Genomic DNA, 510,928 nt, shown 5'->3' with positions numbered 1-510,928 from the left:
ATTTTAGAAAAAGTTTGAAATAAATAAATAAATATCAAAATGCCTTTACAATGCAAAATATCCAAAAATCCCCCATATTTATCTAAAATTATTTTAACCCCCTATAGTGAGTGAGAAGAGTTATATAAATGAGGGGAAGGGTAATTTTGGTATTCTAAAAAAAGTCATGGGCATTTTTGCTTAGGAATAGTGAATTTGGGCATTTTGGCTTGAAAATAATGATTTTGGGCATTTTTGCTTAATGGGAGGGTATTTTGGCCATTTTTTAAAATTTCCCTTTTAGCTGGAACCGTTAACAGAGTAGAGTTCAAGTCAATTATAAGAGGACAACATTTTGGGGAACGAAAAGATAAAAATTTTTTTACTAATTGTTATTATGACAAAAGTAATGTTATGTGAACATGTTTTTGACATATAATTTAGATATATAAATAATATGTTATTATATGTTTGATGTGTCATAATGCATAGTTTTATTGCATGGGACAGAGAGGTCTTCAAACATGTTTTCTCAGAGTTTTTAGAATCAATAAAACTTTGATATACAATTTGGTTATACAGATATATTATTATATGATTGAATGATTTTAAATTAAATACAAAGTAATTTCAACTTTATGGGGCTTAAAAAAATGGCATCTACAAAGCAATTATGGTTTTACTTGTGAGAAAGAATTGATTCAATATGATAAGGCTTTTGTTGTTGCACATAGAAACACTTTTGTGAAAGTGATATTACTTTCTGTCCATGTGAGCTTATTGTGCCTTAGTGTCATTGTTATTGTTTTAAAATTTAGATCGGACTGAGTGGTTGAACCAGTTTCACTATGACCTAATATTTAGTCCCATCCAAGTTAAGGGTAAAATACATTTTACTCATTGAATCGAATTGACTCATAATTGAACCAATCAAATTATATCTGATGAAAGTATCCTTTTTGCATGTGATTGGTCACAAATACCATTGAACTTGGTAAATTTATGTTGTTCAATAAGTATACTTAACATATAATTATAAATGATTTTATTTATGTCATTTATTTCATGGTCATATCACCAGTCCAATCAACCAATCAAGACCTGGAGCTATATTTTTCATTCAAAACCTAAATTTACAAGAATTTCTAAATTTACAAGATTTTTCCAATACTTGTAAATTTAGTAGGTCCCCTGAACAGAGTGGACTTCAAGTCAACTAGAAGAGGACAAACATAGAAAGGGTTTGATTTTTCTAACTTCTGCCTTTTCAAGATTCCATAGATAATTCTAGGGATTTATGGGTTATAACATTAGAGCTGAAAAAGTAAGGATTCGAACTCCCAAGTTGAATAAAAAAGGATCCATATAAACAAATTAACCATGGGTTTATATTTTAATATTTATTAGTTAAACTCCAGGAAAGAACAAGAATTAGGTCATATTAAAAGGAGAAGCAGCAAAAGTCCTTCAAGCATGAAAATCTTCATCATATATTTCTCTTGTCTAACTATATTCTCAAGGTTATCTTTATAGTTTAAGATACGTGATGATTCATGGAGAAAGAATCTATCTTTGAAGAATTCATGATTTTACCTGTGAATCTGTGACTTTTACGCTTAGGTACTCTTCAACAAGTCATGACAATGAAATATGGGGAGATATGATATTAATATTATTATATCAACCCAAACTATAGCTTGTTTGATTTTATCTAAGAAGTTTCCTAGCATGTGGACTGACTTGAATAATCAAAGTATATTGCTGTACGTTAACTATGACTATATAGTACTCCGTTTCAAACGTTCCCATGCAAATCCTTGGTTTATGTCATTGCAATCCTGTCAACTTTGAGTATGGTAGAACCACCAGTGTTGATTGGGGCCATTTAGATACAGGTCGGTAGACCAGCGCAAAAGGATATACCACTGGCTCGGTTGTTTCAGAATTTCATTTGTTGGCATATTTTCTTTGTTGGGGCATTATTCATTCAATTTATATGAGCCTCTTTGATTAATCAAAAGTACTTCCTCTCTTCAGTGGACCTTAGGATTCCCTTGTGTTGCTTCAGTCAACAGATTTTACAGAATAATATTTTTAATATTATTCCATCATTTTATTTCATAAATTGCAACTTTGCATGCCAAACTCAAATGGAAATTAATACAAATATGATTTATTGATCTCAAATAACATAACCACTAATAACATCCTTATGTAGAAAATACAAAATACATAAGCTCCAAACATTCAGATCAAAAGAGAAACACAAAAAGCCAAATTACATTTTCTTACAACACTGCCCACTTTGTCTTGGAGGCAACTCAGAAATTGGAAATACATGCACCTCCATCTCCTGCTGAAGAATAGAGGTCCTATAAAACTCCAGAATCCCACCACAAATCCAAGAGCCATACTAACATGATTTATTGATCTCAAAATATCATAACCACTAATAAAATCTTTCTGTAGAAAATACAAAATACATAAGCTCCAAACAATGAAACATCAAAAGAGAAACACAGAAGTCTAATAACATTTTCTTACAACACTGCCCAGCTTGTCCTGGAGGCGATTAAGATGCCTCCAGACCAGCCAATGCAACCACCATTCCAGAGAATTAAAGAAAGGTTAAAGTCAGCTACACAACCGACATAAACTAGTACAAATATATGTAAGTGCTTGCCATGATCATGTGCAGAAAAAAGTGAGTAAGCAAAAGAAAAATTGAAAGCTGCAAGTGGCAAGTGTTGGGCTGGTAGTGAGTGAAGTGAGAGCTGTGAGTAATTAAGTGAGTGAGTAATTTTGTAAGTCTGTGGGTGTAGTCTTGTTTTGTACAAATTTGTAGTAATTAATTAAATTACTGTTACCACTTTTGCTCAACTCAGAACGCTATCAATGGTTTGATATTTATACAGCTTTTTGCTAGCTTAACATGGGAACCATTCAAATCCATACAATCAGGAGGAAAGCTCCCTGAAGTTTCTAGCTCTTTATTAGTGTAACAAGATTTCAATGATATTTAATCCCGTGCTCTCGTTGTCAATTAATTACAAGGAAGAATAAGTGAAGGTTTTGAATTCCAAGTTAATATGCATTGCTATCAGTTACTAACACAATTACACAATTTGGAAAAAAATGCAAATACTTCTAGTATCAGTAGACCCCATTAACAGAGTAGACTGCAAGTCAATTAAAAGAGGACCACAAAATTGAACTTTGATTTTTCTTTCTTTCAAGATTTTATAAATTAATTTCTCTGTTTGAAAAATTGCAAATAATTTCCAGGAATCTTCAAGTTCTTGAAATTATAGCAGGACCCATTAACAGAGTAGACTCCAAGTCAATTAAAAGAGGACCACAAAATTTACAAGAAATTTCAAATACTTGTAAATTTCTAACTTCTATAAAGGGTTTGATTTTTCTAACTTCTGCCTTTTCAAGATTCCATAAATAATTTCAGTTTATTCCAATTATCTATTTCATTCTCTCTCATCATGGCACGGATGTTACTGATACACCTTGGTATGTTTCCAGATAAATTGTTATCAGCCAAATCTAAGATATGTAGTGAATTGAGATGGCAAAGTTCCCTCAGTAAAAGGCCATGAAACTTATTTGATCGAAAGCTGAGAATCATTACCCTTGAGCTATGTAGCATGAAAACAGAAATGCGAAAACGTAGAAAGGCAAAAATGGAAACATGGAAACGCATTTTTTTAAAAATATAAGAAACAAAAACATTGAGAAACTTATAAATATGAAAAATATAAAGTTTTTTTTTTTTTTATAAATACTAAATTTTTATAACAAAAATACATAAACTTGTATAATATAAAAATAAATAATAAAAAAAATGAAGAGAAAGAATACCATAAAATATAATTATAAAACCTATTATAAATTGTTCTTAAGTACATGTAGATATTTAAAAAAAAAAAAAATACATACTAATTTATATAACATGCTGGGGAGAAGATGATTAACACATTGAAGAGCGGAGAGGAGGTGAATTCAGTATAAAATTTAAAAATATTTCAAGTTTGAAAATACAAAAGATATATATTTAATCAATTTCATAATTTTTCTTTTAAGAAACATGTTTCAAAATTTTTCAAAAATTTCAAAATAACTTGAAATGTTTTGTACAAGTTTTAGGAAGTTTTGGAAATGGAAACATTTCCGAAACATGGAAACACATCCCATTATGAGTTTCCATGCTACTTTGTCTTTCAGAATCTTTCTCCTATCCATGCAGGGACATTTCTAACAAACTCATTTTCACTGAGATCAAGTTAACTAATCTGTACAGTTCTAAAGTGATAAAGGTTTTTTCCCAAAAATGTTGTTTTTTCAAAGGTTTAATGACTAAACAGAAATTAAAGTGGGAAGAGTTCCACTAAATCTGTTGTTATCTAAATTTAAGACTTCTAATTGTTATCAATTCATCCAACAATCAAGTAATTCCCCTGACAAAAAGTTATAACTATGGGTGATTATTTGCATCAAAGTTTTGGACTTAATCATCTCATTACACAGAACATGAAAAATTGATCCTGACAGAGCATTTGGGAAGATCAAGTACATACGTTTTTGAGGGTATGAGAGGTAAAGGACCTGTTAGATTATTTGCATTCAAGTCAAGTAAATCAAGATGAGTTAATTGGATTAAATTCGGAATCTTTCCATAGAGTTTGTTGTGCGAGAGATTTAAAAATGTTGTTGGAAATTTAAACAAATATTGTGGAGTAGTGTCAAAAATGTTCGAGTTGAATATATCAAGGTAAATCAAACTCCTTTTTGAACTATTCCAAGATGGAAAATGAGGCCCTAAATGACAAGAACCTAATCCAAAATACAGAAGTTTAAACAGAGGTCTCCATTGAGGACCAGCTTTTAATATTAGTGAATTTCTAGATGCTTCAAACCCTATTAGTCTTGTGAGATTCTTAAAATGGATTTCAAAAAGGGTTCCGTTAAATTGTTTATACAGCTTTTTGATATTTATGCAGTTTTTTGCTAGCTTAACATGGGAACCATTCAAATCCAAACAATTAGTAGGAAAGCTCCATGAAGTTTCTTGCTCTTTATTAGTGTAGCAAGATTTCAGTGATATTTAATCCTGTGCTCTCTTTGTCAATTAATTACAAGGAAAAATAAGTGAAGGTTTTGACTTCCAAGTCAATTGACATTGCTATCAGTACCTAACACATGATCAATAAAATCTAATTACACAATTCGGAAAAGATGCAAATACTTCTAGTTTTAGTAAGCCCCATTATTAGAGTGTACTCCAAGTCATTTAAAAGAGGACAATGAAATCAAATTTTGAATTTTCTAACTTTCTTTCAAGATTTCATAGAATATTTTCTCAGTTTGAAAAATTGCAAATTATTTTTGTAAAATGTGGCTTAAATGTGTCAAAGGGTAATTTAGTCTTTTTATTGGGTGTTTAACCTAAGTGTATAATGTGTCTTATTAGGGGTTAGCGCAAGTGTGTGTATTTTGGCCTACTTCCTTATTCTTCCTCTGTTCTCTGAAATTAGGATTGTGTTCTTCTGATTTAGTTGAACTAGAGAGAAATCCTTTAGTTTTCTTCGGTTGAGTAAGTGTCTTGAGTCTTGATGAAGGCTTGGTTCGGTATTTCGTTTCACAGTGTACAGTAGTCGTGTGTGGTGTCAATCGAAGGGTTGTGTAAGTTGTATTTGCTTATGTTTAATAGTGGATTCGATTAGAGCCTTGTCTCTGCCTTGGATGTAGGGTTTCAAATCGAAACCTGAACCAAATATTTCTTGTGTTATCTTGTTGATTTCTGATGCTGATTTTATTCTTCGTTTCTTGCTAATCGGATTTACTAATATTGTAATTCTTGAATAAAACATTCTTAATAAAACCTAATCTGAAACTAACAATTTTCTAGGAATCTTCAAGTACCTGTAATTTTAGTAGGAACCCTTAATAGAGTAGACTCCAAGTCAATTAAAAAAGACGAACATTTTGGAGAACGAAAAGATATTAAATATTTCATTGGATGTTGTAAATCAATTTACTGCAAAGGAGGGGTCTTCAAACATGAAATGTGTAGATAATTTTATTGTTTTCTTGCTTCTTAAAAAAACAACACAATATATATTTAATATATAACTATATATAATTTTATTTATGTCATTGATTTCATGGTGATATCACCAATCTGATTGACTGATTCGACCCATCAAAACCTGGACCTAAATTTACAAGAATTTTTCAATACTTTTTAATTGAGTAGGTCCCTTGAACAGAGTGGACTTCAAGACAACTAAAAGAAGACATACATAGAAAGGGTTTGATTTTTGGAATATTGAAATTTTTGCCAAAAAAATCAACCTTATATACAAAATTACCACACATATAGACATATAAAAATTTTTACCACAAATTGAGAAGAATTTCAAAAACACCCCTTATTTGACCAGTTATTGTTGGTGGTTCTTGTTCACGTGTGAACGTCAATCTCTCTATTATTTAATCACACAAAAACTCTTGCATTTCTGTCATATATCCTGTGAGCATATTTCTTTTGTCCATGCAAAGATATGAATAATGAACTCAAATTCTGGATGGTTGATTGTTGATAGTTGGATTTTTTTAGTTAGATTTATGATTTGGTGGGTGATAATAAAAGGTTTTTAGTCGAAAAAAATCAAGAATGAACTCAAATTTTAAATTGTGTCTATGGGATAATAGGTTGGCGAGATAGCCAAGGGTTGGCGAGTTGGCAATCTCGCCAGCTCTACTTTTACTTAAGGTTAAAGATAAAAGTAATTTATGCATTATGCTATCTTTGTAGTATAAATGTTTAATTTTTTAAAGGTGTGATAAATTTGTATATACTTATAATGGTAAAAATTTCAATTTCCCTTTATTTTTCTAACTTCTGCCTTGGCAAGATTCCATTAATAGTTCCCTGTCAGGATTATTCAAACTTCCGAATTGAATAAACAAGGATCTATTGACAAATGAACCATGGGTTTATATTCTAATATTTATTAATTAAGCTCATATTAAAGGGAAAGAACTAGAATCAGGTCATATTAAAGGGAGAAGCAGCATAAGTCCTTGAAGCATGAAAATATTCATCATATATTGAAGATTATCTTTATAGTTTCAGCATATTGCAGGCTTAACTTACAAAGGATAAGCTTTATAGATAAAATGAATTTAAAATAAAGAAGGCTAGAATGAAATTTATAGATAACATGAATTTATTAATTTCAATTGTTCTGTGAGTGAGTGGTGTGAGTTTGTACAACTTTGTAATTTTTCCACATTAATAAAATTATTATTTTGTAAGCATCACTCTTGTTCAACATATACAACTTCAAATTTTGAGCTGCTTGCCTGGAGTTGATTGGTTCTATGTGAGCATGGCACCTGGATTTGTGGTTGGCTTTTGGAGTTTCATTGGTCCTCTTCTCGTTAAAAAAAGATGGAGATATATGTTTTCTCGTTTTCTCAATTGCCTTGGGGAAAAAAATTGTAGTATTTTTAAAAAGTTTTTCTATATTTTTTTGTTTTTGTTTTTGTTTGAGGATATGCTGTTGTGCATGACCAAGTAAAGTATTACAATGAATGAATGAATGGACTTTGCTTTCATTGCTCCTCTTCCTTCTCTAAATCACGTAAATATTCCTGTTACAAAGTCTCAAACTTAGCTCAACTTAAAAATGTATTTTTAGCAGTCAAATGAAGTAAATTATTTGAAAATTTTCCAGTCGATCAATTGTCTCAAGACGTGACATCTTTCATCAGCCTCTAAGCGGTCTTGAACTTTTCGCCACTGGCTGCTTGCCTGGAAAGATAAATCATTTTGTTAAGGGTTCAAAAGTAGATGATAAGCTAAAGCTATAAAGACAAAATGCAACCTTAATGAAGTCACGTGATTCCAAAAATTTCCTATGCTCCATTACATTTCGCTTGCGCTCCTCCTGTGCCTTTACTCGTTTCTAACCAAAATGCAAAAAATACATATGCTCCAAATCTTTGCCACAGTATCTGCATAACACTTAGGAGACTATCGCTAAGAAGAAAAAGTGTATTGTCTGATGAAGCAATTTCAAATTCCTACAGATGAGGGGAGAAGAAACACACATGTTCACAATATACAATTACCATAAACAAATGAGATCAAGGGAAGAGAACCTTCTGTTTGAGCTCCTCCAAATGATTATCAAACAGGTCCTTGCGAACTCTTTCTTGTTCAAGAGCTTTGAAAAGCTCATCATTTTCAAACATAGTCACTGCTTTGCTGAAAGGTCGTTCATATAATTTAACATGAGATTGGCCATAGTATATGCAAGCAATAGCAAAAAAATTGACATTATCAGTCAAAAATAAACCTCCCTCTTGTGGATGATCTTATAGCTCTAGAGACTCCTGCAAGCACATCCAAAATGAATGTGACTGTGGGAGGGATTCTATTTATTGTTACTGTTGGAAAAGATCTATGCATGAAGCAAAAAAAACTTACTTCTAACTTCTTTTTATAATCGTCCTGTTCTATTTTCAGTTTACTTCGTCTTTCCTCAGCTTCCTGTTTTTTTCCTCAGCTTCGTGTTCTTAGTGCAGCATATCTTCTGTCATTAATTATTACTCTCATTGCCTGTTTCATTTGGCATCAACTCAGAAACATAGATTTAAAAATATAAAAAATGATTTCAGCAATCTGAAAACTACCTGATCCCAAGTCCAGTCAGACCCAACATTTGCAGGCACCAAAAGTGCTTTAAATGCATTCTTAGCCTCCTTACATATTGAAAGGCAGAAAGCATCAATAATGTTAACACCCAGGAAAGCAAAAAAAATAGACTGGAAAATATAAAGTGCCACAACATACCAGTTTATTGGCATAAGTTAAGTGCTCCTGCTCAATTGTCTTCTCTTCCGATGAATCATGAACTTTTTTAACTGCCACCACATCTTTCCTGGTTTCCTGGAGACGAAATCATCAACTTCATGATTCGGCATATCAAGTAGTAATAACTTGTAGGTAGGCATATTAACAAGCATTTAATATTTTTGTTAAAAAAGCATATACTTCTTTATCTTGTGCAAGGCCTTCGTCTGCAGACGTAACAACATCCTGAGCTGACAAGTTGCTGGAATTATTCCTACAACATTTGACAGTAAGATAGCATTCAACATGCCAATTGCAGAACTATAACCACAGCAAAGAAAACCAGTCAAATGTGAGTACATCGTTTCCACAATTGCATTGACAGGTACAGAAACTCCCTCACTCCCAGAAACAGTTGTTGCTGGTGCAATAGAATCTATAGTTGTCCGAACTCCATCTGCATTGGCTGAGACAGGAGAAGCTACAATGGGTAATTCTGATGATCCAGAAGCTGCTGCAGGTTGTATGTCGTCAACAGCAACAACTGGTGCAACAGCCATTGGGCTGAATTCTACCTCTTGAATAGAGCAAGAAGAGTTATCAACACTAGATGGTGCTTGAACCACAGAGGAAGGAATAGAAGCTAGTACTGGAGAATTAGCAGATGCTTCTGGCATTGTTCCTTTCATGGGAAGCTTTTCTGCTTGTTCACAGGCCAACTAAAAAGACATTTTAAAAATGATCAAGAGAATGAAAGATTTCAACAAAATATTCAAAGGAATGATAAGCATTTTAAAAATACTCAAGAAAATGAAAGATTCGACAAACATTAGAAGGAATGATAAGTTCATAAGTCAGCATAGGGAACACACCTTTAACTCATCTGGTATTGACAATTTTGATTGCTTGGTAATTTTGTCGTAGCAATACCTGCAGAACAGTAAAAAAATAAGATCAAACCAAAATGAATAACTATTTGACTTGCAAAGCTTATGAATGAATCGTTCAAAGGAAATTATATAGGATTGCTTACTTTCTCTTATCAGGACCAGTAAATTCCTTCCAGCCAGTTGATGCACCAGCCCTCTGCCACAGTTAATACATAAAAATAAGTGATAATTCCATCTGATCAGAAAGAACATCCTAAAATAAGACTTCAGAAAGCGGGCTTGAAGGTCTTCATTGCAAATGGCCATGATTAGTTGGAAAGCCTAAACTAGAAATGTCAGTACCCCTGAGCAGTGTATCATACACAAAAGAAGCTTTAAAAATACTTCACACACAGTTAATAACCACATGATGAACGAGCAATAATTTCTGAAATTTTATGCACAAGTCAATCAACAGTATATGACATCGAGAATCAAAAGGTATAAAATCAACAAAATGCCTATTCTCATATCCCACGAAGCTCCGATGGCATGAGAAAGTCAAACAGATTATCATAACAATCAAACAAATAGTACAAAATGGCAGAATTTACTAACATTCATGCTATAAGTAGGTAGAGCAAGCAGCAAAGAACCACAGCAAATCCTACCTCTCAATAGAGTAGCAGAGCATGTACCTGTAAGCACCTTTATGCAATGGAAGTCCCACAAGTATATATGGAAATAACAAGAATGTAAACATCAAAGCAAATTAATAATTTACTCTTTTTATAGAAATCAATAATTAATCCACAGAATAAAACTTGATGCAAATATATACTAATAGAAGACAAATTTCACAATACCTTGGAAAATAAGTACCCATAAGCCATAGCTAGAAGGTGCATAATGGTAAATGAATCCAAATCAAAGGAGGAAAACAATTGTGGCACTAAACATGATAATAAATTACATACAAGTAAAAAATGATCTGATTTGTTGGATTAGATTGGATTAAGTCATTTTAACAATTGGAACCCAAAATAAGTTAAAGCTCATCATTAATAAAGATGTTATTGTTGTGATACTGAACCAAAAGACACAATTAGATGCTGAACCAAGAAGAAGAAAAAACTGGAAGCAGATTTTTCCAGAAGAACACAGAGCACAGAGCACAGAGCATGGAAGAAAAAACTAGTAATTTTCGTATCTCATTGATATAGGATTTTTATACATATATATTTGATAAGATACAAGCTTTTACACCATACTTTAATAAATGTTAGCCATACTTGATACAGTAAAAAGCTTCCAAAAACCTTAAAAGCAGGATCATCACACATTTTAAACTACCACTGTTGACTTGGATTATTTAACAAAAAAATATAAACAAGCTCAACTTGCTAACACTCCTCCTTTGAGCTGTTTGGAACAAGTCCAAGTCTCATCCTAAGTAACTCAAATTGAGCTTTAGGAAGTGCTTTAGTCATGATATCAGCTAATTGTTCTTTAGAGCTGCAATGCATCAAAGTTATTTCTCCAAGTCTTACAGCCTCTCGGATTGCATGATATTTGACATTGATGTGCTTTGTTCTTCCATGAAGAACTGGATTTTTTGTGATAGCAAGGGCTGCCTTGCTGTCTACATATATGGTGACACATTCTTGCTGATCTTGATTTAAATCAGTAAGTAATTTCATCAACCATTTGGCTTGGTTTGTTGCACTGCAGGTGCTACATATTTTGCCTCAGCAGAAGATTGAGCAATAACATCTTGTTTCTTTGAATTCCAGCAAAACACAGCACTTCCAAAAGAGAAACAATAGCCTGAAGTACTCTTAAAGTCTTCCAAGCTTCCAGCCCAGTCACTGTCTGAGTATCCCAACAAATTTCTGCTTTCATGTGTTGAATACCAGAGGCCAAAATTTTCAGTTCCCTTTATGTATCTGAGAACTCTTTTAGCAGCACACATATGATTCTTTCCAGGTGATTGCATGAACCTTGACAGAAAAGATGTGGGAAACATGATATCTGACCTGGTAGAGCATAGGTACAATAAGGAACCAATTAGGCTTCTATATACAGCAGCTTCAGTTTTCACATCTGAGTCAGCTTCTCTGAATTTTTCATTCACCACCAGAGGAGTAGAGACAAGTTTACAATGCTTCATGTGAAACCTTTTAAGAAGATCATGCACATATTTTCTTTGTGAAATGAAAATACCATTTATTTTCTGATCCACCTCCATACCTAAAAAATATTTCATTTTACCCAGCTCAGTCATGTCAAACTCTGTTTTCATGCATTCAGTAAATTTGGCTACTGAACTTGAGTCTCCTCCTGTCACTAAGATGTCATCAACATACAATGAAACAACTAACTCCAAGTGATTCCTTTTCTTCATCACATATAGGGTGGATTCATTCAAGCTACACTCAAATCCTTGATCCAGCAAATAATAATGAATTTTGCAATACCAAGCCTTGGGGGCTTGCTTGAGACCATAAAGGGGCCTTATGCAATTTGTATACTTTTTCTTCCTGACCTGATATTTTAAAGCCATCAAGTTGTTCAACAAAGATGTCTTCATTTAGAACCCCATTTAGGAATGCTGATTTAATGTCCAGGTGATAGATTTTCCATTCCATTTTTGCAGCCAAAGCAATTAGCATTCTGATTGTATCATACCTGGCCACAGGTGCAAATGTATCAAAGTAATCTATTCCAGGTTGTTGAAGATATCCTTTTAGAACTAATCTAGCTTTGAGTTTGTTTATGGAACCATTTGGATTGTACTTGGTTCTATAAATCCATTTTACTCCTATGACTTTGTGATCTTCAGGTCTATCAACCAAGCTCCAAGTTGCATTCTTGTTAATCATTTCCAATTCTGATTCCATGGCTGTTTTCCACCCTTTTTGATTTATAGCATCATCAAAACAGGTAGGTTCAGCAACTGCCACATTGCACCTGTTGTAAACTTCATTTAAAGATCTCCATCTAGCTGTTGGAATTTCTTCTTCATCACTTGAGCAGAATTCATCTCTTGTTTTCAAAGGTTCAAGTTCTGACTTAGCTGAATTTTCTTTCTCACTCTTCCAGTTCCAAGTAGCCTCCTCCTCAAATTTAACATTCTTGTTGATTATCATCTTTTCAGTCAAAGGATTATATATTCTGTACCCTTTACATAGGTTGCTATAGCAAACAAAAATTCCAGATTCAGATTTGGCATCCAACTTAGTTCTTTTTTCCTTGGGTATGTGTACATAGCAAACACACCCAAAGACTTTTAAATGTTCAACTGATGGCTTGAAACCATGCCATGCTTCAAAGGCTGTTTTATAATCCAAAGCTTTTGTAGGCAGCATGTTTAACAAATAAACTGAAGTATTTGCAGCTTCAGCCCAGAACATTTGAGGAAGTTTCTTTTCAATCATTAAGCATCGAGTCATCTCCATAATTGTCCTGTTTTTCCTCTCACTTACTCCATTTTGCTGTGGAGTATAAGGAGTTGTCAATTGGTGCAAAATTCCCTCATCCTTGCAGAAGGAATTAAATTCATTGGAAGTGTACTCTGATCCATTGTTAGACCTAAGTACCTTCAACATACAATCTGATTGCTTTTCAGCCTCTGCCTTGAACACTTTGAACTTACTTAAAACTTCAGATTTTTGCTTCAGAAAGTAAATCCAGGTGAGCCTTGAATAGTCATCTATGAAAATCAGAAAATACTTGCTTCCATTCAAAGAAGGAGTGCTCATAGGGCCACATAAGTCTGAGTGAACTAGCTGAAGTTTTCCAGAAGCTTTAGAGGTGCTGCTTGAGAAAGGAAGTTTGGTTTGTTTTCCTAGTTGACAAACTTCACAAACTTTGTCACATTCACTCATAGCAGGTAAATTTTGAACTATATGCTGAGAATGCATCTTACTCAATGTAGTGTAATTAAAATGGCCAAGTCTTTTGTGCCAAAGAGTGGAATTCACTTCATTGAGTTGATAAGCATTATAGCTAGTATGTCTCCAATTAATGCTGAAATTTTTATCATGCATTTTTACAGTCATTAATCTATTTCCTTCAGGATCAGCTATAACACATGTTTTATTTTCAAAATGCAATGCATAACCTTTCTCTAACATTTGAGCAACACTTAATAAGTTATGATTGATTTGAGGAACATAAAGAACATCATTAATCACCTTAATGCCTGTTGGAGACTCAATGAGGACTGCACTTTTTCCTTTTACATCTAGCAGCTCACCATTTCTGATCTTCACTTTGGAGGTGTAAGTGCAGTCAAGCTTCACCAATAAATCGCTATCATATGTCATATGGTTTGAACATCCACTATCTATTAGCCAAGTGGAATGTTCTTCTGCCATGTCACAATTGGACACCATAAACAACTGCTCACTTGTTTCATTTTGCTTCTCCACTTCCTGGACTTGCTGACTTTGCTGAAATGGGCTGCTTTCTTTACTTTTGCAGACTTTATCAACATGTCCAAATTGGTTACAGATCCTACATTTAGCATTAGGTCTGTACCAACAAAAATTTGGAGAGTGGCCTCTTTTTTTGCAATGAGGACATGGTTGATACCTTCCTTTCTTATCTCCAAATTTCTGGCTCTCACTTCCAGCTTGTTTCCATTTTTCCTTTTTTTCACCAAAGAATTTTTTGTGAGGACTGTTGTTAAACTTCTTCTCATTTGTTTTAGCACTGAAAGCTCCTTCTATGGTTTCTTCTTGCCTTCTTAAAGCTCTTCTTTGGTCTTGAGCTTTCAAGGCATTAACCACTTCAGCTAAAGTTAACTCTGAAAAATTTTTGGAGTCTTCAAGAGAAGATATCTTGGCCTCATACCTTTCCGGAATGCTCACCAAGATTTTTTCAACAATCCTTTCATCAGATAACTTTTCTCCCATCAATCTAATCTGATTAACAATCTTCATGGTTCTGTCAACATATTCTTGTATGGATTCGGTCTCCTTCATCTTAAGTACTTCAAACTCTCTTCTAAGATTCAAGGCCATCATCTGCCTTGACCTTTCATTGCCCTGGGAGTCCTCTTGGAGCTTGTCCCAGGCCTCTTTGGCAGTTTCACAAGCAACAATCTTTGTGAATACTGCATCTGTTACACCTTGATGAAGAATGGACAGTGCTCTAGGAGCTTTAGTTACCTCCTCTTCATGCAGTCTGATTTGATTTAGAGTAGGATTCGGCCCCAAAGGAGGAGGCTGCTTTTCCTCCTCGACATACTGCCACAATCCAACTCCTCTAAGGAAGGCTTTCATCTTTACTGCCCAAATATGATAGTTTTCTCCATTGTATACAGGTGGAGACAAGGAAGAAGAGGATGAAGCCATCAAGCAAATCAATTCTGAAAAAACTTATCAAGAAATTTAATTTCAGCCAACACAGCCCTTTAAGATCTAATTATGCTCTGATACCATGTTGTGATGCTGAACCAAAAGACAGAATTAGATGCTAAACCAAGAAGAAGAAAAAACTGGAAGCAGATTTTTCCAGAAGAACACAAAGCACAGAGCATGGAAGAAAAAACTAGTAATTTTCGTATCTCATTGATATAGGATTTTTATACATATATATTTGATAAGATACAAGCTTTTACACCATACTTTAATAAATGTTAGCCATACTTGATACAGTAAAAAACTTCCAAAAACCTTAAAAGCAGGATCATCACACATTTTAAACTACCACTGCTGACTTGGATTATTTAACAAAAAAATATAAACAAGCTCAACTTGCTAACAGTTATCCACACTCCAAGTCTAAAAGATCCCAAATTTCTAATATGGTATCAGAGTCTCTTGATTCAAGACTTGTCTGAGCATGATGGGTTGAGCTAAAAGAAGTTAGAACCTTGAGTTAAAACCTAGGTGAACCAATGGGCTAGCCAAAAAGTGCTAGATCTTGTTTTGGGTGAGCCATCCAGATCCAAGTTTAGATGGATGTCTGTTCCTATAATGGGAAAATCTTTATCATATATTTCTTCTTGTCTAACCATATATTCAAGGATATCTTTACAGTTTCAAATATGAGGAAAGAATCTTATGTTAGAAGAATTTGTGATCCTACTGGTGACATCCACATGATTCAATGATTAAGCTTTTGGCATTGCCCAGAAACAGCCAGTGTCCTGAAAAGGGTACAAGCATCCCAGTAACAGAGTATTCTTTCTCTATAATGAATTAAAACGAAAGTAAATGAATTCAGGGTAGAACAGATCCTGAAAAATATGATTTTTGATTGATGGATATATCAACATCATCTATTGCTGAATATCACATATTGAAAAATACGATTTGAGCTAATAGTTGAAATGGGTTGATGCAGAATGATCTACGCAAGAACCACACAGTCAGGTCGCAGTTTCATGAGATGTGTGCAAAAGTTGGAGTGGATCCCTTGGCGTGAAATAAGAGTTTCTGGGCAGAGCTTTTAGGGATTGGTGGTTTCTATTATGAACTTGATTAGTGTCATATTTAATATCGGTCCATATCTCATGAGTCATGACAATAGTTTTTTAAGGTGTGATGTTATGTAAATGTTGAAAAAATTCTGGATGCATGTAAATGCCTAAGATTCCTTTTATAACCTCTCTAAGACTCCTTTTAGTAAATTGGCTATTACTTGATCTTATTATTAGTTTATTTTTGAAGGAACGACTGAAATTTGCAATCTGTAAATTGATGATTTTGTTCCTCTTCTTACCAACAGGAAACTGCAATTTCATGTTCGAGTGAGTGTAGGATGTTCCTGCCTAATGTGCTCATAATTTAATGGAAATTTCTGCCGAGGAAAAGGTTGTTATGCTGCGTGAATTGGGGAGAACATCCCTGAATAGATTGTGTTCTCTGTGATATAATAATAGGAAGCCTGATTTGGTTCTTCATATCCTAAAATTAGAACCAGGTCTCCATGTTTCCTCTTATCTGTTTAATTCAATCATAAGAATCATGTTTTTTGTGGTAGCTGGCTTCTTACCTTTTAAATTAAATCAGCTGAACTTTTTGGCATTGCAGCTACAAGTTTCTGCACGTAGCTGTATATCTTTGTCTGTGACTTCTAAATAACTCCACCTATAGGTTTTATCAATGATGTGCTCGTTATACCTACTTGTACAAAGTTACATTCACGATTTCATAGAATGTTTATACTGAAATATAGCGGCTTGGCTAGACGGGGGTACAAATTGTTGAGATTTGCTTGGCAACAAGACCACACAATGGAGGTCTAATCAACATGCAGGAACTCTGCAATCTCCTCCGGCTGAGGCGAAAAAGTGATCGTGAAGCTGCATCTGAGGATGACTGCGTGCGTGCCATAAGTAAGCTGAAGGTAATGAAATTAAGCCTATTTTGGGTACATTTCATGTTGATGAAATTATGGTGATCGATAAATAAACACCCAATGCTTAAATTTATCCAGGTAATGGGTAGTGGTTTTGAGGTGATTTCCGCTGGAAAGAAAAAGCTTGTCCGCTCTGTTCCTACTGAGTTGAACAAAGACCATAATCAAAATTTGAAGTTGGCCCAGGTTATAACCATTTTCTTTATACGATTCCATATTCAAAATTCTTTTTGGAATGTCGGCAAAAACATGAAAAATTTGTCTTTCTTTACTCTTCTGAGTGGAATAATGGTTTACCAGTTGAAAAATATCCAAGTTCATTACCCTTTTGGCTCTTTTAGGCTCAAGGTTTTGTAACCGTTGATGAGGTAGAGAGACTGCTTTCGTGGACAATTGGTTGTGCCATTGATGCACTTGGTGGTTGTTAGACGTAAGTTCTTGCTATCATTGGCCTTCATATTTTGTACTACTAAATATATATATATTGTTTTGCTTATGTTGGTCACTTGTATGGTTGGATGCATTGGACTCATAAATCCTTACTGTTTGATATACAGGAAGGTTTTGCTATGATTGGCCACAGAGATGGCAGACGATGGTATTGGTTCCCCTGTGTGTCTTCAATCACCTCATCAGTTGGATGTTTCCTCTTTCAATAAAATTCTATTGAATCAAAATGTCATTCGTGGATACCCAAAAGATAAAGTGCAAAAAGGTATCATATATCTCCTTTTCCACTTTTGCCATCCTACACAGTTATGATGTTCATGGATATATGTTAAGCTTTTAAGCCATTTTTCCCATGAGAATATTATGTGCCATCTTTCAAGGTAAATGAAAATAACGACAGTTGATGTGGGCAAAAAAATGTGTTTATACATGTTTATCCACAGTTGAGATGCAAATCCTCGGTTTATACCATTAAAGTCCTGTCAACTTTGAGTATGTGTTGACTGAGGCCATTTAGATACAGGTCGGTAGAGCAGGGTATAAGGATATGGCACTGGTTCGGTTGTTTCAGAATTCCATTTGTTGGCAAATTTTCTTTGTTGGGGCACTATTCATTCAATGTATATGAGCCTCTTTGATTTATCGAAAGTACTTCCTATCTTCAGTTGACCTTTGGATTCCCTTGTGTTGCTGTAGTCAACAGATTTTACAGATTACACATTCTGTGTTTTCCTGGCAAGGTGTAAAAGAGGGAAACCTGAAATGATTCGCAATAATAAGTAAATTTCCAAAACTCTCATAAAAAGAAGTCTTGATCTTCTATTATAGGGCTTTTGATTAAAGCTATATTATGAACAAATGTTGAAGGCTTGACTTACTAAAGATAAGCTTTATAGATGAGATGAATTTACAATAAAGAAGGCTCCAATGAAATTTATAGATAAAACGAGTTTATTAATTTCAGTTGTTCTTTATAACTTGAAATTTTGAGCTTGCAAGAAAGAGTGGTTATAACTTGCATCAAAATATTATTCCATCATTTTATTTCATAAATTGCAACTTTACATCTTTCTGTAGAAAATACAAATATCATCATTTGAGTGCTAAACTCAAATGGAAATTAGTACAAATATCATAACCACTAATAACATCTTTCTGTAGAAAATACAAAATACATTAGCTCCAAACATTCAAAGATCAAAATAGAAACACAAAAAGTCTAATAACATTTTCTTACAACACTGCCCAGTTTGTCCTGGAGGCGATTCAGGAATTGGAAATACATGCACCTCCATCTCCTGTTGAAGAATAGAGGTCCTATAAAACTCCAGAATCCCACCACAAATCCAAGAGCCATACTTACATAAAACCAGTCTACTCCATCTTCATTACGTTCTTTTTCTCCTCTGTTTGGAACGCTCACTGTGCAATTATTAGAAAGAGGGGGACCACAAAGTTCATTGCCAGTAAAAGAAGATGCACTAAAGGTTCGTAGTTGAGTGCTTGAAGGAATTCTTCCAGAAAGTTTGTTGTTGGATAAGTTCAGGACACTTAAAAATGTTAGATTTGAAATGCTTTGTGGGATTTCACCAGAAAGTTGATTTCCAGAAAAATCAATGGACTCTAGAGAACTCATAGCACCAATGTTCTCCAGAATTTTGCCGGTCAAAGAATTGTGAGACAAATTCAGTGATTGCAACGTTGAAAGATCCGTCACTCCCATAGGGATGCCTCCAGAGAAGTTATTTTTTGAAAGATCTATCTTCCTTACAAATTTCAAAATTGTACTATATTTAGCCATTTCACCTTTATTCACAAGTAATGCATCCTCTATAAAACTTAAATTAAAATAATCATTAGACAGGTACTCTATATCATCATCCATTTCACTCTTTCTCATCATGGTGCTGAAGTTACTGATACACCTTGGTATGTTTCCAAATAAATTGTTATAAGCCAAATCTAAGATTTGTAGAGAAGTGAGATGGCAAAGTTCCCTTGGTAAAAGACCTTGAAACTTATTTGATCGAAGGATGAGAATCTTTATTCTTGAAAATCTTTCTCCTATCCATGCAGAGACACTTCCAACAAACTCATTTTCACCAAGATCAAGTTTAACTAACTTTGTACAGTTCTGAAGTGACAAAGGTACCTCCCCAACAAAGTTGTTTTTGCGAAGGTTTAATGACTGAAGAGAAGTTAAAGACCCAATAGAAGGAGAAAGGGTTCCAGTGAATCTATTGTTATCTAAATTTAGAACTTTTAAGTGTTTCCAATTCATCCAACAATCAGGTAATTCCCCTGATAAGAAGTTTTTATTGAGGATGAGTATTTCCATCGAACTTTTTGACTCATTCATCTCATTACACAGCTAAGCGTATATGGATCCTAAAAAAGCATTATTGGAAAGATCGAGTATATACATATTTATGGGTGTCTGAGGTAAAGGGCCTGATAGATTATTTGAATTCAAGTCAAGAACATCAAGTTGATTTGACTCGATTAAATTTGGAATCTCCCCACAGAATTTGTTGTGTGAGAGATTTAAAAATGTTAATGGAAATTTAAACAAATATTGTGGAATAGTGTCAAAAATGCTTGAGTTGGATATATCAAGGTAAAACAAACTCCTTTGTGAATGAAGCCAAGATGGAAAATTGGGGCCTAAATGACAAGAACCTAATCCTAAGTACAGAAGTTTAAATGGAGGAACCCACTGAGGAGGGAATTTAAACGTTAATGAATTTCCAGATGCTCCTAATCCGATCAGTCTTGTGAGATTGTTAAAGTGGATTTCAGAAAGAGTTCCGTTGAATTGGTTATACGAAAGATATAGAATTTCTAAGGATGAAAGTTCTCCTAATGACCTTGGAATAGGACCTGAAATTGAGTTGTTAACTAAAGAAAGAGATTTTAAATTTTTAAACCGTCCAAGTTGATAGGTCAATGGACCAAAAAGATGAGCATCGGTGAAGTCCAAGGACTCTACGACTTTTGCAACACATTTAGAGAAAATATTCAAGGCTTGAGATATTTCCTCATTCAATCTATCTCCTACGAGAAATATTGATCTCAAGTTGCAAAGTCTTCCAAATGATACTGGCATTCCTCCTTCAAAATTATTTTGTGAGAGATCAAGTGCTTTGATAGATGACAGGTTTCCTAGGCCATCCATTGAGCCTTGCAAGAAATTGCCCCAAAGGAAAAGTTCCTCAAGATTTCTAAGTCTGTACAACCAACTAGGCATTGAGGAATTGAAAAGATTATAAGATAAATCAAGATGTCTACAGGAAGTCAAGTTTTGAAGTCCATCAGGGATTGGACCTTCAAAATGATTTCCACTTAGATCAAGGGAGGCAAGAGATGAAAAATTTGCTATAGGTTTGGGAGGAAAGTGATGAAGTTTACAGTATGATAATTTTATCACCACTAAGGAAGGGAGAGTGTGTATCACTTGCAACCAATCAGAGGAATTGCTAAGATCCACACCATCCAAATCAAGGTGTTTCAAAAAAGAAAGACGAGATAACCACCAAAAATTTTCAACAGGTAACATGCTTCGCCAGTAATCACCCATGCAAAGAACCTGTAAATTAGAGAGATTTCCAAGTTGGGGAGGAATCACACCCTGGAACGAATTCAGAGATAGATTGAGGTACCTTAAATTCTGCATAGATCCAAGAAATCTGGGAATCCTTCAAAATTGTTGTCGCTCAAGTCCAAGGAACGCAAATGCTTCAAATCAAGCAAAGAGGGATTTATTTTACCGTACAACTTTGACCTCTCGTAAGCTTCATCTTCAGCTGGAGTTGCATACTCATTCAGTGGGGCAGTCCTAAGGTTGAGCTCAAGCACATGGCCCGTCAAATTGTCACAGACAATACCTGACCATATACAGCAATCTTCAACACCAGAAGTCCAAGAGACAAGCCGATTAGCAGGATCAATGAGATCTTGCTTGAACCTTAGAAGTGCTAGTCTCTCGCTTTGGAGGCAACCAACAGAAGAGCTTCGTCTACAGAAGCTAATGTTGATGGTCGCTATAGTGATGAAAACAAAGGCAACAACTATTCTCATGGTTTGCTTCATTTGTTTTAAGGAAATGTGCATACCAGAACACCACCAATGGTTTGCTATTTATACAGTTTTTTGCTAACTTGACATGGGAACCATTCAAATCCAAACAATTACTGGGAAAGCTCCATGAATTTTCTTGCTCTTTATTAGTGTAACAAGATTTTAATGATATTTAATCCCGTGCTCTCGTTGTCAATTAATTACAAGGAAGAATAAGTGAAGGTTTTGACTTCCGAGTTAATATGCATTGCTATCAGTTACAAACACAATCACACAATTTGGAAAAAAATGCAAATACTTCTAGTATCAGTGGACCCCATTAACAGAGTAGACTCCAAGTCAATTAAAAGAGGACCACAAAATTGAACTTTGATTTTTCTAACTTTCTTTCAAGATTTTATAAAATGTTTTCTCTGTTTGAAAAATGGCAAATAATTTCCGGGAATCTTCAAGTTCTTGTAATTACAGCAGGACCCATTAACAGAGTTGAGAAAATATTTCAAAGAGAATACAATGTTTTTGGAAGAGAAAGTCTTGTGTTTATTCACCAAGAAATCACACGTATGTATAGGAGGGCTAGATTCGAAGCGAGCTTGTTCAGGCTCGAAATGAGCTTTGCTCGAACTAGCCTAAGCCTGAGCCTGAATTTTAAGCAAACAACGAATACGAACCCAAATCCTAACACCGGTTAAGCGAGCCGAGCTCGGCTCATGAGCCGCTCACTCAAATAAAAAAACATAATTTTAAGTAAAAAACGACACCGTTTGTTCCTTCAAATTATGAGCTCAAAGCGAACCTGAGCTCGAACACACGAACCAGAACTACGAGCGAGCTAAGCCCAAACACTAAAATTATGAAACGAGCCGAACATGAACATGTGTTTAGCGAGCTTGGCGAGCCCGAGCTTGTGCTCACTGAAAATGAGCTGAGCCCTGTTCGGGCTCGGCTCAGCTCGTATCAAGCCCTAATGTATAGTATTACAGTCCTGGAAATTAAGAACTAATTTAGCTAGTAGAAAATACTTATATGGGAAAGAAAATCTCTACCACCTAAATAAGCATGTAATTAGGAGCTAATATTTTTCTTGCTATACAAGACTATACAACTAATATACAGAGAATATTTCTCATATTTTCTATTACCCCCCCTCAAGTTGGAGCATGCAGATTATGAGTGCCCAACTTGCGAAGAAGATGCTCAAATTGGCAACCACCCAATGCTTTAGTAAAAATGTCAGCCGGCTGAGAACTAGTGGGAACATATGTTCGTCGAATCACACCACTGTGAATCACAGCATGAACAAAATGACAATCGATCTCAATATGTTTGATGTGCTCATGAAACACGGGGTTGGTGGCAATATGCAAAGTCGCCTGAATGTCACAGTATAGTCGTACAGGAGCCGAATGATCTACACCAAGACACAATAATAGTCTTTGCAACCATTTTAATTTACAAGTAGTCATAGCCAAAAAAAGATATTCTGCTTCAATCGATGATCGAGAAACAGTTTGTTACTTCTTGGTCTTCCAAGATATTGGAGAACTACCTAGTTGAATATACCAATCAGTCAAAGAGTGACGGGTCAGAGGACAACTCACCCAATCGGAGTCACACCAAGCAGAAAGATGCAAATTACTCTATGATTTGAGTAAAATTCCTTGGCCAGGATTTCCTTTCAAGTAACGAACCACCCTTAAGGCAGCCTCTCAATGTTCTTTTCAAGGTTGTTGCATAAACTGAGCCAATGCATGTACACAATATGATAATTCAAGTCGAGTGACCGAAAGATAAATAAGTCGACCAACCAAATATCTGTAGCTCTCTGGATCACGTAGAAAAGCACCTGTGGCCAATGCCAAATTATGATTCTGTTCGATTGGGAAAAAGACTGGTCTAGCTCCAAGCAAACCAACTTTTAAAACAATATCCAATGCATATTTTTGTTGACACAAATAAATTCCATCAGAACTGTGTGCAACTTCAATAGCCAAAAAATACTTCATATGAAAGCAATTACTCGAATACTGCTTAAATATTTGTATAGTCATATGATTATTACTTGACACAATAATGTCATCAACATAGACAAGGACATTGATTTGAACCTTGCCTTGTCGCAAAGTGAAAAGGGAATAATCGGAATAAGATTACCTAAAACCATAATCCTTTAAAGTAGAAGCCAATTTTGCAAACCAACATCTAGGAGCCTGTCGTAGCCTATACAAAGACTTCTTCAAATGGCATAGCATTCCTAGTTTATGAGCGTAAAAGCCAGGGGGTATGCACATGTACACCTTTTTTTGTAGATCTCCATGCAAAAATGCATTATGCACATCTATCTGATGAAGTTCCCAATTTTTAGCTATAGCTACTGTAAGCAAAGTACGAACTGTAACCATTTTTGCCACAAGTGCAAATGTCTCATTATAGTAGATTCCTTCAACTTGCCTATTTCCAAGAATAACCAATTAGGCTTTGTAATGTCCAATTGTTCCATCTACATTATACTTGGTCTGAAACACCCATTTACATCCTATTACTTGCTTACCGAGTGGTAATGGCTTTACAATCCACGTTTCATTATCTTCCAAAACTTGTATTTCCTTCTTCATAGCACCTCTCCATCGTTCATCTTTTACAGCTTCAACAAAGGAATTAGGTTAAACACTAGGCACAGTAATGCATAGAGAATTTATCACAGTTTACATATTGTGTAATAGGATAAGGACTACCTGAGGAACGTCGATGATCAAGTGAGTTTACAGAAAGACTCATTACTTTCACAGTGTTTAGGACAAAGTCTCATAACAAAATAAATCCACATTTCTCCTTGTGACCATGACCAAGTAATACTTCAGATTGTTGATCTTGTTTAGTTTCGACGATACCACCCCTCATGTTACAACCATATCTTGATTTCGGGTATTGTTGTTGGGCTCAATCACGTCTTGATACTGTTCATCACTCTTATCACTTTTCTCTTATTCAGGCATCCTATAGTGTTCCAACTCTTTTTCACCTAAACAATCTTTAACAATGTTTTTACCAGTCTTCTCTTGTTCATCATTGGTTTTATGTATATAAGGGAACTGATTTTCCACAAAGACTACATCTCTTGAAACAAACAATTCACCTATTTCTATATCACATATGCTCCATCCTTTCTTTCCAAAAGGGTATCCAACAAACACACATTTATGGCTTCGACTAGCAAATTTATCTCCTTTCTGTCGTTAGTTAAAAGCATAAGCCAAACATCCAAACACTTGAACATTTTCATATGAAGGAGCTTGACCATACAAAAATTCACAAGGCATTTTGCCTTTCAACAACATAGATAGAGTTCTATTAATTAAATATGCAATTGTTAACACATATTCTCCCCAAAATTCAATGGGCAAGTTTGCCTGAAAACAAAGTGCACGTGCCACATTAAGTATGTGTTGGTGTTTCCATTCCACTATTCCATTTTGTTGAGGGGTCCCAACACAGGAAGTTTAATGTATTATCCTATTCTTCACAAAGTAATCATTCAAACAACTAAACTCAGTCCTATTGTCACTCCGCACTATTTTTACATTACCTTGAAATTGTCTTTGTATTAATGCAAAGAAATTTGTCCTACTTCAGATTTATTTTACAACAAATAAACCTACACACTTCTTGAATAATCATCAACTATTGTTAAAAAATAATATGCACCACAAAAGGTTTGAGTTTCTTAAGGACCTCACAAATCACAATGAATCATTTCAAAAACGCTAGACGCTTTGTTATTACTGGACATGAACTCTTCTCTATTCTGTTTTGCTCAAAAACAAACTTCACAACTAGCGTATTTATCATTACTATGGTCAACAAACGACAATAAACTAATAATCTTATTAGAAGGATGTCCTAACCTTTGATGCCAAATTTCAAAGATATCTTTCTGCACCGTCTTCAAAGCCTTAGTACATTTCACACCTTCAATTCCCTAAAAGTAATAGAGCCTCTTGCGCTGCTTACCCATACCAATCAACACCTTGAATTGTGGTCCTGTATTACCCAAAATTTGTTAGTGAATAGAACTGTGCAATTTGTCTCTTCAATAAGTTGTGACATAGAAATCAAGTTACACTTCAAATTAAGAACATATAAAACATCGTTCAATTTTAGATATTTATTTAACATCACAATTCCTTCCTTTTCTACCATGGTTTCTTTCCCATCTGGCAATCTAATCAGGACAGGATGAACATTTTTTACATTGCTTATTAATTCAAGTCTTCCTGCCATATGATGAGAAGCTTCGGTGTCAATTATCCATTTTGTACCATTCAATCTTCCTTGATTTCCTTCCTTCTGAGCATTTAAAAGATTAAGCAGCATGTTCCATTGCTTGCTACTTAGTTCGCTCAAACTTCCTCTATCTGCCTTAACTGTCTTGCTTTCCTATGATGTCATAATTGTTGCATTGGCTCTAATTGGTCCACCATGTCCTTTACCACCTGAGTCAGTAGATTGTTTCGATCCTCTTTGTTCACATCCTAATCCACATTCATTGCCTTTTGGCCTATCACCCCACCAATTTGGATAACCAATCAGCTAAAAACATGACTCAGCGTTATGCCCCAGCTTGTCACAGTTTGTACATGCCATGGACTTATCTTTATTTCCAATTCGTCCCTTTGAAGTCAATCCTATTTGAATAGCAAAAGCTATGTGCTCACTCCGTTATTCCTTTCCACAAGTTATATTACAAACCCATTCTTCCTAAATCATTATAGCGTATGCTTGATTCAAAATATTGGAACGTACAGTTCCATAAACCGAATCGTCTAATCCTATTAAGAATTGATGCAACCTTTCTTCTTCACATTTCTTATCGAATTCTACACCAATATTACATTTGCAGTCTCCACATCTGTACACCGGGTTCTGCTTATAGTTCCCCAATTCTTCCCAGATCATCTTCAATTTTCCATAATAATTCACCATGGTCATCCCTTGTTGTTTGCACTCCACCAATTTTGTTTTGAGCTGATAAATGTGTGGTCCATTCCCTACAGAAAATCTCTTATTAATATCATCCTAAAGATCCTTTGCGATTTCCATGTATGTGATGGTTGATCGGAATGTCAGTTCTATTGTGTTCAATATCCACGATACCAGCATGAAGTTAACAGTCCACCAATCTTCTTGCTCCAAAGAATCTTCTAAAGGCTACTTTACTGAACCATCAATGAACCCATACTTTTTCTTGGCTCGAAGCGTTGTCCTTATTGCTCTTGCCTATTCGTCATAATTTTCTCCGTTTAATTGAACCTACGTAATAATATTTCTTGGATTATCATTTGTCGAAAGAAAGTATGGTGACATCATCAATATAGTTGAGGCGTCACTGCCCTCCTTTTTTTCACTACTTATATTCCCACTCATGGTTGTCTCAAAGTCAATTATAAGAGGACAACATTTTGGAGAATGAAAAGATACAAAATATTTCATTGAATGTTGTTAAATCAATTAATTGCATAAGAAAGGTCTTCAAAATTATCTTCTCAAGGTTTTCTGTATAATTTCAAATATATGGTGCTTAAAAAAAAGGGCATCAATGAAGCAATTATGGTTTTACTTGTGAGAAGAATTGATTCAATATGATAGGCTTTAGTAATTGCACATCAAAACACTTTTCTAAAAGTTATACTACTTTCCTTTCATGTGAGCTTAATGTTCTTCAACATCATTGTTGTTGTTCTAAAACATAGATCAAATTGGTCGGTTGAACCAGTTTGACTGGAACCTGATGTTTAATCCCATCTAGGCTAAGGTAAACACATGTTTTTCATTAGATCAGATTGACTCAAGGTTGAACCGGTTGAATGTATCTACTCAATTTGGTTAGATCGTTAAGGATGAAAGTACTCTTCTTGCATATGATTAGTCATAAATACCACTGGATTGGATAAATTTATGTTTAATGTTGTTCAATATGTTAACCATTGACATCCTTCTAGAAGCTCAAGTATTATTTTATTTTATTTTCAATGTGTTTGTTGACTTTCAAAATAAGATATGTGAATCCTTGCTATACTTAGTCAAGCATTATTTTATGTTCATTTCATGTTTTGAGTGATTTGTCATGGAGAAATTATAGGGAATCAATTTATGGTTCATAATTAGGAGCTTGTCATGAAGCAGAAGTAGGGAAACAATTTGTGGCTCATAATAAGGAGCTTGCCATAGAGAAAATGTAGAGAAGCAATTTGTGGCTTATAATTAGGAGCTTGTCATAAAGAGATTGCAGAGAAACTCTCATTCGTATTTCCTATATATAAATATGCTTAATAAAAATAAAATATAGCTTTCCCAAAAATTTGTCAACTTATCGACTACTTTTTCTTGCGAGTAATGTTATGTGCACAAACAACGTATACAACTTTATACACAACCAATGACATATCATTATTTGATTAGATAGTTTAAAATTAAAGATAAAATAATACTCAATCACATAATAATATATCATTGATTGTACACAAAACTATACACATGAGTTGTGTAGATAGTTTTATTTTTTTCTTGCTCCTTGAAAAAACAACACAATAAATATTTAATATATAACTATATATAATTTTATTTATGTCACTGATTTGATTGACTAATTAGACCCGTAAGACTTGGACCTAAATGTAGAAGAATTTTCTAGTACTTGTTAATTGAGTAGGTCCCCTGAACAGAGTGCACTCCAAGGCAACTAAAAGAAGACATACATAGAAAGGGATTGATTTTGGGAATACCGAAATTTTGGCCAAAAAAATCAACCTCATATACAAAATTACCACACATATAAACGTCCAAACATTTTTACCATAAATTGAGAAGAATTCTGAAAGCACCCCTTATTTGACTCGTTATTGTTCAATCACACAAAGACTCCTACATTTCTATCATATACAGTGAACATCTTTCTTTTGTCTACGCAAAAATATCAATAATAAACTCAAATTTTGGATAGTTGATTGTTGATAGTTAGATCTTTTAATTAGATTTATGGTTTGGTGAGTGATAATAAAAGATTTTTAATTGAAAAAAATCAAGAATGAACTCAAATTCTTAATTGTGTATCTATGGGAGAACAGGTCGGGGAGATCACCAAGGGTTGGTGAGTTGGCAAAAATTTCAATTTCCCTTGATTTTTCTAACTTCTGCCTTGGCAAGTTTCCATAAATAATTCCCTGTCAGGATTCTTAACTTCCAAGTTGAATAAAAAAAGGATCCATTGACAAATGAACCACGGGTTTATATTCTAATATTCATTAATTAAGCTCCAGGAAAGAACTAGAATCAGGTCATATTGAAGGGAGAAGCAGCATAAGTCTTTGAAGCATGAAAATATTCATCATATATTGAAGGTTATCTTTATAGTTTCAGATATAGGATGCTCCATGAAGAAAGAATCTTATCTTTTAAGAATTCATGATCCTACTTGTGAATCAATCTGTGATATCCAAACGATTCAATGATCAGATCATATTATGAACAAGTGTTGCAGGCTTGACTTACTAAGGATAAGCTTTATAGATGAAATGAATTTAAAGTAAAGAAGGCTAAAATGAAATTTATGGATAACATAAAATGAATTTAAAATTATTATACTGTTAAAAGGAGGCTTGACTTGCTAAGGATATAAGCTTTATAGATGAAATGAATTTAAAATTATTATTTTGTGTGTGAGTGGTGTGAGTTTTTATGTAAGTGTGAGTATTAATAAAATTTAAAATAATAATTTTTCAGTATTAATAAAATTATTATTTTGTAAGCATCATTCTTGTTCAACATATACAACTTCAAATTTTGAGCTGCATGAAAGAGTGGTTATAACTTAAAAAAATTTCTATGCTTTGTTAGGTCATATATTCAAACTAAATAATTGTAGAAGACTCCTACTCTCCGGTACTCTTCAAAAAGTCATGACAATGAAATATGAGGAGTTATGACAATGAAAGGAATGATAAGCATTTTAAAAATATTCAAGAAAATGAAAGATTCTACAAATATTAGAAGGAATGATAAGTTCACAAGTCAGCATAGGGAAAACACCTTCAACTCATCTGGTATTGACCATTTTGATTGCTTGGTAACTTTGTTGTAGTAATGCCTGCAGAACAGTAAAAAATAAGATCGAATCAAAATGAATAACTATTTGACTTGCAAAGCTTATGAATGAATAGTTCAAAGGAAATTATATAGGATTGCTTACTTTCTTTTTATCAGGACTAGTAAATTCCTTCCAACCAGTTGATGCATCAGCCCTCTAACACAGTTAATACATGAAAATAAAATTCCATCTGATCAGAAAGAACATCCAAAAATAAGACTTCAGAAAGTGGGCTTCAAGGTCTTTATTGCAAATGGCCATGTTTAGTTGGAAAGCCTAAACTAGAAATGTCAGTACTGCTGACCAGTATATCATACACAAAAGAAGCTATAAAAATACTTCACACACAGTTAATAACCACATGATGAACGAGCAATAAGCTCTGAAATTTTATGCACAAGTCAATCAACAGTATATGACGGTAAGAATCAACGGGTATAAAATCAACAAAATGCCTATTCTCATATCCCACAAAGCTCCGATAGCATGAGAAATTCAAACAGATTAATCAAACAAATAGTACAAAATAGCAGAATTTACTAACATTCATGCTATAAAGTAGGCAGAACAAGCAGCAAAGACGGATTTATCTCTACTCCTTCAAAATTGTTGTCGCTTAAGTCCAATGAACGCAAATGCTTCAAATCAACCAAGGACGGATTTATCTTACCGGACAATTTTGACCGATCACGAGCTTCAACTTCAGCTGGAGTGGAATACTCTTTCTCTAGGGGAGTTCTAAGGTTGAGCTTAAGCACATGGCCCGTCAAGTTGTCACAGACAACACCAGACCATGTACAACAATCTTCATGATCAGAAGTCCAAGAGACAAGCCGATTCACAGGATCAGTGAGATCTTGCTTGAACCTTAAAAGTGCTAGTCTCTAGCTTTGAAGGCAACCAACAGAAGAGCTTCCTTTGCAGAAGCTAATGTTGATGGTCGCTACAGCAATGAAAACAAAGGCAACAACTATTCTCATGGTTTGCTTCATTTGTTTTAAGGAAATGTGCATACCCGAACAGTACCAATGGTTTGATATTTATACAGCTTTTTGGTAAGTGATTTGGGAACCATTCAAATCCAAACAATTACTAGAAAAGCCCCATGAAGTTTCTTGCTCTTTGCTAATACAGCAAGATTTTCAAAGATATTGAATAAACGAATTAAAAGAGGACAACAAAATCGAACTTGTCAAAATTGTTGGGTTTTTTTAATGATTGCAAAACCTAATCTTGACTATTTGCCGAACAAATTCCAAGAAGCTGAGCAGTTGATTTGGCAGCCATTGCACGGGGGTTATTGATGGAAGAAAACAGAAGGAATATTTAATTTTAAGTATTTTGATATTATATTATTACGTGATTAATTATTATTTTATTAAAATATTCAAATTTTTGTTATTATTTTTAATTGTTTATATAAATTTATCACATTTTTTTACACTAAATATTTATACCATAAAATCTAAACATTTTTTAAAATACCCTTGTATTTGATTAAAGTGTGAAATTCGTACAAAGTTACTATTTAATCACACAAAAACTGATACATTTTTGTTATATCGAGAATGAACTCAAATTCTAGATTATTAATTGTTGATGGTTGAATTTTTTAGTTAAATCTAGAATTTATTGAGTAATAATAAAAAATTTTAATCAACAAATATCAAGAATGAATTCAAATTCTGTGTTTTTAAAAAATTGAGTAAATACAAAGGTTTTGACTTCCAAGTCAATTGACATCGCTATCGATTACACATGATCAAAAATTTTTAATTGCTCAACTTGGAAAAAGATGCAGATACTTCTAATTTTAGTTGGCCCCATTAAATATTATGTTAGTTATATGTGAATTTGACTTTAATATTTATTTTTACTTATAAAAAATTAATAGTATTTTATTAAAATATTTAACATGCAGTTTCTTGCTCTTCACTAATGCAGCAAGATTTTCAAAGATACTGAATAAGTTTATTAAAAGAGGACAACAAAATCGAACTTTGAATTTTCTAATTTTCTTTCAAGATTTTATGGCACACTTTCTCAGTTTGAAAAATTGCAAATAATTTCCGGGAATCTTCAAATACTTGTAATTTCAACAGGAACCATGAACAGAGCAGACTCCAAGTAAATAATAAGAGAACAACATTATGGAGAACGAAAAGATATAAAATATTTCATTGATTGTTGCAATTAAAACAATTTATTGCATGGGGGAGGTCTTCAAACTTATTTTCTCAAGGTTTTCTGTATAATTTCAAATATACGGTACTACAAAAAAATAGGGACATCTATGAAACAGTTATGGCTTCACTTGTGAGAAACAATTGATTCAATATGATAGGGCTTTTGTCATTGCACATAGAAACACTTTTCTGCATATAACAAATAAAACAAAACAAATAAAGTCAAATAATGATACCAGATGATGATCCTCCAATCGTTTCCTCTGTCATAAATTGTCAAAACTAAGGGTATTCAAAGCCAGTTAGTCATAAATTATCATATTTTATTTTTCTAATTTTTTCAAAAATATGTTTGATATTTTATTAATTTTTTTTAAAACTAATCTAACTCAATTAATCAGTTTTAACAATTAAACAAACCAGCCGATAACCAAATTAAAAATCAATTATTCTATATTTTTTAACCAATATCCCAATCAATTTTTTAAATATATATTTTTTTTTTCTATTTAATTTTTGCTTCGATTCGATTATCAAATGATTTTGAAAAAACCTCTAATCAAAACTCATAAGACCTATTTCTTTTTTCACCATATTCCATCCTAACCATAAACTCCACCAAAATTATATTAAAATCCTTTAAGCAATTATGCCTTGAACGTAGGGTTTCAAATCAAAACCTAAACCAAGTATTTCTTGTGTTTTTTCTTTCATTAATCTGTTGCTGATTTTGTTTTTCGTTTCTTACTAATCCAGTTTACTAATTTTGCAATTCTTGATTAAAGCACTCTTAATAAAACCTAATCTGAAACTAACAACAGGGCTTTTGTCATTACACATAGAAACACTTTTCTGAAAGTAATACTACTATCCTTACTATCCTTCCATGAAAGCTTATTGTGCTTCAACATCATTGTTATTGTTTTAAAATTCAGATCGGACTAGTTGGTTGAACCAGTTTCTTTAGGACCCGATGTTTAGTTCTATCTACGTTAAAAGGAAATCATACTTTAATCATTGGATCAAATTGACTCATGATTGAATCACTTAAATTGTATATTATGAAAATACCCTTCTTGCATGTGATTGATCACAAATACTACTGAACTGGATAAATTTATGTTTAATGTGGTTCAATAAATGTGTTTGATATATGATGACATATGATTTTATTTATGCCATTGATTTCATTAAAACAAACTACAGCATTGTTTGATTTTATCTAAGAAGTCTCCTAGTGTGTGCACTGAGTTGAAAAATCAAAGTAATTCTTTGACTCATGATTCAATGTAATGATGAAAAGGAATTTCCTGCTATAGTATTAGAACCTGGGTCTAAATTGGTAGGTTTGAAATGTCATTTTCTTCAATTGAAGGGTAAAAGAGTATTTTTCTCTGTTTTGATACTATAAAAAATTTATGAACTGATTGAATATTAATGATGAAAGTTTGTATGATATATAATACTGTAATACAATCTGAAATGAAATCATAATTCTATAAAAATGAAAATAGCGTAAATGGATTATAATTGATATACTAAGTATAAAGAAAGAACAATGTCATATACACATACTTTTGGGTATATAAAAGATATATTATTATATAACTGAATATTATTTTATATTTAATTCGGACTCATCTAATTATTCATAAGGTTATTGGCTATATAGCTTGCAAGTTAAACTAATTAAGCTGACACAAGACACATGTACTTGCACTGATCAGGGTGGCAGTGGTGGCATCCATGGCGGTGGTGGTTGCCGTGGTGGTATTGGTGATGGAGGAGGGCTCTTGAATTGAGTTGGAGTACTGAGCTTAGGGGGCGGTGGTGGCGAAAGCGCTTTGTGTCTCTTGGAAACAAACTTCAATTGATGAGGAAAATCAGCGGTGACCGTGTAAGTAGTATGTGAAAGTAGTAGGCCATTGATGAAGACGAAAGCAAGCAAGTGATTAGCATTCATTTGGTTGTTGCTACATCAGTGTATTTGGCCATGAAGGTCTTGCCTGCTATTTATAGAACCAGGAAGTGGCTGTGCATTACAGTTGTGCCCACAATTTTCCCAAGACTTTTCAACGAAAATTTGTCAAAATTGTTGGGTTTCTTTATTGATTGCAAAACCTAATCTTGACTATTTGCCAAGCAAATTCCAAGAAGCTGACCAGTTGATTTGGCAGCCATTGCACCGGGGTTATTGTTGGAAGATTAACAATACAAATATTTAATTTTCAGTATTTTGATAATATATTATTACCCGATTAATTATTATGTTATTAAAATATTTAAATTTTTGTCTTTTTTTTTTGTTGTTGTTTATACAAATTATCGCATTTTTATACACTAAATATTTATTCTATAAAATCTGAACACTCTTTTAAATACCCTTGTATTTGACTAGAGCGTGAAATCTGCAAGTTTACTATTCAATCACACAAAAACTCATACATTTTTGTCATATCAAGAATAAACTTAAATTCTAGATCGTTAATTGTTGATGATTGAATTTTTTAGCTAGATCTAGAGTTTGGTAAGTGATGATAAAAGTTTTTTAATTGAAAAATATTAAGAGTGAACTCAAATTCTGAATTGCATATCTGTGAAAGAACAGGTTGACTTGACGAGATCACAAGTGGTAATCTAGCCACTTGTGAAAGAACATGATGTTTAGTCCCATTAAAACAAACTGTATATGACAAAAGTACCCTTCTTACAAGTGATTGGCGTTAAGTATTACTGGATTGGATAAATTTATGCTTAATGTAGTTCAGTAAATGTATTTAATATATAACTATGTATGATTTTACTTATGACATTGATATCATGATGATATCACCATTAAAACAAACTGTAGCATTGTTTGATTTTATCTAAGAAATTTCCTAGATTGTGCACTGACTGGAAAATCAAAGTAATTCTTTGACTCTTGATTCAATGTAATGATGAAAAGGAAATTTCCTGCTGTTTGACTAGAAATGTCTAAATTGGTAGGTTGAAATGTTATTTTCTAAAATGGAGGGGTAGACAAGTATTTTTACAGTTTTGATACCACCAAGAATTTATGAATTAAATGAATATTATTGAATAAATCAAAATCATATATTTCATTTAACACATGATCAATAATATCTCTAATTTCACAATATGGAGAAATGCAAATACTTGCAGTTTTAGTAGGCCACATTAACAGAGTAGATCCAAGTCATTAACAGTCTTGACCAATTCAACCGGTTCAAGTAGCTGATCGAATTGGTGATGTCAATATAATATCAGCAATACACATTGCAAATAATAAAAAGAAATGGTTAAAATTCGTAAAACAGAAATATTTAGAACAGAGCTTATAGCAGATACAAGAGTATCCACATGGAATCAATTATAAGAAAAATTGAATGATAATTATTAACAATGACCTTACTCTGTTAGTGAAACCTGAAGACAACTCAAACCATCAACAAAACAAAAAAAACTTCTATTCTTAATGTCGTGCAGGTTCTGTTCTCCATAAACTTCTCCGTTTAAGATGTTATGCAGGTTTTTCCAAGGACCCATCTGAAACTTGGCACATGATTTTATTCTGATTACTTGAGTTTAAAAAACTTGCACGTCTCAACTTTCTTTCTCAAAGTCTTTTGGTGGGTCAGAATCCCGCCTTAGGAGATCTAATTCCACTGACATCCTATCATCTCACTGTATTTAACCTGTTACAAACTGCATAAACACCAAGCAAGACGATATTTATGGCCCTGATTTTCTAACTTCGTCCTTCCTTTTAAATTTAGCAAATATCATTTAACTTATATTATTAAATGGATAATGTGACACTCCGAGCAAATCTTAAATCAACAAATTATGGGAAAGATATTAGGTTTTTGTGTACATCTCACATCGCTTTGCTCATGGGATGTTAAAATTAAATTGGTTATGTGAACTCCTCAAACGGTTAGAATACGTTTTGACTTACAAAATTAAAAAATAAAACTATGATAAACTATATGTCCATTCACCGAGGATGATGGAAAAAAATTAAAGAACAAACTAGTTTTAAGTAATGAATCTGATTATTGGGTTCAAAAGACAATTCTTAATCTATCCTTAAGTTCAGTCCCTTGTATTGGTTTTCGTTTTGAAAATATGCTACTGTCAAGTAATACTTATCTCAACTATGGAATTGCGTGAAAAACTGGTAACAACATCTCAAGTCACAACTTGAAAGGGCTCCACTTATGGCTTGAGTCAACTAATTAAAGTCCATATTAGCAGACCCTTCACGTTGCCTGTTGAGTGTTTTTATTTGTCTTTGTTTTAGTTTTGTCAACATAATCAAAATCCAAACTCATCGGCCCCTTCACGTTGCCTTTTGAGTGTTTTTATTTGTCTTTGTTTTACTTTTGTCAACATAATTAAAATCCAAACTCATCGGCCCCTTCACGTTGCCTTTTGAGTGTTTCTCTTTGTCTTTGTTTTACTTTTGTCAACATAATCAAAATCCAAACTCATCTCAATCTTCATATAATGGCTGGATTCAAGTTGAGTCTAACCCTAGCATGGGTTAGTTCGAGCTCAATTTGAATTCATAATGACCACTTCGAGTTTGTTGTAAATCTCTACGGTTGTCAATAAGATAAGTAGTATCACTAACATGACTTATAGTATTGTCAAAAGGGGATTAAAGCCAAACTGCCGAACTGATGCCATAGCTTGAAAATAGTAGAACATCGAGCTGATCCAAACTAGCTCAGTTCAGATCCAACCCTAATATTCATCAAATGAATAGTAAGTACTGCATATTGATAGGTTATACTTGTCGCCAAGGGTGTTCAAAATTTTTTGAAAACCAAACCAAACTGATATTCAAACCATAAATCGAATCGAAAAATAGGATAACCGTAGAACTAGTTCGGTTACTGGGTTAAAATATTGTGAAAACATGAATTTCGGTTCGGTTTTCAGTTAATTGAAATCTGAAAACTGGTTATCAGAATTTGAACCAGATTGTTAATATAATAAAAAATTATTTTAAATTAAGTATTTATTAAATCATATAAAAGTCAAAATAAAGCTGAAATTGCAATAAATAATGTCAAATTTTCACTCCAAAAATATTAAATGAAACTTTGAAAACTTTGAAAAGACTGCTGCTATTGTGTGCTAGTATTAAAGATTTCATATTCTCGAGATGGCTTTCTTTATTCCAAGACGGCAAAGGGGAGAGGTCAATGAGTATTCGTTGCATGCTTTCACTTTTCGATGGAGCATTGTCCTTCACTCTATTCTTTATTTTCTCTTGCTAGTTGCTTTTATTCATTTTCATTGTCTCATGGATGGTTTCAATTCAACTTGCGTCTGTCACTCTTCCAAGAGCATTTTCTTGCTTGAATCTGTTACTTCTTGCATTTTATTCTTGCCTCTTCTCATGACGCCAACGATAATTTTAGAATTTTGATTATTATCTTTCTTTTGCTGCATCAGGTTTAATTCTTTCAAATCATTCTTTTCTTTTCAACTCTTCTTCAATTGACGTTCGACAACATTCGACGATCTCCTTCAGTCATAATATTTGTTGATGCCATAATTTCTAATTCCAATTTAGAAATCGGATAACCGAAATCAGCTTAGTTTCGTTTTGGAATTTTCTTCGAACCAAATATTCGGTTTAGTTTACAGATCCTTCGAACCAGTTCAGTTATCCAATTTTGAACCACCCTACTTATCCATGCACATTTTTTTTTTTTTCCCTTTTAACGACATATCCTACCAAATCCCATTTAGATTTGGAAGTGGTTATTTATAGTAAGTTATCTGCTGCACCAGTTTATGCAAATTTTTCCAGATGAAGATATGGATTTGTTGGGAAAACAATTAACACTGCCAATGTCCTAGCAGCAATATTATTCTTACAAAAATATTGTTATGGCCTACGCATTTTTTTTTTTTTCAGTTTTTGTATGTATCTTTTCAATCAATGATATTACCATAGTTCCCTCTAAAAATTCGGTTATATTGTTACAAATTCTCCCATTAAAGCATACGTGACACATGCATCAATGAAAAGATTCCAAGATTCAATGGATATTTAGGCATGGTTTGGAAATTAACCAGTTTTGAATCAAACCGAAAATAACAGTTAATTTAAGTATTTTCTATTTACCAGTTTTGAACCAAAATATCGTAGGTGACCTCACTTTATTATTTTTCCTTTCTGTTTAATTTTTTCAAAACTGGTTTGATACTGAATTTTTTTGTTCATTTTTTATAAATCGGTTTGATCCAATTAACCTGAACAAAACATCTGAAAGGAGTTTGATTCCTTCTATGCAAAAGCCCACCAAAAACATTACTCCAAGCAACAAAAGCAAGGTCCATTCATTCATTATAATACTTCACTCGGTCATACATATTTCCAAGCATAACAAAATTCTAGAAAAGTTTTCTAATAACAATACAAATTTCTTCCCTAAGGAATTCCGGAAAACGACAATATGTGTATCTCCATTTTTATTTCAGATTCAGGTTTTGGAAAAATCATAGTACAATTTTGAAGCGGAGGTCCACAAAGTTCGTTGCCAGTAAAAGAAGAGGCCTCAAAGCTTTGTAGTTGAGTGCTTGAAGGAATTTTCCCAATTGAGTTGTTGTTGGATAAGTTTAAGTGGCTCAAAGCCGTCAAATTTGAAATACTCTCCGGGATTTCACCAAAAAGATGGTTTGCAAATAAATCGAGTGTTTCTATTGATCTCATATGACCACTGATAGTGTTCTGGTATGCACATTTCTAGCTTTAACACAAGTTTTTCCTTTCGGAGAACAAAAATGAAGCAAACCATGAGAATAGTTGTTGCCTTTGTTTTTATCGCTTTTGCAACCATCAACATTACCTTCTGCAAAGGAAGCTCATCTGTTGGTTGTCTCCAAAGTGAGAAACTAGCACTTTTAAGGTTCAAGCAAGATCTCATTGATCCTGCCAATCGGCTTGTCTCTTGGACTTCTGGTCATGAAGATTGTTGTACATGGTCTGGTATTGTCTGTGACAATTTGACGGGTCACGTGCTTGAGCTCAACCTTAGGACTCCCCCAGAGAAAGAGGATTCATCTCCAGCTGAAGATGAAGCTTATGAAAGATCAAAGTTGTACACTTAGATAAATCCCTCTTTGCTTGATTTGAAGCATTTGCGTTCATTGGACTTGAGCGATAATAATTTTGGAGGAGGAGAGATTCCTAGATTTCTTAGATCTCCGGAGAATTTAAGATGCCTCATTTTATCTTTAAATTCATTCCAGGGTATGATTCTTCCTCCCCAACTTGGAAATCTCTCTAATTTACAGTATCTTGGCCTCAGTGGCCTATTAGTAGATGTGAAGAGTTTGTCATGGTTATCTCGTCTTTCTTTGTTGAAACACCTTGACTTGAATGGTGTGGATCTAAGCAATTCCTATGATTGGTTGCAAGTGATACACTGTCTACCTTCCTTAATAATGATAAGATTATCATATTGTAAACTTCATCACTTCCCCCCACCCCCACCCCCACCCCCAACCTACTGCAAATTTTTCATCTCTTGCCTCCCTTGATTTAAGTCAAAATCTTTTTGAAGGGCCGATCCCTGAAGGACTTCAAAACTTGACTTCCATTAGACATCTTGATTTATCTGACAATCTTTCCAAATCTTCAATGCCCAGTTGGTTGTACAAACTTGGAAATCCTGGGGGAATTTTCCTTTCGGACAATGGCTTGCAAGGCTCGACAGATGGATTTGGAAACATGTCTTTTATCAAAGTACTTGATCTCTCACTAAAAAATTTTGAAGGAGGAATGCCAGTATCATTTGGAAGACTTTGCAACTTAAGATCAATATCTCTCAAACTCGTCATGTTGAATCAGGATATAATCTCAAGTCCTGAATATTTTCTCTAAACGTGCTGTAGAAGTTTTATAGTCTTTGAACTTGCGTACACTCAACTTTTTGATCTATTGACAAACCAACTTGGACAACTTAAAAATATAAAATTTATTTTTCGATTTTACAATTCAATTTCAGGTCCTATTCCTAGGTCTTCAAAACTTTCATCCTTACAATATCTTCAACTTTCTTATAATCAATTCAACGGAACTCTTTCTAAAATCTACTTTAACAATCTCACAAGACTTACAGGATTTGATGCATATGGAAATTCACTAATGTTAAAATTCCTTCCTTGGTGAGTTCCTCCATTTAAACAATGATTTTTAGCATTACCCTCTTGTCATTTAAGGCATCATTTTCCATCTTGGCTTCACTCACAAGGAAGTATGTTTTACCTTGATATATCCAACTCAGGCATTTTTGACACTATTCCATAGAATTTTTTCAAAGTTCCATTAACTTTTTTAAATCTCTCACACAACAAATTCTTCAGTGAGATTCCAAATTTAATTCAATCAACTCAACTTGTTTACTTGACCAAAATTCAAATAATTTATCGGGCCCTTTACCTCACATACCCATACATATTTATGCATTTGATATTTCCTACAATGCTTTTTCAGGATCAATTTTCTGAATGAGTCAAAAAGTTTGATGGAAATACTCATCCTCAGTGACAATTTCTCATCGGGGGAATCACCTGATTGTTGGATGAATTGGCAATGCTAGAAAGTTCTAAATTTAGATAACAATAAATTTATTGGAATCCTTACACCTTCTATTGGGACTTTAACTTCTCTTTAATCATTAAATATTTGCAAAAACAACTTTTTTGGGAGAATACCTTTATCACTACAAAATTGTAAACAGATAGTTAAACTTGATCTAGGTGAAAATGAGTTTGTTGGAAATGTCCCTGCATGGATGGGAGAAAGATTTTCAAGAATATTGGTTCTCATCCTTCAATCAAATAAGTTCCACGATCTTCTACCAAGGGAACTTTGCCATCTCATTTCTCTACAAATTTTAGATTTGGCTAATGACAATTTACTTGGAAATATACCAAGGTGTATCAATAACTTCAGTGCCATGACAAGAGAGCGTGAAACAGAACAGGATATAGATTATTGGTCTGATGCAGAATTTTATTCAGCTTATATAGAGGATGCAGTACTTGTGATAAAGGCGAAACTGCTGAATATAATACCATTCTAAATTTTGTAAGAATTATAGATCTTTCAATAAATAACTTCTCCAGAGACATTCATATGGAAGTAACGGATCTTTTAGCATTGCAATCATTGAATGTATCTCACAAGCTTTTCACTAGAAGAATTCCAAAGAACATTAGTGCTATGACCTTTTAGAGTCCATTGATTTTTCTGGAAATCAACTTTCTGGTGAAATCCCACGAAGTCTTTCAAATCTGACCTTTTTTAGTGTCTTGGACTTATCCAACAACAGACTTTCTGGAAAGATTCCTTTAAGCACTCAACTACAAGGCTTTAATGCATCTTGTTTTACAGGCAATGAACTTTGTGGTCCTCCCCTTCCTAATAATTGTACCGTGAGTATTCCATCATCCAGCAATCAGCACAAAGGAGAAAAAAATGGCAATGAAGGTGAAGTTGACTGGTTTTATGTAAGTATGGCTCTTGGATTTGTGGTGAGATTCTGGAGTTTTATAGGACCTCTGTTCTTCAACAGGAGATGGAGGTGCATGTATTTCCAATTCCTGAATTGCCTCCCATGTTCACTTTGTCTAATTTACAGACAAAAAGGCGTGATGCATTTATTTTCATCCCAGTTGGGCTTGCGAATCTTGAATTTGCATTGACCTGATTAAAGCCTGGTCTTGGTCTTGACCAATCCAGCTGGTTCGATCAGATGATCGAATTGGTGATGACAACATGATATCAGCAATACACCTTGTAAACAATAAAAAGAAAAGGTCAATATTGGTAAAACAAAAATATATAGAACAGAGGTTATAGCACATATAAGGGTAACCTCATGGAATCAATTATCAAAAAACTTGAATGATAATTATTAACGAATGATCTTACTCTGTTAGTGAAACCTGAAGACAAGTCAAACCCAAAGCAAAGTAAAAAAATCTTCGTTCTTAATGTTATCCGGGTTCTGTTCCCCATAAACTTCTTCATCTAAGATGTTATGCAGATTTTTCCAAGGACCCATGTGAAACTTGGCACATGGTTATATTCTGATTATTTGAGTTGAAATGTTGGAATATATTCTAACATATATACTCTAAATATATGGTAACCTATGATATAATATATTATAAATCAATAAAATTATATTAACACACTTTTTAACATACAATTGGATACACAGAAGTTATGTCATCATGTGATCAATCATGTATTAAAAAACTTTTCTACTCAAGTACACAGAAAACATGTTAATAAACTTTGCTTATTACAATACTTCATCTTGTTTATGAAATGACATAAAATACCAGAACTTCAAAAATTAAAAATCTAGTAACATCTTCTTACAACACTAACAAACTTATCCCCAAAACAATCCAAGAAATTACAATACATATACCTCCATCTTCTGTTCACAAGAAGAGGTCCTATTACACACCAGAAACCCACAACAAATCCAAGTGGCAAGCTTACATAGAACCATTGAACTTCATGCTTGTTAAGATCTTCTCCTTCTGCATTCTTAGAATCTGCGGGTATTGGGCCAGTTGCAGTGCACCTTTGAGGAAGTGGAGATCCGCAAAGTTCATTACCAGTGAAACAGGATGCGTCGAATCCCTGTAACTGAGTGCTCAAAGGAATACTTCCATGTAAGTTGTTGTTGGATAAGTTCAAGTGATTCAAATACGTCAACCTTGATATGCTTTGTGGGATTTCACCAGAAAGTTGATTTAGGGAGAAATCAATGCACTCCAATGAACTCATTGCTCCAATATTCTCAGGAATTCTTCCACTAATGCGATTGTATGACAGATTCAGTGATTGTAGTGCAGCAAGATTGGTTACTTCCATTGGAATCTCTCCTGACAAATTGTTATGGGAAAGATCTATGATTCTCACCAGGTTAAGAATGATGTCATATTGAACTGCTTTTCCTTTCATCACAAGCAATTCATCTTCAAGATAATTTATTACAAAACCACGAAAGGATACTGGATAAGGAAGCAAATCACGGTCAATATAATTTGGTGCAAAACCACGAAAGGACACTGGATAAGGAATGCCCGATAAGTATTGAATGCGGTTGCCTCCACAATAGTCCACTGTGACCATGGCTGTGAAGTTATTGATACATCTTGGTACATTTCCGATGAAATTGTTATCAGCAAGATCTAAGATCTGTAAAGAAATCAGATGGCAAAGTTCTGCCGGTAAGAACCCATCAAAATTATTCGAACGGAGGTTGAGAATCATCAGTTTTGAAAATCTTTCTCCAATCCACCTTGGTACATGTCCAGAAAACTTATTTTCACCAATATCAAGGGAAATTAACCCTCTGCAATTTTTCAGTGATGCAGGAATTTCCCCAGAGAGACCATTTCTGCGAAGATGCAACGACTGAAGGTAACTTAACATTCCCACTGAGTTTGGAAAGTTGCCATGAAAACTATTGCTACCTAAATTCAAGGCCAACAGATTTTTCCAATTCATCCAACAATCAGGTAATTCTCCAAATAACAGATTGTTCCTGAGGTTAAGGATCTCCATTCCCTTTGTCTCATTCATCCTGAAGCACACAAAATGGAAAATGGATCCTGAAAAAGCATTGTCAGAAAGGTCAAGTGCATTCATAGTGGTGGAAATAAGAGGCAACGACCCTGTTAAGTTATTTGAGCTCAAATCAAATAACTCAAGTTGAATCGCTTCCGTTAAATTTGGCACCTCTCCATAGATTTGGTTGTGAGAAAGATTAAAATAAGTAAGTCTGGGAAATGATTTCCAGAACCCACTGGGAATTGTAGATATAATTCCAGAATTGGAGATATCCAGATAGATCAAACTCTTCTGGGAAAAAACCCACAATGGAATCTGAGAACCCAAGTGACAAGATCCCAATGCCAACGCTTCAAGTTGAAAAGGAGGAACCCAGTTGGGACTAACATTCAACACCAGAGAGTTTCCACATACAAAAAAGAGAGAAAGCTCTGTGAGGTTTGCAAAGTTAATTTCAGAATGAGATCCATTCAATTTGTTGAAAGAAAGATCTAAAGACCTCAACGCTGAGAGTCCCCCTAAAGACACTGGAATAGGACCTGAAATCTTGTTGTCTCTTAGATGTAGATTGACTAAGTTTTTAAATTGCCCAAGTTGATCAGACAAAAGACCAGAAAGTTGACTACTAATTATATAAACATCTTCTAGTCTATCTGCAACACATCCTGAGAAAATATCTAAAACTTCTGATACATCTTGATTTAATTCAATGTATGATAGAAGAACAGACCTCAGGCTGCATAGTCTTCCCATTGATCTGGGAATTTTCCCTTTAAGTCCATTGAGTGAGAGGTCAAGCCATTTGACGGAAGTCATGTTTCCTATATCTGCAGGTATCACACCTACCAAACTATTATTGTGAAGAGAAAGGTAGTCAAGATGAATGAATTTGTACAGCCAGTTGGGTATTGAAGAATTCAAACGATTGTAAGACAAATCAAGATATCTAAGAGAAGTCAGGTTTTGAAATCCTTCAGGAATGGGACCTTGAATATTGTTGTAATATAGATCCAGATACATTAAATGACTAAGACCAAAAACCCAACTAGGAATCAAAGAATTATCAAATAGGTTGCAGCAAAGATCAAGGCTGGTGAGGGAGGAAAAATTTACGGTAGGTAGTGCAGGAAAATGATGAAGTCGACAACATACCAATTGTAAAACTTCTAAAAATGGAAGTGTGTTTATCACAGGCAGCAAGTCAGAGGCTTTGCTGAGGTCCACCCAACTCAAGTCAAGGTGCTTCAGCAAAGAAAGACTGGATAGCCACAAAGAATTTTCAACATATAAGTTGCTGGGATTGTAAGGACGAAGATTAAGATATTGCAATTGAGAGAGATTTCCAAGTTGGTGAGGAATCATTCCTACAAATCCGCAGAAACTAAGGTCAAGGTATTTCAATTTCCTCATAGAACCAAGAAATCCTGGAATCTGAACTGCTTCAAAATAGTTACCACTCAAGTCCAAGTAGTTCAAATGCTTCAAATCAAGCAAAGAAGGGTTCAACTTACCAACCAACATAGACCACATAAAAGCGTATGATACATAGTCATCGTAAGGATTTCGAAGGTCGAGTTTATGAACATGGCCTGTCAAGTTGTCACAGGAAACGCCAGCCCATGTGCAGCAATCTCCATCAGCATTCCAAGAAGCTAGTCGCAGGCTATTGCTACTATTGAGGTCTTGCTTGAACCTTAAGAGTGCTTGTTTCTCGCTTTCGATGCAGCAAACAGTAGAGCTTCCTCTGCAAAAGCTAATACTGATGGTTGATATGGCAAACAACTGCAGGAAAAGAACACCAGCAATATTAGTCATGGTTGGTTTCATTAATGACATGTAGTTTTAGATTGAAATTATAAGAAGGAAATGTGCATGAGAGTCTTATCAGTGGCATGGTATTTATAGGATTCCTTTCCTGACCAAAAAAATACGGTGAATGTGAATGAATACTTGCGCGTGTCTCAACTTTCTTTCTCAAAGTCTTTTGGTGGGTCAGAACCCAGCTTGAAAAAGTTCTATTTTCAGAGACTTTTTATACGTTTCATTGTATATAACCTGTAACATACACCATAAGCACCAAGTAAGACAATATTTATAGCCCTGATTTTCTGACTTCATCCTTCCTTCTCAACTTCAGTTTCACATATATCGTTTAATTCATTATTGAAGGGTTATATCCTATATAAAGGAAACAAATGGGCAAAATGGTTTTGAATTATGAATCCGATAGTTGGGTTCATAAGGTGCTTCTTAATCTATGTAAGTTCAGTCCCTCATATTGCTATTTCATTTTGAAAATATGCCCCTCTTAAGAAGATTAGTGTTATTTGCACAAACAATGGCTTATCATGAGTTGATTGGATAGTTTAAAATTAGACATAAAACAACATTTAATCGCATGATCGTTGTTTATGCAAATAGTCTTTCTGCTGCCAAGAAATAATGTATCTCAACTGTGGAATTGCGTAAAAGATTGGTAACAACATCACAACTCACAACCTGAAAGAGAACCACTAATAGCTTGAGTCAATTAACATCTATATTAGCGGCCCCTTCACTTTGCCTTTTGAGTGTCTTTCCTTGTCTTTGCTTTACTTTTGTTAACATGAGTAAATCCAAACTCATCTCAGTCATCATCAACAAAATAGACAGTTAATTTTGGATTCACGCCAAGTCTACTCTAAACAGGGGTTGGTTCGAACTCAACTTGAGTCCATAATAACTAATTCAAACTAGTTGGGGATTTCAATGGTTGTAATTAAGTTAAATAGTGTTATTGATAGGATAAATAATATCATCAAAAAAGGATTCATATTAGAAATTTATTGATCTAGGCTAACATTAATTATAATTTTGGTTTAATAAAACATGTGATTGAATAGTCTAATGACAGTTTATAATTAAGTTTGAATGATCAATAAGAATAATTATAATACACTTAAAAGGTTATAATCTTGATGGACCTTTGACATTAAGGTTTATTGAACCTTTGATAGGAGAGTCAATTTGTATACTATATATTGGCTAAGTCCTACTTCGAAACTATCCCATTAAAAGCTATCAATCACATAGTGACATATCGTTATTTGTGTATATAGTTTTATTTCTATCAAAAAACACTGTATCTCAACTCTAGAATTGCATAAAAAATTGGTAACAACATCACAGCTCTCAACTTGAAAAGGCACCACTAATTACTTTAGTCAATTAACGTCTATACTAGCAGCCCCTTCACGTTGCCTTTTGAGTCTCTTTCCTTTTCTTTGTTTTACTTTTGTCATCCTCATCAAAATCCAAACTCATCTCAATCATCATCAACAATATAGACAATTATTGTTGGATTCAAGCCAAGTGTAGTCTAAACATGGGTTGGTTTAAACTCAGTTTGAATCCGTAATGACCAATTTAAACTAGTTGGAGATTTTGATGGCTGTCCTCAAGATAAATTGTGTCACCCACAAGATGAATAGTATTATCAAAGAGGGATTCATGTTAGAAATTTACTGATATAAGCTAACATTAATTATGATTTTGGTTTTAATAAAACTAGATAATTGAATAATCTAATAACAATTTATAAATGGGTTTGAATGATCAATAAATATAAACTTAATACACTTAAAGGTTATACTATAGGAGGATAATATTAATATGGGCTTTAAAATTTATTAAACCTTTGATGGGAGTGTCAATTTTTATACTATTTATTGGCTAGGTCTCACTCTAAAACCATCCCATTGAAAGTTCTTATTCAAGGAAATTTCTAGCACAGACTCAATCACGTCGAGAGTTAATATTAACAGTTTTATAGATTTAAATTGCATGGCATTCTAGGTTCTAAAATATTTAATTTTGTATTTTATACTCTATGTATAAATCTTGCAAATTTATAATTGATTTATTTATTCTGTTTATACAAAATAAACCTTCCAATTCAAGTCAGTCTATCGAATTGAAGCTACAGCTTGAATTTAGCAGAACATCAAACCAATCCAAGCTAGCTCAACCCTAATATTCATCAAATGAATAGTGTTGCATATATTGTTTGGTTATACTTATCCATGCCCTTTTATTTATCCCCCTTAAAACAACAAATCCTACCAAATCCCATTTAGACTTGGAAAATCCAGAATACCAATATTAGTTTTCCAGGATTTTTTTGCTATGAAAATGGTTTATCTTCTATAGATAATCCAGTTGGTTTGATTAATTTAGCGGTTCCCATATGTTTGCTTTTCCAATAAAGATGAGGATAGTAAGTAGTTATTTATGCTAAGTTATCTGCTGTACCAGTTAATGCAAAGACAGACATATTTATAGCCCTGATTTTCTAACTTCATCCTTCCTTCTCAATTTCGATTTCACATATATCATTTAACTCATATTATTAAATGGTTAAATCCTATACAAAGGAAACAAATGGGCAAAATGGTTTTCAATTATGAATCCGATAATTGGGTTTATAAGGTACTTATCATCAGTCTATATTTCGTTTTGAAAATATGCAACTGCCAAGACATAGTGTATCTCTTCTCAACTATAGAATACCGTGAAAAATTGGTAACAACATGAAGTCACAAATTGAAAGAGCACCACTTATGACTTGAGTCATTTAGCGGCCCTTTCACGTTGCCTTTTGAGTCTCTTTCTTTGTATTTGTTTTACTTTTGTCAACATAAGTAAATTCAAACTCATCTCAGTCATCACCAACAAAATAGACAATTAACATTGGATTCACATCGGGTCTAGTCTAAACATGAGTTGGTTCAAACTCAATTTAAGTCTATAATATCCAATTCAAACTAGTTACAAATTTCAATAGATGTCATTAAGATAAATAGTATCACGTATGGAATAAATAGTACTATCAAAAAGAGATTTATGTTAGAAATTTATTAACGTGGGCTAACATTAATTATAATTTGAAAATTTTCCAGGAAAATTATTTAGGCCCACTCAAAAAAAAAAAAAGATAAGTTACATAGGCCCACCCTTGATCATAAATATGTTTGAACAAAAAATTTCAAAGGTATGTTAGGTCTGAAATTAGAATTAAATGATATATTTGTATTGATAAAAATAATACTCTAAACCCATGAGATCAATGGCATAAATAAAATTATGTACAGTTAAATATTAAATACATTTATTGAAAAACATTAAACATAAATTTATCCACTCCATGGTATCTCTGACCAATCACTTACAATAAGAGCATTTTCATCCTTAATGATCTAAACATCGAGTCCTAGTCAAACTAGTTCGACCGACTAGTTCGATCTGACCAATTACATGCAAATACTTTCTTGCCCTCTTTTAATTAACTTGGAGTTTACTCTGTTAATGGGGCCTGCTAAAACTAAAAGTATTTGCATCTTTTCAAAATTGTGTAATTAGATACTATTGATCATGTGTTAGGTACTGATAGCAATGTCAATCGACTTGGAAGTCAAAACCTTCACTTATTTTTCCTTGCAATTAACTGATAATTAGAGCACAAAATTAAATATCTTTGAAAATCTTGCTGCATTGAAACTTCATGCAGCTTTCCTAGTATTTGTTCGAATTCGAATGGTTCCCATAACTTTTTCCCTTTTCCTATTACTGTAGATCTTAACTCCTTGCTGTTTCTCTTCTTCTGCCGTGTATCTCAATTTTATTCATTCAAATCTTTCAAGGTTTTTATAATATTTACAGCAGTCCTCTTATAATTGACTTGGAGTCCACTCTGTTAATGTTTCCTGCTAAATTACAAGTACTTGAAGATTCCCGGAAATTATTTGCAATTTTTCAAACCAAGAAAATATTCTATGAAATCTTAAAAGAAAGTGAGGAAATTCAAAGTAAGATTTTATTGTCCTCTTCTAATTGACTTGGAGTCTGCTCTGATAATGGGGCCTACTAAGACTATAAGATAAGTATTTGCATCTTTTCCAAGTTGTTACGTACTGATAGCAATGTCAATTAGCTTGGAAGTCAAAACCTTCACTTATTTTTTCTTGTAATTGTTTGACAATGTTATGATTTTGGCCCAAGAAAATTACCCATTTTACAAACAACAGTAAGATATAGAATAAATGGAGCAAAATACATGAGTTTTACTTGGTTCGAATTTCGTAAATGAAATCCTACATCCAAGGTAGAGATATTTCTCTAATCAATCTATTATATCAAAGTCCAAGTACAATCAGAGTACAACAGATCATCCAAAATTACAAAATTAATGTAATATTAACATAACCCGAAAATACACTTAACAAAAGTAATTAGAATATTCTCACCGAATGACCAAACTTGACTGACTGAACTTCACCGATGACAACCCAAGCACCACCGTGAGAGAGAGAACTCCACTGGACTCAAGGAAAAACAAGAGAGAGAATTTTTCACCCTTCGGTTTTCATTGACACTTTTTCAAAAAGGAGAATATGAAGGCTCTATGGCTAGGTTAAAGAACTCCAGCAATGACCATACTGTCCCTGTTTAATTCACAAAACTTCTAGCTAATCACAGAAGCTAAAAAGACCTTTCTACCCCTTTGACTGTTCGAGACACATTCAACAGACAACGAGAGCGCGGGATTAAATTTCATTGAAATATTACTACGCTAATAAACTTCATGGAGTTTTCCTACTAGTTGTGGTTCATACGTTAAGTTACCAAAAACCTGTATAAATATCAAACCATATTGATAGTGTTTTGGTATGCACATTTCCTTAAAACAAATTAAGCAAACGATGAGAATAGTCGTTGCCTTTGTTTTCATTACCATAGCCACCATTGGTATTAGCTTCTGCGAAGGAAGCTCTTCTGTTGGTTGTCTCCAAAGCGAAAGACTAGCACTTTTAAGGTTCAAGCAAGATCTGGTTGATCCTGCAAATCGGCTTGTCTCTTGGAATTCTGGTCAAGAAGATTGTTGTACATGGTCTGGTATTGTCTGTGACAACTTGACGGGCCATGTGCTTGAGCTCAACCTTAGAACTCTTCCAGAGAAAGAATTTGTATCTCCAGTTGAAGAGGAAGCTCGTGAGAGGTCAAAGTTTTACGGTAAGATAAATCTCTCTTTGCTTGATTTGAAGTTTTTGCGTTCCTTGGACTTGAGCAATAACAATTTTGAAGAATTTGAGATTCCTGGATTTCTTGGATCTATGCAGAATTTAAGATACCTCAATCTCTCTGTAAATTCATTCCAGGGTATGATTCCTCCCCAACTTGGGAATCTCTCTAATTTACAGTATCTTGGCCTCGGTGGCTTATTAGAAGTGAAGAGTTTGTGGTGGTTATCTCGTCTTTCTTTGTTGAAACACCTTGACTTGGATGGTGTGGATCTTAGCAATTCCTCTGAATCGCTGCAAGTGATACACACTCTCCCTTCTTTGGTCAAGCTAAAGTTGTCATCCTGTAAACTTCACCACATTCCTCCCCAACCTATTGCAAACTTTTCATCTCTTGCCTCCCTTGATCTAAGCCAAAATCACTTTGAAGGTCAAATCCCTGATGAACTTCAAAACTTGACTTCCATTAGATATCTTGATTTATCTGAAAATTATTTCAATTCTTCGATGCCCAGTTGGTTGTACAGACTCAGAAATCTTGAGGAACTTTTCCTTTCAAACAATAGCTTGCAAGGCTTGATGGATGGACTTGGAAATCTGTCTTCGATCAAAGTACTTGATCTCTCGCTAAACAATTTTGAAGGAGGAATGCCAGTATCATTTGGAAGACTTTGCAACTTGAGATCACTCTCTCTCGAACGCATCATATTGAATCAAGAAATATCTCAAGTCTTGAATATTTTCTCTAAATGTGTTGCAGAAGTTTTGGAGTCTTTGAACTTGGGGCACACTCAACTTTTTGGTCCATTGACCAAGCAACTTGGAAGGTTTAAAAATTTAAAATTTCTTTATCTATATGAAAACTCAATTTCAGGTCCTGTTCCAAGGTCTTTAGGAGAACTTTCTTCCTTAGAAGTTCTATATCTTTCGTATAACCAATTCAATGAAACTCTTTCTGAAATCCACTTCAACAACCTCACAAGACTGATAGGAATAGAAGCAACTGGAAGTTCACTAATGTTAACATTCCTTCCTCATTGGGTTCCTCCATTTAAACTTCTATTTTTAGGATTAGCTTCTTGTCATTTAGGGCCTCATTTTCCATCTTGGCTTCGTTCACAAAAGAGTTTGTTTTACCTTGATATTTCTAACTCAAGTATTTTTGACACTATTCCACAATATTTGTTTAAATTTCCATTAACATTTTTAAATCTCTCACACAACAAATTCTATGGGGAGATTCCAAATTTAATCCAGTCAACTCAACTTGATTTAATTGACTTGAATTCAAATAATTTGTCAGGTCTTTTACCTCACATACCCATAAATATTTATGTCCTCGATCTTTCCAACAATGCCTTTTCAGGGTCAATTTTCCATCAACTGTGTAATGAGATGAATGAATCAAAAAGTTTGATGCAAGTACTCATCCTCAGTAAAAACTATTTTTCTGGGGAATTATCTGATTGTTGGATGAATTGGCAACAGTTAAAGGTATTAAATTTAGAGAACAATAGATTTACTGGAAACCTTCCACCTTCTATAAAGACTTTAACTTCTCTTTAGTCATTAAACCTTCGCAAAAATAACCTTTTTAGGGAAATACCTTTCTCACTTCAGAATTGTACAGAGATAGTTAAAGTTGATCTTGGTGAAAATGAGTTTTTTGGAAATGTCCCTATATGGATGGGAGAAAGATTTTCAAGAATAAAGATTCTCATTCTTCGATCAAATAAGTTTCAGGGCCTTTTACCAAGGGAACTTTGCCATCTCACTTCTATACGAATCTTAGATTTGGCTGACAATAATTTATATGGAAACATACCAAGGTGTATAGGGAACTTCAATGTCATGATGAGAGAAAGTGGAATGGATGCTGATATAGTGTACACGTCTGATGCAGATTTTTATTCACCTTATGTGGAGAACGCATTACTTGTGAATAAAGGTGAAATGGCTGAATATAATACAATTTTGAAGTTCGTAAGAAGTATAGATCTTTCAAAAAATGGCTTCTCTGGAGAGATTCCTATGGAAGTGACAAATCTTTTAACATTGCAGTCATTGAATCTGTCACACAATTCTTTTACCGGCAGAATTCCAGAGAACATTGGTGCTATGAGTTTTTTAGAATCCATTGATTTTTCTGGAAATCAACTTTCTGGTGAAATCCCACAAAGCATTTCAAAGCTGACATTTTTGAGTGTCTTAAACTTATCCAACAACAAACTTTCTGGAAAGATTCCTTTAAGCACTCAACTACAAGGCTTTAATGCATCTTGTTTTACTGGCAATGAACTTTGTGGTCCTCCCCTTCCTAATGATTGTACCACAAGTGTTCCAACTTCCAGCAATCAAAACAGAGAAAAAGATGGTAATGAAGATGAAGTAGACTGGTTTTATGTTAGTATGGCTCTTGGAGTTGTTGTGGGATTCTGGAGTTTTCTAGGACCTCTTTTCTTCAACAGGAGATGGAGGTGCACGTATTTCCAATTCCTGAATCACCTCCACGACAAACTGGGTAGTGTTGTAAGGAAATGTTACTAGATCCTTACCTTTTTTTCTCCAAATCTTTGAATAATGTTTGGAGCTTGTATCTTAATTAGAGCAGTATTGTGAACATTTGAGATCATGCAATCATGTTTACTTGTCTAATTTAAATTTTAAAAGGTGTGAAGCTTTTTTTTGGGTCTGAGTTGGGCATGCAAACCTTAAATTTGTATTGACTTGATTAAAGAGCTAGTCTGGGTCTCGACCAATCCAACCAGTTTGATCAGCTGATCTAATTGGTGATGTCAATATGATATCAGCAATACACATTGTAAATAATAAAAAGAAATGGTTAAAATTTGTAAAACAGAAATATTTAGAACAGAGGTTATAGCAGATATATGAGTAACCTCATGGAATTAATAATAAGAAAAACTGAATGATTATTGTTAACAAATGATCTTACTCTGCTAGTGAAAGCTGAAGACAGGCCAAACCAACAACAAATTAAAACAATCTTCCTTTCTTAGTGCCGTGTCGGATCATTCTCCATAAACTTCTTTATCTAAGATGTTATGCAGGTTTTTCCAAGAACCCATCTGAAACTTGGCACAAGTTTTATTATGATTATCTGAGTTTAAATGGATGTTAGAATATATTCTAACATATACACTTTAAATATATGGTAACCTACATTAGAATATATTCTAATCAAACTATGTTAATGCACTTTTAAGTATATAATTGGATGCACAAATGATGTCTCATTATGTGATCAATCATACATTAATAAACTTGGTGGGTACCCATCTTTTTGGTCCGATAACTAACAAACTTGGACGGTTCAAAAATTTAAAATTTCTTCTTCTTGCTTACAACTCAATTTCAGGTCCTATTACAAGGTCTTTAGGAGAACTTTCATCCTTAGAAACTCTATATCTTTCTTATAACCAATTCAACGGAACTCTTTCTGAAATTTACTAACAATTTCACAGGACTTATAAGATTTGATGCATTTGGAAATTCACTAAATTTAAAATTCCCTCCTCAGTGGGTTCCTCCATCTAAATTTTGACTTTGCATTACCCTCTTGTCATTTAGGGCCTCATTTTCCATCTTGGTTTTGTTCGCAAGGGACTTTGTTTTACCTTGATCTATTCAACTCAAGCATTGTTGACACTATTCCACAGTATTTGTTCAAATTTCCATTACCATTTTCAAATCTCTCACACAACGAATTCTATGGCAAGATTCCAAATTTAATCAAGTCAACTCAACTTAGTTTACTCAACCTGAATTCAAAAAATTTATCAGGTCCTCTACCTCACAGACCCGTAAATATGTATGTACTTGATGTTTCCTGCAATGCCTTTTTAGGATCAAATTTTGCTCATTTGTTTAATGACATGAATGGGAAAGTTTGATGGAAATACTGATCCTCAGAAACAACTTCATATCAGGGAAATTGCTTGATTGTTGGATGAACTGGCAACTCTTAAAAGTCCTAAATTCAGGGGAACAATAGATTAAGCCTTCACAAAAACAACTTTTTAAGGGAAATGCCTTTGTCACTTCAGAATTGTACAGAGATAGTTAAACTTGATCTCAGTGAAAAAGAGTTTACTGGAAATAGCCCTGTGTGGATAGGAGAAAGATTTTCAAGAATAATGATCCTCATCCTTCAATCAAATAAGTTTCACAGTCTTTTACTAAAGGAACTTTGTCATCTCATTTCTCTACAAATTTTAGATTTGACTGATAACAATTTATTTGGAAACATTCCAAGGTGTATCAATAACTTCAATGTAATGATGAGAGTGAGTGAAATGGAACAGGATATAGATAATTGGTCTGGTGCAGATTTTTATTCAGCAAATCTAGAGGATGCAGTACTTGTGAATAAAGGTGCAATGGCTGAATATAATACAATTCTAAATTTTGGAAGAATTATAGATCTTTCAAAAAATAACTTCTTTGGAGAGATTCATATGGAAGTGGTGGATTTTTTAGCATTGCAATCATTGATTCTGTCTCACAATTCTTTTACTAGCAGAATTCCAAAGAACATTGGTGCTATGATATTTTTAGAGTCCATTGATTTTTCTGGAAATCAACTTTTTGATGAAATCCCACAAAGCATTTCAAATCTGACGTTTCTGAGTGTCTTTAACTTATCCAACAACAGAATTTCTGGAAAGATTCCTTTAAGCACTCAACTACAAGGTTTTAATGCATCTTGTTTTACTGGTGTTAATTTGAATTAGGTTTATTAAGAATGTTTATACAAGATTAGTGAGATTAGCGAACAGTCAAATAAGATAAAACAACACAAGAAATCAACAAAGAAGAAACACAAGAAATACTTGGTTCAAGTTTCGATTTGAAACCCTACATCCAAGGCAGAGACAAGTCTTTTAATCGAATCCACTATGGAACATAAGCGATTACAATTTACACAATACCCTCTGATCTACACCTCACACGACTATAACACACCGTGAAACAATGCCTTCTACCAAGCCTTCATCAGGACTCAAGACACTTATACAACCGGAGAAAACCAGAAGATTTCTCCTTGGTTCAACTAAAATCACAAGAACAATAACAGAACCCTAATCGCAAAGAGCAGAGCAGAGCAAAGGGAGCCGACTGAATCTGTTCAAGTCAAGCACTCAACCTTAATATACGCCCTTTAGCTTCAAATTACATTACAGACCATAACAAACTCCATAATGACTAAATTCTCCTTAACACCTTTAAGCCACATTCCTCAACTGGCAATGAACTTTGTGGTCCTCCCCTTCTAATAATTGTACCGTGAGTAATCCAACATCCAGCAATCACCAGAGAGGAGAAAAAGATGGTAATGAAGGTGAAGTTAACTGGTTTTATTGAAGGATGGCTCTTGGATTTGTGGTGGGATTCTGGAGTTTTATAGGACCTCTATTCTTCAACAGGAGATGGAGGTGCATGTATTTCCAATTCCTGAATTGCCTCCAGGACAAACTGGGCAGTGTTGTAAGAAAATGTTACTAGACTTTTTTCTTTCTTTTTTTTTTTTTTTTTGTCTTTGACTGTTGGGAGCTTGTTTCTGAATGATAACTGTAGTGTGAACATTTGAGATTGTACACTCTTTTTTACTTTGTCTAATTTACATACAAAGGGTGTAATGCATTTATTTCCATCTGAGTTGGGCATGTAAAACTTAAATTAGCGTTGACCCAATTAAAAGGCTGGTCTAGGTCTTCACCAATCCAACCAGTTTGATCAACTGATTGAATTGGTGATGTCTACATGATATCAGCTATACATATTGCAAATAATAAAAAGAAAAGGTTAAAATTTGTAAAACAGAAAATTTTATAACAGAGCTTATTTGGGGTGTGTATGATCCAATTTGGTGCGGTTTGAAAGGTTTTTCAAACGAAATTGAGAAAAAAATGCGTGATTTGGAAAATTTCCAAACCAAAACAAAGTAAAAAAACATAGTTTAGATTATCGTTTGAAGCAATTAAAATCATTTAATTCTAAATATATATTATTTAATAAAAGTAATTGAATTATCTTTTTCTTGAACATAATATAAATATGTAAAATGAATATGAAATATTTGTACAATATGCATAAAAAAAAATAATATAAATATATAAAAAAAGTTGTATACCTAATTGCTTATGGAAAAATTCTTTTAAATAGTGTTTTATATATATATATATATATTAAATACGGTATATATATATATATTTTTTTTTTTTAAATACGGTTTACGGTTTAATTCGATTTGAAAATGGCCCAAATTGCAACCCAAAATTAAAAACTATTTTTCAAAAATTTATCAACAATCAAACCAAAATATTTTATAAACTAAATTATAATTTTTAAATATTTTAGTCTGATTTTACTATTTAAACCGAATATTGCACAACCCTAAAGCTTATAGCAAATATAAGAGTAACCTCATCGAATTAATAATAAGAAAAATTGTATGATAATTGTTAACAAATGATCTTACTCTGCTAGTGAAACCTGAAGTCAAGTCAAACCCACAGCAAAGTTAAAAAAATCTTCTATCTTAATGTTGTTCCGGTTCCGTTCCCCTTAAACTTCTTCATGTAAGAACCGGTTCTAGTTCCGGTTCCATTTTTTCAAGGACCCATATGAAACATGGCACATGATTTTATTCTGATTATTTGAGCTTAAGGAAATGTTAGAATATACTCTAACATATATACTCTAAATATATGGTAACCTATGTTAGAATATGTTCTAATCAATAAAACTATGTCATCATGTAATCAATCATGCATTAACAAACTTTGCTGCTTAAGTAATCTGCTCAGGTACACAGAAAACATGTTAATAAACTTTGCTTATTACAATACTTCATCTTGTTTATGAAATGACATAAAATACCAGAACTTCAAAATTAAAAAGCTAGTGACATTTTCTTACAACACATAAAAACTTATCCCCAAGACAATCCAAGAAATTACAATACATGTACCTCCATCTTTTGTTTATAAGAAGAGGTCCTATTACACTCCAGAAACCCACAACGAATCCGAGCGGCATGCTTACATAGAACCACTGAACTTCATACTTGTTAACATCTTCTCCTCCTGCATTCTTAGAATCTGTAGGTATTGGACCAGTTGCAGTGCAGCTCTTCCAAAGTGGAGGTCCGCAAAGTTTGTTTCCAGTGAAACAGGATGCATCGAATCCTTGTAACTGAGTGCCCAAAGGAATGCTCCCGACTAAGTTGTTATCGGAAAAGTTCAGGTGATTTAAGTATGTCAACCTTGAAATGCTTTGTTGGATTTCACCAAACAGTTGATTTAACGAGAAATCAATGCACTCCAATGAACTCATTGCTCCGATATTCTCAGGAATTTTTCCACTAAGATGATTGTGTGACAGATTCAGTGATTGCAGCGCAGTAAGATTGGTCACTTCCATTAGAATCTCTCCCGATAATTTGTTATGGGAAAGATCTATGATTCTTACCAGGTTAAGAATTGAGTCATATTGAAATGCTTTCCCTTTCATCACAAGCAATGCATCTTCACGATAATTTATTGTAAAACCACGATAGGATCCTGGATAAGGAGAGCTCGATAAGTATTGAATGCAGTTGTCTCCAGAATAGTCCACTGTGACCATGGCTGTGAAGTTATTGATACATCTTGGTACATTCCCGAAGAAATTGTTATCAGCAAGATCTCAGATCTGTAAAGACATCAAATGGCAAAGTTCTGCTGGTAAGAACCCATCAAAATTATTCGGAGGTTGAGAATCATCAATTTTGTAAACGTTTCTCCAATCCACATTGGAACATTTCCGGAAAACTTATTTTCACCAATATCAAGGGAATTCAAGTCTCTAGAATTCTTCAGGGATGCAGGAATTCCTCCAGAGAGACTATTTCTGCGAAGATGCAATGACTGAAGGGAACTTAACATTCCCAACGAGTTTGGAAAGTTACCATGAAAACTATTGCTACCTAAATTCAAGACCAACAGATTTTTCCAATTCATCCAACAATCAGGTAATTCTCCGAATAACTGATTGTTCTTGAGGTTAAGAATCTTCATTCCCTTTGTCTCATTCATCCTGTAGCATACAAAATGAAAAATGGATCCTGAAAAAGCATTGTCAGAAAGATCAAGTGCATTCATATGGGGGAAAATAAGAGGCAATGGCCCCAACAAGTTATTCGAGCTCAAATCGAATAACTCAAGTTCAAAAGCTTCTGTTAAATTCGGCATCGCTCCATAGATTTGGTTGTGAGAGAGATTAAAATAAACAAGCGTGGGAAATGATTCCCAAAACCTACTGGGAATTGTGGATGAAATTCCAGAATTGGAAATATCCAGATAGATCAAACTCTTCTGGGAAAAAACCCACAAAGGAATCTGAGAACCCACATGACAAGATCTTAGTCCTAACTCTTGAAGTTGAAAAGGAGGAACCCAGCTAGGACTTACATTCAACATCAGAGAGTTTCCACATACATAAAAAAGATAAAGTCCTGTGAGGTTTGCAAAGTGAATTTCAGAAAGAGATCCATTCAGTTTGTTGAATGAAAGATCTAAAGACCTCAAGGCTGAGAGTTCCCCTAAAGACGCTGGAATAGGACCCGAAATCAGGTTCACACTTAATTGTAGATTGACTAAGCTTTTAAACTGCCCAAGTTGATTAGACAAAAGACCAGACAGTTGACTACTTAATAAATAAACATTCTCTAGTCTATCTGCAACACATCCTGAGAAAATATCTAAAACTTCTGATACATCTTGATTTAATTCAATACATGATAGAAAAACAGACCTCAGGTTGCATAGTCTTCCCATTGATTTGGGAATTTTCCCTTTAAGTCCATTGAGTGAGAGATCAAGCCAATTGATGGAAGTCATGTTCCCTATATCTTCAGATATCACACCTACCAAACTATTGTTGTAAAGACAAAGGTACTCAAGATGAATGAATTTGTACAGCCAGTTGGGTATTGATGAATTCAAATGATTGTGAGACAAAGCAAGATATCTAAGAGAAGTGAGGTTTTGAAGTCCATCAGGAATTGGACCTTGAATATTGCTGTAATATAGATCCAGGTACATTAAATGACTAAGACGAAAAACCCAACTAGGAATCAAGGAATTATCAAATAGGTTGTAGGAAAGATCAAGCTTGGTGAGGGAAGAAAAATTTACAGTAGGTAGTGGAGGAAAATGATGAAGTTGACAATATGACAATTGTAAAACTTCTAAAAATGGAAGTGTGTTTATCACGGGCAGCAAGTCAGAGGCTTTGCTGAGGTCCACCCCACTCATGTCAAGGTGCTTCAGCAAAGAAAGACTGGATAACCACAAAGAATTTTCAACATATAAGTTGCTGGGATAGTAAGGACGAAGGTCGAGATATTGCAAATGAGAGAGATTTCCAAGTTGATGAGGAATCATTCCCACGAATCCACAGAGACTGAGGTTAAGGTATTTCAATTTCCTCATTGAACCCAGAAATGCTGGAAACTGAACTGCTTCAAAATAGTTACCACTCAAGTCCAAGTAGCTCAAATGCTTCAAATCAAGCAAAGTGTTGAACTTACCAACCAACATCGACCACATAAAAGCATACGATAGAGAGTCATCGTAAGGATTTCGAAGGTTGAGTTTATGGACATGGCCTGTAAAGTTGTCACAGGCAACGCCAGCCCATGTACAGCAATCTCCATCACCATTCCAAGAAGCTATCCGCAGGCTATTGCCAATATTGAGGTCTTGCTTGAACCTTAAGAGTGCTTGTTTCTCACGTTGGGTGCAGCGGACATTAGAGCTTCCACTGCAAAAGCTAATACTGATGGTTGATATGGCAAATAACTGCAGGAAAAGAACAGCAACAATATTAGTCTTGGTTGGTTTCATTAATGACATGCAGTTTCAGAGTGAAATTAGAAGAAGGAAATGGGCATGAGAGTCTTATCGGCAGCATGGTATTTATAGGATTCTTCTCCTGACCAAAAAAATACGCTCAATGTGAATGAATACTTGCACGTCTCAACTTTCTTTGTCAAAGTCTTTTGGTGGGTCAGAACCCAGCTTCAAAAAGTTCTCTTTTCAGAGACTTTCTGTACGTTTCATTGTATATAACCTGTTACATACACCATTAACACCAAGTAAGACAATATTTATAGCCCTGATTTTCTAACTTCATCCTTCCCTTTCAACTTCAATTTCGCACATATCATTTAACTCATATTATTGAAGCGTTAAATCCCATACAAAGGAAACAAACGGGCAAAATGGTTTTGAATCATGAATCCGATAATTGGGTTCATAAGGTACTTCTTAATCTATGTAAGTTCAGTCCCTCATATTGCTATTTCGTTTGAGAATATGCCACAAACAAGAATATTAGTGCTATTTGTATAATAGACTTATCACTATATAATTAAATAGTTTAAAATTAGACATAAAACAATATCTAATCACATGATAACACATCATTATTTGTGTATAAAATTATACACATAGTTTTATTACAATCAAGAAATAATGTATCTTAACTATGGAATTACGTAAAAGATTGGTAACAACATCACAACTCACAACTTGAAAGAGCACCACTTATGACTTGAGTCAATTACGTCTATATTAGCGGCCCCTTTACGTTGCCTTTTGAGTGTCTTTCTTTGTTATTGTTTTACTTTTGTCAACATCACTAAATCCAAACTCATCTAAGTCATCATCAACAAAATGGATACTTAACGTTGGATTCACGCTGAGTTTAGCTTGAACATGGGTTGGTTCGAACTCAACTTGAGTTCATAATAACCAATTCAAACTAGTTAGAAACTTTGATGGTTGTCATTAAGATAAATAGTATCATCAATAAAATGAATAGTGTTATAAAAAAGGAATTCATGTTAGAAATTTACTGATGTGAGTTAACATTAATTATGATTTTGGTTTAATTAAATTAAATGTTTGAATAGTCCAATGACAGTTTATAAATGAGTTTAAATAATCAATAAATATAAGTCTAATACACATAAAAAGTTATAATCTGGGTAAACAAGATTAGCGTAGGCTTAAGGTTTATTGAACCTTTTATGGGAGGGTCAACTTTTATACTATATATTGGTTAGGTCCCACTCCAAAAACATCCCATTGAAAGTTGTCAATCACATGGTAACACATTATTGTTTGTGCTCATAGTTTTATTGTTGTCAAGAAATAGTGTATCTCATCTATGAAATTGCGTAAAAAATTGGTAATAACATCACAACTCACAACTTGAAAGAGCACCACTTATGACTTTACTCAATTAACATATTGGCGGCCCCTTCACGTTGCCTTTTGAATCTCTTTCTTTGTTTTTGTTTTACTTTTGTCAGCGTAATCAAAATTCAAACTCATTTCAGTCATCATCAACAAAATAGACACTTAACCTTTAATTCAAGATAAGCCTAGTCTAAACATGGTTTAGTTCGAACTCAACTTAAATCCATAATGACCAATTCAAACTAGTTGGAGATTTCGATGGTTGTCATCAAAATAAATTGCGTCACCCACAAAATGAATAGTATTATCAAAAAGGGATTCATTTTAGAAATTTACTGACATAGGTTAACATTAATTATGATTTTGGTTTTAATAAAATTATGTAATTGAATAATCCAATAACAATTTATAGATGAGATTAAGTGATCAATAAATATAAATTCAATACACTTAAAAGTTATGATATGAAAGGACAACATTAATGTAGGTTTTAAAGTTTATTAGACCTTTAATGGAAATTTAAATTTTTATACTATATGTTGGCTAGGTCCTACTCCGAATCCATGCCATTGAAAGTTCTCATTTAAGAAAGTTTCTAGCACAGAAGAGTAGTCATGTCAAGAGCTAATATCGAAAGTTTTACAGATTTAAATTGTATAGCATTTTAGGTACTAAAATATTTAATTTTGTATTTTGATACTCTACGTGTAAATCCTACAAATTTATGATTGATTTATTTATTCCATCTATACAAAATAAATCTTACAATTCAACTGAAGCTACAGCTTGAATTTAACATAACATCAAACCAATCCAAGCTAGCTCAATTCGTATCCAACTCTAATATTTATCAAATGAATAGTGTTGCATATATTGATTGATTATGCTTGTGCATGCCCTTTTATTTATCCCCCCTTAAAACAACATATCCTGGCAAATCCCATTTAGACTTGGAAAATCCAGAATACCAATATTAGTTTTCCAAGATTTGTTTGCTATGAAATTGGTTTATCTTATAGATAATCCAGTTAGTTTGATTAATTTAGCGGTTCCCATGTGTTCGCTATTCCAATAAAGATAAGGACAGTAAGTGGCTATTTATGCTAAGTTATCTGCTGTACCAGTTTATGTAAAGTTTTCCAGATGAAGATAGTGGTTTCTTCTAAAAATTTTGTTATAATTGTTACAAATTCTCCCATTAAAGCATGCGTAACAAACCAATGAATAAATTCCAGGATTCAATGGATATTCTGGCATGGTTGACCTGGCAAGATTAAGAGACAATAAGAGAAGATATATAGGCATATATAGAAACAAAGGCAAACACCTGTCAGCTTCTAAATTTAGCAGAAGTTGACGGAGTCCCTTTTTTCAATTTTGTAGAGAGATTGAAGAATAGATTCATTAGAGGAATAAGTTCTCCGTTTTTTCCTGAGCAAGCAAAAGAGAAAAAAAAGTTTGTTCTTCTGGGGAAAGCTACCAATGCTGCGGTTTACGAACAAATTGAATTAATTTGACGAGAATTGATGAAACTTGCAGTACTTTTTGCATGGTTCTAGGCCTGTATATTCAAGATTCATTTTGATGTTTCTTGAATCCTGGGGTGGTGGTGGGATTGAAGAAAGTGGATGAAGGATTATGATGTCCTGCTTTTCATGTTGCATGCCAGATACAAGAGAAGCCAACTTATCACTAAAAAGGAGCAGCAAGGACCCCAAAAATTTTCCAGGCTCATTTGCTAACATCTCCTTTAAAACTGGTAAATCTTCTACGGAAAATTTGATGAAGAAATGTTCTTGTTCACTGTTTATTTGTTATTTAGTTCTATGTCTTCCACTATTGGTGTTATAATTTAATTTCATAGTCACATATGAAACCTAATATAATGGAAGGCATTTTGTCTTGAGCAAGGTTATGTATCTAGTGTTGAGTATTTAATTGGATATTATATTATCTAATAAAGTAATATCTAATCACATAATGATATATAATCCCGTTACTCAGTTAACTATTCAAAACTGGGTACACATAGTTTTATTGTTTTATTTTCTTGGACAACAAATGGTTTACATTTTCTAAAATCTTAACTGTGTTTAGGTGAATTGCTGGAAATTTGTAATTCCTATCACCTTTCTTGTTTAAGCTTGAAATTGAGGTTCAAGGTTCTATATGCATGACTGTTCTGGATGGTTTTTCAAAGCTTAGAATAGTTGTTCTTTGAAAAAAGAAAAAAAAGTGTTGATGTCATTGTGACATCATTCTTATGTCAAAACAATCGGCTTGTTTTCATATTAGAATTGTTAGGAAACTCAAAAAAGACAATCAACAAAAACGTACAAATACTCAACATAGGAACACAAGTCTTTACATAAAAAATTACAAAACGAAGAGATTATTTCTACTCCCTCTACCTGAACTCTTAATCTTAACTCTCTTTATTATGTGCACTCACTCTCTCGTGTACATAAACTTTTATATACAAACCCTAACTAACAATGTATACTGATTGGTCGCATCTCCACAAGCCATACACACACTATAGTAGGTTGCTCCGGTCGACAGATCATACCTGTTATATTCAAATGGACTAATAAGCAAACTAAGTTCTAACTGCTGCATTTATTTGAGTGTATCAACCTAATCCATCCACTACTACTGATTTCCTTGAAAATTCACTTGTCGAAATCCTTGCTTCTTGAATTAGGGCTACTATTATACAACAAAACATTAACTCAAAAAATTAAAAACTACTAAATAAATTTGGAACAAGTATTGCTTGAATTAGATTATTACTACATTGCCAATTTAGAGGCCCCGAATGACTGAATTTTGTTGGGCAGTACATACTTTGCAGCCTAGCAGCATATTTGGTCATTAAAGTGTTTCTTTAATTTCAGACTAGAGTCATTTCTTGTCTTTCTGAAGAAGTCTCAAGTTTTCATAATGATTTACTGGGTCTACTGGAGCTTCAACCATTTATTTCTCTTTCAAAAACCCCATAAATCCATAAAAATCACTATCCTCATCATATATCAATTTAGTCCTTTTGTCATCTTCAGGATTCATGAATGCATATTTAGTTTGTTTGAATTTCTTCTGTCATTTTATAGAGGATATATGAGCACAGATTGGTCTATATGTGCAGTATTGTTGAGGCCACTTATTGTCCAATAAATTTGAACTTGTTTGCTATGCAGAAAGCAGCAGGCACAGATACATCAATGAAGAATTAAACAAATTAGGTAAAGGGAACATTTCTGTGAATATCCTTTCCTATCGAGAGCTATGTGAAGCGACTAACAACTTCAACCCCGACAATCTGCTGGGAGAAGGAGGCTTTGGGAGGGTATACAGAGGGAATCTTGAAGATCAAGTAATATTGCAATCCATCTCTTAGTCTGCTTTGATTAATCTTTTCTTGCCTGGTAATTCTATGTGTTGTGCTGTTCATGGCTCTCAGGAAATTGCTGTTAAGCAACTTGACAGGAATGGATTTCAGGGAAACAGAGAATTTCTAGTAGAAGTTTTGATGTTAAGCCTACTTAGCCATCAAAACCTTGTCAGTCTGGTTGGCTACTGTGCTGATGGTGATCAGAGAATTCTAGTTTATGAGTACATGGCTGGTGGCTCCCTGGAGGACCACCTTCTTGGTATATCCGAAAATTCACTTCATATTGGCTTGTTTATAAATATACTGCATTGAGCTCAATTTCTGATTGGTGAACATTGTTTAACAGACTTACAGCCAGGCAGAAAACCTTTAGATTGGGCAACCAGGATGAAAATTGCTGAAGGTGCAGCAAGAGGGCTTGAATATTTGCACGAAACAGCCAATCCCCCGGTAATATACCGCGATTTTAAAGCATCAAATGTTCTGCTGGATATGGACTTCAATCCAAAACTCTCAGATTTTGGCCTTGCAAAGCTCGGTCCAACTGGGGATAAAACTCATGTCTCCACTAGAGTAATGGGCACCTATGGATATTGTGCACCTGAGTATGCCTCAACAGGACAACTGACAACCAAATCCGATGTTTACAGCTTCGGAGTCGTATTTTTAGAGATAATCACAGGAAGGAGAGTCATTGACAATTCAAGACCAACAGAAGAACAGAATTTAGTCACTTGGGTATGTTCAAAAACCTCCGTTGTTCCAAATAAAATGCATAACATCCTTGGTCAAACTAACTCACCGTCAAAATATTATCCACTTTGGATACATAATGCAACCCAAAACACAGATTAATAATTTTAGAAATTCACAAACTATTTAACCAATCTTACCTTAGCATCCCTAAGCGATATGGGATACATATATAAACTCAACATCTCTCTTCAAATGATGTGACACCGTTAGACAAAACACGAGAGAGATGTTGTGTTTATATGTGCATCTCATATCGCTTGAAGACACTAAAGTAAGTCTATTTAAATAGTTTGTGAGTTCCTTAAACTGTCAAGAGGCATTTTGGTTTGCAAAGTTCAAAAGAAAAACTGTGATGAACTATGAGTCCAAAATAAACAATATTTTAACAGTGGATAGGCTATTGGACCAGATGTTAGAAAATTCTTGCTAGCCTAGCCTTAATAGTAAGTTAAAGTTATAATAATCATCTTTAATTTTGCAGGCAGCACCATTGTTAAAAGACAGAAAGAAGTTTTCAATTATAGCAGATCCATTGCTAGAAGAAAAGTACCCTCAAAAGGGTCTAGCCCAAGCGCTTGCAGTGGCAGCCATGTGTCTCCAGGAAGAAGCAGATATGCGACCATTGATGGGTGATGTGGTAATTGCTCTAGAGTTTTTAGCAAACAAAAATGAGGGGGACGGGAGTACGTAAGAAAGCGGTAGGCCTGATAATAATGGTATGGAGGGGTAGCCATTGAAGGAAAAAAAAAAAAAGAAATTGCGTTTTGAGCATGGAACTGAGTACTGTTTCATGGGTTGATTCATGTTTGCGCATGGTATGTTTCTGCAAGACAGCTTATGATTATTGGATTATGATTATGGATATGTGATAATCAATTCTCGCATGTTCCTTACAATTTATGGCTATTAGATTATGAATAATCAGAATCCAATTGTAACTATTTGACATAGAATCTAAAAAACTTATTGTCTGTGTTAAAATGTCTAATATGTCTAATGTTTAGTGTTTGGACTAGACAAGTAAAAAATTTATTAAATCATATAATTCAATAATTCAAACGACAAAAAAAAAAAACTAATCATATTAGTTTTAAGCTAAGAAATTTGGGTCGAGTGATTGTTAACGCAGCTTATTCAAACTCAAAATGAACAGTCCAAGGCTATGTTTCAAATCAAGTCATAAATATGCAATGCTATTGAGCTTGGGCTTAAGTCATGGGAGTGATTGACTTAATAGGCTCACAAGAAGAGCACAAATGTAAATAAATCCATTTTGTTTGGATTAATTCAAGACGATGTCATTTTGCTCTTGGTTTATCAATCTCGAGCTTGTGTCTACAACACTAAACCCATACAAGCTGAGCTAAAGCATCATCTACTTGAACTCGGTCCAGCTCAAAGCACCCTTAGTTGTCAATGGGAATTTCCCCCATCCACAACTCAGCCACAACAAAACATCAGAGGTAGGCAAATACTTTGAGCCTGAGAAAAGTCCCCATTTTTTACTTGGGCTGGTTCAGGCCTGGATGGGTTTAGGGGGAACTGGTGATAAAGACATCACCGCAAAAACAGTGAAGTGTCTTATTCAGCTAAGCTTCCCTCATGTTTCAACTCTTTTTCGTTCACTTGATGATGGCCACACTCTGTTTCGTCCGCTACTCAGCTTCAGGCTCGCAAATTGACGTTGTCACCGCACTCTCTTAAACCCCCACCGTCAGAACCCCTTCTTTTCAACTTTTTTGCCCCCCTTAAAACCTTCAAAACGGCTCATTCAGTTAAAATGCTTAACTATTCCATTGCATATGGAATAACTCCATTGGGCCTTGCGAGGGAATGGAAGGTATGCTTGTCTGTTAAACCCACATCGGTGTCTCTTCCTGATTTGAATTGAATAAGTTGATCCAAGGACATGATGGCGGCCATCTTTTTGCTCAGGCTTCTATTTTGGAAGCACAGGAAACAGTTAATCTCTGGTATAGTGATAAAATAGAAGTGCTCGAATGGCAAAACGTTGCATAAATGAAACCCATATCAATGGATTGCTAGGACGGGCTCGCAAGTTCCCATCATTTTTATCTATTACTCGTCCACAAAGAAATCATATTAAACGGGCTGCTATTAGTACACCAGTGCAGGTTCTGTCTTTCTATCCTCAGCTTAAGTTCCCCTCTCTCTCACACTTTCTCCCTTCTCATATATCTTCATTAATTTCCACAGGGTAGTGCTGCTGATGTTGCCATGTGTGCCTTGTTGGAAATATCAAAGAATGCACAGTTGAAAGAGCTTGGATGGAAGCTTCTTTTAAAGGTTTAGTTAATGGCATTTTAGTTTCTTTCCAATCACTGTGATTGCGACTTGGTGTTTCGCTCTATAAGTGTTATGATTTTGAAATTTCGATGCACCTCCAGACTGAATACTAGTTGATTCTAGTTTTTGCTGAATCAAGTTCATGCCAGAAATTTGTACACTTTTGCATGGAATGCTCTAAACTTTGAATTATGCTGTGAAAACTGATTACTATTGGAAAAAGAGGTTCATGATGAAGTAATCTTAGAAGGTCCAAGTGAGTCAGCCGAAGTCGCCAAGGCCATAGTTGTCCAGTGCATGTCCAAACCCTTCCAATCCAAGGGAAGAATATTCTTAGCGTTGATCTGAACGTCGATGCTAAGTGTACTCAAAGCCGGTACTCTGCCAAATAGATGGTCCTTGTGCAAGAATGGGAATGGTTTTTGGTGGAAAATATAACGATTTTATATGCTGATCCAATCACCGAAACTACCCGGAATTTTGTTGTTTAGGGAATCTGTCTGGCGTATTCGGTTGATTCGGATTTTTCTTCCCTGATGAAGATGTGAAAGTAACAGCATGGCCAAAAGCAGGGATGTGATGAAGTATGCTTTCTTCCTTAGGTGCAAGTTTTGTGAGAATTGTGACCAAGATGATAGCAAGGGAGAGAATTATAACATTGTGTATGGTAGATGCTTAATATCTCCAAGAGTGGCTCCTTGCAAAAATAGGTTCTGTTTTTTGATGTTAAAAATGAAATTGCAACTTGATTCTTTTACTTCATATTCAGTTCTATTTTCAGTTTACCCTGCATTTTGTTCAGCCTGTCTTGGTAGACTTAACTGGCCTCCAATTTTGCAGTCTGCATCACAAATTGGCAATTTCAAACCAAAACAGATATTGCAAAGCAATTCAATAGCATAGATGGCAATTACCCACGTTCAGAAATATCAAAAATTTATAGATAACAGATGGTTTTTTAACGGATGGAATGATTTCAGTTTTTAGCTACATTTTCAAGGAAAGCTTGTTACTTCGTCCTTCTAGTCTGTGTTTTCTTCAAAAATGGCAAGTACATCAAATGAAAAGCATCATCCGCCACAGCATGGTTTAACATTAGAATGCCCAACAAATCATTCCAAATGAATCACTCAACATATTGATGCACAGTGCTAAATTTGCATGTTCCTCTGAAATCTTACACTGTTCAATTACTGTGTAAATGATACACAAAATCCCCCGACCAGTTGCCTTTTTCAGCTAACTACTTCTCAAACTGTTGCGGTTCAATTCCCCAGGCAGAAGCCAACTGCAACAAAAGTTGGTCAGGTGCCACACCTTCCCATTCTTCAGGTGGGTCCATTTCTGAAGAAGCTTCATGTAAATTCAACAACAGCTCCTTCCTCAGTTCCATCGGAATGCCCAAGACATCAGGTCCATTGTCCAGCACTATGTCTACCAACTAAACAACACAGCAAAAGTAATAGAAGGGCAATTAATATAGGATGCCTAGGCAAAAACTTATGAGGAACGTATTATAGATATAGCACGGTATATTGTTTTACAAAGAAAAAATAAACAGCTAGTAGGAAGAAGAGTAAACAAAGATGTAGATATCACCTAATAAGGAAAATAATCTAACAAATCTCAGACCAAGAAAAATTTAATTGTAATTGGTCCTTCATTTTCCTTAACACGAATGTTAATTGTCTAGACAAGATAACATTGCATGTCAGGCACACTAATGGTGATATTGTATATATCACCAATAAGGAAAGTAGTCTATTGCAAATCTTATGTCCTATATTACATGTACATATCCCAGAATAGGTTAATTAATTACAAAAGTTTATTCCTCAAAAGATTCACCAATTTCTCAAGTAGATTCACTAAAACATATACAGAAATGGAATTCACAATTTCATGCTCCAGAAAACTAGTTAGGGGGATTACATTTTGATAAAAAGAAAAATTCGCTAAGCCAATAATTGATCGTAAACCAGTTTTATTGTAAAGTGTGAAATGTCCATTTCATAGATGGTCACCACCCAGTTCCATAAATTAAACTGGGAAGCCATGAAATGCATGTAAGATACAGAGATTGGAAATCTAAGCTGCCTCCATGAAAAATGAATGTTAAGGAAAGGTCATACCTGCTGAATCCAAGACAAACAAATGTCAAACAAGTTCTGCTCTAGTAGAAATTGTCCAATAGCATGAAAGACCTCATTTGCTATCTCGCTTGAGAGTTGATCAATAACAGGTCCCGATCTGTCCATTAGCTTCACAAGCAAGAGATCATCCCCAGTAGATACAACTTCGGCATAAGCTGTATCCATGTCACCTGATTGAAGGGCATCCATTGCATTAGTCCATGAAATCCAGACTGGGTCCCTCTCTTGCCCAACATTAGCATCTCCCAATGCTTCTGTGGTCATTTCAGGAATAGCAACTCTGGCTGACCTAGATGTTCCACTATCCTCCCCGGCCACCCGAATGGCTTCCAAGGTGGCTTCATCTTTTGAAGCTTGCCAAACACTTCTGGCAGAAGGTCCCTCACCTAGCCTAACAGGTCCACACCCTTTATCCCAAGCTCTCCTGCTGCTGGCCTGATCACTCTCGTGTTCCGATTTAGGTGATCTAACATTGTTGGGACCACCACCTGGAGCTCTTCTAGAACCAACCTGTCCATTTCTGGAAGCACCATAAGCCTGAAAATCCCAAGCATCAGACATTTCAGATCTCCAAGAAGTGCCCCTACCCCTGATGGCAGTAGAAAGACCATCTGATTGAGCAAATCTTTCCCCAAATGGACCCCGCCCATTATACTTGGCACCAGAGTACTCAGTGAAGCCATGGTACTTGCCTAAAGGTCTATTAGCAGATCCCTCAAACCCCATTGCAGAATTACTCCCTCTTCGACTAGATGATATTGACAAATCCTGTGCCATGTCTTCAACAATTCTCTCAAGGCCCCTAACCCTGTTTTCCAAAGTTACCATGCTATTATGAGACCCACCCATGAAATCCTGCAATATAAGTTAAGCATCTAATGATTCATACCAATCCTAAAAAACTTTAAAGGAGCCGTTTCCTTGATGTGAAATTCAATAATACCTGTAGCATGCTCATGAGATGGCCTTGTTGTCTCTCCAATTGCATTAACTGCCTCTGGATAGCCAACCAATTCCCTTTGTTGTTAATGAAGGATCCTTCAGATTGGCCATCAGTTTTAGAAAAACCAGCACAATTGCCAGATGACTCCCGTTCAACATCAGATGCCCTCAATTTTGGGTCTTTTTCACTGACAACAGCAGTTCCTCTGTCAATGCTTCGATTTTTACTATTATGCGACCCAGAAAATTCATCTGACATGTTACCTATGCGATTAGATCTTCCCCTCAAATCCAAATCATTTGGTCCTAATTCTTCCACATTGTTTGAGTTTGAAATGTTTTGAAATCTACGAGGAACGACTACTTCAACTGGCAAATCACCTGAACCCCTAGTCTCAAGTTTCTGAAAAAATTCTGGGTTTAGCTCCTTGTCAGTTAAGACAGGCGCTTTCTTCTTTAGAATTACAACCGCTTTGTGTGAAATGCCTCCACCTTTGCCTTTAGAAAGAGAATCTGAAGTAGGGGACAAACCATTAGCTGGACCTTTGGCTGATGGCTCTGATCTTCTGTCACTAGGATTTGAATTTTTTGAGTCCTTGGCCAATGCAGGAGTGTCACCATCTGTAACATTAGTTATAAAGAAGAGGATGAATGAGATAGAGAAAATGAGATTTTGAAGAATCATTTAGGAAGAGAAATATTACTGACATGCTTACCATGACAAGCTTTCTGGTCATCTGACCCCGCATCTCCTTTTCCTGCAATCTTCTTCCATAACTGTAATGCCTCTGTCATACTATCTCTGACAGGTTTTATCTGCAAAGCCAGCAATAATTAATTAATTGAACATAATGGTTATCCCAAAGAAAAATTCCCCCTTAACATAAACCTATTCCCTAAACTCTTTTAAGTAAACTCCCAAGCTCTCAAGCATAACATAATGTTGCCAAACTCTAAATTTTTATAAAAAGCAAATAAAAATCCCGAACAATGATGTCAAATATTACAGTGTTTCCTTTCTAGAAGAAAAAAAAGTCCTGATATATCTTTGTCGCAAGTACAGACTACTAACAAGCACAATGTGTTAATGTCCAATTAAGAATGATGTTCGAATAAGCAACCCCGAAAAGATATTGCATTTACATAGTGTATCCAGACATAAGAGAAAGATCTGAAAAAAGAAAGAATGAAAAAAACTGTAAAAATAAGATAATTGCAAGAAGAGAAGAGTCTCAAGAATCTACCTTGTCAAATCGGTAAGCTTCAAGCACTGCTAGTGTAGAAGAAGCACCATCTGTAACCAAATTGCTTGAATGCATTGCCAAGACACTTAGAGCATCTGCTGCCGCCTTACGTGTAACCCAATCTGTACTCACAAGACACTCATGAATAGTTTGCAGCAATGGCTCCACGCTCTGTTGTCCAATAGCTCCCACCTGCAACGAGCAATATACTTTTACATCCCTCACATTACTCCTCAGGAAAATCTTAAACCATATGAAATTTCACTAGCTAGTTCATACTTCCATTGCGTATAGAATCCACACCGCACTACTATTGAGAAGATGGGTTTCAAATTTAGAGTGATTATAAACTAACACATTATCATCAAATGCAACTGAAAATTGAGTCACAACCCCAAATGCTCCTCTTTTTTTCATCAATCAAAGCAACCTCAAAATGTCAACCATATCATCATATACAACATGTAACCTCACAAAAAATAAATCAAAAACGTAATTGCTAAAACCAGTAACCCCTCAATAAATCGATCAATGAGCAACAAAATCACTCCTCAAGCTGGCCTCAACCATACATACTGTAGTTGACCACACAATGAGGAATATCAATACATATAAAATAACCATTACAAACACAATCCACATTGCCAAGACTAATCAGTCCCAAAATAAACCAATCAACAAAAAACAAAATTACGAACAGACCTGAGACAAACTCCCCACGACAGGCAAAAGAGAAGCCTTGGCTAGGAAATTCTGATTATTCAACAACTTACAAATCCTAGGGCAGAGCTTCTGAAAAGCCGCAACAGGCGGGTCCGAAGCACATTCCACCATCTTAGCCAAACACATAGACGCACCAGATTGCACCCCTTTATTCTGCTCATTCATTGCCTCTAACAAAGGCTTTACAAACAACATGACAACACTCCCACTGTTCTCCTCCGTCCCATTCAAGTACAGCTTAGACAACAACCCAATCGCATCGCGACAAGCGTCCTTGACCCCCGAATCACTGTCTTTCAACCTCTTAACAATGTGAGAAATAATCTTAGTAACATGAGTGGAACTTAAATCAGTATGCAACTGACAAACAAGACCCAGAAGCCTTAACGACTCTTTTTTCACAGCGGGCTTCGGGTCATTGGAAGACTCATAAAGACAATTCAAGAACATGGGAAGGGAATCCTGAGAGAGGGTTTGAACGGTCTTCTCAAGATCTTCAATGGCGATTTGGTAAGTGTCTCGATCGGCCAGTTTTGATAGAGAGGTGAGGATTTTCTGCTTGAGCTCTACCATGGCTAAGTGGGAAGACAAAGAAGAGCATCTGGAAGAGTTTTGCTGCGCTTGGGAAGTGGATTTTGAAGGTTTTCCAGCTGATTTGGTAGATGGTTGAGAACTCATTCTGGTTTTGTTTTGTTACATAAAATTGAAGAAATGGGGTACAATTAAAGAGAAAATGCAGAATGTGAAAGTGAATGTGAAGTCTATAGAGATGAAAATGAACAGACAGAAAGAGAAAGATGAAGAAGATGAAGGTGGGGAACGCGTGGATGAACTAAGATCTGTTACTGTTACTCGTGAAAGTGAGGGAAAACTGAAGCATGAAACGGCGCCCCTTTTATTTGAATGAATACCAGATAGATCAAGTTTCAAGCTTAATAATAAAGTAGAATTTTTTATATATTTAAAACTCTAGATATATATAAAACAAAATATTCCACATCTTGAATTCCCAAACTATAAACCTTCATCAGAAACCATAAAAAAACCTACTTGCCATCACCATATTGCACTTTGATCCGGGGAGAAGAATATTGAAGAATAAGAAAAAACGAAAGATAAAAAATGAAGGAGAAGAAGATAAAGAGAAAGAGACTTGGAGAAGAGCAAGATGAAAAATTAAAAAGTGGAGTCTGGGCCGGATTCTAGTCTAGCAGGTGAGGGCATAGTTATTAATATGATCAATATCATACATACAATATAAAAAAAATAAATTATATCATAAATTATATTAAATTAATATAATAAATATATCATATAATATAATATATATTATTAATACAGATAGATATATTTTTTTAATAAAAATAATTATATAATAGAGATTTATATGAGTAATATTAAATTTTTAAAAATATTTATTATATTTTTCAAAATAATGATGTGTTAATTATAATTTTATTATTTTATTAATATTTTAATTGTTTTTGAAAAGTTATATTATATAATATAATACGATACTCAATATATGATACGATAAATTAAATTTTTAATATACGATACAATACGTAATTCAACTATCATAAACAGGGGCCTCAAATCCATATTTGAACTAAATGAACTATACTATCGAAATATAAATAAATAAATAAAATATATATAATGTTTATAAATTTAATGTGTTTCATTGTGATTTTTTAAATATTTTTAGGTTAGATATTACAGCTAGCTAAATGGTTGATTATTTAGAATTTTATATGAATTAATTATAAATAATGCTTGGACAGGTTTTTGTGATGATATGTATACAAATTGAACACAGATTTCTGGCATGAATTATGTGGAAATATTAAAAGGATTTATAAAATATTATTATAATAATTATTTTAACTGTAAAATGGATATTAACATTTATCAAAGGTTGATATGTAATTATTTAATTAAATATAATTAATTATTTTATTTTTAATTAAAAATAGCTAATCATATAAATTTTATTCAATCTTTTAACATGTCAAATATTCTAAATTATTTTTTCTATTGTTTTAATCATTATAAAACATAATTTTATTAATTTAATATTTTTATATGATAAATCATAGTACCTTTTTCCTTCTAAGTATGGCTAACAAATCATTCAACAATCATATATATTAAATATAAATTTATTTATCTTTCTTCTTGATCTTTGTCATGGATATGGATAGAAAATGAAACTAAATTTATGTAAAGGTACACCTACAAGGGATACATAAATGAGAATATATATATACATACATGCGGTAGGTCTGAATCTCCTTCACTGCACCATAATTGGCCTCTGTTGACTAGTCTGATACTTTGCATATAAAGGCACAAACTGTGTGTAAAAAGTTAGATTTCATTAGAAAGAGATTAGATTTGTTCATGAAATTGACATCATCTCACATGTCTTGTATCAATTTTTAGTATTTTACTTCAAACCTGTCTGAGATCTCACTCACAACAGCACAGTAAAATAAAGACTTTAGGTTGGTTTGGTCTTCTTTTCATTTTCTTTCTTGTCGTTTCAGAATTTTGCTGAGCAGCTCAAGTGCAGTGTGACAGGCCTCAATTGCTTGGTGGGTATGCTTCAAAGTTCATATCTTTGTGATCTGCTGACTTGTTTTTTGGATTGTTTGACTCTTGGCTTGTTTTTGAGGTTTGGGTTTTGAAAGTTGTGAATTTGTGCTGTGTTTTAGAAGCCTTTATTTATTCTGCATTTTGTGACTTTGAGGATTTGATGTCTCTTGTATGAAAATTTTTTTTCTTCAATTTTGAGCTTCTGGTTTGATTTGACTGCTGTTTTTAGATGAAATTTCTTTGAGATCAAGTCGGTTGAAAAAATTTTCCAAGTTGAATTCTGGGTTTATGCAGGGAAACATTTGTTTTAAGTAGCTGTTAAAGAACTTGGTTTTTGTCTCAGCTTTCCTAGTTTGCATTTCTGGAAGTTGGAGTTCTGGTAATGTTGCTTGAAATTAAAAGGGGGCTTGCAGGAATTCATTTAATTGGTGCTACTTGTGGTTGGTTGGTAGCTAGAATTTTCTTGTATGGTTGATTTCTTAAATCAATTTCCATAAAAATTCTTCTTGGTATTTCTTTGTCGCTATCGCTGCCCGATTTCATGCCAGATCCAACCTTGTAATCAAACTTACTTTTTCTGGGTTCGCTTTTCTTTGAATATATTCATTTTTGTTGTGTTTCTATGGGATCTGCGTTTTCCAAATAATCCCAGTATAATTTTCAAGTGAGTATGTGTAAGCACTTAAAGTCCACTGGGAATCAACCTCCTTTTTGTATCTGCCTAGACAAACCCCTGTAATGACAAAGTGCAGGAAGGATGTTGACTATTTATAGAATCCCACATCGTTTGAGAATGATAAAAGAATAATGGTTAAATAGTTTTATGAACTCATAAGCTAAAGATGTGTTTTGATGGACTTTGTGTCCAAATTGGAGAATATTAGGAATGCTACATTTTTTCCCCTTGAATTTTTTAGCTTTCTGATCTAACTCTATGCTGTGCTGCAAAAGTACATTCTTTAATGTGAGAGTATAAGCTATATTTCAGACAGAAAATATGACTTACATTATAGTGCATTGTGTGGTGCTACTGCTTTACAGGCTTTTGAAGTCCTTTTGACTAGGATCTTTCTCCAGCTGACTTTGAGGGATAAGAGCTTCATATAATTGACTACATCATCTCAGATTTTATATTGAGACTAAAGAGAAACATGGATCAGAAACTAGAAGCTTTAAAGGGCGGTGGAGGATCCATCAGGGTTGGCACTACTGGAACAATCAGTGCTCTGATGACTAAGGAACTGGAATCCGTTAAATCTGCCCCACAGACACCAAGATCTCATCCTGTTTCAGTTTCCTGTGGCACTACTTCTATTAAAAGACTACAACCAAGAAAATCATTAGATGGAGCAAGCACAAGTGGTGGCAGCAGTAGCAGCAATAACAATAATCATAAAAGCCATGAAATTCCCCAGAAAACAAAAGGCCATAACAAGGGTACCCATCGAATCCCAATGCTGGCCTCTGATAACATTTCTTTGGACAGAACTCCTATTCTGCTGAAAAATGGCAAGAAAGCATCTAATATTGTGGAAATTGTAGACATAAAATGTGGGCACCAGGAAAGAGCATGGGCTAGCCCTATAACCAATAAACTCAAGAAACTTGGATTCTCAAAACTATCTGAGAGTACCATCTAAGCCTGCAACTTCTTCGTATCAGACTTCAGGCTCCTAAGACTTGAAATCCCGATTGGTCGACTGTTGTCTGAGACTTCCACCATAGAACATACGCGTGGTAACCTGCTAGCTCTCCTCCGTTGCTTCTTTTGTGTTCTCAATGCAGATGCCATAGTTGGTCTAGGATGGGTACTAGAGGAAGCAATGTCTTCTACAACAGACTGAGGCTGCCTTGAGCTATCTTGGCTGCTTATTTCAAGCTGGCTAAAATGCTCAATTTCTCTCATTATGAGGGATCCTACGGTACCTCTGGTACCGATTTCTACATGAGCGTCCATAGCCATTTTCTCTGCAAGCTCTGCAGCAATGTTGCTGGATTTATACATGTTTTGTCTGGTTTAAGTTAGTCAAGAAAAGATAAGAGGATGTAGTTGAAGACTGGATTGTTTTCAGCCTAGTCTTGGTGGGGAAGTTGCCTTGAGTCTGAAGCACTAGTTGATTGGCCTTATACACATGTTTTCACATGACTTCTTTACCTCATGTTCTTTATCCAAAGTAGAGTTGACAGGATTAGGTGACATGTTCATTCTATTTGTTGCAAGAAATATCTCACGTCATGCTGACATGGACTCCTGACAAATCTACTGATGTGTGAAGCTGTTATGTTAGGGTGCAAATGAAGACTGAGTCTGCTGGTTACTTGTGTCTTTATACCTTCAATAAAATTATTTGTACTCACTTTAAGTACACAAATAGATACATATTTTATATGTGTCATCATATGATTAATTAATTTTAAATTAAAGATAAAACAACATTCAATTACGTGAAAATACATATAAGTTTATACACATAATATTGCATTTATACATTATTTAGTTATTCTGTTTAGAATTTTTGTATTTAAAAATAACCTTTCAACCCAAAACACTCGTCCTTCTTAATACAACAACAGTATCTATGTGTCTGCTGCTGCAACAATTAAATTTCTGACAAGAGTTGCGCCCATTCGTAAACATTTGGTGCAGCACATTTAAGGTGCATTATGAACACCGTTTACTCAGAAATTGATTGTCATCTATATGAAATCTGACTTGCTTCCCATATTGCTAACCAAATAGTATGCGATAAAAAGTAAACAAGGGAAGAGTTGAAAATGAAGGATGAGTAAATTCATGGACATTTTCAGTAAAGCTGTTGCTTGCTTTTCATGTCTTGAATGGAAAAGAAAAGAAAGAAGGTGGGTGACGATTGGTGAAGCAACTTGAGTGCTTCTCGGGTATGGCCAGGGCATGGCAGAAATTAATTAAAAATCTTCCCACTAGGGTTTCAAAGATTTTATGTTGAATGTTTATCTATGTTCGCATGAAGTTAATAGCAATTATTTGAACTCTTACTTTTATATTTAAAATTTTACTTTCTTTTATCATTTAAAATATCCTTTGGGGACACACAATCAATGTTTTTCTTTATTATATATGCATTTTATTGATTATATCGGTATTTATTCATTTAAAACTCTGACATTAAGCTTGGATTAAGAAGGGGTAAAAGTATATATACGAAAGAATTTCTTGTTATGTAACATTTGGGGTGTACACAATCCAAGTCAGCTTGCATCATGACTTGGATAGAACAATCCGAGTTCAAGTAAGGATGGTCCTAAGTTGAGCTCCATTCAATCAAATGTGGAAAAGTTAATGATAAATTTTTCTTTTTTAACAACTTTTTTTTTCTTTTTAGACAAATTAGACAACTCTTTTTCTTTTTGGTAAATTCATAGCGAACTCATCACTAATCGAGTAAGTTAAATTCAATTTCAAACTGATTATTTTAAATTCGAACCAAGTTTGTCACATCTAGACACGTCAATTAGGTCGGGTCGAATAGAGATCCGGCCCAAAGCACGAAAAAAAATTCGGGCACGACAAAGCCCGGCCTGATATTATAGCATGTCGGGTCAGGCCTATGGACTTATCGGGCCGGGCCTTGGGCTTTAATATTAAACCCATGGGCTGGCAGAAGCACCTCGCAGAAGCTGCTTCTGCTTAATTTTTTTCTTTGAGGCAGAAGCACCTCGCAGAAGGCAAAAAAGAAGCAGACCAGCATCTGCTTAATTTTTTTAATTTTTTCCCTATAAAAACCTATTAAATTTTTAATTTTTACTTTCAATTACAATTATAAATTTCTCAAACTTTCAATCTCTCAAACTCTCAATCTCTCAATATCTCAAACTCTCAGTCCCAATTATTTTATTATATTTTTAATCTTATTTTATTTTAATTTTATCATTACAAAATATTACAAATAGATTTAATATCAAATAAATTTAATGACGATAGCTGCTTCCCTTCCTGAGAATCCTATTATATATCATAATTTTATTATTTATGATCAAATGGAGGCCCAATTAAGGCCCGGCCCGGCCCAATTAAAGCCCGTTATTATATGGGTCGGGCCTTGGGCCTTCATATTTTAATGGGTCGGCCCGGCACGAAGGCACGTTACTGTTTGGGCCTCGGGTCCGGCCCGGCCCATTAGCCCATTGGGTCGTGCTAGAGCCGGCCCGGCCCGGCACGGCCCATTGACATCTCTAGTCACATCCTATATTTATCAATAAAGGCCAAACGACTATTTCCCACCAAAGGTTTGATGTTTTCTCAAGTTTCTGCCCTTTAACTATGGAAACACCAAACACCCACCCATGGCCGGTTAGATTTAACAAAACCCTAATGGTGGTAAGGGTAAAATCATCATTTTCGTTATAATATTAAAAATAAACTAAAATAGAATATAATTTTGCCCCCCTAAATTTTAAAAACTAAAATTTTCCCCTAGCCTAAGTTTTAAAAAATCGTAGTTTCACCCTAGGGTTTGGTTTTGAAATCTCCGGTGACCTCTCCGGCTCCGTTGCCAACGGCCTCTCCCTCCCGAAGCAACCTCTCCTTCCGGCGATCTCTTTCCTCTCATTTGGAGGTCCGATCGACGTCGGGGTCGCCTTGGGAGACGAAGAACTTCGTCGGGGAAGACGAACTTCGTCTTCCCAGACAAAGACTAAGCCATCTTCTTCGTCTGGGAAGACGAAGAACTTCGTCTTCCCCGACGAAGTTCTTTGTCTCCCAAGGCGACTCCGACGCCGATCGGACCTCCAAATGGGAGGAAAGAGATCGTCGGAAGGAGAGGTTGTTTCGGGAGGGAGAGGTCATCGACAACGGAGCCGGAGAGGTTACCGGAGATTTCAAAACCAAACCCTTGGGTGAAACTGCGATTTTTTAAAACTTAGGTTGAGGGAAAATTTTAGTTTTTAAAGTTTAGGGAGGCAAAAAGAGATAAAATTTTTAGGCGTTAGGGTTCTATTAAATCTAACCGGTCATGGGTGGGTGTTTGGTATTTCCATAGTTAAAAGAGAGACATTTGAGAAAACATCAAACCTTGGGTGGGAAATAGTCGTTTGGCCATCAATAAACTCACAACCCTTGCATAATATCAACCATGAAAATTGAAAATGATATATCAGAATTCAGATATTACTCATATTATCATACAAAGGCTATCGGTCTAACTGAACCTGGGCCTGAAGGCTGAAGTAGAAATTATCACGGTCCAGATCCTTATTCTCAGAAGCGTTTTGAGGTATCATCCACACAGGATTATTTCTTCCTCTTACATTCATCTAAACACACGTGTAGATAGACACTGAAGGTGATAAACCCAGCTTCAGGAGATTTGTAGTTTAACAGATAAAAATCTAGTCTTGAGTTATGGCTTCAATCTCATGCATTGTAACTCACCTACCCTTTACTTCAAAACCTTCAAATCCTCAATCTTCTCTCCCAAAATTCAGCTCCCAGTTTCTGGGTACCAAAAACAATCTCAAATGGCTTCGACCCCCCAAAATGGGAACCTCCAATGGGTCCAAAGCTCAGTGCTGGTTCAAGTTTGGTAAAAATGGTGTTGATTCTGAAGGTGCTGGAATTTATGGAAGCCAGTCCCGTGATGACTTTGATAGAGATGATGTTGAGCAGGTTCATTCTCTTTTATCATAGACCCATCTGCATATCTTTTCTTTTTTTTCCATTTTGCTTGCTTTTAAGTTCACATGTGTATTTTAGATAAGGGTGTGTTGAAATTTAGATTGCAGTTAGTGATAGTTTACTCTGGTTTGAGGAAAATAATGGGGGTTTTAGATTGCTTGTTTGTGTGAATTTGAATGTGTGACACTCTGAGCCTGAACTTGAGTTAGATTTATAGGTTGCTTTAAAGGGTACGCACGGTTCAGTTTGATAAGGTTTAAGACCTTTTTTGGACCAAACTTAAAAAAAGGGTTTGAAATCAAACCATTTTAAATTTTAAATCAAACTGAAAAAATAGGATTTGCTCTGGTTTAGATTATATTTTGAACCTATTGAGAATCATTCACTTTCAAGTATTTCATATTTAATAAATAATAGTTGAGTTATGGTTATCTAGTATACGAAATAAACATCCAAATGAATATAAAATATATATACAAAAACATATAAAAAAATGACAATTGTCAAATATAGTTTTATACATACATAAATATGTACTGTTTTTCTAAAAATTTATCAACCCATATTAACCGTTTTATAAACCAAACCGGTTTGAACCAAATTTCTTTGATTGTTGTTTAATAGAATTTTAGTGTTTGAACTATAGGGTTTATGTTCAAATGCTGATAGAAGTTAGATCTGGTTTAGAATTTAGGGTTTTGTTTGAGAGTAAAGCTAATCCCTATTACTAAATGGAAACATATATGGAATGTGTAGAAGGGAATTCTTTCAACTCATGATCATTTATTTGTTCTGAGGAACATACTTTGGTTAGCAAATCTGATTGTTCAAAGAGACTTTGGTGTGAATATGAATTAGTTTCTTCAGAAGTGATAACAGCAAGAAACAAATTTTGCCCTGCAGTACTTCAACTACATGGGGATGCTTGCAGTTGAGGGTTCATATGATAAGATGGAGGCTCTCTTAAGCCAAAGTATCCACCCGGTTGACATCTTACTGATGCTCGCCGCCTCAGAGGGCGACAAACCAAAAATTGAAGAGCTTATGAGAGCTGGAGCTAATTACACTGTCAAGGACGTGGATGGAAAGACTGCACTTGATAGAGCTGCCAACGACGAAATCAAAGACTTCATCCTTGGTTTTTCAGTTCAGAAGGCATGATCTTATTTGTTCTTGTTACTGTTGTTTCAATTTTGATTTTCAGATATCTTAAGCTTCATATTGTGGTCTGTGAGTTTGACTTTGAAATATTATTGGTAATTCAATTAATCAAGTAAGTTTCTATTTCTTTTTTTTCTTTCACTTGCTTGATTATATTCATGCTAGATTAGACTTTGATCTGCTATAACTAAATTCATGCCAAGAAAAGATATTTCCTTTCATGCCAACAATACCGCAAAATGTGTATTTGTATATATGTAAATAAAGCCGGATTCGTGTCAAGTTGAGCCCAAACAAGGGCTGGTCAAGCTCAACAAAAATCCAAAAAATCTGGCTCGAGCTCAAGCTTACAACGAGTTGTCAAAAAGCCATTAAAGAGGAGAAATAAGAATAGTTGGAGATGAAAAAGAAGAGAAATTGTCAGAAAAAAAAGAAACTGGAGAAGATGAATATGTCACCATTACCAATAAAAAAATGGTTGGAGAAGATAAATAACCGCCAAAGAAGTTGGATTTTTTGGCGGCTTTCCAGTGACTTAACAACATCAAGCTAGCTCAACTCAAAATCCCTAGCTTGAATTCGGGCTTAGTTTGGATCCACCCGTGTCTGAGAATGAATTTGATGTCTTGAATGAGATGAAAATTTCATGGACTAGACTAGTGTTTACATTTTTTGGTAAGACAGACAAATTCTTTTGCAAAAATACAACGCCAAATGGCTTCAGCAGCACCCAAAAAGGCATTATTTTTCCTTGTGTTGACATAAAAGTGTGTATACATACAAATATAGTATTTAGTAGGGTTGAAACTCTATAGGTATTTTTCCAATAATTTTTTTGAAAACCTTCTAAAATATTTCTTATTAATGAATGACCCGAATATAATACGGCAGAGTAATACTTTCTGTATTAACAAAATGAATTACTAATTAAATGATTTTGAATTAAAGATAAAGTAAATAATTAAATCAATCGATCAGTATTTCATAGAAACTTAAAGTCTCTATTCCAAGCTAATTTTATTTCATATATTAGGATATGAAAATGATTATATTTGAATCGAATTGAGCTCAAGTTTAGGTTAGTTCGAATATGGCTCAACTTGAAAAAGTTGAACTTAAGCCTAGATTCAAGTTCAACAAGCTCCCCCCAAGTCAATTCATGTTTGGCTACAATATTGAATTAAGCCAAAAATTAATCAAAATGACATCATCTTGATACGTATAAATTAAAAACGATATCATTTTAATCAATTTAAATCAAAAATTTTCAAGTTCACAAGTGGAATATCTCCCAAGCTCGACGATACAAAATTCTTAGGCACAAACTTAAGCTTGAGCTCCCCTTGGGGCTCATTCAAGCTTTGCTAGAAAATGAGCTCGAACCAGCTAGATATGAGGAAATGTTAAAAGTATTAGTTAAATCAGCAAGTCTGGCATGTGATCACAAAACTAACACTAGAAAAACATGTGTTTAACAGGCTCATATTATCAACTATCAAGGGTGAAACCCAGAATTGTTCTGTAAGGTTTCCAGGTAGATGATTCCAGTGAAAATTTTTGGGTCAGACTACAATTATCTTAATCTGAAAGTGACTAATCTTCATTATTACAAAGAATTTTTCATTAAGTGATCAAGAATTACACAAAGTGCAATGAGATAATTACTTCAGTGACTGCTTAAAATAGAGCTCAACAAGCTTCTTAAAAGTGTCAAATAAACTAGTAAAAGGGTTAAGTTCAATAGGGGCTTTCAGTTCTAGATCAGGAAATTGGTTTGTCAAAGCCTGTTGCATTCCAGACATGGACATCATTGCAGCTAGCTTACTATTAGACATTACTTCACAATCCTGTGGAGTATCCTTGATTTTGCTTGGATCATATCCGTAATTCACCAAGTAAGATTTGTACTTTTCAATGAAAGCAGGTCCAGGGTCCGGAGTTCTTGAGTATATCTGAAATGTCAATGGCAAAGAACAAACTTTAGACTAGAGATCTGAAATGATAATGTTCAAGAACACACATTGTCTTCTTCGCATTGCTGATTACCTGAACAAAGCTTCTGTCTTTTGCTCCGGAAACAAGAGAAAAGTTATCGTAGTCAGTAGCGATCACATCGTAAGGCTCCTTAGGAATAAAAGGCAATGTGGGAAAACGAAGATAACATTTTTGTTTAATCATCTCTAGCTTCTCTAGGTCGGTCTCACTATTCTCCAACTCCTCCTCTGGAAGGCATTGAACCTTCCCCCTTATTCCAGTAATGTATCCATCAGGGCCCCCATGAACACAAAAGGTGTCAACCTGAATAGAGGGTGCCTCCATATCAAATGTGTATACACCCTGCATATTGATAGATGAAGATATATTACAATTCAGATTTTCGAATTTCAAGGGTATAAACTGTATAAGAAATGCCACCATAAGTTTAGTTTTGCAACAGAATCAATCACTTGTTGCAGCAAATCAGACCAGTTAGTATCTACAGAAATTTTCAAATGCTTGCCTAAAAGAGCAGACTCCAGATCCAGAATTGGATTTCAAGCTAACAGAACCATGTCAGATGGACGAGGAAAACATCAGGTTTTCTTTAACTCAACATGGCAATTTCTTTGGCCTAATGTTTACCTGAGTGCAGTGGCAGTCTTCTTGACCTTGCCCAGCAAATCCACGTTTGAGTGAAGCAACTTCAAACCACCTTCCAGAGTATCGGACGGGGTCAAAATCCTTTGCCGTCATACCTCTCATCATCATAAATTTCCCATTCCTTCCATCAGAGGTTTGATCAATTGGAAGTGTCGGCTCTTTATCTGCTGCACTTGCAATTTGGCATATATTGTTTGGATAAGATATAACTGCTGCACCAACCTTTCAAGGAAAATGAGAATAATTCTTAGTAATATCTCTTGCCTATGAATTTGTTGTACAAATCAATTTTCAGTTTATTAGAAAGAAAAGAAATGCATAATACATGAACCAAAAGAATGAAGAACTGAAAAAGCAAACACCTGTTCAACAAACTTCTCAGCTTCAGTGCAAGAATAATCCATTGAAAAAACTAAATTTCTCCAATAGTTCCGGTCTAAGACTAAAGTTCAATGAAATAATCCCCAATAAATAATCAGAAAGACCTCATTGTTCATCTTCTTCACAAAAAGCAACGAAGTTTTATCTCAGTAAAAGGTTGTATTATGAACTGATAAACTCACACTAGAAGCCTACAGCAGTAGAGATAATAAAACCAACAAACCTGATTCGTTTGAGATAGAACAAATATGGAGGCAGCAATTCCAGATAATGCATGCTTTACTTGGCTTGTCAGAATGTGATTGTCAAAGGAGCATTTTACCATCGTTTTTTCAGAAATTCCCCTACGGAAGCAGACCAAAAAAAATAATTAACTCTTGTATGTTGAGACATTCAAAAAAGGCAAACATGAAGCAGTGTTGGCCTCTTCCCTAGAACTAGAATATTATGGAAAAACACAACCCTTGAACAATAAAACTATGTGCACACACTTTTGAATACACAATTAGATACACAAATGATATATTATCATGTGATTTGATGATTTTGAATCAAAGAACATATCATCTATATGCCCAATTATGTACTCAAATGGTTGCAAGTAACATTGCTCATAAACCATAGCCATTCCTGTCAACAACAATTTAAAACCATCTAAGCAAACATGAATTTTGAGATTTAGCCCACATAGCAATTAACCACAACCTTTTCTGTATCAGTGATCAACAACACCCACAAACCCAGAACTGGAAACAAGCAATGGTTACCCAGTTTCACAATATTTTTCCCATTATCAAAACCTCACAGACCAAACAAATACAAGAGAAACAAAGAATATAAACAAGAATTCAATGAAAAAAACCCCAAGTAAATAAGGAGAAGAGAAGTGGGTGGGGTTTTGGTACCTGGAGCTGGGGGTTGGAGGAGAAGAAGAAGCATTGCATCGAACGAGAGTAACAGGAGATAATTGATGTAAAACATTTACCATATTGTGCATAATTTCTGATCTTTGGCTTCAATGTGTTCGTACTTGGAACTCTTTCTCTTTTTATCTTTGAAGCAGGTTCAATCGTTCTTGATTGATGCTTTATCAGTAGTAAGAAAGAGTTCTACAGTTGAGTTCAGTTAATTACCGTTGTGCTCCTTCACAAATATGCCAGAAATATCTTCTTCCACGCTAGTTGATACAATTAATACCAGCTATGGTTGGGATAATCAACATCCTTTTTTATTTTTATATAAATTCAATCCAAATTGAGTTTATTGCCGAATTGGGCTTGATCTTATTTGAATTAGTATATAATATCATTAAAATATTCCCGATAAAATAATTAATTTTATTGAGAGATAAACGTTATCACCTATATTAAAGTTGGATTCTAACCGAGATTATTAACTCAAATTCAAGTTCAAATTTGAGAATTTAATATTGTTGAACTCAAGCTTGAAGGGTGTTTAGTCTGTCAAACTCATAAGTATAAAAAAATTAGATTTAAATCAATTAAAATAATATTGTTTTAATTAATATACATCAAAATGATATCATTTTATTTATTTTCGACTCAATTTGGCTCAATACTGTAGTTAAACTCTTGAATTCAATTCGATTCAAACCCTCCCTTAACTAGCAGAATAACCAATGTAACTAAAATAACAAATAAACCATACTTTAATTAAACTACCAAATTAGAGATTCAACTGAAATTTAACTCATTCAAATCAAACAATAGATATAAGCTGAACTAAATCAAACAATAGATATAAACTGAACTAATGCGGCTCAAATCCACCCTTACATGTAACTGGTTAAAGAAATTCCTGTTACCTTAAACAAAAAATTTACCAATTTCTTTAAATTACATTTTATTTTCTCAAAAACATTCTAAAATAGAGCTTATTTTAGGGTCCCAATTCATGCCATAGATTGAATGAAGAGGAATCTATAAGGCAAAATATTAGCTAAACAAAATTTCTCATTCAACTTGTTTAATCCCATACGTACAGCGTCTATACTTCTAAACTCTGAAAGTGATAATAAAACAAAACTGTAAGAAATGCAGAGAAAATGGGATGAATAAATTCTCTTTAACCTTTTTTCTGCACTTCTATAAACGAAGGGGAAAAAAGGGTAAAAGCTAATGATACAAGACATTCTTTGTGTTGAAAAGAATTGCAGGTTTGCTGTTTGCTCTGGTACATGATCAGAAGAGACTATCTTTGAAGTTTCCACCAGTGAGCAGATTGTAAAATTTATCTTCCGGTTCATCGCTTTTCTTCTCAATTTCCTTTATATTCTGATCCAACGAAGTTGATGTTGATGGTGCAGGTCTTTTGACCGACACAGACACAAACGCCACTTTCTTCGTACCAGACTTGACTGTTGATGGATTTGAGCTCGGAGAAGAGTGTGACACAACAAGCAAACCACCTTCCGAGGTGAGTTCATGGCAAGGGGTTTCAGATGTGCCTGAATTTTCTCCTAATTTCAGAGTACTGTCAACCGGCTTCCCATCGTCACTCAGGCTTGCAAGCAAATTGATTTTATTCTCATCAATATTAGTTGTTGGTTGCTCTGCAGCAGCACGGTTGTTATTCACCTTCTCAGAATCTGGTTCATCATCAACAGTAAACAAAATTGAACCGCACAGGACAAGTCAGCCAAAAGAACACCAAAACTTGGAGATGCATATAAAATGCAAAGAGTTGCCAGTAACACAAATTCTTACCCCCAAGAAAAGCCTCAAGACTTTGGTACGGTACAGCAGAATCTCCGACAGGGATTTTGCTTCCAGAATCCCCTTCTTGACTGTTGACATTGCTCTTATTTGACTTCTCAAGTAATATAAACTTGTCTGTACTCCAGACAGATTCTAGAGTGATATATTCCTGATTTGCTGGATAAAACTCCCTATATACCTGTGACAGTGTTAAGGGAAAAGGAGTAAGGATCTATCTATAAGCAATAGGGATCAGAGAAAAGATTTTCACTAAAATGACTTGCAAATTTGAGAGACACAGTCAGACCTCAATCCCTTCCTGGGCTATTTTCACTGATTGCTTCTTTTGGGATAGCAAAGATACAGCGTTGAATACTGAAACAATATCCAGTAAAATCTGCACAACAAACAACCACAGGATAATTTTGCAAAAGCATAAAATTGTAACCTATACCCAACAGTGAAACCAACAATGTCAAATTCTTTGAGGATGGCCAAAAAACTACCAATGTTTTAGGGAAGAGCAAGATTATACCAAAGTTATCTGAAAAGATGGAAGTTAGTCTAGCATTTTCACCCAAATTGAACCCTAGGCGTATTCATAGTTTTACTTGGTTAAAATCTATAAATGTAGCATCAACATATCTACATCAAATTCCTAATCCATTAATTGTAATGTAAAGTTTTATAGGACAAAAAGAACTTGTACCTAGCTTGACACCGTCTTACAAATTGAAATCTAACCGATATTGGGAAAATGAACTGAAACTTACTTGTTGAACCAAGACACGGAGGCGTGCAAGCAAAGCCAAAATTGTCAGGGAAAATGACATAAAAAATGATCGAGCTAGCAAAGTAGATATCTCTCTGTAGAATAGTCAAGGATGAGAAAAAAAAATGATACAAATTCTTCTATACATACATGACAAGTTAACAAACCACAGGACTAAACAAGCCACACGTATGGGCATAACTTTTCAGCATACCTTCTCTTGAGAAGAAAAGAGTGCACCTAAATTAAAATGACGTTCCAAAAGCAAGTAAAACCAGAGCGGAAACTCATGCTTTTACATCTATCATGATGAAAAAAATATATGGTGCCTTATCAAGATATTACAACGAAAATAACCACCAAATAAGAAGTGGATAGCGAGAAAAAAGTTAAGAGCTACTAATAAATTATGGAAACTAAATCAAGAACAATGAGTAATGCTCATGGACTACACAAATGTAACAGTGCTTCAAATATCACTGATGTAGTCACATGCTAAAAATGTCAAACAAAGGATACGTAGCTGCCTTCAACATTGGCTCTACCATCTGCAACAAAAACAAAGCATAGATGATTACACCATCCAAGCAGTTTCACACTGTATAATTATGGTTCAAGCATATGCACAGATATACACCATCTTTAGATTGAAAGAAAATCAGAACACATAACCTATTTCCAGAAATTATATTTAATTTCCTTATTTTAGTGAATGAGCATAAAGTGGAAAGCCTCTAATAGAAATAGACAGTAATTAGAATTGCAAAATCTGACAAAATCATGTTAGACCATTAACAAAGAGAAATAAAAGATTTTCTTTATATAAAGAAACACATGCCTGAACAATTAAACACACACAATGATTAACTATAATAGTGCTACACAAGAGTAATATGCTTGATGAGAAAGGATCCACACCTGTGACAGTAAACGTGCAGCTCCTAAAAGTCTCTCCATAAAATTATATTTTCCACCATCACATTTTCTTCTCTTCAAACTGAGACATATAAATAAACAAAGTAAACTCCTAAAGATAATATCTATCTGAACAAAATCATTTAAATCTCAAATAAAACAGTGCAGAACAAAATTATAAACAAGGTAGTTTATGTGACAAAACTTTCAGTGAATATCAGTAAGCCAATAAATTATTGCTCAATAGCATTCTTCACCTTATGCAATATTAAAGGATCTTTTAGATACAAGCACTTAGTCCTTACCTTTAACATTCATAAATTGATCTGAATAATCAAAACAACAGTGTACCAACATATCAATTAACATACGTTTCTATTAATGCATGTGGAATGATCGTTAACAGATGAGATTAAGTGCCTATTTCAGAAAACTTATTTCATCAAAAATCAGGGATTCCTCTTCCTAACCTGTCAATAATTTAATCACTATTTACTGCTTCAAATTCAGAATATTCATATACGGTTTGCTTACAGTAAAATTACAGAGAAATATAATACATATATATGTGTGTGTGTGTGTGTGTGTGTGTGTGTGTGTGTGTGTATACATACATATATATATAAGAAAAAAATATACCTTTCTAAAAGATGCACCTTTTGTTTGGGTCTCTTCCCAGTGATAACTTGAAAGCAACAACTTAATAACTCCTCCAACTTAGTTGATTGCAAAAGCCTCAAGTCCCTCCTCACCTAACATCCAATTTTTTTTTATTATTAAATAGAGCTTATTCTCCGTTTGGCGGCTGAGAAAATTGACATTCAATCTTAAACAATTCATTACGAGCCACACATACAAAAAACAACAATCTAATCATAACATATGAATTCTGATAACAGAACCCAGAAAGTTTAGAATAACAACGAAGAAGAAGAAAAAAAAAAAAACTAACCTTCAGAAGATATTGAAAATAAGAGGACCTCCTGTGCTGATTCTTGTTCTTGTAAACAAGCCTTTCAAAAACTCCAAACTCTGCTTGAAGCTGAGCCAAAAGAGTCTTCAGTTTCTCTTCAAGACTTTCAATTTTCGATGAATCCATCATTACACATCAATCAAACTCTCTTTCTCTTCTCTCTCTGCTTCCTGACACTCCACTTGTGCCTGCCGCCGATTCCTTTCTCTGTCTTTAACCCAGAAACTGGCTGGGATTCAGGCCCAAAAGGAAACTCTTTTCTAACATAATGGACCAAGCCTCAGCCCAAAAAGGACAATTGGAGTAATAAGGGCTTCAAAATAAAGAAAAAAATATTAAATTTCTGTATGTAATAAACGGTACCTTTAGACCTAGATCGGGCCTTGCCCCAATTAAAGGGTCAGCCCATAACTCAACTGGTCTGATCGATTTGTTAAATTAGTGATATCAGCATGACATAATTAAAATTATATATATTTATAAACAATATCTAACCATAAATATTTTCAACTCAGTGGTCCTATGTTAAGTCATATGCAAGAAAGACATAGGTTAAAAGATTGATAAAAGTCAAAATAATACATCAAGCATAGTTTATTAGTGGTATTGAGACAACTTCTATTCGTTGCAAGAAGTATTAGATTACTCTAAAAGCAATCTAAAAGTAAATACACATAATTATATTATTAATTTAAGAGTAATATTATGTATATTTATTTTACGTTCACAAATGTATACATATTTATATATCTCATCATATGATTAAATATTATTTTATTTTTAATTCAAAATTATTCAATTATATAATAATACATATAAGTATATATATATTTGTATATCCAAAGTGGGTACATATAATTTTATTATTAATCTAAGAGTAATATTATACGTACCCATTTTAGATATATAAATATATATACATTTATACGGTCATCATATGATTGGGTATTGTTTTATTTTTAATTTAAAATCATATAATCATATGATAATACATATAAATACGTACATATTTATGTATGTAAAGTGAATATACATAGTTTTACGGGTAATCAAATTATGCAATTTAAATAATGGATTAGGTGAGAAGATTTTATGAGATTCCTTGACTTCTTCAAATTTTCATATCTAAATGTAATTAACAGTGTGCTTTCACTAAGCATGATTGGCATTTTATTGACACTAAAATGGATTCCAGCAGTCACTTTCATTACATCTAATGACTATGAATAAACGCTTAATATTTTCTTATGGGCAATTAATTATTATCCTTATCTTATTGAAAATTTAGAATCTAAGAATTGTTTATACACTGTCAATATCTTATCAAATAATGTAATTGATGATTTTCTAAATTACATATACATGTGCAAGTATGCATGTAGGGTTGGACTCGAGCTGAGCCAGCTGGAGTTGGAGCTCGAGCTCGGCTGGGTCGAGTCCGAAACGAGCCGGGCTTAGCCAAGCTCAAGCTATTCGTTAAATTTTTTAATTAAAATTTTTGATACAAAACGACGTCGTTTTGACTAATATATATTAAAAACGATATCGTTTTGATAACGAAAAATGAGTCGAATCGAAACGAGTCGGCCTTAGCCGAGCTCGAACTTGAGCCACCCATATATGAACTCGAGCTCAAGCTCTGCTCAAATCTAACTCTATATACATACGTGTGACATTCTTAAACTAGTTTGTTCTATATGTAGAGAAAATTCAATATCATTTTGTATTACAATGAAGAAGTAAACACATTTTTTTTTTTGTAAATGAATTGCAAGAAAGAGATGCGAGTGAACTTACCAAGACCAATGTTGCAAAGTCGATTTTGAAACCCTAGCTCTTGCGATAGAGAGATGGCAAACGGAAAGGTGAGAGACATTAGAAGGAGAAGTTAGGGTTTGTCAAGGTTTAAATTTTATATATTTGTTGTTTTGTCTAAAAGTAGGGGTAATTTTGTCCGGATGAATAAACAAGTGAGGCTAAAGTAGCCAAACTTGGTAGTTGGGTTTCATGTAATTTTAATAGAATAGAAGGGCATCATTTGAAAATTAAGATTGCCTCATGCCAAACAAACTTGAAAAAAAAAAAGTAATGTATTTAATAAAAAATAAATTTATAAAGTATTATTCTCTCACCTTATACAAATTACATCGATTATAATAAAATTATATATATATAATAATAATATATAATTATATAATTAAATATTATTTTATTTTTAATTTAAAACTATCTAATTATATAATGATATATAATTATTTATTCATAAAATTATATATATTTATGTATATAATACTACTCAATTTTTTGTTTGTACATTATGATATAATACAATAAAAAAAAGGTTAAATAACTATTTCCCACCCAATGTTTCATGAAATAATAAATTTTTATATGGTAAGTTTTAAAAAATTAAATTTCTCGTCTTTAAATTTTAAGAAACAAAATTCGTATCTGTTATCTGAAATTGAATTATGTTTTGTTTTTTTGCCTAAAAATATATATTTTACCCTTTTATTGAAATTATGAAATTATAATTAATACCTAATACAATTATCAAATTATTAATACATCGATATAAAATTTGATCACTTAAAGCCTGTAAAACTATTAAAATTTCAATCAATCTTAAAATAATATGTTTTGTTTAGTTTTTTGAAGATATAATTATCGTTTTTTCAACTACCAAGAAATATATTAAAATTTTAAAATTTCAAAACTTTTTCAAAAAACACCTAAAATTTATTAACACCCATATCTTTTTCAAGAATTATTGTTCACTCCCTAAACCTACATTGTTTTATAAAAGTAAAATATAATAGAAAAATCTATGCAAACTAGTTTTTCTGCTCTTTCACTTAGCAAAATTTACAAATAAAAATGAATGACATATGATAATCTAACTTATTGAAACTTAAAACGGTAGAAATTTGTCGGTTCAACAAACTTTAGGTGGGATATAGTTTTATTGATTTTTTTTCTGGCCATATATATTACATTTAGAGTTTCTTTAGGGATTCAATCAACTCTACATGTAAGAAGAAACTAGTTGGGCACTATAATTAAAGATTGATATATTTGATTGAGATTGATTCTTAGATAAATAGTTAAAGATTGATATATTTGATTGATATTGATTCTTAGATAAATAGTTATGGTGTGATGGTCCTTGTCAAGCTCCAATAACCCACTTGAAGGTCCCCAAGAAAGCTATACAAAAACTTTTCTTTCTTCTTCTTTTCTTTCTTTCTTCCCATGTCACTTTTATTGGCCCCTCTATCTTTGAATGTATGTCTCTAATTATAAAGAAACCATGTTCAATTATCTTTTCAAATTTGGATATTGTGTGTGATAAAAAATCTCACTTAACAAAGTTCGATCACTCATTTAAGATAAAACTCGACTACCAAGCCAATAAACTCTAAAGAGACTAACCGAGTAATTCATTATTAGAGTCTCCCACTTTAATATAAGCATATCCAAAAGTGACAAAGAACCCCGCTCGATGAAGTTTGACCACTGTTTAGAACAAAGTCTAACCACCAAGCTAATAAACTCTGAAAAGACTAGTATAACAATCCACCATCAAAACCTCTCACTTAAATACAAATATATCTAATAGTGCTATTAAACGCATACTTATAAATATGAAAATCTTTCTTCTATGAATGTCATACTTCTTAAAATATAAACCTACTAAATACCATAGATATATAATACTATTATACATAAACAATAATAGATTTAAACTATAGAATAGGACTAAGAATACCCAGAAAATAAAATTGGAGTTCCCACTTGTCCAAAGTTTAGCTAGTTAATTGCCTTCACGGAAAAGCAAAAGCAAGAACAAAACAAAGAGGGACTAATTGTGGAATATAGTAAGCAACCATATATAATTATTTGTTTGAGATATATTTTATAATTTGTAGCTTTCCCAAGGAGGACCCATTATTTGATTTTAATATCTTTTGATGTCTCACCACCTAGTGCACCAACGTTTGGCATGCAATAAAAAGGAAAAGCAAACCTAATCATGCTTAGTTGAGATGTTCAACACATTATGTTAGAATAATATACTTTAATGGGGCATTATTTAGTATTATAAGATTGTGCCTGAAATCAACTAAACATATCCAACCCAACTCACGACTTATCCATAATAACACGCCCAAAAATAAAACATCTAGATGTACTCCTTGAAAAGGATATCTCTCTTACCTAGTTTATATATTCAATAAAATTATGTATATTTAATTTTGAATATTTAATTAATTACCAAAATAATGTATAATCATATGATTAAACGATTTTATATTAAGAATAAAGAAATACATAATCATGAGATGTCAAATTATCTGAATATCCAACTAAATACTCAAAATTGATTATAGATAATATTACTCTTATAAATTAAAAAGATATTTCTCAAACCCAAATGAAAATTAATTACAATAATCATAATAAGTATTTTCCTAATTATAACATTGATATTCATTCTATAGGTGAAATCCCAATTTTCTTTGTGTGTAAAAATCCATAGTTTTGAAACCCAAATCACACTCTACTTGTACCTAAGTCAATGACCATATTGCATTCTTGTTCTTGTTAATTAGTTACATATCAATTAAAGATTAAAAAAAAGAAAACTATATAATAAACAATTATTTGGAGTATAATTGGAGATGGGTTTATTCAAATTAAAGATAAAATCATAGAAGGATGGCCATAAACCCACATAAGAATTTCATCTTGAATGGGATAAACATGGGTGGATCTAATCATAACATCTCTTACTCTAAGTGAAAAGCAAAAAGATTAGAAATAGAATTGTAAGGTTGATTGAAGATGAAGAATGAATTAAACATACCAACAAGTAAAGCAACCAAAAGCTTCTTCTAATGCTAAATTTTTTTATTTGGGTTGGTTACTCTCCTTCTTGTTGAAAAGGATAAAACAAATTAATGGGTCACTGGGGTGTTGTTTGTAGCTTTTTTCTTTAGGCCAAATGACTATTTCCCATACAAGTTAGATGAAATAACATATTCTTATATTTGAAGTTTGAAAAAATAAATTTTCTACCTGTTTATTAATTTTTTAAAAATATTTGTTAATTTTTTTATAAAATTATTGAAAAAATTAAAAATCCCCCAAGTTAAATAATACTTCAACTCTGAAAATTTTATTAAATAATTTTTTGTACTCCTAATATATATATATATATATATATATATATATATATATATATATATATATATATATTAATTTCATTTACAAATAATTAAGAAATTTATAATCTAGTAAACTGTAATTTTTTAAAATGTTTAGAGTGTTAATGAAATTTTATAGATTTCTTGGACATTTCCAAAAAAGGTTTACAAGTTTTTGGGATATTTCAATATGACTCTCAATATTTTCAAAACATAACAATTAAATCCTAAAGAAGTGATTAGAGCATAATTGTAAAGATTATATTATAAACTATTAGGGTCATGATATATTTTTAAAATATATGAGGTTAACATGATAATTTTTTAAGCAAGATAAGAAAAATACACCGATATAATATTGTTTATAGTTCAACCTAACGAAGTTATTATCGTAATATTTTAAACCTTAAAAATAAAATAATATATATACTCTTTAACTATTAAAACTAATACCTAACTTTAACCGATGGATGGAAAAAAGATTTATTCAAATCTAGAGGGTAGGAATCCATCGTTTTGTCAAACCTTGGGTGAGAAATAGTCATTTGACCTTTTCTTTGTTCCAAAAGCCCTAGAATGTATTGATCCAAATCCACCAATAAAATTCCAACAGTTTGTGACTAATTCCACCAACCTCAACCTAATTTGTTTCTTTCTTTGCTCTTTTGCTATAAATTATTAGATGGATTAGATTTTGGTAGTGTTGTCAATGTAGTTATGTCAATTTGTAATCAAAATCTTATGAAATATTGTAGTCAAAGACAGTGAGATTATGAATTTAATAACTTCTGTATTGCTAATAAGTCTTTATAAATAGAATAATATTATACGTATTTATTTTAGGTATATTATTGTATACGTATTTATATATATCATTATACGATTTGATATTATTTTATTTTTAATTTAAAATTATTTAATTATATGATGATATATATAAGTATATACGTATTTATATACTTAAAATGAGTAATCTATGGTTTTACAAACGTGATAAAGCTTTGAAAACCCGAATTTTCTATTTAAAAATTCTAAAACTTCATCAGTTTTGTTAACCTTTATTGTTTTTTTAAATAAAATAACTCTTAAAATAATTAAATAAGTAATACTATATATGTAAATAAATTGTACAAATTTATGATATAACTTGATATGATAACATTTGATTAAATAATTTTAAAATAAAAAAAGTAAATTATTATGTCACTTCATCGCAAACTATCATTTCAGTTTATATAAATAAATTTATACAGTTTCTTTATATATACAATATTATTCGATAAATAAAGGTTTAGAAAATAACTTCAGTAATTTTATGTGTATCTTTTTTAAATATATAAATACGTACACATTTTTATATGTCATCATATAATTTAATATTATTTTATCCTTAATTTAAAATTATATAATTATATCATAACATATATATATATATATTTATTTATTTATATATTTAAAATAGATGTTTATAATTTTATTTAAATAACTTTAACACCCTATAATTTTGGTATACAGTCATTGCATAATGAATCCACCTTTTTATAAAAAATAAAATTCTTTAAATTTTATAATAAAAAAATATTTTAAAAAAATACAAGATGCCTGAGAAAGATTCTTCATTTTTTCATGCAAATGGAATTCCCGAAACTACCCTTGACAGAATGTTAAGAAATAACCCTCAAGAATCCAAAACTAAAACATTTGGACTCCCAAGATTGACCCAAAACTCCATACATCGTAGAGCCCGAGAAGGAAAGAAGCCGGCACTTTGGACCATTTGGCCGCCGTGAAAAACCGGTCAACCGTTACGACTCCGTCGCCTCGCCCTCCAAGCAGCCTTACTTAATTGGCTTCTCTCCTTTCTTATTTGCATTTGTTTTTGCTGGTTAAAGCACCAAACTTTTACTAGCTATGACATCCCCACACCACCACCAACAAAACCAAGCTTTTACCATTCATTTTCATGGCCGAAGTCATTCATGAAGCCGGTGAAAACATGGCTCACCTCTGCAGGAAAGTGGTCCGTGTAGATATTAAGAGGAGTATTCTGGACAGAGTCTCCATTTTCCGGAAGCTCTTTCGGTTCATTTGGGATAGAATTCTTGTTTGTTCGATAGGGTGTAAACCTGACCGTCTGGGTTACCGGAAACTCAGTCTCCGGCCGTCTTCTCCGGCGCCGGAGACCGTCGGAGCCGGGCTGGATGAGCTTTCCAGGACGTGTAGTAGTGGGTATGAAACGGATTCAGATTTGGTTTCCTTGAAGATCAGCTTGTTGGGTGATTGCCAAATTGGAAAAACAAGCTTTGTGGTGAGTATAACTATAATTTACACAGATATGCATATACATATTATCTATATGCTGATTTTTTTGTGTGGTTTGATTTTGTTGAAGATTAAGTATGTGGGAGATGAACAAGAAAAATGTTTACAGATGAAAGGATTGAATCTGATAAACAAAACATTAATGGTTCAAGGAGCAAGAATTGCTTTCAGTATTTGGGATGTAGGAGGTAATTAATTAAAGCTTATAATTACAGCTAAATCTCTTGCTCAAACTTGTTTCTAAGAAATGAATTTACTAACTTTTTTCCTGCAAATATTTCTGGGTTGCAGGTGACAGTAGCTCTCATGACCATGTTCCAATTGCTTGTAAAGATGCAGTAGCAATTTTGTTTATGTTTGATCTCACCAGCCGCTGTACACTTAACAGGTTAATGAATTTCATCACAGTCATAAGCATATTTCTTCTGAAAATGAATTGAAATTAACAGTGATTGCTGGTTATTGATTTGCAGCATTGTTGAATGGTACAATGAAGCCAGAAAGTGGAATCAGGTAATTAATCAGAGCCTTAGTTTCTGCAGTATAGCATAATGAAGCTTTGAGAGGCAATCATGGTGAATAATTGGGTCTTTCTTTATTAATTAGTTATGATTTGGTTGATGTCAAATCCAGTACTTGGTTCATAAAATGAAATTAATGGATTGTCTAGATCACCAGATTTCTTTTAAAGAGTGGAGCCGCAAAATGGATGAACTTTTTTCTTTGTACATACAGGCCTACTTACATGGATTGTTTGTAAAATCTGCAGACAGCTATTCCCATAATTATTGGCACCAAATTTGATGATTTTGTGAGGCTCCCACCAGATTTGCAATGGACTATTGTAACCCAGGTGTGATTCTAAATGCTTAACAATCTGCCATCACAATCATTAGTGTGCATGCCTTGAATGTCAAGGTTTTCGATAATCCGAGTCTTAAACTTATTCTGATGTGAATTTGAAGGATGTTTTGGGGTGACCTGGAGACTCTTATGGTTCTATATTACGAAAGATCGAAAATTTTATGACTTGAGTTTGAGTTGAATTTTGTGATATAAATGCAGGCAAGGGCATATGCAAGGGCAATGAAGGCAACCCTTTTCTTCTCCAGTGCAACACATAACATCAATGTGAACAAGATTTTCAAATTTATAATGGCCAAACTATTTAACCTGCCCTGGACGGTCAAGAGAAACTTGACTGTCGGAGAGCCAATTATCGATTTCTGAATATTTTTTACTTTCTAGCCCTGATATTCCTGTACATATTTATCAAGGAATTTGTAAAAGAATGGGATCAATTTGTAGCCGAATCTTTGTATTTTAAATTCTTTCAAAGGCATAGTTCCAAATTTTTTCCATTTTAAAATATGCCTTCAAATGAATGTCTTTTTCAATCAAACTTTTGACTAAGACTCATTCAATGGAGGTCCCAAAGGGGAAGAAATCTTTAATTATTTATAATTAGACTTTAGTGCAATATTCTCCTTCTAGAATAAGATAAATATTTCTGTGTAAAGCTTAATATAGTTTATAGAAGCAAGTACAAGCTAAAGGAAAGCATTGGCATTTCTCTAGTAAATTGCAATCTGCAAGTACTTCGAGGCTTTTTTGAACTGCTGCACCATCTGAGCTCTCTGCAGATAGAGTTCCTTGTTGCCACCATTTTCGTCAACTTCCTCTGAAAGGTAGAGATTGAGTTGCTGCAAAACGGGTCCGAAGCCCACCAGATATTGCAGAAACTGTAATTCATTCACTGTTCCCTTGAATCCTTTCACCTCAACAACTTTGAGCCTTGCTTTAATGCACCTGTAAAGTATCAAATTCCTGGTCCAGCATTCTTGAGGGTTGAACTCGTAGGGAGGAGTATAATCCTGTAAAAAAAAGCCAAAAAAGAGAATGTCGAATCAAACATTAGTACTTTTACAAATAAGACTACACTACAACTGTAATACAATGCTTACTGGGAAAATTCTGCTGGGGACAATGTTGATTGTAAGAGTCTCTAACCGCCGACAACTCTTAAGCATGAACTTTATTCCGCAGAATTCATTCGAGTGCATGGCAGTGTTCAGAATGAGATGCTCAACATTCAGATGAGATAACAATCCCAGTGGCTCATCCCCATGAGGAACAATCTGACAAATTCAGCACAACACAAGTAAAACTGTTAGAGAAGAGAAAACCCAGAAACATTTTACCATAGTAAATGTACCTGAAGCAAGTAACTGCAAACTGTCAAAACTTTAACAGGGAAAAGTTGTTCCAAGAGTTCATATAGAATTTGACCAATTTCTTCATATTCCATTTCGAGTGAGAAGTCTAGTTCTGCTTCAACCATGGATCTTTGTCTCTCAAAGTGAAAATGACCCAGTGTCCCACTATACTTGAAGATCCTTAAATTTGGTGCCTCAATCAGAAACATAGAGGCCACAAAACTGCACTTATCAAGAACCAATTTTTGAAGCCTTAAATTGGGCACAGTAATTTCAAGATGATCAATATTCCAACATTTCTTCAAGCTCAAACTCTCCAGCAATGGACAATGTTCCAACAGGAAACAGATTGACTCGAAACTCAATTCCATCCAACCCAAAGAAAGTTCCTTCAATGCACTGAAATTATCAAACTGTTCCAACACAAAATTGCAAGAAAACAGCTTCAAAGATTCAAGACCCCTGTGGCTATACACACACATAGGCAAATCAAACACTGCTTCATGATCTTCGAAATCGTCTTCTCTCCACGTGGGGTTGTGAAAATCAAGTTCAAGTTTCTTTACATCTCGAGAAACCGCGAATTTAGTACAGTTTTCAACCTCCACAGCAAAGCTTCCAGGCTTGGAGAACATGAGACTTAACGAATTCACATCAGGGTCTTTGTAGTTTCCAATCCATTGATTCATAAAATCGAGAAACTCCCTTCTCCGAGCCTCCTTGGTCTCTTCAGGATCATCAACTTTCACAAAGAAACTCTCCAAAAACTCAATGTTCTTGACCGAGCGCCATATGTGAAGCCAGCGCTTGGAGAGAATGGAGGTTCTTGCTGCTTCTTTGAAGGGCAAGAGAGAGATGATGTGGGAGATCAAGTTTGTTGGCAACACTGAGATTCTGTCCCTGGGATTCGCCATTGCTGTGATTCTTGGAAGCATTGCGAGAAAACAGTTAAATACTGCCGGAAGCAAAAGTTGCAATGCTTGAAAAACGGTTAGTGACGGTTGGGTTTTTGGCGGGAGTTTTATGCCTATTCGATGGAACTATTAAAGAGACTCTCAATAATTAATTTCTAAGTTAAAAATCCATGCTTAATTAATAATTTCTTCAGTATATAACCCCCTGGATTTTCACGTATGAAAGAACATGTTATAAATTTATAAGCAATGTTTTGAAATTCCAATTGATCCCATTGGTTCAATAAATTCGACTGAAATCTGATAATCAATGAAATTTTGAGATTGTAAACTAAATCGTTGTACCATTCGATCAAACTTATTGAATCGTCTCATTAGGTGGTTCAACTACTAGGTCACACCAAACTAATAAACTTAAGTCAACATAAAACATTGCAATGCATAAGATCATATCTCTATTTGATTGTATAATTTTTCTAATTTTTTTTAGATTTTAATTTCTTATAAAATTTTATAATTGCCGAGACTCAAACTTAACACCTTGCAAATGAAAATAGACATACCACTATGTCAAATTCATTTTTGATTAAATATAATTTAAATTTTATATTTGATTATTAAATAGCCAAAATTATTTTGAACATTATTTTAATGTTCATACAAATAGTTCATAGGTCTAATAAATGATTTGATCAATCAGATTACTAAAAACTTAGACGAACATCTCCACTTGGTCAATAACTTATCCGAGTTTTAAAACATTGATTACGATTTGTTATAGTTAATATTTCATATTAGTTGTTACTAAATTTTCAAGTTTTTTTTATTCCAAGTCTAATTCTATTAATAGACTTGTCAAAAGATTGGATTAGTCTACGTTAAAAAAAAAAAAAGACCATAGTTTGTGTTGGCATGACCCTTAATTTTATGGGTCGTGCAAGGGCGCATGGGCTTTGTGGGCCATGATAAGGGCCTTTTGAAAAGCCCTATAAGTTAGCGTGATACACTACAAAACAATAAAAAATTATATAATACAATGGACCAACCCCATTAAAAACGCTCAGAGGCACAACCTAAGAGGATATGGGTCATGCCTCAAACTTTGTCATTTCAACACATTGAGATGACCTGCAAACCTTACATTTTGGCAAGTTTTAACACGATATAACCTGTTGGCATGACATGCTGCTCTGAACGTGCCCACGAACATATCTTCCTATTAATATCAAGTTAATATAGCTCTATATTATTCTCTAAAATTTAAATTCATTTGATGTCAATTTGTTATAGATTTTCAGTATTCATATTGCATGTGCAATAAAATCAATTACTCTACGATGTAGCATGCTAAACCCTCTGGGTTATCATATGATTGAATTCATCGTCTTCTCTGCTTAGATTTCTGTTGTTAGACAAAATGAGTTTGAAAAAAGATTAATAAAGATTAAGCAACACAAATATTGGAAATTCTGATAGCATTTCGAATGTTTTCAAACCCAGTCCCAATGAAAGGGTTGGCTAAGGGTTTGATCAGTCTGATTGATAATTAGCGTGTAAACCATTTAAATAAATATTAAAATAATATTCAATCAGACAAAATTATAGTCAGATATTTGGTTGAGTCCTAAAAATTATAAAAATTTTCACTCTCTTACATGCCAACTTAAAAACATATTTGATAAAAATTAGACTAATGTATATCCAACCAAAATTATAGTATCAATCTGGTGCTAAATGGCTGTTTAAACAATAACCCGGATAGGGCTGACCACTGGATTCCAACCGAACCAATTCGACCAGATTTTAAAACATTAAGCATTTCTCAGACAAGAAGATACAAAAAATTCTCAAGCTATAAAATAGCTTACTAGCATTCCTATAAATAATATTCCAAAATAGAAGCAATTTCCAGGAAATTTTGTTCACAGAGATGTATGGCTTTGTAGTAAGAAGACAAATATCATTTAACAACACAGTTCCCCTCTATAGGATCAGAGAGACTCTTCACTCCTTGGTGTAACAAATTTGAAGACAAGACCTACCAACTTCTGTCACAAACATGGAGTACTGAGAACGACATCCTTGAATGGTTAAACCTCATTGAGCATTGAAAAAAGGAGGAACATATTGGAGTAGCCATTTCATGAAACCGAGTTCTCATGCAACAGCACATATTCTCGGCTGCAAAATCCCAAATAGTAAACTTTTGATTAGCAGGTAGAGCATAAATTGATATGAGTCACTAGTATGCAGAACATAAATGATACAACACTTGGTACAGATGAAATTGAGAACAGATTAGATTAATGGATTTAGATGCCTTTAAAAACAATTGCCCGGCAAAATTAACTCATCATATTGATCAACTATAATATAACCAATCTAATGATATCTTTCCAAAAATTCATGATAACCTGCAGAGGATGAAATTAATATATCAATCATTATGATACTTGAAAGTGTGTTTTGAATTTCCATAAAACTATATGCATTATGAAATTACGTGATTTTGAAAAATAAAATAAAATAATACTCAATCACATGATGATACACCAGCATTAGTACTCAAATTGGTATACATTATAAGTACAAATAACATTTTTCTTTGAATATTGATCACAGCCCTACCTACTATTACCAAACTTAATAGTGTCTTTTTCAAAAAGTTCATAATAGCGTTGTGGCTCAATTGGATTTTCCTGCAAAGCACAAAAAAATAGAAGATATTTATTTCAAATACTATACAAATGGCATAACAAGTCAAATGAAAAAAATTGAGATGAATTTCTTACATTAAGGTAAGTCTTATTAGTGCTTCCGAGGTCCATTAAGTAAGGCCTTCCATTGTGAAAACATATAGGACAATTAGATAATAAATTTTGAAATAAAAACTCCAACCAACACACACCGGTAATCACAAATGTACTAAGTCATACTTTACTTCCTTTGATGATGTACCATCGGCATTCTCCTTCTCTACTTGCCTGTAAAAACAAAACTAACATGTTATACAAGGGCCCAGAATATCAATAACAAAATAAAACCACAATTTATATATCTACCTGTATTGAATTACAGCATGTTGTTTGCTGCAAGATGGGTGGTCTGTAGGAATGTCTGCTACCCTTCTTTCTCTCCCAAAAAGGTAACAAGTTTGCCGATGTATGTAAAGTGGTTCTGTTGATCAGGCAAACATCTCAGTAACACAAACATAAACCAAGGGTACATATATAAGTATCTCTTCAGCATCAGGAATCATTTTCACAAAGTAAAAATGCAAGAATAAAAGTTCAAGGTACTTCACCAACCACATCATCATATCAGTATGGTTTTGACCAATGCAATCATTTAAAAATCATTGCTTAGTTGCATCCAGACTGAAGTAAAATTCAAGGCCAAGTTGCCCAAACAAGGAGCTCTAGATTCAATTAGCTTGTTTGAACAATGTGAAATTTGACTCTATGATATTATTCCACTATTTTCAATGTTAATATTTCCAAATTCCCTACCCTAGTTTCTATAACCTTAATTAGTAGCTATAGACATTTAAAAAAAAAAAAATGGAAAATATCCAACAATCCAAATCTGAGGTAAACCCCTTGCACCCCAACTATGGCATTGAGTTTCAACTATATGATTCCTGTATTAATATTTTTAAAAAAAAAATCTCCTCATACAGTTTGACCAGATGAACTCACAAGAAACATGCACCTTTCATGGATAAAGCAAGAAAAATACATGGTGAAAGGGAGAAGAAAGGAAAAGAGATCTACATGAACTATACACAGAAGGAAATATCAAATGGGCAAACAAGTAATTAGATGTATAAACTTTACCTTTCAGCACTTCGCCAGCCTTGAAAACATAGAGTCGCCATCTTAACTTAGGTTTTCGAGCATCAGGAGGTTCATTGAAGAGCAGTGTTACACCTGAAAAAAAAAAATACAAGCAGGAGAAAGAAATTAAAACAAAGGAAAGACACTATTATTATTCTAATTTTACTAAAACAAAACCAAAGGCAGCAGTGTAATAAGTAGATGGCCCCACCCTAAAAGAAAACATATCTGCCTAAGTTAGAAAGTCTTGTAGGTTGTGTACAATTCCTCCCTCTTGTAAATCAAGGCAAAGGGAATCTAGAGAAGCTTAATAGGCCAAAAGAAAAGTTAGCATGGCACCTGGTCATTGCTTAACAGCTTTTAAACTATCAAAAAGATGCACATTCATTTTGAGTAAGAGAAATTTTTAAGTAAAGGACAATTGAAAATACTGAATCCCAATTAGATAATTCACCAGTCAGATGTATCTGCTGAAACAGTCAAAAGAAATAAAGATTAAGGCAATAACCTAGCCGCCTTAAAGACCATTGAAGTGTCCAATTAAAGTATCAGTAATAAGTAGGCTGTCTAAATGAGGTAATCTAGATAATGAAGCAAAATCAAGACAGAGATTCTATGTCTAAAATTACAGGGAAAGTGGATGTTACCTCTTAATCTATTTGTTTCGGCAGCAAGCTTTCCAGAGAGCTCAAATGAAGGTTTTTGCTGATGTTACAAAGACAAAAGAGCAACAAGTATTACACACAATACATTACCTCATCAAATAGAAAAGATGTACACCATTATAAACACATAGATGATCAGAGGGGAAAGAGGAGTTGTCATTACATTCCAAGTTGTTCTCAGAATACCAAGACTAATGAGGCTAAAAAAGTAATCAATTAACGGAGCAGAAAAGCTACAACTACCTTGTCTTTGGCGTCCAAGGCTTCCTCAGCAGCCTTCATCTTAGCTATTGAATCATCATCATCATTCCTGATCAAGCAAGCAGGTAATGTCTAATCAGAACAACGTCAATGCTAATTTCTGGAAAACAGTCCTTTTTGTCAATTAAGGCCTATAAGGTTCAAGACATCGGCATCAAGGAGTTTCATTCTTCCAAACAGAAAACACATAAATAGTGACTAAGGAAACCAATTGACCGCATATATACTGTATCACTTTTATCACAGTTCTAATGTTTACTATATTGGTAAGACCATATTTCTTCCAATAAAACACATATTGCTCAAATTACTCTTACTTGAAAAATACTAAATTTTAAAATATTATTTCCATTCTCATTACTGTGCACAAAAAGGCAACAAATACATATTATAACTACAGGCGTCCCCAGCAAGACTCTAGTAAAAGCTTAAAGGAAAGGTTTTAAGCTTAAAAAGCCGCTCACCTGCGTTCATCTCCTCTTGAGTTTGTCTCCTGAAAAAAAAAAAAGACTTCTAGTCAAACAATCTACTTGTTCATGATGCATGAATTTAAAGATGGTTTCATTTAATAAACTTCATTTTGAGCAGTGAACAAACACCAATAATGTTGATAATAACAAGGATAGAAAGGGGTGGATATCACCAGACACCTCATGACGACTTCTAGCACCATCCTCTGATTGAGGTGAGCGAGATCTAAGCCTACTCCTACGGGGTTGATCTAAAGTGGACCGCTCATGTCTTGATCTTGTAGACCTGCTACTTTCATCTCTTCCTGAAGTTCTCTCCATTCTTTCAGTCTCAATATCCCTATCAAAACCACGTTTATCATTTCTCTCACTCACAATTTCCCTATCCAATCCCTTTTCTTGATGTGTGCTCTTATCACTTGTCCTACCATGACTCTTCTCACGCTCTCTCTCTGTCACTTTTGTAGCCTCTTTTTCTGCTTGGGCTCTCCTTAAGCGTTTTGTACGTGGTGAAGGGGACCGAGAAATGGATGAGTGCCTTCCCTTATCATTAGTCTTACCATGATTTCTCTCATGTTCGTTCTCAGTCACTTTATCAGCATCTCTTTCAACTTGGGCTCTCCTTAACCGTTTCATACGAGGGGAAGGTGAGCGTGAAACAGGACTGAGTGACCTGTCCCTGTATGTTCCCTTACCACTTCCCCTACCATGACTTCTCTCATGCTGCCTCCCTGTTTCCGTTTCAGCCTCCCTTTCATCTCTGGCTCTCATCAACCGTTTTGAACATGGTGAAGGCGAGCGAGAAATGGGAGAAAGAGATTTTTCCTTGTGTGCTCCTTTATCACCTCTCCTAACATGATTTCTTTCATGTTCTCTCTCTGTCACTTTCTCGACCTTTCTTTCATCTTGAGCTCTTACTAACCTATGTGGGGAAGCTGACTGAGAAACTGGTGAGTCTGACTGAGCACGTCTTGGAGATTTAGCACGACTAGAATGCTTCTCTTTCTCTTTATCTCTCTCTCTCGCAGGAGAGCTACCCCTATGTGAGCTCTTGTGCCACACAGGTGACTGCTCTCTTCGAGACAGGCTCCTCCTAGCCGGGCTCCTTCTCCCTCGATCTCTAACAGGAGATTCTGAATGGTCGTTTATATTGCGTCCCATCACCACTTTTTAATGCCACTAATCTGAACTCATTTACAATAGTAGCATAAAATGAGAATTCAAAGCACAACCGCAACATGGCTTCATTCATATGAGCAAAGATTACGCTAAAATATAAAATATCAAAACATTAAAACATAAATTTTCAATGAAATCAAGCACAGCCCCCCACAAGCAACCAGCAAATAAAGTAGTTTTCAAACAAAAATATCAATACGGCGAAGTACACATTTCTTGTTGCACTCTGCTGGCTTAAATTCCCACAGCTCCAGAAAATCAAAACACCTTAAAAATCGGCATTTCGTTTAATTATACCCATTACTAACAGCTCATTCTACAAGCAAACCATAGTTAAACCCTAGAACCGAATAAATAACAAAAAAATTAAATTATTTAGGCAACAAAAAACAGAAACGTTCTGCTTACGTGGAATTGTCGAAGTTAATATTTGCAAAAAGAGTGAAGACGAAACACCATTGAAGCTGCTCAGAGAGAATTATAGGGTTTGATTTTGTTAAGGGGAGAATGTTGCTTTCGTCCTTTGAGGTTCGAGGTAGTTCCATTAGATCCTTGACATTTGAGTTATCCCTTTAGTCCAATAGTATAGAAAAGTTACAGTGAAGTCCCTACAAGTTTCAGATGTTAGAAAAATGTCTATGTAGCCCTCAAAAAGTTAGACAATATGTGTGTATGGGTGCTTTGAGGTGTGTAATTAGGGTTGTAATCTAACAAAGTTGTTTGCAAGTTAGTCGTAGAGTGGCTCGTATTGAATTGGATTCACTTCGATTATTATTGAATTGAATTCAAGTTTAAATAGTTCATGTCTTTACTTAAATCGATTTCGAGTAGTTTATTATATGACTCAATAAACTCACACACTTAGACGAGTTATATAATATCAATTAATCTCAAAAATTTTAAATATTATATTTATACTCTTTAAAACTTATATTTATATATTAAACTTTTATATCTGAGTTAAAAAATTTTTCTAACTATAACGATTTTAAAATTTTATATATACAGTTTAATGTCAAATTTTAAATATATATAATTAAGAAATATATAAATTAAGAAATTTTATTACAATTTTTTGAACTAACCTAAGTCCAATAATACTTGATTTAACTCAGTTGTGTCGGTAATACTTCACAAAGATAAAAGGTAAAAAATAATCTTATTCTGTTTGTACTTTTTAAACAGTTGACGAACAAGGATCTTGTTGTTACTTTCTTATTCTTAGTGGACCTAAAAGTTAGTTAGGCTAATACGAAGCCAAACAATAACCCAACACAAAATTCCTATGGATTGAAGTGTTACCTTGTTAACTCCCTATGTAGTCGCATCATACACCATACTATACCTACTCTATAATATAATTTAAATAAAAAATAATATATATTATAAAATATATTAAATTAATATAATATAATAAATATTATATATATATATATATATATATATATATCATATATTACCAATACAGATTTATATATATTTTTAAAAAAAACGATGATATAATAAGGGTGTATATGAAAATTTTTAAAATTTTTATAAAATTTTCTAAAATAATGACATAATAATTATATTTTTTTATTATTTTATTAATATTTTATTATTTCATTTTTTAAAATATGTATGATATAATATGACATGATAATACATAAAATCACATTTTCGATACATGATTTGATTATCATGATTCCCTCATATTATGTATTTGCTCAAGAAGTCTAAAACCTCTAAAAGATAATTTGAATTGTTAAAAAAAAAAAAAAACCCTTTATATAAGAAAATATAAATTTAAGTTTTCTCTAACGATATATTAAAATCAAATATTTAACTTCTCTAATTCAGTGATTGCAAGGTTAGAATTGGATTTGAACAATCCAATTCAAATAAAACTCCTTTTTAGGAGTGGATTTAGGTCGCGCTGAGCACTAACACCCCTTAGCTCAAGTTTAATTCAAATAAAAAATAGTTTGATTCAAGTTAATCGAGTCATAATTAAGTTCAATTCGAGTTTGATTTAGATGAAAAATCACTTAGCTAGGTTTGGTTCGAGTTTATCATGTTTTTGTAACTTGAATCAATAGTTCAAATTAGTAGTTTGGTTTGGTTCGAATGTATGACTCATATTTGTGGCTTAAATTCATTATTCATAAACAAAATGACGTTGTTTTATCCAAATAATATTTAAAATTTTTCATTCAAACCGGACTATGTCACAAATTCAAACTGTCAATTTAAATTATTGAATTTGAGTTGATTCAAATAAAATCAAGTCGCAATTTCAAATTATAGATTTGAGCTCTAAATTCGAGCCAGATTTAAGTTGAATCAAGTTAAATGCATCTCGACTCGAATTAAAAAATGAATCAAAATTTTTAATTTAAATTTAAAATAAATAAATTTGAACTATACTGAATTGATTCGAATCAATTTTCGAAATTAAACCGTTATGAGTCGTACCCAGGCCTACTCCTCCTTACCAAAAACAACAAGAGGATCAAGCCTACATCTTTGTTGGGTAGACATGTTGACAGGCCGGGTCGAAATTTGCACGGCCCATCATTTCATGTGTCATGTTTTGTCAGCCCCACAAGAATCTTAAAGATTTTTCGTGTGTGGGGCTGACCTATTAAAAGTTATTTTTGTATATTTTCAATTTTCTAATTTTGCGACCAACCGACTGCCGCGGCTATCTCTGTGCCACTATTTTTTCAAGGTTTGAATTTTTTTTATTCAATGGCAAATATATTTGAATTATAATAATTAAATCATATATTATATTATATATTAAAAATTTAATTTTCATATTTATATCAAATATCGTATCATATAATATAATATTTAAAAAATAAAGTAATAAAATAACAATAAAATATTTAATTGAGATATTATAATTTTAAAATATATCACAAAAACATTTTAAAATTTAAAACTTTTTATATATACTTGTAATATATAATTTTTTTTAAATTGTATCGATTTATATCAATAATATATATTATATTATATAATATATTTACTGTATCGTATTAATTTGATATATTTTATAATATATTATCTTTTATATGTATCATATCGTATTATATGATATATATATCGTAAAGTATTCATAATTATGATTTGTATATAAGAGTTTACAAACATTACATCTAAGGTGGTTTTGAGTCAAATTAAACCAAAAAAAAACTTAATTTAGACTTAACTTAAATAATTGAAAAAGAAAAAGAATTGTTAAAGAATAAAAATAATTGTCAACAAACTTATTTTTTTGGTATGATAACACCAGTGCGATAAATAAATTCGAATCAAATTGAATACCGTTCCAAGTTTTGAATAGCTCAATCTAACCTATCTCTAATAGAATCATTCCCTTTTTCTTTTTTTATAAAGCAAATATTGAGACTGAAATTCTTAAAAAATAGATCAAAATCCTTAAAATTAGATTTAAAAAAAAAAGTTGAATTTCAACAAATCTGGCTCTTATTTAATAATTATATATGGAAGTCCGAAACAGAACCCTTTAACTTGCAATTCTCTTATAATGGCTGCCGCCGCCTCCTCCTTTACTGCCTCCACCGCAGCCGCCAAAGCTCTTTTTAATTACCTTTTTAATGTACATGGGAAGCTCCTAATAGCCTATTCGAGATCATTCAAATTCAGATAGTTGTTAGGTATGATTTGAATCTTCTTATCTTATTTATATTATCAATCAAAGTATATCTTATTGAAAATTCATCTTTTTCTTCTTCATTGATTATTATAGATTTAACAATAAAATTATGTGTATTTATTTTTGATACATAATTTATATACATAGGTGAGATATTATCATATGATTGAATATTTCTTTATCATATGATAACATATTTTTTAAAATTAACTAATTATATAATGACACATCACTGTATATATGAATTGTGTACTAAAAATAGGTACATATAACATTACTCTATATTTGAACGATAGCTTTTATTTTTTAATAATTTTCTTCTGATAATTTTTTTATATTTAAATGATTATTTTTTAATAATTCTTTTTTTAACCTTTTTTTTTTTTATAAATAATTTGAACAAATCAAACGATTATAAAAATGTGGGGCTATATTTGAATCAGTCCTTGTACAGATTTAGTTCAGCTAAAATCAATCATTACCCATTCACCAAACTTATCTTTATACTTATGCCTACAAAAATATAGGCCCACATTTTTAATATCACCAATATATAATATTATTCGGTCTTCACACTTTTAATAGTTAATAAATTCCAAAAAAATAAAAAAGCCTTTGCAGTTGGCAGCCCAGCCCAGCCCAGCCTCGCCAGCGTTCATCTCCTCTGGAGTTTGTCTCCCGAAAAAAAAAAATTGACTTCTAGTCAAACAATCTATTTGTTCATGATGCATGAATTTAAAGATGGTTTCATTTAATAAACTTCATTTTGAGCAGTGAACAGACACCAATAATGTTGATAATAACAAGGATAGAAAGGGATGGATATCACCAGACACCTCATGAGGACTTCTAGCACCATCCGCTGATTGAGGTGAGCGAGATCTAAGCTTACTCCTACGGGGTTGATCTAAAGTGGGCCGCTCATGTCTTGATCTTGTAGATCTGCTACTTTCATCTCTTCCTGAAGTTCTCTCCATTCTTTCAGTCTCAATATCCCTATCAAAACCACGTTTATCATTTCTCTCTCACTCACAATTTCCCTATCCAATCCCTTTTCTCGATGTGTGCTCTTATCACTTGTCCTACCATGACTCTTCTCACGCTCTCTCTCTGTCACTTTTGTAGCCTCTTTTTCTGCTTGGGCTCTCCTTAAGCGTTTTGTACGTGGTGAAGGAGACCTAGAAATGGATGAGCGCCTTCCCTTATTCATTAGTCTTACCATGATTTCTCTCATGTTCGTTCTCAGTCACTTTATCAGCATCTCTTTCAACTTGGGCTCTCCTTAACCGTTTCGTACGAGGGGAAGGTGAGCGTGAAACAGGACTGAGTGACCTGTCCCCGTATGTTCCCTTATCACTTCCCCTACCATGACTTCTCTCATGCTGCCTCGCTGTTTCCGTTTCAGCCTCCCTTTCATCTCTGGCCCTCATCAATCGTTTTGAACGTGGTGAAGGCGAGCGAGAAATGGGAGAAAGAGACTTTTCCTTGTGTGCTCCTTTATCACCTCTCCTAACATGATTTCTTTCATGTTCTCTCTCTGTCACTTTCTCGACCTTTCTTTCATCTTGAGCTCTTACTAACCTATGTGGGGAAGCTGACTGAGCACGTTTTGGAGATTTAGCACGACTAGAATTGTTTACAAAGTTGTCTACAAGCTAGTCGTAGAGTGGCTCGTATTGAATTAGATTCACCGACTGCCGCGGCTGTCTTTGTGCCACTATTTTTTCAAAGTTTGAATTTTTTTTATTCAATGGCAAATATATTTTTACGTAGGATTGATCTTTTCACACTTACATTAAATACAATAATAAAATATGTTTTCAAATTTCAAAATAATCTCAAAATCATACTAACCATTATTTTGAATTATAAGAATTAAATTATATATTAAAAGTTTATTTTTCTTATTTATATCAAAGATCATATCATATTGTATAATATAATCTTTAAAAAATAAAATAATAAAATAATAATAAAAAATTTAATTGAGATATTATAATTTTAAAATATATCACAAAAGCATTTTAAATTTAAAATTTTTTATATATACTTGTAATATATAATATTTTTTCTTAAATTGTATCGATTTATATTGATAATATATATTGTATTATATGATATGTTCATTGTATCGTATTAATTCGATATACTTTATAATATATTATTTTTTATATGTATCATATCGTATTATGTGATATGTATCATGTATCGTAAAATATTCGTAATTATGATTTGTATATAAGAGTTTACAAGCGTTTCATCTAAGATGGTTTCGAACCAAATTAAACAAAAAAAAAACTCAATTCTAACTGAATTTAAATAATTGGAAAAGAAAAAAAATTGCTTGAGAAAAAAAATAATCGTCAACAAACCTGTTTTTTGATACAATAACTCCAGTGTGATAAATGAATTCGAACTAAACTGAATATTGTTCCAAGTTTGAATAGCTCAGTCTAACCCATCTCTAATAGAATCATTCCCATTCTTTTTTTTTTTTTTTTATAAAGCAAATATTGAGACTGAAATTCTAAAAACATGGATCAAAATCCTTAAAATTAGATAATTAAAAAAAAAAAAAGAAAAAGTTGAATTTCAACAAATCTGGCTCCTATTTAATAATTACATGTGGAAGTCCAAAACAGAACCCTTTAACTTGCAATTCTCTTATGATGGCTGCTGCCGCCGCCTCCTTTACTGTCTCCACCGCAGCCGCCAAGCTGAGCTCAAGCTTCACTGGCGAAGCCACCAAGTGCGCTGCTTTAGCATCCTCTCGGCCTTCGCAATCGCCCTTCTCCAAGAAGTTCACGTTTGCCAGATCCAAATCGACTTCCATTCGTTGTACTATTGCGAAAGAAACGGTCGTTCCAATGGAGACCGCTAAGAAACTTTCTGACCCCGCCACGTGGTTGCGGCCTGATTCCTTTGGACGGTTTGGTAAATTTGGCGGGAAATATGTGCCTGAGACGCTCATGTATGCGCTTAGTGAACTCGAATCCGCCTTTTATAAGCTCGCCACTGATCAGGAATTCCAGGTTTTTGTTGATTTGGTGTTTCAGTGAATTGTGGTTATTAAATTATTTGCTTTTTTTCTTTTTTAAATATGATGCTTTGCATTGCAAGATAATCAATTTCTTTGATTTGAAAATGAGTTCAATCTTTAATGGAGTAAAGATTTTCAGTATATTAAGTTGTTTCTGATTTTCAATTTGATTATTACATTGTCATAATAATGAGTTTAATGTCTAATGAGTGATGACTATTTGTTTTGATTTTCAAGTTGATAATTAGATTATCTTTTGATAAAAGAAGTGTGATTGATGTTTTATGGGTAGTGATTTTCGGTATTTTTCGAATTGATGATTACATTGTCATATGATTGGTATAAAAATGAGTTTAATGTGTAATGGGTTGTAATTTTTGGGGTAAACAGGACGAGCTAGATGGAATTTTGAGGGACTATGTTGGAAGGGAGAGTCCACTTTATTTTGCAGAGAGGTTGACAGAGCATTACAAGCGTCCTAATGGTGAAGGGCCACTCATATACCTAAAGAGGGAAGACTTGAATCATACTGGTGCTCACAAGATTAATAATGCTGTTGCACAAGCTTTGCTTGCGAAACGGTTGGGTAAGAAACGAATTATTGCTGAGACTGGGGCTGGTCAGCATGGAGTTGCCACTGCCACTGTTTGTGCCCGTTTTGGCTTGCAGTGTATTGTATACATGGGTGCCCAGGATATGGAAAGGCAGGCTCTTAACGTTTTCAGAATGCGACTTCTTGGTGCTGAGGTTTGTTATTAGAACATGTTTTGTTGTATGCGTTTTGTAACATTTTCGCTTTGTATGTTTTATTGTGTACTGCCCCTAGTAATTGGGTTTTCATCAGTAATTTTATTATTTGAGTCATCTGGTATTAATTATTATGATTGGGAACAGGTCCGAGCAGTCCATTCTGGGACAGCCACTCTGAAAGATGCTACATCTGAAGCTATAAGGGATTGGGTGACTAATGTTGAGACAACCCATTATATTTTGGGATCTGTTGCCGGTCCACATCCATACCCCATGATGGTTAGAGATTTTCATGCAGTGATTGGTAAAGAAACAAGAAAACAAGCTATGGAGAAATGGGGTGGGAAGCCAGATGTTCTGGTTGCATGTGTTGGAGGAGGTTCAAATGCCATGGGTCTCTTCCATGAATTTATCAATGATCACGATGTTAGGATGATTGGTGTTGAGGCAGCAGGTTCTGGCATAGACACTGGCAAGCATGCTGCTACCTTGACCAAAGGGGAAGTTGGGGTGTTGCATGGAGCTATGAGCTATTTACTACAGGATGATGATGGGCAAATAATTGAGCCTCATTCCATTAGTGCTGGGTAAGACTTTAATTTTTTTTTTTTTACCCCTGCTTTAATCTTGTGTTCTGATAAATTTTTGACATGGCATGCAGCTTGGATTACCCTGGAGTTGGACCTGAGCACAGTTTTCTGAAGGATGAAGGGCGTGCTGAGTACCATTCTGTCACTGATACTGAAGCACTGGAAGGTATGAGATGACATTAGATTTATCTGTTCAAGCTTTTCAGTTCTCCTAGGTGGATAATGGATTTACCACTCATTGTTTCTGATTTGTTATGAAGTTCCTTTTTCCTCTATTGTATTTCAAACTAATGACTGGTCTGCCATTTCTAACAAGATATTATGCATTTATTTACTTGAAGATACGAAGTTTAGTCTTTAGGGCTAAGAAAGTCAATTATCATTAGAATCATCTAATGGTTAACTATTTTACTATCTCTCAGATATTAAGGCATCGTATAAAGGAAGTTGGAATTCATCTCCTTTTTCTTATCTTTTATTGTTTTGTTTTGCATATAGCTTTCAAGAGATTATCACAACTAGAGGGTATAATCCCAGCTCTGGAGACGTCTCATGCACTGGCTTATTTGGAAAAACTGTGCCCAACTCTCCCTAACGGAGCAAGAGTTGTGATTAACTGCAGTGGCAGAGGTGACAAGGATGTTCAAACGGCCATTAAGCATCTAAAAGTTTGACGGCAACGTTAGTGCTCAGCAATTCAATTTATGGACTGCCAATAAGTAAGTGATTTATTCCATCTCAAGGAAAAGCTCTTTTAGTATGCACAAGTATTTTGTATTTCAGTTCTGTATTAGCAATTACTAAATAGTGAAAATTTAGTTCCGAAACATTCTTCTGCTGCTCAGATCTCTGGCTTCCATTTTCCTCTTCTGGGGTTGGGGAGAATAATATGTACTTATTTATGGTAGTTTTCTTGAGCTTTAATGAAGACGCTTTCTGAGTACAAGTGTAAAATCTCTTCTGGACCTTCTAACTTTGATGTGCAATTGTTGATGTTGTCCCTGATGGGAATGTCAATGGAGTGGAAAATGATGAATCTGATAGGGATGGGTTGAATATAGTTTCCATACCTATGCCTATATGCCCAAATGTTGGATAAAATTGTATCAAAATCTGATAATTCTGTTTCATGTTACCAGAAAAAATGAATAAATATTAATAAGAAAAAATAGATATATTTGCATAAGCTTTTTCGATGTTTCGCTTCTACGACACCGTATTTACGAAGAACTGTAAGACCATGTAAATTATATCTAAAGCGTTTCCCTCTGGTAATGGACGCCTAACGTTAGTTTACGTAAAGTATAGATATCAATATCTTATGATATATAATACGTATTATATCATATTATATATGTGAAAAATAATATGTATCATGAAATGTATGATACGAAATGTCTCTTATAATACAATATATGTTATTGATGCAAATTAATATATTTTTTGAAGAAAATAATAATGTAGTAGGGATGTATGAAAAATTAAAAATTTTAAAAGTATTTATGAGATTTTTCAAAATGATAATATGTTAATTATAATTTTTTTATTATTTTATTTTTTAAAAACCATATCATATGATACAGTACTCAATATACAATACAAAAAATTAGGTTTTTGATATATGATATAATATGTGATTCAACTACCATGATAACAAGGCATGAGAGGTGGATTTGAGTTAAACATTAGTTAAGTTATTTCAACCTATACAAATTTAGAATGATTAGCTCGAGATTAAGTTTGTAGCATTGGATTGACAATGTGTTCTCTAAAAAGGAAAAAACAGTTATTAGAGGTAAAAAAGAAAAAAAATTATCAAAGAAAAAAGTTATCAGAAAAAATGATAATTTTTTAAAGACGAAAAATCTGTCGATAAACTTGATTGAATCCAATTGACTCAGTTTGATCTCAATTTAAAGTTACTCCTATTTGAGTTTGACTCATACGAATATATAAATCTAAGTTTAAACAACTTAGATAAATTCCGGCTTTAATAGAAAGTGTAATAAGCAGAAATGTTGACTGGCTTTGTAAATCACTCTTATACATTAGGATTGGATTTAAATCAAGCCAAACTTAAATATACACTAACTTAAATTCAACTCGAATCCTATATAATAAGTTCAAGTTCAAATTTATTCGAATAAAAAATGTCACCAATAGTCGCTAATGAGATGTATGATATCATCGAAGAAATAATGAGTATTATAAATACGATAAATAATATTATTGAAAGACGATTCTCACTAAACCCTACTAAATAACCAAATTGAAACTTCAATCCTGAGTTTTGCCCAACTAGAGCTAATAACTTGAGTCAAGCTAGTTTGGTTCGAATCCAATGCTTCCATGGATAGTTGTTGACCCAAGTAAAAAGCCTGCCCATTCAATGAATGAAGAGGCAATTCCAATTAAAGGAGTTGCATCCAGAGAACCCAAAAAAGAAATCAAATTTTCCACAAAGTTGTTTCGGGTCTCTTCAAACATTCAAGGTTTCAAACATCAAACCATGTTTATTGGGACGTTTCTCCCCTCAACCTAATCAACACATAAAGGGGAAAAAAAAAAAAGCCTCCCTAATTACCCTGTATAAGTCTGATTACATTCATCATTCATTTATTATTATTCTTATATACACCAAGATAGTATGCTGGTGCATCTGGCCAAAATCCGGCAAACATTGATCCCGAAAGACAGCAACCGATCTACACTCCTCTACGCTAAACACCTACTGAACAAACGTAGTATTCTCTCAATCTCATCATCACCGTTCACTTGATGAAATATGAAGTCCGCAACCTCACTTCTCACTGCTTTGCCTGCATTACACCAGCCAGTCATCTTTACAACAGTATTTAACTTGCTTAGCATGCACATGAATATAGAGATCTTGTAAGGAAGAGTCAAAGCATATTCTTAAATTGTTCAACAATTTTACTGGTGGGATTTGATGGAACTTTAGCAAATCTTCAAAGAGGGCAAAGAAAGTGAGAGTCTGTATAAGATGCCTAAGTTAGGTGAGACACAGATCCTGATCACCTAACACCAAACCTAAATGTCAACACCAAAAATGGAACTTTTCTAGCAGCTTAGCTTGCTTCACATTGAACTGTCCAAAGAATTGGTAGATGATTCATCCCTGCTACCAATAAATCAACAAATGGGAAACTTTGATATAACCGACAGTTCAAGAAGACACTACCGCCGAAGTGATAACTCTTTAACAACCTTCCTATATATTTAAGAACAAAGGGCGATTCTCCCATTAGACTGACTTGTATGCCGTAAATTCGAGTCCTTTTTCAGAAATGCTTAACATCTACTTCAAGTCTAAGTCAATAATTTCACCTATCCTTCATCTGATATTCAACTCTTCTGAACGCTACGATGTTTTATCTCAACTAGATAACTGGATCGATAAATTTTTTTTCCAGTTGTTATATTAATTCATCTCAGATTTTAAAGTTCCTTATATGTTATGCTAAGGCAATGACACAAGTTATGCTAACAATAAGGTTATGTGAAAATAAGGCATACAAACAAAATTGTCAGCACTTCAGGTCCAGGTCAGCTATTCGAAACAAAGAACAGTCAGAAGGGCATACTAGTCTTTCTAATTCTGGAGCCATCAGTGAGTTATAAGGAAACATAATCAACGCATAAGGAGCATGACTTATTACCTGGGAGTACAAGAATGTTCCAAGGATTGCAATAGCAGCTCCAAGGGCATTGATTGGCTGGACTGGTGTGTGGAAGATGATAATTGAGGAGACTATGACAGATATACGTTTCATGGTGTTTCCGATGCTAAATGTCAAGGGGGAGATCTCATCCAAAGACATGTAAGACACTTGGTTGTAAAGATGATAGAACACACTTTGAGCCGCCACCCACCTATCATATAAGATAGCAGCCACACAAAAATCTTCTGTTAAAGACAAGACGTGAAAGAAATATGAAAAGAAACAATATCATTATCATTAAATTTAACATCATCTGTGTGCACAAGGTCAACTCAACTGATAATTTAAGGTAAAAGTGAAGGAAAAATAAGGCCTCTGAGATTATAGTAATAATTTTCCAAGCAAGAATGAAAACTAGTTTCAGCAAACATGAAAATAATCAAAACTTGAAGTCATAATTACAGAGTTGATACTAAATTCAAATGTCAGCACAAAAATTTACTATGCCGCATTCATTCAACTGATTTGATGCAATCTGATAAGCAGCAGATGTAAAAAAATTTGTAAATCAATCACTCCATACTCTTAAACTCATCTTAGTACCATACATCCCTGTGCATAAGCAAGAAAAGCATCATGTAACAACCAGTAAATTATCGAGTCTGTCATCTTTAATTCTGTCAAAGTGTCAAAAGAAGCTCTTACCAGGCACTCAATCTAGACAATATAATTATTCAAGTTAAGCAGTTTATCAGATAAGAGATGCTGAGATTGTGTAAAAATTTCCACATCATAAAATGCCATCAAACAAGAAATAAAGTATTAAGTTATTTCATCCTGCTAAAACAAAATTCAGTAGAAACTTAATTTACCTTGTACCTGCTAACAATCTTACAAACACAAATTAATTACATGCAGACAAATTAAGAGCAACAAAAAAATAAGAGGAACAGAGGCAACACCAAATGAATTGTGGTCCAATTTGAGAGACGGCTGTTTGCCAGCCTGCTGCCCACATCTGTGGTCCCTCGACAGCTATTGCGAAGGGTGTGAGAATTAGGAGAGATAACATAGAGAGACAAGCATAGTAGTTCATCCCCCTAACTGACTTTCCCTTCATGCCCTTCTTTGAAAATATGTTCCTAAAGACGAATGCCAAGTTTGATATCATGGCCCCCATAAAACCTGAAATTGACAGCCAGCAACCAAGTTCAGTAATCTGACAACAACCCCTTAAGGCATAACAATCAAAATTACGATTCAAGCCCCATGTGCTTCAACAGACCAAAAATACTTCATCATTGCCTAGAAATGATCATAAGAATAAAAATCTCCCTTCACACAAAAATCTGGATTCATGGTTAATTAAGCAAATTTAATTTGTGATGTGACCATTTCTTACGCTAAGCACTCACTCAATGTATTCATTAAATCAAATGATTGGCAAGTTGACCTCAATTTGAGCATAATTCTTTTCTCAATCCCAAATGACAATACCCAGATCCATTCTTTTCTCAGTTTACACTTTCTTAGTGATAAAAGATATGAACAATCAAATGTGAAGTTGACCAAATAAAACAGACAATAAATCAAATACATGGAGCTATTCCAGTTCTCAGAAACAACGTAGGCTTTTATTACCAGTCATGTTGAAGTTTAGCTCAGTCACGGCAGCAAGAGCACAGCCACCTATGATCGGTAAAAGGGACAAGTACACTGGCACCGGGAAGCTCTCACCCAACAGAAGCCTTGAAACCAAGACACTGAAAGCTGGCTCTCCACTCTTGATGATGTGGGTGAAAGAAACTGCCACCTTAGACATACTCACTGTTGCCGCAACATGCCCAATTGTATGTGCCACAGCAACCTGTTTCGATCAGAATTACATAAAGATCACAGCATCTTCAACCAATTTGCTTGCATATTAAAAACTAGAAAAAAAAAAAAAACCTAGGTAACAAAATTCCCCATCTCTATGTTTGATTTTGAACGGAAATTTTAAACATAGTAAAAACAAGTTAACTAAGCCAAGTTCAAAAATTTTGGATCTTTTATCCCTTAAATCAAGACACAACTTAAGATAATTAAGAAAAGACTCCCAAAATCAAATCTTAATTTTCTTTTCCCTTCACTTCAGAAACCCAGCAGCCAAATAAACAAAGTGAAATTATCTTCAATAAACAATTAAAACACAAACCCATAAGATTTTTCACCCTTTTTCCCTTGGAGCCAGGACAAGACAACATAAAATATTTTTTCAAACCCACTTAAAAATCTATTTTAGCGTTCTTTTTCCTCCACATTCCCAGCACCCAAACAAACTGTAATTATCTTCCACCAGCAAAAATAGCAAACCAATAAAAACCAAAAACGTCACTTTCTCTCATTATTTTTTTTTCCACTTTTCTCGTCAACCAAACAAAGCCCACTTTCACTTACAGGAAGCAAAGTCTTCCAAAACTCTAAATCCGTCTTTGGAGTCTCCGCAATTCTTGTTGCCCACGAAATCAACATCATCAAAGATCCACAAGCCAGAGACAGGGTTGAAGTCAACCACGGATATGGAAACGCATTCAATACCTTCTTGTTATATATATTGAACACCACATTCAAAGCCCACCAGGTCGCAAAATAAATTCCGATTTTGATCTTTCTTGCCGTCTCCGATTTGGCCACTCCTGATCCTTCAATGGGCTGCGATTTGTCCGCTTCAAAAGCCTTGCATGTGACCAACGACTTCCGGGGTTTCTCAAAGCTTGAAACCGATGAAACATGGAGTGGTTTCGTGACAGAAAGTGAAAACTTTGGGATGATTTGTGGTAAAGATGGCGAAAGAGAAGATCGCCTTTGTGTCAGTGAAACAATCCTCTTTTGAGAAACCGAATCAGACCCACTCAACGCTGGAACGGGCACAGAACTTTTGATCGAACAAATCATCTTGAAAATCAAACGTTTATGCCTCAAAATCAACGAAAAAAAAGCACAGAACAGTAACAAAAAAGCGGCTTCAAAATATTTATATGATGTGTAACAGAACAAACACAATGAAACACAAACACGGAGAAAGGGGGTGTACTGTAAAAGACCAAAATGGAAAGACAGACCGACAGAGACTTGTAGTTGTTTAAACCTTTTAATGATTTTCCATTAAAAAAATATAACTTTGATGGGATTGTATTGAAATCTACTGATAAAAGATTAAAAAAAAGTTATTTTCTCTTCAAATCTCAGTCCAAAAAACTGTAAAATTGAAGTTACCATTACCAAACAGACAATCAAACCATGTGAATGCAGTATATCTTTACAAATCCTTCTGTAGTAAAGTGTTTTCCATCAACCTTTCCTCCTTATTATAAAAGGAAGAGGTTGAGTAAGATGGTTTGCTTGGAAAGAGTTGGGTTCTGGTGTGGTGAGGAATTTCGGTTTTAGAGCACACTTTCAACTGCTGCCAACACATGAGAGAGAGGTCAAGAGATCCAAACTTGGGATTTGAGTTGAGTTGAAGCAACAACTACCCACTTGGTCTTTTCAACTACTTGGTTGAGGAGTAACATTGGCAGGCACATGAAGATTAATTTATGCATGTTTTTGACCAACTTAGACTTGTTGGATCCCAACACCACTTTATCAGCCACAAATCACACTTTTCACTTAAAATTTAATTTTTTAAATAGAAAATATCTCATTTTTATTTTTTAAAATTATCTTTTATGTCTTCTAAACTCAAATTTTTGTCATTTCATCCATGAAAAAATTAGAGTAAAGTTAAATTTTTTTATTTTAAGTATTATTCAAATTATGTTTGAATCAATTCTAAAACTAGATCGAATCAACCTAAAAAACTGAATTGAGTTGACACAAACTAATTCGAATATTTCAAAAATATAATTTAAGCTAATTAAAAACTAATTTATTTGTTTTTATATGCTTATAAGTTAGTTGGTGTGAATTATTTTTTTAAATAAAATTTTAAAATAATAATTTTATTATTGGTAATAATTATAAAATTTAATAAATATTTTAATTTTTAAAAATTAAGAAAAAAATAATCTTTAAATAAAAATAAGTCATTCGGCCTGATAAAAAAAGTGAAAATGGATTCTGCCAAGTGCCATCCAATTATGAAACAAAAAAGTCTTAAAGGTGGATTCTCAAAGTCCAGTATTCATAATGGATGTAGAATGAAACTAAAGCATATTCCCTTTTTAATCATTCCCCGATAAAAGAGATGATCCAACAAAGGAAAGTTTTCCCGTTACAAAAAAAAATTAAAAGAAAAGCCCTGTGGATATATTCTTCATACGAGGCATGAACCAATGCAGTTGCATCATGCATAGACAGATGCAAGAGACTTCCAAGAGGGTTTCAGGATTGGAACTATTTTCTTATTGGTGATGATGAAAATGTCAATCCATATGCGGCTGCCGTTGCTGCCTTGTCATATCATTTTCAGGAGTTATTCAACCAACTGATGAACATAGCATTTACTGATATAAGAAAAAGAACCTTTCAGCCCACTCTGCTTCTTGAATTTTCTCTTAAGTAATCATTTTACACAAGAAAAAAAAAAAAATCTCATTGGTTTTAAGACCTAAATGGCTCACATTCAAGCTTTTTCTGTCATCACTCTTCTGATATTCAACCTCATAACAGAAATTAAATGAAAAACTTGAACTGATGTTTTATATATGAGCAAGAACTACAACATACATACAAGTTTCGTATATTGCAGTAGGTAATAACCTTGTGTATTACCCTTCTTTTGCATTCTAGTTTCTATCAGATCACTCATTCCTGGAGACTCCCCTAATCTCTTTTATGATTCCAAAACATATCTTACTAAGAAGAAATGCATAGAATTTTCCGACTATTCAAAGCTAAATTATAATTTAAATCAAAGTAAGATTATGTGTACTAACAATGAACACTAATTTGTATGTTAATGATGACATATCATTAAATATTACTTTATCTTTAATTCGAAATCAACCAATCATATAGTAACACATTATTATTAGTACACATACTTTTATTTTTCGAACAAAGCCCATTTGCATCTTGGTGCATGGATTTGTTGTAGAGGTGCATGGTCACAAGTGAAAGAGTTGTGATGGCATTGGATCCATGGACGTGTCTTTTAGACTTGTTTTAGCGTGTAAACTATGAAGTAGCTTTTTGACACATATTAGTGTGTGAAGGTATTTAAGTGGTGCACACAAGTGCATCAACCTATCTATAGTGGCATATCAATGGATTTTCTAAGATGCCAGAGAATGTGTGAATGGCTTACAATAGCATGTGAAGCACTAAAAGGTTTAAGGATGTGCGTTAGAGCACATGAAAGGCAAGCAACAACCCATGAATGTAACACCGCTTGTACATTTTTTTTTTTTTTGGTGGGTTCCTCTAAAGTATTGCCTCTGGAGGAAAATATTACTACACTTAATTTAAAGAGCATGCATAAACTTAAACTTAAATTCCAATATTATTATAGTGGAGGCTCTGGAGACTAAGGATATTATTATAATTAATATTTTTAGAACTAGATAGGGTATCGATTCAGTGAAAAGGGTAATCTAGTCCAACCGATGGTCGAATCGATTGATCAGTGATTATATCGGTTAATTATTCAAAAATAATATTAAAAAATTATATAATTTATGATTAAATATATATAATTTGACTTATTCAATATTAAAATAAGTTTAGTATGATAATATATATATTCAAATACGATAAAAAAGGTTTTGATTCAAGTTTTTATAATAAATTTTTGAAGAAAAAATAAGTTTTTTATATTCACTGCATCAAACCCAGTTTTATACACAGTCGATCGGTTTGATTAACGGTTGACGGTTCAACTAGTTAGACTAGCCGGTTCAAGCTAATTTTTAAAACTATGATTATAACCCTTATATGAAATTAATATGAAAATAATCTTAGTATCTTAGGGGTATTTGTTGTTATCCAAAACCTCTGAGGGTAATTTCCTGCGCTTACCCCTCAATATAATAAAGATTTCTTTATTTGGTCAATAACTTATTACCATATGACAATTACTGTAACAAATCTTGATAATTTGAGTAAAAATTTAAGAACCAACCAACAAGAAATATATATAAAAACATGTGAACATACCTGCTTTTGAGTCCTGGTAGACTCCTTCCTCACTAAAATGGTCAGAATGGGGACTTTCCTGATGGCCACTTTGTTTCTTAACTTCATTACAACATTATCCCATCTCCATTTCACTGCTTCAAGGCTCACCGGCCTGACTCTTCCAGTCATCCACCGGGACTCTCCAGAGTCTCCGTTATATCCTGGAAACCTCACTCAACTTGAAAGGCTTCTAAGGATGATCAAATACTCCGATGCCAGGGCTGCCTATTTGGAAGCAATTTCAGCTCCAAATGCAACAATTGCCTATGATAAAAAGATTGTTCTTTCGATGCTTCGTGATTCTTTATTTTACATTGTAAAAGTCGGGATCGGAACCCCGCCTGTATTTATGTTTCTGTTGCTGGACACCGGCAGTGGCCTCATATGGTCACAATGTAAGCCCTGCAAGAAATGTTACAAACAGAAAATGCCCATGTATGACTCTCTTGCATCAACCACTTACAGAAAACTTCCCTGCAATCATCCTCTTTGTGCTGGTGATAAAAAAATTTACGAATGTGTCAATCAGCAGTGTGTATATGATGTCAGCTATGGCGCTGGAGATGTTTCCACCAGAGGCGTCTCCTCCCTGGAATCCTTCACAGTCGGGCTTAACGATAAACCATATGTCATTCAAAATCTGGTATTTGGCTGCTCTGACGATACTGAGATACCTGTATTCGAAGAACGGGGTGTGCTTTCAGGAATCATGGGATTCAGCTTATCTCCAGATTCAATAGTTTCACAATTGTCAGATCAAACCGGGAAAAGATTCTCATACTGTTTTCCCCCTTTCACACAGGAAGTGAACTTTCCCAGATTTGTAAAATTCGGAAATGATATTCCTAAGCCTCCAGGAGTTCTCCCGACAACTAAATTTGTAGCACCTCCTCCTGGAATGTTTAACTATTACCTGAAACTGACAGATATAAGCGTTGGCTCTACCCTGTTAGGATTGCAGCCCGGTCTCTTCGACATTCGACAGGATGGCAGTGGAGGGTTTTTCATAGACTCAGGGACAGTGATCTCTCAGATTGATCAAACAACTGTCGGCCGCAATGCTTACAAGGCAGTGATGGAGGCATTTCAGAATCATTATGACTACTTCGGGTATGAGAGGATCAAAGGAGAGGTTGGTGAGGGATTTCAGCTCTGTTACAAGAATCGGCCGGGCATTCTTTTGAAGATGACTTACCATTTTGAAGATTACTTTTACATTGTGGACTCTAAATATGTGCACTTTCATAATGAAGAGCAGGGGTATTTCTGCATTGCATTGAGGCCTGGAAATGGGAGAAGCATTCTGGGAGCATGGTTTCAGCAAAACAAGCGCATCATTTATGATATGAACTTGAATGTCCTTCAATACTATGACGAGCAATGTGCTAATGATGCTCCTCCTCCATAAATTTACATCTTTCTCCTTTCTTGTTTTGTATTCAGAGAGGCAATCAAATTTTTTAATCAACAATAAAAGAAGAGCAATCATATGCGTACTCTCTTTGAGTACATAAATAATGATTTTTTAATCAACTTATATGTGTCATTACATGATTTGATTTATTTTATTTTAATTCAAAATTATCTAATCATATAATGATATATGAAAATATGTATTTATTTGTATATTCTAAATAAATATGTATAATTTTGTTCATAATATAATTAACTTCATAGGTCATGTTAATGACCCAAGTTTCCCCTCTTGAACTTAAGGCACATTACATTAACCATGTGGATGATGTTGGCCAAATACAAGGCCCACCCAAAGTTTGATGAAATCAATTATCACCCCTTAAGTTTTAAAAAATCAAATTATCATCCATTATTCACTTTTGCTAGTGAATCTATTATATTTTTTTGAAAATGATTATTTTATTATTTATTAAAATTACAAAATTGATATTAACAATTAATATAAATATCAAATTATTAATATATTTTTTCAGTATAAAAATTTATCACTTAAAATCCTGAAAAATATCAAAACTCTAATCAAATTTCAAGTGTTTACATTTTATTAGTTCTTTAGAGATGTAACTGTTAATTTTAAAATTATTGAGGGGCATATTGAATATTTTAATACATCAGAAAAACTCCTGAACTTTTTATGAATTTATCAAAAATCTTTGAAATTTTTTTTAATACCTATTTTTAAAAATTATAGTTTTCCTCCTAAATTTTTGAAAAGGGAAAATATAAAAAATAAAAGAGAAAAAAAAAAAGTAAAAAGAATATGAGGAAAAAAAAAAAAGATAATAGGGTTAGTTGATTGGTTTTAAAAATTATCAAAAGGATTTATTTTGGCGTGAGTTGATTTCGATTTCGTGGAGGGAAATGGAAGTTTTTGACCGTTGGGGGAAATGGAAATGCCCTTAGCAAACCTACTCTTCCGTTTTCCTTCTCTGTTCAGTGAAGATATTCAAAAATAAATTCAAACCCCAAGTATACTTTCGTGTTCAATATATTTGGGACAGATCAAATCTTCCGGTATATAAACTTATTTTGATCCATTCCAAAGCCATTCTAAAATTTTCTGAATTTTCCCCATTTTCCAAATTTGCGCATATTTTATTTAATATAATTAAATTTAAAACGTTATTTTCTATATTAAATAGGGGTTAAAGAGATTTTTTGTTTTAGAACCATTCGTATCAGTTGAGTATTTCTCAAGAAGGCAACAGATGCAATAGATTAGAAAAGGAGAAAATTAAAAACAAAATTGGTAAACCTTTTTAAGCCATAGGAAAATAATAGGGCAGAGGTCAATTATTTACACATAGTTACCACAAGTCGCTCTAGTCTTCATCTTCTTGGTAGAATATCTGATAATGCAAAATCATGAAAGGGTGGACCTGACATTAAACAAATTCATAGTTAATTTCAGATCAAAGATTTTAAATTTATACATCAATCTCATCAAACAAAAACAAAATGGTGTCGGTGTCTGTACTTTTGGGGAAAGCAAAACACGATACATGGAATGGAAAGGAAGGATTACAAGCAAAATTCAGAATTTCTTTGAACGGATATTGTTGCTAACCTTCTTGTTCACCAAGAATATAAAAGGGTATATGTCCAACCATCTTTTTTCCGCCTTCACTCCAATTGACAGTGCCCGGGTGTTGCATGCCACGTGAGGGTTGTGAAGGCCCCAAAATAGACAAACAAATTGCAGGATCGCTCATTAAACCTAAATAGTCACAAGCACGCTTCCAGACCCTTGCATCTGAGATTCGAGATCGCGCTACCTGCCAATATATACACAATTTAAAGCTAGTCAACAATGGAATAATAGACACAGACACATCACACAATTATGCAATCCCTATTCTCTTTCTCTCTCGTGTTCACCCCTGCATGCACAGACATGGTTTTCTGGCTAAACCTTCAGAAATTACAGTCAAAACTGATACAGACCTTGCCCAAGGATACACGTGCCCTTGGTAATAATTCACGGTGATATGTCGCTAGCTTTGCAATAGCTGTAACAACAAAACAGAGAAGCCTGGATTGTGACGACTTTCTGTACTTTTCACTCTCAGCTGTAAGGGCTTCCTGCCTTAGGCCAAGACGGCTGTACCAAGTAAGCATAAAAGATAGTCAGCAAAAAAGTAACAATGATAACAAAGAATAACTCCAAAAGCCCAGAGATCAAACACAACAAGAAATGATACCTTGATGAAAGGTTCTCATAAAGAAGTAGTTCTAAGTTCTCAAAAAGCTCGCGAGCTGCATCTTTGTGAGATGCACCACCTCCACCATGCTCCCCAATGGCCCAACATAATTGTAATGCCAACTCCATCTATATAGGGAATATATATGAAATTGTTCAACCTCGAATTATGTAATAGTAACAAGGATATAACCAACTGACCTTTGCAGGGCTATCATATGCTTCTCCAAGCTTGTCCGCTATAGGCTTCTGCAAAGAAGTTAACCCGGATTGTAACCAAAAATAAGAGCAATTCTCTCAGAATAAAATCAAGTATAATGACACTCAGAAAATTGCACAAGTAAACAAAAATGAAAATTTTAAGTCATAACTTGACAAACAACACTAAAGAATACAGACACACACTTAGTATGAACCAAAAGGATCAACAGATACCTATGTTGTATGTGGTATCACCAAATAAAAAGAATTTCCAATAGGCAACGTAGGCATGTCAAATTACCACGACAAGGCTAGCAGTTTAAGGACTTTGTCCATGGCATATTAATAGATCATGACCAAGTATTAAAATCTTAAAATCTAAAAACATTCTACACTTTGGTTTTTTCATGTTTAACTCCTCATGGTCCTTTGGAATGCATTGAATAGAAGCTGATAAGTCAAATCAAACAGTTGTATAACTGATCACATTAAACATATGGAAAGCTGATACCTTCAGAAGTGCAATAAAATCTGGAGACCGCTGAAATGCAGCAAGCATAAATTCTAAAAGCCGCCTACGAACCTACAGGCATATATGATTCAGAATTATGCCAACAGAAAAGAAACAATAAACAAAACGACATTACTTTCATTATGCTAAAGGCTAGCTTTCCGCAGATCATTATATTCCAAACTTCTTAATCTTATGAGTCCCAAGATATCATCAAATCTATAGTTTCATATCTTATTGTTGCTTTAGCAGTCAAAATAAATTCAAAAACATGAATTACTACAGAAGAAAATGTTCAATTATACTAAAAGAGGTTGGCACCTCATACGAAAAGTTCTTGTCCAAGAAAAGAGTAGCATTTCTCGTCATAAGCTGGGGAATTAGTGCACAAATTAAAGCTGGCAAAGAGAGTGGAGAAATCTCAGAATAGTCATCAAGTTCACAAATTAATAATGGCAAGCTATCATAAAAAAAAGTATGTTCTGCACAAGATGAAGTTCACATAATGGATTGACATCAACATCAAATAAAGATTAAAAATAGTGTAGACATACAATCATTGACATCACGTAATGCTATGGAAAAATACATATCCAAAAACCGAGGTGTCATTTTCAGTATCTGCTTCAACCTCTCAGATTGAGGGATATTTATTGCAGCTTGCAGTGTTGCAGCCATTGTAGGATTAGTCCAGTGTCTTTCCTGAAACACGCAAAAAGTACATTGTTTACCTATTTACAATCATTACAACCATAAAATTCATCTAAAGTCAAATAAGGAAACTAAACTTAAACCTCATGATTCTGAAGTTGTAGAACATGTAAATGAAGACAAAATATCCATGGCAGTCTCAATTTTCTTTTCTTTTTTCTTTTTTCTTTTGTCAAAAAATATTTTTAAGTGTAAATCCAGAAAGACTGAGTTATTTGCAATTAAGACAACCTGATTTAGTTGTAATTTTCCCAGAAACAAAAAAAAATAAAAACACCCTTAAAAGTGAGATGACCGAAGAACACACTAAAGAATTTCAACAAAGAAAGATGAATGAAAAAAACATCTAAAAGCACTGTTGTAACTGAACGGCAACAATATTCCTCCACACACAAAAAAGTCAACTACACTTTATGGATACTTAATTCTATGCTTTGTTAAGTTCCAGAACAGAGATCAAGATATGGGGAGGACATACAGCAAGCCCATCATTTTCATCCTTCAGAAGTTCAAGAAACAGAGGATCAGCTACATCGATTGCACTGCTATCCTCAGATTCAGAGTCTCCCCCTCCATCTGCTATGGTTGAACCAGTATAAGCTTCATCCATAAGTGCAAGTAGCATCTGCATCTATGAACATTTAATATTGTTAATTGCATCACACACAAAGTTTTGATTAGGCACATGAAATGTTTAAGGTAAAAAAAATGACCTCAGGAGCTGAGCTCTTCTGAATTGTAGCTATATTGCTTCCAATGAGTGGTCCTGAATTCTTTTCAACCTTTTCCAATGCCACAACCAAAACTGGTACAAATATACAAAAGAAAGTGTTTAGAATGAAATAACTAGTTTTAGAGGAAGCCATGCAAAAAAATTAATTCATAATGAAGCATACCCAGCCACATTAAAGCAAAAAAAAAAAAAAAAAAAAAGGAAATATATTAGAGCTAAATACCAAGAATTTAAAAAAGTATTACATGGAAAAGCTTTAATTAAAAGCGAGTGACAGGAAAAACTAATCAGTGAAACCTACATCAATGATACAATCGGGTAAAAATCATGCTTTACAAGACAAATAAGCCAATTGATTATGTTACTACAACTCTACAAAAACATAATAGATGATTGGAAGCCAAATATAAAAACTCACTTGGTAAATCCACTAAAGATGAAAGTAACAGAAGAAATGATGCAGGTGACATCAATGCAGGAAAAACCTTCAGGAAAGCTTTCTCTAATCTGCAAGGCAAGATAAATAGAACAAAGTTAGTAGAGTCAGTACGATAGTTCATCAAAGCAAAACCATCCCAACAGCTGAGAAAACTTTTGGGCATATTATACATAATTCAAGTGAATTACAAAGTCCTAAGGCCATAATGTCTGAAAGAACTATGTATTATATGTATTGAACGTATCTTACATATAATACAAAATTCTTTCCATTAATCTCATTCAATACAAATTTGATACAGTGTTTGCCTCTATGTAGCTTACAAAGGTAAGCAACAAACAAAAGGAAACATCAACAAGATCTCCATGTCTTAGAAATTACACAACAAGAATAATCTCTAACATTTTTACTAATCTGGAGGCAAAAAAAATTTGTAGTTTACTGGAGGTATCAGAAAGGAAAGCCTTTTGTTTTAGTATAGCATCACTATGCCTTTGATATCATCTAATCACAAAACACACTACATATGTACACATGTAGAGAAAAAGAGGGAGAGAATATTTAACTATATACTTACTTTTCTCCATTCCATGCTATTAGCTTTAACAACAGTGGAAAAAACTGCAAAAATAATATCAACATTATACAGAGATGCATGACTTCAACCGTGCTTGTTGCACCACAAAACATGCAAAGATAGTTTTTTAAGAGCTTCAAAATCACTTCAAATATTTCAATCACTTAAAATTTTTCATTTTTCCATTATGTTAACATGTTTCAGGCAGACATTAAAAACTAGAAGTACAGAAATGGTGATGAGTGCATGCTTGCAATTTGCACATTTATCTGGCCTAGCCTACGAATGATTGTTAGCTCAGAATCGCACAACTTAGATGGACATACTACAATTACATAATACCAACAATATGAATTAATTCAATCAATTACTGTAAAACACGATATCTAACAGGTGACTCACAATCGTTGCAAGAACTTAAAGATTCTGACAAATTTCCTACATTACTATAGCAAACCTTTCATATTTATCTTGTATTGCATTTTACTTTATCGTACTCGGAAAAAGTTGAAGCTAAATCACACCTGAGGCAGCAGTGTAGGGAATGAGGTCAGAAGTTTTCTCTTGTTTACATTCAGAAAATCAAGGGTTGCCTCTGCAACAGTAGGATCTGCAAATTCACTGCAATAAACATCAGAATGAGATTGTGGTGTCCACACCATCAGATTTACCAATTAGATACTGTTTAAGAAATCAACATTGCACAGAAGCCATTACTTTATATACAACTAATACTTAAATATTTTACTGATACAGTAAAATTATTCCTAGTATTCCAGCTGGAACTGCTATCTCTGTATTCTAGTTTCCATTCACTCACATTCTTGTATTGTCAACCAATCAAGCAATCCCACTCATAACCTGACCAATTCCATAAACAAAGCTGGGTTCAGTATTCTTCCCAGCAAAACTTCCAAAAGAATTAACCATCTGTTCAAAGTCTTATTTCTGAAGCACTTTGAAGATACATGTCACTAGTAAAAACATTATTTGCTGCTATGAGCCACTTTTGGACTCCATATAAAATGAAACGTCAATTGCTATAGTCTCCATAAGGCGTTTCAGCTGATTGACTAAAACAAGATCCAGTCTCCTTTTGCAAATGGTATTAAAATTTTGGATGTTATTATTTGAATGGAAAATGGTGCACAGACAAGGACAAAATCAAAGTATATTGGAAGATTGGTAGGCAGCTTTTAGAATGGCAGTAGCCTCTTTGGCATATGGTTTTTTGGTTAGTCATATGAAGGAAGCCCAAAAAATCATAAATGAAGTTCAAGAAGCAATTTAAAACATACATGTCCCAACATTAAATATGTTCACAGTATCTGTATATGACAGCAATCACAAAAATCATTTAATTCCATCAAAACATATCCATTACCGGCTCAAACAGGAACGAAAAAATGTCCTAAGGCTGGGATCAGCATCATGCAAAACCATCTCACTGAAGTCAAGAAAAAATTGAATAATAGCCTGTTGAATACGTAAACAACAAAAATAAGCAATAAAATTAAATTACATCAATTTGAATAATCAGACGAAGTTAACCAGTGAAAAAAGGAAAAGAAACAAACAAATGGAAGAAGATTTGGTAAAAATAAAGTTATCAAATGTATAAAAATAAAAAGTTAAAACAATGAAATAGTCCCCACTAATACTATCTTTAATTTTAATGAACTGAAGAAATGAAATACCACGTTGAAGAACTTATGCCAAAAGCGCTTTTAAGCAGAAATATATCCTACAAAAGCTCTTAGAAGTACGAAAGCATCTGCCGAATGCTTATTTCATTTTATAAAAGCATTTTTTTCCAAACACAGCAGTTATGACTGAATAAAAACAATTTCAAGCACTTCGATACACACTAATCATACACAAACTACATCAAATATAAGCAAATTAAAACTAAATACAAGACAAAAAGATTTAAATTATGAACTAAATTGAAGAAATGAAACATCACCAGTAAGAGAATGCTATTGGAGGTTCGAGATTGAGAAAGCGAGGCAACAGATCGTTGGAAGAGCTTGTTGAAGTGAGGATAAACCCTAGCCACGAGATCCTCGTTCTTCTCTTCTTTACACAACTCGTACAGTTTCTTAACCTAATCAAAGAAACACATAAAACGAGCCAATTAGAAAATGAACTCATCCAATGCTGCCGTCTGGTGAACTAAGTGTAAATGCAGGTATACGTATAAGAATAATGTACAGCGTTGACAAGTGACGGATCGGCGGCAGGATCAGTGGCGAGATTGGAGTCTCGAGCGCTGTTCGATAAGGTTCGCAGATAGAAATCCCAGTTTCTGTCAGGATCCGACATCGTTTTTCAAATTTGGGAAGTGTTTTTCACTTTTGTTATATATACATATTTCTGATTCGTGAAATTGAGGAATGATTTGTGAAGTTTCCGGCGCCAATCCAACCCAATCCAAGCTCCGGCTAAAGCATTTGCGTAAGCAAGGTTTCTTCCTTTGTTTTTTTAAATTTTTGTCTTAAACGCTGCGTTTTACAGTTTTTCCTGCGATGAGCCTGCCAAGAATCTTGGCCCGAAAGCCCGTTCCGGGAACATGATTTTTCAATGGCCCGATAGGCCGCCAACATTGCAACAATATTTTCATAACCGGACTAGGTGTCGATCTGGTGGAAGGAGTTGGTTCACTCTTGTTTAATTGTTGGTTGTATTAGTTAATTATTTAAAAATAATATTTAAAATAATTTTGTATAATTTAATTTAATAGATTATCTCAATTATTATAATATAAAAATAAATTTAGTTTGATGGTATAAACAATTGTGATTGGTAAATAAACTCTTGGGTTTAAGTCTCAAAAATCAATTTCAAAAAAATAAAGTTTCTATGTTGATTAGGTCAAACTTAGTTTATTTGTTCGATCTAATCATTTGAACCATCCAATTCAATCTCACTCAAAGTAATTTATTTTGTTCTAACTTCAAAAACGATTTTTAAACAAACCATAATTGATAAATGATTGTCTAACCAACCACATCATCCAATTTCACATCATCGATGGAGAATCATCTAGGAAATATATCCCTCCGAACTCAGTTGATGCAATTTACAAAATCATTGATCGCTAAGACTAGGATTGGATACGAGTTAAGTCAAGCCTCAACAGGGCCCAACTCATTTTGGCTCATTTTTGGTAAGCCAAGCCTCAAGCTTGCAGAGCTCATTGAACATGTGTTTGTGTTCGGCTCGCTTCATAATTTTATTGTTCGTGTTCGGCTTGCACTTAGCTTAAGTTCCTGTGTTCTGGCTCGAACTCGTTCTGATCAGCTTTAGACCCTCATTTCAGGCTTGTATCAAATTCTGAATTATTCATATGTACACTATACGACGTCGTTTTATAGTTCATTTATTAACCAAACCAAGTTGTGTTTAGCTAACGAGCCAAGCAAGACACTTATTTGAGGTTGGGTTTAGGCTTGTTTTTGTTTGTACTCCCTAACTCGTATTATGGTTCGGGCTCATTATCTCATATTTGTGTTTGGGCTTGTTCAAGCAAAACTTTTTTTAACCTGAATAAACTTACTTCAAATCCATCCCTAGCTGAGACTCTGTATTAGATTAAGACTGTTTTGGTATCCAATAATTTAAAAGAAACTTCATCTGGTGAATAATAACAATTGGAAAGCAGGCCATAATGTTGAGTCAAAGCCCTTATTAATCTAACCCCTTGTACTGAGTATCCTAATTGATTTCATAGACTTATCGGAACATTGTATTTCTGGTGTGTTGCAGTAAATTAAGACGAAAATTGAGCAACACAAGACAAGACGGAAAAAGTACACACAGTAGTTAGAAATTTCACTATAACTAGAGAAGATTATAAAGGAAAGACTATTTGTTCCATCTTTAAGCTCCATTTTCTTATACTTCACATTCGACGCATCCTTTTTCATTCACTTTAATATTATTTTTATATGCAAACCCTAGTTGGAGATAGTTGACACATGTCTTATTCTTTTTCTCGACTAGCTTTCCATGGTCGCATTTATTCATTGGTCTACCCACATTGTGTTTTTACCACAGGTCGCTCCTATTCTGTCTAAATAAACACGCCAATAAGATTCTAACCATTGAAAACACTTAATGCAAGGAGAAGTCTAACCACTTATTCAATTGTCTAGAAGGGTGTGTGTGTGTGTGTGTATATATATATATATATATATATATATATATTTATATACTCCTCTAGGCTACCAGTATTATTGTCTATTGAATTGTTCTAAAAGAAGACGAAACACTGAATAAAGTATGAACCAAAAAGCTAGACCACAACGATGAAAATTCATGTGCTTTCTTAAACTGAAAAGAACACAAAATTCAATTATAAATTGAAGTAGCAGCAGGGATGGCAATTTGAGTTGCATATAGAGGACCACTGGGCTAGGGTTTTAATTTTTTTCCCAGCCAGAAATGGAACAAAGATCACATGCATGTATTCTGTACACGTACTTTTGCATTTGTTTTTCAGGGAAAAAAAAAAAAAATACTTGAAACTCAAATGGTTGTATTCTGAGCAATTGGGGACCAAAATTGAAGAAGATCATTCGTTACAATAGAATGGTAACCTTCTGCACCCTCTCTCAAACCAAAGCGATGGATTCATCTTCTTGTGTAAAGAAATCACTTCTTGTTGTAGATCTTTGGGGCCATTTTATTTATTACCGTCCCCGTTAAGTCTTTTTCAATGTTTCCAGTATACCAGTGATAATACTACATGTATAAGCATTCTCTTATTAATATGTAAAATCAAATTACCCTGTTATTTATCAAATGATAAAGTGGTCTAATTATCATAAAAAATTTTAACGTTGGTCAATGTTAATTATATATCTAGTTGAAGAAAACTGAATTATTAAATAGTTACAATTTATCGATGAGTTTAAATGATTAATAAAGATAAACCTAATATATTTAAATATTATAATTTGAGTAGATAACATTAATGTAAGCTTTAAGGTTTATTATACCTTTGATTAAGAGGTTCAATATAACTTACAATATATTGATTAGGTCTTCTCTCCGAAACTTATACAATTCAGTTTCACCTATACTATCATTCATGTAGGTTTTAAAAGTGGAAGACCAGTCATAATTTTAGGAGTTTTATGGTAAGCTTATATTGCATGACGTTGTAGGTACATTTATAACTCTAACAAATTTTAATTTAGTTTTTTATAATATACATGTAGATCCTAAAATTAGGATTAAATAATTAAAATTTAGCCATTCAAATATATTAATTCTTACACAAATTATTTATTTTCATATCTAATTCAAAATCATATAATTAATATTTTTTTTTTATTCACGAATCTTTACTTAAGTTGAACAGTCTATTTATAACCGAACCAACCAACCCATATTTCCAGACTTGGAAATGAGAACAGCGTAGACAAATGAAACAACTTGGATTGTATGGTGCAAGAGTTATGATGCGATGGGGACATTTAATTGTTCAATAAAACTATATACACAATTTTTATACATAATTTTCTACACAAACAATGATTTGTCATTATATGATTGAATATTATTTTATTTTTAATTTTTAACTATTCAATCACATGATGACATTTCATTATTTATACACAAAAATTGTATATATATAACACTTCTCTTAATTGTTTCTATTCAAAAGAATCAAAACATATCATAATAATGGGCACTTGAATGGGAAACTTTAACTGAATTTGTTCTGGCACCAGAAAACAATGCAAATTTCATTATTTCTTATTTTGTTTCCAAGATAAGACACAAGATATATAAGGAATGTAATGACATGACCCATAACTCAGCAGCTTTATTAATCTAGATTTAGCAGCTTTGCCCTTAATATTAGTTTGGCAAAGGAATTGATTAGGGCTTCTTGTTTTACTCTTTCGACAAAAGTGCAACATGTAGGAGGTATGGATGACAAAGACGAAGGGAATGTACAATTCGATTGGTGTTGATTCAAACAATCAAAAAAGAGAATTAGTATTATATGTGTTTTGCTAATTATAATCTTTTAATAAAACTATGTATATACATTTTTGGATATACTAATAGATATATAAATGATGTGTCATCATATGATTCAGTGATTTTGAATTAAAACTGAAATAACATGTAATCATTTAATGACACATCATCTATATACCTAATTGTTTTCTAAAAAATGTATATATATAATATTGCTTATATACACACACAAGTGTGTGTGTGTGTGAGAGAGAGAGAGAGAGAGAGAATGGTGAAATTTTTCAAATTTGTTCTTGTGTGAGAAACTTCACACATGGGTGGACATGTAAACAAATAACCCTAAATACCCATTTGGGGGTTAGCAGTCCGCAAGAGAAGGAAGGAATGAATAATGGAGGATTGAAAGAGCCATTGCTCTAACTCAAAGACCTTTTTGGTGATTAGATTACATCTTTGAAAATGAAAATACAAAGTATTTGACCTAAATTTCCAACATTGTTTTGAGGAATCATGTTATATTGGACCCCATGAACTATTGTTCACTTCTCCATGTCTCCTTTCAATATCAAACCCTAATTAATTAATTACTTAACATTCTAATTCTTATTATAATAACATTAGTGGTTGAGATTAACAATTTGATAAGTAGAAAGTGATATGTGAAGAAGTTGAACAAGAGATGGATAATTAAATTGGGTGATAAGAATTAAATATATAAGTAAGAAGATTAGCATATAAAAAATAAAAGAAAATCTAAGTGGGTGTCACAAATATTATGATCCAAGTTTAGATATAGTTTGATTAAGGTGTAATTAATAAAAGAGGAGTAGGTTTAAAGGTTTAATTATTCTAAAAATAAGAAATTTGGCAATTTATACGAGATCTTCACAAAATCTTTTTGCTTCTAAAAATGTTGAGGAATTGCAATAGATCGAAAGTCAATATACTCAATGATTTTAAATAAAAAATAAAATAATATTAAATTATACAATAAAATATAATTTATATATTTAATTATGTAATAATATATATATATATATAAAACATTGATCAATAGTAAAATATAAAATGGCTAAGGAAGTATCAGGGGTGCATGTATCAAGAGGCATAATAAAAATAGCTAAAAGACATGGAAGGCCATTTTAGAAGATTACAAATTTGACACTTACGATGTTTCTATGCAAGAAGCCAAGAAGATAAGGTAAAATGACAATTAATTAACATGACCTCTCACTCAAATTTTCCTAGGAAAAATCTCTGATAATCAAGACAATAATTCATTCTTGGCTCTTATAAAAGTAATTTGTATATTTTTATGCAAAATTTTGAGGCCATATTTACTTTAGTTCATTGTTTGATTAATCTTTCACTAATCATTATAGATAAAAATTTAATTTGTAAAATTGAGTCTTTGGCCTGTCTCTCTTAGAATAGGAAGTGGACTGTTTAATGAAAACGAAGAAGAAGATGAGGATGACTAAAGTTTTAATGGTTAGAGACGGAGATATATATATTTTCGACTCGTCCCTTTCTTTACCTATTCTTTAAATTCCTACATATTGAGTTATTCTAAAAAAATTTTAATTAATGCAAATTTATACTAAAGCCTGATAAAATTTCTATAATTTTTCTAATGGCGATGAGAAAGGGAAAATATGAAAAATTTACCCACAAAGATGAGAAGGGAATGGAAGAGAAATTTTCCTCATGAGAAGAGAATAAAAATTTTCTATCATTCTCATATTGGGGACAAAACAAAGAGGAGGAAAAGTTTCTTTTGAGGGACCGAGAGGACCGAAAGAACAATTAAGGTATTTGATTCCTATTCGGCACATACATGAACTATTTTCGAAGTTAAATCCAATTTTCTCTTACCATATAGTTTAAAAATCTATGTAAGTCTCTTTATGTTCCTCATACAAACAACTTCTGAAGCAAATTTCTCACACGATTGCTTGTTATTACAAAATTAAAATCAACATCATCGCCCAAAAAAAAAAATAATAATAATAATATAACAAAAGTCAAGTGCTCTTCAAGACTTTTAGAAACAAATGCATGTGCTGACATTAGGGAAAGCCGTCATAACCCATGAGTTGTATTTTAATTAATGAATTTCTAATTTATATTTTAAGTTTTATTTTCATTCAAGTCAAAGTCTTAATCATCATTATTCCATCCGAATCACGGAGGTCAGGCCTCCATTATTCAACAAAGTCTCTCTTAATTTCTTTCTCTCTCGTGATTAAACTTAATTTAATTGTAATTAAAATCATTCATTTTCACCCAAAAGCTGAATTGGGTTGTTGTAAATGTTATCAAGAAGTAATGTTATGCATGAATATACAAGAAATAAAAAAGAGAAAAACAAAAGAAAGGCAAAGAAATAGTCCATGCAAAATTATAATAACGATAAAATTATATGTGTTTAATTTTAAATATTAAATTAGGTATCTTGATAGTGTTTCATTAAACAATTTAAGAATTTAAATTAAAGATAAAATGATATTTAATTACATAATAACATATGATTTGAGTATCTTTCAAAACTGATATACATAACATTACTCTAATAATAAATATATATTTTAACAGAATTATGTGTACTCAATTTTGTTTATTCAATTAAGTATTTAGATAATATATCATTATATGATTGAATAATTTTTATTTAAAGATAAAATAAAACTCAGTCACATGATGACATATTATCTGAGTACCCAATTGGATACTCAAAACTGGATATATATATATAATATTGCTCTTATAATATATATATATTGTAATAACACTATGTGTATGCAATTTTGTGTATCCGATTGAATATTTAGATGATATGTTATCATACGATTACATGATTTTGAATTAAATATAAAGTAATATTTAATCACATAATGATATATTATTTAAATATTCAATTAAATATTCACGAATGATTGCACACAACATTATTGTATGTATTTATATGGTTTCATCACTTGAATTGAAACTAATAACTTGTTCAACTCAGTCATCATCAAATAGAGAGAAAATAAGTCCACTCTCTAGAATTTGGCTCTGTTGGTTTATCTAATCTAAATCTAATCTTATTTATTCTCTACAAACCAGAAAGGTCAGTTCCCTGTTAAGTATTTATGCCCTAATTCAACTTCCCCAGACTCCTTCACTTTGGCCCACTACTTCCCTATTTACTCAAACTCTTATCTCTTCCTTATAAACACACACACACACACACACACACACACACATATATATATATATTTGTTGCTTTTATTCAGTCTTGTTCTATCTATATAGTTGTTTATTTCTCTCTTCAGGAGGGCTTGCTTCTGCTCTACCTTCTTAACCTTCTCCTCTCCAGCATTGAGTTAAAGTATTTTAGGTTTTGCAGATGGATAATAACTCTGAGAGGAATTCTCAGAGCAGGGTTATGAGTTATGACGAGGAGGAAAGTGGATGGACTGCGTATTTTGATGAGTTTTTTGATGATCATCAATACAGTGAAGAGATTAACAGCTGCTTTTCTGCAAGTGTTGAAAGCTCTTTGATATCAGATGCTGCTTCTTCTTCAGCACTTGTGAAAAAAGCTTCTGCTTTTCATCATCATCATCATCATCATCATGATCGAAATAATAAAAGATCCACCACGAGCTCCAAGAGAAGAAAAACTGAAGTTGCCGATAATGGTTTGGAAGACACCGCCAGCTCTTCAGTTAACAGCCCCAAGGTCAGAAAAATAAATAATATTTCCCTTTAATTAATCTTTTTTATTATATAATTCTTTCTTTTCTTTTTTATTTTTTCATGTTTGAACAGATTTACCATCTGATTAACCAGCTGGGAAGAAAGCCTGCAGAAGCAAAAGATCATGCCATTGACATTTCTAAGGTAATTTTAAACTAAAATAAAATCTGACGAAAGAAAAATAATGAATATATAAATATCTAATTATTATAAATATTATTAAAAGTATATTTCCCGTTCTAAAACTTTTCAACAACGGAAAAATCTTATCGTTACTTGTAGTTATAATTTTTCCTGTCAAAAGTATTAACAAGGGGGAATAAATTTCCCCTTTCATTTTTTTTTTAAGTGAAATTTATTTTCATGGTTTTGGCCCTGTGTGATATTGCCATGGAGATTGCTTTTGGTGATTTTTATTAATGAAAAAGTGATTTTGGATACAGGAGAAAGCTGGAAGCATTTCTGCTCAGGGAGATGGGCGAGCAGACAGCAATATAAATGAAGAAGAAGAAGAAGAATCAGAGCTGAAGAAAAGGGGTCTTTGCTTGGTTCCTTTATCAATGTTAGTGAAATATATATAGTTTTTACTGTATGATTTTATAATTAATTATTAGTTGTAACTCTTCTACATGAACTAAAGAATATGATCTTGTATATCTTTTAGGTGATCTATTTCGGTCATTTTTCTTTCTTCTCCATGCAAACAATGTTACTTACCTCATTAGTAGGCATGAAGATATGAAAAATCTCATTTAGTACAAGAACAAAATCAATTCCAACATGGATAAATCATAAATGTTCTATTATTTATCAATAATATTTCGTGCACATAGGGATGAATACTAATCAAGTTGAAATAAACACCCTTTAGTTTGATTTTGATTTGAACAAAAAATAGTTTTGTTTGAGTTTGTTTAGTCAAAATTAAGGGTGCTTCGAATTTGATTTGAATGAAAATGATTTAACTCAAGTTTGGTTCAATTTCGGGATTCAAATCTATGATTCAAATTTATGGTTTGGATTCACAGTTCAATTTTATGACTTATTCACAGAATAATGTTGTTTTATCTAATAATAAGCAAAACTAATAATTATTCAACATAATTCAAATCAAGTCACGAGTTAAGTTCAAACTAAATCAAGTTATCCACCTAACTCACAAGTCAAACCTTCTAATTTGAGCTTGACTTGAATTTGAGCTAAATGAATTCAAGCTGTAATGAGTAGGGTTAGCTTGATTTGGTGCCAACCCTACATATTCTAACGCATAGCGAGTATTGATGGACTAACATGTGTAATTGGGTTATTTTAAATTTGAGATAAATTAAATAAATAGATCACTCAATTACATAATAATATATCAACCTTTAGTACCCATCTATTAGTATATATAGTATTTCTCATTAATTATCGCATGAGGATAAACAATTATTAGTAAATTTATATTCTAAATGTTAAATATTCCGATATGACATTATACTATAGAAAAAATAGAGTAATACTATGTAAATTCATAACGAATATCAATTTAACTATTACGGGTGTTAAAAATGATATGTTCCTATATGATTGAGTGATTTTGAATCAAAAATAAAGTAACATACAATTACAATATGACATATAATCATTGGTACACAAAGTTCATTGATATATTTTTATTATGGTATGAAAAAATTTCATTCAATTTCAACCCCAAACAAATCCATTGTTAGGCAAAAAGATTTATAATTAATTACTATAGCAAGTGGCAACATGTTGCTTATGTCATTGAGAGCCTTAATATTCTTCTAGTAACTAGCACTTTATAGGAAAAGACTAATTGTATGCTTGACAGTCTTGATGAAATATGAAAGGAATCAAAAGATTAGTCAAAATGTGAGAGATTCAACGTTTAGGAAGGAAATTACATGACTAATGTGCTAATTAATTTCAACTCTCTTATCTTTAAAACTTGTATGGTCAAGCAAATTTTATTAAAGTTGTCTCCTAGTTCCTTTTAGTCTTACAGCAATTGAGCTGTTTGCCATGTGACATTTTTACTGATATAAACCTCCCAACCATCCCCTAACAACCCCCACTTGGTGAACCAAATCTCTCTTTTACCGTCACCATATCTATTATTTTCACATCCATAAAATTATATGCATACAAAGTATAACAATTGAATACATAAATGATATATCATCATATGATTGAGAGTTTTTAAATTAAGTATAAACTAACCCTTAATTACATAATAATACATCATCTGGGTAACTGATTGTATACTCAAAACTGTATGTGTATAGCATTGCTCTAGAGATAAGCCAATATAACATATGGTGAGCAAATAGTAATTTACAATCGAGTAATATTACACATATAAATAAATTATATAAATACATCTGTATCAATTAACGTAGTTGTATATGAATAAGTGATTTTGAAATGAGACAAAAAGTAAATAATTATATGACCTAATTATAAGTTATCATCTCAGTTTGTATATATAAGTTTGTGTAATTTATTTTTACGCGATCTCCGATAGAGAAGTGAATTGGCTAGAGACCATTTTCTTAGTTGCAAACAGCAAATAAACCACCACCCTACATTAGCACAAGACAAGCTACTTTGTTAAAAGATGACTTCAAGTATGCACGTCTATTTCTTTTCAGGGATCTTCTTCAGCAATTCTGGTTTCAACAGCAGCACGGGTAGCTCCAACTACACAAAGAAGTCAGGAGAATAAAAAGAAAGGAATCTTGACAGCTATGGCATTCCTTCTGTTCATGAAGGAAGATATGAAAAGGCAGCCACTGTCAAAACTGTTTTATTTTCGAACAGTAGAAACACCAATAATATTTCATAACTTCTGTGGAAGTCAATACAACTTCAGTGCTGTAGAGAAGATATCTGCTGCAGCAAGCTTCTCAATCTTCTTGAAGTTCTCTGCACTTTTCAGCCCTTGACCCCCAGCGACTACAATATGTGCAATTCCAGGGCCTGGGTGTTCTGCTTCCTGAGATTTATGCTTTACATATCTGGATTTACCAGTAGAATCTGAAATAAAAAATTACAAAGTTATGTTAACACTTGAGGCATTTAAAGTAACCCATTTCAATGGATTTATAATCAAACAAAGTATTCAATTAAAACTATACTAAAAAACAAAAGAAAACATCTTCCATTAGTACTCTTACAAGAACAACATTCCTCATGGAATTCTTTTCTTAGCAGCTATAAAAAAGCTGCGAGTAACCACAAGATATCAATGTAATATCTAAGGTTGAAAGATCAGCCTGGGTATTAAGAGCCTCATTAGATTTTAAAGCAGCTATGCTAGGGGGCACCTGAAAAGATGTGGGTCCAGATGTTGACATACAAGTGTTGGCTCCTGTATATCAAACCGTGCAAAGTTCATTCCCAGCATAAATTGGCCTGCAACAGCTTCTTTCAAATCAGACAACTGTTTAGCTGAAAAATATGGCTCCTATAATAGCATGTTGAAAGAAACAAAACGAAGGATCTATGATAACCAGCAAAATCTAATGATTCACAGATATACCAAGCACTCCATTCTATTGTAAAAGACTTTAACTTGAAAATTAGAAAAACCAAAGCAAGGGACCATAAACAGACCTAACGAATTGACTAGAACCAGAAACTTCAATAACATCAGTAATCAGAGAAATAGCCAAAAGAGTAGCCAAACGAGGAAGTATGCTTTTCCCAAATGAACCCGAAGCAGAAGTTTTGTGAGAGCACCCATGTCTTTGCTGAACCATTTGGACTAGTTTAGCCCAAGGTTCAGCAATGGGGTACGAAAATTTACCCGAATCAGCCACAAGTCTCTACACATCAAACACAAACCAACTGAAGCTTCCACAACTTTAAATCCCAGGACTACCATTTCAATGCTTTTATCTTTGAATATTATCTACAAGAAATTCAACAACAAAATACAGCTAAACCCACTCTATACCATTTTCATAACTGACATTATAAGTTCTAGGCAACATGAAACTCGGTACTCTATCCAGCATTTAGCATCACCATAACTTCAAAAACCCAACAAAAGAAATAATAACAATAATTAGAAATAAAGGACGCCTGAGAAATGGAAGGCTGAGAAGAAACAGCATATTGAGCGGCTTTTTCAAGAGAAGGACCCGACCCGGCTGATAACATTGAAACTGGGTTGTCTTCACTCAAACACTTACTAGCGGCGTTAACTAGGACAGATTCTAGCTAAACTGAATTTGAATATTCTTTTTGGTTTAGTTTGAATTCAATTTAGATTTTTCAATAAAAAATTAAAGATGGTTTCAATTTGATTTAAATAAAAATAATTCAATTTAAATTTTATCCAAATTTATAATTTAAATCCATCTCTTAGATTTATTATGATTTGAATTTAGTACTTAATATATGAGTTAATTGAATCCAAACAATTCTCGTCGACGACAAACAACAAAACGACGTCGGAAAAGGAGATGATGAAGTAGATTTTATTATCATAAAGAAGACAAAAACGACGTCGGACAAGTGGTATCGGGTTGGCAGTTGAGTTCAGGAGCGGAATTCTAAAGATTAATCAACGGTGCCGTTTGCAGCATTCAGTTCTATTTAAAAAACAAAGTTAATGAAGAGCACGTGCGGACGTACGGTGCCACTCTCATACTTGCCGGTACGGTTACTGGTTATCGGCAACACAAAATAGTTGGGAGAAAAAGTTTTAAGATAACATACGTATATCACAAAAAATCTGTACAACTATATCATTGTCAGAAAATTTATCAGTGTTAAATACTCAGATTGGTTGTCACATCAGAAACACCGGTCAAAGATCTTCAAATCCAACGGTCGATAATAAGTTACAACACATGGAAAAACAAAACACAAAAAAAACCGCACAAGATAAAGAGCAATGTCATTGTCTATACAGAGATTGAATTAGCGAGACAGTGGATTCGGTTTGTCTAAATCACCAGATCTTTTATGCTTTCAAATTTCATTTCTGTGCGAAAATCTGATTACGCAAACTAAATATCAATCATGATTTCGACCGCGAAGCTAAAATCCGTCGATTTTTACAGGTTAGATCTGCATTTCATGTTCAATACGTGCTTCCGTTTCTAGTCATTTCGTTATGTTTATATGAATTGTTTGTATAATTTTTTATGTTGAATTTGGTTATGCTGTTTTTGTTTTTGTTGTTTCGGAGTGCGTGTAATTTGGCGCGAAAATTTTGCTGGATGTCTTGGTGAGGAGCCGTATGAAACGGCTTGTTTTGGTTCCCGGAGAAGTTGTAATGCTGTGCTGATTGGATTTTTGTGTGAATGAATTTTATGTCAGTGGTTTGTTAGTGATGAGAAATGAATAAAGTTACGAGAAGTATTTGAATTCTGGGCTCGTGAGACTTGACAGGACCTTTGAATGGAATGGACGTGGAAAGGGAATTTTAGTAGTTTGGTTCCAATTTAGTTTATTGATGCTCTTTTTAATTTTTTTTTTTTTTTTTTTTGTGGCTAAAAGTAGAAATTTTGATATGGAAAGCCTGAAGGACCTTATCGTGGGTCTTTTTAAATTTTCCTTTTTATTATATTTGATAAGCTGAGGGCAAATAGAATTATAGTGATTTGTGTTATACTATTTTTAAGTTTATAAGATAACTTACTTCTTTTCTGTTTACAGGAAAATTCCAACAGATCTGACGGAGGCATCATTGTCTGGTGCAGGATTATCCATCATTGCAGCCCTAGCTATGGTGTTTTTATTTGGAATTGTAAGCAGTTTGTGTAGCTGTCTGAAGTTGTTTAGTTTATACTGTCCTGATTGGTTTTCTGTTGAAATTGATTTTAGTCTTATTAATGGGCTCATTTTTCAGGAACTGAATAATTATTTTAACAGTCACCACATCTACCGCTGTTATTGTTGACAGGAGTACTGATGGGGACTTCTTACATATTGATTTTAATATGAGGTAGAGCTCTTATGTTGCTATCCATTATTGATGTTGTAACTTCATACAAAGTGGATCTGGAATTGTCTCTTAGGTAGTGCATTCTGTGTCTTGTTTGAACTTTTTTAATTTGCTGGCAAAGCTCCTTTGCCAAGGTTTCTATTGATGTTAATAAGTTTTCAGTGAATTACTTTGTCTCAATCTGGAATGTTCATGAGTATACTGTCTCCCTGACAATATTGTTTTCTTTGCCCGTGAATTTGGTTGGTTGATGATCTTCAACTTGTCATGTAGTTTTCCTTCACTCTCATGTGAATTCGCATCAGTTGATGTGGGTGACGTGTTGGGAACTGTAAGTTTTCATGTTCTGACATGCTCAGTCTTTCATTTATATATAGCTAGCGAAAGGAATTGTGCTTCTTTTTACAAATCCAACTTTCCAGTAAGTAGCAGTGATTGAAAATAAAATATATCTTTAATAAAATTAGCAGGTGCATAGTACTTTAGTTTTCAGTGACTGTTTGCATTGGGTGATAACTTGAAGATTCATAGAGTACAGACTTTATTTATTTATTTTCTGGTAAGAAACAAGAAAAGTATGTCATTATGTAAAGCATGATTTACAGAGGAGAGAAATTAGAGTAGGCCAGAAGTCCACCTAAAACCCCAGAAAGCAATTAAAGACTTTTTCCAACAACAACAAAACCTCTTCACAAGCCTTCCCAAAATCATAGAAATTCATTTTCTTCTTTCATTCAGATCACCCAGAAGATGGCCATCACTACACAGCCACAAAGCATGTGAAGCTTCTCTGTAGACCTGAAACTAGAGCGACTGAAACATCTTAAGCAAACTGGCAAGTTCCTTTGTTATTATGATCTTGAGAACAAATTCATGAATGAGGTCTCTAAAATCTTTGAAGTGTGGACCTTAAGAGAAATAATAAAAAAAATGAATTAACTGATTTGTTGATTTCATGGAATTCGGTCATAAACTTCCAAGTTCCAATTCTTTTCCAAGGAGAGTCATTTATTTTTCTTGTCAATGGAAATCTCCTTTCATATATTAGATTTACTTATAATTGTCATTACAGGTGGGAAGAATGGAAATGTGGTTTGCATATCATAGTTGTAATAATATATTTTTTTTCTCCCGTTTTCCTGTCTTTCTTTAGGAACTTAGCAGCATGTTATGTATTTGTTCTACCTTATTGTTTTGATCCTTTACTAGTCTTTAATGTTTGATGTATGACCTGGCTGTTTTTGTGCCAATCTGTTTTCAGAACAGGTTGAACATAACAAAACAATCCACAAGTTTTCAATAGATCCGATTTAAAATCCACTGGTTCTGAATTTCACTCTGTACCAGTATCACATTTCATTAAGCATGGAGAGGAAGGTGATGAAGAATCTGCTGAAGGTTCTGTGACGCTAACTGCTAGCAATTTTGATAGTTTGTCACATCTGCAAGTGAGCCAATTTTGAACCTTAAATTCTAATTTTCCTTTTTTTCTTATCAGAAGATTTTTATTGTGGCATTTGATTTTAATTTGTCTTTTAAATTTCTTTTTTCTAGGTATCCTATTTTAGTTGTCAGTTTTTTTGCTCCTTGGTGCTATTGGAGCAAACGCCTGGTATTTCTATAATTACTTCTCTATCAAATATATCTTCAAGCCTTTAATTTTTTCCCTCTTCTTGAGGTAGTTGTTGCCTACTTTACAGAAGTTGGATCAGTTCCTTTGTTATGGTTAGTTTACTGTAGTTGCCGGAATCTGATATTTTAAATTGATTCACACGGGCCTTTTATATGTATTTGTGCTCATTTGCGTATTTATAAGAATTCATCGTTTGATCTAACTATGGGTATGTGAATAAAACCCTCTATGTTTGTTGAAAAAACGTCCATGGATGCTTTTTGTTCTATGCATGCATGGTTAGACTTGCAATCTTATGTAGTATCTTCTACTTTCCGTATATTTTTTTGCCTCACCACTTACTTTTTTTATTTCAGAAACCATCATGGGAGAAAGCAGCCCAAATAATAAGAGACAGGTTTTAAACTCTGTAGATGCTTTTTTATCTTAAATGAGATTTGAAAATAGTATAGTCCTCATTTCAGTGGGCCTTAGAAATATCAGCTCTGTTTTGATGGCATGCTATCCAGTTTGTCTTATATCTTTTTGCTTTATATAGATATGATCCTGAGATAGATGGGTGTATTATTTTGGGAAAGGTTGATCGCATGGAAGAGACTGATTTGTGTAGGAGGTATTTCCTTTATCAATGCTTGTAACTTCTCAGCTGATATTCTTTTGATATGGAAGATTATGTTTTCTAAACCATAAATTCATCATCAGTCCATGTTATAGCTTCTGCATAGGTGAGATCTATTTACTTTTTTTATTTTTCAAATTCATTTCCTGAAATGTTACATTTGAATTATTCTCATGATTGCTATGTTGACATATTTTCCATTATTTATGTTCAGGCATCACATACAAGGTTTTCCATCCATTCGCATATTCCGTAAAGGAAGTGATGTGAGGTAAACAACAAATATTCATGTTTGCTATTATTTTTGGCCAATGTATGCCTCTTTCCACTTGTTTTGTTCTGTTTTCTTCAAATAAATTTCATACAGTAGCTTTTCAGTGTTTACATTGAAGATAGTATCTTTCAAATGCTAGATTTCTCACTTGAAAATATATTTTGACTGAATCATCTCATATGGTATTAAAAGTTATAACACTAATTTGTTAAACTTGTCTCTTCATTCTACATTCATATATGGATCTGTTCTAAGGTTGTTGTTATTTTGTAACATTATATGACAACTAGCTGTAACTTTCAACTATTACAGGGAGGACCATGGACACCATGATCATGACTCCTATTATGGAGATAGAGACACAGATAGCCTGGTCAAGGTGAAGCATGCCTAAATTGGAAATTGTTACACTCACACAAACTTACACATATCTAAACTTCTGTTTGGCTATATTTTGATTTGTCCCTTCCAGATGACGGAACAGTTGCGCCTCTACCAAGGGAGGGGTTTCAGAAGCATGCTTTAGATGATAAACACAAAAATACTGCAGAGAATGCTAAAAGACCTGCACCAAGGGCAGGAGGATGCAGAATTGAAGGATATGTGCGAGTAAAGAAGGTAGACGTCTATACAAAAGTGTTTTGGTACAACCATAGGATAGTTGAGGAAAACTGAAACGAAAGAGATGTCAAATTCTTATCTGCAATGTTTATTATTTTTTGACCTATTTTGACTTGGAAGGAAATAGTTTGTGCGGCTATATTTAATTGAAATCTTTTAATTGTCTAACTTAAGCTATCTTATACTATGCAGGTTCCTGGTAACCTAATCATCTCAGCTCACTCAGGAGCCTATTCCTTTGATCCTTCTCAGATGAACATGCCACATGTCTTAACCCATCTTTCATTTGGCCAGAGACTTTCCCCTAAGGTGATGAGTGATGTTCAGCGTTTGATACCTTATCTTGGTAACAGCCACAACAGGCTGAGTGGTCGTTCATTCATAAATACTCATGATTTTGGTGCAAATGTTACTGTAAGTCCATGACTTCTTATGCTTATTTTACCGAATGTTACAACAACACTGCAACCTATTTATATGTTAATGTATTAAATAAATAGCAATCTGATGCAACACTGCACAAGGCAATAGACTTCTAGAATATGCATAGCTAGAGTAGGATGTAATTTTTATCTGCCTACTATTTTATCTAAACCTGTATGATTATTTGGGCATAGAGATGGAGTCGATCCACAATATAGGGTATCGAGGTCTCACCATTGAAGTTGATGTGCGCTTTACCCTTTTTTCCATCTTATAAAATATTTTCCCACTTAATTTTCTGAAATGGTAAAGTAGAAAATATAGGGAAGTAAGAGGCCTTGTGATGCCCAAAACATGCTACCTTTTATTTGGTCATTTCTTACAGTTAATTTCTGAGACTTCGTAGCACTAAATTGAACCCATTTTTTAACTGTTGCACTTGCAGATAGAGCATTATCTTCAAGTAGTTAAAACTGAGTTGATAACCAAAAGATTTTCCAGTGAACATAAATTAGTTGGGGAGTATGAGTACACAGCCCACAGCAGCTTGACCCAGACAGTACATATACCAGTCGTGAAGTTCCATTTTGAGCTCTCTCCCATGCAGGTAAGGTAACAGATTATTGGATAATATTATTTGTGCATTACTTAGTTCAAAGGTAAAATGCTTTCGAACGTATACTTTCCTAATCTTTATCTTCCTTTTCTAAACAGGTTTTAATAACAGAAAACAAAAAGTCCTTTTCACAATTCATCACCAATGTGTGTGCTATAATCGGAGGCATATTCACGGTTGGTATTTTTATTTTCATTTTTTTTCTAGTTCATCAAAAAAATTCATAGAATCATATTATTAATTATATAATCCTTGCCTGTGGGTTTCAGGTTGCTGGAATTTTGGATTCAATTTTGCATAATACAATGAGAATGATGAAAAAGGTTGAACTAGGCAAGAACAACCGATAAAAAGGTGAAATATTTTTACTTTGTAAAGAACTCTAGTTTTTCTGTAATTAAATACTAATGAAGATTATCTTGTTAAAACATTTAAAATGTACCCATATTTAGATTAGAAAACGAAGCACGAGAAGATTTTACTTATTTCATTTTACTTTTTCTGTGGTTGAGAGTATTCAAACTTTCCGTTTATTTGGAAAAGTTGTGAAGAAATCAAGAGGCTGAAAAAGTCGAAAAGATGTAATAAGAAATTCCAAACAAACGATCCATGGATGCATTTATTGAGAGATTCCAAACGTACCATCCATGGATGCAATCTTAGAATGCCAGAAGAAGAGAAGCAGCAGCAGCAGCAAATACTCCGAAAGAGTTTATAAGACCGATGAAGGTCGAAGCAGCAGCGCCTGGTGTAGGTGCAGGAGCTGGAGTTTGGTAGATTACCGGAGGCTCTGCCCCTGGAGAAGGCGGGACTGGAGCCAGGTGCTTGCTTCTATCAGCCAAGACCACCACAATGAGTTTCTCAAACTTGAGACAATTGTCTTTGTTGCCGCTGATGAAGAAGAAAGGCCCAGAGCGATTGAAAGTGAAGACAGTGAGGCCATCTGTGAATTTTCCTAAAGGAGACTCTGTTCTGCAGTTTTCATAGGCATCCTTTGTCACTTCCAGCACTGAATCTTGCCCAGATGAATAATTGAACACTGCATAAAAACCATTGCATTTTTATTACAGAAAGGCACAAATGTTTGCACCAGAGAATTCCCATAGAGCATGGTCATTAGTATTCTACGAAACACAATACAATATAAGTAAAAAATAATATATATCCAATAATGTATCTAATTAATACAATACGATACATATTATCAATACGAATAATATACTTTTTTACAGGAAATAATAATATAGTAAGAGTATAAATAAGAAATTTTAAATTTTTATAGGTGTTTATGATTTTTTTAAATAATAATATGTTAATTATAATTTTTTATTATTTTGTTTTTTAAAAGAATATCATACGATACGATATATAATATATAATATAAAAAATTAAGTTTTAATATATGATACAATACGTAATTCAATTACTATGCCAAGGAGTAGAACTTACCGAGAGAGTCCCCGATCTGAAATCGGTTATTTCCGGCCCATTGATTATAGAAGGAAGCAGAATTATTAGAGGGAACATTCCAGTGAATAAGAAAATCTCTTGCAGCAGAAGAGTTTTGCATCAAAAGCATGAGGCAGAGGAGTCCCAATGCATGATGAGCTTTGCTTCCCTTATCAGAGAATCTCAAAATGGAGTTGGCCATTGCTTGCTGAAAGCCTGAAACCTGCAAAGTCAAGTAGATTTGGTGAATGCAAAGAAGAGGTGACAAGTCTAGCTTGTTCTTGCAGATCTTTGATTCTCTTTCATTTTTTTTCAGGTGTGGATTTATTGTTTATACTGTAAAATAGTTATTTTATTTCCTTTTTTTCTTGCATATATTTTCAATTAGCCTTAATTATTTTTCTTTGTACTTTTTTTTAACGTGTAAAGTAGTAATTTTATTTCCTTGAATATATTTCCAAATTAGTCACAATTATGTTAGATTATCCTCGAAATTTGGGATTTCTTGCCTTGTGTAAGGATTGAGTAAAATACATTTTCTTGCCCAATGTTTTGCCAAGAAAACATTTTTCTCTCCTCAGATGGCATAAATAATATTTTATTATCAAATATTAATTATTATTTATAAAAAAATTTTAAAATAGTGTTAGAAAGTAAAATTATTATTTTATTTTTAAAAATTACAATATAATCTCGTATTAATAAAATTTTAAAAAAAACTTTGCATGAGAACCTTTAATTTTTCTTTCTTTTCACTTGCACCGCATCTTCTTTTGAGCCAACAAACTCTAGCCACAATTCTTACTTTTGACAACCATCTCCGGTGATGATTCAACTTCAAATGCACTCCGGGTGCCAATATTTTTATTTTTAATTCATTCCCTCAACGATTTCCTTATAACCAAATGTAAAGGAATACACATTGTTAATGATCATCATGACGAAATGCTTAATCTAAGAAAAAGGACAACCATTCCATATTTGTAAAATAGATTTCGATGAAATGCTCATTCCTAAGAAAAGAATGGTAATCTATAGAAAATTACATTAGATAGATCCTTAAAAAAGGAATGATATTTCCAAAACAAGAATACACATTTTATTCAGTCGTTTTATAAGAAATTCCTATATTTCAATTAAGCATATGAGAATGGTTGTTTTAAAGTGTAAAAAGATTGTGTGTCGATTTAAAGAAATTGCTCAAGTTCTATGTGATATAATGACATGAGAAATGATCATATAAGTCATAAGAAAGTCAAAAACAATGGTTTGAGCATAATAATGATATAGAAGTGAAGTACAAGTCATGAGATTGATTAATACTGTCTTGAGTGTAGCCATAATTTACATGAAAGCATACCCAAAGTCTTAACCTAAGACGAACTATTTGTGTACGTATGCATGCTTCCTAAGAAAGTATATGTGCATCGAATTATTATCAGGAAGTAGGTCTCCAAATTGTGCGCATCTGGGGCATGCTCCCATGAGCTATACATGTATTATGATGCTTCATGAAAGCATGGTTTTGTTGTAAGCTTTTTTTAATCTTTTCATAAAGGTTATTGCGAAGAGACACCGATGAGTTCTTTCGTGCGCACACTCATAGTAGAGTGAAATCTTATAGTTGTGTGCGAACTAGACGTGTGTTTTGTGTGTATGAGAAGAGAGATTGTATAGTTACATTACTCAAACAGTCACATATAAGGGCATGAGTCAGAATGACAGCTTACTGGAACTTCCAATATAAAGGAAATAAGATGAATTGTAAGAGGGGTCAGAAAAGGTAAAAAAAATTATTTTAAGTGTTGAACAATCAATCCGTTAGCAAGAGAGTGTAGAGCAGCCTGAGTCATGAGAAAATAACCAATCAGACTAATAATCAGTTGGAGACTGAATGGTAGAAGAGATGGTGACTTTGACAAAAGGAGCAAATTGGACCAACTCTTCTTGGTCTCCATGGTTCATGTAGTCAAAGTCAACATACCCAGATAGTCAAAGTCTTCATTTGGAGTTTTTCACACCTTGTTATGCCATCTAATGGATGATGAAGAACGACACTGTATTATCCGTATAACCTAACAAAAAAGGGTGAAATATCATCTTTCGTCATCAAGTCATCCAGACTCTCATGTCAATGGTAGTTATCCTTTTTAGTGGTTAAATAATTGTCTTTTATCATCAGATCTAAAAAATTAGTAAAAAGTGTCAATTAATACCCCGAATAATAATGACCATAAAAGCTAAATAAATCTTAAAAGTGAAATCTAAATTTTTCAAATTTTGAAAATGAATTGAAATATTAATTTTTACAATCTAAATAGAAAATATATTAACTTTCTAAAATTTAAGATTTAATAGTAAAATAATAATTTTATTATTATTTTTAACTAAAATTTTTTAATGATGATTAATTTATATAAAAATGTTTAATTTTTTATCTAATTTTGAAATTACGGATTGAAAAATAGTCCTTTGGCCTAATAATCAATTAGAAACTGAAAAGTAGAAGAGACGGTGACTAGACAAAAGGAGCAAATCAGACCGATTCCTCTTGGCCTCTATGGATGGTTCATGTAGTCAAAGTCAACAAACCAAGACAGTAACCTTTTTCACATATAGGTTGTGTCATAATAAAGAGAAATTGGTGGTGGCTCGCAGTGTCCATAAAATGCGTCGTGTCAAGATCCGAAAGGACAAACATTACAGAAGTGTCAACTTCCTAGAATGATAAAGCTTTCTTTGTTATTTTTTTTTAGGCAAGTTAGAACGACAAAGCCTTTTAATTTAAGGTGTACCTCCTAGAGTTTTTCACAGGTCAATTTACATGTTTTACAAATTTATTAATCATTTTATATAAATTTTTATTCTTTTATTTTTCACATACGGGTAGGGGTGAATTCAGATCGATTCAAACTTAGATATCTCTTAGTTTGAGTTTAGTTCAAATAAAAAATAATCTAATTCAAGTTTATTGAGTTAAAATTAAGTTTGATTCAAATGATAAATAATTCAACTTATTTTGGTTCAAATTTAGCTCGATTTTATAGCTCGAATCAATGGTTCGAAGTTATACTTTAGTTCGATTCAGATTTATGACTCAAATTTATGATTTATTAACAAAATGATATTATTTTATCTAAATAATACTCAAAATTTTTTATTCAAACTATGAATTTAAATTGTTAATTTAAATTATTGAATTCGAACTATAAATTTGAACCGAATCAAGTTATAAATTTAAACTACAGATTTGAGTCTTAAATTTAAGTTGGATTTAAGTCAAACCAAATTAAATACCTTTTAACTTAAATATAACTCAAATTAAAAAATAAATTAAATTTTTTGATTTAAATTTAAATTAAATAAATTTGATTCAAATTAAATTAAATTAATTTAATTTTTAACATCGGCCAGTGTTGACATGTAGTATAACTCAGAGACCATGCCAAGGCAAGTCATGTTTTTCACGTGGGACAACCTTTGACATATCTACTTTTCAATATACAAAAAAGTAGACCACCTACAGCTGACGCCAGCCAGCAGTCTCCAAATTATTTCCACGCGCCACCAAAGGCGGGTGGGACAAGTACCCTTTCTTGACCCCCATTTGGACAAATCCCAAGTGTCTATCTCCCGAAAAAATGGCAGCATATAAACCAAGTCCCACGATCACGCGCTCTTCTACCACTCCGTTCCCTCTCCCTAAAAGTCCAACGGATATTTCAATAAAACCTCATAATTATCCACTAATTATAGAAATTACATCAAAAAATTAAGAAAAATGACAATATTAATTTATAATTTACAAATGTTAAAAGGAAAAATAAAATAAAAAGCAGGAAAGAATAGAATTAGAAACAGAGGAGGACAAGTAACGCATTGACCGGCATCTGAGAGGCTTCTGTCGTGAGATGGCTCTCATCTCACGACTCTGACATTTAGGCACAGCCTCTCTTCTTCGTCTTCTTCTTCTTCTTCATCCATCACGTCAGAAGAAGATTTTTTTTTTTCTTATTGTTTTTAGCTTTGAACGGTTCTGGTTCTGACTTTTATTAAGCCAGCACCTCATCTGGGCCCCCCAGTTTTTACCCACTTTGATTTTTTCCATCAAAAGGGTATCCAAGGTCATCATTTAATTGATCTTTTGCTGGGGTGTCTGGTTCAGAGGTGCTGGTTTTCAGTTCTGAAATTTTTTTTTTTTTACTTTTAATTTGTGAATATGTGGGGGGCGGCTCCAGAGCCTGCTGATTCTTACTACAAGGTTCGACCTGAGTGCACTGACCTGCCCAAAACCAGATTCAAAATCAAGGTTTGTGCTTTTCTGATGGTGGTTGTTTTTGCTTTGTAAATACATGAATTTTTTGTAAGGTGTTTGATTCGTGTCTTTTAGGTTGATTTATTCATTTTTTAGATGTAATGTGTTGTTGGGATGATTGTATTTTAATCGAGAATGTCTGTTAATGTTTGTTTGGATTGATTTATTACGAATATGAGCTTTGGAAGATGAGCAACTTCGGCTGAATTGGGTTGAATTTGGTTGTAAATTTGTGACTTTGATGATGTTGATGTATTGTGAATGAAAACAAAGATTTTCAATGCATGTATATGTAAACAACTAACAAAATGCTGTAAGATTGTGAGACAATAAACCTAGCCCAATCACGGTGAATGTCTGAAAAGCTTAAATCTTGTGCAATTCTGATTCTGGCCACAATTATTAAGTTTGAAAGTCAGAACATCAGTTTGGATTAAAATTCATAACCCTTAAATATGTCCTTTTCCATTGCAATTACTGAAGCTTTTTGTTTTTATCTGCTAATACAGCCTGGTAAAACTCTAAGTGCAAGGAAATGGCATGCTGCATTTACTTCAGAAGGGTACTTAGATATAGGGAAGACTCTAAGTCGAATTCAACGAGGGGTAAGTGCACCTTCATGTTTAAGAGCTACAGCAAATTTTGTTTATACATGTTCTTTATTTGTTTTTATTAAAGTTAGTGTAATTGCGTACTATTAGACCTGCTGGAAATAATTCTGTGTGTGACACCTGGATCATGTGTCTGCTATCCTTTATGTAATTTGAAAGTTGAGTGAAGAATTGTAATCCCTTTTTCTTCTGCCCCCCTCTAAAGCAAATTATGAATTCTCAGTTACCTTCTGCTTTATTCTTTCTTGATTCTATATATATCATACGATTGCTGCCTCTATTCCCAAATAGGAAGTTATATATTATATTACATATAGTATCGATATGACTTTCTTACTTGTTTGATATATACAGCTCCGTGCCAAGCTGATTTAGTTGTTTTGTGATAGTATTAATTGAATAAAGTGGTTATCATTTCACTTTCTAATCAATGATCAAATTTATGTTCTGAATACTACCCATAGTCTACATATATCATAGTGTTTATGCACACTTACAATTTCTGATGGAAGTCAAATTATCACCAAGCTTGTTATTTTTTCTTTCTTTATGCAACAACTTTAACTTCTTATAAGAGAAGCTATTTCATGTACTTTCTGGGACAGGCCTTAGCATTGTCAATGCAATCAATTATATGGTTTCTTAGGCCACAATATTATCTTCTCTCTATTATCAGGATTATGTACATGTGCAAAAGGACAGCAGCATTTACCTTGTTCTTCCTTCATTATACTTGCTTTCATACACTACTTGCTCTTTTTAGAAGGAGAAAGATCAATTTGTGAGTATTGATAAGTGTTGCTACACATTCTTGTCTCTTTAGGGGATCCATCCATCAATAAGAGGGGAAGTTTGGGAATTTCTTCTTGGTTGTTATGATCCTAAAAGTACATTTGATGAACGAGAGCAGCTACAACTACATCGGAGGTAGTCCTTTTTTTGTTGCTTTACTTGAGTGAGAATAATATAAAAAGTTAGTACATTAAGTGTTACAGTGAGATTGTTTGCAACTGACAAGATAGTTATTTTCTTGTCATACATTGACAGTTTGACTCATTTGAAATCTTGTTTGTATGTCCTCTTCTTCAGAAAGAAATATTATCAGTGGAAAAATGAGTGTCACGGACTGTTTCCAATTGTTGGAAGTGGCAAATTAATCACTGCTCCTGTAATTACTGAAGATGGTCAGCCCATTCAAGACCCTTTAGTGCTTCAAGAAACAAATTCAGGCAAGTAATTGACCATATATTTTAAAGATAGTGGCTATACTGAAATTGGTGATATGCTTTATGATGATAGTGTAGATTCTTCAGGTTTGAGCGCTTCCAGTAGTTTAAAAATTGTAAAGGAGGTTGCTAGCCGTGGTCCTTTGGACAAGAAAGTTATCCAGTGGTTGCTAACACTACATCAAATAGGTTGGTGGTGCATAATTTTTTAGCAAATTTTCTTTCTTTCATCTATGCTTTGTTTCCACTTTTGCAGATTTGATTAAAAAGCTTTTAAAGGATGAGAAATGTCTTATTGTACCCTCCAGCTATTTACATTGACTATCATTTTGGTCTTAATGGCTTTGCCTTGTTTAAATATTTTCCCCATAAAATTTTTCCAGCTTAATTTTTGGTGGCCTGTAGAGATCTTTGTCTTTTATATGAGTTTATACACAAAATGGATAAAGATGTAAAATTTGCTTTTCTAAAATGCAATGGCTTATATTCATTTCTATGTAAGGAGATTAAGTTCTTAATGTCAATCTTCAAAAGTAACCACTGAAACTGCCAACTGTTTTTTGATATTTTTAATTTTTTAAGTAGTTTGATTTTTAACCCATTCAATTTGGATACTTTTATGCTAGGCCTTGATGTGGTTCGCACTGACAGGACATTGGTGTTTTACGAGACGCAAGAGAACTTGTCAAAACTTTGGGATATTCTGTCTGTTTATGCTTGGATAGACGCAGATGTTGGTTATTGTCAAGGTGGATAACTAAATGAACTTTCTATTTTTTATGCCTCACTAAATGAGAATTATAAAAATCTTCAACGATGTGTAAACATCCTACTTAAAAATTTTGAACTAAGTAGGACTTAACTAGCAATATGGGAGACAAGATAGATGCTGAGAGAACCCATTCTAATAATCTTGTTCTAGCTTCTTCTTTTTTTAACCGGGGAACCCTGCCCTTTTTGGTCGGATGGGTAAACCCTAGAGTATAATGACCAGATTCATAACCACTGTATTAGGTAAATTAGGATTTCACAAGTTATGACAAAGGTTCGAACTCAGATATTCTCTCTAAAAGTGTTAGTGTTCCACCAGTTTTGCTAACTCCTAGGGTCTATTCTAGTATTTGTCGAGTATAATGGAAAGTTAACACCATGATATTTCTAGGATTGGATTCGAACCGAGCCAGCTCGAGTTAGGCTCGGACGAGCCCGAAACGAGCTGGCCCTAGCCAAGCTCGAGCTCGAGCTGCTCGCTAGATTTTTTAATTAAATATTTTGATGCAAAACGACGTCATTTTAATAACGAAAAATGAGTCAAGCCGAATTCGAGCAGAATTCGAGTTTGGCTTTCACAAGCTCGAGCTCGAGCTCAACTATATGTGAACCGAGCCGAGCTTGAGCTCGGCTCGGCTCGAATCCAGCCCTAGATATTTCTTATAGCATTTTACAAATACCAAATTCAGTTGATGTGTTGCCGAGTAGCAAAATATAACAATAATCTTCTCTCTAGAATTTGCAATAAAGTGCCAACTCTCTGTTGAATTTTGTGACAATAATATGCAGGAATGAGTGATATTTGTTCCCCCATGATAATTCTTCTTGATGATGAAGCTGATGCATTTTGGTGCTTTGAACGTTTGATGCGCAGGTTGGTAAGTATCGTCTCTGTTAACAATTAATATGAATACCCTTTTTTGAAAATATTATCCAACTCTACGTCTTATTTGAAACTTTGAAGCGAGGAAATTTCAGATGTACTGAGAGCTCAGTTGGGGTGGAGACACAGCTTAGTAGTTTGGCATCTATTACTCAAGTTATTGATCCAAAACTTCACCGGCACCTAGGTACCATCTAAATATATGTGTTTGCATGTAAATTTAGGTAATAATCTAGCTTAAACAACGGTCTGATGCAACCTACATGTCTTTCTGTGTAAGCCATTGTACACTTGGTAGTTTTTAGTTCACAAACCTCTGCTTTTTATGACATGACATGCTGATATTGATTTGGTTGAACAGAAAAGAAAGCGAATTCATTTCCCATGACGAAAATGAGTTAAACTTATTTTCTGCATATATTTCTACACATATGAACTGGAAACAAGATTGATAGGAATACAGTCAAATACTGAGTATCTTTTATAACAAACCAACCCTTGTTTTTATATTTTTGTTGAACTGGTTTAGATGCAGTTTTCACTTATTGGGAACACTGAATGTTCTGAATTCTGTTGTGCATAAATGATCAATTTATGGAATTATATAACTGTTAAAGTTATTATTGATTTTTGACTTAGCACTTGCTTTCTGCATTTCTAAAATTAATGATTCAGAAAAATATTAACAGGAAACTATGTTTTGTGATTCTGGAACACAGAGACCCTTGGCGGAGGTGACTATCTATTTGCTGTCAGAATGTTTATGGTCTTGTTCCGTCGAGAATTCTCCTTTTGTGATTCACTATATCTCTGGGAGGTATGATCAAACTTGTCTGATATTATATTTTATTCTTTCATTTGGAGATTGGAAGAATTATTTTCAGGTTCTCTCTGGATTTCCTTTGTGTTTATATAATTCTTAAATTCTGTGAAACTTTAAGCTAATTGGCGATATTTTGAAATATTGAATCTGGAATCTGATTGTCACAAGAAGTTTTCAAATGAGTTGTTTTACCAGACTCTGCAGGCATATTCTAGCAGAGATTATTCATTTATGCTATTTAGTCCATATAGCACTTGTTTACCATTTCCCTGACCGAAGCGTCGGATCTTGAGATCAGAGTATTTTGCGCCATTTGATGGTTATTTAAGAGCATCAAACTGCTCATGTGACAGTATATGACCACTCTGGTTCTCATGCCCAACTAATTAGTTTAAATAGGCAATTTCAGAAGGAAGAATGCCACCTTATCCAGAAAAAGATACTGAGTCTTATTTGCTGAGATTTTATTCCATGTCCTAGATAAGTATGCGCATATGGATAGTTTTTATGTCCTTATTTTCCCATTCTTTTTTCCTTTTTGAATTTTTCTCCATCTTATGCATGCTTTTTTGCACTGTAATGTCAAATAAAAACTCTTTCCATGCATTCTGGAGATAAAATTTGTATATCATTATTGTGTTTTTGTGGCTGTCTTAACTTCTTTTACAGATGATGTGGGCCCTGGAATACGATCCCGACCTGTTTTCCTTATATGAAAAAGCTGAATCAGTTGGAGATAAAGCTAATGGCTTTAAAGCAAAAGCAAGATCGGCTCGTCACTATGGGAAATTTGAGAGAGAAAATTTGAAAAATAGAGGAAAGAATTCAGAGGCTCCGCTCCCCATATCTGTTTTCCTTGTTGCCAGTGTCTTGAAAGATAAGAGCTCAAAGCTACTGCAAGAAGCTCGTGGCCTGGACGATGTTGTTCAGGTCAGCTTGATGAGTTAGATCTCTATTTAGTGTCATTTCATTTTTTTAATTTTATGTCTTTACCTTTTTAGATATTGAATGGCATTACTGGAAATATAGATGCCAAAAAAGCTTGCAGTGAAGCTATGAAACTTCACAAGAAATATTTAAAAAAGGTATGTTCTTTACTGTAAATCTTGATGTTGCATTCAAAATCTTAACCTAAAAACGAAAGAGCACGATCAAGTTTATGCGCAAAAGCATTTGTAGGATTATTATCTCTGCGAATTCTCTTCACACCTCAATTATAAAAAGATCTTACAGTTGACCCATATGCATACTATTTATAACATTTATGCAGGCCAAGCAGACATAACATTTGTTGAGTGCAAATGTTCTGACCCAATGAAGAAATAATGGGAAATTTCATTATGTTGTGACTTGATTCAACACGGATTGCAGATTCGAACGACTTTCCCAGTAAAGTGAGTTTCAAACAAATAATAGAGTTGTATCTGTAACACTAACTGTATATGTTTTTCAAAGCCTCAATACGAATTCATATTGTGTACCATTTGTTGTGGTTTGTAATGATATCTTCAAACCCAGAAATCATTTTATTGAGTTGAATTACATTGTATCACTTGCTCATGAACTATTCCTGCTTCTCAAATGAGAAAAAAACTGATGTGGGTTAATACCTAAGCATATGAAAGCATTAACCATGAAAATTTTATTTTATAAATGAGAAGAGAGACCTGCAAGTATGCTTTCATGTTCTTAAATGTTCAACAAGCTCAAACATGATTAATACATAGCAAAATTGCTTTAGAACAGTGCAAAATTTATGACCAAGGTGATCTATGAAACTGCAGTACATGTACCTGCATCTTCTATTTAGAAGTAAAGAACCAATGAAGCTCCAAAAGCCCACAAAAAATCCAGCAGCAATGCCCACTTCATCTTCATTGCCATTTTTTTTTATGTTCCACCTGCATAATCTGGTGTTGGAACCCTCTAAGTACAACTTTTGGGAAGCAGAGATCCACAAAGCTCGTTAACAAAGAACAAAGAAACATCAGAACTTTGTATTTGAGTGCCTGAAGGATTTTCGGCTTGTCAATTTCATTGAAAGCTCAATATAATGTACTGAGTGTAAACTCAACTCATTATATGATTGGATGTTATTATATCTTTAATTTAAAATTATCAATCGTATGATGATACACATCAAATGTTTATATATTTATATACATAAAGTTGATACATATAATTTTATTATTTTATATATATGTTAAATTTATTTATAATAGGTAAACCGAGTTGTTAAACTGTCGTTGTACCTTTGCCAACGAGGTATTTTTGCAAACTTATTTGCAGAAAAAAAAAATCAACTTATTTACCATGGCTGGGGTAAGTCGTTAATTTTTAGAGTAAAAATCTTAAGGGAGACTGAAACTAAAGTGTTGGTTTTTTTTCATTTTCTCCATTAAACTGAGATGTCTAGGTTCTAAATTAACTCAAATTATATTCATTAGTTTCTGTAAATGGTTCACTTATATTTTAAATAGTGTTGTAATATTTGGAACCTTGAACATGAAAGTTTATACTGTGGGGAATGAAAGTATTTTAAAGGCCAAAAGACTTATTCCCACCCAAGGTTTGTTGAATTCCAAAATTGGCATCCGCTAAATATTGAAAACTCCCAAACTCCTACTTATAAACGATTAAAATTGACATAATCAATTAGTTTAAAAGAAATACTTGTTATTTAATATTCAATATTAAAAAAATAATATTTTATCCTTTGTTTTCTCCCTAAACTTTAAAAACTAATAATTTTCTCCCTTAATTCTAAAAAGAAAAAAAGAAGTTTTTAAAACTTAGGGTTAGAAAAAATTTGTTAATTTTTAAAGTTTAGAAGAAAAAAAAAAGATGAAATTTTATTATTTTAATATTAAATGTTAAATGATAATTATATCCTTCAACTTAATTGATTCTATCAATTTTAATGATCGGTAAATAAAAGTTTAGGGTTATAATATTTAACAAATATTAGTTTGGAGATTCAATAAATTTTGGATGAGAACAGGGTTTTTGGTTTATTTTAAACTGTGGTACTGACGATGAAGATGGAGATGGAGATGGAGATGGAGATGGGACGAATGAACAAAACATCACTAACTATTTATAATAACTACTAAGTATTAAAGGCAATATCCAAATCAACTTTTACAATCCTGGCGCCACCTTTGAAATTCATCTTTGCTACAAGAACAGACTCCAAAGGAAGACAAGAAAACGCCAAATGGAAGCCAGTTTTAATGGAATCTATCCTGCATCAACACGAAACTCAGGACCCCCATCAACACAACAAGCCCGAAGTTCACAGGAGGTCTAAGCCCAGCTGCATCTCTCACAGGAAACTCAGTTGGAAGAGCACATTCTTCGCCATTGAAGAACACCTTAGTGGGAAACCCATCACCCCTCTGAATATTTAGATGTGGGGTTCGTTTTTTCCTGAATGAAATCACAGATTGCTGTTTTCCAGGCACCCTTGGCTCACCTGGCTTAGACCCATTTGTCTCAGCCACCAAGTAATTCAGCCCTGGTAAACCCTGGAAGAATAGGGTTTTGTTTACTTGTGGCAATTTTGTGCCATTGAAGGAATACACATTTTCATAGCCTTCATAAGCCTTGTCCATTGTCACTGCTGTGAACCAGTCTGCAAATGGGGTTTCACCCCAGTTGAAGAGTGTGATTCTAGCTGACCATCCGTCTCTATAATCAGAATTGATGTGCCAATTTACACTCACTCCACAATTATCGGGACATGGCAATTGCTTAGGAATAGGCTTGTGATTGAGACTAGCCCAAGCAAGAGCTTTGTCAGTTCTATTGTCAAATGGCACAAGCTGAGACTCAGAAGGAAGCAGCATAGCTTTAGCCTTGGGGTTGCATTTATCAGGATTTGGGCACCCACAAGCACAAGTCGGGCAAGGGATGATAGATTCATTGTAATAGGCCGAAAAGGAAACACAGCACCGGGTTTTTTGTTTCTCAGGCTTTGTGATGTTGCAAACAACTTGAAAACTTGCAATCGCAGTGGTGACAGATGGAAGGCCACTGGGGTCTGGAAATTCAGTTGGGTCAACTCTGATTGGAGGGCCACATTTGTAATGCGGATTTATAACGCCATTGATAGCCCATTTCAATGGTGGGAAAAGGGCAGTTCTGTTGTTATAAGGGGGCAGCTTAAAAACCTGCAACTGGAAAGTCGATTTTGACTGGCTTTCGTTCATCAATCTTGGCAAAAGACTACCATTTCTGCAACAATTTGGTAACTTGCCAATTTTCTCATCGTCTTTTCTATCAGCAGGCAGGTCAAAAATGACGGGCTTCTTCTCACAACTCATGACAGTTGAGAAATCAAAATCTTGGTAAATTTTCCCAGCAGGGCCATAAATGCAATCTCTAGCGCCCTTTCTTCGAGTGTAAGCTCCCCTCATGGCTGAAATGAACTCACCATTTTGCCATTCCCAGGTCAAGTTCCAATGATCAAGACGGCCTAAAGGATTGACGTTGTCAATGGTGACTTCAGCAAGATAATTGTTCGCATAGGCCTGAATTACATCATATATTATGGAGAGATCTCCCTTCCGACGTGGGGCAAATTTGGTGGATTTGACCGGCGGTGCCTTGATTTTGGGATTCCTTCTGCAGCATACATGCATATAGGTTCCTGTAAAATCAAAGCTCTTAATAATATGCTTTCAAAATTAGATTACTAATAGTGTTACCTAGGTGTGTTTATGCGTTTTTGAAACATTTTCCTTTCTAAAAAGTTTCAAAATTGGTTCAGAATGTTTCAGGGGTATTTTGGAGAAATAAAAAAATTTGAAACACTTTCATTTTTTTAATTTTTTAATCGATTAAAAATTGATTTCATGTTTATTCTCTATCAAATTTTTTAACCCTAACTTTAATTTTGTCCCTCTCTCATTTTCTTTTCTAGTTTCTTCGATCATCAAGGGATGTTAGAAAAATCGATTTCGTCAAAATTGATATACACTCTTTATTTGATTGTTAATTGTTAAATGAAATCAGTTAAATTCATATCTTATTATAGTTGTTGTATTTTACTAATTTAAAAAATATATATATAAATTGTTATATTTTTTTAATAAAATTTGGCATTTTTTTGAAAAAAAATAAACCCTTTCATTTTTATATCTATACATTTTCCCATGTTTTCATTTTTTATATTTTTAAGAAAATATGTTTAGTATTTCTATTTTCATTTCTGTTTCTACATTTTATTTTCATATTTTCTCATTTTTACGTTTTAGTATTTTATTATATAGATAATTAAGATTTACCTTTTCTAGTCGGGCCAGGACAAACATATCCATCATTCATGAGCTTGAGGGACTTCGGCATGGGGACACCCGGTGGCTTAACTCCGAACTCCGTACCTTTGATATCAATCTTAGCTGAAATCTGACTGTAATCACCAGCGGTATCGATGGAGGTCTTCAAATCCGCCATTGGGTTTCCCATAAAGGTGGTTCCATTCCCAACCGTTGTAGGAAAATCTGTTCCGTCGACAATGGTGGCGCCAGAAACCGACACCAAAATCTCCTGATTATGAAACCCCACATGCATTTTCCACGCCTTTAGCTCCTCCGTTCCAGCGTTCACAATCGTCGCCATCGCCTTAAACGCCCAAGCCTGTGCGGTGGCGTTTTTAACGTAGGGCAATTCCTTTTCTCGTCCATTAAGATTGTAAGTCAAAAAAATCCCATTACACTCGTCTAAACCTGGAGGAGGAGGAGGAGCCGCTGCGGCCTCTGTATCACCATAATCACCCGTGCCGGCATCTTGGCCGCTGTTTACATGGAACAACAAGGCAATACAGAAAAGAAAAACAACACAACGAGACGACGGTGATCGTCTCATTGTGTTAAAGAAGTAAGGTTTCACAGAAAGAGATGATGGTGGGGATTGTAAACAGAGTAGAGATTGAAAAGGGGAATCTGAGGGAACCCGATGGAAGATTGAGAGATGAAAGTTATAAAAGGGAAGACATAGTAAGAGACTGAGTCAACTTCATTTCTCTTCCTCTAGTTTTTGCTGCTTCTTCGGAGGAGAGACAAAAACATCTTGCATGCGAGTTGCAGGCTAATTTTGGGTTTTGCTTCTTATTTCCAGCTTAAAACTGCTCTTTTCATACGACAATTTCTACCTCTAGGCATTAACTGAGTAACTGATTAAGATGGCATGAACTGGCCTCAATTGTACACAAATCTACTCTGAAACAATACAACTACTTGTGATTTTGTTACCGTTTTGATGGAAAAATGTGAATTTTTAAAAATAAAATGTTTTAGAAAGTTATAAAATTATTAGTTTTTAAAATTTGTAAAGATTTTTTAATTTTATTATTAAAATGATATTTTAATTTTATATATAACTAAAAATTTTAATAAAATTTGATTTATTGGTGAGATTTTAGGTTTTTAAAAATTGATAGATGGAGATTAGAATTATATCAAACTTTGGGTGGGAATTTGAGATTTCATATATAAAAGAGTATAGGTTCAAGTGTTTTTCAATTCTATATTAAAATCAAACAAAAAAAAATAGATTTTATATATAAAAGAATATATATTTAAATTTCTTCTGACAATATATAAAAATTAAATTATTATCATAAAAATCAGTTACTGAATTTGAGATTTATTCCAATGTGATGGACCGAGGGGAAGAGCTGAGTACTTGGGTAATGATTAGCATTAATCAACATCTAAAATTACCAATAAAACGGCGTCGTAGTTGCATCAAAAATCCCTCGGTTTGTGTTTCCCTCTTTTAGTTGTATTAAAATTGCCAATAAAACGGCGTCGCAGTTGTATTAAAAATCCCTCTAAAAGAGGGAAATGGCGTCGTAGTCAGTTTCCCTCTTTTAGCTGTTTGCTTTCTATTTGTGTTTTCATTTTACAAAATTTTCACAATAAAGGTAGGGTAGAGAACATGGAAAACAAATCATTTGTATTTATTTAATTTTTTTTTTTGAATAAAGCAAAAAAAATTATTAGATTAAGAAAAAATGAATATAAATATAAATGAGGTGTTTATCTAAAAAACTAAAATATTTATTTACTTAATATTTAATTAGTAAAAAGATTTTATTTTATTTTTGGTAATTTTAAGTAGAGATACAATTAGAACTAAGAAAAGGGTTAGGCCTCTTAAGTTAAAACAAATATTAATTTAATTTAATTTAAGTTAATTTGGATAAATCATTTTCCGTTGATATTATCCCATGAATGAATAATTTTAAATTAACGATATAATAACTCTCCATCGTGTAATAACATATCATCTATACATGATTAGGATTGACATCTTCAATCCAAAACTTACCCCAATATTTTAACTTAGCCAAGAAAATGGCAAAGATAACAAAGTCTTAACCTCCATAAATCCAACAGTCTTACACAGGAAAACAAAGGGATAAACAGACACCCCCATTTCAACAAAAACTACTGAATTATTTGATTACATTCTTGTAAAAACTAAGCTCTTTACTACCAATTAAGTATCCACAATCTCAGCAGAATCGGCTGCTGCTAGGATCATTTCCGGCTGAAGGCTTCCCACATATGTTCCATCCAATGCATTGGGCTGTCCCAATGCCTTCAATGCCAAGTGAGCCGCCTTCTGCCCTGATATCATCATTGCCCCAAATGTCGGTCCCTGCATCATAAAAATGTCCGTAAAATTAAATGCCTTCGAGCACTAGGGCATAATATAATACAAAGAGCAATAAGTGACAAGTTGAGTATACCATTCTGGGGGCTCCATCAATCTCTGCGACCTCCATGCCAGTGACAATCATCCCAGGGACAATTTCCCTGGTCAATCTCACAATAGCATCCTCAGCTGTATTCATGTCAAGGGCCTTCATGCCGGGGACATTGTCAATCATTCCAATGCTCTTCAGCCTCTTCACACCTGTAGCACCAAAGGGTCCATCATGCCCACATGAGCTCACCACAACCTTGGCCTCCATCACATTGGGGTCCATGCAAGATTGTGTGTCATGGTTCATTGACACTAGAGCCCAGTTGGTCACCACACCACCGACTCTGTTTTCCTTAACTATCAAGTCCTCAGCCGCCACTGCATTAAAGAGCTTCACATTGGGGCGAGCCAAGAGCTTGCTCATGATGGTGGAGGTGAAAAGAGCAGCATGTTTGATCACAACATAGTTGTCTTGTTCATCATAATCAATCCCCAGCTCATTAAGGAAAAGGTGAGCTGGTTTGCGCACCACCTGTTAGAAATACAAGCAATAATTCAAAGTGATTTCACTATTTGATCTCACATTTTATAATGTATTTTGAAAAACATTTCATAAAAGTTCAAAATTTTCTTCTCATTCATTTTTAGACGGAAATGAATTTTTTTATTTTTGTAATGAGTAACCTCATCTGCATCGGGCTGCCCCTTTGAGGGAGCAGTTTAAACCAAGATCCAATGACCAGACCATAACCTCTAGGCTGGATAAATCAATAGTTCAATCAGAAGGATCACCGGTCCCATAGCCACTATACTATACTAGATAAATGATCTTGACAGGTAATCAGAAGAAACTCAAATCCATAATCTCTTATGTATAAAATATCCTCTTTTACAGCTAAAGGTCAAATGAATTATTATGCCCTCTAAGAACGGGAACAAATAGTATTTACCATAGCAGAGAAGAGCTGCCCACCGAGCCACGCGCCACCACCAGGGCTGACAGATTGCTCAATAATGGCAACCCGAATGGTAGGGTTTTTGCTGAGCTCATAGGCACAAGATAGCCCGGCAGAGCCAGCACCGACGACCACCACATCGGTGTCAGCATATGTGATCATGTCCATCATATACCTGCAAACATAACAAAAATAACTGAGATCTACAGACCGCATCTAAAGTTTCAATTTTTATCAATGATGGATAAGAAAAGCTGAAATTTTGCAGTAAAAGATGGGTACCTGCGTGTCATTTCACGAGAAACAACGGACTCCTTGATGGGGTCAAACTTGAAAGCGTTCAAATCATAGGGAGGGTTAGAGGAAGCAGAAACCGATAAGCTTCTGTTGGAGGATTTGGCGGATTGAAGATGGAGAGAGGGTGGCGGTGAGACGGCAGTGCCATGGAAGGAGGAATCAAAGAGCTTTGTTGATGCAAGAGATGAAGTGAAGGCTGTAGAGGCCATGGCTGCCATGATCTTACTTACTGCTCAGAAATGAAACGAAACAACAAGTCGGCTTTGAGAACAGAGTTCAGTGTGCGCTGTGGATGAGGGGAAGGTGGTGACGGTTTATAGGGGAGAAGAAGGTGGCGAAGAAAATATCTGAAGACACGTGGCAATGAGATAGAAAATGAATGGCTTAGATTAAATGAAAAGTGTCTAAATGAACAAAAAAATCTTTTTAACAAAACTATCTGTATACGCACAATTTTAAATATATAAATAAAATAATATATTAAAATTATATATAATATCATTTTGGCCAAACGAATATATCCTACCCAAAGTATCCTCCTTTTTTGTTTCCACCCCTTAATTTTGAAAACCTATTTATCCACTTATGAGTCGTTAAAATTAATGGAACCTTAACCGCTTAAAATTTATTTCTTTTTTCTCCTCTAAACCCTAAAAACTAATATTTTTTCTCATAAACTAAATTTTAAAAAATGATATTTCTGCCCTAAGGTTTAGTTTTCAAATATCAATATCATCTTCTATGCTTCTCTAGTGGCGTCTCATTTCTCTTTCTTCAGTAGTCGCTTCCTCGCCATCTTTTCCTCTGGTTGATTGTCCTAATCCTAGCAAGAGACTCCTCGATGAAGACAAGATTTTTCATCTTCGTCTTCCTGACAAAGTTGAGGTTTAGTTTTGATGTCAATTGACACCATACAAGCTTTCAAACGACAGAAGCTTGGTTGCCAAAGGGAGACGAGGTATCGGGAGATATTCATTGCCAACAATAGCATCAGATTTGATGTTAGAGATTTAGAAACTAAACCCTAAGAGGAAAGCGTCATTTTTTTTAAAACTTGGGTTAGGAGAAACTTTTAGTTTTTAAGGTTTAGAGGAGGAAAAAGAGATTAAAATTAAGTTTATTTTTAATATTACATACAAAATGATGATTTTACTTTTAAAATTGTTAATTTTAATCACTTATAGGTAGGTGTTTAGGATTTTCAAAAAGATAAGAGATAAAAATTTAAAATTAGAGGATATTTTGAGTGGAAAATAGTCTTTTCTAATATTTATAAAAAAAAATTAATTAGAATAATTTTTTAAGCAGCTGTACAGAAAAAATTCAATTTTAGGGTTATATTTTTGTAACAAATAATATTATTTGGCCAAAGAAGATTATTTTACATCCAAGATTTATTAAAATGATTATTCTCATCCATTAAATTTAAAAAAATTAAATACTATCCCATGAAATGTTTTTATTAATGAAATTTATTAGAAATGGGAAAATAATAATAATTGAATTTAGTATTCAAAAGTCCAATTTTAAAATTATTTATAATTAAATATTATTTTATAAATCATGTAGGTCAAAGTAAATATTTTATGATAAATCGGGGGAGTAATAAAATAAAATTTTAATATTAATTAATTGTATTTAGACTCGTAGTTAAATTGATTAATTTTATGTAATTTAAAATGAAAATGTCAATTAATTTATAATTTTGGTTAGCAAAATTTATTTGTGCATTGACATATGACAAGTAAGAACACAGAAGATGAAAAATTAACGTGTTATTCCAAAATGTAAAAATTAAATATATTTAATACAACATATTATTTAATATTAGATCAATGGTCATAAATTGAAGGTGTAGATTTGTTTAAACAGTAGGCCAAATAACTATTTTCCACCTAAAGTTTTATGCAAACCTAATTTTTCATTTGTAAACTACCAAAAATCTAAACTCCTATACCATAAACTGTTAAAATTAATATAAATAGTTAACTTTAATGATATAATCGTTATTTAATTAATAATATATTGAAAATAATAAAATATTATCTGTTTTCTTCATATGTTTAAAAATTTAATAATTTTCTCTTAAATTAAACTTTTTGAAAAGTTATTTTTCCTCCCTAAAGTTTCATTTTCACCAAAACTTCTTTAGCTTCTGAATTCAGCAACCATCTCTCCTCTGTCGTCAATGGTTAACCTTCCAACAAAATCTCTCTCTCTAGTGATTGGACGACAAAGATAGTGTGTTTATTTATGACGAAGATGATCATTTTTGTTATAAAATAATACATAATCACATAATAACATATCATTATTTGTATATAAAATTATGCATATTATTTGTGAACATGATTTCATTCATTATAAAAAGATAAATTAGTGGTTTGGTTTGAAAACTAATAGAAATAATTAATTGGTGGGTATTTCAATTTTTCAAACTTAGTATGTAGAAAATTGTGATTTTAGTAAACCTTGGGTGTGAAAAAGTGTTGACCTTATTATTTGTATATAACCTCTTATAAAATAACTATTTAAATTAATTATCTGTAATTTATAATAAACATGGTAATTACAAGCCGGAGTTGCGATATTTAAACTGTCAAATTTATTGTAATAAAATTTCTAAATTTATTAAGGAAGGATCTAGGCCGTTTAATTTCATTCTGACACATGTCGTGATAGTGAAGGTGCAAGTGGCGAGAGTAGAGAGGTGAGTTGTGGTCAGTCACGCGGAGCGCGTTGTGACTCGTGAATTGTGGGCTTGTTTGTCGTGTTGTGGCTGCGGATCGGCTTTTGTCATGGAGGGGCTAAAGTGCTTCCTTTGTTGCGTCTACTCAATGACATGGAGTCATAATATCTTTATGCAAATCACATGTCACTTCCTATAGTTTTTTTTTTGTTTATTTATAGACAGATGTTTTAAAAACTAGTAAAAAAAACCACAAAATCTAGTTAAGGTTGTCAATTGAGTCTATTGAATTGGATTTGACTTATTCAAGTATGGGCCTATAAAATTTTCAAGTCTGGGCTTTTAGCCTGCCTATTTAAGCCTCAAATTTTTTGTTCAGACTTGATTCATTAAATTTTTTACGTTTCAAACTTTTTTTGAAACTGTTATATAACTTAAAAAATTTGCAAAACATCTCTACAATCTCATACAAATTTGAAAACCTAACAAATACACCATTGTCCACAATTAAATTTCAAACCCCGTTGGGTCACAGGCTTAAACAAAGGTTGTTCAAGCTTGTCCATGTTTGTCTAAGGCTTAAATTGTATTAGACCCAAAACTGAATTTTTTGGGTTAAAAAATAAAACATCGAGTTTATCCAACCCAATTGACAAACCTGAATCTAGTTACCATGGAATTGAGTATAAATATATCTACACTCTAGAAATGACAATGTTGGACTCATCAATAAGTGGAATATTTGCAATTAGTCTCACAATTGAGGTGCCAAGCCCATACAATAAAACTAGAGTTGTGACAATCATTATTAAGATTGAAATTAAGCCGAGTCAAGTCTAGCTCGAATTGGTAATGAGTTCACTAAAAAAACCATCATAAAACGTTGAAGATGAATAAAAAAATAATCATTAAAAATACACTGAAGAAGAGAAAAAAAAGTTTAAAAACATGAATTTAAACCATTACATATTGTTTCTGAAAATGTGTTTGGGTATGTTTGATTTTTGTTTACGCACTTACCAATTTTGTTCAATTTGATCTATTCTCTAGGCAAGAATTGTCATTATAATTGCTGTTTATGTGTTAATAATATTTTGTTATCATTATCTCTAATAATGATAATGATAGTAACTAATTGAAATTCTTGACAAGTGACAATAGTAAAGTATTAGGATGTAATTGTTAGTTATTAAAAGTACTATACTTCATGGTAATGGACTAAATATGAAGAACATTTTCCGCCTGATATCTTTCACGAGAAAGATACTTTCACGAGCAAAAAGATTTATAAAAAAAAAAACAAGTAGATATCATAAACACAAACACGCGCAGCACCGATAAAAGAATATTATGTACGAGGAATAATAATATATTGATATATAATTAAATATTATTTTATTTTTAAATTAAAATTATTGAATTATCTAAAAATATATTATTTAAATATTTAATTATGATTTAATTATGTGTTTACAGTTTTTAATTAAAAAGTATACCAATTAATTACTTGGCTATATATATATTTTATTGAATTTTTAAAAACAATTTAATTACTTACTTGAGTTGGACCAATTAAATTAATTAAATTAAGAATTTAATATTAAAATATTGTAGGAGGAGATTTAAATATTAACCTTTTTATACTTGAAATCCACTTTATTATTATTCGAGCTGGCCCTTAGGTAGGGCTGGATTCGAGCTCGAGCTCGTAAAAGTCAAGTTCGAATTCGGTTTGAATTCAATTCGACTCGTTATTTGTTATTAAAATGACGTCATTTAATACATATTAGTCAAAACGACATTGTTTTGTATTAAAATTTTTAATTAGAAATTTTAACGAATAGCTCGAGCTCGAGCTCGGCTAGGGTTGACTTGTTCAAACAGAGCTCGAGCTCGAACGGACTCGGTTCGAGTCCAACCCTACCCTTACGGGCAAGTTTAGAATATAACATAATATTATAATAAAATAATAAAATGTGTACATAGTTTTAAATACTTAATTAGACACTTAAATAATGTGTTATCATGTAATTGAGTGATTCTGAAATAAATATAAAGTAATATATAATTATATAATGATACATTATCTAAATACTCAAAACTGGACACATATAATATTACTCTATGATAAAATAAACAAATTTTAGGATATATTAATTGAAAACTCTTGGATAAATCGCAGTTTTCTTAACTTTGAGGGGTTACTTGAAAGCGAAGACTAGAGCTCTTTCCTGAAGCCACTTTAGCATTCTGAGATTAATAATTTAAATTAAAGATAAATATAAAAATACAAATCCATGATTATATTTTATTAAGAGCAATACTATGTGTACCCATTTTGGGTACACAAATATATACACAATCATATATGTCATCATATGATTGGTTATTGTTTTAATGTTAATTCAAAATCATCCAATCACATGATGACACATATGATTGTGTATACATTTGTGTACCCAAAGTGGGTACACATAGTTTTATTGTTTTATTAAATAATGTTATGTTTATATATATTTTTATATATAATTTTTATATATAGATAATATATTATTATATAATTTAATATTTAATATTTTTAATTTAAAATTATTTAATTAATAATAATTTATTATTTATAAGAAAAAGGATGGTGAGCCAATGTTTTAGAATTTGTATGGCCTTAAGAAAATATTATTAAATATTAAGGGACGAATTGTTTTGACTTTGACTTTATTATTAGTTTATTCTCTCATGATTAATGCTGCCTTAAATCGAGTGGCGTGGGAACACAATTAAAGCGAAATTATAATAAATAATACAAAGGGAGAATTATTAATTTTATCTTTTTTTTAATTTAATGATTTTTATACATCAATTTTAAAAAATAATATTTTTCTATTATAAATAAAGTTTTATTAAAAAGTTTTGTTGACTTTCAAAGAAAATAGTGGTAACCTTTTACGAAATTATTTAGATATTTTTTTATTGGATCATTCCATCACTCTCTTTAATCGAATTTGAAACAATTGTTGCTTGTCATTGACGACCAAAAACTTTGTTCCTTACCACACCATCCTCACCTGCAACATTGGAGTAACCGTACTTTGGTTGGATCTCATTTGGTGTTACCCTTCGAGAAGATTTAATCTTATTATTGTGTGAGATCGAGAGAAAAAGAATGTCATCGGTATTGCCTGCTAGTGCACTGCATTACCATATGCACAAGCACTCAAGCATAAGTAGTTGATGTTACTTATGCCGGGCATATCCTGCTTAGTCATTTATCCAATGATATTAAGTTATTTATTTGTTACTTCTATCAAGTCTGACATTATTTTTATCGAATTTACTCTTGTCATAAACCTCAATTTTAAAAAATAAAACAGAAAAATTAGATAATAAAAATACAATAAAAATAAGGTTATTAAAAAAGAAAAATTATATAATTATAATTAAGATTTAAAATTATATAAGTAAAATTAATTATATATCTTTTTAATGTTGATTAAGTTTTAGAAATGAGAATAAATGCAAAAGACTTATTACCACCCAAGGTACAGTGAAATCTCAAAATTTCATCCTTCAACTTTTAAAAACTTAAATACCTACTAATGAGTCAATTTCTATAAAAAATTTTAATTAGAGTTAAATGTAAAATTGTCATTTTAATAATAATATTAAAAATATATATAATTCATTATATTTTTCCTCTTATGTTTTAAAAACTAACAACTTTATCCCTCCCCCCCCCCCCCCAAAACCTAAGATTTTCATCTTTTTTCCATTTTAGCCCCCTCAGAATTTTTAAAAACTTTAGTTTCATCCCCTCTTGAACTTTAGTTTTTGGCTTCTTTTTTTGGCGTTCTCTCTGTCGGTCTTTAAGCTCCTCCTTTGCCTGAGTCGAGCTAAACTGAGCCGACATCAACCTTGCCTTACCTTAGCTATCCTTCAGTGATTGACCCCACCCAATATACGTTTTAGGTGGCATTTGTTAGAGGTTCATAAATATTATACTGGTAATCTATATTTTATTATTTATATTACTTTGTTTGATTTATAAGTAATAAAATATTCCAGTAATTTTATACTACCAATTGTGATGTGATAGGTAATATAAAAGATAATCTGCTGTCACATCCATTTTAAGTATTAAAAAATTATTATAACTATATATTTATTTATTAAGTCTTTTAGGAGAAAAATAATCTCATTTTCAATTAAAAGAATAAATAACATAAAAAATATTTTAGAATAATTATATCAAAATTATAATAATATTATTTTATTATCTTTAGCTAAATATAATAATTATTTAAAATAACTCATTTTTACCAAATTTTATCAAATATAGTAATAATTTAAACCGAATAATCCTCAAGATAATCTATCTTTAAAATAATATTCTAATTTTAATAATAAAATATTATCCAAATCAAATATCCCTTTAAAACTATTTAAAGATTTTACATTTACCCATTCAAATTACCCTTTAGAATTGGTCATACTATTAATTAACTTTTAAATATTAGAATCTAAATAAGGTATGAAATTATAATTGCAAGAGCCCAATACTCTAAATGGGCCAAGTATATAATAAGCCCATATAGGGCCCGGTGCTGACTACAAATATAAATGTGGTACCGATAATTCTAAGTACATAATGTTTCATATTATAAGGATTAAATACTTAATATGTTGACGAGGGATATCAGATTTAACTTTAGTCAAATGTATGAGCCACCTCAAATGCGGTAAACTCCTTTTATTGAGAAATAATGGAAAACATAACTCTTAACAGTTTCGTACATTCTCACATTCTTCTCTATATATTATTCTAATCTTCAGTTTTTACAAATTATGGGATTATTTTTTATCTCTGTTACCTATCATCACATCATTATAATAGAATTAGATTCAAATCAAATCGAGACCAAACAAGGTAAAGTTTATTTTGGGGGACTTAGTTCGAGCTTATTTAGCTTGGAAATAACTCGTTCATGTTTGACTTGTTTCATAGATTGAGAGTTCATGTTTGGCTTGCATAAGACTCAGGTTCGTGTAGATAAGTTGAACTTGGCTCAAGTTTGCCTAACTCATTTGCTCGAATTTGGTTCTCCTATAGCTTATGTGGCATTGTTTAAAAAATTATTATAATATATTTTAGCTCAAGTTCACGCTCGTGATCGATTTTTAAATATATTTTAGTTTGAATTCATATATGTTAAACTCGAATTTGGATTCATTTAAATAAAGTTTATATCAAACTCGTTTCAAATTTAACCTATATTGCACCATTATTTGCACTTCAATGAGAAAATGTAATCAACTACTACCATTTAGATGTCTAGATTCATTAGATTCATTATACGGGGATTAAAATATATTTAATCATATAATTACATATTTAACGCTATTCTCTTATACTATAATTTCAAAATCACACTAATAAAAAGTACACCGAATTACAAAGTTTTATTAATACAAGAAATAGTAACAAATAATATCGTTTTTTAAGTGGGTTGATTTGTTACTCAATGTCTACATCCATTTTTATGTTATTGAGTTTCTCTCGTATAATTTTGGTTGAATCATGGTTTGTTATTATGAATTGTTCGATCTTTCACCCGACACATCCATAAATGTTTGGTTTATTTACAACTATGTAAATATAGATTTGCTAAGAACCCAACAAATTGGCACTTTGTTACCAATTTTATTCAATAAAATTATGCTTATTCATTTAAGGTATACAAATATGTACATACTTATATATGTCATCACATGATTGGATAATTTTAAATTAAAGATAAAATAACACCAAATTATATAACAACACATATAAATGTATATGTATTTATGTATCTAAAGTAGATACACGTAATATTACTCTATTTTATTTCAGTAGAAGATTCCCAGATCGACTTCTTTACATTACCATAAGTAACAATAAACATATAGTGGGTAATTTCTGTGTAGCCTGAGTAAGAAGTTCCACCATTTATCCATATTGTTATAGCCTATGCTTCATTTCATTCGATCATTGGCTTGTAGAGTATCTTGTGTTCCAATACTTCTCAATCTCCTCAGCTGTTCTTCCAGGGATTCTTCCAGCAATCAGAGACCATCTGCCAAGAACATATTGAATGCAATATGGATCTTACTAGCTCATAAAACAAATGAATAATAAAGCATATATACCTTTCTCCTACTAAATTGAACATCCTTATAATCAGTGTTTCTTCATCATATGAGAACTGAAGCTCAGATTCTTGACTGCTGTTGTCTTCTGCTGCAACAAATACTAGAACCCAGAAACTTTCAGCAAATAAATGAGGTAAAATAAACTTTGATGGGCATAAATTCAAATGGGGTAGGCTTGACCATAAGTTTTCTGCTATATTAGACAATGAAAAGCTGAGATTTGCAACTTTCTGCTGACCATGTTAAAGACCAAAAATGGAAACAGTAATGATATGATGAAAAACATGACAAAGAAGAGAAGCATACTGCTAGAGTCCACAGAAGCATCATCAGAGGAAGACATTTCCAAGTCACTCATTTTTCTGAACAAAGGAAGAGTGGAGACTTAAAACACCTTCACCTGGTAAAGTCAGAAGAAACCATGAGGAAATTGCGGGGGGACTGTTGCTATTTATATACAATTTTATGCATCATGTGAAAGAGAAGACCGGGACACCTATAAGTAAATCCCACCCCTGACAAATCACAGGACACCTATAAATATACTGTAAGTTTATTAAACTGTTAAAAAATGTTTTAGATTGTAAAATTTAAAATAAAAACTACAGTAAAATATCTGTCCAAATTGAATAATATTTTAACAAAAGATCGTATGTCTAAATTAGACAATATTTTAATATGACAGCATGCCAAACTATTGGATCAGGAAGGCGCAAAGTCCTGAGAAAGTGACTCCACTTATAGGAAGAATGGAAGGTGGGAAAGAGAAGAATGTTGGTAGAATGGTAGTTGGGAAGGGGAAATTAATAATGAATTGGTCACTTTGTTAGGTGATTAATAATAAAATTGAACAGCCCACCATAAAAGCTGAAATCTTTTTCATTTTGTCCAAAAGGGTTCAAGCAAATTCAAAGATCATACACCATTATGAAAGCGTGGAGAAGTTTAAATATGATCGTGCTTATATAGATGTTTTTTTATGCAATATTCTTACTGGAAAAGCCCAGAGAATCAGTCCAACTAAGTGATTGGCTCGATAGACGAGTTTTTGATGAAGTTATGTAGGAGAAGTTGCCTCTCTTTTTATCTTTTATTATATTGACTTTGTGTATTATTTTGAATTATAATTATCAATATTTTATAATATACAATACGTATTTTATAATATGATATAATAAAGTGTAAAACGATACGTATCATGGATATATTAAATTAATACGATATAATATATATTACTGATACAAATCAATATACTTTTTAAAGAAAATGATGATGTAGTAGAAGTGTATATAAAAGTTTTTAAATTTTTAAAGGTGTTTGTGATATTTTTCAAAATAACGACATGTCAATTATATATTTTTTAATTATTTTATTTTTTAAAAACCTTCTCATACAATATAATATAATACTAAATATACAATACAAAAAATTAAGTTTTTCATATAGATAAAAGACTTAGAATTAGGTATTTTTATTATATTTTTGTTTAAAGTGAAAATGAAATTTATGTTTTGTTTTGTTTTGCCCTTTCATTCAATTAGATCTAGGTGGCTATACGCTAAACATAAATCAAGGTAGCCTTAGTTTGAGTAGAGTCGAGTCAACTTCACTTATTGAGTTAGGCCAAAAATTCGTAGATGGATTTATTTTTTCAGGCTAATTTTCATCTTTCTCAACAATTCTTTTTTTTTTTTTTAATATCTTCTTTAATAATTTTTCTTGTTTTTTAATGATTTTTTTGATGAATTTATAGTCAATTCGAATAAATCGAGTTTGAGTTAATCATTTTAAATATAACCATTCGAACCTTTGTTTAGATTCTTATATCCATTGTTACTTAGATTTTTTATTTTTGTATCGATTTTTGTTTTTTATTGAGAAAGAAAAAAAAGAGAATTTCTTCCATGGATACCTTTTGTTCTGGTTCCCAAAGGATTACATTATCTTTCATTTAAGTTTGGGTTCTAGTTTCTCTTAATGGTACCTTGATCTTCATCTACCATTATTGTCTCCACAACTTGCAACTAAAACACTGCTTAAACCACTGAAAAGCAATCTCAACTAACAAGCTAAAGAGTCAAAAACAAGGAGTTAAAGTAAACGAGCTGGGGCCTCAATGGATGGCATGTAGTGAAAGGGTCAAGATTCTTGTAGCTAGATTGTGGAAACAAAATATCCCCCAAATTGTGCGGTCCTCTTCTGTTTGTCAAATTTGAAGCCCCACATGTAGATCATGCGCACAGAGTTTTTCAGTGAAACAACAGACAAATTATAAAACTACAGGCACATCAAGACGTTGCATAAAGGCCTCCCATGGGGTAGCTGGTGAAGTTGTGGAATCTCCAAAGAGTCTTTAAGAGAGTTTGGGTTCGAAATCCATTGGTGTTATACCAAAATAAGACGGCTCGATTTGTTGATCTCCCCCTCGAAAATCCCACAAAAAAAAAAATATTATATATGCATAAAGGGCACATATTTTGCTCATTTTTAAATAACCCCTTGTCAACCAGCAATCAACAGAACCGACAAAAGTTGGGCAACTATGGCTGGTAGTAATTGTAGCGTGCGATGTCGGCAAGTATTATTCGCCTGGAGTTAAAAGCATGCGACAAAATGGCAATTAAAAATAGAAGGTCAAAGTTAGCCATCTCCTTTTAACTTTACCTATCAAGGCTTTCGGCAGAGTCACTCTAGCCATGTATTTCTGGATTTTATGTTCGTTTCTCAGACACACAATTGATTGGATTGAAGAAGGATTAACATCTTTTTTCTTGCAAATGAACGGACACTACACCACAGAAACCAAAATATCGGCTGCCCCTTATTCTTGAACTTCGATATTTATGAAGGATCAATCAATTCCAACTCATTGATCCTTTTGAGATAAATGTTCTAAGAAAAATAGAGCTAAATCAACTTAATCTTAAAAATTAGTTCAATTCAATATGAATTCATTTAATTTAAATTCAATCCGAGTTTAATTCAAAAGAGTCCACTTATTTTTTAAACTAAAACAAACTCAAACAAAAAAAATGTTTAAATTCAAGTTTAACTCAAATTTATAATTTAAATTCATAAATCAACTTCAGATCAAATTCATAATTCAAATCCGCAGATTCAATTCATGACTTGAAAACTTATTTACAAAGAAAATCATTTCATTCATTATTAAACAAAACGACATCATTTTTTCAATGAACCAAAAACTAGAACCACAAATCCAAACTACAAATTCAAACCACATGTTTAAATCATAAATTCAAACCAAATCATAATTTCTTCTATTTGAACTCCAATCATTTTTAATTTTGACTCAACAAACTGAGATGAAATTCAAACCAAACTATTTTTTATTTAAATTTAACTTGCATTAGATAGTGTTTGAACTCAATCCGATTTGTATCGACCCTTTAAAAAAGAGTTCAGCAAAGCTCAAGGAATAAAATAATTTTACTTCTCAAGCAATGGGTGGAGAGCGACTTGACCAAGGCCATCTTCTTAACAACAAAGAGATTGATTTCACACAATAAAAAATTTGTATCTAGATGCAATTACACATCACCAGAATGCCTTTTTGTCAATCTGCAATTATAAAGTTCCTACAGAAACAGCTGCAAAAACAAGTAAAATATTTGGGCCTGCTTTTATTGGCAAGCACCTCTCCGTAAAGCACAAATAGCGTTTAAGGAATGTAGAGTCTTAAATTTCGATAACAAGTTGAAGGGGAAAAGCAGACTGCATAGCATTCCATTATCATTCTACAATACATAATCCAGAGAACTAGGAAACACAAGTAAGACGAAATGCCTACATCATATCAAACTAAGGAAATAACCACGATATAATTGCACCAACATATAAGTAGTTTTATGATAGCATATTCTGCACTGACATTAGGAGCATACAGTGTGCAGTCGGTTGAGATGCAGCAGCTTAAAAACCATGCATTTTGATGTGCTCTTTCTTCACAATGCCAGCCTGCAACTCAGAATGACTTAGTAAAAATAGGATCAAGATACAATTAATGCAACAGGAAAATCGAAAGATGGAGAAATAAAATGTACCTGGACAAGGAAGGTGGACACGTTCTTACGCTGGTCACCTTGAAGCTGAATAACCTATATATGCCCAGAAATTTAATAAGTCGGTGATGATAAGAATGGAAATAGACAGTTGATTAAGCTAGGTGGATTATAGCAATGTACCTGTCCTAATTCAGGGTCCTGGACAACTGTACCATTGCAGCAGAACTCCTTCTTGAGGTCCTTGAGGATCTTGTTGTAGCTGAATTCTTTCTTCAACCCCTGGACAGTTGTCAGGCTTTTCCTACCATTCCTTTGCTGGATACGAATATGCACATACTCCTTTGTCCCAGCACCTGAGTCCTCAGCATTTGCATCAGCAAACGGATCTATCACCCCAAGAAAACAGAGCAGTTAGGCTTTCCATTAGAGCTCACAATCTCAGTTGGTGTATAATAATTGGAAAAGACAGCAACCGAAAAAGAAGAACAATATAACGGGAATAGAACAAATAGTATTGTAACTAGATAGATCAAGAATCTAAAGTAATAAAAAAAAGGTGGTGGTTTCACATCAGAAAATTATCATCTATATATTACAAGTAAAATGCCAGCTTGCAATTACATTTTCACACCTAAACTAGGTTTCTATAACAGACAAACTCTAAATTAGATTCTAGAGGTGCTCTTTGGAATTGAATTTTAAAAAAACTACAAATTTGCAGGTCAGCAGATATTGTATAATACTATAAGAGATGGATGAAAATCAGTACAGAACAAGCTCACAATCCAATAATAAACAATAACAAGATCGATATTCACTAACAGTCATTTTTGCACATAATCTTCCCCAAATAAACTTAGATTTGGTACAGGGTAAAATTGTAACATCTCAGAGTTTCAAATTATGCCGGTACATAGGCAAGCATACAGAACTCTATGGTACTAACTCTGCTATCACTATCCTAATTTAAGATAACACTATAATTTAAAACCTAAAATGCAATCCTCTCCTATAATCCTATGCCAATCCTACACGAGGGTAGTTCATAAAACCCACCTTGATCGAGACTCAACCATACACAAGCGTGCTTCTCATGCAAGAAATCAATAATCGCAAAGTACAAAATATAGAGAGATTCAAACAATTTGCAACAAGAAACATAGTTGTGACATAATCCATAAAGAAGCTTACCAAAGGTAGTTGGAATCTGGGTATCGAGATCAGACATGAACCTTGGCTGATGACTTCACAACCAGAACTCAGACCTACATAGCAAAGTCAACATATCAGAAACAAACTCAATTACACACAGAATTAAAGCCTCAATTACCCTCCAACACAAAAAATAATGCCAAGAACAACACATCACAAAGATCGATTTTACCGCTAACATGTTCAAAACAATTATTTTCACTTCATGTCAAACATTTTACAAAAAAGACACTTTTTTAAGAATTAAATTAATCCGAACCAAAGTCTCCAGTAATTAAAACTATAAAGATAGTTAATTTTCAGCATAATAAAAAAGAAACAAATCATTCAATATTAAAACCCCAAATTTTCACACCAAAAGTAAAATTAAAGAAAGAAAAAGAAATCTTTGCAGCAGAAACTATTAGGCTCGTGGATTACCTGATCCGTATATTAGGGTTAGAGGTTGGGGAAAGCCTGATCGATGAGATCAAAAGAAACCCTAATCCGGATAAGTCGAAGGCTGGCGTCTGGTGACTGAAATGTTACGAAAGGGATCTAGAATGGGAATTATGAAAAAACAAAATTCTTAAGGTTAGGTGAGTAAGATTTATGGCATACTCGCGCGAGTATAATTTTTAATTTTCTACGGGTCATTAACTAACATGTGGAATAAAGACAGCTGGCGACATAAAAGGGCGAGCGTGCCTTTTACCGAGAGGGGAAAGCGTGAATTTGGGTAATTTATAGAAGGCTAGAATTGTCATTTCAGTTTTATTGATGAATATCCCGGAGAAAACGTTGTACATTTCGTCATAGTGGCATTGCCACGTAATATAGGGAGAATCAGGCTTCAGTACAACGACGCCGTATCGAATAGTTGAAAAAGTATTGGACTATAGTGGCACCGGCCCAAATTGTGGCCCATACAGCTCAGTCTAAACTTCAACACTGCCAAAATTATAAATGTTTACTCATAAGAATTGGATCTTGACAATGGAGAAAGATTTCAAATAGGAGAGTAAGAATTTATACCTTTTACAATAATATTTTAATATTAAAATTTTAATTTATTTAATGTAACGGTGTTGGGCTTGATCCATTGGACTAGGGTTTTACATGGTGTGATCAATTTCACCCTGAAAAAGTGGTCTAAAGATAGATCATTCCAAGTTAATTTAGTTTGAATCTACGATTAGAATCAAATAAATCAATCTTTAATCAGAGCTTCAGCTCAATAACTTGAAGAGAAATTGACTCGTTTGTTCATTCAATAATACTATTTACCTCTCCAACTTTGCCCATTGATAACCTTTCGAATCTAAACTCAAGCAAACTAAGGCTCAGTTTGGACAAAATGCTACTCCTCTATATTTATGACTTGTTCAGATGAATCATTGATCGATCTCCTTAATGACAAGAAGTAGGCTTTTTGAAATGGGTTTGAAAGTGTTCTGGTTTGCTGCATTTATGCTATCAGGAAATATATATATGAAGGCCGACAGATTAATTCCCACACAAGATTTGCTAAAATGACAATGTTTCACCTGTTAAATTTCGTAATCCTAAATATTCATTCTTATGTTAAAATTTATCGTTAGAGTTGAGGGTATTTACATAAAAATATTTTTAAAAAACTCAAATTTATCATATTTCTCCTCATTTAATTTAAAAATTTAACAATTTTGTCACTCGTTTGAAAAGTAACTATTTCATCTTTAAGATTTTTTCTTCTCCTCTTCAGTGATTACTTTCCTTCTGGTCGTTGACGTTTTCTCTCGCTCTTGGTCTCTCTCATTGCCCTCCCCTGTCGTTTTCATTAGAGATGAAAATGACGAATCGTCTTCATCTCTGACAAAGACGACCAAGGAGAGAGAGAGCGAGAAGAAGAGAGAAGCAAGGAGGGGGAGAGAATGCTATTGGAAATGGCAAAGTTTGCTTGAAAATGAACCCCAAGGGGGAAAATGATTACTTTGCAAACTTTAGGTTGGAGAAATTGTTAGATTTTTAATCTAAGTAGGGAAATATGATTTTTTTTGTTTTTTAAATATTTTTAGTTAAATAACAATTTTATCCTTAACATAAACGGTGAATTTTAACGAAAAGGTGGGCTCACCATCACCCCAAACCTCACCAACAAATATGTGTATATATTTATGTATCTATAATAAGTACACATAGTTTCATTGATATATATATACACACATTTCATGCCTCCTTTGAATTCAGAGGGGAAACACAATTATAATTAGAAATCTTATGGTATGATTAAAAACGAAAAAAAGAAAACGCAGTTCATATGTATATTAAGGTGCAAGACCTTATATATAAGTAAAATAGATGGAAACCTCCTATTAATTGTAGATATGTTTTATCCGTTAAAAAAATTTATAATTTGTACGCACATTAATTATAAGTTTAGTTTAATAAATCAGATTTAATAATCTAATAATAATTTATAAATTAATTTAATGATGAATAAAAATAAATTTAATATGCTTAAAAGTGATTATTTAAGTAGACAATATTAGAATAAACTTCAAAGTTTATTAGATCTTTGACAGGCCTGATAACCTATTATATATATGTTAGGTCTCTTTTCCGAAATTTATATAATATATCTTTATGACTTTATATATGAAAATATGTAATTTAAAAGAGATTTTAGGAATGGAAAACCGATTACTTCGGTGTAGGTAATCCTAATAGCCTTTTGAATTCAGAATTTATGGTGTTGCAAATATTCTTATAACCGTAAGATTTTCAATTCAGTAATCTATACTTTATACGTAAATCCTATGGAATTAGGTCAATGTTTTCATTCCGTTCATGTATATTAAATTTATGGTTATTCAGTTCTAGTTATCTCAGGATTCTATTGAGGCATCAGCCGCATCAAAAAATTACAAAACTTTTCATGCCAGCAATTGCATGAAAAATCTACGTGTGACGTTCAGTCACAACCACCAAATCCTCACCCTGAACGCCCAATCTAACACGCTATCACCATGCAAACCCCTAACTCTCCTATAAATTCCCCTTCACCACCACTCCAAATCCCAGCAACAACCCACAAAAGCATCATCATCGAACACATGCAGCAAGAAATGGCAAAGCTCTCTCTCCTTCTAGCTTCCTTCGCCCTCTTCCTCCTCGTGGCCAATGCCTCTATCTACCGCGCCACAATCGAGATCGATGAAGAAAACTCCAGCCGCCACCACCACCACCAAAGCTGCCAAGAACAAATCCAAAGGCAGCAGCAGCTCAGGCAGTGCCAACAGCACTTGAGGCAGGAGGTCCAAGGCCAACAATCCTGGGACCTCCGTGGCATAATCAACCCACAACAACAACAACACCACCTTCGCCAATGCTGCCAGCAGTTGCAGGAGTTGGACAACCGATGCCGATGCCAGGGATTGGAGCAGGTCGTGAGGCAGCAGCTGCAGCAGGGACAACTGAGAGGTGAGGAGATTAGAGAGGCCATGGAAATCGCCAGTGAGATTCCTCGCAGGTGCAACATTCAACCCAGGCAAGGGTGCGACCTCAATTCACCCTACCAATTATCTTCTTAGAGGAGAAGCTTGAAACAAAAGAATACCAAAGTTCACTTAGTGCTTCGGCATTTTGGATGCAGAGGAGGGTGACTAATTTCTAGTAGAAAAATAAAGCACATTGTCGTGTGTGTTTGTGTGAGCGTCTTTGTTGTTTAGAGGCTATGGAAATCGAAGTTTCTTAATCTATAAGGGTTTCTAGTTATGGTCTTTATATATTTCCCCCTCATGCATCGTTTAAAGTATTACATAATTTTCTTGATCATACTTACTAATCAGCCATCCAATATATATATATATATATTATGCCCATGGATCTTTTCCGGAAGTACCCTTAAAAGAAGACCCTTCAGTCATATCGGATTAAGAAGATGGGAAAGCATTTTTCTCTCTATAAGAACAACCATTTTGGATTTTGATGATGTGAAAGCATTGCCTCCAAAGAGTTGCATGCGTGGTAATGAAGGGGTTTAATGCATGAGAGAATGTAAGTTTAAATTCTCTTTGATGACATTTTACTGTACCCGTTCAATCTCAGAAGCCAGTTTGATTAGGATGAAATTCTCTCATATAAAAAAAGAGTCAACTTGGGTGGAATTTCTCATTTCCAAAAAAAATAAATGTGAAAAAAAAAAGTTTATTTATAAATTAATCAATTTCTAAGAAAAAAAACTAATTTATTAATTAATAATATAAAATTTAAAGGTTTGTTTTATATGACTCAAAGGTAGTCGATCAGTTGAGAAATTGCAGGAGATCTCATCAGAGAAAACAAAAGTAGTTATGGCAACATGCGTGTCACCAGCCTGCGGCTGCCCTGTACTTCTAGGTATTTGGTATATGCAGCGATTACACGACGCAACCCACCTAATATTGCATTTTGAAGATGGAAGATGGACAGAAGAAAGGAAGTAATTTTGAGTTTGTATGGTAGCTGGCAGCCATTGCGTGACAGTGATCCACCTGCAGAATAAATTCTATCACTAAAACTTGCAGGGCCACCCCATGGAAACCTCCCCCATCTCTTCTTCCATGTAGCGACCTTACATGCAAAACTCATAATCTCACCTGAAGAAGTAGTTTAAATGATAAAAGATAATATTTCATATATAAGAAAGTATAGGTTCAAGTATCCTCTGATAATATATCATGATCAAATTCTTGACTTATCTTATTTAATAGTTATGCGATCAGTTATTAGACCTAAAATTTATCTTATTAGGTGTGGTTAGTTCAACTCTGAAAGAATGATCTCATTCAGATGAGGTTTCTCATTAAAAAAAAAAAAAAGTAGAATCTTATATTTAATTTACTTCTTTTTTGTTGTTTACTTTCACTAAACAACAACTAGGGTCAAATTCAAACCAAGTTTGTTTGAATTCTAGTTAGAGTTCGATTAGAACAAGTTCAATTTAGGTGAGTTTAAACTTAAAATTGAGTTTGAAAATTAAATATTTTCAAGTTTTAGAAGTATTTGACTTGTCAAAGTTTGCGAGCTTAAAAAATTTTGATATGAATTGACTAAAACGATATTATTTTAATCAATAAATAATTGAAATGGCATCGTTTCAATTATTTTTGCTTAATTACATTATTAAACTAAACTCAAAGCTTAATTTAAACTAAAACTTAAATCAAACTTAAGTTGTACTCCTCGTAAATAAGTTAAACTTAAACACTTTTAAAGTGAGTTCGAGTTTAAGTGCATTCAAGTCGAGCAGGGCTTGGCTTAACCCGAATTCCAACCTTGACAACAACAGCTGATGTCACGCGAACAATATTTCTCATGTTTATGATCAATGTTTAGCAGACTGCATTAAAGATATCTCTTAAATCCAATTTGAAAGGCATTATGACTGATGTGATTAATGATATTCTGTTGTATGTGGATTCTGTATTCATATTAATATGTTGTCGGTATCTACATTGTGGTTTCAAATTCCATATGCGGTGATAGCATAAATATGCATGCAGCCATCAGACAGCCGCACAAGGCCATGTGATTTGCCCCCACAAGCAAACGAAAGTGTTAAAACCTTCAAAACCTTACGAGAGCAGAGTGTTATACAACTGGCAGCATCTGAATGAAATTTCAACGTGTAAGCATCCACACTCCACCGTCAGTTGATCCACAACCAGATCATAGATGAACGAAAACCACATTACTTGGCTTCAAATAAGCTTGCCTACCTCTTACCACGTCACTGCCACATGTTGTTGCTTCATCAAAAATAACATCTCTACTTACCACCAATCTTCTTGTTTGAGGATTATACAACTTTTAGGCTTTGGATTTCTCACTATATCTCATGAACACATTTTTTTTTCAATGCTCATCAAGCTTCCTTTGTCTTCTGGTAGAGAACTCCCCACTAGGTAAGCCAATTTTCCATGCTCATCAAGCTTCATTTGTCTTCCGGTAGAGAACTCCTCACTTGGTAAGTCAGAGTTTCATAAGCAAGATAGATATTTAAACCAAAACTTTTTCTTGAAAGTTTTAGTGTTCCATCAATTTTGCTAAGTCCCATAGCTATTTTACTAGTTGGGTTTTTTACTAATTTTTAGGATTAGTTTGTTTCATTTTGTCCAATAAAGTGCATCTAACTCTCTTATAAAAGGGTGATGTAGTTAAGTGAAATGAATATAAGAGATAACAGTGTTCTTTCTCTGTATGGTCATATCTGATTTAGTGTATTCTAGCATGTTTCAGACTTAAATTTTTTGTCAACACCAAAGGAACCAGAGGCGGCATCAGAGCTTCAAGCTTCCTTTGTCTTCTGGTAGAGAACTCTGCACTAGGGAAGTCAATTTTCCATGCTCAGCTTCATTTGTCTTCTGGTAGAGAACTTCACACTGGGTAAGTCAGAGTTCTATAAGCAAGATAGATATTTGAATCAAAACCTCCTCTTTGAAAGTTTTAGTACTTTATCAATTTTACTAACTCCTATGATCATTTGTTTTTTGTTAATTTTTAGGATTAGTTCCAGTATGTTTCAAACTTAAATTTTTTGTGAACACCAAAGGAACCGAGGGCGGTATCAGAGCTTCACTATGATCTAAAAAATCATGGCTTCTAACCTAGTGCAACTCCATGTACTTATGCTAACTAAAGACAACTATAGAAAATGGTGCATTCAATTCAAGGCATTATTCGGCTTACAGGACCTATGGGATATTGTTGACATTTGTTATATGGATCCTACTCCAGAAGAAGAAGAGGCTTATATTCCAGAACAGAAGAATACTTTCAAGGACGAACATTGTTGAAGAATTCAACAATATCGAACACGAACCAACACTTTTGTTCGTTCATAATGCATCAAAGTTGACAGTTGTTGGAAGAAAGGAAGTCTTCGTTTGGGAGATGACAGTTTCTAGAACACATAATGCATCTATGTGTGGTACCTAGACACAGATGCAAGTAACCACATGTGTACCAGAAGAAAGGAAGTCTTCGTTGTCTTTAGTACATACTGATTTCTTTATGGTTAAAAAAAATTATGTTTGAAACAAAACAGGATACTCTTGGAAAAGAATTGTATGTGTATTCATAATTATCAATATCTTGTAATACAACATGATATGATACAAAAAGAAAACGATACGTATCATGAGATAGATCAAATTAATATGAAACAGTAGACATATTGTATAATACAATATATTTTATTAACACGAATCGATATATTTAAAAATAAAAGATAATGTAATATGTATGTATATGAGAAATTTTAAAATTTTGAAAGTATTTATAATATTTTTTTTAAAATAACGATATATCAGTTATAATTTTTTATTATTTTAAAATTGTATCATATGATATGATACTATACAAAAAATTAGAATTTTGATATATAATTTAACTATTATGAGCATATTATTAGGATAAAATGAAACAAATTAATCCTCAAAACTAGCTAATATAAAACATATTAGAGTTGGTCAAGCCTACAACTACTCTTCAATTGTCACATATACTTGTTGAGGAGTAGGTTACAAAGTTATTTCTAACGCACGCTGAAAAATTTTTTACAGCATAATTAATCAAAATAATCATTTTTCATGGAGTCTATACAAAAAAAAACTTTAACTCAACAGCTCTATCTTTATGGTCAATAGATTAGGGTTAACCGAAATTATCTTTTATATAAAATTTGTCTTTGTGTAAGTTTGAACCCTTTATACACACCGCATCTTTGCCTAAGTTTAACCCATTATACACAGATAAAGGGGAATGTTTGTGAATTTTTCATCTTCATTTTGCATTGAATATTAAGATGTCATAGATATACGATTGATTGAAGTTAATCGATTCTCTAAGTCGTTTATAAAACAGAGTGAATTGACTGTGTTACTGTTAAGTTGGTTGATGCTATTCAAAAGAGTAAAGGTGAAATTGGGGCTGAAGTCAGGGATTTTTTATTTATTTTAATGAAATTTCCACCATTCTTGTTTCAGATCCAGTACTCCGAATTTACCACATAAATATTTCCGGTTTTTATAATGAAATGAGCCTGCACGTAATCACTCAGTGAAAGCAAACAAATACATATGGCACTCAAGTCAGATTAAACCCCCCAAGGATATATAATAAACGACACTATAGGTATTTATTTAAGATGGTTGTGTTCTTAGAACTGATTACATGATCTAAACAAGACCAATATAACAGTATCTAAGAAACACTGTGCGACAATTATAGAACTTAAAAAACTTCAAAAAGAGTTTTGACAACTTATTTAAGACATAAACCATTGGCCTGCAGCCAGACCATGCCACAAACATAACCACGGATTCAAAATGACAAAGGCAGAACAAACAGATTCACATAAGCAAGCACATGACCAAACTCAGAAACCCCCCCTGAGACGGAGCACAAGATGCAGGGTGGACTCCTTCTGAATGTTGTAATCAGCAAGGGTCCTTCCATCCTCCAGCTGCTTTCCAGCAAAAATCAACCTCTGCTGGTCGGGTGGGATCCCCTCCTTATCCTGGATCTTAGCCTTGACATTGTCAATGGTATCTGAACTCTCAACCTCCAAAGTTATAGTCTTTCCAGTGAGGGTCTTAACAAATATCTGCATTCCACCACGGAGTCGAAGGACCAAGTGAAGTGTGGATTCCTTCTGGATATTGTAGTCTGCAAGTGTCCTCCCATCTTCAAGCTGCTTACCAGCGAAAATAAGCCTCTGCTGATCTGGTGGGATGCCCTCTTTATCCTGGATTTTCGCTTTCACATTGTCAATGGTGTCAGAACTCTCAACCTCCAGAGTAATGGTTTTCCCAGTAAGTGTCTTCACGAAGATCTGCATACCACCTCGGAGCCGAAGAACCAAGTGGAGGGTTGACTCCTTTTGGATGTTGTAGTCAGCAAGTGTACGACCATCCTCAAGTTGTTTACCGGCAAAGATCAGCCTCTGCTGGTCTGGTGGGATGCCCTCCTTGTCCTGTATCTTGGCCTTAACATTGTCGATGGTGTCAGAGCTCTCAACCTCCAAGGTAATGGTCTTTCCAGTAAGTGTTTTCACAAAGATCTGCATACCACCCCTGAGACGAAGGACCAAGTGAAGGGTGGACTCCTTTTGAATGTTATAGTCAGCAAGTGTGCGTCCATCCTCAAGCTGTTTGCCAGCAAAGATAAGCCTTTGCTGGTCTGGTGGGATTCCTTCCTTGTCCTGAATTTTGGCTTTCACATTGTCAATGGTGTCAGAGCTTTCCACCTCCAGGGTGATTGTCTTTCCAGTTAGGGTTTTCACGAAGATCTGCATACCACCCCTGAGACGAAGGACCAGGTGAAGGGTGGATTCCTTCTGAATGTTATAGTCAGCAAGAGTGCGTCCGTCCTCAAGTTGCTTGCCGGCAAAGATGAGCCTTTGCTGGTCTGGGGGGATCCCTTCCTTGTCCTGAATTTTGGCTTTGACATTGTCGATGGTATCAGAGCTTTCCACCTCAAGCGTGATTGTCTTTCCAGTAAGGGTTTTTACAAAGATCTGCATTCCACCCCTGAGACGAAGGACCAAGTGAAGGGTCGACTCTTTCTGGATGTTATAATCGGCAAGGGTACGCCCATCCTCAAGTTGTTTTCCAGCAAAGATAAGCCTTTGCTGGTCTGGGGGAATCCCTTCCTTGTCCTGAATCTTGGCCTTGACATTGTCAATAGTGTCAGAGCTTTCAACCTCTAGGGTGATTGTCTTTCCAGTGAGAGTTTTGACAAAGATTTGCATCTACGGATAAAACAAACACTAAATAAGAATACAATAACACAGAAAAAGAGAAGCAACAACGTAAATCACCTTATGTATTCTTCATAAAACAATTAGGTAATCATAAGCATGTATACAATCTCAAAGAATATATTAGCCATACAGAGGAAAGCTTTAGATCTAGAATTGATTATACTTGACAAACAATTAACAAAGGAAATAATCTCTAAGGAAGCATAAAAAGTAATTGAGATTTTCGGTAATAACAGACTCAATCATACAAATTCAGAGTTAACAAACAGAAACCCATTAAACATCAACAAGATTGATCCTTTTCCCAAAATAGACATTAAGACACCAACAAGCAAACCCTAAAACGTAATATAAAAGATCTAAACAACAGATCACCAGTAACAATCACAGATCAACAATTTAAAAAAAAAAAAGGATCAGCAAGAACAAAACCAGAACCCTAATTCACGAAATTAAAAGATATCTATGCCTATTTACAATTAACAAGCCTATTATCTCTAATATTATTATTAAAAATAAGAAAGAAAATACAGGAAATTACCTTGACAGAAATTTAACGAAGGCTTCTATGTAGCTATAGGAGATGATTTTCCAAGAATTGGCGAAGAAGAAAGGCTCGGGGTAGCCCGATTTATAGCGATACTTGATGATCGAAATGACAAAACTACCCAAATATCCCTCCAACCAATGGTGGCCACGTGTTTCAATTCGCTGATGCCTTTGTTGGCCCATACGCCAAGTATAGCCGCTTTTGATGAAAACGTCAGGCGGATATTTTGGCAGCTCTTAAAAGCGATATATAGTCACGCTCGTTTAGCACGAGTGTAACCACGCGACACATAAAAGGTATAAAAATATAATTTTTTTAAATCATATGTTGACCAAAATGACAAAACTGCCCAGTTTTGCGGTAGCTTCTCCCCAGTTTTTGAGGTGCCGTATTATCCCCTTTAAGCTTTTATCGTTGTATGAACTTTAATAAGCCTTGAAGAGTACACTCTTTTTTGTGGTTGTTGTTGTGTGAACAGAAGTTTTTAGTTTGCTGCACTTGTCCATTGGAAAATGTGAGCTTAAGTTGTTTTTGGACTCTTCTTCTAAACGCTTGTTCTATGGTAAATATATTTTTTTACTTAAAACAAAATTACATTAATAATTTTCATGTTTTATAAATTTAGAATATTTATTTTAAAATATTTTTAAAACCTCAAATAAGTTATGTGTCAAAACTCCTTTTTGGTAAAATTTACGAATTCGATATCTATAAAATGATTATCTGTCATAATACAAAAATTCATACGATTAGTGATTAGATATATCATCTATATGCTAGTTGACTCAAGATATGGATACAAAATTTCACATTTATAAAACAACTGAAAAGGTATCAATTAATAGTGTTTCCTTAATCTACTTAATATATAGTAGCGATTTCTTATTATCATAAAACAATTTCTAATTAGGGCACAATTATTCTTCTATCCTCTTGGGAAAACATAATCTAAGATTTATGATATTATGGGTTTTGTATTCAGTTACACATGTAACCTTAACTTATTCTTTTGTAAATTAAAGATTGTAACAAGGTTTAAAGGCATCTATAATATTTTTTATGATAACCATGTTAGAATTTATTTTGATAAGCGAGGATGACAATTCAACCCTCTAAACTAAGTTCCTGCCCCATCCATCCCTAAATGAAAAGAGATTCTTTAATAAAAACGATGATAAGAATAGCTAAAATCCTAGTAATTGAGGATGAAAATATATATATTCTCATATTATCTCTTCTTGACTCATTATTTTCTGGATTTATCACTTTTCTTATGTATTTTAACACTTAAAAACTAAATTACCCTTAAAAAAATTTAAATTATTATAAACATGTTCTGTTATTTAATACATATTTCATTGTTTTTCTTAGGGGGAATAGGGAGAGGAATCTTCCCCTAACGGGTGAGGAAGCAAAAGGGAGGAAAAAATTTCCAAGAGGTAAGGGATGTGAAATCTCCATTATCTCTATATCAGGATTTGAACAAATCTCGCCTATAGGAATTATGATGGGAATTAAGGTGTTAAATCCTACCCTGCTACGTTGTCATCCATATTAATGAATCAATAATATAATTGTGAATATAGAGTAAGTTATAGTTGAATCTTGTAAAAATCTTTCAACTATTAATAATTTTGATGGAGATTTTTCACCTACGATATAAAATTTTAATTATTTTACAATAAAATATAATTTTATACTACCTTTAGTGCATACCTTAAGGATGCAAATAACTAAATATATTAACAAAACATTCCATGAAGATTTTATGCGTAACTGTATTTGTAGTATCTCAACCTTCAAGGGTGTGTTGGGAATTTCAACTGAGATAACCAGGGAATATGAAGCCACGCCCTCACGCAAAGGAAAAGCGAATGGGTTTGTTTTTCTTGTGATTAGAGAATGGAGTGGATGGGTTGGTGGCCGTTACTTCTGCCGTTGGAATTTCTCTGACGGAGTTAGCTACACGTCACCATCACTTTTATGATAAAGTAAACAAAAAAGAAATCATATTAAAATCCGCAAGATTTTTGCCTTTTTGTTTTCAAATGAAAATTCAATTTTATAAATCTAGGCAACATTATTGGTTGCTTTCAGCCTTTATTTGGAATCCAAGGACTGGCCTTAAAAAAAAAAAAGAATTGCCCAAAAAGTAAGAAATTCTTCCTCGATTTTATCTTGAAAAATTATTACCCTTTTATAAAATTAGTTAATTGAATTAATAATTAATTTATAAAATTATAATTATAATACTAATATATGAAGACAATCAAATTTTACATTGAATTATAAAATTACATAATTTTTATATTTTAAAAATTATAATTTATTTTTAAATATACGAAGATATATTATTAACGTCCCTATTTATAAGTAGTAAGAAAAAATGGGTAAAGATGAAAGCGAAGCAAAAGAAATGGGCTCTTAATAACTTGATTATTCAAATGATTTAATTTTAACTTTTATTAATATATTATAATTTTAAAAAATAAAATAGTAATTTTATTCTATAATACTGTTTTAATTTGATTTTAGATGATTAAGTATTATTGGCCAAAGAACTATTTTACACTCAAGTTTTAACATAAAGATAAATATACACCTATATTAGATTAAAAGCCCAAACATTTACTCATGATCCTTCACGTTCATGACAGCTTTGTTGTTGCATCGTTGTTTGGGATGCTAGAGGATGCACCAGTAAATGAGAGGTTGGTCGGAAAATGATCATTCGGGAATGGAGGAGAATAAATGAAACTCTATGGGTGATATGTTAACTTTTTAAACTTTGAAAATAGAGATGAAGTGTTAATTTTTAAAACCTGAGGATGAATGATGTTAACTTAAAAAATTTTAGGGTTCAGTGGTAACAATTATACTTTTACTTGAAAATTTTAACAAAAGTTAGTCTGTAAATAAGTATTTAAATTTTTTATCTAATACAAATGCGTATTTGTCTTTATATTAAAACTTCGGTAAGAAACAGTTTTTGGTCTAATATTATTTATACGAACTAAAGGTAGAAAAGTGTCTTAACATCAAATCTTAAGTGGGAAAATGTTATTCACTCTTACTGAATTCATGTGTGCAATATGGAAAATTTCTATTTAAGATCAAATTGGTAAATAAATAAGGATAATTGATATCATAGTTGAAGTTCTTTGTTTCTCATTTCTATTAAATTTATGTGTGATTATTTAACCTATATTTTATGAAAAAAAAAAAAATTGATCTATTGACAATAAATTTTATATATTTGTTAACAATTTTCATTAAATAAGAAATATATATTAATGGGGTTATAGGCTAGCTTGAGTGGGAAAGAGAAAGAACCTTTTGTGAAAGATTGGAATAACTTGTTACTCGTATTGAGAAATCTTAGATTTATTAATTTGGGTTTGAATAGTGAAAGCATATAAAGCGAAATCTAACGGACCTGATACAATGAATATAGGTTAAATCATCATGTCTCAAGGTTTGCTTGTCCAACGAAGTTGGATAAGGTTTCCCAATTATTAAAAAAAAAAACTAATAAAGTATTAGAATTTCTAAAAAGAAAGTATAGGTTCAACTCTCTATTATACTTGTGAAACTTTGACTTACTTGGTGTATAGAGTTCTCCAATTATAAAATAAAAAACTAATGAAATATTAGAATTTCTAGAGAAAAAGTTTGGATTCAAGCCTTTACTACGCTTGTGAAACTTTAACTTATTTAATGTAGTGATTATAGGTTTAATCACTATATTACGAGTTTATCTGTCCAATCAATATGGTCCATGGTTATAATCTCTCTCTCTCTCTCTCTCTCTCTCTATATATATATATATATATTTATTTATTTATTTATTTATTTAAAACATTTTATTTAGAGTTTATCTATTAATTACCAATTAAATTATCACCAAATATTTTAATTTTTACTTATGGATGACAACTGGGAGAGATAAGGAGGGGATCTCAATCCTTGTCCTCGTTTCCATATGGGATATCAATCCCTGTCGTCGGCCAATCCTCGTTACGAGGATGAAAATTATTCTTCATCCTCTTTCTACAAAGAAAAATCTTCTCCTCGTACCCGCAAAAAAAAAAACTTTTTTATATTTTATAAACACAATATAAATATATTAAATAACAAAATTAAATAAAATTAAAATTAATTCACTATTTCAAATATCACAAGTATAATATATTAACTACTTTAATATATACAACAAAAATTTAAATAAATTTGAAAAACATAAATAATTTAAACTATAAAAATATATTAATATTTTAAATAAATATATTAATACAAAGAAACGAGAATGGGGTTAGGGAGGGAAAGGGACAGGGTTGGGAGGAGACACATGTATCCCCATTCTCGGCTCTTCTCTGATTGCGAGAATTTTTTTATCTCTATCTCCGTTCTCGTCTCATTTCTCGTTTCTATCAAAAAATTTTCTTCTTGCTAAAGTTGGGGAGGGTCAGGACCCTAAAATGGGTTCAAATTGTCATCCCTATTTTTGCTCACCATCTCTTTCGTTTATTGAATTCAATTCGGAGTAGCTCTTGGAAGGAGAAGAAAGCAAGGAACGACAAGTCGTTTAAGCTCCACTATCTCATTTGTACGCTGTTTCACTTCACTTGATTTTGTTCCTTTAATGTCATTTTACTTTAATTTAAAGCATAAAATGAGAAGGAAATCTCAGTTTTCACTTTAGATCCACCATGGCGCCTGTCGGTCCAAGATCCGGTGATGCAATCTTCGCCAACATGGAACGCGTGGTAACCGTTTGATTTAATTACTCTATAGTCTCTATAATTTGATTTGTGATATTGCATTTGTTGAATGATTTGTTCCTATTCGGAATTCCTTTTCTGTAGAATGCTGAGCTTTTTACGCTAACTTATGGCGCGACTGTGCGTCAGTTACTCACGGATCTGGAAGAGGTTGAAGAAGTTAACAAACAGCTTGATCAAATGTAGGATTTTCGATTTACCTTTATATTTACCTCGTTTTTCGCAGTTTACTGTAAAAGCCGAAATGCTAAACCCTAAACTGTAGATCAAAACTTGGTAAATGTTTTAATTGATGTGTCTTACTAGGTGGAGATCTCAATATAGTTTTATCTGAAATTCAATTTAGAATTAAGCTAAACCGTCTTATATCACTGACGGGCCTAAGTGCTTATGTTGTAGTGTCTGATGGAACTGCTAGGGTTAGATGATTGTACATGTGATGTTTGGTCCATGTTCATTTGAACTTGATTGCTTTGCAGGGGCTACAATATTGGAATTCGATTAATTGACGAGTTTCTTGCAAAATCTAATATCTCTAGATGCGTTGATTTTAAGGAGACTGCTGAAGTGATTGCAAAGGTATATATAATAACTAGGTTGGATATAACATCTACATTAGTTTTGTATCTTCCAGAATTTGTCAATGTCCTTACTACTTACCAATATTGCTCATATATGGCAGTGTTTTAATATAATTTTTCTTTCCATTTCATACTAATTTATTATTACTGCTAACATTCTGTGTCGTCTCAAGACTAATGAAAGGTGGATACACAAAGTCTGTTTGTGGAGAGTGAATTATGTGTACTGATCTGTGTCTGTCTTGATGCATGCATTATTATGCTTCATCGATTCACAGTGGCCTGACATAAACATCTCTTATGAGCTTCACTTTAACTTGGTTAAATATGAACCCTGTAATTACAAGTGAGGTTTATTCTTTTAAAATCTACGGTAGCTTCAATTTTTTTGTGCTCTGCTTGATGCTGGGTAGTTGCTGATTTACGTTTCAGGTCAACTTGTTTATTCTGCACTCTTCTTGTAAGCACAAAGCAATTGTAACCACAATTAGATCCCGGAACGTTGGACTGTTGTAGCTAAAATTATTACTGCTAGTGAGTATGCCTTAAGATAAAGGATGCATCTCCATACGATATATTAAATAGTTACACAACCTGTAAATATTGTTGAAACTTATTTGACTGGGTCCACTTTATTAAATTAAATGAGTCATGTTTGCATGGTTGCTGTTGATGTACTTTCTCAATTTCCTCTCCTAAGCATAAACTAGGCTCTTTTTATGGCCTGATAATACTTCTGTACAGGTGGGTTTCAAAATGTTCTTAGGGGTTACTGCATCAGTGACCAACTGGGATGCTGATGGGACATGTTGCAGTATAATTTTGGAAGATAATCCCCTGGTGGATTTTGTTGAGCTTCCTGATACCTTTCAAGGTCTTTACTATTGCAATATATTGAGTGGAGTCATTAGAGGAGCACTGGAGATGGTGAGTGCCACTTCTTCTTTGCACAAACTTTGATGCCCTTCCTTTTTATGGGATTTCTTTGATCGCAATATTTTCTATTGCTGCACTATAATATATAGTCTTTCAGTCTCTTATATGCCACCTACACTTAATATTTGTTGCTGTGAAGAGTTAAGACTTCACTGATCTCTGAAAGAGCTAGTTCAATGGTGGAGGTTATCATATAAAGTTAATTGCACTGCTAGGCACTTGCAATTGTGTATATTTTTTGTTATATGCTAAGCAAGATGTTGCTAGTGGGTGAATCCAACATGTCTGGGTATGACTTATTAGGAAATGCAAGGTCATCTGTTTTCAAAAGATCTTGTTTTAAACTTATCTATCATGAATTCATGATAGTGAATGTTAGCGACTTCTTAATCTGTTATATTACTTTCTTTTCTATGCCAGTGGCATTTCTTTCCTATGATCTTGCCCCTGTATGTTAAAATTGAGATGAAGAAACTGGATATATGTGTTTCGCGGTAAACTTTACCCTGCCTAGCTGCCATATGGCAAGTATTTGGTGAGCATGCAGTATCCTAGCAACTTGGCACACCACGGTGAGCTAGTAGACAATTCACATCAATGATGTGTAGATAACTTATGTCACCTAAATTTAAATAGCCGCACAAAGTGAATACTTGGGTTCCTACCTTTGTGTGATGGGAAGGATGTATCTCTTTCGGAAAGAGGAAATTTAAGTTATTAGATCATGGTCATGCATCCCCCGTCAGGTAAAGCATTCAAATTGTTGGAGTAGGCAACTAAATATAATCATCACTTTGTTGACCAAGTGGATAGTGTCACATTTAATTCAAGATGATTTTGACGCTTTGGTGGCATATTAGATGCAAAGTGATTAAGCCAACTAGACAAGGTGCATTGCATTACATTTAAAGCAATGGTGCTATAGCCAACCATCTCTAACGTGTGTTGATTTTGACAATATACGTATCTCCTTAATCAAATGGACATGTAGACTAAAGAAAATCTTCAAGCACCACGTGCACCCGGATGACAGCAATGACTTCTCTACTTGAGCATAAAAAGCAAGAGAGGGGCTAGGCAAGGGTATCCTTTTGAATTTTCTGTCTTTTCTCTTTTGGTACAAAACTAATATTCTCTAAATTCTCTCCAAAATTCCTCTAAAATTCTCTGAGAAACACTCTTTATAATTGTTCCTAGTATATATATTATAAAAATGGGTAATAACATTACTATGAATGCTGGAAAAACTTCTCTTTATATTGTTGTTTGATTGTTTTGTGTTTCTTACATACATATATACACTCTCTTTTGCTATCTCATCACATTCACATGTAACGTCATTGGATAGTTTTGTTATTGTGTTGGTACAAATTCACTCATCAACAATGTGTTTGTTACTGTAATGACCTTTTGCTTTAAAATTACCTTTATTTTTCTACCTCTATTTTTGTGTCTCAATATCTTTCTTTAATAAAATATAGATCCTATGAAATAATCAATCTTTTTGATAAAAGAACGAGGCTTATTCGCATAGAATTGACTAGTGGAATGGTCCATATATGTTCAACTTATTGTGGTCTGAATTTTTACCTCACCAGGTGTCAATGAAGACTGAAGTCACTTGGATCCGCGATGTGCTTCGAGGGGACGATGCATTTGAGCTGCAGGTTAAACTCGTGAAGCAAGTTCCCGAGGAGTACCCTTACAAGGATGATGAGTAACCTACTTCCTTTGCACATGATTTCTAGACTGAATTTATTCATGTACTTCCACTTGAAGATAGCAATTTAGAAGCTTGTCTTCTTACAAACACTGTTATCTGAAACTCCGAATAGATTTTCTTTGCCCTAGATGTTTCTTTACAATCGTTTCATAGGAATCATGCTAAGCCAGCAAAGTACTAGACGTACTTGTTTTTTAAACTGACCGCACACACCCCACCACACACAGTGCAAATTGAACAAATGTTTTCTGTTTCAAAATTCGAGGGTACTTGGCCTTTTAAAAGAGACTTCTAAACAAAAATGGATTCTCTATAAAATTAGTGTGTAGAAATTATTATAATATTTGAAAATTTATTTAGAGAATTTATCTTATATTTTTAATAATATTTTATTTGATTAAATAAATAATAAAAAAATTTAATAATATTTTATTATCAATAATGATACTATAAATAATATATGAGATAATTAAATTGTTATTTTTATATTAAAATATTATTGAGATAATTTTGATTTTATTATCTTTATTAATATTTTTTATAACAAATAATACAATAAATATTTTAAAATTATTATATATAATAATATTTATACGATTAAGTAAAATAATATTTTAATTTTTAATATTTAATTAAATATAATAATTATATATATATCTTTTTATCATATATAATAATAATAATAATAATAATAATAATTTAAATTTTATAATTTTTTGAATTAATATTTTTTTGATAATATTTTATTTAAAATAAAATTATTTAAATCAAACTCTTAAATATTTATAGATAAAATTAATATAAAATGTTTGTTATTTTATTCATTTTATTAAAAATACACATATTTTTAATTTAAAAAAAATATAATTATAATAAAATTAATATTATTTTAATAATATTTTAATACGTACTATGTCTATGGAATTAAAATAATCTTTAAATAATTTTTAACCACATATTTTCGAGAAAAATGAGGAGATGGTAACAAAATTTTACAGAAACCCAGGTGCGTTCAGATTCAATGTATACAACCCAAATCAATCAAAGTGAGGTGGGAAAAGTGCAGCATAGCCTCTGAGTGGGGTTTTTGACAAATGACAGTGGAGCTATAGTCAAGGCCGGTGGCCAATGGAAGGTTACGAAAAAGTCAACAAAAGTGGCTTGGAGACCACAACAAAACTCAGAAGTCAGCTTCAATTCATTGGAAGACGAAGAACTTTGATAACAGCGCCCACAAATGATATGAACTTTCAAATCTAGTTAAAGTTTTCTGTTTTCCTCGATGACGTGTCGGCTATTGGTGTTTTGCCGGATGATGCGGCCTAGTAGTTGTATTACGCAAGTCAAAAGAGGTCAGATGAGTCCGTGACACAACCCAAGCACAGCAACGATGGGACATGACTTGCAAAGCCCTGTGGGCTGTGAGGTCCATGTAGAGGGCTTTAAGGTCTAGCTCATGGCCAGTTCTAGATATGTTAATTGGGCAGGTCAAACAGAGGTTCAGTTTGAAGCCCAAAATTCAGGTTTGGTTTGAAAGGGTCTACCATGATATTATAGTGTGCTGAGTCTTAGGGACCTTTTGAATTGGATTGTGAGCTTTAATATTAGGTTCATAAGCTGATCACTTTGGTCTGACCTGATCTGATATTGTTTAAAAAAATAAAAAAATTGAAAGAAGCAATACTTCTATGCAAAAGCCTTTCCCAGACTGGTTTTTTCTTTTAATTTTTAATTTTTAATTTTTCGATATAAATCAATTCAAATTTTTTTATTTTCAATGTTATTTATATATTCGTCGATCTCAATTCTTTTATTATATTCTTAAACTCATTTTCTCTCATTAACTCTATTTCAAAAATTGTCTTAATTTATAAATAATAATTTTTTGTGTTTATAATTTTATTTTCATTTCAATTTTATCATTATAAAATATTAAAAATGAATTCAGTGTTAAATTAATTCAGAAATTTAGATGTTGACGACAAGTAGATAAATTGTATGGTATATATGTTTTGTTTATATTTGTAATTATACAGTATGTAAATTAATTTGTTTATACTATGTTATAAACCTATAATATTTTTGTTCATGTAACTACAGTATTCCTTCGTCATAAGTGAGAGATTATAAATCAAATATTCGGGGTATTGTCTTCGGTTTTAATAATTGGAAATAATTAATATTTAAAAATTTTAATTGAAATTTTAAAAAAATTGTTTAAATAGGTCAATCTAATTAAGTCGGCCCTTGCTCAACCCTATATATAGGCCTTTAAAAATCCATGGGTCAATCCGATCTAAAGGCCCATTACTGTGTGGACCTAGGGCTCGGTTCGACCCATTAACATGTCTAGCCAATCTATTACAACTCATTAAAAAAATAAAAATAATTAACAAATAAAACATATAAATTTTTAATACGTAAAACCAACTTGTTAAAGCACATAGACCGATCTATTAAAAATCTATAGAGGTACAACCTAGAGGCCTATGAGCCAAGCTCTAAATCTTATCATATCGTAAGTTGGCATCATCGACAAAGACTCATTCTTTAGTGAGCCTTGGCACGACATGTCCCATGAACATGATACACAACACCAAATTCAGTTTGATACGGTCCATTGTCGTGTCCACTTATGAAGCAAATCAATTCAAAATTTCGAATGATACTCACAAGTTTTGTACATGAGTAATACTACATATACAAACAAATTATATAAATTTATTTGTATTAACTAAGACAGTAACATTTAATTAGGTGATTTGAAATATGAGAAAAAATAAACAGTTATATCATTTAATCATAAATTGTTAACTTAGTTTGTAAAAATAAATTTATACATTTTATTTATACACATAAATTTATGTATTGTACATTAATTGATGTGATATAATATCAATCATAAAGAATGAATTATATAAGTATTGTTTTAATCAATCTTCAAGGTCTAATTGGCCAAGACTTACCCACTTCATTATAGTTAGGTCAAAAGACTTATTCTCATGCAACGTTTAATTTATTGTCAAACTCCCGCTTATTCACTTTTGAAAATCTAAATATCCACCTATTAACTATTAACGTTAATAAAATTTATTAGTTTTAAGAATATAATTATCATTTAACTTGTAATATTAAAACAAAAAATTATCTTTTTTTCCCACTTAAATTTAAAAATTAGCAATTTTTCTTCCAACCTAAGTTTTGAAAAACTTAACTTTTCCCTAAAGATTTTTTTTTCCTTTCCTTATCTGACGAACATCTTTGTCTTCGACTGACCTCATTTTCCCACCCATCTTCTTCGTTGACTGTCTTTGTCGATGAACTCTTATCAAAGATGAATTGTCTCTCTCTTCATCGATTGTCTTCATTAACAAATAGACGAAGACAAGTGAATTACCCGAATTGTCTTTGTCTTTTATCAACGAAGATGAATCGATGAAGAGAGATACAATTCATGTTCATCATCATCCTGGGTTTTTCATCGGCTTATTTCCTTAGTTTTATGTTGGCTCAGTCCTAGGTTTTTTGTTGGTTATATTAGTTGATAAGATTGAACTGTTGTTTCTTGAATTTCTTCATCGATTAGAGATGAAAGGAGAATTCGTTGATATTCATTGTAAAAATGGTGGAAGACTGAGGTACAAGTATAATATTTATAAACTTTTGGGGGTGTTGTAAGATGAAAATTTTGAATAATATGAAACCCTAAGATAAGGGGAAAAAGTCATTTTTTGAATAATGCACTTCTTCATCAAAATTTGCTTTTCCATGTGTATATACATAAATGCTAAAAAAGTAAATTAATAATTTACAATTAAATTAACAAATTTTACTAATAAAAATTAAATGATAGGTGAATATTTAGATTTTAAAAAACTAACATGTAAGAGTTTAACAATAAACTATACCGTGGGTGGGAATATGTCTTTTGGCCTTATATCTACGCATATTTAATATTTTTAACTTGATTTACAGATGAGAGATGAAGGTGGAGCAATTTTATGGATTCAAACAGAGAGCACTAGATTGGTCAAATGTCCACGGGGCAGCTTTCTTTTGGTTGCCGACATTGCCAATGATTACCAATGATTCACTAAAGTGAGGAGGTCGTCGGCAGCAAGAATTGTCGATATCTTCTGTTCGGTTTGCCTTGGTTATTAGGGTTTTGTGGGGCATTATACAAACATTCCATTAACTTCCTTCTTTACACTGCTTCACACATTTCTAAAGAAAAAAACTACTAGCAGCAGTCCAAGCAATTCAAACTTTTAATTATCATCTGGTGGGCTCTGAAATGCTGGCTATATTTTAGGCAAAAAGTTTTATATAATAAGAATGTGTTTAATTCGGATAATCTTTTATTACAAAAAATGAAAGATTAACATATAAATAGAGTACTTATAAGATTAGATATAATAATTATTATGTTTGGTTAGAACTAATGAAAGAATACTAAAATATTATTTTACTTAAATGTCTTTGAATATAATTATTCTAAAATATTTTCGTGTAACTTGTTATATTAATTGAAAATGAATATATTTATGTCCTAAAAAATTAATAAGGTTAGTAACAAAATCAAAATTATACTAAGATAAATGTGATAATCATATTACTCTTATATGTTTTTCATATTGCTATTAATAATAGAAAATTATTAAAATATTTTATTATCTGATAAATCAAATTAGATAATATAAATAATAAATGATAAATTATCAAAGTAATATTTAATAATTCTTAACCAAACACCGTAATAGGCAAGCTAGCTGCAGTACAAATAAATTTATATACATTCACAGTTTCTAATTTTTCTAAAGGCAATGGACTATTTTCCATCCAAATTTTAATACAAAAACAAATATACATTTATGTTGTTTTAAAAACCCAAATACCTACTCATAACTAAATTTCTATTAAAAATCTCAGTTAGGGTTAAAGATAAACTGTTATTTACTAAAAAAATTTAAAAATTTATTATTTTTCCTTCCCAAGTTTAAAAATATCACAAATTCCTCCCACCCAAAGGCTCTAAGTTTTGAAAAGTAACCATGTCACCCCCCGAATCCTTAGGTTTTCTTTCTCCCCTCTTTAGCAACAATGACATTTGAAAATGAAACAGAGAGCCGACATCATCTTCGACAGACAAATCTTCGTCTCCATCAACAAAGAGACGAAGATGTGTCGACGGAGATGGAGAGATGACCCCTCTTTGTCTGTCGGAGATGGCACTGGCTTTCTGTCTCGTTTTCAGAGGTCGTTGTTGCCAAAGAGGAGAGAAAAAAATCTAGGAATTTTGCGGGTAAAATTGTCACTTTTTAAAACTTGAAAACCTTAGGTGGGAAAAATTTGTTAGATTTTTAAATCAGAGAGAAAAATGTGATAAAACTTTAATTTTTTAGTAAATAATAGTTTTACCTCAAACCCTAATTGAGTTTTTTAACAGAAATTTGGTTATAAGTGAATATTTGAGTTTTTGAAACCTTACAAATGTGTATTTGTCTTTGTATTAAAACTTAGGTGGGAAATAGTCCCTTGGCCTTTTTCTAAATGTTTGTGCTTCTTTTTTATTTAAAAGCAATGCAAATAATACATGTTTGTTTTCAGTAAAAAGAAACAATAAAACTATATATATTTACTTTGAATACACAAATAGATACACACTTCTATATATCATTATATAATCAATAATTTTAAATTAATAATAAAGTAACATTCAATTATGTTATGATATACATAAGAGTATACTCATTTGTATATTCAAAATATATACATAATAATACTCTAAAAGAAATATTAAAAATTATATGTTAGGGATACAAAATATTCTACACTTTACATATGTTAAAAAACAAATATGGTTGTGAAAAAGAAAGTAGTTTTATATTTGCTTAATCAACAAAACCATATGTGCATATTTTTTATGTATAATTTGAGTATATAAATAATGTGACATCATATAATTATATAATCACATATTATTTATCTATCTAAATTATATATAAAAAAAATATAAACCATAATATTGCTATAGAACCTGGTGAGAATATCCATTTATACAAGTGACTTATCATTTGCAATGATTAATCATTCAATTCAACTGGGTTCTGTAGAGAAGGAAAAGATGTATGTACGGTGACAAATTGTACAACACAAGAATTAGTGGCCAATGTCAATTAAAAGTAGAGATTAATCATGCATTCGGCAAATTGTAGTCTTTTCTCTAATCCAATCGGCCTCACTTTCCCCCGTGCCCCCCCTCTTTACCGTCCCCACGACGTCTACTCTCTCCATCTGTTGCTAGCTCAATCACTTCGATTAAAACGAAAACCAAACCAGTTGAAAGAATTAGACACAACAGAGGAGAGAAAAGATGATGAGGCTTATGACATTTCTTGATTTCTGTTTTCTAAGGATTGTTTTTTTTCCTCGAAAGATTGAATATGAAAGCAAAAAATTTATTATAACATTTTTTGTCTAATAGTCAAACTCACTATAAAAATATTGTTTATTTTGGATATATAATTCATAATTTTGCTTTTTGATTTTACAATTCAAAACGTGTCTTTAAGTTTTGCAATTTCATCTGAAAACGTGTTTTTGGGTTTGCAATTCCATCATGATTTTGCTTTTGGGTTTTATAACTCAAAATGTCTATTAAGAGTTTAAAGAGTTCACAGATTATTTATGCCTCCAATGTGAGATTTGTCTGCAATTCCATCCCAAAATGTGTATTTGAGTTTTGCAATTTCGTCATGGTTTTGCTTATAAGTTTTACAACTCAAAACATATTGTTTAAGAGTATCATATTCATCCCCCTTATAGGAGATAAGGTCCTAACTAAGATGTGTCTCACCATTGCCTAATAAGACACTTGAAGTAATTTTGATACCATTTGTAACAACTTTAATCTTATAGCCTAATTCATTATCAATATATTGTTTACTTTGGACATACAATCTATTTTAGTTTTGTTTATAAGTTTTATAACCCAAAATACGTCTTGACAACTGAAGGAACTTATAAGTTATTTAACTAATCTTATTTTAGCATCTCCAAATGATGTGAGATGCATATATAAACTCATAATCTCTTGTATTTTGTCGATATAAAATTTGTCTAAGGGTGTCATAATTATAATGAATTAGTGTTTGTAAATTTGAAGGAGAGTTTTTCATGCTTTTGGATAGAAATAGAGAAGCTAGTAGATCAAACATGGTGACAAGAAACATAAATGAAGTTATATGCTACAATAAGGTTAAAAGATTCTGCTAATAACAACGACTGAGATAAAGATAGAGATAAAAATAAAGATAAAAATAAAGATATTGATATTAATATTGATATTTTCTGATTATAAGAGACGGTGAAAAGAACATGATAAGGATGTGAAAGTGTGTGGGCCCATATATAAGGATTTCTTATCATCCTTATAACGAGGATAGATAAGAACTGGAAAGCCTCTATACGAAGGAATCATGAACGAGGAATGAGAAATTCAGCTCCATCCAACCGTCCACCATCTTGAATGTGTAAAAAGGATGATTAATTATTCATGGGGGGGAGACGCATGTGTAATAGTGGTAATGCTAGATTTTTTGTTAGGCATCGGTGCATATTATTTTTGTCCACTATTTATTGTCAACTCACAATTCATTATTATTAGACTTTTAGATATAAAGCGAGGATTAACTAAGATTTAATTGGTTGAATGGGATTCAAATAAAATTGCAGATGAAAAAGACCTTTCTCAAGTTTTTTCAAATGAACAAACATCATTGGCCTTGTCAAACATCTTTCAACTCTCTCAATCTCTCTCTTTCCCTCTCAGCCTCCTCTTCAATTCTTCCTTTAGACGCGTGTTCTGTGTTTCAGCCATAAGTTCTTAACTAATCTGCAGGCCCTAGCTTTCACAATTCTATAAATTCCCATGAACTCCCCGAACCCTACCTGTATAGAGTGCGCAAGCGCAAACCTCTCATGTAACGATATGTAAGTCATATAGCTTCTTGCTTAGCAAAAAAAAAAAAAAAGTCATATAGCTTCTTCTTCTTAATCTTAATGCTATTTTGGGTGTCTCAATAAGCATGATTTGCTCAGCGTAATTCTTTTTTTTTTCTCTTTGATGTACAGTGAAGTTTATGGTTTATGTGTCTCTGTGTGTGTGTGTGTGTATATATATATATATCTATACATAAACATATATTCTCTAACATTTTATTTAAGATATACTTTTTCTGTATATATAGCAACCTAATTAGGAGCTTCTGCAAAAGGGTTTGCTGTGCTTCTGCTGGTTCAGTGATTGTTTATGCGAAACTGTGCCATCGAATCACACAGCTGAAACCGTCATTTTACAAAGAACATTTGCAGGATCATCTTAGCCAGTGTGATAGTTCTCGCTCTCTCTCTCTCTCTCTCTCTATATATATATATATATATATATGTGTGTGTTTATACTTTGTGCGTAGCAAAATCTCCGAATTGTGTTACCTACGTACATGTGAATCTTCAAAAAGATATACCTATAGACAGCTAAAATCACTAATAGCTTTCAGGGAAATGATTTTGCAAGAGAATTTGACCACTTTTTTCCTATCTTTTCTAATGTATATTATCAATGTCAACCAAAAATAGTCTAGAGGGTGATTTCTAAACGCACCACCCTTAATTGCCATCAAGAAATTGCATGCAGTTTCATCCATATTTCTGAATCTAGTGTGTGCTTTTTCTTCACACGATATGCCATAATCTTAACTTAATACTTTAGTTGCAAATGATAGAATTAATTAACTTGTTGATTTGGACATTAATTGCAGATACTGAATATGCACGTCTGTTGAAACAACTTGAAATTGCTCACCCAGGTGCAGTAATTCGAAACTTTTGCTTAGAATTATTCAAATAAAACTGCAATTTTGGTTGGCATGGGACAATATTTCAAAAACTAACTCTTGAGAATGAAAGGTTTTTTCAATTCTTGGGTAAACTTCAATTAAAGGTAATCAATCCCGTAATTAAGGTAATCAAGCCAATCAAATCAAGTCAACTTGTTAGACACATAGTCAAAGAATGATTGTAAAGCTAGCACTACCACCAAAAGGATTCCATTTTAGTTAAGTCTTTTACTTTCTAGTAATATCAGCACTTGATTATAGCTATTTTCCCTTTCCTTGAAACAGTATATTTAGCCTTGAAGTATAGTTTAAATAACAATGAAAAGAATTCAAACATAAAAGAGTAAAAGTTTAAATTTTCTCCTAATGCAGTAGTTGGGTCGGTTTTAGAGTTTTACTTATTTTGTGTTGCTTAACAAAAAATTAAAATAATGTGGGGGTATACATATGACATGTCATTATATGATTGAGTATTAATTTATTCTTATTTCTAAATCATTCAATTATATAGTGACATATCAGTATGTATTAAAAGTGTATACACATAGTCTTCTTGTCATTTATGATTTTAATTCATATCATTAGGTGTTGCATCAAATTATTTTCCAATTGCAGCAATATATTGGTCCTGATTACATTCAAAACCAGCTGCATGTAAATATCTGCACTCGTACGAGTAGGAGCAGCTGTGTGCACTGAGATCTGAGAAGATGGCAAACAAAAGAATCAGTTAAATGGAATTTCATTTTGCCTAGGTGAAAATATGATAGCTCTTGTTGAACATTTCACTTACGTCATTTCAGGTCCAATCATAAGTCTCAGGTTTGATAAGACAGTGGAGCCATCTCCCTTCCTCTTTCTCCCTTTGACACCATGGATGATATCATTGAACCTCGATTTCAAGAGACCTACCCGACCCTCTTCGAGAAATCTTCGAAAAAAGTGAAGGATGAGAGCTGGCTTGCAACAGATGATGTGGAATATTGTGAACTGCCACTGATTGATCTTTCTTGTTTGAATTTCTGGAGCTTGGGAAAGTTCGAGGAAGATAGTTTTACTTCTGAGGATTTTGCCCAGTGCATAAAGGAGATGGCTGAAGCTGCCAGTGACTGGGGATTCTTTCAAGTTGTGAATCATGGGATTCCTCAAAAAGATCTAAAGAACATGCTGTATGAGCAAAAGAAGCTGTTCCATCAGCCCTTCAGCAAGAAGGCTGAAAAAAGCTTCATGAATTTTTCAGCTAATAGCTACCGCTGGGGGAGCCCTACTGCTACTTGTTTGAGGCAATTTTCTTGGTCAGAAGCCTTCCACATACCTCTTCCAGATCTTTTAAGGTTGGATGAATGCAACAAAACCAGGTATTTACGATTAATTTCATCTAAATTTCTTGATTTTGTGGTTATATCTGCTTAGGGTTTAGGTTAATTATCGCTTTTGGTTCTTTAGCTTATGATTGGCTTTGATATAATCTCTATTTTGAACAAGATGGTATTATTTAAGGCAAATTCTAGGGAAACTAATTAGGTTTTATGTTATCTTCAAACTTAAAAAACCCTTTAAAAATTTAAGTACTATATTATTAAAAGAAAATAATATAATAATAAAAGTATGATTAGTTGTCCATGGGAGTGTCTCACTCAAAAATATTCATTTATTTTTTAAAGTATTAATTAGATTGTATATACAAATAGTGGGTATTAATGGGTGCGCAAAAATTGATTCAGGAAATATAATTGTTTACTATATTTTTAATTCGAAAAAACCCAGTAACTTAATAACACATTCATTTATTTATGCTATTACTATTCTTTGCACACCTGGATGATCCTCCTAAAAGAAAATTGATGGATGACCTTGGACCAAGAAGAAATTATGGATTTCTTTACCTTGAGATTCTAATTGAGACCTCTTGGATCACAAAAAGTGCAATGTTAAATGTACTTAGTTTTGAATTTTCAATTAAATATTAAAATGATGACATATCATATGATTATATATTACTTTATTTTTAATTTAAAATCATCTAATTATATGAAAACACATAATCCAGATATTCAATTGGATTCCCAGAACTGGATGCACATAGTTTTATGGATGCAAAAAACCATACTTCTGTATTCAATTTGCTTTCTGCAATCAATGGATTCAATTTTGTTTGTTTTTATTATTGAAGACCACGAATTCATCATTTCATCCCAACATAAAATCACCCACCAAAAGCATATTCTATCATAATCACTTGTACGCTAAGTCATTTCTATTTCCTTTTTCTTTTTTGTAGTCTAGTATACACACTGATTGCTCCATTATTGAACCAAAACCTAAGAAAAATTTTCCATTACAAACTTTCTTTTTCTTTTTGATTATTGCCTTATCACCAGACAGTTTGCAGGCATTTGGCTTAAATATTGTCAAGTGAAGAGATGCCACTAGTCTAGTTTCCAATTGGCCAAGACCAAAAGATTCTTCACAAAAGCCAAATAATATGTCGAGATTCAAAATAGAACATCAAACTTGATAATGTAGAGAGGGACACTTGTGCAAATTGTAAGCATTAATTTGTCGTTCAAAGCTTTAAAACTCACCTTTACTTATATTTTTCAAGCCTTATCCTTAGTCATATCATGTAGGAGAGATGGCCATGCACAATTGGTGTTATGCCGCCACCTAATCTCCAAACAATTGGAGTCCCTTGAATGAGGGATTCTTCTTATCTTATCTTCTAAAAAAAAATAGTTTACAATGTGAGATTTCATTCACACATAAACATAAAATCATTTAATCTAGGATCTACATAAAGGTTATAAAATATTAAATTGAAAACTTTTGGGTTATAGAAATACTTGGAATGTCATACATTATGAGTTTGCAACATTGCCAAAATTGTCTGCATTTAATTAACTAGTCTTTGGCTTCTGAAACCTTCCTTGAATGATAGTTTTCAATGGGTAAAGTTTATTGTATGAGTTTTAGAATAAGACTCTAATCAATATATAATAAGTTATTAGATTTCATCAAAGGTTTAATAAACTTTAAACACACTAATGTTGTTTATTCAAATCATAACATTTTAAGTAAATTAAACTTATCTTTATTGATCACTTAAATCTATTTATAAATTATTATAGGACTATTTAATCACTAGGTTATATTTAAATCAAAATCATAATTAATATTAACTCATATTAAGAAATTTTTTGACATATAATATCCAAATACATTCATTTCATTGATCAAGTTTGATAAGATGCAATATTCATATTCTTATTCAGATTATATATCAATTGATTAGTTGGAATGTTTTCTGCTTATTTCGTATTTTTCTACACTAATTCAGATCAAGTATTGGACTGTTTGCAACGAAAGCTGCTAGTTTGGCTCAAAGGCTGGCGGAGTATTTAGCCAATAATTTGGGGGCCAAATCGTCTTATTTTCGAGACAATTGCCTGCCCAGTTCCAGTTATGTTCGCATGAACAGATACCCTCCATGCCCTTTATCTTTTGAGGTTTATGGCCTCATGCCCCACACAGACAGTGATTTTCTCACCATATTATATCAAGACCAGGTTGGAGGGTTGCAGCTGAGGAAAGATGGAAGATGGCTCGGAATTAAACCTAATCCTGAAGTTCTAATCATCAACATTGGTGACTTATTTCAGGTAATTCACAATTTAAAATGAAAAAAATCTCAGAGATATAAACTAGGAAGCACCGAAACACACCCCATGGTGCATTTATGTGTTTTCAAAACGTTTCCATTTCCAAAATGGCTTGAAACTAGTATGAAAAGTTTTAGGGGCATTTCAAAAATATAAAAAAATTCGAAATACATTTCAAGAAACGAGTTTCTTTTCCTTATTTTTAATCAATTAACAATTGATTTCATGTTTGACTCTCTTTCATAATTTCAAACTCTAATTATGACTTCAATAAATGTTAATTTGATATATATTGTTTATTTGGTTGCTAGTTGATAGACCAAACTAATTGAGTGCATGCTTTATTGTTACTAAAAGGTTGTTATACTTTATTAAAAAAATACGGGTTATTGTATTTTTATATAAAATTTGGTATTTTTGAGAAAATAGGTTTTAGCGTTTCCGTTTCCCTTTTTGTGTTACATATGATATAATTAAATAGTAAATTCTTTTTCTTGCACAATTAAGTTGGGTATTCTATTTGCCATATGTGGGCAGGCATTCAGCAATGGAGTGTACAAGAGCATTGAACACCGAGTAGTTGCTCGTTCAGAAGTTGAAAGATTCTCTGTGGCATATTTCTATTGCCCATCTCATGAAGCAGTGATTGAGAACTTCAGCAGCAAGCCAGCAGTGTATAGAAAGTTTAGTTTCAAAGAGTATACACAACAAGTCCAAAAGGATGTTCGAGCTACCGGTGACAAAGTAGGGCTCTCAAGGTTTCTCATACTATAAGAAAGAATTAAGTCTTCAGCTCATTTATCAGAATTAATATTTCCAAATTAGGCAAAGTGTAGTATATATGTGTATATATACTTTCATATAGTCCATCAATATATACAGATTTTAAGATTTGCTTAAAAAGTATGCAATTCCATAATCCCTTTAGGTCTAACCATTTTCTTCCTTTGCTTAAATATAGATTCATACTTCAAACCCTAAGTGCTCCATACAATACTTCTATCTTCCACCTCTCAACAGCCCTTTAAACTCTACAGACAACTTCACTCTTTACTTTCGGTTAAAGCTTCAAAACCCTCAAAGGTATTCACTATGATCATGTCAAGGTCATGCATTGGAAATGCCAAGACTCAAACTAAACCGACGGAACTTTTCAAACTAAGGAGAATTTGTTAGGAAGTAGCCCTAGATCTACAGAAGAAGAAGTGAAGAAGGGGAAAGAAGAGATTTCAAAGGAAATTATACAAATGCAAGATATTTCGGGCCCTTATATATGCTACAGGGCTGACGGAAATCGTTGAACTTAAAAGTTTAGACTACAAGATTTAATGAATAGTAAGATAACCCTTACAAACAAAACCCTATAACATTACAGTAAAGGATTGTACTTTTGTTTTCTGTTGAATTCTCCCACATACTCTAATAGGAATTAGGACACTATGTCGTTCCCAATTTTTATCAAGGGTTCAACAAGACAACTGAGAAAGATGGCAGCATTAACATTGATAAGGGAGGGCGGTGCGGAAGACTAAGAGACACCGGATCAGGGAGGTTTGATGTGGAGGTCAACAATCAAGTTACGAAAACATCTTAGGTTAATAAAACTAGTGAAACATTAATATTTAGGAAAAAAATTTAGATTTGAATTTTTATCACACTTGTGAAATCTTGATTTAAATTACTTTAAAAAAAAAATTCAAGCTAGAAGGTCAACCAGAAGAATGTTAAACTTTATTAAGCACCATTAGGGTTTGAGGTTTTGTAGTGAGGTGGGAGTTTTCCCAATTTTTTTGGCTTTTATTTTGTTTTATTTATAGTGAATTTTGATATTTTCGTGGTGGCTTTGGATCTTTGAAATTGTTGCTATAATTTTTCTTATAATATTTTCTCTAGTATTTCCTTTGACCCAGTTTATCCTAGGCACTAAAAAGAGATCTTAATTTTGAAAGGTATTATGGAAAATTTTTGCTACAAAAAAAAAAAGTTTTAATAAAAGAAAATTTCTTTTATTGTAGTCGTTAATACTTTTAACGATGAAAACTATAACGATAATTAATAACGAGATTTTTTTATTATTAAAACTTTTTAACGATAGAAAATAAACTTTTAATGATCAATTTTTTATTGTTAAAGTTACAAATATTTTTAATTTTAATGAGAATATAAATAATTTATCATTAAAATCATAAAAAAGTATTTATAACAACGGAACATTATCTCCTTATTATTGCCTCTCTCGATAATGTTAGTATTTTTTTTTTTTAAATGTTTATTTTACCAACCAACATAGAGTCCTCAAAATCATTATAATGCCGATTCTGTGAACGCATTTCTTGGGCTCCTCTATGTTGTGCGCTAATGCAATAATAAAGCTCTACTTGATGGGTTCCCACCCATCAAGTCTACAATGAAACAGTTAAATTTGGCATGATAGTTTTTGTCTTAGCTATGGAGAAATTTTCTTTGCCACACTTAATCTGCCAAAAGACTATTTCCCACCCAAAGTTTGTTGAAATAATCAATTCACATCCTTTAAATAAGTTTCAAAAAACTAGATTCTGACCCATCATTCACTTCCGTTAGTGAATTATATTAAATAAAAAAGCAAAAATTTTCCACTATTTTTTTTAATAGAAATGACAAATGTTTGAGGGTAAATTAATAAGAATATATTAATAATTTAATATTTATATTAAATATTAATGATAATTTCATTAAAAAAGAATAATTTTTGTTGATTAAACTAACAAGATGACATCGTTCTGATTAAAAAACCTTAAAAAAAATAATTTACGGTTTTGTCTGATTTCATACTTACTAAAACGAAACTTTAAACTAGTTTCACTAAATTTTTCAAACTGAATTCAAATTTTTCTTTGATCCAAATCAAATTAATCTCAATTTTTGAACAACTCAGTTCATTTTTCCAATTTCGATCCATTTGTGCACCGCTCTACCTTCTTCTTTGCGCCACTTGAAATTGCTGCAAATAGGCTCAAACAAGCCCACTCGAGGTTTCTCACTCAAGCCTATTTTGTCTGCCTAATTGGCTGGTTCATACCATTCTAGGCCCAAAAAGTGGCTCTTTGCCATTTCCTTTTGCTTTTGCTTTTGCTTTCGATTTAATTTCATGATAGGACGAATGTTATATATGGCCAAAACATTTTTTTCCCCCCAACTTTTGTTGTATCTTCACATTGGTATAAGGTCAATATTAAAAATTTAAACTCTTATTCATAAATTGTTAAAACTAATTAAATCAATTAATTTTTAAAAAATATTATTTAATTATTAATATATTAAATAATAATATATGAATAATTAAATAATAATTTTACTTTTAAAATTAATTAATTTTAATATATATAAATGAAAGTTTAAATTTTTAATATTTAACTGTATAAGTTTCGGGGTAGGCCAATACTTGTGTAGGAATTAAGTCTTTTGGCCATTATATATATGTGCATGTTTAAAGGCAAAGTTTAGATGTTGGTTTAAGTTTGTGACTTGGGGTTTATTAAAAGGCGGCACACAGTGGCGGGTCCTAACCTGCGCAGCATGGCGAAGCCAGCGATCGGGTGCGAGCCGCTGGTGGGTTCACTAGTTCCCTCCAAGAAACGCGACTACAAAGTGACCAACAAGCTTCAAGAAGGCAAGCGGCCCTTATACGCCGTCGCTTTCAATTTCATTGACTCTCGCTACTTCAACGTCTTCGCCACCGTTGGCGGCAACCGCGTAACTTTCTTTCTTTAATTTTATTGTTCTAACAAGGCTTTGTGTTTTTCAAGTGGGTTTTGTGAAAGTTTCAGTTTTTGTTAAGAAATTTTTTGTTTTTGTTTTTTTTGCTTAATTAACGGTTTCAGGCTGTTTCATATAAGTATCAATGTTTTTGAACTCGTGAATGGTTTTTTTTACTAGCTCTTAAAAAGAAAGACTAAAAAATTTTTTCGGAAGCAGCAATTTTTTTAGCTTTGAAAACCCAAAATAGTGTCTTGATTATGTAATACTGAAAATTGATACCCTTCTAGCTAGTTTTAGGTGTTTAGTTATATTAGTAAAAACGTTCTCTTGTTTTCTCATTACTTGTGTGTTGGTGACCTCCACCTCTTTTGTTAATATTGCTTGATGACTTTTCAGGCTACTGTATATCAATGTCTTGAGGGTGGTGTTATAGCAGCATTACAGTCTTATGTTGACGAAGATGTAAGAAAATAGCATATTCATGGTTGATTTTATTTAATTTATTGCTATTTGTATGATTGATTGGTGCATCCAATATGTTGATATTTGAACCTAAGAATATTTGGGAATTCCATGTGCTATGTAGATCAGAAGGATGAGTCATTTTACACTGTAAGCTGGGCTTGCAATGCAGGTGGAATTCCATTCTTGGTGGCTGGAGGTATCAATGGCATAATCCGTGTCATTGATGTCAGCAATGAGAAGCTTCATAAGGTAGGGCTTTTGTTCTACGTCCGTAGCTATAAGTAATTGTTGGCAGCTGATTCTAGTTCACTAAAACTGACAGCCTATTGGCATTTGAGGAATTGAACAATAATGATTAACTGATGGTAGACAGATATGGATAAGTTGTTGCTCTTGGGGGGCAAGTTGTTCATGTAGTTATGTTGATCTATAAGTAGGATAAAAAATCATTTTTCGCTACTGAATGTAAGTGTTAAGGGTACCTTTATTGGTAAAACTCCTCTTGTGTGAGTCACCTTTGTTTCGCTTGAAAAAAGATGTGCTAGTTTTTCATTAATGTAATTTTAGTTCTGTTTCTTATTAATAAAAGAAAAAAAAAATGAAAACAGAATACTAATAAGTTTATTTGTTTTTATCTTGTTCTCGTGACATGATCTTGTGCATGCAGAGTTTTGTTGGCCATGGAGATTCAATCAATGAAATCAGGACCCAGCCATTAAAGCCATCACTTGTGGTGTCTGCTAGCAAAGTAATTATCATAAATGCTTGTTCTTGCAACAATTATGTTTTTTCAAGTAGAACTTATTGTTTGAGATTGAATCAGGATGAATCTGTACGTCTTTGGAATGTGGATACTGGAATATGCATTTTGATATTTGCTGGAGCTGGTGGTCATCGTAATGAAGTTTTGAGTGTGGTAAAAATGATGTTTTGTAAGTTTTGGCTTCTTTTGTTGTTCAAATACAATAAAGATTTAGAGCTTATTTTGTGGTGGCTGTTGCAGGACTTTCATCCTTCAGACATATATCGCATTGCAAGTTGTGGCATGGACAACACTGTTAAGATTTGGTCAATGAAAGGTAGGATTCTGGCACATTCAATGTGATTATTTTTCACTGTGATATTGTTAGGAGGGAAAGCTTACAGCATATAATTAGCCACTTTGGACTTCCAAAATATCTATTATTATTCTGAAGACTTGAAAATTATGCATCTACATACACATGAAAATTGTCCCCCGATATAAACTGTACTACCATGTTTGTTGAGTAGTGCAGCTGGCTGGACATATTTCTGATTTGTAGTTAGGCAGACGCTAACTGTGGATTTTTTATCTTTTTATCTTTTTTTTTTTTTGCAGAATTTTGGACATATGTGGAGAAGTCATTCACATGGACAGATCTTCCTTCAAAATTTCCCACAAAATATGTGCAGTTCCCTGTAGGTTTCATAGTTTCACTTTCAGTTGTGGATGAATTGGACATGATTATCCATAGTTTTAAGACTATTTTTCTCATTTTCAGGTCTTCATTGCTTCTGTTCATTCAAATTATGTTGACTGTAATCGGTGGCTTGGCGATTTTGTTTTGTCAAAGGTCAATCATTTGTTATTCCCATACAATGTTTTTGTTAACATCACATTTCAAGCTTGGGGGCAGTACTTGTTTATTGTGTATAGCATTCTCTTAGAATGCCGAAACTCCTATTAATGTTACATTTAGTAGTTGTCTGTGTTGCATGATTGCAGAGTGTTGACAATGAAATTGTGTTGTGGGAGCCAAAAATGAAGGAACAGTCTCCTGGAGAGGTTATTATTTTCTTGATGCTTGTTTACTTTTGATTTATCTATTTCCTTTAATTTCTCTATATCAGTACATTAGTGTGTGAAAAGCTGAGTTTGTTTGGGCATTATAATACTTGTCGCTGATCATTATGTCACTTTATTGTATTGTTTTTGCTGTTTAGGGTACGGCTGACATCCTCCAAAAATACCCTGTTCCTGAGTGCGATATCTGGTTTATCAAGTTCTCCTGTGACTTCCATTACAATGCAGCTGCTATTGGTATTGCAACAATTGATTGTTTTTGTACTCTTTTACATGTGTTCTTGCAGACACGTATAACTTCATATTGAATTGCACAAATGCTCATTGCATAGATGGTTATTACTTAAATAATTCCTTATAATATCGAAACATTTTGGTCTCCAACCACCAGGTAATAGGGAAGGGAAGATTTATGTTTGGGAGCTGCAAAGTAGCCCCCCTGTTCTCATCGCAAGGTTAGTACCGAGCTGCCTCAATTGTCCATTTTGAAATTCCCCACAATTCTTTATTTGATGGATATACACCTTATTATCACTCTCAGGCTCTCTCACGCGCAGTCAAAATCTCCGATCAGACAGACTGCCATGTCCTTCGATGGAAGGTAATTTCTGGATAGAAATCTAGCAGTTTCTTCCCAATACGAAATTATCTTGTAGTATGCTGAAACTAGTCGTAGTGTTTAAACGATCTTTCTCTTGTTGCAGTACAATCCTCAGCTGTTGCGAGGATGGAGCTATATGGCGATGGGATGCTGTACCAACTTCCTGAGTTATCTAAGTGGGTTAACTTGATGACCTTTGTTAAAGCTCTTTTGTTGTATTGTGAAATTATAAAGGACATGAACATAAAGTTGACTGCATGACTCTTTAAGTAAACCTGTTGCATTTTATTGACAAATTTGACTGCCATGACAAAATTTGGGGTGCTCACAAGTTGCTAAAAATGGTTACTTCTTACCTAATTTGACGGGAATCTTCTTTGAACTTAATTCAGAGCCCATAGCGGCAGGAACCCAGCTTCAAGAACTTGGAAAACTTCCAGCATTTTGTTGCCCTATAACAAGATGAAAGTTTTTCTTTTGGGGTATATATTTCGGTATATAATTAACTATATAAATAATGTGACATTATGTGGTTGTTTCTTCAAGTTTCTTGCCGATTACAAGCTCAATACTGTCATTTTCACCGTACACAAATTGAATTATAGACAGTGATTAATTTCTGAAGAGCGTCCCAAAAAATAAGTCAGAAAACAAAAATATGGTTCAAAGCAAAGCTTTTCACGGAGTTTGAGGATTGGGCTCGCAGGAGCAGATGGCATGCTCTTTGGAGATTCAATGTCTTGACCCGGTAAAAAATAAATAATTGTTCATAATTTTAGATAATTTGCAGTACATTTTTTCATGCCGGTAATCTCGTTATGAAGCTGGTGACCCAGCCAGCTTCTTGTTCTTGAGACAGCCGCATCAAAAATTTCAAAAAATTAAAATGAAACATATAAATCATCCTCTGAAATTTTTCGCTGTTCTGATGATTTTGGCCCACGAAAGGGTGTTCATGAAAAAAGGATTTTCTCCTATCCTAGTTAATTAAAATTTATCTGGGTTAGGGGTGAGCACGTTATTAGTTTGATACCTCTACTCAGGAAATTTATTTCTTAGGAAAAACTCAATTATTAAATTTATTGCTGATCCGATTTTTCGTTAACAATTATGTACATAATTTTGGCCAAAAGATTTATTTCCATCGAGGTATAGTGAAACCTCAAATTTCTATTTTTTAACTTTCAAAAATTTAAATATCTATTTATAAGTAAATTTTTGTTAAAAATTTCAGTTAGAATTAGGGATAAAACTGTTATTTGATAAAAAATTTAAGTTTTATTATATTTTTCTTTATAAGTTTAAAAATTTCATAATTTCTCTCAACTCAGAGTTTAAAAAGTAACAAATATTCTCCAAAGATTTGTTTCTCTCCTCTTTGACACTGATTGTCAATTTTTGGTTATCAATTGTCCTCCCTCGTGTCTTATCCCTCCTTTCAGTCTTTCTCCCTTGTCTCTTTGATCGTATTTAATGAAAACGAAAACAAAATCATCTTTGTCTTAGATGAAGATGATTTGATCTTCATCTCAACCAAAGATGATCGAAGAGATAAGGGAGAGAGATCGGAAAGAGAGATAAATTTAAATATATTAAAGAGAAAAAATGACGTCAAATATTTTATATAGTTTAACTCGATACAATATTAAAAAGATAACTTATAATATCTCTAGTATTTTATCGATCTCTCGTCTCCTCTTTTTCTTCTCTTTTATGATCGATAATGATAATGATGTAATACACTTGGTGTTGATAATAAACATAAGATGATATTAAATTGAGAATAATAAAATTATATTTATTCACTTTGAATACATAAATAGGTATATATCAAGTAAGTTAAGGTTTTATAAGTATAAGAGAGACTTAAGCTTAAATTTTTATCGTAAAAGTTTTAATATTTTACTACGTTTGGGTCGATTTTTTTTATTTTCACACCCAACTTTCAAACCATCCAAAACAAGAATCTGATATAGCAATTTACTGATCTCACATTATCAGTTTGCTATGGTATTTAAGATTTGACCTGCAACGGAAGCTCAAATGCTTTTAACATGTTTTATCCACGTGCTTTTCACGGAAGCGTCGGTCTTCCCTTTAGTGCTTTAATTCTGAATCAGATGGATGCGAGGGTGGTCCAAATAAAAGGGTATGAGTTCGAAATCTATTATAACTTATTAAAATCAAAATTTTAATATATTTAATATAATAATATTATTAGATCCATAGGGTTTCATCTCTTTAATATATTCGATTCAACCCGAATCTGTACCTGTTTGTGGCCTCTGCTCTGGAACATCTCTGCGTAAAAATGTTGGCTAGAGGACTGAAAGGATCTCCATATGCTGTCCTTTGAAAAGTTAACTTTTTGGCAATTTTGGTACTTTTAAAGTGAATTGTGCTTTGGATCATATCTGCGTGAAAATGTTGGGTAGAGGACGAAACGAAAGGACCAGTGACCACAAATACCATTTTCGAAAAGTTAGCGAAAGGTTGTTCCTTCCGATTTCAGCATATATTCTAAGCTTTGAATCAGAATAATAATTTAATATGAACATACATGGAGTATTGAATATTAAATTTTTATGTTGAATTAAACATAGAATTAATAATTAGAGATATAAAAAAATTTGTTTGAGTCATATCTCTGAAACCAAAGATTTTCAGAATTTCACCTGAAATTTGAAGATCTGTTATGACAAGTCTTTCGCTACAAAAACTTGTTATGACGGCTTTGAATGGATAAACTTATCAAAAATTAGGTTTTAAAATGGGGACCTAACGTATTTATAAGAAATTATCTAGACTTTTCAATTAAGGATCCAATAACTGAAGACCCACATTAAACCGTCTATCCGAACCAATAACTTTTAAGTATATTAGACATATCTTTATTGATCACTCAAATTCATTTATAAACTGGCATTGGACTATCCAATTATCCAATTTTATAAAACCAAAATTATAATTAATGTTAGTCCACATCAGTCAAGAAAATCTGTACCACAGGAGAAAAAAAATGAAGTTTTTTTTTTATGTACTTTTGGCAATGTTCGTATGTTTAAAATTGAGAAAAAGATGTATATCATAAGGATCTGATGCCCGTTTCTAGACTTAACTCGATACGCTTCTTTTCCATCATCTTTAACTTCGGCCTTTTTTTTTTTTCCTTTCAGTTCAACGACGACAAACTCAATAAATTGCGGCCACCAAGCCTTGTTCTTACTTGAACAATCGTGGATCACTGGCGTCACCATTTTTCTTTTCTTTTCTTTTCTTGCTGAGAGAAAAAGAGTCTTAATTTGAAAGGCTATGGATCGTTCTCTGGACATGGCAGCAAGAGAAGGAAACCTGGATTTGCGGAAACGGTTCAACCAGGGCAAAAATCACAGCAATCTCCAGGATTTGCATACAATTCAGGGGAACAACATAATTCATATAGCTGCAAAATTGGGCAAAGAATTGTTCATTCATGAGGCTCTTCAAGCATGGCCCCGTCTTGCAAGCCAAGAGAACTCAAAGGGTGACACTCCATTACATGTTGCAGCAAGAGCTGGGCAAGTTGCTGTGGTGAAGCGTCTCATTGGTGACAGCACAAGTAGAAGTATGTTTCAAGTTGATTCGATTGAAACTTCATGTTTGAGAGAAATGGAAGAAGGGGCGAGCGGCGTTTCGGGGCTGTGGGGGATGAGGAATAAGGCTCAGAGCTTGGCTTTGCATGAGGCTTTGAGGAATGGACATGAGAAAGCTGCACTGTGCCTGTGGGAACTGGACAATGAAATGGCTGGAGTTGTAACTAGCGCAGGTTGTTAAATGAAATACATTTTGATCTGATTCTGATTTGATCTGATATATTATATAACATTTCTTCAATAACAATTCGTTTAATCAACAATTCTTCGCAGGTGAGAGCCCTTTATATTTAGCTGCTGAATCGAGGTGCGAGTTGATGCTGCTGAGGATTTTAACGTTCCTGAAGCAGAATTCAGAGAGAGTTGAGCTATTGCGGAATGCTGTCCAAGGCCCGGATGGGCAGAATCCCCTGCATGCCGCTGTCCTTGCAGGAAGCACTGGTATCATCTTTTTTGCTTTAAAACATCCATATAATTTGGTATCATGCAAGCGATTTTTTAAAAGATGACAACAGCTTGGATGGAGCCAAATACCTTAATTTCTATCCCTGCTAGAAATATCTCCCGTCTTTGATACGAGGGTGACAAGAAATTCTTATTTCCTCTTGTGAGAAAATTTCTCTCTTCTTCTTCTTCTTCCCATTCATAACTACAGGAATTTTAGTCATACCAATCTCCGTTCCTGTCTTCATCAAGTTCAAAAGAGGATGACCCAATTGCCATCTCCACTCTTTTTTATTTTTTTGTCTTTTTCCAGAAAATGGGCATCTGACTTGTATCTTATTTCTTTATTCTCGTGTCATAGATTGCATTGGCTATCTGCTAGAAGAAGAAGACGTTTTGAAACTCATTAACCAACCCGACACTAATGGAAAGACTGCCCTTCACTTTGCAACAGCTGTCAGGGAGAAAAAAATTATGCATGAGTTGCTTACCAAGAGTACCTCATCTGCATATCAGCGAGACAGCAATGGCCGGACGCCATTACTGGAAGCTGCCTGCTCAGGAAACTTTGATGTCTTTCAAGAGATCCTCCTTTATTGCCCAGACACCATCGAACTGGCTGACCCGACCGGTAAAAACGCCCTTCATCTTGCTGTATTAAATAACACTACGCGCAATGTCAGGGAATTCTTGCGGCTGCCGGAGATGAAGGAGCTTGTGAATGAACCAGACGTGGAGGGAGACACGCCGCTGCATTTAGCCATCAAGCATGAGAACTACAAGATGGTGAAACAGTTGATTGCAACTGGATGTGTGGACTTAAGAACCAAGAACAATAACGGCCTCACAGCTCTAGACATCTGCGAGTCCGACTGGAATTTTTCTTACAGACAGGTAATTTTTTTCATTCAATCATCCCAATGTTGATAGAATTCCAATTTTCCATTTCACTGGAGCTGATAGTTTGAGTCATAAACTTGTTTTTATATCGTATCAGTTCGAGTTTTTAGGTTAAAAATTTTCAATTCTAACATTATTTAAATTAAAATTATATTAAAAATTTTCAACTATAATATAATCCAAATTGATCGAAAATTGTAAATTGTTTCCACCCCCCTAATTGTTTTCAATATTTTAATTTTTTCACCAAATTATTCTAACATACAATTAACGAAACATATAACATAATATCTTGTCTAGTTTACCAAACTCTCTAAAAGTTATATATCACAACATTTAAAATACGTAAATAATATTAGAAACCAAATCGCATTTGTACTATTGAAAAATAAAAAAAAATATATAAATAAAACTAAAATACTTACAGTATTTACAATTAAATAAATATACAACTATATTTAATATATAAGGATTTTAATTTCTATTGGTACTTAGCGTTCAACATTTTTTTAGTCTGTCTCTAACAAAGTTTATTACAATAATATTTATGTAAACATTCGAATTAATTCAGGTTATTTTTATGTTAACATAACCTAATTTAATTTCGAATCGTGTCAAATTAACTTAAATTAAATTTCGTGTAAAAAAAAAAACTTAACTCTACCCTGAGTTTTTTCATATCGTATTAAAAATTGCTAACTTTACAATTGACCTTTATAAATGGCTTAATTTTTCTCCTTGAATGGTTGATGTCGTTGCAGAATTCTCTCCATACATACCTGAAAGGGCAAAATGCGCCGCGAGGAAGACAGCCATATAACTATTGGAAGCGAGATCAAAAATCAAAGACTGCATTGAACCACCCGAACGCAGACTTGAAAAATTTAGCCAACATAATGTCAGTGGTTGCTGCACTTCTGGTTACTGTAACTTTCGCTGCAGCTTTCACATTACCAGGAGGCTACCATGGCGATGATGATGACAGACCTCCTGAAATAAACCACTCAAGCAAAAAAGATAAAATCCCTTCAGGTACCTCAATCCTCATCACAAACCCGTCACTGAAGGTCTTTGTGTTTGCAGATTCGCTTGCAATGTGCAGCTCCATGACAGTGGTGTTTCTGCTGATCCTGGCAATGGCTGGTGACCCTGCCTTTCTGCGGTCAGCGATCATTTACAGCAAGAAATTGCTGTATATCGCCCTTTACGGAGCGTTGGTAGCCTTTGTAACTGGATTGTATGCTGTTATATCACCAGAGAGTGCATGGCTAGCCATCAGTATCATCATCATGGGCTCCAGTGTTCCCTTTCTCATCAAATTACTGCGGCGGAAGTCTTCCACTTCAACCCCTCTTGTGATATAACATTCCAGGGAAACAATGAAGAAACCAATTTTCTCATACAGAACTGGAAAAAGGCGTCCAAATCTTAGTACCGGCAACAATCAAGCCAGATCGCCCCACTGGTATTAATTAATCTATTTCCATTCTTTACAAGCCACTGACGGATACCTGGGTGGACTGCTGACAACAGAACCTTCACCGGGCTACTTCATCTGCTCTTACTAAGATCCCCTGCAAACCAACCTCAGCAGCAACACACATGCAATGGAATAGGAAAAGTAATACAACCATAGAGGATAGAGGATAATGAAAATATGTATTGTATTGAATATTTTCCAATGAAGTTTACAAATCAATTCTTCAATACAATGACTATTTCCATTTACTACTGCTAATCAATTACAATTCTAGCAACAGATTAATCACAAAAAGATAACACAAAAACTCAGTTGAGTCCCTACAGTGCATGCTCAGCTTCCAAGAGAACCATTCTCTCCCCACTTTTCCTTAGTTGTCTCACCTACCTCTTTTTCCAGCACCTGCTCTCCTTTTTTAACTCTTTTCACAGCTACTTCTTTCTCTTTTTCCCCTGTTTTGCCACTTTTCATATTTTTTGTGGCTGGTTTTGCATTAGAACAACAGCCTTCTGATTTTGTGTTAGAGCAATAGCCTTCTGATCCCTTTTTCCAACTGTTAAAATTCCTCCCTTTTATACTCTCTCTTTTCTTGCAGGAAATGTATATATGAGTCCTAACAGCCACGAACCTTCTTAGTTCTGGCTATGGCTGGTGACCCTGCCTTCTTGTGCTCAGCTATAATATACAGCAAGAATTTGCTGTATATAGTACGTGGAGGAACATTGGTTGCTTTCAGACTTGGATTGTTCTTGGTTATAGATCCAGAGAGCCAATGGACGGCCACTGTTGTGATCATCATGTGCTCCAGTGTCCCATTTCTCATCAAATATTTGGGCCGAAAGTCTACCATTTCGACCCCTCTTGTTGTACGAATGATAACAGGATTAATTAAACAGTCTTTCTCTCGTAGCACCCTGCGAGAGAGAATATCAGAAAGATTAGCTAGTCATAGAAAAGTGAGCTACCAAAGCATGTCACAAAAAATTGATTGATTACAGTACTGTTGTTTAACCTCTCTTAATTTCACTCCAACAATTGATTTCACTTATCTAATTCCCTTACAATGCTAACAAGGAATCCATCCTTTGATTCTTCAGCAAGTTCAACCACAAAAATATATAACCATATAACATAGAAGCAAAAAAAAAGTCATATTCAGGATACAAAGTTTTGGGTCCTATAAGCAGATTTCAGGGGCTTTTACCTGTATACCATATACATAAAAGAATTGGTAAACTATGTGATTGAATCTTTTTTATCCCAAAATTGTACATCAAGGAATGGCAGGAAACGCTTCTTTTCTTTAGCTGGAGAAGACCAACTGGATCTGAGTCCGCCATTGTGTCAAAATATTCCTCATACTCGAATGAATGAATGACAGAACAAGGCTTTTCTTTTGGAGAAGGATAATCACTTCTGAGTCCACAATCGTGCCAACAAACTCTGCATGCTTTCAAGTTTCTCACTGAGTTGCTTAATATTGCTAAGATGGTCAATGGAAGATTCTGAACTATCTACGTTGGTAATGAGTGCTGCACACTTGGCCTGGGAATCCAAAACTGCCTTCTCAAGTGAAGCCAATGTTGATTCCAGCGTTGCAATAGGGCTTTCATTAGTAAAAAATGCTGGGGTACTACGACCAGTATTACCCCTGCTGTGCTTCGGGGAGAAAATTTGTTCCAATCCCTCACTCCCTGCAAATCATGGAACTATAAATTCCTAATCTCAGCAAGCAAAAAGCTAGGGTAGAGTAAAATCCGAGCAGTGCGAAAACAGACAAACAAAATGATTCTGAAGTATAATCTGAATTCTTATGTGTCTAGTAGCAGCATTGTTTTCAAGTCAGTAAGAAAACATGCTAATTCTAGTTTAATTCTAGACAATCCAGATTGACCAGAATTAAATTATTTATTTCAGCTACTACTTTGATTCTTGTTGATTCTCTGTTGTCTTATACTTGCTACCAACATTTATATGCTCCAATTTATTCAAATAAAATCCTAAATGGCCCAAAACAAATTAAGATCCAAAACCCCAATCCTAATAACCTCAATTTCAATGAAATTGCACTCTGCTTTTAACAAAACATTTTGAGTGCTTCCAAATTTTGAAGAACAAATACTTTCATCTACAAGCAAGAAGGTAGACAACTTGTTCCTGAACAGAATTGATAAAAAAATCTCGGGCATTTAAACATACCAAGATTGCTGAGTTGATTTATGGCAGCCTGGCCAATTGACTTTTCCAGCTTGAGTAGCCGCAGGACTCCAGCAGTGATCCGACCCATTGAATCAACTTCAGACTTGCACAGCAAAGCAAGGTGTTGAAGCTCATCCTTTGTTACAACGGCTTCAATCTACAGGATAAACACACCATCATTCAGAATATTCCAACTAAGATAGTTGCCATTATCAAATACCTGAAAAAAATATCACAGTACCGGTTCCTTAACAGAAAATTTCAAGTTCTCCACCATCCAGCTGACCATTTCATTCTCAGCACTGTCCTCCAATATAATCAAACGAGCTTCAACATTTATACCTCCACATGTCTTGGCACTTTCTTTGATCCCATTTGCAGGTAAGACATGTTCAGGTAAACCCTTTTGGACCTGAGGCTTCAGAGTCTGCAAGCCTTCTACACTAACCTACATGAATTATCATGTAAAATAATCCATTAGAAACAACAAAGTAAAATATCAAGGAATATATCAAGTTAAAATAAAATAACAGGAGTAGGAAAATGGAAGCTGCTAAAAACACTTGACCACATCAAGTCTATCAAGTATCACAAAACAAGAAAGATTGCCAAGCCCAGAGTCCAACCAAATCTGACAAAAATTTCTGATTCCATATGCATGACAGTTAATCATGTTCTCATGCTTCATATCCAAAAAATGAGATTCAGCAAGCCATCCGAAATTTAACCAGTTTATTCCTTTTAATTCAGCCCCCAGGCGCCACAGTGAAAAAGAAAGAGAGAGAGGGAGAAAAGTTTGAACCAAATTCAGTGCACCTCAAGTTCAAAAATTAAGTTGCATCTCAACAATTAAATTTATTTAATGGATTAGTCAACAAGATTACCCACAATAACTGTTGGAATATATATGTCCCACGGTAGGAAGAAAAATAAAAAATGAAATATATATAAACTAATAGATAGCCAAGTTAGATTAATTTAAGTCTTTAACAGTTAAAGCACGGAACATATTAAAGTTCATAATTAATAACGATGTTGATCCACACTCCAAATTTAAATGGCCCAAGATTTCTAACATGGTATCAAAGTCTATTGATTGAAGACTTGTTTGAGTACGGTGGGCTAAGTTAAAAGAAGTCAAAATCTTTGACCTAAACCCAAGTGAACCCATAAGCTACCTGAGAAGAGCTAGGCCTTATTTCAGGCTGAACCAAGAAGAATCAAACGTAAGTTTAATTGGGTCACCTCATGTATGGCAAGTGTGAACTGAGACTAATTACACTTGAGGGGAGTACTGGAATATGTAAGTCCCACATTGGGAAGAAAAATGAAAGGAGATAAAATGTAATACATACCCAAATTAGACTGCTTTAATTCATTTTAACCATTGGAACCCAAAACATGTAAAAGCCCATTAACAAAGATACCGATCCAGACTCCAAGTTTAATCAGCCCAAGATTTCTAACAATAAGCTCACTACTTCAAACAGGCTATCAATCTAGTATCATACCAAATACTGTAATATCAAATAGGTTCTAAGATGGCAAACAAAAGTGTATACATAATGACTACCTGAAATAAAATCAACATTTTTGCATACATATTTATTAATTATGCTTTTACCACCTGAAATTAAAATGTAATTGAAGCCTACAAGACAAAAGAGAAGACAAGAAAGTGGAAGAACTTACTATAACCAATTCCACAGGATACTTATGGGTACTCAGTGAATCTTCTTTGCCATTCAGAATTTCCTTTGGGCTACTTCTTGCTTTTACACTCAAACTCCGGAAAGTTGTGTGCCAACACCTCTCTTCTCTGCTCATAACTTCATGGCTGTAAAAGCACCACCTTTCTGCCATCTCCTGTGCACCTTCGAGAGCAAATAACCAGTCTCTAAATTCCACAGACACATCAACATCATCTGGCAATCCCAATTGCATAAGACCATCTCTCCCATCTCCTGAACTTTCACCTGGAAAAAAGAAATAAATTAAGACTGCAGTTGAAAGAGGAGGTGAAATATGCATAGATTGGTACTGCAGCATTTGCATAAGCATCAACCAAATAAAATTTAACAAAGTATTTGATTCCTTACCTTCTTTCAGATTTTCAACAGTAAGAGCTGATGCTTTGAAAAGTTTTGACAATGGCCCTGCTGATAAATGCTTTAATCCTTTAGACAGACCCTCTCCCGGACCACCATCAGGGCCAAGTATTCCGAATCGATGGAGCAGGGCTTCAGCATAGTTCATACCTCCGCCAAGGCGAACACACGAAATACAAGCTGATACGTTTAAACTATGACATTCTCTATCCCTTTCACTGAGAGGAATGACGTGTACCATACTCAAATCCAGAAAAGGAACCACAAATGCATTGCCATTCAATTGATACTTTCTTTTGTTATCTACCCAGAATACAGCTCTTAGCTGTGGGTTTCCAGTTCCATTGACCAGAGGACTGCCATCAACAGAAGGTAGCATTGTACCATTTCCATGTGCCAAGTTTCCCTCAGTGTCTACACAATCCACCTCAACGGTCTCCCAACGTAAAGTGGATGAAACAGCAATTGCACCACCAAGAGTTCTATGAGTAATTTTGTTAAACATATCTTTCACAATAAACTGAACCAAAGGCATTCCCTGTATATTCATGAAAGAAGACTCTAGAAATCTGTACGTCTTTGGAATGTGGATACTGGAATATGCATTTTGATATTTGCAGGAGCTGGTGGTCATCGTAACGAAGTTTTGAGTGTGGTAAAAATGATGTTTTGTAAGTTTTGGCTTCTTTTGTGGTTCAAATACAATAAAGATTTAGAGCTTATTTTGTGGTGGCTGTTGCAGGACTTTCATCCTTCAGACATATATCGCATTGCAAGTTGTGGCATGGACAACACTGTTAAGATTTGGTCAATGAAAGGTAGGATTCTGGCACATTAAATGTGATTATTTTTCACTGCGATATTGATAGGAAGGAAAGCTTACAGCATATAATTAGCCACTTTAGACTTCCAAAATATCTGTTATTATTCTGAAGACTTGAAAATTATGCATCTACCTACACATGAAAATTGTCCCCCGATATAAACTATACTACAATGTTTGTTGAGTAGTGCAGCTGGCTGGATATATTTCTGATTTGTAGTTAGGCAGACACTAAGTGTGGATTTTTTTTTCTTTTTATCTTTTTTTTTTGCAGAATTTTGGACATATGTGGAGAAGTCATTCACATGGACAGATCTTCCTTCAAAATTTCCCACAAAATATGTGCAGTTCCCTGTAGGTTTCATAGTTTCATTTTCAGTTGTGGATGAATTGGACTTGATTATCCATAGTTTTAGGACTACTTTTCTCATTTTTCAGGTCTTCATTGCTTCTGTTCATTCGAGTTATGTTGACTGTAATAGGTGGCTTGGTGATTTTGTTTTGTCAAAGGTCAATCATTTGTTATTCCCATACAATGTCTTTGTTAACATCACATTTCAAGCTTGGGGGCAGTACTTGTTTATTGTGTATAGCGTTCTCTTAGAATGCCGAAACTCCTATTAATGTTACATTTAGTGGTTGTCTGTGTTGCATGATTGCAGAGTGTTGACAATGAAATTGTGTTGTGGGAGCCAAAAATGAAGGAACAGTCTCCTGGAGAGGTTATTATTTTCTTGATGCTTGTTTACTTTTGATTTATCTATTTCCTTAATTTTCTCTATATCAGTACATTAGCCTGTGAAAAGCTGATTTTGTTTGGGCGTTATAATACTTGTCGCTGATCATTTTGCCATTTTATTGTATTGTTTTTGCTGTTTAGGGTACGGCTGATATCCTCCAAAAATACCCTGTTCCTGAGTGTGATATCTGGTTTATCAAGTTCTCCTGTGACTTCCATTACAATGCAGCTGCTATTGGTAATGCAACAATTAATTGTTTTTGTACTCTTTTACATGTGTTCTTGCAGACACATATAACTTCATATTGAATTGCACAAATGCTCATTGCATAGATGGTTATTACTGAAATAATTCCTTCTAATATTGAAAAATTTTGGTATCCAACCACCAGGTAATAGGGAAGGGAAGATTTATGTTTGGGAGCTGCAAAGTAGCCCCCCTGTTCTCATCGCAAGGTTGGTACCTAGCTGCCTTAATTGTCCACTGTGAAATTCCCCACAATTCTTCATTTGACGGATATACACCTTATTATCACTCTCAGGCTCTCTCACGCGCAGTCAAAATCTCCGATCAGACAGACTGCCATGTCCTTCGATGGAAGGTAATTAGTGGATAGAAATCTAGCAGTTTCTTCCCAATACGAAATTATCTTGTAGTATGCTGAAACTAGTCGTATTGTTTAAACGATCTTTCTCTTGTTGCAGTACAATCCTCAGCTGTTGCGAGGATGGAGCTATATGGAGATGGGATGCTGTACCAACTTCCTGAGTTATCTAAGTGGGTTAACTTGAAGACCTTTGTTAAAGCTCTTTTGTTGTATTGTTAAATTATAGAGGACATGAACATAAAGTTGACTGCATGACTCCTTTAAGTAAACCTGTTGCATTTTATTGACAAATTTGACTGCCATGACAAAATTTGGGGTGCTCACAGGTTGCTAAAAATGGTTACTTTTTACTCAATTTGACGGGAATCTTCTTTGAACTTAATTCAGAGCCTATAGGGCCAGCAACCCAGCTTCAAGAACTCGGAAACTTCCAACATTTTGTTGCCTTATAACAAGATGAAGTTTTTCCTTTTGGGTTAATTTGCGGCAGGTGATAATATGTATATATAGTTTTGATTTTATAATTAGGTATATAAATAATGTGATACCATGTGATTGTTTCTTTGGAGTTCTTACCAATTACAAGCTCGGTGACAGTAATTAATTTCTGAAGAGCGTCCCAGAAAATAAGTCAGAAAAGAAAAATATGGTTCAAAGCAAAGCTTTTCATGGAGTTTGAGTATTGGGCTCGCAGGAGCTGGTGACACGCTTTTTGAAGATTCAACGTGTTGGCCCAACAAAAAATAAATAATTGATCATAATTTTAGATAAGTTGCAGTACATTTTTGGGAAATTTTAAAAAATAGCCAAAATGCCCTCCCATTAAGCCAAAATGCCCAAAATCACTATTTCCAAGCCAAAATGCCCAAAATCACTGTTTCAAAAAAAAAAATGCCTATGACTTTTTTTAAATACCGAAATTACCCTTTCCCTCATATTTATATAACTCTTCCACTCACTATAGGGTTTTAATGGAATTTTAGATAAATATTGAGGGTTTTTAGATATTTTACACTATAAAAGATTTTGATATTTATTTATTTATTTAAAACTTTTTCTAAAATGACAAAATTACCCCTCCCTTCATTTATATAACTCTTCTCACTCATTATAAGGTTACATGTAATTTAGAATAAATATGGGGGGTTTTTGGATATTTTACATTGTAAAGGCATTTTCATATTTATTAATATATTATATTACTTTTTCTAAAATGTCAAAAATACCCTTCCCCTCATCTATATAAACTCTTCTCACTCATTTTATTTCCACACACTTCTCATATCACTCAAACACTTACTCTCACTTTCATTTTTTTTGTTAACATCAATTAGTAGGGATTCGTTCGGACGAAGGAAGTTCGTATTTCTGAATTCGACTCGAAAAAATACTATTCATCAAAAAAAGGTATTTATGTCAATCTTATCCTAAAACTTCATTTTATTTGTTAAGTATAGTTTTTATGTCGTAATATGGGGGTTAAATGCAATATTTGACAAGTATTGGGGGTTAAATGTAATTTAGGATAAATATGAGGGGTTTTTGGATATTTTACATTGTAAAGGCATTTTCATATTTATTTATATATTTCATTACTTTTTCTAAAATGTCAAAAATACCCTTCCCCTCATCTATATAAACCCTCCTCACTCATTTTATTTCCACACTCTTCTCATATCACTCAAACACTTACTCTCACTTTCATTTTTTTTGTTAACATCAATTAGTAGGGATTCGTTCGGACGAAGGAAGTTCGTATTTCTGAATTCGACTCAAAAAAATACTATTCATCAAAAAAAGGTATTTATGTCAATCTTATCCTAAAACTTCATTTTATTTGTTAAGTATAGTTTTTATGTCGTAATATAAGGGTTAAATGCAATATTTGACAAGTATTGGGGGTTAAATGTAATTTAGGATAAATATGAGGGGTTTTTGGATATTTTACATTGTAAAGGCATTTTCATATTTATTTATATATTTCATTACTTTTTCTAAAATGTCAAAAATACCCTTCCCCTCATCTATATAAACCCTCCTCACTCATTTTATTTCCACACTCTTCTCATATCACTCAAACACTTACTCTCACTTTCATTTTTTTTGTTAACATCAATTAGTAGGGATTCGTTCGGACGAAGGAAGTTCGTATTTCTAAATTCGACTCGAAAAAATACTATTCATCAAGAAAAGATATTTATGTCAATCTTATCCTAAAACTTCATTTTATTTGTTAAGTATAGTTTTTATGTCGTAATATAAGGGTTAAATGCAATATTTGACAAGTATTGGGGGTTAAATGTAATTTAGGATAAATATGAGGGGTTTTTGGATATTTTACATTGTAAAGGCATTTTCATATTTATTTATATATTTCATTACTTTTTCTAAAATGTCAAAAATACCCTTCCCCTCATCTATATAAACCCTCCTCACTCATTTTATTTCCACACTCTTCTCATATCACTCAAACACTTACTCTCACTTTCATTTTTTTTGTTAACATCAATTAGTAGGGATTCGTTCGGACGAAGGAAGTTCGTATTTCTAAATTCGACTCGAAAAAATACTATTCATCAAGAAAAGGTATTTATGTCAATCTTATCCTAAAACTTCATTTTATTTGTTAAGTATAGTTTTTATGTCGTAATATGGGGGTTAAATGCAATATTTGACAAGTATTGGGGGTTAAATGTAATTTAGGATAAATATGAGGGGTTTTTGGATATTTTACATTGTAAAGGCATTTTCATATTTATTTATATATTTCATTACTTTTTCTAAAATGTCAAAAATACCCTTCCCTCATCTATATAAACCCTCCTCACTCATTTTATTTCCACACTCTTCTCATATCACTCAAACACTTACTCTCACTTTCATTTTTTTTGTTAACATCAATTAGTAGGGATTCGTTCGGACGAAGGAAGTTCGTATTTCTGAATTCGACTCGAAAAAATACTATTCATCAAGAAAAGATATTTATGTCAATCTTATCCTAAAACTTCATTTTATTTGTTAAGTATAGTTTTTATGTCGTAATATAAGGGTTAAATGCAATATTTGACAAGTATTGGGGGTTAAATGTAATTTAGGATAAATATGAGGGGTTTTTGGATATTTTACATTGTAAAGGCATTTTCATATTTATTTATATATTTCATTACTTTTTCTAAAATGTCAAAAATACCCTTCCCCTCATCTATATAAACCCTCCTCACTCATTTTATTTCCACACTCTTCTCATATCACTCAAACACTTACTCTCACTTTCATTTTTTTTGTTAACATCAATTAGTAGGGATTCGTTCGGACGAAGGAAGTTCGTATTTCTAAATTCGACTCGAAAAAATACTATTTATCAAGAAAAGGTATTTATGTCAATCTTATCCTAAAACTTCATTTTATTTGTTAAGTATAGTTTTTATGTCGTAATATGGGGGTTAAATGCAATATTTGACAAGTATTGGGGGTTAAATGTAATTTAGGATAAATATGAGGGGTTTTTGGATATTTTACATTGTTATGGGGTTTTAGATATTTTACAATATATACAGGATTTATATAACATGTTAAAAATATATAAGGATTGCTTTGATACAAGACGACATACAAGGGTGTCAAATGAAATGTTATTAAAATTAGGGCGTATTTTCATGTTAAACATTGCAGGCGCATTATAATTAAAATTATAGGTTTTTTCGAGTTTCACCGCTTTAGGATATATCAATGCACATTTTTCTTATTTCTGAAGAATTTTTCGATTATTGTCATTCTATGGTATTTCAACTTTTAGGATTCAAATTTCAGTTTTGTTTTTTTGAATTTCACCGTTTTAGCATATATCAAATCGTATTTTTCAGTTTTTTTTAGAATTGTTCAATTATTACCATTCTAGGGTATTTCAATTTTTAGAATTCGAATTTAAGCTCAGTTTTTTTTTTAATTTATCGTTTTAGGATATATCCACTAGTATTTTTCAGATTTCTGCAGAAATTATTTATTATTGACATTTTAAAGTAATTCAAAATATAAAATTTGAATATCTATTTCAAAGTATAGATATTATAAAAACGTTTTAAATAGAACGTTACAAACAGATAGATGCATTTTGATATAAGATAACATACGAAAGTGTTATATAAATTGTTAAATAATTATAGGGGGGTAAATAACATATTAAAAAAATATGAAGAGTTTTTTTTAATTATTAATAATTGTACGGCTGATTTACATAGTTATTATTGATTTTTTTTTTATACCTGAATAATTATCTTCAAAAACTTGTCATTGCAGGATTGATATTTAAAATGGAGGGTTATGCATCAGTTCGTTACCAGGGAGAATGGATTCAAGGTCGCAACAACACAATGAAATATGTTGGAGGAGCCAAACAATTGATTAAAATCCCTTATGGAACAACATTCGAGGGATTTATTGAGCTTTTGACGGAGTATTGCAGTATTGATCCAATGAAAAACTACATTCAAGTATCAATGAAGCCAAGAAAAATTGAGCTCAACTGTCCCATCCAGATCCAAAATGATGAAGATGTGCAAGGTCTTCTTGAGATGTCCCAGTACTTTCAGGAATGTATTCCTGTTTTTGTTATATGTACCCCAATTGAAGTGCAGAAGGAAGAAGATGAAGATGAAGATAAGGATGAAGATGAAAAAGAAAGCAGTTGGGTCAAAAAAGAATACGATTTGGAAAAGTTGATTGATTTCAGTAATGACCCATTATATATTGCAAACTCATGGGCTCATGGAGAAAAAGATATAGTTCCCTATTGGGGTGACTTCGATGGAAATGATATGCCCGACATTCCTTCAGACGATGTAGAGCCTGAGTATATGGCATCAGTAACCGAGGGTATAGATAGTTTACGGCTTGAAGATCCTACTTCAGGTGGTGGAAATTATTCTGGGCCGTTTTTTGACAATGTCCCCACTGATCCATTTAGGTGGCTTCCTGATTTTCCTCCACAACCATCAGCATCATCAAGTGGTTCCAGATCAATCCGAGAGGAGAATGGGGTCAAGATTGGTGATATTTTTCACAGTAAAGTCCAATTGATTGACGCCATGACACAATTCGCCTAACTCAAAGGATTTCAATTTGGTGTCAAAAAGTCTGACAAGAAAAGGTGGGAAATTAAATGCAAGGCTGAAAATTGTAAGTGGTATATACATGCAACCAAGTCCACTGTCGGTGATGTGTGGGGGATCAACTCTATGAATCCTACCCACACATGTTTAGTTGATCAAATCATGCCACATCACAGACAAGCTGGGGCCCGAGCTTTAGGTCAATTAATGAGATCAAAGTTTGTGATGATTGATCGAATTTATCGACCTAAAGAAATAATTGTAGATATCGCCGACCGATATAAAATTGATATTTCCTACTCACAGGCTTGGCGGGCAAGAAATTGGGCTATCAATTCATTGAGGGGTTCACCGGAGGAATCTTTTATGCTGTTACCAGATTATTGCTACAATTTACAACGTACTAATCCGGGCACCATTACTGCTATTGAAACAGACGATGAACATCGATTTACAAATTTTTTCATGGCGTTAGGATGTTCCGTTCGTGCGTTCAGTCAATATCTTCGCCCCGTTATTTGCATTGACGCTGCTTTCCTTAAAGGTCGATATCTGGGGCATTTATTTATTGCGGTGGCTCTTGATGGTAATAATCAAATATACCCTATTGGTTTCGGTGTCGGCAAAAAAGAAGATCACGACACGTGGTGTTGGTTTCTTATGAGAATTAAAGAATGCATCCCTGACTTCTCTGTTCTTATTTCTCTGAGCTTGCAAATAAATTTGTAAACAAATGTATTAGTGAAAAAAACATATAAAGATGAGAAATATCAAATAATTAAAAAGGAAACGACAAAACTTAACAAATAAGAACAGAAATTCGAGTTCTATACGTTCAACTTCTGTGGAATGTTAACAATCGAAAAAGTTATCCTTAAATGACGGAAAATAGAAAAAACGAAACTGAAATTCATACTTTATAGGTTGAAATACCTTGAAGTGACGATAATCAGAAAATTGTTTGAAAGTTTTGAAAATACGAATCGATATATCCTAAAATGGTCAAATTTGAAAAACGGATGTGAAATTCAAATTCTATACGTTGAAGTACCTTAAAGTGACGATAATAAAAAATTCGTTCAGAGATCGTGAAAATACGAATCGATATAACCTAAAATGGTGAAATCTGAAAAAACGGAACTTAAATTCGAATTCTATACGTTGAAATACTTTAAAGTGACGATACTCAAAAAATCATTCGAAAATCGTGAAAATAAGAATCGATATATCCTAAAATGGTGAATATCGAAAAAACGGAACTGAAATTCGAATTCTAAACGTTGAAATTCCTTAAAGTGACGATAAGTGAAAAATCGTTCGGAGATCATGAAAATACGACTCGATATATTTCGAATTGGTGAAATTCGAAAAAACGGAGTTGCAATTCGAATTCCATACGTTAAAATACCTTAAAGTGACGATACTCAGAAAATCATTCGGAAATCGTGAAAATACGAATCGATATATCCTAAAATGGTGAATTTCGAAAAAACGAAACTGAAATTCGAATTCTAAACGTTAAAATACCTTAAAGTGACGATAATTGAAAAATCGTTCGGAGATCATGAAAAGACGATTCGATATATCCTGAAATTGTGAAATTCGAAAAAATGGAATTGCAATTCGAATTCGATACGTTGAAATACCTTAAAGTGACGATACTCAGAAAATTATTCAGAAATCGTGAAAATACGAATCGATATAACCTAAAATGGTGAAATCTGAAAAAACGGAACTGAAATTCGAATTCTATACGTTGAAATACTTTAAAGTGGCGATACTCAAAAAATCATTCGAAAATCGTGAAAATAAGAATCGATATATCCTAAAATGGTGAATATCGAAAAAACGGAACTGAAATTCGAATTCTAAACGTTGAAATTCCTTAAAGTGACGATAAGTGAAAAATCGTTTGGAGATCATGAAAATACGACTCGATATATTTCGAATTGGTGAAATTCAAAAAAACGGAGTTGCAATTCGAATTCCATACGTTAAAATACCTTAAAGTGACAATACTCAGAAATTCATTCGGAAATCGTGAAAATACGAATCGATATATCCTAAAATGGTGAATTTCGAAAAAACGAAACTGAAATTCGAATTCTAAACGTTAAAATACCTTAAAGTGACGATAATTGAAAAATCGTTCGGAGATCATGAAAAGACGATTCGATATATCCTGAAATTGTGAAATTCGAAAAAATGGAATTGCAATTCGAATTCGATACGTTGAAATACCTTAAAGTGACGATACTCAGAAAATTATTCAGAAATCGTGAAAATACGAATCGATATAACCTAAAATGGTGAAATCTGAAAAAACGGAACTGAAATTCGAATTCTATACGTTGAAATACTTTAAAGTGACGATACTCGAAAAATCATTCGAAAATCGTGAAAATACGAATCGATATATCATAAAATGGTGAATATCGAAAAAACGGAACTGAAATTCGAATTCTAAACGTTGAAATTCCTTAAAGTGACGATAAGTGAAAAATCGTTCGGAGCTCATGAAAATACGACTCGATATATTTCGAATTGGTGAAATTCGAAAAAACGGAGTTGCAATTCGAATTCCATACGTTAAAATACCTTAAAGTGACAATACTCAGAAATTCATTCGGAAATCGTGAAAATACGAATCGATATAACCTAAAATGGTGAAATCCAAAAAAACGGAACTGAAATTCGAATTCAGAAAAACGAAACTGAAATGACGTCGTTACATCATAAGTTGTGTCAAAAAACAGCAAAATTTGAAAACTCGAATTTGAAATTTGAAAAATACATATAGAAAAACCTAAAACAGAAAAAACGGATATAAAATTCGAAAACTACCCGATCAGAAACCGTGGATGAGAAAAATCTCAATTTAACCCCAAATGAAAATTCTTTAATTAAAAGGTCCAATGTTACATCCAAAATTTCCATAAAACCCCATTTCTTGTAATGAATCTCATCCAGCTCTCCAAGATTTTAAAAAACCCAATTTACCCCCCAACTAATAGGAAACAGGCGCTGCCGTGGGAAATCACGTTCTGCCGTGGGAAATTCCGTTCCCACGGCAGACTGCCGATCAACATTTCAGCCAATTTCGGCCAATTTTTGGTCGTTTTGACCTCCGATTTTTGCATAAATCAAATCCACACATTCTATAACATAAAACCCCTCAATCAATTCAACAAAAACAACCAAAAATCCAAACATTTCAAGCAATATTCAAAGCGTAAACCCTAGAATTTCAAACCCAAAATTCTCAATCAAATCTCAATTATATCAGCAATAAATTGATCCAAACAAGATTACGGGAGATATACTAACCTTCTTTGCCATTTTCGGTTGCCGGGAAGCTCCAAAATCGACGAAAATGACGTTGCCGTGGGATTGACGTGGGAGGAGGAAAATTTTTGCGATTTTTCGTGGAATGCACAGTAAAATCAGAGCTGCCGTGGGAAATTTTGCTTTGTATATAAAGGGGGGCAGGTTCGTAATTTTGCTTTTCCCACGACAACCTGCGAAATTACAAAAAAACCCGACGTGGGATAATGATTTCCCCGACACCCCAATGTTTTAAAAAAGCCAGTTTACACCCCCACAACCCATTGTTCATTCAACTGCCGTGGGAGAATTCGTCCTGCCGTGGGAAATTCCGTTCCCACGGCAGCTGCCGTTCCATTCGGCAGCCAATTTCGGCCAATTTTTGGTCGTTTCGACCTCCGATTTTCACATAAATCAAATCTACATATTGTATAATATAAAAACCCTCAATCAATTCAACAAAAACAACCAAAAATTGAAACATTTTAAGCATTATTCAAACCGTAAACCCTAAAATTTCAAACCCAAAATTCTCAATCAAATCGCAATAATATGAGTTATAACTTGATCCAAACAAGATTACGGGAGATGTGATAACATTAATTTCCATTTTCGGTTACCGGAAAGCAAGAAAATTGGCGGAAATGACGTTCGCCGTGGGATGGCCGTGGGATGTGGAAAAAATTCGAATTTTCTTTGAATTGCACAGTGAAAATTTGCTGTGTTTATATATGGGGGCAGTTTCGTCATTTCACAAAACATGGGCATTTTTGCTTAAACCTGAATTTTTTGGGCAATTTCGCTTAGACCCCTTTAATTTTGCCTAGTTTTTAAAATTTCCCTACATTTTTTCATGCCAGTAATCTCATTATGAAGCTGGTAACCTAGCCAGCATCTTGTTATTGAGACACCTGCATCAAAAATTTCAAAAAATTAAAATGAAACATGTAAATCATCCTCTGAAATTTTTCGCTGTACCGATGACAAAAGGATTTGACTGCAATGGAAGGATAAATGGTTTTACAATATTAATTTGCCCCTCATTCTTCGACGATAGAGACGGTCTCCCAGTCCATAGATAGAGTAAGTAGAGATGGCAATGAGTAATTGGGCTAGATGCGTTAATTTCTGTCCTTACAAAAACTTTTTCCCATCTTGGCCCCATTTTTTATCTGGGTATGACTGGAAATTCTCATTCCCTCTGTATGGGAAAATTTCTCACTCCTTCCTCCTACATCCCAACGAGAATTTTTCGCTTCTTATAGAATATTTATTGAATATTAAATGCATATTTATATCCATTTAAAATTTTTAAAGGGTATTCTATATGTAAAGATATAAAGAGAACATAAAGAAAATGGCAAAGTGAGGTGGGGAAGGGGTACTTCAGATGTAAAGATATCCAGAATATAAAGAAGATGGCAAAGTGAAGTGGGGAAAGGTTATTTTAGATGTATAGATAAAGAGGATATAAAGAAAAGATATAAACTTAATATAAAGATTTTACTCATCTTTACCTTCATATTTATTGGAGAATTCGTATTCATTCAAAAAAACGTAAATTGAATCCCTGATTTTGAGGGCTTAATTGTCGTCTTTAACAGTGAGGAGCATGTGAATATATGTTATAGAATGCTTAGTTGAATAATATTATATATTATAATAAAATTATGTATATTTATCTTAAATATATAAATAAATATATATTTATATATATTATTATATGATTAATTAATTTTAAATTAAAAATAAAATAATATTTAATTATATTATGATATTTATAAATATATATTTATACATATTTTAAAATAAATACGGATAATATTAGTTTAAGTACAATGATTTGATTAGTATTTGATAACGTTTCAGCACGACGAAGTAATACCGTCGCCAATGCTGACAAGCATCAGAAGGCGTTAAAATGGGAAAATGATGTCATTGGTATCAAACGAATTTCCCCACCAAACCAGGCTGTTACAATAGGACAAAACGATGTTCGAATGGCAATGTTTGTAAAGTTCAGAACATGATGCAGTGGGCATCAGGAGACTTTGATTTCAACCAACATTATTAGATAGAGAAAATAATCTCTACTGAATTGAAATTCATGGGGGAATTCCTAAATTGGCAACCGAGATTTGGGACAACCAGTGGAATTATTATTATCCGTATAATTTGCATGTATAAATAATAATATATAATTATATAATTATATATTATTTTATATTTAATTTTTAATTATTTAATTATATAATAAGATATTATAATTTATATATAATATTATTCTTTTTAAAACTATAAATATTCATCCAAAATCTAAGTTCTACAACAAATTAAATATAGGAGGGAAAAAATATGGATCATTTTCCTTCCCAACACTTTGAAAAAATATATAAAAAAAATTGTCGACGTAAATCTCTATATTTATAGATATCATAATATAATTAAAGAATTTTAAATTAAAAATTGATTAATATTTATTTATATATTTAAAATAAATATACATAAAATTGCTCTTTCCCAACATCGTTCTCTTTCTCAACCTTTTTGTTTTTTTCCTTTCAGTTGGACGACAACAAACTCAATAAATTGCCACCAAGCCTCGTTCTTACTTGAACTTTGTTCTCTTTTCTTGCTGAGAGAGAAAGAGTCTTAATTTGAAAGGCTATGGGTCCTTCTCTGTACATGGCAGCAAGAGAAGGAAACCTGGATTTGCCGAGAAGGTTCATCCAGGGCGAAAATCACAGCAATCTCCAGGATTTGCATACAAATCAGGGGAGATACATAATTCATATAGCTGCAAAATTGGGCAAAGAATTGTTCATTCATGAGGCTCTTCAAGCATGGCCCCGTCTTGCAAGCCAAGAGAACTCAAAGGGTGACACTCCATTACATGTTGCAGCAAGAGCTGGGCAAGTTGCTGTGGTGAAGCGTCTCATTGGTGACAGCACAAGTAGAAGTTTGTTTCAAGTTGATTCGATTGAAACTTCATGTTTGAGAGAAATGGAAGAAGGGGCGAGCGGCGTTTCGGTGCTGTGGGGGATGAGGAATAAGGCTCAGAGCTTGGCTTTGCATGAGGCTTTGAGGAATCGACATGAGGAAGCTGCACTGTGCCTGTGGGAACTGGACAATGAAATGGCTGGAGTTGTAACTAGCGCAGGTTGTTAAATGAAATATATTTTGATCTGATAGATCATATAACATTTCTTCAATAACAATTCGTTTAATCAGCAATTCTTCGCAGGTGAGAGCCCTTTATATTTAGCTGCTGAATCGAGGTGCGAGGTGATGCTGCGGAGGATTTTAACGTTCCTGAAGCTGAATTCAGAGAGAGTTGAGCTATTGCGGGATGCTGTCCAAGGCCCGGATGGGCAGAATCCCTTGCATGCCGCTGTGCTTGCAGGAAGCACTGGTATCATCTTTTTTGCTTTAAAACATCCATATATGCAAGCGATTTTCTCAAAGATGACAACAGCTTGGATGGAGCCAAATACCTTAATTTCTATCCCTGCTAGAAATATTTCCCGTCTTTAATACGAGGGTGACAAGAAATTCTTATTTCCTTTTGTGAGAAAATTTCTCTCTTCTTCTTCTTCCCATTCTATGTGGGAAATTTCTCCCCCACTTTTCCCTCTTAAATCTCCTTAGAAAATAATATAATAATTATTAAATATAAAAATATATTCATAATAATTTAAAATTTTTAAAAGTGATTCAATAAAATCATATGTATATATTTTTAAGTACATAAATATACATATATGATATATCATTATGTAATTAAATAATTTTAAATTAAAAATAAAATAATATTTAATCACATAATGATATATATTATATATATATTTATATATTTAAAAATATATATATATATATATAATATTCCTTTTAGAAAGTACATGAAAAGAAAATGAATAAAAAAAAACCAATCCATCCATAACTTTAAAAAATGTATATATAATATTCCTTTTAGAAAGTGCATAGAAAAGAAAACGAATAAAAAAAAGACTAATCCATTCATAACTACAGGAATTTTAGTCATACCAATCTCAGTTCCCGTCTTCAAGTTCAGAAGGGGATGACCCAATTGCCATCTCCACTCTTTTTTAATTTTTTGTCTTTTTCCAGAAAATGGGCATCTGACTTGTATCTTATTTCTTTATTCTCGTGTCATAGATTGCATTGGCTCTCTGCTGGAAGAAGAAGACATTTTGAAACTCATTAACCAACCCGACATTAATGGAAAGACTGCCCTTCACTTTGCAACAGCAGCCAGAGAGAAAAACATTATGCGTGAATTGCTTACCAAGAGTACCTCATCTGCATATCTGCAAGACAGCAATGGCCGGACGCCATTACTGGAAGCTGCCTGCTCGGGAAACTTTGATGTCCTTCAAGAGATCCTCCTTTATTGCCCAGACACAATCGAACTGGCTGACCCGACCGGCAAAAACGCCCTTCATCTTGCTGTATTAAACAACACTACGAACAATGTCAGGGAATTCTTGCGGCTGCCGGAGATGAAGGAGCTTGTGAATGAACCAGACGAGGAGGGAGACACGCCGCTGCATTTAGCCATCAAGCATGAGAACTACAAGATGGTGAAACAATTGATTGCAACTGGATTTGTGGACTTAAGAACCAAGAACAATAAAGGCCTCACAGCTCTAGACATCTGCGAGTCCGACTGGAATTTTTCTTACAGACAGGTAATTTTTTTCATTCAATCATACCAATGTTGATAGAATTCCAATTTTCCATTTCACTGGAGATGATAGTTTGAGCTATAAGCTTGTTTTTATATCATATCAGTTCGAGTTTTGGGTTAGAATTTCAATTCTAACATTGTCTAAATTAAAATTATATTAAAAATTTTCAACTTTAATCTAATCTAAACTTGAATTGACTTAATATAATCCGAACTAACCGAAAATTGTAAATTGTTTCCACCCTCCTAATTGTTTTCAACGTTTTAATTGTTTCACCAAATTGTTCTATCCTATAATTAACTAAACATATAACATAATATTTTAGCTAGTTTACCAAATCCTCTAAAAGTTATATACCAAAACTTTTAAAGTATATCAATAATATTAAAAACCAAATCTCATTTACACTATAGAAAAATAAAAAATATATATAAATAAAACAAAAATACTTATAGTAATTACAATTAAATAAATATACAACTGTATCTAATATGTAAGGATTTTAATTTCTATTGATACTTAGCCTTCAACATTTCTTTAGTCTATCTCTAACAAAGTCTATTACAATTATATTTCTATAAACATTCGAATTAATTCATGTTAATTTCATGTTAACATATCCTAACTTAATTTCGAATCGTGTCAGGTTAACTTAAATTAAATTTCATATAAAAAAAATCTCAACTCTAGGGTTTTTTGTGTCGTACTAAGTTGATAGGCCATATTGAAAATTGCTAACGTTACAATTCACCGACATAAATGGCTTAATTTTTTTCCTTGAATGGTTGATGTCGTTGCAGAATTCTCTCCATACATACCTGAAAGGGCTAAATGCGCCGCGGGGAAGACAACCATATAACTATTGGAAGCAAGATCAAAAATCAAAGACAGCATTGAACCACCCGAACGCAGACTTGAAAAATTTAGCCAAGATAATGTCAGTGGTTGCTGCACTTCTGGTTACTGTAACTTTCGCTGCAGCTTTCACATTACCAGGAGGCTACCATGGCGATGATGATGACAGACCTCCTGAAATAAACCACTCAAGCAAAAAAGATAAAATCCCTTCAGGTACCTCAATCCTCATCAAGAACCCGTCACTGAAGGTGTTTGTGTTTGCAGATTCGCTTGCAATGTGCAGCTCCATGACAGTGCTGTTTCTGCTAATCCAGGCAATGGCTGGTGACCCTGCCTTTCTGCGGTCAGCGATTATTTACAGCGAGAAATTGCTGAATATCGCCCTTCACGGAGCGTTGGTAGCCTTTGTAACTGGATTGTATGCTGTTATATCACCAGAGAGTACATGGCTAGCCATCAGTATCATCATCATGGGCTCCAGTGTTCCATTTCTCATCAAATTACTGCAGCGGAAGTCTTCCACTTCAACCCCCCCTTGTGATAAATCATTCCAGGGAAACAATAACCAACTTTCTCATACAGAACTGGCAAAAGGCGTCCAAATCTTAGTACCGGCAACAATCAAGCCAGATCGCCCCACTGGTAGTAGTTAATCTATTTCCATTCTTTGCAAGCCACTGATGGATACCTGGGTGGACTGCTGACAACAGAACCTTCACTGGGCTACTTCATCTGCTCTTACTAAGATCCCCTGCAAACCAACCTCAGCAGCAACACAACATGCAATGGAATAGGAAAAGTAATACAATCATAGAGGGTAGAGGATAATGAAAATATGTATTGTATTGAATATTTTCCAATGAAGTTTACAAATCATTTCTTCAATACAATGAATATTTCCATTTATTACTGCTAATCAATTACAATTCCAGCAACAGATTAATCACAAAAAGATAACACAAAAACTCAGTTGAGTCCCTACAGTGTATGCTCAGCTTCCGAGAGAACCACTCTCTCCCCACTTTTCCTTAGTTGTCTCACCTACCTCTTTTTCCAGCACCTGCTCTCCTTTTTTAACTCTTTCCACAGCTACTTCTCTCTCTTTTTCCCCTGTTTTGCCACTTTTCATATTTTTTGTGGCTGGTTTTGCATTACAACAACAGCCTTCTGATTTTGCATTAGAGCAATAGCCTTCTGATCCCTTTTTCCAACTGTTAAAATTCCTCCCTTTTATACTCTCTCTTTTCCTGCAGGAAATGTATATATGAGTCCTAACAGCCACGAACCTTCTTAGTTCTGGCTATGGCTGGTGACCCTGCCTTCTTGTGCTCAGCTATAATGTAAAGCAAGAATTTGCTGTATATCGTACGCGGAAGAACATTGGTTGCTTTCAGACTTGGATTGTTCTTGGTTATAGATCCAGAGAGCCAATGGACGGCCACTGCTGTGATCATCATGTGCTCCAGTGTCCCATTTCTCATCAAATATTTGGGCCGAAAGTCTTCCATTTCGACCCCTCTTGTTGTACGAATGATAACAGGATCAATTAAACAGTCTTTCTCTCGCAGCACCCTGCGAGAGAGAATATCAGAAAGATTAGCTAGTCATAGAAAAGTGAGCTACCAAAGCATGTCACAAAAGATTGATTGATTACAGTACTGTTGTTTAACCTCTCTTAATTTCACTCCAACAATTGATTTCACTTATCTAATTCCCTTACAATGCTAACAAGGAATCCATCCTTTGATTCTTCAGCAAGTTCAACGACAAAAATATATAACCATATAACATAGAAGCCAAAAAAAAATGTCATATTCAGGATACAAAGTTTTGGGTCCTATAAGCAGATTTCAGGAGCTTTTACCTGTATACCATATACAGAAAAGAATTGGTAAACTATGTGATCAAATCCTTTTTATCCCAAAATTGTACATCAAGGAATGGCAGGAAACGCTTCTTTTCTTTGGCTGGAGAAGACCAATTGGATCTGAGTCCACCATTGTATCAATATATTCCTCATACTTGAATGAATGAATGACAGAACAAGGCTTTTCTTTTGGAGAAGGATAATCACATCTGAGTCCGCAATCGTGCCAACAAACTCTGCATGCTTTCAAGTTTCTCACTGAGTTGCTTAATATTGCTAAGATGGTCAATGGAAGATTCTGAACTATCTACGTCGGTAATGAGTGCTGCACACTTGGCCTGAGAATCCAAAACTGCCTTCTCAAGTGAAGCCAATGTTGATTCCAGCGTTGCAATAGGGCTTTCATTAGTAAAAAACGCTGGAGTACTACGACCAGTATTACCCCTGCTGCGCTTCGGGGAGAAAATTTGTTCCAATCCCTCACTCCCTGCAAATCATGGAACTATAAATTCCTATTCTCAGCAAGTAAAAAGCTAGGGTAGAGTAAAATCTGAGCAGTGCGAAAACAGACAAACAAAATGATTCTGAAGTATAATCTGAATTCTTATGTGTCTAGTAGCAGCATTGTTTTCCAGTCAGTAAGAAAACATGCTAATTCTAGTTTAATTCTAGACAACCCAGATCGACCAGAATTAAATTATTTATTTCAGCTACTACTTTGATTCTTGTTGATTCTCCGTTGTCTTATACTTGCTACCAACATTTATATGCTCCAATTTATTCAAATGAAATCCTAAATGGCCCAAAACAAATTAAGATCCAAAACCCAAATCATAATAACCTCAATTTCAATGAAATTGCACTCTGCTTTTAACAAAACATTTTGAGTGCTTCCAAATTTTGAAGAACAAATACTTTCATCTACAAGCAAGAAGGTAGACAACTTGTTCCTGAACAGAATTGATAAAAAAATCTTGGGCATTTAAACATACCAAGATTGCTGAGTTGATTTATGGCAGCCTGGCCAATTGACTTTTCCAGCTTGAGTAGCCGCAGGACTCCAGCAGTGATCCGACCCATTGAATCAACTTCAGACTTGCACAGCAAAGCAAGGTGTTGAAGCTCATCCTTTGTTACAACGGCTTCAATCTACAGGATAAACACACCATCATTCAGAATATTCCAACTAAGATAGTTGCCATTATCAAATACCTGAAAAAAATATTACAGTACCGGTTCCTTAACAGAAAATTTCAGGTTCTCCACCATCCAGCTGACCATTTCATTCTCAGCACTGTCCTCCAATATAATCAAACGAGCTTCAACATTTATACCTCCACATGTCTTGGCACTTTCTTTGATCCCATTTGCAGGTAAGACATGTTCAGGTAAACCCTTTTGGACCTGAGGCTTCAGAGTCTGCAAGCCTTCTACACTAACCTACATGAATTATCATGTAAAATAATCCATTAGAAACAACAAAGTAAAATATCAAGGAATATATCAAGTTAAAATAAAATAACCTGAGTAGGAAAATGGAAGCTGCTAAAAACACTAGACCACATCAAGTCTATCAAGTATCACAAAACAAGAAAGATTGCCAAGCCCAGAGTCCAACCAAATCTGACAAAAATTTCTGATTCCATATGCATGACAGTTAATCATGTTCTCATACTTCATATCCAAAAAATGAGATTCAGCAAGCCATCCGAAATTTAACCAGTTTATTCCTTTTAATTCAGCCCCCAGGCACCACAGCGAAAAAGAAAGAGAGAGAGGGAGAAAAGTTTGAACCAAATTCAGTGTACCTCAAGTTCAAAAATTAACATGCATCTCAACTATTAAATTCATTTAATGGATTAGTCAACAAGATTACCCACAATAACTGTTGGAATATATATGTCCCACGGTAGGAAGAAAAATAAAAAATGAAATATATATAAACTAATAGCTAGCCAAGTTAGATTAATTTAAGTCTTTAACAATTAAAGCACGGAACATGTTAAAGTTCATAATTAATAAAGATGTTGATCCACACTCCAAATTTAAATGGCCCAAGATTTCTAACATGGTATCAAAGTCTATTGATTGAAGACTTGTTTGAGTATGGTGGGCTGAGCTAAAAGAAGTCAAACCCTTTGACCTAAACCCAAGTGAACCCATAGGCTACCTAAGAAGAGCTAGGCCTTATTTCAGGCTGAACCAAGAAGAGTCAAACCTAAGTTTAATTGGGTCACCTCATGTACGGCAAGTGTCAACTGAGACTAATTACACTTGAGGGGAGTATTGGAATATGTAAGTCCCACATTGGGAAGAAAAATAAAAATGAAAGGATATAAAATGTAATAAATATTCAAATTAGATTGGCTTAAGTCATTTTAACCATTGGAACCCAAAACATGTAAAAGCCCATTAATAAAGATATTGATCCAGACTCCAAGTTTAATCGGCCCAAGATTTCTAACAATAAGCTCACTACTTCAAAACAGGTTATCAATCTAGTGTCATACCAAATACTGTAATATCAAATAGGTTCTAAGATAGCAAACAAAAGTGTATACATAATGACTACCTCAAATAAAATCAACATTTTTGCATACATATTTATTAATTATGCTTTTACCACCTGAAATTAAAATGTAATTGAAGCCTACAAGACAAAAGAGAAGACAAGAAAGTGGAAGAACTTACTATAACCAATTCCACAGGATGTTTATGGGTACTCTGTGAATCTCCTTTGCCATTCAGAATTTCCTTTGGGCTACTTCTCGCTTTTACACTCAAACTCCGGAAAGTTGTGTGCCAACACCTCTCTTCTCTGCTCATACCTTCATGACTGTAAAAGCACCACCTTTCTGCCATCTCCTGCGCACCTTCAAGAGCAAATAACCAGTCTCTAAATTCCACAGACACATCAACATCATCTGGCAATCCCAATTGCATAAGACCATCTCTCCCATCTCCTGAACTTTCACCTGGAAAAAAGAAATAAATTAAGACTGCAGTTGAAAGAGGAGGTGAAATATGCATAGATTGGTACTGCAGCATTTACATAAGCATCAACCAAATAAAATTTAACAAAGTATTTGATTCCTTACCTTCTTTCAGATTTTCAACAGTAAGAGCTGATGCTTTGAAAAGTTTTGACAATGGCCCTGCTGATAAATGCTTTAATCCTTTAGACAGACCCTCTCCTGGACCACCATCAGGGCCAAGTATTCCGAATCGATGGAGCAGGGCTTCAGCATAGTTCATACCTCCGCCAAGGCGAACACCCGAAATACAAGCTGATACGTTTAAACTATGACATTCTCTATCCCTTTCACTGAGAGGAATAACATGTACCATACTCAAATCCAGAAAAGGAACCACAAATGCATTGCCATTCAATTGATACTTTCTTTTGTTATCTACCCACAATACAGCTCTTAGCTGTGGGTTTCCAGTTCCATTGACCAGAGGACTGCCATCAACAGAAGGTAGCATTGTACCATTTCCATGTGCCAAGTTTCCCTCAGTGTCTACACAATCCACCTCAACGGTCTCCCAGCGTAAAGTGGATGAAACAGCAATTGCACCACCAAGAGTTCTATGAGTAACTTTGTTAAACATATCTTTCACAATAAACTGAACCAAAGGCATTCCCTGTATATTCATGAAAGAAGACTCTAGAAATCTTAGTTGAAGGTCCTTCACTGCTAAACTTACAGCAGTATCACTGGGAGCATTCTCCATCAACTTTACCCCCAAAGATTCATGTGCATTGCTCTTTGACCTTTTACTTTTTCCAACTTGGGCAATTTTTTCACTCACTCTACCAAAATAAGCATAGAGATCCAAGACGAAAAACAACTGCTCTACTGATGTGTTTGATATATATTGCTGACAAGCAACACCTATTCTGACAATACCACCTGGAGGAGGAATTATAGTTAATGGCTGACCATCAGCAGATGCCATAGCTACTTCAATGGAAGCATTTTGCAGCTCAACACATTTCCACAGCCCTGAATCCTCACCGGAAGAATTAGATCCAGTTATGTTATTACATGTTTCCAGAGACAAACTAAGATGTGATGCTCCAACAGTTGATTTCTTCTGGCTTGCATCAATTGGCTGACCCTCCCAAAGACAGAAACAAGCAGGATCCTTCCCCAGATTCAGTAGCTTGAGTTTTAATTTAGGTGACTCTGAAAAGAACAACTTTTCAATGTGAAGTCTAGCTCCAGAAAAGGAGCTTTTTGCAGTAAATTTTACTTCACTAGCAGGATTTTCCAATTTATTCATGTCCAAAGGAACAGTAACATCTAATTCCTTAACAAGGAACACAAGAGAATTAACAGAAGTATCCAGTAAAACAGCACCAGTGTTGACAACAATTCCATCAGCTAAAAAGGAAGATATCCTCAAACAGGATTCTTCCCGAAGATGAATCTAGGCATATAATAGAAGATATCAGTCAGAAATGACATCGTTGATACAAACAAATGGAAAGCAGTCAATCCTTTGAATGAATTTATTCTAGCATACCATAAGTGGCTGACAGCAGATGACTGTCTGAGAAGCAAAAGAAGGTGGGATTGGGGAGGGTTTGACCTGAAGAGAATAAAGGCATATCAGAGGAATACCATTACTTAACTGCCACTCCTTATCGCCCAGAGGATATATTCCAGAGGAAAATTTCTTAGCTGTTTCAAACAATCAAATGAGAAAGAATCAACTCTAGAATACAAATATTGAAAGCATAATCCATAACTTTTCTCCATCATATACAAGATGTTAATTATTACCAAAGTCAGGAATGTCCAGAAAATCATCAGCGACAGCCTCCATAGATGGTTGGACCAGAGTGCATAGAGGATGTGAAAAAGTATCCCTGAATCACAGCCGTTTCTATGATAATTAAACTTCAACACATTTTTGCTACAAATATAAATATATGGCAGGCCCACCAGTCCCTGCATATTTCACATAATTTGAGCAAAATGTTTGAGCCCATGGATTTGAAATTAGATCTATCTTGTTTCATTTCCAAGATTAATGAAAGTTATGTTGAATCTCAACAATTCAAAGCATGTAGCCATATGGAAAAATGCTAAAACTTTAAAACAACAAAATATTATGAAATGAAAAGCAGAATGCAGCAGAACATACTCAGAATGAGAACAAACTACAAGATACCACATCTATATGGGTATTCATCATCCCCAAATCTACTGACAAGTAAGACACAATAAGTTTACCTTAAAAAAAATCCACCAATTGAAACATTAGTCAAGTTACTGGCAGTTTCTCCATTAGAAACACTTGCCTGAAAGGAAAATATATCCAAGCATAAGAGTTTGGATAACTTAGAAAAAACATGGCCCTGCACCAATAATGCTGTCATTCCAAGTAGAGAGCATAATATGCTTAAGATTTTCAAGAGAATCTGAGAGCTAAAAGACGAATAAATGCAGACTCAGGGACAGATTACCTTCATTTCTCAAACTATGCTTCACAATGCTAGAGTTTGGTACGTGTAACAAAACTTTGTTTATTTAGAATCAAACTAACCAAAGAGAATTAAGGCATCCAAAAAAGAGATTTTCATACAATTTGTCAATCAAGTGACATGGCACCCAGTCGTTTACTCTTTTAAGCACTTTATGTCATTCTCTCCTTGAAAAACACATAGTAAGTTTACGTTTACCATTTTGTGAAATTAAATCCGGGAAAAGAGAAATAAATAGAGAGCTAGAGAGGATATAAGGCCCCAACTTGAATAAAAATTTTAATTCTTTTATTTCTCTTTTCTTTTTTTCCCTCTTTTGTAAAATAAATTTGTTTGTTTCAAATCAAGATTGTTAATACAAAATTACAAATGGAAACTAATAATTGGCATATTTAAAACAAGCTCTTCAATATGAACAAAATAAGTGGTAATTTGGATGGACTTTATGGATTGCAGAAGTGATAAATTTCTTATTTTTCATTTTTTCTTTTTGCGTTTACAAGCAAACATGCTAGACACATTTTCTTTTCTCTCTTTTTTTTTTTTTTTTTGCATTTTTCAATATTTTCAATATTCTAAAAATTTCAAAAAATACAAGACATAAAATTCATAAAAGAACACACACAAATCTATATGATTTGAAATGCAAATCCTAATGGTTAAAAAATTATTCATGCTAATGTTTAATAATATTATTATATATATTTTCCTCAATTTCTCTACTCCAGATTAGTTAAATTCAGAATGCTAATCAAAGAAACCACATGAAGAATTAGAAGATAGACTCAATGTCAATCACCATTGATCAAACCCATATTCATTGAAATGTGATATGTTCTTAGCGAAAATTTTTGAATCAGGAATTTAACACGCTGTAAATAATATTGACCAGTTGTGTCATGGAATAATACCCGAGAAAAGAGGAGTGACTGCATTAAAAGTTCAAGTTGGAATTCTGCAGGTAAATCAGAATCATTATTTAGTATTTCAATCTCAAGCAGGTGGTGTAGGGAAAAAAGAACTACATACCACTATTGACAGATATAGAATATAGCTTTAACAGTTAAACTATTAGTTCAATCATCAATGCTAATAACAAGTAATGGATTAAATAATTGACCGACAAAATGTGCAAATAAGGGGAAAGGAAAACAAACAAACCAGCATCTTTAATGCAGAGAAATATGTGGTCTACCACAACTGAGACTAGTGAGCGTCCAGCTGCTTCAGTAGACCGCTGTCAGAAGTCAATATAAGATATAGAAAAAAGTTAGAAAGAGATAAATTAGATTTTCCATAACATGTTTGTTCTGGTTTATCTAAAGAGTGATAATGAATGCAACTTGCCACCTGCTGGCCCTTTAGATCCACGTCTTCTCTATTTAGACATACATAACAGCCCGTCAAGAAACGGAGAAGAGCACGTAATCCTGCCCAATCAATAAGCATGCTATGTTTAACACACACAATTCCAATTGTGAAAATTATAGAAAGGTGGAAACAAGCCACTCCATTACCTGGTTCACTTAATGCAGGACAAACAGCTTCCGTTACATGTAATTGAACCTCAAGCCCAAGTGGGCTATTCAATTCTGTCCTCTGCACTGTAATCTGATCAAATTTACACAGCAGAACCACATAGCATTTAACACACCAGACTGCTCTCTAAATACCAGTCAGATTGGAATATAACAAAGTTCATTACAAAATAACATGAAATGTATATTTCATTACATAAGCCTCGCCAGAAATTCCTTCAAGGAAGCGCTCCCCACCAAAGAAAGCTCGCTTAGCACCATGATCATCTCTCTGATTTGCTCCATCTTGAAAGCCAGCTATGTTAGCATCAGCAAACATATCAGGATGAGGCAAGAGATCGACAGACAAAGATTCCCATTCGAGTTTCTAGCACACAAAACCACCAGGATAAAAAAATATCCAGCATCATCAGTCACTGATGTGAAACATGTTCAACATGGTATACTTGATAGAGGAATAATGGGAAAACACATATGTACATGTAGGAGCAGCAACTACAGAGAAGCATGGATAAGCAGATAATTATAAAAACAACAATTACCAAAAAGATACAGCAGGTTAGACCAAACCAAGAGATCAGAAAATCCTCTCCTCCTCTCAGCACCCACCGCCATCCACCAAATTAAAAATAAAAAGAAAAACAATGGAAAAGACATGTACGCTCATAATCTCTTTCTCTGTATTTTTGTATTACCTTGAACACATATATGAACTTATTAGAGGAGAAATCCCGAGCCTCCTTAAGATTTACAACCTGTGACAAAATGTCGTTCAAATTAGCAGTTTTATCTAAGAAAGCAATCAAGTTTGTCCATTATAATCACATCCACTAAATTACCTGCCAGTTCTCATTTGTTGTATACAACACAAGATTGCGCATAGTGATAGATGCCATTGGAGATGCCCTTACAAAAGACAAAAACAATAGCATCAGCCTATCATATTTAATGTCCACATCCTTAATCAATAATCATTTTATATTTTATGTTATGATCATGTTATAAGCTCGTATAAACATTTGTTCAACTTCTATTTTAATTTTTTAAAAAGATAATAGACACAAGAAAAAAGCCAGTTCATTTATTTTCTCAAGAGCATCTATATATAGTGGCAACGGTAACCAACAGTGAAGTATATCTGCAGAAATGGGTTATTTCTATCAGTAATGCCTAACTTAGTTTCAATTTTAATGTACAACTTATTAAAACTATCAAGCAAAACACAGTCCAAAAGACCTTACCAAGCTGCCCCTCCATCACGTCCAGCACCACCCCGAGTTTCAAGGAGAAGATTGAGAATACCAACCTGTAAAGTCATTCCATCTGCAATCTGATATGTTTAACAAGTCAGTATGTTAACATATTCATTGCACTCAACCATGAGGATGTGATTAAACAAACTCCATGAGAAGAGTCATCTAGATCAGCAGTCCATGCAGCTTGCATAATATCTTCAAAAATCCTTATGAACATGGATGATCATCTCATGTTTCAGAGGAAATTTGATCAAGTACTGCTAGAAAGTTTCAATTAAACTATAAGATGCAGGTCCACAAAGGCAATAAAAGGAGAGATCTAGAAGCATTCAACACAACTCAGTTATGTGTTTCATTCTTTTTTTGTAATAGAGACTCAATGACAGCTTTAAAGAAGGCACTACGAATAAACAAAAAATGGCATCTAACCTTATCAGCAAATCCATAACCATTACCCTTGCTAGTGGTAGTTGACGGCTGGGTACTGCAAATGTCACAAACAGAAAAAGCAAGTTAAGTGACAATATAAGAACCAATCTAATCTATTCACAAAATTAATACATATATAAAAGATAACCTCGAGCAATATAAAGTTATATTACCTGCCAGCACTCTTACCTGCACCCGCGTCTGGGTTCTCCTCCATAACCAAATCGAGTTTATCAATTTGCACAATAATTGGCTCTATTTGGACAGTACTTACCGACGGAAGCTACTCAAAAATCAATATATAAACAAATAAGCCAAATTAGATACAAATCGCTAAAAAAAAAAAAAGCAATAAGCTAAGGTAAAACCAGTATCATTGTTGATAAGCAAAATTGTCCAAACAGAGAGAGAGAGAGAGAGAGAGAGAAGAAGAACAACAACAACAACAAGAACAACAATTGAAACTCCTAGTTAACAAAATTCCTTCGAATTTCATTTCTTTAGATTTCTCAGAAATAAATCAAACGCTAATAGTTGTAATTCAACACCGAGAAAGCAAAATTCATCTCAGAAATACTAACAATTATCTCCAATTTTCTGACTTTGGCGACGGCCACATTCAACGCCGGTGGCAATCCCATACTCGCATGCAAGGCGTCTCCATTGATATCTATCCAACCAAATTCAAACATCTGAGCTCCAAAAAACCACAGTCAAAACCATCAATTAACGCCAATCAATCAAAACCATACCTAAATTTGACAACTGCACACTACGGCCCTGCAACTTGAACTGATCTCTGGAGAAAGATTTGAGCCAGTACTTGAGCGTGTATTCCAAGGCGCGTGCCAGTATCGACTCCATTGCAGAATGTGTCTCCTAGAAACCTCTAGAACAAACCTTTCTCTCGTCACCGAATTATGCGAACCACGCTACGATCAAATAAAAGTTCCGCGACCAACTTAAGGTTAAGAAATGTGACGAACGAGATAGTAACTAGTGTTCCAGTGGTAATGGTGGGACTGGCTCGGGAGGTTTTTTGTATTATTTCTTTTTCAGGTGGGAATCTGAGACTGAGCAGCGAAATGAAAAGGGCGGGAAGACACGTGCGAAATTAGCTACGCGATGGAGATGGCGGTGTTAGAGTTGGCGGCACATGCGAGACAGAAGGGTAAACTGGTAAAGTTATTAAAATACATTGGATCTGTCAGAAGACAGGGCTGTATCAGAAGATTATTTGCCGGTGCATTTGTCTCTCTCTTTTTTTTTTTTTTTTTTTAAATAACCGAACACCCTCATTTATTAAATAAATAATTTGAGAATTATATTATATAAATCAAAATTTTATAAATACAAAAAAAAAATATTCGAATGTTAGTTTTTATCTTAAAAATTTTAAAATTTTATTAATTTTATTAACATATTTAATAATCAGTGTAGCCACCAACAATTAAGGCAAAAGACTTAGTTTACTTATTCCCCTCCAAGTCTAATGTAATTTTAAACCCATATTGTCAACTTAAAAAATCGAAAGTCTCACTTATGAGTTAATTTTTATTAAAATTTTCAGTTATAATTAAAAGTAAAATAATCATTCAACAATAATATTTAAAAAATAAAAATTTATATTATTTTTTTCTTAATTTTAAAAATTAATAATTTTCTCTCAAAATTGAGTTTTAAAAAATGATATTTTCTCTCTATTTAGATTCTTAAATTTCTTTGATGAATTTTAGGTGAACGATGGATACTCTCTCTTCCTCCAATGTTTTCTCTTTATCTAAAACTCTCTATCTCTAATAGATGACATCTATATTTATTAAACTCAAACGAAACTCTTTATTTGAACATGTTCTTGATCTTAATTGAAAATTTTATCAAAAAATAATTTATGGATAAGATTTTAAATTTTGAAAGTTGCCTAAGTAAGTTTGAAATTGCATAATACCTTGGGGGGAGAATAAGTCTTTTTGGCCTTTATTTAATTATAATTATTTGCAAATAGAGAAATTTATTTTATTCAGAAAATTAGAATTTTTTTATTTTGTAAGATGGCATGATTATAGAATAAAGTTTGTCAGGAGAATGATCTGGCTCATGATTTTTGTGCATTTCCTGAGGAGTCATGTTTAGCCACTAGGTACTATTTAATATGTGAGATCTGCCTATACGTTTGCTTATTGAATAATCAAGGCCGAAAATAAAACCCTCATTTTTTTAAACCGAAGGCTTAGTTTATTTACACCAGTTAAATTTTAAAAATTTAAGTATTATTAATTATTAAAATTAATAAAATTTATTAATATTAAAAATATAATTATTATTTAATTAATAATATTAAAATAAATAAATTTTTATTTTATTTCTTTATCATAGTTTTGAATACTGACAGTTTTTCCTTATTTTAGTTTTAAAAAATTATATTTTTTCTCTTAAGTTTTTATTTTTTTCCTCCCTTTTTTGATGACCTTTCTCCGACCAACAACCCATCTTGTTTCTCTATCAGTGTTCTCTTTCAATCTTCAAAGATGATGAATTGATGAAAAAGGCTTTCATCCAAAGAATTTTGTTGTGTGGCGTCAATTAGGATTCTCAACAATCGTCTAAAAGCCCTACGACATCAATTTGTTAATTCATGAAGAATAGATGAAAAACAAAAATGAAAACGCCAATTCATGAGGTTCATCGGTCTATGAAAAAAACCCTAGGGCATCGATTCATGATGAATCAACAAAAAACAAAAACGAAATTGTCAAGGCTTTTTTGTCTATCATTGGCCTTCATCGACGATAATAGAGGGAGAATGATGGGATGAAGACAGTTTTGACCAAAGTCTGGTCGCCAAAGAAGGAAGAAATAAATTGAAACCTTAGAAAGAAAAATGTAACTTTTTAAAATTTAGGATGAGAGGATTATAAGTTTTTAAAACAAACGAGAGAAATGAGATAAAATTTTATTTTTTGAATATTTACTAGTGAAATAATAATTATACACTTAAATTTAACAATTTTTTTTAATTTTAACTATTAATTAGTAAATATTTATGTTTTTGAAACTTAACGACTGAGAATATCAAAATACATCACTCATTGGGTGGGAACAGGTCTTTTTGGCCCATAGTTTTGTTGTTTCGTGAAAGTACTTGTTGTAAATGGAGTTAGGCTGAAGAAAGGCATGCGTGCGTGCCTTGGTATTGGTAATTTGAGAAAGAGAAGAGAAGTGAAGCGAAGCCTAAATTGTGGTTAAAGGTATCTAACAAACCCTTGTTACGTTTCTTTTCAAACCACATTTCACTTTCACGCAAGCTGCACGTTCTATTGATCTCTATTAATTTGTTTGGGCCTAAGCCCATACGGCCCAAACCAGAGCCCTCTAGAATTTGATGGTTCTACCAGAGAAGCTTTAAGGGAAGCAAAGATTGTTTTCGATGATATAAAATCTTACCGAAAAGCTATGTGCATTCATTTTTTATATATAATTTATATATATAAATAATATATTATTATATAATTAAATTATTTTAATTAAATATTAAATAATATCGAATCACATAATAATATATTATTTATGTATATGAATTGTGTACCAAAAAAATTGAGAGATTTAGAATATATATTAGTGTAACATAGATAAAACTTACCCCTTCGATAATTGTACTTTGGGCAACACATAGCTTACACGAGGCAAGTATTTGGTGTGCGTTTAGCATCTGCATAACTTGACACATCACCATAAGTATATAGACAATTCACATGAAAAAGGCGAAGATAACTCATATCATCTAAGCATAAGTATGAGTAATAAAAAATAAATCGCGTAAAACTTTTATCTTTAACTATACCCACCCTAAATATATACTTTTATTAACTATAAATTTTATTTTTTTTATTTTTAATGTGTCCCACCCGCCAATTATTTCAATTGACCTACCCAACATGTTACTCTTGTACTTTTTTAAATTTCCAATTACATGTGCATATCTGGTTTCCTCTTAATGATAGCCAGCTAAATTGGTCATAAAATTGTGAAAACTTGACTAGGGCTGGATTCGAGCCGAGCCGAGCTCGGCTCGCAGCCAGCTCGGGCTCGGCTCGGCTTTTTGAGGGCCGGCTCGAGTTCGGCTCGGCTCGAGTTCGGCTCGTTTTCAGTTCGGCTCGGTAACAGCTCGACTCGGCTCGTTTTTTATATCAAAACGACACCGTTTTGTATATATATAAAAATCAAAACGATGTCGTTTTGTATAAAAAAATTTTTAAAAAAATATACCGAGCCAGCTCGGGCTCGGCTCGAGCTCGATCGAGCCGAGCTGAGCCCGGCTCGTTTCGGGCTCGAACCGAGCCGAGCCGAGCTCGAGCCCGAGCTGGCTCGGCTCGAATCCAGCCCTAAACTTGACAGGTGAAAAGAATAGGCCTATTGTACTATGAAGGGTGATCCATTTTCTTTCCAAGGAGTAATGAGAAATCTTTTGCCAATAAAACCGATTATGCATCTGGTTAGTGGGTTGTTTTAAAGATGAAAAAGGTTTGTTCATCATATTTTTCTAAACTTTTGTTGTGAGATTTGTGTCAAAGAAATGACTTGTTATATGATTTGTATACAACTATTAGACACGCCATTTATACATAAATCAAATAAAAAATTTAAGTAAGAGGTTTTATATTCAAAAATAGCTGAAAAAAATAGGTTTTTGTATTTTCAGCTATTTCTATGATCTCTTTAATATGTCATTTTCATCTCCTATTTTTACATAATAGTCTTTTATTTATATTCCACATCTTTATAAGATAACAGTTATCACCTATTTCTTGAAATACGGACATTCTGAATCAAATACTAAGATCATAGGATGTTTTAATTACTTTTTAAAATTGTGAGATCATATCATTTTTTTAGATTAATTATATATTTTTTTGATATATTTAGAGATCAGATGATTACACGTTTGTTGAAGGAAACAAAATAGTCAACACATGCCAAAGAGATATGAGGATTTTGACATATTATATTATGTTGTAATGAAATGCATGTGGAAACAATTTAATGTGTTCTCAAAGTCACACAAGACAAAATGCATTGGATGCACATGTTGCATTGCAAGAAAAGAGAAGAAAGGAAAGAGATTCGATCAATTTATTATGGGACTTAATAATGTTTATGAAGTGGTACGATCAAATTTATTAATGAAAAGAAATTAAACCTTTTAAAGTCAATCTTGTTCATGTGTTATATGTATCAATAGTTAATACATAAATACGTATATATTTATATGAATTATTATATAATTAAATAATTTTAAATTAAATATAAAGTAATATCAAATTATGTGATAATATTATAAGTATATATATAATTATATATCCAAAATAGGTACATAAATTTGTAAAAATACCTTGTTATTTTCTTTCTCAAAATAACAAATTTGTATATAGACGATAATATATCATCATGTAATTGAATATAATTTTATCTTTAATTTAAAACTATCTAATATATAATTATTTATATATAAAGTTATACACATTATTTCTATAAATAACACTAATTTTCTCAAAAATTACGAATCTCCCCTTCTATTTCTTAATATACCCTTCATATAATGTGTTACAGGCTTCGTTCAACACAAATTGATATATTTTACTTCGATAGCTAAAATTAGTTTTAACTTTGATCTAGACTAGATTAACCACTTGTTCACGATGAGGTTTGAGTTTTAAAAATATAGGCCAATTCGAAAGCAACAATTAATTGAAAAAAATCCTAAAATAAGTATGAAAAGGAAAATTCAGTCAACACAATTTATGTTAACAAAATATATATCATGTTGGAGCCTAGCATGAATCACGATATTAAATTCACCCAGACATCTCTAATTATTATTATTATTATTATTTATTAATTTTGTTAATATAATTTAACGTATATTAATTATATATTATTATATGATTAAATAATTTTAAATTAAAAATAAAATAATAATAATTATATATTATTTTATATGTAAAACGTGGATGTTTGTCTTAACCCTTCCATGCTTGACAATCAAGAAAACTTGGCGAACACGCAGTCAAAATTATAGGCTGGCTGCCTTGCCAACAGCTAATCGAGAAATCTTCGCCGCTGGTTTCTTTCTTTACTTCATAAAGGAAATAATAATAATAATAATAATTAAAATATCATATTTTACCATTTATAAAATTACGTATATTTATAATAATAATAATAATAATTAAAATTACATTTTTCACTTTAGGGTTTCTCCCTCTTTTTTTGACATCAGAATCTATTGGGTTTTCCTGTTGTGAATCATCTTTGTTTTTGAAATATTAGTTTTTCAAATTTAAAGAAGAAATGAATAATGTTTTATTATTTTTAATATATTATTAGTTATATGACAATTTTATCTCTAGAGTTAATTATTTATATTAATTTTAATATTATATTATTGAGAATTTGAATTTTTTATAATTAATAGATAAAAAATTAAATTTATATCAAATTTTGGATGAAAAATACTCATTTGATTATATTTATATATATATATATATGATATATAAAAATTATTTTATTTTTTATTTAAAATCATCTAATTATATAATAATATATTATATATATATATATATATATAGAATGAATGTAATTTTATTTTATTTTATTTTTTATTTGATTTAAATTCAACGGATAGAGACGTAGACTGACTCTGAGAAGAGCTCTCGCAAAATTAGAAAAAAAAAATTAAAATAAAAAATAAAAAACAAAACTTTAACCCTTCTTCATTATCCAACCTTTTCCTCTCCCAAGTACATTCTCTCTTTCTTCTCCTTTGATTTCTCCCACAAAATTTATTGTTTCAACGACGCTTAAAATGCAATTCCGTACTGTAAATTTTATTTTTCTTCCACCAAATTAACTTCTCATTTGAAAAAAAAGAAATTCTTTGGTTCTGTATATTTTTTTATTTGTTTGATTTTTGTTGTGAACTACAATTCTGATCAATCTCCAATAATTGTAATTAAATGTTTATATCTTTGATATCGTTTCGGTTTTTTTCTCCGGGGTATTAAAGATAAGAACAAAAAAAAGTTGCGACTTCGAATTGTTTTTGTTTTCTCAAAGCAGTTTTTTTTTTTTTGGTTTCCCCAATACAAAACGACGTGAAGCGGAATTGAACTGGTTTTGTTTCGATTGGAAGTTCGTTTTCATCTGGGTTCTTCTCAAAACCTATCATGAGTTCATTTGAAATCTAAAAATAGCAAATTAGGGCTGTTTCTTTGCACAAGTTAGGGTTCTTTTGCACCTCGAAAAAGTGTTGTTTCCCCGGTAAAAAAAATAGAAACAGCCTGGGGTTATGCTCAAGCGGAAAATCGCTGAGAGAGAATTAACTTTTGCGTTCTGGGTATTTGTTCATTTGATTGTTGGGCTTGTTTTTGGGATGAGGAATAGTGGTAACAGTGATGGGCAAAAGTCACAAAACAGTGTCGTTTCGCGGTCAGCGAAGAGCTCGTTCCGTGCAATCTCTAGTTATTTGAGGATCGTGTCCTCTGGGGCGTCCACGGTGGCGCGGTCGGCAGCGTCAGTGGCGTCGTCCATTGTGGAGAGAGTTGAAAATTCAAGCCTTGATCAGGTACATTAATTTTAACTTGCAAACATTCTACTTCTTTGCAAATATTTATTTATTTTTACGGTTTTAAACTATATAACTGTGTTTTAGCAAGTCCATAAACACAATGATATGTTTTGCGATATTATGTGTTGAAAGTCCTATTTCAGGAGCCCGATACATTTTTAAGCTTAGTGCTTCTTAGAATATGAAATTTAGGCTGAGAGTCAGGGTTCGCTAAATTGGTAAACTATTAGATGTTCGATATAAATGTAGGAATTAAACAGCTCCTGTTAGGTTTGAGATATTATTAAAATTTAAATCTGGAATTTAGCTGATTTGGTGTGTTCCATTAGTTTATAAGGTTTGAAGCAGTGGGATTAATGGATTTTAGGTGAAATTGTGAGGGCTATTAAAAATAGTGATTCATTTTGAAGGTATTATTGAATGTGTAGATTTTGGCTTTGAGAATGAGGTGGGGTCTTACTCTTGGTTTATTAAGTGGGCAGTGCAACTGCTGGTTGGGGTTTGAAGAGTTAGGGAAAGATTTACTTTGTTGAATTTCACGCCATTTAAGTTGAATTCATTGCACCATGATTGAATATTTTAGTTTATCTGTGATATATATTAATTGGCATTTATTATAATGATTTAACATGGATGGTTGGAAATGCGATTGATGCTGGTGATTTTGGTGCAATTTGGCATATGATTGTTTCCTATAACTTGTGTGAGTGTGTAATATAGTATATTCTCTGTACATGTCTATAAAATTGTGGCAATTGGTGTGCATTGATTCAATTCAAGTTGGAGATAAGGGGAGAAACTTTTCTTGTCCCTGTTATAATTTTTCAATATGGCAACAAGGAGTATATGTTGAAACTTATGGTGGATAAGGTGAGAGAACTTGAAAATTCTTTCCATGTCAATATTGTCCTAAATGTGAGTTGAATCTCAGAGGAACTTGTGTAGTTCACTTAATTTGGTTTTTGTTAGGAATCTACATTCCTAAACCAAGCTTCCGATCCTCCCATTACTCTCCTGCACAAAAATGACTCCGGCAACACAGATACTCCCACACACGTCAATCAATATTCTTTTTTTGCTCTAATGAGAATGGAAGAACCCAATTGGAAAGTTTATTTAATTTGGGATCAAACAAACAAATCCAAGTCTAAACAGAAAAACTACTATGGCAACAAGAGGTGCCAGTTCCTCCTTGGCCAAAGCCTCCCTAACATTTCTCTCAATCCTTCCATTCTTCTCCCTTCTCCTTTCACAGTTCTTTCTTGCTTCAGTTTACGTTTTTCTCTCAATTTTCTTTAATCTCCGCTTGTCCGTTTTGCTGTGACCAAAGCTACAGTTAGCTTACTGTCCTCAGGTAATATACATAATTGTCCTCTGACAATCTGCCTGCAACTAAAGCATTCAGCTCTCTGTCTGCTAATAATCTGTTATTGTCTCCCTTTCGTTTCTTTTTGTATATCTACTTGATTGGTGGCCTAACAGTTTTAAACTATGCAATGTGTAAATCTTAAGGGTTGGGAAGAGTTGTAAACACATAAGGAAGGCTGTGTGAATTTTAGGGATTGAAGAAAGACAAGAAGTTGCAAGTTTCATTTGATAAGTATAGGATTAGGGTTTTGCAAATCATAGAGTTTTAATATGAATAACTTGGCCCACATAGACCTTTCATCATTTTGTTATTTTTTTTGTTTTATATCCTGAGCTTTATTAATTCTTTCTTGTTGTGATGCTTTTATCAGACATTTTAGTTTATTTTTCCGGTTGATAGGGAATTTTTGTAGAAAGATTATTGTTATTTTGGAGTTCTTGAAATTAAGATGTGAGATTGGAGAGGGCTCATATCATTTTTTTTTTTAATCATTTAAAGGTGCTTTGGGCTGGGTTTGACAAGTCAGAAGGTGGGGGAGATGTCACACGGCGAGTTCTCCTTCTGGGTTATCGTTCTGGTTTCCAGGTCTGGGATGTTGAAGAAGCAGATAATGTGTGTGACTTAGTTTCCAGATATGATGGTCCTGTTTCATTTATGCAAATGCTCCCAAGGCCAATAATGTCAGAAAGATCAAGAGACAAGTATGCAGAAGTCCGTCCGCTTCTAATAACTTGTTCTGATGTGTCCCTTTCTGGCGGCTCTATCATTCAGGATGGGTTATCAACTAATGGGACAGGCCCAAACTATCATGACTCAGGGAATGACAGTTTTGAGCCTACTGTTGTTCGTTTTTATTCCTTGAAATCCCAATCTTATGTGCATGTGTTAAAGTTCAGATCAGTGATTTATTCTGTAAGGAGCAGCTCTAGAGTTGTTGCTATATGTCAAGCATCCCAGGTATGCTTATATATAGTTATGCTCTGAAGCACTGTTACCTTCTATCTAATTAAATTTCTATAAGTAAATTTGTGTATTGCAGATACACTGCTTTGATGCTGCAACATTAGAGAGAGAATACGCCATTCTGACAAATCCTTTAGGCACTGGATATCCTTCAACTGGAGGTATAGGCATTGGACCACTTGCAGTTGGTCCCAGGTGGCTGGCTTATAGTGGAAGTCCAGTTGTAGTCTCCAATTCTGGGCGTGTCAGTCCACAACAGTTAAGCTCTTCTCTGAGTTTCTCTGGCTTTGCATCAAATGGAAGTCGGGTTGCTCACTATGCAAAGGAATACGCAAGAGTGTCAAGCAAGCAACTTGCTGCAGGGATAGTGACCCTGGGAGATATAGGATATAAGAAGCTGTCAAGATACTACTCTGAGCTTCTACCAGATTCCCAGAATTCTCTACAATCGGCGAGTCCTGGTGGGAAGGGCAATGGAACTGTAAATGGTCTCCGGCCAGATGCAGATAATGTTGGAATGGTACTTGTTACCCTTGTTTTGTTTATCCTCTACTGTGTGCTGTTTCTTTTTTCTATTTTCCTTATATTAGGCTAATGCAAATATCTAGTTAGTTCTCATACTGACTTTTTCTGATTCAATATGGAGAAATTTTTTTACATATTGTGTATAGCTTATTGTAGGAATCATTTACTTTATTCTGATGCACAAATGTGCTATTATCAATACTGCTATCTTAGGGAATAAGATTAGTATTATTTTATATATTATGCTGTTCTACTTTACTCTTTATCTGATTATCTAGGCTTGAATATAGGGATCCTTTATCTCTTTCCTAATTTTTTTTATCCCTGGGTTATTTAGGTCATTGTCAGAGATATTGTCAGTAAAGGTGTTGTTGCCCAGTTTAGGGCTCATGAGAGTCCTATTTCGGCATTATGCTTTGATCCTAGTGGGGTTCTTTTAGTGACTGCTTCAGTTCAGGGTCATAACATAAATGTCTTTAAGATAATGCCTGGAAGCTCCTCTGCATGCAATCCTGATACATCTTATGTACATCTTTACATACTACAACGTGGTATCACAAATGCAGTAAGAGCACATTAAATTTTTTTAATCATTTTCTTTCCATGTAGACAGACACATATGTTAATGTTAGTCATTGCTTATCTGTTTTCTTTTTCCCCTTTTTGTTTGATTTCAGGTTATACAGGACATCAGTTTCAGTAATGACAGCAACTGGATTATGATTAGTTCCTCTAGAGGGACAAGCCATTTGTTTGCTATAAATCCTGCAGGGGGATCTGTCTATTTTCAGTCTGCTGATACTAGTTTTACCACAAAACATAATGGATCTGGTTTCATGACTAAACCTGGTGTTCGTTGGCCGCCTAATATACGTGTACAATTGCCCAATCAACAAAGTCTTTGTGCATCTGGTCCCCCGGTTACACTCTCTGTTGTTAGTAGAATAAGAAATGGAAATAATAGTTGGAGAGGCCATGTAAGTGGTGCTGCAGCAGCTGCAACAGGAAGGATGAATTCCCTTTCTGGGGCCATTGCGTCCGCTTTTCACAACTGCAGAGAAAATGGTGGCTTATATGCTGGTGTGAGCTCTTTGAAAATGAAGTACCATCTATTGGTTTTTTCTCCCACTGGGTGTATGATACAGTATGCATTGCGGACATCAGCTGGTCTACATGTGATGACAGGTGTGTCTGGATTGGACACTGCTTATGATTCCGTTCCAGATGGTGATGATGGATTAGTAGTTGAGGCGATCCAGAAGTGGAATATATGTCAGAAGCAGATTCAAAGAGATCGAGAAGATAATTTAGACATATATGGTGAGAATGGAGCTTCAGACAGCTACAAGATTTACCCTGAAGAAATGAATGGAGGAAATTGTCTTCTTACTGAGGCTAGGGGTTCTGTTGAGAAAATGAAAGTCAGTGTTGAGGATAAACACCACATGTATATTTCTGAAGCTGAACTGCAGATGCATCCACCTTGTATTCCATTGTGGGCAAAACGAGAGGTATTTCCTTTTTTTAGAAGGTTTTGGAAGTATTTATTGATGGAATCAGGCAAACGTTTTGCTTGATGTTTGATGTACCTTTTGTTGTTTCGCCATTGATTATCAGATATACTTTCAGTCTATGACAATGGGGGGCATTAAAGTGGGGGATGAACTGAAAGGGGAAGTTGAAATTGAAAGGATTCCTACTCGTATGATAGAAGCTAGATCAAAACACCCGATCCCAGTTTATGACCATCTTCAGAGTCCCAAACCTCGACAAGCAAGGTGCTTTGGAGTTCTATATATCTGTCTTTACCAGTTGTAGGATGCATGCTCTTATTTGAATTTACATTTTGTCCATTAGGTTTCTACTTTGGTTTTTTGAAATTGAAAGGATTCCTACTCGTATGATTGAAGCTAGGTCAAAACACCTGATCCCGGTTTTTGACTATCTTAATATTAATTTTCTGGTCACAGCTGTGAAAATTACCTACAGGTTCATTGAATATATTAATTAGTCTATTGCTTTCTTTTTTGGCACAACTATGGAAGCTCATGGCGATGTTCGTGAAATATATTCTTTTTCATTTTCTTGCTATGCAGGGTTCCAGGTATAGATAATAATGCCAATGGGAGGCTGCTGCATCAGAAGTCTGGGCTTTCAGAAAACGGCAGGCTTTCATGCAGAAGTAGCTCAGGTTCTCCTGAATTTATAACTGATAGTGGGGCTTCAGAGCCTGGACATAACAGCGACACTGGAGAAAATGGTTGGTACGGTCCTCGGATGCCGGTAGAAACCAAGGGCTATGTAAATAATAGTGACAGCCTTAAAACCAAGAAGCGGCATGACATTGTAAATAATAGTGAGAGGTTAAGATCGGAGGCTCAACTCAAGTTTGTAAATAATAACATTGAAAGCCTGAAAATGGAGAATCATTTTGAAGACGAAGGCGACGAATTCGATTAGAGGTAAATTGTTCTGTAAGTTGACATTGTTCATCGATAAATTATGTGTGCCGAAGCTTGATGTTAAGCTTTCCTGTTATTCAGTTCTGCAGAAAATTGTTTGATTCTCCAGGGGGGCTGATTAACAGGTGATTTGTTAATATTGATATGGGTGGGAAATGTAGACAAATATTGAGGCATAGGGGAGCTTGACTCTGAAGATCTTGAATTGTGGAGTTGGGGTTTGTTTCATCTTCATCTTTCTGTTGACTCTGTAAATAACAGAAGAAACAAATGCATTACCAAATAATCACTGCAATGTGTAAATAACAGCAATACCTTGTATCTCTTGCTCTCCATATAATTATTTGTTACCCTTATTGTGCCAGCTTTGTCGGGTCGGAATCAATCTTATACACGTTTATGTGATTTTGTTGTATTTTATCTTTAATTTAAAATCATTTAATTATATGATAATATAATTTTCGTATATTTAATTATGTATTCGAAAATGTGCATATAATCTTATTGTAATTTTTATATATATATAAAGTTATAAGATTAACTTATTTGTTTTATTTAAATGTAATTTTATGACTTTATATGATTATAATTATTTTTACATAAAATAATTAAAAGAGTGAATAAATTTATTTAAAAAAAAGGCTTAAATCAATTGTAAAAGTAGCAGAAAATTGTAAAAGAAAAAGAAAAAGAAAGTTATATTAGTGAAAAGATTGTATTACAAAACAAGAGAGCTGAAAAAAAAAATGGAGGGGTTCTGAGTGATTTGGTGATGAGTAAGGGAGTATATGGGTAATCTGATTTGTTACAATTTTCTCTTTATAAAATTAAAAACATAGAACATTATGGCAAACAATAATATCAATGCAAACTTTTCGTTTGCCAACACTTCACAAGTTCAGTTCAATAGAAAAATTCTCAGGATACAAAGAATCATAAAAGAAAAACGAAGTTAATGTTTTTTTTTAGGCCAAACGACTATTTCCCACCCAAGGTTTGATGTTTTCTCAAGTTTCCATCCTTTAACTATGGAAACACGAAACACTCACTCATGACCAGTTAGATTTAACAAAACTCTAACGGTGATAAGATTAAAATTGTCATTTTTGTTATAATATTAAAAATAAACTAAAATAGAATCTAATTTTGTCCTCCTAAATTTTAAAAACTAAAATTTTTCCTCAGCCTAAGTTTTAAAAAATGGCAGTTTCACCCTAGGGTTTGGTTTTGAAATCTCCAGCCACCGTTCCGGCTCCATTGCCGACGACCTCTCCCTCCCGAAGCAGCCTCTCCTTCCGGTGAATGTTTTCCTCCCATTTGGAGGCTCGATCGGCTTCATCTTCGCTTTGGGAGACGAAGAACTTCGTCTTCCCCGACAAAGTTTTTCGTCTCCCAAGGCGTCTCTAATGTCAATCGAGCCTCCAAATGGGAGGAAAACATTCGTCGGAAGGAGAGGCTGCTTCAAGAGAGAGAGGTCGTTGGCAATGGAGCAGGAACGGTCGTCGGAGATTTCAAAACCAAACTCTAGGGTGAAACTACCATTTTTTAAAACTTAGATTGAGGAAAAATTTTAGTTTTTAAAGTTTAGGGGGGCAAAAAGAGATAAAATTTTCAAGCGTTAGGGTTTTGTTAAATCTAACTGGTCATGGGTAGATATTTAATGTTTTCATAGTTAAAGAAGGGACATTTGAGAAAACATCAAACCTTGGGTGGGAAATAGTCGTTTAGCCTTTTTTTTATGATAAATAATCTCATTTAAATTAAATTAGATTGTCTTTTTTAAATCGTAATCAATCTCATAATTAATAATTAATCTAACAATCTTTATAATCAATAGTAAACCCTTGCATTCGATTTCTAACCGTTTAACTAATATGTTTTTTTTTTCGAATCTATAATTATTGAATCAAATCAATCTAAATTATAATATTAATAATATGATATCGAAAAACTTGAACTTAAACTCTCGACATGCCCACTTTAGTCACCCAAGGGGCAAACTATTTAAATTGGTGAATAATATGTTCTAATATTGCTAAGTCTGACCCTTGCATTTATGGTGAACAATTCCCATGCCTCTTCATCCAGTCGTTAATAACTTACTGAGAATAGAAAACTCTTATTTTTTTTGTTGTCACAAATTTGTCTGGCTGTCTGACCAGGACAATGACATAACCAGGCTAGCCAACATTCTATTATGGATAATATTATACCAATAAATAATATATAATTTTATATATAAATAATAATATATTATTATATAATTAAAAAATTTAAAATTTAAAATAAACTACTATTTAAATATATAATAATATATTATTATTTATATATAAAATTATATATTATTTAAACATATAATTTTATTGTTTTATTATTATATTTGAATAGACAATGGATATTTGATCTTTGGGCCAAACGTACCGACAAAACTATTGTTTTTGTAAGGAGTTGGAGTTCTTTACATAATCGTGTATATATATATAAAAGCCAAACAAAACAAGAATAAACAACTATATAATGTGAAAAAAAGAAAAAACTATATAATGCTTAAATGTTCAATAAGCTGATGGAAAATTTACCGACGAAGATTAATATTAATTATAATTTTGATTTAATAAGATGAAAAATATGAAAACTCCAATAAAAATAAGTCAAACACAATGAGAAAGTTATTAATTGATGGACAGTATTAACGTGAACTTTAAAGTTTATAAGACTTTGATAGATTTAGTAATGTATTATATATTGGTTAGGTCCCCGTAACTTATATATAATAGTTTTACCTAATGAAAGTTATTATTAACAAATGTTTCATAAGCATGCTAGATCCTAAAATTGTAATTGATTTTATTTAGTTTATACAAAATGAATCTGAGATATGCTAACTTGAGTAACTAGAACAACTAAAACTAAAAGTGCACCTTCAAGTTGGGTCATGCATGACAAGACATTGGTCCCTCGATATTTTATTAAAAATAGTGCAATTCTTGTACTGGAATAAGAATTGGTTTTTCAAGTATTTCTATAACTTAAAAAAATTTCATTTTAGTGTTTTATAACTTATGGTTACACCCTAAAGTTATGATTGATTGATAAATTTTATTTAGTTTATATAAAATGAATCTGAGATATGCTAACCTTAGTAACGACAACAACTAAAACTAAAGGTGCACTTTCAAGTTGGGTCATGCATGACAAGACAACCGATCAATAGAGATAATGAACTTTATCCATTTTTTCATTCTTATTCCAGTACAAGAACTACACTATTTTTGAAAAAAACAAGGAGGGACCAATGCCTTCAATTGTTGAAGCAAAAACAAGATAAGACATGGACAGAAATGAAGTCCAAGAAAGGGTGATAAGGTGAAAAATATTAAAGATATTGAAAATATTAAAAATATAAATTAAAAATAAAAGAGAGAACACATGAATAATATAGTAGTCAAACATGTCTAGTGACATGACCTATTGACAAAACAAGTTAAGATGACATGCTTGTTCGAAGAATTGTGCGAAACAAGGGTTTAATTTACCGTAAGTTTACTAATATTGTTTTTAAAGTTAGTTTATTAGCATGTTAAACATACGACATCTAATTAAAATTTTTAAGAGTTCAATTTTAAATTATTTAATATTTAAAAAATTAAGTTTTAATGAGAGTAATTTTAGAAAAAAATTTATAAAATGTAATAAATAATTTTTAATTTTTTTTTAAAGAAAATTTTAATTTAGTTAAAGTTTATTAAAATTATTTCCTACTATCCTGGTTTCCTGTAAATAAACCTATAAAAAGGTAAGAGTTTTTGTAGTTCACTCATCCATTAATCAAAATATAAAATTCAGCTTAATCTTTTAAGATATTCATTGATATTGACAGTGATCCATCCACACATGGTCCTCGTTAGCCTGTGCTGACGATTTTATGATAATGTAGAATTATCTGTCTGAAAATGTTGCCATTTGTCATATATCATGGGACAGTTTGATTCACAAAACCGAATACTCGACCTGTTCTTTTCATAATAATAGAGAAGAAATTTTCCCATTAGAGAAGACAAGAAATCCTTGTAATCCGAGAGCGGGACAAAAACAGGAAAAGATTTCTTATGTGGAGACAAAAAATGAGATTAAAGTATTTGGCACGTTGTCATCTTTAGTAATTGTTGAGTTAGACGCTGAATTGTGTAAATATTACCCTCACTTTCCTCATCCAATCTTGCCAAATGGAGCTCCTAATCCCCTCCTCAATCCTTCTTACCTTTCTTATCATTATCTTCACGGTGCTGAAGGTAGGGAAAAGATCTAAAACCAACAATGGACCTTTAAATCTTCCTCCAGGGCCACGGAAATTGCCTTTCATTGGAAATCTTCACCAGCTTGCTGCTCTGGGATCTCTTCCTCACCGGGGACTTCGCCAGTTGGCTGAGATTTATGGCCCCTTTATGCATCTTCAGCTCGGAGAAATTTCTACCATTGTTGTTTCTTCGCCGGAGTTCGCTGAGCAAGTGATGAAAACTCACGATGCTGTTTTTGCTTCGAGGCCGTTTAACGAATTAACAAATATTGTGTCCTATGGCTACACTGATATAATCTTTTCTCCATATGGTGAATACTGGAGAAAATTAAGGAAAATCTGTACCATGGAGCTTTTAAGCTTGAAACGAGTCCAGTCTTTACAATCTTTAAGAGAAGAAGAGATGGCTAATCTCATCAATTCTATTGCTGCAAAAGCAGGATCAGTGATGAACTTCACTGAAGCAGTTTTTTCATCAACGTATGGGCTCACAGCGAGGGCAGCTTTTGGTAAGAAGTGCAAAGATCAAGAGAAATTCAAAGCGGTAATCAAGGAGATTTCACAGTTGCTAGCAGGTTTTCGTATTGCGGATCTGTTTCCTTCCATAAAATTTCTCCATTCGATCAGTGGGGTCAAGGCGAAAGTGGAGAAGCTGATGCAAGAATGTGATAGAATACTTGAAAAGATTGTAAATGAACATAAGATGGCTGACAGGAGTGAAGGAGATAACGATCTGGTTGATGTTCTCTTGAAGTTTCAGGAAGATGGTGATCCTCAGTTTTCCTTAACCACCGAGAACATCAAAGCAGTACTTTTTGTAAGTATTTTTAATTTTTAATAAAATTATGTATACCCAATTTGAGTATATAAATAGATACTTATTTAACGTATGTCATCAAGTAATTGAGTAATTCTAAATTAAAGATAAAACAATACCCAATTATATGATGACAAATCATATATGTATTCATTTATATACTCAAAAGTAAGTTCATATAACATTTTGCTTTTAAATTTTATAATTATCTACTAGTGTGTTTCTAAAATGCTTACAATTTTGAAATACCCCAAAACTGGTACGAAACATTTCGGAGGTGTTTTGGAAATATAAAAAACTTCAAAATACATTTGTTTCCCTGTTTTTTTTAATAGATTAAAAATCAATTTCACGTTTCACTCTCTTTCATAATTTTTGATAGAATATATTCTATATATTTGGTTTTTTATATTAGAATATATTTTGAATATATAATTTCTCATTATATGTTATTGTGTATTGATTGTATATTGATTAAAATTGATTTTGTTTTCTTGTGTATGATTTAAAAGATATGTATATATTCATGTTAAGTTCATACATTGAGAAATATACACAAAATTATTTCATTCAATTCTTCACGTGGTATCAGAGTAAATATCCTTTTACACCCCACAAGTTTAAAAACTAGTCATTTCACCTTTGAAATTAGGGTTTATTTTTGAGAACCTTCTTTTCACCCCCAAGGTATTTTATTTCCTTTTTTGACGGCCTTTTTGACAAGCATCGTGGGTTTTCTTCTTGGTTCTCTATTTTCCGATAGATCTCTCACCCATTCTCCTTGTTTTTCTAGCATTATTTGTCTTTTCTGGGTTGTTTGACATAGTTTCGGTTGATTTCTTTGTTTTCGGTAACCAATAGGTGTATTAGTGTGCTCCTTCTCAATTTCCAATAATCTACTATACTCTCTTTCGACAACGAACGATGCCTATCAAGTTCCAATAACTGAGTTTCTTTGTCGCTCATGGATTTCTTCTTCTTGGTTGATCACAGTCTTTTACATCTCTAGAGAAATATGCTACTGATCTTTTATCTCGTGTTAGTCTATGATATAATAAAACTATCTCCACTCCACTTGAAGCTAATGTCAAGTTTTCTCTTATAAAAGGAACAATGTTAAATGATCCCACTTTCTATAGATGATTGGTTGGCAGTCTTATCTGCCTAGCTACCACTTTACCAAACATTGTCTATATCTTTTATATTGTTAGTTAATTCATGTCTACTCCTCGTACTACTCACTTTGTGGCAATACTTTGTATCTTACAATATATCAAAAGTATTTTGTTCTATGGTCTTTATTTTTCTATTCAATCATCGCTTATGTTACGTACATATTTTGATATTGACTGGACTGTTGATCCTACGGATAGATGTTTCACTACTGGTTGTTGTTTCTTTCTAAGTGATTCTCTCATCTCGTGGCACAATAAGAAGCAAACTATTGTTTCTTGTTCAAGTACAGAAGCAGAGTATAAAGCATTTGCATACGCTACTTCTAAATTTCTCTAGTTAAGATGGTTGTTGCAAGATATGAGAGTCTTTTAATCAAATGCTACAAACATTTACTGTGATAATGTAATGTCATTCAAGTTGCTCATAATGATGTTTTTTTATGAGCACACTCAAAGGGACCCTTCATCTTGCTTCTGTCCCTTCTATTAATCAGATAACTAGCATCTTCACTAAAGCCTATCATCTGGGATGCTTCCATGATTTACATCACAAACTCAAGATAGCAAATTTTTTGCCTACTTGAGTTTGAGGGGGATATTGGAATATATTCTATATGTCTACTTTCCTATTTTAAAACATATTCTTAATATTTGATTTCTTATTATATATTATTATTATTGATTATGTATTGATTAAAATTGATTTTGTTTCCTTGCATATTCATGTACAATTCATACATGGAGAAATATACACAAAATTATTTCATTCAATTCTTCACAATTTCGAACAAACTTTGATTTCATCTCTTCTCCTCTTCGACATCTGATACTTCTCTTCTTTCCGGTGTGTTAAAACTCATTTTCTCTCCATTTTCGGCTTCTCCAACTATTGACAAATACTTGAAAAATTGATTTCATTAGACTTGATTTACACTATCTATTTGATTATCAGTGAATAGACCAAAATAGTTGAATGCAAACCTCATTATAGCACATCAAGATTATACCGTCTATGTTTGTACATATTTCAAGATTACTTACATATAAACCTCCACTACAGGACGTTTTCAGTGCTGGCAGTGACACATCTGCGACTCTAATGGAATGGGCAATGTCTGAGCTGATTAAAAACCCCAGAGTGATGAGAAAGGCACAAGCTGAGGTGAGGGAAGTTTTCAACAGAAAAGGGAAAGTAGATGAAACGGGCATCAGCGAAATGAAATACCTGAAGCTAGTAATCAAAGAGGCTCTCAGAATGCACCCAGCTGCTCCTTTATTAGTTCCAAGAGAAAGTAGTGAGCCCTGTGAGATCAATGGCTTAAACGTGCCAGCCAAAACCAAAGTGATGATCAACGCATGGGCGATTGCGAGGGATCCAAAGCATTGGATTGAGCCTGAGAGCTTCAATCCAGAGAGGTTCAGCGATGGCTCTCTTGACTATAGAGGAACCAATTTCGAATACATCCCATTTGGCGCAGGGAGGAGGATGTGCCCTGGAATTACATATGGGCTGGCTAATGTTGACTATCCTCTGGCATCTTTGCTGTACCATTTTGATTGGAAACTTGCAGGTGGAACGAGGGGGGAAGATTTGGAAATGGAAGAGCGGTTTGGTGTGACGGTTAGAAGAAAACATGATTTAAGAGTCATCCCGATTCCTTATCGGCCAGATACTGAATTGAAAGTTGCAGATTAATTTATTTTTAATTTGTTTTTCAAATAAGCCACAAACTGAGCGCTTCGGCGGGTGGCATGACAAGACGCAGTCTGTGGGCTTGGTGCGCTGTCCCGGATTCAATCTGGCACGGCGCACTGCCGTGTATATTTCCACTCTCCCTGGAAGAGCAAATCGATATAGCAAAATCACTGACTGCATCATGCATGTTCATAGTTTTGCTTTTTGTATATAAACCTTCTGCTATCCAGCACTGCACAAGTTCACTTCACTAGAAAATTTCTCGGGATACAAAGACATGAAGAACACAAGTTCTACTGTAGGTACCTTGTAATGAATACAACTCAATTTCAAGGCCTTGAAAATATCCTTTTCCGTGCCTTAATACAAGGAACCCACTCTCGCAACTTGTTCAAGGCAGTGTCCCATTGTTCAACATTCTCTTTTCTCCCTCTTTTTTTTTTTTTTTTTTATGTAAAAAACCAATCGTTTCTTCAAGGTTGAACTTTACCAAATAGATAAAATCTTGGATGATCAATCTCAAAAATACTGTATTAAATAAGTTAAAATTCCAACTTTGAAATATCTTCAAAAAGAATTTGTCTTTTCTATTGTAGCTAGCTAACCCCACAACCACGATAGCGAGTGGCAAACCCTTGCATTCTCTGGCAACTTCTCTCGCCAGTGGATCAATAGGTTCTGAAATAGCCAAGTCCGGCCACTTTCATCCAGACATTAATAACTCATTGGTCTGCCTGATAGTGCAGAGAATTGGAAACTCTTCTTTTTTTATATTATCACAAATTTGTTTGGCTGTGCTGACGAGAACGATGACATTTCCAGGCTAACAAACATTGATCTTTGGGCCATACATACCAACAGAACTATTCTCTTTGTTTTGTGTTACGTATAGAGTATCTTTACTTGATTTTTATTTTTATTTTTTATCCCAGCAAAAGCCAAACACAATATGAACAAACAACTGCATAATGTTAAATTTTCAATACGCTATCTTTACTAACGGGAGCAACTAAGATTAAAGGTGCACCTTTTAAGTAGGGTTAGATTACCGAGCTCGAATACTTTTTTACTCGAGTTCAATCCAAATTAAAAATGATCTAATTTAAGTTTGGTTTAAACCAAAATTCAGAATAATTTGAGTTCGGTTTAAATACAAAATGATTTAGTTCAATTAGGCTTGAGTTAAACTCAAATTCATAACTCAAATCAATAGTTTGAATTTGTGATTTGGTTTGACTTTATTTTATGATTTGAGTTTGTGACTCATATTCATGTCCCGAGTTTGTGGTTTTACCTAAATAATATATAAAATCTTTGATTTAAGTTATGAATTTAAATTAAATCGAACCATGAATTTGAACTACCAATTAAAATAATGAATTCGGATTAATCCAAACCATAAATTCGAATTAAATCGAGTTACAAATTTAAACTACTGATTCAAGCTATAAATTTGAGTTAAACTTTAAATGAATTAAATCAAACACCTTTTAACTTGAGTTCAGTTCGATTTTAAAAGTGAGTTGAATTTTCTCACTTAGATTCGGTTTCAATTGAAATCAAATAAATTTGAATAAAATTAAACCAAGCCAAATTGACTTTCAAGATTGAATTAACTCGTTTCGGATCCAACCGTGCTTTCAAATTAGGTTGCACATGACAAGATAACCTATTTATAAAGAGAATGATTTTACCTATTTTTTCATTCTTGTTGATTTTTAATGAAATAATGAGGGGACCAATGCCTTCAAGTGTAGAGGAAAAACAATGCCAAGACATAGAGGGAAGGGAGGTTAAAAGAAATCTAAGGTAAGAAGGAGAGGATGGGTGGAAAAACCTAAAAGCAGAATAAATAAGTATGACAACAGGGTGATAAGGTGAAATATTTAACGACGTTGAAGATATTGAAAACACGAGCCAAGGGTAAGAGAGACAACAGGTGGATGACATGTTACCCAAGGATGTAGAGTATCATGACCTAGTGACAAGACATGCTAGGATGACCTGCTTACATGGAGAATTATGTGAAGGAAAAGTTTAATTCAATTTAAGTTTACTAATGTTGTTTTTAGGGAAATTAATTAAAATAAACAAAATTTTAAGCATTTATACGTTTTTAGGTCACCTTAGAAAAGTTTTACCAAAATAAGTAAACCGTATTTTTTTTACCCTTTTTACCCTTATGTTGAAAAACCAAGAAAAAATATTTTTTCTGAGAATGTGCGTTGGTTTATAGTGGTTACGATGGTCGCTAGAGATTTTATACTGAAATCTTAAATATGTCGAATTATGTATATGAATATTTTTGAATGTTTCGAACGCTTAAAATGATGTAGTTTCGATGTTAATGGATGTCTGAAAGTGTAGCCGTTGAGAGACAAAAACGCGCAAAAAATAAACAGTGTCACACAAACTGCACAAATTGCGCAAACACTGTTCACACAGTGCAAATACTGTTCATATCACGTAAACACTGTTCACATCGCGCAAAAGTAGATGTCATAGTCTGTGAATAGGATTTTTGTGCGATTTTGCAAGCGGTTTACGTGGTGTGAACAGTGTTTGCGCGATTTGCACGGCACTGTAAATTTGTGCAGTTTGCGTGATACTGTTCACTTTTTGCGCTTTTGTCTCTCAACGGCTACACTTCCAGACACCCATTAACATCAAAACTACATCATTTTAAACGTTCAAAATATTCAAAAACATCCATATATATAATTTAACATATTTAAGGTTTCACTGTAAAATTCCTAACCACCATCGTAACCACCATAAACCGACGCACATTCTCAGAAAAAAATATTTTTAATAGGTTTTTCAACATAAGGGTAAAAATGGTAAAAAAAATACGGTTTGCTTATTTTTATAAAACTTTTATAAGGTGGCCTAAAAACGTATAAACGCTTAAAATTTTACTTATTTTAATTAATTACCCTTGTTTTTACTAGTGAGTTAAGTATTTAATATTTAATTAAAGTTTTATAAGTCTTGTTTTGAGTTTAGGAATATTTAAAAGGTTAAATTTTAATAGAAATAATTTGTATTTAAAAAAAAGTTATAAAATATGATAAAGAATTTTTATGATTTTTTGTCTAAGAAAGCTCAGTCTAGTTAAAATTTATTAAAAATATTTCCTTCGGCATTATGGTTTGAAATTAATTAAAATTTATATTCTAATTAAACTAATTTTTTTATGTGAACTTAATCTTGTTACAAGAAATAAACCTATACAAAAACCTGAGTTCTTGTAGTTCAATCATCCATTGTTCAAAAAGACGAAATTTAGATTATTCTATTAAATTTTGTATGCATATTGACATTGTTGTTTTGTTATCTTGTTATTTTTTTTTTGTTTTGTTGAATGATATCAATATTTTTTATCTCTATGATTGATATCACAATTCTAACTATGTTTATCTTATATTAAATATTCTTGGCCAAAAGACTTATTCCTACTCAAGGTATAGTGAAATTTAAACTTATACTTGTCAACTTTCAAAAACTTAAATACTTTACTTATCACTTAATTTCTATTAAAATTTTTTATTAGGGTTAAGGGTAAAACTATCATTTTTCTAAAAATATTTAAAAAATTATAATTTTATTTATTTTCTCCTAAGTTTTGAAAACTAATAATTTTCCTATAGCTTTAACTTTTTTAGTTTTAAAAAGTGGCTTCCCCTCCCCAAATCTAGTTTTCTTTCTTTTCTCTCTAACGACCATTTAAAGATGAGACAAAAAGATGTCTCTCATCTCTAATAGACGTCTTTGTCAAAGAAAAAACGTTCAAAACTGAAAAAATCAAGTCTGTCATAAAATTATTAGTTTTTAAAATAGAGAATATAATAAAATTATAATTTTTTAAATATTTTTAATAAAATATAATTTTACTTTTTGTTTTAATAAAAATTGAATAATAAATAAATATTTAAAATTTTAAAAATAGATGAACATAAGTTTGAAATTTTAGTATACCTTCCATGGGAATAAATCTTTTGGCTAATATTCTATTAACGAGGGAAAAAATCATTCAACATCATTCTTAGTTTGCGGTTTACAAATGTCAACAATTTGTACCGTGTAAGATATCCAAATAATTGACTTGGTTGTTCTAAACAGCACAAAAAAACATATAAAGATGCTCAAGAGAGCATCAAGTCAAGACAAAGAAAATCATTGAGATGGGCGAGGCACAAAGTTCAAAGGTCTATCCACAAATGGTAATGCCATCGTCCTTGACAGCACAAGCTGACGATCTTATGATATTGTAAAATAATGTTGCTTGAAAATGCTGCCAACTCTCTAGGAAAGTTGGCTCAGACCATGGGAGATCTCGAGAATATTTCAATAACGAAATACATTTAATAGTTAGAGATAGACAATTTGGCCATAAAATGGGGTATTCAACCCGTTCTTTCTCGAACGAAGAAGACAATAAAAACAGAAATGAGATGAAAACAAAAATAAATATATCTTTCATTTATTTTTTTATATATTTTTTAAATTTTTATATATTAAATTATTTTTAAAAATTTTAAATTATTATAAATATAATGTGATTATATAAATATTTTAGTTTTTTGACAAGATAGAGAGAGAAAAACGAGGACTTTTTTTATGAGAAAAGAAACAAAGATTTCTCATTATCCCTGTTTTAGAGATGTGTATAGATGAAAAGATTTCTCCTTTATAAACAGAAACGAGGATCAAGGTACTTAGTCTTAAGCTGTTGCCATCTCCAATAATTGTCCATTTAGAGGCTGAATTGTGTAATTTTCCTCTCACGTTCCTCTTCCAATCTTGCCAATATGGAGCTCCCATTCCCCTCCTCAATCCTTCTTACCTTTCTTATCTTTATTTTCATGGTGCTGAAGGTAGGAAAAAGAAATAAAACCAACAGTGGAACTTTAAATCTTCCTCCAGGGCCGCGGAAATTGCCTTTCATTGGAAATCTTCACCAGCTTGCCGCTCTGGGATCTCTTCCTCACCGGGGACTTCGACAGTTGGCCGAGATATATGGACCCTTTATGCATCTCCAGCTAGGAGAAATTTCTACCATTGTTGTTTCTTCGCCGGAGTTTGCTGAGCAAGTGATGAAAACCCATGATGCTGTTTTTGCTTACAGGCCGTATAACGAATTAGCAAATATTATGTCCTATTGCTACGCTGATATAATCTTTTCTCCATATGGTGAATACTGGAGAAAATTAAGGAAAATTTGTACCTTGGAGCTTTTAAGCTTGAAACGAGTCCAGTCTTTACAATCTTTAAGAGAAGAAGAGATGGCTAATCTCATCAATTCTATTACTGCAAAGGCAGGATCAGTGATGAACTTCACTGAAGAAGTTTTTTCATCAACATATGGGCTCACAGCGAGGGCAGCTTTTGGGAAGAAGTGCAAAGATCAAGAGAAATTCAAAGCGGCTACCAAGGAGATTTCACAGTTGCTAGCAGGTTTTCATATTGCGGATCTGTTTCCTTCCATCAAATTTCTCCATTCGATCAGTGGGGTCAAGGCAAAAATGGAGAAGCTGATGCAAGAATGTGATAGAATACTTGAAAAGATTGTGAATGAACATAAGATGGCTGATAGGAATGAAGGAGATATCGATCTGGTTGATGTTCTGTTGAAGTTTCAGGAAAATGGCGATCCTCAGTTTTCCTTAACCACCCAGAACGTCAAAGCAGTACTTTTTGTAAGTATTTTTTATTTTACAATTATCTCCCATTTCCAAAATAGCTCGAAACTATCACGAACCTTTTTGAGAGGCATTTCATAAATATAAAAAAATTTAAAAAGGCTTTTCAGGAAAGGTCTTATTTTTTAACTAATTAAAATTCGGTTTTATATTTTAATTTCTTTTACAAATTCAAATCCAATCTTTGATTTTGTCTTTTCTCCTCTTCAACATCTAAAACTTCATTATTCTCCGATGTATTAAAACTCAACTTTTTTCTATCTTCGGCTTCTTCAACTATCAGTAAACACCAGAAAAATTGACTTCATCAAATTTAATAAACACAATTTATTTAATTGTTAGTTAACATATTAAGTTGACGAGTGAACACCTTATTATAGCACTATTTTTTAAAAAGAAATACAGATTTATATATACATATATAAATAAATAAATATATATATATATATTTATAAAATTTGTCATTCATAATAAACCTCTATATTTTTTTTATATTTATATTAAAAAATAAGTTATAGTATTTTCGCGTTTTCGCATTTCAGTTCCCATACCAAGTAGATTATCTATATCAAATCTTTAAGAGTTCTATGGATAATCTGTCTCTATTAACCATGTTTAAAACCTAAAAATTATCTCTTCTAACTTTATATTTTCAAGATTACTCATATATAACCTCCACTGCAGGACGTTTTTAGTGCAGGCAGTGACACATCTGCAACTCTAATGGAATGGGCAATGTCTGAGCTGATAAAAAACCCAAGAGTGATGAGAAAGGCTCAGGCTGAGGTTAGGGAAGTTTTCAACAGAAAAGGGAAAGTTGATGAAACGGGCATGAGCGAAATGAAGTACCTGAAGCTAGTAATCAAAGAGACTCTCAGATTACACCCAGCTGCTCCTTTATTAGTTCCAAGAGAAAGTAGAGAGCCATGTGAGATCAATGGGTTCAACGTGCCAGCCAAAACCAAAGTGATGATCAACGCCTGGGCGATTGCAAGGGATCCAAAGTATTGGATGGAGCCTGAGAGCTTCAGTCCAGAGAGGTTCAGCGACGGCTTGCTGGACTATAGAGGAACAAATTTCGAATATATCCCATTTGGCGCAGGGAGGAGGATATGCCCAGGAATTATATACGGGCTGGCTAATGTTGAGTTTCCTCTGGCATCTTTGCTGTACCATTTTGATTGGAAACTTTCAGATGGAATGAGGGAGGAAGATTTGGAAATGGAAGAGAGATTTGGTGTGACAATTACAAGGAAACATGATTTAAGAGTCATCCCGATTCTTTATCAGCCAGAGACTAAAATGAAAGTTGCAGATTATAATTGACTTTTAATTTGTTTTCCTAGTGAGAGCAAGAAGTCGTTGTTATTCTATCTTGCAGGTTGAGTGAAAAAAAGTATCATGTATAATAATGTATGAGTTCAAGTTCCATTCTGTTCCGCCTGCAAAGGGGCAATTTGATGGAATTGCTCGTTAAAAAATAATAAAATTTAATTTGAATGAACTTTGAATTGACTCATTGTTTTATTTTAATATAAAATTAATGATCTATTGGTTAAAACTTGAAAGCTGGCTTTGCTAGCTGGGTGCGAAATTGTTGCTTAAATACACACAAATAAAATAAAAATAAAAGAAATGATTGAATATTATTTTTTCGTTAATTCAAAATTATTATATCATTTGATAATACATATCAAGTTTGAATCTATTTATGTACTTAAAGTGGGTATATTTCCATTCAGTAGATACATTGACACAATCTGAATTGTTGAGAAAACTGTTTCGGTGAAGTTATTTACTGATCCTGCTTTTGCAGCAATAAAATTGATGGGATAACACATCTCTTCTTCTCTCAAAGATTGTAAAGACTGGGCTCGTTTCAAGCCTAAAAGCAACAATGTTGAGATTTTCCTTAATTTTCTCCAGTATTGTTCACCATACGATGAAAAGACTAGATTAGTATAACCATAGGACACAATATTTGCGATTTCGTTATACGGCCTCGAAGCAAAAACAGCATCATGGGTTTTCATCACTTGCTCAGCAAACTCCGGTGAAGATACAACAATGGTAGAATTTCTCCGAGCTGGAGATGCATAAAGGGGCCATATATTTTGGCCAACTCTCGAAGTCCATGGTGAGGAAGAGATCCCTGAGCAGCAAGCTGGTGAAGATTTCCAATAAAAGGCAATTTCCGTGGCCCTGGTGGAAGATTTAAGGTTCCATTGTTGGTTTTAGATCTTTTTCCTACCTTCAGCACCATGAAAACAAAGATAAGAAAGGTAAGAAGGATTGAGAAGGTGACTGGGAGCTCCATATTGGCAGGATTGGAACAGGAAAGTGCGAGGAATATTACAGAATTCAGCCTCTAAATCAACAATTTTAAGTATTTCGTTGGCGAAATCTTTTTGAAATCTCCCATGATATAAGACAAGTTTCTTAGAGAGTTGGCAACATTTTTAAACAATATTATTGTACATTAACATAAAGTTTGCCAGCATGTGCGGATGGATCTTTGATCTTTGTGCCTCACCGCTCGCTGTTGTTTCTTTGTATTTGTATACTAGTTGAGTATCTAAAGGCACAAAAAGCTCCACCACCTTCATAGGGTCTTTTTATCTAGGTGCAGGTACTCGACATCTTCGTAGACATGTCATTATCATAGAGTCTCCGTCCCAGAAAGTGCCCAAATCGTTACATCTTTAAAGCAGGTCGGAACTTACGCAACAAGAAATTTCGCTGCCTTAGGACCATTATAGTTATGGCGGCCATTCACTGAGGCTTTGATCGCTGACTCCTTTGTCATTATGTCACCAACTTCCTTGACCTTTCGACAGTGGACAGGCTTCAGCCTCCATCAAGGATAGCTTGAGTGTTGACAAAAGGAATTTCATATATAAAAAAATTAAATTTAAATCTCATCCAATAATATTTTAATATTAAACTTTTGATTGACTATTCAATTGAATGCAAACTAAGGATGGCAACGGGGAGGGGATATCAATCCCAGTCCCTGTCCCCGTCCCCGTTACGGGGATTACAAAGAATCTCTGTCCTCTCCCCACGAAAGAAAATCTTCTTCTCATCCCCGCAGGAAAAAATCCCTTCCCCATACCCAAGTTAATAAATTTTAATTTCTCAATATTTTATGAATATACACTCTTCAATGGTGCATTATTAATAATTCTAATAATCAATAAATAAATTTTACGAAATTACAAAAGAGTACCTTTTTTATTAGAATGAAATTAATTAAACAAAAGTATATCGAAGAGATCTCACAACTTCTGTATAATGTTCCACTTTTTATATACAATATTTAAATCTTTCAAGCACATTTTCCTGTAATATAAAATAAAAGATTCATAATTAAATGTCCAAATCATTGTTTCATACATTGACATTGCCAATTCTATCACACTATGAAGTTTAAATAAATAAGAAAACAATTAGACAATATCTACTGGTAGCACTTTTAATGCGTTGAAAATCATCATAATCAGACATCGCCATTAGCAATAACTAGAATAGACAATGGTGCTACAACATCAGCAATCTCACTCCACTTAGCCAGATCCCTTGGCCTTTCTGCTACTTTTCTACAAAATTTTTCAAGAAAAATACACTTCACATTCATTTCAGATTCTTCCAATTCTCTGTAAAACAACACAAAATTCAAACAATTTCCATCGAAACGAAACAAAAAAGGAATAATAGGAAAAAGAAAATTTAATAAGAATTGAAAATTCAGATTGTTTTAAAAGAAATACAACTTAGGGTTTGAAAATTTTACCTTAATATTGAGAAATTTTAGTCTGTGCTTTGTTTTAGCTTTAGTTGGGAGAGGGAATGTGTGGTTGTGGAGAGGAAAATGGAAGCTTTGGCTGGGAGAGGGAGTGTGCGGTTGTAGAATGAAAAATGGAAGCTTTTGCTGGGAGAGGGAGTGAGTGGCTACAGAGTGAAAAATTGAAGGAAAAGGAGATTTAGGGTTAAAAGATGGGTGACAATTTTGTAATAAAAATTATTAAGGTTATAATTTTTAGTAAATATATTAATATATTAGATTTAGAGGAAAGGGGAGGGGAGGGGAGCGGTGGGGTAGGGACATATGTATCCCCGTCCCCAATTACGGAGATTTTTTTTGTCCCAATACCTACCCCTTTTCCTGTTTTAATTAGAGAATCTCCTCCTCGTTAGAGTCGGGGAGGGTCGGGACCCCTAAAATTGGGTCTAAATTGTCATCTCTAATACAAACAATAGCCGTTTTATATACAACATTAGCAGTAAAGGACAAAAGAACTAAGATGAAATAACAGGAGCTTTATAGATTATTTACACAACCAATTCAATTTCTGAAGTTTGTTAGAATAACATTATACAGTTGTTTGTTCTTCTTGTATTTTGCTTTTAATAGGATAAAAAATATAAAAATTATGTAAAGATACTCTTAACGAGAATAGTTCTGTCGGCAAATATGGCCAAAAGATCGAAGATCCATCATCCATCCACGCAAAATAGTAAAATGTTTATACAAAATGAATTGAGATATGCTGGCCTTAGTAACGACAACTAAAACTAAAGGTGTACTTCAACTTAGGTTATGCATGACAAGACATTGGTTCTTATTATTTTATTAAAACTAGTGCAGTCCTTATCTTGGAATAAGAATTGGTTTTCCAAGTATTTTTAAAACTTTAAATTTTTTCGATTTAATGTTTTATAACTTCTGGTTATATCCTAAAGTTAGGATTAATTGATTGATTTTATTTAGTTTATACAAAAATATAGTAGCCGAAGATACTTAGTGATATGAGCTAATGATAAAAGATGTTAAGATGGCATGTTTGTTGGGAGAGTTGTGTGAAAGAAAGGTTTAATTTAATGTTAACATACTAATGTTGTTGTTAAGTATTTGACATTTAATTAAAATTTATGAATATTTAAAAAGTTAGTTTAGAAAAAATTATAAAATATAATAAATAATTTTTAATTTATTTTTTCTAAAAAAACTTAATTTAATTCAAGTTTATTGAAATTATTTTCTACGATCCTAGTCTCCTATAGATAAACCTATAAAAAGGTTAGGGTTTTTGTAATTCAATCATCCATTAATCAAAACATAAAATTCAGTTTTCTCTTTTAAGATCTTCATTGACATTGGCAGACATTAATATTTGTTATTATTTTTTAATTATTAAATAATATTAATATTTTATATTTTTTTTTTAATAATATCACAACCATAATTACGTTTGTTATGCAATAAATAATCTTTTAATTGAGATTAAAAAAAAAATTCATTCAACATCATTCGTACTTCACAGATGAAAATTATTGGGACCAGTAGGCAACAAAACAAAGAAGATGATTGTGATCAGTGGGGCACAAAGATCAAAGATCCATCTACGCATGGTTCTTGTCAGCTTGTGCTGACGATTTTGTGATAATTGAAAACTCTGTTTGAAACTGTTGCCATTTGTCTCATATCATGGGAGATCTTCAAAATATTTCATTAATGAAACCCACGTGATGGATGGACAATTTGACCCGATACTTGACTTGCTCAGACTTTTCTGTACAAGGGAGAAATTGTCTACTAAAGATGAAAACCAGAGTAGGAATTTAAAATCATCGTAATCAAAGATGAAGTGAGATAAATATCTCTGATTTATCATTTTTCTTATATATTTTATAATTTATTTTTAATTAAATTATTATAAATATATCTTTATTATGTAAATATTTTATTATTTTTTTGTAAAAGGAAGAGAAAAATATATGAAGAATTTTCCCACAAAAGAAGACAAAGGTTCCTTATAATTCTTGTACTGGAGGCAGGACGAAAACGGAAAAAAGAGAAAAAGATTTATTCAATGGGGACAAAAAATGAGATTAAAGTATTTGATGCGTTGTCCATCTCCAGCAGTTGTTGAGTTAAAGGCTGAATTGTGTAATATTCCTCTCACTTTAACTCTTCCAACCTTGCTTGCCAAATGGAGTTCCCAATCCCCTCCTCAATTCTTCCCTCAGTCCTTCTTACCTTTCTTATCATTATCTTCACGGTGCTGAAGGTAGGGAAAAGATCTAAAACCAACAATGGAGCTTTAAATCTTCCTCCAGGGCCACGGAAATTGCCTTTCATTGGAAATCTTCACCAGCTTGCCGCTCTGGGATCTCTTCCTCACCGGGGACTTCGCCAGTTGGCTGAGATATATGGCCCCTTTATGCATCTCCAGCTCGGAGAAATTTCTACCATTGTTGTTTCTTCGCCGGAGTTCGCTGAGCAAGTGATGAAAACTCACGATGCTGTTTTTGCTTCGAGGCCTTTTAACGAATTAGCAAATATTATGTCCTATGGCTACACTGATATAATCTTTTCTCCATATGGTGAATACTGGAGAAAATTAAGGAAAATCTGTACCTTGGAGCTTTTAAGCTTGAAACGAGTCCAGTCTTTACAATCTTTAAGAGAAGAAGAGATGGCTAATCTCATCAATTCTATTGCTGCAAAAGCAGGATCAGTGATGAACTTCACTGAAGCAGTTTTTTCATCAACATATGGGCTCACAGCGAGGGCAGCTTTTGGGAAGAAGTGCAAAGATCAAGAGAAATTCAAAGCGGCTATCAAGGAGGTTTCACAGTTGCTAGCGGGTTTTCATATTGCGGATCTGTTTCCTTCCATCAGATTTCTCTATTCGATCAGTGGGGTCAAGGCAAAAATGGAGAAGCTGATGCAGGAATGTGATAGAATTCTTGAAAAGATTGTGAATGAACATAAGATGGCTGACAGGAGTGAAGGAGATAAGGATCTGGTTGATGTTCTCTTGAAGTTTCAGGAAAATGGCGATCCTCAGTTTTCTTTAACCACCCAGAACGTCAAAGCAGTACTTTTTGTAAGTATTTTTTATTTTACAATCATCTTCCATTTCCTAAATGCCCTGAAACTGGCACGAAACCTTCCAGAGACATTTCAAAAATATAAAAAATTCAAAACGCCTTCATGAAAAAGATTTCTTTTTTTAATTGATTTTGTGTTTACTCTCCTTTACAAATTCAAACGTAGACTCTGATTTCTTCTCCTTTTCTCTACAACATTTAAAACTTTGCTTATATTTGATGTATTAAAACTCATCTTTTCTCCATCTTCGACTTATCCAGCCATTAACAAATATTAAAAAATTTGGCTCATTATGTTTGATATACACTATTTATTTATTTGATTGTTAGTTGATAGACTAAATTAACCTAACGAACACTTTATTGTAACACTATTTTTTAAAGAGAAATATATTTATTTATTTATTTATAAAATTTAATATTTATGAGAAACCCCTATATTTTTTCGTATTCATTCTCAAAAATAAGTTTTAGTATTTTAGTGTTTTTCACATTTCAGTTTCCATGTTAAGTAGATTATCTATATCAAATCCTTAAGAGTTCTATGGATAATCTATCTCTATCAACCATGTTTAAAACCTGAAAATTATCTCTTCGAACTTAATATTTTTAAGATTATATAACCCTCCACTGCAGGACGTTTTCAGTGCAGGCAGTGACACATCTGCAACTCTAATGGAATGGGCAATGTCTGAGCTTATAAAAAACCCAAGAGTGATGAGAAAGGCTCAAGCTGAGGTGAGGGCAGTTTTCAACAGAAAAGGGAAAGTCGATGGAACGAGCATGAGCGAAATGAAGTACCTGAAGCTAGTAATCAAAGAGACTCTCAGATTACACCCAGCTGCTCCTTTATTAATTCCAAGAGAAAGTAGAGAGCCATGTGAGATCAATGGGTTCAACGTGCCAGCCAAAACCAAAGTGATGATCAACGCCTGGGCAATTGCAAGGGATCCAAAGTATTGGATGGAGCCTGAGAGCTTCAATCCAGAGAGGTTCAGCGATAGCTCCCTTGACTATAGAGGAACAAATTTCGAATATATCCCATTTGGCGCAGGGAGGAGGATGTGCCCAGGAATTACATACGGGCTAGCTAATGTTGAGTTTCCTTTGGCATCTTTGCTGTACCATTTTGATTGGAAACTTGCAGGTGGAATGAAGGAGGAAGATTTGGAAATGGAAGAGAGATTTGGTGTGACAATTACAAGGAAACATGATTTAAGAGTCATCCCGATCCTTTATCAGCCAGAGACTGAAATGAAAGTTGCAGATTATAATTGACTTTTAACTTGCTTTCCTAGTGAGAGTAAGAAGTCATTGTTATTCTATCTTGCAGCTTGAGTTAAAAAAAGTATCATGTATAATAAGATATGAGTTCAAGTCTCATTCTGCTCCGCCTGGGACAATTTGGTAGAATTCCTCGGTGAAAAAAATATTAAAGTTTAATTTGACTGAACTTTGAATTGATTCATTGTTTTATTTTAATATAAACTTAATAATCTATCGGTTAAAACTTGAAAGCTGGCTTTGCTACCTGGTTATGAAGTTGTTGCTTAAATACACAAAAAATAAGAATAATGATATGGCTATTTATTTTTGTGTATTCATATAATATGTCATTATGTGATTGAATGTTATTTTATCATTATTTAAAATCACCTCATCACATGATAACATATATCAAATGCATACTTATTTGTATACTTAAAGTGGAAGCGTATATTTTTATAGAAAAAATCCTTTTCTATTTAGATGAAGCTCATTAAATATTGGGATATTAAATTTTTTACCTTAATTTGTGTCAACTTATACATTTATACCACACTTTTCACATCCTAAATATTTTTGCCACTTTATATATTGGAATACCTAAATTATCCTTTATCTTTAACCTTGAGAAACCAGATAAAGATTATATTATTATTTCTTTCTTTTTATGCATTACAGAGATAAAATATGTATAGATATTTGGTATCAATATTTGAAATAAGATTTATATATATATGTTAAATAAGATCAAGTGAATTTAAAAATTTTGGAGTTTAAATTTTTTTATATTAAATTTAGAAAATTTTAAACTCAATTGATTTTATCTCCCTAAATTCTAGTTGGTGTTAATCTGATATTGAAGTAACACATAGAAAAATAATCCAATAAGCGACCTGTGAAGAACATGCAGTGAAGGTCTTGGCGTAAGATATAAAACATCGAATATTACATAGAATCTTACAGAGATTGTATAGAATATGAATATAATGCAATGTATTCAACAAGCAAAAAATTGTCAGAATATCATTTTTCTTAGAAGATTTTTTTCTATTTCTTTCACTTTTCAATGATATAGTACAATGATTATATATAAGAATTGATAACGCTATTCTTGGTTTTACAAATTTCATGGCTATAATTACAGGCAGCCATAGAAGGAAAAAAAATCTCTCATTTAAGGTTCATTCTAAAATGGCCTCCAATCTCCTCTGATTTCTCTCTTGATGACAACTCATGCCAACACTCCCTCTTAAGTTGATGCATACATATCTCTAATGCACAACTTGTCAAGTGAGTTGTGAAAATCCTTGTTCGAGACAGCCTTGGTAAGGATGTCTACTAGCTGGTCTTTGGACTTTACAAATATAAATTTGATGATCTTGGCTTCTAGATTCTCCTTAATAAAGTGTATGTCTACTTCTACATGCTTAGTCTTGTCGTATTGAATTGGGTTATGAGAGATGTCAATGGCAGCCTTATTATCACAGAAAAGATTCATCTCTGAAGTAGGCGCAAAACCAATCTCTGTTAGCAACAGCTTGAGCCAAAGAAGCTCACATAGTCCCTTGGCCATTCCGCAGAACTCTGCCTCAGCACTAGAGAGTGCTACCACTTTCTGTTTTTTACTTCTCCGTCTAACTAGATTTCCACCAACAAATGTGAAATAACCAGAGGTAGACCTTCTATCCGAGAGATTCCCTGCCCAATCTGTATCTGTGTAACCTTCAATCTTCAAATGATGGTTTTTTGAAAACATAATGCCCTTCCCAGGAGTGCCCTTCAAGTAGCGCAATATGTGAATTACAACATCCATATGGTCCTCACTTGGGGAGTGCATAAACTAACTAACTACGCTCACAGCATAAGTAATGTCAGGTCGAGTATGAGAAAGATAAATTAGCTTGCCAACTAGCCTCTGATATCTTCTCTTATCTGTTGGTACTTGGTCTGAATATTCCTCTAGTTTGTGATTTTGTATCATCAAAGTGTACGTAGGCTTACATTCTAGCATTCCCACTTCAGATAGTAAGTCTAAAATATATTTCTGTTGTGAGAGGAATATGCCCCGATTAGACTTAACCACCTCTATTCCCAGGAAATATTTCAATCTCCTTAAGTTTTTCATCTCAAATTCAGCTGTTAACTTCTTTTGAAGCTGAGATATTTCTTCTGTATCATCCCTATAATTATCATATCGTCGACATATACTATCAATGTTGTTGTCTTGCCCATTCGATGCTTCAGAAAAAAAGTATGGTCCGAGTTACTTTAGTGGAAGTCGTACTTCTTCATTGCCAAGCTAAATCTTCCAAACCATGCTCTAGGGGATTGTTTTAATCCATGAAGAGCTCGCTGCAATTTACACACCATTTGTGGTTTTAAGGAGATCGTATAACTTGGTGGAACCTCCATGTATACCTTTTCCTCTAGATTACCATTGAGAAAGACATTTTTTACATCAAATTGATGTAATGACCAATCTAAGTTTGCCGCAAATGACAATAAGACTCTGACTGTGTTAAGCTTGGCCACCGATGAGAATGTCTCCTGATAATCTACTCCATAAGTTTGCGTGTATCCCTTAGCTACCAGTCTAGCTTTATACCGTTCAACAGTTCTGTCGGCCTTGTATTTGATAGAAAATACCCATTTGCATCCTACTGTTTTTGCTCCTTCCGATAATGGAACTAAAGTCCATGTCTTATTTTTTAGCAGTGCTTCCATTTCCTCTTCTATTGCTGGAGTCCACTTTGGATCCATTAAGGCTTCATCAATACTAGTGGGAATATGATGGGAGGATACTTCACGGATAAAGTTCCTAAAAGGCCCAGACAGGTTCTTTGTGGACACATAGTTTGCAATTGGATATCTTAACCTTTTCTTCTCACCTCAGGGGAGTATTTGTTTCGTGGTTTGCCTCGGTTACGCCTGAAAGGTAAGTTATAACTAGAAGAAATATCCATGTTATCATTTTGAAGAGTAATATTAGAACTTACCACAGGAACATTCTCAAGAGTTGGGTCTATAGGTACTACAAAGGGGGGAGAGTGAGGTACTTCAAATTTTGCTTCTGGTTGTTCTGTTTCCATTTCAGGTGTTGTATTTTCAATTCTGGGAATACCTGCAGCTTCATCTCTTAGAGTACCTTTATCTTCATCACTTGGCATTGTGCTTACATTACCATGTGTCTTATTAGAACTAGAGTCCATGGAGTTTGCCCAGTCCCATTTCAGCCAATTCAATGCTTCATCTTGTGTCTCCCCTTGAAGAATAGAATTGGATGAATATAAATGTTCCGATTCCATAAAAATGACATCCATAGTTAGATAGGTTCATTGTGTGGTAAGATCAAAGCATCAAGAGCCTATTTGATGGGTAGCATATCCCAAAAATCGACATCGACATGCATAGGGATCAAGTTTGGTTCTTTGATTTTTGTGAAGATGAACATATGCTACACACCTGAACACCTTACGTGGAAGCATCAATTTATTCGACAAAGGAGTAAATTGAGAGAGAGCTTATAGGGGAGTCTTAAAATCTAAGGCTTTAGAGGGCATACGGTTTAAAAGATGAACAACAGTAGCAACAACAGCAGCCCAGTGTCGTTTAGGCACGTGAGCTCCAAGCAAAAGTGCCCTTGTGGTCTCAAGGATGTGTCTATTCTTCCGTTCAGCAACTTTATTTTGTTGAGGAGTTTGTGGACACGAAGTCTCATGAATAATACCACATTCTTGGAAGTATAATATATTCTCCACCATTATTCGATCTCAGAACCTGAATTTTTCCAGAGAATTGAGTCTGAATCATAATATGAAAGGACTTAAATACATGCAGCACTTCAGCTTTATTTTTGAGCAAATATAGCCATGTCATACGAGTACAATCATCCATAAATGTCACAAACCAGCGTATACTAGACACATTAGGCACTGGGGAAGGACCTCACACATCAGAATGTATCAAGGCAAAAGGAACTTTACTTTTATTCAAACTCACTCGGTAGGAAACCCGATGGCTTTTAGCCAAAATACAAGTTTCACATGTAAAATCAAAAGTTTGGAGATTTGAGAATAATTCTGGAAATAAATATTTCATGTAGTTAAAAGATGGGTGTCCCAATCGATGGTGCCAAAGTAAAATCTGTTGTTCTTTATTACCAGTGAGGAGATGCACATAATTTGCTCTACTGATACTGAAATCCTCCATATAATAGAGTCCCCCTTTCTTAGTACCACACCCAATGATCTCCTTGGTGAGAATATCTTGAAGAAGACAAAAATTGGGGTAAATTAGCACTGCACAATTTAGGTCAGTAGTAATTTGGCTAACAGATAGTAGTTTATGTGAAAGAGAGGGAACAAGTAGGGTATTATGTAGTTGAAGAGAAGGAGATAAGGTCACTGTGCCAACTCCTGTAACTGGAGAGATCACACCATTAGCATTGGCGATGCTAGTACGTCGAGGTAAAGTGGTTTGAGTGAAATCTATGGCAGTAAAGGTCATGTGGTCGCTAGCTCCAGAGTCAAGCAACCACATATCGTTATCAGCATCTGGGTGAGTACTATATAGGGCATTACTTGGAATTGTAGTTGCTTCTTAAGAAACAACACCTGTTGGTATGAGAGATAAATGAGGTTCTGTAGTGACTGCAGTTGTTGTACCCGTGCTTTCAATTATACTAGTGGCCATTTTTGCCATGCCTCCATCACGACGTTTTTTAGCCTGAAGTTCATGCCACCAATCAGGATACCCATGAAGCTTGAAGCAATTTTCCCAAGTGTGTTTGGTGATCTCACAGTGAGTGCACTTGGTTCCATCGGATGGCCGAGATTTGGAAGGAGAGTGTGATTTTCCACTACTCAAGGCAAGAAATTCGGAGGATCCTTGTTTAAGACTTTTTGTGTAAGAACTGCTCCTGAAGTATTATCGATATTACCATTGGCCATTACAGCTTGTCTGATGGCTTCTCTACGAACATGTGCATAAGTTTGTTCAATAGTAGGAAAGGGATGTATCTGCAGTACATCTCCATGGATGTTATCCAATCTGTCATTAAGCCCATCCAAGAAGACATATACTCTTTCTTCCTGCAGTAAAACATTATAGTGTTGAATATCCACAGCACACTTCATTGGATTTGGTCTCCGAAAGTCTATTTCACCCTATAACCCCTGAAGGTTATTATAGTATGTCTCCAGGGAACCACCAGCTTGCTTTAGTTGCGTCACACGACGTCTAAGTTCATATACTTGAGATGTATCACTACCATCAAAATATGTGGTAGCAATAGAATCCCAAACTGATTTTGCTGTGGGAAAGCTAATAAAATTTCCAATCAATGATGGGTCCAAGGAGTTAATCAGCCACCCTTTGACAATGGCATTGTCAGTTCACCATTTTCGAAAGGATGGATCAGTCTAAGGAGGTTGGGGAATATCCCCATTAATATAGCCAATCTTGTCTTTTCTTGAAATATATAGCTCAACAACTTGAGACCAAAGAGCATAGTTAGAGCCATCTAGCTTGACACCAATTGGGGCCACAACAGGTTCAGTGGTTAGAGTCGGGGTCTGCACTTTGGCGAGTGCAATAGTCATTTTGGTAGTTAACTCAAATAGAATAATATCTGACTGTGAGACATTATCTCCATTTTTGGGTTCGTCATCCTCCATTTTTGCTAAGAAAAGAAATTCGAAATTAGAGATTTGTGACAATGGAAACCAGAGTTTTGGAACTTCGCTCTGATACCATGTCAGAATATCATTTTTCTTAGAAGATTTTTTTCTATTTCTTTCACTTTTCAATGATACAGTACAATGATTATATATAAGAATTGATAATGCTATTCTTGGTTATACAAATTTCTTGGCTATAATTACAAGCAGCTATAGAAGGAAAAAAAATCTCTCATTTCAGGTTCATTCTAAAATGGCCTCCAATCTCCCCTGTTTTCTCTTTTGATGACAACTCATGCCAACAAAAATATTATACTGAATATATTTAAATATAATGCGCTGAACCTTGCAGGGAATATAATGAATATGTAGAAGACTTTGCTTGTTTGTTTCCATTTTTCTTTCACGTGAAAGTCTTGTTTGCCTCCATATATGTGCATGTTTTTGCAAATATTTTTTGCAAAAGTATTTGTTTGCTTACTTCCATATAACATAAGAATATTAAACATATATAGCATAAATCATCGGATTGTTTTTCCGTTTATAAAAAAAATTCAATGAACAGTTTCATCGATCATCGGTAGTGTCGACGTAATGGCAGGTTGATAGGTGTGGTTTCGTTATAAAATCAAAAGCATAATTGTATCATACCAAATTTAATTCGGTCCAAATTCAATTAAGTAATTCAATGTAAATCACAATTTGATTTTGATTGAATTAATTTGAAATTGAAATTTGTTGTTGGGTTGGTGGCAGAAAAGGTTGGCGGCTCGCAATGCCATTAACATAAAGTTTGCCAACATATGTCGGAAATATATATTGGACTTACAAGTGTGAAGTTTGAAACTCATATTATACAAAATCAACTAGCTTGCGTTAAAGTCCAATCCTCAACACTTATATACCACTCTCTTATGTTTTATTTATTAGATATGAGACTTTTAATCTCCAATATCCTTGCTCAAGTGTAACCACCTAGGCTGTTAGACCTCATTGCTTGACTCAACTGATTTTTGGTTGTGTGCATTGTTACTTGTATTCAGGAATACTTTAGATTATTAGACTCATCGTTTGACTTGTGCTTTGATACCATATCGAAAATATATATTAGATTTACAAGTATGAAAATTGAAACTCATATTACATAAAATCAATTAGCTTATGTTAAAATCTAATCCACAACACTTATATATTACTCTCTTATATTTTATTGATTAGATGTAAGATTTTTAATCTCTAACACATGAGCATGTGTGGATGGATCTTTGATCTTTGTGCCTCACTGCTCACTATTGTTTCTTTGTATTTGTATACTAGTTGAGTATCTAAAGGTACAAAAAGCTCCACCAACTTCATAGGGATATTCTGTCTAGGTGCAAGTAATCCACATCTTTGTAGACATGTCATTTTCATAGAGTCTCCCTTCAAGAAAGAGTCCAAATCGTTACAGTTTTAGTGCGGGTGGGAAGTTACCCAACAAGGAATTTCACTACCTTAGGACTATTATAGTTATGGCCACCATTCACCGAGGCTTTGGTCGTCAACTCCCGTCATTAGGTCACCAATGTCCTTGACCTTTTGGCATTGGGCAAGTGTCAGCGTCCCTCAAAGGTAGCTTAGTGTTAATAAATGTGATTTCATATATATAAGAGAGTTGAGTTTAAATCCCATCTAAAATTAAATTTTTGACTTCTTGTTTGATTAAACACAAACAATAATGTTCTATATACAGCATAAGCAGCAAAGTACAAAAGAACTAAGATGAAATAACAGGAGCTTTATAGATTATTTACTCAAGCTACTCAATTTCTGAAGTTTGTTAGAATAACATTATACAGTTGTTTGTTCTTGTTGTATTTGGCTTTTAATAGGATAAAAAATATAAAAATTATGTAAAGATACTCTCAAAGAGAACAGTTCTGTCGGCAAGTATGGCCCAAAGATCGAAGATCCATCATCCATCCACGCTAAATATTAAAATGTTTGTTAGACTGGTAATGTCACCGTTCTCGATCATCAGCACAGCCAGACAAATTTTGTGATAATATTAAAAAAAAAAAAAAAGAACAGTTTCCAATTCTCAGTACAATCAGGCAGGCAGGCAGGCCAATAAGTTATTAATGTCTGGATGAAGAGGCATGGGAATTGTTCACTATAAATGCAAGGGCCGGACTGGGCTAATTTAGAACATATTAATTGAAGGCAAGAGAAGTTGGCTATGATTAAAAAAAGACAATGTCTCCAAGGGATATCTTCACTGGTTAAAGTGTAGAGCCATCCATTAGTCCCAGGAGAGTTTGAGTTCAAGACCCAAATATGTCAAATCAAGATAAGACTTTTGAATTATCCAGTGCAATAGTTATAGGATTAATTATTAGATCTAAGATTTTATCTATTTAATGTAATTGATTCGATTTTGAACTGATGATAGCAGTGTTTGAACTATGGGACACTGCCTTGAACAATTTGGGACGGTTGTTTCCTTGTATAAAGGCACGGAGAACTATATTTTAAAGGCCCTGAATTGAGTTTGATTTATCATTAAGGTGCCAACATTAGACCTTGTTTTGTTTATGTCTTTGGATCCTACAAATATTTCCACTGAAGTGAACTTGCGAAGTGCTGCCTAGCGGAAGGTTTCATATGCGAAAAGTAAAATTATGAGACAACCCCAAAAGTTAGCGGAACTGGTAGATCATTAAAACTTCTAAAGAGAAAATCTTAATTCGAACTTTTGTCACGTTTATTAAACTTTAACTTACTTATAGTGACATGCATCATGTAGTTAGTGATTTTACCATACGGATTTCTTCTTCTGGAGTATGTGAATCTTTCATAAGGTCGGGAGACTCAGGACTAGGCTTGACCCAGATTCAGGAAACTAAAATTTCCAAGCCTGTCAAAAGAATCTCTTTCTTGAATAACAAATAAAATGCTTATTTGATCTGGAAATGCATGGCTCAACGTTGTGCGATTAAACATGCAGCCAGCTATCATGTCGTCTAGCAGATCAATCCCAGATGCCAGAAGCAAGACTTGCAGGTTCAATCGTTCCCATAATATCTCAATGTGTCAAATTCATCGCGCACAATAATGGGATAATTGAGGAAACCTTGAAGAGTTACTTTAGTGGAATAAGGACTCAAGTTAAAATGTTTCATTCTATATATTTGGAGGTGTCAAATAGGCTCGGGCATTTGATATGGCCCGCCTCTGCCTGGCATGGAAAGAAGTGGATTATGCGAAACCCGTCGGCTTAACAATTCATATTCCAATCCGTGAGATAAGACTCACAAGTTGGTTCGATACGGTCCAATATTATTGATTAATTTTTTATTAATTTTTTTGGATTATTAATTCGTTCAGTATGGTTTACTATTGGAACTAGTAAAAAATTAAAAGAATTAATTTTCTGATAGACCCTTAAAGGGTTCATGTACTGAATTACCATAACATTAGAGAATGAACATAAAACAAAAACTTTAAAAGGCTAAAAAATCAATTGATGTTAAAGGTGTCAAACTTGAAGTCTCAATCTCACTCACCCTGATATCCTTTTTCTGTTCTTCATATACTTTTCACATGCAAATTGAAAGGGCAAATCTAAGTCCTGACAAAACATAAAGTTGCAAATAAAATTAGTTAATTGTCACTATATGATTTTAAAATTAAAGAAGAGTTCCTGCGTTTTCACTCCAACAACCGGAGGCCAAACCCCACTTGAGAAAGAAAGAGAGAGAGTCATTTTCCATTCAGAAACTCAGTATTGTCAAAAGTCTATTACCCTGTTTGCAAAATCTGTATTTTCATACATCGCTCTATTATTAAAATATTATTCAATTTAAATATATAATTCATCTTATCTTAACATACCTAGTATGAGATTTGCCTAAAGATCATAAAAGTGTCACAGTCAAACCACACCCCCCCTCCCCGCCCCTTTTTCCCCTGATGGGACTCCATAAACTTGTTGAGGTATAATATCCTAGTTTAAATAGTTTGATCTATTGTCTATTTTGAACATACAATTTATCATAGGCCCAAAATGTATCCTGTCAATTTTAAAAATTTCACAAACTATTTAACTAATCTTATATCAATATCCTCAAATATTATGAGATATATATATAAATTTAACATTTCTCTTATGTTTTACCAATATAGAATTTGTCTAAAGGTGTTACACTCTTTAATTTTCTAAATTGTGTATGCTACAATTTCAAGACTTCATGTGCAGGCAAAGCTAAGTCTCAACTTCCCTTCTTCTAAACCAAGCCAAATCCCCAACACTTGGAATAAAAACACAGCCTCTTCTAAGTTCCCTGTCTCTTTCTCCTTAACAACCCCTCTTTGTTTCTCAAATTTCATAAGCTGCATGTGTTCATAACATACATAAACTTGGTATAGAAGTGTTTTATTCTAGCCCATTTGCTAAGCAAGGTTAGGTAACGGACAGCAACCTTAACGTACACCATCAAAATCCTTCCTTTTACAGCATTTGTCTACCTGGGATTTCTCCAAACTTTCACAGCAAATGAACTAAATAAGTCAGAAAGAAGAAGAACTCTAGCTACCCTTTTGTTTTCTGATAGAACATGCAGCTTCATATATCACCCAGTTTGAGGCATGTTACAGTTCTTCCAGGCAAAGGTGTTAGAGAGTTTATTAGAGTGAAGGTAATTGGTTCCAGAAGGGTCTCATATCGAATGCTGTTCTATTTTCTTTTGTTCTTCACGTTTCTTCTTCGGTTTGTGTTCGTTTTGACTACTGTGGACTCCATTGCTGGAGAAGCTAAATGCTCCAATAGAGGTAACCTTCATTTTCAGAAAAAAATATTATCATATATGATAGTCATTCATTCATATACTGATGCCGGGGTTAATAAGTTGTTCATTGGTCTTCTATTCGTCTTACTGTTACCATAATTTTTTTCTTCTGAAATTAAGAAGTTGTTCATTGGTCTATAATCATAAATTAATACAAATTTAAGCTTCGTTCTTTGTTACCACCTAACTAGGAAGCACGTATGCGTTTTGAGATATTTTCATTTCTGAAACGCCCTAAAACTAGTATAAAATGTTTGGAGAGCGTTTTGAAAATATAAAAAATTTTGAAACGCATTTCTTTTTCATATTTTTTAATTGATTTTAGATTTTAAACTTCTTTATAATTTCGAACTCTAACTCTGATTTTGTTTCCTCTCTTCTCTAACATATTTAAATTCATTTCCTTTCCATCTCTAACTTCTCCAATTATAGATGAATGCTCGAAAAATTGATTTCGTTAAGTTTGATATATATTATTTATTTGATTGTTGATGAGTGCACATTTTATTGTAACTAAAGAGTTATTGCAATTTTACAACTTTTTTTTAAGAAATACGGGGGTTGAATTTATTAAAAAAAGCTCTTATAATTTTTGGTTTTATACGTTTTCTCACGTTTCTATTTCTTATATATTTTAGAAAACATGTTTTAGTGTTTTTGTTTCAACATTTTCACGTTTCTATGTTTTTGTTTCCATGCTAGATAACCACATGTTTTTGTTTCCATGCTAGATAACCACCTTACTGTCAAGAAGAAGAAATAGATTGCATAACAATTGTGATTATTTTAGGAACTGATTTGTTCTTTTTTTTTTTTCACCTGAATTTTCTTTTCCTTATGATTTAGGTTGCCTGGGAAAGAAACAAGGACCCAGAACCCTGGGAAGAACTTCTGGTTCTAAAAATGTAACCTCTGGCCGCTTATTTTCACTTCAAAAATTTTCTTCTGCAAATGTTTAATGTTGGAAAAGTTGCAAATTTTATATGACTAAATTAGAACTATTTTTGGTTTGTAAAAGATCCCAGAAGTGATATACCAAGTACTAGAAGAACCCATCAGCAAAGATGCATTACTAGGAAGATCTGATATTCCTCAGACAATGGAAGAATTCATGGCTGAAATTAAGGAAAGCAACCCAGATGCAAAGACTTTTGCTGTCAAGCTTAGAGATATGGTAAATATAAAAAATCCAGCATTTTGGAATTCCAATTTATGTTAAGGTAAGGCAAGTAATCAGTTTTTGGATGTGTTACAGGTTACACTTATGGAGCAAAGGACTAGAACAGCGAAAATCCAAGAGTATTTATACCGGCATGTAGCATCAAGCAGTATACCGAAGGAGCTCCATTGCCTAGCTCTAAGGTTAGCCAGTGAACACTCGACTAATGCCGCTGCTCGCCTTCAGCTCCCCTCAGCAGAACTTGTTCCAGCCCTTGTTGACAACACCTACTTTCACTTCGTCCTTGCCTCTGACAATGTGCTAGCTACATCTGTCGTTGCGACGTCTCTTGTGAAGAACTCGTTACACCCCCAGAGAATTGTGCTGCACATAATAACAGATAGGAAAACTTACTATCCAATGCAGGCATGGTTCTCATTGCACTCATTGTCACCTGCTATAATTGAGGTTAAGGCATTGCACCAATTTGATTGGTTTTCGAAGGGTAAGGTGCCGGTTTTAGAAGCAATGGAGAAAGATCAACACGTACGCTCACAGTTTAGAGGGGGATCATCAGCAATTGTGGCAAATAACACAGAGAAGCCGGTTGTCATCGCTTCAAAGCTACAAGCACTTAGTCCTAAATACAACTCTTTGATGAATCACATTCGTATTCATCTACCAGAGGTAAGAATCATGCTCTTTTCGTTCCCTCCAGAAGCTGAGAATGCTCTTGCTGATTTTGCACTGAATTCACTTTGGCTGCAGCTGTTTCCCAGCCTCAACAAGGCGGTGTTCCTCGATGATGACATTGTGGTTCAAACTGATCTTTCGCCTCTGTGGGACATTGACATGACCGGAAAAGTTAACGGAGCCGTAGAGACATGTAGAGGGGAAGATAAGTTTGTTATGTCAAAGAAGTTAAAGAGTTACCTGAATTTCTCCCATCCTTTGATATCAAGCAATTTTGACCCTGATGAATGTGCCTGGGCTTACGGCATGAACATATTTGATCTAGAGGCTTGGAGGAAAACAAACATAAGCCACACATACCATCACTGGCTAGAAGAGGTAAAAGCACTCAAACACGTTTGAAATATCACAATGGCTTCATTAAAATTACCGAACTCTTACATTATCCGGTTTCTCGCTATGCAGAACTTGAAATCAGACCTGAGTTTGTGGCGGCTAGGGACATTGCCTCCAGGTTTAATAGCATTCCATGGTCATGTCCATGTAATTGATCCTTTCTGGCATATGCTGGGCCTGGGATACCAGGAAAATACTAGTTTTGCCAATGCTGAGACTGCCGGTGTCATCCATTTCAATGGCAGAGCAAAGCCCTGGCTAGACATAGCCTTCCCAAAACTACGGTCATTGTGGTCTAAGTATATAAACTTTTCTAATAAGTTCATAAGGAGCTGTCATATCAGGGCATATTAGGCTGAATTTTGAGACGATTTGTTGACCATATTAATGATGAAAAATCAATCTGTATATGGGATAAAAGGGAAAAGAGATAGGAGGAGAGAGCTCTTCATTAATGGAGGCTGCCAATACACAATGTAAAATCAAAACAGCACCAGGCTTATGTCTTCTGGATCTCTTCTTCCTTTTGTCAAACATTCCACACACAAAAAAAAAAACGCGTTAGAAAGATTTTATGCCATTGGTATTTATCTTATATGTTGTAGATTTCTATCATACATAAACATGAGCCTTATTCTTAAGAGCTCGACTAGAATACAAGAACAAATCAATGAAATCAAATTTCTTTTCTAAAAATTTGGTCAAATACAGAACTAGTGCACTAGAACTGTTGCTAGTTGAGCATCAAGACTTCAGCTTCAAGTCAAACCTTGTAATGGGTCAATAAAAATAGGATTACCGTTTGTTTTAGCAAAAGAAAAATAATAATAATGCTTCATTGCAAAGAATGTGAAATCCCTAAAAAAGAGAGTTTGGGTTCAAAACTCGCTGATATCATACCAAAATTAGACCTTTGACGTTAACTGGTACAATAGTTATGGGGCAAGCCTTGAAGAAGCGTTCCGGCTCGCATGGGAATCCCCCTTACCAAAAATAAAAAGTTTCATCCCAGCAAATCATGAAATGAAGCAAGCTGAACCAAGCAGGACTTTGAAGTTTGAAGGTAGAAGTTTCCATAAGCAACCTTATATTTAGATGCGGACATTTTGATAGATGTATTTTATAAACATTAGTTTCTTTAGTCCAGATAACAAGCAAAGATCAAAATAACAAGAAAGTGAATAGTAGAGGTGGCAAAATGGACAGGTTAAATACAAGTACGAATTTTAGATTTTTGAACCTATACCTATGGGTAATAAATTTTTGCAGATGGGTTGGATATGCCCACAGGTCACCTTTTTTTTTATTTATTTTCTTTTTTCACTTTAACATCAAATTTATAATACACTCAACACAAATCTTATATATTTTTTCTTTTTTCGATATAAAATGAACTTAAATCTGTCCTAAAATTAAAAAAATTATTGTGTTGAAAACAAATTTAAAAAATATAAGCATTAAATATTTTATTATAAATATTTATTTCATGTTTAATGCTAAAATTTTTCAAATTTATAAAAAACGTTTTTATAATTTGAGGTAAATTTTCATTCCTCCATAAAGTACTTATGTATTTGAAGAGAAAAATATTAAAAATTAAAAAAAAAATACATTAAAATAATAAAAACAAGAGAAAAATAGTAAAAAATTAATATTAATAGATAACCAACGGGTCGATCCATACTTGTTGGGTCAAGGACGAGTTTATAAATCTTCACCAATACCTATTTTACAGGCACTTATATCGACCCGGTCCACACCTAGCTGAACCCGTCTATTTGCTAGGTCTAGTGAATAATAGGTCATATTGGTCATATATAACAATCAGATTCTAAGGTCAACACCAACATCCTTTATCTTTATGATCTTGCATCTTCCCACCAATGAAGAACAACAATTCATTGCTCGCAATTTAAGCTGAAGTGCAAGTTCAACCACTTGATGTGATTAACTCATCTAACATTTCATTTAGAAAATAGAAAATTATATTACCTTACTAAATTTCTCAAAACTTTCTTCATTAAGTGATTTTAGTTAATAATCCAATTCAGCAGTTAATGTCAAAAACAGTGGTTTCTTCTCCCTCTCTCTGGTGACATCCTCAAACCATCTTCTTGGTTTTACATTTAATTTTGACTATTAAAATGGCTTGACAAAATCAGATGTTTTGTTGGGAACCTTCTCAAAATCACCTTTTCTATCTATTCAGCAAGAACCAAACTTAGATCATTTTCATACTTTAGCTGCTCAAGAAGTCTAAAACTGAGACAAAAATCATCCTGTGAGCCAACAAATCCAGAATCCAAAAAAACATTTAGCCAGTTTTAAAGTACCCTATTGAGATGCATCACTAATGTCGCCAACAAAAATATTGCAGCATAGAAGATAATAGGAACAGTCTAAATTTCAGATCCTACCAAACTTCTAGAAGTTTCAATGCAGCTAAAGTTAAAACTCACTAACAAACTCAAGAAACAGAATCATAAAGTTCATTATTTAAGGGAAAATTTTCATCAAAGTATACAACCAAACTTACTTTTTCCCAGTTACATTTGACACCAAATCTTTCAAAAACTTGGCAGATTTGGTTATGGGAGAGTTAATAGCCATCAAATTATACAAAACAATCTCAACTTCACCTATCGATGGTCGCCCTTTAAACCTAGAAACCACCTTCAATTCTCCTTCTTCTTCAACAAGAACATTCCACCTTTCACCACTCAAAACTCCATCTCTCACACACTTGAAAATAACTCCTTTTCTTTTACTCAAAATACCTTGAACTTCCAATCCCATAAATGAATATATCACATCAAAAGAACCCACAAAACCACTCAAATCACCAAAATTTTCCTCCTCTTCAAAAGCCCATCTGGGATTGAAAATCACCACTGGCTTTGGATACAAAGTCTCAGAAACTGTCTTTATAACTGCCAGTTGAGACTCCTCTGGCGCCAAAAATATTGCCACATCAGCAGAACTCAAAATTCTGTTATTTCCATTAGGAATTGAAGATAACACAACATGCTCAACTTGTGTTACAGAATGCGACTCAAAGAGTTTTACTGCAGCTTCTGTGAAGGCAACATCGGGCCAAAGAATTAAGATCTTGACTGATGAACCTTTCCTTCTAATGAGAAGGTCCTTAAACACATCAAAAGCAAGTTGAGCGAGGGGGGATGGTGAGTCATCAATGACTGGAATTTCAATACGGAATCTGGGTTGTTTTAGTTTCCTGAATTTGCCAGCAAGCTTGGGGTTGTTGAGAGGCTTTTCAAGGGTAGTTGAGAGGCAGGTTTTGGCTTGAAGGATGGCTTCTTCTTTGGTCGTTGGTGGGGTGGAGAGAGATAAGGATGAGCGCAGAGAAAGAGCCTGGTACTGAAGTTTGCGAGAGATAGTTGATGGGAGAGAAGAGATATAGGAATTGTATTGGTAACGAATTGAACATGATAGAGGTGGCAAGAGGGTTTTGGTTTGTAGAACTCGGGTTGAAGAAGCACTTGTTTTGAAAGTTTGTACATGAAGTTTGAGGAGATCAGAAGCCATTTGAGTGAAGAGAAGAGAAGAAGATGGTGCAGAAAAACTCTTAACAAGATAAGATAGGTTGGCAGATTGGTAGCCTCTCAGTTGCTGCTACTCCTTTTGACTTAAAATTTTACCCAAAAGGATTCATAGTCAAGCTGGACTCCCTGGGTAGGAGTTTGAGTTCAAATCCTAATTAAATATAAACTCGACCTGGGCTTTTGAACTCAAATAAATATTATAATCCAGCTTTAAAAAGGAAAAAAACTTAAAACGATATTATTTTAATATATATTCATCAAAATAATATTATTTTAATTAATTAATATCAAAATTTTTTAAAATTATAAGCGTGACAAATCAAACACTTTCAAAATTCGGATTCAAAAATATTTTACTCTCATATCAAACTCAAAAATACTTTACTTTCAGATTCGAACTTAATTAGGTTCACTTGAATTAAACTCATTTCAGAGTCATTCAAATCAAACTCACATCCAAACTCAAATAAATTAAACTCAAACCAAGCTATTATTGTTCTCTACTTGACCAATCTAAGATTGCAAGTTGACAGGCCCTCTAATTATGGCCCTTGGCCTATCGTGCAATGTGCTTGATACCTAATGCCCATACCGAAGGCCTTCGAATCCAAAATTGAAAATACAAGTTGCCAGAAAACTTAATAAAATTTACAAGTAATACCAGCAAGAATTCATTCACAGTACAGAAAATGCAAGTACAGTCATCCATAAATCCAATTAAAAGACTTCAGTAAAACTAATACAGTCGAAACAATGGCAAAAGGAATACATTTGTTAGGTGCAAACCGCCGATCCAAAACATAGTAGGTTGCAGAATTAAGCAACTGGAGGGCGGAGCACATGATCCTGTGAGGTATCCACAGCAGCTGGTGGCATGAATTGCCACATTGCAACTCCAGGGTAACTTATGAAAGGCACCAACTTATTGCCAGGAGCTTGGCCTTGGGCTGCAAATGCAGCAGGAATTGCAGGAGGTGGCAAGAAACTGGGTTGCATATTCACGGCCTTAAGTTGCTGCTCCAACCTCTCTCTCTCCGCCTTTAGCCTTTGCTTCTCATCCCGAAGCTCATTCTTCTCAGCCTACATAAAACATACAAATAGAAGAAGACATAAACAGATGAAGCTTTACAAAAATATTTCATCAATATATTTTTAACAAAAGTTAAGTCAGACTTGCCTTCAACTCTTTAATTTTCTCTTGGAGACTTGAATTTGAGTCCTTCAACTTCTGGGCTTCACCACGTAGTTGAGTAACCAACCGAACAGCATCAATCAAAATAGCTGCCTTATCTGTTTTGGCAGGTCTCCCAGGCTCCAAGATAGAGCCTAACTCCACAAACCTATAGATTATGCCAACTGTATCAGTCATTCATGCTTCAGAATTAAAGAAGACAGAAAATAGATGGTTGAGAGAGAATAGAAGAGAAAAATTGAGTACTTGTCATTAAGCCTATCCCTACGCAACTTCTCCCTACATGCCTTGGAACTAGATGCAGCATTGCCCGATTCAGATCTACCCCTGCATTACAAAAAATGAGGTGCGAAAATATTTTCCAATGATACATATATTGGTTCATGTGGCACAACAACCCACATTATTTATACAGTGAGACAGCTGATTAGAAGCAGAATATATTCAACATCCACGAGCTCTTAATGGAAATGATAACTCAGGCGGGTCAAAATGTTATTTTAATCCTTAAGGGGTGCTTCTAAGAAGGCAGAGTGTTGAAAATCTCAAAACCACTGAATTTCTCCAGTACTGGCTCATGTAGAATCATTTTCCTGGAAGCCGCTGCTCAAAATTCATGAATGGCACACAGATATGAATGAATAAGATGTAGGGAACTACTTACCTCTTCTTTGAGCCACTTTCCTTTAGCCCATCTGAATCCCCAAGTGAGGCATCAACAATAGAATCCACACTAAGAAAAAATCACATCAAACAGAAAACTAGTAAACACCAAATAAAAGAGCACAAAAAAAAAAAAAGGAGTGCAATATACAATAACACAGTGAGATCTTGCTGAACAATGAAATTTTAAAAAATGATTTTCAATCGCATTGTTTCTAATCATATTGAATGATTTGTACTACTCGGCTTCCATAATAGTCAGAATTTTCAACATTTAGCACAAAATGGGAATCAAACTTCTTAATCAGGTTCACATCAGTAGCCACCAAACATAACAGTCATTCTCACAGTAGTATCTTCTGCTTTGAAAACCATGAAAGGAAAAAGCTCTTTAGCTACAAACAGTTACATTGCTTTTGGATACAAAGAGTTAAAGCTCTTCTTCTGAAATATTAGTGATGTGCCATGTTCAATCTCACCCAAAGCCAGTTACTAAACTCTAATCTGACACTTAGGCTGCGTTCAACAACAAGGGGTTTAGCCAGCTCCTAAACTCTAATCTGACACTTAGGCTGCATTTAAAAACATGGGGTTCAGCCATAGATCTGTAATTTTATGAAATCAGTGGTTTTCTTCTTCAGGAGTGTCACTGAAATCTCAAACGAATCAGCCCCGCAATCACTCATGCACGTAGAGTGTATAACAATGAAAATTATGAATAAATTCTCCAAAATGGTTACACAGTTTTCATATTATCTATTTAAATATGATAATGATAGCAAACAAAAAAATCAAACTATACCATATTTCTTAAATCAGCTTTCATTGTGCGCTTTAGCCTCAAATCCAATTAAAACGCTCAAATTTCACACCCCAAAAAAAAAAAAAAGGCTGATCAAAATTCTAACTTTACCTGACCTTTTACAAACCCTAATTTATTAATTAAGCAAAAACATAACCAAAAAAAAAAAAACTAAAAACATCATTTCTGTCATATCTAGAGCACCTGACATTAGTGGACACGTTCATGCCCTGAACGGGCCAAGTGAAGCCGGAAGCAGAGACAGCGAAATTGGGATCGTGAACAGGCATATCGTCGATCATGGTGAAATCGTAGAGCCAATTCGTGTTTTCCGGGGAAACCATTTTTTTTTCGCGGAAAATTTCAATGTTGTTTTCCTGGCTTCAATAAATTTTCCTGGGAAACAAACAGGGATGTGCGTGCAGCAGACAGAGAGAGAGAGAGAGAAAAGGGAATCTCCGCGTCAGGGTATTGGTGTGGCAGGTCAGGCGTCGCGAGAGTAAACGGCGTTCTGTGCCTGGTCTTCTTAGGCTTTTTAATGGGCCTAGGCCTTAAGCCCAATTAGAACATGGAAAATTTCAAGTATTAATTGATATGAAAGCGATATTAATGGGCCAAAAAGCTATTGCCCACCCAACGTTTACTTAAGTTATCTCATCCCTCAAGTTTCACAAATCGATATTCTTACCTGTCATCCACTTCAATTAATTATATAAATCTTTCTATTTTCTCCGTTTTTCCCTGTTTTTCATACTTTTCTTTTCCTCCTTATTTTTACTATTTTCCCTTTTCAAAAGTTTAGGAGGTAAATAATAATTTTTAAAAATATTAGAGGTGTTAATAAAAATTTTTATGAGTTTTTTAAATTAAAAAAGTTCAAGAGTTTTTTTAATTTTTAAAACTTTAATATATCTCTTAATAATTTCAAAAATGGTAATTACACCCCTAAAAAATTGGCAAATTATAATATTTTAAAATTGATTAAAATTAAAATATTTTTTAAGAATTTAAACGATAAAATTTTAAACTTATAAATATATATTGAAAGTTTGACATTTATATTAAGTGTTAATAACAGTTTTATAATTATAATAATAGAGCAAAATAATCATTTTAAGAAAAGCTTAACAGATTTATTAATGGATATTTAGATAAAGGGTAAGATTTTGACTTTTAGAAACTTGATGATGGGAATTGTCATTTTATGAAATATAGGGTGCGACAAGTTATTTAGGCTTTTTAATATTTCGAAAACACTTTTATGAAATTGAAAGGGACTGTCACTAAGCCTAAGATGACAACACCATGTGGAAAATGCTGAGCTTTCTTAAGTTTGTGGATAATTCAAGTACAAGCAATTGATGACGTGGCGTTAAACTATTGGTGAAACGTGATGTGCGTAAATACTGATAGGTATCCAACAAGTGGCTTCAAAATTCTAACTCTTTAACTTTTGGGATGCGCTGGGGTTAAGGGTAAGGTGGGGGTCATACGTCAAGATTGAATCAAATGTATGGGCCTAACAGGCCCATGGGCCTTAGGAGCCCAATTATTCCTTTTAATTTTTTAAATTTTCCATCCACAAACAAAACTTGTACCATTTTTATTGGACAAGTAAATGAAGTGGAAATTAATTAATCCATAATTTTAAAGAAAATATTCAATTTTTCTCGAAATAAAGTTTAGCTCATAGGAAATAATAAAATTATATGTATAAATAATAATATTATTTTATATACAATAATGACATATTATAATGTGATTGAATAACAAATTATTATTTATATATAAAATTATGCACGTTATTTGTGCATTTAGAATTATTCTTTAGGAAGTGGCTAATTCGCTTAACCAACAATGCTATTTATTGGTAGTTAAATGTTAAATTTGACTAGTGGCAGCCTCCACATCCAAAGTCATCTCTTTATAAAGTAATAATTAAGGGTAAATTTAAATCAAACCAAACTCAAATATATTGTGGTTTAAGTTTGATTTGAATAAAAAATAGTTTAATTTGAGTTCACTTCAAATTCGTTGAGCTAATATTAAAAGTAATTCAAGTTTGATTCGAATAAAAATGATTCGATTCAATTTTAACTCAAATATGTAGTTCAGATTCATAGTTTAAATTTATGACTTATTGACAAAATGATATTTTTTAATAATTACTCAATATAATTCGAATCGAATCATAAATCAAGTTCTAATTAAATTGAGTCATTTACCCAATTAGCAAGTTAAACCGAGATGAACTCCTTCTAGTTCGAGTTTAACTCGATTTCAAAATGAGTTAAATCTCACAACTCAAATTTCATTCAAATTCAAACTAAACGAATTCGGAGTCAAGCTAACTTTCGAGTCTAAATCAATTCGATTCAAATCGAACACTAATAATAATACGTATACAAATAAATTGTTTAAAATTATTTATACAAAATAACCTAATAATATTTTAGGCAATGTTTTTTAATTAATTAATGTTAATATCATCTCAATCCGTATTTTCTTTTAAAAGACATTTCGCTTATATTCAATGTAAGATTTTTGACATCAACACAATTCCTTAATCAAGAAAGCACCTAGCATGATTCCTATAGACACCATTGTTAATTTGTCTAAATCCACAAACAAATAATTATGAAATTACTAAAATACCCATCACAACAAACCCAAAAAAAAAAAAAAAAACCCTGAAAACACCCAAATCCTATTTACAAAATATTTCTAACTCATGGAGTTGATGAAAATATTGATTCTTTTCTTAATCTTTTCTGGATTTGCTCCCACAAGCCTTTCAATTTGAGCTTCTTCCTTCATCAACAAAAAGGTAGGCATGGCCTTGATGTCCATCTTGGTTGCCACCTCCTAGTAAACATAAAAATGAATCACAAAATAATAATAAATTAACCTAAGGTGAAGCAACAATATATAATTTTATGGAGACCTATTAATTATTTAAGCACCATTATTGAGCTTTTCTGATCACATGAAGCAGGGATAATTTTGTTTATAAGAGGTTGGGTGGTCGAGTCACATACTTTTTTCTTCCGACCAAATGATTATCTCTCACACAAGGTTCGATAAAATGACAATTTTTCATCTATTAAGTTCGAAGAAGTAATTTTATGAGTCAAAGTGTATTTAAATCATTTTTTTAAATATTATAATAAAATTATATTATGAGGTATCAATTTTATTTTTTTATAAATTTATCAACAATAAATATATATTTCTCTCTTATTTATAAAATTATAATATTCATTCCATATATTTTAAAAATATAATATAGTATTAATAGTTTATAATATTATCCCTTATTTGTTGTGTATTTTGGGGTGTAATGGTCAATTTTGAAACTATTAGAGAGTATACTAAAACTAAAAAAAAAATAAAAAATTGCCTCCAAACTTATTTTAAATTTCAAAACTCTTTCAAAATTATAAGTTTAATTCCCTATCTATATATGTATTAATAACTTCTTTATTATTTTTAACTAAAATTAATATAAATTAAGGTATAAAATTATTTAATAAAATTTGGAGAGTAAAGATTACATAGTTTGAGGGATTTTTGGCCCTTTCAGTAAATGTATAAAAAAAAAGAAGTTAATAGAATTTGTTAAGAAATTTACCAGATGAGTAGAAAATTAATATGTCATGTAGTCAACCCTTGGATGGGAAAGAGTCATTTAGCTTTTCTTTTTTAAGTAAAAGCATAAGGATAACCTGTTTGTTTACTGGGAAAATGAACAAGAAATCAAATTATCAAATATGAAGCTTGCTTAAGAGAAAAAAGAATTTAAGATTCTAAATAGACTAACCTGCACTTCATCAACATCCACTACAAGGAAGAGGATATTTTGGAAGGATAAAGCCAGTTCTTCAAAGAAAGGATTCATGGCCACTGAAGGCATGCACCATGCAGCAGTAAAATGTACTACAACCTGCAAAATTAGCAAAACAAGATAATAAATTAAAACCCGTATGCAGCTCTTATATATAGACACACATGCACATAAATACAGACATACATACATACATGTATGTATGTATGTATGTATGTATAAGAAACTTTGTCACTCACAGGGCAGCCTTGAGTAGTAGCTTGACTGATAAAGAAATCCCATGATTCCTTGGAGTCTACTTTGACAACTCTAGACTTCTTTAACTGTCCATTCCTTTGCATTTTTTTTTTTTTTTATTGCCTCTTCTTGGTTCTTCTTCTGGCACTCATTTGTTGTGAGGAAGAAGGTGAAATTTATAGGGGTTTTTCTGCTGAGGAAGGTAATATCGCAGCAACAGTTTGCTTGTATAAATTGCTATTTTATCAGATAAGAAGGAATAAACTGACCACAGGACCCACTTTCAGTATCTACTAATCTATCATACGTAAAAGATGTTTTGCATTATCCAATTCTTATGTGGCCACCATGATTGTGAATTGATTTGATTCATACTTGATCTCTATACTATTGCTTGTTTCTACCAAACAGGTATTTATGTTCTCAACAATTGACTTTTCTGCAGATTTTTTTATACTTTTCTGCGGATTGTGAACTGAAATCTGTCAAAATGCGGCCTTTAGGAGCTATAGCGTTTTCCAGGAAACTGATAATTATCCATTAGAAGTTTAGCATAGCCAAAAAAGGATCTTTTTCTATTGGCACAAGTGTCAAAGAAACCGTGTTGCTTTTGTAGACTCAATCCTTTTGCCTGTAACTAGGTCTATGTCAATGATAAAGGGTAATAATACTCTCACTTTGCAGCTTGTGATCAGCCTATTGAGGTTTTTTTTTTTTTTCTTTTTTAGTAGGAAAGAAATTTTTATTTGAGTTAAATTAATTAACCAATGATATTAAATAAGTAAAATTTTGAGATTAATGATTAATTAGATTAGTCAAAAATTTAATTTTAAATTATTAACAAAAGAGATTTACATATTTATTCTTTTATTTAGAATCTCACTTTTTTGTCACTCAAATTATATTTTTTTGTTATTCAAACTACTCATTGAAGACAAATTAAAAAATTATAGTTTAAAGAAATATAAGGAAAAAGATGGACATATTTGAAAATGAGTAATGTTATACATACCTATTTTAAACACACAAATACGTATATAGTTAATGTATGTCATTATGTGATTAGTTGTTACTTTATCTATAATTCAAAATCACCAATCTTTTAATGAATACGTTAAATACGTACTGAAAATAGGTATTCATAATTTATTGTTTGAGAAGTTTTTTGGAACTCAAAAGTTGGCTTTGGCCAAATGACAAGACTACCTTCAATAAGGATATCATTCTTGTGGTCAGTAGTAACCAGCACTTTCTCAAATGGATATCTGAAAACTAAGTAAATTTTCGTTCTATCATTAGCTCAACACTCTCACTCTCATTCTGCAATGGCTCATTTAGTAAATTTAAATGGTATTCGTGAGACTCTTCCAGCCATTCCAAACCTTCCCAGATTTCAAAAACCCCAAAAGAGAGCTAAAATAATTAGTTTCTCAGGCACCAAAACAGATAACTTGGAAGAACAACCTGCACAAACAACAAGAAGAGTGGCATTAGGCCTTGCTTCTATAGCACTTACTGCAACTATTGCTAGCAATGGAATCTCTCTTGCTGAAGACAATGGTTGGTGGATCGATGGCCCTATACCTATTCCCCCAATATACAACAGTAAGCAAATTCAGAAGCAATTTTTCCCTTTTGTTTATTGATTTCAAAATGCTTAATGTATGCTTTAAATACAGATATTGCTAATGAGAAAACAGGCACACGGTCTTTCCTAAAGAATGGAATCTATATGGCAAATATTGGAGTCAAAGGCAGCATGTATAGGCTAAAGAAATATGCATTTGATCTCCTGGCAATGGCAGATTTGGTTACACCTGATACACTTAACTATGTCAGGAAGTATTTGAGACTCAAATCCACTTTCATGTACTATGATTTCGACAAGGTTATCTCAGCTGCGGCAGTCAGTGATAAGCAGCCTCTAACTGATTTGGCCAACAGATTGTTTGACAAATTTGAGATGGTAAATGAACTCAGATATGTAAAACTTCAGTTTCCTTTTAAAGATAGAAACTTCTGGCAGCTGACTAGCGAATGGTAAATTTTCAATGTGCTGACAGCTTGAAGAAGCTGCGAGGATGAAGAACTTCTCGCAGACAGAATCATATTATACATCAACAACTCCTATTCTTCAAGAGGTTATGGATCGCATGGGATAAATCTGCAGAATCTGCTGCTCGTATGTGGGCAAAAATCAGTCCAGACATTCAGGTGATGGCGATAAATATTGAGCATTGCTGGATCAACTTACCTTTTGTTATCAAATATGTGTTATTTGAACCATTTCGATAAAGCAAGAAAGAGGAAACAATCCTTTACATTAACATAGAAAAGTATTGCTCAATGATACACTGAATTTTGTGAATGAAATGTTACAATGAATCAAAATCAGTAGCAGTACACTGGAAGAATAAGCCCTTCAATGGTATAAAATAAAAGATTTATTTTCTATACAAATACAGGCAGCTCATGTTAGAATGATAATAAACTCTTGGTTCATTGTTACCAGAGATATAGATATACATATAGCACAAATAGAAAGAAGATTAATCTTTTAGGATTCTGTCATCAGATATTAGCAATAGCTCAGGCGAGGCTCTGAAGACCGAGTGTTAGTGTGGCGTCGAGGAGTTCCTATCTCACAAGCATTAACCCTGGCAGCAAACCGGAGTGAACATAGCGACTCTCCCACTGAGGATGGCTCAGGAGAGATGTTTACAAACATTAATGTCTTTGAGTCCCCTCCCAAACAAGGCTGTTAATTCGAATAAAATTAGAAACATCATCTAAGAATGAGCCAGAGCCAAATAAAAGATACAAAAAATGTCAAAAAGTAGTTCCTTTTTATTCTGCCCATATTATCTACTCGAAGTTGCAATTCATCCACCAACATAAAAGACAAAAATTATAGAGACAAGGGATCTTCATTGTTTCAGGCCATAGTCTATTGAAACTTTCATGCAAAGCCAAGTTATACACAGAGAAAAGAGTTGTTAAACGAAAAGCTTTGTTCTTTCTTTCCTGCCCTCTTTGGTAATGGTAATTTGGATGCCTCAGAAAGTGAAGTTTTAACTAAATTATCCTCAAAAGATTATTAGGAATGTCATAACACCATCAGGCACCGTTATAGAGAGAGAATTCTAACACAACAATTACCTGAAGAAGATAAGTGAGCTTTGAGTTCCTAAATGGTACATGGTCCTCCTTTTTTGCCAAGGAAAATATAACATCGCTTAATGATGACAAGCTTTTATTGATTGCCTGAGTACAATTTTCAAGATTAAAAAGAAAAATTCATTAGCCTGAACTCAATTGTCAGAGATTTAAAAGAAAATTTCATTAGCCTAAAAACAGATAACTACAAAAAATAGCAAAAGTGAATTTATAACAATATGTTAACATACTTGAGTTTCTTTTAGTCGATCACCAGTTGATCCACTCTTAGAAAGACGTTCACTCCCAGCAAGATCAATTAGATTCAATACACCTTGTACTTGTTGTTCAGTACCCTAGTGGACAATAAATAAACAGATAATTAATAAGACATCCAAAGTTATGATGATATCACATGAGAGAGAGAGAGAGCAAAACAGCATCCATATGTTATTAGCAGATGTAACTAGCATAAGGGCTGGTGTTATACCTCATTAACACCAGATATCCGCAATGTGAAAACAAAATGGCTTCTTGAAGATTGCTCATTCATCTGGGTCTTGCCTACAGACCTGATAAAACAAATACAAAGTTATATAAATTGAAGCAAATGAATTAAGAAAACTAGGATTATGCAACTTTAGGAAACCACCGTATAATCTAATTCCCTTAATGCAAAATTTAGATTTTTTCTCATCGAACAACATAAAGCATGCCAAATGTTTCATCACGGGTTACAAACATCAGTAGCATTAAGAAGATTACTTATTGCCAAAAAAGGAACAAAAAGAAAAAGGAGGAGACATGAGCACACATAAAGAAAGAAAAACATAGAACTCCTAAAAAGTGACAGGAAATAGCCACCCTAATATGCTCTGAGACATTTTTCTATAATATGAATATCACTTGTCAAGCTACATATTAAACTAGTTACCTGCTATGTGCAGCCCGATCTAAAAGATATGAAACCTCCTTAGTACTGCAGACTTCCACGATGGTGAGGTCAGAAACATGTGTGTTTCCATTTGCATCATGCTTAATGGCATATTGTTTTCCAGCAGTACCATTTTCTGTCCGTGTTGCATCTCGATTTAACAGGTCACGGATCGTTTCATTGTATATTTCTAACATTGAAACCTATTAATGTGTGTAAAAGGTGAGAAGAAAAATGTTTTAGTCAACCACTCAAACAAAAGAGCAAAACTACCAACAATAGTCAGATATTACAGCTTACTTGCATCTCATATTTCCAGCCTTGAAGTTGAAGAGATTGCCTAGTTCGAAAAATTTGTTCAAGTGAGCGTGGTATTAGACCTTTTTGATCTGGATGTCCAGGTTTGCCCATCATGGTGTAGGTTTTACCTGAACCTGTTTGGCCATATGCAAAAATGCAAACCTGAAAAGAAAAACTAACATCTCTTAAAGCATGTGGGATACAGAGATATGAAGGGTAAAATACCATATCAAAGTGAAGTCAATGCAACATGCATATTCATGAATTTCCCATCTAATACAAAAACTGCATCAATTAATCAAAAACTGCTAACTATAGAGTCAAGTTTAACAGAAAGTACACTTTTTAAACAATGATGTAACATGTATACTGAACACAAGGAATGCATCAAGCCTCTGGAGAAAAGAGGGGAATAACTTAATAAGTTTCCTATAAAGATGGCAACAAATGACTTTGAAAGAAAACTTAATATCCAATGTAACAGAGAGGTACTGATGAAGAAATTGCTTTGCACAAATATATTTATAAACTGACTAAATGGTAAGAGTAAATCTTGGAGGTAGATATAAATCACCTTATAACCATCTAGAGCACTTTGAACAAGCTGAGAAATCTCTACAAAGACATCCTCTTGAGGTGCATCAGGCATAAACACTCGATCAAATGTGAAAGAATGTTTTTGTCCTGATAAAAATATAACAACGAGAAGAATTTTACTTTTAAGAATTCAGTTTAAATAATAAAAAAAGCACCATAGCAAGCAAAAATTCAGTGGTTCTTCCACTAGAGACGTACCATTTTGCATAATATCAATGCCTCTTCCAACAGCTTCAATAGATGTAGGATATGATAATACTCTAACCTCTGTGCTGCAACTATCATCAGGCAAAAGAGGTCGCACTCTACAAAATACACGGATGTTCCCCTTAAGTTCCTGTAACATAAGAGAATCCTTTTCAGTAAATGCTTTTTGTTGCCAAAGGTGAAATAATGCAGATGATCATTACCAAGATAGTATTATGTAATTTTTTGCGTAGCTTCTCTCCTTCGATAAGTTTACATTCAGCATCTTCCAACCGATTTCGTAACTCACTTATGAGTTTTCTTTGCCCTTCAAATTCAGCTTTCGTCTCCAATGCAGACAAGTCAGACATCTAAAGCATAATAAAAGTAATTAGATAAAAGTTCAAACAATAGAATAAGACATGACATTATATATTAACTACATGGAAAATAGTCCCAAGACTTGATGGAAAAACCTGCAACTTATTCTCAGCAGCAGCTAGCTGACCCACCAATACGTTTATCTGGTTACTTTGTGAAAAACATCTTGCCTGTAAAAGAAGTCCAACATCTCAAGGCAATTAAAGGGAATTGCATAAGATGCTCCCAACAGAGTGCAAATTATACCGCAGGACAAAACAAACCTCTAATTCGCTTGAATTTGCTGCCAACTCCTTATATTTATTCACTTCAGCCATTAATGCTTGCACTTGCGCAATTTGGCTATCACGATCTTCTCTGGCCTTTTGGAGCTCCACCCTAAGAAAAGCAACTTCATGCACAAGAGCATCTTTTTGTTTCATAACCTCATCTTGAGAAACCTTAAAATTTTCAAAAGATGTCAAGATGGAATATGGTACTAAAAGAAAATGACGATAAAACATTCCAATTTTCAACTCAAAGGTAAAGGCATAAACAAACTAAACGTGGCATGCCAAACTAAGCAGCAGGATATGGTTCATCCAGGAATAAAAACTCACTTTACATGAAGAAAGTTGCTCTTGTAATGATTTATGTTGACCCCTTAAAGTGCTGAGGTTCTCCACTATAGCAGCTTTCTCTTTCTCTCCACGCTTAACATTTGCAAGAGCTGCATCTATATCTTTTTGGAGTTTACTATTGTAATGCTGCAAGCTTGAGTTATACTCCTGTAATAGCTTGTACATATCACTAACTGATGATATCTGCAGCGGTCAACAAGTTAAAATTAACATGTTAACCAGAAAATTTTTTTACCAAAATCAAGTGAAAAGGAAAAATGAGGGATATGAGAACTTCAAAAAGTACAAATTAGATTCATTGCAGTACCCTCTGATGAGAACTCTCAAGCTCCTCTTGAGTTTTCCTCAGTTCTTCTGAGAGAGACGCATGTGATCTCTCAATACTAGCTCTAGTCTCTTTCTCTCTCACAAGGGAATCCACTGCAGCCTTTCCATTAATATCCAAATAAATAAATCACTTCAGCAAGACAAAATTTCAGAGCTCATACTAGATTTAATACTAGCAATCTTACCAACTTATCCAATTCTTCTTTTGCAAGTTTCTCTTCTACAGAAGCAAAATTCTTTCTCAACTCCACAATTATCAAATTCAGTTCCTCCTCCTTGTTTGTCTTTGCCAGCTCTACAATCAAGCACATCAACTTACTTTTACAAACAGCATAAACAAAAAATGACAAAAAAATCAATCAATCATACCCAACTCTGCGCATTTTTGTTCATTCAATTCCAATTCATTCCTCAACCTCTCAAGCTCAAATGCATAGTCTCCCTCCAGCTCTTGAAACCATCTAATGCAAAGCCTAAGCCTCTTAATATACTCCATCATATTCTCACATCTCTCCTGAGACTCCCACACCAAGCAATCAAAGTGAAAAATAAAAAATTTAAACTCCACATCATAAACAACAGAAAGGATCATTTCAAGTATCAACTCACCTTATAATTGTACTTGTTCTTGTATTTCATTTTCTCATTCAACAAAGCTTGAACATCCTCTCTTGTAAACTCAATAGTACCACATTCAGAACCCGCAATGCTAGCCGGGTTGCTATTAGGGCCAAGATCTTGGACCCCATTTACCACTGAAAACGCTTGCCGGATCCTCCCATTAATTGCTGTCCCAACCATTTTTTCTCCAAATTTCTCTTCTTTATCCCAACTCACCTCATCACCAATGCACTTTTCCTTAACACATTCACAACCAAAAAAAAAAAAAAAAGATTTAGAGGGAAGAAAAAGAAAACTTCAAAAACAACCCATCATTCTTGAACAAAAACACATTTTTTTTTTTCAAAATAATTCCAAGAATGCACAAGGGAAAGAACCTCCACTATAAAAAAAAACAAAGAGGACCCAAATACAGTAAGACCAAGTGGTAAAAATTTCTTAAAAAAGAAAAGGACAAGAAAGCTTACATTTGGGGAAACGCTGGTTTTTGTTATGTTATTGTTTAACGGAGGCCTGTTCTGGCTATATGAAGCCATTTTAAAGAGAGATGAAGAATTTGGTCCCTCGGAGAAGTGGGGCCATGGATTGCGCTCAAAGCTACCGATGCAAATCACAGCCGTTACTTTAACGATCAAGAAGAAGATTAAGGAATGATGGATGAAGTGAACAAGCTCCTCCGCTGCTGCATGTACTGCTGCTGAGTGAGGCACCGCGAAATAATCAATTTTTAGATATTAAAAAAACAACTAAAAGGTTGTAGGGTCAGTTTTGTAAAATAATATTAAATTTTTTACCGTTGATTTTGCATTTTAAATTCTGTTTTTAAATAAATGCAGGCGGTGGGTATACTAGTACTATTTGAAAAAGCCTGTTTATTGGCTGAAATGACTATATTACCCATTGCTCCTAAGTGATATCTGCATTTTAAATAAATGCAGGCGGTAGGTATACTAGTACTATTTGAAAAAGCCTGTTTATTGGCTGAAATGACTATATTACCCATTGCTCCTAAATGATAGTTTAAGTGAAAAAAAAAAATTTCAAATACGAGAGTAAAAGTTTAAATCCCACCAGTGACATATTAATATCAAACTCTTGATATAGTTATAGAACCGGTTACTGGATTCAAGATTTCACTTATTTAATGCAGTCAATTCAGCAAGATGATTCAATTAGGAATGTGCATAATTCGATTTAAACCGTAAAACTTGATCAAACTACTTAAAAATTATGGTTTCTTTTAGTTTGGTTTATAAAATGATTTGGTTTTGGTTCATAAATTTTGAAAAATAGTTTTCAGTTTGGATTACAATTTGTGCGATTTTCAAACTGAACCAAATTATAAACCGTATTTTTTAAACATACATATATATAACTATATTTGATATAATTTTTTAATAAACAATTAAGTATACAACTTGTTTGTTCATATTTATTTTGTTATTTTCTTTACATATTTATATATTTCATATTTATTTTATCTATTTATGTTATATTTTAAAAAACTATAATTTTATTAATTTTATTAGATAATATATATTTAAAAATAAGTTCAAATCATAATCCAAACCAGATTTTTTCAATTTGATTTGGTTTGATTTTAAAATTTTTTAAATCATTTTTTTCAATTTGATTTGAAAAAGCTCTGAAATCATAATAAATCAAACCATGTACACCCATAGGTTCAACTCATACTAGATTTCCTAGTTAATAAAATTACTATATTACCCATTCAAGGTTTATATATGTTTGTTTCATGTTCTGAGAATCATGCTTTATGAAAGAGAGAAGCTCTTCATAATGAAATAAAAGGGATGCATGAGAGATTAACATACACAACATAATCAATTTTATTAACCGCAATATTTGATCGAGTTATATTTACTGATTCGAACCTAATTGTAGTGATTAGTCTTCCACTTTTAAAATTTTTTCGAACAACGATTTTTAGTTCATAATTAATAATTGTTAGGTTTTAAAGAGAATCTCAACTAATGGATAATAATTTATTAGACTCTTTTGTTAAAAATTCAATATCCACAATGATGTCGTAGGTTCATATTATATAACCATTAAAAATTAAAGAATCGTTGGAGAATAAACAAAATTGTCAAAAAAAAAATATTTAGTAAAATATTATCGATGAGCTTTCAAACTTGAATTAAACTATCAATCTAGAGTTTTATCTCAAGTTCAACTAATTTAGATTAAACATAAATTTGAGTTTTATATCTGTTCAGTTTGAATTCAACCCTACGAAGAGTAAAAAGAGAAGTGCAAATTTAATTTATTTATTAGTTTTATCTTAGTTGTTACTATACCAAATAAAGGCTGCAACAAACTTCAGCAAAGAAATAAACAAGAATTTTTCTCTTGCGTCAAATGGGTGTCAAGAATTTTCGCTTTTACTTTCCGGGAAAACTTTTTCTTCACTCTTTCTTCAATAGCAAAGGGTAAATCATGTAACCGTCTTAGTAGTTGGCATATCTATTTGGGTTTTGGTCCTTAGCTTTATTCATGCTGTCATTTTCCCAAGAAAATCCCTTTCTTACCCATATATGAATGGGTAAACTAACTTGACAAATCCCAAAATCTTTGAATAAAAAAGAGAAAAAAATGTTGCAGAGTGAGTGAGATGGAGAATATGGTCACTTTCCAGCTTAAATGCAGATTCGGTTCTGCTTTACCTAATGGAACAAAGACCTGACATATGTTTTCCAAAGAGGATTCTTGATGTCCATGGCTTTCCCTTAATTGGCAATGAGTGGGAGCAAACGTTATATGTGTGTAAATCAGTCGTTGCGTGTTGAGAAATTTATGCACAATCTTCGTGAATTTGCCTCTTCTTCAAGCAATCTTGTGCTCTGTCATTTGGTTCAGCAGGAAGATGATGAAAGCTAATATTTGATAATTTTGCCTATGGGTAGTTTGAATAGCAAAGAGGGATTCCAACAAAAAAAATTGTTCAAATCTCCTCGTCAATATTTCAAAATTAAATTGTTAACTTATCTGATATAATGGTTATAAGATCGATCGCTGTATCATTTGGTTTAGCATGAAGATGATGAAAGCTAATATTTGATGATTTTGCCCCACGGGTAGTTGGAATGGTAAAGAAAAGGGATTCCGAGAAAGAAATTGTCCAAATCTCTTCCGTTGATGTTTTAAAATTAAATTATTAACTTACTTTGTATGGTTATCCAACCTCGAAATTTGAAAGAATTGGTCAACTCAAATAAGGTTTTCTCTTTACTAATATATGTATAACTGTTTGGCTGAATTTGGAAATGTAAAACTGAAAAAATATAGCATATGAATTGTTTTATCCTAAAGTGACCAAACATAAAATTGTTCATATTTAAGATTTTGTAAGCTCATTAATTTATTTTGTTTTATCCAAAACAAAGTTACGTTCAATAGAATCAATATTATTTCAATATCTTCTTAGATTTCTTATTATAATAAATATATTTATTTTTTAATTGTTATATTACTCGTATAAAAAAAATAATATGTTTTTAAGGTTCTTATTCTAAAGAGAAATTTAAAACTCTTTATGAGTTGAGTCCAAATCCCCTCTATCGGGTCCTATGCCTACTCATTGTTCGGATAGCGAGACCCGTGTGCATTCTACTTCGGAAACGAAATAGTCATCACCTCCAACAAAATGCCCACATTCAGGTTACCTGTGAAGTAATAAAACAAAGTTGAACAAGTAAAAGGAGTGGCTAACTAATTAATGATTCATTACTCTAACTTAATCAATCATCAAATCCCATTATTAAAATGAGTAGTTGAAAAAAATATACAATTGGGAATCACGTAATTAGTCAAAGAAAAACCAAATTATTTCATCAAGTTTTGAAAGTGGAGCTCAGTCAATGTGACAACTTAGGGTTAAACATGAAATCCTAGATCCCAATCTCGTCTGTTGCACTTGTGCAATTGCCCATGAAATTCCCAAGCTTTTAAGCAAGCACATGGCCAAGTTTTATGTCTTTAGAATCTTGTGGCCGGTTGAACATAATTATTAATTCTTTGACAACTACAAAGGAAATTGGGACGGCTTGGCCTGCAAAAGAAGTGAAAGAATGTGAAAACAATTGTGTATTTATAGAAAATTGTATTACGTTAGATGGTATACAGTTATCGGTATTTTACGATATACGATATATATCTTACGATATGATATGATATAAATAAAAAACAATATATATCATGAGATGCATCAAATTACTATGATAAAGTAGATGTATCGTAAGATATGATGTATATTACTGATACAAATTAATACATTTTTAGAAGAAATGATGATATAATGAGAGAGTGTATATTAGAAATTTTAAATATTCGAAAGTATTTGAGATTTTTTTTAAAATGATAACATGTCAATAAGATTTTTTATTATTTTATTATTTAAAAGTCTTATCATATGATACGATACTCAATACACGATATAAAAAATTAAGTTTTTAATATATAATATGATACACGATTTAACTACCATAAGATGGTATAAATTGATGAATACCATTTATTAAATTGTTAAATGAAAATGGAATAACAATTAGATCCAATCAACTAAGATTTTTTTTGGGTAACAAGACACTTTTATTTGAGTCGGAGCACCCCTTCAAAATTGAACTAATTATACTAAGCAAATGAAACACTAGATCCACCCCAAATATGTAAAACCATAGGGTCATTGATCAATCTTATAATCGTTGTATTAAATAAGTTAAAAATTTAATCTTAATATGTCACCAATAAATTTCCAACTTATGCTCTTCTGATGGGGCAACACCACTTTTGACATTCAAGGTTACCCTCATGGGCCACTCAACCAAGATTTTCTTAGGTGATCAAGAGCTAATGGGCCGGGTCATTATGTAATGGAATCACCTAAAATTACCCAAAATCAACTTGACTGATTAAGTTATGCAACTAATTATGAGTTTAGCTAATTAATTATGATTAAGAGTATGTGGCATTATCACGGATTTACTCTCTCTCTCTCTCTCTCTCTCTCTCTCTCTCTCTCTCTCTCTATATATATATATATAATGGGCCTGGTTTAATGGATCACAATATTTTATGAAAAACTGAACAAAAAAAGGGGTAAATTTGAGTTTAGTCAAGTTCTAACAATGGCCGGTTAACTTAAATTTAGAATACTTCCCTTGAGATTGAGTTTGATATGCTCAATTGAAGATGAGTTTATCGAAGAAGAAAAAGGGTCATGAGAGAAGAAGAAAAATAATCGTAAGAGAAGGTGGAAATTTGTCAAAGAAGATGAGGCTACCCTTACCAGAGCTCACTGTTCACAATGATCAAATGTTGTTATCAAAATGCAGAAATGTCAAAATTCCCTTTTTGATCCAGTTTCAACTTTAATGGAGTTGTTCATTTTATCTCTAGATACATTATAGCAGAATATTTGCTTTCCAGGCACGTTATTTCTAAGGCTGAAAGGCAGACCACCCATTAAAAGCAGCCCACAATAAGGTGGAAGAGCATCTATTCTCCTCTGTTTTTCTTCATTCAACCTCCAAAAAAGCAAACTCAGAGGCGGATGCAATTGATGCTCTCTAATTTGGAATAAGGTAAAAATTCTCTCAGTTTTCTCCTATATAGCACGGAAATATAAACACGGTTTCGTGTAAACGCAAAAATAGAAACAGAAACATTAAAACGTATTTTCTAAAAAATATAGGAAAAGAATATATGAGAAAACATATAAATATGAAAATATAGGGATTTTTTTATAAATATTAAATTTTATTTAAAAAAAAAAAACTTGTATTTCTTTAGAAAAATATAGCAACTTTTGAGCAACAATAAAATGTGGACGAAACTAACTTGATCTATTAATCGATAACGAAGTAAATAGTATATATCAAATTCGATGAAACCAACTTTTTTATGCGTTTGATGATAGTTAGAGTAGCCAAAGATAGAAAGGAGAAGAGATTTAACACATTGGAGAGAAGAAAAGTTTAGATGTCATAGAAGAGAAGAGACGAAATCAAAGTTAGGGTTTGAAATTGTAAATGAGATTGAAACATAAAATCGATTTTTAATTGATTAAAAATAAAAATAAGAAATGCGCTTAGAATTTTTTTTTGAAACGCCTCCAAAACTTTTTGTACTAGTTTCGGGGCTTTTTGGAAATGCAGAAATGCACCCCATGATGCATTTCTGTGTTTCCTAGCCTTGAACAAATGCTTGCTTTTCCATCATTATCCCTTCAGAATTAGGTTTCCATACAATTATGCTAGAAAGATGAACTGATGTAAATATAGATTTATACATAGTCTATATATACTAATCAAACAAAGGATTCCATTGTGGAAAACTTGAAATCAAGTATTGTATCAGCCGTCTGACAAGTTTATATTACATGGCTTCAGAATTTTTTGGTGGGGAAATATCAGAACCTGAAGGCTTCCTAGGGATTCTGATTTCTAGAAGAGCCTCATTACTCACATAAGCTTCTAATTTTCTCCAATCTGCATCTTCTGGGAGCTCAAGCCTCCTCACATAGCCATATTCCCACCAATTTTCACTTCTCCAGTCCTTTGCCTGGCCCTCTCTTTGCTGCTTATATTGCCCACTTATCTCCACAATCTTCCCATTTTCCACAAACACTCGATGACTCTTCCCAACTCCTGCTTCAATCAAATCAAAGGCGTTTAGGATGTTAGAAAATTTCTTGATGCGGGTGATTTTAGTTTAATAAAATCAGATAATTGAATACTCAAATGACAATTTACAGATGAGTTATAGTGTAACTTAAGATTTAGTAGACCTTTGATAGGATCTAATAACCACTATATATTGACTAGATCTTTACTCTGAAACTAACACAATATAGCTTCGCTTATTAAAAACTGTCATTGAGGTAGGTTTTAGGAGTGAAGGTCCAATCACTCTGATATAGTAATTTCAAGAGTTTTACGGTTATAGATTATGTGACATTCTAGGTATTCTTATAACTTTAAATTATTTAATTTGGTATTTTATAATCGGTGCCTACATCCTATAGAACTAAATTACATGATTAAAGTTATATGTTCATGTAAATTTAATCTTGCATAGGAAGCATGCAGCCGATGCTTCATTTGCTTAGCAAGAAAGTTTTCCCAATATTAGAAAATAAACTATACCTGGTAGTTCTGCTTTGAGTACATAAGTTTGGTCAGCCTGAAACCAATCGACGGCAGTCTGGCCGGAGCTCCGGAGATGAGACAGTAAGATATCTGACTCAAATTCCCAGAGAGGAAAAGCATCAGAAGGGTCGAAAAATTTTCCGAACAACAACGGACTGAACAGAGAGCCATCACCAAATACCTTATGCACAACTGAACTTCCTTGGGAGAGGAATTTTTTGAACACATCTTCACCTAAGGCAACACACCATTTATGGGGAGTATGATCTTCTGTGTGAACTTCAAGCTTCATACAACTAGTCATTCCAGGCTAAAGCAAAAACACCTAAACTTTCCTGGAAGAATTTTGTGGCTTTGTTGGTTCTTATAGTGCTGAAGGAAAAGTCTTTGGTTAAGAGCAATAGATAAATCCTCTTGGAATATTTAGAGGGCTGTAAAGTGAAAAGGAATATATTTCTTCTAGGCCTTTCTCATTGATAAAATGAAATTTGGCAATCAGATCAGAAATACTTTCATGCCATCTGTCTACCACTAAATTAATCTGTCTAGTTCAAGGGTCATTTTATGATGTTAATTTCTGTTAACTGTGAATCCGAATCTAATAATTGAAGTTTTCTTAATACACGAAACGCGGAATCGTGGAAATACGAAAACGTAGATGTTAAAATATATTTTAAAAAAAAAAACAAAAGACGGAAACATGAAAAACCTATAAATATGAAAAATATACTGTTTTTTTTTAATTAATACCAAATTTTATAAAAAATACAACAACCTTTATTTCTTTAAAAAAATTAGTAAAATATGGTAACTTTTTAACTACAATAAAATGTGTAATCAACCAACTTAATTTATAAACTAACAATTAAATAAATAGAATATATCAAATTTAACAAAACTGATTTTTCAAGCTTTCACCAAAAATTGAATAAGCTAAAAATAGGGAGGAGAAAAGATGAAATTAGAGTTATGATTTGATACTCAAAATTGTGAAGGAGAGTGAAAGATGAAATCGATTAAAAAAATAAAGAAAGACTAAAACATTTTTTTTTGAAACGCGTTTCAAATCTATTTTGATATTTTTGAAATACTCCCAAAATGTTTCGTACTAATATTGGGGTATTTTGGAAACGGAAACATTTCGTACAAGCCGAAACGCACCATACTTATACTTCCAAAATTGTGATTCATCTCAAAGTACTCAGACGTGTAACCTTCGCGTATGAATGGGAGCCCAAGAAACTCGTATGGGATTTCCACTGTTGAAAACAGGAAAGAGTGAAAATTCAAGCGGTTAACCTGGACTTGCTCAAGATGATTTTCATTTCTTAACGCAACGGTAATGTAATTCCAAGGAATAAGGAAACTCTATCATGCAATGTGAAAGGCATATTTTGAGGATGGATTCCTGGTGCAAGTTGTGGCTTCTCCCTCTTACTTTTTCATATCTAGTGGCTCTGAGCTTTTGACTAATCCCAATGAAACTCTGTGCTGTGCTTTGCATCTGTAGAGCTTTTTCCTTTTTTTTTTCAAAAGCATGGATGAGCATGAGGGTTTTTGACAATAGCAAAACCTGGAGCCATTTTTTCATAGTAGTGGAGCAAACACATAATTTGTTTTAAATGATGAACAAGTTGGATAAGGAAATTCTCTTGATAAAAACGTCTTTAATGGACTTTGATTTGAGATACAATATCTTAGAAGAATCACACCTCAAAAATTAACTATTAAAATTAGAGGGTCCAAGAGTATGTAAACTTTATATTAGAAACTCATATTTTCTAATGTTGGATCTTAATATACCATCACATTTCATAGCCCCAATGTCCACGCTGGCTAGTTGTATACTAACTCTGGGAGAACATGCTCTATAGCCTCGACACCCATATAAGTTGGTTGTGTGCTAGTTTTGGGAGAACACGCTTCATAGCCCTGACCCTTACGTAGGCCGGTTGTGTGCTACTCTGGGAGAACACTACAATGTTAGCATCAACGCTTAGGTGAATATTACAATATCAGCGTCACCACCCGTATTACACAATTATAGTTGAGAAACGTGAACTATGATACCAAATGATATAAATCTTAAGAGAACCATATTCAAAAGCTAGTTATTGAGATTGGAGGACTCAAAACTATATAAACCTTACATTAGAAGCTCATACTTTTTAATGTGAGATTCAAGTTTTATATCTTATACTTAGAATCGTAAGAGGGTAACTTTTTAATATATCAGATTTATCTTATTTGATTTGTTTGGTTCTAACCAATTTTGATAATGTTCAATTATGATATAATATAGGGGTAATCTTAGAGATGGTAATATGGTGGGTATTCGGTTCCCCATCCTCAAAGGGAAACTTTTCTCTATCTTCAACCCGTCTTCAGTATGGGTATGACCAAAAATCTTCGTCTTCTTTCAATGGAAAAATTTTCTTTCCCCTTCTTATACTCATCCCCGCTAAGAAAATTTTCCTCACTTTCACCTCCCATCTCCGCCATGACTGTTCAATCTTATTTATAAAGCCATATAAGGAAAGAGCTTCAAGTCATGGGAAACTTCTCTTTCCAAAAATAACTGAATAAGGATTTCTGGGCAGGGCCTCTGAGAGGTACATTGGGCTTCAATTGCATTTCTTTTATTACAAATTAAACCAACTTTATAGTGGAAAAAAATTAATATAAATATATTTTTCATTATTTATTAAAAAAAATTTTAATTTAAATAATATTATCGAATTTATTATTCAATTTTAAAATTTAATTTATATAAAGATAAGTCTTGAAAAATTGTTGTGTACTTTAAAAAATAGATGTAAAAAACAACGCTCATGCAAGATAATTTTTCAAAATCTCTAAAAAAAATCCTAAAATTAATTAAAAATAATCTCATTTTTTGTTCAATGAAAGTTATTGTATTAATTTAAATATTAATAATGACATACCACCAAATAATTTATTGTATTTTATTTTATACCCGAATTGGATCTATAATATTAATAATTATTTTTAATCCAAAATTTGATTAAAAAATAACATACTTTTACTTTTTAAATTTGAAAAAAAAATTTCATTTGTTTGTTAAATTTGTTAATAAAATCTGTTAAATATTTTTGTAAAATTGCTAAAGGAAAAAAACTTCAAATTAATTAATATTTTGTCTTCAAAATTAGTTTAAATAATTTTTATATCTTAATATATATTAATTTTAATTAAAAATAATTAAAAATCTAGTACAAATATAGATAAAAATGTTAATAACGTAAAATGGCATATTTGGAGTAGACTATAATTTTTTTTTTAATTTTAAGGATGGTAAGGAATTTTTTAAAGTTTGTTTTTTAATTCAAAAAAATTTGGGGGTATTTTTGAAATGTTTAAAATTTTAACATGTTTTTCGATAATTTCAAAAATAACAATTATACCCTATTAAAACTATAGTTATATTTTAAAAATATAAAAGGTGAATATAATGATTTCTTAAATAAAATAAAAAAAACATATTTATTTGGCCCTAATAAGTTTTTAATTTTTGATACAAAGATAATATCAAGTTTCATAAGCGTAATAGAGTTTCGAATTCAAACTTTTTTCCTAAAAATTATAAAAGGTGTTTGATTTGAAAAATATTTTATTATCAAAATTGAAAACTTCTCTTAAAGATAGATAGTTTGAAAGATTAGCGATTATTATATTTAATAAAATTTGATTAAAAATATATATATATAAATAATTATTATATTTAATGAGAGGTAATAAAAGAATATTAATAAATTAATTTATAAATATCTTTAGATATAATTATTTTAAAATATTTTTTATATTACTTATTATATTAATTAAAAATAAGGTTACTTTTATCAAAAAAATTAATAAATAAAAATATAATTATAATAAAATCAAGATTATCTTAGTAATTTTTTAATATTTAAAATGATATAATAAATTAAATAAGATAATATAAATAATAATAAAATATATTATTAAATTAATTTTTATTAACTAAAATTAATCGAGATTACGGTATTTTGTCAATTTTACTAATCATAAATTCTAATTTTAAAATTTAATTAATTATTTAGATAATGTAATTTTAATTCCTAATGGGATATCCTCGCAATATTTCAGTGTCTGGTAGGTGACTCAACTCGGTTCTCTTTTTGGTATGGACTAATAATTCAACTGGAAAAGCAAAACACAAACATGCTTAAAATTCTTTCTTAATTAGCGTGAGCGTGTCTGCAAACCTTGTCTGTTAAGAAAAATTCTTGGTAACTTTTCCAGGTCAACACCTGGGCATCCATTCACAGCTAATATAATTGATTGGATCTGGTCAAAGTTAAAGGGCCGTTTATTTGTTTCATTCATATAGAGAAAAGTGCTTTCCTTTTCATTCCTTTTCGCTAGGTTTTCAGAACTTTTTTATGTTGAAGTTTGAGTTTTTACTTCATTTGGGTTGTGGTAATTTGCGAAGCTCCTTTTGAAGAATTTTTGGGTTGGTTCTCTTTTGTGGGTTTATCTTTAAAAGTGATTTGATTCCTTGTATTGGCGTATTTGGGCAAAGTAAATTCTGGGTTTTGTTTGGTTTGGTTTGCTGAGTTTGATTGCAGCTTCAACTTTTCATTGATTTTTTTTTTTCTGGGTGATATCTGAAATATTGTACATACCTGTTGTCAGTTGGTATATTTCAGGGGTCTGTTGATTAAAACTTGAACTGAGTTGGTGGCGGATGTTCTAAAGCTGAAGCTTTTATGGTGGATTTTTGGGTTATGAAGGTATTTTATGAGGCTTTTGCTTGCTTCGTAGGGTTTAGGTCTTGATGAAATGAAAAGGACTGTTTATGATTGTAATGATAAATCAAGATCAAATGGGTGTGATGAGAGTAAGTTATTTCATTTTTATGATAACTCTACTTTGTGGATCATTAATGGTCGCTTCAGAATTCATGACCACCAGCGAGGAAATGTTCCTCAGCAGATTGGTCAATCCGGAGACTGGAGAGGTAGACAATGACATGGTAAGGGACTAAATTTTGTTCTTGTTTTTCTTGTGATATTTGTGCACTTGGGCAGTTAGGTTTTGTTTATTTCAAGTTATGAGCTTATACATAGCAATGAGCTTATATTGTCATGCCGGATCCAACTTCGCTTGGGAAGATCGCTCACAAGCCAGAGGTTGATTAATGGTGGCATACTAGATTGTTGTCACACCAAATAATTTATAGTTAATTAGTGTAAGGTCTCACAGTTTGCAGTCCCTTTGTAATTGTTATCATAGTTTGCAGTCCTGTTGTAACTGTTATCTCCACTAAATAATTTGTATTCGTGCAAAACAGTTTAGGTAATGATGCAATTGCATATGATCTGTGCATGTGTAGAAATGTCTTTGTGCACTCTTTTCTACCTAAAAGTTTGCTAACCATTCAGAGGGTCTGTATTATAGGGATTGTAGTGTATACTATGAGAATAGGTCTTGAAAATTTCATTCAATGAACTTTATGATTTGCAATATTGTACAGATTGGCATTTCAAGTTTCTGTTATGATAAATCTCTAGGCACTGGCTCAGTTTTTGACAGTGCATGATGAAAGTTTCTTTTACCAATGACTTACGAAAAATTGTCATGATACATTGATACAATGGCTGCAAAACATAGTTGCTGAAAACATGCTTTAGAATCATGGATAATTGTGCTTCCTGTGTTTTTGTGCTTGCATTTAGATATACTTTGTGTAATTTACGATGAGTGGCAATCTTATTACATTCATTATCATGGTTCTAAAAGTTTCTGATTTCAGGCTGAGCTACTATGGATCAGTTGTAGAGACGACTTGATCCACTTGGAGGGAGTTGTTGAAGATCCTAACTTATGCCTTTCAGAAGAAACTCCTGGTGGCATCAATGAAATCAAGTCAACAAGTCAGTCGTTGGCAAGAGGGAACGTTCAGAAATTGGATAATGTGCTGCATCCCTGCTTGAAGCAAACTCTTCTGCAATGTTTAAGAAAGAACAGTCTGTTGTTTCATGTTAGTAGCGAAGGTGGCTCTTGGCTCACCAGGTATCTTGAGTTCCTGCTTCCAAGGTTTGGTGCTCCTAGGCAGAAATTGGGCCATCAATCACGACGGAGAATTATTGAAATACCTGCCCCTGCTCCTGGTCCCATTCCATCACGAGTTTCTGAACCTTCACCTCCTCCTTCATCTTCACCTAAGCCATTTTTCCCAGTTTATTCTAGTCCACCACCCGTAGTTGATGAAAGCTCCTCTACAAATTCTAGTTCTGGAGGCAATGTAAATGTAGATAAAAAAAGTAATAACCGTGTCACTATTATTGTCGCTGTAGTTGTGACAGCAGCAGTGACATTTTTTCTTGCAGCATTGCTCTTTTTCTGCTGTCGTAGGTTAAGGAATGGTGGAGATAGATGGAACGATGAGAGGCCCCTTCTCAGTGTAAGCATGAGCAACTACACTGTGGGTATGTATTATATATTTTTGATACATGTTTTGTTGTCATATACTAGTTTTAAATGCTATCTGTTGCTAACTAAAATTATGATCATTTAGGTCCAGGAAATTCAGTTAAAGAAGAGAAGCTTAGTCATCAATCACTGGATGGAAAATTTGCAGCATTAGAAGCTATTGGTGCTGCTACCAAATATTCTGATGATTCTCTGGACACATCTTGCAACATAAATGGACAGGTGTTACCACCTTTGAAGCCTTCCCCTGGAAGGACTGATGCCACCCATCTGGGAATGCCTCCCCTGAAGCCGCCTCCCGGCAGGGCAGAACCTCTCCCTCCAGAACCGCCTGCTTCTCTGAGACCTACTGCTCCTTTAAATTCTCCACCTCCTGCCCCTAAACCACCACCTCCTCCACCACCGATGGCTCCTATTGTGAGACCAGGTCCACCACCTCCTCCACAACCACCTATGGCTCCCAGTGTGAGACCAGGCCCACCACCTCCTCCACTCCCTATGGCTCATGGTGCGAAGCCAGGTGTACCACTACCTCCAATTCCACAAGGTGCTCCTGCTCCTCCTCGACCACCACCACCGATGCCAACGGGTTTAAAGGCCCCTCGGCCACCTCTTGGATCAAAACATCCATCTTCCAGTGAAGGATCTGGCACGAAGGGTGATAGTGATGCTCCTAAAGCCAAGTTGAAGCCATTTTTCTGGGATAAAGTTCTAGCCAATCCAGACAATTCAATGGTTTGGCATCAGATTAAATCAGGATCATTCCAGTAAGTGGCATGCTCACTCTCTTGCCCTCTCCCTCCCTTGCTCCCTATCTATTGCTTTTGTTTATATTATGCCTTTGGGTCAGCCCAGAAAACGCCTGAGTATTATTAGCTGCTGAGTGTAGGATGTTATTTATACAGGTTCAATGAGGAGATGATAGAAACTTTGTTTGGATATGCGCCCAATGATAAAATGAAAGATGAAGGCAAGAGAGAGTCCTCTTCCTTGGATCAGGCATCCCTGTCTATTCAGATCATTGATCCCAAAAAGGCTCAAAACTTAGCAATTGTGCTGCGGGCATTAAATGTGACAACGGAAGAAGTACATGATGCACTTCTTGAAGGTTGGTTTCTCTCCCATTTTTTTTCCTCTTTTCTTTAGCAAATCTGTGCTGTGTTGTTTGTGTCAGAGAATGCAGGAGAGATTTGAAATCATGGCTGTGTATGTTTGTGTGTTTTACACAGAAATGAAAAGGAAAACAGAAAATAAAATGCCAAAAACTTACAATTGAATTAGATGCAATAAATGAGTATTTGTCAAACATATGGTTTGTCTCTCCTTTGACTGAATACTACAAGGCAACATCATTAAATAAAAGTTAAACCGATGGAGGTTCTGATACATAAGTTCTTTTGATAAATGCTTGCTATTTTGGAATTTCAAAGTATCACATTATACTGAGCTAGTTTGTGTTAGTGATGCTTTTTGGAAGTGCACTTCTTGAATAATAATAATGACAGTCCTTTTGTATATCTTTATGATGATTTTAGTTGGTTCCTTTTAATAAATTGCACATTATATTGGGAAAAGAAATTGCTAAAAACATTTCATGCATCTAATACTTTGCTGATGCCTAATAATTGAGACTCTGGAAATTAGCATTACATTCAATATAAAGATTTAAATTGATTGTCAGTGGCATCCATTCTATCTCACAAAACGTAATCGATTATCATTGTATTTTTTTGAAAAACGAAGTTATTGCCAGCACTGAGGTGTTGTTGAGTTCTAATCCTGATTACCCCCAAGTGTACCCTTGTTTGTATTGGCATGAGGAATCTCTTGATTAGATTCAACCTTCTATGCTTTGGGAGTGTGTTTTGACTTAGTTTTAATTGTTGATCCTTTACCTTAAGCCCAAAATCTTTGGATCAGTATTTCAACAACATAATGATGCTCAAATATGCTCAATATGTCTTAAAGTTTCTCTGATTTATTTTTATATTTTACCCAGCTTTTAGATGGGAGCCACTCACTTTCCCTAATACTGCTAAATTACTGTTACTATTCAGTCAGGTTTTAATATGGGCTTATGGTATTCTAACCTATTTAAATTAATTTAGGGAATGAACTTCCTGTGGAACTTCTTCAAACTTTGTTAAAGATGGCACCAACAGCAGATGAAGAGCTGAAGCTTAGGTTGTACAGTGGTGAACTTTCTCAACTTGGTCCTGCTGAGCGGTTTCTTAAAGCCTTGGTTGACATTCCATATGGTTTTAAACGAATGGAAGCACTACTTTTCATGTGTTCACTTCAAGAGGAAGTTATGACTATGAAGGAGTCCTTTGAAACTCTGGAGGTAAGTAGTCTTTTGATTTGCATCTCTTGTATTAGTCCATCTTTAGTACTTGCAGCTGTCTCGTTAACTTCTCATGTTTCTTCGCATGTCTGCTCTAGCAACTGTTTATATTGAACACCATCGTGATGTCATGTATAGGTTGCTTGTAAGGAACTCCGAAACAGCCGACTATTCCTGAAGCTTCTAGAGGCTGTTCTTAAAACTGGCAATCGCATGAATGACGGGACTTTCCGTGGTGGTGCACAAGCTTTCAAACTCGATACACTTTTGAAATTATCAGACGTAAAAGGAGTAGATGGCAAGACCACATTATTGCATTTTGTTGTTCAGGAAATAATCCGTTCTGAAGGTATCAAAGCTGCTCATGCAGCAAGCTCCAACAATTTCAAAACAGATGGTCTTCAAGAAATTTTGTATGATGATGAAGTGCGCTACCGCAGCCTTGGGCTTCAGGCAGTTTCAAATTTGAGCAGTGAACTTGAAAATGTGAAGAAAGCTGCAGCTATAGATGCTGACAACTTAACAGGAACTGTAGCTACACTTGGTCAGTCACTAATAAAATCCCGAGAATTCCTGAACACAGACATGAAGAATTCAGAGGAAATTAGTGGATTCCATGAAACATTAAAAAGCTTTGTTCGGAATGCAGAGGTCGATGTCATGTGGTTGTTGGAGGAAGAAAAGAGAATCATGAACCTGGTGAAGAGCACTGGTGATTATTTCCATGGGAAAGCAGGGAAGGATGAGGGCCTTCGATTGTTTGTCATAGTAAGGGACTTTTTGATCATTTTAGATAAGGCATGTAAAGAGGTGGGTGAGGCACAAAAGATATCTGTGAAAACACTCAAAAAAGAGGGATATATCGGATCATCTTCCTCTGATCCCCGCCAGCAACCCTCTCCGGATCTTCACCAGCGGCTATTCCCAGCAATTGCGGAGCGACGCAAGAATGATTCTAGTTCAGATGAAGAGGAATAATTTTCTTCCGGGAGGTATTGCCATTTTTCACATTGTCAAGCAAATTGTGTCCTACAAAAATCTAATTTTCAAATATAAACTACAATGCCCATGGGAAGTCTTCTGATACTACCCCATAGCTTCTACTTCTTCTGAATTCTAAAGAGTATCTATTGGTCTAATGATTTATCCAGGTCACTGTCACGATGAAGTTTGACAAATGATGAATGCTACCCCAGACCCATCAGGGAATTTCATCTGCTTTGGTTCAAAAGAATTCATGTAACAGGCTCAGTTGAAAGGGGATCGATCAAGCCTATGACAAATTCTTGAACTTCTCTCACAGAGTTGAAATGTCGTGACAACAGAAACAAGAAAGATGAATTCCCGAGTGTAGACTCATGGTTTTTACCCGGAGTAGTGGTTAATACAGTCTTAACTTGTGCATTAGTAGTTAGATATAGTAAGATTCTTTTTTTTTATATGTAATTCTTTTTGTAGAAGATTTATGTTAATATTAGGAAGATAATTCTGAAACTAGGTTTGCCTTTGAATGAAATTTTGAAGAAAGGATTATTTCCATTTCTGAATGCAACACTCTTTTCCTTTTTATATTTTATTTTATGGAGACATCAACGATGTATTTCTTCCCGCAAAACCAGCATCCTGGTTGCGTATTTTTGATCCCTATACTGACTTGGAAGAGGGGTTCTTCTTCTTCGACAAATCTTCTTCTGTTTTTAACAATTCTTTTTGTTCGACAATTCAAATGACCTGAGCTTAATCTTGACCTAATCGTTATGAAATGCTTAATTTGCTTACAAATGCCCATAAAAATATAGAAATGCTCAATTTTTATAGTATGATTAAATATATTTTTAATTTCTTTTTTCTTCTAGTTTTAATAATAAGTTTTCAAGCTCGATTGAATGAGAGGTTCCAATCTCTCGTATACATTTATCTTTTAATGATAAAATTATGCGAAAGAAATTATTCGAATAATAAACCTTTATTTCTTAATCAAAATTGGAAAAAATGGTCAATCGAAAACTGAAAAAAGGTAAAAACATACAATTTTTATGGGATTGAAAATTAAAATTAAAACAATTAATAAATTGTAATGGTTTTATCTATAGTAAATAATAATAATAATAAAAAAATAAAATTAGTCCTTGTTTTCCTTCCTCAAGATTTATTTTAGCGTAGCAATTTAATGGCAAGACACAAATTATAACAGAGAACTTTTGGCCTACATATGAGGTCTGTTGAAATTTGGACCTTTGATCAGGCAATGGAGCTTCAAAAAATGCCTAGCTATAATGAGCCTTATTCAATGGATCTTCATTCTCTAACCAGATGAAACCAAATATAAATACTTTCATTCATCATCATTCAGTAAAAATTACAACTTTTTTCATGGAGATGAATGCCAACAAGCCTTCAAGGAATCAGCACACAGACATCACCATCTTGGATGGCATTGCTGATTACATCTTCAGCAAAGGGAGGAGCCCCTATCACCACGAACTAGAAGACTTTATCAACAACAGGCTTGAAATGGATCTTCCAGTTAGCCAATATTTGGAGATCATCAAGAGGTTGAAGAAGAATTACAGAGAGCAGGTGGGCAAGATTGATAATGATTTGGCTCTGCAGGATCCACACAATGTGAAGTTATTTGACTTGGCTGACATTGTTTGGAGCACTGATGATTTTTTTGAATCAGAAGATGAAATGGAAGAAGAAATTGGGGATTCTAAAGCTGAACAAGAGCCTGGTTTTTCTGGGTTTAACGGATGTGAGGATTTGAATGGGTTGTTGCCAATTATGTTCAAGAACACAGTGGAGGAGGGGCCTGAGTCTCTGATGAGATCTTTGATGGTGGAGAGCGCACTTCCGATGTGGGACAAACATTTTGATTATTTGCATAATACATTTGAGAGTGTTTTGAGTGAAGGCCCTGCATTGAGATCTGTCATGGTGGAAGATGCAATTCCTCTGGCAGTCTTGCCGCCACTACGGCCGTATGTGGAGGATTTCAACACTGCAATGTCATCTTATGAAGAAAGAATGTTAAGGGAAAACCAGTGAATCTTTTGTTTCAAATCAGTATGTGTAAATTATGTCTTTCAAGTGACAATTTTTGGTTGGTTCTGAAGGAAATGTTGCGATGTTTAAAGGGTTTTTGTGTTTCCTTTCAGAGTTTAAGATCGGAATTTTTTGTACATTGCTGTACTTCTATGATTTGTTTTACATAAATGCTAAATTTCTTATTGGGATTACAATTGAAGTCTCTGTTTTGATTTCCTTTGAGCACATGTTGTTAACTTGCCTTCTTATTTCTTGCCCTCATAAATAAAATATTGTTGATATGGATGGTTCTTGTACATTTGTATGCATCTTGAATACATGAAGAAAATTAATTATGCATAATCCCAAGTGTATGGGTATCACCATTCCATGCATCACACTCTTCTATATGTGTATAAAAAGGACTATATTTATTTTTTTGATAACGAAAACAACTTTATTTGAGTCAAACTAACCATTCGAAACAAAACCAACCACACCAAACATATAAAACTCCAAATTTAATAACCAACCACACAATTATTAACTCAAAAGCAGTTCTGATTAAATATTTACTAATTGATCAATTAAAAACTTTAAATGCAGACATCACAGTCAATTCCAGGTTTAGAAACCTTAAAAATCAGTCTACTTGTAAGCTGCTTTGGAAGAATTAGATTATAAATGTTTTTCTTCTGCTTTAATACTGTGGAAGTATGTATCTGAAAAATGTAATCTCAGTTTGTATATTAGAAGTATAACCCTTCAACAAATGTCTGATCACCAACCTGTAACACCCGTAGCTTAGCCAGAAAGTGTATTGGAGGGGGTAGCCATAAAAGAGTTTTCGAAATGACAGATGTAGTTAACAGATTCAGAAATAAAGCTTACAAGAGTCAGGTGTCATTAAATAAATAAAGAAATCTGGGGGTTAATATAAAATTATAGAGTTTTTATTGACATTTTATGTATATACTGTAATAAAAATTTTCAAAGTCAAGCTGGCCAGTTGACCAAGGACACCCCCTTGATCCTCCTCTTCCTTGCCAGTTGCCACTGGTAAAGAGTAACCAAAAATTCAGTCTATATAAGGAAAGTTTCATCAAATTGATAGTTAGATGGTTGAAAGGTAGTTATTTCTAGTAAAATTGGACTTCCAACACACCAATAAGATAACATAATGATTCGGTTAACCAATCATCAATATAAATTTGTAGATCACAACTTGTTGACAATATTGGAAACTGTTTTAATTTGAGGGTTAATGAGTAGACATCAAGCACCATTAAGCTTATTTGATAAAACAAGTCTCACAAGAAAATGATCCAGTCTAATCCAATTTAATTTGAAAGATAAGGGAAATCTTCTGCTTTTAGTTAAATCTTTTTCATAACTCCATCCCAATCTCTGCAGATGTTTGAATAGCAAACAGTTTGGCAAATGATCCAACAAATAGCTTTTGCATCCCAAAAACTGCAGAAAAATATTTAGATATAGCATTAGTTGATTCAAAGCCAATATACAATTCCAACTTAAAGAAGAAAACAATTTTCAGATGAAAAAATACTTACCATAGACCCTTTCCCCAGGATCAAAGTCTTAGCTTTACAAAGCCTTCTCATGTATTTACTAAGTGAAACCATTCTGGTGTAAAGACATCACATGATCCAAACAAGAGAAATTTTCCAAATTTTGGTCATCTGCCATAATGATATAATTTTCCTGTATTCATAGAAATAACGGGCACTTGGATGCCATTTATAGTCCAAAACTTCCATTTTTACTGAATTTCAACTACCCATTTGGTAGTTAAAGAAAGCAAAACAACATGCCATACAAAGGGTTGAAAAGGTGAAATTGAGAACTCAATTCTTGTATTAAAAGACTAAAAGATGATCATCATATACACAATACTACTGTGTAGACTAGTAAAAGCTACTACAAACACAGATGGCTCAGCGCCCTAATTCTGAAACTCAGAAAAGGAACAAAACTAAACTAAACCAAGAAACTAAATTGCATTAGAAGACAACATTAACATGAGAGTGGGTTCATTTCAACTCTCTATTTCATTTATCTCCATTCAGTAAATGGATTAGTTGTCGTCATCACCAGCCTTTGATGCTGAAGTTCCAGACTTCTTGGGTAGAAGGAGATTGTGGATGTTAGGCATGACACCACCATTGGCGATGGTGACATCTCCGAGTAGCTTGCTGAGTTCTTCATCGTTTCGGACAGCCAGTTGAATGTGTCGTGGGACAATGCGAGTTTTCTTGTTGTCTCGGGCAGCATTTCCTGCTAATTCAAGTACCTGAGAAAAAACACACAACCAGTTAAAAAAGCCCTAATTTCTCTTATCTATTCAACAATAAAAATGCACCCAGATCCATAAAATCTCCGATTCCACATCAATCAAAAAAATAACAATAAGAAAAACATATCCAGATTCATAAAACCCCCTAATTTAATCTAAAATAAAAACACCAGATCAAGAAAAACCAAGATTCCATTTATTTTAGCTTTAAAGTTTTAGGCAAATCATAAGACGATCATAACCCTAGATCCAAGAAAACGAAAAAAGCAAAATTTTCAACTCAAAACATCTTATTATTATCATCACAGCAGGTTGAATTGTGAAATCAAAATTTAAAAAAAAAAAGAGACCCAACAAAAAAGGTACCTCGGCAGCGAGATATTCAAGTACGGCAGCGAGGTAAACAGGGGCACCGGCGCCAACACGTTCAGCGTACTTGCCGGCCTTGAGGAACCGAGCAATACGACCAACGGGAAACTGGAGACCGGCCTTGCTACTCCGTGACGTGGCCTTCTTCGCTGCTCCGGATCCGAGAGTTTTGCCCCGACCCGCCATTTCAACAAAAGAAAAGAATTTTAAAACAGAAAGAGAGAGCAATGGAGTATCAACGTGTGTCTCATTGAGAGGTTAAGGGTATATATAGAGGGATGGGGAGGCTGAGAGCTGACAAATGAGAGAGAAGCGCGAGGATCGAGCATGAGAACCGTTAGATTGGAAAATTGAAGAACGGTCGGGATTGGTTTTTGTTTTCATTTACTGCTTTTAAGTTTGGCGCTTATTCGGTACTTAGGTTACGCGGGAGCATCGATGCAACCTACGTGATTTGACACTATTACCCTTGCATGCAATTTTTAATTTTAGTCATAATTCTCATTTTAATCAAATCAAATCAAATTTTTATGTGAGGTTCTAATTAATTTTTATTATTGAAATTACCTTAATTATCGAAGGTATTAATTAATTAAACAAAGATCAAATATTAAATTTTATAAAATTAATAAGGGTAATTGTTTTTTAATAATAATTTAATAAACTTTATTATTAGAATAAATATAAATTAAATATAAAAATAATCGTATACATAATTTTATTATTATATAATATATGAAAGGAGTAATAAGTAATCTAAAATAAAGTAAAGGATATAGAATTGAAACAATCTGCAATGATGAAATTGGAGGCAAAGGACAAAATAGCAACAACACCATCCACCCATTTTTTGAGGGTGACTGGATGTGGTGAGAATATAATATTAGTAAAACACGCGAAATAAAAAAGTTGTGTGTAGCACTGGATTCAAATTAAATTAAATTTAAATAAGATAAAACTCATTTTTAGTTCCAAGTTTAAATAGGGTGAAACATATTTTCACTTTAAACTCATCAAACATAAAAAAATACTAATTTGTATATAGTTTGTTTTGCGCTTTAAGAGTTCGTGATTGATTCGTATTTAACTTAGGTTTGCATGAGATGTTTGGTTCATCTCTCCTAAATGGCATCGTTCCTTTTAATTTTTTTTAATTATGCGAGCTATGTTCGGTTTGCAAGTTGAGCTAATCAAGCACGATCTTTGTTTAAATTCAAGTTCATATTTGTTTTCCCTACTACTCTCCAACTCATATTCAGGTTTGTGTTCATTAACCTCATATTTGTATTCAAACTTATTTAAGTAAAACTCGTTTTGAGCTCAAACAAGTTTATTTCGAATCCAACCCTGATTGCGTACACTCTTATGGCAAACCATGGTGCAAGCACATATGCAACCCTCCTTGCTTGTTTAAGCAATATATATAATTGTCATTAAAACTCGTTTCAAGATCAAACAGGTTTATTTTGAATCCAATCCTGGTTGCATACACTCTTATGGCGAACCATGGTGTAAGCACATATGCAACCCTCCTTGCTTATTTAAGCAATATATATAATTGCCATTAAAACTCGTTTCAAGCTCAAACAGGTTTATTTTGAATCCAATCCTGGTTGCATACACTCTTATGGCAAACCATGGTGCAAGCACGTATGCAACCCTCCTTGCTTGTTCAAGCAATATATATAAATGTCATTAAATTCTCATTAAATTAAATTACATCTTTCAAAATGAGAATGCCACTTTCAAAACATCCTACACAACATAATAAGTACAAATAAAGTAGGTAATCAATATTTAAAAAACAACAACATAAGACCATATTTTACCAAAAAATGAAATGAAAGAAAAAAAAGGACTAAGTGGGAATGGATTAGTTGTGTTCTTTCTTCCTGAACACGATTCACTTTGGCAATATCAAGTTTGATGAGATAAAATGTCATTATCTTATAGCTCATGGACTATCAACACCAACTTGTATGAATGATTTTTTACATTGAGTTATTGCTCTAAGGTGCATGTTTGATCACGTTAGTCACATTCTTGTATTTAAGATAAAAGTACATCAATTTTGTATGTACTTTTTTCCTTGAATGCAAGAATTTGACAAACGTGATAAATTTTGGTCAGTGTTAACCCTATTCTTGCTTTTAAGGCAAAAATACATTAATTTGGTATACACTTTTGCCTTTAATACAAGAATGCGACAAACATGATTAAATTTTGGTTGACATTTGTCACATTCCTACATTTAAGAAAAAGTTCACCTCATAGGTCTAGTGAATTTTGGCTAAAAAAGGGTGTTAATCGAATTCATCAAGATTCAACCAACATAGTATTTAGTTAATTTTGTCGAATATGACTATAAAACCTTGTGATTTAATCGATACCACCCTTTTGACAAACCTTCCTCTTACTCCTTTCTTTTATTATTGGCCAAAACTTGAAATCAAACCTAATTTATGGGTTTCAATGAGAAAATGCATACTTAATACATAAACCCTAGATTTGAATTTAATCTAAAATTAAGATACAAATTAATAATAATCAATCATCTTTACACTACTCAACTAACAATAACAAACACAAGAACACTCCATGTTTAAAAGAGCAATAAGGGTAGAACAATGTTACACAACTTAAATCGGGAAACATGCTAATGTGGAGACTAAATGAAGACGAAGTGACCTAGTAAAAATGAAGTATATATAGAGATGAAATGTTAGTAAAATACTGTTTTGTTTAGATTCAAGAGTATTTTTGTTAATGAAAACGAAATAGAGAAATTTTCACGACTTTGGACTTGAGTTGTTGTAAAAAATGTGCCAACTTAAGTCTAACCATTGACAATTAACATATTTTCCTACATTTTTCCTAGTTGACGTAAAGATTACTCCAAAACATGTATTTACGTCTTACATAATCAGAATAATTACTATTCTTTTCAATTCCAACAACATTTGCAAGACCCTAAACAACAATAAAACCCATCAAATTTAACATATAAACCTAAAACCTTAATTGAAAAAACTTGAAACCCCGGAAAAAAATAAATTTAAACTTAAATTTAATCATAAAATTTGTATAATATATCATGAAAACGATCACAACTAACCTTATTTCCCATTTTAAAAAGTAGAAAACATTTCAAACATGAGAATCGGGCACCCAACTATAGCAAAGAATGACAAATAAAACATAAAAATACACTCTAAATCTTGAATGTAGAAAATTGATTTATAGTGTATGATCAAATTTTGACCAGAAAATGTATCAAAGAGATTGAGATTGATTTTCTATAAGGATGGTGAATGAATGAAGAAGTGATAGGTCTGATTATTTTTGTAAAACCCTCAAGTTTTCTTTTTTTTCAATTAATAGCCTAAAAATAGTTTTTTGCATTCAAGTTCTAACATAGAGGGCTATATCGCAAACATGGGCTTATCTATAAGTGGCCCAAATAAAGCAGTCCAATTGGGCCTGAAACATATTGTCAATATGAATTATTTGGTTTTACACATTCTATAATTATTTAAATGAATTCATATATATATATATATATATATATATATGGAAATTTATTAAAACAGTGTTTTTTTTTTCCCACCCAGTCATTTTTTTTATTTTCATATATAGCCTAGAACATAAAATATTAAAATATTTTTAAGTTTTGTACTCATTCAATCAAGATATAAAACTCATCCACTCACCTAGTCAAGGCTAAAATATAAGATAAAAATATGAATTTTTTTTTATGATTTTTACAGTGAAAAGGTTGGTTGGGTGATTAGTCGGTCGGCCAAACACCTAACCAACTAATATATTTTTAAAAAATTAGTTGGTCATCCGACCAAACAGCCAATTAACTAATTTATTTTCAACCCAGTCATTTTTTTTATTTTTATATATAGCCTAAAACATAAAATATTTATAATATTTTTAGGTTTTGTACTCACTCAATCAAGATATAAAACTCATCTACTCACCCAGTCAAGGATAAGATATAAGGTGAAAATGTAAAATTTTTTTATGATTTTGACAGTGAAAATGTTGGTTAAGTGGTTGGTCGGTCGGTCGGTCGGTCGGTCAGTCAAGCACCCAACCAATCAATATATTTTTGAAAAATTAGTTGGTCATCCGATCAAATACTCAACTAACTAATTTATTTTTAAAAATTAGTTGACTGACCAACCCATTCAACTAACTTTAGATCCCAAAATTTTCTCCTTTTAAAGGTAAAATCAAATTAAAAAGTGATTATATTTGTATAGTAAAAAAAAAAAATGGTTATATATGTATAAAAGACCAAAAAATGGTTATTTTAATTAATATCTCATATATATATATAAAAACTATGTATACTTACTTTGAGTATACAAATAGATACATACTTATATGTATTATCATGTAATTGTATGATTTTGAATTAAATATAAAGTAACATCTAATTACATGATACACACATAAGTTTGTACCTATTTGTGTATTCAAAATAGATGCAATATATATATATATATATATATATATATATTCTTTTGATTTTTTTTTACTTTAAAGGGAATAAAAAAAAAAAAAACTCTTATTTAGTAAACCTAAGTTTGAATTACATTTGGGAGTTATTTGGTTGTTGGTAAATAAAGATTACCTTAATAATTTATCTTTAATTATTTATATTATCTTATTTAGTTTTTCAATAATAAAATATTACAATAATATTTTATTACTAATAATAATATGATAGGGAATGTATATGATAATTTGATTACCGTTTTCATCTTAAATATTAAAATATTATCAAAATATTCTTAATTGTATTATAATAATATTTTTATTTATTAATTTTTTAAAACAAAAATAACCTCATTTTCGATTAATGTAATAAGTAATATAAAATATATTTTTGAATAATTATACCCAAAAACATTTAAGTAAAATAATATATTAATATTCTTTTATTACCTATAACCAAACACAATAATTATTTATATCTATTAAATTTTATCAAATATAACAATTATTTATACCCACTAATATTTTAAGTAATCTATTTTTTAAATTATTTTTTAATTTTAATAATAAAATATTATTCAAACCAAGTATGTGCCAGCAAGTATAAGTCAAAGAAAATGATGAGGAATTGGTGCTCAATAAATGTAAAAAATTGGATGTTATAAGCCTTCATGTGCTTTGCCTTTAATGGGTGCATCAAAACGTCCCACCCCAACACTATTCTTCTTATAATTACTTCAATTTTTTAACTTAGAGTTTGAGCAATGCTCCGTGCTTAGATTTTTAATACATAATTTAGATATATAAATAATATATTATTATATAATTATGTATTATTTTATTTTTAATTTAAAATCATTGAATCACATAATAAAACATCATTTATATATCCAAATTATATACAAAAAAATATGTCTACATAACTTTTTCATAACTTTTATAAGAGATTGAATTATTGCATGTGTAGCCAAAGAAAATACTAAGGCAGGAAATTCTTTCTTGAAATGGTGATAAATTGTTTTAAATGGTAAGTTATTATTGTAAGTGACTGAATTTATAATTTAAGGATGATTGTATGAAATTATATTTTTTAATTTAAGGGTTAGTCTCTCTCTCTCTCTCTCTCTCTCTCTCTATATATATATATATATATTTATTTATTTAAATAAATTGATATGATAACATATTATTTGATAATTTGGAATTAAGAGAAAATAAATAAATAATCATATCACTTAATTACATGTTATCACATTCGCTTATATAAATAAGTTAGTTATTTATGATGATTAACTAGAGATAGTGATGGGAGGTGAAGGGTAGTGAGGGCTATCCCCATCCCATCCTTGTAGGGTGAGACACATTTATAAGAATTACGGAGAATTCTTGTCCTCTTTTCCTCTCTTATCTCATCCTTTTCACTTAAATACTACAATAATAATAGCATTATGATAATTAAAACTACAATAGACTTTTCATAAATTATACATTAGAAACATGTATGAGGCGATGAAAAAATGAGTCAAGGCAAAGATATATGTAACCTTGCCCCCTCTTGCAAGGATTGTTTTTGTCTTTGTCTTTGTCCCTGTCCTTTTTCCCATCCTGCTTATGTCAAAAAATCGCTCCCTCATATAGGTCAAGGGCCTTATTATTAGGTTCAAGTTACCATCCCTATGACTAACCTTAGACCTCATGGGCAAATTCAACAACTGAAAGGGTAAAAGAGTAAATAGCCATTAGTTTATACAATTATTAATACTTAAATATAAAAAAAATCTAACCATTATAAATCCCAATTAGGGTTTGGTTCTTGTTTATAGAGATAAAGGGTACGAAAAACTATGTATGGAGCTTTCTTATGGTGAGGGAAGTCTTAAAGAAAGGGATTGAAGATAAGGTAACAAAGATGTTGAAGATTAAGGATTGTTTTGGTTTTGATTAAGAATAGAAGTTTCAGGGTGGTGGTTTTGGAGGAAAAGTAGAGCTAGAGCCATCGGTTTTTTTCTATTGAAGATAGAGTTGATACTACAGGGGCCAAACTGACAAAAAATACTGATAGTAGGGGCCTAGAGAATAATGCTTATACTACAGGGGGTTTGTTGGTTGAGGGCAATCCTAGGGGGGTTTAAAGTGATTATCCTTAGCCTCTTTTTCACCACCTTTTTGTGTTCTTAAAGTTGAATACAGAAGTTGCATTGCATGGAGATCAGTGTTCAAATCTCATAATGAGCTCTTCCTTTTTTAATTGCCCACTTGTGTTTTTGAGTCTGCATTTCATTATTGTTCCTGCCCCATGATCCATTGAATGGATACTGCAAAATTTAAGGATGGTTTTGCTCTAGTTATTTGAATCCATTAATCACTGCATCCTTACCTTTTTTCCTGAAATTCATGTAAACTTAGAAGAGGGTTTTTTGTTTTTATGTAATTTGACAAAATTTCAGTAATATGAAACAAAGTTGAAATGAATGAGATATGGAGGTATATTCACTACATTACAAAACAAAAACATCTAATTCAATTTAAAATTTCATTTTTGTTTTGAAGATGAAAATGACATTTAAATATGATAATTCAACCTGCAAAATTAGGTTTTTGACTTATTCCTCCTCAAACAAGGAGGGGATACCCTTATAAAGGTGGGAATGAGAATAAGACATGAATGATTAAAATCTTTGTAATCAGGGACGAATATCTCCAACTCCCTTCTTGGTTCGTCCCCTCTCTTACCTATTCCCTAAACCTTTACCTATTATTAAATTTCTCTTAAAAGTTTTAAATTATTATAAATATATTATGACATTTAATAAATAGTTTATTATTTTTGTGGTAGGATGAGTAGGGAAAATGTGTAGAATGTTTTTCCTTGTGAAATGGGGAGGGAAAGAAAAGAAAATTTTTTTATACGGGGTGTTATCTTATATTAGGGACAAGAAAAGGTTTCCCTACAAAATGAGAAATAAGGTATTCGGCTCGTATCTATTTCTAAGCATCTTCAAAGAGACAATGAAGTCTCGCACAAAATGTTCAACCAAGGAAAGGAAACGTGGTCCAATCTCCAGAACTGTGACTGGGAGCTCTGGTAATTTTATTTTCAAGGTCACAAACCATCTGTTCATTTTAAAGGCAGAGTTTATTAAAAAAAAAACCAATCAATGCCATGGATTTCCTTCACTGGACAAAAATAGTAAATGTTGTGAAACTCAGTCTTCTTTAAATTTGATTGGAGAAGAGAAGTAATGCTGATATGGGCACCCATTTCTTCATAACATAGACCCCTCTAATTATTTATATATTTTTTTCAAATTAATATTAAAAATTGCCTTGGTTAAGATGACATTTACTTGTTTAAGGTTAAGAAACATCTTAATATGGGCACATCCATTAATTAAGGCCATGAACAATATGCTCTTCCATATTTTAACATATTCACATGATGTCTCAAATTTAACTATAACCAATTTTTAGTATTCCACATACATATTCTAAGTAATAATAATAATAATAATAATAATAATTGACCCCATCTTTTTTTTAGCAACAGGAAACCAACTACACCGGATAGGGCTGGATTCGAGCCGAATAAAGTTCGAGCTCATTTGAGCTCAAACTTGACTCGGTTTATATATAGCTGAGCTCGAGCTCATGAAAGTCAAGCTCGAACTTGGTTTGACTCATTTTTCGTTATTAAAACGACGTCGTTTTAATACATATTGATCAAAACAACTTCATTTTGTATCAAAATTTTTAATTAAAAAATTTGACGAGTAGCTCGAGCTTGACAGAGCTCGTATAGGGCTAACTAGTTTTGGACTCATTCGAACCGAGCTCGAGCTTGAGTTCGAATGGGTTCTGTTCAAGTCCAACCCTAACGCCGGAGGATCAGATTAATTGAAAATATAATGCTAGTATGTTGTCAGGGTACTTAACCTAAATTTTACACCTTCAAGTCACACCATTTACTACTCAAGCCACCCCTTGTTACGCAACAAAAAAAGTCCAATTTGGGAAAAGTTGTATGGATTTTTTTAAATAATAGTTTCAAGTAATACTCCAAGTTGAACTTGGAATCTTCAACCAGAAACAGAAATGAAGTTGAATAGAAATTTCAATTTGAAATGATGTATAAAATTAGAAAGGTCTTTTTCTTAGTGTTTTTCACGGTGTGTTCCATTTCATGCTTAGTAACTAACATTTATTAGAGCCACTGAACATGGTCATATCAGATTTGTTGTCACATTCCCAGAGAGCCAAAGTCCCAAAGATTCTCCATTTCATATTTAATCCTTTTTTTAATGGGTCCTCTTCTTGGTTTTTGGCTTTGAGTTAATTTGCCTCTTTCTCCATTTTTCCTTTCTCTTCCTTGTACACTCATTTTTTCAGTAAAAGTTCTTGATGTTTTATGTGGCACTGGTTTGATAAGTCTTGTTTGGATTGCTTACAAGATATAGTACTTGTAAGTGATGTTTTGTTTCGGAAAATGAAAAGCAAGTTGTGGGGAAAGTATGTTCAGTATCGACTTTTCAGCTTTCATGGTGAAAAAAAGTGAAGAAAATGGAAATGGAAAGTGGGTTGCTTTTGAGAAATGAAAATGAAAGAGAGTTGCTGTGAAGAGTGGTGAAGTTTTTAAAAATTTGAAGGAGCAAATATGCCAACAGTGTGGTTCTCTTTGAAGAAATCTTTGCATTGCAAATCAGAGCCATCAGAAGTTCATGACCCCAAATCCAGGAGACATTTGAGTACAATATTGACAAGAAAGGCAGGGAGGTCAGGTTGTTCAAGGTCTATAGCAAATCTAAAAGATGTTATTCATGGAAGCAAGAGAAATTTTGAGAAGCCACCAAGTTGCAGCCCAAGATCCATAGGAAGCAGTGAGTTTCTTAACCCAATAACCCATGAAGTTATACTGAGTAACTCAAGGTGTGAGCTGAAGATTACTGGGTTTGGTGGGTTTCAAGAAGGGGTGGGAGGAGGTGGTGGCCTTGGCGGCAATGGCGGTGGTGGGTCAACTTTTGTGGGTACTTTAAGGCCAGGGACACCAGGCCCTGGAGGCCACTCAACTATGCATTATTTTAATCCTTCTTTTGTGGCCACATCAACTCCTCCAAGAAAGACTCCTTTTCTTTTGTCAGATAAAGAAGGGCCTGGATTTGGGGGCTCTAATGTTCATCATGGTGCTGGTGCTATTCATTCAAGCAATAGAGTCTCTCTTGAGATTGATTCCAATGGATGTTCTACAGTGACTTGCCATAAATGTGGAGAGCAGTTCACCAAATGGGAAGCTGCTGAAGCACATCATCTTTCCAAGCATGCTGGTGAGAAACTTCTGCTTCTATTTTCAAGTTTTTAGCTTATCTTGTTCATGATTGATGTCTTCATTTTGTAGTTATTCCAAAAAAGTTTAGTTTTTCTTTTCATTAGAAGCTCTGGCTAAAGTATCTCTGTGAGCTTGTTTTGCTTCCATTGCTCTCTTACCTGACCACATAATCTAGGGGAACTTTCACCAAACATACACCTTCCTGTTTGTACTCTCTCACTTTTTTTATCCTAAAAGATGACATTTTTATCCTAGAATGTAGATTCTCCTGCAAATTCTTTTCAGAAGTGAAAATTTTCTGGTTCTTTCTCTTTGTCAATATGTTAACCACTTAAACCCAGAAGAAGGCTGATTTTTTAATATGCAACCTCCCGCATCTTAGATTCAATAATTTCCTAAATGTCTGGAATGTTTTATCTTTAGGATTTTTTTCTTTGATCTGGGTTGGAAAATTTTAGTGACTTTTTCTTCGGCAGCTAATTTTAATCTCTTATGACAGTTACTGAACTTGTCGAAGGCGATTCATCGAGGAAAATTGTTGAAATCATATGCCGGACAAGCTGGTTAAAGTCTGAGAACCATTGTGGTAGGATAGAGAGGGTCTTGAAAGTTCACAATATGCAAAAAACTCTAGCTCGGTTTGAAGAGTATAGAGAAATGGTAAAGATTAAAGCCAGCAAACTCCCCAAGAAACACGCTCGGTGCATCGCAGATGGGAATGAGCTCTTGCGGTTTTATGGTACAACTGTGGCATGCTCTCTTGGCCTAAATGGTTGCTCAAGTTTATGCATGTCAGAAAAATGTTGCGTCTGTCGGATTATTAGACATGGTTTCTCAGTCAAGAAGGAACTCAAAGGTGGAATAGGTGTATTTACAACATCTACAAGTGGAAGAGCTTATGAATCTATCGAAATTATCGACAGGGATCCGTCTATAAGAAAAGCTCTGATGGTATGCAGAGTTATTGCTGGAAGAGTTCATAGACCCCTGGAGAATATACAAGAAATGGCTGGCCAAACTGGGTTTGATTCATTGGCCGGGAAAGTCGGCCTCTATGCAAACATTGAAGAGCTCTATCTACTCAATCCTAGAGCTCTGCTTCCTTGCTTTGTGGTAATCTGCAAAACCTGATAAAGAAAGAAAAACCAACTGCTTACATTATAGTTTATCAAGTGATGTGAATGCTTTCTGCTCTTTTTGCTTCTTGGTAGAGTGGCTTTTTTTAACTTATTTCTGGAAGGATTTTGATTTTCTTGTTAGCTTCTTATCACCTGCCAACATATCTGATTTGTGCACCCCAGTGTCAAATTGTATCTGCTTATTCTTACACTAGCCCAATTAATACTACTTGTACTTTTACCTTTTCAGTTAAGATTTGCGTTGCTGATGCAATCAGATTTATGTACAGTCTCTTTGTTTAACTTCATTGCAGTCTGTTAAGATTCCATTTGCAAAGTATAAGTCTTAGATGTCACATAAGAAAGTATGGATGTCTTATGTGGGGTGTATATACTTTTGAGCTCTTTAATTTCAATAGTTAGTTTTTGAGGTATAGTTTTCCTAAAGTTTATATTATTTGGTATCAAAGTCATCATTACATCTCTCAATTATAATTGTGTGATAGGAGTGGTGATCACAATGCACAATTGCAACGTCCGCCCTAAGCTAACAAGGAGTTAGCGCACAACTATCCCACATGGGCATTAGGGCTATGGAACATGTACGGAGCTTGGATTCCACATAAAAAAGTATGAGTTTATATGAGGTTTTTATAGTCATGGGTTTTCTAATCTCAACAATTAGCTTTTGAGGTGTGATTCTTGAAAATGCTCACATAATGACAAATCAGGATTTGGGAACAGATTTGTTCACATCAAGTGCAAAATCACCATGCTGATGTGACCAAATGTGCAAAATGCGAAGGCTTCACTAACATGAATGGCAGACAGAACAAAAACCTGTTAAACCTAGATGCTATTTTTATTAAGCTCCATAGATCATATGGGTAGTGTAAGACAGCAAATAAGTTAATTAACTAATCATGAATAGTTTCCAATTAACTCTTTTAATAATGTTGGTGTTTTTAGGGAAGATACTTCATACAATGAATGTCCAATTAATGTGCACTAGCCATATGCGGTAAGAAAAAGGCAGGTGGTCCTGGGTTGAGGGTGATGAAGAAAACAAACAGCAGTCCAAACAAGAGGACAAAATGCAAGTCTGTTCATTATCTTGAATTTAGAAAAAGGGTGAGTTTATTTTTTTTTAACAAGGAAATCTTATTTGAATTGAACTACTATTTTGGGATTGAATCGACAACACTCAATAAGAGAATCTTCGGATCTAATAATTAGTCTCACAACTATTACATTGGATAAGTCAAGAATTTGATATTAAAATATGGTCAGAAGAGATTTGAATTTTTATTCTCATATTTAAAATCCCTTTATTTTGTCACTCTAACCATCTCTTCGGCCAAGAAAATGGATATCCTTTATTGGCCACTTTTGAGGAGTCTTTACATCATATATCTGGCTTTGGAACTCTGGGTTAATCATTTCATTTTCTAACAGCAATGTTGTTCTATACAGCTAGCTCTTCTGGCACATGTCCCTCATAAATGTGTACTATCTCTCACAACTAGTCTGAATTATGAATTCAAAAATTGAATGGAGATTTCTGTATTTTAATTGTTTGTCATTAATATTTGGATGGGGGTAGATTTGGAGGCAGATGAAAATATTTACTGCAGTTGGCCTGCCCCTTGATTTAGACTCTTCAGTCTGGTGAGCTGCCTCTTGCTCTGCTAAACTTCAGATTTTGTTTAGCTTCTGAGTCATTAGGAACTCTGTTAAACACACATTTTCTAAAACATTTTCAGCAGAATTAACTTAGAAGTTAGAGAATAAGTATAAACATGGTTATATGACTATTATGCCTGTCTCTATGCTTATAATCAAAGTTTGTATCAAGTTTCCTTGAATATATGAACTGGGGAAATTAGAATTATCTAAGTTGAGCAATACTATCTGCATCCAATTTAGAATACCCAATTGAGTACTCAAATGATATGTCATATTGTAATTGAATGACACTTTATCCTTAATTCAAAATTATTTAATTATATAATAATACATAATCTGAGTATCTTACTGAATACTCAAAATCGAGTATACATAATTTTGTTCATTTTAGTTATCCTTCTGTGCGGACCACATATAAATAGACCCAAGTACTAAGCTGTTGGTGCCCTTCTAATTTATATCATCATTTAAAAAGGAACATTGAGAAATTTATGGAACAAAGGTATCGGACAGACAGATTCCATTAAAGCTCATTCAGTCGGTTGAGAAAGTATACAGCTGTTGCTCAAAAGCTGCAGAGATTGATTACACCCTTGGCAATGACCTCTTTCCGCCAAATTCATTTCTTATATTTCTTGCTAGATTCTGTAGTTCTGCAGAATAAAGTCAATATTTTGTTTGTTTAGGTTCTGCAGAAGCTTATTTTAGATTTAGTGCATCTCCCAAAGCATCCAATTTTGAGTACCTAATTGGATATCTGGATGATATGTCATTTTGTGATTGAATGATTTTAAATTAAAGATAATAATACATCGTCTAGATATCTAATTAGATACTTAAAATTAGGGCCAAACAACATTGCTCATCTCCCAATGTTATGTTACCTATAACCACCATTTAATTATTGAACATGTAGATGAAACAAGGTAACATTACTAATAATGTGTTTTGAAGATAAACAACTAGAGTAGATTTGTTGATTCATATATGGCATGAAATTTAAATCAGATTAAAACTGAAGGTCAATTTTCCATTCTGTCTTTGATTTGGTCCCTCCAAAATATTAATGACATTTATAAATTTTGAGATCCTGAATGGTGAGCCAACAACATATTTTTCTGCTGGCATTTATTATCCTAGCTTAGTCTATTGAATTTTGGTTCAATTTAATCAACAGTAGCACCTTTCATCACTTTCTAATAGCAGAAAGAAAGCCACAATCTATGCAGGAGGCTATTGTTTGACAAATTATATCTTTTAAGCCATGCTTGTAAGTAAAACCCAAATCTTTTAATTTCTTTGATGAAATCTCAGAAGGTATTGAACTATGATTCTCCCCCTTAAACCTGGGAACATAGTGAAAAACCAACATCTCAAATTACAAAATGTTGATATGAATGTTTGTTTATCATTTAATATAATGAGAGAAACTTACTTGAGCAAATTTGAAGAAGGGTACACACGGTTGAGATGATCGATAAATTCAGATGTTAGACAACTAGTGGTACAGCATACATATCGACCTTCTGTTCTGGCATTGTCCATCAGAAATATGTGTGTTGCATATATCTTCAATGTGAACTAAAGCAACCGATCCCATTCTGGTACTGACAGCAGACAGTATTGAAAAGAACTTGGATTTGCCTACAGAAGTAGCCATATTTTACAAAGTTATTATGTTTTCATCTAATGTGTACGCATACTTGCATTTATTTTCTAGCAGGCGATATGCAGCATCTAGCTAGTCAGATGAACTATAAGCAGAATCTATTATATGGCAATTCAACAATTTTTTAGATTGAACCTGCTATTGGTTACAGGAGGACATGAATGCAAGATGGGACACTTAAGTTAGAAACGGTCCAGCAGTACTAGTTGTAGTTATTGAAATAAGATCAATGTTATTTTCCTTTGCAAATTTGAATGCTGCTTCCTCAGTCAAAAGCTTGGAGAGTACATACACCTGAGACAGTGAACTGTGCCTTAATCATACAAAGATTGAATAGTTTAATATGGACCAAATTTTAGGAGACAGATAAAAGTTTTACCCATCCACTTGCTTTTATAACCCAGACATGATCAATGGGAGTCTGGCAAGATTCATCAACCACTTTCCTCCAATTTCCATCACTGTCTTTCGCGGCTATTGTACTAATGGAGGATGTCAAAACAACTCTTTTCACTCATTCAGATTTCAAGCAACGCTTTGAGGAGGTTTAGTGTACCTCTAATCGCACGGTCGATAATATTTGCTTGAACATAAGTCTCTTCAAGCTCAAGAAAGAAGAAAATGGGTGTCAAATTACTCTTTCTACACTGAATGAATGAAGTAATTTGAGCTGGATACATCAGCATTACCAAATGTTCTGTTGTTCAAGGATGTCAAATTCCATTGAAACTGCCACACGAAATACACCATCACAGCCTTTAACAGCATCATCAAAGCTCCCCTCTATGTGAAAATCAGCTTGGAACAATCTTAATCGGTCACAATGGGTCCACAGTGACAGAAAGTGCAATATTTTTGCTGTAAAATAAGTACAGTATGTGACCTTAATGCCCCAAATATTGTTAATTAAGTAGTTTTTATCGAATTCAGTACAGCAAATAAACTACATTCTGCTAAATTTAATACAAAAGATAAAGAAAAAGAACATCAAACATGTTTGGTGGTGCTAGCAGAGGAGTCCCTATAACTACTATAGGCATACAAAACAAATGTTTATGAATTTTCTTGAAATTTTTCAAAGTATTGTTGTATCATCAACATTGTTTTTAAATACTTACAAACATTTTCATATCTATTATTTACAACTTTTTCTTGAAAGGGTGAAATAAAATACTTTTGTGTGTTATACAGAAAAGTAGCCTTGTACATCTTGAATTCTCTTATAAGAAGCAAATTTTCCAAAAAAATGAAAAACAAACACCTTTTTATTTCAGTAAATAATCAAAATTTCAAAATTTTACTCTCTGAAGAACCAAATAAGAGTTTGTTAAATGATTTCTCTTCCCTTTAATTCATTATCCTTCATTGGCTCATAGACTACTGAAGAAAAAAAAAATCCCACTTTTCGTTTTACCATGAATCCCTTCCAAATACATATAAATGTAAACTCATATATATTCAGAAACAAAGTAAAGAATTTACCTGGATCTCGGACTGTGGCATGAACTATTCAGCCTTTTTCAAGAAGAGATTTGACCAACCAGGTCCCAGTATAATCCCTGGCTCCGGTGACACAATAAATCTTATTATCTCCCTCTCTTTTGCACTCGACCATGCTAACTACATCCTCCATCTTCTGCTACTGATCTTTGCTGCTCCTTAACAAAAACCCACTTCTTACCGTGTTCAGTCGGTACATAATTCATAGACCCAAATGGATATAATTTTTTTTCATTCTTTAATGTCTGTATAACAACTGTTATCTGTTAATCTAGAAGAAATCAGCTCAGAAAATCGTTCTATTTCATTCTCAACAAAAATTGAGTTACAGAACTGTTTTTATACACAGAAATTGTCAAGTTGGCAATCCATGTCACTTCTAATTACAACCATCTGGGTTCTACGAAAAAACAAGCACAAATCATTAAGTTCTCACCGTTAGATCAGCTTCTTCTATTGAGTTGAGAAACTATTTTCCAGATTCAAAAACCCTTGCATTCAATCCAACTCACACAGCCCTTAAGAATGAGAAGTGTTTATAAAACGGTGCGTATCAAATGTTACTAACGAATTTGACTAACGGAGATGGCAAGGCTTCTCCTTTATCCTTTAATAATCAGCTGAAAACTCAACGGAACAAATTTCGTTTAGGGCTGAACCCAAATTAAGCTGGCTCTCAAAACCTACTTCGATTTGATTTGATTTGGTTTAAACTCATTTATTCTGAAAATAAACCAAATTTGAATTAACAGATTCGATTCGTTTTAAAACTGAACTAAACTTAAACTATAGAGAGTTTGATTGGTTTGGCTCGCGAACTGAATAGATAACTTGATTCGATTTGAATTTGATTCATAACTCGATTCAAATTATGTTAAATAATTGTTTAATGATATCGTTTTCTCAATGAGTCACAAATTTGTGTCACATATCCAAGCTATGAAATTGTGTCATAAATTTAAACTGAATTTAAACCGAATCATTTTCATTCAAATCATTCTTAATGTTACTCCAACTAATTCAAACTGAACTCAAGCCAAATAATGTCCAGACGCAGCTCTATTTATATCCGCCCATAATTTCGTTAAGTGTTATTTTGTTTGATATATATTCTGCAACTAAGTCTTTCAAATTAAATGCAATGATTATGAATTTGTTCTTTAAATTTAGGGTTTTAACTTGTTTGTTTTCGAATAAATAACCTAAAATTTCACTTGATATAACTGATTCAACATTTACAAAGATAGACAACTCAAATAAGATTTTTCCATTAAAAAAAAAAAAATCAGAACAATTAGTATTAGATCCAGTGGAACAGTTTTCCCTTGCCTTGGCCTTTTACATTAACCATAAGTCTGAATCCAAAGCCATCTTTTTATCTCTTATATATTCATTTTTCGTATGTCAAATCCATAGATTTCAATTAAAAACTTTACCTGTGACCTTTATGATGAACAAACTCACAAAATCTAACAGTCTGCAGACTTTCAATTTCAGGGAAAGAAATCTTAAAGTGCAATACAAAACAACTTAGGCTGCAAAATCATGTTTTGTTTTGCCACCAGAACAAGAAGGAACCAAAAAATCACTTGGCCAACTAAGAATCAACCCAGAAACCATACCGGAAATGATCAGACTAATGACAAATATGTTTAGATTTTCTGAAGCTACATTACAGAGGAAGTCAGGTGCAGGGACTCTCATGAAGCAGCAGCTACTTCAGTTTTCTCTTTGCTTTTGGCTTCCTTCAGTTTATTCCAGTTTTCTGCACTGTCAATTATCTCTCCAGTTTTTATAAGGTAGCGAACTCGTGTTCCATCGTCAAGGACTTTATGACCCACACGGCTTGCTACATCTTGTTCCTTTGAATACAGCATCACATTCGAGCTGTGAATCGGTGCTTCAATCTGTAAAAGTATACTTTTTGTTTGTTACTATATACCACTAGCACAATAAACTGCACATATCTGCACAGTTGAAAATGAAACACAAATATATCTATATAAATGAGGCACAAGAAATGAGTGAATGAGATTAAAGGTTCAACCAGAGAAGAAGTTAATCAGTAAAACAACCTTAATAATCTGCCCTTGTTCGTCCTCTTCTCCTTTCTTCACATGCTTTGTCTTGAGGTTCATATCTTTGACTATTACTGTGCTGTTATGCTTAAACACCTTGGTAATCTCTCCAATTTTACCTTTATCATTTCCAGCTATGACTTTAACCATATCTCCTACCTTAACATGCATTTTGTGTAAAACCGGAAGACTGTTTGGTTTACATTCTTTTCGCTCCCAGTGCTTAAGCTGCACAAGGAAGCAAAACTATGAACAAAATTGCCAATTAGAAAGAGAACGATAACTTTCACAGTGATGAGCCAAAGTTGTAGACCATTATGTTTCTCACAAGAAGCTCATTTTTTAAGAACTGTCGCATCACCATTACTGAGAGTCCATTGGGGGGATTTTGATGCACTTACTTTCGCAGCTGCTGCTAGACATGGGTTGAGTGGCAGGTATACTGACAATTAATGTAATGAATTTCAAGGCATATAGAAAATCACAGTGATTTCTAGGACAACTTGGTTTGTGATAAAATGGCAACCTTCTCACAAACTTCATTAGATAGGAAACGAAAATAGAACTGACAAGAGGATGAAGGATACATAATACCAACCTTTGCTACAATGAGACATGGCTTGTCCGTTGGCTTGACCTGCATATGTTACAAGCAAAGAGCTCTTATCAAATAATCACAGTTTCCATCTAGTTAACAAGGCCAACAGCCTGAAAACACAGCTCAATCATCAGTCTAAAACCACACAAGTACCTAGAATCTAGATTGCAAGCAAGGACATAGAATCACCATATAATTTATTTAGTAAATGAAGCATTATGTCACACCCCAAGTTTAGGACGTGAAGATATTTGGATTTCTATCAAACTACATAAAAAAATTGGAGAACCTGGGAAATGCTAAACAACCTACAGAAATTTCAGCAAAATCTCCCCCCATAATTGGTCAATTCCAATTTTACAACTTGTCAAAACTTGCAATCAATCAAACTAAAACACATCATAAGGACATCTGGTCCATCTCAGTCAACCAACTACCACACACAACAATCACAAATAGTGCCTTAAGCACTTATCCCTACCATCATAAAGCACAATAAAAGGCCTTGTATGAACCCATCATATATACATATACACATGAATAAGTTTCCCAAGATCATACAACATCCAAAAACGAAAAAAGGTACTTCACATACTGGCTATCTGCATGGCTATCACAGTCAACAAACTGAAAAGTATGAGTGAACAACCAGCCAAGTAGGAAATTATAAAGCAGTAGGTAGATTCTAAATAAAGATATATGTTCTCACTTGTGCAAAAATGAAAATCAAGATAACACAAAGCTAACAGAGTTTCTACATACAAACTACAATTGCCGATTAAACAATCTGGAAAAGGGCAAGACCCACTTCCCATGTCCCATAAACAACCAAAATATCGAAACAAAATAAAATATTTAAATCAAATGCTACTCTAGAATGTAACTAACAAGGAACCAGAATACAAGAACACAGCCCAGTGGAGCTCCAAACGAAACATTAAACAAGTTTGCAAAATTGCAACTTGATATATGATTAAAACAAAAACAGAATAGTTAAACCAAATTATGCAACAAACATGTCAAACGTAACTAGAAAAAAAATGGAAGATTAATATAATCAAACCAAATCGTAAATTGGTCGAACGCTAAGATATGTATTTTTGTAATTCCTTTTTCAAGTAAAAAAATATGCTTCAATCAGGAATTAAGAATAGATAGTTAATTTTTTGTGACAAACCCAGTTCAATAAAACAACCAAAGAATCAAGATATAAATTTTGAGTTGGTTCAATGACAAAAAAAAATGTTTTTGGTTAATTAACAATGAAATTCAGAGAAGATAACTTACAGTGACAGGGGAGAGAGGGGGAAAGGAGAGGCGTTGGCCAAAGAAGGAGTTGGAGGAGATAGAAAGAGACATCATTGAGCTTTGAAGTGCAGCCGTTGCCGCCATTTTCAAATTCTTCTTCTTCTTCTTCTTCTACTTCTACTTCAACTTCGTGAGTTACTTTTAGCTGTGTCTTGCGAGAAGAAACATATCGATAACGTAGAAAGCAGAAACAATGGATGTGGCTTAAACGGTGTCGCTTCCATTTTCATCGAAGATAGGGCTTTATTTATCCCTAATTAATATTTTTTTTATTAAAACTATACTTTATATATATATATAATTTGAGTATATAGATGATGGATTATTATATATTTAGATAATTTTGAATTAAAAATAAAATAATATTTAATTATATATAAAAAAATATGCATACATAGTATTGCATTTTCTTTTAGGCGGTGTTTGGTTTGGGTAATGTTTTATTACCAAAATATAAATATTACCTTGAAGATAGATTACTTAAAAAATTACTGGGTATAAATGATTACTATATTTGATAAAATTTAGTAAGTATAAATAATTATTGTGTTTGGTTAAATGTAATAAAATATTACTAGTAAATTATTTTACTTAAATGCCCTTGAATATAATTATATTTAATTATTTTTTTATATTATTTGTCATATTAATTAAAAATAAATTTATTTTTGTTTAAAAAAAGTAATAAATAATAATATAATTATAATAAAATCAATAGGGTTTAGGGTTTAAGGTTTGGGTAATATTTTATTACCAAAATAGAAAGATTACTTTAAGGGGGCGTTTGGTTTGGGTAATGTTTGATTACTAAAATAGAAAGATTATCTTGAAGATAGATTACTTAGAAGATTACTGGGTATAAATGATTACTATATTTGATAAAATTTGATAGGTATAAATAATTATTGTGTTTGGTTAAAGGTAATAAAAGATTACTAATAAATTATTTTACTTAAATGCCCTTGAATATAATTATTTTTAAATATTTTTTATATTATTTGTCAAATTAATTAAAAATAAATTTATTTTTATCTCAAAAAATTAATAAATAATAATATAATTATAATAAACTCAAGATTACCTCAGTAATTTTTAAATACTTAAGGTAAAGGTGGTAATCAGATTACCACTTATATTACCTGTCACGTCAGCATTGGTAATAGAATATTACTGTAATATTTGATTATTGACAAACCAAACAAGGGAATAAAAGATAGATTACCAAGGTAATCATAAAATCTCTCAACCAAACGCACCCTAAAGATAGATTACTTAAAAAATTATTTGGTATAAATGATTACTATGTTTGATAAAATTTGGTAAGTATAAATAATTATTGTGTGTGGTTAAAGGTAATAAAATATTATTAGTAAATTATTTTACTTAAATGCCCTTGAATATAATTATTTTTAAATATTTTTTTATATTATTTGTCATATTAATTAAAAATAAATTTATTTTTGTTTCAAAAAATTAATAAATAATATATAATTATAATAAAATCAAGATTATCTTGGTAATCTTTAAATACCTAAGGTGAATGTGGTAATCAGATTATCACCTATATTACCTGTCACGTCAGCATTGGTAATAGAAGATTACTGTAATATTTTATTACTGACAAATCAAACAAGGGAATAAAAGATAGATTACCAATGTACTCTTCAAAAACTGGAACCAAATGGCCTATTAGGGTTTGTTAATGTTATCTTTGAATTGGAAACTATATTTTACGAGAGAATGAAATAGTTTTAATAAGAGATTATGGGATAAAAGAGATTTCAAGAAGCTTAACAAATTGTAGGTTTTCTCCCACCCTCAAAACCGATATTTAAATTTGATTTATTTTACAATCATAATGATCAAAATTAAAATATTAAAATTTTAGTTTACTATTATGCTCTCTACATAGCCATATCATTGCCACCTAGGGTTGGGTTCGAACTCAACTTGTTTTAGAAAACTTAAACTCGAATTAAGCTTTGAACTCAACTCGTTAGTAAAATGATATTATTTTAATATATATTAATCAAAATAACGTCATTTTATATCAATTTTTTTAGAACCAAACACCTTTAAAGCTTGAGCTCGAGCTCACTCTCCCTTAAACTGAGCTCGTTGCAAACTCATTCAAGTCAAACTTAAACTTAAACTTAAACTCAAATAAATTCAGTTCGAATTCAACCCTATTGCCACCGTTGCTTGACTCACATTGTCAGCATCATCATCAACTCAAACACTGAATATAAAATAGTAAAGAAGTTTTTATGATTTTTCTCATGCTAAAATTTTATAATAACAAGTTTCGTGACTTTTCTCATATTAAAAGTCACAATTGTAAAGATTAGTTGATTATGTTCTTAAATCAACAGTGCTACGTGCATCAAAATTTTGGTATAAAAATTAGTATCGACATACTTAGAAACTGATGAGGTAACTCAAACACCTCTTCCACATCACTATTTAAACTTCCCTATCATCTTTCACATTTGTTGGTACTAATTTCGTTAGCAAAATTCCGATGCATATAATATTTTTCATTCTTAAATAACCACTTTGAGTTAAGTCAAATCAAATATTTGAATATGTGTTTTTCTTTTTTATTTTATTCTATTATTCATTGGTTTACGTGTTTCACACTTTTTGTCAACAAAACAATATTAGTATAAAATAAACAAATAAGTATATAAAATAATGTATAATCATATAATAAAACATTATTTTTTATTTAATTCAAATTTATTTATTTATATAATAATATATTATCTATATATTTATTTATATATTTAAAAAATTATAAATTCATAGTTTTATTGTAAATCTTTTAATGACATAATTGATACGTTCCTGATTCATTCTTAAATTTTAAAGATTTTAAAACTTCATTGGAATTATTTTTTAAATAAATGCAAAATATGGATTTTGAAAAATCCCAATAAAATTTTCATCCATTTTCATAGTTGATAGTGTTAATATACAAAATTAGCATGATTCAATTTACAAAATTACGACGATGCCATTTCCCAGAAATTAATTAAAAATCATGAAAAGGATGAGATGCCTACATATATTACACAAAATTACAAACACCAAATCTTTCCCTCCTAAACACTACCAGAAATCAGAACTATTTGGGTGTCCTAGCTCCTGTAAGCTGCAATTATATCACAAAGCAAAACCAAAATCAAGGAATTAACAAACCAAAATATGGAAACCCAGAAGTCTATACTTCGTATGTGTCCGCTGCACTTTCGATGGATTCCTCCCGTCGGTGTTCGGGGATTGACATCTTTGTTCCTTGTTCTAGATCAACTGAAACGTCATCTCCGGTGGCAGAATGAGACTTCTGGTGATGATGCCTCCTACTGTGCCTCATTTTGAGGATTTTTGACAGCACTTGTACAATGTCTCTCATGGAAGGCCGTTTTCTTGGGTTCCGGTTGACACATCTGTATGCAAGAGCTGCTACTTCATTGAGCTCTTGCACATCGAAGTTCCCATCCAAGCGAGAATCTCCGATTTCCTCCCATCCAGTTTTCCCCTCGGTATCCATTGCAGCCTGCTCATCACGAGATTGATATATTAACTTGAAAAAGAATTACCAAAACATGATTAGGAAAAGAATGCAGATAATCAAGACTTCAACTCAGATTCCGTTTCTCTTCATATTCTCAGAAAGTATGATGACTATTCTTTATAACCATCTTCACTGGTTGATAGAGATAGAGAAAGAGAAAGAGAGATCTTACAAGCTCAACATATTCCATGAGACCCTGTAAAGGGTTTCTGCCAGCTATAAGTTCAAAGAGCAACACTCCAAAGCTATAAACATCACTTTTCTTGGTGAAATTCCTTGTAGATACATACTCAGGGTCAAGATATCCAAATGTTCCTCGTATATTGGCTGCATGTTTGTCTACCATCTCTTCTCTTGAAAGACCAAAATCAGCTACCTAGTTGAAGTAGAATAATGACGTGCAATGGATTAAAAGCAATACTTAAAGGATTTCACTATATAACCAAAAACTGAAATTCAGGGAAATGTTTCAAAGCCTTTTTCAAATAACTATCTTATTTGTTTGAATCTTCCAGATGAAAGAAATCCAATAAAAAAAATCACACCACGAAGCCATATGGCCGATTAGATCTTCAGCTTATTGTGTATTCCTCTGAAAAGCATAAATAATTAACAATCAATATATGATGCATACCCTGGCTCTCATGGAATGATCCAACAGAATATTGGAAGATTTAATGTCCCTATGTATAATCGGAGGAACTGCCTGAAATATATACATGAACTTAGTTAAGGAGTGTGACACTAGGCATAAAACTTCGTATGTCCACAAAAAGATACAATTTATAGTCATATAGCTTAGAGACACATTTACAGTTACATAGGTTAGTCCAAATGGGAAAAGGCTTACCCCATCATGCAGATACTCCAAGCCCCTCGCTACATCTAAAGCAATATAAACCCTCAAATCCCAGCTTAATGGTTCATGATTTTTACCTGCGTGAAAGAGAAAACCAAGTTATTTTCATAAGGTTAATGCATAAGAACTCAATTTTAAAATGCAACAATAATGACCAGAACATCCTACAAAATTCTATTGCAAAAGTTATGAAACAGCCAGAAAATTTAAGAAAAAGTCGATGCTAAAACTAGCTATTGATGTTTTAATTTTTCCCCAGTGCTTGCCAGTAATACAAACTGTCAGAAACAGTTCTTTTCAAAACTTGTAACTATCAAATTGGGGTAACTGTTCAGAGATCAGGGGTTATTATGAGAGAAAAAAACAGCAATAATATGGTTTGGATCAATAAAAATAGACTATCCTTTAGATACTGAATCCTCAATCGTGCCAAGGGTCTACAAATTATTCATGTTAAAGATATGCCCCCATAGTTTACAGTGCCAATCAACATAGAACTTTCTGAATTCCCTAGGAATGCATAGGATCTAGTCAACAACTGCTTTTAGAATAAATTGATCATACTGTCAAACTCGGTTGATAGAGTTGATTGCCAGCTTACTGTACAAATGAGAAGCCAAGCATCCTTTACTCATGTAGACATATATAAGCATGTGCTGGCCCTTTTCTGCACAATATCCAACTAAATTCACGAGATTTCTGTGATGCAGCCTTCCTAATAGCATGACCTGAAAATGGTTATGAGTCACAGCAAAATATAATGATCAACAGAGAGCAAACAGCCACTATAAAATATAAAATCCAAGAAACAAAACAAGGTTGATACAATATTACTAAGCTATATTTGTAGCAGTGGATTCATTAATTATTATTAAACTATTAACCATTCAACAGCACTACCTCTGTCTGGAATTCCTTCTCTCCTTGTTTAGAATCAGTTGCAAGCACTTTAACGGCAACAGTCTCACCAGTTGACATCTGAGCTTTGTATACAGGACCAAATGCCCCTTGCCCTATTAATGTTGTAAAATTGTATGTTGCCTTTTGCAAATCCCTGCATTCATATATCAAAAACAGAGTTAACTGATAGAAAGGGAAAGAAGGTGAAGACTTTCAAATTAAGAAAACCTGCTAATAGAATAAAATATATTATAAGATTTAAAGCAAGTTCCAGTCCCACAGTCCGACTAAACTGTCTCACATTTCAAAGTAGAAAAATTCAGTATATCTCATTAATTCCTTAACTTTAACATCTTCACATGTAAGTTCAAACAAACCAATGCAACAAGCTTATAAGGAAATCATACTTATAAGAATACTCAGGTATTCCAGACGCTGACACCACATTGCTCCTCTTGAACCCTTCAAGCCACATGGACTTGCCATTTCGTCCAGATTTCACAGGAGACTCTGGACCAACGGTTGAGTCTGACAATATACTACAAGAATCAGCACCATTTGCACGAATAGGAATAGCAGCCGCCCTTCGGGAACTACTATTCCCTATTTGGGATCGTTTCCTATGGTACCTAATGCAAAACAGCGCAGAAATAGCCAAAACCACTCCGATCACCACTCCTATGGATATCCCAATTATCAACCCGGATGACTCTCCTTTCATTTCTGTGCTTTGATTTTTTCTATTCAAGCCTCCAGTCCATTTACACAGCTGCAACCTACACACCGGTCAAATTCTGCTTATAACTCTTATTTTAAAACTGATACTAGAAGGTCAAGTTCGGAACTTCAAATCAAACTCCATTATAATATTAATTAAAAAAAGTCAATTTTGGAAGTTTTAGAAGAAATTCTTGGCCATGAATTAAGTCAAACGTGAAACATACGATAAAATTCACATCCGCTTCAGAGACAGCTCAATTGTTAATAATAAAATATATATTTACCTCAACCTTGTAAACTGAAATCGTGAAATCAATTGATCTGACTTTCGCAAATCAAAAGCTAACAAAATCAGATTTATCTAACAAGCTGAATTGATCATATAATGAAAGCTCTCTATCTTCATATCAAACTACGTGTAAAATAATGCTAAAACGTAACGAAAGATACGGATCTGTTCTATGAAAACAAAAACAAGAGATGGAAAATTAAAATTACGAATCATAGACGAATTCCAATGAAAAATAAAAAGATTTACAAAACTTAAAATAAGAATAACTTTTCACTGAGTAGACACAAAGTTTTCACTAGCTTTTCTAATTCTTTAACGTTTCTAAGCTTTCTTAGCAACCAAACAACGTGTGAAAGAAGGAACAGAGCAGGAACAAAACGAACACGAGTACTCAGATCAGAGAATTAAAACAAGAGCAACTATATGAAGCAACAAAAACATTAGTTACAAAAAATAACAATAATAATTAAAAAACGTAACGTATTGATGATGAAACCTACACATCAACTTTCAAGTCAAGTACCTGTAAACGGTTGACGCATTTATATGAAGTAAAAAAGTCCGAAAAAACTGTCGCAAAATGTTTCTGCGAGATTCGAAAGAGGAAACAGCAACAGAGAAACTGGATTCTGAAGATAAAGAAAGAAGAACAGAGAGGATCTGCTTCAAGAAAACAGAGAGAAAATAAGTTGCTTTGCTGTGGCAGTGCAGATGAAAGAGAAATGAAAACAGCTCGTTTTTGTTTTTCTCTTTTTTTTTTTGCAATAATTAATTTAAATTCCGTGAGTCGCCGTTTGTCTGCTTAAAATGAAATCGCGCCTCTCTTGCGTTCGGCCTGGAGAAAATGTGTTCAGTTTCCAAAAATAGCCTCGGGATTTGCAAAATGACGAACAAGCCCTTGGAGAAAATTTATGTTGGCAGATTTTTCTGGTTTTGTTAAGGTGTTTTGTGCAACAAAATTTGATGTAAAATGGACACGTGGAACCTGTAGGAGTATCTTGTATTTGGTAGTTATAATGTTAATCCAACATATATCAATAATTGGTAGTATAATTCATAGTTATCAATGTCATACAATATATGAAATATATTTTTTGATAAATTATTATATAAATAAAAATAATACGTATCATAAGATATATCAAATTAATATGATATAATAGATATATCATATGATATGATATATATTATTGATATAGATCAATATACTTTTAAAAAAAATAATTATATAATAGAGATTTATATAAGAAATATTAAATTTTTAATAGTGTTTATGATATTTTTTAAAAAAATGACGTATCAATTAAATTTTTTATTATTTTATTTTTTAAAAACTATATCATACAATACGATATTTGATACACGATACAAAAAATTAGGTTTTTGATACACGATTCAACTACCATTGTATAAACTCCAATGAGTCAACATAATATATAATGATGACAATATAATGGATTAAGGTAAAATATTTTAATCTTTGTCACTGTCTCGTAGTGAAAACATGTCCCTATTATTATCCTATTTTCAATACAAGAATGACAAAGACTCCTCGTCTTCTTTCCATGAAAATTTTTTTTCTCCCTTTCCTCTCGCATCCTTGCAAGAATAACTCTTTCCACCTTATCTTCTCTATCATCGTTGGAAAATAATAGAATATTTATTAGATGTTAAATTATAAGAGTTTAAAAATTATGTAGAGGATGGAGATAAGTCAAAAATATATCTATCATCGTTTTCGTCTAGTCTTTAATTGCAAAAATTTTAATTTTTTTTTGTCTTTATCTATATCCAAGAAGTTTTTTTTTTTCTGTTTAAAGAGAAATAAGTCAAAAACCCAGTTTTACAGATGAAATTGTCATCTCTGATAATACTCAATATAATATAAAATTGTGCCGTTTGATGTTGACATCAACCCAAATCAAATTGAGTTATATATTTAATAAGTGATCGAGCATAAATTATGATGTTAGATTGCCTATTGGCAAGTCAAAAACATTAAAAAAAAAAATGTATTAGCTAGAGGAAAAGAAGTGGTTGGTGTTGAAGAAAATTTAGGGATTGGTAGTGTGGAACTATCAACCTAACACACCTAATTCATCTGAAGAAATTTATATGAGCCATTACAACAATCTTGACTCTTTGTATTTTAAACGGAATCTATGCAATCCCATCATGCCCCATTTGGAAAGTCCAAACTAGTTCGACTTCCCATTTATTTATTTTTTGTGTATGACAAACAAGGGTAAAATTGAACAAAATCAATTCACATAATACTTGGCTCGAGTTTGGATTTTGATCCATAGCATGAAGGTAGAAATTCTTGAAAAATTATATTTAAACCCCTTAAAAACCATAAATGAAACTCGATAGCAATCCCATCACGAAGGGTTGAATTCGAATTGCACTTGTTTAAGCTCGAGCTTGGATTTTATGGGTGTTTAGCTCGTCAAACTTATGAATCTAAAAAATTCGATACAAATCAATTAAAACAACTTGTTTTTATTAATAAACATCAATACGATATCGTTTTAGTATCAAACCAAGTTCAAAACTCGGTTTAAGCTCAAACTCAAGTTTAATTCCTCTTAAACAAATCGAGATTAAAAATTTTTTAAAGAAACTCGAACTCAAACCTGGTTCCACTTAAAATAACCCACCCCTACATAAAAGTCCAAACAATTTTACCTTCTCATCTATTTATTTTTTATCATATATAACAAATAAAATATAGGGAAATTGAGTTGATTCAAACAATTGATAACATGGATGAAGGTAAAAATTGTTTAAAAATTATATTTAAACTCTTTAATTATTAAATAATTATTTTAAATATAATAATTTATATATTTATTAATTATTCATATATTTAATGACTGATAATTATAAATTTTAAATTTAAGAAATTTATTGATATTTTATTCAACTTATTGGTAAATCTGTAAATTCATCTAATTAACTTAAACTTGATTTAAAAAAAAGGTCAATCTAGTAAATTCAGATATAAAAGTAAAAAATATATATATATTAATTGCCAAAAAGTTAATTTTATGGGATTTGGTGAAGAATTAATTAAAAGTAAAAATTACTTTTGAAATTATCAAAATATTGGGATTACCGGACCTTCATACTAATTTTACACAACGGCTCTCACGGCTCAAAAAGTTGCTTTAATTATGTGGAAAACGGTAGCGTTTGGCCCCAGCCTACATGCAATTGAACTAGAAAGTCTCAAAAGCATAAAAAGATAATCAATTTCATAAATTGGAGATGATTTTGCCATGCATTTCAATCACCAGGTGTTTAAAATCCCATTAATGGAACCCGTTTGTTAATATTTTGAATTTAACTAATTTTAAATCGAATTAAAAATATTAATTAATCGAATCATAATTTCGGTTTACTAATTTTAAATCAAATTTTAAAAAATTATCTTATTTATTTTTTTCAATTGTTTTTAAAAATATGTTCAATATTTTTTTAAAACTAGACAAATTGGTAACTGAATCGAAAAATCGGTTTTTTTATATTTTTGAATTGGTATCGGAATTGATTTTTCAAATAACCCATTTTGGGTTAAAAGTCGATTCAGTTTGATTATCGGATAATTTTGAACACCCCGTAATTTCAATGTATTTGAATCGTTAGGAGGAATTATTGTTTTTATTTTTTTTCCAAAGAAGAATAATTTTCTTTATATTGAAAGCAATTATATGGTCCACTCTCAGGGAAGTTTGGCTAGGGTTTCTTGCTTTTATTTATGATATTGAATATTAAAGTTACAGTTGGTGGGTTAAAGGCATTGAAAATGGTGTTTTATCTCTTGATTAAGCTTAATTTCATGCATACAAACTTTTAGTTCAAATATGCATGTCATCAAAACTAAATTATAAAACCATTTTCTGATTGGTAGAATTTTTTGAAATAACAATATTTGGGAGTCGAACTATTATATTTTCCTATTGAAATGATCAAAATTTTAACTTTTTTTTAGGTTAAAAGACTTATTCCCTCCCAAGGTTTTTTATAAATCTAAGCTTATACATGTTAACTTTAAAAAATCTAAGTATCTATCCATCTATTAATTTTTGTAGTTACTATTAGGAGTAAAATTATTATTTTAAAAATATAAAAATTATTTTCTTTTTCACATCTTAATTTTAAAAACTAATAATTCCTTTTACTCTATTTTTATTTTTTTAAGTTTATAAAATTCACATTTACCCATCATTTTTAGGGTTTCATATTTATATTTTTGAAACCTTCACGTAACCCCTTATATTTTTTACTCTTATAGCAACCACCCCACACTTTGAAACTTTCACTTTCCCTTCTCTTCTCTGATTGCACCTCACTTTTCAACCTCGTTTTTTATTCCGCCAGCACTCTCTCACTCTCGAATCAATGGATAGACAATGAAAGTCAAACACAAAGCCAAAGAGCATATATGAATTTGGATTTATACTAAACCTTGTGTGGGAATAATTCTCTTGGGTTTTTTTAATTAAATTGATCAAACTTGTGTTCCGTTACATAAAAATAGGTTAAACCTCTAGATGTGCATTATGTATTTTCTAATGAAAATACTATTACTTATCTAATGAAAATACATCAACACACAAATGGTTTGTGTTGGTGTTTTTAATGAAAAATGCTACTACTTATCTATTCAATGTCGATGAAAGCAAGGAAATTAGATCAAAATTATAATTGAGAAATAGTAAACGTTTGGTCACTTCAATAGAATATTCTAAAAGTTTAACTTTTTCAATTAAAAAATATAAAAATTTGAGCCATTTAATAGAAATATTTTAAAATTTACTTCATTTAATATTAAAAAAATTTTTGATCTCTTCAATTTAAAAAATGATAGTTTGATTATACATTTTTGATAAATACTCGTTATAAATACATATAATACTTATTTTAAAATTGTTGTCATTTCTATAGAAATTACATATATATAAAGATGTCAAATGGACCGAGCCAATTCGAAACCCAACCAGATAAAACTCGACTCAATACTGTAATAGGTCGGGGTCATGGACCTGCCCATTACTGTAACTATATATTAAAAAAAATTAAATTTGAGGGTAGAAGCCATTGGCTCCTCTTCTACTGTGTGGCAAAATTCTACCACGTAGCAGAACAATGTTACTTATTAAAAAAAAAAGATTTTTCTCCTATTTATCTATTATCATGCACATGGTCGGGGTAATTATGTGTACAAAGGATTGACTTAAAGCTAAATTTAAATTACAAAATTGGGTTGTTGAAGAAATTTTTGAAGAATTAGAAAACCTTAAAGTTAAAAACGAGTAGATAGATGATACATGTTTTATTGTATTTATTTTTCTAATTATATAAAATATAAATTAATTTATTTGTATTATATTATAATATTTTTCTTGATATAATTACAATATTTTTCTGTCACAAGTGAAAGATTATTAATAAAATATTTAGAATATTATTATCAATTTTAATAATTAAAAACTAATTTTAAAAATATTTAATTAAAAAAATTATTTTTTTAATTATAGCTCGACTCAATATTGTAGGACCCAGCGCAGCCCACAGCCACTTCTATTTGAAATACATATATGTGTGTGCTTCTTTTATTATGACTTTCGACCATGTGACGAAGGAAAATAGTGGAGAAGCAATAAGGCACCACTCCTCTACATGAAAACAGAAAATGCCCATAATCAATAAGGCACCAGTGATTGATTGTGCTCATGCTAGCTTGGAGGTAAAGTTACTGTTATTTATGATGGTCTGAGCCTTCAAGCAAACCCAACCTTTCCCACTTGTGATTTGTATTCCAGGGTCCGTGGGGCATCCATGTGACTACCTTATGTCTCCATGTGCATTTGTTCTCTCCACCCCACATTCAACACTTTCTTCTAAATATTAGCTTTAGACTGCACCAACCCAAATCGTCCTCTCAGGCCTTACCAAGGAAAACAAACTAGTCGGCCAATCGGAAGTGGCAACTGGGTCACAAAATACTAAAATACTTAATATTTTTTATGTATCATGTACAACACAGTAAATGGGCTTCTAAAATGTACATTTCTTTGGTATGTCAAATCTACCGAGGAGGGGACGAATTGGAAAGAGATAAAGTATGAGGATGAGAATGCTTAAAATTCTCGTAGCTAAAGGCAAGATAAATATATTTTCAGTTTGTCTCTTTCTTAATTCGTCTCTCTCTCTATATATTCTTTAAACCTTATATATTGAATTAATCTTAAAAATTTTGAATTATTGTAAATATGACTTGACATAAAAAGGAAAAAGTGTGGAGAATTTTTCCTATGGGATGGAGAGGGGAAGGGGAGATACATTTTCCTTGCGAGGAGGGGGGACGAGAATTTCCCATCATCGGAAATGAGGAATGGTTTTTTCTCCAAGAATAAACATGGGGATTAAAGTATTCATCTCTATATAATCTATTGTCATCTCTGTTTAATATTGAGTGCACACAACATTGCTTATATCCCAGCAAGGCAAACACATGAAGATTGAAGAAGATGGGTTCATTATTTATGGGCAGGTGCATGCCCAGGCCTGGAAGCCCAGGGGCTTGAGCGAAAACTGGGGTTCTTAAGATTGTTACTCTCAGTGACCTGTCCCTTAATCTAGCTTGTGATTTCACAATAATTTTACCAAAAGACACCAAAAATGTAAAATTTTAATGGCTTTACCGGCGTTTGATTAATTTGATAATTTATTTTTTATTATTTATATTATTTTATTTGATTTATAAATAATAAAAGATTTTATTAATATTTTATTATTAATAGTAATGTGATAAATAATATAAGAGGTAATTTGATTACTACTTCTACCTTAAATATTAAAAAGTTATCAAGTTAATATTGATTTTATTATAATTATATTTTTATTTATTAATTTTTTAATATAAAAATATTATCAAGTTAAAATAAAAAAATATTTAAGAATAATTATACCCAATGATATTTAAGTAAAATAATATATTAGTATTCATTTATTAACCATAACTAAAAATAATAATTATTTATATCTACTAATTTTTATTAAATTTTATCAAATATAGTAATAATTTATATCCAATAATTCATAAGATAATCTTCTAATTTTGAAAATAAATTACAATAAAACTATGTATACCTAGTTTAAGTATATAAATATATATACACTTATATATATATATATATATATATATATATATATATATATATATATATATATATATAATATTATTTAATAAAATATTATCCAAATTAATTGTCTGCTAAAAGAGTATTCCGAAATCATGAATCACAAAATTCGATCCGATTCTATATCCATTCAAAATACACAATAGAAACGTTTTTAACCTTCTAATGTTTATCCAACAGAAAATAATAATTTGTAATTTAAATCAATTTATTAATTATAAATTATTACTTATAACCATTCATTTATAACTATCATATTGAAATAAATTAATAATAATAATAATGATTTGCAAAATAAAAATAAAAACTTTGGTTCTTGCAAAAAGAGCGAACAATATTTGGAAGAAGACGAGATTGTGGGTGTGTCAAGTTAAATTTGGTGCGACCCATTGTGTTTATGTGTCGTGGTTTCATATGCTTTTAATAAATTAATTTGCAATTTAAATTTTAAAACCCTTTATATAGTTTGCGTAATCTATAAATGTGGTATGACCTACAAAATTACAAACTAGTGTTGCTAACGGGGCATAATTTTTAAGAGATCATCTAACTCATTGGAAATATTTATTTACTAATAATAAGATCTCAATCTAACGTATCAATCAACCAAGTTAATATCAACAAAAAATCCTTAAACTATGATGTTCACGTGTGAATGCACAAGGTTCAAATGGGTTTTAACAGTTTTATGATACGTATGAAAAAAAGCCCTTAAATGATCATCAAAAGATAATTTGAGTGATAAAAATAAAGATTTCATATATAAAAGAATATGAGTTTAAGTTTCTTTTGATAATATATTAAGATCAAATTTTTAACTTATCTAATTTAATAATGATTATGAGATTGATCACTGAATTCAAACCCTTTTAAGTGTTTACTTTGTACAAATAAATAATTCATAGAAAAAGCGCTTCTAGATAGGACAGCCCCTTTCAAGGTTTTGTACGTGCACATGATCCCTATACCCCAATTTAATCTCATTTTCTTCTGCATGCATTTGTTGACCAAAAGCATTGCTAGGTGTTTTTAGTGCACAATTATGACATTACGTGGGATGTTACTTTGGGCCCAAAAGACTTATTCTTATCCACGGTTTACCTTATTTTTAAATATATATTTGGAGAGTTTTAAAAATTTAAATATTATTATTTATAAGTCATTTTTTGTTAGAATTAAAGATAAAATTGTTATTTTATTGATAATTAAAAAATTTATAATTTTTATTTTTTTTCTAAATTTTGAAAATTAACAGTTCACTTGAGGTCTCAACTTTGAAAAATGACTTTTCCTTTTCCTATACTTAGAGGTTTCTTCTCTTCGACAATGATGACGACCACCATTTCCTTCCTTCCTTCTCCCCTTACCATCATCGACAACTCCGACGATAGGAGAAGAAGCTTCAACCAACAACGAATTGAAGATCATTGAATCAACTTTCTAGATCTATCGAATCAATTGTAGTCTACCTCATCAGCTCTTCGTTAATTCTGGACATGGTTGTCTATTCTAGTAGACAAAGCCGAATCAACAAACTCATTGATTCGATTGGACGAAGACTCATCTTCTCTGAAAAAGATGAGTCTAGAAGAAAGGAAAGAGACAACCGAAGGGTGCTGATTGACGAAAAGAGAGAGGTTTTATCGAAAAATCGAAACCCAAAGGAGAAAAGTGAATTTTTTAAACTACAAGAAAAAAAATGATATAAACTTTTATGTTTATAAGGTTTAATGGTAAAAAAATAATTTTATCCATATAACTAACAGTTTTAATTAAGTTTAACATTTTATGGGTGAACGTTTTAATTTTTTAAACCCAAAGATTTGTATTTGATAATGAGCTAAACTTTAAGTAAAAATATGTTTTTTAATCGTTATTTTATTATTCTAATTTTAAAATTAATTAATTATATAATAACATATTATTTATATATTTAATTATATATTTAAAAATATACCCTCCTAATTTTCTTTTTAACTAATTGCGCAGATAGCAATGAAGTCAAATCGTCCTTTGAAATTTTGTTCTTGTTAAGATGCTTTTTTGAAAGACATGCGTTTGTTCTGGTTAGAAATGACTAGCCTTCACACTTGTCGAATTTTCGTATCAACACGGCACACGTGTGTTTGGATGGGGAATTTTTATGATTCGATTAGATATTTGGTTGGACTTTATACATTTATAAAAAAATAAAACATGTTACATAATGTTTAATTTTCTTTTTCTTATAAAACATGTTACAAATGCACATTACTATCACATGAAAAACATCTTATATTATATGATTAATCCTATTTTGTCAAACTCTTATCATCAAAATAAATATATTTACAAACACGTGAATAGGGTTTAATTATAATATAATTAAGAGTAGATTCGAATCAAACTAAATTCAAACTCGTTTAAAAAATATTTAAACTAACTAAAATGATATAATTTTAATATATACTAATTAAAATAACATTGTGTTAGTTAATTCGTATAAAAATTTTTAAGTTTGTAAGCTTTACAAATTAAATGTCTCCAAAAACTTAAACTTGAAAATATTGAATTCTTATACTCGAGCTCGTTTTGGATTCACTTAAGCTGAACTCGAACTTGAGTTTAAATAAGTTCGGTTTGAATCCTCCCTCTCAATATAGCATATGATATTCATAATGTATTTGGTATTATATTATAAACTAATGTTTTTAATGATAGATTTTGATAATATATGATCATATATCTTATGACGTTCATGTTAATAGGCATGATAACGTCATAAACAGACCAAGTGACTAATTCCCACCAAAGGTTTGATGAATGGCCCAACCCCACCCATTAAATTTTAAAAAATTAATTTCTTATCATTGGTTAAATTTTTTGTAAAAGACAAGAAAACCCCCTAATTAAATGACATCATACCCCCAAAATCTTATTAATCAATTTTTATATTCCTAATTTATATTAATTTTATTTTAAAATAAAAAAATACTAATGCGAGTATTCATAAAGTTGGCAATAACATACAATCATATATTTGGGATAAAGTCTAATTTTTTAAAATTTTAGAGGTGATAATGAAAAATTTTAGGAGGTTTTAGACATTTTCAAAAATGTTTAGGGTGTTTTTGAAATTTATAAATATTAATATATCCTTCAATAGTTTCAAAATTAGATTACACCTCCAAAGAAATAAATAAAATGCAGTAAATTACAAACATATATGTCACGTTAAAACTATTTAACTATCAATATATTTTTAAAATATATATGGTAAATATGATGTTTTCCGAAACAAGAAAGGGTAAATGTCATTTACCTTTAGTAAGTTTTAAAAAAAATAATATTTACACCCCTACTTGCATTACATGTTATCATACTTGGATAAATTATATAAATACCAGTTAACCATTAAAACTAATGGTTGGTTTTAACATATAGAATTAGTTTTTTCAAACTTAAAGGACAATAATTTATTTTGTAAAACCTTCGGTGGGAAATAGATACTTGGCCATCAAAATAATTACTCTAATTAATACTTTTCTTTTTTTAAGTAACTTTAATTAACACTTGGTCTACCTTGTAGTTCCAGTCGATGTGAACGTGTGCTACGTCAGGTGAAAGAGTCAAAGGAACAAAGGTCAACTGTCTACGTGTCAGCACATCAGTGGTGTTTTGCTGGTTTTCTTTCATCCGCAAACATGTCTAAAAGGCTATGAGCTGGCAAGAACATGGACGTCAATTGAGCATCCTCGGTCAAGCACGGTTGAGCGCGTGAGAACCTTTCACTGTGTAACTTCCAGGTAGCCTTAAGGAAGGAAATTACACTGTGGCCCCGCGCGTGGCGTATGGACTTACGTCATAACGAGTAAGACTATCTCTTATCTATTTGTCTTAAACCGGCTTCTGTCGCTCCAATCCAACGGCTCCTGGCTGTGGCCGTTATCTCCGTGAAAATTCCGTCAACTCTACCTCTTTCCCTATAAATACCCCGCTCTAACGCACTGTGATTTCAAACCTAAGCCAAACATTCGGATTTCAAATCAGCGTTTCTCTATTCACCAAGCAGCTCAGGTAATTGCGAAATTCAATTCAAGTTGTACTCTCTAGTTTCAGTTTTTTTATATTCTCATTTCTGCTGCTGTTGCTCTTCTGAAGCTGCCTGAAGAATTCCTTTGTATAAGAAATTGATTAAGCGTTTTACTGGAAATTTTTTGAATTGGAGAACTGTAATATATTATATATTGCATTTTGTTGTTGTTTTTCTTAGTTTTGAAAGCTCTTTTGATGTTGTAGCTGGAACTTTACATTCTTGAAAATGAACTGTGAATATTTCGCTGTTATGTTGAGGATGACTAGGATCTAATTATACCTAATGATTTTAATTGATTCGAATGCAGGAACTTTTAATTGTTTACCAAGAAAATGTAAATTGGTCTGTGATAGAAAATAAGCGCTGGCTTGAATTAGGTGAAAATTACCTTCTACTGGGTTGGTATGGTCCATGGATTGTCATGTCAGCCAAGAAATGATGAATTAGTTGTTTAGAGGAACCAAGGGGATATTTTTTTATATGTACTTTAATATTTGCTGTATATTAGAATACTGGGTGATGGCTACATCTGTTTCATGCTTCTTCTTGGATTTCAATATGCAGATGAGTAGAGAGTTATTTTAATAATGTAACACTGTTGCATTTCCTTGGAACATGAATATGAGGAAGGCAACTATGGTTTGATTGTTTTGTGTTACTGCTTACAGGTCAGTTTTTGGAGGTGCTCGGGTTCAGGTTCTATTCAAGGAATTATAAAGCTGAATTTAGTTTTGACTAGGAAGGGTGTGGTTGATCAGTTCTGCATTGGGAATAATTATTTCTTTTTGGGCTACATATCGTGGGGAAGAGCTGATGATAAAAGCATAGCATGGACTCACAGCAGCTTTTCACAGTTGGCATTTCTAGTGGAGGATTATCAAACGCATCTTCTCATTCTACTGCCTCTCCAGTAGCTAAGAGTTTGATTGGGTCTATAAAATTTGACAAGAGAAACTCACCTAACTCACCTTTTTCAAGTCAGTTTGAGTGTGATGCTGTTACCACTTTGAGTGACAGCCCTTCTTGTAATTCTTCACTGGAATCCACCAGTTATTATCATCAGTTAAGCCCTTCTGTAGACAGCCTAGCGCTCTATCCTCGTGGGACTTCATATGTAGAGAAAGCAAATTGTAGCCAGAATATAGAATACGTTTTGCAGGAATTTGAGACTGAACTGATGGCACTTGATGGAGACAAAGAAGTATCAACACTGAATTCTTCTTATGGGGAGAGTGGTATTCTGCATGCATCTGGCCATCATAGATCTAGAACTTCTTCGAGCCAGGCCCATCAGATGTTGAAGCCTCAGCCATCTGTTATTTCTAGGTATAGGCAGTTGGGTGAAGGTGCTCCAATGGAGAATCACTGCAACACAATGCTGGAATCATCATTGCTGGGTTTTCCTTCAATCAATCTAAAGCAGTTATTGATTGCATGTGCTAAAGCTCTCTCTGAAAACTACATCAATGATTTTGATAAGTTGATTGCAAAGACTAGAGGTGCTGTATCTATCAGTGGAGAACCAATACAGCGTCTTGGCGCTTACATGGTAGAAGGGTTAGTAGCAAGGAAGGAAAAATCAGGCTCTAACATATACCATGCTCTTAGGTGTAGGGAGCCTGATAGCAAGGACTTACTTTCTTATATGCACGTCCTGTATGAAATCTGCCCCTACTTGAAGTTTGGTTGCATGGCAGCCAATGGGGCCATAGCTGAAGCATGCAAAAATGAGGATCGCATCCATATTGTAGATTTTCGGATGGCTCAGGGAACACAGTGGATGACTCTCTTGCAGGCGCTTGCATCTAAACCTTCTGGGCCCCCTCATGTGCGGATCACAGGAATTGACGATCCTGTTTCAAAATATGCCCGTGGTTATGGATTGGAGGCAGTTGGTAAACATTTGGCTGCAATTTCTCAGAAATTCAATATCCCTGTTGAGTTTCATCCTGTACCTGTTTTTGCTTCTCAAGTGACTCTGGAAATGCTTGATGTCAGGCCTGGGGAGGCTCTTGCTGTGAACTTCCCTCTGCAGCTCCACCACACCCCAGATGAAAGCGTTGATGTGAACAACCCGAGGGATGGACTTTTGAGGAAGATAAAGTCCCTTAATCCAAGAGTGGTCACCTTGGTGGAGCAAGAATCAAACACAAACACTGCTGCTTTCCTTCCTAGGTTCATTGAAGCATTAAACTATTACTTGGCAATGTTTGAGTCAATTGATGTGATCATGCCAAGGGACCAAAAGCTGCGAATCAATGTTGAACAACATTGCTTGGCGAGGGATATCGTGAACATTATTGCTTGTGAGGGGATGGAGAGGGTGGAGAGACATGAACTGTTTGGAAAATGGAAGTCTAGGTTTACAATGGCAGGGTTCCAGCAGTGCCCATTAAGCCCATATGTCAACTCTGTGATTAAGAGCTTGTTGAGGAGTAACTCAGAGCATTACAAACTGGTGGAAACAGATGGGGCTACATTGTTTGGCTGGAAAGACAGGGCTTTGATCTCAGTATCCGCTTGGCACTGAGTGTAAGAATATACATATAAATATAGAAACAATAAATCTATCTACACTTATAATAAGTACTAATTTAGATATCAATGATGATGTGTTACCATGTGATTGAGTGATTTTAAATTAAAAATAAAGTAGTATTAAATCACATGATGACACATCGTTATCAATACTCACATTAATACTTATTATAAATACACATATCATTGCTCTTTTTGTAGCGTTAGGTTTGTACCATTGTTCTTTTGTACTAATAATTCTTTGTTACAATTTAGATTATACATGCTGTCTTTAGTTTATGATTCATGTAATTAGTTCAGTCTAAAGTGGTTGGCCAAATAAAAAAATTTTGCATCATATATCAATATTCAGGGACTACGCAATTTTTTTGGTCATTTAAGAGTACAACTGGATCATCTGTAAAAGTTCTCTTTCTTATTCAAGAGTCTGTTTACAAAAGTAAGTAATTTAACTGAGCGGCCTTCATTTTGCCTTCAATTCCTCGACTCCAAGTTTTTTGTCTGGGCTGGGTAAACCAATTGCAGAAGGGAAGTTTGATGGTTTCTCTGTATATTGGCAATTGAAATTTATGGCATGCTTCAGGGAGCTCTTTATATTTTCCAAATCAATTCTACTTCATTTCTGGTATAATAATACATCACTATTTGTATAAATATTGGTATATTGGTGTTAACACATCAAATATTATTAAATTAAAAATTGCCTTGCAAATAGCTTAAAATTCAGAATAGACATTGATGCCTTCGTTATATTTTAATAAGTAATGTTACATATTCTTATAATGAATACTAATTTAGGTAACAATAGTGATGTGTCACTTTATAATTAAGTGTTATTTTATTATTGATTTAAAATTATTTAATCGTATAGTAATACATTATCATTGATACTCATATTGATATTCTTTGAAATTGTGCAAATAACGCCTATAGATATTCTTTGGAATGGTATAAACAATGCCGATAGAAAGTAACGCCATCCATATTAAAAGAAGGCACTGAATTCAGTTTAATATTCGTCGGAATATATATTGGGCTTTTAATTGTAGAGATTAAAATTCATATTATGTAAAACCAATTAGTTTGTATTAAGGTATAATCTACTACAGTTATATATTACTTACTTTTATTAGATATGAAACTCTTTTTTTTAGTTTTTAATATTCTCTTTCAAGTGCAACCACTATAGGTTGTTAGGGTGGACGTTTAGCTGACTTCGTTTGGACGAGTGTTTTGTCACTTATATTCAGAAATACTTTAGACTGTTAGACTTGTCTTTTTGCTTATTCTCGTTTGTATCATATTTTGACAATATTCAGCCTAAGATTTGATTAAATGTATCTTGTGCTAATTGTATCCATTGAAGATGACTTCTATTCCCGTATTCATATCTTTCCATGCAAGTCCTGGGAAAAGAGAAACAATCACATGGTTGAGAGAGGAGGACAATGTGGCTCCTATAGTGATGACAGATTGATCAGCTTTTCAAATAAACAGAAATTTTGAGCCATCTTTTTCTTGTAAGACTATAATGCCCGAGTTTTGTTTAAGAAATTTATTCCCGTTCTCCACCCACAATATTTTGATAAACATCAATTCTGTGAATTGATCTTCTGAACAAACCACAGCTCTCCAAGTGCTTTGTCAAAAACTAGAAGGCCAAATGACTATTTCTCATCCCAGGTTTGATGCAAATCTAATTTTTTATTTGTTAATTATCAAAAATTTAAATATCTACTATTCTATTAAATTTTACTATTACTATTGGAGTAAAATTATCATGCATTAAAATATTTTAAAAAAATAAAAATTTATCAATTTTCACCCCCCAAGTTTAAAAACTAATATTTTTCCCTATCCAAAGTTTGAAAAACTTACATTTCTCTCATAGAGTTTTTCCAACATGTTGGCAATTGAAGACCGCGACGTTCTCTCTCCCTCTCTACTTCTCTATCAATCATGTTCCATTCCCGACCAACCTCGATCGACGAAACCTAAAGACGGAGTCGTTTCTTTATCTCCAGACAAAAACAACGAATCGCCATCATTTGAGAGACGAGAACGACGCATTGTTTTTGTCTAGAGACGAAGAACGATCTTTGTTAGCTGGTTTCCTCGGTCAGTGACGATCGAAAATGAAGTAGGAGTGAGAGAAAAACCAGAAGGGAGGGAGAGCGTCGTTGTCATTGTCTTCACTTGTTGGTATTGGTGGCTAGTAAAACTCTAGAAGGAAATATTGAATTTTCAAATCTTGGGTGGGGGGAATTTGTTAGATTTTTAAACTTTGGGGGAGACAATGTAGTAAATTTTTAATTTTTTGAAATATTTTAATAAATAACAATTTTACCTCTAACAGTATTAGTGAAATTTAAAAGATGAGTAGATATTTGGATTTTCTATAGTTAGCAGGTAGGAAATTGGGTCTGCATCAAACCTTGGGTAGGAAATAGTCATTTGGCCAAACTAGAAGTATGAAAGAATATTCCTACACATATACAATTTTACGTATATAATTAAGTATACAGATGATATATCATTATATGATTAAAAACTACTATACCCTTCATTAAAAATACCCTAATACATAATGATACATCATTTATATACTCAAGTATATACTAAAAAATATATATACATAAATTTATTAAATATGAATCTACTTTACAAGAAGCATGTACCGGAAAAACCAATTAATATAATATATTATCAAGTGTTTTTTATTTAACAGAAGCACCACACATAGTTCAATATGAAATTTATTATTCCTTTCAAAGAATATAACATTATGAATCTGGAGCCTTTCTTTTCCGGTTTTCCACCGTTTGAGCACCGGACCAGACTTATCGGCTCAATCGGTTGATCTAGAAATTGACTCAAAGTCCAATTTAATTAATATTAAAAAGTAGTTTACTTATTGACTTGATCAAATCCAATTAAAATCAGTGAATTAGATACGCTGGTCAAAATTGGCAAAACTGGGTTTAATCAAAATTTAATTATTTTTGACTAATTTAATTATTTTATATTAGACTAAATGAATTTTTAAAAGTCTATAAGGAAAACATAAATCTAAAAATAAAATGAAAAAGAAAAAAAAGAAGGTATCTCATATTCATTGAAATATCTTCCATAGACAATAGCATACAAAATTACTTTTTTTTTTTATATCATAAGATAAAAATATTTTTTTATCTAATTATTTCATTGAAATTAAGTAAATAATTGTCACTTCTTAAAAATGATATATTCTAATCACCATAGGTTTAGCTATCCTGATTAATTTTATTTTTTATAAATTTTTAAGTAAAATCTATTAGTTAATATGATATTATTAAAAAATTCATTATAAGTTGATAAAAAGTTGAATCGGCCGGTTCTCAGTCGAATAATGAACTAGTGAGACAACTAGTTCGATCATCGATTCAGTTTTAAAAACATCACAATTTTCTATGTAGGCATCATTTGATTGGATCTAACCAAATAGAGACCTGCAAAATGCACAAAATCGTGATAAAAAAACTTAGGTACAAAGATTATAAAAAAAACATTATAGCAAACTTGAGTTCAGCTCGACTCGCTTCGAATTCAACCCTATAAATAACTAAGTTATACACCAGGCTTTTACTTAATATGTCCTTTAATACAGACAAATACTAATGCCGTATTTTATATGTATACAAAATCCCACGTATTAATAACTAACTGCTTCTCTTGTTCGTTTTGCTTTTGTAGGAAACTGACGATGAGAAAAAGGTAAAAGGAATAAGGGAAGAAATGAAGAAAATGGTAATGGCTGATGTTAACAAGCACCTGTCTCATCGTTTTCAAACTGCCATTTATGAAATCTTAGAGAAAGTTTACAAGGCTCAACAGGACATTGAGTCTCCAAAATGAGAACGATGACTTGCATGCAATCTCCCTTCAATTTCGTTTACTTACGACAATGTTTCTTGTAGTATTTGTCATATTCTTCTTGTCATGTGATGGGTGAGAAACTATACTAGCGGAAGCGATTGTTTTCAATACATCCATAATCACTACATCAGATAATTAAATAGTTTAATATTGAGATATTATCGGAGAAGATTTAAACCCTTGTTTCATGATTATTTCGTATGCAGAGAGAGAAATGCTTCACCAATCCTCAATTGATGAAAAGCCAGGTTGCCTCTTTGGCTACGGAACCTGTACTGCTATGAAGATTAATTATTCCAGGTATAGAATAATATTCCAATTTGCACATGTAATGGGATGACTAATGTGCTTTATTGCTACAAATAATATTCCCACCCAAGTTAGATATTAAAAACTTAAACTTTTATTTATAAGTTATTAAAATTAACAAAATCAGTTAATTGTAGAGGTAAATTTTTTATTTAATCAGTAATATATTAAAAATAATAAAAAATTTATCTTATTTTCTCTCTTGATTTAGAAAACTAATAATTTTTTTCTTAAAATTAAGTTTTAAAAAATCATACTTTTCCTTTTAGGGTTTCATTTTCAACCCATCATTCTCTAATGATTGGAATCTAATTGTGATTTCTCTTTCTCTATTATTGACGGTCAACTTCCCTTCGACGTCTTTTTTTCTAGTTTATCTTTAACGTAATAAACTGGTAAGTATTCAAGACTCTTTCACCACCCAACTAGAATAAAGTGATCATTTTTCTTTTCGCCCATTTGGGTAAAAAATTAAATAGAATTATCCTTGTAGCGAGCTCAATCAACGTTGAGACTAGTAATTAATAATAATAATTCAATAAAAAAAAAGGTTTAGAAAAATTGATAGACCGTTAGTATTTCTAGAGAAAAATTTTGAGTTCAAATTAATTTTTTTTTCCATAAATAATTATAGATTAGAATTTTTGTTATAATGCATAAATAATGAGATATCTGTTTAAATTACGTTTACTTGTTATTGAAATATAACAATACATATTAAGAATTTTTGGTACTTAAAGTCTTGTAGCTCTCTGGGGATAATTTGAATATCCAAAAGCTTATTCCCACCCAAGATTTGTTGATACGACAAAGTTTCACTTATTAAATTTAAAAAATTTAAATAGTTATCTATTTTTATTTAAATTTATTATTAAAATTTAGGGTAAAATATTTTTTAGCTAAAAATATTAAAAAAATTAAAAATTCTATCATATTGCTTTCTCTTAATTTAAAATTTTAATAATTTTCTTTCACTTAAAATTTAAAAAACTAAAATACCTACTTTTATGTTTAAATTCACTTTTAAGATTAAACGTAAAAATGTTTTTCGTAATAAAATTTACAAAACCAAAATTTTTTTCATGTTTTCTCTTTTTAGTTTAAAAATTTAATAATTTTTTCTTATTAAAAATCTAAAAAGTGATTTTTTTTTTAAAATTTTTTCCATCACTAAAGATGATAAAGTTTGTCATCTTTGACCGCATTCTCTTTTTCTCTCAATTAGTCTCTCCCTTCTAATCTCTTCCTCGACCATCTTCGTTGAAGACATGATATCTTGTTGAAAAGGTGCATTACATTTTTCATGGCTGCATAATTAAAAAATCAATAAATGCATACATGATAATTTATTATGTTTTATTTATCACGTGTAAAAGCAAGCAAGTGGACAGCTTTCTCTAGCACTAGTCCACAGGATTCAAAGGTCATTCCCCGTGCCCCCTAATTTTTAAAAAGAAAACAATCCAATGGTGGCTTGACTTCCACATGTCACAATCTTGACAGCACACAGACAGATATAAGCATATTACCATAATACCCTCAGTTAAACTTATATATTTCCCCTTCTTCACAGCATTGATTTAATCACAATCACCTTCTTTTTTTTGAAACACCGCACATGACATCCGCGTTAGCTAAAGATTCCGGCACTGACTCCTCCCTCCGGCGGCCGCTACTTTCTCCGCCGAAGAAGGCGGTGACAGAGAGACTTCGCATAGATGACATGCTACAAAAGTACTGCGGCGAGTTCGGGCCGTGGCAATTACGTCATTTCGTGCTCACAAGCTTAGCCTGGGCGCTGGAGGCGTTTCACACAATGGTCATGATCTTCGCCGACCAGGAGCCTGAGTGGAAGTGTCTGGAACCGGACTGCGACGCCGCCAGCTTTTGTCAGCTGCCACCGGGATCTTGGACATGGAGTGGCGGTGAAGCGACCTCCACAGTGGTTGAGTGGTCGCTTATCTGCGAAGAGAAGTACAAAGTTGGGCTGGTTCAGGCATTGTTCTTCTGTGGCTGCATGATAGGTAAACCAATTTTTAAATAAAAAGAAAAATAATTTTCTAGGTTAAAAATATATTAATTTTCTATTAGAATTCATCAAGTTGAGATCATCTTAACATGGGATTACTAATTTTTTATCATTAACTTTAAAAAATTTTATATTGATGGATACACACAGGAGAACACAGCTGAGAGATAAAATCAGGATGGGAAGGATTTTGGGGTTTTTTCTGGGTAACCTGTAACCCTATTTGAGCCCCCACCCTCCCAAACCAAACTAAACTAATATACTAAACTGATAAAATCCTAGATCTAATGGCTCATCTTATAATAATTTTAGATAATTTAAAACTTTAATCAGATTAAATTAAATATACTATACTTATAAAATTCTAACTCTAATAACTAATCTTATAATTATTTTAGATAATTTGAAAGTCTGATCTAAGTATGAGACTAAAGCTCTCCTCTATCTTGGGATTATGGGTTTTTGCCATTCAAACTTCCTTGATGGCCACTTAATGGTTAGTTTCTGGGTTATGTTTAATTTGATTGATTCAAAGAGAGAACTCTGTCTGTTTATGGGGTGCTCATTTTTATGAGCAAAAGGACAGCTAAACGCTGTTGCTTTTGGGCGGCTGTGCCTGTCTCTTTGGAAAATTGTGGCACTAGAATCTAGCTACTTTCTTGAGATTGGTTTTGCAATTTTCCTTTGTAGGGACAAAACAGAAGATGGTTGATTTAATATAGAATAAAGTTTAGATACGTTTCTCTTGAATCTTCACCATTATACTTGTCTTAGGATAATATAAAAATAATTTGAGTGGTTCAAGTTTCCCACTAGCAATCTTCAACCAGGAATATTCCATGTGGAGTCCCTATGATTTCATTGTGCACATCTTTGTCAAGTTTTTCTTCTTATTCTGACTTCTTCTGCTTAATTAAATGTAGAATTTGGTTTTTTCCTCTCTTGGCGATAAGCCATATGACCCAATTTAGCCTAGTGGTAGCTTCTCTTAAAAACATACGTGAAATGATATATTTGGGATGCGAAAATAATATTTTTTCACTCAAAGTTCGGCCAAAGACATTTTCCATTACTCGTTAGGGTTAATGATATTTTATCATCCAAAATAGAACCCGATTGAAAAAACTAACTACATGGTTGTGGTTAGTATTATTCATTGATTTAAGAAAAAAATTAATTTTCTATCAAATTAAAATGTTTTATATATGACAATATATAACCTCTATAAAGCTTTAAAAACTCACAAATTTTTGAAAATCTTTAAATTTTTATATATTTTGAAACTATTATATAATCTCAATAATTGTAATATCATATTTATATTTATAATTTGTTATATTATATTTAATTTTTAAAGGATGTAACTATTATGTTTGAAACTATAACAACCGTCAAACATTTTTGGAATTTTCAATAATATTTTAAATATTTTCAAAAAAGACTTTTAATATTTTAAAAAATTATAATTTACTTTTGTTTTATAATTTTATGATAAAAATTCTCTTTATAGGAGAAGAGAATACTATTGTGAGAATAAAAAGAAATAAAAATTTTTATATGGTTGGAATATTTAAAAAATTATTTTTAATTTTTATTAATTTATAATTATATAATAATTTTAAATAATAAAATAATAAAGATAAAATCATAGCCGTATTATTTATTTATTTTTAAATGTTAATTTATGTCTAGGGAAATCGGGGATTTTAGGACCAATCCTCCGGAAAATGTAGGTCACTCAGATGGGAAAATGTAAGAGGGTCGGCTTCACATGAAGAGCACGTCTTTTTAAGCAACTTTTTTTTTTTTTTAAAGATCTTCTTATCCAACTTAGAAGTCAGAACTCGACTTTCCGCTTTAATTTTCAGCATTTTAGTTGCATTGTCAGCTTTAATGATGGCTAGCTTCTTCACGCCTCTTTACACGTCTTCACTTTCATCATAAGAAAAGAAGAGGATGTAGTTCCTTTTGGCCAAAACCACCTTGACAGAGGACACCACATTAGGAGCTCGAGCTCGTCGAGTTGTCTCAAAATTATCCGAACTTATCTTGTTTGAAAAGAGTTAAATTTGAATTTAACTTGAGTTAAACTTTAAATTTGAGTTAAACTTTAAATTTGATTTAGTATTGTAATCGAATAAAAAATAACTAAAATGACATCATTTTGATATATATTAATTAAATTAATATTATTTTAATCAAGTTATATAAAAAATTTTTATATTTGTTAGTTTTGTGAACCAAACACTCCAAATTCTTGAGTTTGAGCTCAAAAATATCAAACTCTCAGGATCAAGTTCGCTTGAGTCAACTTGTTCGAACTGAGCCTGTTTTTGAGCTTGAACAAATTCGATTCAAATCTTACCCTACACGACATCCTTACCTCAATCCTGTAATTAGGAAGTTTCAGCTTCCAGAATATGATCTGTGATCAGGAAATCTGAAGTTGTATGTATGTTTGTATGAATTTTCAGGTGCAGGAGTATTTGGCCATCTTTCAGACTCAAAACTAGGAAGAAAAGGATCTTTAACAATAGTTTGTTTCTTGAATGTCATCTTTGGTTGCTTAACAGCGTGGTCGCCAAACTACCTTATCTATCTCCTCCTTCGTGTACTTACCGGCTTCAGCACTGGAGGTGTTGGCCTTTGTGCCTTCGTTCTGGCCACTGAACCTGTTGGCCCAACAAAGCGTGGTGTTGCTGGCATGTCTACATTCTACTTCTTCTCAACAGGAATAGCCTTACTCTCCGGCATAGCTTATATTTTTCCTTCCTGGCGTGCTCTCTACATTACTTCTTCAATCCCTTCCATTTTGTTCCTCATCATGGTTCTTCCTTTTCTCCATGAATCGCCTAGATGGTACCTTGTTCGTGGCAAAATGAATGAAGCCATGAGTCTCATGCGGATCATAGCTCAGTCCAATAGACGGCATTTGCCTGATGGTGTTGTCCTTGTACTAGATGAAGAAGAAGAAGATGATGCATCTAATGACAAGCAAAATTGCAAGGAAGAACCTGCAAAGAAAGAAGCAATCACAGGTTCTGTCATAGATGTAATTAAGTCACCAATGACACGAGTTCGCCTGTTTTTAGCAGTAGCCATCAACTTCCTATGTTCAGTTGTGTACTACGGCCTTAGCTTAAATGTTGTCAACCTGAAAACAAACCTTTATCTCAATGTCCTCCTCAATGCAGTGGCTGAGATGCCAGCTTACACCATCACAGCACTTCTGTTAGACAAATTTGGAAGGAAGCCATTGTCAATAGGCACATTATGGTTCAGTGGATTATTTTGCCTGGTGGGGAGCCTTGTGAAAAGCAATGGGGTATGGAAAGTTTTGAGGATGGTTTGCGGAATTCTGGGAATTTTTGGGATGGCGGGTACTTACAATCTGCTGTTTATATACACAACAGAGTTGTTCCCCACAGTGGTGAGAAATGCTGCACTTGGCTGTGCAGCACAAGCGGCGCAGCTAGGAGCAATATCGGCACCAATTGTGGTGGTTTTAGGAGGTGCCCTGCCATTTGCGGTATTTGCACTATGCGGCATTGCAGGAGGAATCTTTGCATTTTATCTACCCGAGACACTAAACAAGCCTCTGTATGACACGATGGCCGGAATGGAGGAAGGCGAAGGAGAAGCTGCTTAAGTAAAAAGCTGCATAAAATGTTATGAAACATACAGAAGTTCATAAACCAGAAATTTTTGTCCTCCTTGTGTTGTTTTTCTTATCCTGTAACATGAATCTCAGATACAGAGGGTTAGCAAAGAGCCAAATATTGCATGAATCGGAAAAGATGCAATGGAGATTCAAGGAATTCACATAAATTAAGACAAGATATTACACATAAGAGTAATTTATACAAAAAAATTGTATTTACTTGAATAAATCCAATCAAAACATGAATGGAGTTGCTGAGAATGTTGAAAATGTGAATGGCCCTGAATTTTGTCTGCAAATAAACACAATAAAAACAAAAAAAACAAAAAAATTAAACTTGTTAAATGCAATAATTCCACATTAAAAAGAAGAAGCACAAATAAGAAAATTTAATTTTGGAAAATTTTCTTTTTCAAAATTCTTGGTCCTCTTTCCATTTTATCTAGTTGTAGGATTTCCTTCCAAAGTATTTATAAACACATCAGGTAAAAATTGCTTTACTATAAGGGTGTTTGGTTGGGCATTTGGTTTATATGAAATAAAAAAGTAGCGTAATTTATACTCAACAATCTTCACACGCCGATCTCTAGATCTCAAAACTCAATATCTATACAAATTCATTAGTTGTAAAGAACATAGAGCTTGAATCATGTATTTTATCGTATTTTATAATATATGTATAAATAAATTAGACAAACTTATTATATAATCTGATACAGGAATATCCAATTGTTTGATTTTGAGAAGAGAGAAAAAGTATAAAATTACATGTCAATCTTATAGATAAGTTTGTACAATAAGCTTGTAAACATAATTTTATTCATCTTGTAATCATAATTATCAGCATCCTACGATACGATATGATATAAGTAAAAAACAATATGTATTATGAGATATATCAAATTAATACGATATAGTATATGTATCATATGATATGATATGTATCTTGTGATACAATAAATATTATTGAGACAGATAAATATATATTTTTTTTAAAACTAATAATATAATAATAATATATATGAGAAATATTAAAATTTTAAGAATATTTGTGATATATTCTAAAATGATGAATATATTAGTTAGATTTTTTTATTTTTTAAAAATTATATCATACTTAATATACAATACGAGCGATACAATATGTGATCCGAATAGGGATGACAAGTTGGGTCCAATTTTAGGGGTCTCGACCCTCCCCGACGGGGAGGTGATTCCCCTATAAAAACAGGGAAAGGGGCAGAGATGGGGATGAAAAAAATCTCCGTAATCAGGGATGAGAATACATATGTCCCCGCCCCTCCCCAACCAACCCCACCCTCTAAATCTAATATATTAATATAATAATTTCTGAATTATTAAGTTCTAGAAACTTTTACATTATGATTTATTAAAATTATAACTTTAATTTTACTAATTTTTGAATTATTAATTATCAGCTTTTACTAATTTCTGAACTATTAATATAATATATTAAAAAAACCCTAGAGTCTTATTATCATAAAATGCAAATGCACCAAATTAATTATATTTCAACTTCAAAACCGAGTCAGCCAATCCATTAGATTTTACAAAAAAACAAAAACAAATTATAAATTTGATAAAATCAATTGAAGTAAATGAAAAGTGTTAAATTTAATGTTATTATAAACTTACCCTAAATCACGTACATATTTACTAAAAATTATAACTCTAATAATTTTTATTACAAAATTGTCACTCATCTTTTAACCCTAAATCTAAATCTCCTTTTCCTTCCATTTTTCACTCCACAGCCGCACACTTCCTCTCCCAGTCAAGGCTTCCGTTTTAATTAGTTTAATATTTTTAATTACAAATTTGTTAGTATTTCCTATGTAAGCTATTTTAAAATTAATTTTACTTTTAAAATTGATTATTATAGGTTAATTTTTAACATGTTACTTTGTATCAACATGAAAAATTAATGATGATATCAACATAAAAAGCTACTAATGAATAGATTAATTATTGTATATTGTTAAATTTTGTAAAAACTTTGTATTTGAACTAAAATAACAATGAATATTTTATAGCTCGTGATATTTTGGAAAAATATAATTTATTTTATTTATTGAAATACAGGAAGGAATTAAAATTTATATTTACGGATATGGGGAGGGGATTTTTCCTCATGGGGACAGAGAGAAGATTTTTTTCCGCGAGGACGGGGAGGGGATGGAGAGAAAATTTTTCTTCACGAGAAGAGGATGAAAATTCTTTGTTATCCCCGTAACAGGGATGGGGACGGGGATTGATATATCCCTTCCCCATCCCTAGATCCGAGCATGAAACTCTTATATTTTCTATAATAATTTTGTTATCTCCTGCAATTGGAAAAGACAAAATCTACCAAAATCTTCCGCTCAAATCCTGTTTCAAATAAATGCTTATCAAATCATAGGAAACGGCATCGTTTTAGCTTCTTTATCCAAAGAAAATATTGAAGATTTAAAAGTTACCTGGTATCCCGGCTACGGCTACGAACGCGAGCTTTATCTCGCTGCGATCCACTGTTTTTTCTTTTAAAGGTTCTCTCTCTTTCACTTTTCGTCATGTCCATCACCATATCTTCAGAAATCGAACACAACGACGGCCTCCATTCCCCCCGGCTAACACCACCGCTACCGCCATACCGCCTCCGTCTCGAACGGCGGTAACTCCGGCGCATCAAAGACCTGGTTTCCTCCATTCTGTTCGGCTCCAGCCGCTCCGCCACGGGACCCTCTCCAACAGTCTGGGGCGATCCACAACAAGCCAGTAGCTCCAACAAGAACTTCATGTTTGCAATTGGCTCACGTGGTGGATAAAAGAACAAGTGAACAATAATGGAGAGAAACTTCTCAGCTCTCCATTATTGGAGAGAAACTGTGTCGCGGTTCTTATCGTTATTTATAGAGGGAGACCAAAGGGAATGATTAATTAATTTTTTTTACATTTTTTGTGGATAATATTGGCCCTGAATTTTCAGAAATATTACAAAATTAGGATGTTTAATGGGCCGACGGGTCCACCGGATCCTCAAGGTGAACTCTTTATGTTCCTATTTTTACCGACTTTATTTGAATTAAATCGTTTTTTTAAGAGTTAAATTAACAACATTAAGTATATTTTTTAACAAAAATCTTTATTTGAATTAGATTATCCTTTCAAAATTAAATTAACTATATCAAATAAAATATTGAATCTAATGATTGCTATTGATATGTCGTTATCCAAATGAATCGTCTGAAAAATGAGTTTTATGATCGGAAAGGTGAAGAGATGAAGACAAAGATGATAACGGTTTAGTATGAAAATGGAAGATTGTTGGAGACGGGAGATGGTGATTGAAGAGATGAAAGAAAAAATTAAAAATGCCTTTGTGGGAGATCAGTGAAGACAAGAGATGGTGGTCAGAAAAAGTGAAAGAAAAATTTAAAAATACCTTTGTGGTCCTCTTGTAGCATTTAACATTATTTGACAACTCTTAGAATAGTGACCAGTGAAAATTCTTTAAACTAATTCGGACCACCAAAAGAATTCTCTATTTTCTTCTTTTTACAACTAGTAAATTCTGTTCTTAGATAAATAAACCTTAAGATAAAATGATTAGACTCATAATTATTACCTTTGTTTCTTAACGATTCTATTGTAAAATTAATTATTAAAATTAGAGAGTTTAAAATCATATAAATTTCATAGTAAAAGCAATCGCATTTTAAAAACTATTTATCGAGATAAAAATTCAAACCATATAAATCTTACCTTGGAAACCCATAATTTCTAACGTAGATCCAAGTCCCGAACGTCTACTTGAAGCCCTAACATTAACACAAAGCAAAAATCCCAAAAGCAACTTGCTTCTCAGTTTTATTCGGTTTTGAGTATTCAGAACACTCTTAAATATTACATCATCCACTCTTTAGTAATTTTCTCTAATAAGTATTATATATATATTCTTTTTTTTCTGGACCATATTTAACACCCAACACTCAAGCTATTTGGCTCTACATTCTTCTCAAATTCTTTCCCCATTTATCAAAAAGCATCACCCTGTTTTTGTTTTCTGTCCTTTTCCGGGGTATAAAAAATACAGTTTCATCTAAATGAAGATCTAAATAACCCTTATATAAATACATCCCAAATGCATAGCTAGTTTTCACTTCACTTTAGTGAGAACAAAGTTACAATTTGATAAAATTATAACAAAGCACAACATAGTCAAGACTGTCTTGTACATAAAAATGCCAACATGAATCAGTTCAAATCAATATATTTCTGGGTTCACCACATAGTTCACATATTAAACTGATGAACAGAAAAAGTAGAAGGTTTCAGTTGATGGAAGACCAATAAATTTCTCCCAACAGAAAACAGGGAACAACTTATAAATAAACTGATATAGGACAGTATTAAGGATGGCCAGCTTGCTTTTAAACGTATGAGTCACTGTCGGCCATATGGGGAAGACATGTTCTGGCCATATTGAGAAGACATATTCTCAGATGGAGGTGTTGGTGGTTGTCTGGGCCTTGCATACTCTGCAAATATAACCCACCCATCCAGAAACTGCAAAAGACAAATAGAGAAATCATTTCCCAAAAAGGTTCGCAAAAAACAAAGAAAAAAGAAAAAAGAACTTCAACATCAACTGAGAGAGAATCAACCATAGTACTGTTAATTTTCGGCAGAAGAAATTAACAATAATATTGTAATTAGAAAACTGGGAACAATGTTATCAACATCAGAAAACCTCTGGTAAAAAGGCACAAAAAATTGAAAAGTATTTTACAATAATCCTTCGAGCCTGTACAAGATGAAACAACATTATTATACTTGCTTGAATAAGCACCACACTCAACTTCTGTCGAAACAAAACCTTCAATGAAATTTCAAAGATTCAGTTAGAGGCTCCAATTGAATATTCAGAAGTGGCAAGGAATAGGAAGAATGGGTACATTTGCATTAATAACTTTCCTCCCCTTTGCTACATATATTTCAAGAATCAAAGAGTTAATATCCATGGTTGTTGCCTTTATAGCTGGGAATTAACATCCTATAAAATGAGAATATTGATACAAATGTACATCAAAAAGGGATAGAAGAGAAGTAAAAGGTGCCAAACAAGGATGTGGTTTCAGAATAAGCTAGTTGAAGGATGAGAAAACTCAATCTTAGCATAACGGTACAGGGTTTGAAAAAACGTTTTGCAAGACAATTGAGAACTCTATGAACCAACTCTCACTTTGTTACCTTGAGGCTCAAGAACTTTAGGATGCACATTTCTCACTCCCCACAAATTCCAAGTGAACAGGTACTTAATCGGATTTTATTTTTTTTCAGGGCAAATCGAAAGATAGGTACAGAAGATTTATTGGAAATAAGTGTTGTGTGAGCCTCCCAATACCCAAAAACCTTATACAATATTTTCCCCATTTTATTCTTCTCATCTCTTAAAACCCTATCCTAATCATATTCTTGAAATATGAAAGACATGTCCCTCATGCAATCTCATCCCAAAAACCTTATACACCATGATTAATGGGCTTTGGACCTTCCTACCCAACCAAGCATATTTCAAGCTATACTTGACACTACATCTGACTAGAGCATTTTGAAATATAAATTAGATAATAAGTAAGAAACAGAGCTGAGTAGAGCATAGCTACCAAGCAAATTGACTCAGCTATACAAACATTTGTAGATTTTTCAACAGAATAGATGTGGAGTGATGGCAACTCACCTTGCCATCCATGCCCTCTATTCCTTTTGCAGCTTCCTCCAAGGTAGCATATCTAACAAAACCAAATCCCTTGGAATATCCAGACACTCGATCAGTCACTACCCTAGCTGTGAATAGAAGAAAGACCAATAGCTAGTAATCCACCATGCATTCAGGTAGCATTTAAATAACTTTAAAAAAAAAAACAAACCTTGAACCACTTCACCAAACTGAGAAAAGGCTTCCTTAAGTCCCTCAGTAGTTGTGCGCTTACTAAGTCCTGAAAAGAAACTTAATATTAAACCTTGTAACACTAAGAAAGCTAAACCTATCATCTCTAGTCAGAATGTAATACATGTTAAACTTGATAGAAATATTATCACACATACAATAACTGAGAAAACAAACACTTAAGGGTCAATTTTTGGGATTACTTATCATGTGTAGTTATGGCCTTTTAGAGGGTTCTTTTGAACAGACACTTGAGAGACATCCAAACATTAGTGGGTTTGTGACCTACTCATGTTCTTCCTTTTAGTCTCATTAATGTAGTTTGCTCTTGTTCCCTATAAAAGAATATAATTATAATGGTAATTGATTTGATGTCCCAGATACAACACTTCAATAAGGAACAAACATGATCTCAATGACATAAGAAGTTCACTAAGAAATCAATAGGGGGGTATCTAGTGAATTTCAAACCCATGAGGCAATACCTGCATTTTTTACACTGGAAGGGAGAGGTATGAAAGATCACTCTATTTATTAACAATCTTGCAGGAGAATGAAGAAGCTAGATTAATAAAATACATTGTTGCCAGCCCTCCACAAATGGCAATTAGACATTTACAGAGTGTGATACATGAAATTCATCAATGGATATGACACAAACAATTTAACCAAAAAAAAAAATTATTTGATTGCATCATCGGAAAACACCAAAACAGCCATAATATCCAGACACAGATGTTATAGGTTTGGTACCCTGTGCCAAACCAAAACCCCAAAATAAGCTTATTCACTTGGGTAACTATGCAGTATATTTTTCATAATTAATTATTCCTCCTAAAATTCCTCAGCAAAAATTACACTTCTAATTCATCGCGAACTAACTTAACAAATAGATCAACAATCCAAGCCTAAAAATTTAACAATATAATAACAAAAGAAAATCAAAATCAAAACTTTCTCCGCACAACATAATAGAGGATCTATATATAACATAAATTATTTGCTGATGACCCAGAAGGGCAAAAAGAAGTAAATAAAGAAAGGAATGAAGGGCGTTATTGGAAAATAAAGAGAGTCAGTTAAGAAAGGTACCTGAGACAAAAAGATTGGTGCTGGGTTCGGCCTTGGGTTGCTGGGAGGCCGCCGTTGCGGACGGAGGAGGGTTGAAAGAAGGAAAAGGAGAAGTAGAGAAGAGCCGCCTCAAGCCGCGCTGTGCCGCCACCGCCCTCATAGCCATTATGGGTTTAAGCCTAAAACCCCTCGATTGTGTTGGGGACAAAATCAATCGATATATATATTTTTTTAAATTTCCAGGGAGCGAAATATATCAATGAAATCCTATATGAAATTACCGATACAGCCTTTCTTTGTAATAAATTACTCGTCGTAATGACAGGGATACCCTCAATAGAAGTGCGCATAGGTGGCCTTGTTGCTGAATAGAGAAAAGGAACTGTTAGGACTAGTTTTGTCTTATCATAGTGTACTTAAGCTGTATTCTCTTTTTTACCCTTTTCATCTTGAAAGGATTAGAATTTGGGCCAGAAAATTGAGCCTGTAGTACAGCAAAACCTCCTCGTCACTATCATGTAAAATTAATAAATAAAGCTATATACGTAAATAAACACGTCAATTGGATCGGATTGAATGGAGCTCTGGTACGAAGCACAGAAAAAAAATATGGCACGAGAAAGTCCGGTCGTGTATTGTAGTATACCAGGTTAGGCCTATGGGCCTATTGGGCTGGGCCTTAGGGCTTTAATATTAAGCTCATGACTGGTCCGACCCGATTTGACGCTGTTTAGATATATATACTTATAAAATTTTTGCTGGCAGAAACAAGGCTTCTGCCTTCTGCCGCAAGGCAGAAGCCTTGTTAGGCAGAGGGAAGCAGAAGCCTTGGCCTTTATTTTTATTTTTTTATTATTTTAATTAATTTATTTTTTTTATATAAACCTATTTAATTTTTTTTCATTTTCACTTTCATTTATAAATCTCTAATCTCAATTATTTTATTATATTTTCAATCTCATTAATTATCTTTCAGAAGATATCTGAATTCATAAATAATAATTCTTTGTGTTTATAATTTTATTTTTATTTTAATTTTATCATTACAAAATATTACAAATAGATCAAGTATCAAATGAATTTAATCCATTTGAATATTATCATAGTATATATTTATTTATGTTTTATAATTTAAAAAATAATTTATGTTTAAAAATTTTAAATAATTTTTAAAAAAATATTTAAAGTCCGGTCCGGCCCGACTCATTTAATGCCCATTTTTATATGGGTCAGGCTTTGGGCATTTATATATTAATGGGCCGGCCCGACCCGAAAGTCTATCACTATTTGGGCTTTAGGCCCGGCCCATTAGCCCGATGGGTCGAGTCTGAGCCAGCCCGATCCAACCCATTGACACCTCTATACGTAAATAATGATATATTATTATATAATTAAAATTTATTTTACTTTTAATTAAAAATTATTTAATCATATAAAGATATATCATTATTCATATATAAAATTATATATATATAATGATAATGACATACCATTTCTTTGTATTTGTTCTCTTTTATACATTAACAAAATGATAATAAAACTCATCATTTTAATTAATCATATAATGATAATATATAATTTTATAATTAAAATAACTAGAATTTTCAAATATATATACAAATATAATTTTAAAAAAATTACAAAACAAAATTTAAAAAATATTGACAATATATCATTTTACCTACTTATGTTAAAATAGAAATTTACCTATAGTAAAATATAAAAATAACCCCTAACCGAACTAAAACAATAATAAAATTTGTTATAATGTTTTGGGTATTAACTTAAAGTATCATTTTACCTTTATGTGATAAAATATCAATTTACTCTCTCTCGTGCTAAAATACCAAAAAATCTCTCAAATGTGTAAAATAATATTTAAATAAATTAGCAAAACTGATTTATTTATTAAAAAATTAATAAAGTGTTAAAACATTTAAATAGAAAACGTAGGTTTAAATTTTTGTTACACTTGTAAAACATTAATTTATTTAATATAATAATTATGAATTTAATCAATATGTGTCAAAGTTTATCTATTCAATTAATCCAAATAGGGTTCTTCGAATACCCATAAAAAAATCTAAATAAATAAAAATTAAAGTTAATATTTATATAAATATCTAAATATAACAAACTTCTTTCCTTAAATTAGAAATCGCAACGTTAGCATTTAAGCGAAAGTGTACTTTAGGTTTCGGTTTTACGTATATTCTCTAAGGAGTTGGTCAATTTTATATACCCTTAATTTTGATCATTTTATTTAATATCCCTGAAAATTTCATTTTTAAGTTCAATAAAAAAAATATTCTTAACCCTGGTAGCTGGGATAAATTGATGACAGGGAAAAAAAAAAATTCTTAACCCTGGCATCTGGGATAAATTGATGACAGGGAAAGAATATTCTTAACCCAGATACCAAACAGGTCCAGAATTGGTAGGAAAAATATCCAGTGGGCGCAGGAGCACCGTAGTCTCTGTTTAATTTAAACATTACCATCGCTGCATCGCAGCACTTAACAGGCTGCAACAAAACTCAATTTTCTTCAGTTATGCTTTTTGATTTTTTTGGGTTTCCCAATCACAACATTAGAATACAAAAGGCACTTTCTTGTTTTTGTAAAACGCTGTAAATATTCCCACTACTCATAATTTGCTATGAAACGAGGGTATCGCGAGTCTCCATCTACCTCAGACGGGCCTCCTCAATCTAGACTCAGACATAACTCAGAAGGTAAATTGAACCCTTATTTATCTTGTCTTCATTTTTTGTTATGTTTTTGGCTAATTAGATAGTTTTTGGACGTGGGTTTTGTAGTTTCTTAGCCTTAGTCCTTGGAAATAAATAAATTTGTGTACCTTTATTTGAAGCAGGGTTTGTTTTGTTAATGTGTTGATTATATGGACATGGGTTTTGAGTTTAAGAAGATTTAGCTTTTGTTTGGTTGCCCAGAAAGTTGAGGAAACTGAAAAGGTTTGAACTTTGAATGTTTAGATTTATGTTGTTGTTTTGGTCTTTGTTAAGGAATAGTGTTTTGGCGTCAATTTTTTAGTGCTAAATGGAGAGGTTTGAGTCAAAGACTTTAATTTTCACTTTTTGAGATGATGAAATGCTTTAAGTTTTTTCAATCCTTTCTTCTATGAAAGATGTAAGTTGAGTATTTGACTTCGTGCTATTAGGTGATTCTCATTTTTTGGAGGATGAGAGCACCAAGGTTTTTGCTAGAAAAGTAGCTGACCACTATAGTGCAAGGACAAATCAAACTTTGGAAGAACGAGAAGCTAGTCCAATCATTCACTTGAAGAAACTTAATAACTGGGTAGACATTGTAATCTTATGAAGTTTACTATAAAATTATGATCATGTCATGTAGATAAACTGTTAATGAATTCTTTTTTCTCATTTTGTTGAACAGATTAAAAGTGTCTTAGTTCAGCTTTATGCTCGCCGAGGGGATGCTGTTCTTGATCTTGCCTGTGGCAAGGTATTTTAGGCCCCTTATTATGTCCAAATTTTTCAGTTGTTTTTCTTCCCTTGATGGATTTTCTTTCTTTTATTTTTCAATGTATTAGGGTGGTGATCTCATCAAATGGGACAAGGCAAAGATTGGATACTATGTGGGCATTGATATAGCTGAAGGCTCAGTAAGTGTATATTCAGTGTGTTGTCCCCAATTTTGCTTAGGCATATTAGGTAGATGGGCTTACGGAAGCTAGATTTATAAGTGAGTTAGTGCTGGTTGATTTCTTGTTCTTGTGGGCTGTGGCCAGTGGCCACACTGTTTTTCTGTTAAATGAGGCACCCTAAACAGGACAGTCTTTTGAATGATATCCTCTGGGAACCCACCTTATCAATCTATTGCATAATCAATGCACAATTTTAATAGGACAAGTCGGTTTTTGTTAAATTCCTTATTTTCCAATTTTGCCTTTAAGTCTGTGTATATCACAAAGTGCCGTCTAATCCATTATTTATGTACAGATAGAAGACTGCCGTACACGTTACAATGGTGATGCAGATCACCATCAGCGTCGCAAGAAGTTCAGTTTTCCTGCTCGACTCATATGTGGCGACTGCTATGATGTAATTCCAGTAACAATTGCTTGTCTTTGAAAATTGCGTCTCCTTTTATTTACTTGTTGTATGCAGTCTAAATTCCACAGCAGTGTACTAAGCTGGTATCGGACAATAAAATTTAATATCTTTATGTATTAATATCCAAGGTTATCCAAATGCTTGTGGAAGTATTAGTAAGTTATGTTATTTATGTATTGATTTCAGGTTCGCCTTGACAAAGTCCTAGCAGATGATGCACCGTTTGACATCTGCAGTTGCCAAGTGAGTCTTTTAATATCTTTGAAATCTTGAAAATGTTACAGTAATTATAGTTTTATTCAGATCCAGCTACTATAGTAAAGAACCTGTGAACTGCTCTGTATCAAATATCAAAATTCTAAATACAAATCCTTTTCAAATTAATGAAGAGGGTATCATGCTTGTTCTGGTTTCTAGTATTTTTTCATATTTCAATATGAATTGCTTTGCACATATTCAAAAGCCCAGTAAATAATGAATGACCATAATGTTAAATTTTTCAGTTTGCCATGCATTATTCCTGGTCTACTGAGGCACGTGCAAGGCGAGCCTTGGCCAATGTATCTGCTTTACTTCGTCCCGGAGGCACTTTCATTGGGACAATGCCAGACGCCAATGTGATAATCAAAAAACTTAGAGAAGGTTTTATCAAGCTTCTAGCTTTGATTGTTTCTTATTCAGACAATATTTTTCATATATGAAAATCTAGGTGTTAAATATTAATCCAACAATATGGAATCCTTTCATAGTTTTACAATTCCCTTTGCATTTTTTATTACTTTTTACCGTGAAACATTATATAATGAAGTATAGGAGATTCTATTTGGTGGTCCATATTTAAAGAAAATTTTATTTTCATAGAATCCAATAGCCATAGTTATGCTTATGTTTCCTTGTGTTTTGGATATATCTTCATGTACTTTTCATAATCATCAAATATATATTGGATGCACTTTTCTGCGAGCATAGCTAAATTATTCGAAAGAACCTTATTCTGTACATTTTCAGCAATGGGGTTTTCTCTCTAATGCTCTGTTTTTCTAACACAAGAATGTGAAGTGCAAAATCTTATAAATTTTGAGATGTTCTATGTTTTTTTTTTTTTTCAGTTCAATTGTTATGAACTGTTTCTCTACTGGGGTCATGTTTATATTTTTTGTGAATTTTTCTTCTAAGTTTTCCTTTCTTTCCTGCCATATATAAGAATTAGCAATGTTGGTCATGACACACCACTTTCTCATTCTTGATTAGTAATGCTATTTGCATTGTGAATATGCAGCTGAAGGATTGGACTTTGGTAATAGTGTCTACTGGATACGTTTTGATGAAGAATTTTCTGAAAAGGTCAAGTTTTCTTTTCATATTATTTTTACAGTTACATGGTTTCTAAAAGATTTGGATTGTTAAGCAATTTTATGTCATATAATATTGACAAATTTGTGCCAACAGAAATTTAAATCCTCTCAGCCATTTGGCATACAGTACAAGTTTCATCTAGAGGTATTGTTTCCTTTTTTTTTGCTAGTAATTTCTATTTTGTTGTATTTTTATGGTTTTAAGAAGTTGAATTGTGGCTGTGCTGTATTGACGTTTCTATTAAATGGCACACCTATCTATGTTTTTATAGAACTATGTTGTTTCAACTTGCTACAGTATGCACTAAGTCACTGAGGTGATATACTGAAAATCTCATTGAAATTTTTTTGTTATTGCAGGATGCAGTCGATTGCCCAGAATGGATTGTTCCTTTCCATCTCTTCAAATCAATGGCAGAAGAGGCATGGCTTTCTTGTTTACTTTTTGCACGGCTTTGCAATGGCTCTGTTTCAGTTTTTTCTTTATGTATATGCTTTAAGTTGTTATCTTACACTATTCGTTTTTTGCAGTATGGATTAGAGCTAATTTTTGTGAAGAACTCGCATGAATTTGTGCACGAGTACTTGAAAAAACCTGAATATGTGGAACTCATGCGAAGACTTGGTGCCTTGGGCGATGGAAACCAAGACCAAAGTAAGTTTGATGGCCTGTAGTTTTGTTTTCCTTCACTCAACTTGCCTGACAGGTCCAGAAATTAATTGTATTTTTTGTTTAACACATAACATAATATCTATAGACATTCATTATTGCATGGAAGTATTGCGAATTGGATGTGCTTTAAACATTCCTGAGTAGTTGTTCTTTGTATTTTCTTTGTGATATCTAGGTACACTATCACCGGATGAATGGGAAGTGGCGTATTTGTACCTGGCGTTTGTCCTGAAGAAGGTTAGTACAATTGCTTGTGTTTTCGGTAACCAAATATAAGTTTGCATCATCGTTGGATGTTAAAGCATTTTTCTTTCAATAGTATACATATTTCTTGTTCCATGAATCCAATAACAATCACATTAATAATTTTTATTTTGCAGAAGGGCCAACCAGACCGGACACAATCGAGCGGAAGGAGGGATAAAGGGAAGATGAATATATCAAAGGAAGACATCATGTATGTTAGTAGCGACACATAAATGCAACAAAAATGTCCCAGGAAGGATTTGTTCAAACAGTACGATGAAAAGGGTTGTCAAAGATGGAGACCAACTGGCCAAATGGGAGAAAAATCTATGGCTATTCAGTTTGGTAGATTCATGAATACATACTGAACTAATTTTCCAAGAGCCCTTTCCCAGAAAGCGCCACTTTACAGGACTACTTTGTATCTTTGGGACAAAAATACAATTTACAGAGGAAATTGAACCACTTGAAGTTGAAGGATGGCACCTTTTAGTTAATGCATACCATCTTTACTCTCCAAACATTATTTTCCAAGTCAATGATCTTTACCAATGTTTTCAAAACCGGACAGGTGATTGAATCGATTGTTTTATTGGTTCATGGTTTGATTGAAAATCTATTAGTTTAACTTATTATTAAATTATAATAAAATTTTAAAGTAATATCAGATTAACCAATAGGTTTTGTTTAAAAATTTGTAAAAAAATAAAATCAATAAAGATATTTATATTTATGGTGACCAAAATATATTTTTTTAAATAGTGATAATTATTCATTTGATTTTAAGAAAATAATTATATTAAAAAAAATTTTTATCTTTTGATATAGAAAAAAAATAATTTTATAAGTTATTGTCTATAGAAGATATTTCAATAGATATAAAACATCTTTTATTTTATTTTATTTTATTTTATTTTATTTTGAACTTATGTTTTTTTTACAAACTTTCAAAATTTATTTAATCTAATATAAAATAATTAAATTATTTAAAAATACCCTAAATTTTGGTAAAACCAAGTTTCATCGATTTTGACCAACTCATCTAATTCACTGGTTTTTATTGAATTTGACCAATTTAACAAGTAAATTATTTTTTTATATTAATCAGTTGGATTTAGAATTGGTTTTTTGTTCAACCAGTTGAACCAATCGCTCCGATTTTTAAAACAATGATCTTTAAAAAAATTTCTAAAATATGCATTGAAAACAAACAACTATGAGCAACTACAAAGAGACAAAAACTATATAAAAAGAGTAGGAGAATGTGTAAAGTATAAATTTGTGTATAAATACAATATATCATTATATAATTAAATATTATTTTATATCTAATTCAAAATCTTTTAATTATATAACGATATATCATTATTTCTATATAAAATTGTATTTGATGTTTTATTGATATAAAAAAAGACCTAAGTTGACGTATTTTTACAAAGAAATTTAAATGTTTTAATAGCATTTTTAGATATCATAACAAGGCAAGAGAAAAATATTCATTTATATTTAATAATTTTTTTAAAAATGACATTTACAATCTATAATATTGTTCATAATTTAGTTTAACAAGGGATGTTATTAGAAAAATCACATAAATATTATTTGATTGACAAAACTAACATTGGCTTAGACAAATAAATAGAAAATTGGATTTTTCATCAAACGTTGGGTGGGAAGTGGTAATTTCTCCTATATTTAAGGTTATAAATACAGCGTGAAAGGAACGGGAGAGCCATCTGTTTAGCACCGTATTCGTGGCACTCGCAAGGTGTGGCCACGTGGAATCAAACCTGTCGGAGGAAAGACGGTGGGGCCGACGGGAGCTTCAAGATTGACGTCCGTCTCCTGAAAATATGGGACCCATTAGTTAGCCTAGAATATTTCTTGCAGTGAAATTTTCATCATCCGACGGCTGAAAATTCATGAATAAGATCAATGGTTCTAATTGTTGATGATTTTTAAACGGCCAGATGGGAGCGGTGTCGAGAAGGGCAAGCTGATTTATGATTTTTATTTTATATTATCAGAAACCGACATGCGGATATGACCTTTCACTACCAATAAATAAAAAACGACAAATCAACTTAAAAAATACTAATTCTACTTCAATCTAAATCAATTTCACCCATCGATAGATTGGTATCTAAAAAAATATTAATAAAATATCAAAATATTTTATTAATAAATCAATAAAATATTTAAAAAATATTAATAAATTAATAAAACATTAATAAAATATTTATGTTGTGATATAGCCTATCAATGGTGTCTGAAAGGATTTTGATAATATGGATTAAAGGAATTCAGTTCGATAATTCAAATAGAGTTTGATGAAGTGAGTGAGAGTTTGAAGTGTTTTCGATCCAATAATAAACAAAATCATAGAAGGTTTAAAAATTAGTTGAGTGAACATGAAGCGTTTAATTGCTTGCAACTTATACTTATATTGAACTTTGGACATATAGTTGTATATTTAGGTAAATTATAATTTTTCAAAATTTTAAATATGATATGGAAGTTTTTCAGAGTTTTTTCTAAGAAATTCTAATAAATTTTGGTGTTGTTTTTAAAATTTTTAATTTTAAATATACCCTTCGATAGTTCAAAAATTATAATTATATCTCTAAAGAAGTGAATAGATTACAACAAATCAGAGTATAAATATCATATTATAATTATTATAACTATAAATGTATTTTAAAAACATATGTGGTGAATATAATAATTTTCAAAGCAAAATACAGTTCATTTGCCCTTAGTAAATTTTAAGAAATGACATGTACACCCACTCTGGGGGTGTTTGGTTAAGATTCTATATAGATTATTATGGTAATCTATATTTTATTACTTATATTTGATAAAAATAATTTTATTTTTTATTAATATAATAAATAATATAAAAAATATTTTAAAATAATTATATATAAGAGAATTTAAGTAAAATAATATACAAATATTCTTTTATTATCTTTAATCAAACATAATAATTATTTATATATATCAAAATTTACTAAATTTTATCTAATATAATAATAATTTATGCTAGCAATCTTCAAAATAATATATTTTTAAAGTAATTTTTTTATTTTGATAATAAAATATTCTTCAAACCAAATAACCCTCTATGTTATGATATTTAGACAAAATAATATAAATACCCTTTAATTGTTAAAACTAACAGATGATTTTAACAGATGGGTGAAAATTTGACTTTTTCAAACATACAAGGTGAGCGACAGTCAAGCAAACCTTGGGCGGGAAATAGTGATTTGACCTAATTTGCTCAAGCATTGTTACCGAATCTCAGGATTTACTATTCAGGATAGAAAATGGGAATTAAAATTTTCTAGTGATGGAGCCAAGGCACAGTAAAGCCAATGAATAAGGCAAAAAAGTGAGCCAATATGATGCCACTATAAGGCCCGTGTGGGTCCATATATCAGCTAGACTCTGGACCCACTAGAGCGATGGCCCACTTTTCCCGCGTATAACAAAGCCCATAAAATACTGTTAAATGAAATCAAAAAGATTTTTTATTTACTTAAAATAATAATAAAGTGTCCATAAAATTCGCCCGTGATCTCAGGCTTTTGCTTCCAAATGGCTAAATTTAAATTAATCTCATTCAAATACTAATAAAATAAAATCTAATTTGAATTAAATGGGACAAACCCAAATCCAAAAATATCTACTTATTATTTAACATTATTGTTTTGAATTCTGAAAAGGGTTGCATAAAATATAATAATATATATATATATAAAATAATAAAATTATATATATCTATTTTTTATACATAATTTATGTATACAGATGAGATGTTATCATGTGATTAGATATTTCTTTATCATATGATGACACATGTTTTAAAATTACCTAATTACATTATGACAGATCACTGTATATATAAAATGTATAAAAAATGGATACACATAGCATTGCTTTATATAAAATTAGATTCAAATCAAGTTAAGCTTAAACTCATTATATTTGAGTTTGAGCTCAAAGCTCAATTCGGTATTGTAAGTAAGTAAAAAATAATTAAACGATATTATTTTAATATGTATTATACAAAATACTATCGTTTTAGTCTATTTTTGTTAAAATTTTCTAAATCCACTAACTTAGCTGAGCAAAAAATAATTTAAATAATATTATTTTGATGTGCATGAGTCAAACATTGGTGTTTTAATTTATTTGCATCAAAAAATTTTAAACTCATGAGCTTAGCGAGCCGAACACGTTTCAGACTTATTCAAACTAAACTCATTTTCAAACTTGAGTAAATTCGATTCGAATCTAACGTGAATATAGAGATTAGGAGAAGGAATGGATCCATTGCTTTGGAGTAATGGTAATGCGTGTAATCTTTTTTAATCTTTTAAGAGACAAAAACAGAAGAAATAAAGTTAGAAGATTAGGAGTTCTAAATGTGATTAGAGAATATCATCCAGATTTAACATCTTTTAAGTACAGCAAAAGCCCTCTATAAATCTTAGGTTTTTTTTTTGTTCCCTTTTTTGTAACTAGAAACCTCAACCAAGTCAGATTATTATTTTCGAAACCAAATCAATCACACCAAATAAAATAAATTCTGGATTTAGTGACTGATCCTATAACTACTGAACTAAAAAATTAAAAGTTTGATCTTGATATATTATCAAAAAAAACTTAAACTTAACCCTATACTCTCTTATATATAAATTTTTTTTTTTATTTAAACTACCGGTCCGAAAAAACCTACTCCTCAATCCTTATATAATTATACTTAGAAACTTAAACTTTTGATTAAAAATTATCATTACATTAAGAACAAAAAGACAAAGTCGACACAGTTTGTATTTTTGGCATCTCTCCTCTTCTTTCTATCTCAGAGCCTCAGCTCCTGCCGTCTCCTCCCTCACATGATTCTTCAACACGCCTGCACCAACAGAACCCACATGAAAAACAAAAACTAAATTAGAAATAATTAGAATATTTTTTAAAATAATTTCAGGAAATTTCCCTGATATTATTTATTTATTTTCTTGCTCCTTTGTGAATGGAAGTTTAGTAGAGAACAAACAAAAAAGATGGAGAAAAAAACAATTGATAAAAAGAATAAGGATGCCCTGGAAAGGGACAGGATTGAATACCCTATTCTCTATCTCCAACCTATACCTATACCGTTACAAAGATGATAAAAATTTTTTATCCTCTGCTCATCTAAGAAAAAAATCTTTTTTCTATCTCTTGTACTCGTATGAAAAAATTTATTTATCATTTCTAACTAAAATATACCCACTATTTTAAATATTTCAAATATCATTTTAATATTCATAAAAAATATATAATTAAATTTAAAAAAATTAAAATTAAAATTATAAATTTATATTTTAAATAAATATATTAAAATAAAAAGATAGAGTACCCTATCTTCAATTATAGAGATATTTGTTCTCTCTCACTATCTCTATCTTTATTTATATCAGAGGATCTCCCTCTGGTATGGTCAGCATGGACGGAGACCCTAAATTCAGACTAGAGAAAGAGAAAATGGAGTTTCTGCGAACAGTTTCTGAAACAACAGCAATTAATCAAACTTAATTAAGCAACTGTTATTAATTATCATCAAACGAAAACTGAAAGCTTTTTACCTTGAGGTTTACAGTCAGGAGGGTATTCAAAGAGAGACAGAGAGAGTTCTTTGTGAGCAACAACGATATCGAACAAAATGAGGCCAGAAGTTGGATCATCAACGATGATATCTTTCACCGGAAGCCATAGAAAGAGTTCTTCCTGAGACAAACCCACGACGCCGTTGAGACTGCCATAGCTGAGATTAGCTTTCACAACGCTTTCGAAGAAAACCCTGGTCTCATATTTGGCTAAACATGGCTCTTCAAGAACAACCTCGAGGATCCCATTTTCAGAAAGCGAATAAGATTTCACTTCCTTCGGAAGAAGCCCCGGCGGCAGCCCTCTTGACCGGAGAAGATCATGGATCGAAGAAGGGAAAGAAAACACCGGAAATGAGAGGAAAATCAAGAAACAAGAAATAAATAAGGTTGCGTTTATGGTGTTAAAGGAAAAGATTGCCATTTTTTTTTTCTAGGAGAGTTTAAGGAGAAAGAAAGTGAAGAGACTGTTTAAGAAAGAAGTAATATGTAATTAGGAGTTGGCTGTGAATTTACCGTTTTGCCCTTGCATGTAGGTCAAATAGAGCTAAAGTTAATAGGATTTATTAAAGGTTTTAGGTGGAATCAAAACAATAAATGTTTTGGAATGTACCATATAATGAGTCTTGAGCTAGCAATAGGGTGGGTGCGGGTTGAATTTTTCGTTCCCCAACCCTACCCCATTAGATGAAAGCATTTCCTAGTTCATCTTTGTTACAGAAATGGCACCAAATCTTTATCATCACCTTATAAAGAAATATTAATCCTCTTTTCCATTTTACCTTCGTCATTATTGTCATCTCTAATATCAAGTAAAGTGTCGAATCAACAAAAAATCTAAGAGAAAAAAAAAAACGACAACCTAAAAAGAAAATAAAGAATGAAATAATTAGGGTTTTAAAAAATATATTAAGATAGAATATTCTACGAAAATAATCTTTAAAAATACAAAAACTATTTTAATAAATTTATATAAGATTTATATTGAGATAAGGTAAATACTAGACAAGAAGATATCTATCTCATCTTCGTCTTATTTTACTTACCATCTTTGCTTATATAAGAAAATCCTCACACTAAAAACAATAAAGAAGAAATTAAGATATTTGATTGAAATTTTAACCCATGTGTTGAACTTATTTAAAAACGATAACATATTAAAAATGCGAAGGATTTGTTGCTTTTTCCTTGTCCCAAACCAAACTTTTAATAATTCTTCAAATCAAAGGTAGGCCCTAAGCTTATACTTCAATAGTCTTTAGATTAAAATAAATAAATATGCTTTAATTAAGCAACTAATTAATAGTTAACATAAGGTAAAACATTTAAGGGTATTTTGGTCCATAGGAAGAATCTTGTGAGGGTAACTTGGGTTTATCAACCACAACATTAAGCAAGTAACGGCTGTGTGTCTGCAGTCAAAAAGACAGAAGCTGAGGAATCCGAAACTGAAGCAGAGGGGTCAAAAGGTAATTTCGTCATTCGGATTTTCATTTTACTTTTTTACACAAATAAGGCTTAGATTCTGTGGAAACATTTGCACGAGGCAAAAGACAATCGCGTCAGTTACAGTACTTCTTTACAGTTAAATCTTAGCTCATTTATAAGCCCACCTCTACAGTACCGGCACAGTAACATTACTGTTTTTAAAATTAAAAATTTTAATACATCACCAAATAATTGAATAATAAAAAATAAAATTTTAAACATTTTTAACGATAATTTAATAAATTATTGATTTATCTAATTTATAAATCTTATCATTGAATTCAAAATTTTATTTTTAATATAAAAAATGATTTGATTGAAATAAATTTCTTTTGATAAAATAAAATTTAATATGACCATAATCATATAATTATGTTATAGTCGAATATTTGGTACAAATTAAAATGGATTCATATTATAATAATGTATTAATATATATTTAACTCATTTTAGACATTAATCTCATGTTCTGTTGACTGATAATTATGAAAATCCACCGAAAATATCATTTAAAAATTGTCAAATAAAAATTTAAATTTTTTTTAACTATTATAATAAAGTAGAGGAATTTTAGAAATATAATTTTAAAAACCCGATCAAATCAATAATTAACAATTAATTAAATTAGTTTTGATTAGTATAAAATCAACTTTAATTTAATTAACATAAAAATTTAATTTTATTTTAAAGATTTATTATAAAAATTTAAACTCAAAATTTTATTTATTAATTTAAATATATATTATCAAATTAAATTTATTTTAATATTAAATAAATTAAATTATATAATTAATAATAAATTATATAAAAAAATTTTAAATAATTGAAATAAATCATCCTCATTGCTTAGAACTTTAGGATAATTGATTAAAAAATAATATTATTTTAATTTGTCTTGCTAAAAAGGTTAGAAAATGATTGAATTTACTAAAATGCCATGAGGGATCATAGAGTGGCGAGGGTGATTGGACAAAGGAAAGTAGAGATAATGATTAAGCAACTGGGTGGGGACATAAGTAGGTGACCTTGCTAAGTGATTTGAAACACGTGGGCCATACAGTGACTGTTAGACCCGGGCCCCGTGTGGGTTTTCCAGGTCCCTCACGCGTGCCTATTGCGTGATCTCCTTCGATCATGAGGCTCATGCCAGCTTGATTGCTATCAAATCCAATGTTTTTAAAACCGATCCACGGCTAAATCGGTGGGCTCGTTAATTTATGGTTTTATCAGTTTAATTGGAGATTAATAAATTTAATTTATTATTAAATTATAATAAATATATTTTTTAAAAATATTTATAAAAAAATAAAATTAATCACGATATCTAAATTTACAAATATTAAAATATATTATTTTAAAAGAATGATAATTATTCATATGATTTTAATAAAATAATTAGATAAAAAAATATTTTTATCTTATGAGATAAAAAAAATAATTTATAAGTTATTACCTATAAAAGATATTTCAATGAATATAAAATATTTTTTTCATTTTATTTTTAAATTTATGTTTTTCTTACATATTTTTAAAAATTTATTCAATCTAATAAAAATTATAAAATTACACAAATGTATTAAATTTTCTAAAAATATCATAAATTTTAATCAAAACAGATTAATGGATCAGATTTGGAGTCTATTATTGATTTAATCGATTGAATCAATTGATTCGATTTGGTTTTTAAAACAGTGATCAAAACAATAAAAACACCTTCATTTTCATTTAAATTTTTTTTTTTTACCTAAAATGTATGTCATGATAATGTGATTGTGTCTCGACTCTAGCTGGTCAAAAGAATTTTGCATCCCAAGCCATATGTGATGGTCGGGAATTGGGTTCGAGTTTTACTAGCTCGCAAAAGTAATGTTGACGTGAGCATGATGACAATATAATCTTTGGATTAAGATTGAATCGAATCGATAATTGAACTATAATTTAATATGATTCACTTAACCTTGGCATAACTGACTATCAAGCTTGATTGATTTGACCTACTTCATGTAATATAATGCACCTACTTAGTGTGATTTTTGCTATGAGCACAACCATCCAATTATATTGCAAGGACTCAAGAAAGAGCCAGCAAGTCACTTTCACATCAAACAAATAAAATTTTGAGTTCAATGATTAGTCTTATAACTATTATACAGATAAATCAAAATTTAATCTTGATATGTAGTCAATAAGTCTCAAACCGAAACCCCCTCACTTGAAGATTTTACACTATTTCTCACTCAAATTTGCCATTGGGGACTAATAATCTTTATGTTACATGGAACGAAGCTTATATTCTTGTATTTCTTCCTTCCGCTTAATTTTTTTTTATTGGCCTTAAAATAGTCGAATTATATATCATATTATATATTGAAAACTTAATTTTTTATATCTTGTATTGAGTATCATATCATCATTTCAAAAAATATCACAAACACTCTTAAAATTTTAAAATTTCTCATATACACTTTTATTATATTATTATATTTTTAAAAAAATATATCGATCTATATTAATAATATGTATCATATTATAAGATATATATCGTATCGTATAATATGTCTATTATATCATATTAACTTAATATATCGTATAATACATATTATTTTACACTTCTATTATATTATAGAATATTAATAACTACTTTAGTGACCAACCCTTTAACCCTTAAATTCCCAGGGACAGATAGTGACACCATTGCTAGTATATCAGCAAACTTGGAAAAAATTATAATTTATCAGATTAACTAGAAAACATTTTTTCTCATTTGTCGGCTGTATATACATTTGTTGTTTAATTGACGAAACTTCTTCTTATTAGCACTACTTTTGGTGGGAAATGGGGTTTGGTTTAGGCTGATTGGCTTGGATTAGAAATGATTAACTGTGGTCAAATTATGGTTGAACATGAAAACAGAGCTTTTCTGGTGGTTTAGTCGGTGGAAAAGAAAGAGTTGGAAGAAGATTCAAGTGTTTTAAGAAAGAAAAAGTTGTCTCGTGGGATTGAATAGTGAGGTGCTGCAGTAAAGCAAAATCTTAAATTACTTGATACAGTGATTATAAGTTTAGTTATTGTATCTAAAATTTATTTATATGGTGAAATCAGATAGAGTTCCCAATAAAAAAAAAGAAAAAGAAGTTTTCTCAGACTTTTAAGGCTGAAAGACTTTACTAATAAGTTTGCTTTGCTGCTGGTAATGGTATATCTTCTCCAAGGGTGAAGAAATTGCAATTTTTCAAAGCAGGGATTCTTTAACTTGCAGCAAAATGAAAGGGACCAAAGAAAGCTTGATGTTTGTAGCTTAATGGTTTTCAGGAAAAAGAAAGAATATTGACCTTCTTTTTTGTTTTTAAGTTTTTGGTCCCAATACCGTGCAAGAAATAAACAAAGTGGAATAATATTGAAATTGATTCAAATTTTAGGTTGACTCTAACTTAGAGATTATAATCCAACCTACAAAACCGGGTTTTTGATTGGCCCTTATCCAAACAGGAAGAAGATTTCCCAATAAAGACATGTACGAAGACAAAAACGACTAAAATCCCTATAGTTGAGAATAAGATAACGATAGGAATTCATACCCCTAATCTATCATTTCTTTGGTTTGTTTTCTCTCTTACATATTTTTTAAACTCTTATATATTAAATTATTATAAATATTTTCTAATATTTAATAAATATTTTATTATTTTTTAACAAAGACGAACAAATGACAGTATGGTTAAATTTCCCTATAAGGACAAGGACAGGAAGAGAATAGATTTTTCTTGCTAGAGGGGGAAAGGGATTCCCTAGCACTGTATCAGGGACGGGGCAAAGCTGGGTATTAGGGTATTTGACCCCTACTCACCCCATTGGCATCTCTACTTTAATTTGGTGTCTGAATTCAACTGAATTTGCAGCAAACAGAAAAAAGAAACAACCCCAGATTTATTTATTTTATTGTTTAATCATTAGCAAGTATACTCTTGAATTGGATGAATTTTTGTATGAAGATGATCAACATTAAGGGGCATCAATAGTGAAGAGCTCCAAGAAGGAAAAAGAGCTGAATTGCTGAATTATAATGGCGTCCAGTAATTTTTACAGGGAGTTGCAGTTGCAGAGTGGTTCTCAAGATAAAAGAAGCAGACTTTTCTGAGCCAGTTATGTTTCTCATTGACTTTTTGGATAATTTACTTTCTTTGTCCCATACATTGTTATCTTTTTGTTAGCTTGGGTAAGCTCAAACTCAACTTAGCTTGAATCCAGCCCTAGGATGTATAACTATAACTCCTGTACCTAGTATTTATTGAAGCTTGCCAGAAAGGAAGATTAAAATGAAAATTTTTTGATAAACGTTTCCAAAAGTATAACTAGGTGAGGAAATCTGATACAAAAGTACTACTAGACATTTAACTCACGTAACAATGAATCTGAAAAAGTCCATTAGCACAAATGTTTCCAAAACTCTAGCAAAGAGAGACTTTAACCCAGAAAAAGAAAAATCATGAACAGATGAATAACTCACAAAACAGGGGTCTTAATTATACAACCAATATCCACGGCAGCATAGTACAATTGGCCTTTGCTTCCAAACTGTCAAAAAATGATATAACAAATATCATACAACTATAACAATAATTCAGCGACCAAATTATAAGGGAAATTTAGGTACCTTATCCAGATGTTGAGTCTGACTGAGCTGCTGCTTGTCTTGGTCTTCTTTGTTCAGGTGGAGGACCATCTCGTCGTCTCTCATATCGTTTGCTAACATATTTTGATTCCTTTCGTTGCTTTGGCTGATAAGTAGGATATGTGCATGGAATTATCTCCCCATTTACATATTTATCACCTACAAATAGACATGATAACATGGAAGGACATAATATGATCATTACAGCAATGCAGTGGTTAGGTTATAAGAAGCTACAAACTATTTACTCATATGAACAATAATTTAGAGAAAACAAACCTCCATAATCTTTATTTTTGACATCTATGTATGAGTCGGGCAGCACCCAGAGAACTCCTGGCAGTCCTACAATGAACAATAATTATGAGATACTCTCGAGTCATAAATAAGTGAAATAGCTTAAGAAATCAACTGTCTTTGTTATCTACATACCCTTGAATTTCTCAGATGTTTCTTCAGACACAGTGCACTGGAATCCAGTGTAAGTGGTGGTGCTGAAAGCATACATATTTTTCTTTGCTTCCTCCATGCTGTAGCCAACAAAAAACTAGCCTAAGATTTCTCCATTATTAAAAACTTACGCGGAAAATTACCAAGAATACAGCCTCATAACTTACAAGAGACTCTTGCTAATGCTTACTACTCCAAGTATACTTACTATTACACACAAATAACAATATGCAGTCAATACATATATGTTCAGGAGCAATGCTATGTGTAAGACTTTACAGTACACAGTTGGATATACGAATGATGTAACATTATATAATCAGATGTTACTTTATCTTTAATTCATAATTACCCAATTATATAATAACACGTAATCAGTATACTCAATTGTGTCCTCAAAAGTGTGTACATATAGTTATATTGTATGTTCATTCATCGTATGGTTTACTGAAAGTTGCAAACTATGCCGGGAGTTGAATACAATTTCAATAACATCTCCATTAACACACTCACAAACGCATACAATAAACAAAGATAAGAACTTTCATCGAAGTTTGAAATTTTCTGTTTGCAAAACTCAATTTTTAACAATAAATACAAAATCCAAAACTTTCCTCAACAACCAAATACTTTCTCATCCAATATAAACAAATAAAAGTCACAACAGTATACAACTACACAGAAAACACAATGAAAGAAAAACCCAGAAACATTTTAACATAAAACGGAAAACCCGTTCAAGGATTTTCATTATCAATCAAAAAACAAACAATCACCTGCCCAGAACGGTAGCAAGAGTGTTGAGATAAGTCTCAATCATTTGCTCTCTAGTGGGAGCTGGGTCTTTGGGAAACTCCATTACAATGAGCCAGTGGTTGTAATCACAGCCAGGTAACATTATCGTCTCCCTCGGTTCATTGCTGCTGCTCCTCTTTGAGGAGTAGTCGCTGTCTTTTGGTCCAGCTTTGACGGACAGAATCGAGCCAGAGCGAAACCGAGTTGGGAGTTTGAGACTCGGTGAGTTAGGTCGAAGGCTAAGTGTGAGTTGAGGGCGAGGTGAAAGGAGAGATTTTGGCGTTAGTAAAGATGGGGCGTATAGAGTCGCCATTGTTTATCGAGAGAGAGTGGGAGACACTACGGGGATAATGAGAGAGTAAGATGAGATTTATGTATCAAGGAGCCGATGTTTTCGTTGCTTTGGGTTTTTGGGCCGGGCTTCGGTTTAATTATTTTAAAATAAAATTATAAATAACGTTCTAAGTAATTTTCTTTTTTGAACGGGGTAAAATAAAACATATTATAATATAAATAAAAAATGATACGTATTATAAAATATATTAAATTAAATTAACATAATATATATTATTAATATAAATTAATATATTTATTTAATAAAAATAATGGTAAAATAAAGATAGAGATGATAATGTGTCATGTCATGCCCAAAACCTATTATCGGTTAAGTTTGCCCACAAAAATCACTAAGCCCACCACACCACCTTATATATAGGATTATTCTATACCGAGCTTTAACGAGTTGACCCACATGCTTTTACTAGTTAGAAAAAAGACAAATTTATTTATAATGGGTTACTTGAATTTTCATAATCAATCTTACCAATGTGGAATTTAAAATTCGAGGTTAATTAAACTTTACATTTTGCTTAGCGTTTATTTATAATAAGTGATTGTATTTTTTTTATATGAAACACTCTCATAAGAGTGTAGAGTGAAAAGTGTAAAAATGTCAAATATTTAAAAGAATACAAACATTCAATTCTTTCACTGACTAGAAATAAATGTTCAATATCATGTTCTAACTAAACTTAAATTTTGGTTATTTTACATACGCAAGATAGATCAAAAAAACTCAATTCATTTTTTTAATCTAAAGTTTTCATTTCTTATACAAATTTATAATTTTTTATATTTTAATTATTATTTTATTTATTTTTAACAAAATTTTAAAATAATTTAAAGCACAATATTATGTCAAGCCATGTTGGCCCATGGCTCATCTCGGTGAGTTTGTGGTTTGACACAACCTATTATATTAGTATATTATATTTTCTCATCTTAAGTTAAAATGATTGAATTTAGATCGTGTTTTAGGTAAATTTTACTCTTTTAACACGTTTAAACAAAGATGAATATAAAATTTTTTAAAATTTTAAGAGAATTTATTATTTTTTTAAAATAGTGATACATTAATTATATTTTTATTAATATTTTATTTTTTTTAAAATTATATCATACAATATAATACAAAATAAAATATAAAAAATTATATTTTTAATATATAATTTAATTACCATAACCTAAACTTAGTTAACTTAATATTCAGATTAAATGAATCCAACTTTAACCAGGGTTTTGATTTGTAGCAACTTGATTCAATGAAGTTGTCGGAAAAAAATTGTCTCCACCGATTCATTTTCTCTTTTATTTTTTGTTTTTTCCTGGTGAATTTTTTTTTACGGACACCTGTTCCACCACGATTCTTCCGTTAACTCATTGTCAACTTGTGTCAGCTGGACACTAGGTGACGTTTGTTTGAGTTTGACTCAGTTTGAATCCACTCATATTCACCCAAATTTTGTTCAATAACTTTCTTAATTGCTTGATGATTAGTCGAGTGCTTCTCTGGGTTATTTTGTTCTCTATGTTTTTATCTTTGTATTTTGTTCACGGGATAGAAGATGGGCTAGAATTGGGTATGATTTTGCTTGGAGTTTGATTTATGTGTTGGATGTAATTTTTTTTTTTTTTTGAATTCAAAATGATATGAAACCTTACCAGACCCAAATACTCGTATCCCTGGACGGAGCACCTGTCCGTGTCTTTCCCGTGCCAACGCTACTTGCGGGCAGATAGGTATCAAAGACAGACCGAGCGCTGTGGTTCGATTGTCCCTGCAATTCGTGAACCCGCCCGACAGTCCCAAGCCACACGACCAGGTATTAACTTTATTATGTCACTGTTATTCTCTAGTTGTTGGTTAATGAATAATTTATTATTAGATTAGCTTTACATTGAATGTATGCAATTTCTGTGAGGAATCGTGTTTTTACAATTGGGTTTAGAAGGGTTTCTGTGGAAAGTTTTTTTTTTTTTTTTTGGTTGGGTGAAAGTGCTTTTAGAGAAACATTATAAACTGTTTCTCGAGAAGTATTTATTAAGTTTTTTGAGGGTTACTACCCGTATAAACTTCCCAAGAAGAAAGAAAAACTAATTTAATTCATACCAATCGAAACTAAGTATTATAAATGATGTGGGAATCATATGCGTTTGAGCTGCATCAATGTATGTGAATTTGTTTATGCAAGGATTTGGAGTGTGTGAAAAAACAGTACAGTACTTTTTTCCTGAATTTGGACCAAATACTGCTTTTTATAGATTTGCCCATAATTTGTCTTTTCAAAGCGAGGGATTTTAATTATTTAAAGGGTTTTTAGTACATTTGTCTATTTGGAAGAGTTAAAAGCATTTTTTACTTGGGATTCGTTTTTTATACTATATGTTGGTATTTACTTGAAATATAAAATGTATAGATGAATGTATGATCTCATGTCTCTATGTATGTAATTTTGGTGATTCGAATTCATCGTAGGATGAAAGAAGGTGAGGAGGAAGATTATCAGATATTTAGCTGGAATAGAGGGATTCTTTTAAAGGCTGTGCATAAAAATTATTGTATGTTAGGGGTTAATGTTCTATGTTCTACGCTGTCATGAATTATTTGTTACCTACTTCTTTGTTTTGACAGTAAGGGTTATTTAAAAATATGGGAGTCATAATTCCTATGTCAACTGCATGTCCGTTACAATTGTATGCAATAGTTTGCTAGGTTAGTAATATGATCAAAAAGTTGCTGCAGTTTGTGGTTTGCTGTGGGTGTAATGAACATGAACTGGATTACTTTCTCTATTATTGCTTGAGATGTTCAAAACATTAAGTCGTAGATCTATTATCTATTCAACTGCATTAGAGGTAAAGGAAATAGAGTTAGAGTCGAACTTTGAAGCAAATTGGCATTGTTGCCTCAAAATAGATATGTATATTGATTTAGAAGAATGCTAGGTTCATATAAAAAAAGTATTATTAAATATTTTAATATTTTCACATTAAATACATATATGAAGTAGATCCAATGTTTGGTGCAATTAAATGCGTATTTGAACTGTGGATTTAGTGGTTGGTGGTCTGATAAAAAATTGAGACTGCAATGCACATAAATGATAAAAAATGCGTATTCAAACTGTGGATTTAGTGGTTAGTGGTTAGGACTCTGTTTGGATTATCTCTTGTAAGTCCCTCATTTGTTGGGATATGCATGGGCTAATTGCTTATGCAGCACTTGTCCTAACTATGACAATATTCAATTATGTTTAGATTGACTCTTATTCACCTGGTAGAAATGTGTTTATTCACTTCTACATTTCATCTTGTTTACAGTCTTGGGAAGCGTTTCAGAATCAGATATTCCATGTTGTATTTTATTATCATTGAGGCATCAACTGAAGGGCCATTTACAACAAGGCAGATTATCTGGAAGGCTGTTTGCAGCTCTTTGTTGGCATACAGAGGCTGTGAATACAATCCAATGGTCACCAACTCATGGTATGTTCTTGTTATTGGAAAAAATGGTTCAACTAATATCATCTCCTATTGCATTCATCTATTTATTTTGTTTATATTATTATTATTATTATTATTATTTCATATCATTTGATTGGCTTGTAACTCCATAACTCAAGGCAACCATGTGTCCCAATATGTTTTTTCAGTGACCTTTCATTTCAATGTTTCAAGGCCATGTTTTCTAATCATTTAAGGTGAAGTGTTAATTCAAAATTATTATGCTTATTCATTATATTTCTGGCCTTATTGTTCATCTTCTTGCTTCTGCTGGGATGGATCACTCAATTCATATATGAAATGTGTGGAGAACTTACCCCAAAAGAAAAAAGGTGTGGAGCCTACATCAAAAGTTTGCACATGCATTTAGCTTAAATAATGCAGCAGTGGATGATGTAAAGTGGTCTCTGCAGGGACTTTGTGTGCTTTCTTGTGGCTTTGATAGCTCATTGAGGTTAATTGATGTTGAAAAGGGAATAGAGACACAGAACTTTAAGAAACAAGTTATTACAGTTACAAAATTCCATCCTGACAACCCCAGCCTCTTTCCTTCTAGGGGATCGAGGGGCTTTCTCAGATTGTGGGATATTAGGAGGGGCAAGGTGGTACATGAATACATTTTAGGTCTGGGTCCAATTCTTGATGTTGAATTTACAGTCAATGGGAGGTAATTTATCTCTTCCATTGATGTATCAGGAGTAAATATGAGTGAGAATTCTGTTATTGTTTGGGATATCTCGCAAGAGGTTCCATTGTCTAATCAGGTAATAGACTATTTCAAATATATTTACAATTCCAAGTTAATTATGTCTTTTGATTTACTATCTTCATTTAGGGGTCATCCTGCTTAGTCTGGCTGAAGAATTCTTCTATGCATTCAAAATTTATTTCTCATTTATAATGCTTCTGATTAAGTGTGACAAGCAATACACTATTCAGTTAGCAGAAGCAAAAAATAGGGATAAAGAATATGTTTGGTAGCTCTTCCAGAGTCATTTAGATTTCCCGTGCAATCACTAGGGTGTCTTCTTTGTATGTCTGGCCTGTGGCAAGACTCTTTTGTTCACATCTGGCTATCAATGTTGATTTCACCTTACTTTCACATTCCCCTACACAAACAGACAAAGTATTTCTATAGCACACAATTAGTTTCTTTTTCACATGGCTTTACTAATGTTTGAATGTCGGTAGCCTGTTAGAGATTGGAGGGACTAAATACTTATTTAATTGGTAGGTATCCAGTGGATTTATCCTACAATCTGAAGAGAGATTGCTCTTCCACAGATGCTATTTTCTGAGACTAAAGATTCTTTGAGAAATTCATTGTACTCTTGAATTGTGATGTTTACTCTTCTCAGTTTTTTGCATTAGTTTAGATCTGAATGCTTATTAAATTAAATAGTAAATTGGAAAATCATGTTCTGCTTTTTGTCAAGGATACAAACTCAAAGAATCACCTCACTTTGTAAAGATCTGGCCTCTTAACTAGTCAAATATATAATAATCGCTACTGGATTTTAATTGGTATACTTACATTTTAATGGATTGATTATGATCCATTATTGTAATTGTTACGATCAAAGTTCTGTTTTACATATAGAGAATATGTTAGTAAATAAAGGAACAACATATCTGTAGACAGAGTTAAAATGAAATAATGAAATTGGTAAAACTATTAAGGAATGAAGATTAGATCTTGCAGCAAGATTTCTGATTTCCCCAACTACATTTTCCCATTAAGACGCTTTTTATGTGTGTGTGTGTGTGTGTGTTTCTGCCAAAAGAAGAAGTAATATAGTGATTGTTTAAAATGTTATTGCAATACTTACAAATTGGCTATAAGAGATATTAGGAAATTTTTATTCAAACAAATTTGCTAGATATATTATTCTTATATGTACGGTTAATCTATTCCTAGACAGTAAAGTCACTGCTGGGAAGCACCTTGTCACGACCTCAAAATCATTGCTTCTATGAACCCTGATACATGCACCAACCGGTTCTGTAGGTAAGTACCATAACTTGACTTTCCTACTTGGCAATCCAATAATGGAATATTTGTATAGCATCACCTCATGACATGTTCATCTTTTCCTAAAGTCTCTGTCCACTAAACCTTAATTTTATTGATTACATGACTCAGAAAAATGTTCTGATTCCTCCTTTAAGAAAGCCTTTGTATTTGGCATTATACTTATGTAGATTTGCTTAACTTTTGGCTTTTTCATGTATGGTGTGGAAAACAGAAGACTGAATGACTATTATTCCATCAAATCAAAATTTATATCCCCTTGTGCAAGAATCAATTGTTTGTTAGTGCTACCATGTCTTGTCTTAAAGCTGTCTACTTTTAAAATGTGGTTTTGGATTAATAGATACTAGCCATTATGTATTTAGCTTTCCATATTGCTGACTAAATATGCATTCTGGTGGGGTGATGTTATATCAAATGTGAATTACCATTTTAGACCAATTATGAACGAGACCGACAAGGAACAGTTGTTTTGGTTTAATTCCTTTTCTGTCAGTAATGTTTTCTTCTTTTTGTATCAGGTTTATGTGAAAGCCCATTCATGTCCCTGTATTAGGTGCCACCTGTTTGATCCATATTTCATCGCACTGTCAAACGAAAACTATATAGCAATTTTTTCTCAAGTCCTTTCAGGTCCACGGGGAATCTGGGTTCCCAATCAAGTGCAATTTCAACTTGGCTGGGGAGAAGCTTGTGTCAGGCTTCTCAGATGGTTCTATTTTTACATATACAATGGTAGTTCGACAAAGCTTGATAGAAAAATCAAGGCATATGAGCAGGCTTGTTTAGGCAATGCTTTCCATCCCGTGTTGCCTTACATAATCGTGTCGTGCAGTTGGCATGGAGATATTTCCAGTGTTTGAATGAGACAGCTTAACCAACTTTTATTGCAACAAATTTTGTTCTTGGACCACCTGGTAACTTCCTTTGGCAACTATGTGAATGTAACACTTGCAACTTCACTGTAATACATTTGAAGCTCTGTAATGCTTCTATCCTTCAGTGTTTGTAATGTAAACATGCTCATCTGCAACATTATTTTTCCTTCTCAAATGCAAATGAAACTAAGCTCTATTTTTTCCTTCTTTTGTTGAAACATGAACTACCATATTTCAATGTAGCCGCATTTTAAGCTTCTCTTTTATGTGAAACTGTAAACTTGGAAGCTTTTATTTTTAGTAACAAGAAAACTTTAGTTGAGTCGAATTGTTCCTCTAGGATTGAATCGATTATATCAAACAGGTAAAACTCTGAATCTAATGATGGATCTTACAATCATTGTTCCGCAATTTTTGGACGTTTTGATTCAAGGTTCTTGACTTCAAATATTTTCAAATATATTGAAGGAAAATGCATAGATGATGGGGTTGAAGATATGAAATGTTCTTGTCTAGGTACCTCCAATCCACACCTACCATCATACAACAAAAACAAACAAGTGCATTTGCAAGCAGGGCCAACACTTCTCCCCTAATTCACTTATTTTAACACAAACCTTATAAGCAAAAAAAAAAATAAAATACCCGCAAAATAAAATAAAAATAAAAGAAAGCAACCTGCTTACATCTCAATTTTCCATGGCACTATCTAGAAAAACCAGCAAATGTTGAAAAGATGAAGGGTCCACAAACCCTAATTGAAAACTGTTTATATTGGATATTAAAATGAGGAACATATTTATGTAATCTATCTGCAATTTATTCACATTAAAATTTCCTTTCAACTTCCATATGAATATGTCCCCCACCTTACTTGGTCTCAACTCAATCTCACCCTAAAGTCTAAAATCCATGTTGTTTGAATTCTCATCCCATTTAATTCAAAAAAAGAACATGGTAATGAAAAATTTTATTTGGGTTTGACTATCATTTCAAAGTTGAACTGATTATACAAAATAGGTAACTCTTAGACTAATAGGGGATCCAATAATTAGGATATCAGATAAATCAAATTTGATCTTAAATAATAGTAACGAGATTTGAATTTTTATTTTTATATTTGAAATTTCTTTTTTACTATTCAAATTATTTCTGAAATGTCATGCAGAAAAGTGTTAGTGTGAAAAATAAATGTGCCGCTACAACTAAAAGACATAGCTAGCTACTATTACAAACAATAAATGAGTGCAAAGATAATCCAAAAGAGAGATTAACTTTTTTATTTCTTTCTCTTTTTAAATCTTAAATCTTGGGTGCTTGTGGTGAAGAGAGTGTATGAAGGCACCATTTAGGACCCACTGGGTAGGCAAACTAGGGACATGAAAAGATAGGCTGAAAGGTTTTCGCGAAGCAAATTGAGCACTTGGATTGGACAAAAACTCAAGAGAGTCTTAATCACAATTTGCTTTTGTGATTAGCAAACCATAAACCAACAATCAGTCAAAAAGAGGAATCTTAACCAATGCTTAAACAATGGAGAATCATTGCTTTAGAATCATAAAACACTACTCATTATCTTTTAATACATTAAATTAATTAATTCTTTTATTTTTTAACCTTAGAAATACTAATGTTTATCCTCTCCTACATGGTAGAGCATAATCAAAATGTTTCTGCCTCAACACACAAAAGTATAACATATCCCTTACTCTTCCAATCTCAGCCCTAAAAAGTGAGCCGACAAACTCATTTATTGGTTTTACCGTGTGATTTGTGGGCATGCACAGTTCACCCATTTGCTTATTTATTTATTCTCTTCTTCAAATGATTCAATTTTTTAAAAATTTTTTTTTTACCCATTTAAGCATCCATTATGTTTTTGTTAAATGCCCATTTTTCCCAATTTGGGAAATATTCCTTGTTAGGGTGTTTATATCGAGGCCACAAATAAAGAAGACAGCTTGCTCTGTAAAACCAGGTATTCGGTTTGTCCTTCTCTATCAGAGAAGGGGATTTTCTAATAAAGACAGAAAATAAGATAAATATATCTTTCACTCATCCTCTCATGGTTTTTCCTCTCCTTTATATATTTTTTAAACCCTTATATATTGAATTACCCTTAAAAGTTTTAAATTATTATAAATGGACCATAAAATTTAATAAATATTTCATTATTTTTCTTGTGGGAATGAAAAGGGAAAAGTATAGAAAATTTTTCTGGTGAGAATTATAGGGACAAAGCTTTTCTATCATCCCAATATCAGGAATAAGGTGGGATGGGAAAAGATTTCTTTTGCAGAGATTAAAATATTCAATCTCTATTCAACTCTTTGCCATCCATAGCCACAAGATATTCACCATTTCTACCGTACTTTTTATATATTTTTTTCTTCATAATAATATATTGTTTTTATATAGTGATTATAATCTAAGCCCCAAACTTAACTAGATTTTTTTCTACTAATGATTTTGTCAAAAGCTAATACTATTGTTTTTTAATATCTTTGTCACATCTTCTCACCACAAAGTTTCTATGGAGTCTAGAAGGTGCTGAGTCCAGCTAGCTCTCCCTCATTAGATTCTGTATGTCATGTTTTTGCTTTTTCATTTAAAAGAAAGATTTGATTTCAGCGTTTTGATTACTTTTCTTTCTTCAAATCAATACAAACACAGTCTTCTCCACATTAAACTTATATAAAAGTATAATTATTTCTAAACAAATCTTACATCGATAAAATATAAGAGAGATATGGGTATAAATATACATCTTGCATCGTTGGGGAGACTGGTTAAATAACATGTGAGTTTCGTATATTGTTAAGACACGTTTTAACTTGTAAAATCCAAAATCAAAATTATGATGAATTGTGTATTTAAAGTAGATAATAGTGGACTATTCTATTGGATCATGAATGTTACAACTACATGGCTTTACTATTTGATGCTCCATGAATATCTAAATAATTCAAGTGTTTCTAGACAAATATATATACCCTCTTCTTTTTTTTGTTAAATTTTGTTGATTACATTCTTGGATGAGTATTGAAATTGACTTACTGTCAAGGGAGGAACAGTTTTGCATAAATTTTGGTCACTTTATCGGCAAGAATGGAGGCACTGTATTTTAATGGATAAGCAGTACCGGAGAGCCCCATGATGAACAAGAATTAATAAAGCATGCATATATGTATTAAAACATGAAAGTGAAATGAAATTCATACACACGGTAGTTTTGATATTATTTATAATATCTCAGGTTCAATAATCTGATTTATTGTTAATATATTGTTCATCTGTCAATTATGTTACTCGTAATCTATTTAACTAGTTTCATCTTAACATTTCTGAGCAATGAAAGAGGCATATATAAACTCAATGTCTTCTTTATACTTTACCCATGTGAGATTGATCTAAAAGGTGTTATGAGTGAAAGAAATAAAGTTGTAATAATAAGCAATGTCACTTCCATTGGATGAGACTTAGATCCATGAGAGTGCATGATATTTGAGTGAGCTTTTGAGCAAAAAGACAAGTAAAATACAAATGCGTAGCTTTTGTGGTAGTGGGTTATTGATAGTTTTGTTGGGGAAAGAATTTTTTTTTTTTTAAATCTTTTTGCATTTATAGCTTTCAAGATGAAAATGGAGAACACATGCATGGGCATCATTTATTTTTCCATAATCATAAACCTGACCTAAATTCATTCAACTTCTTTTTTCTCTTTATCTTCATCTGAAAATATTGTAGAGACATGTCCGGAATATGGTACATCCCAAAGTACCAACATTTTCTTTTGTCTTTCTACCATTTTATGATGGTGATCATGATCGATCCTTCATAATGCTATCCATGTCAGCCATTTTTGTGTCGGCAAGATCAATTTATCTTGTAAAATTTCTGTTATTTTATAAAGATAGTTCAATTGAATATTTATAACAAATCTTTAAAGATTAATTAAAAACCAGAAAAAAAGAAAATATAAAAAAGGGTCAAGAATAATGTATTTACTTGTTTCGGGTTTTTAAATCAAAACTCTACATTCAATACGAAAAAACTTATAATCGAATCTATTATAAAAACAAGATTACAACTTTAGTACCAAAGATTGCCGATTTAAATAATGCAAACAACAAAATGTTTCAAAACAAAGCATTGCTAAACACACAATAGAGAAACTCAATAAACGCATTGCAAATAGGGAAAAACTAGAGAGTTTTCTCACTTAAACAGTAAACCCTAGAAGAGAGCAAAAGAAATTGAAGAAAGGAAAGAGTGAGGAATTCTAGTGATTTCCACCGACTCTCGGTTTATATACTAAGGTAAAAAAAATATCTTTAAGACAATTATGCCCCTTACATCAAAATGACAAAACTGCACTCAAGTCTGGTTTAAGACATTTAATTTACAATTTCAAAAAAGACATGTTTCAAAAGAAAGAAAATGAGCACCCAAACAAGGCTTCAAGTGGTGCAAATCCCTCACATATTTATCATTGTAACATGACATTTTTTATTTTTACCCACTTCAAATTAAGCTGTCTTTGAACTTCAACAAAAGAAAAATGGCCCACGGTTAGTGGTTTCAGGTTCGATGACAAAGTGAGATGGGGTCATTGATGGATGTAAAAGATAAGAATTTGAGACATAAAGATTGCTGTAAGGAGTTTGCGACGAAACATCTTAAGACTCCATGAAATTTTGCCACATTTTCTCTATACTTTCAGCACATGTTTCAATCTTTTCATCACTTTTTTACTTCAATGGCACTCCCCTCCATCTCAATAATTCATCGATGTAGGGCACTAGCGGCTGGCTGACGACATTACCAATATGATAAAAAGCTAAATTGTTCTTTCTTCTTCACCAAGCTCGTCAGCATTCTGGTGTAATATTGCATTCGATGAACCATACGGTGCATGCATCATATAAATTTTTTGTTAGGATCTTAAATATAAAGTATGAAATTTGAATTTCACATTGGAAAGTATAAGTTTTTAGTGTGAGATTCTCCAATCTTCTAAGTTTTTATCATTTCGTATAATTTTGTATTATAGTTATCACTATATCTCCTAGTTATAATCATGCGGTATGGGTAATGACACCAACATTACAGTGTTTGTCTGTGACTAGCAGAAAGCTAACGTACAACACACTTGCATCAGTGCCAGAGTTACAAAATATGGTATGTGGTATATTAAGATTTAAGTATAAAATATGAAATTTAAATCCCACATTAAAAAGTATAACTTTCAATTATCTTTTAAGATATGACTATCGTAATATTCATATAATTCTTCGTTTACTTCTTCTTGAACTGGGTTCATCATGACATGAATGGGAAGATGAGCTTTATTTAGGGTTTTGTGAGTCATATCGGTCTGATCAAACGAAGAGATGAGAAAAATTGAACAACTTACACAATTAACACGACCTCCAAAGCCCTTTTGAAGGGTCAAATTTAATAAAGGAAACTTCACCTTTAACCTGGAGTATAAAGATAGTTTTTGCATGTGATTTACACACAATTAACATGAAGTTATCTCCACGTACTTAATATTAATCATGTTTAATTATAATTAATTAACTAATCCACATTTTCGCATTAAGCCATGCAGGATCCTACCTTCACGATGCAGACTGATATTACCTTTATATAAAAATTTCTTCGATGGCATTATCCAAAAAACCCAGATTTGGGACCACATCATACAAGGTTTTATTAAGTTACTTCTGTGGTAGAAGGATGATGAAGCACAGAAATCGAGTTTAATTTAAGTATAAATATAACTAAGCTGCTATTGCTGGAATTAGGGCATAAACAATGAGCTGCTCATGGAAGAAGATCTCGGACCATCTCATCAATCTCTCACCCTATTTGTTGTTAGAGATGGCAATGGATCGGATAGGAAATGAATACCTCCCCACAAGTAAAACTTTTCCCTGTCCCTAATAAGGAGATAATGGGGAATCTCTATCCCCTCATTGCAGGAAAATTCCTTTCATTTTCCATTTTTGCTAGAAAAATGATAAAATATTTATTAAATGTTAAGATATCTATGTAATAATTTAAAAATTTTAAGGATAATTCAATATATAAGAATTTAGAAGAGATGTAGGAAAAAAGACGAATCGAGAAGAGGATAGGCTGAGAAAAGAACAGATCATAGATATATTTATCCCTGTCTTTGATTACAGAGATTTTAGTGGGTCTTGTTTTTATCTTTGTTTTTATCAGAAAATTCCCTCTATGAATAATGAGAAAGAGAATATATATATATATTCTCACGTGGCTGTGTTTGTGTAATATTATGGCTTACGTTGATAATTGTATGCATGAGAGGGTTCTAAATGACCCTACATTCATCATTTTGCTCTTATATTAACAAGTCTATAACAATTTTATATCTCACTAAGGCCACCTTACATAGGTACATTGACCAAACTTTAATATATAATTTAATTACCTAATTCAAAAGAAATCCTTGATTATCAACACCATATCTTTAAAATAATTTATCAAATCGATTTTATCATTGTTATTATTATATACATGGTTTCTATTTTCTCCTTTTCCCCTTTTTTAATTTTTATTTTTCTAATTTCCCTTTTCAAAAGTTTTAGGGGACAAATATAATATTAAAAATAATGAGGGTGTTAGAAAGTTTCCATGGGGGTTTTTGGAAATTTGAAAAAAGCTCCAACGTGTTTTTAGAATTTTAAAAAATGACAAATATATCCTGAAAGAATTGATTAATATAATATTTTAAAGTTGATTAAATTTTTTTTTTTTTAGAGTTTAAGTGATAAAATTTTAAACTATTAAAAATATATTGTTAATTTAATATTTATATTAAGTATTAATGATAGTTTTGTAATTTTAATAAAAGGCAAATCAATCATTTATATGAACACACAACAAATTTACTAATAAAAGTATATTACGGATAAGAATTTAGTTTTTTAAAATTTAAATAATGAGAATTTATCATTTCATCATCGTATTTTAAGTTGGAAATAGTTATTTGACATTTTCATAATGGACTGAGTCAAAGTACAGTTTTTGTATGGTCTCTGTCACAAATACATGTACAATTCCTTGAGGCACCAAACTTTTTGGAAAGGTTATCATTGTGATAAAAGAAATGCCAAAAGACTTGTTCCCACTCAGGGTGTAGTCCGTTCCCAAACTTTCACCCGTTAAGTTTTAAAAATTCAAATACTCACTTATCAATGATTAAAATTAATAAAATCCGTTAAATATAAATATAAGAACGTAATTTAACTAATAATATTAAAAAAATAAAACTTTATCTTATTTTTCATCTTTAATTTAAAAAAATAATATTTTTCTCTATTTAAAAGTTTGAAAAGTTATAATCTTCTCTTGCTAGCCTTTACAATTTTTTTTCTTACTTCTCCAATGATCAAAACCAATCGAGACTCTTAGGTTGTCATTGGGAATAAACTAAACTTTGGATGAGAATAAGTCTTTTAGCCTAAAAAGAAAACGTAGAACTTGTATTTACAATGCTTATTAACCTAGCTACTTACATATCTACAATTAAAAATACAAGATCATTGCCCATTAATCTAATGGTGAGGAGCAACAATAAGAAGGCTGAAATAATGGAGGACAAAAAATAATATTATATGCATAACCAATAATGTATTATTATATGATTGAATAGTTAAAAATTAAAAATAAAATAATATATAATTATATAATAATAAATTATTATTTATATATATAATTTTATCAAAAAAATAAAATACAGATAAAATATTTGAGGGTTTTTTTTAATTTTTTATTATTTCCATTTTCTTACCATATTTCTCGAGATGTTAAAACTTGAATTAATTTCAAGAAAAAAGTCAACCGTCAAAGATTTGCGTTACTGTCTGTGTCTCCATTTATATGGCATTCCCCAAAAACCCTCGCTATACCATGAACTATGCGCCCTACTTGGGTGCGGGCCTACCTGCCTCGGTGCAACCGCCCGCTCTCAATTTCCCACTCCGCCGAGCAAGCATGTCCCACTCGTTTGATTTAAATAAAAAATTGGGAGCTGAGAGTTCCTAGCCGCCGGATGACAATACTGGGTATCACAGGTTTGACCGGGTCAGGAAGCGCGTGGTGGGTAAGAGACACGTGCGTGTTATGTTTAGGTGGCCGGTCTACGTGGCAAAAAGAAGGCCAACAAGTGGCGACGGCAGCAGGGCAGTACACGTGGAAAAAGTGGAGATATCCTTGGTGGAGGATGGTTGGATGCGGAGGAGGCCAAGTTCAAATACTACTTGATTTAAGTTTGGTAAAAAAAAGATTCGATTTGAGTTTAATTTAAATTTGTTAAATAAAAATTATGAATAGTTTGAATTCAATTTGAATATAAAATGATTTAATTTAGTTTAGTTTGAATTCGATTTAAATTTATAGTTTAAATTGACGATTCAAATTTGTGATTCGGTTTAACTTGAATTCATTATTTGAATCTATAGTTCGAATTCTTAACTCAAATTTATGATTTAAATTTGTGATTCATTAAAAAAATGATTCATTTTATCAAAGTAATAGATAAAACTATTTATTCAAATTATAAATTCGAGTCACAAATTTAAATTTAATCAAACTGAATAAAGTAATGAATTATCGAATCGATTTGAATCAAACACCTCCTAGTTTAAGTTCGGTTTGATTTTAAAAACTAAATCTTTTAATTCAAATTCAATTTGAATTTAAATAAAATGAATATGAACTAAATCAAACCAAACCAAGTTAGGGCCTGAAACCAACTCAATTCGGTTCATATCCAATCCTGTAGGACAATGTAATGACGTGGCAATGATGTTATGTTGAAACGACTTTACCAACAACTTCTCTTGAATTCTGAGGGTAAGATAATTTTCTTGGGGAGGATAGGATGGGAAATCAATTAAAATAAGCAAAATTTTAAGCGTTTATACGTTTTTAGGCCACCCTAAAAAAGTTTTACCAAAATAAGCAAACCATTTTTTTTTTACCCTTTTTACCTTTATATTGAAAAACCAAGTAAAAATATTTTTTCTGAGAATGTGCGTCGGTTTATGGTGGTTACGATGGTGGGTAGGGATTTTACAGTGAAACCCTAAATATGTCGAATTATGTATATGGATGTTTTTGAATGTTTCGAACGCTTAAAATGATGTAGTTTCGATGTTAATGGATGTCTGAAAGTGTAGCTGTTGAGAGACAAAAGCGCACAAATTTACAGTGTTGCGCAAACTGCGCAAATGTACAGTGCCGCGCAAACTGCGCAAATAGCGCAAACACTGTTCGCATTGCGTAAACACTATTCACACCACGCAAAAGTAGATATCATAGTCTGTGAACAGGATTTTTGCGTGATTTTGCAAGCGGTTTGTGCAGTTGAACAGTGTTTGTGCGATGTAAACAGTGTTTACGCGGTGTGAACAGTGTTTGTGTGATTTGCGCAGTTTGCACGACACTGTACATTTGAGCAGTTTGCGCGACACTGTAAATTTGTGCGCTTTTGTCTCTCAATGACTACACTTCCAGACATCCATTAACATTGAAACTACATCATTTTAAGCGTTCGAAATATTCAAAAACATCCATATACATAATTCAACATATTTAGGGTTTCACTGTAAAATCCCTAGTCACCATCGTAACTATCATAAACCGACGTACATTCTCAGAAAAAATATTTTTACTTGGTTTTTCAACATAAGGGTAAAAAGGATAAAAAAATACGGTTTGCTTATTTTGGTAAAACTTTTCTAGAGTGACCTAAAAACGTATAAACACTTAAAATTTTACTTATTTTAATTAATTACCCAGATAGGATATAGTGTGCACTTTCGGTGATTTTTTGCTGACGTGGCGCTTTCTTGCTTCTTGGATACACGATTCATTGACTTCATTTATTTTATGTGTTCTTTTAACTAATTTTTCCTTCCCTTTCTAGTGCTTATCAAAAGTGCTTTTGAGTTATTGGTCAAATGTGATCCAAAAGTGCTTTTCTTGCTATCAAAAATCACTTGAAAATTGTAATTTTATATGTGATTGATGATATTTGAGATTTCTGAAGTATTTTTTAATATAATTTAAAAAATTGGATCAGACTGATCAATTCAACTGATTAAATCATTAACTGTTAATCAAATCGATTTCAATTTATTTGAAAACTGTTTTTGCAATTAATTAATTTTAATTACCTTTTTCAATAAACGTTTTTTGTGAAATACATATGGAGACATCATTCTTCATGATGTTTTACTAGAAGCAAAAGTCTAAATTTCTCATTTCAACATTTAGGGTTACATAGCCTTGTATAGAAACTAAAAAAATACAAGAATCAAAATTTGATCAAAACTAAGAATCATTACAACTGTTAAAAGCAAACCATACCATTCATTAGCATGAATAAAAAATACTCAACACGAGCACATGAATCTAGATCTCTAGCCTTGATACACACTGAGTGCACCCGAGGAGACGAGAGTTTAGAATATTTTTGTGCAAGTTGGATGACTATAGAAGACAATTTGTATAAACTCATGAATACAACATCGCTTCTTCAACATGTTGAGAGTTAATAGAAGTTGTTAGTTGAGCTTCCTCGATTTTAACTTGGTTACTTGAATACAAGCTAAAAACTCGATCAATATAAAAAATTGAGACTGTAGAGGTCTTGATATTCTTAACAATAAAAGATATAATATCGAAACAATCTTTCATTATCCCAAACTAAACACACCCTTAGGGCATTGTGTGTGTTGTGTAGAAATTGGATTTTGACCTCAAGAAACAAAATCAAATTGAGGATATGTTAGGTACTAAATGCAAGTACACACATGGCTTCTAGCTAGCTACTTATCTTGGTGCATGTTCTTGAGTCTTTTTATTTAAATATATGCTACAACATCACTATCAAAGCGATTTCTTGAAAAAGCAAGTGAAACTAACATATATTTTCTTACTTTTCATGAAAAGTCAGTGAAGATTTTGTTGCTAATAAGAATAATGTTAGTAAAAATTTTCTTCTGCATGGGAGATGACATATTCTCTTCTATTACTTTGAGTTTCACTTCGGTTATTTTTTGTTAAACTGTCACATTAGACAAGAATCAACCACATCAAGCAAGATAAATCTGGGATTCAATAATTGACCCTATAATCACTGAACCAAGTAAATCAAGAGTTTATCTTAATATGTTATCGAAAAAGACTTGAACTCATTCTTTCTTGTATGTGGAGCTTCATCTTTTGTCATTTAATCTACTTTTTAGGGGTACTTTGGTCATTTTAATCACTACTTTCTTATAGTTTAAAAATATATTTTAAAAAAATTTTCAACCTAACTAGGGCTAGACTCGAACCGAGCTCGTTCGAACGAGCCTGAAACGAGTCAGCCTTATAAAAGCTCGGTCTAGCTCGAGCTACTAGCCAAATTTTTTAATTAAAAATTTTAATACAAAACACGTCGTTTTGACCAATATGTATTAAAATGACATCATTTTAATAACGAAATAGTTAAAAACTTAAACTCGAAATAAGTCAAGCCGAATTCAAGTTTGGTTTCTATGAGCTCAAGCTTTTCTATATATAAACCAAACTGTGCTCGAGCTTAATTCGACTTGAATCCAGCCCTAAACCTAACTAATGCTATAAATAATCTTAGAAGCAAATATTTAACTATCTAAAATTTTTTTGCAATATAAAAAATATTTTCTAATTTTTAGGACCCTAAAGTAATTAAGAGAACTTCTTTACCTATATACCCCCTGCAACATGAAATAATTAATGTGGTTCACAAAGGACTAATTTCATTGAGGATTAACAATTTTTGGTAAGTTAATCTTAAAATGACCCAATTAATCCATTTCCAATTCAAAATTTAGAAAGAGATAGATGTCGATGAGATAAACCCTAAACTATATAATTATCATATTGAAAAATACATGATGTGTTATCATGTAATTAGATATTATTTTATTCTTAATTTAAAATCACTCAATCAATGATAATATATCATATATATACCTAATTATATATTAAAAAACTTGTATAAATAGTTTTATTAATATGAATACTAAAAAATGCCCACATTCATGTGGGTAAAGCTCAGTTTGAGAACAAAACATGATGTTTACGTTTAATGATTTCAATAGTATAGTTTGTGCTACTTCATCAAAATCATATCCCGCTTACACAAGTTTCACAATTACTCATACCAAATACATAGTCATAAAATTATGTGTAATCAGTTTTGAATATTTAATCGAGTATTTACATGATATGTAACCTTGTAATTGAATTATTTTAAATTAAGAGTAAAATAATATATAATCATATGATAACATATTATCTGAATACAAATAACAATGCTTATATACTATATATGTGTGTGTGTGTGTGAAAGTCCTTAATGGCTCTTCATTGAAACCCCACTAGTTTGAGTAGATTTTCTTCTCCAAATAATACCTTCTTTGTACCTAAGAAATTTCCCATCAAACAGTAGTTGTGGGTCTATCCTTCCTTCCCCCTGCAGCCATATCCCCTTTATTCAACCTTTCACTCTTTCTTGTTCACACTATGATTTAACATATATGAATGTTAATCTTACAAAATTCATGCATAAATTATAAAATATTAAATTAAAATTTTAAGTTTATAGAAATATCTAAAATACTATTTAACTTGAAAAGCTCTTGAAATTACTTATATTGAAGAAGTGACAAGTTTTCTATTCGTGAAACATTCGTAAATAATAATTTTCGATGGATAAAAATATATTGTATAAGTTTTGTAGAGGACCTAATTAATTTATGATATGTTACTTACTAAAAATTTAATAAATCTTAAGAGTCACATTAATATTGTCTACAAAAATTGTCACCTTTAAGTATATTAAATTTATTACCCTCTTTAAAATTGTTATTAAACTATTTAATTACTTAATTTTATTAAATTATAATTATAATTAATGGTATGACATATTAGAAAATTTCTAACACACATCTATGAAAAAACCCAACACTTTTACATATATTTTTATCTCAAATCAAAATATTAAAATTTCCCCCTTGGGTCCTAATTTAATTGTAAATATTTTATATTTAAGTTCTATGAAATTTATAATTATTAAAACTGGTAAGTAAGGTGAAGATTAGAAGTGTATATAATTCGGTTTAAATCATAAAACTATATCGAACTGTTTAAAAATTACAGTTTGATTTAGTTTAGTTTGTAAAATGGTTTGGTATGGATTAAAAATTTTTCAAACCTTTTTGTCAGTTTAAGTTACGATTTGGAGGATTTTCAAACCGAATCAAATTGTAAATAATATTTTTTTAAAATACATTTATATAACTATGTTTGACAAAATTTTTTAATAAATAATTAGACGTATAATTTGTTTTTTCATATTTATTTTATTATTTTCTTCACATATATATTGTATATATATATTTTATATTTATTTTACATATTTATATCATGAATTAAAAAACTATAATTTTATTAACTTTATTAAATTATATATATAATTTAAAATTGTTTAAACTATGATAATTGAATCACTTATTATATTGTATGATATATTTTAAAAAAATAAAATATTAAAATATTAAAAATCATAAAAATTATATTTGACATGTTATAGTTTTATATTAATTCAATATCATAAATCAAACACTCTTAATATTTTAAAATTTTTTATATATATTCTTATTATACTATTATTTTCTTTAAAAAAGGATATTGATTTGTATAAATAATAAATATAGTATTGTAAAATAGGTATATAATATTAATACAATATAACTTATAATGTATATTATAAGATATTAATAATTATAATTTAAATTAAATTAAATAATATTTTTAATTTATTTTAATTTAAAAAATTTTAAATTATTTTTTATTTGACTTGAAAAATTTTTTAAACGTATCATGTCAAATCCAACGGTACACCCCGGCAGCGAAGATTATGAATGGCGAGGAGAGCTCTCGAGCCGAGCATTTTTTTCCTAGGAAAGGAAGCTATGCGAAAATAACAACGTGAAGGCACTACTAAACTCCCATTAGCGCACGTGTCAACATATCAAGTTTGGAAGACAGCTGGCTGGTCCCACATGGATACTTCAACAACAAATCGTCTCCCCTCCAATTACTACCGTACACTGTTGCGAGATATTGACGTAATATACCGCTATAAATTGTAAATCATAACGCCGTCTTTTGCTCAACACGCGCAGTACGAGCACCCCTGCAACCGGTAACATTGCTGCGGGTCTACAGCGAACTGCCGGTGGTTACTTCAACACTTTTACCGGATATAGCCAGTTACACTTCAAACACGTTTGTTTGAATTCAAAAATAAGTTTGATTTAAACAAATGTAAAATGAATTAGGTTTAAGTGAATTTGAGTTTGAAGGATATTCGATTTGTTAAATACACAAATCTAAAAAATTTGACATAAATCGATTAAAACGATATTATTTTGATTATTATAAATCAAAATGAAATTATTTTAGTTTTTTCAGTATTGAATTGGATTTGAATTAACACTATAATTAAACTCGAATCGAGCTTTAGCACAATGAGTTAAACCAATTTAAATTTAACTTGATTTAAATCTAACATTAGTTTACATAATCTCACAATCACAATTTTTTTTTATGGCTTTTGATAATAAATTTAAAATAATTTTTTATTTAAATATTTATTTAATTTACAATCAGTTTTTATAGGTGCCTACATTTTTTTGTCAATCGAAAAATCTCATTCGGATTGATTAAATAAATAAATTCTGAAAATAATAATTAAATCCATAATTATTATATTAAATTAGTTAAAATTTTATAAATTATGATATAGATTTAAGTCTAAATTTTTTTTTTAAATTCTAATATTTCATGATTTTATTTATGTAAAGTGAGAAGGGGGCTATTTCCCAAAAAAAAAAATGAAGAAGATATTTGAGAAAAAAAAAAGCATGAAGTTTTCATACCAAAGGGGGGTTCTAAAAGGAAAATAAAAAATAACTATTAAATGATGAAATGACAAAAATGCCCCCCTAGAGTTGTTGTGGAACGAACATTAGGCAGCCAGCCACCTTCAAATTTCCATCTATATATACCAGGCCAATTCTCTCTCTTTTTCCCTCACACCAAAACAAACAGCAAAAATAATCCATCCTTTTTCTCTGTTGAAAGAGCAAATATCTCTCAAGTTTTCATCTTTAAACAATCCCTTTTTGTATTTTTAATCTAAGCACACACCATGCCTGAGGCACCAAAGAACTCAGATGACAATCTTATAGAGAAGAACAAGAAGTGTCTTGAGTTCATTGAAAATGTCACTGCAAACGCTGATGAAGTACAAAAGAAGGTTCTTGCAGAGATCCTCTCTCGCAATGCTCATGTTGAGTATTTGCAGAGACATGGCCTTAATGGTCACACTGATAGAGATACTTTCAAGAAACTCATGCCTGTCATCACTTATGAAGATATCCAAAATGATATCAACCGTGTTGCCAATGGAGATGCCTCTCCAATTCTCTGTTCTAAGCCCATTTCTGAGTTTTTGACAAGGTATATAAAGCTCAAAGCCTTTTCATCTTTTAAATTGAATTTTTTCTTCTTTTTGGGAGTTTTTTGTTTGATGGGTTCTGTTTTTTTTTTCTTGTTTTGTAGCTCTGGGACATCAGGAGGGGAGAGAAAGTTGATGCCTACAATTGAAGAAGAGCTTGAGAGGAGGTCTCTAATTTATAGCTTATTGATGCCTGTAATGAGCCAGTTTGTTCCTGGTTTGGAAGAAGGCAAAGGAATGTACTTTTTGTTTATAAAATCTGAGGCCAAGACTCCTGGTGGCCTTGTGGCTCGCCCAGTTTTAACAAGCTACTATAAAAGCTCTCATTTCAAAGACAGGCCTTTTGACCCTTACACAAACTACACTAGCCCAAATGAAACCATTTTGTGCCCAGATTCCTACCAAAGTATGTACTCTCAACTGCTTTGTGGTCTTTGCCAGAACAAAGAAGTCCTCAGAGTTGGTGCTGTTTTTGCCTCTGGGTTCATTAGGGCAATCAGATTTCTTGAAAAACATTGGCCTCTTTTGGCTACTGATATTAGAACTGGCACCATTGACCCCCAGATTACTGACCCTTTTGTCATTGAATCAATCATGAAGATCCTTAAACCAGACCCAAAACTTGCTGCTTTTATTGAAAATGAATGTAGTAAGGTATCCTGGCAAGGGATCATAACAAGGTTATGGCCCAACACTAAGTATGTGGATGTTATTGTAACTGGGACCATGTCACAGTATATCCCAACTCTTGATTACTATAGCAATGGTCTCCCTCTTGTTTGCACCATGTATGCTTCCTCTGAGTGCTATTTTGGTGTCAACCTTAACCCTCTTTGTAAACCGAGTGAAGTCTCCTATACCCTTATCCCAACCATGGCCTATTTTGAGTTCTTGCCTGTTCATAGAAACAATGGTGTCACTAACTCTATTTCCATGCCTAAATCACTCAGTGAGAAGGAGCAACAAGATTTGGTGGATCTTGCTGATGTTAAACTTGGCCAAGAATATGAGCTTGTTGTCACCACTTATGCAGGTTAGTTCAATTGCAACTTATTGTTAATACTTATTAATGTTACATGCTTATACTAAATTGTTTAACCTCCATTTTTTGCAGGACTTTATCGGTATAGAGTTGGTGATGTGCTGAGAGTGGCTGGATTTAAGAACCAAGCACCACAATTCAACTTCATATGCAGGAAAAATGTGGTTTTGAGCATTGATTCTGATAAAACTGATGAGGTTGAGCTGCAAAATGCTCTTAAGAATGCAGTGAACCATTTGATGCCATTTGATGCAACCCTTGCTGAGTACACAAGCTATGCAGACACCACAAAAATCCCTGGCCATTATGTGTTATATTGGGAACTTACCCTCAATGGAACAACCCCAATTCCTCCCTCAGTCTACGAGGATTGTTGCTTAACAATTGAAGAGTCACTCAACAGTGTGTACCGTCAAGGCAGGGTGTCTGATAAGTCCATTGGACCTCTTGAGATAAAGATTGTTGAGGCAGGGACTTTTGATAAGCTCATGGATTATGCCATTAGTTTAGGGGCATCAATAAACCAGTATAAGACCCCAAGGTGTGTAAAATTTGCACCCATTGTTGAGCTTTTGAACTCAAGGGTTGTCTCAAGCTACTCCAGTCCCAAATGTCCAAAGTGGGTTCCTGGGCACAAGCAATGGAACAACAAGACAAGTACCAGAATCGAAGAAATTAATGGCAAGACTACTCTTTGAGTCTTTGATAGCTTTTCATGGAGGTTCAAAGAACTGTTTTTGTGATCATCTTCGGAAAATGTTGAGCATCCTTTTTAGGTTAACCCCATGTCTTTATGTTTCTCTCTTTTCTTTTTTAACTGTTGCTTATGATGCATAGGGACTTTTCTGAATTAGTCTTTGTACAAAAACAGTTCCTGTTTCAAGGAAAGCTTAAAATTGCATTTCTAATCAATTGGCTCCTTTATTAGTCTCTTTCTTTCTAATTGCCATAATCATCAGATTTCATGGGAATCTGATCTTAATATCAGCCAGGAATCTTGTCCACTTATATCAGTTAATTTCTTGAAAAAACTTTGGGTCTAGTAATCAACCTTATAACCATTGTATAATATAAATTAAGAGTTTGATATTAAAATGTCATTAAAAGAGACTTCTAAGTTTAATGGTTAACTCTATATTTATTGAACTAAATAAATTAAAAATTTTATTTTAAAATGTTACAAAATCACCGTTTTTATCATCCTAACAATCCCTTCAGACATCTCAAATTGAGTTTTCTTCCTCCTAAATATAACAAATTAAAACACATAAATCAAGGAAACTTTCAACTCCTCTAACCCCTCAAGAAAGTGAGCAGTTTAATTGAATAAAAGAAATGCATGGTTGGTTGGTCTTGCAAGAGATCAAAACAGATACTTTTTTTCTTATGCAACATGAGTTACAGATTAAAAAAAAAAAAAAAAACATCAGTTACAGATAGATACTGTAGAAAGCACAAAGAAAGATGGTTGATTTATAATAAATATTTTTTAATGTGAAGAATGAAGATGATGAAAATGGAGTTGGTGGTGTAACGTATCACGTATAAATGAAAGTGACAAGACAGCAAACATATGCAAAAGTAAAACTGTGTGGGTTGGACCCAATCTCTGTTGCAGCCACAAAAAAAGCCGGGAATTCTTACAGAAATCAAGAACCCAGAAGACAAAGACTGTTGAAAGGACAAAACAATTTTGTTGTGGAGTGGCAGGACAGATAAGGAAGAATCAGACAATGTTCCCTCTCCATGCCCTTGCCTCTAAAAACAAACAAAAACGCTTTTCTTTTTGAGAAAACAGTTTTTCAGGGGGTCAGTCAAACAATAATGGCAGTCTCCAGACACAGTCCCAGAAAAAGAGAGACAATTTCCAGAGACGTTTTCAATTTTTTCATTTTTATTTTCAAAAAAATAACAGATGGAGATAAGGTCTCCTTTGTTATTGTTTTCTGCAATGCTTCAGTTTCTTTGCAGTTTGGTCTACTTCCATAATTTATTTGCTGATTTTTTCTGCAGCTTGAATTCACTGATTCTCTTTTGGTGTTTAGCTCGTTTGGAGCTAAAGCTTCAATTAGAGAATTTGGTTTGAGTTGGACTGAAATCCTTCTCCAATAATATTATTCATTGCATTAGTGATAACATTTATTCCAACAATAATACTATTCATTTCACTGGCAACCTTTAACAATATTCTCAATTAGTTGGGACGAGCTTAGTTTAAGTTTAAGGTGGTTATTATGAGTTTAAGTTGAATTTGAACTAATTCATTCGAATCAAACCCTTCTTGTCCATTTCATTTCCTCCCTTGACAATTACTTTTCAACAACTTCAATTCATGGTTTTATTAAACTGCTTATAAGTTTGTGATTTTATCATTCCTTGAACAATTGAATACTAAGTGGGAAGTGCTTTTTGGTAAAAAGGAAAAAAACACTTCCAAATTTACTTACGATAAATCTATATACAAAGTTAATATGTACAACTTTATACACAAATAATAATATATTATCATATAATTGTATGTTGTTTTATCTTTAATTTAAAACTATCTAATTACAAGATGACATCTTATTGTTTGTGTATAAAGTTAAGCACATTATTTACGCATATAACACTACTCATTTGCTTATTACCAGTGATAATTGGAATAACCGAGCAAAAAAACCATCTCTTGATTGAAAAGCAAGTGCACTTTGAAAATGGTTTAATAATGTTGCATAAGAAGGCAAATGTATGTATAGCTTATACCATAAGAAATGATAAACTATTTGACTTCAAAATTCTCCTTTGTTTGTTAAGTAGCTTGAATGAATATTATTAAGAACAATGTTATGTGTATCAAGTTTTAAGTATCTAATTAGGTATTCAGATAATATGTTAATATATAATTAGGTGTTATTTTATCATTAATTTGAAATTATTCAATCACATAATGATATATTTCGTAGATATCTAATCGGATACTCAAAACTATACACACTTATTTTGATTGTATTATTGATTCTTAGTGATCTTACAATTCTTATCTTTTCTCCAAACAATTTCATTTGCTATTCTATTCATTCTTATCTCACTGTCTACTTATCCAATTCAAATTACTTTAATTTGTCATATTTATATCTATTCATCACTTTTATGAATTGAAAACATTACTTTATGCAACCTTAAATCATTTGCTCCATGCAATATCTTCTATGTTTTTCACAATTAATCATATATAAAAATAGCTACTCTATTTGAAAGCTACTACTTGGACATGAAATGGGTGGTAGCTAATATTTAAAATAATATTACTATATATATCGAGTTTTAAGTATATAATTAAGTATCCAAATGATATGTCATTATGTAATTGATAATTTTGAATTAAAAATAAAATAATATTTAATCACATGATGATATGTTATTTGGATATTCAGTATTGAGTACCTCACTTTCAAACGGTACTTATTTGGAGTTGAGTGATGAGTAATTTGTTTTCTAGATCTACTTAAGAAGCAAGCAAAAGCAAATTAATAGCAAGAACTATGCTAGCTCTATTAGGAAAGTTGGAAACACAAGACTTATCATTTTTAAACATTATCCTTACAACTTTCAACTTTTCAACCAAGTAAATGTGGAGAATATTTATTGGTAATAATCAAATTATATATGTGGGTTTATTTTTAAGTTTATTGTAAATCAGCTTTAGATATACAAATATATATACACTTATATATGTCATTATATAATTATGTAATTTTAAATTGAAGATAAATTAATCAGTAATATTATATATAATTTTATACACAAATAATGACATATTACTATGTGATTAGATGTTATTTTATCTTTAATTTTTAATTATCTAATCATATAATAATACGTTATTATTTGTGTACAAAAGTTGTGTATATATCACTATTTTAAAATAATATCCAATCATATGATAATACGTATAAGTGAATACACAATTATATATATAAAGTGGGTATATATAGTATTGCTTTCAAAAATTTTACTTTCAATATCTAAAGCTGGGAAATTGAGCCCTTGGATGTTACATATTACCTTATGACCTTTCTTTATTATTAAATTCCATTCAAACTTCAACATAGTATTTAAAAAAAAAAAAAAAAAAGAACACTAAGCTAGCTAATTTGAGTGGCTTGCTCTACCATTCTTCCACTACAGGTCATATTTACACATAATTAAATTAGGTTAGACTAATGAGAGATAAGATTTAATAATTATATATCTCACTTTCATCATAGCCCAACTCTATCTCTCCACATATGGAAAGTTAACAAAGTAAATAATAGTGATTCAACTCAATAAATATTAGGATTTTCAAGTCTCATTCACTTTGATGTGACTAAAATTCAAAAGGGGAAATGACTATTTCTCACCAATTTTTTGCTTGAATGACAGGTTTCACTCTTAAATTTAAAAAACGACATTATCCCACCCTTCTATCAAACTTTTCCAATAATTATAACTATATAAGGATATTTTAGTAATTTTCTCTATCTAATTGTAAATAAATTATTTTATTTTTATTAAAATTTGTCATTTATATGTAATTTTTCTTTCTTCTTTTTTATTATTTCCTTAGGTTGTAAATGTCATTGTGGACCAACTGGAGACTGAGGTTGGTGATGAAAGTGAAGTCGAAAATGTGGTTTGAAGAGCTAAATCAAAAGACAATCTGATAGGGGAGGATCCAACATTGTGCAACCTGGGGTCAGTAAATGAGAGAGTGAAGTGGAAGACAAAGATAGTTGTTTTAATCTACCAATCTTTAGAAGACTGAGAAGAACATGCTTGACGAAAGTAATACTAATAAGAGAACCTTGTTGTTGAGTTTGGTTAGAGTAGTAATTGGGTTCCATGGCTACCAAGCTAAGTTGTCGCAGCTAGGCCGCGATCTAATTGAAATCGTTTTCTATGATTGTCGAGTTTGGTCGTCCTTGGCTTTCATGATATTTTTGTGAATAAATTCTTTATGAGATTATTGGTTTAAGTCATAAGTTGTTTAAACATGATAGCAGTTTGTTTGTGGATTATGGTGGTGGTGGTGGATGTATTTTGTGGCTCTTGCATGTGTTTTCATTGGCAAAACGTTGAAGCAAAACCACCATGAAAAGTTGGTTTCAATAAGCTTTTGCAATAGGTATTTTTATCTACTTTTATGCTATTACCTTATATTTAATGAAATTTATCAATAAAACATCGATTTTTTGGAAAGTGTCATTAAATAAACAGCTTGAAGATAGTTGTTATCTCAATTCGAACTTATAAACGATATTTTTGAAACCAGACTGGTAATCACACTAGTTGTCTTATTTATAGCTTGACCAGAAATCGATCGGTTCAATTTATTATCAAATTATAATAAATTTATTAAATAATATCATATTAACCAACATATTTTGGTTAAAATGTTGCAAAAAACAAAATCAATTAAGATACAAAGACCCATGTGATTAGAATATATTAGTTATAAAAAGTGACAATTATTCATCAAATTTTAATGAAACAATTAGATGAAAAAAATGTCTTCATTTCATAATATAAAAAAAAAACATAATTATATAAGTAATTGCTTATTAAAGGCATTCTAACGGATATGAAATACTTTTTTTAATTTTATTTTTAAACTTATATTTTTTTTATAGACCTTTAAAAATTCATCTAGTCTAATATAAAAAAAATCAAATTACTAAAAAATAATTAAAATTTCTAAAAATATTCTAAATTTTGGTCAAACCTAGTTCTTCTAGTTTTGACTAGTTTTGTTGATTTTGACTGGTTTGTTTGGTTCATTGGTTTTGATCAAATTTGACTGAATCAAATAATAAATCACTTTTTAATGGTAACTGAACCAGACTTAGAACCGATTATCAGTTTAACCGGTTGAATCGGCTGGGTTTTCAAAATAGTGCTTATAAATTACATTGGATAAACTAAGTGAATACAAATTCAAACAAATGGAGTACACCTAATCCAACCCACTAGACATTACAAAATTAAGATCTCCTACACTATAATTTCACATAAATAAAATTATATACAAATTTTTGTGTACAATATGAGATGACAACTTGTGATTGATAATGTATTTGTTTAATTTTTCTCTTATTTTAAAATTATCCAATCATATACTATCACATCAGAGTATACATAAAAGTTTGTATAATTTGTTCGGTCATTTTATATATTTATTTCGTGACATAATTATTACATCAATCTCTTTGAATTTCAAAGAAAATTTTCAATATAACAACTCTTTATGATCACATAAAGTTTGATGCTTATATAAAACAATTTCATGACCAAACATTATATCATCATTACTAATTTCTCTGACTTTTCCATTTTTCCAATGAGTTTTATATAAAAAATATAAAAGTTTATACTATTTTAATACATCCCAAGTCAACTAATTGGACGATAAAATTTAGTATAATTACGTAAGCATAAATAATTATTATATTTAGTTAAAGATAATAAAAAAATATTAATATATTATTTTATTTAAATTCACTTAAGTATAATTATTTAAAAATATTTTTATGTTATTTGTTATATTAATTGAAAATTATATTATTCTTGTTATAAAAAAAATTAATAAATAAAGATAGTTAAAATAAAATCAAGATTAACTTGATAATTTTTTAATACCGTGATAATCAAATTATCTTTTATATTACCCATTATATCATCATTGAAAATAAAAGATTACTAAAAAATTTTTATTTTTTATAAACCAAACAAAATAATGTAAGTAATAAAAAATAGATTATCAAAATAATCTTTGATCCCTCCTCAACCAAATGCCCATTATGATAATCTATCTCATACATGATAGATTATCAAAGTATTTTTTAATCTCCTCTCAACTAAAAGCCCATGAATAATCTATCTTTTATTAATTATATTACTTTATTTGATTTATAAATAATAAAAATTTTTAATAATCTTCATAGTGATGTAGCGAGTAATATAAAAGGTAATCTGATTACCATCTCCATTGTAAATATTAAAAGATTACTAAGGGTAATATTGATTTTATTATAACTATATTTTTATTTATTAATTTTTTAAAATAAAAATAACTTTATTTTTAATTAATATAACAAGTAAAATAAAAAATATTTTAAAATAATGATACTTAAAGTATTTAAGTAAAATAATATAATAGTATTCTTTTATTACTTATAACTAAACATAATAATTATTTATATATCTATTAATTTTTTAATTAATCTATTTTAAGGATAATTTTAATAATAAAATATTATTTAAATCAAATATATTTGGAATATTGAAATTGGTATAGTTTTATGGCTTCGAAATGCAATAATTTAGCTCTAGAAGATAGTTAAAATGGTAACAGGAGATTTCAAATATGAAAGTATGAGTTTAATTCCTATTTGACGATTTATCATAAAATGCACAAATTTAAAAAACTAAAAAATAAAATAAAATAAATTGAAAAAAAAAAAAAAGTATGAGTTTTATGGATTGGAGATTTCACAATCCATCTGCGAATCAAGCTTCCCCGGAAGCGTAAAATCCGGGTATTCGGATCGGGTGGGAGAGGGGGACCATCCCTAGTTTCACGCCACGTGTCATACAATAAGCGTTGACCCTACTTAACTCTTCAAGAAAGTCTCTATCCGTTTTTGTTATTAGTGGGTCCCATTTGAGTTGGACCAATCAGAGAACAATGATCCGCGTGAGGCTGTCTATTTTATGTGCTTCTTTCGTTAGGCCCCAACTTAACTGATTCACACTCAATGTTTTAAACTAAAATTGGACGAAAGGATCGGATCGGATATCTTACTTATTGTTCTATTTGATTAATTCAATTAAGAATCAATTAATTTAATTTATTATTAAATTATAATTAATAAATTTTATTTAAAAAATTATAAAAATAAAATTAACGAGAATACTCATATATATTAAGATTAGAATATATTTTTTTAAAATGTAATAATTATTCATTTAATTTTAATAAAATAATTAAAGTTAAAATAAAATTCTTAATCTTATGATACAAAAAAAAAATTATATAAATTATTGTCTATATAAATCATTTCAATGAATATAAGATATTTTTTTATTTTATTTTTAAACTTATGTTTCTTTATAAACTTTTAGAAATTTATTTAATCAAAAAATATTCTAGACCCAATTTTGATTAGGTTTGACAAAGTCAATGAATAAATCGCCTTTTTATATTAACTAGATCGGACTTGAAGCTAGTTGTCAATTCAACCAATTGAACCAACTGATCGATTTTAAAATCATTGTTCATATTCGACTCGACCCGATTGCAAGGTATGAATACCCGTTTGGAACCCTTCCTTTTGTAACTACAAATCAACAAAACCTAATTCATTTTGCAAATTTAAAATAAAATTTTAAAAGCTTTATTTTATGATAATTATATATAAGCAATACTATTTATATACACTTTTAATGCATAAATAATGTGTTATAACGTGATTTGGTATTGTTTAATTCAAAATCATCCAATTATATAATAACACATCATTTATATACATAAATTGCGTATCAAAAGTATATATACATAGTTTTATTGATTATATATATTTATTAAGCAATATTATGTGTACACACTTTTAATAGATATATTAACATGTCATCATCTGATTGGGTGATATTTTATTTTTAATTTACAATCACCAAATTATACGATAACACATTCATATATGTATCTATTTATGTACTAAAAATGTATAGACATCGTTTTATTGATATTTATTTCATTTAAAAGTATTAAACCTTTTATCGAAGGAATTCTTTATATATTATTTAAAAACAATATTATATGTATCCAATTTTAAATACTTAATTGAATATCTGGATGATATGTTATCATGAAATTGAATATTACTTTATTATTAATTCAAAATCATTTAATCACATGATAATACATTATATAAATAGTCACTTGGGTATACTTTATTTTATTGTATTATTTATCCTCAGGCCTATTCTATAAGTTTAATTCGAAGAAAAAATAAAAATTATTTAGTATGAAAATGGGGAATGGCTATGGGGTTAAGATGGTGATGCTCAAAATCTAATCTAAAAATGAATGATGAATTTAAAAAAGGGAAAATGTGATTGAAGAAACCTTAGAGAGTGATAGAGAGAAAAAAGTGGAGCTTTTAGAGACAAGCAATCCCACATTGACTACGATAGTAACCAATTAAAAGAAACATTATTGATGCGTATAATTATGATGAATTGGAAAAAAATAACAAGAAGAATATTGATAGATAATGAAAGTTGTAATGAGAATATGAACCATACCTTATGTGGCAGAAAATGAAAGTTAATAATATTAGAGAGAGAAAGAAACAAAGACTTGTCAACTATTTGGTGGGAGCCCTAGTTGGTGTTTGATAATGCCCAAATGATTATTTCTTACATAAAGTTTGATGAAACGACAGATTCTTGTTTTTTAAATTAAAAAAAAAAAGATAATTTTTCATTTATCTGTTTAAGTTAATTGTTAATTTTAACTGTCGAAAAGTATTTAAATGATTTTATCTAAATATTATAATATAGATTGTAAGTGAGGGTGTAAATGTTACTTTTTGAAACTTATTAAAGGTATATTGATATTTTCTTTATTTTTTTTCAGAAATTGTCGTATTCATTTTATCTTAAATATATTTTATGATATATATAATTTATTTATTTATATTATATTGTATCGTATTATAAAAAAAAAAATCATGTATTGTAGCGTATAAAAATATTTGTTGGATTAAAAAATTAATGGCTAGCTAAGCCTGGCAAATTGATGGTGACCAAAAATGGCAAATAATTGGGCCAAAATTCACGTGAATTGTTTACAAGAGAAGACGGCCACGACTTTGGTGGTTGAGGGGGCACAATCCAGTATCGCCCTCACACGTGGCCCGAGAATGGACAATTACACGTGTGACGCATGAGAATGTTGACTTTGACAACCTCATGCACCCACACGTGAGGCAAACCTTTTTGTTTCACTTGTTGGCCTGTACCAAAGGCCCATGCAGCCCAAATCGGGGCCCATTATGCTGTCACAAACAGTATAATTTTGGATAAATAAAATTATCCGCATCTATTTTAAATATATAAATAGATATACATTTAATATATATCATCAAATAATTGATGATTTTAAATTAAAGATAAATTAATATTTAATCTCGTTATAACATATCATGCGTATATTCATTTGTATACTCAAAAGTGGTATGCAAAACGTTGCTCATTTTGGATTGTTAATATTTAAATTAGAGTAAGAATAATATTATGTGTATAATTTTTATGCATAACTTTGTCCACAAACAATGATGTGTCATTATGTGATTAGATTTTTGAAAATTAAAAATAAAATAATATTCAGTCGCATAGTGACACATCTTTATTTATATATAAAGTTGTGCATATAATATTATAAATTAGAGTAATACTATATACACCTAGTTTTAAGTATTTAATTGGGTATCTAGATAATATATCATTATATGATTGAATGTTATTTTATTATGAATTCAAAATTAACTAATCGTATGATGACACATCATCTGAGTATCCAATTGAGTATTCAAAACTAAGTATATATAGTTTTATTGTTAAATTATTTGCTGAGATGATACACTTATTATACTTTTGTATGATGTTGAATTTCTTGATTAGGAGCCTCCAATGTGATGGTATTATATAAGTGGAAATAGCATTATTATTACTGTAATAAAACTATGTATATTTAGTTTTAAGTATTTAATTGGTTATCAAATAATGTATCATCATGTAATTAAATAATTTTAAATTAAAAATAAAATAACATCTAATCACATAATGACATATTATCTGAACACTTAATTAAGTACTTAAAATTTGATGCACATAAGATTGTTCTTATGGGGGGTTTGTTGGGGGGTAAAGAAAGATTACTCTGATAATTTATTTTTTATTACTTACATTACTTTATTTAGTTTATAAATAATAAAATATTCTGATAATTTTTTGTTCTCAATAAGGATGTGACATATAATATAAGTAGTAATCTTATTACTATCTTCACCTAAATATTATCGATGTAATTTTTATTTTATTATAATTATATCTTTATTTATTAATTTTTAAGACAAAAATAATCTCATTTTTAATTAATATTATATCCATAAATATTTAAATAAAATAATATATTACCTTTAATTAAATATAATAATTATTTATACATTTTTTTTCTAAATTTTATCAAAATTGTAATAACTTACACCTAGCAATTTTCTATATAATTTGTCGTTTTAATAATTTTTTAATTTTAATAATAAAATATTATTCAAACTATACGTAGCTGTATTATTATTATTATTATCTTGTTGGGGGTTGTTGGGTGGTTTTTGTCTAATGTCTTGCAAACATGTAACATTAGTAGACCTTATCAAGATTAAGATATTTAAATCAAATCATTAAAGCTAAATAAGTATGCAATAATATTATTTTGGAGGGAGAATATGCAACATGGGCATGTGTGAAAAGAGACATTTGAACAAGAAATCTTCATTGATGGATACCTAAAAACATTAGATTATTAAGCACAAGAAAAATGAAGGCATTAGTTTAATGTAAGAGTTGCTTTCAAGATTGCTTATCGGATAATTATTATGATTACAATTTGAAAATATACAAAGCAATTTAATTTGATTGAAATAAAATTATATGTATACGTATAAATAAATTGTATAATAATAATATGTGATTATGTGATATAATTATTTATTTTATTTTTTATTTTAAAATTATTTAATCAAATATTGATATATCATATTATGTAATTAAATTTATATAATATATATATATATATATATATGTAACATCCCACTTTCGATATTGCTTTCGATTTTGCTTGGGTATCGGACCCATCCTAATGTATACTCTTTAAATGTTTTTATCTTCCAAGATTGTCAAATTCAAGTGAAAAAAAAAAAAAAAAGTGTCTTTGTCACTCAATCTCATGACTTGGGGAAGATTCCATATTATTCTCTTGGATCCAATCCCCATTCAAGAACAATTGCCCACAACTATGAATGTTAAAACCAATTAGTCTTAGCTTCCATCATTGCTTACGACATACATTTGTTTTAGGCATAGGATACGGAAAATGGTATTGGTACTTATATAATTTTTATATATAATTTTATATATAAATAATGATATATTAGATAGTTAAAAATTAATAATAAAATAATCGTTAAATCAAATAATAATATATTATTAGTTATATATATATATATTTATATACAAAAATTATATATAATTTTATTTAATGAAAAATAATTTGGTTCCATTCAAGAGTCATACGAATAACAGAATTCATTGTTAGACTTAAATTTTTGCCATCAAAGCATGTTTTTTAAGTCTTGTTTTTTGTTGTCAATAGGTGATGATGAGAAGGGTAATTTTATTAGTATTTTGAAGGCCAAAATACTTATTCCTACTCAAGGTTTAGTGAAATCTCAAACTTATGTCTGTTAGTTTTAAAAAACTTAAATATCTATCTATTTATTAAAATTCATTATTAAAGTTGAAGATAAAAATGTTATTTAACTAAAAATATTTAAAAAATTAAAAAATTATTATATTTCTCTCTTCCCTATTAGTTTAAAAAACTAATAATTTCTCTAATCCAAAGTTTAAAAAGTAATTATTTTCCCCTAAGATTTTTTTTTCTTTTCCAACGACATTTTTGTTATGGCCATCCAAATCTCTTCTTCTCCCACCAAGCATGACGATCTTTTGCCTTCGTTGGACAAAGATGTTATCTTCGTTCAATGAAGAGATGCCAATCGTCTTTTGGAGATGCTGATCTGCAAAGAGACACATCGTCTTTTGGAGATTGACATGCTTCAATGGGAGATGAAGAGATTTAGATGGCCCGAACAGAGATAATTGTCGGACAAGGATAAAAAAACCTTAATAGGGAAATTATCACTTTTCAAAGTTTAGGTAAGAGAAATATAATAAAATTTTAGTTTTTTTAATATTTTTAATTAAATGACATTTTTACTTCTAATCTTAATAGTGAATTTCAATAGAATAATAAATATTTAAGTTTTTGAAAGTTAACGGGTATGAGTTTGAGATTTTACCAAACCTTGGGTAGGAATAAGTCTTTTGGCCGTATTTTGAAATTGTTTGGTTTTTGAATCTGTCATTGGCAAACGGTTGAAACACGTATAGGTCAAAAGCATGTAAATTTATACAAGTAAGAAATGTGTAAATTTGTACGCTATCCTACAAATACAGGGGGACTTGCAAACACCTAGATTATTTTTTAAAAAATCAATAAATTATATATACAAATAATATACACTATTTTATGTATAAATAATGATATATTATCATGTGATAAGATATTGTTTGATCTATAATTTAAAATTATTTAATTATATATTGATATATCATTGTTTGTATGCAAAATTTTATACATTATTTATATACGTATTCCAGAAGAAAACTCTTCAAGAAGAAAACATCTCATCTATCTCTTTCACGTATCTTCTGCAAATTACTAAAGAAAACAACTCAACGTAGTCTTCATCAACACAGTCTCCGTCTTCTTCAGGATGAAAACTCCTTAACACAGTTTCCATTAGTCTCGACTGTAGCTACCGCAAAAACAAAAATATCCCCTTTCCAAAACCTAAGCATCATTCCTCTTACTCAAACCAATCCCCCTACTTCTCTTCAGTCACATCCAAAGTAACCAAATACGACTTCTGCAATGTCCATTAAAGATTATTAGGTTTACACTTGTTGGGGATTTTTCTGAAGCCATGGAGAAAAAGCTGGTGGAATCGTTTGAAGCTTTCAAGAAGCTAGGCAGCGGATGTGGTGGCTGTTGATGGAACATTGTCAAGCGGCAGAGGAGTGGGATTTGAGGTCATAATTAATAGTATCATATGTTCTAATATAATACAAATAAAAAATGGTACGTATTATAAAATATATTAAATTTATATAATATAATAAATATATTATATGATATGATGAGTGTGATGGTTGAAGTGTTTTCACCTTGGCATCAAAACAAATTAAGTTTCTTGTCTTCTGCCACGACTAACCGCTATAACTAATGCCTTTACCATTTTAACTCTTAGATCCAAAAAATAATTGAAAAAAGATTTAGGAAGGATGAAAAAACGGAGAGATAAAAAATTAGAAAAAGCAACAATAAATGGAAAAAGGAAAAAGAAAATTTAGGTTTTTTCTCTCAAGATCTTCTAAAGGAGAGAAGAAGAAGAAAAGGAAAAATATGTTAGAAATCTAAATGCCCTATCTGAATTGCAATAAAGAAGATTTTAGCTTTTTATTTCCTTACGGAAAAAAATATATACAAGGAAGAGGAAGAAGAAAGCATAATAGTTGATTTACGTATTGTATCATATATCAAAAATTTAATTTTTTGTATCATATATTGAGTATTATATCATATTATATAATATAATTTTTAAAAAATAAAATAATAAAAAATTTAATTAATATATTATCATTTTAGAAAATATTTCCAACACCCTTAACAATTTAAGATTTTTTATATATACACTTATTATATCATTATTTTTTTTTTAAAAGTGTATTGATCCGTATCGATAATATGTATCATATCGTATGATGTATCATCTGTATCATATTAATTTGATATACTTCATGATACATATCGTTTTTTACTTGTAACATATTATATCGTAGGATATATATGATATATTGTAAAATACTAATAATTATAATATGTATAAACAAATTTTACTCATTTTTAAAGCCAAAATGATGTTACAGCGTGTGATTGAGTGACTGGTTATTTTCTTTTCTTTTTTTTCTTATTTTAAAATTACAAAATTGCGCACTGTCATGTTAAATTGTATGAAAAAGTTAGAGCAACTTGTTTTATATTACTCTTACGCAAATGGTAGAGATATATTTATGGGCCAACACATAACATTCCATTCAAATATATTTTCTTTCTAAGAAGCCCAAACCTTTGGGGCTCAAATTCAGGAAGCCCAAAATCTATCAAACTCAGCTTTGAGAAACCCATGATTAATTAGGGCTATGCCATTTGAAATAATGAATAGCAGACTGGGTCTATTTGTGTGAAGACTCTATCAGCTTTGTTGGTTTCCTACATCATCTCAATAAGCTCTTATAAACGTGAAATTAGGGGTTAATCATGAAAATAAAATTACATGAATGAATGAATTATACAAATTTATTTATACAAGTTAAGATAATAATTTTTGATTAAGCGATGTGATTACTTACTTTTTCTCTCACTTTAAATCACATAATCGGATACAAACAATATTATGTACACCTAATTTTGAATACTCAAATGACGTATCATCATGTGATTAAGTGTTACTTTATCTTTAATTTAAAATCACCTAATCAAATAATGACACATTATCTAGTTTCCCAATTTGGTACTCTAAACTAGATATACATAATTTTATTGAGCAAATACTATCATATCAATTTATATAATTTATTTGTATATATAGTGTTACTCTACCCCATTAGATATGAGCAATGCTATGTATACCTAGTTTTAAATATTCAAATAATGTATCATTATATAATTCCGTGTTATTTTATCTTTAATATAAAATTATCCAATAATATAATGACATATTATTTAGACACTCAATTTGATATTTAAAATTGGATATATATATTTTTATTAATCAGATACTACCCTATCAATTTATATAATTTATTTGTATATATAATATTATTCTAATCATGCTCTAGTATGACAACTTAATGGTATCTAAGGATTTTCTTTACACCAAGTAAATTCAAGACGTAAATAATGGTGCCCATTGCTAGAACAAAGCTGTGTTGCATTAAGTAATTGAACCAAATGGGAAAACAAGACTACAAGGTTTAAATGTAATTGAATAGAAAGAGTGGCGTCAATGATGAAAGTGAAGAAGAAATAGAACAAGCGAGCTTCCATTAAATCTCGTCTTCTTAGAAATTCCTTGTACAATCATGAACCCTTTAAAAATAGCCCTCTCTTTATTATATTAGATGGTCCTCTTTTATAAAATATTATCACCTTCATGTGCCATATAATAGTATTTCATATTTTATTTATTTGTAGAATGATGTCAATATGAAGTCATGGTGTGCACTATTTTAGAAAATGACCCACTTGCCTTAATCCCTCAAGAATGTTCTAAGTTTTGATTAGCAGAGATTGCCACTAATTACCAATAATTAAACACGAATCATGATGCTGTATCCCTGAAATTGGGAGAGAGGCTTCCAATATTTATGTTAGGAAATAAACACAGTTAGATGATGTTTTAAGAATCATTGTCAAGTAATCATACAAACAAGTAAATATCAAATAAGAAGAGAATGGGAGAAAATGGATGCCAACAACCCTTCAGCACCGCCATGAGGGGATCCATTAATCAAAACTGACAGTCTATCTATGAAACAAAAGTCTCACAAAAGCCAAAGTGTCCAAGAACATACAAATCCAATCCTAGTTCATAGTATCAAAAGCAACATATACAAATAAATCATACAAACTTTATGCAATTTAATATAATAGTATCTGATTTGATATTTTAAAGTGAGAGAAATAATAAAAAATCACGTTACCCAATTACAAATTATAACATTAGTTTGTATAATAAATTAATAAGATTTGTCTATATGTATAATTTTATATCAAGTAAAGAGATTTTTTTTAAGAAATATTTTCAAGCATATTTTAACAAGAGGAAATAAAAAAGAGTAAAACTTTATACTAACTTATGGATATTAAAGAGTTGTCATATAATTTTGTGATTTAATTAACTATTTTATTTTTAGTTCAAACCTCATTCAATTACATGATCATACATTATTTTTGATACCTATCATATATAATATTACATATTATACGAAATGAATAATTAATTTGTCTTGGGTTACTCTCATAAATTGTTAAAGTGCTTCCAAGCAATCAAAATGTCTTTATTTATATATTTTTATGTTGTTTGATTGAAGAATAAAATTATATATATATACTTTTGAATATATAATTAATTATATCGATAGTGTGTCATTATGTAATTAGATGATTATATATATTTTGGTAACCAAGGACCTTGTCTATATTGGTTGAATAGAAAACTTAAGTATAGTGATCAGACTCACTAAATAAGTCAAGGTTTCACAAATATGACAAAAATTCAAATCCAAACTTTTTATTTGAAAGTTCTAGTCCTCTATCAATTTTACTAATCTTTATTCACAAATATTACCTTATAATTATTCTTTTTCTTTTTAAATTCCTATTATATAATATAAAGACAAACAAAAGAACACTCAACTCAAATATTCAATTCCCAGGATAGCATTTTAAAATAATTTTTTTTTCAACTCTCAACAATAATTATTATAGCATCATAAAGCTATAAGACAAAGCAAATAATAATTCACCGACCAAGAAAATAAATAAATGAAATGAATGTAAATTAGGGTTTCCAAAAAGCACACGAAGACAAACAAAGAAGCGGGTTTAAAGCAAAGTCTTCAAATTTATCAAATTAAAATGAATAAAAAAATAAAATAAAATTTCAGGATGTGATAAATGGGTCCAATGGAAGACTAAAGGAATGTTTCATCAAAAAGGGTCAAAGAAAGAAGATCATCCAAGTCAACCCCAACTAGGGTTTGAAATATGACATTGATAATTTTTTTTTGTGAGAAGACACATGCCCACTACTCAATTTGTTTATCAATTTTATTTCTTTATTCATATTCATTCACTCATATTCTTATTGAAACATGATGACACCTCCTTTTCCCTTTTTTTTATGGATGAAATTTTGTGTTCATTTTTCAATTCTGTGAAATGAATTCAATCCGAAGTCAATGACATGAGAGGTGATCTTTTTTTATTTATTGAGTAATATCTACTTTATCTATATAAATAAACACACATTTATATTTTATTTTTAATTCAAAGTTATTCCTTTATATAATGACATCAAATATGCATAAATTTATATATTTAAAATGGGTATATATATAGTTTTTTTGTTTTTCATTTATGAAAACTTTGCAAACCCATTTAAGAAGAACTAAAATAATAAGATATTTTAAATATTTATATCATATTGTAAATATCAATATCTTAATTTATTTTGGATCCTCATTTTCTCCTCACAAAAACTATCTTTTGTTCTTCTTGTTTAGTAAATCATTTCTATTTCTATATTTGTTGTTTTCATTTTTTTTTTATTACCTTTTAATAGTTTCTTCTACTAAAATGGGCATCTTAAATTGCAAATTCATCTTTTTATTGACATTTAATTTTAAGCCTAATTCAACTTCAACATGCTATATAAGATGTAATGAAGTTATTAATTATATTAATGATGATAGTAAAGGAGGAATAATGGTTTGAGAGAAGATGATTAGGAAGGAGGGAGTTGGTGAGGATAACCAGATTTGGGACAAGTTCTCAGTATTGGAATCCCACATTTGATTGAGATGTAAAGACAGTTCACAGTTTTATATAAAAATTTATTTGATAAAATTATGTGTATATATTTTTGAATATATAATAAGATATACAGATAATATGTTATTATATGATTGAATGATTTTAAATTAAAAATAAAATAACACTTAATCATATCATGATATGTTATCTGTATATTTAATTATATACTCAAAAGTATGTACACATAATATTGTTCAAATTTTTTTTAACAAAAAGAAATATGTATAATAATTTTGTTGGTGAGAATGTAAAGCAACTTTTTAAATCCCATTACATTATACTGTCACTAAGAGTAATACTATGTCTATCTACTTTGAGTATATAAATAAATATATATTTATAAGTGTTATCATTTGATTAAGTATTATTTTATCTTTAATTCAAAATTATTTAATCACATAGTAATACACATTAAATATATACTCATTTATGTATTCAAAATATGTACGTGTAATTTTATTGCTGTAACTAAACCTGATTGGAGATCTTACTAGAACAAGAAACTATGGATCTGCCTTTGCTATTAATCTTAGTTATACATTTCTATCTGTAACTCTTTGTCCCACTTGCTACCCAACTTTCGCAAAGTTGGCAAATTAAACAATTTTATTTTTGGCTACTCTTCAGAAGGTGGAAATCTTAGTTGGTTTTGTATTATGAGTGGAGAGGAACGGCTATAAATGATTATTTATTGTAAATCAGCAGCAAAAAATATATAATATAAATTATATAAACATATCTAAAAGTTAGGTGAATTTGAAATATGAAATTATCTTTATATTTTAAATTGTAAAAGGAGTGTGCCCTTCTTATTATATATATTTATATTTTTTTATTTTGACTATTTATTTACTTTCGATTTAATTTTAAGTGGTAGGGCAACTTTTGTTTCTATTATATGCGTAGGGTTCTTTTAGGGTTCATCAAACTTTTGCACTATCTCTAAGTGCTTGATTCTATTTATCATCACCTAACACTTACCAATTCTAATTAAGCACATTTTTTTATATTTTTTTTAATAATAAGGAATTTTGGACATCATTTTCTATGTTGTCAATATATGTAATTACTAACGGTGAAAATTCCGTCAATGAGAAGTATACAAAATTAGATGTGTAATTCTATGTAAGAAGAAAATAAATTTTATAAGTGGTTTTACCTGCAACTTGAAATATACATCTACTGTTTTACTATTGATTTTTTTAGAAAAAATCTAACAAAGTAATTGTATGAGTTACAAAATGACTCTCCCTTAGCCTCCGTAAAATCTTGTATACGTAAGATAAGAGGAAAAGATTATATAGTAATTATATAAAAATACGCTTTGATCCTAGTATGATAAATCTAAACATCTAAATGAAGGTTTTTGATCAAATTATCTCATTAAAATAAAAGATAATTATACTATCTTGTGACAATAAGAGATAGAGATGAAATGTGATTTTTTAATTATAAAAGATGAAAATGACATGTTAAAGAGATAATAGAAATAATTGAAATTACAAAGATTCACTCTTTCTATCGTCTTTGGATAGAAGAGTTTCTACTTCACACTTTGGATCAAACTCCGTATAGACAATGTGTTCAATTATTATATGTAGAGCGTGTAACTGATTGTTCTTTAATATAACTTTTGTGTATTTTGCTAAAAGAAATCCAATTACATAATTGTCCCTAGTTTCTAGAGTACAAATAGGGCTTCATAAATTCTTTATCTTTCAACACGGATAAATTAGATTTCTTGCTTCATAGCACATCATACAAACAATATTTTCGCTTTGCATTTAGTGCACTGCACGCATGTGCATACCACATACTTGTCATGGTGGTTCCAATCCACATTATTTCTACTGGGCATGATTTGTATACCCCACTAGATTGCTGGCATATGTCATTGAATTGACTTGAATGATCAAGATCATTTCATGCTTAACTTGTTTATAAAAATATCAATGAAACTCAATGTTCAACTTCTTTACCATAAAAATTACTATGAGATTTCGAGTCTTTTAAAACCTTAACACTTATGTTAAACTAAGGTACTTAAAAATTTATAACTTTCAACAATATTGTTGATTTTCTTAGAGACTCGTTTAGTTTTTAAACTAGTATGATACTGAAACGCTTTCTTTGTAAATTGCTTACAAGTTAAACTCTTGTGGATTTGTTGTATTATGCATTGCTTTGAGTTGTTTCTTTGAATATGATTCCTGAATATGATATCTAGGTAGATTTTAGGGCTTGACAATAGAGCTTTAGGGTAGAAAATGTTGCTAGGGTTTCTATGTTGCGTGTGTAGCTAGGTTAGGCACAAGTAAATTTCAAAACCTTGACAAAATCCTTTACTTAAAATATGCAATATTATTTGTGAATTTATTAATGACGTAATACTATGCAAAAACCAACCTCAAGAAATCTGACTTACATTGACTAGTAGAAGACTGATTTTTGTTGATGAATGAAATCTCAATCGGTCAAACAAAAGCTAAAAAACCCACCAATCTGGACCGTCGAAATTGCTCCAGCTGGTTGATGGATGACTCTTTGAACATTAGGCAACCCAAAATTATATCGGTTGACTATATTTCAATGGTTAATATTGATAGGCCAAATGACACTGCTTTGTAGCCTAGCCACAGAATAAAAAAATAAAAAAATAATTTAAAATTTTATGTTGTTGACATTCGGAAAGAGGTGCAAAAATTATCAAAAAAGCATTGGTGATTGATTACGCGGTGCCGTTTTAGTCCTCCATGTGGTATTGATAATTGTTTTGACTTTGATTAAATTTTCATCTTTACAACAAGAGGCAAGCAAGAGCCACGTTCTGGGTTTGACAAAAAACAAACAGACAGATGGGCCAGCCATGAAAATTTAGAAACCGTGTTTATTTTTTCTAAGTAAAAAGAAAATCTTGTGGTCTGTCTTTTTTAATCTAAACCGACTAATTTAAATTGACGTAAATTTGAGTTTAATAATTGATTTCATAACTATTATACTATTTTAGATGAATAAAGAGTTTAAACGTTACTCTTATACTTAAAATCTTTTGTTTGTCACTCGAGCTGTACTAGAAGGCCTAGCACTCGTGTATTGCTGCACAGGTATTGCATTTTTTCTGAAAATTTTTATTGTGTGTGAACTGATATTAGCTTTCAAAAGGACCCCAGTGGAAATTTGTTACTCTTCTGTTGCCTTCTTTCTTCTTTAGTTTCTTTCTCTTTCATTGACGCCATTGACAATTTAAACTTCGTCTGTGAAGCTTCTCTTGCTGGCTTCCTTACATTTTGTCACTATGCACACCACTAGCTTACACCACTCTGACATCACCTATCACTAATGGTCATAATCCAAGAAGAGATTCATAGTTACATGGTTTCTTTATATATATTTTTCTCCTTAGTGGTAACTTTGTTAATGTATGGGATTTACGATTAATCTTGGCCTCTAATACAAATAAAAGATAATAAGGATATTAGTTTACTTGAGAAATATCCGTAATAAGTAAGTTATTAGTGATGGGGTAAACAATGTATAACATAAACAAAAAGGTGAAAATATAAAAACGAAAAAACTGAAACTTATTTTTTAAAAAATATAGGAAAAAGAAATATGCAAAACATATGAATATGAAAAATATAAGAATGTTTTTATAAATGTCAAATTTTATTAAAAGAATATTACAACCTGTATTTCTTAAAAAAAAAATACAACAACTTTTTAATAACAAGATATACATTCAACTAATTTGATCTAATAACTGCAATGAAATAAACAGTATATATTAAATTTGATGAAATTGATTTTTCGAGCATTTGTCGACAGTTGGAGAAGTTGGAGATAGAGAGGAGATAAGTTTTAACACACCGAAGAGGTGAGAAGCTTTAGATGTTGAAGGGGAGAGGAGATTAACTGAGAGTTAGGGTTTGAAATTGTGAAGGAGAGAGTGAAATATGAAATCGATTAAAAAATAAGAAAAAAAAAAACATGGTCCTTTTCCTAAAATGTGGTTTGAACTTTTTTTTATATTTCCGAAATACCCTCAAAACTATTGTATCAGTCTTGTGACGTTTCAAAAACGCAGATTTGTGCCATGTGTGATTCCTAGGAGGCAGGTTTAATTTAATTTTTCATTTTGACTGCACAAATATTTACATATTTAATATGTATCATCATGTGATTAGATAATTTTAAATTAAATATAAATCAACACCCAATTATGTGATAACATATATAAATATATATTCATTTATAGCAGCCTGTAATTCGAATTGAGGACGGGTTTTAGGAGTTAGCTCCCCCTCACGGGATCGCAACCCTTAGTCCCGGCCATTGTAGCACGTGTGTCGCCCAGGGCATAAGGGGTATGATGACTTGACGTCATCCTCACCTTCCTCCGGCTTATCACTGGCACTCTGTTCAGGGTTCCAAGCTCAACGGTGGCAACCAAGCACGAGGGTTATGCTCATTGCGAGACTTAACCCAACACCTTACAACACGAGCTGACGACAACTATGCACCACCTATGTTTGTGTTCCCAAAGGCACCCCTCTCTTTCAAGAGGATTCGCGACATGTCAAGTCCTGGTAAGGTTCTTCGCTTTGCATCGAATTAAACCACATGCTCCACCACTTGTGCGGGCCCCCGTCAATTCCTTTGAGTTTCATTCTTGCGAATGTACTCCTCAGACGAGATACTTAACACGTTAGCTACAACACTACACAAGTCGATATGCACAACGCCTAGTATCCATCGTTTACGACTAGGACTACTAGGGTATCTAATCCCATTCGCTCCCCTAGCTTTCGTCTCTCAGTGTTAGTGTCAACATAACATAGTGTTTTCGCCGTTAGTGTTCTTTCCGATCTCTACGCATTTCACCGCTCCATCGAAATTTCCCTCTACCCCTACCGTACTCTAGCTTGGTAGTATTATATTACTCATAATAAAATAAACGAAAAGCTGATGGTAGAGAGGCTTAGCATTTATCTAATTAATAATAGTAGAGTAAATAAAATTTTCTCATCCAAGGTTTAGTTCCAAAAACATATTTCAACCTTAGTGGTAACTTTGTTAATGCATGGGATTTACGATTAATCTTGGCCTCCAATACAAATAAAAGATAATAAGGATATTAGTTTACTTGAGAAATATCCGTAATAAGTAAGTTATTAGTGATGGGGTAAACAATGTATAACATAAACAAAAAGGTGAAAAATATAAAAACGTAAAAACGAAAAAGCTGAAACTTATTTTTTAAAAAATATAGGAAAAAAAAATATGCAAAACATATGAATATGAAAAATATAAGAATGTTTTTATAAATGTCAAATTTTATTAAAAGAATATTACAACCTGTGTTTTCTTAAAAAAAATACAATAACTTTTTAGTAACAAGATATACATTCAACTAATTTGATTTAGTAATTGACAATGAAATAAACAATATATATCAAATTTGATGAAACTGATTTTTCAAATATTTGTCGACAGTTTGAGAAGTTGGAGATAGAGAGGAGATAAGTTTTAACACACCGAAGAGGTGAGAAGCTTTAGATGTTGAAGGGGAGAGGAGATTAACTGAGAGTTAGGGTTTGAAATTGTGAAGGAGAGAGTGAAACATGAAATCGATTAAAAAATAAGAAAAAAACGCGGTCCTTTTCCTAAAATATGGTTTGAACTTTTTTTTATATTTCCGAAATACCCTCAAAACGATTGTATCAGTCTTGTGACGTTTCAAAAACGCAGATTTGCACCATGTGTGCTTCCTAGGAGGTAGGTTGAGCAACGCGAAAGAGAAAATTAGAGATGAAAAGATGATTGAAATCATGAATATATGAGTATAGAATGAATGCGGTCTTAAGATGCAATTTAAGCTAAGTCTCTCTTGTACACCAAAATAATTGGATAGTCATTGCATATTTCGTAATTTTTCACATTATACATGTGCTATTTAGTACTTACTCAATTAGGTATTTTATCAATTCATTATTTTTATACATTGAATACATATGTATTTAAGAAGATAAGGGCCACATGCAATGAAACTGTCTAAATATATATTTCCAAAATTCTCACGATTCCTTGTCAAATTGTATCAAATAGATGTCATCAACTATCTCCACTCAATTTTCCCTGAAAAAAATTATTGACAACTTGCCATAATTAACACAAAACAAACATGCAAAATTAAATTATTAAATTGTAAATAACTTTCCCACCCAAAGCGGTTGATTTGGAAATTAGAAAACAGATTGAAATTCTATGTACATAAACAATTAGAAATGTGTATGCATGCATGCATGTGTGTGTGTGTAAGTGTGGGCAAACAAAATATTTAATATAACTTTTGTGTATAAATAACGACATGTCATTATGTGATTGGATAGTTAAAAATTAAAAATAAAATAATATTAAATTACATAGTGACACATAATTATTTATATATAAAATTATGCATATAGTTTTATTCAATATTTAATTATGTCATATTTTTTTATGTATTGATATAATTAATTTTTATTGATCTTACTAAGGGAAGTGGGGTCAAAGACCCTCCGTGACTTTTCAAAAAAAGTTCACAAATTTAGATAAAATTTTAGTTTTATTCCGCGTATCTGTTTCAATTGTATAATATAACATGTTCTTTCCTTTTTTAATATCAAATAAGTCAAAATTTTATAAATATGACATAGGTTTGAATTCGAGGTTTCTTCCTAAAAGTTTTAGTACTCTACTAATTTTGTTAGCCTTTGAGGTCTTATTAGATCGATACTCAAACCAATTGAGCTAATAAGCTAGTTTATTCTCACTCCTTTTGTTCGAAACAAAAGTTGTTGTTAACCACTTCTCTTCAACACACCTCCATAAAAGATTTCAATAAAACAACTCTTACAATATTTCTTAAAGATGAAATCACGTTGAGGTTTTTTTGGAAAAAAGAAAGAAAAACACGTTGATGAAATCTCATTGTGATAATCTAACAAAATATCAAAAGATGATTTAATATGTTGTTTTGTGGTTTAATGAATTTGATTATTGGTTGAATTATATCTTAGTTGTTTATAGGGATATATATGAACTAAATTAACCCAAAAATGACTTGACTCGAGTTTAGTTTGAATAAAAAATAATCTAGTTTGAGTTTGACTCGAATTTGTTGAACCAAAATTAATAGTGGTTTGATGGTTTTATTTAAAAAAAAAATTATTTAATTTTCTCACATTAGTTTAAAAAATTAATAATTTTCTCTTACTTAGTTTTAAAAAAAATTACTTTTTTTACCTCCACTATCTAGAGTCTACATATTTTAGGATTAAAGTCTCCTCCTAAAGTTAAAAAATATTGCATTTACACCCCCGTCAAAGTTACTTTTTAATATGAATGAGTGTTTAAACTGTTTTTAAAAAAATCAATTCATTTTTATTATCGGATAATTTTAAACACTAATGTATGTATAAAAAGTCTTTTCAGATAGATTCAATTAACCATTAAAACTTATTAGAAAAAGAAAAGAAATTTCATGATGCATTGACATTTGCCTTCAATGAAATACAGAAGTTCTTCAAGAATATACTAGTGGAAATAAATTCAATATTATGAAGAAAATTTTTCTACGTATAACGTGTGTACAGATATACACCAAATGGTGGACGATGACGGTATAAAATGAAATAATTTCATACAAATTTGGGGAGACACGTGTCAAAATGGGTAGGGCGAAGGAATGATTAAGAAGGAAGAACAAAGGAGGGAGGAGGAGAGCGTCAATTTCAGGGCTCTGACTCTTAGGTGATATGGGTCCCACATGTCTTAGCACGCCTGCACGCCGCGTGGACCCCATTGGTTGACTTTGTTCCAAAGTCTTACCTCTAAGCATGACGCCATTTGACTTTTTGAGTGTCCTCTTTGCCGCCTTAATCCCACCAAAGTCAATTCCTAATTCTCCATTATTTTATTTTTATTTTATTTTTTAATTTTCTAAGTCAATTCTTAATTGTAATTATTCAATCAATTACTTTCTAGTTTCATATAAATTATACAAAGTTTTCTAATTAATTAAGTATAATTAACCTAGCTGGTAGACAAGTCTATAATTCCGAAAACATAAAATTTTTTACATTGGCATTTAAATTTTTATCAATTCAACTTAAAATAAAAAAATTATTATATATTATATATCAAAAATTTAATTTTCATATTATATATTAAGTATTATATTATGTCATATGATATTATTTTTTAAAAATAAAATAATAAAATAGTTTAATTAATACGTCATTATTTTAAAAAATATCACAAATATTTTTGAAATAAAAAAAAATTTTATATATATTTTTATCATATCATTATTTTCTCTAAAAAGTGTATTGATCTGTGTCGATAATATATATTATATGATACGTTTACTATATCATATTAATTCAATATTATGATATATATCGTTTTATACCTGTATCTTTAGTTTTGAATACTGATAACTATGCCTATAACATAATTTTGCAATAAATTATGTACAATTAGTTTTGAATACTCAATTAAATAATAAAATTATACGTCATTATATGATTGAGTGATTTTGAATTATAACTCATTTAAATAGTTAAAAGGTATTTAAAACTTGATGCATATAATACTAATCTTAATGTTTCTGAGTTTTTGAATTTGATTTTTCTTAGATTTAGCTGGAAAGAAAAAATATTTTCTTTACGTATAAAAGAGGGAAACGCAATGCATGCATGGTAATTTCTGGTATATATAATTTATGGAAGAAAATGGCAGACAAATGAATGACTTTAGAAACGACCCCAATTCCATTGAGAAAAATTTCAACTCCTGTCGAAATTCTAAGTTCAAAATGAACTCATCTTGAATCTAATTTTTTAAATATCTGATAAAGATTTTTCCCATTTTGACATAATTGAGAATCACAAAATCCAGAAGAAATATTTGATTTTCACCTACCTTCAGCTAGCTAGATCGATCAATACCAGAGAGACTTTAGTCATTCACCAGCAAATTTAATTTAAATTTGCTTTTGGTCAATACATAATTTGTTGTCAACTTCTTGATTACGTTTTGTTCTAATTATTTGATTATTATGATTCGTCCACAGAAAAATTTTACTCTTATTTCTTGTGGGTTATTGTGGATTGCCTAGTGTAACCCACTTTATAGTACATGAGTAATATTACATGCAGTATTTTTTAAATCGGAGCAAATTGTTTGATTCGATTGGTTGAATTGTGAATTAGTTAGTGTTGAAGCTGAACCAAATTGACTTGAGCTAAAAAGTCGATTCGGTTCAGTTTGAATTCATTTACTCGGAATATGAATTGTGTTCGAGTTAAGAGATTTGATTCGTTTAAAAAATGAGCCGAACTCGAGTTAGAGAGAGTTCAATTTGGTTTGGCTCGTGAACTGAATTGATGGCTTGATTTAGTTCAAGCTTGACTCATGATTTGATTCGAATTATATTAAATAATTGTTAAATGATATCGTTTTGTTAATAAGTTATAAATTCAAACCACGAATCTAAACCACAAATTTGATTCATGAATTTAAATCATAAATTCTAACCAACTTGAATTGAATTTGAATCGAACTTGAATCACCCTTAATGTTGGCTCAACAAATTTGAGTCGAATTATTTTTCATTCAAACTAAACTTTAGCCAAGAGATATTCAAACTCAGTTTGGTTCGTATCTACCTCTAGAACTAGTTTGTAATCTGGTTTGGTTTTACAATCCGATCTGGTATATATATAAATATTGACTTATTTGAAATTCAGTCAAACTTGGTAAATACTTTGAACCGAAAAAAAAAAAACTAGTAAAACTAACAATTTGTAATTCTTTTTTTCTTTATCTATGTAATGAAGTGACAATTATTTAATAAATATATTTGAAATTATGTTTTATGTTTAAAAAATATGGTAAATTTTTTATACTATTTAAGAAATAAATAATAATTTGACAATAAGTTAACCAGTTAATTATCTGATTGAACCAATCAAACCGTGAACCGGTAAGAGAACTAGTTTAATTTTAAAAACATTGATCATATGTATAAATAAATTATATAAACTTATTTATATAATCTGATATAACAGTATCTAATTGATTAATTTTAAAGTGATAGAAAAATAAGCAGTCATATCCTACAATCACAAACTAATATTTTAATTTCTATTGATAAATTCATACAATTTGTTTGTATATATATTTTTATTCATTGTATGGTCTTCGAAAGTGGCTGCCCTGGGACAACTAATAAAAAATTAATATGATTTTATTTAAGATAGGTAATTATGAGTAATTTAATAGGTTTCTAAATATACCAAGCTATAGACCATGGTAAATATAAACTTGAAAAAAATGTGGTAAAGTTATATAGCGTGAATAATTGAATAGATTCGATATAAAATTATATTGAATTTCCTTTTTATTTTTTTAATAATTGGAGATTCTATTCGTACTGTCCGTATTTGCCTATATTAGATAAATTAAAATTTTATTTTTAAAAATTCTAATATTTTATTAATTTTATTATCTTTTTAAGTCTTATTGTATTCCTCCTTCATAAAGTGAGAGTGAAATTGGAATAGGGATGCGATCTACCAGACAAAACAAATTTGTTCTTTCAGTTTGTGGGGAAAATTCATCTCCATCTTTCGGCAATGGGCTCCATGTGCCTACGGACGCCAATTTTGGCGTCAACTTACCTGGCAAGCAAAGCCATGTACTCTCACACGTACACTTGCACAATTGTGTCCACCCTTTCGAGGGCTAACTTTTTAACCTACTCCTACGGTATTTTTGATATTGTTTTTTCGAAAACCAGTTTTGTATGTGCTCATATTTTAAGTTAGGATCACTAATTGGTTTCTTTTGGCTATAGACTTAATGAAAGAGTAACTCCAACTTTCGACTAATTTATACATAAATGATTTAATCCCTTTTCAATGTTGCCCTCGGCTTCATTGTGCATGCCTTGTAGCTGGACTGTCATGAACAAGCAATAACACATTGATGAAACTAACAATCATATACACTCACTCTTTAGCATGCTCATAGATGGTTTCGTCCAAATCCCAACCACATCTTAAGCCGTGAATATATATAGATTTTTTGGCATTTAAATTAAGTCAAAATGAATTGAAAATGAGGTTTCTGTTTGTCTAGTCACATTCTGAAACCTGAACAGAATGTGAACACATTAAACTGTGTATATATATACTTATCATATGCAGCGAACCGTTTCTCATCATCTTATGTAACCTTAAATCTCCAAGAAGCCAAAAAACTTCAGCTCAGAAATCTCCAAAACAATCTTTCAAAATAGCAACCATCAAGCAACAACTGTGCTCTCTAGCCATGGCAGACGAATTCAATACAACCAACAACTGGTGGGATTCTTCAAGAACCCGTTTTGATACCAGCGGCTCTTCTTCTTCATCTTCAGGCCTCAATAGCTTGGGGAGCTTCGGATGGCCCAGCGAAATGGTGGATATCAAAGCTAGAACCTCTATAGACACTCAAAAGCTTCAACAACTCCCTCATGATTCTTCTTCCGCCACTGCCGCCGCTGGCTCCGATTTGCATATGATGGGCTTAGGCCTCTCTTCACCATCTATGGAGTGGAACCAAAACTTACTGTAAGATTACCAACTGACTGTTTCTTTTTTAACTCTCTTTGTTTATTTATTTTTTGGGAAACCTGCCTGACTTCGCTGGCAAGTAAGTTCTGGTAGAGTAATTGGATCTACGACCACAACACGCTAATTTCAGGATTTGGCTTTTAAACTCTCCTTCTTTACTTTTTCATGTTTTCAGTCGGGGTGAAAAATCTGAGAACAATTTTCGATCGATGCTGCAAGAGAACTTGAATTCGAGTGCGAATTATGAGCAAGAAACGGGGATGGGATCCTCTCAAGTTCATTGGAGATCGGAGAAATTATTTTCTGGGGACTCGTCAGCGACTGAGTTCAAGCAAATCAACAGAGGCTTTTCTTTAGATCAGCCGCAGTTTAGTCCTCACGGCAGCTCCAGTGACAGCACCGTCACATGCCAAGGTTTGCCATCGAGTTTTCAGATGGATTCATCGGTTTTATACGGTAGCCCTTCAACAATTTTACAAGGAATATTAGGCCCGCCGGAGAATAACAATAATAATCAGCCACACCAATCTTCCATGATTTATCAATACGGCGGCAACCATGAGCTGCTTCCTTCATGGCCAAAAGTTCCTCAATTCTTGAGAACTTCACCGCCGAAACAGCCTCCGCAGCACAGCCAGTTACACTTCTCCAATAACGCCCCATTCTGGAACGCCTCTGCCGCCTCCATGAACGAAGTTCGACCCTCAGGCTTCTTTCCATCGTTGCAAACACCATATGCAACACAAAACTACGATGAAAAACCCAAGGTAATAAATCAAAATCTTAAAATTAAACATTAGGGTTTTTGAGTATTTGACTGAAACATATTATTTTTATGGATAACTTTGTTCAGCGTACTATATCCGAAGCTCGGGAGTCCACAACAGTGGGAAAGAAAAGTAACAGTGGAAGTGAAACTACTTCGAAAAGGGCTCGAAACGAAGCGGCATCACCTATGCCGGCTTTTAAGGTATAATTTTATTTTTTGTAACTTGAAACTTCACCCAAACTGGATAGTCTACGATTATTAATCATAAGTTAATAAAATTAAACTTTTGTTGAATTGAGATTAAGAAGAATGAGCTTTTAGTTTTAAAATGGATTTATATGGAGAAAAGCCATAGATGAAAATAAGTAGCTTTGTTCTTTAGGCGAGGAAAGAGAAGATGGGGGACAGAATCACTGCACTGCAACAATTGGTTTCACCTTTTGGAAAGGTAAATTATTTAGTTTCTGATATATGCTGAATTCATGAAAGATTCCTAACTTTTATTAATCTTTTAACTAATTGTACTGTATATATATATTTTTTGTCAGACTGATACTGCTTCAGTGCTCTCTGAAGCCATTGAATACATCAAGTTCCTCCATGAACAAGTCAGTGTAAGTTCCATTAAAGCTTTGTCATTTTCATATTAATATGATATCATCTTGACTTCACCATTTTGATGTGCATCATTTCAGGTTTTAAGTACTCCATATATGAAAAGTGGAGCTCCCAATATTCAACACCAACAGGTATATCTTCCTGTTGGCTAATTGTCCAAAAATGAAAGTTTTATTAATATATTCATAGAACAATTTTATGTATACACTATTTTGAGTATATAATTAGGTATTTAGATAATACGTTATTATGTAATTGAGTGTTGTTTTATCTGTAATTCAAAATCACACAATCATATAATGACTTATTATTTGTGTATTGCTCGTGTAAACATAGTTTAATTGATATTCATAACTCTTTCAGTTGATTATACCATATCTTTTTTTGTTGATTGTAATTCAAATGATGTATTATCATGTGATTGAGTGTTACTTTATTGTTAATTCAAAATCATTTAATCATATGATGATATATTATCTGTTATTACTCAAAGTTGTATGCACTTAGTTTTATTGATATTCACAACTTTTTCAGTGGATCATAACATTTATTCTTTTGTTGATTGTGATTCAGAATTCTGAAAGGTCGAACGACACTGAAGGACCGAAACAAGATCTTCGAAGCCGGGGATTGTGTCTGGTACCAATTTCAAGTACATTCCCAGTGACACATGAGACCACAGTTGATTTTTGGACACCAACATTTGGAGGAACTTTCAGATAGAGGAAGAAAATTTGTCTCATCAGCATGTAAACATCTTGTCAAGTTTAGCCCTAGCCAAGGCAAGCCAAGAAGGGGAAATATTCTTAATAAGAGATTTATATTTGATTTAATTATGAAGAAATTTAACAAGGTGATCTTCTGATGATGATGATAAACTGTCTAGTCCAGGATGGAAAAAGGACTGATTGTTGAAAGAAATTTGTAAAAGGGGAGAAAAAAAATTAGGGGCAACTTCAGGACAAAATGATATAAGTTTGCCCAATATTTGGGACCATTGGGGAGGCAAATTACTTGAAATAATTGAAGAATTATGATGATTTTAAGGTTGGCAATAGGGGTATGAAGTAGCATTATATGTATAAATAATGAACACAAACTTATGCAGAGATGATGATATGTCACTATATGATTACGTGTTACTTTATTTTTAATTCGAAATACCTTAATCATAAAGTGACATGTCATCATTTGTGTATAAATGTGTGCACATAGTTTTATTGTAGGGGTATGTGATCAATCTTTATGTTATGATTTTAGGAAGACTTAGTGAATCATATTAATTTGTACTAATTGTAGCATTTGATGATCATTAATTAAGGTTACTAAATTAATTACAGACTTTCCTGAACAGTTGAAGAGGAAGGAATAATTGAAGAACAATATTATGTGTATACATTTGGGTACGTAGATGATTTGTCATAAGGTGATGGAGTATTACGTTATCTTTAATTCAAAATTATCTAATCACATGATGACATATCTTCTAAATACTCAAAAGTATGTATGCATAGTTTTATGGATAATTGAATTCCAGAATAACAATGAGTGTGGGGATGAACATGAAAAAATGAAAGTGCAGATGGTATCACAGTTTGCTTTTGTGCTTTTCACCCAATGGTCATATACACCAGCTTCCATTGGAAGGTTATAATACAAGCCAAGCCTCTCTCTCTTTTTTCTTCTTCAACAATATCTTATTATCCATTCATGAAAATATTATCATCTCCTTCTGTATTTTTATTTTGAGTGGACTTTTTACACATATTTATTCGGTCGTCATTTCATGAACATCTTCTTCTAAGATTATTAATTTGCAACATCTGAATATCAATGTTTTGAGATGATACACACACACACACACACACACACACACACACACACACACATATTCTTTAGCTTATTAATATATAAAATAAAGAGTAAATTATACAATAATGCAGGCGAGTGAGTGTGAAGACTAATTCAAGAATATTCTCATAAAGTGAAATAAAAGGGAAAGCATTTGAAAGAAGAAATAGAAAAGTTTAATAGCACTTGAGGGGTAGTTGGAGTAGCAAAAGTAGAGGTGTCCAACCATGAAAACATGGATTCAAAATCTACTCACAACATATCAAAATCACTAGATCTAAGGTTTTACTTGTTTGGTTTGATCATTAGTTGGAATTTGAACTCTAAATCAAGAACATTCCCATAAAGTGGAACTAAAGGGATAGCACAAAAATAGAAAAACCCAAGGGAAAACTTCAGTGACAAAGGTGGGGGTGTCCCAGTACAAGAGCATGAGTTTGAAATCCACTAACAACAAATTAAGATCATTGGATCTGAAGTTTTACCTATTTGTGTTGATCTATTCAGTTTTAAATGAATGATCTGACTCAAGTAAAGTTATCCGGTAATTTATAAAGATCGAACAAAAATAAAAAAGCAAAAGATCTCTCTTCTCAAATGTGCTTCATTATTATTTGGCATCTCTTCTTTCTCCCACTTTCCCTCCCTCTCATCACTGTTATTTTTGCGCTCATTGACCTAACACTTGTGTTTCCGCAACATCTCTTTTCCCAAACCCTAAATTATTCAAACTTTTTCCATCATTTTTATGCTATTCTTGAGTTCAACTATATGCCGTGTGACTTGAAGATATCAAAAGCTTGCCAATTAATCACTATGTGTTTTTTTTTTATCCTTTTTATCAGTGAAAGAAAGTGTATTTAATTTTAAGTATATATTCTTTTCTTTGTGCAGTGGTTTGGGAAAACTTTTTCCAACAATAAAACTATACGTACCAATTTTGTATACATAAATAGGTACAAATTTGATGTATGTTATCATGCGATTGAGTTATTTTAAATTAATAATAAAATAACATTCAATCATGTGATGATACGCATAAATATATATTTAAAATAAGTATACATGATATTACTCTTTTACAGAAGGATTTTCCAATGGAAAAGCACTTTTCTTCTGCCCAACACCATTGTTGGAGAATGGATTGTAAAATGCGTTACCAGTCATTCATGTGCTACACACATGCACCTCATCTTCACTCACCGGTTGAAAGATCAAAAGAAAAACAACTTCAACTCAAAATTTTCCAATCATTCATGTGCTACACACATAGCAATTTTTGAATTTGTTTATATTCAATTTGGTCAAATGTATATGCTTTATATATAGTGGAAAACAATGTTAAGTATTCTTAGAATTTGTCATTCAATCTAAATATTTCTTTGGCTAGATTTGAGTTAAATCAAGCTCAAACTTGTTTAAGCTTGAGTTCAGTTCGCTTGAGGAGCATCAATCTCAAGTTTGAGTTTGAACCAAACTTTGAGTTCAGCGTAATACCATAGTTAAACAAAAATATTCAAACGATATTATTTTAATGTATATTGATTAAAACAACGTCATTTTAGTTAATTCGTATATAAATTTTTCATACTTGTGAGTTTGATGAATCGAACATTTCAAACTCGAACTTGAAAATATTTAACTCTCAAGTTTGAGCTTGAATTTATTTAAACTGAGTTTATTTCGGGTATGTTCAAACTGAATTTGTTTTCAAGCTTAAGCATGTTGAGTTCAAATTTAAGCCTGAATATTCCTATCTCAATTAGGCCATGAGTGATTTGAATTGATTTTTTCACTTTTTCTTTTTTAAAGTTTTTTTGATTCTAAGAAAAGGACCTTAAAATTTGATAATTTCAAAGTTGTCTAAAATAATCATTCTTTGTTATATTAATGTTGAAGCATAAAATATAAAAGTAGTGTTTTGTGTATAATTTTATACACAAATAATAACATATCATTATGTGAGTAGATAGTTAAAAATTAAAAATAAAATAATACTCAATTATACAGCGACACATTATTATTTGTACATATAATATTATTGATAATATAAATATGACTTGCGTAAATTTTGATAGGAAAGGAAAGTTGATAATCCCTTGCAAGAATAAAATTATCCTTATGACATTAAAATTAAAATTTGACTGCAAGAATAATCAATTTTAAGTTTCAATTTTAGGTAGACCGGCTATTCCTAGAAAAATTTGTAGAAGATGAGCTGGATCAAGAAACTCACCCAAGAAAAAAGAACAAAAGTGGGTAGAAAGTTGAACAACAATGGAGTGTTTGTGAAATTGTACATGGAGATTTATTCTATTTATAATGGAAAAAGATTCTCAAACTCTTCTCTATTATTAGAAGAATAATATTGTATGCATATATTTTTTAGTACGGAACTCTTTTTTTTGGGGGGCGGGGGGCTTAACTTAGACTCGGCTCGACTTACATTTATCAAACTTAGAGAATAGCTCATTCATATTTAACTCACATAAGACTCGGATTTGTATAGAAGAGCAAAACTTGGCTTGGGCTCGCCGAACCCATTTGCTTGAATTTGGTTTTCTTGTGGCTTACACGTCGTTGTTTAAAAAATTTTTTTTTAATATATTTTAACTTAGGTTTAGGCTTATGTTCGGTTTTCAAATATTTTTTTTACTTAGGTTTGTATATATTAGGCTCGTGTTCAGACTAGTAATTAGTTTTCAAATATTTTTTAACTCAGGTTTGTATATGTCAAGCATGAATTCGAGTTTGTTCAAATAAAACTCATATCAAACTTAAAAAAATTAGCTTCAAATCTAATTCTATTTTTGAGTACATAAATACATCAATAATATATTATTATATGATTAAGTATTACTAAATTAAAATTATTTAATAATATAATAATATATTACCTATATATTCATTTATTATTCAAAAATATATTTCTATAGTTGTATTGGTATTTAGAATCTTTGCCTAATCCCAGCTCATATGGTACAGACAATTGCTGTACTATTTCGGAATAAAAAAGTACAAAATTCAGTGGTTTCACAGAAAATATAGTGTACTAAATTCAGAGACAAAAGGTAAACAGAAGTTGACAATTTAGATTTGATTAATACAGACCCTAAAATCACATGCTTGGAATATTTGTAACGAGGGGGTTGGTTTATATCTCAGCTTTCAAGATATGAAGGGAAAATAACATTTACCTGATATTAGGTGCCTGTCAAAATCCAGTTGAAAGGCTTTATTTTGCTTCTACTTAAACCCAACTCACACTAGAAAATGACATATAAAACAAGTATCAATTAAATTACCAACACAAAGCAACCTGAAACAACTTTACTGCCGAGGAAAACAACTGTATGTATTACATGCGTACAAATCATATACGAATTGAAGCGAGAATTTATTGTTTGCAAACCTTAAGAGATATAGGAAATATAAATTCTGAAAGCGAAAAGAATGGTAGAAAAAGGCCATGTAAATGTGTTTATGGTATAAATCCGAATGTATTTAAGCACTTCCCTTGAGCTTCTTTGTGATGTTGGCAATGTACTTCCCCTGGTGGAAAGCTTGCTTCAATTCAAGCTCACTTGGCTGTCTTGAGCCATCCCCAGCAAAAGTTCCAGCACCATAGGGACTTCCACCTTTAATCTGCTCCATCTCAAACATGCCAGCGCCAAACGTGTATCCAATGGGGACAAAGATCATCCCGTGGTGAACAAGCTGAGTGATTGCTGTCAACCTGAGAACAGAATTAAATAGTTAAGTTTTCATTGGTTGTTTTGAAGGAGTTTGGTGATTTTAGTTAAAACTTGATCATGATATAGGAACCCACGCTGTAGTCTCTTGGCCACCACCTTGTGAACCGGTGCTATAGAAGATCCCAGCAGGTTTTCCTGCAAGCTGTTGGGCCCTCCAAAGACCGCCAGTTGCATCCATAAATGCCTTGAATTGAGCAGCCATCATTCCAAATCTTGTTGGGAAGCCGAAGACAAACCCGTCAGCTTCAGCAAGTTCTTGGGGTGTAATGATTGGTACATCACTTTTTGGTGGTGCACTCATCTTGCTGAGCACCTCCTGTGGTAGCGTCTCGGCAACCTATCCACATGTACATTAACATTAGTCCGGGTATCTTTATCAACTTATATAATGCAGAATAAGGCATCCATGAAAGTATTTGTACTTTTTAACAACCTATTAATGCACATCCACTAGATTTTACACTTCGATTTAAACAGGAGAGCAGAAGAAAATCATAACATATTGGCAATCAAATTAACTGAGAAACTCTAGAAGAGAATGAAAATGAATGGGTGACATGGTTGAAAATTCAGCCAACCAAGAAAACAAAAAAAATAAAGCATATCCCAGGTAAAGGGTATTAATTTGAAAAAACAAGATGAAAAAGCCAAGAGTAACATTAAATATGATGGGGAATCACGATGAAAAGAAGATAAGAGTTAATCAACTGAGATGCTTGACTGGTGAAGGAGATGCAATAACTCACAAATGATACAAGAGCTATACTCAAGAGAGCACGAGGGAAAGACGAAATGAATAAGTGTACAGCCTCGTGGAGACTATAGTATTAAATGAAAGCAACTACGCCAAAACTTTGCCATTGACTCCAAAATAATTAAATTTGAGAATGGAGGACAACCATCGATAATGGCATGACATCTAAACAATATACCACCTCAAAACCCTTTTTCTTGGTGAAAAGGAAACCAATTAGAAGTCTAAGTTATATTTCAGCAGGACCCTTTATCTATTCATAAAAGTGAGTGCATGCTCTGTAAATTTATTTGTTCCTCACAATGAGTTCAAAACATGCTATGTACAAAGCAAAAGTAAAAAACTTGGCAGTTTATTAAATAAAAAAAGAATGTGACGCAAAAAAAGCGAAGCAATGCATATCTACCTGCCATAATTGGGCTTCAACACCTTCAACAGATGAAGCGCCTTTCTTTATCTCTTCTGCAAGTTTCTCTACATGACCATACATGGAATAGTACCTGTAGTGGCAACAAGAAATTTTGATCAAAAGAGTCACATTGTACTAATAATATAGTAAAGCAACATTAAATGATCATCAAGAGCCGACAACATGCAAATTGGCATGCAAAGAAGAATAATAATTGACAACAATATCTTTTTCTAATCAAATATTGTACAGGAAAAGGAGAGAAAATGGTAGAAAATTCTTTCAGCAAATTCATTCAACTAAATATCACAAGAAAATATGTAAAATCTATTCCTTTCACTGAAATCAGAATGCAGTTACTTATGAAGATCTAGTACAAATCCTAAGTCACCCTAATAACTATAAATTATAACCAACTAGAGTTAAGGTCATTTACCATGTGTAACACACCACATATATGAACCATCATCTAACTTGTGAATTCAGAGTCAAATGATGATGGTACAAATGGATGGAATAGATGACTGAAAAACAGAAACATAGTGGCCTATAGATCTCTCATACATTTCAAATGGTCTTTGACTACACAACAGCAAACTATTTCAACTTTCTCTATCAAAAACAGATTAATGAAAGAGAAACCACAATTAACCTAGAGCTGTCAAAAATCTTATCTAAATTATTGGTTAGGTACTTTGTTTACAAACAACAATGCATCACAAACACAATTTGATTTGGCAAATGCCAAGTGGTGAATAGAAGCTAATGAGACCTCTATTCCATAGCGGCAGCCAGATCATGTTTTCAGCTACATGAAACTAAGTAGGGAAAAAATTATTACCCAGCCGATCACTCATGAAAGCTACAAATTAAGAGTGTAAATAAAGGAAATAACTAAATTAGTGAAACAAAAAGAGTCGGTTTCAAATTGATCTAATTCTTAAACATGTTCCTGAAACATGAATACTTATAGCATTTCAAAACTAAAAATGAAAATTCTCATGTCCTGTGCAAGTTTAGTTTTATAGAATTAACAGGTGATAATTAAATGAGCATTATGTACAACATCACAAACAAAAATGATTCACAAATATAGTATGATAATAGAACCATACTGCCTCACTAATTAGATAATCTTTACTTTTCACACCAATCAACCAAATTCAGAACGAGGTATCTCTCTGTAAACCATCTATATATTACAAAACGAGCTTCCATATCCATCCAATTCAAATTCATCACAATAAACACAGCTTGAATCTAAATTTAGACACAAAACTGAGCATTATATTCAGAATTTTCTTCTTCAATATGAAATTAAAAAAATCTTCACAACCTTCAAATTACATTAATTGTTCCTTATCACCTCAAAACGTCAATCATTCCACGCTTCCTCAGCTGAAATGTTACTCTCAATAATTTCCATTCATAACAAAACGACTCTTTCATAATCAAAGCAATTCAAGAACTAAAATTACAAATTCTTAAAAAGCTAATCCGATAAAAGAATTCATGGTAAAACCTACAACTAAAGCTCACTAATCACACAGAATGAAGTTAAACCAAAAAAAAAAAATTGAAAGCAGAAACAGATCCAAAACTCAACATCGTAAATTCTAAGTAGAAACTAACGATCAGCAACAAAAATCACAAAACAGACAAGAGAGAAATACGTACACAATATACACTTTGACGGCCATTTGTGGATTAGTCTTCAACAAGTCACTGAGCTCTCTCTTCCTTTTTTTTTACCTTTGTCTCCTGTCTCTGAGATTGAGATTTTCCACGATTAAAAACGTCGACGCTGGAGTCGTATTTATAGTTCCATCACGGGAGAAATTTGAAGTTATGACCCCCTTTGGGTGAAATAAAACGACAGCGTTTCGAATTTTTGAATTAAAATAAATTATTAATGATGATATGTTGTTGTCACGCTTATCATCATCATCATCATGGTCGTTGGAAACTAATTCTCTAGAAGATGTTAATTTGAAATATTTATTTTATTTTTATATATAATTAATCTTAATATTTTCTTATTTTAATGGAAAATCTCAATTTCCCCCATATTTGGTACAAAAACAGTCCAGATACATTGCCTATTTTTGGGTTTTTAGTAAAATTATATAAAATATAGGAAAAAAATCTTTGACATATCTCTTATGCAATATTTTAATATAGGCGTATGAAAATAAAAATGGTATAGGAAATAAAGAAATTATTATTATTATTATTATCATTATTACTTGAATATGATATAAAAGAATAAAAGTGTTCAAAATTAATTAGTCGAATCGGTCTAGTAATTTTTTGAACCAATTCAAAATTTCGGTTTGAAAATATCTTAGACAAAAATAGAATTAATTTAAAAATTAATTGATTTTAAACTGTTCCAAAAAACTAATTAATTGAGTCGAGTTTTTTATTAACTAGTTTTGAACTAAATTACAAGAAGTTATTTTATTTTATTATTATTATTTTTTAGTATTTTAAAAAATGTGTTTAATATTTTATTAATTTTGATTAAATTTTTAAAAACTAATTTAGTTTGATTAATTGATTTTTATGGAATCAAAAGCTGATTTTTATATTTTCAAACTAATATTTGTATATTTTTTAAATAACTTATTTTTAAATTTGATTTTCAACTCCATTATAAGATATTTTTTAATAATAAAACTATGTGTACTCACTTTGAGTACACAAATACGTACACATTTATATGTGTCATCATGTGATTGGATGATTTTAAATTAAGAATAAAACAATAACCAATCATATGATGACACATATGAGTGTGTATATATCTGTGTACCCAAAATAGGTACACATAGTATTGCTCATTTTTTAATGCCCCCGAATAAGAAATACAAAAAAACAAATCCTAAACGAATCTCTTGTGCAATATTTTAGAAATAAAAAAATAATATTTGTTTAATTAAATAAGTAATTTATGTACATGCATGCATGTGGATGTGGGGGAATGCAGATTCGGAAACAATTTGGGCACGTCCAGAAATGTGCAGTGATGGTCGGGAAATTACAAGTGGCGGTGTTGAATCCAGACCGTCGGATGAATAAGTGGAGGGCGGTGATGATTTGGAGATTAACGGTATTGATGGGACCGATTGCGCGGGTTCAACGTTCAAGTGATTCGGCTGGTGATTGGTGGATGCTGTTTGACTTTTCAAATGTTCAAGTGCTGACCAAAATTTTGATTAAATTAATTAGCCGCAAAACAAAAGTTAGTGGAATTAATTGGGCTTTGAGTCAAGAAAATGCAACTCTCGATTTTCCATAATGGATGCTTCAATTTTCCAAATTTTATCATTTGAGTTTACTAAATCACTAAAACTGCCAGTAAATATATTTTTTTATTATTTTCCTTAAGATTTTGTTGTATATAAATATTTTTCTCTGAAAATTGAAAAAATTAAAATTTCAATCTTTACTTGGATAACGATAAATCGTTTAAACAAAGAAAATTCATCTCTGGATGAATTATCCATCTACCAAAAAGGAGAAATAGATGATAAAGGTCAACTATTAATCAGAATAAAATTGATTAAAAAAGAGAAAAAAACTCTAAAAAAATTATTAAATTATTAAATTTTAAATTAAAAAATTATTAATTTTTTAAAATTTTAAAAAATAAAAATAAGATAAAATTTTAATTATTTTAAATATTTTTATAAATAAAAATTTTAATTTTAATTTTGATAAAATGATAAAATATTTTAATTTTTAAAATTTTGAAATGAGTGTTTTGGAGTAGCCAGAACAGGCGGGAATACGTCTTTAGGCCATTTACAATTAATCTGTTTGGTCCAATTAATGCGTGGAAGGCCACAAAGCATTATTTGGAATACAAAGCTTAAAATAGTCAAAAATTGCAACTCCCTGTCGCATAGTCAATATGATCACCATGAATTAAAATAGGCCAATGAACTATTTCCCACTTAAGTTTAGATGTGTTTTTAAAATTATATCAGTAAAATTTGAAAAATAAAAAATTTCATTCATCTATTTAAAATCTCAGTTAAGATTAAGAATAAAACTTTCATTTAATAAAAAAAATTTAAAAACTAAAATTTAATTACCTTTACTTCTTTCAGTTTGAAAATCTCGTAATTCTTTACAACTAAAAATTTTAAAAATCAATATTTCTCCTATTGAGTTTGCAAATCGTTATCAGAGACGATGAACTTTATCGTCTCTCATCGCATTGGCTCTCCTTTCTAGCTTAACTCTCTTTATCGATTACATCTTAATTACTAACGAAACCTATTTTCTTTGATAAAGATAAAATCATCTTTGTTAAAGTGTCTTCGTCGGAGGAAATAGGTTTTGTTCGTGATTGAGATGTGATCAATAAAGAGAGTTAAATAAAAAAGGAGAGTCAATGTCGTCGGGAGAGAGTTGCCCAAATATGTGAGATTATAATTGGTGAGTGACGATTGCAGGCCTTAAGGGGAAATGCTGATTTTTTAAATTTTAAATTAAAAAAATTGTAAGATTTTAAACCTAAAGAAGTAAATGTAACAAAATTTTAGTTTTTTAAATTTTTTATATTAAATAATAATTTTATTTATAATCTAAAGTTGGGTAAAAAATAATCATTTGACCATTAAAATATTTCTGCTTAGTAAAATAGTATATATTAAAATATTATTATAGTGATTTGCATTAAACGACAGCGCTGCACGTTCAATTTATAAATCAATCAAAGAGATTTTTATTGGTATACTTCACCCTTGGAAAAAGACAAACGTAGACTTCAAAATCTGTGGATAAATGAAAAGCCTAACACGAAATTCTTCGACGAAAAACCGCACTTCTTTCACATTTTGCTGCATCAAAAAAATCCAAGATTCAGAAGACCAAGTCAAAATGGTACGTAATGTTGACGTTTGATTTTGTCATCAAAATAATCAAGAGTGTTACTACATGTATAAAGTATTTATTTGAATATCCAAATTATTCTAATTTGATATGATTTTTATTTGTTGTATATTATTTTTTTTGTTTCATATGAGAATGATTCTATTTCAGATTATATCATAATTATCAGTATCTTACGATATACGATACGTATCCTATAATATATATAAAAAGTGATATGTATTATAAGATGTATTAAAATTAATACGATGTAGTGAACGTATCATATAATACAATACATATTATTGATATTAATCGATATATTTTTTAAAGAAAATAATAATATAATATAATATATGTTAAAAATTTTAAATTTTTAAATATACTTGTGATATTTTTTAAAATGATGATGTATTAATTATAATTTTTTATTATTTTATTTCTTAAAAATTATATTATATGATATGATTATAATACTATATAATATATTATTTTGTCAATAATATTCATTCAATTCACAATTCAATCAACAATTCTTCATGGTATAAAAGCAATTGTTTTTTTTTTCCTAATTTCATATTTTTCAATTTTGAAAACTGGTTTTTTTTTTGTTTTAAGACTTCATCTTTTTCTTTTGCAGCCACCCCCCACAACTTTCAATATTTCTCACTTCATCCCTATCTTCAACCGTAAGAAACAAACTTCTCAACAAATCTTTTTCCTCAATCTTCGGCAAACATCTCCATTAAGCCTGAATTGATTATATATATTTTTTTAATTTAAAATTATTTAATTATATAATAATATATTATTTAAATATCTAATTAGATATTTTACCGTAAAAAAAGGTTAGAATTTTCATAAACACTCATAATTTATCTGAATCCACTCACCTCACCATCATCTTTCATAATTTTTAAAGGGGTCCACGTACAAGTGTATGAAAATGGGAGGATGGAATTGGCTTTACCTTGAAGAATATTGTATTTGTATTTGTCAGCTTGTCTACCTCCATAATGTTCTTTCAATCAATCCTCTTCTTGTTGCCTTCTAATCAAAGGTATCTATACGTATATACATTTTTGACTTTTTTGTCTACCTTGCACTCATGGATGCTTCCTCCTTTCTCTCACCACAGCATCTTGTTTGTAAAGCTTGTTTTCATATTGAATGACAACATGCATACGTAACAAATACTCCTCGAATAAGACGGTAAAGCAATACTTTTAATATATTGGTTTACTTCTAAAATATTATCTAATTTGGAGACACCGTTTTTTATTTTCGGTATTTACAACCTAAAATATACCCTAATAATTTTGATCCAAAAAGAATAACCTTTTATCATATTGTAATATTTGTAAAACAATACTTATACTATATTGGTTTAAATATCTCGGTTTACTGTTAAAATATTATTCAATTTGAAGATACAACCTTTTACTTTTGATATTTACAATTCAAAATATATCCTGATAACTTCGATCCAAGAGGAATAACTTTTTATCATACTGTAATTCTTGTAAAACAATACTTGAAACATATTGGTTCAAATATCTGAGTTTATTGTTAAAATATTATCAAATTTGGAGACATAACCTTTTGCTTTTGATGTCTGTAAATCAAAACTCATCCTGACAGTTTTGATACAAAAAGAATAACATTTTATCATATTGCAATACTTATAACAAACTGGTTCAAATATATCGGTTTATTGTTAAAATATTATCTAATTTGGAGGCACAATATTTTGCTTTTCATGTTTGCAAATCAAAACATATCTTGACAGTTTTGATTCAAGAGGAATAACCTGTTATCATACTGTAATAAGGACATTGGGCAACCTAGTAGGCTTATTCCATCTTAGTGTTTGTTTGCCTCAACATCTATATAAAGGATTATGTATGGACAATATTGAAACCGTTCTTTCAAGTAGCATTACATTTTTTGCAAATTTTTTTGTTGTTGGAACTATGTGGTATGGTCCAGTAATTACCCCATCAAATTATTTGGTCCCACCCTTTATCAATGGGATTAGGGGTATTTTCAACAAAAAATATATCAAAGAATTAGTGTTAGACTAGCCAAAAATCAAAGTTTATCATAAGCTTGGTCTAAAATTTTTGCAAAATTAGCTTTTTAATAATTACATTGGAAATATTCTGGCAAAAAAGGGATTATTTAAAGTAGATTCAGAGGATAACAGAGATAGAATAACGCTCATAAACTATTTAATTAGTATTTTTAGGAATACATATATATATATAACATTTTTTTTATATTTTATTGATACGAGATTGGTCTAAGAAGTGTTACGTTGACAATGTAAGAATAGAGATTAAATAGAAATAACGTTGTCTGACAAGTCAACTTATCGGTTATGTCTTTATTAAACACAATTTGGATAAGGCTTACAGAACCAAAGTGGGTCTATTCTATGTACTATTTGGTTTTTGTGCATTTATTTTGAAGCATGAGCTTGAAAGCTATTAGAAACCTTTAATCTTTGAGCTTTTAGTTGATACAGTATTGTTGGTGAGAAATTGAATTAAGATAGGAAACAATCATAATCAAATGTTAAATTATAGTTGGTTCTGTTAACTTCAATTGAGACCCATCATCAGAAAAGCCTTATTATTCAAATTAAAATTACAATATTAGCACTGCCTGAGTCTGAAATTAACAAGATATTCATAGACCAAATCCAAAAGTTTGCCCAATAACAGGCTTCCCTGTTGCAGAATCTGGCCCCTGTAATTTTCTTTCCATCAAGAAACCACCAAAAGTTTTTGCCAAGCTAAGATTTGAAATTTTTCGGATTCGTCTTATGATCAAGTAGTACATTACTTGCTTTTAGATTTCTTTATATAATCCTCAATCTAAAATCTTGATGAAGATAACGATCTCTGACAATGTCACAAATAATTCAGAAATGCTTGGACAAATCAAATAACTTCTTGTTTGATCTAGCAGAGATAATAATTAAGTTAGTTTATTCTCAGGCTTGAATTGTCAAAAAATAAACCTTAATCTTGCTTGAACACATTAAATGTCTGCAACAGAAATACACTAAGCTAGCAGACCAAACATGACAAAGTCTAGGCTGTTGTTGGGCGTGAATTCATTTATCAGCATTTTCTCTTCTCCTTCAATGCAGCATCCTGAAAGCTTTACAAGATTCCTATAACTTTAATCCTGAACTCATTTAATCCTTGCCTGGAAATCTTTGAAAGCCTCTTGACCATGATTTCTTGTCCATATAAAAGTGTACCCTGGAAAAGATTTTTTGTGAATTTAGTTACTTTGCCTGAGTACAATAGTAGTAATATGTGTTCTTTTTAAAATCAGTTTATATAGTTCTATGAGCTTACTTTGTACACAGCTCCTAAGCCATCTTCTGCAAGCTTCATGTTGACTGAAAAGTTATCAGTGGCATCAGAAATTGTATCTAATTCAAACAGTGGAAGCTCCAGGGCTTCTTTTGGATCATCCTTTTCAAACAATGTTGTCCCAAGATGAAGATAGTGCAACCTTACAAAATGGAGTAGAATTTGATTGGTTGGCCAAGCCATGTGGCGGTCTTCAGATTCACTAGATCCCAAATTTTCCACTGGAAAATGAACTTCATTGATTGATTTATGCAAACATGTTTCTCTCTGCAATTTTCACATTAAGTTAGGCTTCACCATTAATCAAGGGAAATCTACCAGGCAGACTATATATCTATAGTGTTTCTACTTGAGGGTAAACATAATTTCTTCTTAGTTTCAGTTGATACAATTTATCTGCTAAAAAAGAGAGGAGAACTTTAAATTGCAGATTGTTAGTCATATTCATGTGCCAGAAAGTCCATTAATCTGCACAAGTACATTGAACTTTCTGAAAACAAATACATTTTGAGGATGAACTGCATTCCTCCAATCTTCTATTTCTATTCCCACACCAATATCTCATTCTGGATATAGAACGAGTGTCACAGGTGGGATGTCTGATAATGACTGAAAATACAAACACCCACCTCTGTAGATATTGTAATACAAAGTATAAATAATGTGGAATTGGACATATACAGTTAGAAAACTATCGAGCCTCCAAAAGTGAGATAGTGATTTCATTCTTTGACGTTAATCCAGAATCGCCAGATGAAAGGCCCGGCTCAAGTTTATTCCTGCTCATCAAGAAACCAGGTTGTTTTGGCTGAGGCAATACATTATCACTGCCAAGCATCAAAACAACAGATGACATGTTTGGCCTGTCCACAGGATACTGTTGAACACATAATAGACTAATGTGGATGCATCTTATCACTTCTGAAATATTGCACGATTCACCTAACACTGGATCAATCAATTCCGAAGGCTTGTTTTCGTTCCATAGTTTCCACGCCTAAAACATAGAAAAACCCTTCTGTTATTTTTGATTCATTGGTCAAAATTTGATTAAAAGTTGAGACTTCCATTTTAGGCAATTTAATGTTCTTCACTTACATATCCTGTGAGGTTGAGACCATTCTCTGGATGATAGAACCCTCTGTTTCTCACCCCACTTAAGATCTCCAACAATAAAATGCCGAAGCTAAATACATCAGATTTAGCAGAGAACAGTCCTTCACTAGCGTATTCTGGTGCCATATAACCGCTGGGGAAGAAATTTGAAAAAAAGGATTCGTTTCATTAGTGAGTGAAAGTGAAATATAAAGATGTCAAGAGAATATTACACTTACTATGTTCCAACCACTCTTTTTGTGTTTGCTTCGGTTTGATTTCCACAAAATGTTTTTGCCAAACCAAAGTCTGAAATCTTCGGGTTCATCTCATGATCAAGTAAAACATTACTTGTCTTAAGATCTCTATGTATAATCCGCAGTCTAGAATCTTGATGAAGATAGAGAAGACCCCTTGCAATCCCACAAATAATGTTGAAACGCTTTGACCAGTTTAATAGTTTACTTCTTGTTTGATCTGGCATGTGTTATATTCAAATTAGTGCATTTCCTGCTTGATTTGCTTTTTGTAAATGATCTGTCTATAATAGACATAAGTAGGCCAGATGAAATTCATAAGGTTACCAAAGATGAAGTAGTCCAGGCTCTTGTTGGGCATTAGTTCATAAATCAACAATTTCTCCTCTCCTTCAATGCAGCAACCAAAAAGTTTTACAAGATTTCGGTGCTGTAGCTTTGCAATTAGTGTAACCTCATTCTTTAACTCATTTAATCCTTGCCCAGAAATATTTGAAAGCCTCTTCACAGCTATTTCTTGTCCATCTGCTAGCGTTCCCTGGGAAAAAGGTAAATGTGAAATAAATAGTAAAATAAGTGCTCTTCTCATGTGTTCATATCACTAGCATGTTTCAGTGTTTTACTTGGTATACAACTCCAAAGCCTCCTTCTCCAAGCTTGTTGCAGAATGAAAATTTATTGGTGGCTTTCGCAATTGTAGCTAAATCAAACATTGGTAGCTCTAACTCTTCTCTTTCCTGATGCATTTCCAGGCTGTTTTCTGCTTTCTCCAAAGTAGTGAAATTATCACTATCATTAGCATTCAGAGGTCACCACAAAACAAAAGTTTGGAAGCAAACAGAATGTCATTACCTTCTGTATTTGCTCTACTTTTGTATATGCATTTTTTGTGAATGCAGTAGCTCACTATGAGCACTCCAGCAGTGACAGCAACGACAATAGCGGTTATCACCAGTATCTTTGTCTTGTGATCATCTTCTGTCTCTTGATTAACATTAAAATATAGAAATGCAAAACAGTTAGGAAAGCCAATCATGCATAGAAGACAGCAAGAAATCGGTCTGCGATGCAACTGCATATGCCTTCTTCATTCTGTACAAGACAACTTATTTGAAAACAAAAAGACAATGAAAGCTAATACCTAGTTCTGAAGCAGACATTCGCATATACAAGTCCTGACCACCATTTTGTATGTTTCTGATATCAATCAGATCACCAAACCACATGGCGCAGCCACTGCCTGCCCCTCTAATATCTGAGTTAGTATATGCCATACAAGAAGAATTCTGTAAGCATTTCTCCCTGCATTCTTTGAGATTCATACTATTGTTCACCCAAGTCTCTGAAGCATCTGGCAGCTTCAACTCAGAAAATTTGACAAAACCATCTTTGTTTGAGTAGTTTAATGGTTTGTTGCGCACACATCCTTGCCAGTCCAAATTTTCTCCTGATTTAGGCTTAAAACCTTTCAAACATTGGCAAATTGGTGTCTTGCTGGTGATACAGTACCCATAGGGGCCACAAGTACCATAATTGTCACAGTAATCTCTTGGTACATATGAATACACATTCCAACTTTCAGTTCCTTCACTCCAAGCAATTCGTTGGCGTACATAGCCGGTTTGGTTTAAAACAATCCTTGTGATTAGTGATTTATCAGTAATGCTGAATGAGTAGTATAACTCTTCCTCATTAGATACCATGTTGAATATGAAATCTGGATTAGACATCATTGCTTCTGCACCACTGAATCCAAGACCATTCCAGGGGCCACTCCTATAAACCTTTTCTGAGCCCTTCAACAGAATTGGCTCAGGATAACCTTGTAGCTCTAGTCTCCAAATAAAGTCTCCAGGAGACGGGTCATCTGGGCTCTTCCAAGCTGTTAAACGTCGTTCAAGACCATTCTTAAAGTCCCATCCAAGCTTCATTTCTGGTAGCAATGTATCAGATGGATAGTCAAAGCTTTGCCACAAGAAAGTTTCTGAATTACCAACTTGCTCATCTCTCAGGACAAAATTTCCTGAATCCAAAAGCTCTGCCATCACTGGATTCTGGACTTCACTAGTCAAGTTTGTCGACCACACTACCGTCTTGTTCTGGCTTGTTAAGACAAGATTACCTGTGCTGTTTATCATCAACAATCCTGAAGAATCATTAATGGGGCTGAGTCTGTTTGCCACCCAAACAACAGTTTGAACTGGGATCTTCTTGTACCAAATTCCCAAGTAACGATTCTTGGAACTGCCAGGACTGAAGAAACCAAGCTCGAAAGTACCATTTTTTGAAACCAAGGTGTTGCCATCACTTAGATATTGGGATGAGCTAATGGTCTCAGCTGCACCTGAGAATTCACAAAAGAGAAACAGTAACTTAAAACTAATGAAAAAAAAGGGAAGAATATCCATTGTTGCCTGGATTTTGAGTTATTTGTAACAACTTTAAGATAAAAGCCATCAAAACTAGTCCGTCAAGAGGAAAAGTAGTCTGAATCCGATGATGCTGACTCATGTTTCATTCAACCAAGATTAGAGACTTTTAGCTCAAAATAAAATTTTTTCCATGATTGAATAAATGAACCAAAAATAAAAAACAAAATGTCTTATAAAAGTATACCCAGTCTTGTTCCAATATAAGAAAATGTTGCTGACTTGCTGCAACGTAACTTGGACCTGAAAGATTGGTCAAACTTTGTGGCCTTAAACATTTCAAATGAGTCCAAAATTTCCACCCTGGAAGCAGTACACGCGTTTCCACCTGAGGGAATGGCTTAATTCTTTGGTTTTGCTTTGAATTATTGTTTTTCTATGCACTGCCATTTATTGGCATTCAAGATTGGAGTTCTTAAATTTGGTGGATGAAGAGAAAGCCTAATGCATCCATTATCTGTTTCTTAAATGCAAGCTTTACACCAGTTTTCTGATAACAAACCTGCTACAAGAAACATTTATTTATATATATATATATATATATATATATATATATCTCCCACCCTCGGCGGGACTCGAACCCCAGTGCATCTAATACCATATGTGCACAAAAACAATCAAAGGCGTCCTATGCCCAAAATTCCCAAAACATTAAAACAGGGTTTGAAATTATCTCCTAAGAAGAGGAGCGAAAAAGAGACCAAAGCCCAAAGGGCATAGTTGCAACAAGTTTTTCGCCAGCTCCAGAGATCAAACGATAACAAACTCCAGAAATGGTTTTAGCCATCATTGGAAAAAAAGATTATAGTAAAAAGGAAAAAGATGCTAGAGAGATTTGAAAAAATTACCCTTGCAAATCTTGAAAGATTCATTTTAAAGATTAGTTCATTAGACAACAATATGATATTCTCCAGAAAATAAATTTTCCCATCAAAGCAACAAAGAGTGTTACTTTGAGGAACTTATCATCATATTAATACAACTGGAGAACAGCATTCTGTATTTTTCATAAACTGTAAAATTGATGGACTATGTGTCCTAATATCCGGGCTGACTAAGAAAATAAATGGGAAACTATGCATCAATTGTACAGGTGAAAAAACTTGTCTCATCACTTCTCAATCAAAATTCTATCAAAAAATGGTATCCTTGTATAAAGGAATTTGATGCAGGACTACAAAAGATAAAAGAAATGTTGATTAGTCGTGTAGTTAGAAAACTATCGAGCCTCCAACAGTGACATAGTGATTTCATTGGTTGAAGATGATTCAGGCTTGCTTGATGTAGAACCTATTTCATGTAACTTCCTGTCCATCAAGAAACCAGGTTGTTTTGGCTGAGTTAATACACCATCACCACCTAGCATTAGGAAAACCGATGACATGTTTGGCCTGTCCTCAGGATACTGTTGCACACACAAGAGACTGATGTGGATGCATCTGATCACTTCAGATAAATGGCATGATTCTCCCAACATTGAATCGATAATTTCTAAAGGCTTGTCTTCTTTCCACAATTTCCATGCCTAAAACATACCAAAAGCCTTTGTCATTAGGATTTTTCGGTCTGAATTTGATAGTCTAAAGGTAAACTATAAAGCTGTGCTGAAATTAATGTAATATTTTCACTTACATATCCTACAAGGTTAAGGCTCTCGTCGAGATGATACAAACCTCTGTTTCTTATACCACTTACTATTTCCAGCACTAAAATGCCAAAGCTAAAGACATCAGATTTTACCGAGAATAGCCCATCAGTGGCATATTCTGGTGCCATATAACCACTGTAGAGATGGTCAACAGAAAGTTTCAATTATTGAGTGGAAGTGAATTAAAACAATGGTGTGATAAAAAAATACTTACAAAGTTCCAACCACTCTTTTTGTGTTTCCTTCAGTCTGGTCTCCTCCAAAAGTTCTGGCCAAGCCAAAATCTGAAATTTTTGGATTCATCTCATGGTCAAGTAGTACATTACTTGCTTTGAGATCTCTATGTATGATCCTTAATCTGGAGTCTTGATGAAGATAGAGAAGACCTCTTGCAATCCCACAGATAATGTTGAAACGCTTAGACCAGTCTAATAGCTTACGTCCTTTTTTATCTGGCAAGTATCATATCCAGGTTAGTGTGGTATCTAGCTTGAAGTTTCAAGGCTAGTAAAAGACTACACTAAACTTGTAAGGGTCATAATTTTGAGGGATGCTGACCGAAAATGAAGTTGTCCAGACTCTTGTTGGGCATGAATTCATATATCAGCAATTTCTCCTCTCCTTGAATACAGCAGCCAAGAAGCTTTACAAGATTTCTGTGTTGTAGATTGGCAATCAGTATAACTTCATTTTTGAACTCATTTAATCCTTGCCCAGAAATTGCAGAAAGCCTCTTAACAGCAATTTCCTGTCCATTCTCTAGTTTGCCCTGAAAACAGATATAAGAAGTTACTTAGGATATTTGAAATAAGATCAGTACTTTTTTTCAACCATTTCATTAATGTGTTGCAGAATTACATGGTAAACAGGTCCAAATCCACCTTCTCCAAGCTTGTTGTTCAATGAGAAGTCTCTGGTGACTTTGACAATTGTAGCCAACTCAAACAATGGCAGCTCCAGGTTTTCATGCTGATCTTCATTTTGGTTATCGGTTTCCTTGTTGATTTCTGTTTTCTCTGAAATAAGGGACATATTAACTACAAATAATGAGGTTATGAGCTCTGTTTAATAAACATTAATTGCCACAAAACACCTATGCTGTTATTTTATTAGGAAATGAAGAACAAAATTACAAATGAAGATGAACATCCTCCAGAAATAGACAAATGCCACTATTATGAAATACATATATATATAAACCCCTTGAATTATAACTGCTAACAACTCAGAATAAGACTAGAAGAAACATATAATCTAATCCAGTAGGCGCAAATGGCGTAATAGATTAATTAAAGCAACGGAAAAACCATAACAGCATGCCCCAGAAACACTCCAGCAAATGGCACACAGAAAGCACCAGGAAATTAACCAAAGCTCCTCAGATTTCGAAAACCCCCTGCAATTGCCCAAGATCGCCAAAAAGAAAAAAATAAAAATAGAAACATATCATTTCAACCAAATTAGCAAATATGTACCCATTCCATATAACATCAAAATTCTAGTTCATAACAAATTAAGAGTAAATACCAGAATTAAGTTATTTGGAATGGATACATATTTGTCAAAGTATATTAAAATACAAATTCCAAAACTTTCATTTTGCAATTGGTTTTACGCCTTACTGATGGCGTTCACAAGGCATTCACAAAGAAGTCTAATTGAAAAGTAGATCGAGAAAAGTCTCAGCCATTCTCTATTAGAGAACGGTTGGATGGAAGAAAATTGCTACACTCATTTATGTTGATGGAAAACAAAGGACCATAAATTTCTTAAGGCAAACAGAGTAACATTACCTGATGTTTTCTTCTGCCTCCTCCTGTAAATGAAGTAACTAAGTATAAGCACAAGCACCCCAGCTATTACGCCAATTGTAGTAAAAATTATTGCTATTGTCTTCTTCTTTCCATCACCCGACCCTGAGAAACAGTTTGGATGATGCCAAGGAAATTAATCAATAATACTAACCCAAAGAAAATCTAGGTAAAACAAATATGATTAAGCTAATACCTAGTTCTGAAGCAGACATTCGAATGTACAAGTCCTGCTGCCCAGCGGCTGTCATCTGTCTCATATCAATCAAATCACCAAACCACATGGTGCAGCCACTGCCAGCTCCTTCAACGTTTGAATTTGAATATGCCATACAAGAAGAGTTATGTGAGCATTTCAACTCACATTCCTTGAGATTCATACTTGCATTAACCCAAGAATGATTAGCATCCGGCAATTTCAGCCCCTCAAATTTGATAAAACCATCTATTGCTGACAAGTTCAATGGTTTATTCCGCACACATCCCTGTGACCAGTCCACATTTCCTGGTGATCTAGGTGTGAACCCTTCTAAACACTGGCAAATAGGGGAATCACTAAGAATACAAACCCCATAGGGACCACAAAGTCCATAATTGTCACATCTATCTCTTGGCACAGTTGCATAAACAGTCCAACTTTGAGTTGTCTCACTCCAAGTAAATCTATCACGTTGATACTCAGTTTGGTTCATAACAATTCTGGAGATCACTGAATCATCCGTGACATTGTATGTGTAGTACAACTCATTGTCATTAGATACAAAGCTGAAAACAAAAACCGGATTAGGCCTCAACTCTGGCGCGCCACTGAATCTCAGACCATTCCAGGGACCACTCCTGAAGAATTTGGTCGAGCCCTTCCACATAATCAACTCAGGATTTTCTTGTGGTACCAACTCCCAAATAAAGTCTCCGGGAGAGGGGTCATCAGGGCTGATCCAAGATGTTAAACGCCGCTCAAATCCTGTTCTTAAGTCCCATCCAAGCTTCATTCCTGGAAGCAGAGTATCAGATGGATAGTCAAAACTTTGCCACAGATAATTAGTCTCCGAATTCGCATCTTGTTCATCTCTCAGGACAAGATTTCCTGTGTCCAGTAGCTGAAGTACTACCCCGGAACTTGATACTTGTTTTGTAAAATTTACAGACCAAACTACACTTGTGTTCTGGTCCATTAAAAGAGGATTGCCGGAGCTGTTTATCATCAACAAACCGGACGAATCATTGACGGGATTGAGTCTATTGGCAACCCAAACAACAGTTTTAACTGGGATATCCTTGTACCATATTCCTAAGTAACGATTGGGGTTATTACCAGGACTGAAGAAACCAAACTCAAAGGTTCCACCATTTGAAATCAAGGTGGTGCCACTAGCATCGCTGAGAGACTGTGTTGAGTTAATAGTATCAGCTGCATAGGAGAATTCCAAGAATAAAAATAGAAACTTAAAACTGATGAACATGAAATAAAGAAAATCCATTGTTGCCTGCAGCTTCAGTCAGAAAGAAGCTCCCCCCTCCCTCAAGCAAGTTATACAAAAGAAACACTATAAACAAAAACAACATTTCTATCTAGAATGACGTTGACATATAGAAAATGATTTAATTATGCCTTCATTCAGAGTGCGGCAGCTGTTTCTGAATTTTTGAGTAGGATAAAAGAGACAGGTGGTTGAATTTCATAACTCCACAAGATTGAGTTACAGACAGGAACCCACAATACGAAATTGACTTACTTCGCCAAAAGGCGTCATCGTTTACCTTAGCTGATACCCAGAAATTTTCAAATACTATAATGAACCCACCTGCCACCACGATCAGTTATTTACGGTCGCTCTCTTTCTTTTCCAGACGTCCTATTTTTATTAATTTCTCGAGTTTATACCAACCCATATCAATTCCAAAGTCATGCCTCAGGTGAGTTCCAGTCCATAGATATGAGCATAACATCATTATCTTATGATGCTATATTATATATATGTAATATATATAAAAAAATAATATATATTTTAAAATATATTTATTTAATATAATATAATACATATTATATATATAAATTGGTATAATAGTTTTTTTAAATAGATAATAAAAATATAAATAAAAAATAATTTTTTAAAGTATTTATATTATTTTTTAAAATAATAATATATCAATTATAATTTTTTATTATTTTACTATTAATTAAAGGACTTATTTATTTAAGGTTTATTAAAAACTCGAACTGATATTTATTAATTATGAAAAATTTGAACCTCATCTACGACGAGTTAAAATTAACATATTTAATTAATTATATAAATAAAATTATTATTTAATTATAATATATTAAAAATAATAATTTTTTTATTAATTAAAAAAATTAATAATTTTTTTATAAATTAAATTTTAAAAAATTATATTCTCCGTAGAATTTCATTCGCACTCAAACTTCTTTTGACGTTAAAATTTGATAATTATCTCTCTTTTTCTTTTTCATTGACGAATACCATTTGATGAGATCTCTCTCTCTCTCTCTCTCTCTCTACAATGACTACACAATAAAGACAATGTCCTTATCTCTCACGGTGCAGATGGGTGGGGGAAGAAGTCTTTCCGCCTTTATTATATTATTGAGATTTTGATTTTCCGGACACGATGCCACGCACAATTGGACTTCTAGATGAATGGAAAATGGTTGGTGGCGTTAATGATGATGGATTAGGATTTGGTTGGCTGGTAAAGGAAATTAGGGTTCTTTAAACTAAAGATGGACCCATTTTCCACTTTCAATTTTGAAATTAAGCTTTCCATTTCAATCAATTTCTCTGATCTTACGTCAACAATGAGTAAGTAATTAGTTTACGTAGGTTTTGGTCAAAATGGAGAACTAACTGTTGAAATTGACAGTTACTGAAAACAGAAATAGAATTGAATTATTTAGAAAATCAATTTTATTTCCTTAATAAATGGGATTTGTTTTATTTTAAGCTCGGGGAAACAATTTACTCTGATATAAAATTTATTCTTTTTTCAAGTTTTTATTAATTAATATTAAAAATAAAAATATTATTTTAAAATTTTAATTAAAAAATAATTTATTTTTATTTTATTATTTAGTTTTAAAAATTAATAATTTTTCCTTAATTTAATTTTAAAAGTTAATTTTTTACCCCCACCACTAGGGTTCCTTTGGTGTTGGAAAACCGTCAAGAAGGGAGAAAACTTACCGTTGGTGGGGCTAATTTTTTGGGATATAAGTATAATATTTTGAACTTTAAAGGAGTGACGTTAACGTTAAAATATAGAAACTCTAAATGGTAAGATGAAAAAGTAACTTTTTAAAATTATTTAGAAGAAAAATTATTAGTTTTCAAAACTAATATGAGAAATGAGGATGAACTATTCTTTCTTCAAATAAAATTTTAAAATGATGATTTTACTCTTGGCAGTAACAATCAAAACTAACAGATTAATGAATTTTTGAAAATTAAAATGTAAAAACTTGAGAAAAGAGTAACCTTTAGACGAGAATAAGTCCTTTGGCCTTCGGGTTTTGATTTCTTCTCCTTATTCAAGGAATCAAATCAGATATGCTTGTATGTTTTTTTTTTCTTATTATTATTACTAAGTTACTAACAATAAAATTATATATATAAATAATTTGTATAAATCTATGTATATATGATGATATGTCATCATATGATTGAATAATTTTAAATTAAAAATAAAATAAAATTTAATCACATGATATTACATAATCTTTTGTGTACAAATTTATATTATTGTTCATGTATATAATACTACCCTATTACTAATAGGATTTTTATTATTTAATGTTTTGATTTGTGTTCTTCCCATTTTCTTTTATGTTAGATTTAATATTATTTCTTTCTTTCTTTCTTTTTCAAATATATTGTTTTTGTAACTTTCTTGATTCGGTCAAAGTTTAGGGGTATTCCTTGGAAAATTCTTTTTGTTATGAATTCATCGTTGCCCTTTTTGAGTCTTTGCTCAACCTAACATGGTAAAAGGTAAAAATTTATTTAGAACATAGGGTATAAATGGCCAAAGCACGTATTCCCACCCAAGGTTTGATGAAAAGACAAGCCACTGTAAAGTTTAATAAACCCAAAATGCCATCCATAAGCCAACTCTGTTAATAAATTCTATATAGATAAATTTTCTCTTGTAGTTTTAAGATCCTCTAATAAGGGCTCTGTAAAGCTCTTAATATTGTTGGTTGCATCAAGAACATAAATACTAGTTTTACTCGTTTTTTTTATTGACTTATTCATGACAATCATTCTTTTTACTTTTCTTGACTTTCTTTTCTTTAACTTTATCATATTGAAATTAATCCTCAAAACCAAAATCATGATTTAAGTTCTGCTGAAATCTATTAGTATTATTGCTAGTTTCATCATAAACATGGTCATTAAGGACAAACTCACTGATGAAATTTGATTTTGAGTCATTGTTAGGAGAGTCGAAGCTCTCATCTTTCCTCCTAAAATCCCATCTTTGCGGAAATTTTAGTTCATCTCCCATACTAGAGCTGGGGGGCATCATAATAAAACCCAGATGATGATTGAAATTCAATTTCAAGAGACTCTCAGTAGAAAGCCTTTTAAAGATAAAAACCTATAAAGTGAAAAAGCAAAGTCATCTAATCTGGCATCATCATCATCATCATATTTTTTTTATAAAGTTAAGCAAAAACTTGTAAATAATTCCAATCATGGCATGAATTTCGTTGCAGAAAAAAGACTATAATTGAATGAACCAGCAAAAAAATGAATGTTATCAAAACAATCTTTAAAAGTTGAATTGATTTTCCAAATTCTATTTCCATAACATAATTATGATTAAAAAAAATTATAGAAAACTCGATGTTACAAATGAAGGAATAGATCCAAAACCTAACAACATGTTGGACACGTGTTGCAAGATGATTCATTCTCAAATGTAAATTAAATTATTTTACTTGTAGAATTTTTCAAATTTAAATAAAATGGCAGAAAACCCCTACATATATGTCGCGATTATATTGGCTTAGCTTTTCTACACTTATCCCTTGCCATTGGATGCACCGTTGATTTTAAATATTCATGGCATATTTATTACCTTGCAACTAGTCCTGGCCACGGGCCGGTTTGGCCCGTGAACCAGACCGAAACCGGCCCGGCTAAACCCGGAACCGGAACCGACAGACCCGGAACCGACAGTGAACCGGAACCGAAACCGTGGCTCTACGGTTCGGTTCCGGTTCACATAAATTGAAACCGTGGAACCGCCGGTTCACACCGGTTTATGAACCGGCGGTTTACTGTGCTGAACCGAAAAAAATTTGAAAATTTTTTGAAATTTTTTTAATTTTTTTTTGAATTTTATTTAAAAAGGCAACGGTTCCCTGCGCAGGGAACCGTTGCCTTTTGAAGAAAATTTGCAGGGGACCGTTGGTCCCCTGCAATTTTTTGAAATTTCAATTTACCCCCCTATTTCTAATTTTTTTCAAAAAATTTTTTTTCTATATATACCCCTTTAAATTCTATTCTCTCAAATCTCAATCTCTCTACTCTCTCACTCAATCCTTCAAACTCTCATTCTCATTCTTTAAACTCTTAATATTCTCTCAATCTTTCAATTCAATTAAATTTTCTTAAATTTAATTAAATTCTTTCTTATTTTTTTATTAATTTCAATTTCAATTTTTTTTATACAATTCATAATTAATTATAGAATTTATTTCTATAATTAATTTTATTTATTATTATTTTATTATCTTTTATAATTAATCATATAATTTATTTATATAATTAATTTTATTTATTATCAAAAAATGGCAAGTAGTGGAAATTCTTCCGGTTCACGAAGATTTGGTCAATATTCACATATATCAAATGTGAATGAAAATCAATTTATAGATGATTTTCATTCACAAGAAAGTGAAAACCAATATGAAGAGGTGGAGCAACAACAACAACATCAACAACAAATGGAGATGGAACAACAATCTCAAAAAATTCCTACATCCGATATTTTCAAAATTCATTTCAAGAAAATGCAAAAGGAAGATGGTAATTTTGATGTTGCTTGCAATTATTGTAGGCGAATTTACAAATTCAAACAAGGAGGTGGATACGGAACATTCAAAAGGCACTTGGAGTCAAAACATCCGGAAAAAATGGGACAAAGCCGAGGTCAAACACAAATAACCGGGTATGGTTCTTCTACACACAAATCTTTATTTATGTATAGTGATAATAAAAGTAAAGAAGAATTTGCAAAAATGGTAGCAATAGATCATTTAGCATTTAGTTTTGGTGAAAATTTAGGTTTTAATAATTATTGTAAAACTGCATTAAATCCTGCATATAAAACTATTCCAAGAAATACATTAAAAAGAACATTATTTAGTTTATATAAAAAACAAAAAAAAGAGTTAATTCAATTTTTTACAAATTTTAATGGACGTGTATCTCTATGTAGTGATATTTGGAGTGACCATTGGCAAGTTCACTCTTATATGGGTATAACTTGTCATTGGATAGATGATGATTTTCTATTACAAAAAAGAATTTTATCATTTAGGATGTTTGATGAACGACATACGGCTGATAATATTTATAGAATAATTAAAGGAATATTAGAAGAATATAAATTACTTTATAAAATTTTTTCAATTTCATTTGATAATGCACGTTCAAATACTGCCTCAATAAATAAATTAATTGAAATTTGCAGACCTAATTTAGGTGGTAGATTTTTTCATATTAGATGTGCATGTCATGTGTTAAATTTATGTGTACAAGATGGTTTAGAATGTCTTAATAATTTTATTAGTCCAATAAAAATAGCAATTTCATATTTATGGACACATCCCCAAATTATGAAAGAATGGGGTAAATTTTGTAAACAACATAATAAAAGACCAAAAAGATTTCCTAAAGATGTGTCGACTCGTTGGAATTCAACATATGAATTACTCAACGAGTCATTTGATTATAAGGATTTATTATGCTCATTTATTTCACAAAATATGCCACAAATTATATTATATCCCCAACATTGGGATATTTGTTCAAAAATTTTAAATGTATTAAGAAATTTTAATAATGCAACATATACTTTAAGTGGGGTTTATTATCCCACTTCTCATTTATTTTTAAATGAAGCTGTTAATATTATTGGAGCTTTACAAGAAGCCGAACAAGATATTCTTTTACAAGAAGCTGTTTCTTTAATGAAAACAAAATGGTTAAATTACTATAAAATAATTCCAGAACTTTTTCTTGTTGCATGTTTTTTTGATCCTAGATTTAAATTAGATGGTGTCACAGATTATTTGACATTATATTATGAATGTTTGCAATTAGATGAAGTTAATATTCCATTAACTATAACTAATATTATGAATTTAATTAAAGAAATTTATGCTGAATATGCATTAATTTATGGTGGTTCTTCTTCCTCTCTACCACCTATTGCCCCATCATCAACCCAAAATATGAGTTATGGTGATCGTATTATGATGCAAAGGGGCAAAAGACCAAGAGGAACATTAGGCTCCACCTCGGAGCTTGATATTTATTTAACTACTATTTTTGAGTTTGGTGACAGCAATATAGGTAAAGACTTTCCAGTTTTAGAATGGTGGAGTCGACACGCATCAACTTTTCCAATATTGACAGCTATTGCTAAACAAGTTCTAGCAGCACCGGTATCAACTGTCGCAGTAGAACAAGCTTTTAGTCAAGGGGGTAATATATTGGATGAGAGACGATCAAGTTTGGCTCCCGAATCTATTGAAGCTCAAGTATGCGTGGACGATTGGACAAGAGCCGAATTACGACAACAAGAAATAAAAGTAGACTTCAATGAAGAATCGCTTGATTTAACTACAGATAGTTCGATGACGACGGGAAATAATACTCAAGATAGTGGAGGTGAATGATAAGGTAAGGGGATACTGCCAGCTATTAGATGTGCAAAGGTAAGAGAACTACGTAGGCTTTGATTCTTCTAAACCCCAAGAAGATACGTAGGAAGCTTAATTGAAAAATTAAGTCCAAGCCTTTCTTTTAAATTTCAATTATTGTAATTAATAATTTAAAAATTAAATCAAGATCATGTATTAGAATTGATGGTTCAATATCGGTTTCAAATCGAAACCGTCGGTTCCGAATCAAAACCGTCGGTTCCGAACCGAAACCGTCGGTTCCGAACCGGGGCTATGAACCAGAACCGGCGGTTCCGAACCGTGGACGAACCGTCCTGTTACGGTTTCGGTTCAGGGTCCTTATATTTTCGAACCGTGAACTGGCGGTTCCGAACTGAAACCGACGGTTCATGAACCGTGGCCAGGTCTACTTGCAACACGTCATTCGAGTGCGATGAATTGCGTTGCCCATTTTCATTGTAATCGTTCATCTTTTCAATATTTCGCCACGTGTCAGTATTATGAAGCCGTGTCCACCTTTATCAATATATTGTCTCCCTCATTGCCACAATGGGCCAAAAAACTCAACCACCATTTTAAAGTTTTACCACGCGTCACGCAGGCATGCATTGCATGTAAATCTCGACTTGATGCATTTATCATTATTTGTCAGAATCTCATTTTTATAAACAAAATTCTTTTTTTTACTTTTTTGTCATTTATACGAATTATTTCTTTTGCTTATTATAATGCTTAAAATAAATTATTTAAATTTACTTAAATACCCATTTTGCTAACAAAATATGATAACGTTAATTGTTTATGGGTTGCATTTTGGGTTTATTAAACTAAACATTGCCATTTTGTTTTTTCATCAAACCTTGGGCGGGACTACACTGTTTGGCCGGTATAAATTAATATTTTAAAAGATCAAATATTGATCTATTGGAGAAGCCGGTCTAAATCAATAAACTCCATATATACTGTTTAAAATTCAAATAAATATTAAAATAATATTTTAAAATATTTTTTTATTAATGATTAAATATAAAACCAAAATATATTTAATTAAAATTGAATTAAATGTGATGGTCACACATGACTAAGGTTGGAAACGAGATGAACTAAACTCTGACTAGTTTTTAGCTCGTTTTGGGGTGTCCAAGGCTTTGGCTCGGGTTCAAATTAAGGTTCGGGCTCATCAAACTTTCTCAACCACATGTTTGTATTCAACTCACTTGATAATTGTATTGTTCGAGGTCAATTTACATTAGCTCATATTCATGTTTACTCGTTTGAGTTCGCATGAGATAGCTCAATTTGATTATCAAGCTCAGCTTCAAGCGCGCTTAAGGCTTGCATCAAACCAATTGAACTGCAGCAACTCTGAAAATTAGCAATCACAACCCTAAGATTCATTGTTCCAACGTATCTTGGGTCACAAAACTAAAATTCCTCTGAATTCTTTTCAATTTACACATTTCTATCTTCGCTTATATGCTTTTAGACTTTCAAAGATTTTTAGGAACGCATACGAGCATACTAAATTCTTTCAACCTGGCTTCATTAATGACAAATAAAATTAACAACTCAGACATTCA

The 510,928-nt window shown here is 32.4% G+C and overlaps 64 protein-coding genes, 3 long non-coding RNA genes and 4 pseudogenes across 96 annotated transcripts; 35 read left to right on the top strand and 36 right to left on the bottom strand.

Moving 5' to 3' along the window:
* The first annotated feature begins 16,068 nt into the window (after positions 1–16,068).
* On the top strand, positions 16,069–17,750 carry LOC123201729 (annotated as a pseudogene).
* Positions 17,751–18,633: 883 nt separating this feature from the next.
* On the bottom strand, positions 18,634–21,618 carry LOC123201728 (receptor-like protein EIX2). Its single transcript, XM_044617289.1, has 4 exons — positions 21,323–21,618; positions 20,235–21,236; positions 18,779–19,778; positions 18,634–18,696 (listed from the first exon to the last, which is right to left on the bottom strand). The coding sequence occupies exons 1-4, from the start codon at positions 21,616–21,618 to the stop codon at positions 18,634–18,636; spliced, it is 2,361 nt and encodes a 786-aa protein (XP_044473224.1).
* Positions 21,619–29,700: 8,082 nt separating this feature from the next.
* LOC123202428 lies at positions 29,701–31,149 on the bottom strand. Its single transcript, XR_006498964.1, has 3 exons — positions 30,306–31,149; positions 29,864–29,917; positions 29,701–29,761 (listed from the first exon to the last, which is right to left on the bottom strand). It is a non-coding gene; the product is annotated as an uncharacterized LOC123202428 (long non-coding RNA).
* An 11,057-nt stretch (positions 31,150–42,206) lies between these two features.
* Positions 42,207–45,442, bottom strand: LOC123201650 (receptor-like protein EIX2). Of its 2 annotated transcripts, XM_044617243.1 has the most exons (3): positions 45,085–45,439; positions 44,304–44,400; positions 42,207–43,955 (listed from the first exon to the last, which is right to left on the bottom strand). In XM_044617243.1, the coding sequence occupies exons 1-3, from the start codon at positions 45,407–45,409 to the stop codon at positions 42,350–42,352; spliced, it is 2,028 nt and encodes a 675-aa protein (XP_044473178.1). In that variant the 5' UTR covers positions 45,410–45,439; the 3' UTR covers positions 42,207–42,349. The 2 variants fall into 2 exon arrangements, with proteins under 2 accessions (XP_044473178.1, XP_044473177.1); XM_044617242.1 differs by having other exon boundaries at positions 42,207–44,400; positions 45,085–45,442.
* A 4,825-nt stretch (positions 45,443–50,267) lies between these two features.
* On the top strand, positions 50,268–53,323 carry LOC123201841 (receptor-like protein EIX1). Its single transcript, XM_044617407.1, has one exon. It carries the CDS (start codon positions 50,278–50,280, stop codon positions 52,192–52,194), a length of 1,917 nt encoding a protein of 638 aa, XP_044473342.1. The 5' UTR covers positions 50,268–50,277; the 3' UTR covers positions 52,195–53,323.
* LOC123201727 (receptor-like protein EIX2) lies at positions 52,315–53,175 on the top strand. Its single transcript, XM_044617288.1, has one exon. It carries the CDS (start codon positions 52,315–52,317, stop codon positions 53,173–53,175), a length of 861 nt encoding a protein of 286 aa, XP_044473223.1.
* A 1,354-nt stretch (positions 53,324–54,677) lies between the features above and the next one.
* On the top strand, positions 54,678–55,382 carry LOC123201725 (receptor-like protein EIX2). Its single transcript, XM_044617287.1, has one exon. It carries the CDS (start codon positions 54,678–54,680, stop codon positions 55,380–55,382), a length of 705 nt encoding a protein of 234 aa, XP_044473222.1.
* Positions 55,383–57,459: 2,077 nt separating this feature from the next.
* On the bottom strand, positions 57,460–60,770 carry LOC123201473 (receptor-like protein EIX1). Of its 4 annotated transcripts, none has more exons than XM_044616995.1 (2): positions 59,446–60,770; positions 57,460–58,728 (listed from the first exon to the last, which is right to left on the bottom strand). In XM_044616995.1, exons 1-2 carry the CDS (start codon positions 60,546–60,548, stop codon positions 58,356–58,358), a joined length of 1,476 nt encoding a protein of 491 aa, XP_044472930.1. In that variant the 5' UTR covers positions 60,549–60,770; the 3' UTR covers positions 57,460–58,355. The 4 variants fall into 4 exon arrangements, with proteins under 4 accessions (XP_044472930.1, XP_044472928.1, XP_044472926.1 ...); XM_044616993.1 differs by having other exon boundaries at positions 57,460–60,151; positions 60,224–60,770; XM_044616991.1 differs by having other exon boundaries at positions 57,460–60,494; positions 60,598–60,770.
* Positions 60,771–63,067: 2,297 nt separating this feature from the next.
* On the top strand, positions 63,068–66,941 carry LOC123201563 (probable serine/threonine-protein kinase PBL23). The gene is made up of 5 exons (XM_044617123.1): positions 63,068–63,657; positions 65,096–65,271; positions 65,359–65,548; positions 65,636–66,027; positions 66,527–66,941. The coding sequence occupies exons 1-5, from the start codon at positions 63,537–63,539 to the stop codon at positions 66,734–66,736; spliced, it is 1,089 nt and encodes a 362-aa protein (XP_044473058.1). The 5' UTR covers positions 63,068–63,536; the 3' UTR covers positions 66,737–66,941.
* Positions 66,942–69,262: 2,321 nt separating this feature from the next.
* LOC123202178 (microtubule-associated protein TORTIFOLIA1-like) lies at positions 69,263–74,637 on the bottom strand. Its single transcript, XM_044617998.1, has 6 exons — positions 73,394–74,637; positions 72,692–72,883; positions 72,164–72,263; positions 71,449–72,068; positions 70,485–71,360; positions 69,263–69,793 (listed from the first exon to the last, which is right to left on the bottom strand). Exons 1-6 carry the CDS (start codon positions 74,090–74,092, stop codon positions 69,596–69,598), a joined length of 2,685 nt encoding a protein of 894 aa, XP_044473933.1. The 5' UTR covers positions 74,093–74,637; the 3' UTR covers positions 69,263–69,595.
* A 1,095-nt stretch (positions 74,638–75,732) lies between these two features.
* LOC123201432 lies at positions 75,733–78,390 on the top strand. 3 transcript variants are annotated; one of them, XM_044616940.1, is made up of 2 exons: positions 75,733–76,015; positions 77,054–78,390. In XM_044616940.1, exon 2 carries the CDS (start codon positions 77,164–77,166, stop codon positions 77,650–77,652), a length of 489 nt encoding a protein of 162 aa, XP_044472875.1. In that variant the 5' UTR covers positions 75,733–76,015; positions 77,054–77,163; the 3' UTR covers positions 77,653–78,390. The 3 variants fall into 3 exon arrangements, with proteins under 3 accessions (XP_044472875.1, XP_044472874.1, XP_044472876.1); XM_044616939.1 differs by having other exon boundaries at positions 75,739–76,011; XM_044616941.1 differs by lacking the exon at positions 75,733–76,015 and adding an exon at positions 76,373–76,391.
* Positions 78,391–81,295: 2,905 nt separating this feature from the next.
* LOC123201519 (protein LHCP TRANSLOCATION DEFECT-like) lies at positions 81,296–82,967 on the top strand. Its single transcript, XM_044617067.1, has 2 exons — positions 81,296–81,656; positions 82,569–82,967. Exons 1-2 carry the CDS (start codon positions 81,393–81,395, stop codon positions 82,824–82,826), a joined length of 522 nt encoding a protein of 173 aa, XP_044473002.1. The 5' UTR covers positions 81,296–81,392; the 3' UTR covers positions 82,827–82,967.
* Positions 82,968–84,429: 1,462 nt separating this feature from the next.
* Positions 84,430–87,039, bottom strand: LOC123201455 (chloroplastic lipocalin). The gene is made up of 5 exons (XM_044616969.1): positions 86,753–87,039; positions 86,071–86,191; positions 85,449–85,688; positions 84,873–85,163; positions 84,430–84,778 (listed from the first exon to the last, which is right to left on the bottom strand). Exons 1-5 carry the CDS (start codon positions 86,842–86,844, stop codon positions 84,488–84,490), a joined length of 1,035 nt encoding a protein of 344 aa, XP_044472904.1. The 5' UTR covers positions 86,845–87,039; the 3' UTR covers positions 84,430–84,487.
* A 763-nt stretch (positions 87,040–87,802) lies between these two features.
* LOC123201441 lies at positions 87,803–91,425 on the bottom strand. Of its 2 annotated transcripts, none has more exons than XM_044616951.1 (8): positions 91,204–91,425; positions 90,891–91,003; positions 90,255–90,333; positions 89,856–89,884; positions 89,338–89,431; positions 88,872–88,961; positions 88,574–88,763; positions 87,803–88,467 (listed from the first exon to the last, which is right to left on the bottom strand). In XM_044616951.1, exons 1-8 carry the CDS (start codon positions 91,351–91,353, stop codon positions 88,049–88,051), a joined length of 1,164 nt encoding a protein of 387 aa, XP_044472886.1. In that variant the 5' UTR covers positions 91,354–91,425; the 3' UTR covers positions 87,803–88,048. The 2 variants fall into 2 exon arrangements, with proteins under 2 accessions (XP_044472886.1, XP_044472887.1); XM_044616952.1 differs by having other exon boundaries at positions 87,803–88,455; positions 91,204–91,423.
* Positions 91,426–98,140: 6,715 nt separating this feature from the next.
* On the top strand, positions 98,141–100,105 carry LOC123202020 (septum-promoting GTP-binding protein 1-like). The gene is made up of 6 exons (XM_044617730.1): positions 98,141–98,739; positions 98,824–98,941; positions 99,045–99,141; positions 99,227–99,266; positions 99,523–99,606; positions 99,819–100,105. The coding sequence occupies exons 1-6, from the start codon at positions 98,395–98,397 to the stop codon at positions 99,981–99,983; spliced, it is 849 nt and encodes a 282-aa protein (XP_044473665.1). The 5' UTR covers positions 98,141–98,394; the 3' UTR covers positions 99,984–100,105.
* A 222-nt stretch (positions 100,106–100,327) lies between these two features.
* On the bottom strand, positions 100,328–101,883 carry LOC123201724 (putative F-box/LRR-repeat protein At1g56400). Its single transcript, XM_044617286.1, has 3 exons — positions 100,969–101,883; positions 100,718–100,891; positions 100,328–100,627 (listed from the first exon to the last, which is right to left on the bottom strand). The coding sequence occupies exons 1-3, from the start codon at positions 101,881–101,883 to the stop codon at positions 100,328–100,330; spliced, it is 1,389 nt and encodes a 462-aa protein (XP_044473221.1).
* A 1,741-nt stretch (positions 101,884–103,624) lies between these two features.
* Positions 103,625–108,858, bottom strand: LOC123202018 (FHA domain-containing protein DDL). Of its 2 annotated transcripts, none has more exons than XM_044617728.1 (11): positions 108,703–108,858; positions 107,296–108,299; positions 107,110–107,138; positions 106,625–106,694; positions 106,367–106,424; positions 105,720–105,812; positions 104,946–105,060; positions 104,820–104,867; positions 104,676–104,721; positions 104,512–104,582; positions 103,625–104,064 (listed from the first exon to the last, which is right to left on the bottom strand). In XM_044617728.1, exons 2-11 carry the CDS (start codon positions 108,274–108,276, stop codon positions 104,025–104,027), a joined length of 1,551 nt encoding a protein of 516 aa, XP_044473663.1. In that variant the 5' UTR covers positions 108,277–108,299; positions 108,703–108,858; the 3' UTR covers positions 103,625–104,024. The 2 variants fall into 2 exon arrangements, with proteins under 2 accessions (XP_044473663.1, XP_044473664.1); XM_044617729.1 differs by having other exon boundaries at positions 106,628–106,694.
* A 5,712-nt stretch (positions 108,859–114,570) lies between these two features.
* LOC123202149 (tryptophan synthase beta chain 1) lies at positions 114,571–117,284 on the top strand. Its single transcript, XM_044617926.1, has 5 exons — positions 114,571–114,990; positions 115,389–115,745; positions 115,893–116,335; positions 116,410–116,504; positions 116,837–117,284. Exons 1-5 carry the CDS (start codon positions 114,625–114,627, stop codon positions 117,010–117,012), a joined length of 1,437 nt encoding a protein of 478 aa, XP_044473861.1. The 5' UTR covers positions 114,571–114,624; the 3' UTR covers positions 117,013–117,284.
* A 1,414-nt stretch (positions 117,285–118,698) lies between these two features.
* Positions 118,699–123,331, bottom strand: LOC123201975 (glucose-6-phosphate/phosphate translocator 2, chloroplastic-like). The gene is made up of 5 exons (XM_044617661.1): positions 122,461–123,331; positions 121,663–121,888; positions 120,984–121,206; positions 120,019–120,232; positions 118,699–119,157 (listed from the first exon to the last, which is right to left on the bottom strand). Exons 1-5 carry the CDS (start codon positions 122,956–122,958, stop codon positions 119,146–119,148), a joined length of 1,173 nt encoding a protein of 390 aa, XP_044473596.1. The 5' UTR covers positions 122,959–123,331; the 3' UTR covers positions 118,699–119,145.
* Positions 123,332–126,196: 2,865 nt separating this feature from the next.
* On the top strand, positions 126,197–127,588 carry LOC123201723 (aspartic proteinase CDR1-like). The gene has a single exon (XM_044617285.1). The coding sequence runs from the start codon at positions 126,197–126,199 to the stop codon at positions 127,586–127,588; it is 1,392 nt and encodes a 463-aa protein (XP_044473220.1).
* Positions 127,589–128,845: 1,257 nt separating this feature from the next.
* Positions 128,846–135,496, bottom strand: LOC123201374 (AP-5 complex subunit zeta-1). Of its 2 annotated transcripts, none has more exons than XM_044616849.1 (16): positions 135,243–135,496; positions 134,995–135,135; positions 134,413–134,504; positions 133,553–133,649; positions 133,029–133,072; positions 132,431–132,519; positions 131,993–132,084; positions 131,758–131,910; positions 131,123–131,270; positions 130,890–130,966; positions 130,569–130,640; positions 130,058–130,105; positions 129,858–129,985; positions 129,601–129,757; positions 129,224–129,431; positions 128,846–129,035 (listed from the first exon to the last, which is right to left on the bottom strand). In XM_044616849.1, the coding sequence occupies exons 1-16, from the start codon at positions 135,351–135,353 to the stop codon at positions 128,986–128,988; spliced, it is 1,707 nt and encodes a 568-aa protein (XP_044472784.1). In that variant the 5' UTR covers positions 135,354–135,496; the 3' UTR covers positions 128,846–128,985. The 2 variants fall into 2 exon arrangements, with proteins under 2 accessions (XP_044472784.1, XP_044472786.1); XM_044616851.1 differs by having other exon boundaries at positions 131,758–131,904; positions 135,243–135,495.
* Positions 135,497–142,321: 6,825 nt separating this feature from the next.
* Positions 142,322–143,376, top strand: LOC123201338 (vascular-related unknown protein 2-like). The gene is made up of 3 exons (XM_044616793.1): positions 142,322–142,752; positions 142,842–142,913; positions 143,213–143,376. The coding sequence occupies exons 1-3, from the start codon at positions 142,417–142,419 to the stop codon at positions 143,348–143,350; spliced, it is 546 nt and encodes a 181-aa protein (XP_044472728.1). The 5' UTR covers positions 142,322–142,416; the 3' UTR covers positions 143,351–143,376.
* Positions 143,377–145,629: 2,253 nt separating this feature from the next.
* Positions 145,630–147,682, bottom strand: LOC123201721 (annotated as a pseudogene).
* Positions 147,683–147,697: 15 nt separating this feature from the next.
* Positions 147,698–153,347, top strand: LOC123201590 (annotated as a pseudogene).
* Positions 153,348–153,513: 166 nt separating this feature from the next.
* On the bottom strand, positions 153,514–154,644 carry LOC123201589 (early nodulin-like protein 3). Its single transcript, XM_044617167.1, has 2 exons — positions 154,367–154,644; positions 153,514–153,956 (listed from the first exon to the last, which is right to left on the bottom strand). Exons 1-2 carry the CDS (start codon positions 154,566–154,568, stop codon positions 153,577–153,579), a joined length of 582 nt encoding a protein of 193 aa, XP_044473102.1. The 5' UTR covers positions 154,569–154,644; the 3' UTR covers positions 153,514–153,576.
* A 3,568-nt stretch (positions 154,645–158,212) lies between these two features.
* On the top strand, positions 158,213–164,547 carry LOC123202385 (rab GTPase-activating protein 22-like). Of its 2 annotated transcripts, none has more exons than XM_044618307.1 (12): positions 158,213–158,675; positions 159,191–159,286; positions 160,116–160,219; positions 160,382–160,521; positions 160,606–160,707; positions 161,145–161,267; positions 162,079–162,167; positions 162,254–162,359; positions 162,892–162,989; positions 163,665–163,925; positions 163,997–164,080; positions 164,266–164,547. In XM_044618307.1, the coding sequence occupies exons 1-12, from the start codon at positions 158,586–158,588 to the stop codon at positions 164,278–164,280; spliced, it is 1,308 nt and encodes a 435-aa protein (XP_044474242.1). In that variant the 5' UTR covers positions 158,213–158,585; the 3' UTR covers positions 164,281–164,547. The 2 variants fall into 2 exon arrangements, with proteins under 2 accessions (XP_044474242.1, XP_044474241.1); XM_044618306.1 differs by having other exon boundaries at positions 160,597–160,707.
* A 1,569-nt stretch (positions 164,548–166,116) lies between these two features.
* LOC123202452 (COBRA-like protein 10) lies at positions 166,117–168,889 on the bottom strand. The gene is made up of 2 exons (XM_044618408.1): positions 168,278–168,889; positions 166,117–167,643 (listed from the first exon to the last, which is right to left on the bottom strand). Exons 1-2 carry the CDS (start codon positions 168,861–168,863, stop codon positions 166,226–166,228), a joined length of 2,004 nt encoding a protein of 667 aa, XP_044474343.1. The 5' UTR covers positions 168,864–168,889; the 3' UTR covers positions 166,117–166,225.
* Positions 168,890–170,357: 1,468 nt separating this feature from the next.
* On the bottom strand, positions 170,358–172,269 carry LOC123202328 (thiamine thiazole synthase, chloroplastic). The gene is made up of 4 exons (XM_044618203.1): positions 171,950–172,269; positions 171,662–171,842; positions 170,755–171,243; positions 170,358–170,663 (listed from the first exon to the last, which is right to left on the bottom strand). The coding sequence occupies exons 1-4, from the start codon at positions 172,180–172,182 to the stop codon at positions 170,502–170,504; spliced, it is 1,065 nt and encodes a 354-aa protein (XP_044474138.1). The 5' UTR covers positions 172,183–172,269; the 3' UTR covers positions 170,358–170,501.
* An 8,238-nt stretch (positions 172,270–180,507) lies between these two features.
* On the bottom strand, positions 180,508–181,339 carry LOC123202314 (MYB-like transcription factor ETC1). Of its 3 annotated transcripts, none has more exons than XM_044618179.1 (3): positions 181,143–181,339; positions 180,834–180,921; positions 180,508–180,760 (listed from the first exon to the last, which is right to left on the bottom strand). In XM_044618179.1, the coding sequence occupies exons 1-3, from the start codon at positions 181,192–181,194 to the stop codon at positions 180,673–180,675; spliced, it is 228 nt and encodes a 75-aa protein (XP_044474114.1). In that variant the 5' UTR covers positions 181,195–181,339; the 3' UTR covers positions 180,508–180,672. The 3 variants fall into 3 exon arrangements, with proteins under 3 accessions (XP_044474114.1, XP_044474112.1, XP_044474113.1); XM_044618177.1 differs by having other exon boundaries at positions 180,834–180,936; positions 181,143–181,335; XM_044618178.1 differs by having other exon boundaries at positions 180,834–180,924; positions 181,143–181,333.
* A 3,214-nt stretch (positions 181,340–184,553) lies between these two features.
* Positions 184,554–186,653, bottom strand: LOC123201287 (protein translation factor SUI1 homolog 2). Of its 2 annotated transcripts, none has more exons than XM_044616722.1 (5): positions 186,494–186,653; positions 186,053–186,126; positions 185,042–185,247; positions 184,901–184,954; positions 184,554–184,814 (listed from the first exon to the last, which is right to left on the bottom strand). In XM_044616722.1, the coding sequence occupies exons 2-5, from the start codon at positions 186,087–186,089 to the stop codon at positions 184,770–184,772; spliced, it is 342 nt and encodes a 113-aa protein (XP_044472657.1). In that variant the 5' UTR covers positions 186,090–186,126; positions 186,494–186,653; the 3' UTR covers positions 184,554–184,769. The 2 variants fall into 2 exon arrangements, with proteins under 2 accessions (XP_044472657.1, XP_044472658.1); XM_044616723.1 differs by having other exon boundaries at positions 184,554–184,820; positions 184,907–184,954.
* Positions 186,654–189,104: 2,451 nt separating this feature from the next.
* LOC123201594 (2S albumin seed storage protein-like) lies at positions 189,105–189,817 on the top strand. Its single transcript, XM_044617169.1, has one exon. The coding sequence runs from the start codon at positions 189,148–189,150 to the stop codon at positions 189,622–189,624; it is 477 nt and encodes a 158-aa protein (XP_044473104.1). The 5' UTR covers positions 189,105–189,147; the 3' UTR covers positions 189,625–189,817.
* A 2,022-nt stretch (positions 189,818–191,839) lies between these two features.
* On the top strand, positions 191,840–193,131 carry LOC123201595. Its single transcript, XR_006498859.1, has 3 exons — positions 191,840–192,041; positions 192,314–192,460; positions 192,579–193,131. It is a non-coding gene; the product is annotated as an uncharacterized LOC123201595 (long non-coding RNA).
* A 1,058-nt stretch (positions 193,132–194,189) lies between these two features.
* On the bottom strand, positions 194,190–196,536 carry LOC123201593 (polyubiquitin). The gene is made up of 2 exons (XM_044617168.1): positions 196,381–196,536; positions 194,190–195,827 (listed from the first exon to the last, which is right to left on the bottom strand). Exon 2 carries the CDS (start codon positions 195,825–195,827, stop codon positions 194,454–194,456), a length of 1,374 nt encoding a protein of 457 aa, XP_044473103.1. The 5' UTR covers positions 196,381–196,536; the 3' UTR covers positions 194,190–194,453.
* Positions 196,537–200,858: 4,322 nt separating this feature from the next.
* Positions 200,859–204,537, top strand: LOC123201331 (trafficking protein particle complex subunit 3-like). Of its 3 annotated transcripts, none has more exons than XM_044616782.1 (6): positions 200,859–200,995; positions 201,080–201,155; positions 201,255–201,352; positions 201,650–201,749; positions 202,496–202,678; positions 204,286–204,537. In XM_044616782.1, exons 2-6 carry the CDS (start codon positions 201,099–201,101, stop codon positions 204,406–204,408), a joined length of 561 nt encoding a protein of 186 aa, XP_044472717.1. In that variant the 5' UTR covers positions 200,859–200,995; positions 201,080–201,098; the 3' UTR covers positions 204,409–204,537. The 3 variants fall into 3 exon arrangements, with proteins under 3 accessions (XP_044472717.1, XP_044472718.1, XP_044472719.1); XM_044616783.1 differs by having other exon boundaries at positions 200,863–200,995; positions 201,092–201,155; XM_044616784.1 differs by lacking the exon at positions 200,859–200,995 and having other exon boundaries at positions 201,002–201,155.
* Positions 204,538–212,686: 8,149 nt separating this feature from the next.
* LOC123202384 (gibberellin 2-beta-dioxygenase 8-like) lies at positions 212,687–217,869 on the top strand. 2 transcript variants are annotated; one of them, XM_044618303.1, is made up of 5 exons: positions 212,687–212,799; positions 213,230–213,277; positions 214,111–214,665; positions 216,645–216,966; positions 217,504–217,869. In XM_044618303.1, exons 3-5 carry the CDS (start codon positions 214,181–214,183, stop codon positions 217,738–217,740), a joined length of 1,044 nt encoding a protein of 347 aa, XP_044474238.1. In that variant the 5' UTR covers positions 212,687–212,799; positions 213,230–213,277; positions 214,111–214,180; the 3' UTR covers positions 217,741–217,869. The 2 variants fall into 2 exon arrangements, with proteins under 2 accessions (XP_044474238.1, XP_044474239.1); XM_044618304.1 differs by lacking the exons at positions 212,687–212,799; positions 213,230–213,277 and having other exon boundaries at positions 213,926–214,665.
* A 2,567-nt stretch (positions 217,870–220,436) lies between these two features.
* Positions 220,437–223,894, top strand: LOC123202372 (polycomb group protein FIE1-like). The gene is made up of 13 exons (XM_044618279.1): positions 220,437–220,701; positions 221,104–221,169; positions 221,299–221,421; positions 221,840–221,920; positions 221,996–222,088; positions 222,176–222,251; positions 222,533–222,612; positions 222,696–222,767; positions 222,920–222,979; positions 223,138–223,234; positions 223,389–223,452; positions 223,539–223,598; positions 223,702–223,894. The coding sequence occupies exons 1-13, from the start codon at positions 220,525–220,527 to the stop codon at positions 223,763–223,765; spliced, it is 1,113 nt and encodes a 370-aa protein (XP_044474214.1). The 5' UTR covers positions 220,437–220,524; the 3' UTR covers positions 223,766–223,894.
* Positions 223,895–226,910: 3,016 nt separating this feature from the next.
* LOC123201720 (protein ACCELERATED CELL DEATH 6-like) lies at positions 226,911–230,055 on the top strand. The gene is made up of 4 exons (XM_044617284.1): positions 226,911–227,403; positions 227,504–227,671; positions 228,036–228,568; positions 229,336–230,055. The coding sequence occupies exons 1-4, from the start codon at positions 226,911–226,913 to the stop codon at positions 229,936–229,938; spliced, it is 1,797 nt and encodes a 598-aa protein (XP_044473219.1). The 3' UTR covers positions 229,939–230,055.
* A 612-nt stretch (positions 230,056–230,667) lies between these two features.
* Positions 230,668–234,995, bottom strand: LOC123201719. The gene is made up of 6 exons (XM_044617283.1): positions 234,353–234,995; positions 233,946–234,229; positions 232,495–232,701; positions 232,254–232,410; positions 231,469–231,748; positions 230,668–230,968 (listed from the first exon to the last, which is right to left on the bottom strand). The coding sequence occupies exons 1-6, from the start codon at positions 234,993–234,995 to the stop codon at positions 230,668–230,670; spliced, it is 1,872 nt and encodes a 623-aa protein (XP_044473218.1).
* Positions 234,914–236,882, top strand: LOC123202371 (polycomb group protein FIE1-like). Its single transcript, XM_044618278.1, has 9 exons — positions 234,914–235,016; positions 235,104–235,179; positions 235,459–235,538; positions 235,623–235,694; positions 235,847–235,906; positions 236,065–236,161; positions 236,316–236,379; positions 236,466–236,525; positions 236,629–236,882. Exons 2-9 carry the CDS (start codon positions 235,146–235,148, stop codon positions 236,690–236,692), a joined length of 531 nt encoding a protein of 176 aa, XP_044474213.1. The 5' UTR covers positions 234,914–235,016; positions 235,104–235,145; the 3' UTR covers positions 236,693–236,882.
* Positions 236,883–247,630: 10,748 nt separating this feature from the next.
* On the top strand, positions 247,631–251,339 carry LOC123201718 (protein ACCELERATED CELL DEATH 6-like). Its single transcript, XM_044617282.1, has 4 exons — positions 247,631–248,123; positions 248,208–248,375; positions 249,092–249,672; positions 250,473–251,339. Exons 1-4 carry the CDS (start codon positions 247,631–247,633, stop codon positions 251,181–251,183), a joined length of 1,953 nt encoding a protein of 650 aa, XP_044473217.1. The 3' UTR covers positions 251,184–251,339.
* A 16-nt stretch (positions 251,340–251,355) lies between these two features.
* Positions 251,356–262,287, bottom strand: LOC123202370. Of its 3 annotated transcripts, XR_006498949.1 has the most exons (21): positions 261,867–262,287; positions 261,696–261,784; positions 261,288–261,397; positions 261,115–261,169; positions 260,671–260,759; positions 260,269–260,335; positions 260,125–260,184; positions 259,626–259,796; positions 259,409–259,502; positions 259,242–259,321; positions 259,053–259,128; positions 258,803–258,846; positions 257,641–257,708; positions 257,188–257,273; positions 256,928–257,085; positions 255,496–256,831; positions 255,089–255,372; positions 253,631–253,837; positions 253,390–253,546; positions 252,395–252,884; positions 251,356–252,102 (listed from the first exon to the last, which is right to left on the bottom strand). XR_006498949.1 is itself a non-coding variant. In XM_044618277.1 (20 exons), the coding sequence occupies exons 1-20, from the start codon at positions 261,976–261,978 to the stop codon at positions 252,601–252,603; spliced, it is 3,627 nt and encodes a 1,208-aa protein (XP_044474212.1). In that variant the 5' UTR covers positions 261,979–262,287; the 3' UTR covers positions 251,356–252,600. The 3 variants fall into 3 exon arrangements, 1 of the variants encoding a protein (XP_044474212.1); XM_044618277.1 differs by having other exon boundaries at positions 251,356–252,884; XR_006498950.1 differs by lacking the exons at positions 261,696–261,784; positions 261,867–262,287 and having other exon boundaries at positions 261,304–261,384.
* Positions 262,288–267,858: 5,571 nt separating this feature from the next.
* On the top strand, positions 267,859–274,421 carry LOC123201996 (autophagy-related protein 18f-like). 3 transcript variants are annotated; one of them, XM_044617693.1, is made up of 8 exons: positions 267,865–268,735; positions 270,606–271,064; positions 271,147–271,590; positions 271,933–272,160; positions 272,273–273,106; positions 273,213–273,373; positions 273,692–274,057; positions 274,139–274,421. In XM_044617693.1, the coding sequence occupies exons 1-7, from the start codon at positions 268,460–268,462 to the stop codon at positions 274,053–274,055; spliced, it is 2,766 nt and encodes a 921-aa protein (XP_044473628.1). In that variant the 5' UTR covers positions 267,865–268,459; the 3' UTR covers positions 274,056–274,057; positions 274,139–274,421. The 3 variants fall into 3 exon arrangements, with proteins under 3 accessions (XP_044473631.1, XP_044473630.1, XP_044473628.1); XM_044617696.1 differs by lacking the exons at positions 273,692–274,057; positions 274,139–274,421 and adding an exon at positions 273,453–273,643 and having other exon boundaries at positions 267,859–268,735; XM_044617695.1 differs by having other exon boundaries at positions 267,864–268,735; positions 273,692–274,421.
* A 3,827-nt stretch (positions 274,422–278,248) lies between these two features.
* On the top strand, positions 278,249–282,221 carry LOC123202112 (cytochrome P450 71D11-like). Its single transcript, XM_044617861.1, has 2 exons — positions 278,249–279,171; positions 281,407–282,221. The coding sequence occupies exons 1-2, from the start codon at positions 278,284–278,286 to the stop codon at positions 282,040–282,042; spliced, it is 1,524 nt and encodes a 507-aa protein (XP_044473796.1). The 5' UTR covers positions 278,249–278,283; the 3' UTR covers positions 282,043–282,221.
* A 4,464-nt stretch (positions 282,222–286,685) lies between these two features.
* LOC123202111 (cytochrome P450 71D11-like) lies at positions 286,686–289,248 on the top strand. The gene is made up of 2 exons (XM_044617860.1): positions 286,686–287,741; positions 288,429–289,248. Exons 1-2 carry the CDS (start codon positions 286,854–286,856, stop codon positions 289,068–289,070), a joined length of 1,530 nt encoding a protein of 509 aa, XP_044473795.1. The 5' UTR covers positions 286,686–286,853; the 3' UTR covers positions 289,071–289,248.
* A 4,416-nt stretch (positions 289,249–293,664) lies between these two features.
* Positions 293,665–296,094, top strand: LOC123202110 (cytochrome P450 71D11-like). The gene is made up of 2 exons (XM_044617859.1): positions 293,665–294,637; positions 295,278–296,094. The coding sequence occupies exons 1-2, from the start codon at positions 293,738–293,740 to the stop codon at positions 295,917–295,919; spliced, it is 1,542 nt and encodes a 513-aa protein (XP_044473794.1). The 5' UTR covers positions 293,665–293,737; the 3' UTR covers positions 295,920–296,094.
* A 9,988-nt stretch (positions 296,095–306,082) lies between these two features.
* On the top strand, positions 306,083–309,355 carry LOC123201813 (probable galacturonosyltransferase 12). Its single transcript, XM_044617377.1, has 6 exons — positions 306,083–306,394; positions 307,258–307,316; positions 307,430–307,585; positions 307,667–308,257; positions 308,339–308,641; positions 308,729–309,355. The coding sequence occupies exons 1-6, from the start codon at positions 306,181–306,183 to the stop codon at positions 309,011–309,013; spliced, it is 1,608 nt and encodes a 535-aa protein (XP_044473312.1). The 5' UTR covers positions 306,083–306,180; the 3' UTR covers positions 309,014–309,355.
* Positions 309,356–311,126: 1,771 nt separating this feature from the next.
* LOC123201515 lies at positions 311,127–312,363 on the bottom strand. Its single transcript, XM_044617051.1, has one exon. It carries the CDS (start codon positions 312,203–312,205, stop codon positions 311,192–311,194), a length of 1,014 nt encoding a protein of 337 aa, XP_044472986.1. The 5' UTR covers positions 312,206–312,363; the 3' UTR covers positions 311,127–311,191.
* Positions 312,364–312,877: 514 nt separating this feature from the next.
* LOC123201334 (transcription factor ILR3) lies at positions 312,878–315,381 on the bottom strand. Its single transcript, XM_044616787.1, has 5 exons — positions 315,084–315,381; positions 314,079–314,147; positions 313,661–313,741; positions 313,400–313,562; positions 312,878–313,302 (listed from the first exon to the last, which is right to left on the bottom strand). Exons 1-5 carry the CDS (start codon positions 315,221–315,223, stop codon positions 313,039–313,041), a joined length of 717 nt encoding a protein of 238 aa, XP_044472722.1. The 5' UTR covers positions 315,224–315,381; the 3' UTR covers positions 312,878–313,038.
* Positions 315,382–317,380: 1,999 nt separating this feature from the next.
* On the bottom strand, positions 317,381–319,152 carry LOC123201800 (thioredoxin-like protein CXXS1). Its single transcript, XM_044617352.1, has 3 exons — positions 318,963–319,152; positions 318,700–318,822; positions 317,381–317,744 (listed from the first exon to the last, which is right to left on the bottom strand). The coding sequence occupies exons 1-3, from the start codon at positions 319,062–319,064 to the stop codon at positions 317,604–317,606; spliced, it is 366 nt and encodes a 121-aa protein (XP_044473287.1). The 5' UTR covers positions 319,065–319,152; the 3' UTR covers positions 317,381–317,603.
* Positions 319,153–320,182: 1,030 nt separating this feature from the next.
* On the top strand, positions 320,183–321,351 carry LOC123201322 (photosynthetic NDH subunit of lumenal location 3, chloroplastic-like). Its single transcript, XM_044616775.1, has 3 exons — positions 320,183–320,565; positions 320,640–320,926; positions 321,024–321,351. The coding sequence occupies exons 1-3, from the start codon at positions 320,286–320,288 to the stop codon at positions 321,120–321,122; spliced, it is 666 nt and encodes a 221-aa protein (XP_044472710.1). The 5' UTR covers positions 320,183–320,285; the 3' UTR covers positions 321,123–321,351.
* LOC123201321 (kinesin-like protein KIN-14N) lies at positions 321,253–326,775 on the bottom strand. 2 transcript variants are annotated; one of them, XM_044616773.1, is made up of 17 exons: positions 326,550–326,775; positions 326,071–326,319; positions 325,831–325,975; positions 325,647–325,756; positions 325,442–325,561; positions 325,114–325,317; positions 324,778–324,954; positions 324,610–324,684; positions 324,358–324,504; positions 324,146–324,284; positions 323,925–324,034; positions 323,351–323,512; positions 323,051–323,253; positions 322,607–322,688; positions 322,368–322,472; positions 322,120–322,224; positions 321,253–321,718 (listed from the first exon to the last, which is right to left on the bottom strand). In XM_044616773.1, exons 1-17 carry the CDS (start codon positions 326,616–326,618, stop codon positions 321,539–321,541), a joined length of 2,382 nt encoding a protein of 793 aa, XP_044472708.1. In that variant the 5' UTR covers positions 326,619–326,775; the 3' UTR covers positions 321,253–321,538. The 2 variants fall into 2 exon arrangements, with proteins under 2 accessions (XP_044472708.1, XP_044472709.1); XM_044616774.1 differs by lacking the exons at positions 325,442–325,561; positions 325,647–325,756; positions 325,831–325,975.
* Positions 326,776–332,370: 5,595 nt separating this feature from the next.
* Positions 332,371–333,734, bottom strand: LOC123201471 (21.7 kDa class VI heat shock protein). The gene is made up of 2 exons (XM_044616989.1): positions 333,249–333,734; positions 332,371–332,750 (listed from the first exon to the last, which is right to left on the bottom strand). Exons 1-2 carry the CDS (start codon positions 333,553–333,555, stop codon positions 332,479–332,481), a joined length of 579 nt encoding a protein of 192 aa, XP_044472924.1. The 5' UTR covers positions 333,556–333,734; the 3' UTR covers positions 332,371–332,478.
* A 3,690-nt stretch (positions 333,735–337,424) lies between these two features.
* On the top strand, positions 337,425–343,611 carry LOC123201965 (formin-like protein 5). Its single transcript, XM_044617648.1, has 7 exons — positions 337,425–338,268; positions 339,049–339,724; positions 339,814–340,495; positions 340,634–340,836; positions 341,837–342,072; positions 342,211–343,064; positions 343,224–343,611. The coding sequence occupies exons 1-6, from the start codon at positions 338,092–338,094 to the stop codon at positions 343,048–343,050; spliced, it is 2,814 nt and encodes a 937-aa protein (XP_044473583.1). The 5' UTR covers positions 337,425–338,091; the 3' UTR covers positions 343,051–343,064; positions 343,224–343,611.
* A 12,898-nt stretch (positions 343,612–356,509) lies between these two features.
* LOC123201983 lies at positions 356,510–359,018 on the top strand. The gene is made up of 2 exons (XM_044617671.1): positions 356,510–357,609; positions 358,111–359,018. The coding sequence occupies exons 1-2, from the start codon at positions 356,943–356,945 to the stop codon at positions 358,740–358,742; spliced, it is 1,299 nt and encodes a 432-aa protein (XP_044473606.1). The 5' UTR covers positions 356,510–356,942; the 3' UTR covers positions 358,743–359,018.
* Positions 359,019–361,403: 2,385 nt separating this feature from the next.
* Positions 361,404–364,235, bottom strand: LOC123201981 (annotated as a pseudogene).
* Positions 364,236–365,049: 814 nt separating this feature from the next.
* LOC123201419 (50S ribosomal protein L24, chloroplastic) lies at positions 365,050–367,735 on the bottom strand. Its single transcript, XM_044616916.1, has 4 exons — positions 367,548–367,735; positions 366,261–366,299; positions 365,660–365,890; positions 365,050–365,491 (listed from the first exon to the last, which is right to left on the bottom strand). The coding sequence occupies exons 1-4, from the start codon at positions 367,650–367,652 to the stop codon at positions 365,285–365,287; spliced, it is 582 nt and encodes a 193-aa protein (XP_044472851.1). The 5' UTR covers positions 367,653–367,735; the 3' UTR covers positions 365,050–365,284.
* Positions 367,736–370,564: 2,829 nt separating this feature from the next.
* Positions 370,565–374,704, bottom strand: LOC123202311 (calcium/calmodulin-regulated receptor-like kinase 1). Of its 2 annotated transcripts, none has more exons than XM_044618174.1 (8): positions 374,440–374,704; positions 373,312–373,680; positions 372,905–373,058; positions 372,606–372,732; positions 371,996–372,081; positions 371,780–371,851; positions 371,318–371,521; positions 370,565–371,127 (listed from the first exon to the last, which is right to left on the bottom strand). In XM_044618174.1, the coding sequence occupies exons 2-8, from the start codon at positions 373,623–373,625 to the stop codon at positions 370,792–370,794; spliced, it is 1,293 nt and encodes a 430-aa protein (XP_044474109.1). In that variant the 5' UTR covers positions 373,626–373,680; positions 374,440–374,704; the 3' UTR covers positions 370,565–370,791. The 2 variants fall into 2 exon arrangements, with proteins under 2 accessions (XP_044474109.1, XP_044474110.1); XM_044618175.1 differs by having other exon boundaries at positions 373,312–373,673; positions 374,440–374,703.
* A 10,336-nt stretch (positions 374,705–385,040) lies between these two features.
* LOC123202139 (scarecrow-like protein 21) lies at positions 385,041–388,082 on the top strand. Of its 2 annotated transcripts, none has more exons than XM_044617904.1 (2): positions 385,041–385,180; positions 385,868–388,082. In XM_044617904.1, the coding sequence occupies exon 2, from the start codon at positions 386,029–386,031 to the stop codon at positions 387,727–387,729; it is 1,701 nt and encodes a 566-aa protein (XP_044473839.1). In that variant the 5' UTR covers positions 385,041–385,180; positions 385,868–386,028; the 3' UTR covers positions 387,730–388,082. The 2 variants fall into 2 exon arrangements, with proteins under 2 accessions (XP_044473839.1, XP_044473840.1); XM_044617905.1 differs by having other exon boundaries at positions 385,507–388,082.
* Positions 388,083–393,536: 5,454 nt separating this feature from the next.
* Positions 393,537–397,761, top strand: LOC123202094 (organic cation/carnitine transporter 4). The gene is made up of 2 exons (XM_044617825.1): positions 393,537–393,985; positions 396,465–397,761. The coding sequence occupies exons 1-2, from the start codon at positions 393,580–393,582 to the stop codon at positions 397,637–397,639; spliced, it is 1,581 nt and encodes a 526-aa protein (XP_044473760.1). The 5' UTR covers positions 393,537–393,579; the 3' UTR covers positions 397,640–397,761.
* LOC123202095 lies at positions 397,719–400,544 on the bottom strand. 2 transcript variants are annotated; one of them, XM_044617826.1, is made up of 2 exons: positions 400,132–400,544; positions 397,719–397,943 (listed from the first exon to the last, which is right to left on the bottom strand). In XM_044617826.1, exons 1-2 carry the CDS (start codon positions 400,449–400,451, stop codon positions 397,886–397,888), a joined length of 378 nt encoding a protein of 125 aa, XP_044473761.1. In that variant the 5' UTR covers positions 400,452–400,544; the 3' UTR covers positions 397,719–397,885. The 2 variants fall into 2 exon arrangements, with proteins under 2 accessions (XP_044473761.1, XP_044473762.1); XM_044617827.1 differs by lacking the exon at positions 397,719–397,943 and adding an exon at positions 399,813–400,042.
* Positions 400,545–401,819: 1,275 nt separating this feature from the next.
* LOC123201372 (organelle RRM domain-containing protein 2, mitochondrial-like) lies at positions 401,820–404,902 on the bottom strand. The gene is made up of 4 exons (XM_044616847.1): positions 404,697–404,902; positions 403,585–403,653; positions 403,395–403,501; positions 401,820–402,220 (listed from the first exon to the last, which is right to left on the bottom strand). The coding sequence occupies exons 1-4, from the start codon at positions 404,839–404,841 to the stop codon at positions 402,098–402,100; spliced, it is 444 nt and encodes a 147-aa protein (XP_044472782.1). The 5' UTR covers positions 404,842–404,902; the 3' UTR covers positions 401,820–402,097.
* Positions 404,903–407,175: 2,273 nt separating this feature from the next.
* LOC123201396 (mRNA cap guanine-N7 methyltransferase 1) lies at positions 407,176–411,566 on the top strand. Its single transcript, XM_044616883.1, has 13 exons — positions 407,176–407,409; positions 407,856–407,995; positions 408,092–408,160; positions 408,249–408,320; positions 408,658–408,759; positions 408,958–409,014; positions 409,275–409,413; positions 410,051–410,115; positions 410,221–410,271; positions 410,487–410,549; positions 410,658–410,781; positions 410,975–411,036; positions 411,180–411,566. Exons 1-13 carry the CDS (start codon positions 407,334–407,336, stop codon positions 411,276–411,278), a joined length of 1,119 nt encoding a protein of 372 aa, XP_044472818.1. The 5' UTR covers positions 407,176–407,333; the 3' UTR covers positions 411,279–411,566.
* Positions 411,567–415,810: 4,244 nt separating this feature from the next.
* On the bottom strand, positions 415,811–417,167 carry LOC123201603. Its single transcript, XM_044617177.1, has 2 exons — positions 416,682–417,167; positions 415,811–415,966 (listed from the first exon to the last, which is right to left on the bottom strand). The coding sequence occupies exons 1-2, from the start codon at positions 417,124–417,126 to the stop codon at positions 415,911–415,913; spliced, it is 501 nt and encodes a 166-aa protein (XP_044473112.1). The 5' UTR covers positions 417,127–417,167; the 3' UTR covers positions 415,811–415,910.
* Positions 417,168–422,501: 5,334 nt separating this feature from the next.
* Positions 422,502–424,482, bottom strand: LOC123201477 (multiple organellar RNA editing factor 9, chloroplastic-like). Of its 2 annotated transcripts, none has more exons than XM_044617000.1 (5): positions 424,089–424,482; positions 423,295–423,392; positions 423,142–423,198; positions 422,845–423,021; positions 422,502–422,765 (listed from the first exon to the last, which is right to left on the bottom strand). In XM_044617000.1, the coding sequence occupies exons 1-4, from the start codon at positions 424,418–424,420 to the stop codon at positions 422,846–422,848; spliced, it is 663 nt and encodes a 220-aa protein (XP_044472935.1). In that variant the 5' UTR covers positions 424,421–424,482; the 3' UTR covers positions 422,502–422,765; position 422,845. The 2 variants fall into 2 exon arrangements, with proteins under 2 accessions (XP_044472935.1, XP_044472934.1); XM_044616999.1 differs by having other exon boundaries at positions 423,142–423,207; positions 424,089–424,480.
* Positions 424,483–425,715: 1,233 nt separating this feature from the next.
* LOC123201259 lies at positions 425,716–431,067 on the top strand. 3 transcript variants are annotated; one of them, XR_006498795.1, is made up of 5 exons: positions 425,716–426,269; positions 427,768–427,932; positions 428,364–428,714; positions 429,869–429,958; positions 430,504–431,067. It is a non-coding gene; the product is annotated as an uncharacterized LOC123201259 (long non-coding RNA). The 3 variants fall into 3 exon arrangements; XR_006498794.1 differs by lacking the exon at positions 428,364–428,714 and having other exon boundaries at positions 425,764–426,026; positions 426,112–426,269; XR_006498793.1 differs by lacking the exon at positions 428,364–428,714 and having other exon boundaries at positions 425,773–426,269.
* A 14,975-nt stretch (positions 431,068–446,042) lies between these two features.
* Positions 446,043–448,409, top strand: LOC123201530 (indole-3-acetic acid-amido synthetase GH3.6-like). Its single transcript, XM_044617083.1, has 3 exons — positions 446,043–446,457; positions 446,560–447,488; positions 447,570–448,409. Exons 1-3 carry the CDS (start codon positions 446,147–446,149, stop codon positions 448,193–448,195), a joined length of 1,866 nt encoding a protein of 621 aa, XP_044473018.1. The 5' UTR covers positions 446,043–446,146; the 3' UTR covers positions 448,196–448,409.
* Positions 448,410–477,368: 28,959 nt separating this feature from the next.
* LOC123201607 (transcription factor bHLH123) lies at positions 477,369–480,469 on the top strand. 2 transcript variants are annotated; one of them, XM_044617182.1, is made up of 7 exons: positions 477,369–477,740; positions 477,919–478,510; positions 478,597–478,713; positions 478,895–478,960; positions 479,061–479,120; positions 479,208–479,261; positions 479,704–480,469. In XM_044617182.1, the coding sequence occupies exons 1-7, from the start codon at positions 477,460–477,462 to the stop codon at positions 479,851–479,853; spliced, it is 1,320 nt and encodes a 439-aa protein (XP_044473117.1). In that variant the 5' UTR covers positions 477,369–477,459; the 3' UTR covers positions 479,854–480,469. The 2 variants fall into 2 exon arrangements, with proteins under 2 accessions (XP_044473117.1, XP_044473115.1); XM_044617180.1 differs by having other exon boundaries at positions 479,061–479,126.
* A 3,808-nt stretch (positions 480,470–484,277) lies between these two features.
* Positions 484,278–487,727, bottom strand: LOC123201337 (NAD(P)H dehydrogenase (quinone) FQR1). The gene is made up of 4 exons (XM_044616792.1): positions 487,577–487,727; positions 485,897–485,990; positions 484,811–485,073; positions 484,278–484,717 (listed from the first exon to the last, which is right to left on the bottom strand). The coding sequence occupies exons 1-4, from the start codon at positions 487,597–487,599 to the stop codon at positions 484,486–484,488; spliced, it is 612 nt and encodes a 203-aa protein (XP_044472727.1). The 5' UTR covers positions 487,600–487,727; the 3' UTR covers positions 484,278–484,485.
* Positions 487,728–493,789: 6,062 nt separating this feature from the next.
* On the bottom strand, positions 493,790–494,468 carry LOC123201871 (G-type lectin S-receptor-like serine/threonine-protein kinase At4g27290). Its single transcript, XM_044617439.1, has 2 exons — positions 494,152–494,468; positions 493,790–494,052 (listed from the first exon to the last, which is right to left on the bottom strand). Exons 1-2 carry the CDS (start codon positions 494,350–494,352, stop codon positions 493,951–493,953), a joined length of 303 nt encoding a protein of 100 aa, XP_044473374.1. The 5' UTR covers positions 494,353–494,468; the 3' UTR covers positions 493,790–493,950.
* Positions 494,469–494,566: 98 nt separating this feature from the next.
* Positions 494,567–498,471, bottom strand: LOC123201869 (receptor-like serine/threonine-protein kinase SD1-8). Of its 2 annotated transcripts, none has more exons than XM_044617437.1 (7): positions 496,663–498,471; positions 496,374–496,499; positions 496,145–496,281; positions 495,849–496,059; positions 495,504–495,741; positions 495,268–495,418; positions 494,567–495,166 (listed from the first exon to the last, which is right to left on the bottom strand). In XM_044617437.1, the coding sequence occupies exons 1-7, from the start codon at positions 497,927–497,929 to the stop codon at positions 494,861–494,863; spliced, it is 2,436 nt and encodes an 811-aa protein (XP_044473372.1). In that variant the 5' UTR covers positions 497,930–498,471; the 3' UTR covers positions 494,567–494,860. The 2 variants fall into 2 exon arrangements, with proteins under 2 accessions (XP_044473372.1, XP_044473371.1); XM_044617436.1 differs by having other exon boundaries at positions 496,374–496,505; positions 496,663–498,470.
* A 367-nt stretch (positions 498,472–498,838) lies between these two features.
* Positions 498,839–503,317, bottom strand: LOC123201865 (G-type lectin S-receptor-like serine/threonine-protein kinase At4g27290). The gene is made up of 7 exons (XM_044617432.1): positions 501,606–503,317; positions 501,392–501,514; positions 500,457–500,614; positions 500,157–500,367; positions 499,813–500,050; positions 499,583–499,733; positions 498,839–499,475 (listed from the first exon to the last, which is right to left on the bottom strand). Exons 1-7 carry the CDS (start codon positions 502,888–502,890, stop codon positions 499,170–499,172), a joined length of 2,472 nt encoding a protein of 823 aa, XP_044473367.1. The 5' UTR covers positions 502,891–503,317; the 3' UTR covers positions 498,839–499,169.
* Positions 503,318–510,928: the final 7,611 nt, after the last annotated feature.

Source organism: Mangifera indica, chromosome 18 (assembly GCF_011075055.1).
Source record: "Mangifera indica cultivar Alphonso chromosome 18, CATAS_Mindica_2.1, whole genome shotgun sequence".
NCBI classification, from domain to species: domain Eukaryota; kingdom Viridiplantae; phylum Streptophyta; class Magnoliopsida; order Sapindales; family Anacardiaceae; genus Mangifera; species Mangifera indica.
Note: the sequence above shows the minus strand (reverse complement) of the source record. Positions and strands in the feature narration are given on the sequence as shown.

Bases quoted from the DNA above. Each gene is read 5' to 3' on its own strand.
- LOC123201728 (XM_044617289.1), bottom strand. From the start codon at position 21,618: ATGAGAATAGTTGTTGCCTTTGTTTTCATCACTATAGCGACCATCAAC. The intron at 21,237-21,322 runs GTCAAAGTTGTA...ACAATTTTGAAG, and splicing joins GAAGATGAAGCTTACGAGAG to GATTCCCAGATTTCTTGGAT. The intron at 19,779-20,234 runs GTACTTAGGATT...AGATAACAATAG, and splicing joins GTTCCTCCATTTAAACTTCT to ATTCACTGGAACCCTTTCTC.
- LOC123202314 (XM_044618177.1), bottom strand. From the start codon at position 181,194: ATGAGTGACTTGGAAATGTCTTCCTCTGATGATGCTTCTGTGGACTCT. The intron at 180,937-181,142 runs GTATGCTTCTCT...TCTGGGTTCTAG, and splicing joins TGCTTCTGTGGACTCTAGCA to TATTTGTTGCAGCAGAAGAC. The intron at 180,761-180,833 runs GTATATATGCTT...TGTTCTTGGCAG, and splicing joins TTCAATTTAGTAGGAGAAAG to ATGGTCTCTGATTGCTGGAA.
- LOC123201869 (XM_044617436.1), bottom strand. From the start codon at position 497,929: ATGGATATTCTTCCCTTTTTTTTCATTAGTTTTAAGTTACTGTTTCTC. The intron at 496,282-496,373 runs GTAATGACATTC...TGGAGAAAGCAG, and splicing joins AAGTAGAGCAAATACAGAAG to AAAACAGCCTGGAAATGCAT. The intron at 495,167-495,267 runs GTAAGTGAAGAA...TCTATGTTTTAG, and splicing joins GTCTCAACCTCACAGGATAT to GCGTGGAAACTATGGAACGA.
- LOC123202371 (XM_044618278.1), top strand. From the start codon at position 235,146: ATGGACAACACTGTTAAGATTTGGTCAATGAAAG. The intron at 235,907-236,064 runs GTTATTATTTTC...TTTGCTGTTTAG, and splicing joins AGGAACAGTCTCCTGGAGAG to GGTACGGCTGATATCCTCCA. The intron at 236,162-236,315 runs GTAATGCAACAA...TCCAACCACCAG, and splicing joins TTACAATGCAGCTGCTATTG to GTAATAGGGAAGGGAAGATT.
- LOC123201471 (XM_044616989.1), bottom strand. From the start codon at position 333,555: ATGACTAGTTGTATGAAGCTTGAAGTTCACACAGAAGATCATACTCCC. The intron at 332,751-333,248 runs GTATAGTTTATT...TGATTGAAGCAG, and splicing joins ACTCAAAGCAGAACTACCAG to GAGTTGGGAAGAGTCATCGA.
- LOC123201603 (XM_044617177.1), bottom strand. From the start codon at position 417,126: ATGGCAATCTTTTCCTTTAACACCATAAACGCAACCTTATTTATTTCT. The intron at 415,967-416,681 runs GTAAAAAGCTTT...CTGTTGGTGCAG, and splicing joins TCCTGACTGTAAACCTCAAG to GCGTGTTGAAGAATCATGTG.
- LOC123201718 (XM_044617282.1), top strand. From the start codon at position 247,631: ATGGGTCCTTCTCTGTACATGGCAGCAAGAGAAGGAAACCTGGATTTG. The intron at 248,124-248,207 runs GTTGTTAAATGA...AATTCTTCGCAG, and splicing joins TGGAGTTGTAACTAGCGCAG to GTGAGAGCCCTTTATATTTA. The intron at 249,673-250,472 runs GTAATTTTTTTC...ATGTCGTTGCAG, and splicing joins GGAATTTTTCTTACAGACAG to AATTCTCTCCATACATACCT.
- LOC123201477 (XM_044616999.1), bottom strand. From the start codon at position 424,420: ATGGCGACTCTATACGCCCCATCTTTACTAACGCCAAAATCTCTCCTT. The intron at 423,393-424,088 runs GTGATTGTTTGT...TGTTGGCTACAG, and splicing joins CTTGCTACCGTTCTGGGCAG to CATGGAGGAAGCAAAGAAAA. The intron at 423,022-423,141 runs GTTTGTTTTCTC...GTCTATTTGTAG, and splicing joins CAAAAATAAAGATTATGGAG to GTGATAAATATGTAAATGGG.
- LOC123201841 (XM_044617407.1), top strand. From the start codon at position 50,278: ATGCACATTTCCTTAAAACAAATTAAGCAAACGATGAGAATAGTCGTT.
- LOC123202149 (XM_044617926.1), top strand. From the start codon at position 114,625: ATGATGGCTGCTGCCGCCGCCTCCTTTACTGTCTCCACCGCAGCCGCC. The intron at 115,746-115,892 runs GTTTGTTATTAG...GATTGGGAACAG, and splicing joins TGCGACTTCTTGGTGCTGAG to GTCCGAGCAGTCCATTCTGG. The intron at 116,505-116,836 runs GTATGAGATGAC...TTTTGCATATAG, and splicing joins TGATACTGAAGCACTGGAAG to CTTTCAAGAGATTATCACAA.
- LOC123201720 (XM_044617284.1), top strand. From the start codon at position 226,911: ATGGATCGTTCTCTGGACATGGCAGCAAGAGAAGGAAACCTGGATTTG. The intron at 227,404-227,503 runs GTTGTTAAATGA...AATTCTTCGCAG, and splicing joins TGGAGTTGTAACTAGCGCAG to GTGAGAGCCCTTTATATTTA. The intron at 227,672-228,035 runs GTATCATCTTTT...CTCGTGTCATAG, and splicing joins TGTCCTTGCAGGAAGCACTG to ATTGCATTGGCTATCTGCTA.
- LOC123201594 (XM_044617169.1), top strand. From the start codon at position 189,148: ATGCAGCAAGAAATGGCAAAGCTCTCTCTCCTTCTAGCTTCCTTCGCC.
- LOC123201719 (XM_044617283.1), bottom strand. From the start codon at position 234,995: ATGACCACCAGCTCCTGCAAATATCAAAATGCATATTCCAGTATCCAC. The intron at 234,230-234,352 runs GTAAGGAATCAA...TCTTTTTTCCAG, and splicing joins TGTTGAAAATCTGAAAGAAG to GTGAAAGTTCAGGAGATGGG. The intron at 231,749-232,253 runs GTATGTTTAAAT...CATGATTTGCAG, and splicing joins AAATCAACTCAGCAATCTTG to GGAGTGAGGGATTGGAACAA.
- LOC123202372 (XM_044618279.1), top strand. From the start codon at position 220,525: ATGGCGAAGCCAGCGATCGGGTGCGAGCCGCTGGTGGGTTCACTAGTT. The intron at 221,422-221,839 runs GTAGGGCTTTTG...TTGTGCATGCAG, and splicing joins GCAATGAGAAGCTTCATAAG to AGTTTTGTTGGCCATGGAGA. The intron at 222,252-222,532 runs GTAGGATTCTGG...TTTTTTTTGCAG, and splicing joins TAAGATTTGGTCAATGAAAG to AATTTTGGACATATGTGGAG.
- LOC123202094 (XM_044617825.1), top strand. From the start codon at position 393,580: ATGACATCCGCGTTAGCTAAAGATTCCGGCACTGACTCCTCCCTCCGG. The intron at 393,986-396,464 runs GTAAACCAATTT...ATGAATTTTCAG, and splicing joins CTTCTGTGGCTGCATGATAG to GTGCAGGAGTATTTGGCCAT.
- LOC123201530 (XM_044617083.1), top strand. From the start codon at position 446,147: ATGCCTGAGGCACCAAAGAACTCAGATGACAATCTTATAGAGAAGAAC. The intron at 446,458-446,559 runs GTATATAAAGCT...CTTGTTTTGTAG, and splicing joins ATTTCTGAGTTTTTGACAAG to CTCTGGGACATCAGGAGGGG. The intron at 447,489-447,569 runs GTTAGTTCAATT...CATTTTTTGCAG, and splicing joins TGTTGTCACCACTTATGCAG to GACTTTATCGGTATAGAGTT.
- LOC123201800 (XM_044617352.1), bottom strand. From the start codon at position 319,064: ATGCAAAGGAATGGACAGTTAAAGAAGTCTAGAGTTGTCAAAGTAGAC. The intron at 318,823-318,962 runs GTGAGTGACAAA...CTAATTTTGCAG, and splicing joins CTACTACTCAAGGCTGCCCT to GTTGTAGTACATTTTACTGC. The intron at 317,745-318,699 runs GTTAGTCTATTT...TATGTTTACTAG, and splicing joins TGGATGTTGATGAAGTGCAG to GAGGTGGCAACCAAGATGGA.
- LOC123201396 (XM_044616883.1), top strand. From the start codon at position 407,334: ATGAAACGAGGGTATCGCGAGTCTCCATCTACCTCAGACGGGCCTCCT. The intron at 410,116-410,220 runs GTCAAGTTTTCT...TTGTGCCAACAG, and splicing joins ATGAAGAATTTTCTGAAAAG to AAATTTAAATCCTCTCAGCC. The intron at 410,272-410,486 runs GTATTGTTTCCT...TTGTTATTGCAG, and splicing joins AGTACAAGTTTCATCTAGAG to GATGCAGTCGATTGCCCAGA.
- LOC123201455 (XM_044616969.1), bottom strand. From the start codon at position 86,844: ATGCACAATATGGTAAATGTTTTACATCAATTATCTCCTGTTACTCTC. The intron at 85,164-85,448 runs GTAAACATTAGG...ATCAATATGCAG, and splicing joins AAGACTGCCACTGCACTCAG to GGTGTATACACATTTGATAT. The intron at 84,779-84,872 runs GTAATCAGCAAT...TTGACATTTCAG, and splicing joins AAGACAGAAGCTTTGTTCAG to ATATACTCAAGAACTCCGGA.
- LOC123202311 (XM_044618174.1), bottom strand. From the start codon at position 373,625: ATGAAAGGAGAGTCATCCGGGTTGATAATTGGGATATCCATAGGAGTG. The intron at 373,059-373,311 runs GTATGATTTCCT...ATATGAATGCAG, and splicing joins ATACCTGAGTATTCTTATAA to GGATTTGCAAAAGGCAACAT. The intron at 372,733-372,904 runs GTAGTGCTGTTG...AACCATTTTCAG, and splicing joins AGAAGGAATTCCAGACAGAG to GTCATGCTATTAGGAAGGCT.
- LOC123202370 (XM_044618277.1), bottom strand. From the start codon at position 261,978: ATGGAGTCGATACTGGCACGCGCCTTGGAATACACGCTCAAGTACTGG. The intron at 255,373-255,495 runs GTAAGGAATCAA...TCTTTTTTCCAG, and splicing joins TGTTGAAAATCTGAAAGAAG to GTGAAAGTTCAGGAGATGGG. The intron at 252,885-253,389 runs GTATGTTTAAAT...CATGATTTGCAG, and splicing joins AAATCAACTCAGCAATCTTG to GGAGTGAGGGATTGGAACAA.
- LOC123201563 (XM_044617123.1), top strand. From the start codon at position 63,537: ATGATGTCCTGCTTTTCATGTTGCATGCCAGATACAAGAGAAGCCAAC. The intron at 65,272-65,358 runs GTAATATTGCAA...CATGGCTCTCAG, and splicing joins GAGGGAATCTTGAAGATCAA to GAAATTGCTGTTAAGCAACT. The intron at 66,028-66,526 runs GTATGTTCAAAA...TTAATTTTGCAG, and splicing joins AACAGAATTTAGTCACTTGG to GCAGCACCATTGTTAAAAGA.
- LOC123201334 (XM_044616787.1), bottom strand. From the start codon at position 315,223: ATGGTTTCCCCGGAAAACACGAATTGGCTCTACGATTTCACCATGATC. The intron at 313,742-314,078 runs GTAAGTAGTTCC...TTTGTAATGCAG, and splicing joins GAAAGTGGCTCAAAGAAGAG to GGGTAGATCTGAATCGGGCA. The intron at 313,303-313,399 runs GCAAGTCTGACT...TGTTTTATGTAG, and splicing joins AGAAAATTAAAGAGTTGAAG to GCTGAGAAGAATGAGCTTCG.
- LOC123201865 (XM_044617432.1), bottom strand. From the start codon at position 502,890: ATGGATTTTCTTTATTTCATGTTCATCAGTTTTAAGTTTCTATTTTTA. The intron at 500,615-501,391 runs GTAATGTTACTC...CCCTTATTTCAG, and splicing joins GAGGCAGAAGAAAACATCAG to AGAAAACAGAAATCAACAAG. The intron at 500,051-500,156 runs GTCAGCATCCCT...GATACTTGCCAG, and splicing joins TCTGGACAACTTCATTTTCG to ATAAAAAAGGACGTAAGCTA.
- LOC123201331 (XM_044616782.1), top strand. From the start codon at position 201,099: ATGGCGCCTGTCGGTCCAAGATCCGGTGATGCAATCTTCGCCAACATG. The intron at 201,156-201,254 runs GTAACCGTTTGA...CCTTTTCTGTAG, and splicing joins TCGCCAACATGGAACGCGTG to AATGCTGAGCTTTTTACGCT. The intron at 202,679-204,285 runs GTGAGTGCCACT...TTACCTCACCAG, and splicing joins TTAGAGGAGCACTGGAGATG to GTGTCAATGAAGACTGAAGT.
- LOC123201723 (XM_044617285.1), top strand. From the start codon at position 126,197: ATGGTCAGAATGGGGACTTTCCTGATGGCCACTTTGTTTCTTAACTTC.
- LOC123201419 (XM_044616916.1), bottom strand. From the start codon at position 367,652: ATGGCGGCAACGGCTGCACTTCAAAGCTCAATGATGTCTCTTTCTATC. The intron at 365,891-366,260 runs GTTGGTATTATG...TTCCTTGTGCAG, and splicing joins CATGTCTCATTGTAGCAAAG to CTTAAGCACTGGGAGCGAAA. The intron at 365,492-365,659 runs GTTGTTTTACTG...ATACTTTTACAG, and splicing joins AACAAGGGCAGATTATTAAG to ATTGAAGCACCGATTCACAG.
- LOC123201975 (XM_044617661.1), bottom strand. From the start codon at position 122,958: ATGATTTGTTCGATCAAAAGTTCTGTGCCCGTTCCAGCGTTGAGTGGG. The intron at 121,207-121,662 runs GTAATAAAAGCC...TGTCAATTTCAG, and splicing joins GCTAAACTTCAACATGACTG to GTTTTATGGGGGCCATGATA. The intron at 120,233-120,983 runs GTGTTGCCTCTG...CTTATATGATAG, and splicing joins ATTGGACCACAATTCATTTG to GTGGGTGGCGGCTCAAAGTG.
- LOC123201519 (XM_044617067.1), top strand. From the start codon at position 81,393: ATGGCTTCAATCTCATGCATTGTAACTCACCTACCCTTTACTTCAAAA. The intron at 81,657-82,568 runs GTTCATTCTCTT...TTTGCCCTGCAG, and splicing joins ATAGAGATGATGTTGAGCAG to TACTTCAACTACATGGGGAT.
- LOC123202328 (XM_044618203.1), bottom strand. From the start codon at position 172,182: ATGGCAGCCATGGCCTCTACAGCCTTCACTTCATCTCTTGCATCAACA. The intron at 171,843-171,949 runs GTACCCATCTTT...TTATGTTTGCAG, and splicing joins TCTCGTGAAATGACACGCAG to GTATATGATGGACATGATCA. The intron at 171,244-171,661 runs GTAAATACTATT...TATTTCTAACAG, and splicing joins GGCAGCTCTTCTCTGCTATG to GTGGTGCGCAAACCAGCTCA.
- LOC123201871 (XM_044617439.1), bottom strand. From the start codon at position 494,352: ATGGCTTGGCCAACCAATCAAATTCTACTCCATTTTGTAAGGTTGCAC. The intron at 494,053-494,151 runs GTAAGCTCATAG...AATCTTTTCCAG, and splicing joins GCTTAGGAGCTGTGTACAAA to GGTACACTTTTATATGGACA.
- LOC123202018 (XM_044617728.1), bottom strand. From the start codon at position 108,276: ATGGGACGCAATATAAACGACCATTCAGAATCTCCTGTTAGAGATCGA. The intron at 106,695-107,109 runs GTGAGCGGCTTT...TTGCTTGATCAG, and splicing joins TCAAGAGGAGATGAACGCAG to GAATGATGATGATGATTCAA. The intron at 105,813-106,366 runs GTAACATCCACT...TTTTTTTTTCAG, and splicing joins CGAAACAAATAGATTAAGAG to GTGTAACACTGCTCTTCAAT.
- LOC123202385 (XM_044618306.1), top strand. From the start codon at position 158,586: ATGTGGGGGGCGGCTCCAGAGCCTGCTGATTCTTACTACAAGGTTCGA. The intron at 162,168-162,253 runs GTAAGTATCGTC...GAAACTTTGAAG, and splicing joins AACGTTTGATGCGCAGGTTG to CGAGGAAATTTCAGATGTAC. The intron at 163,926-163,996 runs GTCAGCTTGATG...TTACCTTTTTAG, and splicing joins GCCTGGACGATGTTGTTCAG to ATATTGAATGGCATTACTGG.
- LOC123201374 (XM_044616849.1), bottom strand. From the start codon at position 135,353: ATGTCGGATCCTGACAGAAACTGGGATTTCTATCTGCGAACCTTATCG. The intron at 135,136-135,242 runs GTACATTATTCT...TTCTTTGATTAG, and splicing joins ATCCGTCACTTGTCAACGCT to GTTAAGAAACTGTACGAGTT. The intron at 129,758-129,857 runs GTATCATTTCTT...TACTTGGTACAG, and splicing joins TATGAGAACCTTTCATCAAG to CCGTCTTGGCCTAAGGCAGG.
- LOC123201337 (XM_044616792.1), bottom strand. From the start codon at position 487,599: ATGGCCGTCAAAGTGTATATTGT. The intron at 485,074-485,896 runs GTAGATATGCAT...ACATGTGGATAG, and splicing joins TTGAAGCCCAATTATGGCAG to GTTGCCGAGACGCTACCACA. The intron at 484,718-484,810 runs GTGGGTTCCTAT...TTCTGTTCTCAG, and splicing joins GGTGGCCAAGAGACTACAGC to GTTGACAGCAATCACTCAGC.
- LOC123201441 (XM_044616951.1), bottom strand. From the start codon at position 91,353: ATGATGGATTCATCGAAAATTGAAAGTCTTGAAGAGAAACTGAAGACT. The intron at 90,334-90,890 runs GTATATTTTTTT...TATATGTCTCAG, and splicing joins AAGGTGCATCTTTTAGAAAG to TTTGAAGAGAAGAAAATGTG. The intron at 88,962-89,337 runs GTAAGTTTCAGT...TTTGTTGTGCAG, and splicing joins TCCGTGTCTTGGTTCAACAA to ATTTTACTGGATATTGTTTC.
- LOC123202110 (XM_044617859.1), top strand. From the start codon at position 293,738: ATGGAGTTCCCAATCCCCTCCTCAATTCTTCCCTCAGTCCTTCTTACC. The intron at 294,638-295,277 runs GTAAGTATTTTT...CCTCCACTGCAG, and splicing joins ACGTCAAAGCAGTACTTTTT to GACGTTTTCAGTGCAGGCAG.
- LOC123202095 (XM_044617826.1), bottom strand. From the start codon at position 400,451: ATGAAGTTCTTGTTGGAGCTACTGGCTTGTTGTGGATCGCCCCAGACT. The intron at 397,944-400,131 runs GTAACTTTTAAA...GTTTATTTGCAG, and splicing joins AGCCGTAGCCGGGATACCAG to ACAAAATTCAGGGCCATTCA.
- LOC123201996 (XM_044617695.1), top strand. From the start codon at position 268,460: ATGCTCAAGCGGAAAATCGCTGAGAGAGAATTAACTTTTGCGTTCTGG. The intron at 272,161-272,272 runs GTAAGAGCACAT...GTTTGATTTCAG, and splicing joins AACGTGGTATCACAAATGCA to GTTATACAGGACATCAGTTT. The intron at 273,374-273,691 runs GTGCTTTGGAGT...CTTGCTATGCAG, and splicing joins CCCAAACCTCGACAAGCAAG to GGTTCCAGGTATAGATAATA.
- LOC123201983 (XM_044617671.1), top strand. From the start codon at position 356,943: ATGCCAACAGTGTGGTTCTCTTTGAAGAAATCTTTGCATTGCAAATCA. The intron at 357,610-358,110 runs GTGAGAAACTTC...CTCTTATGACAG, and splicing joins TCATCTTTCCAAGCATGCTG to TTACTGAACTTGTCGAAGGC.
- LOC123201338 (XM_044616793.1), top strand. From the start codon at position 142,417: ATGGATAATAACTCTGAGAGGAATTCTCAGAGCAGGGTTATGAGTTAT. The intron at 142,753-142,841 runs GTCAGAAAAATA...ATGTTTGAACAG, and splicing joins CTTCAGTTAACAGCCCCAAG to ATTTACCATCTGATTAACCA. The intron at 142,914-143,212 runs GTAATTTTAAAC...TTTTGGATACAG, and splicing joins ATGCCATTGACATTTCTAAG to GAGAAAGCTGGAAGCATTTC.
- LOC123201965 (XM_044617648.1), top strand. From the start codon at position 338,092: ATGATTGTAATGATAAATCAAGATCAAATGGGTGTGATGAGAGTAAGT. The intron at 338,269-339,048 runs GTAAGGGACTAA...TTCTGATTTCAG, and splicing joins GAGAGGTAGACAATGACATG to GCTGAGCTACTATGGATCAG. The intron at 340,496-340,633 runs GTAAGTGGCATG...TTATTTATACAG, and splicing joins ATTAAATCAGGATCATTCCA to GTTCAATGAGGAGATGATAG.
- LOC123201593 (XM_044617168.1), bottom strand. From the start codon at position 195,827: ATGCAAATCTTTGTCAAAACTCTCACTGGAAAGACAATCACCCTAGAG.
- LOC123201432 (XM_044616940.1), top strand. From the start codon at position 77,164: ATGGATCAGAAACTAGAAGCTTTAAAGGGCGGTGGAGGATCCATCAGG.
- LOC123201372 (XM_044616847.1), bottom strand. From the start codon at position 404,841: ATGGCTATGAGGGCGGTGGCGGCACAGCGCGGCTTGAGGCGGCTCTTC. The intron at 403,502-403,584 runs GTTTGTTTTTTT...TTCTATTCACAG, and splicing joins GTTTGGTGAAGTGGTTCAAG to CTAGGGTAGTGACTGATCGA. The intron at 402,221-403,394 runs GTGAGTTGCCAT...TGTCTTTTGCAG, and splicing joins TAGAGGGCATGGATGGCAAG to TTTCTGGATGGGTGGGTTAT.
- LOC123202452 (XM_044618408.1), bottom strand. From the start codon at position 168,863: ATGAGACGATCACCGTCGTCTCGTTGTGTTGTTTTTCTTTTCTGTATT. The intron at 167,644-168,277 runs CTTAATTATCTA...ATTTTACAGGAA, and splicing joins CCCGACTAGAAAAGGTAAAT to CCTATATGCATGTATGCTGC.
- LOC123201724 (XM_044617286.1), bottom strand. From the start codon at position 101,883: ATGGCGAATCCCAGGGACAGAATCTCAGTGTTGCCAACAAACTTGATC. The intron at 100,892-100,968 runs GTACATTTACTA...TGAATTTGTCAG, and splicing joins TTTGCAGTTACTTGCTTCAG to ATTGTTCCTCATGGGGATGA. The intron at 100,628-100,717 runs GTAAGCATTGTA...TTTTTTTTACAG, and splicing joins TCCCCAGCAGAATTTTCCCA to GATTATACTCCTCCCTACGA.
- LOC123201607 (XM_044617180.1), top strand. From the start codon at position 477,460: ATGGCAGACGAATTCAATACAACCAACAACTGGTGGGATTCTTCAAGA. The intron at 479,127-479,207 runs GTAAGTTCCATT...GCATCATTTCAG, and splicing joins TCCTCCATGAACAAGTCAGT to GTTTTAAGTACTCCATATAT. The intron at 479,262-479,703 runs GTATATCTTCCT...ATTGTGATTCAG, and splicing joins CCAATATTCAACACCAACAG to AATTCTGAAAGGTCGAACGA.
- LOC123202111 (XM_044617860.1), top strand. From the start codon at position 286,854: ATGGAGCTCCCATTCCCCTCCTCAATCCTTCTTACCTTTCTTATCTTT. The intron at 287,742-288,428 runs GTAAGTATTTTT...CCTCCACTGCAG, and splicing joins ACGTCAAAGCAGTACTTTTT to GACGTTTTTAGTGCAGGCAG.
- LOC123202112 (XM_044617861.1), top strand. From the start codon at position 278,284: ATGGAGCTCCTAATCCCCTCCTCAATCCTTCTTACCTTTCTTATCATT. The intron at 279,172-281,406 runs GTAAGTATTTTT...CCTCCACTACAG, and splicing joins ACATCAAAGCAGTACTTTTT to GACGTTTTCAGTGCTGGCAG.
- LOC123202384 (XM_044618303.1), top strand. From the start codon at position 214,181: ATGGATGATATCATTGAACCTCGATTTCAAGAGACCTACCCGACCCTC. The intron at 214,666-216,644 runs GTATTTACGATT...ACACTAATTCAG, and splicing joins GATGAATGCAACAAAACCAG to ATCAAGTATTGGACTGTTTG. The intron at 216,967-217,503 runs GTAATTCACAAT...ATATGTGGGCAG, and splicing joins ACATTGGTGACTTATTTCAG to GCATTCAGCAATGGAGTGTA.
- LOC123201321 (XM_044616773.1), bottom strand. From the start codon at position 326,618: ATGGCTTCATATAGCCAGAACAGGCCTCCGTTAAACAATAACATAACA. The intron at 326,320-326,549 runs GTAAGCTTTCTT...GAATGTGTTAAG, and splicing joins AAACCAGCGTTTCCCCAAAT to GAAAAGTGCATTGGTGATGA. The intron at 325,318-325,441 runs GTACTGCAATGA...TGACCGCTGCAG, and splicing joins TTGAGAGTTCTCATCAGAGG to ATATCATCAGTTAGTGATAT.
- LOC123201813 (XM_044617377.1), top strand. From the start codon at position 306,181: ATGCAGCTTCATATATCACCCAGTTTGAGGCATGTTACAGTTCTTCCA. The intron at 307,317-307,429 runs GTAACCTCTGGC...GGTTTGTAAAAG, and splicing joins GAACTTCTGGTTCTAAAAAT to ATCCCAGAAGTGATATACCA. The intron at 307,586-307,666 runs GTAAATATAAAA...GATGTGTTACAG, and splicing joins CTGTCAAGCTTAGAGATATG to GTTACACTTATGGAGCAAAG.
- LOC123201589 (XM_044617167.1), bottom strand. From the start codon at position 154,568: ATGGCCAACTCCATTTTGAGATTCTCTGATAAGGGAAGCAAAGCTCAT. The intron at 153,957-154,366 runs GTAAGTTCTACT...GTTTTTATGCAG, and splicing joins TCAGATCGGGGACTCTCTCG to TGTTCAATTATTCATCTGGG.
- LOC123202139 (XM_044617904.1), top strand. From the start codon at position 386,029: ATGGACTCACAGCAGCTTTTCACAGTTGGCATTTCTAGTGGAGGATTA.
- LOC123202178 (XM_044617998.1), bottom strand. From the start codon at position 74,092: ATGAGTTCTCAACCATCTACCAAATCAGCTGGAAAACCTTCAAAATCC. The intron at 72,884-73,393 runs GTCTGTTCGTAA...TGCTCGTTGCAG, and splicing joins TCGTGGGGAGTTTGTCTCAG to GTGGGAGCTATTGGACAACA. The intron at 72,264-72,691 runs GTAGATTCTTGA...CTGGCTTTGCAG, and splicing joins AAGCTTACCGATTTGACAAG to ATAAAACCTGTCAGAGATAG.
- LOC123201725 (XM_044617287.1), top strand. From the start codon at position 54,678: ATGCCTTTGTCACTTCAGAATTGTACAGAGATAGTTAAACTTGATCTC.
- LOC123201515 (XM_044617051.1), bottom strand. From the start codon at position 312,205: ATGGCTTCTGATCTCCTCAAACTTCATGTACAAACTTTCAAAACAAGT.
- LOC123201650 (XM_044617242.1), bottom strand. From the start codon at position 45,409: ATGTCATTAATGAAACCAACCATGACTAATATTGCTGGTGTTCTTTTC. The intron at 44,401-45,084 runs GTAAGTTGAACC...TGATACCTGCAG, and splicing joins TATGTGGTCTATGTTGGTTG to ATATAGGAAACATGACTTCC.
- LOC123201287 (XM_044616722.1), bottom strand. From the start codon at position 186,089: ATGTCTGATCTCGATACCCAGATTCCAACTACCTTTG. The intron at 185,248-186,052 runs GTAAGCTTCTTT...TTGGGGTGATAG, and splicing joins CCAGATTCCAACTACCTTTG to ATCCGTTTGCTGATGCAAAT. The intron at 184,815-184,900 runs GTACATTTTATT...TCTGAGTTGCAG, and splicing joins TGTCCACCTTCCTTGTCCAG to GCTGGCATTGTGAAGAAAGA.
- LOC123202020 (XM_044617730.1), top strand. From the start codon at position 98,395: ATGGCCGAAGTCATTCATGAAGCCGGTGAAAACATGGCTCACCTCTGC. The intron at 99,142-99,226 runs GTTAATGAATTT...ATTGATTTGCAG, and splicing joins AGCCGCTGTACACTTAACAG to CATTGTTGAATGGTACAATG. The intron at 99,607-99,818 runs GTGTGATTCTAA...ATATAAATGCAG, and splicing joins AATGGACTATTGTAACCCAG to GCAAGGGCATATGCAAGGGC.
- LOC123201322 (XM_044616775.1), top strand. From the start codon at position 320,286: ATGGCTCATTTAGTAAATTTAAATGGTATTCGTGAGACTCTTCCAGCC. The intron at 320,566-320,639 runs GTAAGCAAATTC...CTTTAAATACAG, and splicing joins TATTCCCCCAATATACAACA to ATATTGCTAATGAGAAAACA. The intron at 320,927-321,023 runs GTAAATGAACTC...ATGTGCTGACAG, and splicing joins TGTTTGACAAATTTGAGATG to CTTGAAGAAGCTGCGAGGAT.
- LOC123201727 (XM_044617288.1), top strand. From the start codon at position 52,315: ATGGGAGAAAGATTTTCAAGAATAAAGATTCTCATTCTTCGATCAAAT.